The following is a 576,716-nucleotide window of genomic DNA, read 5'->3' as shown; positions in this document are numbered from 1 at the left end:
TGCATAGAAAGGGCAACAATATAGATGGCTCTCGGTTCACTATTTGGCAAACAACAAGTCATTGTTGCCCTTTCTTCGTTTGTGTTATAACTGATTATTAATGATTTTTAAGGCATTTACAACCTAATTAGTAACCATTAATAAACTAATTGTAAACCATTTATAAACCCTTTATAGAGGTAGTCTTATTTTAAAGTGGTACCGTTACTTTATTGATCCCGAAGAAAATTTAGCAAAAGATCAAGAGAAAGATATTACACATGAAAACCTCTTTTGACGAATCAATTTAACTTTTTTCTTTCAATCAACTATAAAGAACTCTAAATACCACAAAAGTGCTTGTTCTACAGACCTACAGTGACATATATAAGCCCTCTTCTTTGGTTTGTGTTCATGGTTTCTTTAAACTTCTAAAAATATTTTTAAAACATTTTTTCTGCATTTTTCCCTTTCAAGCTACAGGCATTCAGACATTTTCTGAGGCCGCACTGAGCCATTTCATTAGAAACAAAGAGCGACACAAGACTTCTAATATTATAAGAACAGAGACATTAGATATAATCCAAACATTTATGAGGTCTGTGAGCTTACTCACCCACCACTAAAACCTTTACTCAATACTGTTGTCCATTTCCCTTTTTCTCAAGTGGAAGACCACTAAAAAGATCGGATTTAGGCCACGTCCATTATTTCTTTGCCTCATGGCCTTTTTTTCCTTGTCCTTGATGTAAAAGTTGTGTGAATTCTGATGTGGCTGTCCAGGAATCCAGACAGTCCCATTGATTCAAAGTGATATTTGTTGTTCACACTGTCATACCATACACAGCAACAACTTACTAACTTTTCTTACTAAGCATTGTAAGTGTAAGATTATTTTGCTTATTTTAGGAATAACTATTTTAATCAGTCTCAGAATTTCAACTCTAAATAAGCAAAAAATAAATCACTGGCCAAGTTTTTCTGATTCTTGTGTCCAAATTTCAAAAGCTGATTTAACTTTTATTTCAAGGATTTTAAGATATTGCTTATTTTAAATTTTGCGCCATATACATACAGGTCTCAATTTTCATATATTTTGTCTGTTTTTTTTCAATGGATCTTTTGAAGTATTTTGATGGGATTTTGTTCACATAATTTTCCCTTCTCTTTGATGATAAAGTTGCATGAATTTCTATCTGGCTGTTGCATTGTATCTATATCTATATCTATCTATATCTATATATATATATATCAGAATTCAAAATATCAGATCTTATGGGTGCATACTTTCTGCCATATTGCTATCTTGGCAATGGAAAACACAGGTGCTCGACTGACTGATTATAACCCTAACAAGTCAGAGCACACCTGGCTCTTCAATGGAATGTGAGGCAAGTGACACACTGATTAGTTTAGTTCATATTACGCCCAAAACATACTTATGATTAATTAAGAGAATTAATACATACCTTTTGCAAGTTTCAACCTGTGTAAGTTTACTGTGTACTTTACCAGTCGTTATGATAGCAAAGATACACCGACAAACCTGAAATCAAGCTGCATGGTGCACGACTGACGGTTCATCTAAAGATCGCTAAAAAAGGCCCCAATGTGTTTTTTTTTTTTTTTTTTTCGGCTTTCACAGTGCTGTACCACGTAAACACGTAAAAATGATCGAATTTGCGTCACGTAGCCTAATTGAAATCCCACTAACAGGGCTACATCTGGCTTTGATTTATGCCTGTATTTACTATATTAATTTGGATGCCATGTCAGTGAGGACCTATTGATTGCGACACAGACCCACTTATCACCGGCATTCATGCCAAAACTATTGATGAGCTCCCGCTGCCCACCTTCAGCCGTCTGATTTGCATTTAAAATCTAATTTTTATGAAGGTCAGGAACATTTATTTCTGGCAAGGTAGACACTCTTTTATGTATATGCTTAATGGAATATGAATCACTCCCCACCTGAGAAACGAGTGGATGCGCCGCTGACATTTCTGGGATGCTGTTTTAGTGGTAATGGCATAATTCAGCGTTTGATGAATGGCGCTGGGTTTAAACAGACACAAAATAAGGTCAGGAACAACGTGCGCATCATTACCTGTTCTTTCCTGCTTAATTGTCAGCCGTGATTCGGACGTGATGAATGGCCAATTTTTTCCGCACCTCGGCTGTCCGTTAATCGGCCGTTGCTGAAGAAACAGCGACGAGTCCGGTCCTTTTTTTTCTCCAGGGTGTTTATGGAAATATGGATTACACTGTGCTTAAAATTACATGAGGCGATTTAAGCAATTATCCGGCTTTATTGTGGTCTACATTTACGACGATTAACAGAAAGAAAGGTTTCAATCAAGCTGTAAATCATCACTGATGCTGGAATCTGCTGCTGTTATCTTGTCATAACCTCCGATGACCACATACGTGGTCAACACACATGTATTAATGAAACAAAAATAGTGACTTGAGTAGAATTTAAAGTGTTCTTTAAGCTCCACACTTAAGTAAACGTACTGTATTTTTCGTACTACAAGGCGCACATAAATTCCTTTAATTTTCCCAAAAATTACTTAATCTTACTTATGTAAGATTTTTACCAGTCAGGTTGTAAAGAGCAGTAAAGCTGTTCCACTGAAGTACAGTGTTATTCAGCACTAAGGCTGAGTGCAGAAGCATTAGCATTAGCCGATAATTGCAGTGTTAACTCTTTTCCTGTTTAGAGGTGAGTATAGCAGACTGTAGTCTGCACGTTAACCGTGTTAAAACAAGCTACATGTGATGAACACTCAGTGTTCCCCAGTCTATGGCTACCGGGCAGCATTTACTAGCGCTAACTGCAGCTGGCAAACACTGCTAAATGTGTCTGGCTAGCGCTGCTAACTGTGGCTGGCTAGTGCTGCTAACTGTGTCTGGCTAGCGCTGCTAACTGTGGCTGGCTAGTGCTGCTAACTGTGGCTGGCTAGCGCTGCTAACTGTGGATGGCTAGTGCTGCTAACTGTGACTGGCTAGTGCTGCTAACTGTGGCTGGCTAGTGCTGCTAACTGTGGCTGGCTAGCACTGCTAACTGTGGCTGGCTAGTGCTGCTAACTGTGTCTGGCTAGCGCTGCTAACTGTGGCTGGCTAGTGCTGCTAACTGTGGCTGGCTAGCGCTGCTAACTGTGGATGGCTAGTGCTGCTAACTGTGACTGGCTAGTGCAGCTAACTGTGGCTGGCTAACGCTGCTAACTGTGGATGGCTAGTGCTGCTAACTGTGGCTGGCTAGTGCTGCTAACTGTGGCTGGCTAGTGCTGCTAACTGTGGCTGGCTAGCGCTGCTAACTGTGGCTGGCTAGTGCTGCTAACTGTGGCTGGCTAGCACTGCTAACTGTGGCTGGCTAGTGCTGCTAACTGTGGCTGGCTAACGCTGCTAACTGTGGATGGCTAGTGCTGCTAACTGTGGCTGGCTAGTGCTGCTAACTGTGGATGGCTAGTGCTGCTAACTGTGACTGTGGATGGCTAGTGCTGCTAACTGTGACTGGCTAGTGCTGCTAACTGTGACTGGCTAGCGCTGCTAACTGTGGCTGGCTAGCGCTGCTAACTGTGGCTGGCTAGCACTGCTAACTGTGGCTGGCTAGCACTGCTAACTGTGGCTGGCTAGTGCTGCTAACTGTGTCTGGCTAGCACTGCTAACTGTGGCTGGCTAGTGCTGCTAACTGTGGCTGGCTAGCGCTGCTAACTGTGGCTGGCTAGCGCTGCTAACTGTGGCTGGCTAGTGCTGCTAACTGTGACTGGCTAGCGCTGCTAACTGTGACTGGCTAGTGCTGCTAACTGTGGCTGGCTAGTGCTGCTAACTGTGGCTGGCTAGTGCTGCTAACTGTGGCTGGCTAACGCTGCTAACTGTGTCTGGCTAGCGCTGCTAACTGTGGCTGGCTAGTGCTGCTAACTGTGTCCGGCTAGCGCTGCTAACTGTGGATGGCTAGTGCTGCTAACTGTGACTGGCTAGTGCTGCTAACTGTGGCTGGCTAGTGCTGCTAACTGTGGCTGGCTAGCACTGCTAACCTGCTAGCTATATTGTATAGAAGTTTGAAATTATTATTATTATTATTATTATTATTATTATTATTATTATTATTATTATTATTATTATTATTATTATTATTATTGTGTCTTTGATCAATATTTATTTTAGTTTGATAATCTGAAACAATTAAGAGTGATAAACATGCAAAAATATAAGAAATCATAAAGGGGCAAACACTTTTTCACACCACTGTATGTAGTGAAGAAAAAGTAGGAGAAAACAAAAATACTCCAGTAGATACAGATACAGCTTTCTCGTACTTAAGTGCAGTAGTGAAGTACTATTTACTATTTTTACTTCATTACTATACATTTCTGTCCAGACCCCACCGTATCCACCCTTTAATAAAGCGTTTTCCCTGCAGTCCAGTCTCTCACTGCGGCTCTGCTTGAACTTTAAATGTTTGTTGAATGAAATGTCATTCTTTACTACTTTAGCGCCGAGGCGTTATGCTTTCTTTGCTTAATCCAGTCACGTAAAGCACAAGGCTAATAGGAACAAGGCGCAGGGATCCTAATGAACACTTTCTGGTCAAAGGCAAAGTAATCTGTGTGTTTTATTCAGACAATTAATATCGTAAATGCTGGATTATCTGTGAGCCACTGAATTTAAATGGGATTTCGGGGATTACAGGAGGGAAAAAAGAGGGAACTAAATGTCTTATAGCTAGATTACCGTAATCCTTGTAATCTCTTTGTCCTAAATGAGCATTGTCTTTTGTCTGTCCGCCTTGAATTAAATCCCCTTGGGCTAAATGTTTATCTGCTGTGTTTGGATTCCGAATGCAGGATAGTCATCTGGCAGCGTACATGTGAAATACTCAATAACCTATTGCATAGTGAATAGTGAATAGTTCATCATGTGATCATAGGGACAAATGGACAAATGTACAGTGTTTTTGGTGTACAAAGATATTTTATAAATGTAGACATATGTATATATTTCACACAACCTCAAATAATGTACTTTATTCTGTAAAGACTCCATAACTTCGTAGTTCTCAATAAATATTTAATATATATTTGTACGAAGCTGGAATAAGCATATACAGTACATAGGGACTGGAGTACTTGATTTACTGTTTTGAAGAGCCAGCACTGAAAACAGCAAATGCTGAAATCAGGTAGCTAGACAGCGGTTCGTCCCACATAGCTTAGTTTAACACAGTAAACACACAGGCTACAGGCCAATAATACTCACCTTTGAAAGGCAAAAGAGCTAGCACTTAGCATGGTTAGCGGCTAATGCTAGTGCTGCTCCAGAAGTGCTAGCCAGGTTTTTATGTGGATTTCATTTTCCAGCAGTACTTGGTACAAAGCCTACATTGCCAAAAATACCGATTGGTCTTATATAATATTCAAATTGTCTGAGATATTGACTTGGATTTTCATTGGCCTTTAAGCCATACTCATCAACAATAGAACAAATAAACCTATTTCTTAAAATAGATCACCCTGTTTGTAATACATCTATATAACACATGAGTTTCACATTTTGAACTAAATTACTGAAATAAAGTAAATTTATTTTCAATTATACTCTTCCATTATACTCTTATGCTAACACTTTCTATGAATGTCATCTCTATAAGCCTCTATAAACATTCTGATAACACATTATAATGCATTCATAAAGCATTATATACATGGCTATACATATTTATTATAAAAAAATGTATAACCCATCATAACCATGTCTATTATGCATCATGAATTGTGATCACAAAGCATTGATAGCAGTGTTTATAACATGCTATATGTCAATACCAAGAAACTCAGTCCCAGCTTGCAGAATTATGCATTATGACTAAAAAAGCTTCCACCTTATAAGTAAATACACCCTGTATAATACCCTACATATATTTTTAACCACTGATGAATTATACTGGTCTTGAATATAATATTAGTTATAATAGTCACTAATAATGTATTAAAAGAGGTCTTTTTGCACTCCAAGTAAAGTGACCGACTTTTATTGTGGAACTAGATTATTAATGATAGATACAGTATATACTAATTTAAAATACATATTATAAGCACAGCTTCTAATGTATTATGATCACAAAATATAGTCATAAAGTATAATAAACATGGCTTTAATGGGTTATGCATTTTTATAAATGTTTATAGCCATGTTTGTAATGTCTTATGAACACATTTTAATATGTTATGAACGTGTTAATACAGTTTAATAGAGATGACATTCATAAAAAAGTGTTACCAAACTTATTTTTTTGGTAACACTTCCTATGAACCCTGTATTCATAATGTATTATAAATGCATTTATAATGCATTATATGACATGCATAATACCTTATAATGACTGTAATAAGTCTGTATAATAACTCATAAGTACTTAAAGCGACATTCATAACACGTTATAAACTACAAGTATAAGGGTTTATAAAGAACATGAGAAGAACATTGTACAATGTAGTGTTGTAATGCACTATAACACATATTTGGTTTATTTTGGTATAATGCATTATAATATGCAGCTATGATTTCTCAAATTAAGCTTTTATATAAGTGCGAAACCCATTATAAAACCTTATATACAGTCATTACTGACTTTAAGTGACATGAATTTTCATAAGATTTTTTTTAAACACGAAGTGAATTTTATTACGCCTCACTTTAATGTCTTGAGAGTAATGACTGTATATAAAGCTTTATAATGCGTTACGCACTTATATAAAAGCTTAATTTGAGAAATCATAGCTGCATATTATAATGCATTATACCAAAATATACCAAATCTGTGTTATAGTGCATTACAACACTACATTGTACAATGTTCTTATGAACATATATTATAAGGCATTATAAAAGCCCTTTCTTTGTAAACCCTTATACTTTACAGTCTATAGTTTACAATGTGCTATGAATGCCACTGTAACTACTTATGAGTTATTATGCAGGCTTACTACAGTCATTATAAGGTATTATGCATGTCATATAACGCATTATAAATGCATTTATAATACATTATGAATGCAGGGTTCATAGGAAGTGTTACCGTTTTTATTTTGTGTAAAGAACCGCCACATGATACAAAGGTTCTCTAATAATTATGAAGTTTTTCCCAAAAAAACAAACTCCAAAAATAAAAAAAAAACAGAAAGCTTTCATTTAAATGGTGAATCTCAGCAGCAGCATCATCTGCTGCCAGATGATTGCAATCTGTGTCACCTGCCATATTTGGCAGTGTCCTCGTCAAGTCTAAAAGAACATAATCAGGATCCTCATGTAATCAGCCTAATAATCCTTTAAGGGGCCCTGGGAAAGCCCGCCTGTGAAAAGCGCTAATAACCGAGGGTCTCATTCCCCTTCCCCTCTCATCCCTATCCATTAGTTTGAAAAGGGCTTCATTAGCGCTATTTAATTATGCATCGTAATTAAATCATATCCTGTTCTCCGGGGCAGTGGCGTTGTTTGGGTTTCCGCGCTCAGACTCCTGTTGAGAATTCCACTAGCCGAGGTCACAGAAAGGTCGCCAGCGGTTTCACTCCCTGCCTGTTTTTAATCTAATGGTTTTACTGGTAATGTGATGGCTTGAATCTTTTGAAATATGGCTAATTAATAACGAGGGAGGATTACAGGATTTTTTAGACCTGGCTTGGTTATTAAAGCTACTAAACCAAGGCTCATGAGAATGTAAAAAAAAAAAGGCAAATTAAAATGAAGTATCATAAAATCTAATCGAATGAACCAAAATTCAAATGCCTATTATAATGTACACTATGTTAATTATAATAGTGTAAATGTTCAGCATGTTGACATTTCAAAGAATATCATTCTATGGCCAATTCAAGCACCCTATGTGTGGAAAAACAGAGTAAAAAATTAAGTGTTAACCTCGTGTGTTACCCGTGTACGATGTGAGGTGTTACTTGTGAGTGATATTAAACCATTGACCAGCATGCTATCAAGTTTAAATCGTGGGTGCCATATACAGTGCTGTGGAAAAAGTATTTGCCCCCTTACTAGTATTTGCTTACACTTACTGAACTTTGGATTAGTTAATTTTTGGAATTGTTTAATTTGTTTGTTTAATTATCTTATGAACTGAACTTGAATTAGTTCATTTTTTGAATTGTTTATTTTTTATCATCTATGAACTGAACTTTGAACTAGTTCATTTTCTGAATTGTTTAATTTTTTTTTTTTTTTTTTAATTATCTATGAACTGAACTTTGAACTAGTTCATTTTTGGCATTGTTTAATTAGTTTTTTTTATTATATATGAACTGAATTTGGAACTAGTTAATTTTTGAAATGGTTTAATTTATTTTTATTGCACTATGAACTGAACTTTGAACTAGTTCATTTTTGGCATTGTTTAATTAGTTTTTTTATTATATATGAACTGAATTTGGAACTAGTTCATTTTTGAAATGGTTTAATTTATTTTTATTGCACTATGAATTGACCTTTGAACTAGTTCATTTTTGGAATTGTTAAATTATTTTTTTAATGAACTATGAACATGAAGTAGTTCATTCTCATTTGTATGAACCAAACTTTGAACTAGTTTTATTTATTTTTTTTTTGTGTGAACTGGCACAACAATAAGTGTATGTGTGTGTTGGGGTGGGCAAAAAAATCTCATTTTGTAAGAGCAGAGACAGTGGTAAACAGGATTAATCTAACATGACCATGTTATCATGCAGAAGCCCACATGCACTACTTCCCACGGCATCTGGCACTTGCGTCTGCCAGTCATTTTAATGCACATTCTAAAGACTTTTCTTTTTTTCCTCCTCATTGTGATTTTCCCGCTCCGCTAAGCCTGAATGCCTCCAAATACTAAATGTCGATGAGGGAGAACAAAGCCATTCTTCACAAGAAAACCTTAATTTGCTCTCTGTGACTGTTTTAAAGTTACATGCCGCTTAGCTTAGCAATAACGCTTTATTTATTCGTCACTTCAACACTTTAATGAACAGATCAAATTAAATCATATATATTAATAAAAAAAACGCTTTACTCTTTGCTGCTACGCCCCAGCTCTCTATTTACTGGGAAAATAAATTGTCATGCTAGCGTAGGTTTTTGAATATGAATGCGTAATGGAAAATTAGAATTTCTTTGCCAAATAAATCACGCCGTGTCTGCCGTCAAAAAAAAAAGTCTATTAATTAAATATTGATTTCAGACCAGTGACTGAGCGTGGAGCGTACTGCTCTGAGAATTTTATTTCTCCTGGCTTCCCGAAGGACTTGCTATGGTGGAGGACATTATTAATTATCGACCAAATCGTGTGGCAGGTGACAAATAAGGCTTATGTTAAAGATTACTCTACATGAAACTCTTTCAGGACTGCTCGGGCTTCTCAGTATAAATGTGCGTACAAGTGCTATTATGTTGCCTTTGAACTTCATCACTGAAGGTTATGTTAGTGCAATGGTGATGCTTACCTATGAGGGAAGCTGTTTTATCAGTTTCAATCTCTTTGGCTGTTCATATAATAGGTGAATATGCAGGTAATGATCCAGAAAGTTGTGAAAAATGAGAGTCATTGAGGGTTTCCTATCTCAGACTCATATATATACAGCACAAATACAGAAGTTAAAGCAGTATGTAAACGATGTATCCCTTCCCTTCAGGGGTTGGCTTGGGAATGCCCACACTGTATAAACTGTGAGGTGTTACCTTGTGAGTGAGGTTAACCTCCTAAGACCTGAACTTCAATTTATTCTAGTTACTGTATTTTGTTCGTACACTTATGTATTGAATTCTACCAGTCAGAATGTAAGGAGCAGTAAAGCCACTCTGCTGACGTACAGCGCAATACAGGAGTTTCATTGAAGTTTCTCCAGCACTAAGGCTGGAGCAGTATTAGCATTAGGCGCTAACCACAGCGCTAGATCTTTCACCCTTTAGAAGTGAGTATATCTCACTTATGTAGACTGTAGTCTGCATTTTTTCTGTGTTAAAACAAGTTACGTGTGACAAACTGCTAGCTGATAGCACCCTGGCTTACCAGACCAATCAAGGTTCCTCAGTGTAGCACTGTTGGATGGCATTTACTAGCGCTAAGCACTGCTAACCATGGCTAGCACTGCTGCTAACTGCGGCTAGTGCTATTGCTTACTGTGGCTAGCGCTGATTCTTTCCACTCTTAAATATTGGAAATCTAAGCTTACTGTAACCAAATAAACGTTTTTGTGGAGAGAAATCTGTGGGCAAAGTACATTTATTTGTTCACAAAGGGAATTCAAAATGCTGCAGAAAGATTTATAAAGACCAATGCAGACCAAGTTTAAAAGAAGGTTGTGAGAAATTATAAATTAAGAAAAGAAAAATTTACATTTATAACAAAATTAAAATGACTAAATTTGGAATGTAAGGAAAAAAATATGACATGATAGAGAATAATGAAAAAAGAAAATTACAAGACATTATATTAAAAAATATATGCAAATAATGAAAACTAGGGACAAAAAACAATAAAGAAACAACAAGAAATAAAGTACTAATAATGTTCTAAGAAGAGCAAGTAGATTAACATTCAGTGCTCATTTGACTTTGAAAGAAGATGTTTTATTTTTTTTAAGAAGTACAGTTTTGTTTACTTAGGCACCCCCAGCAGTGAGATCTGCTGAATTAGAAGGGAAACACGGCAACACCCTTGTTCCTTACTAGTGTCGTTAAAAATGCACCTTATAACCACCCTGGCACCACCCCTCAACATTCGACCACCACTAGATCAGTTGAAGAAACATAGAATTTCCGTCAGACTTTGTTTGAAGGAGGAATCTGTATGTACTGTTCGTAGCAAGTCAGCATATGAGGGAGATAAGTGAGTACTATCAAAAAATGAGTTTTGTGCTTCTATTGCAGTTAGGCATGACCTAGCATGCTAGTGTTTTGCTATTTGACATAAGCTAACACTAACGTTAGCTTATTTGCATAAAAATAACCGAGCCCTTAAATGGCTCATTCTGAAAGGGACTGAAACTGGTAAGAATAGAGCTGGCGAGATCTCTTAATGTTTAAAAAGATATAATAATAGTATATCCCCTTTAAAAGTAACATCTCCAAAAGAACAAATAAAAACATTGGCACTTTTAAACATTGCCATTGCCTTTGAAGACATTCAGAAAATGTGACAAGCTGAATGGTCTAAGAAAGGTTAATTATAATGTTTCTTATGCTATATTTGTCTTGTTGAGTAGCTTTCATTGTGCGCTCCATTTATCCAGCATGCTGATTAGACTGCAGGGATATAAAATATTTAGACAAAATACCTCCGTAATGATAAATGTGATAATAAATAAGCAGAAAAACGAAGGACTGATAAGTGTTGTGCATAAATCAGTAAATGCGGAGCAACAAACAGATGCTGAAAATGATTCAATTTGTAACACAAGCAGGTTTTTGTCACCGTAGACTACAAATGAACAAAAAGCTCAATCTGTTTTGTTTTTAATTAGAAGTTTAAAATAGATGGGGGTAATTGCAAATATGTGACAGCTTCTTAGCAGCTCAGTCATTCTGCATGAAGTAATATAAATTAAATAACACTGCCAGCTGAAATACATGCTTATATTTGGAGCTGAAAAGATGTATTATTGAACGGAGTGATTGTTTTTTTGTTTTTCTGAGAGGTTGTGAATGTGAATCCTGTCTGTCCAGATAGAAAACAGTGACATACTGTGATGTACAGTAGGTACAGATAATAGATAATAAAGCTAATGCTAATGTTAAGCTCTTGGCAATGGAAAATTCAAGTGCAGCATTGACTTAAAACAAAAGAGAGACGTTCACAGTCAGACGTTCATTGCTATCTTGGCAGTAAATTGTCACACTCTGCTTAGAAGTGTTGGACACGTCTAGGTAGCTGCACCTCAGAAATAGCAATGCTATAACTTGGGGCTCTATCGTACGCCCCCCGCACCCTTAAAATAGTGTCGAAGTTTAGGAATACATTTACGCTGATGGGCGTGGTGGTCTGGAAGTGAGGTGTGATCAGGTAAATATCTGTCGTGTTTCTATCTTGGTGGTGGAAAATACAGATACGCCACTGACTGATTAAAACCCTGACAACAGTCAACAGTCAGCCATCCATGGGTATCTTACTCACGTTGGAGTATCCTCTGCCAAGACGCGCAAAAGCGATGCATTGTTAAAATACGAACATGCCAATGTTAGAGTGCTGCTGGCTCTTAGGGAATGAAAGGGAATGAAAACTGGCACACTGATTGGTTTATTTCACGTTTTGATTCATTATTTTTTGGGCCCCCACGATACCAATGACACATCAACACACTCTAAATCCAGCTGCGAGATGCTTAATTGACCAGTTCGCTATAAATCACTAAAAAAGAGCCCTTGGTTTTTCTTTCCTGGGGTAGTCCTGATGAGAGCCAGTTCAATCATACATCTTTTGATGGTCTTTACGACTGCACTTGAGGATACTTTCAAAATTCTTAAAATTGTTCAAATAATTCTCTAATTCTTTTTTTTTCTCAGCTAAGTTGAGCAGTTCACAAATAAAGCTTAAAATCAGGGTATGCCAACTTTACCTCTACACAACACAATTAATGGTCTCAATCACATTAAGAGCACAAGAAATGTACAATTTAATACTTTTTTGTTTACAAAATAAATTCATGTGTTTTTCTTCCTACTCTGGACAACTTTTTCTATTTATGTACAAAACAAATTATATCTGTATCTATTTTAAAAGTAGTTTAACATATATTATTTATCAAAAGGCTTCTATTTAGGGACTTTGCCACCTATTTCTGTTGTACATGTGCTACAATAATATTTATTCAGTTTGGTTTAATTTGGTAGTAAAATTATATATATATATATATATATACTCACATCAACTCATTTACTCAAATTAAAAATACATTATATGCCAGTTTTTAGATGGAGGGACACTAAAATAGATATGACCATTCAAGCCGGGCATCAATCATGCAAATGACCCTGTTTTAAATAGATGACAATTCCATATGCTGCCATATTGAGAAAGAGAAGGAGGAATAATGGGAGCTGCTTAGAATGAGACAGAATTAGTCTGCTCTAATTTTATAGGCCATTAAGCTACTTCACATAAAGAGGCATTTCTTATTAGATGACTGAGGACTTTTTAGAGTATTTGAGTTAAATGCAAGTTGTTTTAAATGCGAGTCTAGATGACTTTTTTCGTTTAGGGACAATTACACTAAAAGCACAATCACAAAAACCTTTTGTGTTGAACATAAGTGGAATTTGACTTTAACCCATGTATGGATATCAATACAGCATGCTTTCTGTGTCTAAAATACTTTTTAATTGTAGGCATTTTACTATTAGTATTTGGTATTTTGTTAAATATAGTAATATCAAGCTATTTAAACATGCCATCTTGGGATAACTCTGCCACCATTGCACCCTTAAAAATTCTAAAACTAAAAGGAGATCGCAGGTTAGAATCCCGGTCATGCAGCTTGCTATCAGCTGCCAGAGCCCTGAGAGAGCACAATTGGCCTTGCTCTCTCTCTTGGTGGGTAGATTGCGCTCTCTCCCCACATCACTCCAAAGGGTGATGTCGGTGGGTACAAGGCGTCTGTGAGCTGATATATCAGAACCGATTCGTTGCGCTTTCCTCCGAAGGCATGTGCCAGTCTTCACCTTCCTAGTGTTGGGTCATCACTAATGATAGGGGTAGTCATAATGAGCGGGTTGGGTAATTGGCCTTGTAAATTGGGGAGAAAATAGGATTAAAAAATATCTAAAACTATAAGAAGTCATTTAATTCAGTACCAGTCAAAAGATTGTACACACTTTAAATTCAGTGTTTTTCATTATTTTAAATTGTTCTGAATTGTAGATTAATACTGAAGTCATAAACAATTATGAAAGAAAACATGGAATTGTTTAGTAAACAAAAAGAGGGTTAAACAAACCTGAATATGTTCTTTTTTTAGATTCTTTAAAGTAGCACCTCTTGCTTAGATTACAGTTTTTCTCAGTCAGCTTTATGAGGTAAGCTTTCAGGTAACAGCTGTGCTGAACGGGTGGGGGAATTTGTCTAGCTAAATTGGAAGAAAGTGTGAAACATGAACAAATACAAAAATTAAGGTCAATCTAAAAACAATTAAAGAACTTTGAAAGACCATGAAAACGTTATGATGGAACTGGCACTCATCAGGACAAGTTAACAGCTCCCTAGATATGACTACATGACTCCTTATGTGCTCCTTCATAATCTGGATGACTTTTATATTAATCTACTATGCGAAAAATTATTAAAATAAAAGAAAACACACTAAATGAGAAGTGAGAAGTGTCTCCCAACTTTTGACTGATACTGTGCATATTACACTTGCAGACTCTCATATAACAGTTTTTAGAAACTGTATTAAGTTTGCAGTGTCTGGTTTAGCTGACACTGGAGGACATGAGGGGTAAAAAGTGCAGGGTAAGCAATCTGCCTTAACCTCTGCTCTACAAAATGTTCTATTAATTGATTTTTGAACACTTTTTTATAGCATTTTCTTTGGCTTGGTGAACCAATGTGTACTTATAATGGAAAAGGAGAAAAAAAAACAGAGAGAAAGAAAGAGATTTAGCTCCAGCCATTACACCATCTGCGTTTACTTACTGCAAATAAAGTTTTCTCATTTTGAAATCCAGCGAGACTTTCTTTGGTCATCTGTGACATGACTGTGATTTTTATTCACACTGGGGAGAGACAAATATTTAATCTGGTCTTCTCTCTGAAGCAGCCAGTGGAGAATTCCGTTCCTCAGACTAACTTATAGAGACTTCTATGGTGGACGAAAGCTGGGAGCTACTGTTTTAGCAGTCCTGTGTGTAAAACACTGCATAGGCCCGTTTAACCTCCACCTCAAATGGGTTTACAGCATGTTATAACAAGGGGGTGGTCAGTTGGTGGGGATGTTAACATGTGGTCACTTTGGGTTGTCTGGTTAGATAACAATCTGGCTGAGATCAAAGGTCAGGATCTCTGAGAACAACTCAGAGAGAGTATCCCAAGGGGATACTCTCTCTCTCTCCCTTACTCTTTCTTTCTCTCAGTCTCTGTCTCTCTCTCTCTCTCTCTCTCTCTCTCTCTCTCTCTCTCTCTCTACCTTACTCTTTCTCTCTGTCTCTCTCTTTTCTTTTGCTTTGACCTTTTGATTTTTTCCTTTGTACTCTAAAGGTAGTATTCTGATGTTACTGTAGTCTTAGCCCCTTTTATCTATTTTGTTTAGCCTCAATAAAAGTATCTTTACTGCCGTCTTCAAGTGTCTCTTTAGGCATCCCTAAGTGTCCCTTTGGGCATCTTTAGTGTCCCTTTGGGCATCTCCAAGCGCTCCATGTCTCATTCTGGTCAAATCGTCCTTTTGGCGGTTTTCAACTATTCCTTTGAATGTCTCAAAGTGTCCTTTTGGACATCTACAAGTACTACAAATGTCTTATTTATTATTATTATTATTATTATTATTATTATTATTATTATTATTATTATTATTATTATTATTATTATTATTATTCATCTCCAAATGCATCTTTGGTCATCTCCAAGTGTCCTTTAGGCACCTCAAAGTGTCCTTTTGTCATCTCCAAGTGTCCTTTTGGGCATCTCCGAGACTCCTCATGGCATCTCCGAGTGTCCTTTGGGCATTTCCAATTGTCCTTTTGGGCATCTCCAAGCGTCCTTTAGGGCATCTCGAAGTGTCCGTTTGGGCATCTCCAAGTGTCGCTTTGGGCATCTCCAAGTGTCCTTTTGGGCATGTCTAAGTGTCCTTTTGGGCATGTCTAAGTGTCCTTTTGGGCATCTCCAAGTGTCGCTTTGGGCATGTCCAAGTGCACTTTTGAGCTTCTTCAGGTGTCCTTTTGGGCATCTTCAAGTGTCCTTTTGGGTATCTATAAGTGTTCTTTTGGGCATCTCCAATTGTCCTTTTGGGCATCTCCAATTGTCCTTTGGGGCATCTATAAGTGTTCTTTTGGGCATCTCCAATTGTCCTTTGGGGCATCTATAAGTGTTCTTTTGGGCATCTCCAATTGACCTTTGGACATCTCCAAGGGTCCTTTTGGGCATCTCCAAGTGTCCTTTTGGGCATCTCCAAGTGTCCCTTTGGGCATCTCCAAGTGTCCTTTTGGGCATCTCGAAGTGTCCTTTTGCCATCACCAAGTGTCATTTGGGCATCTCCAAGTGTACTTTTGGCATCTTCAGGTGTCCTTTTGGGCATCTTCAAGTGTTCTTTTGGGCATCTCCAATTGACCTTTGGACATCTCCAAGGGTCCTTTTGGGTATCTCCAAGTGTCCTTTTGGACATCTCCAAGTGTACTTTTGGAATCCTCAGGTGTCCTTTTGGGCATCTCCAAGTGTCCTTTTGGGCATCTCCAATTGTCCTTTGGGGCATCTATAAGTGTTCTTTTGGGCATCTCCAATTGTCCTTTGGGGCATCTATAAGTGTTCTTTTGGGCATCTCCAATTGACCTTTGGACATCTCCAAGGGTCCTTTTGGGCATCTCCAAGTGTCCTTTTGGGCATCTCCAAGTGTCCCTTTGGGCATCTCCAAGTGTCCTTTTGGGCATCTCGAAGTGTCCTTTTGCCATCACCAAGTGTCATTTGGGCATCTCCAAGTGTACTTTTGGCATCTTCAGGTGTCCTTTTGGGCATCTTCAAGTGTTCTTTTGGGCATCTCCAATTGACCTTTGGACATCTCCAAGGGTCCTTTTGGGTATCTCCAAGTGTCCTTTTGGACATCTCCAAGTGTACTTTTGGAATCCTCAGGTGTCCTTTTGGGCATCTCCAAATGTCCTTTTGGGCATCTCCAATTGTCCTTTGGGGCATCTATAAGTGTTCTTTTGGGCATCTCCAATTGTCCTTTGGGGCATCTATAAGTGTTCTTTTGGGCATCTCCAATTTTCCTTTGGTCATCTCCAAGTGTCCTTTCGGGCATCTCCAAGTGTCCTTTTTGGCATCTCCAAGTGTCCCTTTGGCATGTCCAAGTGTCCTTTTGGGCATCTCCAAGTGTCCTTTTGGCATGTCCAAGTGTCATTTTGGGCATCTCCAAGTGTCCTTTTGGCATGTCCAAGTGTAATTTTGGGCATCTCCAAGTGTCCTTTTGGGCATCTCCAAGTGTCCTTTTGGCATGTCCAAGTGCACTTTTGGGCATCTCCAAGTGTCCTTTTGGGCATCTCCAAGTGTCGCTTTGGGCATGTCCAAGTGCACTTTTGGGCATCTCCAATTGACCTTTGGACATCTCCAGGTGTCCTTTTGGGCATCTTCAAGGGTCCTTTTGGGCATCTCCAAGTGTCCTTTTGGGCATCTCCAAGTGTCCCTTTGGGCATCTCCAAGTGTCCTTTTGGGCATCTCGAAGTGTCCTTTTGCCATCACCAAGTGTCATTTGGGCATCTCCAAGTGTACTTTTGGCATCTTCAGGTGTCCTTTTGGGCATCTTCAAGTGTTCTTTTGGGCATCTCCAATTGACCTTTGGACATCTCCAAGGGTCCTTTTGGGTATCTCCAAGTGTCCTTTTGGACATCTCCAAGTGTACTTTTGGAATCCTCAGGTGTCCTTTTGGGCATCTCCAAGTGTCCTTTTGGGCATCTCCAATTGTCCTTTGGGGCATCTATAAGTGTTCTTTTGGGCATCTCCAATTGTCCTTTGGGGCATCTATAAGTGTTCTTTTGGGCATCTCCAATTTTCCTTTGGTCATCTCCAAGTGTCCTTTCGGGCATCTCCAAGTGTCCTTTTTGGCATCTCCAAGTGTCCCTTTGGCATGTCCAAGTGTCCTTTTGGGCATCTCCAAGTGTCCTTTTGGCATGTCCAAGTGTCATTTTGGGCATCTCCAAGTGTCCTTTTGGCATGTCCAAGTGTAATTTTGGGCATCTCCAAGTGTCCTTTTGGGCATCTCCAAGTGTCCTTTTGGCATGTCCAAGTGCACTTTTGGGCATCTCCAAGTGTCCTTTTGGGCATCTCCAAGTGTCGCTTTGGGCATGTCCAAGTGCACTTTTGGGCATCTCCAATTGACCTTTGGACATCTCCAAGGGTCCTTTTGGGCATCTCCAAGTGTCCTTTTGGGCATCTCCAAGTGTCCCTTTGGGCATCTCCAAGTGTCCTTTTTGGCATCTCCAAGTGTCCTTTTGCCATCACCAAGTGTCATTTGGGCATCTCCAAGTGTACTTTTGGCATCTTCAGGTGTCCTTTTGGGCATCTTCAAGTGTTCTTTTGGGCATCTCCAATTGACCTTTGGACATCTCCAAGGGTCCTTTTGGGTATCTCCAAGTGTCCTTTTGGACATCTCCAAGTGTACTTTTGGAATCCTCAGGTGTCCTTTTGGGCATCTCCAAGTGTCCTTTTGGGCATCTCCAATTGTCCTTTGGGGCATCTATAAGTGTTCTTTTGGGCATCTCCAATTTTCCTTTGGTCATCTCCAAGTGTCCTTTCGGGCATCTCCAAGTGTCCTTTTTGGCATCTCCAAGTGTCCCTTTGGCATGTCCAAGTGTCCTTTTGGGCATCTCCAAGTGTCCTTTTGGCATGTCCAAGTGTCATTTTGGGCATCTCCAAGTGTCCTTTTGGCATGTCCAAGTGTAATTTTGGGCATCTCCAAGTGTCCTTTTGGGCATCTCCAAGTGTCCTTTTGGCATGTCCAAGTGCACTTTTGGGCATCTCCAAGTGTCCTTTTGGGCATCTCCAAGTGTCGCTTTGGGCATGTCCAAGTGCACTTTTGGGCATCTTCAAGTGTCCTTTTGGGTATCTATAAGTGTTCTTTTGGGCATCTCCAATTGACCTTTGGACATCTCCAAGGGTCCTTTTGGGCATCTCCAAGTGTCGCTTTGGGCATCTCCAAGTGTCCTTTTGGGCATCTCCAAATGTCCCATAAGGCATCTACAAGTGTCCTTTTGGGCATCGCCATTTTTTTCTTTTTGGCATTTCCAAGTGTCCTTTTTCATTTTTCCAAGTGTTGTTTTAAAATAATCTAAATTGTATTACACTGTCTAGTTTTCCTTAATTGCTACAATACCATATGACACTTATGCTTATTGATAAAAAAAATTTAATTATAAATTATTTAAAATGAGTAAAATTATGTAAAATGACTTTGTCTGTTTGTCTGTTCTATTTTTATTCTTTTTTAAAGTAAAAATAATGGAAATGGGATATTCAAAATATATTTGCAGAGAAAAACACATCTTTTTCAAGACACTTCATATTAATACATTACATTACATTACATTACATTACATTTCATTTGGCAGACACTTTTGTCCAAAGCGACTTACAATAATGAAGTACAAAAGTAATAGGAATTTAGATAACCCATTTTTAGATAGGGCTTAAAGGAGGTCGAAGGGAAATAAAGGGATAGAGAAGTGAAGGAGGGGAAGAAGGAAATGGGGTTAGAAGTAGTTAGTGTGTTAGAGGTGTTAGGAGAGTAAGTGCTCTTTGAAGAGCTCTGTCTTCAGGAGTCTCTTAAAGATAGTGAGAGATTCTCCTGATCTGGTAGTGGAAGGTAGTTTGTTCCACCATTGGGGAACTCTGTATGAGAACAGTCTGGATTGCTTTGTGTGAGTGTTTGGCAAAGCGAGGCGACGTTCATTGGAGGAGCGCAGCGGCCGGGAGGTAGCGTAAGCCTTCAGGAGTGAGTGCAGGTAGGAAGGAGCTGTTCTGTCATCACCTTGTAGGCGATTGTAAGAGCTTTGAATTTGATGCGAGCATCAACTGGTAGCCAGTGGAGCTCAATGAGCAGCGGGGTGACATGTGCCCGTTTTGGTTGGTTGAAGACCAGACGTGCTGCTGCGTTCTGGATCATTTGGAGTGGTTTTACTACGCAGGCCGGGAGGCCAGTTAGCAGGGCATTGCAGTAGTCGAGGCGTGAGATGACGACTGCAGAGAATACAGAGAAATTCAGTTGCCCCCCACTGCCAAACAATCCTTATGCATCTTTCATTGTCTGTTTATAAGATGTATGATGACAAAGATGATGTTTTCTAATGTTGAAAATTTTGAAAGCAACAGGGGATTGATATGTGGAGTCGAGATCAAAACCCAAAAACGTTGCATCCAAATCAGAAACGGAAGCAAGTGCAGAACTTTTTAAGTGACTTTTTGCGATGAATGGTGATGAAAATAAATATATAAAGTACATATAAGCTGTTCTGCTCATGTATTTCCTTCATTTTTAAAAGGTTTTCTTTCACATACCACTATTTGAGAGATGATGTCCCACAGAATAGACCGTGAACCATGACCCAGCCAATGAAAAAGTGTATAAAACAATGAAGCCGTAACTTGGCCCTGCCCACTACACTGAAAAAAAAAAGTAACAACTACAGCTAATATTTTTACTAATACTATTTAGGGATGGTTTATGAAATAAAATGTCAGTATAAAATATAAATGATTACACACAGGCTTCCAATGCTATGGAAAGAAATACAAATATTTTAGTAATCTGGATTTATTTGCTATATAAATTTAATAGTAGAATATTAGACTCTTCTTTTCTGCGCATCACAGACAGAAAACAACATTCTTACACTTTTTTTCCCCTCACTGGAGATAATTCAGGTCTGAAAGGGTCTGAAATGTACTGTCACATCACAGAGTACAGGTGTACAGGTGAGTGAAAAACTTTAGTGCAAGTTCCCATTCGTGTGCAGAGAACAATATTTACAACATAGATTAGAATAAGTAAAAAATATATAAAAAATATATAAATAAACAATTAACGTGATGTGAGGTAAAATGTAACTGAATACGTAGATATTAAAATGCTATAAACCAGAGCTTGAAAGGTCTTAGAACGGTGCGTGTATTCTTCGCGTAAACGCACGCACGCACAATACACGGCACGCGCGCGCGCTGCGCCTTTTTTCTCTAGCGTTCGCGCCCCCCTCCCTTCTTTCTCTCTCTCTCTCTCTCTCTCTCTCTCTCTCTCTCTCTCTCTCTCTCTCTCTCTCTCTCACGCGCGCCCTGTCTTTCACGCGCGCGCTGCGCCTTCTTTCTCTATCGTGCTCGCCCCCCTCCCTTCTCTCTCTCTCTCTCTTTCACGCGCGCTGTGCTTTTTTTTTCTCTCGCGTGCGCGCCCACCCTCTCTCTTTCATAAACAAAAATTGTGAAATGCTAAAAATCTGTCACATGTTGATTTTATACTAATTAAGCCTCTTTTCAGTATGTCAAACGTTTTGATCAAAGTTAACTTGTGTTTCATGTTATTTTTTATTCACTTGAATAATTTGATCCTTGATTGATGGAGTTTGTGGATTTTATGACATGACTGATTGAAATGATTTGTGTTATAACCGAGCAACAAGCAAACATATTTTTTTCCATGCCAATGTGATGTTTTAATTGAATAAGTAATACATTCAGAGTTATTTAACATTAAGAAGTAGTTACATTTATTTTATATTACATTTGGTTACATTTTGTAACATTTATATTTGTAACAAGTTATATCTGGCTCCTTCAGGACAGCCATTATGCCGATGTGGCCCTCTGTGAAAATGAGAAAAAATGGGTGAAAATGGGTTTGACACCCCTGCTGTATACAGTACTTGTGCAAATAATAATCTTTAGTAAATGTGCGTAAGTGTGGAATTAAATAAGGATATAATTTAGGCCCGTTTCAGCAATACAAGAAAAATACCGCATGTTCTCGTCTGTGGCACTTATGAACTTGCTGACAGCCACACAGGAACCTTTTCAAAAGAACCTTCAATTACAGCCCTTTAACGTAACGCATTCTGGACGAAATCACAGGTTTTCCAGTTAACAACTCCCTCAGCTCTGCTATAAAACAGCATGGGCAGCTTATCCAGTCCATCTCCCGCTAGCAAAGGTGATTTATTCACAGTGTAAGGGACCCCCTGGGAGCATCCCGTCTGATACATCATATTAATCATTGAGCCCGAGAGGAAGGTACGAATCCTTAGATCACAAAACATTTGCAGATGTATCCGTATTGATTTATTCACGCCGATTTTTTGTCTACTTTCTTTTCTGCGTTTTTATTTTCCTCTGGCTTTCTCTGCTGGCCCAAACTTTATCTCTCCCGCCTGGCGTTTTTTATTGTTGTGACAGGATGGTAAAATAGCGTGCATGCGTCACGCTTATTGGTGTTGGTTCGAGCTAATATTTCAATGGAGTCATTTGCCATCTGCCAAAACACAGAGCATCACCAGCTGTGCGCAGATTGTCGGAATGTAATCCCTCCACTTGTTGTTCGGAGTCCCCAAGGCTGATGAAATGTTCATCAACTCAAGTGTTTTTACTTCCTGAATTTGAGAGCAGGCGCTCAGCATTTTTTAAAATATCATATCCTCAGCAGGATCACTGCACACTCTATCTAAAGGCTCTATTCTTCTTATTTCTTCTTTCTTCACAGTTACACTTTAAAAAAAAAACTAAACCTTAAAGAGCCAATAAACCCTAAACCTTTAACAAATGAAATAAATTGATCTGTCTGTTTGTAGTAGCAGTAGTAATAGTCTTTTTATTTTCACACATTTTATGTATTGCCGAGTGCCAAGGACATCCCAGTTTGTTGTACTCTAAAACTTGATGTATTTAATTAAGCAGTAAATTATGAGTTTGTTAATATTTTTTTTTCCAAACATCAAGAAAAACCCTGGCCTTGATAACCAGCTCATCTTGATTTTTGTAACCTGCTCCCCACGCATTCTTCACTAGTAGTTGGATTTTTTGGCACATTGTCAATTTCTTAAAAAAGCTGTTTAAATCTGATGTTGCTCATTAATGTGTTGTTCTGTTGTTCTTTACATGAACTTCTCCTTAATCCCTCCATCTATTGAGTTAAAAAACAAATTGTGGTTTATTTTCTTTTTGAAAGTACTTACATCTCCCTCATCTGCTGACTTCCTACAGACAGCAGGTACAGATCCCTCCTTCAGAAAAAGTCTGCTGGCTAATCCTTCTGTGTACTAGAATTAGGGATTAGTTTTCCCCTGGCACTGTGCCAGCTGATAAAACTGAACTATATGGAACTATATTGCACACTCAGCTCAGAGAGAGAGAGAGAACAAGAGGTGCTTTGGAGGTGCTGAAAAAATGGTCTATACATTGCAGGAAGGAAGTAGGGAATAATTTTCCCTTGGCACTGTGCCAGCTGATAGAATTGTCCAACAAAACACAAACAACCTAGTTCAAGTTTAACTGCAATAGAAACACAAAACTGATTATTTAAATATATATATATGTACATCTCTCTCATGTGCTGAATTGTGATAGACTGTAGGTACAGATCCCTCCTTCAGAAAAAGTCTGCTGGCTAATCCTTCTGTGAACTGGAATTAGGGATTCATTTTCCCCTGGCACTGTGCCAGCTGGTAAAAGTGACCTATGTGAAAAAGAGAGTGCACACGGCTGTGAGCTCAGAAAGAGCTAGAGCGAGAGGTGCTTTGGAATTGTTCAAAATAAAAGGTCTATATTTCGCAGGCAGAAAGTAGGATTTAATTTTTCCTTGGCACTGTGCCAGCTGATAGAATTTACAGATAAAACACAAACTAACTAGTTCATGCTTAACTGCGACAGAAACCCAAAACTCATTATTTGAAAGTACTTATCTCCCTCATCTGCTGATTTGCTACAGACAGCAGGTACAGATCCCTCCATCAGAAGAAGTCTGCTGGCTTATCCTGCTGTGTACTGAAATTAGGGCTTAATTTTTCCCTGGCACTGTGCCAGCTGATAGAACTGAGCTATGTGGAAAAGAGAGTGCACACGGCTGTGAGATAGAGAGAGTGGGAGGTGCTTTGAAGGTGCTGAAAAAATAGTGTATACATTGCAGAAAGAAAGTAGGGATTCATTTTCCCTTGGCACTGTGCCAGCTGATAGAACTTACCAATAAAACACAAACTAGCTAGTTCATGCTTAACTGCAACAGAAACCCAAAACTCATTATTTGAAGGTACTTATATCTCCCTCATCTGCTGACTTGCTACAGACAGCAGGTATAGATCCCTCCTTCAGAAGAAGTCTGCTGGCTAATCCTGCTGTGTACTGGAATTAGGGCTTAATTTTTCCCTGGCACTGTGCCAGCTGATAGAACTGAGCTATGTGGAAAAGAGAGTGCACAAGAGGTGCTTTGGAGGTGCTCATTCTAATCCTTTCCTCAGTACGCTCTGCAGACACGCTTTTATTATCTGGAGGTTTTGCTCACTTTAAATGCGCATAAGCTGCTTTGAACAGCAAGTTCAGCATCAAGTGGTGGGACAAATTGATAGATCTCGGCCTCCGGCTTCCGTTACAAGAGGTTTAAGGTGACCTTAAGTACAGTGACCACTTATTCTTTGTGAGGAGGAAGAGGAGGAGGATCTGGTTGCTGGAGGAAGGTTACATTTTCAGAGGCGAGGTTCTAAAGTGACAGGATGCAAGGAAATCTGGGAGTTATCAAGTTCATTCTGCTGTGATATTTAGAGATGCACTGACATACAATAGTTTGGCTAAATCGGAACAAAATTGTACATTTACAGAATATTAATCATTAATTTATTGTAAAATTATTGTATAAATAGAATAATCAAAATTTATTTTCGTCTTGCTTGCCAAAGAAAACACCATTACAAAACTGTCATTTAAAAATATTTATTAACATATTAATATTTTTAATTTATCAGTGCAGACAATTTGTTTTAAAAGTTGATTAGAAAACCTACATTTTTAGTTGTAGACTGCATAGATTTAAACAACTGAGAGATCTGGTAACATGTAAACAAAACACATTTCACATATATTTCACAGATTTTGGACAGTATAGTGGGTTAGTCATAAAGATATCTCCCTAACGATATTCTTGCCAGTTTTAGTCCCTTTCCAGAATGAGCTGTTTAAGGGCTCTGTCACTTTTATGCAAATATTTGGTTACTGGCCACGTCCCATGTTTCACATTAGCAGCAAAGCACAAGCAAGCTAGTTCATGCTTAACTGTGATAGAAACACAAAACTCATTATTTGAAGTACTTCTCCCTTATCTGCTGACTTGCCACAGAAAGTAGCTACAGATTCCTCACTCAGAAGAAGTCTGTTGGCTAATCCTGCTGTTTACTGTCCAAGGTTCTCAAGCAGAATGGTGTGGGGTTCAGGTTGCATCTAGGAGCCCCTACACTTGCATTTTAACCCTCCTGTTATGTTACGGGTCAAAGATCTAGGGAAAGTAGTTAAAAGTATTTTTTCCATTATGAAACTTCTTCGGCTTAGATTATAATCAACATATAATATGAAAATGGTTCATATCACATATTTGCAACCACCCCCAGCAAAAAACAAAACTAAACAAAATTGGAATGTTATGTTTCAATGTTATGTAAAACTATTGTTTTATACGTTGGTCTTTCAAAAGTAATAAATGTATTTTTTTTATGAAATAACGAGTGAATTATCCTAATTGAACCACTACCTGTTAGAAGTAAGGAACACCATTGGTGAGTATTTAAATATTTACACAGCTTTTTAGGATTTTTTTGGGTTTCTTTTGGATAATTAAAAATGCACTGGTTCAAATTAACCCTGGAACACATTTGCTGTTCCTGACAAATGAACATAATTGGAGGGTTAAGTAGTTTGGCCTCATTTACTTATAATAAACTTGATACTCAAGATGCATAAAAGCGACTTCCCTTCATGTGCATGAATTTAACTTTTAATTAAATTGTACATTAATCCTTATTTAAAACTTTGTACATTTAAAAACTGCAGTGAGTAAACAAAACAGGCCATTGTTATTCAGTTTCCTTTGTTGAAAATGACTACAACTTCCTAACTTTAAACGGGTAGCAATAAAACTTGATTAGACTGTCATGCTGTGTTTATTTGTATTTATTTATTCACACTGTGCTGTATATATATATATTCATGTTAATCTCTCTCTCTCTCTATCACTCTGTCTGTGTGTGTGTGTGTTCAGTAAAAGTAAGGCACTCCAGAGAGCTTCATTGTTGATGGTATTCTTTTTCGCACACTCAGCGATATGCTGATGCAGTTTCGCAGGCCTGACTTCATAACTGCATTGAAATCTAATTCTAGCGCTGCTCTTTACACACTCAGCCCTCAAACATTTCCATGCAGGAAATTTAGCGACACAAAAGAGAATCTCTGTAGACTTCTCTAGACGGGTTTGAAGTCGGGTTGGAGTAGATGCTAAGACTAGAAGATTTTTTATACAAAATAAAAAAGGCTTTTTGAATACATACTGCATTTTCTTTTTCAAGCACTGCCCACACAGCAAAATTACTTTGGCCCAGGTCTGGCCCACATCCAAATGGTTAATGCAATCCATTGCTTTGATAGCAACTGGTCAGAACGATTTTGTGGACCCAAGTGGGCCAGATGAAAATAAAGGATGTGGGTCAGACCTGGATAGACCAGAATAATTTTGTTATTTGGGTTGTGTGCTAGAAGTGGACCAGATGTGATTTGGTACATGTGGGTTAAATGCACATTTTCAAATGCGGTCTACCTTTGGCTCATATTCAGTTTTCTAAAGGCATCACTGCCATATCTGTGCCAGAATGTGGACCAGATGTGATTTGGTACATGTGGGCCAGATGTGTTTTTTCACATTTGGTCCACCTTTGGCTCACATTCAGTTTTCTAAAGGCAGCACTGGCATATCTGTGCCTGAACTGGACCAGATGTGCTTTGGTACATGTGGGCCAGATGTGCATTTTCAATGTGTGGGTCACTTTTGGCTAACCTGCATTTATCTGGGCCAAATTGCACAAGATGTAATTTGGTACATGTGGGCCAGATGTGCATTTTCATTGTGTGGACCACTTTTGGCTAACCTGCATTTATCTGGGCCAAATTGCACAAGATGTGATTTGGTACATCTAGACCAGATTTTCCACATTTTCATTGCGTGGACCACTTTTGCCTAAGCTGCAGTTATCTGTACCATAGTGGACCAGATGTAAAAGTATGTGGGCCAGACCTGGACCAGAATATTTTTGCTATTCGGGTGTGTGCTAGAATTGGACCAGATGTGATTTGGTACATATGGGCCAGATGTGCGTTTTTTAATATGTGGGCCACTTTTGGTTTATCTGTAGTTTCCCAAAAGCAGCACTGCCACATCTGTGCCAGAAGTGGACCTAAAAGTACAGCATTTACTGACCAGTAAGGGACTAGTTTATCAGTAACATAATTATCCAGAAAGACTCTGAATATTAGCAATGAAGATTTAGAGATTGGAGCCCAGAAGGACTACAAGACAGATGCTGAGGTGGCTAAGTTTCTTCTAAACAGAAAATCACAGAGTTTTTAAAACTTAAAGATCAAATGTTTTAGTATTGTTCTCCAATGTTGTCAAGTATGTACCTACAGCTGAATACATGTGTAATAACATCCAAAAAAAGTAAAGTACAGTACTTACTGTCCAGTAAGCGACTTGAACCCATGATCCCAGCGCTGAGAGGTGAATGTGTCACAATCCAGTAACAGAATTAGCCAGATGCCACCCAACCTAAAAAGACTCTGCTTGCTTTTAAAATGCTCCACGACCACAGATGGAATAATACATGGACAATTTTTTGTCAATACATTTGATAGATGGAGATTTCGAGCTTGGAACCCAGAAGGACTACAAGACAGATGCTAAGGTGACAAATTTTCTCATGAAAAGGAAATTACTGAGTTTTTATACCATGAACGAAAAATGTTTTAGTAATGCTCTCTAATGTCTAATGTAATATTATCAAGCATGTACAAACTGTCGTAAAACAGAAGTACTTCACATATTTGTGGGAGTGTGGTGGACCTTCTAAAGCTATTATCCCACCCACATGATCAAGATATGTCAACAGATATTAGGGAAATATGCTTAATATCTACAGTAAGTTAAAGCACAGCAGAGATTAATCCAGTCCTGCAGTTTTTCCACGCCCTGATTGCCAAGTACTGAACACAAGAAGAGACAGACACAGCGTGAAGGACAAATATTTTTCAATTCAAACAAATATGGGTCATTCTCCATTTGGAGTGGGAAACCATGTCAGAAAGGTTGGAGGGCTAAAAAAAAAGCCTAAAATAAAAATAAACTTTTAAAATTTCATAAAACAGATCCAGTTGTACTATATGCATGATTAACATCATACTACATAAAAAAATATATGTATTTTATTTTTAAAAAAAATTGGTCATTGATGTTTTCAGGACTATATAAAATTATTAATATTATTATATATTGTATTATATTTTATCATAGATATTGTAAGTTCTGTTAAACTGTTCCCTGGGTCACAGGTCATCAAAGAATAAGCATCTCAAGGCATGAGAAGGTGAGTCCATACTTGCTAATTTCATTTTATTAATTTGACGATAATTCTCTTCATCAAGTAGCACATAACTCCTTTGTGTCACTGGCTTTAATTGTTAAAAAAAAGATTTTTTTAATCAAATATATTGCCATATGTATTTTTATTTGATTGATTTTAAGTAGTTACACATGGTCTCTTGACTGCCGATGAGACAGGCATTTCACAAAATCCTCCATTTTCGCTAAAATGTCACTGGTGTCACAGTCACTGGTGTTATAGATGTGTTACCATATGGTGTTTCTTGCATGAAATGTTAGAATCATTCAGTAGTTAAATTTCCATGTTTATTGGACAAAAATGTATTATTGTTTTTTTTTTTTTAAATAGTATAGGAAGATGCCTTTTTAAGTATAAAGAAAGATAGCTTTATTTCTGTTATTTTCAGTGCTTGTGTATAAACATAGTTTGGTAACATGTGAAGTGAAATAGAATTTCTTTATCACATTCAGCCACGTTGTAATTTCAATTAAAAATAAATGACAATGACATTTGTGACAAAATAAATTCTTCAAGATGGCGTACCATCATTGACAAATTGACCAAAACTTTGCATTTTATTTTAAAATACATTAAAATCTATTTGGAATGAAGCTCTCTCCATTTTGCGTGTTTGGTAAGTGGAGTTGTTAATAGACATTTTAAGGTTGTTTGTTTCTGGGACAAATTAAATTGATTTTTAAAAATGCTTCCACTTGAATTCCCACTCCAAACGAAGAATGACCCACATGCTTTCTAATGTCTTTAATGATGTCAAGGGTGTCATAAAGTACATGTAGTTCGTGTTCATTATTATTCACCCCTGGAATAACATCCAAAATAGCAAACATATTTGTGGGCCATGGAGCTTTTAAAACTATTATAGAGTACAGCACTTACTGTGCTTTTTATCTGTACTCCGTGTTGCCGTATTCATTCCTCCCAGTGCTGCATTGATTTACTGCTGTCTGGCAGTAATCTGTAACTTCTAGGCCTATCGCACATACTAATACTCCGCCCTCGTGTCCCGGATGGATGTTAGTGTCTGAGGCAGTAGCGTGTGGCTCAGTGGCGGAGGCTGATTTGTGGACCCGGTTCGGACAAACTGTCTGCATGCTTTCAGTCTCCGAGGTGTCATCAGCACAGCTCGCCTCAGGCCAAAGCACACAGGCTATTTCACGAAAAGCCTGTTCTTAGCTAAATATGCTTTAGCACATGGCTAAACCATGATTCTATCTGTTTACTTTGATGATGTCATAGTAAAGCCAACCCCCACTAACCTCCGGCCTTCCCCTGAAATGACTTAAATACCTAAAGCACCAAAATGTATGATATTTTATGTATTTACTCATATTTTTATTTTATTTTTGTTCCTTAAATAGTGCCTTTCTAGAAGAACCCAATGGCACTTTACAATCAACAGTTTACAGTTTTAAATCAGCACTAAACCAACAACACACAAGAAAAAACACAAGATGTAGCAGCCAATTGCACACAGCATACTCTCAACCAGAAACAACCACATTAACCCTAGGAAAGAGACAAGCAGACACAGACAGACATGTACATAGAATCTCCACCCAGTTAGGAACTTGGCACATGATCAAGATTATTGGCTTACATCCCCAGATATTAAGGAAACATGCTAAATATCTACAGTAAGTTAAAGCACTCACTGCCTCAGTTGACAGCAGAGATGAATCTTGTAGGTTCGTCTTTGAATAGCCTATTATGTAACAGAATTTTGTTTGTGCCCATTCCCCAGTCCTACAGTTTTTCCACACTCAGGATTGCCAGGTACAGAACACAATAGCAGGCATACACAGTGTGCGGCAGCCAAGAAAGTGAGCAAACAAACGTGTTTAGCAAACTTGTTTAACAGATAAATTTTAGTTAAAATTGTCTAGTCTTAAATGTTTTATTTCATTTTTTTGTAATTTATTTTACATTGTTTATTTTTTTGTACATTGTTTTATCCAGTATGAATGAATGCCATGTGAGCTGTTTTTTGTAAAAAAAATAAATAAATAAATAAAAAAAGCGCTCCAGTGATTCGGTATAACACTGCTTTAGTCCAGTGGAGGATGGGGGAGGGGGCAGTTCTGGCTCATATATAATATTCATACATGCAAACATATCAATTGGCTAACTTCTCTGTGACGCCAGGAGGAGAACAACAGGTGCTTGGTGAAAATTGGCTCTGCTCATGAACTTTTTTTGTTTACATTCTACGTTAAATTGTTAAATTCGTTTTTATATACAGTAGTGTAACATGCCAAATGTCTCAGCATGAAGTTGTATAGGTTCCTAATTGTATCCCTAATTGTTTCAATCAGGTTTTGTGGCGCAATGCAGCTTGCCATGACAATCGGCGGTAGGGCACCACGATATTGGAAAAAATTTACATTGCAAATGTTGTTTTTTCGACTCTATATCCTCACGAGACCTGGACATTTGCCTGACATTTTTAATTGTTCCTAGCTATTTGGGATTACTAGGACCTAAGAAGTATAAAAACTAAACTTTGTCTTTGTACAGGAAGTCATTTTTGCAAAAAAAAAAACAACAACAAAAAACAATGTCTTCATATGGGGACCGTAGTTTATTTTAACATTTAAAAATGATGCTTGCCATTTGGGATCAGAAGGACACAATTAGTGCCAAAAAGGAAGAAAATGACCTAGTTTCAAGCATAGAAGTGGAGGATCATTTTTACCTTGCCCTATTCTGTCTGGAATGGCTGTAAAATGGCTTTGACTGGGCTTCCCACCTTTTTGTTTTCAAACAATTGAGTGTAATATTGTCATGTTGTGACCACGAGATGGTAAGGCCAAAGGCTCAATGTTTTAAAAAAACAAGTATCATGGTGCAGAGAAGCAGAAATGCATTGTCCTCATATGAGGATATTGGGTCTCAAGAAGATATATTGCGATATGTAGATGTCACCAGCCCCGCCCCCACCGGCACGCTGTCTCGCGTCCGGACCGTTCAAGAGCTGAGTCAGCGCCGAGCACTCAAAACCTGAGAAAAACAGCCAAACAACAGTAATCCGCCCTTTAATCAGGCATTGAAATGCCTTTTTAAAAGCTAAACAAGACCGTTTTTTGGGGGATTAAAAGTGTGAATTCAGCTGTAACTAAAAAAATAATCTGCAAAAAACTGTGCTGGACTGAGGTGCACAGCTTTCAAATAGTGCGTTTACAAGCATGTGCCCAACCATGTGGATGGAAGCCATGCGGTTAGCTTGTGTTTACGCCTGCTCCCCCTTCCCTCGTGCTCCCCCTCCCCCTCTCACTTCTCAGGCAGCAGCAGCCTGTCACTTACACAGACTCAGAGACAGCGCTGTGTATCTACTTAATTCTTGTGCCAAGAATTAAAACAGTTTAACATGACTTGTTTGATTTAATTGCTTTAAGTGGCATCACACATCCTGCAATGTGACTATTGCGCATGCACAGTGATGGGAGTAACGGCGTTGAAATAAACGCGTTACTAACGCTGCTACTTTTTTTCAGTAACGAGTAATCTAACTAATTACTCTGACTGTAACTATAACGCCGTTACCATTTCCCACACCCCGTTACTGCAAGTTACTTTAGCAGCTCAATGAACTTTTTTTTTTAGCTTCGCGCATACAGACGAAGGCGCAAGTGTGTGAGTCACAAGGGAGGGGAGGATGAGACCAGGGTTTCTTTAGGGGTCCGCAGGCTCATCCTCAGTGGGAGACAGTTGTCTGTAGTGAGCACCTTAAATCAGGGATCTCAAACTCGCGGCCCGCAGAACAATATTTTGTGGCCACGACTTGAAATTAAATTTTAGTGTTAGTGCGGCGCACCCGCAAGAAAGACACATCCTCTCCCCGTCCACCAGCACAGTGCATCCTATTCATTTCAATAGAGAGAGAGCCGCTGCATGAGCGCAGCCCCGCCCTCCGACAAAAAGTTCAGCTGTTTGTGATACGAGCCTCACACACACACAGAACAGCTGCATTTCAACCACAGAGGAGAAGCTGAAAACGCATTTATAGAACTATAGATCACAGTGAGGTTGATAAAAAAATCTTAAACTTACGATTGACTACACCTGTTGCTTGATTTGAATAAATAAAAACGTCGGGGGGGGGGGAGGGGGGTCGGGGGTGGTAACGAAATAGTAACGCAATAGTTACTTTTACTAGTAACTAGTTACTTTTATAGTGGAGTAACTCCGTTAGTAACTCAGTTAATTTTTTGGAGAAGTAACTAGTAACTATAACTAATTACTTTTTCAAAGTAACGTGCCCAACACTGCGCATGCACACATCGTAATAATGATGCTTAAACGATATATTGTGCAGCTGTAATCAATGGCACTATCTTTTTTTAACATACACTCTGGTGAGTTATTTAGACAAGAAAATATTTGTCCTCATACCCCATGGGAATTGACTTTGCTCGTGAACTTTGCTCATCTGAACATATCTCCATTATATGGGCTCTTTAAACCTAAGCCAGTATGCATAAGACTCTCGTCCCTCATATTTTATTCCGAAAGTGTTTGGAACGACGTTGTGGGAAGCCGAGATGTGTTGTTCTTTCTCTATGCTATGCTTTTTTATGCTTTTTTTTTATTCCGTGCACACAAATGTACAAACGAACACAAATATGCGAGGCCTCGGGCGTTGTTTTCACCCTCTAATATATTTGCTTGCTGCGGTAAACGATGGAATCCATCACAAGTGATTTTCATCTTCCCACAAGTAGGCAAAGGCATCGTCATTTCATTTGCTGCGCATATATTTGCTGAGCCACTAGAGGAGCGTATAGCAGGTGACTTGTGGGATTCGATTCGCAGTGATCTGTCTTTAATTCTTGTTGTTCTCTCCGCAGAAGCCCCTGAAGTGCTATGAATAATGCTAATGTGACATATTGTAAAAGTGCATGGTACCTACAAGGACTAATGTTTTCCGCAGTGGCTGTACTTTCAGCGAATCCTCTGGTGAAGCTTCACTTTATGTTCTGCACTATGCACAAACAATGCAAGTGCATAGTCATACCCATTTGTAGTGCTTAAAAACGGCATAATTTTATAGGTACAACTGCATTCTAAAAGAAAAAAGAACTGAGTGAGAAATTTCAATTAACTTGATGCTTGATACTGCATCTGATGTGTTCTTCATTAGTTTGAAACCAAATATGCTACAGTAGATGCTTTGCTAACAAATGCTGGATTTAGACTCATTGATTGCTCAGATTCAGACAGTCTTGGCAAACTTGGTAAATACCTTTGAAAAGTTATTTTATTTTAGTATTTCAGTTAAAATCAGTGTCTCAGAAAATATATATTATATAAGACCAATTGGTACTTTTAGCAGTGTGGGCAGTCTGCCAAGTCCTGCTGGAAAATGAAATTCGCATCTCCATAAAAGTTGTCAGTAGCAGAGGGAAGCATGAAGTGCTGTAAGAATTTCTTGGACAACACTGAACTGACTTTAGACTTGATAAAACACAGTGGATCAACACCAGCAGATGACATGTCTCTCCAAACCATCACTGCTCATCAGTAAATTTTACATTTCATTTGGAAATCAAGGAAGCAGAGTCTGGAGGAAGAGTGGAGAGACACACAGTCCAAGCTGCTTGAGGTCTAGTGTGAAGTTTCCACAATCAGTGATGGTTTGGAGAGACATGTCATCTGCTGGTGTTGATCCACTGTGTTTTATTATCAAGTCTAAAGTCAGAGCAGTTTTGTTTTCCCAGAAAATCTTACAGCACTTCATGCTTCCCTCTGCTGCTGACAACTTTTACGGAGATGCAGATTTCATTTTCCAGCACTTTCCATGCTGCCTACACTGCCAAAAGTACGATTTGGTCTTATATAATGTATTTTAAGTTTCTGAGAACTAAATTACTGAATTAATGTTACTTTTTTCTCAGTAATATTCTATTTTTTAGATGCACCTTTAAAACTAGTGTTTACTGCATGTGTAATGCATGTGTAATGCATGTGTAATGCGACATAGCAGATATCTCAAGTATGAAGTTGTAGAGGTTCCTAATAGCCACACATCCCACACATTTTCAATCAGGGACAGGTCAGATGAAATGGCTTAATGTAGCTGTTTGTGACACTGTTTTGCTAATTCTTCTTTAAGTACATGGCAGACAAGTACTTGGCAAGTATTTGGCAAAACTGTGTAACCAATTGACTAAATTGAGGCTATAATGTGATTACCACAGGATATATGAGTATCTGCAACAGCAAGAGCTTTTTTGTCAAGTATAAAGCGTGAAATATTTTCAACAGATGCATTTTTAGTCGTAATAAACGATTTTTTAAAAACTTATTGCAACCTTTACCATATATATATATATATATATATATATATATATATATATATATATATATATATATATATATATATATATATATATATATATACAGTTGGTTCCCTAAGTTCTTAGCACTCAAATGACTTCTGCATATATTTAAAAAATGGCTCAATATGGAACCAAAAGTGGTTCTTCTATTAATTTTTTATATTGTACAAATTTTCATGAGTTAGTGTGTCTTAAGTTTTCACAGTTTTAGACTCGCAGAACACAATAAAAAAGTCTGAAGCATACTAAACCAGTCAGGACAGAGAGAAATACAGCTCATTTTCTGCCCAGAAGATTTAATTTTCAATTTATCTCAGAGAAAATGTGGTGATCTAGGAACGCGGCCAACTCAGTCATCTATAGAATCATATTTGCAGAATTAATGTATGAAGAGCAAAATAAAAATGGTCTTACTTTGGAAAACAAAGAAAAAAAAATAATAGTATGCCCTTTTATTGTGGCCTTTATTATTTAAAAAAATGCAATACATCATACGTTCATTTATTGTTTTATTTTATTTTATTTCTGTTATTATTGAGTTATGTATTTTTTTTGCAGTGTCACTGAGCCTTTTTCATTTCAGCTCTACGTCTCTCTCAGTCAACAAAGAGACAAATGAATGCTGAACTCGTGTATGAAATGTTCAGTTCCTCGCGCGTTTCCGAGTTCTACCTTTTAACCTTCATTAATATGATATTGATCAAGATTAATGAGGTGCTTTCCCCGGAATACTTTAAGTCATTACATGGGAAAATGTCAATTTCACCCTAATTAAGAAGTATCGCAGTCAAAACAGCGGAGAGAAACCTCATCATTCTGAGTTCCTGTTGGCCTCTCTACATAACTCAGATTATCTCATGGATGGGTCAGGATTCTCTATCACTGCTGTCATACTAGAGCGCTGAGCCTGGTGCCTCAGAAGTCTGATATCGGAGCTGGAAATGACATCATACATGAGTTGATGTTATGCCAATTAATCATTTAGATGATTTTACCACTGGAAAACATTTCCAAAAGGGCTAAAGACTGAAAAATTTACTAAAATTGGTGCTTTTTGGTGAATTTAACCTTGTTTCATACATCAGTTTATCAATTTCGACATTGTTTCAGGTCAGCGTTGTTAGCAATACCAGTTGATAACAATGTGTTATGCAGTATAAAATCATGTCCACAGATAATAGTTGGACAGTAGAGTATGTAGAAGACACAAAAAAGATATAAGTGGAGAAGACCAACAAATTCGATATTGGAGGCACATTGATGAGTTCCAAGATGAATAGTTTCAAGACCTTTCGCCCTATCTTACACCATGTCGCAATGTTCGTTGCTATCTGACTCCCCATCAACAGTATATTTTCACGCCTTGCAGCCGTGTCTTTAAAATATTGTCTGAGTTTAGTAATAAACCTGTACTGATGGGCCTGGTGGTCAGAAAATACAGGTGCGCCACTGACTGATTAAAAGCCTGACAACAGTAAACAGTCATCCGCCGAATCCTATCTTAGCCATGCAGGTTCAACCTCACTCCTTGCATACACACACAAATAAACGAGCTGCAGAGCGCAAATCCAACTTTAACATCATCAATAAACAGAATTATTAATAAAGAATAAAATAACATTGCTGATCCCTTAAATGAGCTGTTGGAGTACTTTCACAGCATGACTGCTCAGGTCAGTATCCTCTGCTGAGATGCACAAAAGCACAACACTGTTATGAAACAAACGCACCAAAGTAAGAGAGCAGCTGGCTCTTAAATGGAATGATGTCTGGCACACTGATTGGTTTATTTCACGCTACACCCAAAACACACCCATGAATAATTAAGAGAATTAGTACATCTTTTTGTATATTTCGAGCAGCGTATTTTTTGTTAGACACACCGACACACTCTAAATGAAACAGGGCAATGTGAAATGGACACATGCGCTATAGATCGCTAAAATTAGGCCTTTTATGTCGTTTTGTAGGGAATTTCGTACAATGCCAGATCAAATTTGATCTTCCCTACAGGCAACTTCACAGCCCAAACTTAGCTTAATTATGCCCTGCAATGAGTGCCTCTACCTTTTCTAAATGCACACAATCTGCTGTGCTGTTTCAGCAGGACAGTGTTTGTCCAAATACTGCTGCCAGCTCAAGAGATTGTCTTGAAGATCTTGATGTGCTATGCCAGGGGCCAGCCGCATCACCAAACCTATTCCTTAAATTTGCTCCTCTGTAGATTAATACCAAAGTAATCCAAACTATGAAGAAAAACATCAATTAGTATGGAATTATTTAGTTATTTTTTTAACATTTAAAAAGTTTTTTAGTCACCTGGAATGGCAGCTTTCAGTTAACAGCTGTGCTGAACTTCTCAAGAGTTAATTACTTGAATTTCTTGCACCTCTTAATGTGTTTGAGAGCATCAGTTGTAAAGTTGTGAAGAGGTAGAGTTATACAGTGAATAGCTCTATTTGAGTAATGTTCTAATTCAGATTATGGCAAAAACTACTCAACTAAGTAAAGAAAAAAATGACTTAAAGAAATGAAGGTCAGTCAATCAGAGACAATTTGAGATGTTAGAAAATTTCCACAGGTGCAGTCACAAAAAACTTCCAAAAACCTTATGATGAAACTGGCTCTCATCAGGACTGCCAACCGCAAGTTAACAGCACCTCAGATAAGAGCCACCTATCTGCTTCACAGAGTAATTTGGTTTGTTTAACACTTTTAAGTTACTACATGATTCCTTATGGGTTCCTTCACAGCCTAGATGACTTCAGTATTTATTTACAATGTAGAAATAAACAAAAAGATGGAAATGAAAATGAAAAAAACTTTTTTGACTGGTACTTTATATATTGTAAACCACTTTAAATGACTTTAACACTCTTTCAGTCCCTGCATTCATTACAATGGACATTGTGTATTCCCCTTATTTTTAAATGTTTTGTTGCACAGAACACTATTTAAGATCAGAATAGACCATGACCAGCCAATGAAAACTGTAACTTGGCCCCGCCCACTAGAGTGGAAAAACAAGTAACAGTACTAGAGCTATTGAGGGAAAGTAAGAACTTTTTTTATTATAAAATAAAAAGGTTAATATGAAATATATAATATATACACACAGGCTTTCAATGCGATGGGAATACAAAAATAAATAAATATTTTAGTTAATTGTATTTATTTGCTATATAGATTTTATAGTCAAACTTTAAAGTGATTTTTTTTTTTCTGTGCATTACAGAAAGAAAACAGCATTCTTACATTTCATTTTTCCCATTTTCTCTGAAGATCAATCAGGGTTTAATTTTTTAATTATGCAGAAATGTTATTTGATCAATAATATTTATATTTGTTAAACATAATTCTCTATTATTTTACTATAGGAAAGATTATTCAAAAAAGAAAAATTATACAATCCACTGCCGATGCCCAGAAGCTCAGGCAGATGGATTTTTACAGTATGCAATAAGAAAGAACTCCAGCAGCTTCATTTTTTAAAAACAACTGTCACAGGCTCCCTGGGACTCTCCATTCCCGCATATTCATTTTGCCTCAAGCAGAGTAAAGAGTTCTGAATCTTATAGACTGTCGTTTTAAAAGAATGACCTTTCACAAATGAGCACATGCAGAAACCATCATCATTTTACAGTTTTATTTTATTTTATTTTTTTACACAATCCAGAAGCTTCAGCAGATCGCGTGCTTTAGGGTAAATCAGTAAGACAAGCACATCTCTAACTAAAAGAATTCGGCTCTGGTGGGTGCTAAGGACCACCATTAGGCCAGCCAAGCATTGCTGAGTGTGTGTAAAGGCTACTGAAGCATGATATGGGGGATCATGGCTCAGGGTATAATTTCCACAGAGAGAGAAAAAGAGAGGGAGGGAGGTTCTTATTAATAATAAACAGCCCATTTCCTAAACTTAAGACTCGGTCAGAGAGCCCAGGGCCGAGCGGCTTGATATGGAAATGAGAGAAACGAGGCAACAATAAGCAATAAACATGCTAATTTAGACGTGCACGGGAACCACTTATCTGTAACAAAAAAAAAGGGGGGAAAAGAAAGCTTAGGAATCTTAGCAAGTGGAGGTTACTGCTATGTATATAATGGTGAGCGAGAGCAAAAGAGAGCGAGAGAGAGAGAGAGAGAGAGAGAGCAAGAGAGAGCACTAGCGATGGTTACAGAGGGGCTGTAACAACTCAAAAACAACAAGACCCCCTCCAGTTTGGACATACAGTAATTACTTTAAAGGCTATGTAACAATATTTACAATATACACCAGTCACCCATAATATAACAACCAATTCCATACGAAGGGCCCTATCTTGCACCCTGTGCAAGGTGCAGTGCGATGCTCATTGCTACCTTACACCCTGTTAATTTTTTTATTTTATTTTATTTTTCTAATTTCTCCCCATTTTCTCCCCAATTTAAACGGCCAATTACCCAACCCACTCATTAGGACTCCCCCTATCACTAGTGATGCCCGAACACACCAGGAGAGTGAAGACTAACACATGCTTCCTCCGATACATGTGAAGTCAGCCACCGCTTCTTTTAGAACTGCTGCTGATGCAGCGTTGCTCAGCTCGGATACATCAGCTCACAGATGCCCTGTGCTGTGGACATCACCCTAGGAGTGATTTTGGGAAATAGCACCATCTACCCACCCGGAGGGTGCAGGGCCAACTGCGCTCCCTCTGAGCGCCAGCGGCTTGATGGCAAAGCTGCATGAGTGGGGGTTCGAAACTGCGACCTCCCTCTCATAGTGGCAGCGCTAACACCCTGTTAATTTTTACAGCGTGTGCCTGTGCTGTCTAAATAGCATCAAAGTTTACAAATATATCAGGCAAATTTCTAGTGTATTGCTATCTTGGCAGCGGAAAATTTCAACAACTCTAAAAGTATCCTCAGGTTAAGGTAAGGGATTAAGAGCAGGGATTTTTAACCTTTTTGCGGAGAAAACGCCTTTTATTGACATCACTCCCGCAACCCCCCCCAGAGACTGTGTCAGGACCCTCTTGGGGGTCGCAAGAGTGATCAATAAAAGGCATGCAAACATTTAGCTCTACCAGGAAGACTCCAGCAGAGGCAAGCATTCAATTAAATCAGCTTTAATTTGAGCTTTGATAGTATTAACAATGTATTAGATAAAAAAAATAGTTAATTAAAGTCTTTGGCATAGTTTTTTGGCGTTATCGGCTCAGGTATGCCGCATCTTGACCCTCTCAGATTCTGTCATATGTAGGAGGTAGGGGCAGAGCCGACCTCCGGGTAGCCGGTGGGAATAGGTTTATCCACTCTTTATGAAATACTTAAAAAAACATAGTGCATCCAACAACAAAGGCACCACTGAGTTTCTTAAATAGACTAAAAAAACTTGGTAGCACAAAGAAAGCTCTGAACACTTAAAGAACATATTTTTTAGTATTAAAAATTACTTACAATTATGGATTTTATTGCTGCTATAGAGAATAGAGTCTGCTTTCCTTGTATAGGAAACAAATATGGGTTAAACATGGTTTAAATACTACTATGACACCAAATAAACAAATGAATACATTTATTTGTACCATCAATAATTCTTCAGACAGCAATATTCTGAACAGTTAGATTTAGGACTAAATCTTCTTTATGTAGCTTCATGCAGCATCGTTATGAACCCATGCTGGGTGTCTGGATGAACTGAAGGAGTTTGGATGGACATGGTGTTTGACTGACTGAAAAGAATTCATTTGCTGACCGTCACCAGCTGTTCTCAAAATGAGCCCTCACTTTATTTTCTGCTGCCCTGTGTTAGTGTCTGTCATGAGTCATTTTATATTAAAGCAACATCTGGAAATAACGTAATGAATGTACTCTTGCTGCTGAGAACATAATGAAGCTGAAGCTGAGCGGACAAGAAGAAAAGCTCTGTGAGAAGTATATTTTCAAAAGGCATGTAAACACCCATTCATATAATTCATAAAGAACAAAAAAAAAAAAATAATGGTTGTTTTTTGGTGTTTTGACTTCTGTTACTTGCAAAACTTGGGGCCCCCCTTTGTGAAAAGGAAGTATACTTAAGAGCATTAAAAGTATGTTCAAATTAGGTACATTTTCAATTTAATATACTTTATAAAAATGCACATTAAATATTCAAGGATTCAAGGAGACTTTATTGTCATTCGCCTCACATGTGGTACATGAGGTGGAACGAAATTGTGATCTCAGGATCCAGTTTACACCCAAGAGCTGTTTAAATAGATAATATAGATAAAATATATAACAAAATAAATAGAATAGAAAAAATAAATATCAAGATTAATACTCAAATAAATAGGGAGAGTAGGCAGGTATCAGCAACATGAAGTCCAGAGTGCAAGTTTTGCTATAGCAGCATGATATGTGAATTAAGAGCAGTAGAAGATAAAGTGATAAAATATATTTTCTCTGTATTGCCATAAAAGTATTTTAAGCAATGTGCTTCAAATTATATGTTGTGTTGATAGAAGATATATGTAGTAGCATTAAATACTACCGTATTTTTCGGACTATAAGGCGCACCGTATTATAAGACGCACTATCAAAGAACGCCTATTTTCTGCTATTTTTCCATACATAGGGCGCATCGCATTATAAGGCGCGTTAAGTGACACTAGAAAGGGTGCCTATATCAAAGTGAACAGGGGTGGCGCCATGTTTCCCTTCCCCCACCGGGGGTGGTCTCTTGCCGGTGGAGCGTCTCAGTATACAAATCTAACGTTAGCTCTTTCAAAGTCAAACGAGTGCTGGATATTAATCTACACAGATTCCTCTCCTGAAAACTGTTTATTTGGGTGAGTAACGTGCTTCAGTTTATTTACAGTAAGCTTAGATTTCCAGATGTCCACTAAGGCTTGCTGCACCAGCGTTAGCATAGCTATCCGCTAGCACGCTAGCTAGTCACCTAAACTAGTAAAGTTAACCCAAACTTAAACGACAGCGTTACACTGAGTAATCCTGCGTGTTCTGGTAAGACAGTGAGATATTAGCTAGCGATTCGTCCCCCGTAGCTTGTTTTAACACGGTAAACAAGCAGATTACAGGCTGATAAAACTCACCTCTGAGAGAGTTAGCGCTTAGCATCTAGCTAATGCTAGCCAGGCAAAGCAGCACAGACTTACAGGCCGATAACTCACCTCTGAACGGTGAACGCTTAGCGATTAGCATCTAACTCTAATAATACTGCTCCAGCAGTATTAAAAGTGCTAAATTTAGAAAATACTGATCTCTGAACAGTGAAAAAGCTAGCTAGCTAAGCGGTTAGCATCTAGCTAATGCTATTGCTGCTCTGCACGGAGTGTGTGTTTACTGCTCCTTACACCTGACGGGTAAAATTTAGATAATACTGATCTCTGAACAGTGAATAAGCTAGCTAATGCTATTTGCTGCTCCAGCCTCGGAGCTGCACGGCTCTGGACTCTGTATAGCACTGAAACTCTCTATAACGCTGCACGGAGTGTGTGTTTACTGCTCCTTACAACCTGACGAGTAAAATTTAGATAATACTGATCTCTGAACAGTGAATAAGCTAGCTAGCTTAGCGGTTAGCATCTAGCTAATGCTATTGCTGCTCAGCCTCGGAGCTGCACGGCTCTGGACTCTGTATAGCACTGAAACTCTCTATAACGCTGCACGGAGTGTGTGTTTACTGCTCCTTACAACCTGACGAGTAAAATCCATACAAAAGGCGCACCGTATTATAAGACGCACTGTCAATTTTTGTGAAAATTAAAAGTTTTTAAGTGCGCCTTATAGTCCGAAAAATACGGTACTTAACGTGCACTTTAGTGTATTTAGTGTACTTTTTCCAGTAGCATTAAGGTGTACACAATACGTGCATCAATATGCAAAGAAGCACATTTACAATATACTCCAATTGTATTAAAAAGTGTGTTTTAAAAACACATCCTTAAATCTACTTAAGTTTGCAGAAGTTGTATGAAAAAAGCACTCAAAAGCACAATGTAATGCTTTTATATTGTGTTTAAATATAGTTTCATTGCAACTGAAATATACTTGCCATAAGTTGTTCCAAAAAGTACATTTAGTATGTATTTAAGTACATATTTTAATTTTAAAGAGTATGTACTTTTCGATGTTAAGTATACTTTTATAAAATGTACTTAATACACTTTTCTTTTACAAGGGTCATCATTGGTTTCACTCTCTCAGGTAGCCAACATGGACATTGTCCAAATGCATTAGCATTAGCATTAGCAGCAATTTGAAAAGATACAATGGCTCCTTATTCATATTACTTGGGCTAATCAAAGACTAGACCTTACCCTCCCAGTTCTGGTACACTGTAAGCCAGCATAAGTTTAATTTATTTAAAAAAATTGAGGAAACCGGTTGCCTTAAAAAAGTTATTTAATGGGTAAAGAAAACTTAAGTTAAAACATCAAGTTATTACAACTAACAGGGAAGCTGATTCAACTTTTTTTTTTTTTTTTTGTTATACTGTAAGACCGGATAAGCTGAGTTTACTCAACTTCTTTAAGGCAGCTGGTTTGCTTAATTTTTTTAAGTAATGGGAAATGAAAACTTGAGTTAGCATAAATTAAAACATTAAATTATTACAACTAAACGGGAACTTGATTTATTTCTAAGGTAGCCCAGGAGGAATCACTACACACTCATGGTGAGTGTTAGTCAGAAACTGTTGGACACACCCAGTATGCAAATAGATTGTGACAGAAGCCAATGGAACAGAAGCTGCTAATGGCAACAGACTTAACTCAGTTATTATAAGTTGGTTCAACTCAAAGATCTCAGTTTGAATGTATTTGTGCCCAACAGATGTTAAACTCAAAATAGTTGATTTAGTATTGTTTAGAAATATATAATTTTATGTAAAACAGACTTAAATCATTTGAGTTAAAACAATGTATGGGTTTACAAAAAGTTGGTAGTGTGTGGAAACTGGCAAACTGTAACTGTGGAGAACATTGAGCAAATCCTAATTTTTGCAAGATGGAAACACTTTTGCATAGAAGAGGAAAAACAGAAAACACAGGTAATTGGTTGTCATATTATGAGCTGCTTTGCATTTTAATTGCCGTATAGTAATCAGGTTTCAGGCTCATGATTCGGTGACACTTTTGACTACCGAGTGTAAATGAATGTTGCTATAATTTTATCAGGATACAATCCAGATACAAGTCATGAGAAATGAACAGATTTAACCAAAAGGCCTCAAGGATATCTCTATGTATCTGCATTTATTCTCTCTGTATTATAAACAATTACAAGCTATTTATACTCTGATGGAAAATTATGAAAACTGTAGATTTTTCTGAGTGGTTTCTAAGGGTGCTTGTCTCGTTTGGTCCGGACTTTCAGACTTTTCAGTTTGATCTGAACCAAAGTAGCAGGTGTGAAAGGGGCCGCGAACCACGGTCCGGACCAAAGGACCAGATTTTGGTCCGACCAAGAGAGGTTGTCTCGGTCCGGATCTTCTGAACCGAGGTCCAGTTCGCCTGCAGTGTGAAAGCGCTTTTCTCGATGGTTCGAAATTTCAGACCAATTACAGGAAGCTGAGCAGCTTTCTTCAACAACGGCTGCAGAAGAAGAAAAAAAAAAACTACTATTGACTGCAGCCTGCGGGAAGGCGGAGTTAGACTTCCAGCGCGTCCAGTCCCACCCACTTTGTCCACGCCACGCCTTGTCAGTCTCGCAAGCTTGTAGTATAATCACAGTATTTAAGCCGGACCACGCAGCACATTATATTTAAAGTCCGCTAACTGCCCTGCACATTGTTTACTTCCGTTCAGAGGTGGAGCTAAGACATGATGCTGACAAAGTGGGCGGAGACTGGACGGCATGACACTAACCAAGTGGGCGGAGCTGGAGGCACTGGACGTCCAACTCTGCCTTCCTGCAGGCTGCAGTCAGTACCCTCTCAAAATAACCGGAAAAGCAGGAAAAATGAGCCGTGGATACAGTTGCTTCAGGACAAGCACGTTCGTTTGGTGAAGTTGAACTAACCTAGAGTACTGTGCTGCTGCTGGTATAAAAAACACAATAGCAGCACTACTATGGAGACAAAATGAACCTGTTCATTCATTTTATCCTCCTGGAAAGGCTTCCCACCAAATGAACCACCCGCTGAATTATCAACACGCCAACGTCAGACGCATGTCCTTCTAAAACCAATCAGCGTCAAGTTAAGGAAAACGCATCGATACGTAAGTGATGATAAAAGAATGTAGGAGTATCACACGAAGGTCTTTGGTGCGCTCCCTAAACTGCAGTGTGAAAACAAAAATAAGCGGACCAAATATATACAATGTAGCAAACACATGAACCTTGGTTCGGACCACGGTCCAGACTTTCAGGTGTGAAAGCACCCTAAGTGGTACCCATTTTTTTTTTAAGTGTATCTCTCCTGACTCTAAATTGTTTTTTAAAGACTCCACTTCCCAGTATGCACCCACCCTGGTCTTCCCTGACTCTACTGATCACATCCCGCTCTCTGAGCTACTAATTGTTTCCACCTGTCCTTTCTTGTATATCAGTTTGCTCTGTTCATTGCTGAGGATTGAATCTAGTTTTCCTAGCTCTACTACGACGCATTATTGGTCGGTTGGCTTGTGTCTAGGTTAAGGTACGCAAGCGGCTCAAGCTACAGCTTTACGTGTAAGTAGCGCTATCTACTTATCTTTCTTAAATATGGACATTAAACACACTTTTCCTTACATAAATATCTATAAATATGAATTTGCTACATCATGCTAAATCATGCTAATTTACTATTCCGCTTTAAAAGCTGCTGTTGCGGCACACGAGCTTCAGGCTGTAGATACTATTTTTATCGCTTTTACGGTGGAACAGAACATTCAAATAGGAATCCACGTTCTTGTTTTAAATGGACTGTTTGTGACGCTGCAGTTGACCTAGTGAGGAATTAGTTACTCAGATGAGTAGTTTTAGAATAAACTGCTGTAATACATTTTTTTAAGGTAATACTTATTTTCAATATTTATTTTACGCTACTTTGAAATTTAACAATAGCCAAGCTTTTTAAAAGGCATTAGCCAAGCTTTATAAATGCATTCCTACATCTCCCCTTAACATTTTATATTGTAGTTACAGTGTCAAAATATGTGGATGAGATGGGACAAAATCCTTATCTACACGGATTTTCAGATACATTGTTATTTTCGATATTTATTTAGAATTAAATAACAGATGATTCCTGTAGGAGAGACCCTGTAGAATATGAACTTAAATGTAATGGTGAGAAAGCTGACGAAAGATAGCAGCCAGTAGCATTGTGTGTGTTTTTGCAGGATTAACTGTGGATTTTGCTGTATAATATATAATTTATGACTATATATTATTATTACTATAGGTTATTGTGTGGTATATAAGGGCTACATTAGCTGATGTAATGAATTTATGTTTTATGTGCTGTAGAAAGTATTACAGTAAGGAAGCGAGAAACTGTAAGGATGGTAAGACTTCAGTTTAGTAACGCTTGGCGCCTTCTCTGTACTGGTTTCCATTTACACCCCCCCAATTATCATTGTATAATTCGCACCCTGTTTAAGGTCATCAAAATCCGAAAAAAAAAATTAAGTCAATGAAAAGCTTCTTTCTGTAGGCCTTTATTCGGTGAGTCTTAAAAAAAAGTAGGTTTTGTAATTTAATGGGATGTCTAGGCCTATAAATAGAGTGATAACACTTAGCTACTAATAGAACCGTAAGTGGTAAGAATGTATCAGCGTTGTTAAAAAGCAGCAAGTGGATAAACATGTCATAAGTGTCTGATAGCTGTTCCCATTATTGCTATCTCACCTTGAATTAGTCAGCAAGAAAAGTCGCACATATTATTTTTTCCACATGATGTGTACATTAGCACCTAGGCAATTCATTCTAATAACAAGAGTCTTTTGCTATCATAAGCTTGCGTCTAGTCTGTCTCTATATATAAATATGCGTGTGTGTGTGTGTGTGTGTTTGTACTGTATATCTGTGTGAAAATGAACATTCGCAACATGCCATCTCCCTTCATAAACGTCTCGCCTGTTTGCTCCCTTGCCATCACCTCCTCCACAGAAGCTGGATTGAACTTAATTACCTTTCGCTGTCTCTGTAAGTAAGATTGAGAAACAATCCTGCTAAAGGACTCACAAGAGAACGTAATAGTGCATTTAATGCACTAAAAAGTACTAAAAAAGTTGCTCAGAGGCTACTTTGGGTAGTGTACCTCATGGTGAGGGATTGTTGGTCCTAAACATGCACTCTAAAAAACAGAGGTACGATATGAGTACTTTTTTGTACTCAAGGGTACACTCTTCATAATTGTACCTTCAAAGGTTCAATATTGGTCAGATCTGTTCCCTCTGAGGTACAAAGTCTTTCCCACCAGCAATAAGTAGAAATTTGTACCATTTAACCCGAAAAAAGATACATTCAATATTCTGTATCACTGTACTGATAAACAATATATATTTTAATTGCACATTTTTTTTATTTGAAAGCCAGACAATTTTGTATCATCAAGTTTTTGAGCCATATTTAGTTGATGATAATGTTTATAATTTGTATAATATTTACTGGCACAAAAACAATGGGTACAAAAAAGGACTTTCACTGAAAGGTACTTTTTTGTACCTCAATATAAGGTACAGTCCCAGCAACAAGCTTTGTACTCTTTTAAGTACAAATCTGTACTCATTTTTCTTAGTGTGTGACTCTGGAATGCACCCCAAAACAATTTGCTCAGTTTTTTTTTTTTAGACTTTGGGAGGGAGGCAGAATGTCAGCTAGCCATCATCGGCTTCATTTGCAGTTTGGTCTTGAACAAGAAACCTGGGATGCTGAAGTCTGAATCTGTGTCGTATTTAGTGATGAATCCAGGTTCTGTTTGGAATCTTATGACGACAAGTTCAAGTTTGGAGGGACATACTTAACATGTCAACAATATGTGTAGGAAATCTTGTGGCTACAACTTTTCCCAGCTGATATTTTTCAGCAGGATAATGCTCAACCACACACACACACACACACACACACAACAAGAGTTTTTCAGGAAAGTCTCTGCCAGATTGGACTGTGTTGGCGTTCTCCCATAAATGCTCTCTCACTTCGAGTTAGTCAGCATGAAAAGTCACTCATACTACTTTTCCCACATGTTGTGTACAGTAGCACTTAGGCTCTGCATAATAACAGGAGCCATTTGTTATCCTAAGCTTGCATCTTGTCTGTCTCTATATATAAATATATGCAAGCGATTGTGGGTGTGTATATATGGGTGTGAAAATGAACATTCGCAACATACCATCTCCCTTCATAAACGTCTCGCCTGTTCGCTCTCTCGCCATCACCTCCTCCACAGGAGCTGGTTTGGACATCTTTACCTTTCGCAGTTTCTGTTTTACTGCCTGCAAAACAATACTGTGAAATGACTCACAAAAAGTCAGGGATGCAACAGTCTTTACAGACGAATCCAGGTTCTGTTTGCAGTCTGACTGTGGTAAATTCAAGTATGGAGTAACACTAACACGCTAAGGGCTCTATTTCAGTGATCTATAGCGCACTGGTCAATTGTGAATTATGTAGCTGGATTTAGGGCGTGCTGGTGTGTCTTTGGTATCGTAAGGGTGCAAAAAAAAAAAGTCTTGTGCAGCAACAGAAGTGCAAACTAATTCTCTTAATTGTTCATGGGTGTGTTTTGGGCATACCGTGAAATAAACCAATCAGTGTGCCAGTTTTCATTCCCGTTAAGAGTCAGTCATGCTCTGACTTTGGCACGTTCATATCTTAACAACGCAGCGCTTTGTGCATCTTTGCAGAGGATAGTGACCTACACCTTTACATTGTGAAGGTACACTAGAAGGTTATTTAAATTGTTACCTTTTATTCTTTATTTTGTGTATTGTTGAGTGTTAAATGTCAGGTTTACGCTCTGCTGTGCGTCCGTGTGCGTGTTTAACGAGCGTGGGTGTACACTAACGAGCATAGAGCATCTATAGGAATAGACTCTGACGATTGACTGTTGTCTAGGTTCATTTCAGTCAGTGGCGTACCTGTGTTTTCTGCTGCCTAAATAGCAACACGCCAGGAATTTTACCTGAACACACCTCACTTACGTCCATCAGTGTAGATTTATTCCTGAAATCCGACGCTATTTTAATGGCTGTTGATGGGGTGTAAGATAGCAAAGAGCCTTGTGACGCACCTTTAGCAAGGTGTACAGGACATTGTGGTCAGGGGCGTAGCAGCAAATTCTGGGCCCTGTACACTCTCAATGTCAGTGGGCCCCTATCCATGCCAGTACACAAGGAACAAGATCAAAAAAACAAATTCAGGATTTCATGGGCCCCTCTCCCTACTCGGGCCCTGGGTAGTCAGGTCCACTTTTCTCCCCACTACCACGCCCATGATTGTGGTACACAGGTCCAGGTTGCCAGCTCTCATTTTCCAGCAGGATAATGCTCACCCACACAAAGCAATGGTTTCTCTGACTTGTCTCTGCCAGATTGGGATTTCACCTTAAATTATTTAGCATGATAAGTCACACTTTTCACCATTTTTCCACATGCTGTGGAATTTCCACATTACCACCTAGACATTCGAGTCTAATAGCAACAGTCTTTTGTTATCCTAAGCTTGCCTTCTCTGTCTCTTTATTTAAACATGCGTTTGAGTTTGAGTAGTGTTATATACACTATATGTATATGTGTGTGTTTTGTAAAAATGATCATTCGCAACATGCCGTCTCCTGTCGTAAACGTCTCCCCCGTTCGCTCTCTCTCGCCATCACCTCCTCCACAGGAGCTGGATTGAACATCATTACCTTTCGCCGCCGCCGTTATAAAGCCTGAGAAACAATCCTGCTAAATGACTCACATGTACAGCCGCCCCCTCCGGTCATTAGATTACACACTCTCTCTCTCCACTCCTTTATTGCGGGACGTCCTGGAATGGATTCTGAAATGGATATTGAATTCTCTCCTCTGGAGATTTTTGATGAAAAAAAGAAAAAGAAACCAAGAAGAAGAATAAAAGACGAAGAAGAAGAAGAAGGCTAAGGAGGCCCTGGCTGGAAATCGAAGCGTCTATCACAGGCCCAGCAGAAGGTGTGTAAAACTGGGTTAAGTATGACCTGTGAGGAAACTATCCCAGCATGCACCACCACACACCTTTGTCGCCCAACTGTAGTTGGGGAAGGTGATGACTGAGGGGGTGCGGGCAGTGAAAGATGGGGTCAGAAACCGACATGGCACTTCTAAAGCAGAGGTCACGAAAAAGCCCGGCCTTTTTCCTTTTGCCTCAAAGCTTTCTGGCAATTCCGCCATCTCCAGGCTGCCGGAGGAGGACTTCAGACAGGTTTGATTTCGTATTCATTGGCGCTTCCCTCCGCGGTTTCCTCTCCAGGCCTGGCGGTTTACTGCCGCTTTTCAAGCTGCTTCTTTCAAAAAGATGGAGAGAGTGTATAAAACATTAGGGACCTCTCAGGCAAAGCTTTGATTCTCCTCCCGCGTCGTTTGCCATCGCACGGCCTGTAAAATCAGTCATTCCGAGAACATGCCGCTTCGAGTACCTTCGGGGGACATTTTCAGTCTTAAGTAATTGATGTTGATAGCCATACCGCCAACGACACAGCCAACTAAGTGCAATTAAAGTGCTATGTTCGTCTTATGATTTTCAATGAGACTGCATACAGTGTAATCTCGTATGTCCCGTAGTTTTAACCCAGATATATGATGTCTGTTTTATGTAAACTGGATGTATCCTATATATAATACAACTATTTTGAGTGGAATCCCATTAAGATAAAAGAAGAAAAAATCCTGTAGATTTCCTAGTAGGGGTAGAGTATCCAATGGCGTCGAATGGAATCCCACATATATTCAATAAAGGATTAGGTCTAGCTGTGCGACTTGCCATGGACGAGTATCTGTGTCTCTGTAAGGTAAGCTCTTAGACAAAAAGTAGACAAATGGCAGTGCGTATTTTTCATTTTTAGCAACAAGTTTTGCTTTTGTCTTGGTGGAGATGACCAAGAAATCCATTGTTATGAAAGCACTGTAGTCAGTGCCAAGATTAATGCCAAGAAAGTGTGTTGTCAGGTGTCACATGTCGAGTAGGCTTGGTTTCATGGTGTGGGGTGTAATTTTACATGATGCCAGATTACTGTTGGTCTTCAGTAAAGGTACTTTAAGGCAACAGTAAAGGCAACCGGTGGTCCTGCTCGTCCACATACTGCTGTTGTGCACAAACACTATATCATGTTGAGTGCTATCACTTCCTTCTGAGAGCAACCATTTCTTTGGCAATAAGTGTATTAGAAATATAGTGACCAATATTTAAGCAATAATGCATGAGAGGAAGTGCTATAACATGCCGAGTGGTGTAGATCAGCACAGCAGTGCCAATATTACACGTTACATCAAAAACCTTGAGTGTACTATTGTTATTATACACATTATATACACAGTTCCATTATTGCTGTTTATTGAAAGATTTTGAGTTAAAGAGGATGAGAAAATATGATCTGTTTGAATATACATACTCTGTGAGTTAATATAGTTCCGTTGCTGCTCTGTTTGTAGCTGTGCTGCATTGTTGCTAGGAATGGTGAAAATTGTGGAAATCTAAGCTTACTGTAAATAAAAGGAAGCACTTTACTTACCCAAATAAGTGGTTTTCACAAGAGAAATCTGTGTAGATTAACATTCAGCACTTGTTTGACTTTAAAAGAAAATGTTGTTTTTTTTAAAGAATTAAAGTTTTGATTACTTCGGCGCCCCCCAGCGGCAAGACCTGCGGAATTACAAGGGTCCCCTTTTTTCGGCCACTTTACATTCAGCTTTAAATACCCTATAATAACTGGAAAATTTATACACTTAAGCTTATATTTGTTTGTCACTCATAAAATGCTTCTCAGCCAATCACACTGATGGGTCAGGACTAACTGTGGTATAATTCTTATTAAGATAGTCATTTATTAACTGATCACACTTTTTTAAGTTTTCAAAATTTTTCCAGGATTCCCAAGGTATCCTAAATCACACCCAGCTGAGAAAGCTGTCTGTCGCATTCAGTGGTAATACCCAGAAGACCTAATGTCCTTAGCATTTGTACATCTACTACAAAGCAATAACGCGAGAACCCAGGCTGAGCTCCCTACAGAGAGGAGTTCAACCAGAGGATGGCTCTTCTATCCCAAGCAAATCCAAAAGCCCATAGGGCAGAGCGAATTGAAAGGTGCATGAAACAGGGATTACCAGCAAGATAGGACGTCTCTTTCGGGTCCTGAAAAGAGTGAATGTCATCCTTATCACATTGCTAGCACAGCGTTGAGCCTATTTCTTCGCACAGGCATCTGGAATGGTTGACGTTGGAGGTGTTCCTCTGTTGTCAAAAATATCAGGTTTAATTATATATAATAATGAAGTCCCTGATCATAGAAAAACTTTTTTATTTCATTATTATTTTAGAGATGTGTGTTTATTACACTGTCAGTACACATATAAGCCCCCTCTGAATTTACCTCTCTGCGTTTTTATTAAAAGAAGCTAAATTAAATGTAATGCGTCTGAATGATGCTAAAGAGTTGTGACTTGATGATCATTACTTCAAACTTTTTTACTCATTTTAATAAAAAAATGCCAAACAATATGTGATATTAAATGAAAATGAAAAACGCTTTTTTTTTTTTTTTGGCCTCAGCAGAAGTGACTGGGAACAACTAAAACTTAACCACACAGGATCAGTTATGAAGTGAGTCATATTTAGAGTCTAAATAAGGGAAAGGCAAAATAACAAGATGATAGCCATACCTTGATATACAAGAATAAACGATGCACAGGTGAACTGGGCTAATACTCTGCTGATGTGGACAAACTAACAGTTTTCAATTGGCAATGTGGGTCTAGAGACCAAGGGATAGAGACCAAGGGAAAGACAGCTAGCATGAAAGGAGACCTAGGGCCCTATCTTACACCCTGTGCAAGGCACGTCGCAATGCTCATTGCTATCTTACACCACGTCAACAATCGATTTTTAGGCCTTGTGCCCCCGCCTTCAAAAAAGCATCAAAGTTTGGGAATAAATCTACACTGATGGGTGTGTTGGTCTGAAATTGAGGTATGTTCAGGTAAATATCTGGCGTTTTGCTAAATTGGAAGCAAAAAACACAGGTGCTCCACAGATTAAAATGAACCTTAATACGGTCATTCGTCAGAGTCCATTCCTATAGGTGCGCCATTTGCTGACATTTAACTCAACAATAAACAGAATAAAGAATAAAATAACATTGCTGTTTCCTTAAATGTGCTGCTGGCGTACCTTCACAGCATGAATGAGCAGGTCAGTATCCTCTGCTGTTTTCGCTGTTAAGTTAGGAATGTGCCAAAGTCAGAGCACACCTGGCTCTTAAAGGACATGTAAGGCGAAGTGACACGCTGATTGTTTTATTATTTTAAGTTATGCCCAAAACACACCTATGATAAATTAATAGAATTAGTTCATGCCGTTTGTGCCCACATGAAACAAAAGACAAAACGACACACCCTAAATCCTGCTGCACAACCCGCAATTGACCTGGGTGCTTTAGATCACTAAAACAGGCCCTCTAGTCTCTAAAACAAGTTTTCTTTCAATATTTACTTTTCATACAAAGGGCATACCACAAGTCAGTCACATAATGCCATTAGCATTTGATAAAACACTGTAAAAGTGACATAAAACCATGCTAATATGTGTTGCTAAAGCTGTAGAAGTTGTGAGGCGGTATCTTGTGTGTGAGGTTGAACCGAGGTTGGCTAGTGGGCAGTGTGCTCATGGCAAGGCAACATAAACGACACTCTGTCCACAGTGCCACGTGTGTACCAGGTATATGTCATAGAAGGCATTACCGCCCACAGGGGACAGCTCTGTTCACATGATACTAGTTCCTGTCCCGAGACATGTGGCAAGTCAGTGTAGAGTATAGCTGAGGACAAACTACTGCCTGCTCTATTTGTGTCTTGTTTAATCAGTGTTGATTTTGATGTCTCTAAAAATACAGCCAATAAAATACAATCAAAGTGAAATACACTTGTCACTACTGATAGAGCATGTAGTATAACTGCATGTGTGTGTGTTTGTCTTCGTGTGTGTGTGCATAATTTATGCTCGACTGAGTCGCCACTGTAAACTAATGAGTCATGCTGCACCTGTTCAAAAATGAACAGCATAGCACAGGTGATGCACACAACCAAACACTAAAACCACAAAAACATAAATCTGTCTATTGATTCCAACAACAATAAACTTATTCTTTATTAGTATGCATCTGATTCGTTGCTGTATTCTTTTTTATAAACCATCATATTACAGAACTTTGAAGAAAACATACTTTAAACATCTCTAGGGCTTTTTCAGCTATATAGAATGCCTTAGGGTATATTCAATGCACCTTATTTAATTTGGGCACATCCTAAGACTTTACATTATCAATTCTTCTATAACATCCTTAGGCTTATTGTAAGCCTTGATAATCATGAATTGATATAATGTCGCTGTGTTATAAAATAGCAAAAGGGTGAAATGGGAAGAAGGAACATGCCTGACACCTCTCCTCTAAATCTAACAATCTATAAATACAACCTCTGCCTTCACATGTTCACATGTTTATATGACTAGGCTTTGCACCTCTCCACTACCCAATATCTTCTCACTGAGCTGTTTATTTATTCTTTCTGACTCTTTTAGATAGTATACTGTATATGTATTTCATGTATTTTGAATGAATTTACTGTAAATTTGTTTAATGTGTACTTTGTACACTAAGGCAGGAGTGTCCAATCATATCCGTACAGGGCTGGTTTTCATTCTAAACAGTCAGCAGCACACCTTCCACCTGTATAATAAACTAATAATAAAGTTAACAGCAAAACAGAAATGAAAACCTGTGGCCACATCAACCCCATACAGATATGATTGGACACTGATGCTTTAAGCATCAGTTTATCAAAACATGGTGAAATTAATATAAAAATCAAAAATCTGTTACTATATACAGAGCAGATTTAAGTAGAGTAGGATTTCCTGAGAATAACAATGTATGGCAATACAGCTCTGTAAAAAAATGAAGAGACCACTTCAGTTTCTAAATCAGTTTCTCTGATTTTGCTATTTATAGGTATATGTTTAAGTAAAATGAACATTTTAGTTTTTTTCTATAAACTACAGACAACATTTCTCTCAAATTCCAAATAAAGATATTGTCATGTAGAGCATTTATTTGCAGAAACTGAGAAATGGTTGAAATAACAAAAAAAGATGCAGAGCTTTCAGACCTCAAATAATGCAGAGAAAACAAGTTCATATTAATAAAGTTTTAAGAGTTCAGCAATCAATATTTGGTGGAATAACACTGGTTTTTAATTACAGTTGCATCTTGGCATGTTCTCCTCCACCAGTCTTACACACTGCTTTTGGATAACTTTATGCCTTTATTCTTGGTGCAAAAATTCAAGCAGTTTCGCTTGGTTTGATGGCTCGTGATCATCCATCTTCCTCTTGATTACTTTCCAGAGGTTTTCAATTTGGTAAAATCAAACAAACTCATCATTTTTAAGCGGTCCCATTTTTTCCAAAGCTGTATATGTGTGTCTCCTATAAATATTTAGTAATATGTTCAAACCTAAAATAAATTCTTTAAAATTAGCCTAGGGTTCTAAAGGTTAAACAAATTTACATTTGACAAAAAACATACATTAAATAAATGAAGATAAATACAGGTAAAGAAAATAGGTAAAGAAAACTGCTCTTATGAAAAAATAGATGTCAGATATCTAGATCTCAGTGGTTTCTCAAAATGAGCTGGAGAAAAACAGCTCCTATAAACATATCATCGTGTTGCAAAACCTTTTATAGGCCATAGGCCAGGAGTAAAAGTCATGTGTGTCTACCTCAGCACTGGAAACCACAATAAAAGCCTATCAGGAGTGGTATGATCCATATAATGTCATGGCTGAACTATCAGAGGAAATTACATTTTCGCAGGGGTGCTCTTGTAGAAATTATGATGGTTTGCAACAGCATCATTCCTCGCACAGAGCTAAATAAATGCTTTGAATTGGAATACAAGGATTTACTGTCAAAAGGAGTTCTCTGCGAAACAGGCAGAGAGACAGAATACCAAATTAAACTGTTTACGGAGAATTGCTCATTTAATTTGGCCTGGATTTTCCCTGTTTTTTTCCCCCCGTTAGTGAATGCAAATCGGGTTTGAGCCGAGCACCGTTATCTCTCGTTGCTATCTCTCCTCTGCCTCCTCTGTGGGCCGTGCACATCACGGAGGAAAAAAAATGTTTGTCTCAGTGGCGTTACTGCGGTTCTACTTTGCGATCTAATTCCCCGCTGCAGCACGCTTGCATGGGCTCCAGCGCACCCGCCGAGGGATCTGTATTTTCTGTCTTCTAAAGATATGGATATTCACTGCACACATGCACAAGTACCCCCCCCCCCCCCAAACTCCCCACCAACCCTGCAGACTCGCGCACCAACTAGATCAATCATTTGCATATCCCATATCTCGTGTAAGCGCTCCCTCATTTATCATGTTGGACAACTTTATGGATGAGTTTTTCTTTCACTCAGTAATATTAATCAACAGCAAATTAAATATGAAAAAAAAAAAACGCCAAAATCAAGAAGATGTAAACATTGGAGGTTTCGGATTCGAGTAGACTTCTCTTGCTCCTTCTTCTCCCTCTCCCCTCTCCGTTCCTTTGAATAAATATCACATGCAAATAAACTGTGCAAGTAAGCAAAACCAACCTCGCAGTCAAAGGTAGGATTCACACAATCAGCAGTTTTGGGGGATATATATTTTATTTTTTTTCCTTTGCTCTCGGCCAGATGAAAAGTCTTTTCATATGAGGATCCGTCTAAATAAATACGGGAAGTGTCTCTAAAAAGATATTAAAGCTATATTACTGGTAGGTACATATGTTTCTCACAATGGGCAGGGGTGAAAATGGCAAAGCCGAGGTATTGGTTGTCTTAAAGAAACATAATGTAGTCTAGAGGCTATAAAATATATAATATATTGCCGTGGCAGAACTAACAGCGGGGCAAGCATGAAAATTGTACCTTTGGCCATAGGACAGGGGGCTTCTGTGGACCCCTTATATCAGGCAACTGATACTAGCTGCCTGCTGGGATAGAGAAGCCTTGCTCAGGTTGGTATTTACTATTATTTACAGTAATATTGCTGTAAAAACTAAAATAAAACTACAAATAAACATAAATTCAACAAATCCTTAAATCGTTTGCTTAAAGTGGCAGTAAACCATCTGATTTTACTCCACCCTCAGCTCAAATTTATAAAAGGTTCAAAAATATGAGGGGCACTGGGTGTTGTATGGGTTTAGAGGCAGGGCAAGAAGGAGAGCTGATTGGTTGAGCTGCAGAAGCAGCAAAAATATGGTTTAGTGGCTCTTTAAGTCCTTCCCTTTCACTGCATCTATTGTTCTACATGTACATGTACCTGCATTAGTATCAACCACTTTTCTAACTTCAACTCCAGGGGGCGCTGAGTGGTCCAGCGCTCTAATGCGCTGCCACTATGAGCGGCAGGTCGCAGGTTCGACCCCCACTCATGCAGCTTTGCCATCAAGCTGCCGGCGCTCAGAGGGAGCACCATCTGGGAGGGTAGATAGATGGTGCTCTCTCCCCATCACGCTTGAAGGTGGCGCCGAGCGGCACAAGGCGTCTGTGAGCGGATGAATCAGAACCTGGCCACTTCACACGTGTCGCAGGAGGCATGTGCTCGTCCGCATCCTCCAAGGGTCGCAGGTGCCACCGTTGATGGGGACGCACAAAGGGTTGGGACAATTGGATAGGCAAATTGGGAGAAAATAAGGAAAAATCAGAAATAAAATTATATATATAAAAAAAAAACTTCAACTCCAATTACAGGCAACTGACCCCAGAAAGTTTGACTTTACCTGACTTTTTTTATTGATTAATTTATATACAGCATGTTTATATAATATAACGCTTTACTTGCATGGTTTATTGTTAATGCAACATAGATGCTCCAATTACTTTAAACTAAATGTCTAATACAACTAAATGCTTAGTTAAATGTAATTTATTCTCTATTGAATGCAACCTAAGCCCTAAGTTAAATTTGAGCTTTAGGTTAACATTCAAGGTTAAAGTGAAGGTTAGCATAAGGGTTATGGTTAAAGTAAGATAACATTCAGCTTGTAGTTCAGATGCATTTAATAGATATTCAGTTTAACGATAGTTGAGCATCTATGAGACATCAATAATGGACTGTCCAAGTAAAATAATACCAATATTTTTTTTTTTCACTAGTAGGAAAAAACCTAGAAATAAAACCAAGAAAATCTATTGATATATAAAAAGTGGTACAGCTTAACATATTGTCTTAGTGCATCTGCTAGACAAATAATAGCATCCTGTATGCATTGTTCTGTAGGTAGCATCCTGTAGGCAGCATCCTGTGGGTAGCATTTTGTAGGTTGCGTCCTGTGGGCAGTGTCCTGTAGATAGCATTCTGTGGGTAGAATCCTGTGGGCAGCATCCTGTGGGCATCGTCCAATAGGATTAGATATTTGGATAGTAACATAAAAACATTCGTTTTTTATTACAGTTTAGAAATAAACACAAACGGTCTGATTTTTTTAAACCTTATTTTTTGTCAAATGCTGACAGCTTAAGTCAATAAATAAAATTAAATAAATATATAAAATAAGATAAATATTACTAGTTAAATAAAGAAAATACTCACTTGCTTTTACAGCCTACAACATCAAGGCCAGACAGTTGAACATTATATATGACCTGCAAGTTTCCTCAGAAGCAGCCATGGGAAGAATGACTACACATTGATGGTGAATGTCATTGACATTGGTGGACACACCAAATAGTTGGAGTCAGAAGCCAATGGAAAAGACATTGTCAATCAAGAAATGCCATTAGACTGAACTCAGATATTCATTTTGAGAGTACAAAGCCAGCACAATTGTTAAAATAACTGAAAATAGTTCAGGAACATTTGGGAATATTTTTTTTACATGCAACAGATTTCATTTATTTGAAGTAAATAAAAGAATAATTTATGTTTAAAGTGTATGGAAAAACATCTATATTGCTGAGATATAACAATAGCACTAAATCAAACAAACTATAGTGTTGTTTCTTTATTCATTCACGGTCATATTTAGGACGTATTTATTTTCACTGTGGCTAGTAAAATCTTATGTAAAATCTCATAGTTATGCCAGTGACTCCAGAAACAGTATCTGCTTGCCGATGCAGCATTAGAATCTCTTGGGGCTAGTCTTGCCCATATTATGCATCTTAGCATATTCACATTCTTATCTGTGCGATTCAAAATAAGATTAATTTGCTTGAAGATCTTTTTTTTTTGGATCTCTTTGATCTGAGGCTAAAAGATTTGAGATTTCTGCAGCTTATATCTTTTTTTAAGTCATTGTTGGTGACTCTAAGTCAAAAGTGTGTATAATAAGTCCGATTAGTACAGTCAATCATGCTTAATGCCCTCCTGGAGGAATTGCTGCGGAGCTCTTTGGGAAGCGATAGCCTCTCTGACAGAGCCGTTTATCATTATGGATTATTCTGCACATACCTAGCCACATCCTACATATCAGCAGCAGTAGAAGTCTCACATTATATTTCATTTGGGTTCAGCGACTCTATTAGCATGGTTAGATCAATGAAATCAACTTGTCTAGCCTGGGATGCTGCGTGATGCAAAATGTGATGTGGCAGAGGATGAAAAATGAATCGATTGCTACTCCGTTGACTGGATAATTTGACTGATTCTAGTAGTAGGAGATGATGATTCTGTCTCATTAATTACGACATCATGGGGTTGAATTGAAGCAACACTGATTTGCCGGTTTATTAGGTGCAAAAACTGACTGTACCTTCATATCATGCTATTCATCATACTATAGCAACAGAAGTTGAAAATGTCCAGCCATCAGTGTATTCAGAGTCAGAAGTCATGTCAGAAAGATCATATTCATGAGATGGGTGCACATAAACTCCACTATAAACTTGCTGTACTGTATAAAAGTACTGTATTTATGAGTATTTATGAGTGGGAACTCTGACTTTCTGAGTTGTGGGCATGTGAATTAAAAACACTGCTAACTGTATTTTAAAATGGTTATGTATCCAACAGAAAATTAATATACATGTATAACATAAATGAATTTAACAACAACAAAAAATCAGGGTGTTTATATTATTTATGTGCAGCCAAAACCACTTGAACCAAAATCATATCATACTTACATACACTGAAAAAAATAGTGTGCTTGATCTACTTAAAAAATCATGTCAACTTTTTGCATCAGATAGTTAGATAGATCAAGCAAGAGTAGTCATTGTATTTACTACTTAATTTTCTCCAGTAGTGCTAACATACTTTTTCAAATAGTTACAACTTAATTTTCTCAAGTAGGGATAACATACTTTTTCAGGTAGTGTCAACTTAAAAGAGTCCATTGACACTACATGGGAAATTTAAGTATTGTCAACTTAATTTTCTCTTGTACACTGCTGACTTAAAAAGCTGAGTTAACTCAACTTAAGTCACATAAACTGACAATTCATCTTTATTTTAACACAAACTTTCAAGTTATTAAACTTTAGTAATATTCGCATAACTTATCATTTTAAGTTAACTATGGGTATTCTCAACATATTTAGTACATTTTTATTTATTATGGTACTGACAGTATAATAATGGAGCAATACAGGAGTAAACTCAGTAAAGAGTGAACTCTGTAACTCAAAGTCAGCACACTGTGATCACTAGAAACACAGAATAAAGATAATGTGCTTTTCCAGCTCTACACCACTGAGACCTGCCAATCAACATGTATATTATAATTACTGCACGCCCAGGATAAGGTAGCTTTGGGCAACAGACAACACAAAGATGGTAAGTAAGGGAGAGGCCACACCCAATATGCAAATATATGGTACCAGGAGCCTATAGGAAAGCTGCATGAACAAACACTGTAGAAAGAGCATTGACACAGGTAGTGACTAAAACCCTAGTAAATATAACAAGACTTTTGTTTGTTGTGCAGGTGTACCTTAAAAGATTTGTTGGGATTACATAAATAAATTATATTAAGGAAAAAATACACAATGTCTTGTATTCAGAACAAATGTGGAGTAATTAAAAACTAGATGTATTCATGTAAAGGTAAAAACATATTTTTTGTTGTTAATAACACAGATTTAATTATGTTACGTTTACTAACGCTCAGATTTTTAGTTTTTTCAGTGGAGGTTTGTGTTTTGCTTCTTTATTTTTATGGTAGTCAGTAAATCTATATAACTACATTGATTATGGTCTATAGTAACAGCATATTCTACTTGTACACGTACATGTAAATATTAATGTCTTTCCGGAAGTATCCAGGGAATTGCTATACAGCACAAAATACCCACTGGCGGGCTGCAATCCTCTGTCCTGTGGCAGGAGATTTGTGCTGATCAATCTGCCTTTATCTCAGAACCTCCCCTGCGCCCTGAGATTCACACGCCTTTATGAACATTCAGACAGAATTTCTCAGAGACTTCCAACCCCTGAACAGCAGCAGCCCACTCTCTGAATGGAAATAGAGAAAAACAAGCGCACTCCAAAACACCGAATCCTTTTTTTGGCTTCTTACATTATTCATTTCTCTTAGGCTCATGAAATGGATAGCACTGAAGGCTTTCTCTTTTTTTCCACCGCAATTTGGATAGTTCACATCCACAAAACTTCGTCGCGAGTTGAGGAATAACAGACGAGGCTACCAGCTGCGTTCTTGTCATTCGTCAAATGCGGGGTTTTTTCCATCTGATAAGCTGTCTGATTTCTGACACCACAATCCATGCTAGCATTTATCAAAACGCCCATGGACTGATTGATCTGGTCTTGGAACATCCCTTGCTCTTCTTCAAGGTTGGTGATAATAAGTGTTGGGAACTACAGTCAATGTCACAAAGTGCCATCATGCGTTACCCAGGATAACGTGCTGGGAGACAAACTGGTCCACAGATTTAGCTTTAATGTTGCGTGTGAAATATATGATGTCACTCATTGACACTGTGCTCCTTTTCAAGGTTGTAAATGTCTGGCGATGTTGTGCTTTTCCGCTAAGCTCAGTCAACAAGGCTGCCTATGCCCATGAGTGCATGGAGGAGGATACAGATCAAGAGGATTAGTAACGACGCTAAAAATAAGACCTTCATCGCTTGGATGTGCAGCTCTAGGAAAAACCTAGAACTGATCTAGGGCTACAGTATATAAGACAGAACAACACCAAACAAAAATGTGTTTTTCTTTTAAAACTCTGCACTAAAAAGGTATGCCATAGATGAAGTCTTATATCTATGGTTGTTGCCTGAAAGAACTCTTTTAACCCTACACTGTACGCGCAGATAAGTTGAATTTACTTAAAAAAAATTAGGAAACTGGTTTCCTTAAAAAAGTTAAGTAATGGGTAATGAAAACTTAAGTTGGCATAACTCAGAACAACAAGTTATTACAACTAAAGGGGAAGTTGATTTAACTTTTATTTTTGTTATACTGTAAGACCAGATAAGTTGAGTGTACTTACCTTTTTTAAAGGCAGTCGGTCTGCTTAAATTTTTTTAAGTAATCGGGAATGAAAACTTGAGTTATCAAGTTCAGTTATTATAAGTTGGTTCAACTCAAAGATCTCAGTTTGAATAGTACAGTATATGTGCCCACAAATGTACTCAACTAACTCAAAATAGTTGAGTATTGCTTAGAAATATCCAATTTTATGTAAAACAGACTTAAATCATTTGAGTATAAACAACGGATGGGTTTGCAGTGTAGAACACTAATGTTAAAATAAGTAACACCATCACTAACGTTGGGTCTACAATATATGACAACTTTTGGAACCTTTTTATATTTTTACAACATACAACATCACACAAAATAAAAAAAAAGGTTCCAAGGATTACCCTAAAAAAAGCAGACAAATCATTGAAACATCAGGTAATCCTTAACTGATCTTAACCCAAAGAATAATGCTGCTGGGAACTTGGTCTTTGGTCCACCCATTCTTTGGAAATGTGAGCGCCTGATTTAAACACACGAACACCAACATCAGGTAAATTACACCCATAAAATATGTTACTATCTATCACTTACATTGGTGCAACTCCACAATGTGACTTCAACATTTCCCAGGACCATTGTGGTTATAAAGTTTCCCAGGACCTTTGCCAAAGTTGGAGTGACTCTACTTTGTGGCTTCAAGGTTTCCCTGTACCATTGCCAAAATTGGAATGACCCTACGTTGTGGATTCAATGTTTCCAAGGACTACTGTTAAGGTACCTCTACATTGTGGCTTAAAAGTTTTTAAGGACCTTTGCCAAAGTTGGAGTGACTCTACATTGTTGCTTCAATGTTTCCTAGGACCTTTGCCAAAGTTGGAGTGACTCTACATTGTGGCTTCAATGTTTCCTAGGACCTTTGCCAAAGTTGGAGTGACTCTACATTATGGCTTCAATGTTTCCCAGGATATTTGCCAAAGTTGGAGTGACTCTACATTATGGCTTCAATGTTTCCCAGGATATTTGCCAAGGTGGAGTGACTCTACATTATGGCTTCAATGTTTCCCAGGATATTTGCCAAAGTTGGAGTGACTCTACATTGTGGCGTCAATGTTTCCCAGGATATTTGCCAAAGTTGGAGTGACTCTAAATTATGGCTACAAAGTTTCCCAGGACCACTGTTGAAGTGACTCCACATTATGGCTTCAACATTTCTCCTCCACCATTGCCAAAGTTGGTGCAACTCTACATTGTGGCTTCAATGTTTCCCAAAACCACTGTTGAAGTGACTCTACATTGTGGATCGAATGTTTTCCAGGCCACTGTTGAAGTCACTTTACATAATGGTTTCAACATTTCCCTGTACCATTGCCAAAGTTGGTGTAACTCTAAATTGTGGCCTCAACGTTTCCCAGGACTACCGTTGAAGTGTCTCTACATTGACTCAAATGTGGCTCAAATGTATCCCATGACCACTGTCAGAGCAACTCTACATTGTGGGTTTTGTTGTTTCCTAGGACCTTTGCCAAAGTTGGAGTGACTCTACATTATGGCTTCAAAGTTTCTCAGGACCACTGTTGAAGTGACTCTACATTGTGGCTTCAGCATTTCCCTGTACCATTGCCAAAGTTGAAGTGACTCTGCATGATGGCTTCAATGTTTCCCAGGCCTACTCTCAGAGTGACTCTACACTGTGGCTTCACCATTACCCTGTATCATTACTTAAGTGTCATAATTTCTTTTGATGATAATGCTTCTATATTTTGGCTTGGAGTCCTCTCATGCTAACCAATGAACAGAGCGTACTTTGCAGCTCGGAGGCCTCTTGGGCTGAGCTGGCTTTTCCCTCACTAATAGGGAATGTATCTGGGCCACCTAAGTGACTTAACAGCTTGTCTGGGGATTTTTTTTTCCACCGCCTGCTGGGGAACTGTGTTGTTTGTGTTGTGGCTCTTTTTGTTGTTGTTGCTGTTGATATTATTTGTATTTTTGCCTTTAATGTCAGACGTCTCTGGGCTTAAGAAATGCACCGTTGTAAATGTAAATCAAGGGGGGATGTCGGTACATTATTTTATTAAGAAACAGAACTGTACTATATTCTGTTTTTCTTTCTTTATTTAAAGAAACCAAAGAATTTATGCTTGTACACAGATCAATTATAGTTTGCATCTTAACATAAATCTGTACTGTTTTTTTTTTTTTCAATGCAAATAAATGAGATTTTTCCCCATTATCAAATCATTATCCTTGGGCATTGCAACATTGATGAGAAAAACTCCTTTTCTATCGGCTTATGGCTGTCTCTCTTTTTATACTGGGTATGCCACCCTTCCACTCACTGTCAGTGTGTAGTCGCTTCCTCACAATTTAACTGGTTTAGATAAGATTGAATACTTTGTTAAAAGTGTTGGATTGGCCTTTTTTCTTGTGTTTTTGTCATACAAGAGATTCTAAAAAGATATTTATGGGTATTGCCATGTTGAGAATGCAAAATTCAGTTGTGTCTAACCATTTCCCATAGTTAAAAAATAAGAGACCACTTAAAAATGATGAGTTTCTTTGATTTGACCAAATTGAAAACCTCTGGAATATAATCAAGAGGAAGATGGATGATCTCAATCCATTAAACCAAGCTGAACTGCTTGAATTGTTGCACCAGGAGTGCAGGCATAAAGTTATCCAAAAGCAGTGTGTAAGACTGGTGGAGGGGAACATGCCAAGATGCATGAAAACTGTGATAAAAAACAGGTTTATTCCACCAAATATTGATTTCTGAACTTGTTTTCTTTGCATTATTTGAGGTCTGAAAACTACATTTTTTTTTATTTCAGCCATTTCTCATTTTCTGCAAATAAATGCTCTAAATGACAAAGAAATTTTGTCTGTAGTTTATAGATTTTATAAAACAACAATGTTCATTTTTCTCAAACATAAACCTATAAATAGCAAAATCAGAGAAACTGATTCAGAAACTTTGTTTCCACAGATGTATATGGGCCTTTCTTTTGCATAAAAAAGGTAGTGAACCTTCAAGGACCACGAGGTATATTTACATAGTCTATACCATCTTTTTTTTCAGAACGTGGCGACAGATCAACTCTAACAAGCTACGCAAGACTCCGCCAGCTTTCATGTACTACACAATGGCCTATCCATCATCCTGTTCCTCCGTCTGTGGACTGGAGGCGCGCTTGTATGGTGTATGTTTACTTGTATCTATTAAATGCAAATACCGTAGCATAGCAAACGCAGAATACTGTAATGCTGTTCGCCCTGTGAATAGGAAACATATGGAGGAATTACTGCATGCTCGCGCAATTAAATGCAGTAAGCGCCCAGAACAAATCGCTCCATCTGAACTTGTTTTTTCGTTTGTTGTATTTATGCCCCAGAGGGTTCCTGGTTTCTATGGATACGACTGTAGGTAGGTGATGGAAAGGAGAGGAGGAGAGGCAGAGCTTTCACCTGTTCAGGTTGCGGCTCTTAAAGGAGAACGCAGGGACTGATTTTGACTAAGTGCGTTTACGGGCAATTGAACACTTTTGTGGGATCAAAATGAAAGAAACTACTTTCTCTTAAAAAAAAAAAATCTTTAGTTCCAGACTTTGCTACTTTCTTTCCAACCACTTTTCGCAAGGACAAATGCCTAAGCTGAACACTTGTATGCTCCAGCGCTTTAGAAAGCCAGCAAGGCCAATTGTGCTCTCTCAGGGCTCTGGCAGCTGAAGGAAAGCTGCATAAACAGGATTCGAAACAGCAATCTCCAGATCATTGTGGCAGGGCTGGACCATCTGGAGCACGGTGAAGCTACAGGAGTTTGATAGTGTGGGTGCAAGGCATAAAAATAGACTGTTGACAGGGTGTATGATAGCAATGAGCATCACAAAACACCCTTGCACAGGGTGTTCGATAGGATCCCTTATGATAACCAATGTCCAGAAGTGGAATTGACTTCTTTGAGTTTGGATGCATTTGAGATGGAGAATCACAAAGAAACATGTATTGTGCTCACATGAATCAATTTTCCAGGACAATCCAGACTGTTATCAGTAATACATCCAAATGTCACAAGGGCATTGGCCTGAGAAATGCATTATTGTAAATGTAAATCATGAAGTTTGGGGAGGGTCAGTGGTTTATTTATTACGGAACCTGTCTGCACCATATCCTGTTTCCCTTTTCTATTTAAAGAAACTAGAATATCAGTTACACTTTACATCTTAACATAAATATATACACCTATTGGCTCCCTAAGTTTTCATGCTGGGTGTGCCACACTGTCAGTGTGTTGTCAGTTCCTCACAATTTGTTTCTCACAATTCACACTTTTCCAAAAAGACAATGCAAAACCATATGCTGCCTGTATTACAAAGGCATGACTGCAGAGAAAAGATACCAGGTTCAGGTAATTGACTGTCCTGCTTAGCTGTGGTCCTGACCTGTCCCTAGTAAAGAATGTTTGTGGAATGTTAAAAGAAAAAAATCTCATAACGACCCGTACTGTTTGCAGGTACAATGAGAACAAAATCCCACCTGAATGTTTGATATTCTTGGTGCCAAAGCACACTTTAAATGTTGTAAAGTAGTAACTGCTTTTCAACTATACTTCCTGGCCAAAAAAAAGTCTAAATCTAGTGTTGCCTTAATTAATTTTTCACCAAGATCTTGCAGCATTGATGATGGTAGAGTCTGACAGCTGCACAAAGTCTCCTCCATCCAGCACATCCCAAAGATTCTCAATGAGATTAAGATCTGGACTCTGTGGTGAACTCTCTTAATCCATGTGTGAAAATGATGATCTCATGCTCCCTGAATCACTCTTTCACAATTCCAGCCCCATGAATTCTGACATTTGTCATATTGGAATATGGCCGTGTCATCAGGGAAGAAAAAATCCATTGATGGAATAACCTGGTCTATATTCAGTATATTCAGGTAGTCAGCTGACCTCATTCTTTCAGCACATACTGTTGCTGAACCTAAACCTGCAGACCAACTGCAGAAACCCCACATCATTTGCTTAGTTAAATCCAGGTGGCGGCTTCTTTTTTTGGCTAGGCAGTGTTTTTTGATATGTGTTGCAAATCAAACAAAGCAAACAAAACATGCATGAAATAAACATGGAATACGTGGCTTTGTACTGTCTCCATTGGCTAAATAATAATCTAAGTATTTTGTGTTTATTTGCATCTATAATTTTTAGTCTATGCTCATTTGTAATGGAAAGCTGCGTAACAGTAAACTTCAACAACATCCGAAAGTGGTGTAGTTGAAAGCCGAAGCACAATGTGGCGTTTTTTGGAAAGCTTCTGCAGATGTTCCAATCTGCTTACTGAAAATACACCAGTGGATTTGAGTTTGTTGAGCTGCTTTGTAATTCTCCTAGCAAACGTGTTAATTATCCAGCTTCTTCTATCGCCTGTTTTCCAAATCAATGAGGGAGAAAAAGAAACAGACTTTGGGCAGCTTTACGCCTCTTCAAAGACATCACAGGGATTGAAATGGAAAAATGTCAAGTGTGCAGGTTTGCGAGAAGAAGGAGGAAATTGAAAATCCCCTCTCTATTGTTTAGAAGACAGAGTTTGTTATTGCCAGAGACACCCACACCCCATGCAGTTAGTTTCTTGGCTTGATAATCGAAGTAGTTCATATCTAACAAAGTCGCCTGAACATTGGTAGATTTTGGCCCAGTTCCATTTCTCATTTGTACCCCTAACCCTGAGTCACACATCTTTATTATCAGGCTATTACATTCACTGATTCATTCACAAATACCACTCAATACTTAAGCCTTATCTTAACCATGTCCACAAGTGGCATCAACATATCTAGTTTTGGAAACATCTGAAATGGACCACCACAATGTAGAAACAGTAAACAGTAAACAGTGTTGTCTTTACAGAAATCAGTATCCCAGAAATGGTTTCTTGAAAGAAAAGGAACATCCAGGGACCATCCAGACTGTTATCAGTCCAAAACCCAGTGCCTCTCATGGTATTGGGGTTGTGTCAGAACACTTCAGTAATGCAATGCAATACTCTGCCTTTACCAGGACATCTTCTCCAGGGACTTCAATGCGTTTTTCAACAAGCCAATCATGCTGCACACATTACGAAGGCAAAATCAATAAATCAATCAAAAAAAGAACATACCTACTCCATTACCAGGATACTAGCGATGCTCTATGAGAGACCTGGACAGTCTATATTTTGTACAGCAGATAGCAGAAAAGTGGTCAAATTTAACAATCTCACTGATGGACATTGTAAAATTAACACTTCACTGTGTAAAATGAAAAAGTTGAGAATATTCAAAATTTCAAGGTAATTTTTTGCAATAGATTATTGAGTTTTAAAGACAACTCAAATGTTTAAGTTTTGAAGAAAACCACCACCAGTTGTGCCAACAAGAAATCTTTAGCTCAGATCATTTATTTTTATTAATTTGGTATAAAAAAAACACATAAATCTCCGCAATTGAAAAATGCACTTCAGATTTTTAGTTGGCCTAACTTAAGCTCTACAAAATGTGTATTATAAGTTCTGCTGACATAAAAAAGTGTCAATCACACTTTTTAAATTTATCAATTAATGCAATTAATGCAGTGTTAATGGATCCAACACTATATTTTTGTTCATTTAAATTCCCAACTGGGAAATTGGATTTTTTTACTATTACATCTATCTGTGTTATTGTCAGTTACTGTATATAAGCTTGAGGGTTCACCTACAGTTTGTAAATGTTGCCAACACAGATCATTTAGTTACACCAACTTTTTATTTTATTTCCTTTTTTTAATTTTCTAACCAATGTACACAGCCAATTACCCAAACCACTCATTAGGACTCCCCCTATCACTAGTGATGCCCCAACTCCAGGAGGGTGAAGACTAGCACATGCCTCCTCCAATACATGTGAAGTCAGACTCCTCCTCTTTTTGAACTGCTGCTGATGCAGCATTGCTGAGTAGCATCACAGCGCTAACGGTCGGAGGAATGCGCAGCGACTCGGTTCCGATACATCAGCTCACAGATACCTTGTGCTGATTGACATCACCCTTTGGAATGATGAGGGGAAAGAGAGCTATCTACCCACCCAGAGAGAGCAAGGCCAGTTGTGCTCTCTCAGGGCTCCGGTACCTGACAGCAAGCTAAATGATCAGGATTCGAACAAGCGATCTACTGATCATAGTGGCAGTGCTTCAGTCTGCTGGATCACTCGGAGCCTTAGTTAGACCAACGTTTAACTAGAAACTTAATGAAAGTTGTTGATGCAATTAATTTGCTGTAGTTTTTGGTGCAATATGTTTTTTAAGCTGAACATTTTAAATATAAGTTTTAAGTTTAACTTTGGACAACAATGTAGTCTTATTCCTCCATTCCAAAAAAAAAACAGAACACCATAACCTACAGAGGGGAAGGGCCTTATATGGCCTACTAAGCAAGAACAGTTGCTAACTTAGCAAATCAAGCAAGCGCATGACTTAATGCATGTTATGCAAGGTTATAGAGCATGGTGGAGCTCAGCCAAGAAGACCTCGCTACAGTAATATCGATAAATGGATCTTTTTTGCTAAATCTGTAGGAAGTGTCGCATCAATGTCAATGCTAAGACGTGGCTTCAGCACGCGCCTTTGACTCTTGAGGTTGCCTGAAGAACCTCTGCAAAGGATCCGGCGCTCACCCAGCACCAAACTGATAATGACAAATCCGTTATGCCGGTGCCAATACCAATACCATGCTTGGAGCACAGAGGGCAGCACTTCTGTTTATCCGGCCAAGAGGGATGATTTTGACGGATGCAGGGGAAGAAATCCCTGCTGCCACATCCAATCCAGGCAAATAGAGGGACATGTTGACCTTGTGGGGTTGGGCATACTTCCAAAGCTCTGTAAGCGCACTCACTTCGGTAAGTCAACAAGATGTACAAGGGGAAATCTGAAATGCTAGTTAGACTGAAGGCAAGGGGAATGTATTCCATAAAAAAATGAGGCTTTTACTTAAATTTTGTTATAGTTTTCTTAATTTATGTAGTTATTTAAAAATCTTACAGCACTTCATGCTCTCAACTTGGACATGCAGATTTCATGTCCAAGCGTGCATTTCATGAATTGGCACAATGCCCACACTGCCAAAAGTACCAATTGGTCTTATATCATATTCCAATTTTCTGAGTAAAGTAAAGTAACTTTTCAATGATATTCTTTTTTTTTTTCTGTATATGGAACTATCATTGTGTTCAGTTATTTTATTTTATTTTTCCATGTCCTTTGTGCGCTAAACAACCCTTTACTATCCTTTGCACTGTCAACTGTGGATGGCTACTTCAGCAGACTCAAAACCCCAATAATTTACGTTGTCTTTTCATATACACACTGGCCATTCTTCGACCTCCCTCACAAGGTAACACCTCCCAACTTACACAGGTGCCGGCATTCCCAAGCCAAGCCTTTCCCTAGGTTAACCGTTGTTAAATTTGAATATTATATAATATATAAGACCAGTTGATATTTTTGGCTTTGTGGGCAGTATGCCAAGTCCTGCTGGAAAATGAAATCCGCATCTCCATTGATATAACACAGTGGACCAACACCAGCAGACGACATGGCTCTCCAAACCATCACTGACCATCAGTAAAATTTACATTTCATTTCATTTGGAAATCCAAATCCAAAGGGACCAGCGCCTGTCAACTGTGGATGGCAACTTCACTTAGACTCAAACCCCAATAATTCATGTTGCCTTTTCCCAAACACACTGGCCATTCTTTAACCTCCCTCACAAGGTAAAACCTCACAACTTATACAGGTGCCGTCATTCCCAGGCCAAGCCTTTCCCTAGGGTAACTCGAGGGCAATTTCTTTATTCTCATGTTCAGTCTATTCACTAATTAAAATGAAATAAATGTCTGTACACTTTTGTACACAGAGCAGCATGAGCCAATTTACCTAATAATGACCTCCCCACTTGCTACTTGCTATTATGAACAATAAAAGCCAATAAAAACATTCTTTGAGTGAGGAATAATTAGCATCTACAACATGCTTTTGTTATGACTGGCTTTAATGGGGGTCTAGTACGGGCCAATACAGTCCAATAACAACGTCTGCATTCTAATGATATAAAACACTGTGCCTTCCTGCTGCTGAATAAATAAAAAATAAATCACAGGCGGATTGTTTATACGCCGAGACGCTGAGACCAGCCGAGTCAGGCGTTTCCACCGCTTCGCAAGCATGCTCAACATGTGGCATTTCCCTTGGCTTAGCTTGGCACGCTCCCGGCTAGCCCCTGCTTTCCACATCAGACGCTATGACTCAAGCAGCTCCTCCGGCTTTGGCTATTACTACCACCCTCTGGAATCAGGAATTAGCAATTCAACTCACAGAATCGAGTTTGTCAAGCCTATTTCTAGAGATGACCCGCGGCACGGTTTGTAGCAACAATGTCTAGACGTTACTTGGCCCACTCATTTTTTTTTTTTTTTGAAGGGGTTTCCGTTTTCATGGATGGATTTGGTGAACACCCTGCAACCTCATATTTCGCAACAAGTACCAACAATTGAATTGTTTTTAAGGACTTAAATTGAAAAAAAATCTATTAGTTTTCCGTAAGCATTTCTTTGCATTTGAATCCAAATATATACAGTATATATAAAAAAACATTGTTTCCCATTTCCTTTAAGCTCAAAATTACAAGCCAGAGGACTATTGGAGCAATATTGATCGTGATATAGTATATTTGGAAAGAAAAGAAAACACTTCACTCCAGCATAAAAACTGTATCCCATCTGTGAAACATGGTGGTGGTAGTATCATAGTTCCTATCATTGATGGAGCAATGCATTCTAAACTACAGTATACCAGCAAAATCTAAAGGAAAATGTCAGGACATCTGATATTACTGTCTGTGAGCTGACTCTCAGGAAAACATGGGTCATGCACCAAGACAATGACCCTAAGTACAAAATTCATTCTCCAAAAAAATGGTTAAAAAAGGAGAATGAAGAAGAAATCAATGTTTTGGAATGGCCAAGTCAAATTCTCCCAATAGATATCCAATAGAAATGTTGTAGAAGGACATAAAGAAGGAGTTTAAAGAAGGAAATGTTTTGTGGAGCTTCAACAAACCGGTGTGCAGAACTAATCAACAGTTACTGGAACACTGTTACTGTTTAAATTCACTTATTAGTGCACACAGTGGTCAAGAACTCATCATTGTTTGGGCTATTGTTTTACTGCATCTGAACCAGGACAACCCTCTATCATTGATGGAGCAACAAATTCTAAAATATAGGATATCAGCAAATTTTGAAGTTGACTCTCAAGTGAACGTGGGTCATGTACCAAGACAATGACCCTAAGAACACAGTTCCTTCTGCCAAAAAATGGTTAGAAAAGGAGGATGAAGTATTCAATGTTTTGGAATGACCAAGTCAAAATCTTGACCATAATCCAATAGAACATGAAAGAGGAGTTTATGGAAGGAAATATTCTGTAGAGCTTCAACAAGCTGGTGTGTAGAGCTTATCAACAGTTACTGGAAATGTTTAAACGCAGTTATTGCTGCACACAGTGGTCAATAACTTATCATTGTTTGGACTAGGAAATTTGATACCACTGCAGGACATCTGTTATTACTGTCCATGAGCTGACTCTCAAGAGAACGTGGGTCATGTACCAAGACAGTGACCCTAAGAACACAATTCATTCAGCCAAATAATGGTTAATGTTTATAATAATGTTTTGGGATGGCCAAATTAAAGTCTCGACCGTAATCCAATAGAAATATTGTGGAAGGACATAAAGGAGGAGTTTATGGAAGGAAGGATAGTATACTCTCAGGAAAATGTGGATCATGTATCAAGACAATGACCCTAAGAACACAATTTATCCTGCCAGAATGGTAAAAAAAGAAGAATGGAAATCCAATAGAACTGTTGTGGAAGAACATAAAGGAGGAGTTTATGGAAGGAAATGTTTTGTAGAGCTTCAACAAGCTGGTGTGCAGAACCTAGTTGTCACTGTCCAATGAAAAACAAGTATCTCCATCTTTTGTCATTTTTTAGTTTACTATATAATTTGAACGGGCAATATTTCTCTTACATTGTGCTGAAGTTTATTGATGAATGGACCAATAGAAATACTTCGAAATGACATGAAATAAACTCTTTTTACATTGAAAGTTTTGAAGTTTTTTTTTCTCTCTCCTGTAAAGTTGCTAGTTTTGGAGATACTTGTTTTTCATTGGACAGCGATCAAATGCAGTTGTTGCTGCACATGGTGGTCAAACAAGATACTGAAAGCATGACTTGCAGATATGTAATATTGGATCATTTTCTCAGTAAGTATTTTTTTTTTCTTGTTTTAAAATCTGATGACATTTTATGGTCAAATGTATGCAGAAGCACAGAAAATTCCATAAGGTTTACAAACTTTCTAGCAACAATGCACGCTTTCCTGAAAAGAAATGAAGGAATTCTTAAGAGAACACCAAATGTTCTCTCCTTTTCTTAAGAGAACACTGAATGTTTTCTGAAGCACGTTTGAAGATTAAATGCCTTTAAACCATTGGCGTAGGAACCGGGGGGGAATATTAGAAACAGGTGGATTTGTCCCCCCCAAAAATTATATCGTTTCACTCAGATCAGCTGTACTATTAATGAGGAGACAGACCGGACCAATCACGGAGCCTGTTCAGGTATTAAGTCCCGCCTCTCAGTAGATTGGCAGAAACAGCCAATCTTGCTGGTTTTGCGGCGCGCGGAGGAGAGGCAGTTTGCTGTTGGGGAAGCCCCGCCACCTCGCTGTGAGATTTAGCAGCGGGATCGGGCTGCAGCAGCTTCAGCTGATTTTAAAACAGATATGGATATACAGAGATTTTACTAAAAGAAAGGTAATGATAGGCTAACCATGTAAACTGTGATGATATGTTTCTGATAGCTGGTTAAAAATACACGTCTCTGAACCAGCACACAGTTTAAACCCACTGTGATTAATGAACTGCAGCTGTGTTAGTGAGTTAGCTTAACTTTGGAATGAGCTAGATTGGGAGTCAAGGTTAAAGAAAAAAAAACTATATATGTAATGTTCAACTTGCCCTGTACCTGATCAGCTAATCACTATTTCATTTTCAAACTGTTTATTAATTTAGGATTACAGGACTTACTGTGAGCTATAATGACGAAAATTCATTTAGCTAACTAGTTATCTAGAAGCTGCATGTAGTGGATAGCCAGAATTTAGTACAGTACTTTATGTTTGTAGTTTAAAGCAGTTTCTTAACCCTGATCATCACTGCCCCAAAATTGTGTTTTCCACCTGATCCAGCTGATCAGCTAATAAACAGTCATTTACTGAGTTTACCTGTTAAAACCCTTTAGCCCCCTATGGAGCCTAAATTAATCATGTATATCCAGCGGTTTATTAGACACATCATTCCACCACTTACTCTATGAAATGCCTTTAAAGCAGAGGAAGCTTTAGAATATGCAGAACAGTGTTAATATACAGTAGAATATGTAAGAACAGGGTTGAGAAACACTGCTGTAACATGACTTCTGTTATGCGCAGGAGAAAATGTAAATATACGACAGAATTGACATGCCAATACATAACAATAATAATAACCAAATCTGTATTATTTTAAATATTAGGTGATAACTGATCATTATTGTCATATGTATATAGTTCAGAGATTGCATGCATAATTTTTTCTAACCACAGTAACCGTAACGTGGAGTAACATGTTTAGATTGTAAAATCACCTTATAATAATAATTTACTTTTAATTTAAAGTAATTTCCACAAATGTTGTTATAGGAAACTATTGGGTGGGCTTAGGTTCATATTGGCAAATGTGTCCCCCCCAATATCAAGCCCGCTCCTACACCCTTGCTTTAAACTGTTATACAAGGTCCACAAAACCTGCCAAGCTCTTCTAGGTCCAAGAATAACTTTAAGAGTGAATTTCCTCAGCAAACTGAAATGCTCTGATCACACTTGCTTTTCTTCTTCGCCAGGCTCCGACAACCTCAGCGTCCAATGAAATGGCTCCATCTGTGTTGAAATGTGTTTCGAATCATGGATGGAAACATCTGGTTCAATTGCTTTTCACTTTCACCTTCAGGGGGAAAAAAAAGCTAAATTGTAAATCTACTATTTGACTGAAGATTTAACTGCCTATGAAACCTGATATATTAAAAGAGAAATATCATACACTCTTACAAATTAAGCTTCCCAAGTGGTTCTTGGTCCAAATGCATGGTTTTAGTCAAATGTTGGAGGCTTTAAATTAAGATATGATTCTTTAAACTATAAAAAAAGGTTTGCTCACCCTTTCGTAGTGAAGATTAGCTCATGTCTGGCTGATCCAGAACATCCGAGTTCATTTGTGCTGCTTTTGTTTGAAGATGATACATGTAAGAATATCATTGAAAAGTAACTTTATTTCAGAAATTCAGTTTAAAATGTGAAACTCATATATTATATAGATGTATTACATTTTTTAGCATTGATGATTGTGGCTTACAGCCAATAAAAAAACCCAGAATCAGTGTCTCAGTAATTATTATAATAATTATTATATAACTTGGCAGTGTGGGCAGTGTGCCAAGTCCTTCTGGAAAATGAAAGCTGCATCTCCATTGATAAAACACAGTGGATCAACACCAGCAGATGACATGTCTCTCCAAACCATCATTGATCATCAGTAAATTTTGCATTTTTTTTTTAAATCAAGAGATCAGAGTCTGGAGGAAGAGCGGAGAGACACACAGTCCAAACTGCTTGAGGTCTAGTGTGAAGTTTCCACCAATCAGTGATGGTTTGGAGAGACATGTCTGTCATCTGCTGGTGATGGTCCACTGTGTTTTATTATCAAGTCTAAAGTCAGTGCAGTTTTGTTTTCCCAGAAAATATTACAGCACTTCATGCTTCCCTCTGCTGACAACATCTATGGAGATGTGGATTTCATTTTCCAGCAGGACTTGGCACACTGCCCACACTGCCAAAAGTACCAATTGGTCTAATATAATATTCAAATTTTCTGTCTAGTAAGTAACTTACTTAACTTTAGTAAGTAAAGTAACTTTTCATCTCCTATTTTTTTTTCTTTTTTTTTCTTTTTTTTTCCTACATTGTAAATAAATACTGAAGCTATCCACACTATGAAGGAACACATAAGAAATCAAGTAGTAACTTAAAAGTTTTAAACAAACCAAAATACTCTGAGCTTTACTTTTCTGCTGTGCTGTAAACTTGTGGTTTCTAAAGCTGGTAACTCTGAGGTCTTTCATTCCTGAAGCAGTCCTGATGAGTGCCATTTTCATCATAATGGGTTTCAAAGTCTTTGCAACTGCGCTTGAGGATATTTTCAAAGTTCTTGATTTTATTTTCTTTACTTAGTTATATATTCAGTTAGTAATATTTGTAAAACATTATAATAACTTCCGTTAATATAACATTAACTAAGGATTAATAACTGTTGTTTTTCACATATTAAGAAACTACGAAGTTGAAAATATTTTTGTAAATACTAATGAACACATTGTATATCCATGCTGATATAAATAAATGTCATGTGTAAACATTTGTTAATATTCATATTCTGATGAACTACTGCTGTGTTCACCTCTAATGATCATTAGTTAAAAAAATATTATTTTTTTGAAATTTATTATACAGTATTACTGTAATATTAACTGTATACCAACTCTACCTCTTTACAACAAAACTCTTAAATTAAGAGGACAAGAAATAATTAACTTCAATAAACTCCCACTCTTGACAAGTTCAGCACAGCTGTTAACTGAAAGCTGTGATTTCAGGTGACTCTACCTCATAAAGCTGACTAGGAAACCGGTACCACTTTAAAATAAGACTACCTTTATAAAGAGTTTATAAGTGGTTTACAATTAGTTTATTAATGGTTACTATTTAGGTTGTAAATGCCTTAAAATCATTAATAATCAGTTATAACACATACGTAGAAAGGACAACAATATAGATGCCTGTGGGTTTACTATTTGGCAAACAACAGGTCATTGTTGCCCTTTCTACGTATGTGTTATAACTGATTATTAATGATTTGTAAGGCATTTACAACCTTAATTAACTAATTGTAAACCATTTAAAAACCCTTTATAAAGGTAGTCTTATTTTAAAATGGTACCAGAAAATCCAAGATAGATGTGCAAAACTGTCATCTAAGCAAGAGGTGCCTTTTTTAAAAAATCTAAATAGAAAACATATTCTGTTTCTAAATAATTGTGTAGGTTTTTTCGTTATACTTTGCATGATTCATATATAATGTACTTGTACTATACAGCTTTGGAAAAAAATAAGAGACCACTAAAAATAATGAGTTTCTTTAATTTTACCACATTTGAAAACCTCTGGGATATAATCAAGAGGAAGATGGATGATCACAAGCCATCAAACCAAGCTGAACTGCTTGAATTTTTGCACCAGGAGTAAAGGCATAAAGTTATCCAAAAGCAGTGTGTAAGACTGGTGGAGGAGAACATGCCAAGATGCATGAAAACTGTGATTGAAAACCAGGGTTATTCCACCAAATATTGATTTCTGAACTTTTGAAACTTTATGAATATGAACTTGTTTTCTTTGCAGTATTTGAGGTCTGAAAGCTCTGCATCTTTTTTGTTAGTTCAGCCATTTCTTCTCATTTTCTGCAAATAAATCCTCTAAATGATGAATTTGGGAGAAATGTTGTCTGTAGTTTATAGAATAAAACAACAGTGTTCATTTTATGCAAATATATATGTAACACCAGGCTCAGTATCAGTAAGTTGTCAATACCACAAAAGAGCAATGAGGCAGATCAACAAATGATAGGTTTATTAATACAAATACACATGAGACAAACGGGAGGATTAGAGGAGTAGCTGCTCACTTACAGGGGTAATACTGCAACCAAAACACAGCAAAACATGCAAATTAACTACAGAATACACTACAAAGCCACACAATATATTATGTAAGAAAAGGTTAGAAATGCTTACAAAATCAAAACTAAACCACTACAAACCCTGAAATAAACCTGCAGTGAACAACTAAACTCCCCACCCCAGCCAGCAGCCCACAAGGTACAAGCTTAAACCCAACCAATTGAAAATAGAATTAACCCCATGGATTATCTTTATTAATTAATAGACTATTTCTATAAAAACATACACCCAACCCACATTACCCAAATCCACACTACTACCTACACCCGGCCACTGGCTAGGGTAATTGGTGGCGTACAGCGTCCCAGCACAGGTTGGCCACCCTGTCGGAGACAACAAAATCAAATTAAATAATCACACACACACACACAAACATATCCCAATCACACATTGACTGCACTCACCCATATATTCCCCAACATCCACCAGACCCAACTTCCCAACTAATAGGTCACAAGGGAATTAACCAGGTAAGTAAAACAGTCCCAATACATATACACAATCAATCCCTCACCCACACAACACATCCACTCAACAAACATAAACCTGCACGCCACCAACCTTACCCCCTGCACAAACGGGAGACCCAAGAGGCCCGACGCCTCCAACTTCCTGTTTTTAAAGGGGAAGCCATCATTGCAAACTGGGCACTTCCTGTCACTCAGTGCCACAGCTCCCCTATTGTCCTGGCCCAGTCATTACACCCACCCTAAACACAGTCCATTCTGTTACACCTCCCTCCATTTTTCCAGAGCCTGCCCTCAGGCTGGCCTCAAGCATCCCCATATCTCTCTGGTGGGACGCCCTTGGTGGTCCGATGGGACCGACGGGGTTCCCCAACATCCGGGCCAACCCAGACATCCGTAGCCGATCGTGCAGAGGGAGTGCAACTTGACAGAGATGGTAAACACCAGGTTGGTGGAACCAACCAGGAAGTTGGGTGTCCAATCGCGCCTGCCGCTTGGGTTGGAAATCCAGGTCCATCCGCAACTTGGCTTGAAGATCCAGGTTCATCTGCAGCTTCCGCCACTCCTTCTCCAGGGACCTGTAAGGACAAAGGACAAGGCCGAAGCAACTTCCTATGCAAAACCCTTTCTCTCCCATTCCCTTTCTCAGGCTTAACAACATAAACAGGTATATCCACATTTGGTTGTTTAATCACCACATAGGGCATACTACTCCAAAAATTAGCCAATTTGCCCTGTCCCCTAGGACCAACATTACGGACCAACACCCGTTCTCCCACCATTAAAGGACCCAGGAGACCCCGCTTATCGTGTTGCTTCTTTTGATGTTGCCCTGCCCTGCCAGTCAACTCACCCACTCTCTTGTAGGCGTAGCACAGGCGCTCGTGATGTCTCCTCACCCACTCCTCCACAGTACTCTGTTCCTCCACCGGGTGCCCCAACATCACGTCCAGGGGGGTTCTGGCATGCCGACCAAACATGAGGTAGGATGGTGTATACCCTGTGGAGCTATGGACAGTGTTGTTATAAGCATGTAGCATTTCGGGTAAGTAATCAGCCCACCTTTGTTTCTTCTCATCCACCAGGGTTCCCAGCATTCCAAGTAAAGTCCGATTAAAGCGTTCTGTAAGGCCGTTACCCTCAGGATGGTAGGGAGTAGTATGACTTTTTTTACAGCCATATAGTTCACAGAGCTGCTTCACCACTGCTGCCTCAAAATTTGGACCCTGGTCCGAGTGAAACAGGGATGGACAGCCAAAATACTGTATGACCTGCTGCCACATAACTCTCACTGTGGTGGCAGCCGTTTGGTCTCGGGTGGCTGCTGCCCAGGCAAACTTGGTAAAGTGGTCAGTCAGCACCATGATGTTTTGGAAACCCCCAACTGCGGCTTCAAGAGACAAAAAGTCCATTGTGACCAGTTCAAGAGGGTACGAAGCAGCAACAGGGGTCAAGCCAACAGCTGAGGTGCCAGGCCTTTTCCTAAGGGTGCACTGTTGGCATTCTGAGCACCATTTCTGGACATCGATAGCCATATGTGGCCAATAATAGTTTATCTGCAACGTTTTCAGAGTCTTTTCAGTTGCAAAATGTCCCATTTTGTCATGACAACATGTGAATGCCTCCTTCTGAAGACTTTGAGGGAGAAGAAGCTGATACCGTGGCATGTTGGTGTTTGGGTCTTGGATGCAACGATATAGCACTCCCTCTTGAAGCTGCAGGCGGGGCATCTCCTTCAACAGCCTCAGTACGTTGGGGGCTTCCCATTGTCGTTCGTCCCACCGCAGTGGTCTCTTTGTCTGGAAAACATACAATACACGGGAGATTACAGGGTCCTGCTGTTGCACTTCTGCCCACCTTTCCATTGTCCAGTCCCGTCCTATTCTAGAGCCCCCAGAAGGCTGTGGCTGGTCTGGTACTGGTCCGATAGAGGCCGCCAAGCAGGACCCTGAGAGGCAAGCTTGCACCACTTCAACGGTCACCTCTTGGAACCCGGGGACCTCCATACCATCGTCGTCCTCTGGCACCACAGCAGCACCTACTGGATAGCGGGACAGGACATCAGCATTTACATTTGATTTACCAGAGCGATGTTTGACCTGGAATCTATAGCTAGCCAGCCGAGCCACCCACCGCTGCTCCACTGCCCCTAATCGTGCGGTTGCCAGATGTGCAAGGGGATTATTATCAGTATATACAGTGAAGTCTGAGCCAAGGAGGTACTCGTGAAATTTTTCAGTGATGGCCCATTTAAGAGCCAATAGTTCCAATTTGAAAGAGCTATAGTTAGCATCATTGCGTTCAGCACCCTGGAGACCTCTACTGGCATAAGCAATGACCTTCTCCTGTCCATCCTGTTTTTGTGAGAGCACAGCCCCTAAGCCTCTGTGGCTTGCATCTGTATAAAGCAGGAAAGGTAGCGTGAAATCTGCAAATGCCAGGACTGGCGCCTGCACAAGACCTTGTTTTAGGGATTCGAAGGCTGTTTCACATTCATTAGACCACTTCCAGGGGGGGCATAAGGCTTTGGCCTTAGATTTCTTGGTAGGGTGCCCCCCCAATAACCTATGCAGGGGTGCTGCTATTTGTGAAAACCCCTTAACAAACCTGCGGTAGTACCCAGCCAGGCCAAGAAAGGCTCGCAACTCTGTAATGGACTTTGGTACCCTCCACTGCTGAACAGCCATCACCTTGTCAGGGTCTGGGGCTATGCCTGCATCAGACACCACGTGACCCAAATATTGGACACTGCTTCGGAGGAGCTTGCATTTGTCTGGTTTCAACTTTAGACCCTGCTGAGAAAGGCGAGAGAAGACAAAATCAAGGCGATCAAGATGGCTATTAAAATCTGCAGCAAAAACAATCACATCATCCAAATAAATCAGCAATGATTGGTAGTTTTGATCTCCCAAACAGCTCTCCATTAGGCGTTGAAAGCTTGCCGGTGCATTGCACAGTCCGAATGGCATTCGTTGGAACTCAAATAGCCCCATAGGAGTGGTAAAAGCAGTTTTGTCCATGTCTTTTTGGTGCATTTTGACTTGCCAGTAACCAGATGCCAGGTCAAGTGTTGAATACCAGCGGGCCTTCTTTAAGCTGGCTAATGCTTCTTCCACCCGGGGTAGGGGGTATGAGTCCTTTCTGGTTACTTGGTTCAACTGCCTATAGTCTACGCAAAAACGAATGGAGCCATCCTTCTTTCTTACTAGAACTATAGGGGAAGACCATGGACTTGAGCTGGGTTTAATTATATCTGCATCCAACATCTGTTTTATCAAAGTTTTGACCTCACCGTACAGATTTGGAGGAATCTGTCGATACCTCTGTCTGATTGGGGCGGCATCACCTGTTGGGATCTCGTGTAAGATGGTTTCGGTGCAGCCATAGTCCTCCTCATGCTGTGAAAAGACAGACTGATGTTTAGTCAACAGTGTGGCCAATTTTTCTTTTTGCTCAACTGACAATTGAACCCCTTCTAAGTCAAATTGATATGGTGGGTTATTATTCACACTACCTGCTCCCACGGCATTTACTGGCACCCCAGCAACGTCATTGGAGACTAAATGCAGGTCAGGACAGTCATCAAACACTTCACACACATTTAGTGTCAGCAATTTTCCTAATTTTTGATACGGGTAGACAGCCAGTGGTGTATTACTAATATTTCTGACACGCACCTGCATTCGGCCACTTTTCACATTCACCAAAGAACGAGCCACCAGCAGTCCATCTCTTGTAGGTAGCGGCTCCATGAGGGCTTCATAACTTCGACCACAGGGTCCGTTTCTAGCTCTACAATTCAACAGCACCTCACGATTACCTGGCACAGTTACAGGGCGCCGACTAGCCAGACGGGCATAGCCCACAAAGCCATCTGGTGAGGTGAAGCGATACTCTTTTTGGCAGATATGCATAGCTTGCTGCCACGTGACTTTTCCCATGGTGTTCAAAGGTGGTTGTTTCTTGACGTCACAGGGGCTACTCTTCTGAAACAAGATTTGCCACACTTCTTTAATAATATTCATCCCCACTAGTGCAGAAACTGTCAGACATGAATTTTTGACCACAACTACCCCCACGTTCTCTAGACCTACACCAGCAATGTCCACCTGAAGCGTTACATACCCCAAATATGGTATCTCTTTGCCATTGGCTGCTCTCAGCTTTAGCCAAGAGGTTGGATCCCTTAGTCGTTGCCCATTCTTTCCAAAATGCTCTTCAAACCAGTCCTGACGCATCATGGATACTTGAGAGCCCGTATCCAGTAAACATGAGACAGCAACTCCATCCATGGACACCTGAATCATGGGGCATTCTCCAACGAGATCACAAGGGGGCAGACTTGTGCTTGAAGGGGCATGTGGCGACACGGGGCTCGTATGGGGTAGGTCAGGCTTTGGTGTAAACAGTGTCAAGGGGGACTGATTTGTTGGTGGAAAGGTAACAGGACAAGAAACTGATTTAAGAGTTGTAGGGTTTACTGCAGACACTACTTGAGGAGGGGTGTTGCATGAAGTTTCCTCTGACCTGGAAATTATATGTAGTGGATCATTTATTAGTGGGCCTACCGTTTGATCCTCAACAGTAGGGAGCACTAGTTTAAAGTGGACTGTGGGTGTTGCTTAGGGCACTGGCGGGCAATGTGACCAGGGGTCCTACAGTTAAAGCATATAGGGCGCCCTTGTTCATCATACTCACGGGGCCCGGGCTGTTGGTCTGCCCGTTGATGTCTTGGGGCTGGGGAGTAGCTACGTGACCTTTGAGGGACCTGCAATGTTTTGCTCTGGAGACTTCCCTGCTGTCTTGCTTTCTGGAACTCTTCCCTTATACTCTGCAGGAGGGTCTGGGAGAGATTGTTCACCTGGAGTTCGACTTCCTTTGATAACTCCGCTTTTAGCTCCCCTTTTAGTTTCTTAAGATCATCATCCCAAGGTTGTTTTTGTGGGGCATTCCTCACTGTTCCACAATAAGCATGGCCCTCTTCTTCCAAGCCAGCACGCAGTACTGCCTCAGTCTTCACATCTGAAAATTTAAGGGCATTATCCAATGTTACCTTTAATCTCAGGTCCCTCTTCAGTCCTTCATCAAAAAGTCCAGAGATGAACTGATCTCGCATCAGCACCTCTGGGTTCAGGATATTGGCAACATCATTCACCATCATCTTCTGCCAACACTCCTGTAGACGAAGCGCAAAGCCTCTCACACTTTCTTCTGGGTGTTGCCTACAATTAAAAAAAAGTGAGCGAGTGACTGAGGCAGAGACAGGGCTAGCGTATAAATCTTTAAGTTTTTGAAAAACTTTTGCCACTGTGTCTTTATCAGTGTCAGGCAGAATAGCTATCTCTCGCTTTGCTTCCCCATCTAAACAGTTAAAAACCCAATCAATTTGGTTTTCTTCAGGTACACCACACTTTTAAACCACATTTCCAAATCACCTTTCCATTGCTTAAAAGAAATGTCATTTGCCCCTCTCCCCCCTGAGAATCTAGAGCAAGGCATCATATATGGAAAGAAAGATGGCATAGAAAAAGCTCTTGGTCTCCCAACTCCCTCATTTTGACTTTGAGACATCTTCAATGGTTTAACAACTTTAAAGTACTGACCCTGCCGACTACGCCAAGATGTAACACCAGGCTCAGTATCAGTAAGTTGTCAATACCACAAAAGAGCAATGAGGCAGATCAACAAATGATAGGTTTATTAATACAAATACACATGAGACAAACGGGAGGATTAGAGGAGTAGCTGCTCACTTACAGGGGTAATACTGCAACCAAAACACAGCAAAACATGCAAATTAACTACAGAATACACTACAAAGCCACACAATATATTATGTAAGAAAAGGTTAGAAATGCTTACAAAATCAAAACTAAACCACTACAAACCCTGAAATAAACCTGCAGTGAACAACTAAACTCCCCACCCCAGCCAGCAGCCCACAAGGTACAAGCTTAAACCCAACCAATTGAAAATAGAATTAACCCCATGGATTATCTTTATTAATTAATAGACTATTTCTATAAAAACATACACCCAACCCACATTACCCAAATCCACACTACTACCTACACCCGGCCACTGGCTAGGGTAATTGGTGGCGTACAGCGTCCCAGCACAGGTTGGCCACCCTGTCGGAGACAACAAAATCAAATTAAATAATCACACACACACACACAAACATATCCCAATCACACATTGACTGCACTCACCCATATATTCCCCAACATCCACCAGACCCAACTTCCCAACTAATAGGTCACAAGGGAATTAACCAGGTAAGTAAAACAGTCCCAATACATATACACAATCAATCCCTCACCCACACAACACATCCACTCAACAAACATAAACCTGCACGCCACCAACCTTACCCCCTGCACAAACGGGAGACCCAAGAGGCCCGACGCCTCCAACTTCCTGTTTTTAAAGGGGAAGCCATCATTGCAAACTGGGCACTTCCTGTCACTCAGTGCCACAGCTCCCCTATTGTCCTGGCCCAGTCATTACACCCACCCTAAACACAGTCCATTCTGTTACATATACCTATAAATAACAAAATCAGAGCTATGTATGTTGTAACTATATCCTTGCTTCCATGAGCTTTTCTGCCAACTGTGTGTCTTAGTGCACATTTCTAGTCTTAGCTATAGTTGAAATATATACATCACTGCTAAAGAAAATATACGGCATGGCAATATAACACATTTCCCCCCAATGCAACTGCATTTTTGTTTCTCATAAATAAATTCAGCACACCAGTGACCATGAGAAGAGAGCAGCTGTCTAGTTCTCACCTGCCATATATATATATATATATATATTTATATATATATGTACGCTCCTCAGGGTGGGAGAAGCTGCATGATGTGTTCATAACTCACCATCACGCCATCGTGAAGTAAATCTGGCTGACTTGATGTGGGTGCATGGCTTATTGATCTGTGAGCTGGGAGGAATCTAGTCCTCCTATCTGGTTTCACCTGGGCTGATAGATGGCCATGCAACATTGTAAATGAGTCTCAGTAGTGTGGAGAGTGAAGGGAAGGGGAGGCACTGGAGACCTGGAGAGGTGGGAGGAAGGGTCACTGGCTGATCTTCTGGGAGCATGTGTGCTGAGGTGTTAAATGTGCTTTATGAAGTGGAAGCTGACTTTAGGGAAGGTAGAAAATCACAGTAAGGTTCTTTTCACATTTTTTTTTTTTCGTCCAGTAAACTTGGGCTGCGATTTTCGAGATATCTGACTCTAAAATGTGCGTCTAGATTGGGAATTATAGTTTTGTATAAAGTTTATTGACTTCGTTAAAGAAAAACAAATCCCCATTAATAATTATGAATGGGAAGCAAAATTACACTTCCATGTACATCACAATTTTTAATGTATGTAGACCAAATATGGCATACTTATAGAACTTATGACGCTCTTTTAGAAAATATGCTGGAAGAACCGATACAATGTATTGTTTGCATACAGTTGATGTACTGCTGTCTGCATTCCTCTCTAATATTCCGTGTGTATGGAGGAGCTGCTTGATAAACCAGCTTCTGCTTAAGAGTTTGGAGCTCGAGTTCTCTTAAAGCTCCACTAGGTAGGATTGAGATTTTGTGCTCGTCGGCTCCCCCTACAGATGTAGAGTGAAATAAATGTTTCAGGCGGATTAGTTTCTCTTTCTCGTTTTCTGGCTTTCACAGACATATTCGGTCTCTTTCCAGCTTCTGCCAGAGTGTCTGTATGTTAGTTTGTAAAGAATGAACCAGCAGTCCTTGTAGAACTGTTAGAACTAAAGGTCGGAAAGCAGGTCGCAGTTCTCGCGAGCGTTGGTCGCGGCCGCCTCGGAAAACTTACAGAGTCTGGTTTGAGCTCAGAGGAGCTCCGGCACAGACACGAGAGCACCGCTATTCCTCCTATTACACCTCAATGCAGCACTGCAGTGAGTTTCAAGCTGTAATTTTACTTCTTTAAAAAGATCAAAAATCAAGGAAATCCTACATAGTGGGGTTTTAAGTCTCTTGAGCCACGGATCATCTTCATACTAGACTACATACGCCTGCTATGCTCTTGTTTTATGCTGTAGTGTGACGTGATACACGTGACATGTGCAGGTGCAATGTATCGTGTGTAAACCAATAGGGTGTCCGAAGGGTAGATGTTAATACTTCTCTACATCCAACCACATTTAAAATTCTCTCTATTTGGAAACTTGTCAGATTTTTGGCCTATTGAGAATGAATGGGGAGCATGTCCGTGTATGTCACAATTTTTGAGATATGAAGACCACATTTGGCATATTTATAGAACTCATCATGTTCCTTCAGAAAATGTATTCTGTACAAGCCGATACAATATATGGTTTACGTACAACTAATGTACAAATTTTCCCCATAGGAATGAATCGGGGGGCAACGTTCCGTCCCACGGCACTCCTTCTCTGCATTGCTCTCCAGTATTCCGTGTGTATGGAGGAGCTGCTAGCTACTTCTCAAAAGTTCGGACACCCCACATGAAGTTTTTTCAAGTAAATCAAAGTTAATTCAGGTGAAAAAGTAGTGACTTGAAAACTACTTAAAGTATAAAAGTAAAAGTGATATAAAAGGAAAAATGCTTAGGCCGCACCACTTGATCCTTAGTGCACTACCCCCTTCCCCAAAACACATTTTTCTAAAAGCCATGTAATGTTATTAATAGTATTAAAATGTAAATGTTGATACATTTGGGATGCACTAGTCTCCCTGTTTCAGTTGCATTTATACCCAAATTTCAGGTACAGAAATTTCGACATTCCAACATTCACTCAATCTGGATGCAGCAGTTTATTTATTTATTTATTTTTTTAACAATAAAAAGGCAGAAAGAAAATAAACTGAAATGAAATAGAAGTAACCAGGCTACTTTTAAAATGTAAGGAGCAGAAAGTTCAGATAATTGCGTGAAAATGTAAGAAGTAGAAGTAAAAACTTGAAAACAAAGGAGGAGATGAAAAGTTACTTTACTTTACACAGAAAGTTAGAATATTATATATATAAAACCAAGTAAAAGTGTAGAAGTACTGGTTTCAAAACTACTTAAAGTTCAAAAGTAAACGTAATACGAAGAGAAAAAAAATGCCATTAAGGACAAACGTTTACAGAACCTTTAGTGAACTACCCCCCTCCCCAAAACACATTTTTCTAAAAGCCATAATTACTATAATGTTATTAATAGTATTAAAATGTAAATGTTTATACATTTGGGATGCACACGGCTCCCTGTTTCAGCTGCATTTTTACCCAAATTTCGAGAGCTTGAGAGACCCAAATTTCAACATTTCGAGAGCTCGAGTTCTCTTAAGTCTTTTGAGCCACAGATCATCTTCATACTAGATTACACACAGTACATCTGCTTTGTTCCTGTTCTATGCTCTAGTGTGACTTGAGACATGTGACGTGTGCAGGTGTGATGGATAATCATGTATAAACCAATAGGGTGTCAGAATGGTATATTTTTATACTTTATACATCCAACCACTCAGATTCATTCAATCTTAATGCAGTGGTTTATATGGGGGAAAAAAAAAACAAAACAAAACAAAACAAAACAATGACAAGCCTGAAAGAAAAATTTACAGGAGAGAAAAATAACTTTCTGAACTTTCAATGGAAGTCAATGTAAACAGAATTTCTTTCAGGTCATTTTAAAGTATTTCTTTTGGTCTGTTGATCAAGACATTTTGGCACAGTGTAAAGGACAGTTTTTGTGTTCAAATTATGTAGTAAATTAAAAATCTAAAAAAAATAGAGAGACTTGTTTTTTATTGGACAGCGATGATGTTTCTAAATTGGAAAGATGCAGCTGAAAGTGTGTAAGGCGTAAGTGTGAAAGAAATCAGCCAAGCACAAACAAGCAAAGAAAGAAAGAAAAGAAACAAGAGAAAATTATACATGAGAACAGAAATTCAGACCTGACAACTCAGAGGAAACCTGTCCCCTTCCAAATGTTCCCAACAGGAGGTGTACAGCGGATGCTGGGGAAAGTAGGCCAAGGAAATAGAAGAAGAGAGCAGTGATGGGAGAAAGTGATTTGTTGCTTTAACGCAAAGTAAACAAAGTCGATTGGGGAGACTGGAGGCAGAGGTGTGTGGGCGGCCGAATCCAGTAGGTCCAATAAAGCAACACCCAGACTGGCAGCTCTGTCGTCTCTTTGTGCAGAGAGGAAGATTACAAAGACTTCACACGCAAGCCAGCGTTTGACGTGGATCCGATATCTGTCTATCCGTACGCATCAATTCATATTCCCTCCCTTTCTGTCAACACACAGCTGAAGATTTAGTAGTTATGTCAGCCATTTTCTGCAAATAAATGCTCTAAATGACAATATGTTTATTTGGAATTTAGGAGAAATGTTGTGAATAAACTGAAGTGGTCATGAGTGTGTCATGGTCATGTCTTTGAAATTATGGAATATATGTAATACAATATTGTCTTCCAGCAGTGTACACTGGATAATTCCAGAGGTCGGGGAAGTCAGATCAGAACTGAGGATAATCCAAGTTTTTTTGGGCCAGGTACCGCCTTTTAAAACGCAAGTTTGTAAAAGTTTTGATTAAAGTAAATTGGGTTAGGTTGGATTGGATTGGATTACACTGGACTGGACTGGACTGGACTGGATTGGGTTGGGTTGGATTGAGTTGAATTGGATTGGATTGGATTGGATTGGACTGGACTGGACTGGATTGAATTGGATTGGATTGAATTGAATTGAATTGAATTGAATTAGATTGGACTGGATTGTATTGAATTGAATTGGATTGGACTGTACTTGACTAGACTGGATTGAATTAGATTGGATTGGATTGGACTGAGTTGAATTGGATTGGATTTCATTAGATTGAATTGGATTGGATGGACTGGATTGGACTGGACTGGATTGGATTGGACTGGATTGAATTGAGTTGGACTAGACAGGACTGGCCTGGCCTGGACTGGATTGAATTGGATTAGATTGGACTGGATTGGATTGAATTGGGTTGAACTAGACAGGACTGGATTGAATTGGATTAGATTGGACTGGATTGGATTGAATTGGGTTGGACTGGATTGGATTGGACTTGACTGGATTAGATTGGATTGAATTGGGTTGGACTGGACTGGACTAGAGACTGGATGGGATTGGATTGGGCACATAAAAACACTTAATCAGGACATTCCTACCAGGAACTTCAGTAAATGTCTTTAAAACAATAAAGACCTTTATTTTTCTAAACCAATTAAAAGTTTGTCCTAGAACCATAAATCCTAGCTAGGATCTTTTGAAGAACTATTTTTAAGAATACATGTGTCTAATAAAATTCCTAAAGTGATGCTCAAGTGATAATTCCACGCAAGAACTAGCATGAGCTGTTTCAGAGCACATACTCCTACCAAGTGTTTTCTGAGGAACACCTATCAAGTGACGAGCCACCTGAACAAGCCCTGCCTTCCTTCCATCTAGCAAATAACCAACCCTTTCTTGTCCTTGTCCACTTGAATTAACCTTAGTTATACTATGACACGCACTGACAAATTGGATTTGCAGCATGACAGCAGCTAACCGCGCTGGATCCATCGCAGGCAAGCTCAAAGTGGCCGGCGGAATCGGTGGGATGCTCTTTTTCCAACCACGTACTAAATTGAAAATGCAGGTTTCAGAAAGGGCGCTGTACGGGGCTCGGCATCTCGGGAGACCATCTCGGCTCCACGTGTCGGAGGAACAGATGGAAAGTGCGGCATAGCGGCAGAGCACAGTGAGTCTCCGTGGTCTATGGTTGTTCAGTGCTATGGAATAAATGTCCTTCAAATCACAGTTTTGTGCATTCTGAAGAATCCTAGGCGTAAGAGAGCCTGTGCAAAAAGTGACGTAAGCATAGTCTGCGGTGTCGAAATTTTACAGCACGTTAGCGTCGAAACAAACGGCGATAAAAGCAAAATGCGACGGCGCTCAGAGGGCAGGCTTTGAAAGAGGGGCTTAGGGATCGTTGAGGAGTGGAGAGGATGAGTCCCAGCGCTATCGGGGAAGGGGAAGAAAAAAATATAATAATATTCTCTGGTGAATTAATGCACTGTCTCTAATTTAGTCTTGCCTGGCCCTTTTTCTGTGCCTTGGGCTCTGTTAGACAGACTCTCATAATGAACATGGCTGAGGGCTGCCTCAACCAGGATTCAAAAAAACAAAAAAAAATGAAAAAATGCAGGCAAATGAAGGGGAGAAAGGGAAAAGAAAAGACAGACAGAGAGAGGCAAGAAAGAAAGACAAGATAAGGGAGGATGACTTGAGGACATAGGGAAGGGCGCAAGAGATACTGTCTTACAAACAACAACAAAGCCGTAACATGACTTAACGCTGACAAAAAGCGCCGTAATTTCCCCATTTCCACTGATCCACTGAAAAACCACATTCCCGCTTAATGGCTAGCACGTGGACCATGACACCAAAAATATAAAGTGCTATGGGAGTAGAAATGTGGCTTCTATTCTCCCAGGAGATGATTTTTTTTAAAGTGCTCTGATGAAAAATCGCATAGCAGGTGTGCCTCGCTACACTTGCAGCTACAGTAGCTGTGTCGTTACTCTATTTATTTCGACCCTTTAAATGTGATTTGGCCTTTCTTTAAAGACTAAGATGTGATCTCATGCTCTATGACTGATTATCTTCTTGGTCGCTAGGTCAGTTTGAGAGTTAATAAAAAGGTCTTTGTCTACTTGAATAAGCCAAAGCTTTTTTTTTTTTTGGAGAAATGTCATAAAATACCATTTTTGATGGCCTACAGAACTGTTGAATGGGTTGCTCTTTAAAGAACCAATTTGATAAATAAGATTTGTAGGTGGAAATTGATTATTTTAAGGCTTCTAAATTATTTTGCAGTACCTCCACAGTACATTTTCCACTGCATGGTACCTACACTTCTTGATTGAACTTAAATCCTGTCTGTCTTGACTTGACTTTTCTTGAAATGTAGCTGATGTAGCACTGCCATCTTCAGAGTGAGGACAGAAAAACAATAGAGACCATTTATGGGATCATGTTAAAGTCTCACATTTTGGCTTTTTGTGTTGGTTAGAATGATGTACCTCTCTGGTCAATTCAGCTCTCTTCAAAGCTTACGCCTCACACTTTAGTCCCTACTCAACTTTGGCTTGGAACCAAGAGCAAGCAGGACCTGAAAAGGTACCTGGTTCCCGGTATCTGGTATCAAATTAGCAAAGTACCATCAAGTCAAAGCCTTATAAAAACATTTTGAGCAAGTATTAAAAATTAAACCCTACAGGTTTTTTTTTTCATTTTTTCCTCCTCTACCAAGTTACTGAGATGGATTTTGTGTTACTTTACTACTGCATGGTATCTACAATATGTGATTGGCTTTACTGGTACTGGTACTAACCGAGGTATCACTACCATCTTCAGAGTGAAGAAATTCTCTGGCCAATCAGCCCTTTTTAAAGTTTACATGTCACATTTTAGTCTCTTTTTTACTTTGGCAAGCTGGACCTGAAAAAGTGCCTGGTTGCTTATACCTGGTATCAAATTATCAAAGTGCAATCAAGTCAAGTAGTGTAGGCAATTGAAAAGCAAAAATATAAATTCATAAAAATACAGCCAACTATAACTAACTAACTACAATATCCTGAAGAAACATGCTTATCTTTGCAAATTGCACTTGTGGGAACAAATTTACTTCTGCTGACTTTGTCTACAAATGAGATTTAAAGAGACTGATCATCAGTAGAAGGGTATAAATGGCTTAAATCAGGTTGAATTAAGGATAATTCTATTCTCAAAAGTTAAAATGACAGAGATGGTTCAGAAGAGTTAAATGGCTCACAACCAAGAGTACAAGAAAATAAGCAGTAAAATTGTAAACTATGAGACACAGAGAGGGTCAAATGTCACTGGAGGTGTGTAAACTAATTATTTAAAACAAAATGGGCTAGTCTATAGGAAGAGAAGTGGTAAACAGGAAAAGACTGGTAACAGGCAGGCAAAACACAGGAAATAATGATTGATATTCAATTTAAGATGGAGGGATGTTGGCAATACTTTGCAAAGTTAATGAGCAAACAGAAATAGGAAGATATATAAGAAGGTAATGACAAACCTAATTGGAGATTCGTATAACATAGTAGTCTGATGACTGGGAACATGGGAACTGGGTCTGATTGGCTGAAGGTGAAAAAACATGACAAAGGATAGAAAGTTCAGAGAAAGTTAGATGGAAGGAAATTAAGTCTGTAGTGTTTGTGTTGACAAGTTTAAGGCTTAAGAGTGTGACAGTTAAATGTAGTCTGGTCTGAGCTTTAAAGGGTCCAATTTTAAAGAAACTAAGAAAACTAAGACCACCTAAAAATGATGAATTTCTTTGATTTTACCAAATTGAAAACCTCTGGAATATACTCAAGAGGAAGATGGATGATCACAAGCCATCAAACCAAGATAAACTGCTTGGATTTGTAACTGTTGCACCAGGAGTGCAGGCATAAAGTTAACCAAAAGCAGTGTGTAAGACTGGTGGAGGAGAACATGCCAAGATGCATACAAACTGTGATTAAAAACCATGGTTATTCCACCAAATATTGATTTCTGAACTCTTAAAACTTTATGAATATAAACTTGTTTTCTTTGGATTATTTCACAGTTAACATGTGATCTGGTCTGAGCTTTAAATGGTTCAATTTTAAAGAAACTAAGAATCTTTAAACCAGAAAAGAACAGTTGAGTAAGTCTCTGTAGTTCTTCTACAACATTCCTAACAATATTTTTTAGCCCCTTTTTTTGAAGTATAGAGGAGAACCTATGGACAACACAGTGTGCACTTTGCCTAGTGGCAGTATCAAGAATATACAAGAGGAGCAGGATTTCACCCATGCAAAAACAGAAACAGGATGGTTCCTTTCCCTCCAGCTTGGAAATAGCGTGGAGGCTTTTGACTAACCGTGGTGTTGAGGGCAGGAGCTCAGCGGTGTGTTTCGGCTTGTTTATATCAGTATGCAAGAGATGCGGGGTTCCGGGTTTCCGCTTTGCCTAAACAGCAGGAGGTCACGATTCTCTCCAATATAAATAAAAGTCAGAGCTGAATGGTTACTGGAGACGGACGAACAGTTGGACAGCCAGCTCATCTGTCTGTAGCCGGGATGCAAACAAGGGTTAATGGAGAGGTCAGTGATATAACAATGTGATGCAAATAGAAATCTGACCTCAGCAGTAGCCAAAAGCTTCAGTGATTGAGAGCAAATAACATTGTTTACTGTCTGTCCTCCGCAAAAAATCCTTCCACACTCAAAGAAAAAGGTCTCTACCTACTGTAGGACTAAAAATGAATTCTTCAACTCGTAACTGTAGTCTTGAGAAGACAGACTAGTAAATAGAAATAGCAGTAGATAGAAATAGCAGTGCTTTAGATGACATTCCAATGGAAATGTAATAAGTACAGTACTGGTCATCTGCAATTAAACACATTTTAAAGTAAAGTAACCCTGTTTGTTATTACATTAAAAAAGGTAAGCATGTTCATTATTGGTGTAAAAGTTGGGTGTTTGGTGTTTGTTTTTGAGTCTGTGTTAATAAAAATACACTGCCAAGATAGCAATGAACGCCTGACTGTTGGGGTAGGTTGCGTAGGTTGCATTCAGTCAGTGGTGCACCTGTGTTTCCCATTACCAAGATAGCAATACGCCAGACATCTCCCTTAACACACCTTTACATTTGTATACACAGCTCTGGAAAAAAAATAAGAGACCACGTAAAAATTATGAGTTTTTAGTTTTTGATTTTACCAAATTGAAAACCTCTGGAATATAATCAAGAGGAAGATGGATGATGACAAGCCATCAAACCAAGCTGAACTGCTTGAATTTTTGCACCAGGAGTAAAGGCATAAACCTATCCAAAAGCAGTGTGTAAGACTGGTGGAGGAGAACGTGCCAAGATGCATGAAAACTGTGATTGAAAACCAGGGTTTTTTCACCAAATGTATTGATTTCTGAACTCTTAAAACTTTATGAAAACTCGTTTTCTTTGCATTATTTAAGGTCTGAAAGCTCTGCATTTTTTTTTTGTATTTCAGCCATTTCTTCTAATTTTCTGCAAATAAATGCTCTAAATGACAATATTTTTATTTGGACTTTGTAAAAAATGGTGTTCGTAATTTAAAGAATAAATAGCAAATATTTGCTGTATAAGATTGAGTAACTGAAGTGTGGGCTTACACAAAGAATCTACGAGGTAAATTCACTGTTTTACTGTATTTTCTTTTGCTTAGTAATCCTTTGTCTACTAATGGAAAGAGAGCGATGGAAAGAGCTCCCAGAAGACTGTGCTCATTTTCAGTACGTTCCGACAGCCTGCTTTTTGATGGTGTCTAACTGTATAAAGGTATACGTCAACATTTTAAAGATCAGTCATTTGTTTGACGTTAATTAAACTCTGTATTTAACAGTCAGCGGATCCCCGAGGGTTCCACTGTAGCATATTGAGTAATTATTCTGACCAAGCTCCGTCAACCTGTGAGCTGCCCTTACAGTGAACACTGTATTGTACATCCACCCATAATGCAGTGTGTGAGTGAGCATTATCCTGGTGAAAAATGCCAGTTGGAAGCCCTGCATTGAGTGGCAGCACTTGTTGACACAGGATGTCCTGAAAATATAGCGATTTTTAAAAAATTTAATTTGTTTCAAATTTCTTCCCATTATATCCCACATCAGTTGTGATACCAAAACACAAAGAGGGTGAAGACTAGCACATGCCTCCTTCCATACATGTGAAGTCAGCCACTGCCTCTTTTCAAACTGCTGCTGATGCAGCATTAGCGAGTAGTGATTTGGGGAAAGAGCGCCATCTACACACCCAGAGAGAGCAAGGCCACTTGTGCCCTCTTAACTGGCACAACTGCTGGACCAATTGGTGCCCTAAAATTAGTTTTTAAACTTTTATTTTAAGCTGTTATGTTTAAAGCTCTTGCCTGTTTTTGTTTATCCAGGTCATTCATGTTATACTGAGAATTTGTCTCAAAAGAGAAAATATTCAAAATCTTCCAAACAGTTAATTTCAGTGATTTGTTGATTTTAACAAAAGAACAGGACATGAGCAATCAAGATTATTGTATGCAGAAGCCGTAGAGGTGCAGGCTACTCACACTAGAGTGAGCTGAATTCATTATGTGATGCCCTGAAACTCATACTGAATACACTGAATACATTTCTGTTCATACTGATAGCATTTCTGTTTACACTAAAAACATGCTAAATATATACAAGGTACATTTTTATGTATATGTGACACATAATGAAAACATACAGAAAATGCTTCTATACTTGATAAATGTAGATCTGTTTGTACCGAATACTTAAAGGTCTCATTCCATGTTTTTTTTTTTTTTTTCATTCATTGTAAAATGTCTAGTTGTGGTCTCTAGTATGAATAAATGTCATGTGAGCCGTTTTTTTGTGAAAAAAAAATTGATAACGTTTCTTTCAGCTAAACTAACGCTACTAAACTCTTACCTCACACTTGGTGATTGTTGCTTGGGCAGTTTCGCCACGTTGAATCCCCAAATAATGCAAAGAAAACAAGTTCATATTATAAAGTTTTAAGAGTTCAGAAATCAATATTTGGTGAAATATCCCTGGTTTGTAATCACAGTTTTCATGCATCTTGGCATTTTCTCCTCCACCAGTCTTACACACTGCTTTTGGACAACTTTATGACTCTTGGTGCAAAAATTCACGCGGTTCAGCTTGGTTTGATGGCTTGTGATCATCCATCTTCCTCTTGATTATATTCCAGAGGTTTTCAATTTGGTAAAATCAAAGAAATTAATATTTTTTTCCAGAGCTGTATTTCTATTCGTAGCCTATTGAATACAAACTAAACACATTTATATTGAATACATTTCTGTTCATACTGGATACTGGTATTCATACTGAGTACATAATCGATGTTTATTGATAATCTCTCTCTCTCTCTCTCTCTCTCTCTCTCTCTCTCTCTCTCTCTCTCTCTACTGGCAGAGCGCGCGGGGCGGGGAGGAGCGAGGCGAGGTGCGCGTGCGGCGCTTTGCTGTTTTTTTCCCCCCTCTGCTTTTCATCGGGAGCACAGCGCCGCTGCTCGAGCGCCCGTGTAGCGACCGTCGTGGCAGCGCGCGCCGCTCCAGTCCGCGCTCCGCTCTCTCGGTGCTGCACGCTCTGAGCCGTCCTCGCCTTCGCGTCCCGCGCGGACTACCGGCTGTACGCGCGCCACTGCGGTACCGCTTTTAACGGAGAAAGACGCGCGTGCGACGCGCCTGGGATTTGCTTTTGCTATTTTTTTCTTCCTTCAGCCCTTTTTTATTATTTTCTTCATCCTTTAATCGGACGCGGCACCTGCGCGCGAGGAGCTACTCGGACGTGCGGGAACTCCACGGAGGACTGCCCCCGAAGTTGCCCCCCCTCCCTTCCCTGCCCCCGCGCGCGGATCAGGATGGGACCCCTCCTCGTCACCATCGTCCTCTGCGTGAGCGCGGCCGTCCCGCATCTCGCCAAAGGTGAGCTGCGCGCGCGTGCTTTTTTTTTTGCTTTTCTGCTCTCTCTCTCTCTCTCTCTCTTTTAATGCACACACTACACACACACACACACATAGGCACAAGCAGTGTGTACATACATACATGCATTGGTGCATGCATGCACACGCGCGCGCAAGCAGCGTGCACACGCACGCAGCGCGGCGTGCATGCATGACGAATTCATATGCGCAAAGAGAAATCCTTAAAGTAAGTTTAGTCAGCCGATCACACACCCAAAAAGACACGCAAATATCTGCAGGCGCGAGGGAGCGTGTGCGCGAGCGTGTGCGTGCGTGCCTGAGTGCGTACGCACAAGCTCCGAGGTCAGTCATCAGACACATCAGACACGGCTTGACCTGAGAACAGCAGTGTGGGAAGATGCTGCGTCTGATCAGCTCTGAAACCTATAGATGTAGCTGCTGCTGCCTCTGGGCAGCACTGGGCTCAGTCAGCCTCCCGGGCAGCACTCCTGGTATAGCCTATATTTATCGCATGCTGGATTCTGGCTGATCGTTGCACATGGTGCTTGTGAATAGCAGCAGCAGTGTCAGTAGAGAGATAGTAACTGAAAAAAAAAAAAAAAAAAAAACTTTAGCTGGACCTCATGTGCCTCTTGGATGTAGAAAGCTCTGGAACATGTGATGGAGTTGGTCATTGCTCTGGGTGGTGGGACACAAGGATGATTTAAATGCAAGGCAAATAACAGGGGAGGGACATGATCACTACTCCTACTACTAAGTGTGTATGTGTGTGACTGTGTCTACCGACGTTTGGCAGACTAGCTTGTTATGTGGACTAAATAGAGAGATAAAGATAAAGATATAGATAGGTATAGACATATACAGTACATTAGGGGAGTCAATGGATTTAAAAATGTATGCGAGAGCGCGAGAGAGAGAGAGAGAGAGAGAGAGAGAGAGAGAGAGAGAGAGAAAGAAAGAAGCAAAAGAAGGGTAAGAAAGTTCGAGTTAGTTATGAGATTTAATCCATATTTCAACAAAAACAGTAGCAATGTTGTGTTTACATTGCTAAACTGCTATGATATCTCTAATCTCTAAAAAACAAAGTGAATCATGGAAGGAAGTAAAAAAATTAAGGCATTCTCTAAATCAATATAGTATATATATATATATATAATAAATACAGCTCATAATAACTAGTTAAGTGGCCTAGATAAAGAGAATAAAGATATATACATAGATGGTATATACTGTAGATATATTTTAGGTGAGTCAATGAATTCAAAAATGTATGTGTGAAAGACAAAGAGAGAGAGAGAGAGAGAGAGAGAGAGAGAAATAGAAGCAGAAGAATGGTAAGAAAGTTTGAGTTATGATGAATATTTTATCCATATTTTAAGATTTTAAAAAAGTAATCGACCTTCTGAACTCAACAGTAGTACAGTGATAGATGGATAGAACAGAATAGTGATAGATAGTTAGATAGATAGATCGAATTAAGTTAAATACATACATGGAATATACTGTAAATATATATAATCAGGGGAGTCAATGGGTTCAAAAATGTATGTATGAGAGAGAAAGAGAGAGAGAGAGAAAGTGAGGGAGAAAGAAAGAGAAGCAGACGAATAGCAAGAAAGTTCAAGTTAGTTATGAGATTTAATCCATATTTTAACAAAAATAAAAAGTGTAGCAACAAAGTGTTTATATTGCTAAACTACTATAAAATCTCTAATCTCTGAAAAAAAGTGAATCTTTGGAGGAGGCTAGAGCCAAACGTGCGTTAATTTTTTTTTAAAAACAATGTAGGCATTCTCTAATCTCTTAATCTCATAGCTCATAATAACTAGTTATGTGGACTAGATAGATAAAGTAAAGATGTGTACATATATGGTATATACTGAAGATATATATTAGGGGAGTCAATTATTATTATAACACCTCTTTTAACACTAAAACTACAACAAATGACTTTATTTTTCCAAACATTTTTCAACATTAAAGGTCAGGGTTAATTTTCTTAGCTCATTTATTTATTTGATGTATTTAATGATGCACTCTATTGTTTTTCTTATTTGTTTGCTTATATATTTCTTCATTCTTATTAATTTATTAATTTATTTGTTTGTCCATCTATCTATTTGAGGATATCTCCCGAGGCATGTCATCACCTATTACTCACCACCATCTGAGCTGTGAGATGATGAGGCAGGCGCTGTATTGTTTGATTTTACCAAATTGAAAACCTCTGGAATATAATCAAGAGGAAGATGGATGATCACAAGCCATCAAACCAAACTGAACTGCTTGAATTTTTGCACCAGAGGTGCAGACATAAAGTTGTCCAAAAGCAGTGTGTAAGACTGGTGGAGGAGAACATGCCAAGATGCATGAACACTCTGAAACAAAACAGGATTATTCCACCGAATATTTATTTCTGAAATATGAATTTGTTTTCTTTGCATTATTCGAGGTCTGAAAGCTCTGCATCTTTTTTGTTATATTAGCCATTTTTCACTTTCTGTAAATAAATGCTCTGAATGACAATACAATAGAGGAATGTTATCTAATGTTATTTATAGAATAAAACAACATGTCAATTTTTTCAAGACAGAATTTCACTATTATCACAATATTACAATTTATTTTATTGGGTTTTTTTTTTGGCTTTCGGAATGATAACGATATTATTGTATGTATGATTAAAAAAAAATAAAAGTTTTTAGTACATTTTTAATTTTTTTTTTGTTCAAAATCTAGAGAGCAGCTTCATCCAAACATTCATCAAACCTACCAGACCACTAGAATAAATATATTAGATGTGGCAGGGACGGTCATGTCATGATACTGATAACATACATTTATCAGTAATATTTTTCTGCTCCTACTGCTTTTTAATTTAAAATCTTAGAACAATCTTAAGGACTGCTGCTTTAAAGATAATAAGAAAATTAAGTGATCTCCTTTCCTCAGCCTGGCAGTGCTTAGACCCCTCAATCTCCCTTGTGTCTCTCCTTGCCTTCCTCTTCTTAACATAATGGATTCCCCACTTATGATAGCTTGGGGTGCACTTGTTTCTTCAACACTCCTGACTGTACGGTCAGGAGTTAGAGGATTTGACACACTTCAAGGTAGGAACCTGGGAATTGGTGCAGCTGTGAATGGGCACAGCCTTACTTTACTTATCAGATTTTTCTTAATTTTTTTTCTTAAATTTTTATTTTTATTCTGATTGGTTAGATTGTCCTATGACAGACACGTGGGGGCAGAAGCCATTTTAAAAAGCTTTGATTGGTTAAAACCGCTGTCAGTCAACTAAAAAAAAGACTATTGCTTTGAATTAGTTGCTGTTTTTTATTTGAGTAAACTTACAAAATAAATGCTCACACTTACAATAATTATATTATATACTTCCTGATAAAAAATTATGTAATTATTTACATGCACTTTTGTCACCCCTTCTCTGAAGGGTTAGAAGGGCCTCACTGCACACCACTGACTAAACTACCCAAAAACCTGTGAAAAAAAAACTGTGAGTTAAGGTATAGTGAGTGCAATAAAAGCTGTAACAGATACGATGGCTTTATTAAGTGCTCTTGAAAGAGGTGGGTCTTCAGTTGACGCTTAAAGATAGTAAAGGGTTCTGCTGTTCAAACACTCAGGGGGACTTTATTCCACCAACTTGCGGCCAAGACAAAGAATAAATAGCCTGGATGCTTGTTTTGTCTTCTACATGCACTGCATATCAAAACTTTAATAATAAAGAATAAGAATGTTTTGAGCAACTCAATTTGGCCAAAGCAACATTTAAAGAAAAAAAAAAAAAAAGACTTCAAAATAACTACTCTCAAAATACTACTACCCATTTGGCATTGACAAGTTATTAAAGTTATCCAAAAGCAGTGTGCAAGACTGGTGGAGGAGAACACTGATTAAAAAAACTGTGATTAAAAACTAGGGTTATTCCACCAAATATTGATTTCTGAACACTTAAAATTGGTCTCTTAATGTTTTCAGAGCTGTAGTTGTATGTCATAGGTCTGCATTAGTGCATGAGTGGTCACTGTACCATTCAAACCTCTTCAACTTTTAAAGCCAATCTCAGCCTTGTGAGCATTAGGTGAAGTTTCTCCAATCAGTGATGGTTTGTCATGTCATCTGGTTTGGTGGTTTGATGGTTTGTAGGGCTGTCCCTAACGATTATTTTTTAAACGATTATTCTAACGATTATTTTTTTCGATTAGTCGACTAATCTATTCATTGAGAAACATATTTAAATAATTATTTTACGTTTTAAAGCAAACGATAAATTACTATATTTATATATAATAACAACAACAACAACAACACAAGCCTACTAAACCAAACCCCACACTTATAATCACTTACATGTACAGCACGTTGTTTAGATCTATAACGCTAAAAATGGATAAGCTCCCATACACCACAACCGTGTGTTGCACTGTTTTCTGTGACCGCTAGATTTTGTGACCACTGGCAAGTAGTTCTCAGCAGACCGGTGCACTGGCCGATTCGAAACGTGTTCGTTTCTAATGTTTACCCCGACTGGCCAAAACGGTTCAGTTTAGGGCTGAGGGTAAGGTGTAGGTATAGAAAGCTTCCGTTTTGCCAATGAACGCTCATAACCGTGAGCACTGGTCACAAAATTCCGACGGTGACAGAAAACGGTGTAACACCGCAGCGCCGACGGCGCTAGCTAAAATAACTTAAGGCAGCTAGCTTAGCTAAACACCTGAACTTATGAATAATGCTACTGTTTCTGGAAACTGCGAAATGCCATGCACAAATATAAACCAAAAATGTATAATTTCTGCCTGTGGCAGGTTTAAAACCTTTGGTAGACAGCCTTAAGTCTTTTTAAGGACACCCGCGGAGACCCTGATGTAAACGGTAACTTACTGTGTGACCCTGTTGACATAGTGCTCCTGGATGTTTGCGCTTCAAGTGCTCCTTTTGCACGTATGGCAGAGGACCACATTGTTGCCCTTTTGCGTGAAATGCTCCCAAACTTTAGATGCCCGCTGGCGTTTTTTTTGTAGCTGGAGATTGCTCTCCGGAGTCCAAGCTCTCTAGAGCTTAGATTCTCTGCCCGAACCCGACATGACCCGAGGCCCGCCCGTAAATCCGACCCGGGCTCCAGAAAATAGTCCGAGATGTAGGCGTCTGTTTTTTAATTATATTTTTATTTTAAAAAAAATAACGAAAACTGAAAGTGAAACTAAACTAATTTATTTATAAGCGCTGTTTTCACTACCGCAGTTCTACAGCGGGGGTGTTGTGCCGATTCTGTCCGCGAAGCGGGAGTCAGATTCAGCAGAGAGTCGGATTCGGCACAAACGCGGCGGCACCTCGCGGTCCGCGGTGTCAGTTGTAAGCGCTCGCGCTAGCCGCAAAATACGGCAGAAAACACTGAGGGAGCTGCAGAATTATGAATGGGACTAGAATATGAGCACGAGGAGATCAAAGAGAACCTTCACCTGTGAGTAGAACAAGCAAATATCTCTCTCTCTCTCTCTCTCTCTCTCTCTCGCACGTGAACTCCTCCGCGTTTGACTTGCAGAACTGTGTTTAGCTGTTCTTAAAAATCATTTTAATTAAATAATAGTTCTATGCTTCTATGTTACCGTGTTAATTAACATAATTCTGATCATATTTCGCTCATTAAAACAGCCCGAAAACAGCCAGTTGGAATTTTTGGGCCCGATCTAACCTCTAATGCTCTCCACAGGCGCCGCCATGTTTACGACGCGCCGATGCACGTTATGCAAATCGATGTATTTTTGTAATCGATGACGTCGATTATGTCGATGCGTCGCCCCAGCCCTAATGGTTTGGCATGTCATCTGCTGGTGTTGGTCCACTGTGTTATATAATCAAGTCCAAAGTCATGCTTCCCTCTGCTTTTTTGGAGAGACAGATTTCATTTTCCAGCAGGACTTGACACACTGCCAACACTCGCAAAAGTACCAACTATTATATGATATTCTAATTTTCTGAGACAATGGGTTTAGTTTTTTTCCATCGGCTGTAAGCCATAATCATCAACAATAAAAGAAATAAACACTTAAAATAGATCACTCTGTGTGTAATACATTTACACAATATAGGCTTCTTAGGCTTACAGCCCATAGAAAAAAGGTTTTACAAGGAATCTGAAGGAGTTTTTTTTGACTCTACCTCAACAAATGTCTCTCTTTTGGTTATGTCACTCCATTAATAATCTATAACAGGATAACAGAGTGTTCTCAGATTTAATATACTGGCTGAACCCTAGGGTGATATGGTGATATTTCAGCTGGCCTATGCTGAATATGAGCAATGAAGGTCTATGCTGAGGTCCAAACTGTCCCCCTTTTAGCCCTCAGCACGACAAGGTTGAATGCCTCTAGTGCTCATATCGATGCTCACTACACAGCATCTATCGTCGTAGGCAATTCCTGACAAAGAGCCCATTCGGAGCGTCACATGCTCCTGGCATCAACAAATAGATCCCCCATAAACACTGGCCTGCAGGTAGAGCTCGCCACATTGTTCCGTGCCATTATGCAATATATCAGCGGCTCAGTTTGAAGTCTGCGTGGCTGATTCAATGGCATTGTGTTTCGCTCGCCAGATGCTTTAGACAGACCGTGAAATAACACTACAAGATGACAAGAGGAGCTTTGTTCAGAGGAATCTATTTGTGGGTGGTAATGGGGCCTGTTCGAGGTTAAGGCTTGCGGTATCTTTCTCGGGCCAGGTCGTATAGATAGTGTCACTGGTGGAGAATGCGGGCTATGCCTTCTGGGCAGGTTCTTCATTGTGTCTTTGTAGGTTGTATCTGTATTGCAGGCTTTCTCTAGTTGGGTCAATAAGGTCAGAAGTGGACTTTTTAGTACTCTCCCCCAGTCATTTGTTCTTTTAGGCATCAATAAAATCAATCCACTTTAAATTCTAGCAAAGCTAAGTAGGTTCTAAGTAAACCTATACAAAATAACCTGTAGTATTTATTAGCTGAGGTTCAGGATATCTTTGCTGTCATGCAAAAACACTGCATTTTCAAAATGTCTACCTAGCAGGAGAAGGGAAAACAATGTTCTAAACTTTCAGTGTATGTCAAAAGATTCAAATATATCAAAAGATCACAAATTGAGGTCCATTTAAAAAAAAAAGTAAGATAGTGTTTAGCCTTTAAAAAAAAAACCTGCAAAGACCCTGCAAGTAAGATCTAGCTACTTGTAAAGATTTTTCAGTGTACTCTTCAGAGAACTAAATGCACATTTTCATTAAGATGTTTCTAAATGTTTCAGAATGTTAAGCTTTTTCTGCTTCTCACTATACAAATAATTCTAAAACATTAAATGATGCTGAGGTGTGGACTTTATCCATTGTTCTGAGAACACCAACTTCACAAGTTTCAGCAGTTTTAGAAGTTTAGCAGTTTCATTCGCAAAATATTTACTTTTTGTCTATTTTTTTTTTAACCTGCCATTAAGAGCTTCTTTATTAGCACCACAAATGTTCCTTCAGATGATCCAGATTGTTGAGTCATCTCCTCATAGAAGAAATGGGCACAAATTTAATGATCTACCAGGTGTGGTTGTATGATTGTAGGGGGTCCAATATACAGCTCTGGAAAGAACGTAGAGACCACTTCAGTTTCTGAATCTGTTTCTCAGATTTTGCTATTTATAGCTATATGTTTGAGTAAAATGAACATTGTTGTTTTATTCTATAAAATACAGACAAGATTTCTCCCAAATTCCAAATAAAAATATTGTCATTTACAGCATTTATTTACAGAAAATGAGAAATGGCTGAAATAACAAAAAAGAGGCAGAGCTTTCAGACCTCAAATAATGTAAAGAAAACAAGTTCATATTCATAAAGTTTTAAGAGTGCAGAAATCAATATTTGGTGGAATAACCCTCGTTTTTAATCACAGTTTTCATGCATCTTGGCATCATGTTCTCCTCCACCAGTCTTACACACTGCTTTTGGATAACTTTATGCCACTCATGGTGCAAAAATTCAAGCAGTTCAGTTTGGTTTGACGGCTTGTGATCATCCATCTTCCTCTTGATTATATTCCAGAGGTTTTTAATTTGGTAAAACCAAAGAAACCCATCGTTTTTAAGTGGCCTCTTTTTTCCAGTTTGTATGTGTAATAGGCTGATCTATCTATATGTTTCACAGCTGCAGTTAGGTCTTTTTCATTTGCACGCTAGTGTAGATGTTTTTTGGTTTTTTTTTTTTTTTTTACAGTTTAGGGACATTCTTGACATATTTGCTGTGCTTTTTTTTATTGGTTGACACTGTAGAAAAAAAAGAAGGCTCAAATGTACTAATATTGAATATTGAAGTCTGATGTGAATGTAATTGCTAAGCAATTAATGGTGTGATTGTATAATTACATTTTAATAGAACAGCAAAAAATCTGTAATAGCTTGGATACAGCGCTTAGGGTAATTACCTGCTTGATTTTTTTATGACGCTGTGTAACCTCTTCCAGATGTTTGCCACTTAAAAGCACTTACGCTGCGGCATATTTGCGCCGCGACTGAAGACAGTTCCCCCAGTAATGGACCTGTGTTGAGAGCGCGAGACCAATTTGTGCTGGTTGGATGAGCCGTGGCTCCTTAAGCTCTCATACTAGAGGTCTTAATCCCGCCATACTTTAACCTCGCTGTCACCGTCGTATGCCCACTTCATTAGACAGAAGGTTTCCTCTAATGTCCTTCCAGGTCTGTGGTGTGACATTTACGCTTTAATTGTGGGAACGGAACCGCGGGTACTTCAGCGAGCGCAGGAAATGTTAAGCTCTCTACAGGGTGGGAATCAAGTGTACATTGTTAATACTCTTTGCACGCCTCATTAGCTTATATTTTTGCGAACGCACGGCGCTATCCAGTCCAGTTTTGAAATGTTAATGTGTGCAGGGCTTTGATTCCAATGGGCCTTGAAGCTGAACATAAATGCACGTCTCAAACCCTCTGTGATGTTGAGTCGCGTGGGAGAATGGCTGTGACTTGAAGCGGTATTCCATGTTTGCTTAAAACAAAACGAAACTTTATTATATATATAAATACAGCCATATTAATATGAAAGTTGTAGAGGCATTATGTGTCTTACAAGTTTAGATAAGGCTGTTAGATATTCTTGTCTTTGGAATGCTGTGGCCATTAATGCAATGAGTATCTTGAAGCAGCTACTCACTGTATGGTCTGGATGCAGATGCACTCTTGAGAGGGGTCTCCGGTTAGTGATATTAAACAGCTTTATTCTCTTTCTGTTGGATATTCTGTTGGCTAGTCTTGTCTTTGGATGGTTGCAGCCATGAATGCAATTAGTGTTTTAAGGCAGAAATTGTTTATATGGTCTGAAAGATGTGTCAAACAGCTTTACTCTCTTTCCCCCATGAGAGGTGTTAGTCTTACACATTCTACAGATAGGATATATTCAGCCATTATGAACGTTCAGATAATGTGATTGTTGGACATTCTTGTCTTTGGATGGTTGCAGCCATGAATTTAATTAGTATCTTAAGGCAGAAACTCACTGTATGGTCTGAATGATGCACTCTCAAGAGAGGTATCCAGTTAGTGGTACGAAACAGCTTTATTCTCTTTCCTCCATGAGAGGCGTTAGTTATACACATTCAACAGATAGGATATGAGTCAATTCAATTCAATTCAATTTTATTTATATAGCGCTTTTTACAACAAAGGTTGTCACAAAGCCGCTTTACAGGAAAAACAGGTCCACGCCTCTTATGAGTAGCACCACAGAGATGCCAATTTTATGGTGACACAGTGGCAAGGAAAAACTCCCTTTAAGAGGAAGAAACCTTGGAAGGAACCAAGACTCAGTCCGAGGAACCCATCCTACTCGGGTTGACCCGCTCAGTACAAACAAACAAAAAACAACAAACAAATAACAGAACAAAACAGTACAGAGAATTAATGTGAACTATGGCTAATATAACAGGTACTAATTTATGAATATTATGTAAGTTTAGAATCCGGTTAGTGGTATTAAACTGCTTTATTCTCTTTCTTACTGAGAGTCCTTCATTATATAAGTTCAAATAAGGCTGCTGAATATTCCTGTCCTTTAATGATTGCAGGTATTAATGCAATGAGAAAAATCTTTCTTTGTTTATTTTGGTTTGTGTGAAAAGGTTTTTATTGTTAAAATTGCTTGGCTATGCATAAAAGACTCCCAGGATTATATTGATTATCAAGGTCTTAAAGAATGTTTTTTTACACAGTCTGTTGCAGCTATGGTCTGAAAGATGCACTCTCAAGAGGGACTTCTGGTTAGTGGCATAGTACAGCTTTGTTCCTTTTGTCTCCATGAGAAGTGTTAGTCTTACACATTCTACACATATATCAGCCTAAATTTGATTTGATCAAATTCAGCTTACAGAATAAAAAGGCTAATTTAGATAAATATTGCCTAATCACACATTTTAGGCTAAAGATTAGCACATAATTAGCACATAGCAATAAAGCTCTGATTGATTTTTACATTTCTACTCATAACCCTTTGTCTTATATAAATAAGCACTTCACGCTAGTTGTCCAGTTTGCTCTGTCTCCATGAGGCTGGATGATATTTGGCTTGGTGGAGTGAAAGAAGGCGGTGAAAGTCACAGGCAGGTCACAGGAAGAGGTCAGTAATTATGGCTTTCCATCTCTCTGCTCTTCACTCTCACTGTTAATAGCCTCGCGCTTAATGAACGGACAGAGGTCATTCTCTGCCGGATCGCCGGCTCTGAGAGAAGCGCGTGGAACGGCACGCTCTCTCTGGCCGAGTGCCCGTCGAAGACACAAGCACAAACGTGTAGCGGGGATTAATATTTCATAATGACCTTCTGTGATTGAGTGTCATTGGCTTGCAGTCATTGTTCTCGTTTTATCCTGGGGAGCTATTGTTGTATTCGCTGTCTGGGCCATCTGGCTGTTTAAGGGTATTAGCGTTGAGAAAGGGGCTCATTTGTTAAATTGTTTAAGTAGGACATGTTAGATAGACTGTAGCATCCTTTAGTTTGTTGCCACAAAATTGTAGTTTTGCTTGAATTGTAGAAAAAAAAAACGCTTTTAAAAATTAGGAATTGCACAAATAGCTTCCCCCACATTTTGTTTTAATCATGGATAGGTTTGAAAATGCGTCTGGCCATTTTCAAATTGCTTTTGATTTTTCATCATTATTCTCTTCCCTCCACAATATGTATTAGTCTTACACATTCTACAAGTATATGAGCCAGGAATTATGTAAATTTATATAAGGCTTCTAGAAATTCCTGGAAGGTCTTGGATGTAATTGCACCCCACTCCATGACACCAGTAACCTTTGATTGCAACTTTAAACAGCTGAAGTTACAGGATGTTCCAACTTATTTAAGGGATCTCAGGTAAAGGCAATGGTTCTTGATAAAATTATGACACCTAGAAACTCATATGAATGTTTAGCTGGCTATTTTTCTATCTATCTTTATTCTCTTTCCTCCACAAGACGTATTAGTCTTACACATTCTACAAATACACGAGGCAGAAAATATGTAAGCTCATTTAAGGCTGCTGGAAGTTCCTGGAAGTTCTTGGATGGTTGCATCCAAGACCAAGAATATCTAAGCATCCACTGGGTGATCTGGCATCGTAAGGAATTGCACCCCAACCCATGACACCAGTAAAATTTGATTGCAACTTTTGATGGCAAATTTTGCAACTGTTTTAACTGTTACAAATGACAACATCTCTTTTCTTTGTATTTATTGGTTGATCTCAATCCTTTTAAAACATTAAACAGCTAGAAGATGATCCAAATTATTCAAGGGATCTCAAAGAAGTATGGTCAAAGAAGTATCCATGCATATTTTCTTTTCTACAGAAGATGTATTAGTCTTACACATTCTACAAAAACATGATGCAGGAACTATGTAAGTTAATATAAGGCTGTTGGAAATACCTGGAAGTTCTTGGATGGTTGCAACCAAGGGCAATAATATCCAAGCATCCATTGAGTGATCTGGCATCAGGTGAAACTATAATGACATGGTACTTGCTAAGTATTTTAGTATTAAATAAGTAAGTTTAGATTGTAGACATTTTAATATAGAACCATTTGTAATTAGACTGTACTTAAACTCCCTCACAAACACTATTCTTCAGACAAATACCACCATATCACCCAGCCTCACTGAGCTTATCGTGGCTGGCATTGCTAGATGGTCTGGAGGCGTCTCCACAGAGAGAGGGTTTAACGAGATGGGAAGAAAAGAACTAGAAATAACTTCTTCAGAACTTCTAGAATTCTAGAAATAAAGAATCCAAACTTTGCCATATATACTCTTATAACTTACTGTAAGTAGATATGATACCATATCTCTACGTGTCTTTTTCCACAGAGGCCTTTAGGTACACACAGAGACTCGGCTATGTAGAGTCACTGTGCTTCACTATCTTCCCTCACAGTCTCTGAAGCTTAATATGAGTTCTACCAAAATAGGCGACTATGGAAAGTAAATTCCAAGCATGACACACAATATTATAGCCTTGTAAGGTCTTTTTTCCATCTGAAAATATCTCCTGCCCTTTCTACTGTGTGTGAATATTTAATAACAAATGGACCAGTACTCCACCATATCTAGATTTCTTTTGAATTAGCAATATTTAGATATTGATCATTTTATTTCTGGTGATAACAAAAGCATTGTGTAGTTTGTTTGTTAGGGATGCATTGATACCATTGTGTTTTTTTTCCCAACTGAGTATAAGTATATGTAGTATTTTTGTACCTGCTGACACCAATACACCTATATATACCTACTTATAATTAAATAATTGATTAATGAATTGTTAACTTGTTAATTTTGATAGTTGTTGTAAGAGTCACATTATTTAAAAACTTTTTTTACTTTTCCAAATAAGAAATTAAGATATTTTGCTTAAATAAAAAAATAAATAGAGATTAGTTTTACTCTGTGGACCTGTCAGTCCTGACATTGTCTGTCCGCTTTCTCTGAACTCTGATTCACACATTAAAGACTCCAACTCCCAGCATGCACTCACACAGGCCCTTCCAGACTCTGCTTATCACGTGACACTACAGCATTCACACTCTCCAAGCTTCTGATTGCCCACACCTGTCTGTTTTAGTATAAATACCCCTCTGTTTCAAATGCTCTTGGCGGAGTATTGAACTTAGCTTGCTAGCTCTTCTACAAAGCATTTCTTTTGATTGTTTTCCTTTGTTACCAACCCATTGTTGTGTTTTTTGACCACTCTCTTGCCTTAAACTTTGTACTGTATGTTTTCCTTTGCCGACCCTTATTCTTTTTACTTAGCCCTTTCCTGTTGGATTCCCCGAGTATTGCACCTTTGCTTAACCACTCTTCCATGTACGTTGATGTTCCTTACTGCCCTTTTGCTGTGCTTTCAAAGAAGTGCAAAGAAAACAAGTTAATATTCATAATGTTTTAAGAGTTCAGAAATCAATATTTGGTGGAATAACCCTGTTTTTTAATTACAGTTTTCATGCATCATGGCATGTTCTCCTCCACCAGTCTTACACACTGCTTTTGGACAACTTTATGCTTTTACTCCTGGTGCAAAAATTCAAGCAGATCAGCTTGGTTTGATGGCTTGTGATCATCCATTTTTTCTCTTGATTATATTCCAGAGGTTTTCAATTTGGTAAAATAGGAGAAACTCGTCATTTTTAAGTAGTCTCTTATTTTTTTTTTTTCCAGAGCTGTATATCAGGTTAAACTGCACCTGAAAAGCCGTTTGGCTTAAATACAAGAAGTGAAATACACTCTACAGTTTGTTTGAACTTGGACCAAGACCACCTCTTCTCCTGGGTCCTGGGTCTTGGTGCAGTTGTTGTGATCCACACCCTAATAAAATTACTGTTTTTATACCTGGCGAAACAAACCACACCAAGACCACAAAGAAACCAGAGTTTGTTTTAAATTAACCAAATAATAATGGTGTTAAAAATGACCTTAAATCATACTTTTTTCCTCATCTCTTTTTCCACTACCTATTTTTTTACATATTTTTTGCTTTAGCTGCATCAGTGCAAATTACGACCTGATTTTTATCTTCTTATAAGCTGCAGCTTGTTCTACAGTACCAGGCCTTTTTTTAACGATATCCGTTTAATGTGATGACATCTGTGCTTTCCATAGCCATTCTCCTGTCAGGCCTTTGTGCATGCGCTGCATTGTAGTCTCCCGGCTTATTCCGCTGCACTGTTCCCGTCTTTCATGCGCCTCAGCCAAGTGAGTCTCTGCATCTATTACTGTAGTCAGTCAGCTAACTCCTTGGAATGACTGAAAGGGTTTTACAATAAGCCTCAATCATTTTCCGCAGATTTAGAAAAATTAACAATTTATGCTGGAGGCCACGTTCCAGCTGGTGATGCAAAGCACGGTAACACAGAGCACAGATCACTCTGGAGGAAGGAAGGCTACGAGTTATAAGGCAAAGCCCTATTATGTGAGATTTTATTCTCTGTAAGTACTGGCTGTGTTTGTGAAGGAAGGAGCAACTAATGTTTTGGAATACCAATGGTAGTAAAATGGTATTAAAAAGCAGCCAATGCGACCATGTATACATGTGTAAATGCAGTTGGCCTAGTTAGTAGCACAGCTTTGTATCCCTGAGTCTCAAAAGTCTCAACGAATGAGTGAACGTCATGTACACAGAGGACTTAAAGGAGAACTCCGGTGTAAAATTTGTGAGACTTTTTTGTAGTAAAACATAATAAAATGTATTTACCTTTGATGAGTAGCACGACTCCGTTCTTCCACAGCGTTCCGAGATCCAGAAATTTTAACAGTTTGTCCAAACACCCTTCAGACTGGGTGACACGGGGCATAATTTGCCCTGATAAATTGTTTTTTCCATCGATATCCAGGCTAAAAGTAGCTCCACACCTCCTTGCTAGAATTCGGAGAGCCCTGACATTTAAAACGAGGCATTAATAACTTAAAAAATGCACAAGAAGCTTATTAAAAAACACTGTTTACATCCTATAATATATATATATATATATATATATATATATATATATATATATATATATATATATATATATATATATATATATATGTTATTGTCAGCGTTATGGGATGTAAACAGTAGTTTTTAATGAGTTTCTTAAAGAAAAAGCGATTTATCAGGCAAATTATGCCCTGTGTCACCCAGTCTGAAGGGTGTTTGGACAAACTGTTAAAATTTCTGGATCTCGGAACGCATCTCGGAATGTTTTACTACACCAAAAGTCCATTTTACACCATATACCCTATCGGCACTGCACTGTCCTGTCTTTTAAATTGTCTCGTCTTTTGTATTTATTGTATTTATTGTTATTAAGTGTTTTAGTAGTCGTCACTCCTGCACTTTATGTTGTCTATTGCTTGTTGTTCCATGTTGCACTATGGATTTCACCACACTGTGTACCTGTACTCAGATGTAATGAGAATAAAAGCCTCTTGACTTGACATGACTTAAATTCTCCTGTAAAGTAATTTCTTAGGAAGCTGACAAACATAAAAGTACAATCCCATTTCTAATTTCTACCCCTATGCCTTGTTTTCAAGTGTAACCCTTCCCCTCGTAACAGAGTTACAATTGTGAAGCTTTTATACCAATTAAAATGTTTTTTTTTTCTTCTCTAAGTCAAGAAGTATCAGCTCTACATTTGGCGGCATTCCCATTGAAATTCATCAATTGAAAGTAGGAATCTTTGAAAAAAAAAATTAAAATGTTTAAAAGGAAGGCAGCATTAGTTTTAAGAACTTTCAGATGATGTAAATATTTTATATATATATTTTCTTTTTTTTAAGTTATGAACCTGTATTTTGACTTTAAAGGGAATTTCCATTGAAATTTCCTACTTGGAAATATACTATTTTTACAAATGAAAAACACCATTCGTTTGTAGTTTCAGTTTTAAGTTTCAGGCAGTGTGAAACTTCTATACAAATACACCAAATGTCAAAATCAAAAAATAGCAGCTCAGCTTTTGGGGTATTTTTATTGAAATGTACAACTTATAACTAGGAAATGTGGAAAAATATTTGTTTAGGGCATTTCCATTAATATTTTTACTTGGAACCAGAAACTGATATCCAACTCTACATTTGATGCATTCCCGTTGAAATTATTTAATTATTAGGAATTTTTGAAAAATTAGTTTAAATGGAAGGCAGCATTTGTTTTAGGAACTTTCAGGTGATGTAAATATTTTATATTGTAATTATATATTTTTTTATCTATAAGTCAAGATCCTGCAGATCGACCTTTGGGGGAATTTTCTATTCGGAACTAGAACATTTTTAAATCTGAAATTCAATAGGAGACGCCCTTAACCTAAAGAACTTTCAGGTGATGTGAGAGTTCTTTATCGATTATATACTGTAGGTTTAATATAGTAGGGTCTATATCAATGTAATTTTTTTTTTTAAACAAAAACCATCAGCTTGACTTTTGTGGCCATTTCCTTTTTTAAATGTTCTAATTTAAACAAACAAACAAAAAAAAACAAAATCAGAAAAAAATGAGTAAAAAAGGATCGTAGCATGAAGACTGTAGAAATGTTCAGCACCCTCACTGACCACCAGTGATGTAATGTTGATGTTTTCTGTACGACACTTTTGCTTTTGCTTTTTTGTTTTCCTTACGGGATCCCAGAAACCATATGCTCTCAAAACGTTTTACACAACTGTGAATGCCTAACAATGACGTGAACATCTGCCCTTAATCACGGAATAAAGACACCAGAAGCTTTCACCAGAAGCCATTAGCAGATAGCGGCCGCCGGACCCCTGGACTCAATAATAGGTTCTAACCTCAAACGGCATCTGATGTGGACTTTTTGTGGAGCAATAAATCAAGTCCAGCTTAGGCATGACACAATATTCCCTGCTCTGTGTCGTCCCTGGAGACCGCAAATCTCCTCACAAAGCCTGCATTACTTTAATTCCACAAAGATGCTTAAAATCAATGTCTTTCACAATAAACAGATCCCGTTTTGCCTGAACCCTTGGGGAGGAATTTTTGGATTTGCTATACTTAGCCAGCTGTAGCATATTGTAAAGATGAAACGTAAAACAATAAAAAACATACATTTATCAAGACAAGAGCAGTTAAACTGGCCTATTAAGAGCCCTATCTGGTCTATATCCTCAATGTGCTTTCATTTACTTTTAGTGCCCAAACTAGCATGAGGTAAAATGTAACATAGAACAGTTATAATAGAGTTAAATACATTGAAAAAAGTGATTCAAGAATTTGGCAATCTTCATGTTTCCCATGCCATCAGTCTTAGTGAATTTTGACAGTTCTTGGAAGGACATATACAAAGATAATCATGTTTGATAGCTGAGTTTAGCTTCTGTTTAATAGCCTAAAGCTAATTTGCTAGTGTAGCAGTCAGGATCAGTTAAACACAGGAAACGTTCTTAAGGGTTGTAACAGATACTTTCAGTGAGGAACTAACTGGGTCTTCAAGATTTAATAATTTATGACAATTTAAAAAAATATATAGACTATCTACAGTATATTTAACACCATTTGATCCATGCTTGTTTTTAAATCTTTTTTTATTCTATTCAATTATTGATTATTGGTGGTAATTATGGTATGAATTTTTAAGAGGTTTTTAACTTTTTTTTTAATGTTTTCTTTTATATATCTGGAAAATATGAAGAGACCACACTTGAAAAAAAGTTGTATATTTAAATATAATTAAGCCATCAAACCAAGCTGATCTGCTTGAAATTTTGCACCAGGAGTGGCATAAAGTTATCCAAAAGCAGTGTGGAAGACTGGTGGAGGAGAACATGCCAAGATGCATGAAAACTGTGGTTAAAAACCAGGGTTATTCCACCAAATATTGATTTCTGAACTCTTAAAACTTTATGAATATGAACTTGTTTCCTTTGCATTATTTGAGGTCTGAAAGCTCTAAATCTTTTTTGTTATTTCAGTTATTTCTCATTTTCTGCAAATAAATATAAATAGTGTACTTGGACTATATGCAGAATAATTAAAGTATACATTTTCTCCCTATATTTTTACCTAATTAAGCAGTATTTAACTATGCTTTAAAAAGGTATTCTTTAGTTGGCTGTGCAAATTTTGCACTGGTGGTGTACTTATACTGTAAAATAAAAATATATACTTAGTATTATTTTATAAAACTGTGCTTTTTATGATAAAATTATACGTTTAGTAAATGTGTCCATAGGAGCCAATATTTCCGCAGTAAAACTTAGTGTACTTCAGGCAAATTCGATAGTAAAACATACATTTTGTGTTGCTCAAAACAATTAAACTGTGCTGTCTAATACTTAGATTTAATTAGTTAAGTTAAAAACTTTGGTTGGTTTAGTTCAGGTAAAAGAACAGTTCATGCTTGCAATGAGATATGTTGCTTTTTTTTTTACCAGTTTACATAAATTCCTCAAAATAAATCTATGCTCTTAATTGTTTTTAATGTTCAGTTTTGGACAGCTTAAGTAAATATACTTTGTATTAAATATAAGTTGTATTAAATAGTGTAAAAAATTACATATGACTAGTATAATATATGAGTTTTCAGACTTCATATAATGCAAAGAAGACAAGATCATATACATAAAGTTTTAACAGTTCAGAAATCAATATTTGGTGGAATAACCCTGGTTTTTAATCACAGTTTTGATGCATCTTGGCATGTTCTCCTCCACCAGTCTTACACACCGCTTTTGGATAATTTTATGCCACTCCTGGTGCAAAAATTCAAGCAGCAAGTTCAGCTTGGTTTGATGGCTTGTGATCATCCATCTACCTCTTGGTTATATTCCATAGATTTTCAATTCTGTAAAATCAAATAAAATTATAATTTTGAAGTGTTTTTCTATTTTGTTCCAGAGCTGTATATGTTCAATGCAGAAGACCCTGGCAGCATTATTTAGCTTCCATGGGAAACGGCAAAAGTAATAAGACGCGATATTTGTTCATCTCCTACAGGGGTAGAGATAGTGAAAAGACTTTTTGCAGTTTTGCAGAATAGAAATATGGAATGTGAAGCAGAGGTTGGGTCAGGTTACTGGAGCAAACTGTTGATTGCCACCTACGTCCAAATACTTTCCAAATACTTTCAATACTGAAACAATGAACAATGACTTTTTCCACGATCCTGCCTAATCTGGTGGGACATGTGCATCCATATGTTAGTCAGTTCTGCCAGTAGATTTACTGAAGGTCATGAAATAAAGATCAGGCTGAATAAAGGAGAGCTGAACCCCTTTGGATGTAGCCACAGAATTTATAGTGAACCATGAGGTCATGTCTGGTGTGGAGGTGGAGTGGGATTAAGCCACAAGAAAGTTAATGCCTGCAGATGAAAATATGGAAAAAAAGCAGTGGGGAAAAAAGATAATAGTGTGTTTTAAGTTCATATCTGCATTTGTGTATTATCTGTAATTTCTGAATAATGCATTTGTATTGTTTTATTTTTATTTATTTTTTATTTAAATTTTAAGCAAATAACCCAACCCACGCATATCACTAGTGATGCCGCAACACCAGGAGGGTGAAGACTAGCACATGCCTCCTCCGATACATGTGAAGTCAGGTAGCATTGCCGAGTAGCATCACAGCGCATTCGGAGGAAAGTGTAGTGACACGGTTCCGATACATCAGCTCACAGACGCCCTGTGCTGATCGACTTCACCCTTTGGAGTAATGAGGGGAGAAAGCGCCATCTACCCACCCAGAGAGAGCAAGGCCAATTGTGCTCTCTCAGGGCTCCGGTAGCCGATGGCAAGCTACATGAACAGGATTCGAACCGGCGATCTCCATTTGTATGGTTTTAAATGGTTATTTGACTAAATACAATGTAACTACAATGTAAATACAGTGCTCATCAGCTATGAGTATCAATTTTATCTGATAGCTTGTTATTACCTTGTACTATTTACTACTAGCTAACTCCTCAGGATGGTGGACCGTAGTATCGGGGTTTTTATGTATGTACTACAACATGGGTAGTGAAGTGGCTAAGACTAATGTCGGCAATGCTTTGCTGGGTGCTTTGGTGTTGGGGACACATTGAGACATCCAGCATTTTTAATACAGTAAAAACATATTCATATATACCATACATTCTTGACGTATTCCGAATGTGGTTTGAGTGATCAGATTATGATGCATCCTCAAGAAATATCATTGTGTTTGGGATGCATTGAGGTGCTTTGGTGTTAACACTACAATAATGATGTGGTCATATGTATCGCTGACCAGGCTTGAATGTGGTTGGATTGAGATTCATCACGTTCATATCTGCACTTTTTGTGCTAGCCATGGGTCACATGACAATGGCAGGTAAATGTAAACGAGTAAAGCCATCTATAGTATAGTATATAGGTTCAATCTATCACTTTTATTCATTAGCTTTATTCATTAGTTTTATTCATGGTAGCATGGCCAACTAACTACTCCGGACGGTGGACGGTGCAGCTTGAATCGAGGTAGTTTGGCATTCACACCACTTGTGATAAAATCGCCCAGGTTACGTGTGAGCACAGCCTTTATTGTGCAACCTATCAGTGGAATTTATCAGTAACAGTATCATAAATCCACAGATATGCAGATGTTTGAAGGTTTTGGCTAATTTAACTTTCGCCTTTTCATCACTAAATTCCCATTTTCTGATAAAAGGAACGAGCTGAAGGTCTTGGACTTCTCCAGGCCCTTGAGGATGCAGGGGCTGATTGTAATTCAGGAGATTTCTGCTCATTTGGTGCTGCTGGAGCAGCGCTGGAGGGATCCAGAGGAGTTTGGCTGCTCTCTCGGGCAGGACTTGACTTGAATTTATTGATATTTGTGGCCGAGCGCGCGCTCCAGCAGCCCTCAGGTGCTTTTGGATGTATGCAGCGCACCACACCACAGTAGAAGGTTCAAGCGTAACCCTCGATGACTTTTTGCGGTCAGTATCATTCATCTGTACGTGAAGGTCTTTCTTACTTACTTGCTTCTTACTTAAAAACAGATGAGCGAATATAATTCCAATATAAGAACGTTGCAACATATCAAATATTGATGTTGATTGGGTGAAGCAGCGAGGCCTTGAACCACACAGCTTGAAAGAGGGAGTCGATTTCACGCTTTTCTTATTTACACTCCCTCGTGCCAGCACCTTCTGCATGTCAAAAGTTTGGACACATGTTCAATTCAGTGGTTTTTCATTACTTTTAAATGTTCTACATTGTGGATTAATATTACAGCCATCCAAAATATGAAAAAAATATCCTATGAAATTGATTTAGTAAACAAAAAAGTGTAAAACAAACCAGAATATGCTTTATATTTTATGTTTTTCAAAATAGGCACCTCTTATAGGCATAGATGGCAGCTTTGCACGTCTCAATCCACATTTTCTCAAGAGTTAATTACTTGAATTTTTTGCATCTTAATTTCTTGTGTTTGAGAGCATCGGTTGTAAAGTTGTGAAGAGGTAGACTTGGTATACAGTGAATAGCCCTATTTAAGTAATGTTTTAATCCATATTAAATGGATTTAAAAAATGACTTTAGGAAATGAAGATCAGTGAATCAAAAAAAAAAAAAATCAACAACTTTCAGGAAAGTTTCCTCAAGTGCAGTCACAAAGACCATTAAAAACGATATGATGAAACTGGCACTCATCAGGACCGTCCCATGAAAGGAAGATCTCCAAGAATTACCTGTTAATCAGAGTTACCAGCCTTAAAAAACGCAAGTTATCATTTTCTGAATGACTCTAGTATTAATTTACAATGTAGGAAAAATTCAAACAAATAAAAACTGCGCTGCTATATATTTGGTGCTTCCCTATATATTACATTTGACAAAGGATTACATGTTTAAAAACTACAAAAAATACACTGTTCTCTGCTCTCAAATATCGTCCTATCACTATTTCTCTATTTTAAGTATTTTCTATTTTTGCCATGATGTGAAGGAGTTCTTTATATTGTATCATAAATATAATATATTGTCCAGGGCAGGCTTTTGGATACTTTGTGGAGCACTGCTGTGGGGATTTGTATTGATATTCAGAGATATAATATGTATTGTTAATGTTGGGGGACCTTCATACCCCTGTAGCCCATATACTTTGCACCAGGCATGGTAACAATAAATATATTTATGTTTTATGTTCATCTGCTGCAGATAGGCCTATTCAGTTGGCAATACTTTGCAACAGAGACTAGAAGCTAAACTCATTCACTAAATGGCGTTTGTTCATGTGGTACATTTAGACATAGTATAGTGTATGTTACATATATCTCAGTTTTCCTGGTTCACTTTTTTCTTCCTTGTGTCAAAATGTGAAAATAAATGGGCCAATAGAAATTCTCCAGGACTTATAAATATAGTGTAGTTTAGAGTACATGTGTGTGTGTGTGTTTATGAGACTGAAATGTGTGAATTTTGGCCCAGTGTGGATTTGTGTGGCTGCTTACTATTTCCCACTGGCCAGTTGGCACAGCAGGAAGGTTAGGCGTGTTAAGTGCATTAGACACAGACGATATCCCAGTATGCAACTCCCCCCTGCCTCAGTCCCTTCTCAGTATCATCAGCTAGCGCCTGCTGCACAGTGCCCACCATGCTCCGTTAACTCACACTTAATCTGAGGTGTGTATGTGTGAACCAGAGCAACTTGCTATAGCATGAAGAACTGACAATATTTCAGTACAGCCTGTTTTTAATGCAGTGCCACCTGAGGGCCCAAATATCACCAGCACCCAGTATTGGCTACCAGCCTTGTAACATGCGCTCAGGGATTTCTCCAGATTCACTGAATCTTTTGATGATGTTATGTACTTACTGTAGAATGAAAAACATTTTTCTGATTTTTTTTCCACAAATTTTTAAACCAGCACTTTTCATGCAGCTAGATGAACCTCTGCCTGTCTTTGCTTTTTAGAGAGTCTCATTTTTTTTTATAAGTACCACTAAATTTTGTTGCCTTTGGTTGACCTATGCTATATTTTTTGGGGTGTGATTGGCACCGTTCCAATCAATTCTCAAGTCTTTCTTTTTTGATGTGAGACTTGGTCAAGTTTTACGTGTCTGTTGGGTAAGACTTGGTCAAGTTTCAAGTTTTTGTTGGGTGAGATTTGGTCACGAGCCCAAGTCAAGTCTTAAATCTTTGTTGGGTAAGACTTGGTCAAGTTTCAAGTTTTTGTTGGGTGAGATTTGGTCATGAGTCCAAGTCAAGTCTCAAGTCTTTGTTGGGTTAGACTTGGGTTATGTGTTCAAGCCAAGTCTGTAGTCTTTGTGGGGTGAGACTTGGTCATGAGTCCAAGTCAAGTTTCAAGTCTTTATGAGGTGATACTTGGGTTATGTGTTCAAGCCAAGTCTGAAGTCTGGTGGGGTGGGGTGAGACTTGGTCAAATTATAAGGGTTTGTTGGGTAAGACTTAATCACGAGTCCAAGTTAAGTCTCAAGACTTTGTGGGGTGAGACATCGTCAAGTTTCAAGTCTTGTGGGGTGAGACTTGGTCAAGTTTTGAGTCTGTGTGGGGTGAGACTTGGTCAAGTTTTGAGTCTGTGTGGGGTAAGACTTGGGTCATGAGTTCAAGTTAAGTATCAAGTCTTTGTGGGCTGAGATTCAGTCCAATTTCAAGTGTTAGTTGGGTGAGACTTGATCACAAGTCCAAGTCAAGTGTCAAGTGTTTGTTGGGTGAGACTTGGTCAAGTTTCAAGTGTTTGTTGGGTGAGACTTGATCACAAGTCCAAGTCAAGTGTCAAGTGTTTGTGGGGTGAGATTTGGTCATGAGGCTAGGTGAAATCTCAAATATTTGTTGGGTGAGACTTGGTCACGAGTGTAAGCCAAATCTTAAGTTCTTGGTCTCAAGACCCAGTAAAGTTTCAAGTGTTTGTTAAGTAAGACTTGGTCAAGTCTCGAGTTTTGGGTCATAAGACTAAGTGAAGTTTCAAGTCTTTGTTGGATAAGACTTGGTCAAGTGTTGGGTTGAAACTTAGTCAGAAGTCCAAGTCAAGCCTCAAGTCTCTAATAATAAAAGTATTTGTCTCTTCTGGTTGTAATGAGCCTTCTGTTGGGTGCTGCTATCTAATCTCCTAACAATCCTGCACAACTTTGTAATCGTTTATTTTTCCTGGAAACGTTTATCTTCCTTCCGAATAGCATTGCAATCCTAAACTTCCTTCTGGGTGCAACTACTGTATGTTCTTGATGACAAATGTAGGTTCTCTTTAGATTTTTAGCCTTTTCAACCTGGCAACAGTTGCTATGGAAGAGTGTATGTGACTGTGGATTGAGGGATAGGTCAGTTTCTTCTGGATATTGAAGAAGGAGTGGGTAAGGGACTGTGTTGCCTCATTAGGTGCGCATTGAAATAACCTGAAAAGAAGGGAATGTAGCATATGCATGTGTGTGTGTGTGTGTGTGTGTGTGTGCATGTGTTAGTTTGTTGCTCTGCATGATAGGTGAGCAGGATGTGGGTGTGCTCATTACGGGCCGCTGTGTGTGCCAAACTCAAAAAGCTTTGAGAGCTAACCCAGAAATGTCATCAGATGAATAAGGAGTTTCTTCACGAGCTAGAGGAGTTCTTGTGTGTGTGTGTGTGTGTGTGTGTGTGTGTGTGTGTGTATGAAACTTTGAGTGCAGCCTCCAGAGCCTCAGTGACATTCTCCACCCACCCACACACTCCTACCTATGGGCAAGCCTGTTTACTGACAGCTTCAAGTCTGATTGGATCTCCACCGAGCCTCCAGTGACATCACTGCTGCACTTTTATCAGCGGGCATGAGAAATGCCCTTCCAGAGTTGAGATAATAACGAGCACAGATCGAGCAAACCTAGACTATACTGGTCTCTGGTTAGTCATTGTTTGGAATTATATTAAATGGCGATGGATCGGGGGGTGCATTTCCCAAAACGTTCTCAAGGCTAAGAACCTTATAACCTTATATCAGGTTCCACAAAATATCAGGTGCCACTAAAATTTCCTTAAAAAACATCTGAAGACATGCAGGATTACTTTTATGAAAAGTCATCATCACATAAAACCTACAACTTGGGTTGTGTGGTTATTAGACTTTGTGATGGTCCTTAATTCAGTTATAAGCATTATTGTATGTAGTGTAATATTTTAATCCATTATAAACAGAATGGATTAAAACCAGAGATGTCATGCGGGCCAGACGTAAATATACGCAGACACTTGTCATAAAGTTTATTAAGTGGTTAATCTTACGTGAGTTATGTGGAAGAAGCATAGCTAACATCAAATGGCAGCAATCGTGAACAACATACCAACATACGAGTGAGCAGGCACAAGGGTCATACAACCGGGAATCCAACAGGTAAAGGGCTAGGCAAAAAGAGTAGTCTAAATACAACAATAAGGTTCGGCAACAGTAAACAAACGATAGAAAGGGCAAGGCAAAAATGTAGTTGTAAACAATAGGAGTAGAAGAGCTAGTAAACTAGAATCAATACCCTGCGAGGAGCCGCTGAAAAAGAGGGGTATATATACAGCATGCTAACAAGAACAGCTGTGGACAATCAGAAGCTCAGAGAGCTTGAACACCATAGCATCACGTGATCAGCAGAGTCCGGAAGGTCCGTGTGAGTGCATGCTGGGAGTTGGAGTCTTTAGTGTGTGAATCAGCATGAGTTCAGAGCAGGCAGATTGACAATGGTCAGAACTGACAAGTACAAGAAAGCTAGAAAAAAGTTATGTTATAACATCGCAATAATAATCTTTAATAAATAGAGCACTTCACTTTCTAAAGTACACATTTTTTTTTTTTTTTTGCAGTGTAAAATTTGCAAACCAAACATCGATTGATTGCATCTTAAACTCTCAACATATTCAGTGCAACATGTTTCATCTTCACGGACCTCAATTTACTTTCAGCTATCTTTTTTTTAGCGCTCATAAAAATTAATAATTTAACATCCGTCTCATTTAGGTTGATGGACTCATGAAGGACTGCATACAGCTCTGGGAGCTGCCCCTGATTTGTGGTGCGCACAGTTTGCGCAATCTACCTTCACACAGCTGCTGCAGGCCAGATTTCTTCAGAGCACAATTATGTATTTTTATTTTTTTGCACGGAAGGTTCAGTTTAAATGTGAATATTTCATTAAAAAGAAAAGGAAAAGGGAAAAGTGGATTTAGTGACTGTTCTGTGGGGGTGAAATGACCGGTACAATACTGTGGTAAGAGAGTTTTAAATAGCATATTGTAATAATGCCTTATCACCAGAGTAACATTCCCTTGAATCTAGGCCACTAAGCTTCAATTTTTGGCACGTATTTTTCATTTCTGCAGACACCCTTACAGACTTCAAAGAACCCCCCGAGATTGGCAGACCCATTATGGGAACCTCTGATGTGCTTATTTGTGGATTTTTTAAGCATTATTCTAGTGCGCGCTTTTCAGGAAAGAGCTGGACGTTTTGTGGCCGTATAGCTGGCTGCTGTTGCTGCTGCGTGTGCGTCAGCTGATAAAACCTGTTACAACACTTATTACACTGCAGTCCTTCAATAATAATCCAGTTCTTAGTGACAGTGGACATTTTTTTGGTGTTATTTATTATTATTTTTTTTAGATTTGCACTCCAACACATTGGATTTCTAAACTGAAAGCAGATTGACACACAATAACAAGCATCGACAAGTCTTACTCTCTAGCTGATAAATATATATATACACTATTACACTAGCTATGGATAACAACCTTAACTGAAGCTCAGTGATTACCTGCTCAGCAGAAAAAAATAGCCAGCTTGCCTATTTCCATGGCTACAGAACACATGTGTTGTTGTCTATACCTGGCAATCTTGAGTGTGGAAATGGGACTGGGGGAATGGAGGTGTGTAGATTTGGAGGCCACATCCCACACAGATTCCTATGGCATTCTGCACAGTTCAGATGACATAATATTTTGTTTCTAAACTGAAAGCAGAAGCGTTTCTGAGTGAAGAAGGTGCAAAATATTGTGTTTAATGGTACCAGTGTGCTAAAAACTACCTTCCCTGCTAAGCCGAATACTGTATATTTCATTCTAAAAACTGAGGTGTCGAGTCACTTTTTGCGAGAGTTTTTCAGGCCACGTCATGCATTTTTACGTTCTTACGTCACACGTACAGACTCTAAAAGAGGATCCTGCTCAGTTTTTACTGAACGCGAGCGGCAGGTGGAGCAATGGAGACTTCAGAAGAGGAAACTCAGAGCTCAGTAGCTCATTCACTCATAGTAAAAACAAAGAAACGAAGGAGTGAAGTTTCCGACTCCCGCATCTGACCCGCCCAGTTTAAAATGATTCTTCCGCATGCTCTGTGTAATTACCTATTCTCACCAGAGAGGGCCCTAAATCCCAAAACTTACGGACGTCAGCTTTAAGGGAAATCGTCACAAATATATATATATATATATATATATATATATATATATATATATATATATATATATATATATTTTTTTTTTTTTTCATTAGAAAAATCTCACTTAAATTTCAGTTTAGAAAACCTCCAAATTCATGTTTTTTCACCAAAATCCATCTGATCTGGACTGTCAGTCTGAACACAGCCAATGATAAATAGTTTGGCAGCCTTTTAAGTTTAACCCAGTCCCACTGGGTATTGTTTAAGCCAATGTTACTTTACGTAACGTAAATCATGACAGTAACCTGGCCATGAGAATGAAGAGCTAAGGTTTGGTCCTACATGAAGATTTATTATTACAAAAGAAACAAACTTCAGGCTTAAAAAACACCCTTAAAAAAACAATTCAATAAATAAATACAATAAAAAAAAAACTTTACATACTTTTTGATATTTTGTAACATATTTTTATCATACTTTTCAAAGTATTTCAGATCCAATTATCCAAGTAATTCTGTACATCCTCAAAGTTAAAACTATAAGAACGGCAGTAACTCTACTCACGTATTTGCTACAGTCTGAACTCAGCTGCACTCTAATCTGGATACATGGGATGGGAATGAGTTACAGCACCTCCAAAGCACAGTCTGAATATAGCATGTTGGTTTTTGCCAAGCGCTGCATATCTCTTCTTCATGACCCAAATAAAGAGTTGACTAAAGCTGTGAGAAATCAGCAGAAAGTATGAGCATGGTTTCTGTCAGTAGTGTAACGTCAAATCGTCTCACATGAGAGGTCAAGGATTTCTTGGCTTTAAAGTATTTTTATACTTCTGAAAAAAATTCTCAGCTTAAAAATGGGGATGGTGTATCAGTTTTAGGTTTCTGCCATAAATAGCACTTTGCATTCAGGCCAAAAGCTTCAACTTTGGTCTCATCTGACCATCAGTGGCAAACTGCAGTTGACACGTCTTCTGTCTTTCTTTCAAAAATGGTTTTCTTCTTGCCACTTTTCCATAAAGGCCAGATTTGTGGAGTACATTACTTGTTCACAGATTCTTCCATCTGAGCTGTGGATTTCTGCAGCTCCTCCAGAGTGACCATGGGCCTCTTGGCTGCTTCTCTGACGAGTGCTCTCCTTGCTAGATCTGTCAGTTTGGGTGGACCATGTCCATTTCTGTGTAGGATTGCAGTTGTAAGGTCTTCACAGAACCTGCATTGAGGTCTTCACAGAACAGGTGTATTTATACTAAATAAAAAATGACACACAACTGGTCTCTATTAAATGACTAAGTGACTTCTGAATGCAGTTGCTTGCACTGGATTTTATTGAGGGGGTTTCATAGTAATTAGGGTAAATACTTTACCACGTCACACGTTTTTTTTAGATTTTTATTTGATTAAAATTCTGAAAACCATGTATCGTTTTCGTTCCCTTTTACAATGATGTGCTATTTTGTGTTGTTCTATGTAGTGTTGGTATATCTAGAAACACCTATTTGTTCTGCTGGTTGAGAACCTTAGACAGTTCAAAGCTGAACTAGACAGTAGACTTTGTCTGAAGGAGGAATCTACACTTACTGCCCATGTCCTTGGTCTATCATTTTAATAAATTTCAATAAAATAATTTTTTTTGAAGGTGTTCGTTTTTTTGTTTGTTTGTTGTTTTTTTTTTTTTTTGTTTTTTCAAATATGCATCCTTTAATTTTTAAGATTCAACATTCTTACATTTTGAAAGTTACTCTTATTATTTTTTAGGGTATACAGCCTTCATTTTTAAGAGTGATCTGAAAACAGTTCAAGTCAGTTAGGCTGTGAGATTTTTTTTTTTATTAAAATTTTGCAATTATGTGCTACTTTGTGTTGGTCTATCTAGAAACACTTATTTTTTCTGCTGGTTGAGAACCTTAGACAGTACACAGCTGAATTAGACAGTAGACTTTGTCTGAAGGAGGGATCTATATCTACTGTCCATGTCCTTGTTTTATCTTTTAAAATCTCAGAAAAATAATTTTTGAAGGTCTTCATTTTTTCTTTTTTTTCAGGATATACAGCCTTTATTTTTAAGAGTGGTCTGAAAACAGTTCAAGTTTCAGAATAAAGGGGGCTTTTTTTTGCATGTAACACTTTTCAGATTTTTATTTGATTCAAAATTTGAAATTATGTGCTTCTTTGTTCTGGTCTATATAGTGTTGGTCTATCTAGAAATGCCTTTTTGGTTTGCTGGTTGGGAACCAGAGGACTTTGTCTGAAGGAGGGATCTATACCCACTGACCATGTTTTTGGTCTATCATTCAAAACCTCAATATATTTTTTCCCAAATATGCAACCTTACATACTTAAACTTTATCTACATACTTAAATTTCGAAAATTTACTTTTTTCAATAATTATTTTTCATAATATATAGTATACAGCCTTTGTTTTTGAGAGTGGTCTGAAAACAGTTTAAGTCAGTTAGGCTGTGAGACTGAGTCACGCTCAGCCTCTGGAGAGTCGCACTGCAATTTGTTATGAGATGTCCAGATGTTAAGCATTACAGCAGAGCATGCTGCAGGAGAAAGCGCCGCTCCTGAGTGGCATTAGAATCCCGAGTTCAGAGAGGAAGTAGTTAAGAGTCTTTTGTCTTTTGAGTCTTCTGAGCCCTGGTGATTTGTGCAGAGCTCACAGAAAAGCATGCTGGTTACAACCTCTTGCAGCATTGCATGACCATTAAGGGAACTGGGAAGAGCTGCATGGGATACTGGTGTTATAAATCATTCTTGTGTGAAGGTCTAATGGTTTTTCATCAGACCTTTATTTCAGACTGAATTAATGCAGGTAGATTATCAGCTGTGCTTTCGGTTCAGTGTCGCACCAGAAAGCCTGTGACTGTTTTAAATGAGTTTTTTTATTAGTTTATTTTTTTCTTATTTTTATTTTTAACTTATTTAATTTATTTGTATGCATTTGTTATTATCTCTTATGTATTTATTTATTTATTTATTTTTATTCTAATATTTATATAATTTTACATTTTCATTCTTATGGTTTTAGCTCTATTATTCATTTTATAATTTTTTATCATTCTTAAAATTTTACATTACTTTTACTATTATCTTTTTATTTATTTTATATCTTATAAATTCTTTGCTTTTTATGTGTCAGTTTGTTTTTATGGTATTTTAGAATTTTCATTTATATATATATATATATATATATATATATATATATATATATATATATATATATATATATATATATATATATATATTATTCATATATTAAATGTTGATTTAAAATTAATTCTTCTTACTCTTTATTATTTTATTCCTTATTATTTCTTATTTATTTCATATTTAATTTATTATTAAATGTTTTCAATCCCTTTAATGCCTGTAAATGCTCGGCAACAATGTAAATGTTTTTCCCGAGTGAAAATAAAGGTTGATTGATTGATTGATAACTTGTGTAAAAAGTTATAATATGTATAATATGTCCTATTTAAGCTAAATGAAGTTGTAACACTTGAAAATTTGTATTTTTTCTGTCATGTTTTCGATAAATGATCTAGTTGTTGGGTCATTTTTTTTATTTTCCATAAACTGCACTTTTAAACCAGTTGGCAGTAAGCGCATCTGCATTTTAAATGCTTTAGTTTTTTTTTAATTAGTCCTGGGATTATTATAAAAGTTACAAAAACATCTGTGAAATGCATGCGTGACACTCAGACAGAGCCGTCTCCAAGAGAAACATGCCAAAAGGACGTCCTCTTCTTTCTGTCTGAGGATAAACACATGACTCCACATTCAGTCACAGGCCCTGCAGACGAGCTGCTTCTCTGACGTAGGATGTTTTTTTTTTTGTTTTTTTGCAGAGTAACTCTAGTCTAGACGCTGGGCTGCATGATTAGGCAAGCGCTAAGTTCTTATTCACCAGTTCTTCATATTCTGCCAACAGAATTCATGTTACAAAAGCTCTTCAAGGTTGTTTTCCAAATGCTTATGAAGTTTATAGCCCAGCAGAGGAAAGCTGAAACCTGAAATGTGATCTAGAGATCTTAACATGCTTATTTCTCCCACTGGATGCTCTGTTTTCAGGGTAGCATTATGATTTTTTTATTATTATACTCCTGTAGTCATTTCACATGGTCACTAGCATTTATTACTGATTGTTTCTTTAATTCTTTTTTTCTACCACTAAATAAATTTTGAATAAAAGCCAGTACAAGCTGTTTACAATTTTTAAGTATTTATGACACACTTTCAACACTTTTTAACACATTTAACTCAGCTATTCCAGTCATAGATTTACCTCAGCCAGGCATTTACCTCACTTTACTTAAGGAACTTTACGAGAGAAATTTACACAGAGAAAGGCACCCAGTGTTTTGGTAAGTAAACGCTGAGGTTAGACTCAGCTATTCCAGTCATAGCTTTACCTCAGCCAGTCACAACCTTACTTAAGGAACGTTACGAGATAAATTTACGCAGAGAAAGGCCTCCAGTCTTGTGTTTAACATCAGACACTAAGGCTAAGTTACCTCAGCTAGCCCTGTGCAACTAACACCCTCTTTTAGTAAGAAAAAATTACCAGTTTAAATTTAAAGTAAATTATTAAACTTAAAGTAAGAAGCTGTGCTTTATTTTATTTCATTCATGCGAGTAGAGCATAAAAAAACAGAATATGTTTATTTACCTCAGCAGTGCTTGTCAAGTCACATGTGAGTGAAAGTTCATATTTTTGTCAGGATTACAGCAGATTTGTATCTCAGTTCAATTGATGTGAACTGATATCAAGTATGATTATTGATGCTGAACAGTTTTACTTTTGTCAAATATATCTTAGAGTAGAGGGAAGAAATGAACTTAAACCTGCCATTTGTCAGTTCTCGCTATTGGCTCTCTCCCTAAATAACTGCCCCTTAAAAAATAATTTTTCAAATATTGAAATAGTACAAGGCATTATTGTACGCTAAAAACTAAGTAAACTTAATCTCTGCTTCAAAAGAACAACTAGAGGTTCAGTAAATTTACATTTGTTGGATGCTATTTAATTTCTTAGACACTATGATTATTATTCACATTTTAATTCTAATGCAAAACACTACTGTGAGGTACTTGATTCACTTGATTCAAGCTATTCGATTTGAGAATATTTGACATATTTGACAAGGTTACATTTAAGGCATGTTAATGACAAAAAAAAAAAAAAAATGTGTGGGGTTCCTCAGGGCTCTGTTTCAGGGCCTGTGAAACTGTTCATGCCAGCATGTTGTTATGCAAGTGAAGAAATAATTAAATGTGGACTTATACAGACCTATTAATACAGAGTATTAATAGGTTAAAAAATATATTATGTATCACAAGTTTCAAGTGTAGGTTATATGAAACTGAAGATGACATCAGTATTGTTATCGAGTGAAGCAATGAAATGTGGTGTTGTATATGGTGTCAAAACGGGTTAAAAAGCATATTTTGTTTGAGTCACACAGGCTTCTTTTTTTTTAGGACATATTAAACTATTGATGACAGCCTGGTTGTTATGAAAGTCTCGAAGAGTTAACAAAGCATACTTCATACTTATTTACAGTCCCACAGGGTTCTATTTCAGGGCCTATGAAAATGTGAAGAACTTTTACCAAGAACAAGAAGCAGTTTTAAAAGAAGAAAGAAAACTTAAAGGCTCCAACCGAGTCAAGACAAAATCAACAACATCCATATATTTTTACTGATATGATCTGAAGATCTCGTGTTTGTAGTGCACAACAGTGTCACTTTGGATTATTTATTGTGGACTCTGTTCTGATGAGCACAGCAGATTCCTGCTGATGATGGCTGTCGGTTATGAAGTACTTTGTGGAACTTCAGAATCTGTCGTGGTTCTTAGCTCATATTTGCTCTTGTTTATCGTTCAGACAAACATTGTTTTTGGCTTGAGCTCCCGCACACCCACTCTTTCTGGACCTACACCTCCTGACGCTTTCAGACAGAGCCAGACTGGGCTCAGGACAGTGGAACTTGCGTGGGAAACGAGGAAGATGGTCCATGTGGTCCACACTTGCCGCTGTGGTTTTGCTGATGCATGACTTTGGGCCAGAGGAGATGATTTCACCTCTGTTGCATTTCCCTAACCTCCCACCTTTTCCTGCTTAATTACTTCAACAAACTGTAGTGGGAAAGCAGCTGGTCACGTATGAAAGTGATGAATGGCCTGGATTGCCTGAATTTGTGCAGTAGACCACAGTAAAAAACTGAAGGGACATCATTTACTAGTGGGCATTTGTACAAAAAGGATACTGCAGACGTCTTGTGATGTTTTTTGGAAGTGTGAAGTAATGTTTTTTTTTTTTTTGTTTGTTTGTTTTTCAAAAAAGGAGTAACCTGGGGACACATGGGTGGAGCCGTCTCTATCCTCACAGTGCCCCACCTCAGCAGGATTTCCTGTTAGCTATCTAAAGATTGTTGCTAGGTTAGCAATATACTTCTGAATGAATTCATTATATCGAAAGGAAAAAAAAAAAAAACCTCTCTGATGTCCGTCACACGCCTTGCTGGTCTTGATTCCCGTTTGTCAAATCTCAGCATTCTTGAGAAAGTGTGAACGATTTTCAGCGGCATTGTGGCACGAAAAATTGCTCTTCCACTCCCGGCGTCCCAGAGACTATATCGTCGATGTCCAATGAAAAAAAAGTATCTCCAAAAGAGCAACTTTACAGGAGAAAGAGAAAACCTTCTAAACTTTCAATGGAAGTCAATGTAAAAAGAGTTTATTTCAGGTCATTTTGGATCATTTCTATTGGTCCGTTCATCAAGAAAAATTAGCACAGCGTAAGAGACAGTTTGTCTGTTCAAATTATGTAGTAAAAATCGAGTTGGAGATGGAGATACTTGTTTTTCATTGGACAGCGACGACATGACGCCTTGCCACGGGACCTATCTACACCTTCTAATATCAAAAGCCCTATGTAGCCACGCAGGTCAATCTCATCCATCTCCAATCTCATTTTTCCAGTTTTCTCCATATTTCCAGAAAGCCTCCATATTCATATTTCCCAAAATTATTTTTTTTCAATGGCTGGTGTGATAAGGTGGATGAAATGTCCTGGACAGGGGCAGCTGAATACCTTGTTGGCCCTGGAGTCATCCTTATTGCTGTTCTTCTCTGGTTGCTGAGTCTGAATTTGATGAAGACCATGAAAATTTCACAGTTTCTCAGATACATCTTCATCCTTTTGTTTCTCTTGACCTTCCAGACGTAGAGAGAGATTTTTTTCTTCTTTTTCTGGTGTCTAAATGCTTTTATAACTCATTGGTCAAAAATGCATCATAATACAATCTTTGTACCCTAATGGTGTACAGCCCACATGGAAACACACAAAACCAAAAAAGTATCACTTTTTATAATGACGGGGTCCCTTTAGGAAAAGTCATAAAATTTAAAGCTGAAAAAAGGATAGTTTGAGGTAGTGGTGAGGTAGTGGTGAGGTAGTGGGTCACTTTTGACCCGCACAACAACACAAGGGGTATTTATGAATTTATTTCACAAAAATCACATATATACCCTTGTTTTCGCTTCCTTTACTTTTTTAATTACATCATTTAGCAGAAACATCGGCTATATAAATTGACTCGCAACAATGTTTTATTGATTAAATTTTTTTTTTTTTTCGCAGGACTGCAGACTCTCATTTCCCATTTTTATTCTTTGACTCATTTCCGCGAATAGCCCTCTTTAACTCGTCTAAACAGGGTCTGCATTGTTTATCTGATTGTTTGTCTGTTTCCCCCGATCGTTTATATGCTAATTAGCCTGCAGCTCATTGCTCGGCGCTGCGATACTTTCCGCTGCTAGTACCAGTATTTACTGAAGCAGTCGTGTTTAATGGATTCGTCTGTAACAGCATGAGAACAATGTTCAATCCCTTCATGCCTTCGCTTTGAGGGACCGTGTTCTCTCAGCTATTTGTTTTAAGGGTTGATTGGTTGCTAAAATTTGATAAAAATACTGTGTAACAAAAATTTTACTAAGATTTATGCAGAATTAACACATTATTACAAATAAATATGAAGGTTAACCTTCATTTAAAAGTATTTTTTGTATGTTTTATATGGTTTTCTTTGATGTTGGGATTTATTTATGTGGTTTTATAACAGAATTTTATAATGATCAACTATATAAATGAAAAGCTTTAAAGATATTTTGGTTTATTCATTTAGGTATTTTCATATAATTTATCAAGCTATTTGTCCAATAAAAATGTCTCCAATAAGAACGTATGACATGATATAACTTGTTCTTTTAAGAAAGTAACCTGTGTTATCAATGAAAACCATGACACTGTTCATGTTCAGCAGATAATATTAATTTCACCTAATATTTATTCTGTAAGTGAGCCATCAACCATGTAGCTTGATTTAGAGATTAGGAGGAATGTCAATGTGTCTTTGCTATCGTAATGACAGGAAAAGTACACATTTTTGCACTGATTGAAATGCACAAAAGTTATGTACTAAATCTATTAATTTAATGTGTGTGTGTGTTTTTTTTTGTTCATGGGTCTAACATATTTTCGGTTGCCAAGATAGCAATACACCTGAAATTTACCTGAACACACCACCTCATTTCCAGACCACCACTCCCATCAGAGTAGTGGTTCATGTGTACTGAAAAAATATGATTTTAATGTAGTCTATCATCTTATAAATAAGATAAATGAAAAAAAAAATAGAAATCGTAGTAGCACAGTATTCCATTTTTTCTAATTTTATCCCATTTTTCTCCAATTTGTTATTTGTTAAATTACCCAACCCACTCATTAGGACCACCCTGTATCACTAGTGATGCTCCAACACCAGGAGGTTCCGATACATCAGCTCACAGACTCCTTGTGCTGATCAACATCACCTTAAGAATGATGAGGGGAAAGAGCGCCATCAACCCACCCAGAGAGAGTAAGACAAATTGTGCTCTCTCAGGGCACCGGCAGCTGATGGCAAAACGGGATTCGAACCAACGATTTCCCGATCATAGTGGCAATTGGCATCGCTTAGCCTGCTGGAACACTCAGAGCCTCTGCTTATCACAATATTCTGATAATGACCAATCTAACAGTAGTGAATAGTGAATAGTGAACAGCATTCCCTAGTCCTAGTCAAAAGCGTATGGAATAAAAAAAAATAAAAAAAAAATCTTTTTTTCTTATTCTTTTTTTTTTCTTTCAGAGAACATCCCTCAAGGTCTTGCTGCTTCTTTTGAAAGACGTAATATGCTTTGTTGGTTTGTGTGGCTTTATGGTCAGTTATTCAACTAATCAAGAAAAAGGATATTAGAAATAGATATTACATATATATATATATATATATATATATATATATATATATATATATATATATATATATATATATATGTTTCTTGTTGAGGTTGTATTTGACTGTATAATGCTGAGTGAAGACGATGAGGATGCTATCAAAACATGCCTGACCAATTATACAGACTGTGGAGAAATAAAAAATAATCATCAACCACACCAGACATTCCTTAGATATGAGTGTTTGTGTGTGTGTGAGTGTACGAGCGGGTGAGCGTGTGTGTGGGAGTGAGTGTGTGGGATTGTGGTCGAGTGCACATATGTGAGTTATATAGCTTTTTCTCTGAGGGTAATTTTTTTTTTGAAGCAGGATTGTACTGTATGAAAGCATGGATAGTGTATGCGTGCTTAGTAATTATGCTGCTGTATAGAAAAGCAACAGTACTTTACATACATTGCTAATGGAAATGATGGAAAAAGGGCTTTGAAAAAAATATATATGTATATATATGTATATATATATGATATATATATATATATATATATATATATATATATATATATATATATATATATATATATATATATATATATAAGGGCAATTCAACTGGGCTGTCAATGACCTTTTTGATCTCTTCTTTCCGGAATCAAAATGAAAAGAAAACCAGTGTTTGCTAGACTAACAAAAATAAGACTTTTACAGTGCCAGTCAAAAATGTGGACACAACTCTTCTATTTCAAGGTATTTCCTTTCTTTTTTTTTTGGATTTTGTACTGTTAAAATAACCAGAATATGTTTGATATATTTTTAGATTAATCTAAGTACCATATTTATCTTTGAGGACAGGTATTTTGATCTCAGTGTCTTTATGAGGTAGAGTCACCTGGAATTTCAGGTTATTTCCGTTTTTCTCAGCATTTTAAAGGAGTTCCTGGAGGTGCTGAACAATAGTTGCTGCTTTCACACTGTGAAGCTCCAGCTCATCCCAAACCATCTTAAATCTCCATCTCAGGTTTAGCGCAGGGAATTTTGCAGGACAAACGCTCTTTTAACCCTTTGAGCCCTAGGCTGTTTTGGTATATCAGACAAGACAGCCTCATGAGCCATGAGCTCTTTTACTCCAGAAGCCATACGGCTGCTCAAAAATATAATCATTTAAAATGTAAAAGGAAGCAGAATTGTTATATTTTCCTGGAACTGGTCATGTTTTGGTCAAAATTTTACCAAGCGCCTGTTTTTTTTTTATGTATAGACTTTAAATATATTCACACCTAAGATATATTTTCAAAAATTGTTAGACTAGAGTGTTTATGAGTTATAAAAAAAGGCATAAAAATATTGATGATAGTTCATTACATGGATTATTATTACTTTGACAAAATACATGGAGAGCATCAGACAGATTTATTTTTTTGATAATCACACCTCTAGGATACATGCAGATTATTAAAAACCACCTGACACTCAGAACAGCCTATGCCTTTCAATATTTTAATGAACGCATGAGTACAGGTCATGCGCCAAGTGGCTCTACAGCAGTGGCAAGCTGCTCTGGCGCCAGGGGAACAATTGAACCCAATGGGGCTCAGCGTACAGTGATGCAGCTACCGCAGGCAATGCAATAGCGTTTTGAGAAGCATTCTTTTCTGATTTTGGGTTCTTCCTGACCACTCAATACAATGTCTCTCAGTTGAACATGACAGTGAGTCTTCTTTCCAGATCTGGGCAAAGCGCCTTTAATGCTGATGTTTAGAAATGGCTCCAAAATACCATTTTTCTTCTTACTCTTGTGTTGGTGATCCATCAAACAAATGCTGTCAAACAAACCCAGTTCATGTGTGCACTGAGAATCTCCCAGCTGTAGTCAATCTGTAGTCCATCACTAAGAGGAAGTTATAAGGTCTTATGGCCGCAGGAAGTTAAAAGACATATTGGAACTCATTCTACTAAATGAATCATCTTCAAGGATGATGCATATTGATGACATGTTGTTAGTTTCAGAAAATGGCATGACAAAATCAAAACCATATGCAGAATAACTATTTCAGGAAAGTAACACAATGGAAGTGCCTATAATGCTGGTGCTTAGAAATAGCTGCAAAATACATTTATTTTTTAAAATGTGTTAGTGATTCATTATTAAGTGCTATACGTGTATCACAGCTCTGTACACAGCTCAGGAAAAGAAATGGAAACAAGAGATCACTTCAGTTTATGAATCAGTTTCTCTAATTTTGCTATTTATATGTATATGTTTGATTAAAATGATAAAAAAAACATTGTTGTTTTATTTTATAAACTACAGGCAATATTTCTCCCAAATTTAAAATGAAAATATTGTAATTTAGAGCATTTATTTGCAGAAAATGAGAAATGGCTGAAATAACAAAAAAGATGCAGAGCTTTCAGACCTCAAATAATGCAAAGAAAACAAGTTCATATTCATAAAGTTCTAAAAATCAATATTTGGTGGAATAACCTTGGTTTTTAATTACAGTTTTCATGCATCTTGGTATGTTCTCCTCTGCCAGTCTTACACACTGCTTTTGGATAACTTTATGTAAAAATTCAAGCAGTTCAGCTCTGGAAAAAAAAGAGCTCACTTAATGATGATGTTCTTCCTTGATTTTACCAAATTTAACAAATTAAAACCTCTGGAATATAATCAAGAGGAAGATGGATGATCACAAGCCAACAAACCAAGCCTAACTGCTTGAATTGTTGCACCAGGAGTAAAGGCATAAAGCTAGCCAAAAGCAGTGTGTAAGACTGGTGGAGGAGAACATGCCAAGATGCATGTTTTAAACATATATACCTATAAATAGCAAAATCAGAGAAACTGATTCGGAAACTGAAGTGGTCTCTTAATTTTTTCCAGAGCTGTATATTTCAGGGAAACCTCAATACTGATTGATTCAACTGAAATTCTCGTATAACTAATTTCACAAACAGAGGAAGGCGATATCTGCAGAAATGAGTGGACAGGCCTTTGCTTCTAACACACTAATCCACTTAATACACTCAGCCATGCCTCTAAAACAGTAGCTTGCTGCTAGGATCATGCAATTCCGGCCCAGTGGGACTAATGTAAAGCCGGATATAGAGACATAAAGGGATGTATACATGTCAGGATTTGATTAATGGCTGGAAAGTTACGCAGGACGCAGTGTTCCCGGCACTGCTTGGTTTTGATTTACTGGGTGATGGGGGATATACAATCGCATGTTGGGAACCGGGCGAAAAATAGGCAGCAGTAAAAAGGACTCGCGCTTAAATAATTCAGCATAATCTCGTCCCTTCAGCTGCGCATCTTTGGGGATTTGCATATTTTGTAGATGATCTCATGGGCATCGTCATGCGATGCAAAGCAGTCATCAGCCGCACGAGGTAATAAGATACGAGCTAGCGGCTATTCTGTATTTACATTTCATCTCGCATTTCCCGTCTTGTCATGTCCTTGACAGCCCTTGACATTTTCCAGGGCAAGAATTGATCTTGGGCAGATTAATATCATTCATATATGGTCTTCAGTCTTCAGTCCACCCCCCATCCTTCTAAAATTAATGACCTCATTTTAAAGAAGGGTGGAGATTAACCGGATGAAATCAATGGACGGTTCTAGAGAAGAAGCTGAGGTGCACATGTGCTCTAGTGACGCCAATTAGCGACTGGTGAATTCTCAAATGTAAAATGCCTTTAAAAGCCTTTAAGAGAGCCAGAACTGGTTTTAACTGAAAGATAAAAGCTTTGCAGGGCCTGCTAAGCTAACTTAGCTTTAGCATTTGGCTGTCTACCTTTTGCTTTGTGTAAATTTCACTCACATGTGACTTAATTAGCACTGCTGAGTAAATTTCAGACTAAAATCGCACTGCTTAACCCAACAGACCATGTAGCCAATGATTGTTTACTAAATGAAGTTTATTACTACAAGAATTTATATAAATATATATATTTTTAAAGAGCCTAAAATCCAAATCAGAATCTGGTGGGATGCTGCAAGAAAAAATATATAAAATTCAACATTATCTGTTTCTGCACAGAGATTATCATAAAACAGGATGTTAAGTAAATTAATGATTAGAATAGCACTCCTGAGGTAGATTTATGACCACACTTGCACCAATAAGATAGCTAAATGTGTGACTACAATAGCAATACTTAATGTAAGTATCATCAGGATTTGATAAGCACTTCTGAGACAGCTAAATGTGTCGTGCTTTGCTGGTTTGCAAAATGAGATAATAAAATGTGACATATTCAATCAATATTTTTAATTGACATTTCTTGGCTTCATAAAGATCTTATGTTTTAAAAAAAAAAAAAAAAAAAAGGAAGGAGACATATGTGTAAATAACTCCTCCACCTTTCTTTTTGCTGATCAAATCAAAGTTTGATTTAGTGTTTCAACTAAATTGCATCATTTAAAAATAGCCTCTTTTTTAGCAGCAGTATGTTTAAGTATGTGTATGAGCGTTTCTGCAGATTCCTTGGAGATTCTTGGGATTGTATGATGCTTTCATTTTATGTTTTTTTTTTTTATGGGCGCATATTAAATAAACACAGATCATGTTTATATGGCCATAAACTCCGCAGGATGCATTGCTTAGACTTCTCTGAAGCCCTCGAACCTCTTTTTTTTATTTTCCCATTAGTAATTCTTAAGCAGAAACAATTTATTTTGTAGTTTTATTTTGTAAGAGTTTGATTTAATTTTATTGCATGCCTTAAAGCACCTTAAAAGTGAACTAAACCCCCTGATTTTTGCTGACTCCACCCTCAGCTCAAATTTTAAAAGGGCTTAAAAATGGGAGGGGTAGTTTGGGAGGAGCACTGGGTGATATATGGGTTTAGAGGCGGGGCAGGAGGGAGAGCTGATTGGCTGAGCTGCAGCAGCAGTAGTATGCCTCTAATAGCGATAGGGCGGTATTATTAATTGACTGAAGTTTTTTTTTAGCAAAATGAAAAAAATGAAAGGGAAAAAATTAAAAGACGACTTAAATTTCTGAATCAGTTTCCCTGATTTTGCTATTTATAGGTAGATGTTTAAGTAAACTACATACAACAAATAAACTAAAGACAACATTTCTCCCAAATTCTAAATAAAAATATTCTCATTTAGAGAAAAAATGAGAAATGGTGTCATGGTGTGCACAGAATACAGACACTCGCAGATGCAGTAAAACGGGTTGTTTATTAAAATAGCAGGTAGAAAAAAGGGTAGTCGTACAAACAAAGTTAGAGCACCGGTAAACAGAAGCAACGTAGGGATGACCATACCATGAGTGAGATACAGTCCAGAGTTCAAACACAAGCAGGCCAACATCAGAGGAAATCCAAAATCAAAAAAACGTGAAACAGTCCAGGTCATACACAAAAATATCCACAATCAGAGATAATCCAAAAATCGGCGTCGAGAAAAAACAAAACAAGGTCATACACGAAGATAACAGAGACAATAGAGAGTAACGCTTAGTAATGAGGAAAATCCAACAATACCCGGCACAGAAGTGTGTGAGAGGTGTCCTTAAATAGTGCCAGACTAATATTCGGGGCTTCCTGGTTGGAGCAGGTGAGGTGACGTGTGACTGGGTGTGTGCGTGTCAGCGGGTGGTGCGTTCTGGGTAATGTAGTTGTTAGACTGAGAACCTCTGTCAGAGCTGGGTGCGTGAGAAACAGAGGAGCTAACAGCACCAGATGTGACAGTACCTCCCCCCGAGGGAGTCGGAACGGGAACGGAACGAGGACGACCACGACGACGACCACCCGACGGACAGGGAGTACCGGCGGGAGGAACAGGAGTAGCCACAGAGGTGCCGGACAGGCGGGGGTTGCGGAGCTGGGAACCCCGATGAACCGGAACCGACGAGGAAAGTGAGCGCTTGGGACGCCCACGGGGTCTAGGAGCAGGTTTGCCCGGATGACTAGCATGAAATTCAGCCAAAAGAGCCGGATCCAGCACATCACTGGCAGCAACCCAAGAGCGCTCCTCGGGGCCGTAGCCCTCCCACTCAATGAGATACTGGAGCCCACCGCCGCGCCTGCGAGAATCCAGCACCTCTTTCACCGCGTAGGTGGATGAAGCCTCCCCCTCCACAGCCGCGGGCGGTACGTCATCCGGAAGACCCTCTGCGAGTGGACCTGGGACAAGAGGTTTCAGGAGAGATACATGGAATGAATTATGGACTCTATACTGGGCTGGAAGTTCAATCTTATAAGTAACTTCGTTAATTTGAGACAAAACCTTGAAAGGCCCAATATACTTAGGCAGAAGTTTCCTGCACTCCCCCTCAAACCTCAAGTCCCGGGTGGACAACCACACTCGATCCCCGGGTTGATACTGGGGGGTACTGCCTCGGTGTCTGTCGGACTGCTCCTTGTATTTGCGTAACGCCTCCGAAACCTGCTGGTGAGTGTCCTCCCACACCTGCTCGCTCCGCTTCATCCAGTCGTCCACCGCAGGAACCTCAGAGGACACGGCTGTCCACGGAGCTAACGGAGGTTGGTAACCCAGAACGCACTGAAACGGTGTAAGACCAGAAGTGGAGTTAGTGAGAGAATTCTGTGCAATCTCAGCCCATATAAGGAACTGAGACCAGTCAGAGGGGTGCTTATAACAGTACAGACGGAGAAACTTGCCTAATTCTTGATTAACACGTTCACATTGACCGTTACTAGTGGGATGGAACCCTGAGGTTAAACTAACATGAACACCCAAATGTTCAAAAAATGCTTTCCAAACCCTGGAAGTAAACTGAGGGCCCCGATCAGAGAGAATATCCTCTGGAATACCATAATGTCTAAACACGTGTGTGTAAATGGCTTGTGCAGTTTGAAGTGCAGTGGGCAGGGCAGAGAAAGGAATAAACTTAACCCCCCTGGAAAATCTATCCACAACAGTGAGTACTGTGGTGTAACCCTCGGAGACAGGTAAATCGGTGACGAAATCTACAGCTATGTGAGACCAGGGTCTTTCTGGTACAGGTAGAGGAACAAGCTTACCGGCTGGAAGGGTTTTTGGGGTTTTGCATTGAGCACAAACGGAACAGGAGGAGACGAAAGCGTGTATGTCAGCTCGCATGGTTTCCCACCAATAGCGAGCTGATACTAGCTGCAGAGTGCGCGTAACGCCGGGATGGCCCGAGGTGAGAGCAGAGTGGGCCCAGCTAATAAGACGATCTCTGAATTGTTCAGGAACGAAAGTTTTGTGAGAGGGACACCCCTCAGGAGGTGGTGAGTGCGCTACACTCTGTTGAATGAGATCATCTAATTCCCAGCGAATAGCTGCAATTTTGACGGCCGGAGGAAGAATGCGTTCAGGTTCGGAAGACTGAGATGCGCTATCCGGAGCAGTATAGACTCGGGATAGCGCGTCTGCCTTAGTGTTACGGTTGCCAGGGCGAAACGAAATAGAGAAATCGAATCTAGAGAAAAATAATGACCAACGAGCTTGGCGAGGATTAAGACGTTTGGCAGAGCGTAAATACTCGAGATTCTTGTGATCAGTGATAACAGTAAATGGGTGCGCGGCCCCCTCCAGCCAGTGACGCCATTCTTCGAGAGCCAGTTTGACAGCAAGAAGCTCTCTATCCCCTATGCCGTAGTTGCGCTCCGCAGGAGACATTTTTCGTGAAAAGAAGGCTATGGGATGCATTTTAGGCGGAAACCCACTACGCTGTGACAAAACAGCCCCTACCCCAGTATCAGAAGCGTCGACCTCGACAACGAACGGGAGTTCGGGCTTAGGGTGAGCTAGTATAGGCGCGGACACAAATGCAGCTTTAAGCTTATTAAAAGCTTGCTCAGCTTCGGGGGACCAATTCAGGATCTTAGTGGCTTTCTTGGTCAGAGCAGTAAGAGGGGCAGCTATACCACTGAAATTGCGGATAAATCGCCTATAGAAATTTGCGAAACCTAAAAAGCGCTGGAGATCCTTAATAGACTGCGGAACGGGCCAGTCAGTGACAGCTGAAACTTTGGTGTCGTCCATCAGGACGCCTTGGGAGCTAATAACATAGCCGAGAAAGGAGACTTGTTGACGGTGAAATTCGCATTTCTCTGCTTTGGCATAAAGGCTATTCTCCAGTAAGCGTTGGAGAACGGAACGTACGTGGATCACGTGAGACTCAAAATCAGCTGAATAAATCAGAATGTCGTCTATAAATAGGACGACGTATTTCCCAATCATATCCCTAAATATGTCATTCATGAATGACTGGAAGACTGCCGGGGCGTTAGCGAGACCGAAACTCATCACTAAATATTCGTAGTGCCCATTAGTAGTGGTAAAGGCAGTCTTCCACTCGTCACCCTCACGGATACGAATTAAATTATACGCGCTGCGTAAGTCTAATTTCGTAAAAAAGGAAGCTTCACGAAGTTGCTCGAGAGCGCTGGGTATGAGGGGTAACGGATACGCAAATTTCTTAGTTATGTCATTAAGCCCACGGTAGTCTATACAGGGTCTCAACCCCCCGTCTTTCTTCTTGACAAAGAAGAACCCTGAACCAACCGGAGATTTAGACGGGCGGATGAAACCCTGAGCGAGTGCCTCCTCAACATAGTCTGCCATAGCCTTCTCTTCATCGAGGGTGAGGGGATAGACTCTAGCTTTGGGCAGCGTAGCTCCCTCCACTAGATCTATAGCACAGTCATAAGGACGGTGTGGAGGCAATTTAGTGGCATTGGCTTTGCTAAAGACATCAAGAAAATCAGAGTATTCAGAGGGGATAACAGGAGTATCTACTGCGTCAGGACTTTCTACCGAGGTAGACTGTAAAGCTAACTCATTAAGAGCTAAACAATGTTCATAACAAGAGGGAGACCAAACCGTAATATCACCATCAGTCCAGGAAACCACAGGATCATGAAACTTGAGCCATGGCATGCCCAAAATCACCGGGTGTTCAGAGCAGGGAAGCACAAACAGGGGCAGTTCCTCGTGATGCAGAGCGCTGGCTTGAAGAGCGACGGGAAGTGTCTGACGAGTGATAGCCTTGGAGCGTACAGTTTTCCCATCCACCGCGTGAATAGAAATGGGACGGCGCAGGTCACGGGTAGGGATGCCATGTTCCTTGACCAGGTCCCAACTGATGAAGTTCCCCTCCGACCCGGAATCTACAAGCGCTGGGACACAGAACATACCAGTGGGTGAAGAGATAATAACGGGTAACGTAAAACATTTAGCTTTGTGATTAGAGATAGAATTACGTACCACGTTAGCGCGTGGAGAGCCCCCCACGCGCTTTCCCAGGGCTGGAGCCTTCACGGATCGGGTCAGGAGACCACATGCAGCTTTGCGATGCCCAGCCTCTCCACAGTAGAGACAAAGATGGAACCGAATGCGGCGTTGGCGTTCCGCTGGAGATAATCTGGACTTTTGAACATCCATGGGTTCCACTGTGGAGTCTGATGAAGCGTGAGGTAGCTCTGCTGGAGTGGGTTGTACGTGGAGGTTGGTCTTGGTTTGGCGAGAGAGCAGCTGGTCTAACCGAATGGAGAGGGAAATCAGCTGATCCAAGGTAAGGGATTCATCCTTGCATGCTAACTCCTTCAAAACTTCAGGGTTAAGTCCATTCTTGAACACAGAGATGAGTGCAGCGTTGTTCCAGCCACTGCCAGCTGCCAGAGTGCGAAACTCCATGGCATATGAAGCAACAGTTTTTTGACCTTGTTTTAACGCCAGTAGAAGCTCTCCAGAGGATTGTCCGTAGCGTGAGTGTTCAAAAACTGCTCGAAACAAAGTCAAAAACTCCGAATAGCTGGTTTCAGAAATGGTGTCCCAAACCGCCGTAGCCCAGTCGAGTGCTTTACCAGACAGCCTCGAAATAATAAAGCCGATCTTAGCTTTGTCTGAGGCGGGAGAAGCGTTACTAAAAAATACGGAGCATTGTAAGAGAAATCCGCTGCATTTCTCCGGGGAACCATCAAAATACTCCGGCTTGCACACCTGAAAGCCGGAGACAGGAGAGCTAATGGTGCTAGTGTTAGCTACAGGGCTAGCGTTAGCTACAGCTAAGCCCTTGAGGTGCTCGAGAATGCTAGAGAGCTGCTGCTGCTGGTTAGCTTGCTGGCTAGCTAACTCAGTAACAGCGTGGGTCACACCGGCGAGTGTTTGCTGGTGCTGACCGAGCAATCTGCCTTGATTAAACAACCCTGATCTTAGCATATCCGCATCTGCTGTCTGATCGAGAGAGGCCGGGTATTCTGTCATGGTGTGCACAGAATACAGACACTCGCAGATGCAGTAAAACGGGTTGTTTATTAAAATAGCAGGTAGAAAAAAGGGTAGTCGTACAAACAAAGTTAGAGCACCGGTAAACAGAAGCAACGTAGGGATGACCATACCATGAGTGAGATACAGTCCAGAGTTCAAACACAAGCAGGCCAACATCAGAGGAAATCCAAAATCAAAAAAACGTGAAACAGTCCAGGTCATACACAAAAATATCCACAATCAGAGATAATCCAAAAATCGGCGTCGAGAAAAAACAAAACAAGGTCATACACGAAGATAACAGAGACAATAGAGAGTAACGCTTAGTAATGAGGAAAATCCAACAATACCCGGCACAGAAGTGTGTGAGAGGTGTCCTTAAATAGTGCCAGACTAATATTCGGGGCTTCCTGGTTGGAGCAGGTGAGGTGACGTGTGACTGGGTGTGTGCGTGTCAGCGGGTGGTGCGTTCTGGGTAATGTAGTTGTTAGACTGAGAACCTCTGTCAGAGCTGGGTGCGTGAGAAACAGAGGAGCTAACAGCACCAGATGTGACAGTTGGCTGAAATAACAAAAAAAGATGTAGAGTTTTAAGACCCTTCTTAAGAGACAATTTAAGAGCTCAGAAATCTTTAATATTTGGTGGAATAACCCTGGTTTTAATCACAGTTTTCGTGCATCTTGGCATCATGTTCTCCTCCACCAGTCTTACACACTGCTTTTGGATAACTTTATGCCACTCCTGGTGCAAAAATTCAAGCAGTTTAGTTTGGTTTGATGGATTGTGATCATCCATCTTCCTCTTGTTTTCTTTTTTATTTGGTAAAATCAAAGAATCTCATCATTTTTAAGTGACCTCTTATTATTTTTTTTCTCTCTGAAACTAAAACTCATTTTAACTATGCATTTAAAATCAGTTTAAGCATTAATACTTTTGATATTTTTTTTCCTTTTAAACTGAAAGGAGTAGTTTTCCTGTTGGATGTTTTGTTGCATGTTTTGAACAAAATAAACTAATCAAAAAACAAAATATAGAATTGTACACATCAATTTAATTACATTACCCTGAATTAGAAGTTCTCTTTCACATACTGTATTCTGTGCAATTTCACATCCACACTAGATAAATCTCAAAAATTCCAACCCCAAATCTTCAAATCTCACAGACTGTTGCTTTAATGTAGTTTTAAAAGTGAAGAACCACAAGCGACAGAGTCTTAAAGGGTTGGAGGATAATGATGTGGGTTCAGTTGTTACCTCTTAAGTGCCGTTTTCACTTTTTTCCCCCAGCCAGATCTTTCTTCCCTTGTAAATTTTACGTCGGTGGCTGACACACTTGATCAGGAACAACTGGCCAACCTCGGTCCTTTGATGGTAATCCAATCCCGCACTTCATTTGGCTTTTGTGTGAGCCATTAGGCTAAATCAGCAAGCGAGTCAGGCACTTGCAGATCCTAACCGCTGCACTGCTCCCCCACTGTTTACAGGTAGTAAATAATTCAGAATCCTGATCAGGAGTTCAGTGTTCTGGCCCAGCTGTCAAGGGGGCTCTGGCGTATTCCCACACCTGCCTGATCACATGCCCACGGATACAGTTCTAATTATATCCTATCACCTTCTAATGTATTCCTCTGCTGTCCTCAGTAGGCAGTGGAGTCTGCAGAAGCTCTCAGAGAGTGCATGCATCGAGTTGTGTTCATGTCCATGTCATTCTCCTACAGCTCTGGAAATCTCAAATTATGCGAACACTTCAGTTTCTGAATCAGTTTCTCTGATTTTGCTATTTATAGGTATCTGTTTGAGTAAAATGAACATTGTTGTTTCATTCTATAAACTTCACACAACATTCTTCCCAAATTCCAAATAAAATTACTGTCATTCAGAGCATTTATTTGCAGAAAATGAGAAATGGCTGAAATAACAAAAAAGACCTCAAATAATACAAAGAAAACAAGTTCATATTCATAAAGTTTTGAGAGTTCAGAAATCAAGATTTGGTGGAATGACCCTGGTTTTAAATCACAGCTTTCATGCATCCTGGCGTCATGTTTTCCTCCACCAGTCTTACACACTGCTTTTGGATAACTTTATGCCTTTACTCCTGGTGCACAAATTCAAGCAGTTCATCTTGGTTTGATAGCTTGTGATCATCCATCTTCCTCTTGATTATATTCCAGAGGTTTTCAGTTTGGTAAAATCAAAGAAACCGTGCTAGCTCTCTTGTCGTTTAGCAGTGAGTATATTGGACTATAGTATGCGTGTTTACTGTGTTAAAACGAGCGATATGGGGTGAACCGCTACCTAATATAACCCTGGCTTACCGAAACACTCAGGGTTCCTCATTGTAGAGCTATCGGGCCGCTAGCTGTTAGCTGCTAATGCTCCGGAATCTAAGCTTACTGTAAATAAATGGAAGCACTTTACTCACCCAAAGAAAAGAAATCTGGGTAGATTAATATCCAGCGCTCGTTTGACTTTCAAAAAGTAAAAATTATTACAGTTATAACTTAGTTAACCTACCCCCACACCACCACCACCCAGCGGTGAGACCTGCTGAATTAGAAGTTCCTTATAGTGTCTCTTAAAATGTGCATTATGTATAAAAATATACCAAAAAAAATAGATGTTCATTGATAGTGCTACAGTGTGCAAAATACGGGAGTCAACCAGACTGGGAATTGAACCCCAGTCTCCCACATGATGTGGTAGTTTACTGGAAGGTAGTGGTGTTATTTACTGTGCCACACCATCCACTTATTGGTATCATCAAACCTAATACAGTAATTGTACTCAGCAGTATGAATTTTGGAGGGAAGATAAAGGTTACCAGAAACAATAATCGACACAAATTTGAGGCCGATATGGTTAAAATTTATTGAGCTATGAATACAGAAGTAGTGGGTAATGCATGTGTAAGTTGTAGAGGTTCCTAATGGTGTCCTAAGAGAATCCAATATTTGCAGCATTGGAATATTCTTGCAGATCTTTGGGTAGGGATGTAGGTGTTGATATTTAGTCCAACATAAGCCTCCCACACATTTTTGATTGTGCATAGGTATGGCGATGGCAAGGCAAGCTCCTAAAATGGATACAATATGTGGACAAGAACTGTCCTCTTGGAAAAATACACTAGAGTTTGTGCCTAGAAAAGGTATGGCCACTGGTTAAAGACTTTATTAATGTAACCACCAAGAACCACAAAGCTAAACCATATACAAATGTATATCAGCCTATAATTTTAATATAGTGTTTCTAATCCCTGATGTGTTTAACGGCTGAGCCAGTTGACGATGTATGCAATGCGTCAGTAGAGCAAAATGTTCACGATGGTGCTTTGCCAAGCTTTGGCTGTATAGCTTTACATCCACTTCTACTTCATTAAAGATGTAGCTGAAGTTCTTTAGCATTTAAAGATTTAAAAAAAATGGCCCATGATCTTTGTTTGCTTGCATGATCATCGTAATGTTCCCCCCCAAACATTCCAAAATCCCAGTTCATAGCGACCGTATGCCGCAGGGTCCTGCCAAGAATGGTCTCATGTGGCTGTGGGCGTCAGAGGTTGGGCCCATGTGTGAGTCTCGCTGATGGCAGCTTATCATTCTCACCCACTTCTTCCATCTGCCCATGGTTTTGGAAGTGATGCCTGTTAACACAACAAACCTCAGTAGTCGACAACTGTCGCGAAAGCTCTTGTTTGGGCTGTGCCATCTCACACCTTTCATTTCTGCAAACAGCGAAACGTTAGATGCCTCAGCTGCCCCACACGTCTTCGCGGGATCAGATTTTCGCTGGTCTGGAGCTGCCGTGGTTGACATGGTGGATTGAGAGAGAGAGAGAGAGAGAAGGGGAGGGTGGGAGAGAGATGGAGCTGGCAAGTGACTCCCCAGCATCTGCGACATCGATCGGGCTGGCACTCGGTCCGGAGCGAGGAAGGACGAGCCATCATCAAATGCTGCATCTGTGACAGGCAGAGTCCTCCGCCAGCTCCAAAGAGAGAACTTACAAGGGGCTGTGATGGACAGTTGGCCTAGTTGAGTAGGCCTGGTTGCATCTTACGAGATTGCGAAAGAAGTAATGTGCAACCTGCGCGAGAACGCTTGCGCTTGCGGAATGTATAAGTTATGCGCGGCTTGACAGGGCCTATGAATAATTTACCTCTTTTATCAGCCCCCTCATATTTCTTTAACTTTAAGAAAGGTTTATACTTTAGCATTTAGAGGCTACGCAGGGTCTCCATTTAAAAACCCACCAGCTTGGCATGGTAGTTAACTGAGGAATGGAATCAGGTGTGTTTGTGACTTTGCGAACTTTTGACCGTAAGACCGGCCCAGGCTTATTTTCCATCAGTGGCACACCTGTGTATTTCATTGACAAGATAGCAATACTTAAACACATCGATTGGTCAAATCCACCACACCTTTCAGCATAGATACAGGGGTTGGACAATGAAACTGAAACACCTGTCATTTTAGTGTGGGCGGTTTCATGGCTAAATTGGATCAGCCTTTGCACCAGTAAGAGCAGAGTGTTTTGGTTTTGCTCAAAATATTGCAATGCACACAACATACCAGAGTTCAAAAGAGGACAAATTGTTGGTGCATGTCTTGCTGGCGCATCTGTGACCAAGACAGCAAGTCTTTGTGATGTATCGAGAGCCACGGTATCCAGGGTAATATCAGAATACCACCAAGAAGGAAGAACCCCATCCAACAGGATTAACTGTGGACGCTCTAGGAGGAAGCTGTCTGAAAGGGATGTTCGGGTGCTAACCCGGATTGTAACCAAAAAAAATAAAACCACGGCTGCCCAAATTATGGCAGAATTTAATGTGCACCTCAACTCTCCTGTTTCACCCAGAATTTCATTGTGGTCTAAAACCAGGTGTTTCAGATTCATTCAGACCTTATCAACAAAAGCTCCTCTTAACCACATAGCTCCACCGGGCTTCACCTGCACTACAGGTTAACTCGACAGAGCGGCCTCAGTGACTCAGCTCTTTCTGTGCTGGTTTCCTTCTGTCTTTTCTTAATTGAAAACATTGATTTTGAGCCTGGAACACATGTAAATCTCCGGGATCCAGCCTTCCGCTCAGAATTAAGTGGCGTCCCTCATTCACCGGCGACATGTAAACACTGTCAGGGAGTACAAGCTAGCGTAACAAGTCAGCCATTAATGAGCCATGTTCCTCTAATGCCTGCGTGTTTCAACTCATTCCTCATTAAAGTTTCAGATCTCTGAAGTATAGCTTGGATAAAAGAGAGACTCCCTGCCCCTTTCTTCCATGCCAACTCAAAGCCAGAACACGTGTATTCAAAGCAGATGTTTAGTTCATGTTTTATGGATCAGATTAAGTGGAGCGAGCGGGGTAAAAACTCGGCAGGATGTTCGCGCGTAAAGGAAACAGGAATGATTGGGGAGTGATTGTGTTTCTAATGAGTCATGGCACTGACTGGTGCTGACATGGTGCTGACATGCTGTCACCAGTTGAAGGTTCGGCAGGAGGTTAACACCGATCCACATGGGCTTCTTTTTTTTTGGACAGTTGTGGAGAACTTGAGTTGCAGAACAGGCTCTTTATTTGACTCTATTCGAGAAGCTATTCGATCTAAAATCTATTCGATTTTCTTTATTGTACTTCAATATCCGTCTCAATAGTCTGTTGAAGGAATGATGGACAGCGGTGGAGACCTAGGCCTCTTTTCCACTGAAGGGCTGAACGGTTCTGAGCGTGGAGGCTAACCATCCTGGTGGTTGCTCCACACGGATACAGTTAAGGCAAGGAATGCTTACAAATGGAGCCCAGTTGAGCCTGGGTTTCTCAGCCCCGTTATCTGACTGTACTTGGGACCACAGAACTGTTTGGTGGGAAAGCTTACTGATGTAGGGATTCTGATGTCTGAAAGGAAGGAAATGTGGCTTACTCAGACTCAGCTTACTCAGACAGAATTCTGAGTCAGGAAGGCACCAAGTCATGTCTGAAATGAAGTTTGGTGATCTTTCAATTTACCTAATTGAAAACCTCTGGAATATAATCAAAAGGAAGATGGATAAACACATGCCAACAAACCAAGATGAACTGCTTGAATTTTTGCACCAGGAGTAAAGGCATAAAGATATCCAAAAGCAGTGTGTAAGACCAGGGCCGCTGCTAAGGTTTTGGAGGCCCTAAGCATAACTGGTCAGGGAGGCCGCCCCCCCCCCCCCCCCCCCCCCAAAAAAAAAAAAAAAAAAAACACACACACACAAACACAAAAGGTTTACGCAAATTTTTACTATTTATTAAAATTACACATGTAACTGTGAATATTTACAACGTTATAAGTAAGGCCAATAACAGTGAAGAACAGCACAAGAGTACTATTTATAATGTATAAATAATAAATGAAACAATGCATGTCTATTTTAAGCAGTGGACACGTCATTTACACAAGCCAGCCTTAAAGGTTATGAAATTATCGTTTATATTCGTGGTGTATTTATATCAGCCTGTCAAAATCTATAGAGCTGTCTGATCCTGCTGTCATACAGACCATTTGGATAGTGCACTGACGGCATTAGTCAAAAGGTAGGCTACTCTGTTTATTAATTTTTTATTAAAGTCACTAAAAATCTTCAAACTACACTACTACTATTTGCAAACGTGCCACGTGCCTTGCAATACCCAGATTAGTTTCTAGTTAAGCGTTTAAAGCTACCAAATCAGCAAAGCCAACGTAACTAGCTCAGGCAACACCACTGAACATGAAGTAATCAAAACTATTTAAACCTTTATCATCGAAGTTACTCACCAGAAAGGGATGCATGGGCCTCATCTTTCTGCTTCTTTTTCTTCTTCTCAGCTCCAGACTCAAACCGTCGCTTCATAGTTGAATTACCATTTAGTAGCAACTTCGCGCGGTGAACTTGTCTCCTGCCAAACTCAAGTAGCGTTGCTACTTTAGTTAGGACTAAGGTTGCCAGATAAGTTACGATTTTTCATCCTATTTGTTTATTTTATTTTAAGTTTTTAACTTACACAAATATTGCACTGGACAAGTTTTTGTATAGAATGGCCACATACACTTTAAAAATGGTTAAACATGCGCAAGATTTAGCGCCTCCATGCATTTTTTGATTATTTATTTGACTGGAAAATGTCACATCTGGCAACAACCAACAGAGCAAACCGAGCCGTGCCATTTCAGGCAATAGGGGTGGGGGCATTATATTATGCACCTAAATAATAACGTGCCGCTTTTAAGTAGTAGAGTAGGTGCCCCATGCAATGTTTAAAAACAAAAAAGATGAGCGTATCATAAATAATTCACATTGGGTTTTAAATTTAATAATGTCATAATTTCAACACATTTCATTCTCAGTCAATTTGGCTCCCTGCAACTGCAAAATGGTTGAGGCCTAACGCTGGCTGCGTTGTCTGCGTATGCAGAGCGGCGGCCCTGTGTAAGACTGGTGGAGGAGACCATGCCAAGATGCATGAAAACTGTGATTAAAAACCAGGGTTATTCCACCAAATATTGATTTCTGAACTCTGAAACTTAAATATGAATATGAACTTGGTCTGAAAGGTCTGAGGTCTGAAAGCTCTGCATCTTTTTTTGTTATTTCAGCTGTTTCTCATTTTCTGCAAATAAATGCTCTAAATCACAATAGGGATTTAGAGCATTTAAAAAGGTGAAATGTTGTCTGTAGTTTACAAAATAAAACAACAATGTTCATTTTACTCAAACATAAACCTATAGATAGCAAAATCACAGAAACTGATTCAGAAACTGGCGTGAGCCAATGGGAATGATGTGAAATTTACTCACACTTGGGTTGCACTGCCCAAATATATAAGGCATGCAAATTAATCAACAACCAAAGCCGTGGAAAGGTACACTCAAGCATTGTGTCTCCAAGAAATGTACTGTATTGTGAAAAGCATATTTATTTAAATTGAAACAAAAATGGTTAAATAACAAAAAACAACCTTAAATAATGCAAAGAAAACAAGTTCATATTCATAAAGTTTTAAGAGGTTGGGAATCAATATTTGGTGAAATAACCCTGTTTTTTAATCACAGTTTTCATACATCTTTTTCATGCAATGTTCTCCTCCACCAGTCTTACACACTGCTTTTGGATAACTTCATGCCTTTACTCCTGGTGCAAAAATTCAAGCAGTTCAGCTTGGTTTGATGGCTTGTGATCATCCATCTTCCTCTTGATTAAATTCCAGAGGTTTTCAATTTGGTAAAATCGAAGAAACTCATATTTGTTATTATTTTTATTTTCTCTTATTTTTTTTAACAGAGCTGTATACAGTATAGAATATTTTCTCTATGTAACAAACAAGAGCCATTAAAAGAAAGACATTTGAAAACGTGTACTGAAACTGTGACAGGCTGTATTTTGGTATGTGGAGAATGTGCCAGGTCTTTTTGCCACCTTTGCTTGGCACTCGCAGAGTGGATTCTGGGCTGCTTTGAAAAAAAAAAAGTAGCAGGAACAATCTAAAAATCTCACACTTCTCCATTTCACATTTAGTTAGTATGCTGTGTTTCACACTCTGGGAACTCTGGGATATCAGGGCAGGAATGTAAGTCTAGACACAAAGCAACTGTCACAAAATTACAACAAGACTCAGCGCACATCCTGATCCTGACTTAGCAATAGCATAGCTAATGGAAAAAAGAAATAGCAACTAGCCTAATGGGTCTACACTGGCAGGGAACTCTACAGTGGGGCCTGAGTGTACATTTAGCTCTGCAGTGGAAAAGAGGCCCTAGATGTTGTTTAAAACTGATTGAAAATGGCTTAGACTTGTTAGTCTAAGGGATTTTATTCCAAATTGCACAAATCCGTAGTGGAAAATCGATAAAGATAAATGGTGGTGCCTTGGAAAACCTACATTTACGCCCATTCCCATTTCTCTTTTGTACCCCTACCCTTTAAAAAAAAAAACTAATACTGCCACTAGCGGCGCTCTACAGATGACCCTGCTAGTTCAACAACCTCACTAGTAGACTTTGGTTTATTACTATTTAAAGATACAATCTTGCTCTTCACGACCAACAGCCAATCAGATTCCTGTTTGTGCAGAAAGCTGAAGAGTATCAGTGTTCTAAAAGGGAAGCCCCCTGTGATGTGGAGATCTGTGCAGGCGTAGCAGCCACACCAAACCAAAAAAATATGCCTTTTTTGGTACATTATTTAGCCAAACGCTAAAAGAATATGTTTCTGAAACTGTATATATCTGACCTTTATCCCTATATCTGACCTTTAGTTCTTAATTTAAAGGGATATGAGGCTGGTCTTACATGACAGGATTGAACTGCTGAATGAACTGAGTTGCCAATAAAGACTTTGATACTACTCGATTTTTTTATTCAGAGTAGAATCAGAATCAGAATATCTTTATTTCTCATTTTACCAGGAATAATGTGATTAAGATGCAGTCCTCTCCAGTGTTATAAACAATAAAATTCTTATCAAACTATAGTTTACATAAACAAATGACAAAGGGTTTACAAATAAAATGTACAGAAATTTGAGCAAAGCATATAAAGATTTACAAAGAATAATAGTAACACAAAAACAAACCAAATACAAATAAAAATAGATTTTTAAAAAGGATCGGGAGGTCGCTGGTTCGAATCCCTGTCATGCAGCTTGCCGTGAGCTGCCGGAGCCCTGAGAGAGCACAATTGGTCTTGCTTTTTTCTGGGTGGGTAGATGGAGCTCTCTCCCCACATCAGTCCAAAGGGTGATTCTATCAGAACAAGGCGTCTGTGAGCTGATGTATCTTTACCCTCCTGGTGTTGGGTAATTAGGCTTGTGAATTGGGGAGAAAATGGGATTAAAAATTGAAAGTCGATTTGTTCTGGTTTTGATAGTTCTGTATTCTGTCTGTATATAAAGACATGTCATATAGAACATGGCCTTAAAGTACATGAAACTAAGATATCACAGTGATTATTCTATTTTTATAATAGAAAATATTACATTTGCTTCGCTTTGGTTCAGTTTCTTTGATTTGCTTGAACAGCCATCTTGCACGGATTGTCTTAACCCTCAAATATCTAAGTTTGGGGATCTAAAACTTTACCCTTTACCAACAAGAATCTGGACACCCTAGCCCCAGGCGTGAACGTGCAAAAGGAAGGGGTAGGGTTAAGTGATAGGGCTGAGGGGTGAAATGGGATTGGCCCCTAAGCGTAAGTTGTTTAGTTTAGCAGATTACAGTAAATGCTCCTCCACTTCCACTTCCCACCACGCTTTTCTTCCCACCAACAGCTCGGTGACATAAATCTCCCGTTAAATTGTGGATGTCTCCGCTGAGAAAAACATCCCTGTCTCCGTCCCACAGTGAACAATTACTGTAGTTTGCTCTCTTCTGCCTCAGTGCTCAGAGTTGTCCCTTGCTTAGAAGTCTCTTCAGTGTGGATGGAAGCACTTATCAGAAACGGAATGGGATGGCGAGCAGGCTTACTCAGACGAGGGGTCTCTGGGAAAAGAAAAAAGAAAAAGAGCATAAACTCATATCCCCTCGAGGAACTGCTGAATGAGACTTTCCAAACGGTTCCTTTGGACTGAAGTCTCTCCAGAGTCTGCTCAGTGTTTATGTTTGAACTCGAGGCTGGAGCAGAGCAGGGTGAAGCCACCTACCTCACACCGACCGAAGTCTGGCCACACCACTGTTATTATGGGGTTGGGTTGCTGTCAAACCATCAACCACCAAGTCTTCTGAGGCTTTGGTTGCCAAGTTGAAAGACTCAGTGAGTTGAGATGACGTATATTTCTTCAAAGAGTAGAAAGCAAGTTTTGGGTTTGGAATGGTTTCAATGGATTTGGGTCTAATCATTTCAGGGATGATAATGATACAGATTAGTTAATTATTAATTATCTAAAGATTAAGAAAAGTTGGTCTTTAACAGTCAGGTTCCCAAGTATTGGTCGCAAACCATTTTTCAAACGAATCAAGCAAGAATGAAACGAACGAGTTCAGCGTTGACATTGAGACCATCTCTTTGTTTTAAGTGGACATCAAGTTTACACAGTGTTTAAAAATGTCAGCAGCACTGCTGTGTCTAATACACAATGTTGACAAGCAAATTATTTTAGATTCGCATTCGAGTTTTGATGACTACAAAAGTATTCATACATCTTAAATTTTTCATATTTTGTGACCCTAAAAACATTTTTAAATGATTTTAAATGATAGACCAACACAAAGTAGAACATAAGTGTGGAAAAAAGTGAAACGAAAACGATACATGGTTTTCTACATTTTCTGAAAAGTGTAATGTGCAAAACTATTTTGCCTCCCCCCTCCCCCCCCCCCCCCCATGGCCAGCAGCGTAAAACATCTGGCCCATGAGGCTGTTTGAATATAATGAACAATAATGAAAAAAATGCCTCTCTGATGAGCTTTTGTTTATATTCCTCCCCTGTCTCTCTGTCGCGCTCGGCGTGACTTTAGTTTCCGCTCGTTCTCGTTTTTCAGGCGCTTCTTGGGCTCCCGATCTCCTTATGAGGTAGCTCTCATTCTGAATATTCTCATTCTCCGTGTCAGACTTTTTTGATTTTTTTTTTATTGAATTAAAGTTTTGAAAAGCATGTATAATTTTCATTCCACTTCACAATTATGTGCTATTCTGTGTTGGTCTGTCCCTTAAAAATCTCAATAAAATACATTTAGGTTTTTGTAAGTGGCTGTAAAGTGACAAAATGTGAAAAAGCTTAGGGGCTATGAACCCTTTTAAAATCCACTGTAAATAAATGCCATATTTCTAACTGAATATTTTTGCTAATCCCCTATAATTGATGCTGACATTTTACACTTCTGTTATGTTACATCTTAATTGCTAAATCTATTAACCTCCTAAGACCCCATGCATGGTATGCATTTTTTTTCTCTTTGCTATTTGGGCTAATTGGCACCTGATTAGTGTAAAAACAAGACATTATCTTTTTTTACATGATGTAGTTTCTGAGAAAAATAATGTCCACATATGAGGACTTTAGTTTTATATTTGGATAGAACACAATGAAGTCGAAATTAGTAATAGTGTGTAAAACATTTATTTTGTGGCTGAAACAGCAGTTTTTTTTTTTTTGCCTGTGTGCAAAACAAAAGTAGAAACAACACTTGTGCCCCTTTGAGCAATTTAAATTTAAATTCTGAACAAAATCGAAACTGTAACATGTTAAACTCTTCTGCCTCCTCTAGGAGACAGTGTAATAGCCTCATAAGAGGACACCAGGCGCTTGTAGAGCAAATGTTTGTGTTGTGGTCTAGACAACCCAAAATGTGATGTCCACACATGTGGACGCCAGGTTCTTGGAGGTTAAAGCAGTGTAAAACAGGCAAAACTGTACAGTTACATTTACATAAATATTTGGGTCACTGACTGTAGGATCTCCAAGCACTTTTCCCATGAGTTCTGCTGCTCTCCTGTAGACTGGAAACCCAGTGAAGCCATTATCTTCACCAAATCCCATTGTGATCACCTTGCTTCACTTGTTGGTCCTTTGGTGTTGTTGCCAGAACAACAATCCACAGGATCCACAGATGTGAGAGCAAGTTCAAACAGCAGGCCCTCGGGACGCTCATAATCCTTTCGGAGTTACACAAGACCCTGTAGCCACCACAAGAGCCGCGTGAGTTCATTTGAATGGGAAACGCTTTCCACACAGCAGCCGTACCATTCATTCCTTTCTTTCCCTGCTGCGTTTTTCATTTAGCCAGTTTACACATCCCCCTCCTCTCCGTCCCGTTTCCCTGTCCTCCTCTCTCTCTTCTCTTCTTGTGTGGACTCCTTTCATGTTTTTGTTTCCTTGTTGCCATGTTGAGACTGTAGCGCCTTTCTATGTTTGCCTCCAGCACAAAAGTCTCTCCGCACGTTTTATTTCCCCCTGGCCACCAGATGCAAATTCCCTCCAGCCACTGTATCCAATTAGCAAGATGCTGCCTTTCCTCCTCCGCTCACCCCTCCTCCATCACTTCAGGGCTGTGGGAGAGAAGATTCTTCCATTTCTCCTCCAGATTCGTTTGATGATGAGAACTAATAGACTCACTACAAAGCAACATTGAAAGTTCATTGAACTAAAATGAAGAGTATAGCCTGGGGGGAGGTGACTATACATTAACGGTGAGTGTTAGAAAATGAGGGAAACGCTCAGTATGCAAACAGATGGTGCCAGAAGCCAGTGAGGAAAAAAAAGCTGCCAATGGCAACAGTCTAAACTCAGTTATTATTATACTATTTTATGTTGATTCATGCATGTGTACACCAAACAAACTTAATGCAACTTTATTTATTAGAGTTTAAACAAATTGGGAGGGTACCACTTTAAAATAAGACTACCTTTATAAAGGGTTTATAAATGTTTTACAATTAGTTTATTAATGGTTACTGATTAGGTTGTAAATGCCTTAAAAATCATTAATAATCAGTTATAACACATACGTAGAAAGGGCAACAATATAGATGGCTGTGGATTCACTATTTGGCAAACAACAAGTCATTGTTGCCCTTTCTTCATATGTGTTATAACTGATTATTAATGATTTTAAGGCATTTACAACCTAGTTAGTAACATTAATAAACTAATTGTAAACCATTTATAAACCCTTTATAAAGGTAGTTTTATTTTAAAGTGGTACCGTTTACAGTGTGAGGGTTTTTGATTATTAATAAAAAACTGAAAAAATGAAACTGAAATAATATACATTGTACAAATCCAAACTTAAATAACATATGGTTCTAGTGCAAAAAAGATGACAAGAGTTAATAATTTAGAGTTAATTCAACACCATATGGAGTAAAACAATAATTGGTGTAAACAAATTTCTGAATGGTATAAAACTATTTTTATCAACTGTTTAACTACTTAATTAAACATTTATCCTGAAATCACTTCACTTAGAAAAGGAGAGAGAGAACATGAAATACTGCTAAAAACATGCAGTAATTCAACTGCAAAAACAATATCCAATATTACATAAAACCCACTTTATTGGATTTTTATTGGAGATTGAACAAATTGTGGGTTTATAGTGTGAGGGTATTATTTTATACAGTTAAAATATAATAAACATACATTTAAATATGTGCTCGCTTGAATTAAAACAATTTACTTTAACACTTTATAGTAGTGCAATGAAACTGAAATAATATACATTGTACAAATCCAAAGTTAAATAACATATGGTTCCAGTTAAAAACAATATCACAAGAGTTAATAATTTAACACCATATGGAGTCATATATTAACTCAATGAAACACTCATTGGTGTTAACAAATTTCTGAATGGTATAAAACTATTTTTATCTATTGGAAAGAGATGCTATTTAGCTAGATAATTAAACATTTTATCCTGAAATAACTTGACTTAGAAAAGGAGAGAGAGAACATAAAATGAAATACTGTTAAACAAGTCATAATTCTCCTGTAAAATAGCAGCTATTGAGTGGAGACGACCCTTATCCACCATGCAACCCAACACCAAGAGGGTGAATAACGCTCTACCGATAGAATCCTTAATATAATGAATATAATGTAGGCTACAAACAAAACCCCAATAAATAAGAAACTGCAAAACAAAAAATAAATAAATAAACCAATAATCCCAAAAAACTAGACTAGTAGCTCTCCAGCCCAGAGGGTTGTTGAACCCAATTACAGAACAGTTGATCTTAAAACAGATTAACCCAAGAAGAAAGGAATTACTAAATAAATAAACACACTTTATTTAATCCTTACGCAGGATTGAACCCGTGTTGTCAGGGTTGTGGTCCAATACACTACTGCTGCCCCGGCTAGTGAATTGGGACATGACCAGGAAAATAACGTCCTTATAAGGAGATAGGGAGCCCAAGAAGCGTCGGAAAAACAAGAACGGGCGGAAACTAAAGTCACACCGAGCTTGCCAACGAGACAGGGTGGAATGCTATCATTCATATCGTTCAAACAACCTCACGGCCAGTTATAGTGTTTCTTTCTTTTTTTTTAGCATTTTCAAACTTATTATAGTGGTTTTCTTTCTGTTTGGCAGGAAGTAAAATTTCTGTAAGAGCTTCAGAGCTTTTGACATTTCCTTTAGGCCACATTATTGTAATGCATGATGTATGTATTCCTGACTCTGCAAATCTGCCAGCAAGAATGTACAGTATATAGATATAAGAAGAAACAGGCATTTCTGAACTTCCCACTGCTTCCAAAGCTTCCCCTTCATCCACAATCCAGAGTTTTATATTGTTTAAACCGTTTTTCCTCCCTTCTTTCTCTTTTTACCATACCCTCTTTGTCTGTATTGTGCAAAGTAGCACATGTCAGCAGGTTGCGCCTGTAACGTTCAGGTTATACGGCAGTGCTGCACATGATAAATGGCTCCCACGGTGAATTCAGCAGCATGCAGCTCACATGGTACTACTTTAGCGCTTCATGTTTTATGTGGTGTGAACAGTAGAGTCACGGCGGTAAGTGCATCTGGAGCGACCCAGCAGGTCAGATGTAAATATTGAGGCGTTTCCTGGTGCAGTTGAGGGAGTTCCAGGTGACATAAGTTCCAGTTGTCACCACCTTTGAAATCTCTGAGGGGGAACGGCTACTGTTTGTGGTTGGCAACATTTATCAGCCTATAAGACACTTCATTGTGTCTTATTTTATTTAAAAATAGGATATGGTTCCAGAGACTTGAAGAACATTGTAAGAAAACAGCATTGGAAGTACACTCCCATTGTACAACACGATTTCTAGAGATTTATTGCAACAATTTTTATCGTTAGTTATATAGCAACCCTTAAATTCAGGAGTAACTTAAAAAATAATCATGCGATCATGCTACCAGAGCATAAGGAGCCAACAAAGAGCCATCGAATCTCGTTCCAGGACTTCCTGGCTTCTTACATCTCCATATTCTGAGAGGTCTGCCTCTGCTCTTCTTATCATTTTGCATCCTAGGTCAGTTCTTGATGTGGTAAACGGTCCTTCTTCACGCGTAAGACATGGCCTAGCCAAGTCCAATGCCAATTTTTAAACTCCAGACCGCTACTGTTCAAACCCCATAGTTCCCAGACCTTCTTCTTCTAACAGATATGAAGAATCCTACTACAGTTTTCTAGGTTATTCTACAGTTACAGGAGATACAGGAGTCACCAGCATACAGGATTGCTTCTATATGGTTGCCAAGGAGAGTCTGCTTTCAGCACTGGTTGGTTTTTTAGTGCGATTCGATTGAACAGCTGGACCGAGACCACCTCCACTGGCAGGTCCCAAACTAACTCTGAATTGATTCACTTTGTGGTGGTCTCAATCCGACCGAGCTATCAAATATCCTCCACATATTTGAGCTAGACTGTTGATAATGCGCAGCTTAATCTGATAGATTAGCCAGATAACATTAATTAGTTACCACAGCTATGAACAAACACTGTCTCTGCTGCTCCACACAGTTTACATGCACAATATGCGCTGCGTTCACTGCTCTCAGCCGCGCAACTCCATTTACTACATGTACATCTGCACTGCATGTCCCTTTGAAATACGTACTGGAACACAGAATCTTCTCGCTATATTTACTTTCTCGCTCCTGAGCCAGACAGCTCTGACCAATCAGAGGAGAAAATGTGCTTGGGGGGTTTTTGGTGCAAATTTTGGTGGGTTCAGGTTCGTGCCTGTGTGAAACCAAACCAAACAAAGTGAGAAAACGCTCCAAGTAAATGAACTCATCAACTGATCCGGACCATAGAAACCAACTACGGGTTTGAAAACACTTCAAAACTGTCTCGAAACGTGCTTTTACACTGCAGACAAACTTGACCATGGTTCAGTAGATGTGGACCAAGATAACCAACTCTTTTGGTTGAACCAAATTTTGGTCCTTTGGTCCTGACCATGGGTTTATGGGACCCCTTTTACACATGATATTTCATTTTAAACTAATTTCTGGCCTCAATCAAACTCTGAAAGTCTGGATCCTGGAGCCTGTGGGGAATGACTATGGGGGAGGTTCACTGCCTGTAGTCAAACAGATGATGCCAGGAGTCAATGAGAAATTAGTTTTACTCAAAAAAGGTTGTACTGCGATTCTGAGGTGGTCAGACATGGAACTCGTCCACTCGTCCTTGTTGTCCATTTACAACAAGGATTGCTTTTTGGATTCCATTAAGAACGTGAAAATTCATTTGTAGAAAAAAACGTGTTCTCGTTAATATGAGAAATTACTACTCTGGATCTGGATCTTCTCTCTCTCTCTCTCTCTCTTTCAGTCCTGAAAGCTTCAATCTGCACAGATTTTTCTTTTCATTAGGCTAGAAAGGTTGATTGAATGTAGTAATGCTACCTCGCTAAAATTTGATTAAAAGTTAAAAGTTGAATGGGAAAAAGGCTGCAGTTGATGGCATAACACTTTTATTGGTTTTAGGCCAATTATTTTCTTATTACATGTTGTACCAACATTTATTTTTGTATTCACAGAATGTAACAAAACAAATATGTTTTTTTTTTACTGTGGGATTCTTCTGTCACAGTTTGTTTGAGAGATAACAAAGGCTTCCCTTTAACGTTTAACCTTTTCTCTGCTTTTGTTAGCAGGGGGAATATGTGAGCCAAACCCGTGCGAGAACGGAGGTGCATGCCTCTCGGCTCTGAGCAACGAGGCCTACACGTGTGAGTGTCGTCCAGGCTTCACAGGGCCAAACTGCGCTAGTAATATGGAGGTTGGTAAGTGACCTGAACAACTGCTATTATTTATACTTCAAATATTGCTGTTGATCTGCTGGTGTTGGCTGAAAAAACACAAACCTAAATGTCTAATTTATTGTGGTATGTTTTATGTTCTGAGGAACCTTTGTGGGATCTTTGCTTTTGATCTTGATTTGTTATTTGTTCATATAATTTTGGTATGTCTACTCATGGATATCTTAAGTTGATGATAACAAATGTCAAAACTGAATGGCAGGTTAATTACACAGAATAGCACAGTAGATGTTGTACATTTTTTGGTAATCGTTTACTTTAGTGCATGGTCAGCTGAAATCTCCTGAAATGAGCACAAATGCACATGCAGGCGACACAGACTTTTTTTTTTTTACCCAATTTTACCCAACAGAGATGGTTCTGATTGGCCTGTTCTCTGTGAGTCTGTGAGCGATCCAATCAGTTTTTAGTGTTGGCAGGTAGTGTTTTTTAACCCTGTTCAGTAGCATCATGGCTCCCATCAAAACACATTTCACCTCTCACTACTCTAAAGTATATCCACGTCTGGCTGTACAGTTTGTATTAGTGATTTTGGCATTGCTTCGGGAGACTAAATGATTGCAAAAGCCGTGTTGAGGTGAGTTGAGGTAAAATTGGTGTCTGTTGGAGTGTGTACAAGTTTTTTTTGGGGGGATTAGGGGATTGAGGGGGTCCAAGTCCAGGTCTGCCTTCCTGAAATAAATTTTTGCAACTTGGGATGCATAATGGGTTAAATATCAACCACTTGTACAATGCTCGGGTTTGTAATTTGGACAAAAAGAAACTAATAGCCAACTCTGGATTGTCTTCTAGTGCATATATTTCCATAGAATACATTGAAGTATTTTTAATTTCAAATGTAGAGTCTTTTGTCTAAATGTCCACTGAATGTACATTTCAGGTTATCTTCTATTAGCCAGCTATTAGCATTTTGCTCAGCTGGAGCTGATTTAAACGTACGAGTACTGCTTAAAATTGTTATAAACCTTTCATAACCTTTTATAAAACACTTTTTGTTCTCATTTCTGCCTCTGCTGCGCCCTCTCAGGTTTAACTGTGCTGTAGGCGTGAATGATGTTTCCATGTTCTTTGTTAGGTGGACACTCACAATATGCAAATCAGTCAATCAATAATACCGCCCCCCTGCTGACATCAAACCATCTGGGTCTCACTGCTATCAGAGGCACACTACTGCTGCTGCAGCTCAGCCAATCATCTCTCTCTCTCTCTCTCTCTCTCTCTCTCTCCTGCCCCACCTATAAACCCATACATCACCCAGTGACTCGCTCCTAAAATACCCCTCCCATTTTTTAGCCGTTTTCAAATTTGAGCTGAGGGTGAAGTCAGCAAAAATCAGGCGGGTTTAGTGCCCCTTTAGGTTAGTATATTGTACTTTGTTGTTACAGTGTATCTGCTGGGTTATTAAAAATCGCATATGTTTAAGGCAAAAATATATTATTATTTTAGCCCTTTCTGGACAGGATTAGTTTCTCAGGGGGACGTCGGTGAAAAATATTTCACACTTCTACTCAGTGATTAAACTCTTGCATCTGCACTGCGATTGAAAAAACAGGAGGACCAGTGAGTTTTTGGCTTTTCTCGGTCACATGACTTCGCGTTCAGTAGCTCCTCCATTTCCACTCGCTGTGGTGTTTACGTTGATCTCCATGGAAACGTGCGGCCAAAGTGTAATTACAGTGCGTAGCAGTTGAGAAAAAGCTATTTTATTAAACGCGAGGTGGCAAAACTCAAAGATGTGTGTCCGGAAAGGACTAAAATTACCGGAGGACCACAGAGTTCAGAGAAAACAGCAGGTAATTCAGCATGTAATTTTTTTGAGAAAAACACATACATGGTCGTTTCAGACGGGAATAAAATCAAAGAGGACCCCCCCCCCCCCCATAAAAGAGAACATTACCCCAGAACCCCCTGAGAAACTAATCCCATCTGGATAGGGCATAAGGATTGTTTTTTTAAATAAATCCTGCGGGGGAAAAAAGTGTCCAGTACTCTTGAATGTGGTATGTAGTAAAGTAGTAGTAAAGTAGTAATAACATTTAGTAATGTTGCCATCGATGCTCCTTCTCTACCCAGTTCAGGATGCTCTTCTTCCACACAGTTGGAAACGTTGGAAATGTTTTATTTACATTCGCACCCAGCGCAAAAGGTCGGAGAAAGTAAAGTGTAAGAGGTTGCTCGCTCATCCAGACCACATGCTCACAGCCTGTCGCTACTGTGATTCTCCAAACCAGCGAGCAGCATGAGCTGCATGAGATGTTAACGCTGCATTTTTGTCTGTTTCTCCTTTAATGGAACACAGAACAGGGGGCTGGGCGCCGCATGCCTTCATCTGCGCAGACTTTCACTTAGATATATTTATAGAAATAGGGCCATAAACTGTGCTTTACACGTTACTGCACTTGTAAAGCATTTTGATTAGAAGAATTTTAGAACCAACACGCATGCACAGCCCTCCCTGAGGTAGGCAGTAGAGTTTGTAATGTACACTGACATGCCAAAAGTCATAGGACTAGAACAATGTCCAGTTATTCCTGTATACAAGCTAAAGAACATTAAAGAACAGTGTCACTTGTCTGTTCTCATCTTCAATCCTAGCTAGATACAGTATGCCAGCATAGTGTCTTAGTGGTTAGCACAATTGCTTCCCAGTGCTGGGGTCCTTGGTTCAAGTCCCTACCTGTGCGGAGTTTCCAAAATCATCTAAATTGCCCAGAACAAAAATAATATATGCATGATTGTATGTCCAGATATGAATCTGTGCCCAATGCTGTCATCCAGGTGGATGGTCGTTTCCAGTTGAGAGTATGCTGTGTGCAATTGGCTGCCGCTTCTCACCAGTGTGTGTTGTACGTCATGGAAACCAGCGATTTCTGGCTTGGCTTGTCCATGTGAAAAAAGGCATTGATTATGTCAGAAATCACATCCACTTTCACTGAAGGCCTCACATGCGTTTTCCACAGTTCAGTGCAGAATTTTTTTTGTTTTTCTGGCTTTTCTTCTTTTGCTTTGTCCTGTACTGTCCTTGGGTGTTCTGCCCACTGCCCACTGAAATCTATCCTCAGATCAGTCACTCACGGCCTTATCAGTTGCCATCTTCAAGACTTTAATGCCAATGCTTTACATATGTCAATACTTCAGTGGAGTGTTTATTTTTTCTACCATCATTTTCTCTTTGCTTTTCGCATCTTATGTCAGGTTCACACTACACGACTTCTCACTGTGGGAAATCACTGACTCACCTGGCTGCTTTCCAGAAAGACGTTTTGTCACGAGGACACACCTGAACTGAATGCGCACGAAAACTAGCGATGCCATGCCAGAGAATCTCTATAGAGGAGAATATGCTCTAGCAATGAGTCTAACATGAACAGGTTCATATGAAGCAACTAATCAAAATCAGAGTTTATAAATGTCTGATCAGTTTTATACTGAAATATGTACTAATGTCCTCAACACAGAACTATGTCAAATGTTTCAGTACCGCAGACATAATTTTTTATGATTTTGAACTCCAGTTATAAACAGTTATAAACCTTTTAAACATGCTCTACCTGTATCTCCAGGATCAGCTCGCCGACCAATCAGCTCACAGTAGCAGTAATGCTAGTGCTTAACAGTGTAAAACCTGCTTTCTTTAGATAAACTATGTTATATACAAGCACTCCTTCTTAGTTTGTTTTAGCAAAACACATTGTTCTACTTTCTAAAATCAAAGTAATATTCAGAACAAGTAGTTCATTGTTATTTTTAATTTAATTTAAAATTAAATTTTAGCTTGTAGCTTCATTCACCCCTATTTATAGAGGACTCACTCACGGGCTCCCTCTAGATTTTAACAGTCTTTTACTGGTATAACAGGGGGAATAATTGGTGGGGTGGTCAGACTCTCCATAAACAGCTATGGTGTGTTTTGTGCCTGTGGTTCTCTCTTTCTGTGATCCCTTTGGCTGTTTTTCTGTATGTAGCCGCTGCTCCTGACTCCTAGTCACCGACTGAGTCAGATATTAAACATGTTGAATATTTGCAGGGCTTCGACGACTCGTTGGCGATCAGTCGGCGGCGGCTTGGCGAGCGTCTTTCCCTCCGAGCAGAGTTTTAGTCAGTGATCGACGAAAAACTGTCGACTACAGAAAAACTGGCCCAAAATCGTGTAGTGTGAACCAGACATTACTATTAGCGGATCAAACAAAAACTGCATACCTTTCTTAATGGCCACTGACTTCTCGCCTGGGGTTATTGCGTCACATCCTGCCACTTTTGTCAAACTCTAAACTTGTTAAACTGTTAAAGCTACAGGTGACGAGAAGTTTTCAGGACGCATCTGGTTTCTATAGCTGCACTTTACTACATTGCTGAAATAGTTAAAACCTTATAGAGGGTTCAGGTCAGGTATTTGCGAGCTGCAGTTTATAGAGCTGTTGTAGACATGCGATGTACCTTTTTCCCTTCAACAAAAACAAGCCTTAAACACTTCCTTCTGAGGTCTGAGATTCCAGGTTTACATAGGGGTAATGCATCAGTAATCTAATGCTGATGCCCATTAGGAATTCTCTATTAGCGCCCCATATAAATAGAAGCCGCTGCTTTAATGCCATAAGCCACAGTCCAAAGTAAGTAGTCCACAGGCCAAATTATGCATCACCTGATTGGTCTCCGAAAGCCTTTCCCTTTGCTCTTAATAAAGCCATTCCCAGCACGTGCGCTCGAGCCCCTCGTCCTCATTAATAGGGCTTTTGCTCCTCTAAAGACTCCACTCGTGGACTTCTGTAGCGCACATCCACTGTCCTGGACTCGGCATGGAAAGCTTTAATTAATCAAAGCAGCAGGTTGATCCCTCTCCAGTAATGAGACTGGCCATGGAACATCAACATATTGGGCTTTGGGAGGCTGCTAAATGTCACAGCTTGCAGTAATTGGAGGAACTGCAGGAATGTGTCTGCATTTCTTTATTTAAGGAGATTACGTAGATTTCGTAGACACACTGTATGTGATGATGGGGGTTTATTACTATTATTATTATCATGCTCGGAGCTTTATCAAAATGTGAAGGTTGTTATTATTTTTATTATTTATTTATTAAAAGGCTAAAGCTCTATTTGAAGAGGGTTAACTTTACCTGGAGAGTTGGAGTAATGTATTTTTTTTTTAATTGACAGATTCACACAGGATATAAATATCTTGGCTTAAATGAGGCTGATGGGAGTAGCTACTTGATTTATGTACTGGTGTAATGTTTTCACCTCCAAAAACAAGTGCTACTAACAAATTGTATAACTAACTAACTGCTTAAGGTTACATAAAATTATATTTAGATATTGACAACCATGTGTCTATAATATGTATAATATGTAGGCTAAAAGCTATGCTAAACAATGACTTGCCTAAAGCTGTACTTTAAACCCTCATTTAGTTAAACTTACATAATCACATAAAACTAAATATACTGTTATTCTATTGCCTTCAACAGCTTCTTTTCTATTGGCTTTTGGCATAATCTATAAGCATAATAGGGGTGTTTCACCAGTTTTTGACACTAGCCATAAGTGTGTAGTGATCACCCCTAGGCTACCTTAGCTAAACTTGTAGATAAACATGTATTTTGATTAAATGTTTGGCCTCTATGTTGTAGGCTGTAAGAACAAGCATGCTTTTCTAACTGTGTTGGCTATGTGCTGTACTTTTCACTATATGGCATTTTTATTTTATAACATTTTAACATTCTAACATTTTTTTCTGAGTTTTGCAAATCTTAATTTAATTTTACCTGAATTAAATAAAAATGAATACTAAACAAATTTAAACTTAATTAACTAGGCATGTAACTTAAAGTTTAAGTCTAATTAGCAACAAATTGCTTCAAAATACTGAAACACATTCAACTTACAGGCTTACGGTGTGAATTTGAGTGTTGAACTCTCAAGAGTGGTATCTGGTTAGTGTTGTTAAAATACTAATTTATTGTTTCCTCCATGAGATGTGTGTTTTACTAATAATGTGTGAATTTGAATCAGAAACATGGAAAAAAAAGAAGTGGCAGACTGACTGGCCAGAGTTTTTTCACTTTAAACTAGAAATACACCAAAAAATTACATACTTTCCATCTAAAACCTGACTGTTCTTGTTTTTTTTTAAGGCAGAGTCATCAGTTACATCACTCTGCCACCATCTGCATCTCATATTTCCCAGTAGTTCCCACTTTTCCAGGCAGTAGCTCAGACTCATACTGGGCTTTGGGAAGTTCAGGAATTTTCCCGGTGGTCTGGTCATGCTATGGTCATACTTTCCCCTCATACTTTCCCCCCTCAACCACAGTATTAAATCTATATTAGGTCTATATTTAGCGTCTGTTACTGAGACAGGGATTGAAGGAAAAATCCTGGAGATTAGGTCTTGCTGGTTGGTGCCACAATGTGTGCAAAGATTTCACCATCGGCATGTAATATTCCCTCAGGGAGATTTCTAGCTGTTACAAGAACTACAGAAGAACAATATTATCATGGAGCAGTGAACTCAACAAGTGTTTTCTCAGTAATTTACACTGAGATTAGCTTCATGTTGGGAAATAATATTTACTGCCGTTCATTTTCTTATAAATATAGTGAAATTAATCAAGGAGCTGTTTCTAGATGAGCTTGTAGAAGACAGTTGATTGATGTAGACCAAATCAATTAGGAGTATAGCCGTTGGGCCCTTTTACACTGTAGATCAATTTCTAAAGAAAATATATGGCGGAGTAGAGTTGATGATGCCCTAATGGTGTCCTATGGTAATCCATCCCATGCAGCTCCCGTGTAAATACTCCTGCAGATTTTGCGTTAGGAGTGGAGGGTTGATAGCGCATCAAATAACAATCAATTCCACACAGTTATGGTAAACCTGGGGATGTGGCTAGTGTCCGTTATTGTCAGAAAAAAAAGGATCGTTGGTTGAGAGACCTTGTTAGCGTAATGCTGGGCTGTCAAAAAGCCTCTAATGAGAAGACCACTTCAGTTTCTCAATCAGTTTCTCTGATTTCGCTATTTATAGGTGTATGTTTGAGTAAAATTAAAATTGGTGTTTTATTCTATAAACTACGTCAACATTTCTCCCAAATTCCAAATAAAAAAATTGTCATTTAGAGCATTTATTTGCAAAAAATAAGAAATTGCTGAAATAACAAAAAAGACGCAAAGCTTTCAGACCTCAAATAATGCGAAGAAAACAAGTTCATATATATAAAGTTTTAAGAGTTCAGAAATCAATATTTGGTAGAATAACCCTGGATTTTAATCATAGTTTTCATGCATCTTGGCATCATGTTCTCCTCCACCAGTCTTCCACACTGCTTTTGGACAACTTTATGCCTTTACTCCTGGTGCAAAAATTCTAGCAGTTCAGCTTAGTTTGATGGCTTGTGATCATCCATCTCCCTCTTGATTATATGAAATTGCTATGGTATGACTTGCTGGAAGCATTACAAATTCGGAAGGTTGTCATTTTTTTTATTTACTGAACATTTAAAGCCCTATTTGAACAGAGTTAGAGTAATTTAAAGAGTTAAAGTAATGTTGTTTTATTAGAATAAAAAAATCCCAGCATAAATAATGGTAATGGGAGTAGCTACTTGATTTATTCACTTCTTTCACCTCTTCAAATCTGCAAATCTAAGCTTATGGTAAATAAAAGGAAGTGCTTTACTTATCCAAGTAAATGATTTTCAGGAGAGAAATCTGTGTAGATTAACATCCAGCGCTTGTATGACTTCAAAGAAAATTTTAAATTTAAGAAATACAATTTTGTTTATTTAACTTAGCTTAGCTTTACAGGTCTCGGCACCCAGCAGCGAGAAGGAATTAGAACGAAAACATGCCGGCACCCCTGTTCCTTACTAGTGTCGCATAATGCGCCTTGTTGCATAATGTAGAAAAAAATAGACCAGAAAATAGATCTTATAATCTGGTGTATAATACAGTAACTCTGGGTATTATTTTATGATGGTGAGTATGCATTCAGTACCTGTAAGCACTGGCTAAATCACATAATTGCCCGACCACGCATTCCCGATTGGTTAAACAGAGGTAAACAAAACAAAAGCATGCTGTTTAACTTCCTCAATCTCCTACTGATAGATTCCAGCCCTCTAAGACGTGTAAGATGTGTTTTTGTGAAGATTTTTTTTATTTTTTTTATTGCGTCTCCAAGCGATTGTTAACTGACGAACTGTGCTATCGAGCACCTTCCTGCTGTCACTCAATAGGGTTTTGGCAGGGCACTTGGAAGCAGATGTAGAAAACATATTGATTGCGAGCAAAAGATGCCGATAGCCATGCATCTGTCAAATTACGTGTCTAGCGCTCGGCTTGGGCATTAAAGAAACGAAGGAAGAAACAAACAAAAACAATACAACTCCTCATTTATGTCAGCTTAATGACTTTCTTAATGCGCAATCCGTTGTTTTGCCGTCCAAATCGTAGACCACCTGAGGTCATTATAGCTGTCTGAGAATTCGGACGTTTTTTTCCAGGAAGACTTTCTCATGTTCTTTTTTCCTTTTCTTACTAAAGAACAAAGTACGAGTCAGTAGAAAGCAACACGAAGACATGCAGTAATGCATCTTCTAAATGCGCTAATGCGATCCAGATGAGGGAAGTGAGGGCTCAAAGCATGCTTTTATAAGTGAGAGAACCCCGAGAAACCCACATGTCAACAGAGAAGCCTGTGGTTTTGGTCGATGGCTTCACCAGGCACCCAGGCTATGCTGACCAGTCTGGAAAACCAGACCAAAGCTCAAAGCTCAGCTCTGAAAAGTGTTCTAAAGACTTTCAGGACTTTGGCCTCTTTTCTAATGTGTTTCATGTCGCTGGTTTGTTTGTTTTTTGTGATAAATACCTTTGTGTTTGAGTGGGATTTTATTGGAGGCTTAGGGAACGCAAGCCAACATTTATCTCAACAAAAAATCCAAAAGCTCCATCACTGATAATTGAGGGTCCTATTAAAAATCTTTCAAGACAATTGTCTCGGGTTATAAGGTCTTTCTGAGACTGTAAAACTAAATTTGATGTTTTTTATGGCTTTCAGCTTGTCAAAACAAACTTTAACGAAGTTTGGATGCTGTGTGACATGCAAATAAAAAGAGAATTGATGAGCAATGATTTACACATTTTACACACACATATTTTATTCCTAAGGTTAATTCTTATTAGGTTAACATTTTACCATTTCACTAAAAACTCCTTAACTCGTTAATTTAGAACATGATGGCTGCAGCAAATCTCAAAAAGTAAGTGGTAGTTAATATAAAAACAGCCCTGAAACGAGCAATCTGTAAGAAACTGACCAAACATGGTTTAAAGAAGCATTTTAGAAAGTAGAGGTTCATAAATCTAAATCTCTAAAAACTGTTCGCTTAGTCTACAGTACATAGTATCATCTAAACATTTGGATAATATTGAGAAATCATTAAATCATTAAAAATGATGGAATGTGGTTTTAGATTTCTAAGAGTTTTACCAGTGCGACCAAACATTCCAAAAGGTTCCACTGTTGTCTCATCAGCCAACAGAATTCTGGGTATCATTAAGGTGTTTTTTGTCAAATGTGAGACAGGAATTTTTGGTGTTCTTTTTGGTCAGCAGTGGTTTTTGGCTTGGAACTTTCCAATGGATACAATATTTGATCAGTCTCTTTCTTTTTATTGAATCAATAACACCTTAACTGATCTAAAAAACTAAAAAAACTGCAGCTTTTTTAGATGTTCTGGGTTCTTTTGTGACCTCCTAGATGAGTTGTTCATGCCCTTTTGGAGTAATTTCTGTCGGCCGGTTACTCCTGGGAAGGTTTAGCACTGTTCATGTTTTCTATTTGTAAATATTAGCTCTCATTGTGGTTTGCTAGAGTTCTAAAGCTTTAGAAATGACTTTGTAACCTTTTCCACTCTGATTGATGCCAATTACTTTGTTTTCTCATCTGTTTTTTGGGCATGATGTGTTGCTTTTTGAGATCTTTATCTGCTTCATGTTGTCAGATGAGTTATTGGTTAGTTTGAGAATCTGAAAAAAATGTAAGTATGCCAAAAAAAAAAAGCTAGGGTCCGGCTGGACTTTAAAAGTTTTTCCTTCTCATTCTATGGAAAGGTCCATTTTTGTGCCCCTAGTTTTTATAAATATATTACACTTGAAAGACATCCTAGGGATATTTTTTTTGTATCATAAAAATCAGAAAAAAAAATGTATTCTCCTGAAAAACATCAATTTAGCAAATTATTTTATTTTTAAATTAATTATATAATATTCCAAGTACCAACAGTGATGCCTGAAAGGCTAGTGCCATAATCTGAAGTTAATAACACACTTTTCTACAATTTTAACTGCAGTAGTCTTCACATGACTGTGTAAAATGATGATGATTTATTTGACATAACAAACAAATACCAAATATTTTTCATAGCAAAAATGTCTTATTTTGAAATCACACTAATGGCATTAAACTGAAATTACTGGTATAACCTGCTTTAATCTTAAGGAACTGTACAAAAAAAAGAATGCAAAAAGTATAACTAACCCATTTTAGTAGATGTATCATATATGATTGAGAACATGTGTTTTGTTTTTGATAGTGACTTGCTGCTATTTTTTCTTAAATTGGGTTTTTCCATGAAAAATGTCATTGTTGTTACCTTTCTTTGGTACCCATATTAATTAAATAATTGTACAAAAGCTTTATTTATGGATATTCATACAGCCAATGAGTTGTTTAATAGCATAGTCTACGTTTAAATGTTAAAAATTCAGTCTTGAATATGGTCAAAATGGTTTCAGTGAGAAGTCAGGTCTCTGGAAAAGAGTAGATTTCTACAAGAAACTTTCTTTTCTTGAAACACCATTGAGACATTCGAGACGCATTTAGCGATCAAATGCTAATGAGTTGGAAGTGTCACATTCCACCTCTCTTTATTTTACTAATTGACCGTTTCAGCGGAGGGGTGCCCTACAGATGAAGTAACCTGTTCACACATATCTCAAGACTATTCCTAGAGACAGCTTGGAACTGAAAGAACATATGGCGCATCCATAAAACTAAAGAATCTGGCTTGCCAACCCTGGAGAACTTGGTCAGACAAGTTCTGTATTGAAGCTATACATGGATGACCTGATGTTCTGACCCCAGACCGGGGCTTTAATTGAGTCAGAAGGTCGTATGACTCAGTCTGTACATGTTTACGGTGGTAATAGAACTAAATATCCAGCCTTTAGACTGTTTTAGGCTCTTTTTTTTATAATAGTAGATGTTTGCACACATTCACTTATAGTAAGCTAGTTTTTTTCCATATTAAACCAATATTAAATAATCAAAATCACCATTAAAACTGAAGGTTAAAGACTGGTTGAGACATACTGAGATTTCTCCAAGAAGCTTTATACCAAGTTTCAAGAGGAAGACAATTGAGAACCACTTCAAACTCCAAATACTAATAAATGGGAAGTGTACAGGGTAATAGTACTAAAAGTCTAGCCTTTTTTTTAATTGTGTACTATTTTTACAAATAGTACATTCTGTCCTAAAATTAGCCCGTTTATAATAAAAGAAATATCAAGATTTTCTACAGAAAAATTGGTTCCACAGTTAAAACTTCAAAATTTCACTTAAAAAAATGAATGGTTTCACTAAATATGGGGTTACACTAAACATTTTTGCCCCAATATAAGCCCCAGATTCGTAGTCTTGCTGAATCTGTGCTAGTTGGCTCTAGTCTGTAGATTTTTCACCAATCAAAATTGATTGTTGAAGAGAGAATTGAACAGTGTGTGAGTGTTCACTATCGAATGCGGTTCAGACCAGAGCATATCAAACATGTTTGACTTTTTTTTTTAGCCAGAGTATAATCTGGTAGTGTATACTGGTCAACTACTCAGCAACCAATTGAACCCGAGCATTTAAAGCAATCATAAAAAATAAATTTTCTTTATCTATTTTCTGTGTTTACTTTTTGAGCTCAGTTGTGTCCAAACTTTTTCAACTACCATAGCCTCGAGCTGGCATTGCAAATTGTACTTCCCAAGTCTCCCGGAAGTTGCGGGAATCTACCGGCTATCAGTAACGGCTCCCTGATACACACAAGTCAGATAAAATCTCCCAAAATCTAGAAGGAACCATAAACACAGATTTTTTTTTCACCAATCGTGTGTGGTTAGGAGAGGGTGATGGAGAGAAAGGCTCTTAATGAGGCACATGCAAAACAGAGAGGGTTCTGATTGGCTTGTTCTCTGCAAAAAGTCTGTGGGTCTGCCAATCGGTTTTTAGTGTGGGCGGGCAGTGTTTAAGAATGGCATCACAGCTCATCACAGCTCCTGTCAAAACTCATTTTACCTCTGACTACTCTAAAGTATATCCATGTCTGGTAAAAGTAATAAACAATGAAGGTCTTGCCTGCTGTACAGTTATAATAATAATAGTGATTTTAGCATTGCCCACATGGGACTAAACGATTGCAAAAGGCATGTTGAGATAGCACAGCCTCCATGGTTTATTGTGCTACGTACTGTACCTCTAGCTCCCTCTAAAGTCTGTACAGACCAAACAAAGCCATTTTTGTTTTTTTTTCAATCACTGTAAGTGATCCTTTTGCTATCTGTCCAAATTATCTCTGTGACTTATTGGTATATCGTGGCACATACTTTGGACAATGTTGAGTTTGGTTCAACTGCAGCAGGTTTATATCATGTAGCATATTTTTCCTAGTCATTTAATGTGTTATGGACACATTTTTATTAGCCATACAAACCAGGAAAACTTAGTGAACCCCAGGTTTTAGAGGCTTAGGAAACCAGGGTTCTGTTAAAGCACCTTCCTGGAAACACTTCTCTGACTTTTGCCAGTGAGACAATTGGGAAAACGACTTAAAGATCAAATGCTAATGAATGGGAAGTGTCAGGTTTTCCACCTCCTTTTATTCCAGTAATTGGTCATTTCGACAGAAGGGTGCCCTACAGAATGAAGTTCACACAGCCTCTTCACACATTTCAAGACTGTTCCTAGAGACAACTTAGAAGTAACGAAAGAGACATGGCACATTCAGGAAACTGAGGAAGCTGAAGAATACCAAGTGGCAAGAATGGTAATTTTATCCTGAATGTATTGTTGAAGTATATTTGGTTTAAAGCATCATTGCAGGATTTTAATGCTTTTAAGAAAAGAAAATCTCCTTTAGAAAAGGGCCTTTAAAAATATTTTCTTAATTTTCCTATTTTCTGATTATGATGTATCCAAAAATGTAAAACCCTCACATTTTATTGCTGCTTAGAAAGTACAGCTCTTGAAAATAATAAGAGAGCACTTAAAAATTATGAGTTTCTTTGATTCTACCAAATTGAAAACCTCTGAAATATAATCAAGAGGAAGATGGATGATCACAAGCCGTCAAACCAAACTGAACTGCTTGAATTTCTGCACCAGGAGTGCAGACATAAAGTTATCCAAAAGCAGTGTGTAAGACTCAGCTTTGCATTTCTTTCCCCATGTTAATAGTGTGTAGTGTATAAAAATGAGAGCTATGACTGTAACCAGGCCTTTATGAGTTCCAGCTGAGTGCCAGAGGCGGTGTGAAGTGCAGGATTTACTCTTGCGCTTGTGTAAGGCTCGGTATCATATAGCTGCCCATAAAGTCAAGAATGCAAGAACGTCCATCCCACCTCTGATGATCAGCAGGAATGAAACAGAGAGCCGCCTTCACTGTGTTGTAATGGTAGACTCCTCGATGTGATGGTGACAACACGTGGATTCCAGCTGTAAGCAGCTCATCGCTCATCGTTTATCACTCAACGTTCTCACAAGCCAAATCGAACAGTAGTGAAATAATGGTGCTGGGAATGCATGTTGACTCGCCCATGTGAGAACCTGAGGATAGGGAGGCTGTTTTTCCTTTTCTTTCCTTTCCCAGAAGCCCTCCCTATTGCAGCCCTGCCATTTCTCAAAGGTATAGTTTGCTGTTTCTGGCAAAACTCAAAGCATTTTAATAGGATTTAGCATTTCTCCATTGCTGTATGTAACAATAATAAAACAAGCTTTTTTATGTATTTTAGATTGACCTTTATTTGGATGATCACTCTAAGCTAAAGTTAGCTATTACTAGAATACATTCTTAAAAATGTTATTAGATTTTACCACAGACTGTGTATAGCTGGACAGAGCATCGTCTGTCAAAAGTAAAGCCACCACAGGTTGGGTGCCCCCTGCTTTACGGTTGCAGAAAGCTGTGTAACCCCACCCATCCCCATAAGTTTCAATGGCAAAACAGACAACTTTCAATCACGTTTTTTTCCCAATATACTGTAATTCTACCTCCATTATTTAAATGCAACAGCTAGTGTAACCTCTGCTTATATTGTAAATGTTTAATATCCCCACAGAATTAGTTTTTTAAAACATTATTCAGCTCTATTCTCTAGTAAAAGGGCTGGGTTACACCTAGCTGGAGTGGGACCAATGACTGTATGGGTGGGACCATAGACTGTGTGAGCTCTGTGGAGGCAACCCTCAGGGGCGGGGTTATTTAAATGAGTAGGCGGTCTCTCCACAGTCTTTCTCCCTCCTCTGGTCTCTACTGCGCAGACTCGGGTTCCAGGATCGCCAACATGGCGGAAGATTTTGGCTTCATTTTGATTGAATGAATGGGAACGGCGACACGGCGTCCATCTTTTTTACAGTTTTTGGATTTTACCAATTAGAAATCTGGGGATCTACAGGTGAGATGTCAATTTAGAGCTGTATTTAGGGTGTGTCGGTGTGTCTTTGGTATCATGAGGGCTCAAAAAAATACGCCTTGCACAGAAAGGCATTTATGTACTAATTATCTAAGTTAATCATAGGTGTGTTTTGGGCTTAAAAGGGAAATAAACCAAATCAGTGTGTCACTTCCCTCAGATTCCTTTTAAGAGCCGTTTGAGCTCTGACTTTGGCACGTTCCTATCTTAACAGTGCGATGCTTTTGAAGGTCTTAGCAAAGGAAACTGATCTGCACGTTCACGCTGTGAAGGTGCACCAGCAACTCATTTAAAGGAACAGCAATGCATTATTTTATTCTTTCTTCTGTTTATTGTTCAGTTAAAAGTCAGGTAGGAATGGACTCTGATGATTGACTGTTGTCTAGGTTCATTTTTTTTACGCCGCCAAGATAGCAATATGCCAGAAATTAACTCGACCACAGCTCACTTCTAGACCACCACTTCCGTCAGTGTAGATTTATTCCTAAAATAAAAGACTATTTTTTTAACGGTGCGGGTGTGAGGCGTAAAAATAGGCTGTTGCCGGGGTGTAAGATGTGCAAGGAATGAGCATCGCAACTCACCTTCCGCCTTCTAGGTGTAAGACAGGGCTCAAAAATGGGAAGAATGAGGGATGGAAATAAAAACTAAAGTAAGTAAATGTGTGCATATCAAATTTTTGTTGTGGATTTGTCCTATGCAATAACAACAAGTTCTGTAATACAGTGAAAAGGATGTCAGAAATATTAACAAAGCTTTTATTAGAGTAAGCAAAAAAGATATAGAAAGAATGAAGATATAAACTATACAGCAATTAAAAGCCAGTAAAGTAATCCAAATAATACCAAGTAATAAATCAAACAGGGGTTATACTGAATGCAAACAAAGACAAACAGACAGGGATGAGCAATGTTGGCAATACTTTGCAAAGTCAATGTGCAAAGAGACAGGTTTATTTATACACAAAGAGCTAATGACTAAAAAGTGAGTGGAGTCTGCATTGGAGTCTAAATTGACATAGTACTTTCTCAAAATGAAACAAAAATAAAAGAAATACACAAAAAAATAAACCTTCTCATTTTTAAATCACAAACCAAATGACAACACGGCTCCAATGCGTTATCCTGAGCTTTAACACAATGCTGGAACAATAGACCCACCCAGAGAAGACTTGTCACAGCCTGAGGCCAGCTGTGTGGGACGTGACAAGGCTGGCAGTCTGTCTGCTGCTGTGCTAAATGGAGATTAGATCCATTACTCAGATTGCTTCTGACCTTGTCTTGATCTGTTAGAGAAGCTTGGGTACGGTCTTTGTTGCGACTGTCCTTATAGATCAGGTTCACCACAGTCACTGAGTTCCCCTTACCTACTACATCTGTTTACAAGGATATACAGTATGTTAGTTAAAAACAAATAAGATGAAAAAAATGTGAGACCACTTAAAATGATGAGTTTCTTTGATTTAACCCAATTTAAAATCTCTGGAATATAATCAGCAGGGAAGATGGATGATCACAAGCCATCAAACCAAGCTGAACTGCTTGATTTTTTGCACCAGGAGTGACATAAAGTAATTCAAAAGCAGTGTGTAAGACTGGTGGAGAAGAACATTCCACCAAATATTGATTTCTTAACTCTTAAAACTTTAGGACTATGAACTTGTTTTCTTTGCATTATTTGAGGTCTGAAAGCTCTGCATCTTTTTTATTTCAGTCATTTTTCATTTTCTGCAAATAAATGCTCTTAATGACAAAACTTTATTTAGAATTTGGGTTAAATATTGTCCATAGTTTGTCAAATAAAACAACAATGTTCATTTTACTCAAACATATACCTATAAATAGCAAAATCAGAGAAACTGATTCAGAAACTGAAGTGGTCTCTTCATTTTTTTTACATAGCTGTATATGTACTATTAAAGGGGACTATGGGTTGTACAAAACATGTGCATGAAGCTCTTTGCATATAATCACTCTCACATAAAGAGATCTCACCCAGCTCTATTATTGTCAGTTTCAGTTTCTTTCAGAATGAGCCACGCCATGTGTATGCTGAGAATTTACCACATGTTAATGTTAGCTTGTGTTAAATTTAAAAATGCATCCACGTTAGTTCATGCTTAACTGTGATAGAATCATAAAACTCACTATTTGAAAGTACATATCAAGTTACATCTTCCTCATATTCTGACTTGCCATGAACAGTAGATATAGATCCCTTCCTCAGACAAAGTCTGCTGGCTAATTCTTTAGTGTACTGCCTGAGGATCTCAACCAGCAGACTTAAATGGCATTTCTTTAACTAATCTAGTGGGTGGGGCTCTTGTGGGGGGTTGATGGGTAAGTGTGGTGCGAGGGTGGTTCTATGCAGGTGTCTTTATTGTGACGTCACAATAAGGGAGCCATTCAAACGGTTATAGAAGCATATGATTCTTGACACCAAACTCAAAGAAAACGGATGGATTTTGTTTTGTTACCAGTGGCCCTATTGTTTCGTTATCGCATACTCTTTCTGAATAAAATGTGTTTGGAAACAACCTGATTTCATTTATTTAGATAGTAAAGTACCACTCAAAAGTTTGGATACACCTTCTCATTCAATGTCTTTCTTTTTTTTCTTTTGTTTCTTACATTGTAAATGAATAGAGTATTGATCCAGTCTATGAAGGAACACATAAGGAATCATTTAGAACCTTTTAGAAAGTTTTAAATAAACCAAAATACTCTGTGAAGCATTTATGTGGCTTTTATCTGGGGTGCTGTCAACTCAGAAACTACAAGAGGTAACTCTTGGTCTTCCTTTTTTGGGAAGGTCCTGATGAGTGCCAGTTTCATCATAAAGTTTTTGATGATCTTTGTCACTGCACTTGAGGATACTTTCAAAGTTGTTGTTTTTATTGATCTGTTTAAATTATATATTAAATAATTCCATATAAATTTCTTCATTGATTGGATGACTTTAGTGTTAATCTACAATCCAGATTTTTTTTTTAAATAATAAAAAAAAACACTGAATTTCTACTGGTTCTCTATGTGAATTCTGATGTATTCCCTCAGCTGGATGGAGAGTTAAGATGTACATATGTCTGTTGTCCAGTGGCAATGTCTCGATTGCCCTTTTTTAATTAGGTTACTGTTCCTTAAGTGTTATAAAGTCCACTGGTGCTGAACTGGACCGAGCCCCAGGGCTTCTACTTTTAGCTGCTGCTTATCTTACTGGAGACACTTTATCATGCATGCCTTACATAACCAGCAAATAGCTTTAAAAATATATTCTGTTTGCCAGAACATGATCATGAATCAACTTTTGTAACTACGCCCAGCTTAGATAAATGTTTCATTTCTCATTATGAAACCTTTAGGGTGAGTGTTCCAGACAGAGTCTTCCCAGGGCCTAGTCCTGGATGACACTCCTGCATTCTGAATAGAAAATCTTTTCTTCAAAAGAGAAAAGTTCCAGGATAAAGTTTAAACCTTGTCTGGGAAACCAATCCTTAGACATTTTGACCAAATTCCATCTTCCTCTTTTAAAGTTATGTGCTTTCCTCTTGGAAAAAACTCCATAGAACTATAAAGAAGAAGTTTGTTCTGTACAAAACATCTACAGAAAGACATTTGGATTGGATTAGATACACAGAAAAATGGAATTAGACTGAAAGTAGTATCATGTCCCATGGAAGCTAAAGAACACTGTACTGGCCTGTGGCATATGCAGGTCTGAGGTAAATTCCTGATTAAAGGGCAAATCTACATTACATTACATTACATTACATTACATTTCATTTGGCAGACGCTTTTGTCCAAAGCGACTTACAATAATGAAGTACAAAAGTAATAGGAATTAAGATAACCCATTTTTAGATAGGGCTAGAGAAGGGATGTAGAGGGATAGAGAAGTGAAGGAGGGGAGGAAGGAAATGGGGTTAGAAGTAGTTAGTGTGTTAGAGGTGTTAAGAGAGTAAGTGCTCTTTGAAGAGCTCTGTCTTCAGGAGTCTCTTAAAGATAGCGAGAGATTCTCCTGATCTGGTAGTAGAAGGTAGTTTGTTCCACCATTGGGGAACTCTGTATGAGCACAGTCTGGATTGCTTTGTGTGAGTGTTTGGCAAAGCAAGGCGACGTTCATTGGAGGAGCGCAGCGGCCGGGAGGTAGCGTAAGCCTTCAGGAGCGAGTGCAGGTAGGAAGGAGCCTGTTCTGTCATCACCTTGTAGGCGATTGTAAGAGTTTTGAATTTGATGCGAGCATCAACTGGTAGCCAGTGCAGCTCAATGAGCAGCGGGGTGACATGTGCCCGTTTTGGCTGGTTGAAGACCAGACGTGCTGCTGCATTCTGGATCATTTGGAGTGGTTTTACTACACAGGCCGGGAGGCCAGTTAGCAGGGCATTGCAGTAGTCGAGGCGTGAGATGACGACAGCTTGCACCAGGAGTTGGGTGGCCTGTTGCGTCAGAAACGGTCTAATTTTCCTGATGTTATAAAGCGCGAAGTGGCAGGATCAAGCAACCGAGGCCACATGGTGCGTGAAGGAGAGCTGGTCATCAACCATAACACCCAGGTTCCTAGCAACCTTTGTCGGTGAGAGAGAGAGAGAGTCGATGCTTATAGAGAGGTTGTGTTGAAAAGATGGTTTTGCTGGTATGACCAGAAGTTCAGTCTTTGAGAGATTTAATTGAAGGTGATGCTCCTTCATCCATGAGGATATGTCAGAGAGACACTGCGATATCCGTTCAGAGATTGAGTGATCTTCAGGTGAGAATGACAGGTATAGCTGGGTGTCATCAGCAAAGCAATGGTAGGAAAAGCCATGTGAGTGGATAACCTGACCAAGAGAGGCAGTGTATATCGAGAAGAGAAGGGGACCCAGTACCGAACCCTGGGGAACCCCAGTGGATAGGGAGTGGGCTGAGGACAGCTGTCCTTGCCACGACACCTTGAACGAGCGCCCAGTGAGGTATGATCTAAACCATGACAGCACATTGTCTGAGATCCCCATGTTCGAGAGTATAGTTAAGAGGAAGTCGTGGTTGACCGTGTCGAAGGCGGCCGAGAGGTCCAGCAGAATGAGCACTGAGGACTGGCCTCCAGCTCTAGCAAATCTAAGGTAAATTTGTGATTTAAAAAAAGCACTGCTGAGGTAAATTCTTGATTAAAAATACACTGTTGATATAAATTCTTAACTAAAAGTGCCAGGGCAAAAAATAGTATTTTTTCCTAAACTAGGCTTAGCATTTGTTTGTTTAACAAAACAGTGGCTGTCTTTCTCTGTGTAAACTACACTCACATGTGACTTGAATAGCACTACAGAGGTAAATCCACTAAAGTGAATTCATGATTGAAATGGAACTGCTGACTTTATGATTAGAATAGCAGTGCAGGTAAATGTATTTGCATTGCTAATGCTAAATTTACTATTAAAAAAGATTTCTGAGGTACAGTTGATTAAAAGTGAACTGCTGAGGTAAATTCATGTTTACAAGTGCACCGCTGAGGTAAATTCATGATTAATAGTGAACTGATGAGGCGAATTCATGAATAATAGGGAACTGCTGGAGTAAATTCATGATCAAAAGTGATCAGTTGAAGTAAATTTACAATTAGAGTAGCTCTACTGAGGTAAACATTATTAAAATAGCATTGCTAATGATACATGCATGATTAAAGTAGGATTGCTGAGGTAAATTCATGATTAAAGTAGGATTGTTGAGGTAAAATCATGAATAAAAGTGAACTGCTGAAGTAAATTTGTGAATAAAAGTGAACTGCTGAAGTAAATACATGGTTAGAATTGCACTGCTGAGGTAAATGTATTGTTTTTTGTTGGTATTTATGCTGGGATGTGAAAAAATATTCTGTGTTCAGGAAATAGTTTTACATTGTAGTAAAACAAGTGAAACAATTTATTAAAACCTGTGAAAACTATGTTTGGTTTTCAGTATTCGGTGTTCGAGCAAGCCGTGCTCCCATGCCTCCATAATTCTTTGTGTCATGTAATAATCCTTTGAATCACAGACAAATTTCTCAAACACTTCATGGCCTGTTTTTTTTTTTTTTTTGACACAGCGAGTCCGTGCGACCGTGCATCATCTTCCGTGCATGGTCACGCTGCCGGCCCCACAGAGGCTTTGATGATTGACTCTCCGCAGCCTCTTGCCGTGTGTCATGGCCCTATCTCGTCCACACACCTGGGGAGTAGTATCAGCCCTCCTGCCTGCTGCGCTCCCTACATTATATTTGGATAATACTTCCTGCAGGTTGTCACTCAGATTAAGCCAATCTGTCCTGAGGCTTAGGCTTATTACCCCGCGGCTGGCATTATCAATGTGAGTGGGGGGGCGCTCGATAGTAATAAGTCATCATCTCTCTTCCGTTTTCCGAGCGTGCCCTGTGTAAATGTCCTCCCTCGCACGTGACTTTGAAGAAAAAAATAGCTCCATTGTCGAGAAACGTAGAGTCAATCAAAAGTGAACTGGTGAGGTAAATTCATGATTAAAGTAAGATTGCTCAGAAAAAACAGCTCCATTCTCAAGAAATGTAGAGTCAATCAAAAGTGAACTGCTGAGGTAAATTCATGATTAAAGTAAGATTGCTCAGAAAAAACAGCTCCATTCTCAAGAAATGTAGAGTCAATCAAAAGTGAACTGCTGAGGTAAATTCATGATTAAAGTAAGATTGCTAAGAAAAAACAGCTCCATTGCCAAGAGACAAAGTGTCAATCAAAAGTGAACTGCTGAGGTAAATTCATGATAAAATAGGATTGCTAAGAAAAAACAGCTCCATTGCCAAGAGACAAAGTGTCAATCAAAAGTAAACTGCTGAAGTAAATTCATGATTAAAGTAGGATTGCTGAGAAAAAACAGCTCTATTGTCAAAAAACATAGTCAATCAAAAGTGAACTGCTGAGGTAAATTCATGATTAAAGTAGGATTGTTGAGGAAAAAACAGCTCTATTGTCAAAAAAAACAGAGTCAATCAAAAGTGAACTGCTGAGGTAAATTCATGATTAAAGTAGGATGATTAAAATGAACTGCTGAGGTAAATTTATGATTAAAGTAGGATTGCTGAGAAAAAACAGCTTCATTGTCAAGAGACATAGAGTCAATCAAAAGTGAACTGCTGAGGTAAATTCATGATTAAAGTAGGATTGCTAAGAAAAAACAGCTCCTTTGCCAAGAAACATAGAGTCAATCAAAAGTGAACTGCTGAGGTAAATTCATGATTAAAGTAGGATTGCTAAGAAAAAACAGCTCAATTGTCAAGAGACAAAGTGTCAATCAAAAGTGAACTGCTGTAATTCTGAAGTAAATTCATGATTAAAAGTGAACAGCTGAAGTTTATTTGTGATTAAAAGTGAACTGCTGAAGTAAATTCCTGATTAAAAATGAACTGCTGAAGTAAAGTCGTGATTAAAAGTGAAAAGCTGAAGTAAATTCATGGTAATAATTGCACTGCTGAGGTAAATACATGCATGAGGTAAATGCTTTGTTGGTATGTCTCCTGGAGTGTTAAAAATATTCAGTGTTCAGTAAATATGTTTACAGTTGAGGTGGTTCACAGGGGAACGTCTAGATGTTAGTAGTCTCTCGTGAGGAGGTACACCATCTAAAAGTAACCTCTGAGAAACTTAAAATCAAGAAAAGGACATTCACAACCTCTTGTGGCAAAACCTAGAGTCCAATCTGACCACAACTTTAATCATTTATGTATCTACCTGAGAGATAACTGCATGCTGAATTATTAAAATTTTTTTTTGGTTTAATGACTTTTTTGATTTTGATACCCCAAAGGCCTGCATTGTGAAAGTGATTAACAACAACCATTAACGTAACCTATCCTGCATCATTATTATGTTTTTTATGCATAAATACGCAGTGTATTATGCAGTATATCAGTTTTCATTCCTCTTCATCATGTAAAAACATTGGGGGGAAACATGTGATCGTAATTGATTCGTGCATTTGTAACCTTCTGACGTGCATTTTTTCAGGCTGCTGTTATTTATTTGTCAATCAATCTTATGTGTTTGGGGTGAAGCCCACAGTGTAAATAGAGCTGTGCAGTGATAACGCATGTTGTGGTTGGAGCTCGGCGCAGAACATTTGTTGAACATCTGACATGAGCTTGGAAAAAAAAAATTGATTAATTTGCCTCTAAAATGAAAAGTTGGCACGGGAGAGGAACAGATTATAGCAGGGAGATGAAAGAATCTCAACTAATCTGATGGGACTTTTTTTTCCACGCCGTAAATCTAACAGACATCGAATCCTCCCATAAACTGCAGAGCAGAGAAACACATGGTGTAAACAGTCTTAGCTGAGTTGTGGTAAAGGTGCTCTAAGCAGGTGAAATGGCAATTCTTTTGGTTCCTTTCCCAGTGGCACCTGCCAAGAGCCTGACCACCCACTGCAATTTACAGTTCAGTGCCCAGTTATTACTTCGGAGCCTTTTTTATTATTGGAGAACTCATGAGTTCTGTGAAGGACGTGTGCCTTCATGCGGTTTTCCATTGCTGAGCCAGAGACATAGATTTACAGTATAAACACTGGAGGAAACGAAGAATCTAGTGTTAATAAAATTCTGGTTCTTCAGAAACGATTTGTTCGTATTGCAACACTACCAAATTAATACACGCCATCTGCTCCTCTAATTCAGACATTTCAAATTCTCTCGATTTACAATATTAATGTATTTCAAATATGTATTTTTATTTTTGTAAAGTTTATTTAAATCATAAAAAATATTCTAGAAGCAGACGGATCTGGTGCAACTTCACTGTACAACAAGGTGCCTGGCAATAAAATCACTGATCAAAAAATGGTAAAAAAAAAACAGCAGCACCTCCCAGAAATCAACTTTTGCAACTTGCGATGTCTGTGTATTTATTATAGCTATTTGCAGTATGTGTATGGTTTTTTTTTTGTTTGTTTGAGCAAAAATACAAATACTCAAATACTCAAAACTCAATTTCATTTTCTGTACTGAACTGCAGTTCTAATTAAAAAGAAAGAACAAATGTGGTTGGCGTTGGAATTAGCAGTTTCACATTTGGGTGGTCAATAATTGATTTCTTATTATTGTGATAAATTACATCACAGTCTGCTTGTCTGTGCAAATACTGGGTTTCATCAGTACTTCTTAAACCCTAGACAGGATTAGTTTTTGGTTTCCCTAAGAAAGTATGCCATTGTAGTCACTCTTATGTTTTTACGTACAGTATAAAGCCATTCTTGTTCAACTCCATGTTTATTTATCTTGTCTTTTAAATCTAAAGCATAGGAATCAGGTCCCCCGTGTGAAAAAGATCTGTGACATTTTATATGAAGAGGTGGAGTAATATACTGTAATGTACAGTATTATATACTGTATAAAAACTCCACAAGTTAAAATAGTTCTATTGCTGTTCTGTTTGTAGCTGCGCTGTTTGGCTTGTAAGCGCTGCATCGTTGCTAGGTTACCTGTATTAGTTGGAGTAATACATGGAGAGCTTCGGTGACAGTGCATTATCGGCTGATAACGCCACTCATAGAACTAACTGTGGTATAATTATAAATAATAAAAGCAGAGAGACCAATCATTATTAATGTTCTTAATAATAGAACTCTCAACTCAACTTTATTTGTAAAACACTTTAAAAACAACAGTTGAAACTAAGTGCTATACATAAATAATTATAAAACATTAAAGAAAACAATAAGATACCAAAACAAGAGCAAAATCTCATTTTGAGTTGAGTTAAGTTGAGTACAGGTGTTTTAAACTCCCTTTATTGAAGGAAATGGATTTCTTCACTGGATACGTGTAAAGTGTAATGTTTCAACAGTAAAACTACAGTTTATATATATATATATATATATATATATATATATATATATATATATATATATATATATATATATATATATATATTTAAATATATATTTTTTAAATTTACATTTTTATCAAATTTCAAAGTTAAAACATTAGTATTGTTGTTTCTAAATGAATATGGACATCTCCCATATTTTTGCATAATTTGGGCCATATAACTTTAAATAATAAAGTCATAGAGACTAATCATTATTAGGTTTCTTCCTTTTTTTACCACTGTTTTTTTACTGCTGTATCTCAGTAAGTCATTGCAATGTTCCTGAGCAATGTTTGATGTGGAAAAAAAAAGGGCAAAAGTCATGGGACACGATCCCAGTCCCGTCTCATGACATGTATCTAATTTGTAGCTCTTATCTGAACTGTACACAAGACTCTGAAAGGAGAAATCAGGATGTCCTTGAAAGACCTAATGAAAAGAATACAGCGGCTCTGCTGAGGAGGTGTCCAGAGCTTTGTGCGAAAGGCCAGGAGGCCTGTGGAGACTGACCACAGCGGGAATACGTGCAGCAGGGGAGGGAGGCAGCGTGTGGAAGACTGAAGAGAACAATAAACAGATCATAAAAGCATCGCTACGTACTCAGACAGAGCTTTATACTCCGGTCTGAATTAGCATTTCGGGCTGGGTGGGAGGGTGGATGGGGCTGATTACAGTATACTGAGTGCAGCAGGCCTGTTTTAGTTGTTTTTGTTTGTATGGAATGAATCTGTGTGTGCGTGTGTGTGTGTGTGTGTGTGTGTGTGTGTGTGTGTGTGTGTGTGTGAGAGAGAGAGACAGACTTCCAGAGAATTTGTCCATTACTTGGATGAAACAAAGAAAGTTCTATTTAGAAAAGAATTATTATTCAAAGGGCTTGGAATGCGTACAGCCATAAAATTGGTTTATCCCCTCAATGGCACAAATATTGCAGAATGTTTTGCTGTTCAATGAAAATCCCACTGCGTTTTTTAAGCTCTTTGCCTTAATGTGAGGTTTCTGCTTCAATTAGCGTTCGCTGTGTTACGCTAATTACTTTACGCTAGGTGGCAGCACTTTGGAACTAATACACAAACACACAGACACACAAAAGAAACCCAACAACAACCAAACAACCATATTTCGACCAATTGTAGGCAGCCCATGGGGAAATGACTACACACTGAGGGTGTACGTCAGTGATATACAAACAGGTAGCTAGTGCCATGGAGTCAATGGGTATGGGGTAAATGTTACTCATCAACTCAAAGTTGCTCTGTCAAAACATAGGCAGGCACACCCTAAAGATCATCATATTTAATCTACATAGCTCAGTTCCATGGTTCCGTTCTGTTCAACATGTTGTCAAACTTTGCAACAGTACAGACCAGAAGCACAGCCAGAATCACCTACTCATTTATTAGGCCTGCCCTCTTGTCCAAGAACTCTCTAATTCAACTCAACTTTATATACATAGATAATTATACAACTGTCACAGTGGCCAAACACACGACAAAGACATGCGAATACCAAACACAGTTTACTAAGTAAGGGGCTGAATCAATAAGAAATGTCAGGGACAGGCATAGTCAGTAGCAAAAGGACAGCAAAGACTCACAACATACCAGAGTGAGCAGGCAAGGAGATTATACATAGAAAATCCAAAAATGAGAAGAAGGGCAAGGCAAAAAAGGGAAGTCAATATACATAACATAGGTTGGCAACAAGACAGCTAACTAAGCAACAAAGGACTAGAATAAAAAAAGACTGGTCAAAAATGAAAATAAAAAAAGGTTAATAATAAAAAAGACAACAACAAAGGAAACCCAGGATAGAAGAGCTATATAAAATAAATTCAGTACCGGGCACTGGACAGGGGAAAAGAGGGGGTATTTATACAGGGGAAGACAGATGGCAGCAATCTCAGAAATCAGGTGAGCCAGAATACCAAAGTATCAATTGATCAGGCATGTCCAGAAGGTAGGGCGCAGGTGAATTCTAGGAAGTGGAGTCTTTGGTTTGTGAACCTTAGTTTTTTTTTTTTTTTTTTTTTACGAGACAATGGGATTCCTGATGGATGATTCAGGCTATGTTCTGGCAGCAGGTATAAGTTTCTGTAGCGTGGCAGCATTAGCATAAGCCTCAAATTGGTTGAGTGGTTGTTCAAAAACAAAGAGAGGTTTATGATTTTCTCGATTTTCTCTATTTCTGTATTTGTGGTGTTTTTTTATTTCAAAATTTGATTCCGTTTTCTCCCCAATTTACAAGACCAACTACACAACCCACTCATTAGGACTCCCCCTATCACTAGTAATACCCCAACACACCAGGAGGGTGAAGACTAACACTTGCCTTCTCCGATACATGTGAAGTCAGCCACGCCTCTTTTCAAACTGCTGCTGATGTAGTGTTGACGAGTAGCATCACAGCGCATTCGGAGAAAAGCGCAACGACTCGGTTCTGATACACTGTATCAGTTCACAGACGCCTTCACCCTTTAGAGTGAGGTGGGAAGAGAGCGCCATCTACCCACCCAAATAGAGTAAGGCCAATTGTGCTCTCTCAGGGCTCCGGCAGCTGATGACAAGCTGCATGAACAGGATTCGAACTATTTCCACTCTGCAGACCAAACTCGTTTGTTTAGCTTCTGAGAACTCTCCCGAGAGCTGCAGTGTCCATGCAGTAATGTCCTTTAATGCACCTGGAGGATACACAATGGCAGGTTAATAACAAAAAGACAACAACAAAGGAAACGCGGGGTAGAAGAGCTACGTAAAATAAATTCAATACCTGGCACTGAACATGGGAAAACAGGGGGTATTTATACAGGGGAAGACAGGTGATAGCAATCTCAGATATCAGGTGAGCCAGAATGCCGAAGCATCAAGTGATCAGGCATGGAAACACTGTGTTTAAGAAAACAAAGACTCAGAACTGGATTGGGATTGAAATAGTCGATACACAATCCATTAAAATATGCCTGGATCAACCCTGATCCAGAGTCCTTGGATCGGATTGGGACTTCCACAGTTTCATCTGTATTTGTCTGTTTGGCTGCAGAAGCTGTAGAATCCATTTCCAACTCTCTGAGTAAGAATCAACAGCATTAATAACCAGCTTTCAAACACTAATGCCAGATGACCCTCCTGATAGACATTCGCTTTCACGGCTAGTTGCGTTTTTCCACCATATTCAAGCTGGCCCAGGCGTTCCGTAATCAGTTTAGCGAGCGATGTGTTACAGACCTCATTGTGTCATGAACTGCTTCAGCTCGTGTGTAAGCTGCTTGAGAGAAAGACTGTGCTAATCCTGCACCCAGATGCAGGGGAACATCCAGCATCTGCTTAGCCGCAGCGCTCTGTGGCACCGTGCTGACAGTGGCGCAATGTTGGCATAGCGTTGGCACAATGCTGGGATTGGCCTGGCAATACCCTGGAGGCACTACGTCCTTTGGTAGGGCTGAAAAGCATCTTATTTAATTTTCAGTGCAATGGAAGGATTACTAGGTTGTTTTACGAAATCCTTGAAGAAAAAAGGAAATAATTATGGTCAAATACAGAAGTATGTTGTTATGCTTGAGAGACAAACAACCTCAGGGAACCAGTGACATAACACTGCTATTCTACAAATAATACAAAAACTGTAAAAGATTCAGGCTTTATAATATCAGCCCAGAATGTACAGTAGGGCTGCAACGATTAGTCGATATAATCGACAATGTCGTTTATTTAAAATTGTCGACTACAAATGTAATTGTCCACTAATCGTTAATTTGTAACAGTATTTCATTAGTCTGTGTCCCCAGAAGTGCCCAAACTCGACAGATTAAATATTTACCCACTAAATAATAAGTACTCTCCACTTTTAAACAACATCTAGACATTTAAATGTCTTTTAAACCCCATGATCAACTGTTGCTATCGTTTTTAGAGGTGAAGGACATGACAGAAATAATCATTGACTAATCAACTAATCGAAGAAATAATCGTCAGATTAGTCGACTACCAAAATGATCATTAGTTGCAGCCCTAATGTGCAGTATCCTTTACAAACAGTAGACTAGCACAGGCTAATTTATACAGAATGGCTAACTAATTCTTGGCTAATTTCACTTGTATATGATTTAGAAATCCTATACAACTAGATAAGTAAAAGCCTTTCAAAACTACTTCATACAGGAAAATAAATATATGGCATAAAATCCGAAAAATGCCTGTGAGCGTCACCTAGCTGGTCAATAAGAAATAACAGAGGTTAATATCTGGTTAAATGTAGACTGTGACATCAGAGTCGAGGTGCTAAGTAATTAAGTACAAATACTTCATTATTGTGCTTAAAGGAGAACTCCGTTGTTAAATGGACTTTGGGTTTATTAAAACTGGATAAGAAGTACTTACCTTTGTCGAATAGCCCACCTCCGCTTTCCTGCAGCTTTCCGAGATCCAGTATTTTGTGCACTTTGCCAAAACAGGCTTTAGAATAAGTGAGACAGGGAATATTTTGCCCTATTTTAGTGTGGGAGGTTTCATGGCTAAATTGGAGCAGCCTGGTGGCCAATCTTCATTAATTGCACATCGCACCAGTAAGAGCAGAGTGTGAAGGTTCACATTAGCAGGGTAAGAGCACAGTTCTGCTCAATATATTGCAATGCACACAACATTATGGGTGACATACCAGAGTTCAAAAGAGGACAAATTGTTGGTGCACGTCTTGCTGGTGCATCTGTGACCAAGACAGCAAGTCTTTGTGATATTTTAAGAGCCACAGTATCCAGGGTAATGTCAGCATACCACCAAGAAGGACCAACCACATCCAACAGGATTAACTGTGGACTCAAGAGGAAGCTGTCTGAAAGGGATGTTCGGGTGCTAACCTGGATTTTATCCAAAAAACATAAAACCACGGCAACTCAAATCACGGCAGAATTTAATGTGCACCTCAACTCTCCTGTTTCCACCAGAACTGTCTGTTGGGAGAATAAATTATTGTGGTCTAAAACCTGGTGTTTCAGTTTCATTATCCAACCCCTGTATGCTGCCTATTTGTTCGTGCTCAATCGGCTACCGGAGTCCTCAGAGAGCACAATTGGCCTTGCTCTGTCTGGGTGGGTAGATGGTGCTCTCTCCCCACATCACACAACAAAGGGTGATGTCGATCAGAACAAGGCATCTGTGAGCTGATGTATCTGAACCGAGATTTGCAGTGCTGCATCAGCAGCTGTTCAAAAACAAGTGGTGGTTGACTTCACATGTATCGAAAGAGGCATGTGATAGGTTTACCTTCCTGGTGTGTTGGCGCATCATTAGTGATAGGGGGAGTCCTAATGAGTGGGATGGCTAATTGTCCGTGTAAATTGGGGAGGAAATGGGATAAAAAAATACCATACACTATCTTAAGCGCAGCAAAAACACTCCCAAACACACACAAAAAAACACAGTCTAGGTCATCCCTTCCTCAGCCACTAACCTTCTTTTCCACATTTCGCCTCCTTGGCGCAGGTCCTTGGTGTTAAGCAGGAAATCTCAGACTGCTGATAATGCAAGCCTTAGGGATGCTTCTGGAAACCAGCTCCAACAGAGAGTAGAGCCAGACGGAGCTGGCCTCGAGCACGGAGACCAGGCTTTTTTCTGCTTATGTGCCGTGCCATTGGTCTAGAGGGAGAATCACACATCAGGGGAAAAAAAAGAGAAAAAATACGGTAAAGGAAAGAACAACATTAAGAAAAAAAACACAAAAAAAAAACCAAGGCAAGCACAATTTTATAATGTGCACTGTGCAGAGCCCTGGAAAACATGGAAACGTGTAACACATCCAGTGAACCTGCATTTATACTGAATATTAAATATATTTATAATGCATATATACAATAGCACTCCTTCTCGTTTAATTTTTTTTATATATTTTTTTATTCTTGTAAATCAATACTGAAGTCATCCAGACTATGAAGGAACACATGTGAAGGAATCATGTAGTAAACTTACAAGTGTGAGGCGTTTAGATGGCTTTTATCTGCTGCACTTAGCTATCCTATGCAACAGAGACAACTCTTGGTTTTCCTTTTCTCGGGCAGTGCTGATGAGAGCCAGTTCCATCACAACATTTTTTAATGGTCTTTGAGAAAGTTCTCTTTAGGATTTTTTTCTTCACTTAAGCCCTATCCGGACGGGATTAGCTTCTCAGGGGGACGTCTGTGAAAAATATTTCACACTTTTACTCATAAAGATAAAACTCCTGGATCTGAACTGCAATTGAAAAAAACAGGAGGACCTGTGAGTTTTTTGGCTTTCTCAGTCATGTGAGATCATGTTCAGTAGCTCCTCCATTTCCACCCGCTGTTGTGTTTACAAGGATCTCCGTGGAAATGCGTGTCCAAAGTGTAATTACGGTGTGTGGCAGTGGACAAATGGCTATTTTATTAACCACAAGGTGAAGATACTCAGGTATGTTCGTCCGGAGGACCATGGAGTTCAGTAAAAAACAGTAGATAATTCAGTTTGTAATTTTCTCAGAGGACGTCTGAGAAAAACATGCACATGGTCGTTTCGGACAGGAAAAAAATCACAGAGGACCCCCCATAAATTAGAAAAAATACCCCAGAACCCCCTGAGAAACTAATCCCGTCTGGATAGGTCTTTAGTTGAGAAGTTCTTGGCATAATATGGATTAGAACATTACTCAAATAGGGCTATTCACTGTATACACACATTATAAGAGGAAGAAATCAAGTAATTAACTCTTGATGACTTTAGTATTAATCTACAATGCAAAACATTTTATAGTAATGAAAGGTGTATTTTTGACTAATACTGTATGTTGCTATAAGGACTATAAGGACGAGTTGTTATACAAGCTTATGACAGTCATTATAAGGTGTTATCTATGCTACTTAATGCATCTAAAATGTTACCCAAAACATAGTTCTGCTTTCTGCAGCTCATATATTACATCACTGCTTTCATCCCTCCAAAAGCATGCATTCATCTGTACCCATATCTGCTGTGTAAAACGTCTAAACCAATTTTATCCCAGCATACACAACACAAGCCAGTGTGACAGTGACCTGATTGTGTGTGTGTGTCCGTGTTCCCTGACTGTAGCGAGAGCGCCCTGCAGATGTTGGGTGGCAGTAGACATTGGCATGCATCCCCTGCATCTGTCTAGTGATTACAGAGGGATTTGGCTGCTCTGTTAGCTGGAGACCACTGGAGGCCTCTCAGCCAGTCGCTGCCTTTGCGCTCAATCTCTCTTGCCTTACTTCACTAATTTGTGGAATTTTTCAGCAGTTGCGTCGCAGCTATAGTACATAGTATTAAAGGGAATTGTCCTGATTTTCATTAGTAATGTTTAGCAGAATCACATTAACACTGGCTTGTTTATTAGCTACTCTAGTCTTGTACCTACAAACCCTGAATACAATGATTTGGAAATCTTATAAACCCATATACATGTTGTAAAAACATAGGAAGTGTTAAAAATAAAACATTTTACAATTTCTTGAAAGAAACTCATTTAGAACTTTTGAGAAAACCTGTATAAATTCAGATTTTTTTTTTCTTAACATACAATTATATAGACAACTGAGGATATCCTCCCATCTATAGTACACAGTGTCATCAAAAGATTCAGATAATCTGAAGAAATCCCTGGATAAGAAGTCATTATTGTATGCTGGTGATCTTCTGGCCCTCAGGTGGAAATGCATTAAAAACAGGCACAAATGTTTTTCATGAAACGGTAAAATGGCTCAACAAAATGTTTTACATGTTCTTTTGTCAAAAAAATATGGGTTTATGAAATTTGCAAAATATTTTTTTTTTTTTTATATATTTTATCTTATTAATTTACATTTATTTAACTTTTACGCTTTGCACAACTTTTTTGAAATTGGGGATGTACATGCTCTGGCCATTTTGTCAAGTATGTGGAGGAGAAGTGATATCCCTGTTCAATAAAAAGATAAGCCATTAATTTCATAAACCTGCCATCGGACATTTTTTCATGCCAGTTGTATTGATAGCTTTAGTTAAAGTCAATTTACAAAAAAAAAAAAAAAAAGATTTACACTAGTTACCTCGGGTGGCTTGGGAGTTCTGATGTTAAGATACATGTATTATTTTCCTTTTTTACTGGAAAAAACAAGCAAAAACACTTTCTAAACATCTCAAAGCTCAAAGCTAATTCTGTTCACTTCAGCAAGACTTCATCAAGACCAAACTAAACTGAATCAAACCAAACAGGCTTCTCTAAAATCCCATGTTTTGAATCATGAATATAGCTAAAATAATGCATTACATTCTAATTGTAGGCATTTTAAGTAGTAATAAATGTGGGGGGCGTCCTAACTATTTAAAAATCCATTATGTATAAATTCAATACCAGTCCACTTTTTGGACGCATCTTACTTTCAGTGTTTTTTTTTTCATTAATTTAAAATGTTCTGCATTGTAGATTAGTACTAAAGTCATTGAAACTATGAGAAAAAATATATGGAAGGATTTAGTTAACAAAACGTTAATTTAGTAAACAGAAAAACTTCTTGCTTAGATTTCCTTAGTCAGCTTTATGAGGTAGGGTCACCTGGAATCACAGCTTTCAACTGACTTATAGGCAGTAAACATTCCAATTTTTTTTTAGACAGTCCAGGTCAAAGACACAGAAGAGCTACTGTATATAGAGCAAGGCAAAATCAAAAACACAAAAAACAGTCTTACACAGATAAAACAATACGCAAGTTAAACGCTTTATAAAAACAGACGGAACCAATCTAATACTCTGCTGAGAGTGAGTGTAGTGCAGAGGTATATATAGTAAGGTGAACAGGTGAAATCAATTCTGTGCTAACTGTGGTCTTGGTGGTGTCATGTAATCAGCCATGTGAGAGAGGTTGCATTTTATATGATATAGGTTTCCGATCAATTGGCCAGTGAATGTTGATGCAAGGCAGATATTTCAGTTTCTTGCAGTTATAGCAATAATAATAAACATACATCATACAAGATTATGCATATAATTGTCCTTGTGTTGTTTACCAGACCTGGGGGCTCAGAACTTCACATCATGCACCGCATTCGCTCCGATTCTCTCCGAGGTTAATAGCTTGATCGTCCCTCATTGCTAACCCTTTCGCCCTCCAGACTCGTAGATCAGAAGCGTCCCTCGTCAGGCCCCAACAAAAGCATAACACCGCCATTATTTAACCATCCAGTCTGACCCTATCAGAGCTGGAGAAAAGCTCTGTTTAATGGGGAGCAGAAGCACAAACACCAAGACTGGAAAAAAGAGCAGTGGAGAAGCTTCTTTGCTGTAGCATTTGATTGGTGTTGACTTGGTTGATGGAAGTTGGTGATGATTCTTGGTTCAACTTTGGATTTCTGGATGTTGCAGCCTTGGTTGCGTATTTTGTTGCATCTTTTGTTGCTGGTGTTGTAGTTGATTAATAATCAACTCATGCTTCATAATCATTGGCCAAACTCTTGGTGAACGTTGGGTAGGGTGTACATGGGCAGACCTGCAGAGTTCAGGCATGGCCTTAATCCTTCACAAGACAAAACAATAAGATTCAATTGTGATTTCCCTTTGCAGCGAAATCCCATTTTATAATGGGATATTTACAGTTAGAGGATGAACGCATCGTAACTTTTAATTGTCTGTGTTTGTGTGTATGTGGTTTGTTTTCTCCCTCTGGGATTATGGTGGGTAATTGTGTTTTCTGGAGGGAGATGAAGGAATCATTTTTAGATATTACTTTGATAAACCAGTGAGCACAGTCGAACCAATTGATAACTGTGAACAAACTTGAATGAATGTTTTTGTCAAAAATCTAGGAAAGTGGAAAGTGGTGGTGTCTAACCTACTTTCTCTCTCTCTTTTCTCTTCTCTGTCTACCCCTCTCTCTCTCTCTCTCTCTCTCTCCGTCTCTCTCTCTCACAGCAGCAGATGGTGAAGACTCAAGTTCAGGTGGGACATTTTTAGGTCTGCATCATTTTTTGTTACCTTCATTTGGCATGTATCTCATTGTCTTGTTGGGATTTGTTTTCTTCTCGTCATCTGTTATTGCCAAATGTGCCCTTCCTCCATGTTGTTCTCTTTTCTGTCCCCTCTGTTTTTCGACCTTTCTGCAGTCTTTTCCTTTTTTTAGCATTTTCAAAATTCTTTTTTCTAGGTGTCACTTTGCTCTGAACTGAAGTAACATCTTAAGTTCTCATTTAGAGGTGGATTGATCACTTTTCTGTTTAAGATGCACTGAAATTAAACTGTTTGGCCTATACCAGCAAAATTAAGGATTTGATTGAATGCAGAATAGTCTTAGAAAATAGCCCGTAGAAAAATAATGACATTTAAATTATATATCGTTGTCAGGTCCAATCAGAGATGAGACAAGCACAAATACAAAAAAAGGGCTTTACAAAATAAAGGATAATGCAAACTTGTGGTTAACAACAGGAAAGATCAGTAACAAAAGCCCAATACAAAATATGGAAAAACGTGCTAATATTGAGACATTCCAGGTCAACAGTACAGCAGAACTGTATAGGAGGGCGAGACAAAATCAAAAACATAAAACACAAAAAATTTACTGAACCAATCTAATACTCGGCTGTGAGTGAGTGAAGTGCAGGGGTATATATATATATATATATATATATATATTGACGTGAACAGGTGAAATCAATATTCAGGAGATTGTGGTCTAGGTGGTGTCAGGTAATCAGTCATGTGAGGGAGTGAATGAGTGATGTATTCTGGGCAATGTAGTCCAAAGCTGGGAGATCACTGGTAGACACAGGTGCAGAGGGTATAGAAGCGCCATCGGCACCTGGTGTGACCGTCATGTTAAGTTCAAAATCTCAAACTAAAATATGATTAAAATGATTTGATTACATTTTAACCAAATTTGTTAGCCTACCATACAATTTCTGCTGATTGGTGGAGATAGCACAATCAGGTTGAGTTAAATTCAACAACTTCTTCAACAAGCTACACTACTCAAAATGTGCCATGCCAAAAAGTTGAGCAAAATGTTTAAGGGATTCTGTATTTTTGTCTTGCTTTTTGAAGAGAACATCATTGTTTGGTGTTAATTATTGGGTGTCAAACCTATCTCTAGCAATTGGTAGAAATTTTATGGTAGGCTAAGAAATCTAATACAGCTAGACTTTTTGAAGGTAATCAAATCATTTTCAGCATATTATAGTTGGATATTTTTGGATTAATCAAACTGTCAAACTTTATATGACTGTCGCACCTGGTGCCGATTGCACTTCTATAACACCACCCAGACAACAATCACCAGAATATTGATTTCACCTCTTACTCTTTTCAGACAGAGAAGAGTAACATTAGCAGTGTTTGCTAGCTCTGTTGCTTTGTTCTGATAGTGTGTACTTTTCTAAGGGACACACTTTAGAGAGGGTTATCCAGTTAATTATGATAAAAGTTTATATTCTACTTCCTTCAAGTGGCATGTTGGTTTTATATGTTCTATAAAATGCTATGTGACTCTGTGTCAGATACACTTTCAGAACTCAGAAGTGGTTTTCTACTATGGTTTAATGGGGATGTGAAGATGGTCTGTATAGATGTCCGTATTTCTAGGTCATCTAGGTAATCTACCTTAACCAGCTTTCTGTTTTTTTTTTGTTTTTTTTTTTAACAAAGAAGGTGTCAAGTTATTTTGCAGTTATATACAGTATCTATAGATTGAAAACCGATTGAGTGCCTGAAGCGCTTTCACACATACACACAACACACACACATACACACACAGATCCTAGACTTCTTCTAAAATGAGGGGTTTGCAACTGTGTCTCCTCCCCCTCTCCTCCCCTCTGGCTCCTGAGCTGCTCCCTCATTGATCCGCTCATTGTGCCTGGTCAGCACCACTGATCTCTCAAAGTGCAGCAGCTTTGAAGAGTACTCACACTCCTCTTCCCTTCCCATCATGCTCCAGTGTTTTATCGTCTTCCAAGCTTTCAGTAAAGCGTAGCGCGATTTCCCCTGTTCTGTCTCTTTTCTCTGCAACCCCCCCTTCCCTCCTCCCCCCTAGCACCACCACCACCACCCCTCTCTGCTGGGCCAAAGACCTGAGCTGACTCGGTCATAAGGATTTACAGACTAAAATGTGTTGGACGTTTTTGTCAGTGTTGCTATTTTTTTAAGTAAAATGTCTTGTATTGCTTTGAATCTTGGACCCCTGCCATTGCCACCAGTTGTAGCAATGGCACTGAGTATATACACTGTGGGGAATAGCTAAAACATATATGAGCATTTTGTCTCAGAAAATGGAGATTTACAAGCTCAAATCAAAAAAGGTTGGGATCTCAATGTTTTTTTTTTTTTGCATTCAAAAAAAAAAAAAATGCTGCATCAAAGAAGTTTGCACTGACACAACATCATACAATAACCGACCTTGGCTTTTTTGCTTTTAGGCTGATAACAATCTGGATGGTCCTTTTCATTTTTTGCATCCTTTTTGTTTCCAAGAATGATCTGGAATACTGATTTGTCTCACCATATTACCATATTTGTTGCACTATAAGAAATACTTAAAATCTTTTCATTTTCATGCATGAATTCCCACAGTCAGGTATTCAGGAGCAGTAAAGGCTCTCCGCTGAAGTACAGCATTATAAGGGTTATAAGACTTTTCAGTGAAGTTTCTTAAGCACTAAGGCTGGATGGATTAGCCAGCATTAGCATTAGACGCTAACCAACCATAGTCTGCGTGTTTGCCATGTTAAAACAAGCTACATGGGACAAACAGCTAGCTGATAGCACCCTATGTCACCAGAACACTGTATCGGGCAGCATTTACATCCAGCTACAGCTGCGGTTAGCAGCTACGTGTTCTGCTAATAGACTAGGAGGGTTTGGGTCATCTAACATTTACATAAACTGCTGCCAAAAATCACTATAAAACGTTTATAAAAAGTTAAATTCTTTTAATAAAAGGACACCATGGTAAAAAATGCTCTCAGTAGACAAAATTAAAAACACAGGAAACAACGCTACTGAGTTTTTTTTTTTTTTAAAAGAGTGGAGAAAATGTAAATATACAATAGAATTGACATGGCAATACATTATAATATTAATGATATTAATAATAATAATAATAATAATAATAATAATAATAATAATAATAATAATAACCAAATCTGTTGTTACATTATTTTAAATATTAGGTGATATTTTTGTTAAATATGTATATAATTGTTTTTTTTTTCTAATAGTAAATGTAATGTGTAGGAACATGTTTAGGCTGTAGTCACCTTTACTTGGATTTAACTCTAATAATAAACAGAATTACAGAAAAAAAATGTTTTTTTTTTTTTTTTTTGTGATTAAGTATAATTCCACGACTGTTTTTCTAAGTCACTATAGGGTGGGCTTTGAATCATTTTAGCAAATGCTAAATTATTATTATTTTTAATTATTTGCTGTTGTTTATAAGTTACCTCATAAGGTTATGCTGCTAAGCATGTTTGCCTCTGCTAAGCTATGCTCCCCTATTTTCGGCCATTTCCGCCTATTGCGCAGTTTTAAAAAAATCCTGTCATAAACATTATTTTAGTATCGCTAACAACGTTGTAATTCTGTTCGTAAAAATTTTTAAAGTATAACTCTTGGACCCCTCTCTTTGCCAACAGATATCACACTATATTTCTGCTGTTTACCTCCCTAAAAAAATTAATTCTGACCAAAGGCACACAAATTGTACATAAAAAATGTAAAATGTAAAATGAAAGTACAATGATTGGAAATTTGGAAGTTGAAAGTAAAATGTCTTGCCATGACTTATTTCATTGCCAGATCTGACACTGATGTTCTGCTGTAAAAAAAAGGAAACTTTTAAATAAAAAAATTAAAAAAAAGATAGACACAGGCATTAGAGGTAGAAACATTATACATAAAAACAAATTTTAAATGCAAACAACAACAGCTTTTCTAACAATGTGCCCATTTGTAAAGTATGAATTTAGAAAAAGCTGAGAAGAAGCTAAAAAAAATAGTAGCATTTTGTCATAGAAAAAAAATATATATATATTTTCTACATTTCTGACCAAAGGTACAGAAATTGTACATGAAAACAAATGATGTTAAATGAAATGTTCAACAATTGGAAATGTTAAAGTGAAATGTCTTGTATTGCTTTGAATCTTGGACCCCTGTCATTGCCACCAGATGTGACACTGATGTTCTGCTGTAATGCAATCTGAAAAAAGCACTCTAAAGAAACTGAGAAAAAGCTAAACAAAGTAGTAGCATTTTGTCTTAGAAAAAAAATATTTAAAGTTTCTACTTTTCTGAGCACAGGTACAGAAATGGTACATGAAAACAAATGTTAAATTAAATGTACAACAATTTAAATTTTTAAGTAAAAAAAGTAAAATGTCTTGTATTGCTGATGTGATGCTGTTCTGTATTGCACTCTAAAAAAAAACCTGAGAAACCGTAGCATTTTGTGTCAGAAAAGGAAAACATTGTACATTTTCAAAAAATTCTGAGTTTAGAAATAGAAGTAGAAACATACATTGTACATGAAAACAAATGTAAAATGGAAAACCTTAGCATTTTGTCTGAGAAAAAAAAAACATTGTACATTTTCAGAAATTTCTAAATTTCTGATAAAAGGTATTTGTGGTACAATTATACATTGTACACACAAACAAACGTTAAATAGAAAAGACAAAGACTTTTCTAACAATGCGGTCATTTGTAAAGAATAAATTTTGGACTTCTCTCTTTGCCACCAGATGTGACACTGATGTTCAGCTGTTTACCTCTGAGAGAAAGCTAAAATCAGTAGAATCAGTAAAAATCTCAGAACAAGAAGCAATTTATATTTTCACAATTTTCTAAATTGCTGACCAAAGGTACACAAATTGTAGTTGAAAAAAGGATTAATGGAAAGTACAATGATTGTAAATGTAGAAGTTGGAAGTAAAATGTCTTGTATTGCTTTGAATCTTGGAGCCCCGTCATTGCTACCAGATGTGACACTGATGTCGTGCTGTAATGCAATCTGAGAAAAAACTGAGAAACCTTAGCTTTTTTTTTCTCAGAAAAAGGAAACATTTTAAAGAAATTCACATGAAATCAAGCAGTCAAGTGCTCATCTTGTCAAAACCCACAATAATATCCAAAGCTAAAACCTGTTGTTACCACTATAAGCAATCAGCAAAATGGGCTTTTCAATTACTTTTTGAATGGCGTTCTTTTCATGTAATCTTGGATAACTCTCCCTGTGCTACTCGTAGCTGATTGAGTATCCTACAGTACGCCTCCATTTGGTTCCATTCAACTCCAAGCACAATCTCCTCTCGGCCTCCCAGAGGAGCTGATGATGAGGCTTCATGCACTTAGCATTAGCATACAGAGCGCAGCGGGAAAGATCATCATGGCGGATTAGCATAAAAGCTCTCGAGCGCTACAGCCAGCTACCCAGCCAATGCTAAAAGCTAACCTGCTGCATTTTTCTCCATACGTGCCACTGTAAATGCTCTCACAATTTAGCATGAATGGACTTTATAATGACCCTGAATGAGCATTTATGAATTCATGATTCGTAAACGTATGGCCTCTTTTGTGTGTATTATTGGGTTAAAGAGATGAGCTTTTTCAGGAGAGTGTTTCTCACAGAGAGATAAGTAGATTCCTTGGATTTTGTAGTACGTCTAATGTACTCGAGTGTTTTGTGTAAATGAAGATTACATTCACATTAATAGACTCACTATGAATCTCTTTGTGAGTCTCTTAAAATCTTATGCCAAGAACATGTTGAAGGCATGTGTGTAAATCGTAAGCAAGTGATTTTAATATCATAAGTGTTTCTATTATTATTATTATTATTATTATTATTATTATTATTATTATTATAATTATTATTGCTTTTTTCTGTCTTCTATTGTGAAATAAAGCAAATGTCATGCTTTATTATGCAAAATGTTATGTTTTGCTAAATAATCTTAAGACTATTTAAAGAAGTTTTTGTAATTTTATAAGCAATCTACACATTGCTTCAATAAATAAAATGTGTTATAGTTGTAGGAGACTGGGATTTACAAGTACAGATTGATTACTAGTTGTTACAGGATAAGGGCTAGTTTTAACAGCTAGAAAGCTAGTTGATGATAAAGATTTAGAGCTAGTTCTAATAGCCAAATTAATAGTTCTAACACCTTGAGGACTAATTGATAAAGAATGAGAGCTAGACAGATTACTAGTTCTAACAGCTCAAGGACTAGTTGATAAAGATTTAGAGCTAGTTATATACAACAGTTAGTTCCGACCTCACAATCTGATTGGTTGAGAAGTGTTCTAGCCGTGCTGATATTTGTGATAACAGCACAGCCTTCTCACACTAAATCTGTATCAGTAATGGCATATATACACAGGAATTACCACCAGCGGCGGCAGCAGCAGCAGCATTAGCTTAGCACAGGCTAGCGCTAAGCCGCAGCGCTGGCTCGTCTTTTGTGGAAAAAAGGGAGAGAAAGTCGCTCGGTTACTGCCGTCTGACAGCCAGAACGTTAACCAGCCAGGCAAGGCTAAGCTAAGTTAAAGCTGAGATAAAGCAAGCTACGCTAACCTAACCACAGCTCAAACATGCTCAAAAATGCGCAGCTTTCACCTGATTTCAAGCTAACTTTCGTGGTGTTAGTCTATATGAACTATACACCGTTTTGTAGTTAAGTTTCAGTTCTGTTACAGTTGTGGTGGAACCACTTTTTGGCGGAAGGCACAGTCCATATTAAAGCATATTGATTTGAATTTGTTAAAATTCTTAATTTATTTTGTAAAAAAAAAAAAACTGTTGTATAAAAGCAATAGAACACTCGAGGTTGTGTGCTATCATGAATAACATCACGGCTGTGATTATCTACGGTACTCGCCTTTGTCCTTGATGTGATTCGTGATCAATTGTTGTATTTTATTTATTGTATTTATTGTTATTTAGTGTTATAATTTTATAATTTTATGTTGCACTGTCGTCACTCCCGCACTTTATGTTGTCTATTGCTTGTTGTTCTATGTTGCACCATGGTTCCGGAGGAACGTAATTTCATCACACTGTGTACCTGTACTCAGATGTAATGACAATAAAAGCCTCTTGACTTGACTTGACTTGACTTGATAACACATTCCCTCTCGTGTTCTAACAGCTCAAGGACTAGTTGATAAAGATTGACAGCTAGTCCTAACAGACAGTGGACTGGTTTTAACTGCCAGAGAACTAGTTGTAACAGCTAGAGAACTGGTTTATAAAGATTTAGAAGTAGTTTTAGCAGCCAGAGGACTAGTTGAGATTGAGAGCTAGTTGCAACAGCCAGATTACTAGTTCTAACAACACAAGGACTAGTTGATAAAGATTGAGAGCTAGTTGTAAGAGAACTGATTCATGCAGACTGATATAAAAACTACAGCAAGCAGTTACCGCAACTTATTCAATTTATATCAGTGTTAAAAGTAGCAAAGTTACTCGGGGTAGAGAGCAGTGATGGTATAGTTACTTTGAAAAAGTAATCCGATTACTGATTACTCCTTTAAAAAGTAACTTAGTTACTTTATGGATTACTTGATTTTAAAAGTAACTAAGTTACTTTACAAGTTACTTTATTAGTTACTTTCAGCAGCTGCAGACACCACCTCCCGCCGCCTTAACATAAACATTATAACCAGTTTTGCCATTATTCCCTTTATTGGAAAATGCATTTTTAACAGCAACAATTTATCTCTAAGTTGAACTATTTCCTAAAAAAACACGTTTTTTTATAAAAATAAAAAAATTAACATAAATATATTTTTTAATAAAAAATAAAATATGGTCTTTCTTGATTTTACTAAACATAAATACTTGTTTTTATAAAAATATATATAAAATAAAGAAAGTCTTTCTTGACCTGACATATTTAACACTGTAAATCTGAACATTGAACTTGTTGTTCTCTGCAGGGCAGCAAGGAGTGGTTTTATAAAACAGAACCGTGTATATGGTCTAGACCAGGGATCACATATTTGCAGACTGGGGTCCGGGTCCGGACCCAGACGTTGTCCAATACGGACCCATACCGGACCCAACTACTGAGAAGGATTTAATTCTGACAGTGTTCATTTAAAGCACCGGAACTTTTCTTGTCTTTACGGTATACGCGCAGTGAACTTCCAATCACGTGTGGTGTAAAATCTTTAAATGCTCTCCTCTGCCAATCAAATTTGTGGCAGACCGCTGCCCTGGCTAGTGAATTGGGACTCGGCCGCAAAAAAAAACGCTTTAATAAAGAGAACTGGCGAAAAACGAAAACGGGCGGAAACTAAAGACACGCCGAGCGCGAGAGAGAGAGACGCGTGTGATTGGGGAAGAGCGGAGGGGGAATGGGTAAGGGAGCGGTGTGTGTGTGTGTGTGTGTGTGTGTGTGTGTTTGTGGAGGAGATGAGGTAGAGAGAGAGAGAGAGAGTAACGCACAGTGACTTAAATAAGTAACTTTAATCTGATTACTGGATTGGAAATAGTAACGCGTTAGATTACTCGTTACTGAAAAAAAGGGTCAGATTAGAGACATCACTGGTAGAGAGAGAAGACAGCACCCAAATTGTACATGAAAACAAATAGGCTTTGATTCAAAGTGGAAGTGAAAGTACAAAGAGCCTCTGAATAAAGTGGCTTTTTAAAATGCCACATCTAACTCGACTAATTGATATTTAGTCTGAACACTTACTAATTAGCTCTAAAATAGTCTTTGATGAGGACGGTCACACTGAAGCTGCAGTGCCTGATACAGTTTGTGTTCCGGGTTAAACAGGAACATGCACTATTCTGAGGACATGACCTTAGATCTGCTGTATGGGATACTTTTGATTGGTTACAGCACTAAGTCCACTATAATCTACTTCTGTTTGGGATTATTCTTTGCTATTCTACTGTATTAAGATACATGCAAGACTCAGGACTGTTACAGTTACCCTTATAAAAGGATTATAAATAGTTTATAATAGGGTTTATAAATGGCTAATAATTGGTTAATATTTAGAATGCTAATAATATTAAAGTAACTGATATAGAGCATAAACTTTGTTGTTGAATGTGAATTTACCCCACATTATCCTTATTCAATATTAATCATTTTTTTAAATAATTAAACCTATTTACAAATAGGATATTATGCCAGATTTAAGGTGGACTGGTGAAAAATACCAATTTAAAGATAAATATCTAAAAAGATCTGATGTTTAAAAATACAAATAAATGTGGGAACACTATTTTACAAAAGACAGGTCACTATTACTTATTTTAAAATCATTTTGGACACACCTTAAATTCAGTATATATCTGTACTGTAGATTAATACTAATGTCATCCAAACTATAAAGAAAAAAACATATGGATTTTTTACTAAGCAAAAAACTAGAAAAAAACTGCTTTATATTTTAGATTCTTCAATTTTTCCGCATCTTGGCAAAATGTTCTCAGTTTATTTATGAGCTACAGTCACATGGAGAGTTAACTACTTATATTTTTGTCCCTTTTAATGTATTTGGGAGCATTAGTTGTAAAGTTGTGAAGAGGTAGAGTTGGTATAGAATGAATAGAAGTATTTAAGTAATGTTCTAATACATATTATGACAAGAACTCATCTCAACTAAAGAAAAAAAATATATATATTTTAATATATGAAGCTCAGTCAATTTGAAAAAAATGTTAAGAATTGTTAGAGTATCCTCAAGTGCAGTCACTCAAAGACCATCAAAAATGTTATGGTGAAACTGGCACTCATCAGGACCACCCCAGGAAAAGAAAGACCAAGAGTTACCACTCTCAGGGTGCTTTCACACTTGAAAGTCCGGACCGTGGTCCGAACAAAGGTTCATGTGTTTGCTACATTGTATATATTTGGTCCGCTTATTTTTGTTTTCACACTGCAGTTTAGGGAGCGCACCAAAGACCTTCGTGTGATACTCCTACATCCTTTCATCATCACTTACGTATCACTTATGATGCGTTTTCCTTAACTAGACGCTGATTGGTTTTAGAAGGACATGCGTCTGACGTTGGCGTGTTGACAATTCAGCGGGGGGTTCATTCGGCGGGAAGCCTTTCCAGGATAAGGATAAAATGAATGAACAGATTCATTTCGTCTCCATAGCAGTTCGGACCAAACTGAAAAGTCTGAAAGTCCGGACCAAACGAGGCAGGTGTGAAAGCACCCTCAGATAACAGCCCACCAAAATGCTTCATGTATAACCCAGTCAATAATATTAATAAACTACTCAAAAAAACAAATATTCATAAAGTTAATCTTATGTAAAAGTGGTACCAGAATTTCTGACCTAAATCATTTTTATTAATGTAAGAATTTCAATATGTTATAATGATCTGAAAATGAAGGTGTCTTTAAAAAAACATGATATGTGTAAGAATGTTGCAGATTTTTTTTTAGCTTGTGCCAGTGTGATTTTTATGTATTTTATTTAACGTCGAGTCTCTGTGCTATGAAAGCTGCATGCTATTTAGCGTGGTTTCGAGCCAAAGAGGAAGTCAAAAGTTTAGCATAAAATAAACAACTCAATCAATATGATCTGTTTGGAATTCTAAATTAGGCAATCAAAGAGTTGGGAAGGGAAAAACGCTGGCGTGTGAGCTGAGAACGCTGAGAAAAAGAAGAAGAAAAAAAAGAGAGACATCAAACTGAACGTCAGGGCAGCTCTCTCTCTCTCTCTCTCTCTCACTCTCTCTCTCGGCAAGTTGTTGTGTTTTGCCAAGATTAGTCTTAAAAGGGAGCTTTTCTTGATTTACTCTTCATGTTATTTTCATTTAACTAACCCTAGCCTGATGTTCCAGTCCAGCAGGAAGTCAGAGTGGCCACCTCCTTGTTTCTACAATCATTATCCATTTGTTTAGCTTCACTGAATATACAGCTCTGAAAAAAAAAATAATAAATAAGAGACTGCTTAAAAAATTATGAGTTTCTTTGATTTTAGCAGATTAAAAATCTTTGGAATATAACCAAGAGTAAGATGGATGATCACAAGCCATCAAACCAAACTGAACTGCTTGAATTTTTGCAACAGGAGTGCAGACATAAAGTTATCCAAAAGCAGTGTGTAAGACTGGTGGAGGATAACATGCCAAGATGCATAAAACTGTGATTAAAAACCAGGATTATTCTACCAAATATTGATTTCTGAAATCTTAAAACTCTTATTTGAGGTCTGAAAGCTCTGCATCTTTTCAAGTTCATTATTTTTTTTCTGATTTACTGACCTTTTTTTCTTAAAGAAACTTTATTTGGTTGAGTAGTTCTTGCCATAATATGGATTAGAACATAACTTAAATAGAGTTATTCACTGTATACCAACTCTACCTTCAAGTTAAGCACAGCTGTTAACTTAAAGCTGTGATTCCAGGTGACTCTACCTCATAAAACTGAAGATGTGCAAAGCTGTCATCTAAGCAAGAGTTGCCTACTTCTAAAATCTAAAATATAAAACATATGTCCCTTTTTTTTAACACTTTTTTAGAATAATTCCATATATATTTCTTCATGGTTTTGATGATTTTAGAAGTGCAGAATGCAGAACTTTTTTTTTAAATAATGACAAAAAAGGAATTTAAGGTGTATTCTAACTTTTATATGGTTCTGTACTTCATGCAAACCAAAGCTCTTTATCCTGTATGATATTTAGGTGACTTGTAGTATTAGTAGAGTGAAATTTTGCAAGCGCGTATTGTTATATAATGAAATTATACAGCAATGTTTCTGACTTAGCATTTATGGAGCAGTCATAGCATTTAGGATTATGCCTAACCTTTAATGACCTCATCATTCAGAGCAGCATGTGACATTCTGTGGAAAAAGGTCAAAACGTAATTTCAGGAACTTTTATTTTTTTGAGGCAGAGTGCATCATGGGCTGGTTTTCCAAAACACCATTCATTTTCATTGTGGAACAAAAAAAACCTAGCTTGAATTTAGAGTCCTTATGTAAACAAGCCTGAATTATTTGACAGCTTGCTTTAATGGCATGCCGAAAGTCATGGGATAGCAGTGTGTAGCTTGATCGTGGATAGATTAAATCTCAGGACTAACTCTCACTCTCTTACTCCTCCCTTCTTTTCTTCTTCTTCTCTCTCTCTCTCTCTCTCTATTTTACCTACCTCTATCTTTCTCTCTTCTCTCTTTCTCATCTAGCTCTCTCTCTCTTTTACATCACTTTCCCTCTGTCATCTAAACCTCCTCTCTCTTACCTCTCTCTTTTGCTCACCACTCTCTCTTTATTACCTCTCTCTCTTTCATCTACCTCTTTCTCACTGCTTTTTTTCTCTTACCTCTCTCTCACCTACCTCTCTTTTCTTTCTTATCTAGCTCTCTCTCTTACATCTATTTCCCTCTCTCACCTTTACCTCCTCTCTCTCTCACACACCACTTTTTTTCTACTAACTCTCTCTTTCATCTACCTCTTTCTCACTGTTTTTTTTTCTTTCTTCTCTCTTACCTACCTCTCTTCTCTCTCTCATCTAGCTCTCTCTCTTACATCTCTCTCCCTCTCTCACCTTTACCTCCTCTCTCTTACCTCTCTCTCTCTCTCTTACATCTCTCTCCCTCTCTCACCTTTACCTCCTCTCTCTTACCTCTCTCTCTCTCTCTCTCTCTCTCTGTTACCTCTCTCTCTCTTTCATCTACCTCTTTCTCACTGCTTTTTTTTCACTTACCCTTCTCACCTACCTCCCTCTCTCACCACCCTTTCTCTTATACCTCTCGCTCCTACCTTTCTATCTTTCCCTCGTTCACCACGCTCTCTCTCTCTCTTTCTCTTTCTCCCTCTCTTACCTCTGTTTTATTTACCTCTATCTCTCTCTTTCTCACCCACCTCCCTTTACCTCTTACCTCTCTCTCCATCTCTCTCTCTACCTCCTCTTTCTTACATCTCTCCCTCACTTTCTCTTTATTACCTCTCTCCCTCATTCTCTCTCTCTTATCCACCTCCCTCTACCTCTTACCTCTCTATCTCCATCTCTCTCTCCCTCCTATTTCTTACATCTCTCCCTCCCTCTCTCTTTCTTACCTCTCTCCCTCTTTCTCTCTCTCTTATCCACCTCCCCTACCTCTTACCTCTCTCTCTCTCCATCTCTCTCTCCCTCCTCTTGCTTACATCTCTCCCTCCCTTTCTCTTTCTTACCTCTCTCCCTCTTTCTCTCTCTCTTATCCACCTCCCCCTACCTCTTACCTCTCTCTCTCCATCTCTCTCTACCTCCTCTTTCTTACCTCTCTCCCTCCCTCTCTCTTTCTTACCTCTCTCCCTCCCTCTTATCCACCTCCCTCTACCTCTTACCTCTCTCTCTCCATCTCTCTCTCCCTCCTCTTGCTTACATCTCTCCCTCACTTTCTCTTTCTTTCCTCTCTCCCTCTTTCTCTCTCTCTTATCCACCTCCCCCTACCTCTTACCTGTCAATTTCCATCTCTCTCTACTTCCTCTTTCTTACATCTCTCTCTCTCTCTCTCTCTCTCTCTCTCTCTCTCTCTCTCTCTCTCACACACACACACATGTGCAGCTGCTGCTGCTTATAATAAAGTTTACTGTAGCCACTTTGTAATGTATACCACACTATTTATTATTTATTGCCTTCCAAGAAAACAAAAACAAGGCCATGGATGCATTTTAACTTAATCATGATTAATCACAGAATATTGTTTTGATTAATGTAATAAAATGTTTTTAACTCACTGAATTTACATTCATCATAATGCTGGCCTGTTTTGATATATCATTGCTGTTATGCATCTTAAAGCAAGAATGGGAAAGCTCCATCATTTCGTTACATTCTGTTCTTCTGCTGGTGCACTCCGGACACTTCATTAAAGAAATGAAAGCTGACAGGCTTCAGCAACATCAGATGCTGAAACTCATGTTCATTTCCAGTATAAAACTCGTGCTACGTTTGATTCATCTGATCCGAAAGAAGAGTTTTCCCCTTTAATTACTGTACGACCCTTCCCGTTCCCCCTCTTTGCAGCTCTTTGTTTAATAATGGATTTGAGTTGTTCGTGTAATAAGCCTTTGGAGATCCTTCATTTTAGCGAACTGGGTCCTTATTAGTTGCAATGGAGGGATGAAATGCATGAATAATGCACTTTTCCTTATACTCTACGGGGCTTTGAATGGTAGAGCAGAAGCAAATGGGATGAAGAGTAGTAGAAAGGTTTTTCCAGATCCATTTTTTTTGTCCACCTTTCCATTCCATAGTTGTCTGTCCCTATATCTAAATAGAATTGTGTTTATTCTGAACAAGGAGTAGTTTTGCATTTTACTTCTTGTTTTTTTAAATGAGCTTTGGTCCAAAGAAGATGGCAGCGTTCCTGGATTGTGTTGACATGATACAGCTTTACCCTCCCGAGACCGGGACTTTTACTTAGTGTGCATTTTTTATTTCTCCTGTATATTGTATATTGACTGGGATTCCCGCAATCTCATTGGCATCAGTTGAGTGTAATGTTGCCATTTGCCTACTAGATAGTACGGGCTGTGTCTCTTCATCAACCGCTAGAGAAGCAGAAATACAATGTCACCAAATGAAGACGTAGGGTCTCAAAAGGTTAACTTGCATTTGTGGCTTGCACAACAGTCTGTGTTCACAGGCAATAATTTCCTTAAATGTTCCTGATCAGTCCATGCAGTGATTTCCAATACAGAATCAGTACTAGGGGTGCAGAAAAAAATCGTTTCGAGCTCGAATCGCATTTCTAATATTGAACCATTCAGAATCGGTTGTTATTTTCAAAAAATCCCTTTTTTTGCAGGTGCAGCTACTGTCGTGCGGAGCTTTTTAACTGTAGCGCGGAGCTTTTTAACTGTACCGCGGAGTTCAGCTACTGTCGCGCAGAGCTTTTTAACTGTACCGCGGAGCTCACCTACTGTCCTGCGGAGCTCTTTAACTGTACCACGGAGCTCTTTAACTGTTAAAAAGCTCCACGCTACAGTTAAAAAGCTCCGCACGACAGTAGCTAAGCTCTACGGGACAGTAGCTGAGCTCTACGGGACAGTAGCTGAGCTCTACGGGACAGTAGCTGAGCTCTGCGGGACAGTAGGTGAGTGTCGTGAGACAGCAGCAACAGGACAGGAAATGTTTTTGCTCTTACTGCCTCTCTCTATAAGGCTACAGAGGGGCGTGTAGTGTTGTGTTAGGGTGTTTGTTGTTGCGCCGATAAACTATGGAGGATGAAGAAAAAGAAATCCAACGATTTGAAAGAATCAGAAAAAAATCAAATCGTGACCCAAAGAATCAATTCTGAATCGAATTGTGGCATTCTCAAAGATTCACAGCCCTAATCAGTACAGCCTGTTTTAAATGCAGTGCCACCTGAGGGCCAGAAGATCACCAGCACCCAGTATTGTGCATTGATGATTATGGCTTACAGCCAATGAAAACCATGAAGTCAGTATCTTAGAACATTTGAATGCTATGTAAGACCAATTGTTACTTTTGGCAGTGTGGGCAGTGTGCTGCTGGAAAATAAAATTGTGATGCAGAGCCATGTCATCTGCTGGTGTTGGTCCACTGTGTTATATCAAATTAATAGTCAGTGCAGTGTCTACCTGGAAAAGCTTTCCTCTGCTGACAACTTTTTTTGGAGATGTGGATTTCATTTCCCAGCAGGACTTGGCACACTGCCCACACTGACAAAAGTACAAATTATTCATTAACAATTATTTGTATTACTTCCTTTCCGAGACTTTTGTTGCACTGAGCCAAATTCTTGGTTGCTATCAAGTTTGAAATTAGCGTTTATTATTTTAGGAAGGTGTCGATTTGAATACAATAATCATCCATCCATCAATCATCCGTCTTCTTATCTACTTCTTCCTGGTCCAGGTTGATGTAGGTCCATTAAAACCTTTCTGAACCTGATGGAGACATTCCCAGCAAGTTCACAGCCCGATAGCAGGACCACCCTCTCGGATGGTGACTTGCTAGAAGTATTACGTCAGTGCCCTGTGCTAGCACAGTTTTACTCTTAGCCTTGCATAATGCTGCGCTATTCACTTAGCAATGTGCTCCAGGTGTGCTTTTGACTGTAACCGCGGCATGGGAGAGGAACAGGTGCTGCCCTTATGGTAGAAGCTCCTCGGCTGCAGTTAATCACCGGCTTTGTGCTCGAGGCAGTTGTGATGTTTTTTTTTTTTTTTTTTATGTAAACTGTGTTAAAATGTTGACATTTTTACTGGTTAAAGGTGCACTAATTAAAAGGCACTCTGGAGATCTGCCATTGTTGTGGATAAAAAAATAGAAAGCAAATGCGAGTTGCAGTAAATGGCTTGTCTGTAATTATTTTAACCTGAATGCAATCCGGATGTTGAACTTAATAGATGCTTGAATACAAAATCTGTTATTCCATTCATGTGTTTATTTATTTTGCATTTTGTATTGTTTTGCAAAACACACTAAAAAGATTTTCTTCTCTGTCCTACATTGTAAATGACTGTGTGGTTTCTGGGGCTGGTAACTTTGATAAACTTATCCTGTGCAACTTGGTCTTCCTTTTCTGGGGACATCCTGATGAGTGCCAGTTTCATCATAATGGTTTTGTTGGTCTTTGGACTGCACTTGGGGATACTTTCAAAGTTCCTTCACTTCTTAAACTAATACTAGACTGTCGTTTTCTTTACGTTAAGTACACCTGAATCCTATTTGCCATGTAAGGGGAATTAGAATTATGTTTCAAAAATGTTGCCATGTCCGTAAAATCACTGCACTGGCTTCATTTATTAATAATACAGATTAATCAACAATAAATACATCTAAATACCAGATACGTTTCTAAGTAGTTAATTAAGAAGGAACAGCTAATCTAAGGTATCTTGTCATCTTTTCTGATTACAAAAATGTCACTGGCACAGGACCTTGAATACAAATTTCTACAACTAGCCAAATTTGTATTATTTTTTAATAAAGAAGTAAACACAATACTACACCAATCAATCGTAAAACTAAACAGAAAAATATAATATATAAATCCTAATGAACATTTAGTTTTTCTTTCATAATCAGAACTTGCTAGATCTTTACTGTTATGTAAATTGCTTGACTTTTGGTCCAAATTATATAAACTTAATAATAGGGGTGTTTTATATCACATCGTACGCGATAATATCGCCAAAATTATTTAATATCGTGAACGATATTATACCCTGAAATATCGTGCCATTTAATCCACCCCTAATCATCACATCTGGGTACTATTTTTTTTACTGTTTTTAGCAAAACAAAAATTCACATTGTTCTCATTTCCCACTATATATTTACTAGGGACAGTTTATATCTGTCCAGTATCATTTATTTTCCATAATTTCCATAATCTTAAATATATAGAGATAATTGGAGTGCATTATTAGTATAATAACATTTTGGATCATTGACTTCTATTACAAATCTGATCAAATTCTTATATTTTTTGATATCTCAATTAGGGGTGTGCCATATCATATCGTATGCAATAATACAATTTAATCTTTCATATTTTTATGTTGCTGCAGTAGTGTATTCTTGAAATAGTTTTTTTTTTTTTTTGCTTAAGTGTTTTGTCATATCGCCAAGAATATCGTTATCGTGAAAATACCATGAAATATTGTGATATTATTTTAGGGCCATATCGACCACCCCTACTTAATAACTTGGACCAAAATGATCTCCCAGTACCGATTTTTCCATTTTTCTTCATGTACATAACAGATCATTTGTGTTTGTGTGTGTATTCTACTCAATAGCATTACCAGAAGATAAGGGAAAAAATTACAAAGAAGGTAATTTCTGTAATGTTTGGACTGAAACAATCAACATGCAGGACTAATCAAAAGTTTGGACACACCTAGTTACCTGGAATGTGAGCTTTCATTTAACAGCTGTGCTGAACTTGTCAAGAGTTAATTACTTGAATTCTTGCCTCTAAATGTGTTTAGGAGCATCAGTTTAAAGTTGAATAGCTCTATTTGAGTAATGCTTTAATTCAGATTATGGCAAGTGAAGGTCATCTAAGTAAATAAAAAAAAATAAGAAGTGAAGGTCAGTCAAACCGAAAAAGTCCAAGAACTTTCAAAGTATCCTCAAATGCAGTCTAGGCAAAGACCATCACAAATTTTAACGATGAAACTGGCACTCATCAGGATTGCCCTGGCAAAGTAAAACTAGGAGCTACCTCTGTTGCACAGAATAAATTCATCCTCAGAAAACCACAATACTTTTCATTTTACTACAAGATTCTTTAAGTATTTCTTCATAGTCAAGTAGGTTTTGAGTGTTTTTTTTTTTCTTTGTTTGTTTTTTTCGCAGCAGAAACTTCTAGTAAATTCTAGTCTGGTCTGCACATGTTCACATCAAAAAGACAAATCTGCAAAGGGCTGATATCTACTACAAGATGCTCTTTTTGCAATCTGTTAGGATTCTGTGCTCCTATAATGTATGCCGGGTGATAAAATGGAAACATATGGAAATGTGAAGGACGACTCTTTACCACACACGATGCTGCTGCAGTATTTAGCATTTAAAAAGATCGGACAGATTCTGCAATGTTCCTTATTATGCTTTTCGTATTCCCTGTGCTAGCGAGCCGTATGCTGGTAGAAGGCAAGGCTGTGATCAATGTTCTCTTTCTCTGTGATGTGCTCCAACTTGTCTAGAACATGTGATGATCTTTTTTTTTTCAGGCGCATGCTATATTTATAGCATGCCTTAATAATGTATGTGTTCCTTTAAAGCAGCAGTTCTTATAACTGTCCTTGGGACTTCAGACGCTGCAAGTTTGATTTATTTCAGCACCAGCAGATTTTCTCCTACTGAGCAGGAACATTTGTAGTCTAGGAATGGCAGTTTGTCTAGCGCTGCCCTGGTGCTAGTCAGTTTTTTAAATAGTATATTTTATTTTTATTTTTTTTTCTGGGAACCAAGAAAAAATAGAGTAACACTGAGTTTTAGCATGTTATCACAAGGCCTCATTGTGCACCTTTTTAAATGTTTAAAGCTGATATCAAATGGCTGTTTTCGTCTAATGCAATTCAATGCTAAAGTTTAGCAACCTAACCGCTGCTGGTTCACTAGTTAACTTGAGGGCATTGTATCATATGTCTTCAAAAAGGGAGCAGGTGGTGCAGCAATTAATTATTATTTTCCATTCCCTAATTTATCTCTGATGGGGAGCTGAAATCAGCTTTTATCAACTTTTATTGTCTTTTATTTTTCCATTCCACCTTAAATTCTGCAGCCTCTGCTCTCTGTTGCACCATTTAAGGTGGAATAGGAAAGTTTGCTAGATAGCTAGCTACTAAGATGAACTCCTAGTGTTGTGAAGCATTGAAACCACACATTGAACTATGGTGTTGCATTGATTAGCATAACAACACAACCTTTTTCTTGTATCTTCTTTTTGTGTTTTCTTTTCCTTGAAAAGCCAGCAGGGCGTGACCTAGGCCAGAGCTGGATTGGACAAATTTAACTGTATTAAATGCATACAGTCAGAAGCCAAGATATAAACTTTTGATAGGACAACAGGCCAAGGAAGCCTTTTGTTCCAGAAAGAGACCTTTTTTCCTCCGCAACCTTTTAGCGTTGGAGCCTGGACATGGCTGGAATCTTCATTTGATTGGCTCTGTTCTTATCTGTCCTGCATTCTTGGCCAAACAGGGGTCAGGACTGCAGACAAAAGTCAGGCAATGGCCTGCCTTCTTTTCTGACATCAAGATGACATTTACGAGGCATGTCCTGGCTTTACCTTCCTCGCTCCCTCGCTCCCACGCTCCGTAACTGAACGACTGTTCCGGTAGACCTTGAACTTTCCGCCGCTCCCTTTACAGAGATATAGTAAGATTTGCCACACCATATATGAGAATCGCTACTACTGTTGTAGCTCTTTTGACAGGGTTTATGCCATGGATTTAAGTCACGGGTGCCTCCTGCAAATGTCAGTGCATCTTATTCACTTTGTCACAGAAAAGAGGAGCCGGGAGAGACGGGATGCTAAAAAAACAAGCAAAGACGCTGCCTGGCATCCAGGACTTTTGGGTTTAAGCCCCAGTTAGCTTCAGATTGATCTGGCCAAGATGGGTTTTTGGTCTACAGAGGCTGATGAAGCAGTCCTCCGCAAAAAGCCGAAGACCTAATCAGACGTGTTACCCGGTAAACCACGGCTGTGTTACCTGGCAAACCACGGGCAGTTAAACTCAATTCCACGCTAATTTACATGCAGAACCTCAATGAAAGTGCAGGAGCCAGTACTGCAAAAATGTGCCGAGTGCCCCAAATGACTTAATCCCAAATGGAACTTTTAGCTTTGGAGCCTGGACTTGGCTGGAATCTTCATTTGATTGGCTCTGTTCTTATCTGTCCTGCATTCTTGGCCGAACCAGGGTCAGGACTGCAGACGAAAGACAGGCAATGGCCTGCCTTCTTTTCTGACATCATGATGACATTTACGAGGCATGTCCAAGCTTTACCTTCCTCGCTTCCTCGCTCCTTCGCTCCCACGCTCCCACGCTCTGTAACTGAACGACTGTTCCGGTAGACATTGAACTTTCTGCCTCTCCCTTTACAGAGATACAGTAAGATCTGCGACCCCATATGCGAGGATTGCTGCTACTGTTGTAGCTCTTTTGACAGGGTTTACGCCATGGTTTAAGTCACGGGTGCTTCTTGCAAATGTCAACACAACAACTTAAGGGTTTTAGGCCCCAGTCAGCTTCAGATTGATCTGGCCGAGATGGGTTTTTGGTCTAAAGAGGCTGATAAAGCGGCCCTCCACAAAAAGCCGAAGACCTAATCAGACGTGTTACCCGGCAAACCACGGCCAGTTGAACTCAATTCCTCGCTAATGTACCTGCAGAACCCCAATGAAAGTGCAGGAGCCAGTACTGCAATAATGTGCCGAGCGCCCTGAATGACTTCATTCCAAATTCAGCTGATGCATTAAAAAGACTGCAGATGAAGGTCAGGATAACTGAACGCTGATAGAGCGATATCCAGAAAGAATGAGCACGGTCTCCAACGAGAAGAATAAAATGTTGTAAAATAGATTATGGCAGTGGAGGCACTGGACCTACTTCTGCAGTGCTGAACCAATTTCTGCAGCACATTCAGTACAGTCTCTGCCAGTATGAATGTACAAAAGTGAAAACTAAGGTATCCTTTATTATTAGAAACACTCATCATTTATATATTGTTCTCTAGATCCCCTTGATGGAGCACAGTTACAAACAAATAACCCATCAATTGCCAGAGACAATTGTGTTACGGACGTGTTGGCAGCAACAGGGATATTCAGTCTGAGAGCATTCTGATTGGTTTAAGCAGTGCTGGAAATGGAACCAGAAAAAAATAAAGTTCTGGTACTCACCTTATCAGCATGTACTGTAGCAGCTGAATCAGAACTAACAGAGGTGTTACAGTATCAAACAAATGAATAATAGCTCAATTAAGAAGCTTATTATTTGAAAAGTTGATTTCTTGCACTTCTTGCTCTTGGGCTCCCCATTTTCCCCTTCCGTCGAGAAATGTAATTTGAAATTTGAGCCACCCCTAAAGGATACCCTATACACATGCATTTCTGGACAAGCTGAGAGGTACAGAATCATCCCTGGAGATGAAAGAACGGAGTTGACTTGTGGATTTAGCAGTAATCTGAAGCACTTTGGTGGATTGGCAGTGATAAAAATGCATATACTGTATGGTAAAATGCTTTGAAAGGTTGCTGCACTCTTGTGGCACAAAAGGTTGTATTCTTACAATATATAAATGACCTTATATACTTGCCAATAAAAGGAAAAACATGGTAGACGTAATTAGGAAAGAATAGAATCTAAAGATATTTAAATGCCCTTGTTTTTTTCCCCTTATATGTGGACATGACCTTGGCTTGCCATTCACTACTCTGCACTGTAATTACTTCAGGCGATGCTCTATTCAGTTTGATTCAGGTTTGGGCCGGTCTCTCTCTCTCTCTTTCTCTTTCTATCTCTCGCGCTCACTCTCGCTCACTCCTAGCTCTGTCCATCACGCTGCTGCTCAGCGAACTGTTTAGAGCCTGGTTGAGCTTGCTTCAGCTCTGACCCTCACTTTAGAGGTCACTGAAGGTTACTCTAATTACGCCTGGGCCTTTTTTTTCCTTCTCAACCGCATCCACAGTCGTTTCTGTTGTTTATTTGTTTTCTTTCTTATTCTGCTGAGATATGGTGAGGTGTGCAATTACTACCGTCTCGGTAGGGTTTGCTTTGAGTCTGCAGATACTCTGTATGTTTACATGGTGGTCTATATTGCTATATATGCTAGAGTGATTGGTTGGGTGCATGATCCAGGCAGTGGCTTCGCTAATTCATTCCAGTGGTGCACACAATGGTGAAAGTGTTCGGTTCAAGCGCAGAGCTGTAATTACTGCAAATCCAGGCAATTAATTATCTCTGTCTCTGTTTTAATTACACAGTATCTGAATAAATATACAAATTGTGGCGTGCAGCATGTTTATGTATCTGACCCGCCCTCGTCTCAGAAACAAAAAGCCTTCCAACTCTCACGAGAGCCCTCCTGAATTTCTCCACTCTCGCCTCGGCGGCGGCTAAGCGAGCTACTACGATTTCTTCGGTGTAAACACGCTGATTTGTGCCCAATTTCCCAGCAGCACTGCAGCATAACGAACCCTGAAAATGGTACTCACTCTCCCATATAATGATGATTGTTGTGCCGCGAAGCGTCGAAGAAAAAAGCCAAACCCTTGGCTGTGATTGGTGGGAATAATCTTCAGGAGACACGGAGATTCCCGCTCAGGAGCCCCGCATTTCCTGCCTGGCCTTGTTATCGACAACTGCCATACTTTTTAAAGACTTGTGGTAGTGAAACTAATCCCCTTTTAACGACTTTTGACTGATTCATGTTAGCAAGCCCATTAGCGCTGAAATGAATCCCCAGGAGGATTTTAAAAGAAGCCACCCATGAGAAGAAAATAAAAAATAGTGCAAAATATTGGTTTGATATTGAAGTAAACATTGCAGAAAGTTGTGAAATGAACTATTGACTAAGCAGGCCACAGGGTTTCTCAATCAACCTACAGTACATTTAAAAGTGCTAATGTAGACAGATATTATTTATTGGAGTGTAATAACTATTATGAGTTATTGGGAAATAAATAAACATTGTGCTGTTCCTGACTGCTGAAGAAACAAAACAAATGTATCATAAATAATAATTGCCAAATCAAATGATCCAGACATCTGAAATGATTGATTAAACCTTAGTTTTCCAAACTCTCTAATGATTTAACTGTGAACAAAACAGTTCAATCAGTACAAAGTTATTTTCATGGCTGCTTGAAACTACAGTGTTCATTAAAAATATTTCAAAGTATGCATTTCTTTCAAACCTACCAGCAGCACATTCGTTTTATATGGTGTAGGACTGGTTGACTGATTAAAATTCCTGAAACACTTCATCTTGGCCAAGAATTGATTAAACAGCAGTATTCTTGGTTTCATATGTTGACAGATTGATTGACTGCTTAAAACTCATGAACTAACTGTGTTTTACAGTATATGTACTTGTTCAACTCCACCAGCAGCACACTTGGTTTTGGTTTGGTGAAGAATTGATTAAACAGCAGTATTCTTGGTTTCAATTGTTGAAGGATTGATTCACTGCTTGAAGCGGATAAAACATTCTTATCTTGGTATTTGTTTAATCCTACCAGCAGCACACTTGGTTTCTAATTTGGCGAATAATTGGTTAAAGTGGAGTATACTTGGTACAATTTGTTGAAGAATTGATTGAATGCTCAAAGCTAATAAAAAGTTCTTAAAATTGTGCATTTGTTCAATGTTACCAGCAGCACACTTGGTTTCGATTTGGTGAATATTGATTAAACAGTAGTATTCTTGGCTTAATTTGTTGAAATGATTGATTGACAGTTGGAAATTGGTTATAATTTGTGAAAATTGCTTGTTTTTCAGTACATGCACTTCTCATGGGGTGTTGTCAACTTGTGGTTTCTGTGACTGGTAACTTTGATGAACTTTTCCTGTGTAACAAAGGTAACTCTTGAACTCCCTGATGAATGCCAGTTTTATCAAAGTGTTTTTGATGGTCTTTTTGTGACTGCATTTTAGGATACTTTTTTAAAGTTCTTGAAATGTTTTGGATTGACTGACCTTCATTTCTTAAAGTATTGTGTTTATTTCTTTTCTTAGTTGCGTAGTTCTTGACTTATAAAATGGATTAGAATTAGAACACTACATAAACCGGGTTAATCCCTGTATACCACCAACTCTACCTCTTTACAACTTTACAACTGATGCTCTCAAACACATTAAGAGGCGACAAATTCAAGTAATTAACTCTTGACAAGTTCAGCACAGCTGTTAACTGAAAGCCATTCTAGGTGGCTACTTTGAAGAATGAATAATATAAAACATATTCCTGTTTGTCTTCTAAATAATTCCATTAGTTTGAAAGACTGTAGTATTAATCTACAACGCAGATAATTTCCAAATAAAAATAAAAAACACTTAATTTAAGGTCCAAAAGATGTACGGGAGCCATTGTGTGTAGAAGGGCCGCTGTACAGTGATTGATCATTAGGGAAAATGGAGGACGCTCGGCTGTGTATAACCACTGCTCAGGTTTTGCCACGGCGTATCGGTTGCTGTCACTGATTGATTACGCTCTTTTTCACGTCTCGTCGAGGCAAATGGCAATGCCCACGCCGGCCGACATCAGTCAAATTGTGGCACGGAACACAAGGCCGGCCAACAATGGCTGACACTGCCGTCACAAGACATGAGGACAAAGCTCCTGTTTCTTCGGCAGCAATAGCCAGAGACGTCTCAGAGGGGCCGGCATGCAAATATGTACAGTTACTTCCTTTGCTCTCTCTCTTTCTCTCTCTCTCTCTGTCTCTCTCTCTCTTTATTCACCCTTCTGTCGCTCTCTGCCTCTGTCTCTCTCGGCTCGGAATAGCGGAGGCATGCATTCTTCATTAGGGCGCCTGTCAGAGGGCCTTTGTGGAGTTATAGATCGTCATGTCAGAATGCAAGGAAGTGCTGTCACCATCTCCTCCAGGGTGCACGGGCTTAGTAATGGCGTGCTGCCAAAGCCATTATACATGTTCTGTCCTTCTAATTAGCCTGAAACCTCGTTACGGCTGATAGAACGCAGCGTCCAAGCTCGCTGACACTCGGAGGGGTTGGGTGAGTTGCGGGTGGAGGGGGTGGGTGACCATTTACCCACCCCATTTTCTCCAGATCCCAAGGGGACGGTCTTTGCTTGGTGTATTATCAGCTAAGACCACCCCCCTCAAATTTGCTCTGGAGCAGCAGCCCACACTCCAGATATTAATATACTATGCTCTTCATAAATTGATTTGGCGTTGTAATGATTAATAGAAGTATAGAACCAGATGGCATGTATTATTGTATGTTTTATCAGTCGTGTCGCATTCATTAGTTTTGGTTGGATACTACAGGGCTCTATCTAGTTTGTGAATATACTGTATTTTTGTTCAGGTATATATCTGGCAAGTTTGTATTTTGGTGGCAGGAAATACAGGTGTGACACTGACTGATTAGAACCCTGACAACAGTCAACAGTCAGCCACCCAATCCTATCTTAGACATGCAGAAACCCTGTGTGATGTGCAAAATTCAGGTAAAACAAAAATTCTGAACCATATATTTAAATCTATTTGATTTTAAAAAAAGTAATTCTATATCATAAAATCCAAGGTGAACGGCATTCGATTTGACTGGTGTTCGGGTTGTTTGGGTTGTGCTACCTTGTTAAACTGTGCTTGCCTACTGTATATATTATATTTAAGGTCTTAATAAAATGCGGAATCCACCGGAGATCTGATTTAAGCCTATAGTTATAACTAGACACAAGATACATAACATTAACTAGCTGTGTAAACAGAAGCTGTAAGCTCCTCCTTAGCTTCAGCCTGAGTTCAGCTCTGCCTGTGGGCGGTCCGGAGTCAAGGTGGGCGAATCCATGAAATCACCAGTTGACGTCGACACCGAACATCTCTCTGATCGACTCGTTTTTCTGAGGCTTTTCTTTTGTTCTTAGCTACTGTAGATAAGGGAGGCTGAGGAACAGTTTCATATGCAGCATTCATATACAACTCAGAGAGACCTATAGTATTTCACAATAAACAAGAAAAAGAAAAAGATTTTAGCGGAAGGAGACCTTTAACAAAGCTGCTTATGATTTATACCTATGTTAATATTATAATGAATTACTGTATATTCATTTATAATGTTTTATAATGTGTCGTTGTACATTCTAAGTAAAGTGACTGATGTTGATACTATTTAAATCCAGATAGGTCACATTAGATGCACTAAAATCACTCATAATGCATAATAAACATGACTATAGTACAGGGGTTGGACAATGAAACTGAAACACCTGTCATTTTAGTGTGGGAGTTTTCATGGCTAAATTGAATCAGCCTGGTGTCCAATCTGCATTAATTGCACATTGCGCCAGTAAGAGCAGAGTGTGAAGGTTCAATTAGCAGGGTAATAGGTATGGGTGACATACCAAAGTTCAAAAGAGGACAAATTGTTGGTGCACGTCTTGCTGGTGCATTTATGACCAAGACAGCAAGTCTTTGTGATGTATCAAGAGCCACGGTATCCAGGGTAATGTCAGCAAACCACCAAGAAGGACCAACCACATCCAACAGGATTAACTGTGGACGCAAGAGGAAGCTGTCTGAAAGGGATGTTCGGGTGCTAACCCGGATTGTATCCAAAAAACATAAAACCATGGCTGCTCAAATCACTGTAGAATTCAATGTGCACCTCAACTATCCTGTTTCCACCAGAACTTTCCGTCGGGACAATAAATTATTGTGGTCTAAAACCAGGTGTTTCAGTTTCATTGTCCAACCCCTGTATATCATATATGCATTATAAGGTGTCATAAGTATAGCATAGAAAGTGTTAGCGATATCTCTTTACCAGTGCACTGTAATTCTACTCAGTCTTACTGAATAGAATAGAATAGTGATAGATAGTGAGGAAACCCACCCACAGCAGTGGGCAGCCCTCTCAGTGCCTGGAGAGCAATTAGGAATTTGGTACCTTGCTGAAGGGCACCTTAGCCATGAATGTTGAAGAAGAAGAAGAGAGCACTGTGTCCTAACTTCCCCCACGCCTTCACTTCCTGCCATTCCAGGAGACTGAGCCGTCGACCTTCTGGTCCCAAAGCCCACTGCTATAACCTTTAGCCCAAAGCTGCCCCCAGTGCCCAGATGACTGATGAGTAACTACTTACCGCTTGACCTTCAAAGTGAAGTGAGGGTCAAATTTCACTGGCAGGTGTTAGGTTCACTTATCTCATATAAATCAATACAAATCAATCCAAAAACATTGATAATCATAGGACTGCTAACATGTAACCTATAATGGAATCCCAATGAGATCTAATCCCAGTGGAATCAACCTTTTCCAGGATGTGTAAAAGGCATGAGGGGTCACTGAATGGTGTAATCAATGTAAAAATAAGAAAAGTAACCCTTTTATTTGAAAGCTACCTACAAAGTAGCTTTATAACACATTCATAAGCATTTTATAATGCATTTATAACACAACACCTCAAATAGTTTGGAGTTAAAACTGTTTTTTGTCTTCAAAAATGAAAACTAAAGATTGATCAATACTAGATTTCAGTTTATAACAGTACTATGAAACAAGATACATAGGATGCACAGTTAATAAATCAGAGACCTACCTATGAACCATATATATCAGTTCTAAGATTCATTTTGAGGCCCTCAAACTAAAGTGGCAACAATTTTTTGTTCATATCACCTACATTAAAATGAATTCAGTAGAATTCAGTATTTATCAGAATGTCTTCTTCATGCCTTATTGTCCTTTTCCTTCTTTAAAATCTATGAAGTATATTTTATATACTTCATAGATTTTATATCTATGAAGTATATATTCAGCACTTCTGTTTGTTACATCAATATTAATGTATTTCATAATGTATTTCTTGCTATGCATGAATTGTGAAGCCCCTAGGTATGTAGCCTTCAAATTGGGTGTTACCAGAAATAGTGTAAATACCCTTTACAGTTACATACCCTAAACCCACTTCAAAACCAACAGTACATAGAGCTCTGATCCACCATCATTAACAGTCAAAAATGAATGCAAAGAATTCAATGAATTTAACAGAACAAATAGAATGCAATATTGCAATTAATATATCATTGCAAAACAAATGCATGGATGCACTAAATGCAGGAATCCATATTGAATTAAACATACACACTGAATGCATGAATGCAGTGATTGCACCAATGCAAAATGAATGCATTGATGCAATGTATGCACTAATCAAATTGGATACAAGAATGCAATGAATCCAACAATCCAGCATGAATGCAATGAATGCAATTTGAGTCATGCAATTAATAAGTTATGAGTTATTCAATTAATTTAACAATTCAGAATGAATCCAATACATCCAACTAACCAGCATCAATGCAATGAATGAAATTTAAGTCATGCAATTAATGAGTCATGAGTCATGCAACTATTGCAACAATTCAGAATGAATCCCATGAATGCAACAATCCAGCGTGGTGGAACATAAGCAATATTTAAATTTTAGATTGCTGCATTTGTTGAATTCATACCTTACATTAGGATTGTTGCATTCATTGCATCTGTGCATTCGATTTGAATGGGTGCATTTGTTGCATCGTTGCGTCCAATTTGGATTGTTGGATTCATTGTATTCAATGCTTTCATATATATTTCAGTCATGCTGGATTGTTGCATTAATTGCATTCATACATTCAGTTTACATTGTTGCATTCATTGCATTTTTGCATCCAGTTTAGAATGTTGCATTCATTGCATTAATGCTGAATGATTGCATTAGTTGCATCATTAATTGCATCCATATCGTCAAATTTGATGCAAGAATGGAGTGAATGCATGAAGGAATGCAATAAATGCAATAATCCAAACTGAATGCATGAATGCTATGAATGCAACTATCCAAAATGACTGCGATTCAAGCAGCTCCTTCAGACCGATCCACACCATTGCACTAATGTATTTTTACACAGGCGGTTGCGAGCCGACTGTTTCTAAAGACACTCCCCTCTTAGACAGATAAAATGAACGAGCCCTGCCATGTAGCCCTCTTTATTTACAGAAGCGGATGTCGACTGTATTGTACGGTGGTCCGCTGTTGTGGTAGACAGACGTGAAGAGATTAAAGATAACTGACTGAAAATTGCTGTGAGAGTGCTCCATCCCGGTTCCACCACAATGGAGACAGCAATCAGTGTCTGAGTGATACGCAGCGAGAGCGGAGATGGGCTCCATTATTTGCACTGGGCGGAAAGGTCAGTCTGCTCACCAGTAATGAAATGATATTGAAGTAGGTGGGCACGGTCACCGCCGAATGTTCTCTTCAGCTTTGTCCTGCCACTGCCAAGGCATTACCCAACATCGGGGCACTGAATCAGACAGCCCAAAGGGCAGATTACCTCTTTTCAAAACTCCCATTCACCCCATTTACTTTTTCTTTATCTCATTCCATTACGAAGAGTACAAGCAATTACCACACAACACCCCTTGATGAAACTTCACTTGTGGCTTTAGAGTGAAAGTGGGCTCTTTATATAAAAATCTAATCAAATGAACACAAGGAGTGAGGAAAATATCTGTCAAATAAATGCTATTTCATTCTATTTTCACAAACCAAGCAGAGAAAAATACAAACGGAAAAAAACACTTGGTATGTGCCACCAGAGTTGGCAATACTTCGCCAAAAGTAAGTGCAAACATAAGATATATGTGTACATGTATATACACAAGCGTACTATCTAACAGGTAGAAGTACTATAATATTTAAATGACTGGCAACAGGAGAGCTGTTTTAAATTGGCTGGAGGGAAACACATGACAGAAGTTTTAGAGGAAAGCAAATTAAGCTTCAAAATTTCAATAAAGGAGCTTTTAAAGACATTTGGTTTGGAGAGAGTGTGGACCACACCTTTAACCTGTGCATAAGGAGAAGAGAAAAACTCTACTTTTTCTTTATCTCATTCCATTACGAAGAGTACAAGCAATTACCACACAACACCCCTTGATGAAACTTCACTCATAGCTTCAGAGTGAAAGTGGGCTCTTTATATAAAAGAAACCCCATTTTATTCTATTTTCACAAGCCAAGCAGACAAAAATGCTAACCGAAAAAAACACTTGGTATGTACCACCAGAGTTGGCAATACTTCGGCAAAAGTAAATGCAAACATTGTGTGGTATTATCTCCTAAGCTTTAAAGTTTCAATATAACAAGCTTTTAAAGACATTTTTGGTTTGGAGAGAATGTGGACCACACCCTTAACCTGTGATTAAATCATAAGAACTAAAGAAGTTAACAGAGGAGACAAAAACAAACCCAGAAAAACCCTTGGTATGTACCCCCAGAGTTGGCAATACTTCGCCAAGAGTAAGTGCAAACAGTTGGCTGGAGGTGAACAAAACATCACAGAGGTTTTTGAGGAAGACAAATTGTGCCCTATGTTCTCCTGAGCTTCTTCCTGCTGCTACCAAGGCATTAGCCCATAATATGGGTTCAGAATTGAGTAGCCAAAATTGGCTAATTTCCTCTTTTCAAAAATCCCATTTCACCCCATTTTCTATTCAATTACCTTCCAATACCCCTTTATGAAATTTTACTTTTAGCTTTGGAGCAAAAGTGGGCTCTTTATATGAAAATCTAATAAAAAAACTAAATGTGAGTGAGGAAAATATCTGACAATCCATTGCCGGGTCTTTCACTTTTCCACTTAAATAAGAACTTTGCCTTCAAGTGTAAGTGCAAACAGTTGGCTGGAGTTTACCATAATAAGGGTTCAGAATTGAGTAGCCAAAATTGGCAAATTTCCTCTTTTCAAATCTCCCATTTCATCCCATTTTCTTTTACTTTATCTCACTTCATTTTGAAGAGTACAAGCAATTACCTCCCAATACCCCTTGATGAAACTTCACTCACAGTTTCGGAGTGAAAGTGGGCTCTTTATATGAAAATCTAATCAATTGAGCATGAGGAGTGAGGAAAATATCTGACAATCCATCGCCAGGCCTTTCACTTTTCCACTTAAGTGAGAACTTTGCCTTCAAAATCTCAACATGATAACCTTTTAAAAGCCATTCTTGGTTTAGCGAGAGTGGACCACACCTTTAACATGTGATTGTAGTATGAGAATAAGAAAAAGACAAGTCCCATTTCATTCCATTTTTATTTCATTTGATTCACCCCATTTTATGTGAGTGCAAGCAATTACTGCACTGTACTATTTTTTTAAGCTTTACTTTTAGCTTCGGAGGGAATGTGGGATTTTTTTTTTTGAGAGTTGTTGTTTTAAGAGTTCAAGAATCAATATTTAGTGGATTAAACCTGCATTTAATCACAGTTTTCATGCATCTTGGCATGTTCTCCTCCACCAGTCTAACACACTGCTTTTGGACAACTTTATGTCACTCCTGGTGCAAAAATGGCACTAGTTTCAGGACTTCACAATGATACCAGGCCTTTTGGACGTGTAAAACATGACAGCAAACCACCCCATACCAGTCTAGCACAACTACCTACCTTGTTTCATTTCTCCTGGTCGATTCATTTTGTGTGTGTATATTTTTAGAGGATGAGTAGATGTACACTCAATGTTTGTTCTATCATGTGAGCAAATATTTGCAGTGGTCTACTCATGTTCGTTGTACACAAGGCACGTCACGAGTAACAATCATTGTTCTAAACCAATAAAAGAGAATAAAATGTATGAAAAAAATGAATGTTTAACTTCGCCTGATCAAACCCCCTTATTCCACGTTCTCACCCAGCCCAAGATAACAGCCTGCCTTTTGTTTTGTTGATCTTTTTATTTCCAAGCACATCAATTATACATCAAGCATGCATCAGTTTTCGCTCCACTCTGACCCAGCTGATAGCCACCAGCAGAGCTTGCTGAAGCTATTCTGAAAGATTAATCCAGCTACTGTGCCCGGCAATTTCATCTAGCGGGTTTTGACAGCATGCAACCCAGCGCGGGCCCCCCCTAATGTTTAAAACATCAGGCCCGTATTGATAGGCTCTGAGTTATGTGTCTCCGGAGGTCCTTATGATTTACACTGACCTGCAATGCAGGTACATTGGTGACAGTGAAGAATGAGCAGCTACTGTAGCAGAACATTTCAGACTTTATGTTGTGAGCTTGTAGTTATTCCATGTTGATCTGAACATTGTGTCACTCGTGAAGGAGAACCGGCTGAGGTGGAAAGTACAGGTGTAGCAGTACTGCTGGATACAGTGGCGTGAAAAATGGATTTGTAGCCTTGTTGTTGCATTTTTCGAATTATCAAACAAACTTTAATATCAGACAAACGTAACCTGAGTAAAAATAAAAAGCACTTTTTAAGTAATGATATAGGTTAAGCTAAATTCAATTGCATTACTAACCACAACCAGCCGGATAACTGCCAGACCTGTAGAATCAAGACATCACTTAAATACAACCTGTCTGACAACATGAAGCAGCTTAAAGATCCGAAGAAATTCAAAAATCAAGTCATTGATTATCTGTCAGTCTGGAAAAGGTCACAAAGTCATTTCTAAAGCTTTTGGACTAAAGCAAACCGCAGTGAGAGCTATTAGTCACAAATGAAGAAAACATGGAACACTGGTGAACCTTCCCAGGAGTGGCCCGCCGACCAAACTTACTCCAAAAGGGCATGGACAACTCATCCAGGAGGTCACAAAAGAACCCAGGACAACATTTAAAGAACTGCAGGTTCAACTTGCCTCAGTTAAGGTCAGTGGTATTGATTTAGTAATGAGAAAGAGACTGTTCAAAAACGGTATCCATGATGACCAAAAAGAACACAAAGGCACGTATCACGTTTACCAAAAAAACATCTTGATGATCTCCAGGACTTTGGGTACATATTCTTTGGACTGACGTGACAAAAGTGGAACTTTTTGGAAGGTGTGTGTCCTGTTACATCTGGCGTAAAACTAACAGATAATTTCAGAAAAAGGACATCATTCTGAACATAAAACATGGTGGTGGTAGTATGATGGTCAGGCGCTGTATAGTGCAGAAAAATACAGTTTTGAGCATGTGTGTGTTTTTATGATACCGAATGTGTGTATGATAAAAAAATGCAGGGGTGCTTTTGACCTTTCCACGGTTTCATGTTAATCCTCACTCTGGGCTTGTGTTGGGTCAGCAAATGCCCTGTCTTGGACAGTATTGCTGCGTTTCAGCAGGATGCCAGCACTGCTCCGGTTGCAGCTCAGCCACTGCCAGAGGGAATGAACACAATGGGCCCATGATCAGCCGGGTGCCCCAGGCAGCCCCCGAGTGACCTATACCACTAACAGCCATCTCTATACCATTCTTTCTTCTGTCTTTTCCACATTCGTCTTTTTACAGACCTTACTCTTTCACTGCAGCAGTCCAACAGCCTAACTGCTAAGAAAATGGGCATTGTCTGTAAATATAGTCAACAACTTAATATTTAGTTGTTTAGAAGGCTTTGATTTATTTTCACTCACTCATCGTCAACCGCTTTATTTTAAGGGGGGGGGGGGTTGGAGCCTAGGTAACACCCTAGACGGGCCGCCAGTCCATCGCAGTGATTTATTTGCATATTGATTTATTTATTTATTCTTTAAAATAAGCAGATAAACTTTTAAAAAATGACTACATTTAAGCAGAAATTATAGATTTCTTTATCGTTTGCATTCAAAGAAGATATTTCTGTCGAAAGTAGAAAAAGTTCAACGTAGATAGATAGATAGATATCTTTAAGCATTGTGTTTGTATTTGCGTTTGTGTTTCAGGACCTTGTCACCCGAACCCATGCCACAATGGAGGAATGTGTGAAATCAGCGAGACCTACCGGGGCGACACCTTCATCGGCTACGTCTGCAAGTGCTCCACCGGCTTCAATGGTGTCCACTGCCAGCACAGTAAGAGCCATTATGTTTTTTTAAAGAAATGTTTGCAGTGGTGCATCCTGCAATTCAACATGTGAATTCTGAACTGTGGCTCCATTTTTTTTTACTGCAACTGACCCAGACTATGGTTCAGTAGATACAAAACGAAATCACCTCTGTTGTTTGGACCAAATTGTTTTGCCTAAGAATGCTTAAGAATGGCCACACTAACTAGCGAGGTGCTATCTTATAAGTGAGGCTGAACACTGTGACAAAATACAGTATGTTCTCATTTTCAAAAGTTTAGAGATTATTTTTGCCATAAACTCCCATAGCTGTCTTGGTTCATAGTACATGTACATATCTAAAGTGCCAAAGAAGGTATTGTGATTGATGTGGTCTGGTGGACCCAATGCTGCATAAAATCCATTATGGTCTGGTGCACACATTGGGTTGCCACAGTGCTTTGGCAAAAGACATTCAGGTAGTTTACACTTTGATATATATCAAGCTTTAGCTCTTCAATAGGTCTGGTCTATGGATCAGCAGATATAAAGCAGCTTCAGGAAAAAAGGGATTACAGTCCTCTGTCTTTCCTATAATGGTGTCATCCAGCTATGTTCTTGGGGTTTACCACCAGCTTGACGTTCCATCATGACATGGAAGCGAGCAGTTTGTTCTCTGTGAAAGTTCCTCGCCCCAGTGCCTCGGTAAAGGATGCTTTTGTCAGCAGGTGGAATGGTATCTCCGCAGTGTTTGTCAGGTAGGAATTAGTCAATGTGCTGAAATGGCGCTCTCGTGTGAAGAGTGCACTTTAAAGAATGATCCGTGTCAAGCACTTTGTGCAAACGCTGCACATGACTTGAGTGCCATCATGGAGTTATGGTGCGTTTATTCATATGACTACTTCATATGTGTAACCATGCATTTAGAACTTTGCTGGGAACAGACTTTTGTGTGAATTGGTAGAAGTGTGTGAATGGGCAGGAGCCCGTGATTTGACACAAACCTATGGCTGGGCAGAGGACTGTGGGTTGGCAGAGGCCTATGACTGGGCAGAAGCCTGTGGCTGGGCAGAAACCTGTGAATGGACAGAAGCCTCTGAATGGGCAGAAGCCTGTAAATGAGCAGCAGCCTGTAAATGGGCAGAAGCATGTGAATGGGCAGAAGCCTCTGGCTGGGCAGAAGCCTGTGAATGGGCAGAAGCCTGTAAATGGACAGAAGCCTGTGGCTGGGCTTGAAGCCTGTGAATGGGCAGAAGCCTGTGAATGGGCAGAGGCCTGTGACTGGGCAGAAGCCTGTGAATACACAGAAGCCTGTTACTGGGCAAAAGCCTGTGACTGGGCAGAAGCCTGTAAATGGGCAGAAGCCTGTGAATGGGCAAAGGCCTGTGAATGGGCAGGAGCCAGTGAATGGGCAGAAGCCTGTGGCAGGGCTTGAAGTCTGTGATTGGGTTGAAGCCTGTGGCTGGGCTTGAAGCCTGTGAATGGGCAGAAGCCTGTGGCTGGGCTTGAAGTCTGTTTTTGGGCAGAAGCCTGTGGCTGGGCTTGAAGCATGTGAATGGACAGAAGCCTCTGAATGGGCAGAAGCCTGTGAATGGACAAAGCCTGTGACTGGGCAGAAGCCTGTGAATACACAGAAGCATGTTACTGGGCAGATACCTGTGAATGGGTAGGATTCTGTTGCTGGGCAAAGGCCTGTGAATGGGCAGAAGCCTGTGAACGGGCAGAAGCCTGTGAATGGGCAGAGGCCTGTGATTGGCCAGAAGTCTGTGACTGGGCAGAGGCATGTGAACGGGCAGAGGCCTGTTAATGGGCAGAGGCCTGTGAATGGGCAGAAGCCTGTGAATGGGCAAAGGCCTGTGAATGGGCAGGAGCCTGTGATTGGGTAGAAGCCTGTGGCTGGGCTTGAAGCCTGTGAATGGGCAGAAGCCTGTGGCTGGGCTTGAAGCCTGTGAATGGGCAGAAGCCTGTGAATGAGCAGAGACCTGTGGCTGGGCAGAGACCTGTGAATGGGCAGAAGCCTGTGAATGGGCAGAAGCCTGTGAATGAGCAGAAGCCTGTGGCTGGGCAGAGACCTGTGAATGGGCAGAAGCCTGTGAATGGGCAGACGCCTGTGAATGAGCAGAAGCCTGTAGCTGGGCAGAGACCTGTGAATGGGCAGAAGCCTGTGAATGGGCAGAGACCTGTGAATGGGCAGAAGCCTGTGAATGGGCAGAGGCCTGTGAATGGGCAGAGGCCTGTGGCTGGGCAGAGGCCTGTGGCTGGGCAGAGGCCTGTGAATGGGCAGGAGCCTGTGCATGGGCAGAGACCTGTGACTGGGCAGAGGCCTGTGAATGAGCAGAAGCCTGTGAATGAGCAGAAGCCTGTGAATGAGCAGAGGCCTGTGACAATGCAGAGGTCTGTGAATGGGCAGAAGCCTGTGAATGAGCAGGGGCCTGTGACAATGCAGAGGTCTCTGAATGGGCAGAAGCCTGTGAATGGGCAGAAGCCTGTGAATGGCCAGAAGCCTGTGAATGGGCAGAAGCCTGTGGATGGGCAGAATCCTGTGAATGGGCAGAAGCCTGTGACTGGGCTTGAAGCCTGTGAATGGGCAAGAGGCCTGTGAATGGGCAGGGGCCTGTGAATGGACAGAAATGGGCAAAGTTACTCCAACAAATGCATAATAAACTCATTTTATTTCCTTTGATTTCATAAAAAAGCAATGAAACAGTGAATGGGCTGGCTTCCCAATATGTTTGCCCATATATTGTTTATATAGTACATTTTGGCATTGTGTAAAAGCATAGGTTTTCTGCGTTTGTGTTGTGTGTGTGTGTGTGTGTGTGTGTGGGAACTGTGTAATTACACATTCTGTCTCTTCTAATAAAGACTAGACTACAGTAGCTCTTTGATAAATTGCTGGCCTCCTACAGCTAATTTCCACATACAGTTGTTGTTTGTTGAGGCTGCAGCTCGTATTGCAGGTTTATCGCGGCTAATAAACAGCATTACAGACCTCGTACTGCCGCAGCGCCGTGTTATTACCCTGTATTGATAAAACGTCGACCTACATGGGCTTATTTTAAGAACATATTAAGCGAGGTGAATCAAGTTCATGTTCACACTAGTGGAAAATAAATAAATGGGACTAAAAAAAAAAGAAGAGAGAAAAAAAAATGTAGGCGAGTAAAAAAGATCCCGCTTAAAAAGATTCCAAGATTCCAAGATTCCTTAAAAAGGTCCCTACTTAAAAGTGTTAAACAAACCAAAACACTATGGAGCAATTAGATGTGGATAGAACATATCCTGTGCAACAGAGGTAACTCTTGCTCTTCTTCCTATTCTGAGGCATTCCTGATGAGTGCCAGTTTTATAATAACATTTATGATGATTTTTTCCGAATATTTTTATCTGAGAAATGGTTGACTCTCATTTTTCCTTTACTGAGTTTAGTTCTTGCCATAATATGGATTAGAACATAACTCTAACAGAGCTAATTACTGTATACCAACTCTACCTCTTCACAACTTTACAACTTATGCTCTCAAACTAAAAAAAATCAGGTAATAAACAGTAACTGACAGATTTTAATTTTAGAATCTAAAATAAATTAAAAAAACATATTCTGGTTTGTTAACCCTTTTTTTGTTGTTTGCTAAATAATTCCATATGTTTTTCTTCATAGTTTGTTTGACTTTAGTATTAATCTACCATGCAGAACATTTTTAATACTGAAAAAAAAAACACTGAATTTAAATGTGTTAGTCACCCGTTAAGCTAATCATTCAGTCATTAAGCCTGATGTCGTGTTCATTTTTGTCAGAAACTGCAATGAGAAATGAGAATGAGAATGAGAAACTGTCAATTTGTCCCAATTTGGTGCATGTTTAATTATCTAAAAGATGTCTAGAACCAAAACAATCCTAACAAGCAGTGTGGAATATTTCATTACCAACATTACTTACAGCTAATGGTTCTAACTTTTTTGATGTTTTATTACTTTATTGCTTTTGAAAGACCAACATACAGCTCTGGAATTTCTTTGATTTTACCAAATTGAAAACCTCTAGAATATAATCAAGAGTAAGATGGATGATCACAAGTCATCAAACCAAACTCAAGTGCTTGATTTTTTGCAGCAAGAGTAAAGGCATAAAGTTATCCAAAAGCAGTGTGTAAGACTGGTGGAGGAGAACATGTGAAGATGCATGAAAACTGTGATTAAAAACCAGGATTATTCCACCAAATATTGATTTCTGGACTCTTTATGAATAGGAACTTGTTTTCTTTGCATTATTTGAGGTCTGAAATCTCAGCATCTTTTTTTTCTTTTTTTTTGTTATTTATTTTACTCAAACATTTACCTATAAATAGCAAAATCAGAGAAACTGATTCAGAACCTGAAGTGGTCTGTTATTTTTTCAGAGCTGTATGTTGGTTACACTAATTAAGGCAAATAGAAGATGTTTTATACTTGTTTTCCTAGATCATCAAACTTTAAAATGGGTAAATTTGACCTGTAACATAATAGGAGGGTTAAACTGATAAAATCCCACATTAAAAAAAAAAAAGATAAATGTATAAAATGCATGAAAAGTAATTTAAAATGAGAGCTACACTTCCTCTGTATTTGTAGTTTGTAATTTGTTAATTTGAAGTAAACCCTGATAAATGTATGGTCTATATATTTTTTTAAAACTGTATTTGCATAAAATCTAAAAGTCTAAAGGTACATTATTTTGATATTGTTGTATTTCCTTATATATATTTTTGCAATATTTCTGGGTCAATGTTTCTATGTCTGAGCCAAACTAACATCACTAGTGTGGATGTTCTCACATGAGCTTCAGCGACGGAATCTCAGACAGAGGAAGAGCGTGAGATAGGCGGGCGTTTGCCGTTGCCAAACAGGGGCCATTCTGGGAATCGGAACCCGATTCCCTAGAAAAAGAAAGCGATGCACACAGTGAGGAGCGGGAACTACTCATGACATCAGCTTTAAGAGCCTCCTCTCGCTGTCTGGAGCATCCATTACAGCGCTAGACGATATGTTGAGAAAACGTTGCTGTCTGTTCTGATGTTATAGTTCTGCGTGATGGATTGAGTTGGGTTTAATCCATGTCGGGGTCTTATTTATTTTAAGAATCTTTTTTTTTTAACTGAGGATATTGATTTGTTGTGTTTACCTCAGAGCCACATCGCTGCCTCTCTGGCCTTTAATATTTTGTAAAAAAAAAAAGAAAAAAAAAAGATGAAAAACAACCTGTTTTGGATGTTTGCGAAAAAAAAAAAGATCTTACGCAACTCTTTAGAGCACCGCAGAAAGCTAAATTTTTTTTTTGGTTGTTGTTTTCCTCAAGAACACTCAGTTCCTTTAACAACATGAACACTCACTTATCAGATCGACTCATTTACTGAACTATTTTCTGTTTGTTTACCTCAGAACAGCATTGCTCCTAAAAATGACCATGAATCTCACATGGGTCTCTTTTTCTAGTTTAACAGCTTTAACACAGTTCCCTCAAATAATATGATCTGTCATTTCTTCAGTCAGATCAAGAAGCTTAAAAAAGGCAGAATATGGATTCTGTTTGTTTACCTCAGAACAAAATTGGAGCTTTTTCAATGCTGTTAACATTACATTTTGGTTCAATGCAAAAAAAAAATAATAATAATAATAACATGTCAACTCAGGTCAGCGTCAGTAGAAGCAGCTTTAAAGAAAACAAAATCCAAAACTGGCTTTTACTTCTGTTTGTTTAGCTCAGAACAACTTTGCTTCCTTTCATTGTTGTTTACATTGCATTACTGTACATCCACTATGAGCGGGGGGTCGCAGGTTCGAATCCCCGCTCATGCAGCTTTGCCATCAAGCTGCCGGCGCTCAGAGGGAGCAAAATTGGCCCTGCTCCCTCCGGGTGGGTAGATGGCGCTCTCTACCCACATCACTCCTAGGGTGATGTCCGCAGCACAGGGCGTCTGTGAGCTAATGTATCAGAAATGTATTCGAAAAGAAGCGGAGTCTGACTTCACATGTATCGAAGGAACCCTCCTGGTGTGTTGGGGCATCACTAGTGATGGGAGGGTCCTAGTGGGTTGGGTAATTGGCTGTGCTAAATTGGGGAGAAAACGGTAAAAATTGGAAATAAAATTATATATATATAAACAAAAAAGCATTATATCTTATGCAACTCATAAAAGAGCATTAGAAAGTATAAATTTTTTAAACACCCCACAGGTTACCGTCAGTATGAGCAGCTTAAAAAAAATGAAATCTAAAACTGGTTTTTACTTATTTTATTTATTTATTTATTTTTTTAGTGGATACTGATTCTGTATATAGACTGAAGAGACTAAAGATATTGATTTTGTTTACCTCAGAACAACATTGCCGCCTTTCTAAAAACAGATCTTATGCAACTCATCCGAGTGCATCAGAAAGATGGACTGTTTTTTCTTTTCCTTTTCCTCAAGAACACTTTTTTTAAATTGTGAACCTTCATTCTTCTGACAGACTCCTGTTGAACCCCCGAACACAAGCTTTTCAAATTTTACCCCTCAGGCCAGCATAAGCCGCTTAAAAAAAAGGGTTATTACTTATTTTAGGATTTTTTTTTTTTTGGGCAACAAAAACATATTTTTTGCAACTAAACAAAGAGCATAAGATAGACAGGCTGTTTTTTTTGTTCTCCTCAAGAACACACAGTTTCCTAAGACAAGGTGAACTCTCCTGTCAAATCTCCTCAAAACTTGTCCTTAATTACCTCCTCCGGTCAACGTTGAAAATTAGTAGCTAAAAAAACCCTGAGAATTACTTATTTTTAGTATATTTTTTTGTTATTGAAAGCTGAAGATATGAACTCTGTTTGTTTAGCTCAGAACAACATTGTTCCTTCTGGCATTTACATGAGAAAATATTGGTAAAAAAAAAACATCAGGTCAACTGACTGCATCAGAAAAATACATCCAATACATCAGCTCACAGACGCCTTGTGCTGATCGACATCACCCTTTGGAGCTGAGGGGAAAGAGTGCCATCTAACCACCCAGAGAAAGAGAGCAAGGCCAATTGTGTGCTTTTGAGGCTCTGGAAGCTGATGGCAAGCTGCATGAACAGGATTTGAATCAGCAATCTCCTGATCATAGCGGCAGTCCTTAGCCTGCTGGACCACTCAGAGCCCCCAAAATACAATTTTCTTTTGATCAAAATGATTTCAAAATGATATCTTATGCAACTCATCAACGTGCATCATAAAAAACAAGTTTAAATCTTTTTTTGTTGTTGTTGTTTTTAGTTTTTTTTCTAGAACATGCAGATCCGTGAGAATACGTGAACTCTTGTTCTTCTGACAAACTACTTTCCAATCGCTCTAAACAAACACAAGATTTTCATTTTTCACTTCTTTAAACTTCAGGTCATTGTCAGATTGAGCTTTTTCTTTTTTTTTTTCAAATCAAAAAACTAAAACTGGCTATTACTTCCTATTAAGCTCAGCCATTTGTTGGGGTGAATGACTTATGATTTAACACAGCGTGAACGTTCCAGAACAGCTGCCAATTTGGCTTTTTCGCTCATTACACTCAGATTGGGGCGGGAGCAAAGAAAGAAGAAAAAAAAAGGGGGGGAGGAAGACGTGACTAAATATCTTAAAGTCACTAAATAACAAAATCTTGCGTCTGAGTAATTTCTGCAATTAAATGATAAAAGAAATGTGATAATTGTTCTCTAAGAATGACAGCTTAGCGGGCTTTGTTGTGGGCCGTGCGCCGGGCTTTTTAATTGCCAACGAGCTTAATGGAGAAAGATAAAATTGAGTTAGCGGGGATTTTATCAGGGAACAATCCCGGTGCTCAATGTGTGCCACTTTGTCACGAATGAAAACGGCTGTGGATAGAGAGGACTGAAAGAAAAGAACAGCCAGCAGGGAAGTGTGAAAAACGGATATAAAGGGAGAGCTGCTGTAGAGAGCTGAAGAACGAGTGGAAGGACTTGATCTCTAGGCACACGCTCTCGAGATGCTCTTTTCCACTCCGGGAACTTGAACACGCTCTAGAATTGAAATGAGCTTTTTGTCAGATTGTGTTCACATTGCTATAGCTAAATTGAAATGAACTGTGCGGGTGGTTGTGATTGTTGATTGGTTAGGAATTTGCTCTATGTGTTCTTTTTATTTAATTTTCTCTAATACATTTTCTGTCTTTTCCTTTCCGTAGCCTATGCCCATCATAATCGGATTATTGCAGAAAAATAGGATTTGTGTTTTTATTTTTGCTAACATCATGTAAAACCCAGTGTGTGCAGCAAATCTCGTTTTATACAATAAGTCGCAAAATGAACATGAGCTACATTTGAGTATTTTAACCTTTTTAACACTTTTAAGTTACTACATTATTCTTTATGTGTCCCTTCATAGTCTGGATGATTTCAGTATTCATTTACAATGAAGGAAAAATACTTTTGGCTGTTACTGTATTACCAGAACATGTAAAATATATATATAGCTCAATATACTTCCTTCCTTTTAGATCTCTTTTTTGTTATTTTTTTTTGAGACCTCCTTTTTTCTTTTCTTATTTTGTCTCTTCTTTTCTCTTTTCTCTATTACCCATTATAACTGGTCACCACTCTACAAAGGTGCGACAGAGAACTGAGGTTTGGCTGAGGTTTTAATGCTGTGTTTCACAGCTGAGCCTGGTCTGCATTGATTACCGCTGGGGATTCTGGGACTTGGAGTTTTTTGGCCCTCTGCTGCTGGTTGGTGGTACATACTTCATTCCTTATGTCACCGATGAGTCTTTGTTGTGCTGTTGAGGTCATTTTGACTGACCAACAGTCCCAAATTGTATCTTTATTTGTCAAAAACTTCAATTCAACTACACACTTTGTTTTTACTATGAGTAAATGAGCTACTGAGATCTGAGCTGCCCCTTCTGAAGTCTCCATTGCTCCACCAGTCGCTCGCGTTCAGTAAAGCTGAGCTGGACACCCCAGTTTTTAGAATGAATATATTATGTTTAGCAGGGATGGTGGTTCCAGCACACTGGTACCAATAAACACAATATTTTATCCCTTTCCCACTCAGAAATGCTTCTGCTTTCAGTTTAGAAACAAAATAATACGGACTGCTTTAATGAACAAATGATAATCTTTTTTATATATATATTTGTCAATACCTTTGACTTGAATGAAAATCAAATCACATGACAAATCGCCACTGTATGTAGAGAATACTACATTATAAGGATTTATTGTTTACTTTAAACACATACCAGTATTAATTATATAACATCTGGTAATCAAAACAATGTATCAAGCATTTCTCTGCAGTTTGAAACAGTCAATGCCCACACATATTGACGAGATTTCCTCCTTCCTTGTTATCTGTGGGTTTAAGATAAATAACAGTGAATCTTTTATGATGTACAGCATCTGCACGAAAGGGATATACTTAAGCCTCCTCTTCAAGCGGCTTTTATCTGTGCTGAAGAGGAGCGATTCACCTTTGTTGGAATTAAAATAACCCCTGATGTGAATATAAAAGCAACACGACAAAATACACTTATTATCAAAAAAATAAAAAAATAAATGACTGCACCCAGAAGGAAGTGTTGTATTGCAGTGCTATTCAGAAAAAGGACAAAAAAGGTTACTAGGAACAACAAATTATTAGACATTGAGACTGATATGAGCAATATTTATTGAGCTACACATACAGAAGTAGTGAGTTATGCTTGTGTAATGCCAACATGCCAGACTTCTCTGCATAGGGTTGTAGAGGTTCCTAATGGTATTCTGCTGTAATTCATATTCCAGTCAATGCATCTTGAATAATTGTGCAGATTTTATGGTAGGAGTAGAGTGTTGGTCTTCCAGTCAAGCTTTTGTGAAAACAGATACTGATTTCATGACCTCAATTTTTTTTTATCATTTATGTTTCTCCTTTTTTTTATTTTCTTTTTTTGTTTCTTCTCTTTTCTCTTTTCTCTGTAACTGGTTACCCCTCTACAAAGGTGCGACAGAGAGCTGAGGTTTGTCTGGGGTTTTTATGCTGTGTTTTACAGCTGAGCCTGGTCTGCACCAATTACTGCTGGGGATTCTGGGACTGGGAGTTTTTTGGCTCAGATCTTCCACCCCTCTGTTGGTGGTTGGTGGTACATGTTGTGCTCTTATATCATTGAAGAGTCTCTGTTGTGCTTTTGAGGTCATTTTGGTAATGTTTACCTTCCTTTTTTAAATATAATTGCAATCGGACACTTCTTTCTGAATGCAACTATTTTTGTAATGCGTGTATAACCTAGAATTAATATAATAAAAAAAAAAAAATTCTAACCAGATTTGTAAAAAAAAAAAATATATATATATATCTTATTAAGTCAATACCTTTTCTTCCACCATCTTCTCTGTTTAATCCGCTCAAACCGAGCTTTGCTACACTTCATATGGAGCAATAAACTTTGCACTCTACGTACCTTACCCACCATATGACACAGCCTGCAGTTAACTCATTTTAAATGATATTACCGGGAAACACAAATACATGCAGCTGTGTTTTATTTCCTGACAGACTCTCCAGCAGCTTGGGCATTAACTGAATCACACAGCATAGAAAGTCTCATTCAGTCCCATTAAGACTGTATCTTTTTTTATCCGCTGAAAGTACCAAGCTTTTAAAACAAACAAACAAACAAACAAACAAAAAATGACTTGTATTTCAATAAAATATTTGGTATTAAGCACTTTCCTGTGACCAAGGGCGTAGGAGCGGGCTTGATTGGGGGGGACACATTTGCCAATATGAACCCAAGCCCACCCAATAGTTTCCTAGAACAACATTTGTGGAAATTACTTTTAATTAAAAGTAAATTATTATTATTATAAGGTGATTTTACAACCTAAACATGTTACTCCACATTACAGTTAATGTTGTTAGAAAAATTATGCATGCAATGTCTGAATTATATACATATGACAAAAATTATCAGTTATCACCTAATATTTAAAATAATATTGTCAATTCTGTCGTATATTTACATTTTCTCCTGCACTCTTATTTTTTTTTCTACTGAGAGCTCTTCTTAAGATGGTGTCCTTTTATGTAAAAGAATGTAATTACGTTTCATAGACATTTTTATAAACGTCAGGATAAGTGGTCTTACTGTGAACTACAAATGAACAGAAGTCACGTTACAGCGGTGTTTCTCAACCCAGTTCTTACATATTCTACTGCATATTAACAATGTTCTGCATATTCTAGAGCTTCCTCTGTTGGATATACATGATTAATTTAGGCTCAATAGGGGGCTAAAGGATTTTAACAGGTAAACTCAGTAAATGACTGTTTATTAGCTGATCAGCTGGATCAGGTGGAAAACACTAGTTTAGGGCAGTGATCGGGGTTAAGTAACTGCTTTAAACTACCAGCTTAAAGTACTGTACTAAGTTCTGGCTATCATCTACATCCAGCTTCTAGATAACTAGTTAGCTAAATTAATTTTCGTTCATTATAGCTAAGTCCTGTAATCCTAAATGAATAAACAGTTTGAAAATTAAAGTGATTAGCTGATCAGGTACAGGGAAACATTACATATATATTTTATTTTTTTTCTTTAACCCTGACTCCCAATCTAGCTCATTCCAAAGATAAACTAACTCACTAACACAGCTGCAGTTTATTAATCACAGTGGGTTTAAACTGTGTGCTGATTCAGAGACGTGTATTTTTAACCAGCTATCAGAAACATATCATCACAGTTTACGTGGTTAGCCTATCATTACCTTTATTTTAGTAAAATCTCCGTATATCCATATCTGTTTTAAAATCAGCTGAAGCTGCTGCATCCCGATCACGCTGCTAAATCTCACAGCGAGGGGGCGGGGCTTCCCCAACAGCAAACTGCTTCTGCTCCGCGCGCCGCAAAACCAGCAAGCTGATTGGCTGTTTCTACTGAGAGGCGGGACTTAATACCTGAACCAGCTCCGTGATTGGTCCGGTCTGTCTCCTCATTAATAATACAGCTGATCTGAGCGAACTGATGTCATTTTTGGGGGGGGACAAATCCAACTGTTTCTAATATTGGGTGGGACATGTCCCACCCATCCCCCCCGGTTCCTACGCCTATGCCTGTGACTATAAAGCCTTACATTTCTTACATACCAGATTTATGTAGTTTACTGATTACTTCTATTCAGGGAAGTCTGACTTAGGCTTCAAAATGTGGTCTTGGCAAAATAACATCTGTACATCTGGCATAAAAAATGCCCCTGACATTACCAGGAAGATATCATCCAAACTGTAAAGCATGGTGGAGGGAGCCTGCTTTTGAGAAGATGAATATTCAAGTAGATTCAAGGAGACTTTGTTGTTCACATCACATGTGGCACATGAGATGGAACGAAACTGTATAATCATGGTCCAGTTACACCCAAAGAGCAATTGTTTAAAATAGATAAATATAAAGATAACATAAAATAAAATAAAGTAATAGAGGACTAAAAAATGGAGTGGCTAAAAAAACACCATCATTATAAAGAAAGTGATGAAAAAAAAGAAAAAGAAATAATAGGACAAAATAAATGAAAATAAAAAGGTTAAAAAGAGGAAAATGTCAAAAGTAAAACAGGGAATAAAATAAATAAAAGAATGAAATGAATAAAATATATGTAGGTGTTTAGCATGTTGCATTACACATGCATTACACTACTTATAGTATATGAAGTGTAAAACATTTTTTCCGAATATTGAAACATGTTTAACCATTTATCTTCCTGCCAAATAGGATTGCAATTAAGCACTTCATTCTGTGTGCAAATATATGTACATCATTAAAAATAAACAGTTTTCATGCATCTTGGCATGTTCTACTCCACCAGTCTTACACACTGCTTTTGGATAACTGTATGCCACTCCTGGTGCAAAAATGTTTAGCTTGGTTTGATGACTTGAGATCATCCATCTTCCTCTTGATTATATTTCAGAAGTTTTCAATTCGGTGAAATAAAAAAAAAACTCATAATTTTTAAGTAGTCTCTTATTATTTTTCCCAAAGTATTAAGTGATATAAGTATAACTATATCTTTAGTGATTTAATTAGCAGGATCTTCTGCTGCAGGAATGATATAAGAAAGCCAAAAAAAAGCCAAGTTATGCAAAATGTATAATGCTGACCTTCTGCTAGAAGAAAAAAAGAACAGCATGGTCTGAAATTGATTTCCTTCATTTGGAGTGGAGCATCTTAAAGATGCATACTCACCAGGAAAAAAAGAAACGTAATTACACTTTTCTTGGAAGAGCTTCGAGAACCACAATATTTGTTGAGCCACAGTTCTGCTGCTTGGCAATACAGATAAAAATAAGAACGACTGATTGGCCCACACCAAACAAACAAGATGTGAATGATGCCGTTAAATTTAAAGGTGTCGAGAGGGTTCTTTCAGAACGACTTTTGGCTTCATAGTCAGCATTGTATTTCATTTCATTGTATTTCATTGCGTGTCGAAAGGAATCTTAATGGGACCTTTATTTTGAAACGGCCGGCTAATTACTGCACTTTCAAAATTTATATATGTACAAAAACATGTGCACACAATGTTAAGCAGTATCCTCAGGTCGTTGCATTTATTAGTCTACGTAAACTTGCGAAAGGGAATGCAATCACCTTTATTTTCATGCTAAATATTGTACTTTACTTAATGATACCTCACTCGTTAAGTAGTTTATCGTGTTTCCTTTTATGAGTCCGTAATACATTTGTGTTCCATAAGTTCTGTGCCAGTATCACAAACCTTGTGCGCAGTTTTAGGCTTAAACATTAATATTTTCCTCTTCTGCAAATGTTCCAGGAACAATAGATGATTAAAAATTAGATATGGGCAATATTTATTAAGTTACACAAACAGTTGTAGAGGTTCCTAATGATTTCCTTACGGCTGCGATAATGCATCCCATATCCCATGCACTATGAATATTTCTGCAGATTTTGCATCCCACTCTTTTTTTTTTTTTTTGCAATGGCATAACATCAGTTTTCCTAAGGCAACCTCTTGATACAGCAGCAGCAGCAGCAGTCTATGGATGAGCATAGTCCTGTTAAAATAGTGCAATGGTAAGATGGCCAATGGTTGCAGGACCTTATTAACATGTACACCCTTACAACAGGGGTCAGCAATACCCATATTGGCCCGCAAGCATGAAATATCTGGCCTGTGAGGTTGTTTGAACTGTAGTAAACTCTACTGGACAAAAAACAAAACAAATAAAAGCTTCTCTGGCGAGCTTTTGTTTACATTCCTCCCCGTCTCTCTGTCGCACTCGGCATGACTTTAGCTTCCGCCCGTTCTCGTTTTTCTGCCCGTTCTTGGGCTCACTATCTCATTATAAGGGCGTTTTTACCGGCCGTGTCCCAATTCACTAACCGGGGCAGCGGTAGTGTATTGGACCACGACCCTGATGCATGAGGAGCGGTGTGATTATTTATTTATTATTTCCTTTCTTCTTGTGTTTACCTGCTTTAAGATCAACCGCAATTGTTCTGCAATTGGGTTCAACAACCCTCTGAGCTGGAGAGCTACTAGTCTGTAGCACTCCATCTCATTACACTTCTTGTTTTTTTGTGGCCCACCACATAATGGCTGGGAAAATATCTGGCCCGCGGCCGAACTTAATTGCCGACCCCTGCCCTACACCATAAAACCAGGCCATGAACCAAACCGTTCATCTTCATCTGCAGTTATTTAACCACTACAGACATTCAGCCTCCTTTTCCATTAGCTACAGTATCCTCTCTGTGTTCCAGATATTCCCACCTGTCTGCTTTCTGCTTAAGCTCTTTAAATATGAGGATATTTGTATTTTTTTTCTCTGAGTCTTCACAGCACAGGTGTACGTGGCCTAAATCGAATGCCGAAGCTAAGCTAAAACGCTCTCGCCTTTTACAAGCTTGTTCCTCCAAGCGCCAACTTTAAATCCAATTACACACCTGTGTGCATTATCTTAAGCCCAGGCCTGCCGGGTGCAGGAGGAGGTGGCAGGGAAAGAGCAGGACCTGGGATGGAATGGAGAAGAAGTGTTGCTGTTACTATTTAGGTTATTGTGAGTTTTTTGAGGTATATAAACAATATATGGACAATAAGATCTCATGAAATAAAGAATAAAGCTTATTAGGAACAATAAAAAAATAATAATATTCGGTAACACTTCCTATGAACCCTGTATTCATAATGCATTGTGAGTGCATTCATGATGCACTATATGACATGCATAATACCTTATAATGACTATAATAAGCCGGTATAATAGCTCATATGTACTTACAGCAACATTCATAACACATTATAAAGTGCAAGTATAAGGGGTTATAAAGAAAGGGCTTATAATGTCTTATAATATCTGTTCATAAGAACAATGTAAAATGTAGTGTTGTAATGCACTATAACACATATTTGGTATATGTTGGTATAATGCATTATAATATGCAGCTATGATTTCTCAAATTAAGCTTTTATAAAAGTACGTAACACATTATAAAGCCTTATATACAGTCATTACTGACTTTAAGTGAAGTGAGTATTCATATGCTTTTTAAACATGAAGTAAATGTTGTTATGCCTTACTGTAGACACTTGAAAACACACTTTATTTAAAGCCAGTAAAGAACACTCATAATGCTCTATAAGACATTACAATAAGGCATAATAACATTTACTTTACGTTTAAAAAGCATATAAAAAACTCACTTCACTTAAAGTCAGTAATGAATGTATATGAGGGTTTATAATGTGTTAGGTACTTTTAAAAAAGTGTATTTTGAGAAATCATAGCTGCATACTATAATGCATTATACCAAAATATACCAAAACTACATTGTGCAATGTTCTTATGAACAGATATAAGCCCTTTCTTTATAAACCCTTATACTTGTAGTTTATAATGTGTTATGGATGTCACTGTAAGTACTTATGAGTTATTATACAGGCTTATTACAGTCATTATAAGGTATTATGCATGTTATATGATGCATTCATAATGCATTATGAATACAGGGTTCATAGGAAGTGTTACCGAATATTCTTGCAGATTTGTATGTATGTATGTATATTTGTTATGCACACATGGACAGGCAACAGCGCACAAACACATAGTATATATCAATGCAATCAATCAATATATCAATATAGCAATGCAAACTTTTACATCAACAATGCACATTGCTGAGAAGTGTTGGATGTGTCCAGGTAGCCGCGCTGTTAAAATAGCAATCCGCCAAAGTCAAAGCACACCTGGATCTTAAAGGGAACAGTGGCGAGACACCTATGATTAATTAAGAGAATACATGCATTTTGCATGTTCAGAGCTGCATAAGATCGTATACCATACTTTCCCAGTCATTACGATAGCAAAGACACACTGACACGCCCTAAATCAAGCTGCCCTGCGCTAGTGGTTGACAGCTCGACTAAAAATCGCTAAAATAGAGCCCAGAAGTACTGTAGCGTAGCTTAAAATAGCTAAATAAATTGAATAGATTTTTGCTGAAGCCTTTCTAACTTTATATAAAAAATAAATAAATATATATGTTCATCTTTAGGCGCCTTTTTGCGCTATATGCCATATGACAGATGGGTTGATGGAGCGAAAATGTGATGCAACTGTATGTTTTATGTCGCTACACTACAAGATAAAGATTTATGTCTCCGCGTCAGTCTGTCGCAGGCAGGCTTATCCTGTTGCACAGCAGGAGATCGTCTGCTGGAAACCAACGTATGTTGTGAAGTCTCTCAGGGATCTACAGCGTATCTAAGGCACATGATCTGTACATTTTTTCCATGTTTAGGCTTAACGATCTGAAGTTCAGAAGATTTTTTTTTTTTCAATACAAAATAGAAGTAAACAGACTGAAGCGGCTAAATCAGCATATTGTTTCGCACTCGTAGCTCAGCTTCTGACCTCTCTGGATTTGAAGAAGGCTGATGGCGGTTGGCTCTGTTTGAGCTAACACTGTTATTACACGTTGTCTTTCGGTGTGAAGTCCCAAGCTGTGTTGTCATTACCGCAATGATGGGCTGCCATGTTCCCGCTGTGGCGGCACGCGGATTGGCAGGTTGGGCGAGTACAGAAAATGGCCAATTATTTTAATGAAGTGTCACGAGGAGCAATCGCGAGGTGAGGGAGTGTGTGGGTGGTGTGTGCTGAGGAGGGGGTGAGGCAGGAAATGATTCTAAGGGCAGCGAGGCTCAATGGGTATCCACAGGCCTTCTCCATAACCAAGGACACAGCGTGGCCTTTAACGTGATCATTACCACTTTCCAACATGACTCAGTTGCTTGGTAAAAGCTTGTGTGCTCACAAGGTGTCAGGAAGCTGACCCAGGCAGGGAGACGAGGAGACGGACGCAAGTGCAGGTAGGGTGAAAATAAATAATAATTTAATAAATAAATAACAAGTAAACAAGGAACAAGTAACATAAAACAAAGATACACAAATAACCAACAACCAAAACAAATCAGAGAACCTAAACTAAACCAACTAGAGATAATAAATAAACTGGGAGTAAATAAACAAAGAAACAAACAAGGGACTGAATAAATACAATACTAAAAAAGGCAAGGATATAAATACAGGGAAATAACAAGGAACTAAACACTAAGCAGGGAACTGGGGAAACGAGGAAGAAACAAGAAACTAGAAAACTAAACAAGAAATAAACACGGAGCAAGAACTAGGGCTAAGAAACGCGGAGAACACAGAGAGAGACAAAACAACAGAGGAAGGTGCAAAGACCGACAGAGGACAAGTGGCACAGGGGACCTATTTAACAAACAGGAAACACACTAGAATTGGAAACACCTGGGGCAGGGGTGGAGCTACAAATGAGACATGTGCTGGAAAACTACAGACAAGAGACACAGAGGAGCACAGGTCACGTGGGAATAACACAGAGAGACAAGGCTTACTACTCACTTCTGCTAACTTGGACAAAAGCAAGCCCAAAGGTCCTATTTGTAGGGCTATAGTATTTGTAGCGATGTCATATGTGGCCAAAGTTCACATATCCTCAGGATTTTAGTATTGCAGTATTTTAGTTTACAGCACTTTTAAAACATAGCCATATTGTTTCCCTATCCTATAAAACAGGTCATCACTGAGCCTCAGCTAAGGTTTACTAGGTAATTTATCACAAGCACGAGTAGGGATATCGTCGCTGTCCTATGAAAAACACTTATCTCCGTTTTTGTCGAGATAACAAACTTTTAGTTTCCCTTAAACTGTGCCAAAATTTCTTGATGAACGGACCAATAGAAACTCTTCAAAATGATCTGAAATAAACTCTTTTTACATTGACTTCCATTGAAAGTTTACAAGGTTTTTCTTACTCCTGTGAAGTTGCTATTTTGGAAATAAGTGTTTTTCATTGGACAGTGACGATATGCATTTCAGCATTTGTCAATTCAACACTCAAGTGTTTGCATTCATACTTGAATATCCATGTGCAGCTTGATTATTAAGGCTTAATTTGAGTTGGCTGTTTGAGTTGTTTGCGAGGTTAAGTGATCCAGACTAGTGCTGGCTAATGATGTCATGCTGTTTTCTACCTCAGCCACAACTCTCGTGACAAAAATCGCTAAAATCTAGTGTAGAATTGTGATTATACACTGCCTGGCCAAATACAAAAAAGTTGGCACCAAACAAAATATTTGTTGGATCACCTTTAGCTTTGCTCACACTGTGGCATTGTTTCTATAAGCTTCTGCAATGTCGCAAGATTTATTTCAATCCAGTGTTGCATTAATTAATTTTTTCACCACGATCTTGCAGCAGCATTGATGATGGTAGAGTCTGACTCCATCCAGCACATCCCAAAGATTCTCAATGAGGTTAAGGTCTTGACACTGTGGTGAACAATCCATGTGTGAAAAATGATGATCTCATGCTCCCTGATCCACTCTTTCACAATTCCAGCCCTAATGAATCCTGACACTGTCATCTTGGAAAAAAATCCATTGATGGAATAACCTGCTCTATATTCAGTATATTCAGGTAGTCAGGTGACCTCATTTTCTCAGCACATACTGTTGCTGAACCTAGACCTGCAGACCAACTGCAGCATCAACCCCACATCATTTACTTAGTTAAATCCAGGCGGCGACTTTTAGTTTCCAAAACATAGCAACTCATTTGAGCATCGGGGGAGAAGGACACAGGACAGACAGATGTTTTGTCCAAAATTGGACTTCGGTAGCCATTATGTATATTTTTGTTGTCACTTTGTTGCATTTTCTTGGACTCTATAGCTAGTCTCTGGTCTCAACAACAATTTTCAATGTCCAACGCAACCCAAGACTCCAAATGAAGATCCAAATAAATTATTTTATTGACTCAAATGCTACAACACTAGGGTTGATATCCAAGATTGCCATAGCATGTTGTGACTGTGGGTATTCCAAGGAAGGAGGATTGGTCATGGTCTTTCTGGGTGGCTCAGCTTTAGCATTGCATGAAACAGGCATAGCTAATGGGTCTAAGTTTCAAACAACCAAATCTGTTGATTGACAGTTTGGATAAAGCCAACCAATAACACTGATAACACAATAATGTCCTGCATCAATGTGCTCGCTCTCACATTAGTTATAGCTCTCCATTTTGTTGTATTCATGTTTTGTTATAATATTCTACCCTTTGCTCTGTTTTTATTTCCATTATTTGGATAAGAGTTTTTGTTGTGCTATCTGATGGCATCCATAGAAGATCGGTTATATTTTTCTTCGTTCCTCTCAAGATTTTTCCTCATTTTGAGGGAGTTTTTCTTTTTTTTTTTTTTAGCCACTGTTGCCTTTGGCTTGCTTAAAAGAGGATTGGACCCGGTTTGCAGTAAAGCTGCTTTGTGACAACACCCATTGTGAAAAGGCTCTACACAAACAAATTTGAATTAAATTTGAATTGAATTAAAGCTGCAGAAATAAAAAAAAGTAAAAACACTGAAATATACAGTACACTTAATGTTATAAACACTTACAAATACACTTAAAATAACAAGTGTCTATGCTAGGAAGTGTAAATGTAACAATATAGAATCAGGTCAGACACTTGTGGGAAAAAGTAGATGAGGCTTAAATTCTAGGGCAAACCAAAGAGAGAATAAACCGATACATTAAAGCCAAAACACTAGACAAAAGAGAAATTCTGAGCCAAAAATACAGTCCAAAAAAGCTGAAAACGCAGTACAAACAGAGAAAAAAGACTAGCTGAAAATCAAAGTCAGAAACGAGAGAAAAAGGGTCAATACAATCAGAAAGAGAATGCTGGCTATGTTGCTGTATTAACAGTGGCAATACTTTGCAAAAAAAACTAAACAGACAAACAGGTTTATATACACATACATATTAACAATAGCTGAAAACAATTCTAGAATTCTGGCGATGATGAGCATGACAAAATGAAGCGATTGGCTAAGTCTGAAAATATGTGATATCAGATGCATGCTGGGAATTGTAGTTCTGGAAAAAGGTGCATGTCCATTGACGGGAAGGGGAAAGGCAGAGTTAGGAACTACAATGTCTGTCCATATCAGGCATCACAGTAATGTAAGGAACAACATCTAGGTGATGTAGAGCTTCCAGATTCCAACTAGTTATAATTAAAGGGACTTGTTTCAAATATTTCCTGGACTGTTGCCTCCTGCCCCTCCATATTTTCATATTTTTGTTTATTAGTATGTACAACTAAGACACTGTTAACCACTGATTTGTTTATGATGTGAGAGCATGTGCATGCATTTTGGTTGCATACCTTAAGCCAATAAATAAAACAATGATAAAAAAGAAGCTTACAAGAAACAATGAATGATAAGCAAATGTTACTGACATAGACAACCCTTCATCATATTTTCTGAGCTACACATATTATACAGTAGAGTGTTGTAACACATGTGTAACACAGTTGTAGAGGTTCCTAATGGTGTCCTGCTATAATCCATCCCATGCAGCTCGAATATTCATGCAGTTTCTGCTGATTTTGCGGAAGTGGTGGGTGGAGAGTTGATACTATTTCCAATACCTTTCCATATTGGGGGTAGGGCTGGCGGTACAATGAGCATTGTCTTGTTGGAATAGTGCACTGTTGGGTTGTCAAAGTGCCTGTAATGAAGGTTAATGATGACCTGGCATTGTACGAAAAACAAAATCAAAGTGTCAGTTTAAGTAACATGATACTGGTTTTTCCACACTTCGCATAATATACTACTAACCCGAATGTGAACTTCTGTAAGGGGTCACCACAGACCACAGTGATTTTCTCGCCAACTGCGGTTGTTAGAAAAATGCTTGCTGTCTGTAATCTCAAACCCGAACCCCTAACTGCAGCTTAGGCAGAAGAGCGATGACTGTCGGATTGTTATCTGCGAGCCAAGCTGAGGCGACCCTTAGTGTGACTTTAACTCCTCGTCTCAGCGGATCCAGCCTCTAACTGCACTCGTCTCTCAGAGGAGAGATATGATTATGGCCACGGGTGTCAGTCTGAGTGAAAAGAGAGACAGAGAGAGAAAGAGAGAGAAAATAAGAACGAGAAAGAAAAAGAGTGAGAGGCAGTACAGGTGACAGCACAGGTTTGGAGAAAGAGAAACAGTAAGTTTTGTATATATACAGTTTTGTCATATTTGCCATAGTCCACTTACAGTCCAGGCTTTCTGACCTATTTTTCATAGAATAAAAAAATCTTAAACCTATCCGGGCGGGATTAGTTTCTCAGGGGGTCCCGGGGTCATTTTTTCTTTTATGGGGGGGTCTTCTGTGAACCCAAAAATAGCAATTAAAAAAACAGACTGTTGACGTATGTCTAGGTTCATTTCAACCAGCAGCGCACCTGTGTTTTTCGTTGCCAAGATAAGCCAAAAATTGAACTCTAATTGGCCTAGAGGCAAATTAGTTGAAACATCCATCCCATTACTTTTAGTCCGATGATGTGCCCCCTCTTAAAGTCTGTGAACGGGCCAATTGTAGAAGCATGTCTAGTAGTCAATGATCACTTACCAGAGGGGTACACTACCTAAAAGTAGAGCATATCAGTGTGTCTTTGCTATCGTAATGACGGGAAAAGTACACCTTGCGCAGCTGGAAATGCGCAAAAGAACTACTAATTGCCTTATTTATTAATGGGTGTGTTTTGGCTGCAACATCCAATAAACCAATTAGCGTTTAACTTGCCATTCCCTTTAACAGCCAGGTTTAGTTGATATAATGGTTTGCATAGTTGCATAGGGTTTACTTGTGTTCGACAAGTACCTGTGTTGACAATTCACTGCCATGATAGCAATGAACATCTGACTGCTGATGTTTGCCTAGGTTGTTCTTTTTTTTCACCAGAACTTATGCTCTAGTTGGACAAAAATGGTCGAACTAAACTATTAGACTGAATTCAGTTTTAACCATTGCCACTACCTCTTGCGGTGCTTTTCCACCAAAAGAACTCTGGTTCTTGAACCAGTTCCTTCTGGCTTAGAAGAACCTATTTCCACTACTTTACTTGTGTTAGACAAGCACCTGTGTTGACAATTCACTGCCATGACAGCAATGAACATCTGACTGCTGACGTTTGCCTAGGTTGTTTTCAGTCAGTGATGCACCTGTGTTTTTCCGCTGCCAAGATAATACTCAATACTATTTAAATGATGCAAGTGGAAGGCATGATTATTGGTGTGGGGTAAGATAGCAATGAGCATTACAACAGTGCTCGCCTTACCAACGCTCTATCCAATGAATGTAGCTTCGAAAACAGCATCAATGCCACGCTTTCAGACTCTTTTTACTGTAACTCTGAAAGTGCATCAGTGTTTAATTAAGCTGTTCCCTTGACTCTATCATGCAAATGCATTGGATTTATTCTGTCTGGGCAGATAATAACATGAACCAGTTTAGATGTAACAAATGGCTTATATTTTAGTCCTGCACAAGGCGCAGCCTGGCAGTATATTTATAACAGATAATTTTGCTTATTCTCACCTTGAGTGCAAAGTGTAGGTAATAAAATTGCTCTTTTCAATTGGCATGCATGGCCATGCATTGTACATTTTTAAAGCAGTGGGGGTCGGCAAAAACCAGTGCTTTGCTTTTGCAAGCTATAGTTATTCACTAACACAGTTTTAACCTCTGAAGAAAAGTAGTCAATTGATGTTATTCTCAACTATGCTGTGTTTTTTTTTTGTCACTAGAATTTATGCTCTAGTTGGACAAAAAAGGGTTGGACTAAACTATTAGACTGAATTCAGTTTTAACCATTGCCACTACTTCTTTCAGTGCTTTTCCACCAAAAGAAATCTGGTCCTTGAACCAGTTCCGTTCGGGCCTATAAGAACCCATTGCCACTACCTCTTACAGCATGCTTCCACCAAAAAAACTCTGGTTCCCATCCAATTCCGTTCTGGCTTATAAGAACCCATTGCCACTACCTCTTGCAGTGATTTTCCACCAAAAGAACTCTGATTCTTGAACCAGTTCCGTTCTGGCTTATAAGAACCTATTGCCTCTGCCTCTTGCAGTGCGTTTCCACCAAAAGAACTCTGATTCTTGAACCAGTTTCATACTGACTTATAAAAACCCATTGCCACTACCTCTTGCAGTGTGTTTACACCAAAAGAATTTTGGTTCTTAAACGAGTTCTGTTTGGGCTTGTAAGAACCCATTGCCACATCCTCTTGCAGCACTTTTCCACCAAAAGAACTCTGGTTCTTCAACCAGTTCCTTTCAGACTTGTAAGAACCCATTGCCACTACCTCTTGCAGCCCTTTTTCTACCAAAGAAACTCTGGTTCCCGAACCAGTTCCGTTCTGGCTTGTAAGAACCCATTGCCACTACCTCTTGCAGTGCATTTCCACCAAAAGAACTCTGGTCCTTGAACCAGTTCCGTTTGGTCTTATAAAAACCTATTGCCACTACCTCTAGCAGCGATTTTCCATCGAAAGAACTCTCGTTCTTGAACCAGTTCCTTCTGGCTTAGAATTACCTATTTCCACTACTTCTTGCAGTGCTTTTCCAACAAAAAAAACTCTGGTTCCCGAACCAGCTCCATTCAGGCTTATAAGAACCTATTGCCACTACCTCTTGCAGTGCTTTTCCACCAAAAGAACTATGATTTTGAACCAGGTCCATTTAGGCTTCTAAGAACCCATTGCCACTACCGTTTGCAGCGTTTTTCCACCAAAAGAACTTTGGTCCATGGACCAGTTCTGTTCAGGCTTTTAAGAACCCATTAACACTACCTCTTTCAGTGCTTTTCCGACAAAAGAGCTCTACCATAACCTATGACGTGGCTTAAGTGTTGCTAGAGAAGTTGCTATGGTGTTTCAGGTGGTTGCTCAGGAGTTGCTTAGGTAGTACACCAAGTGGATGCTGGGCTATTCTACGCAGGTGGTACTATGATATAAAAGGTGGTTGCTACAACATTTCTTAGCATTGATTTGCAATGTGCAACCATAAATATTAAGATAAAAAAGCATACATGGACCAAAGACAGTGCTATGCAGAGCTATTCATTAAGTCTAAGGTCATTAGGTAGATGTTCTAGGTTTGAAACTGCTGGCTTTGCTGTTAGCACTTTTCTTTCGTTTACATACAGTATGACTATATTGCTATACTATGTAGGGGTGGAGGAGCATAAGTTCTGAAGTTCTTATTGCTTTGAAACTGGAATGAAGTTCATATTTTATGGCTCCAGGCAATAATTAGCAGTTATTTTTAACAGCTATGAAACAATTTGCTTCGCTTTTTTTGATGCCAGGTCTTATAAAATTAGCGCAATGCTCTGTACCCACTGCGGAAAAGGTTTAGATCTTCAAACGCAAGCTGAAGTGTTTTGCTAAAGTGTGCTAATGGTATAATTAGGCGGAGATAATGTCTGAGAAGCAGGTCCATTTGAGGTGCATTAGAAACACTGCAGGTCAGCGGCCAAGAAAGCACCAAGCGCATGCTTTTTAATGCGTGTTACTTTATTCATAGATATTGAGCTCAACACACTCCAGCCGCAGCCCCATTGAAATGCTGTAGTGTCTATTCCTGGGATGCTACAGGGAGCCAGTCTTTGTTTTTCAGCTGACGCAATGGAAGAAGATCAAGCATGAGTTCACTCAATGGTACACAAAGGATATAAAAAATGAAAAATCACTTTTAGTACCTTTTTTGTGAAACAAAGAACACTTATTCAGAAAATAACAATGCACCCTGGTTTTCCACACAACCTAGCATGCAGTTACTGTATGTTTCAGGCATAAAATCCCAATAGGATTACGTCCTTTGGGTAGTTTACCTCTTGGTGAGAGATTATTGATTGCTAAATATGCCTCTTCAACTCATTTAAAGACATTTTGGCCAGTTGACAGACTTTGAAAGAGGGTACACATCATTGTACTCAATACTGGGAGAAGCATCTAGTCCATAAATCAGCTGTCCTCGTCTTTATTTGCAAAGATTTTATGAACGAAGAACGAAGATCTACCACATAATGGAACCGAATCATCTTTAGCAATAGAATCTTGTGGTAAGTTCTTCAATTCTACTGTTGCTGGGGAGTGAGACACCAGACCAACTGTTGATGTGATGATCTGGGGAACCCTCACATATGACAGTCTGTCACTCCTCGTAGTGATACAGGAAAGACCAAGAGCTCAGCTACATGTTTTGCATTTAATATCAGGGCTTTTAACTGGCATTTTTCAGCTCGCCCATGTACAGCTCTGGAAAAAAAGAGACCACTTCAGTTTCTGAATCAGTTTCTCTGATTTTGCTATTTATAGGTATGTGTTTAAGTAAAATGAACATTGTTGTTTTATTCTATAAACTATGGACAACATTTCCCCCAAATTAAAAAAAAAAATATTGTAATTTAGAGCATTTATTAGCAGAAAATAAGAAATGGCTGCAATAACAAAAAGGTGCAGAGCTTTCAGACCTCAAATAATGCAAAGAAAACAAGTTCATATTCATAAAGTTTTGAGAGTTCAGAAATCAATATTTGGTGGAATAACCCACAGTTCTCCTCCACCAGTCTTACACACTGCTTTTGGATAACTTTATGTCACTCCTGGTGCAAAAAGTCAAGCAGTTCAGCTTGGTTTGATGGCTTGTGATCATCCATCTTCCTCTTGATGTCACGGATGACCCAGGCAGGGAGACGAGGAGACGGACGCAAGTGCAGGTAGAGTGAAAATAAATAATAATTTAATAAATAAATAACAAGTAAACAAAGAAACGAGGAACAAGTAAACATGTAACAAAGATAAACGAATAACCAATAACCAAAACAAACCAGTGAAACAAAAGAACCTAAACTAAGCCAACAAGAGATAAAGATAATAAATAAACAGGGAATATATATAAGGGAAGAAACTAGAAATAAACAAGGAAAATAACTATAAACGAGAAAACAAGGCTATGAGAGAACAAGGAAACACTGAGAAAAGCTATTAAACACTGAGAGAGACAAACGACAGGTGAAGGTGCAAAGACCGACGGAGGACAAGTGACAGAGGAGGGCTATTTAACCAAACAGGAAACACACTAGAATAGGAAACACCTGGGGAAGGGGCGGAGCTACAAATGAGAAACACGTGGTGGAAAACTACTGACAGGAGACACAGAGGGGCACAGGTCACGTGGGAATAACACACAGAGACATGAGACAAGACCAGGACGTGACACTTGATTATATTCCAAATGTTTTCAATTTGGTAAAATCATAATTTTTAAGTGGTCTCTTATTTTTTTCTAGAGCTGTATATTAATTTATTCCCAGGAATATTTCAATCAGATTGCAACACTTCTTTGGCCTGTCTGGTCTCCAAATTTATCACCAGTCAAGTAGTTACAATATGGGACCAAATGGGGCACCACCTTTGGCAAACTATTACTGTGCAGGATCTACAGGCCCAGCTGCAACACCTGTTTCACTTTAATATTGTAATGACTTCATACAAAATCATCATTACATACACCATATAAGGTTTATTAATTGCAACATTCTTGCAACCACTTCTTGGTGTGTTGATTTTATGTTCAGTAAGTGCTATGAGTGAGTGAGTGAGTGAGTAACTAAATGATTGATTGTTGAGCTTGAAGGACTTTCACAATCTTTATTTTTTAAGCCTGTAGAAAATAAACTGTATAAACAGGCTTAACTGGATGTATCTCAAACTCTTTTTTATATGCTTTTTGTGCCTCCAAAATGCATAAAACTAAAGCACATAATCTGGGTGGCCTGTTTTCTTCAGCCATTTCTTCTGATCCAACGTTTTGTGGAAGACCGAGTCCATTTGGAGATTTGCACAATTGCAGTGACTCACCACAAACATTTCCACACATATCAAATCATACGCACTGTTTACCAGCCCATAAAGGAGTCACAACTGGTTCCAGACCTGCACACACAGTGTGGATGTCTGTTGAAAACGTATAATAACGCATCCTCAAAACCCGGAGTCACGTCAACAAGAGTTAGCATACGCTGTCACCTTGCTGGCACAATTCCTGATCTGAGAGCATGCTTTCATATGGCAAGCAATGCTTGTCGCATTGTGTCATATCCGTTGCACCGCTCATTAAGAAACATATCTCCTGTATTAGATGATTAAATGATCTAAATCCGCATATTTCTGACACTGTATATCATTACTCTCTAGCATAATTTGAATGTGGCAGCTGTTCTTAAAACCGATAATAAATGTATTACGAAGTAACAGCAACTTCCACAACAACTCCCACACCTGTATAAGTTGTACGTTGTTATCATGCGGGTGATGAAGGATGATGGAGACATTTCTTTTCTACTCTTTTCTTCTTTTCTTCTATCAACAGCTGGCTTGTACATTTGTAGAATTTGTAAGATTAACAATGAATGAATGAATAATTAACAACACAAACAGGATACCCCTCTCAAGAGTGCAAAGCAGTTTTGTATGTTTTTAATGAGGCTGATTTTAAAAAGTGAAGAATATTTTATCTTTTATCTACATTATAAAAGCCCTGCACGATCATGTATGTAACAACAGGTTTTCTTGGAATGGGTCATTTGCGATCCAGTCATCCTCATTCGCTATCAGAGACTGATGATTGAAATCAGCCTAAAAAACTCGGAACGGTCTATCTCTAATAATAGAGATTGTGTAGAACTGTGAAGCTGGAGCAGGGTTGCAGATACTCATTAACAGTCGGCTTGGCCAGTCTGGATTCAAACTCCTCTATTTGTAGAATGTGTAAGATAAACGTTTTAAAGATTGTTTCCTCTCATGGAAGCAACAGAATTAAGACTTTTAACACCACTAACTGGATACTCCTCTCAAGAGTGCATCCTTACAACGTTTAGGTAGGTATTAGAACAGCAAAACAGCAGAGCCTGCTATCAAACACTACTAACCGAACAACACAGCAGGTTTACCAACCCCATCCTCAATCTGTGTCAACGATTGGTGATTAAAATCAGCCCCCAGAACTTGGTCCATTGCTAATAATAGATATTGTCTAGCTGCTTCAAAAGCAAATGAAGTTTCTCCACCCTCCCACTTATTCACTTGCGGAGCACTGCTGATTGTAATGTACCTCACAGTCTCACTACTAACATTTACAGATATCAGAAACAAGTTCGCCTCTCAAAGAATTCCTTGTCATTCATGAAGACCTTGGAGAAGTCTAATTAGAAACAACCTCATTTCTCCTTACGAGTCGGCTGCCTTCGATCTGGTGTTTTGAGGAGAAGAGAGGAGAAGAAAGGCCGAACGTGCTTTACACAGGTTCCTTTCATTATTCCGCGGGACTCGTACGTGGGTGCCATTTTTTTTCCGCCGCTGTATTCTTGCAGCGGGATAATGAGAAGCTTACTAATGAAGGCGCTTTTGATTGGAGGGAACGTGGCTGGGAGCTAATGCGTAATAGGGTTTGCAGCGAGCGTTCTGCAGCTGTCTATAGTGCTCCCCTCCAGCTCTGTCGATGAATTATTTACCAATACCTGCAGCAAAACTAAATGGCAATACAAGAAGAAAGAGAATAGCTGCAAAAAGCTTTTCTGTTCTTCAGGCGTTTTGTTGACATTTCCTATTGTCAAATGAGAGGTGTGAAATAAGCCTATACGCGCTACTCACTTATCATTTAATTGCCTGAACGGACTGTATGTCTTGCTGGCGTCTTTTTTTCCTTTTTTATTTTGTATTGAAATCTTTTTATTTCATAACTGGGTTGATGGTGTGTGCATGAAGCATACTAGCTGCCTGTGTACTCAATGTGCCAATGTGTTTGTGTGTGTGTAAAGGATTCTTGTTCCCAGAGACAAAAAAATAAATATATATACAGTCTCCTTAAAAAGTATTGAAACAGTGAGGCCAATCCAATTATTTCTTCTGTAGACTGAAAACATTTAGGGTTTGGCATTAAAAGATGAATGTGAAACAAAAGACAAAGACCCTCTCAAAAGTGCATCTTTACAGACATCGTTACATCCATTTTTCTTATGAGCAAAAGTGAGTAAGACTTATTATTTAGTAGCAAATCCTTTGTTTGCTGTAACTTGTTTTTGTGATGTTTTTTCAGGCAATGTGTTTGGATCATTATTTTTCTACACAGTGAAGGATCAGTTATGGTTACATCTTTCTTTAAATTGACAGACACAAAGGTTTCTGTAGATTTCCTGGTTCATTGAACATCAATTAAGATTAACGAGCCCGTCCTAGAAGATTGTGTTTCACAGATGAGCTGGTATGTTTAGGATCATGAGCAGATCCTTTTTTATTTTTCCAAACTTTAGCCTTTCCATCACATTGGTATTATAGTCAGCTCATAGGTTTATCTCTGTACTTCTTGCTGGCAAATTCCAGCTTGGCCTTCCTATTCGTCTTGATAATAGACAATCTGTTTTGTTTATGAAGACTCCAAACATTGGAGGGCCCTATCGTACACCCTGTGCAAGGCGTGTAGCGTGGCACGTTGCCATCGTACACCCCACTCTTAAAATAGTAATGAACAGAAGTCAGTGCACACCTGTCTCTTAAAGCTAATGACTACAGACAAACTGATTGGTTTATTTCACGTTATGCCCAAAACAAACCCATAAATAATTAAGGGAATTAAAACACGCCCTTTGCACCATTGGAGCTGAGCAAGGCGTATTTTTCGCGCCCTTATGATACCAAAGATACAGGACACGCCCCTAAATCCAGCTGCGCACAGCGCAATTAACTAGTTAGCTATAGATCGTTTAAAATAGGGCCCAGAGTGTGAAACTTCTGCTGGTGTTACTGATGTCACCAGCAGGAGTTTTAGGGAATACCTGTTCGATAACTGTTACTTAGTACACCAGTGACGACTTTCTTTTTTAGGACATATCGAAAGGTTGTACTGGCCATGGCTAATATTTGTGCTCTGATGGCTGTGATGAATTTTCTATCTTCTGTCAGCTTCACCCTTGTTTTTCACCCATAGATAGCATTGTTTATTTATGTTGCTTACTCTGCAAACTATAAATGCACAGTCTGCACAGGCAAAACCCAAATCTGAAACTGAGTGTAGAAATTCAGCGCTATTTATTTTTTGAATAAATAATGTATCAGGACACAACTGGGCAACAAAACACACCTAGCAGTCACATGTTCCAACATTTTTGGCTCTGATGTTCAAACACAGCTTATAGAACTAAACATAAAACATGACTGCGGTTAGGCAAACCTGTATCCCAGAACTTTAAAAAAATAATAATAATAATAATGGATGCTGTGTGCTCCAGACAGAAATTGAAAAGGACCATCCAGGACCATGTTGGATTAGTAAACGAGTCGAAAACCCGTCGTCTATCAGGCTACAGTGCTGTATTAATGCAGAAATGCAGTATATTGAGACCGTAAGTGCAATTTTGATGATGTTTTCACTCCTGAGTGCTTGCCCAGACTCTAAAATACAGTCAAATGCACCTGTAATTGAAGAACTGCCTGTAAACACAATTAAGCTACCTCTGCAAAAACCAAAGCCAAAATAGCCGCACTACATTTTCTCCCTCCCCCAGCCGAACGAGGCCAATCTCATCTCTGGGCTGTCTGGAAGCGTTGCGGATAACAAGCCTGTAGGAATAACAAGCTGGGTCAGGGGAAGAACCTGCATCAGAGAGCCGGGAAGGGGTCGCGAACCCTCGCGTCTCCTACATCCAGCTTTTTCCCTGGACGTCTTGTTCGGTGCTGCACCCGAAAGCCTCTGTCGCGAAGATCAGCGGTGACCTTTCCATTTCACGGGAGCCTGTTTGGCTCGGTCGGACAGCGCTCCAGAACATCACTCAAGCCATGCTCCACTCCACCTGTCAATCAGCCAGGCATGTCTGCTAGCTCGGAGCAATAAGGCATAAAGTGCGCCAGGAGGTGAGAGAGGAGGAAACAGTGGGGGGAAGAGGCTGACGTGTCACTGTCATGGTGTTTGAGCAGATTGTTCAGGATTGTTTATTCGGGGATTTGAGATACTGCATGTGGCAGAGTTTTGTTTGCGCGTAGACGATCTTAATACAGTGCTAGTCAGTGCTCCTGGACTTGACCTGCCTTGCAAATATACAAATACAGGCATTGTTGCTGATAAATACCCTTATCTCCTTATCCTACCTGACCAGAGACTGTAAAAAAGATGGACGCTGTGTCACCGTTCCCATTCGTTCAATGAAAATGAAGCCAAAATCTTCCGCCATGTTGGCGATCCTGATACCCGAGTCTGCGCAGTAGAGACCAGAGGAGGGAGAAAGACTGTGGAGAGACCGCCTACTCATTTGAATGAACCCGCCCCTGACTGCTGTCTCCACATAGCTCACACAGACTATGGTCCCACCCATACAGTCATTGGTCCCACCCCGGCTAGGTGTAACTCAGGCCTTTTACAATAACCACACCTTTTTGAGTAGAGCTGAAAAACGTTTTAAAAAACGAATTCTGTTGGGACATAAAAATTTGACACTCTAAGCAGAGGTTAGACTAGCTGTTGCATTTAAAAAATGGAGGTAGAATTACAGTATATTGGTAGAAAAAAAAAAAAACGTGATTGAAAGTTGTCTATTTTGCCATTGAAACCTATGGGGATGGGTTTGTGAATTTGTGAAGGTTGCAAATTTATGGGCTACCAAATTTTCTGCAGATTTGTTGGTGGCATCAGTGTGGTGTCTTTTGCAAATGAAGCCCCTGCGTGATGTCCACGGTTGCTTGTTTCTCCACAATTACAACATATTGTTCGCCAACACCAAGAAGTTCCTGCAGCACTTTCAGATTGCACAGGAAGCCCGGATCCTTCAGAATGGCACATCCATACTGAATATGGTGTCACAAGAAGGTTTAATGTGTCTACCAGCATAGTCCCAAACGCATGGAGGAGATACAGTACCAGGACACAGTTAAACAAGTGACACACAGAGAGCTGGACAGTCCTCCATGCATTGATGATTTTGGTTTCCGTTGACTTTTGGTATGTTTTGTTTTTAACATTGTGTTCTCACACAATGTATATCAGTAACAAATCATTGAGATCTGATGTTTTTGCCTTTTTTTTCTTACTGAACAACTAAAAGTGAGCAATTCCTAAGTAGACTTCGGAGTAAGTGCAAGGCAGGACAGCAATAATGCTCTCTAAGAGTCTTGAAAAAGGAGTCTCATGCATTCATTATTTTTTTAATGCTTGTTTACACATCTCACTGGCATTTATACCGTTGTCAATCCAGTCAGGTAATGATAAAACCAGTCTCTTGAGGGACTTCCTGTCCATTCTTATAATTTGTGTGTTTTTTTTTTTTTATTTCAGCTGTTGTCTACTTATTGTGCTGGCTAGTCAGAGTGCTCATTGCCCTAACTGTACACTATGAGGTCACCATCCTGGAATGGTGTGTCGAACATCATCTTTTTCAACAAGCTCCTAGTATATCCACATTTTTATTTGGCTAAAACCTGGTTTGCACATTTGCACTTATGATAGACTTTGTTCAGATTGTATTGCTAATACATATAGAGTAGTTTAAATGGGGATAAATCATTTTGATTGGAACTGTAGACATCTAGTTGATGTGTAATAGTGAGTAGTAGTGAGAATGACCCAAGGAAGGGGTATTGCAGACCAAGGACTTGAAACATTATCCTAAGGCTTTCAGTATCTTCATATACTTGTCTTGCCTCTTATATTGATTGATAATGATTTTTACACTAGCATTTATTTCTGGTCCCAGAAATGCTTGCACATTATGTTCTGTATGTTTGGTCAAATGTAAGAAGCTATGTTGACACCTGAAATTCTTTTTTCTTCTGGTAAGTTTAAAGACTTCTTCAGCTTCCTGTAACTGGTCCGAAAGTTTGAAACATCTAGAAAACTGCTTTGACACTACAGACGAACCAGACCATGGTTCAGTAGATCCAAACACTCTTTTGTTCAGACCAAACTCTGCTCCTTTGGTCCAGATTATGGTTTGCAGCCCCTTCACCACCTGCGATTTTAGTTTGAATCAAACTGAAAAGTCAGAAAATCTGGACCAAACAAGGTAGGTGTGAAAGAACCCTAAGAAGCGATCCAGAGCCCCAAACTATAGTTCTCATCAAATCAGTAGTCTTTCAGGGGGTTGTTTCTACTGAATTCTAGTATGGTCCCCTGCAGACGTGTAAGCTATTCTCTGCTGATACAGTTTGTGGGGTTACGTGATTGGTTCGCTTTTTACTATGACTTACAATGAGAATTTCGTCATATGAGAATGCCATGCATACTAAAAGTGCTGTTACTCAGTGCTTGAATGTTTGTATCTAAGCAAAATAATAAAAAGAAAGCTGCAAGCAGCTAAAGCTAGTTCTCACTGATTTGCAAACCTACAAGTGAAAAGGAATCACAAATGAAATTGTGCAATTGATCCAGACCAGTTTGGGTGAAGTTTTTTTTTAGCTGTGTATGAAAGCAAACCAGTGATAATGAGCCCCTCCCCCAAAACGAGCCTAGAAACGCTGCTGGGTGCAGACAGATGTATTCAGGACGAGTGTGAAAACGCCCTTAGATGTAGGAAACGTGATCCTTTCGGGAATTTCTGCGAGCTTAGTCAATAACCCAGATTTGAAGGGTATCGTGTTTTCTGCTGATTTTTCACGCTCTGCACTAAAGCCTGATGGAAGTGCACAAATAAATAAATCAATAAAATGTCATCAGTGTATACAGTGTGTTTCTGAGAGACGAAGGCAAGCTACAATGGCCTGCAGAGAAGCAAGGAGGAATGCAATTTCTTGTAGTGCGGTTCCATTGTTCTTTTTTCTGTCCTAGGAGAGCTCTACATTCAACCTGCCGGTACGCCCTCCCCTAACTGTTTCTCTGCATTTCTCTCTGCTCCTTTCATCTCTCTCTCTCTCTCACTCTCTCTCTCTCTCTTACTCCCTCACTTTCTCTCTCACTCTCTTTGCATTCCCAGCCTCCCCTCCCTGTCTCGCTCCCTCTTCAACCTCTCTCCCTCTCCATACTACCCTATTTAGTCTTATTCTGTCTTTTCACTCTCCCTCAGCTCTGGCCTGCCTGCCTCCCTCCCTCTCTCTCGCTCTCTTTCTCTCTCTCTCTCTCTCTCTCTCTTTCCTCCACCTCTCCTCAGCTGTGAGTAAATGTGTAACTGCTCTCTCTTGTCACCGGCCCCGGTACCTTCCTCTCCGCCTCTAGAGCAGCTCTGGCAGCCTGCCAAAGCCTGTTAGCGGCAAAAACCTTCCCACAATTCACACCAGCGGCCACTATTCCACTGCTGAATCTCAACCAACTGCACCTTAGTTAGAATTAGCCTTTAGATTGCAGTCCCTTTATTTGTTATTCAGTTATAGATAGATAGATAGATACTGAGGGGAAATTTTGGAATTTTTATGTGTCTTAAAATACAATGTATCTAGTACAGTAAAGTACTAGAAAATACTAGCATAAAAGATAGACAGCATCATTGATTAAAAATAGCATTTGTACACATTTTGTATAATACACCATTTGGCTAAATTTTTGGTTTCAGGAATTATACTGTACTGTACTGCTTCTATGAGCCATTTAGATATCTCCCTTATTGTGAAGCCACAATAACGAAAATCTGCATAGAAACACCAGGGCAACACCCTCACCCGTCAGCTCCTACCAGAGCCCCACCCACTAGATCCGCCACTTCAGTCTGCTGCATGATTACCTCAACCTCAGACAGTACAGAGCAGGTTTAGTCATCAGAATTCTTCTGACAGAGGGATCTGTACCTACTCTCCGTGGTAAGTCAGCAGACGGCTTTGGGAGATGTATAACATACTTTCAAATAAAGAGTTTTGTGCTTCTACAGTTGATCAGGGACTAGCTTGCTTGTGTTTTGCCACTTAGCACAAGCTAACACTAACTAGTGCATGTTTCTGTGCAGTTCACCATGATGGATGGATGAGCATTTGAGAGATAAAAGATGGCATTTGTACATAGCTCTAGTAATTATCTTGGTAACATACAGGGCCACATTTTTTTATCCAAATTCAAATGTGATGATTACTCTATTCACACTATTTACACCAGCTCAAATGAGACACCAGGAGTACCAACAAATATGTGATTTAAATGGATTACAAGGTGATTGTGTGAAAACACACAGATTTGAACATTTTTGAGGTGTCTATTTACACACATTTTGACAGGTTTTGTGATGCTGTCTTATTTCCCCTTTTGTGTTATATAAATACAAAGAATTGTGGGAAATTGAGAGTTAAGAGCAGTTGTGAGTTGCTGTGCTCTGTACAGAGGGTCCTTTCCAACAGATGTTTATGATGTAATGGCAGAGAAATGCAACCTATCTTGGATGCGCAGAGGCTTTGGGACGCACCTAATGCTTTCTCAATTCTTCTTCAAGTACTTGGTAGACAGGTTGGGTATACTGGGTATAGTTTTATGAGATCTTAAAGCAGTTCACAGCTTCTGCCATTGTTTACCGAAACCCATTCTGTTTCTACTTCCATTAAAACAGCATTTTATCGTTTTTTTTTTGTTTGTTTTTTTTATAAGGCTATCAAACTGTGCTGTATTAAGTTTTTTTTTTGCATTAATGGTTTCAATAGTCCCTTTATTGCATGGTGCAATTGCTCCCTGTAACCGAGCAGATGGTGTCTTCCCAGCAGCAACGACAAGCTAAAGATCGATGTGCTCAATATTGGTAGATCAAACCTGTAATAAGCGTGTAGCACTGTCTTCTCTTACGGGGAGAAGGATTTTGCTCTGCAAGCCGGGGAGCTGCAGTACAGTGTCATCTTTCAACAACGCGAGAGTGAGAAAGCTCTGTCTGAAGTCTTTGAAGTGATTAAGTCGGTGTGTTAGGTTTCTATTGCCCTGCGCTCCGTCCCAGGATGGAGCACCTGCAGTGGATTCCACCTCCCTCTCCTACAACCGGGCTAACAGCCGGCTTTCAAGTAACGCAATAAAAGTCTGCAATAAATCTTCTACTGAGATCAAATAGCAAACCTCTGCATAGCTACAGCTTTCATCTCAGATGCTACTGAAGTAAGACTATGCAGGGGAGGGTCTTACAGAAACAGGCTTTAAGAAATAATAAGAATTTAAATGATAATGAATGAAGAACCAAGTCAAATAATATAATTGTGTTTATTTTTATATATTTGTTAGTTTCGATTATTATCTTTATCCTTTTCATCACCATCATCATACACAGAAAAAGAAAGCTGATATAAACTGTAGAATGATTTATTAGATCTGCATGATTTTAATCCACAGAATAATTTACTGAAGCCTGGTAACAGTCAGAACTTCTCTCTGAGGATAGCTATTTTGGAGCACAAATATTTTATTCTCTTTCTTTATCCTTTCTTTTTTCTGTATAGAATGAATAATATAATTTACACACTGCTGCTCTACCCACTGATGGTGAATTTTAATATCTCCACAAAATTTCTATGAAAACAATGATCCTAAAAAATGACAACAGGAAATGCCATATTATGATCAGCAACCAAGTTTGGGCCAAATCTTGAATTAAACTCTGAGGTATTGGCACAAGTAGCTTGGGGCATTTGTCGAATTATGCTTCAATCAATCAATCAAACAATCTTTATTCTCACTCCATAGTGCAGTACATTAAGGGTAACCCTCGCTTCAATGCAGCCGAGTATTTACAACTTAAAGGGACTGAAAAATAAATTAAAATTAAAATTAAAATTAGGTGTTTAATCAGGTGAACTAAAATAAGGAACTTCATAAACAAAACAATTAAAGTTAAGTGGTAAAAAGCATTATAAAAACAAGAAAACAATATAAGATTTAATTAAGAAGAAAAAAATAATTTGAAATAAAAGGATAAAAGGAGTGGACAGGCTAAAATGTAAAGCTATGAAATAAAGAGCTAATATATATATATATATATATATATATATATATATATATATATATATATATATATATATATATATATATATATATATATATATATATATATATAAAAATGAAATAAAGAGGTAAATGGCCAAAAGTAAAACAAGGAAAATAATAAATAAAAAAGGTAAAACAGAAAATTAGATCAATATAAAGACAAAATAAATAAAATAAATGAAAGTTAAAAGTAATCTAAACAAAAACAGTTACAGGCTGTCTGAAGGTGGTTAAAAACTAAAAGTTAAAAAATGATTTAGTGGCTCCAGCAAGCCTCAGTGTTTTAGTTTCCTCTTATGAATTCCAGCTTGCTTGTGCTGCACTGTAGCTAAAAGTAGATTTTCCCGGTTGAGTAAAAACTCTAGGGACCTGACAGGTAATCCAGTCACTATAGCGGGTCTGATAATTACTGTTATTTATAGAAATCATGAATGAGATATAAGATGGCATATGGCCGGAGAGCGAGTTATAAATGAATATTAGGCAGTGTGTTTCGCATTGAGCTGCTAGTGAGGACCAGCCTACTTTCTGGTAGAGTCTGCAGGGGTGAGTACTTGGCAATGTGGGTGATGCCACAGGCGACTTGGGCTGATTCCCATAATATACTTAACAACCAGGGTGTTGGCACAAGCCACTTTGGCTGATTCTCTTAGGAAACTAGGCAATGCTACAGGCGGCTTGGGGCGATTCCCATATTTTCCTTGGCCTCTGGGGTGCTGGCAAAAGCAACTCCGGCCAATTACCATATTATACTCAGAAACCAGGGTCTTGGCACAAATGACTCAGGATTATTCCTATATTATACTCGGCAACTGGGGTGTTGGCACATGTTATTTGGGGCGATTGCCGTATTATACTCAGCAACAGGGGTTTTAGTCCATGTGGCTTGGGCCAACTGCTCTATTACATTTAGCCAGCAGTGTGTCGGTACGTGCAACTTGGGCCGATTTATTCGGGTTATCCATGAGGATAGCTATTTTGGAGCACAAACCCTTTTTCTTTCTTTCTCTGTTTGTTTGATTCTTTCTTTCTTTCTTACTTTCTTTCTTTCTTTCTTTCTTACTTTCTTTCTTTCTTTCTTTCTTTCTTCCTTCTTAGAGTTATTAATATAAGCTACACATTGATGCGCTACCCACTGATGTTGCCGTTTAATAGCACATAAACTGCTTGTGACACTATCTATGAGAAGAGTGAGCTTATAAGACTATTGACAACAGGAAATGCATCTTTACACCAATGTGTTTTGATGCAGTAAAGAAGACGCCACTAAAGTCGAAGATCCACTAATAACATCAAAAATCTCCCGCTCCTAGGCAACCGAGAGCCCAAACGAAAGCGCTAAGCTAAGCTTCAAAAATGCTTCCTGGCGTCGCATCAAAGCCTAACATCACAGCTTGTACTGTCGAGCTAAATCGAAACACATATAAACACCCTCAGCGGAAAGCAGAGGGAGGAAAAAAAAGCACTCACACATCCTAACACCCTATGATAAATACAAACCTGGTCAGCGTGCCGGTCAGCCCCCAGCGCTCCCTCTCATCTCGCAGGTGTTTTCTGCAGGCTTCTATCACTGCTGAAGTGCATGCTGCGCTCGTATCGCAGCTTCTCAGCGGCCCATCTGTATGCGCCTCACACACCCTGCCATGTCTTTCACCCCCAGGGGGAAGATGACACTCTGAGCGCTCTTTTGAGCGCCACTGAGGCGGGCTTTCAAGGACCCTCTAGAAGCTGCTAAGTCTTCAGCGCCGGCCTTGTGGTCTTTTCCTCTCTTACGGCTTTTTCCTTCTCTCAGGATGTCTCCTGGAATGACCTGCTGAAAGCTTGAAAGAGGAAACGTTAAAAGAAATGTTGATCTTCGCAGCACTTTGGATTGCGTTTTTTCTTTTCTTTTTTTTTTGGGGCGCCCAGAAAGTCGGTTCTTCGTATTGATTACATCAACCTATATCCCTTTGGCACTGATGTACGGTTCTAGGGGGGGGGCAAAAAACTCTTTACTGGTGTAGAACCTTTTCCTGTTGTGTTTTTAGGCACATACACTCATCATTCCCTAGAAAGTTCTTTTATGGTACCAAAAGTGGTTCTCCAAACTGATTATTGAGCTCTTCTCTTTACGTTTCAAGACCCAGATGGCATAAAGAAGTTAGGTTAGTGTATTGGTAGCATTTGTTGAGACTTTTCATGCAGCTCACATTTGTCATATTATTCTTGCCAACAGAGGTACTGGGCCATGTGGCTCGAACCGATTCCCATTTTATAAATGCCAACTGGGCTACTGGGACATGCAACTCGGGCCGATTGCCATTGTATACTTAGCAACCAGGTTGTTGGTACATGCAACTAGAGACGATTGTCATATTATGCTCGACAACTGAGGAATTGACTAATGCATCTCAGGCCGATTGGCCGATTGCCATATTATGCTTGCCAACAGAGGTACTGTGCCATGTGGCTCAGACTGATTCCTATCCTATACTCGGCAACTGGGGTTCTGGGACATGCAACTCAAGACAATTGCCGTATTATACTTAGCAACCAGGGTGTTGGCAAATAGAGTTTGGGGCAGTTGTCATATTTTACTCTAAAAGCAGAAAATTGTCACAAGAGGCTCAAGATGATTGTCGTATTATACTTGGCAACTGGGGTGTTGGCAGTTAAACAAGACTGTGGTTGTTTTCAGCCTTGGTGCAATGTGTTTGGGCAGGTGTGAAAACAGTAATTCATTCAATGGAGTTAAAGCAGTCCCAAACAAAGTCTGAAGAGGTTTGTTTGTGGTAAAAAAAAAGATTTGACCAGGATCTGACCAACTATCAGATGTACTTCACAAGAACCTGAGGGTACGCTAACTCTGTTGAACGCATTTGAAAAGAGGCAGCTTTTGGCATGGAGACAAAACACCTGGAAAGGTAACTTGCTGAATTGACAACACGCTCTTCTACAAAACAAGCAGTGACAAGAGTGACAAGACGTATCCTATTTAATTGATAACAACAAGATTTAGCAAAGTTCTTTAGAGCGCAAGACGCTAAACTGCAAGGTGAAAACGAAAGTTATACAAAATGTATACAATTTACACTTTTAAACATTCACACTTTGCAGGGCAAGACACAAGGCAAACCATAACGGAGAACTATGATGAAGAGAGCACATGGCAAAAATAACAAAGAAATAAGCACATACAAAAGCGATGTCACTGGTAGACAAAAGTCTAGTTATAATGCACTGAAAAAGATGTAAAGATTTTGGCTAAAAGAGTGAGTCTGATAGGACCATTGAGCAAACACGGCTGCTGTTCAAGCAGAGCTTGGTATACTCGCACCTTCCCTGTGTTTCAGGCAGCTATTCGGCAGTCCAGTGTTCAGTTCTTTTCTTGGAATGTCAGTGATAGGTGGCAGCTCACGCTGAACTCTGGACGGCACAAGCTGATAAAACCAATACTGCACTCTCACCGTGACTCCAGCGTGGAGAATCAGTGCCCGGGTCGAAGTTTATAGAAAAAGGAAATGAAATTCACCCTGACTCACTCCGGCCTAGTCACTCTACTTTTTTGCTTTCTTGCTTTTTTTACTTTTAAAAGGACACAGAAATAGCACAGAAATAACAGAGCACAATTTTGTCTTCGTCATAGCAGTGGCCACTTTATTTCACATCCAGTCTCTGGACACTGGACAAAAACCTTTGTTGTGTTTCAAGTCCTTGACTACTTTATTAGAAATGCTTATATTCAAATTTCAATCACTGGACACTATTAAAAATTCATATTTTGCGCTCCCAATCTCTGGTCGCTTTATTAGCAATACCTACCTTGTATGTCCAGTCCCTGGCCACTTTATTTGAAACGCCTACCATACACTTCTAATCACTTCATTGTAAATGTTTACCTTGTGTCCCATTTAATGAACACTTTACTTTGTAAGAAACTCCTATCGTGCACTTGCTGTCAGTGACCATTTTATTAGAAACACCTACCTTGTGTGTCCAGTCACTGGCCACTTTACTCAAAACCTCTGTCTTGACCTTCCAATCTCTGGTCACTTTATAAGAATTCCCAACTTTTTACTTTTGCTCACTGGACACTTTATTAGAAACACCTACCTTGTGTTTCCAGAATAGACACTTCATTAGAAACACCAACTTTATGCTTACAGGGACTGACCACTGTAATAGAAACACCCATCTGACATTTACAGTCACTGGCTAATTGTGCCAGTTGTGCTTCCAAAATCTAGCCACTTTATTGGAAACATCTGCCTTGTGTGTCCAGTCACTGGCCACTTTATTAGAAATGCTGAACATGTGCTTTCTCTCAGTGGCCACTTTATAAAAAAACACCTACCTTGCACTTCCAATATTAGGCCATTTTATTTGAAACAAAAATTTGTACTGACTGGAAAACTTATTAGAAACACTTACCGTGCTCATGTAGTCAGTGGCCACTTTATTAGAAACACCAACCGTCCACTTCCAGTTACTGGCTACTTTATTTGAACACTCTGCCATGCACTCAAAACTGGCCACTTCATTAAAACCATCTACCTCCTACTTTCAGATACTCACCTATTTATTAGAAGCACCTATGCTTTACTGCCATTTCGAGTCACTATATGAGATACATCTACTTTTGATACCACTCTTGGTCAGTTTATTAGAAACACCATAAGAATCTATATAAAACCGTAAGAATGACATATACATTTTTTTCTAGTATATTAGAAACAGTTTGGCCTCCTACATTCATTTAAGCATTTACGTTTCTGATAAAGTAACCAGTGAGTGTAGGGTTCTGATAAGTTGCAAGACTAAGTTGCATAGCAAGCCATCTAGTGCCTGAGCCTGATTACAGAATTTTCTCCGCTTAACAATTACAGCAGCGGCTCTGAAATGAGTCCCGTAATGCAGATCCTCTTGAAAACAAAGCAGGGGAGCTTTCCAGCTATCCGCAGCGGAGCGGCGACGGCAGTGAAGGGAGATTACCTTTCATTCCATTAATTAAGATTTGGGCATTAACAAATGTGACAGTGCTACAAGCTATTAGCGGCGACTTATTCTAATGAGGGTCATTCTTGTGTGCTCCTTAAAAGCAGTCACACCGGCAGGCTGTTGAATATGCATAAAGGCGCCTTTTTTCTTTTTTTTTTTTCTTTTTTGCAATCTCTGTCTGTTTTTTTTGAAAGGAAAATGTAAACAGAGGAGTAATTAGGTTTCACCACTTAGTCACTACAAACGAGTTGATGGCTAATGTCATAGCGACGGCGGGGTTAAGTGGCTGCTGAGTGTTTTAGGTGTGACGATCATGGGCACGTACTTTGCACTTGTTTGTGTTGTGTTTAATCCACATTAGAAAGAAAGAATATTCTATTTATATTTCTAGTTTTTAGCTAGCTATGGTGGTGCCGTAGTGGATATCATGTTTGCCTGTCAGCACTGGGGTCTTTGGTTCAAGTCCCTATCTGGTTGAAGTTACTGTGTTTTCTCTGTGTTTAAATTGGTTTCCTCCATTTCTTGTTTTCTACGCACAATGCATTTCTCCAGGGGGGCTTGTTCATTTGCATTTGAGAGTATGCTGTGTGTAATTGACTGCTGCTTCTCGTTGGTGTGTGTTGGTTGAGTGCTGATTGTATAATGCCCTTGAGTGCTAGAAAAGTACTCATTGTCCAAATTGGAAATGACCGGGTGAAATGGAGATTTGTTACGTTATTTTCCATTAATAGCAAGTCCATGTGTTGTGGAATTCCTTTACATTACTTGTTAGCTATATTCCACCAGTACAAAACTGAGGAAACAAACAAATCGAACACCAATTGGATACCAATTTGTATAGAGTTAAAAGCTGATTTAAGTCTGCTTTTAGCATATTTTAGTTCAATGTACATGGCCTTGGAAACACTGGAAATATGTAATGTCATAATTCATACATTAAAATTTTGACAGTGCTTTTTATGTCCTAAATTTGAGGTGAGGTGAAGAAATCTGCTGTTGAAAAAAATACATTTCAAAAGATGATTTTCAGATTAAAACAAAAATAAATTTCAGATTCAACAATTCAGTCTATCTACTGGGTGGTTTGCAATATAGTGGTTGTTAGTTTTGAATCAAACTGATTTTGATTTATGGATCAGATTTTTTTATGTCAAAATTTATGAATTTGAAAATTTTATTAAATCAGAAAATGTATGCATCTGAATTTTTAAACCTGGAAATCTGATAAGTGCATATATACATTTTAATGTCCAAAATGTCCATCACTACTATACCAGTGATGGTAATAAAATAAAATCTATGTTTAGCAACCTTACTGAAGCTCAGTGATCACCTGTACAGCAGAAAATTAGTTGCAGCACACTGTTTGCCTACTGTTGTCTATACCTGGAAAACCGGGTCGTAAAAATGGAAACAAGAGAGTGGCGAAGGGCAGATTCAGAGGCCACAACCCATACAAATTAGTGTGATGTACCAAAAAATTTGAATAAGAAAATACTAAAGCTCTGCTGACATGAGTTGTTGGTGCTTAAACTCAACATGTTTCTTTCATATCTGATGATGCATCCTTATCAAGAGTTACTACAGAAAACATTATCCTTAATGGTCCTTCAACAGCAATTTTTACCAACTTCAAGTTCAATACACAAAAATCATTGTTAAAATTCACATTTAGTAATTTCCCAATTAAGTTTAAGGTACAAGTTTATTAAAAATCAGCATATTGAAATACTTATGCCAGTCTTTCAGCGCCATACATTTAGGTAATCATTTACATTTTACTATTTTTCTTCTTTCAATATTAGAGTCCTTGCACCTTACTTTCACCACAGTAGTCTTTCCATTCAGATTCCAGGTGACGTAAAAATGTTGCAAACAGTGTTATTATTCTGTAATTACTCGACCACCTCTTTCTCCACCATGGTGTCCCTCCCTCTTCCACACTGTCACTTCTGCCCTCATATACCTCTCTATCCAGTAATGGTAAATCTCCCAGGCTTGGAGTAGGCCTGGAGCAGGTGTCCACTCAGCAGGGGTCAGTGCTGCCCACTGGATCAGCCATTTCCCCTTCCCTCTGTTCTCTCCCCTGGACATTGGCTCTACCAATTTAGCTCTCTCCGCCTCTGCCCAACCACCAACCACAGCGCTATTCATCGCTCTCATTACATCCCAACTGAGGGCTGCTTTGCAGGAAGCTTGTAGCTAAGGGGTGGTGGGGTGGGGGCGAGACAGGGGGAGAAATGAGAGAGCTGTGGCCAATCAGAGGGAGCTTTCAGTTGTGAAAACCATGGGTATGTGCAATTAAGTAGTGCATAGCAACATGCCACAATAATCAGAGTTTACCAGAGTTGACTTGATCCAACATATTCCTTTTTGTGGCCATGGACAGTAACAAAAAGCTCCTTTTATTTGTGCAATCTAGCTGTATGGCATGGCAGGACAGTGACTGGTTTGATTTAACAGACATCCCACCCTACAAAAACTTTTTTTTTTTCAGGGAGGAAGTACCAAACCAAACTCCACCGTAAGATTAGCCTTTAGATGGACTGAAGAGTTCACACTGTAAACTTCAATCAATATGTCTTATAGTCCTTTGCCTGCTGTGGGCTATACAGGCAATTGTAGTGCATTTGTCTTATATACCCTTATAAACCTCACTGATTAGTTGAATAAGCACAAAGATAGACAAATCAAGATGTGAATCCTGCCCACAGTACACATTCTTAGGTCTGAGCCCAAGGAAAGAGCAATCAGGATTATCTCTATGTCTGATTTCCTGATTTATGGGATCTATAACTTATTAATTATTTTATGGGCATTAGGGAGCCGCTCTCAATATGCGATACAGTCATGGAAGTCGCAGGAGAAGTGGGATGTCTGATCAAAAGGCATCTTTCTTGCTGCCTTCGATGAAAATATATGCACCGGCTGTCCTGAATGGGTTTCCCCTACTCGCATGAATCTCCACACCAACATGCCCACAACAGACCAGCAACGCAGATCCATGCATTTGTTCATGCACATCAGAAACGCTGTGGGAACACCACCTCTGGAGGCAGTTAAGACTGGGATTGAGATCTGTAGGGATTTAAGCTCCTGCCACAGGAGTAGAGTAGTGTATTTCTGAAGTTATTTTTAGCTCTAGCATGTGGGTGAATGCTGATTGGTAAGGAGCTGCAAGTCCATGCAGACACACATACACACACACACACACACATGCACACGCACACACACACACACACACACACACACACGTGCATACATACATAAATACATATGGACGTGCACACATACCCCACACATGGCTGCCTCTGTCCAAAGTATGTTACCAATATGTTCTCTCTCTCTCTCTCTCTCTCTCTCTCTCTCTCTCTCTCTTTATCTTGCATGCTATTTCTCTTTCAATGTTCATGTTGCTTTCTTTTCTCCCTTCTTTCTTTCTTTTTTCTCTTTTCCTTTTCATTCTAGCTCCCTTTTTATCAGGGTATTTCTTCCTCACCTCCCTTTACTTATTATATATATTCTCTTTCTCATTTTTTTCTCAGCTCTCTTTCTATGCGTCTCTTTATATATTTATTTTTCTCAAATTCCATCTACCTTATATTTCTTTTCTCCCTTAGACTGCTAAATTGTTTTTAATTTTAATTCTCTTTTCCTTTTTCTTCCTTAATGATTAGTTTTAGATGGAGAAGTGGTGTAGTAATTTTAGTGATTTTAGGAGAACATTAACATTCATTTGATGCTGCTTTTCTCAGGGATGGAGGCTCTCAAGGAGGCATTTACTGTAGCTTTCTCATTAATGGCACAAATACCTTGAGCAAGTTGTGTAGCGTAGCCAATAGCCTACATATGTGTTTTGAGAATGCAGTGGCTAATTTACAAACTAAGCTATCAATATTAGAAGAAGTGGCGTTTTTATGGAAGTGACATGAATGCATAAATCAAGTAGCCACTCCCAACCCCAACTCCCATTTCTTATCAGTCACAAATTTTACAGATGACCTGTAGTAAAAATGCATTACTTCACCTCGCCATGTAAAACAAAACCCATCCAAATAGGGCTTTACTCTTTCCCTCTCTTGTTTTCTTTTCCTTCGCTGTCTCCTTTTTTCTTGTTGATGTCATTCCTTTTTTGTTCACCCTGTCTCTTTCTCTCTTCCCTTTACTCTTTCTTTCTCTACCCTTTTAGCTTTCTGTTTCTCTCTCATTATCTTTCTCCTTCCCCTTTCTCTCACTCCTCTCTATCTCTCTCTCTCGTACACACACACACACACACACACTCTAGCTCTTGCTCTTTGGAAATGGCTGCATGTGCTCAGAAGCTGAAATCAGGTTAAGTCTCTGCTGTCTCTGGACTCGCCCAGCACTTCATCAGTCAGACAGCAGACAGCGGCCCAGAGCAGGACAGGGCAGCCTCGCTGTCTGACCACTCGGGACTGACCGTCCTCGCAGACTTACAGATAAGCCCTGCTGAACCCTCATTACCATTCCATACCATTCATTACCACATTCTTTTTACCATTAATTACCATGTCCTCGTTACCATTCCTTACCATTAATTACCAAATCCCCATTAACATTCATTACTAAATCCTCATTTCCATTTCCTACCATTCATTACTAGATCCTTATTACCATTAATTACCAAAAATCCATTAACATTCACTACTAAATCACCATTACCATTTATTACTATGCCTCTGTACCATTCCATACCATTCATAACAGATCCTTCATACCATTAATTACCATGTCCTCATTAACATTCCTTACATTTAATTACCAAATCCCTATTAACATTCATTACTAAATCACCAATTTCATACCATACCATTCATTACCAGATCATTATTACCATTAATTACCATGTCCTTGTTACTATTCTTTATTGTTAATTACCAAATCCCCATTAACATTCATTACTATATCACCATTACCATTCCATACCATTCATTACCAGATCCTTATTACCATTTATTACCATGTCCTCGTTACCATTCCTTACCATTAATTACCAAATCCCCATTAACATTCATTACTATATCACCATTACCATTCCATACCATTCATTACCAGATCCTTATTACCATTAATTACCATGTCCTCGTTACCATTCCTTACCATTAATTACCAAATCACCATTAACATTCATTACTATATCACCATTACCATTCCATACCATTCATTAACAGATCCTTATTATCATTAATTACCATGTCCTCGTTACTGTTCCTTACTGTGAATGATCAAATCCCCAGTAACTTTCATTACTAAATCACCATTACCATTCTTTCCTTACCATTAATTACCAAATCCCCACTAACATTCATTACCAAATTACCATTACCATCCTATACCATTCATTACTAGATCCTCATTACTCATTACTAAATCACCATTACTATTCTTTACTAAATTACTATTACCATTCCATACCATTTATTACCAGATCCTTATTATCATTCATTACCATGTCCTCGTTACCATTCCTTACCATTAATTACCAGATTCCTATTAGCATTGATTACAAAATCCTCATTCCCATTCCCTTCCATTTATTACCAGATTCTTAATGCCATTAACTACCAAATCCTCATTACCATTAAATACCATTAATTATCAAATCCTCATTAATAATCATTACTAAATCCCTATTACCATTCCATATCACTAATTACCAAATCCCCATTAATATTCATTACTAAATCACTATTACCATTTATTATCAAATCAACATTACCTTTCCATGGCTTCCATTTTTAAAATTTTAGTGCATTCTTTTCCATGTGTTCTTTACCAAATCCTTTATATTAATAGTTACTAAATCTTCATGATCATTTCTTTCCATTCAGTGAAAAATTCTTAGCATCAACAGCCTCAAATTTGACACATGCTAAAATATAAATAATGCCTCATGGCAAAAATGATTAGCATATGTCAGCAGTAGTTTTTACTTTAAAATTTGTACTCTCCCAGTTTCCTAATTGTAGCCCATCAGCCAAGACATGCTCAGCTTTTAGAATGTCTGTTATTACTGACATTTTTGATCATATGTTATGCAGTGCCAGAAACCATATCAGCACGCCTGTTTCATTTAACAGCCTGATGTGGTGTGAGGTGGTTTGAAATGTAGATGAGACAGGATTGTTAATTGAGGTCTGTGAGCTTCCGTAGCTGCAGGTCAGTGTCTCAGCTGATGGACTATATATATATATATATATATATATATATATTTTTTTTTTTTTTTTTCATCAAACCAGAACATTCACAGATTCTGGATTCTTAAGTATGCACATTTATGCCTATTTTAGTGAGCCACCAACTGGATTTAGAGCGTCAGTGTGTCTTTGGTATCGTGAAGATGCAAAAAAATACACTTTGCTGGGCTTGAAATGTGCAAAAGGCATGTACTGATTATTGGGTGTTTTTTGGCCATAACATGAAATAAACTTGCATTACCTTTAAAAGCCAGGTCTGCTCTGATGTTGGCGGATTGGTATTTTAGTGGTGCAGTGTTTATGTGCCTCTCAGCAGAGGATAATGACCTGCATGTTTACGCTGTAAAGGTATGCAAGTAGGTCGTTTAAGGGAACAGCAATGTTTTTTCATTTTGTATTCTGTTTATTGTTGAGGTAAATGTTGGGTTTACACTCATTTGCATGTCATGCGATGCATGTGCTGCATGGGTTGCGCATGGCTAAGATAGGTATGGATGTCTGACGGGTGACTGTTTCAGGGTTTCAATCAGTCAATGGCGCACCTGTGTTTACCACTGCCCTCATTTCCAGACCCCCACGCCCATCAGCGTAGATATGTTCAGAAATTACGTTGGTATTTTAACAGTACAAACACAAGGCGCAAAAATAAACAAAGAATATATATTAGATGTTGAAAATGAGACATTAACTCATTAACTCAATTTAAAAAACAGTTGGAATGGGGCAAACCAAAAAGCTGCAGAATTAGTAGTAATAAAAAAAAAATTCAGATGCAATAGAAGCAACTTTCTCACGTGACTGCGTATAGAAAGAGCATTTTAAAGAAACTCAAGACTGCAGTACATGTCATCAAAAGATTCAGCAAATCTACGCTGCCACTATGATCAGGGGATCGCTGGTTCGAATCCTGTTCATGCAGCTTGCCGTCAGCTGCCGGAGCCCAAAGAGAGCACAATTAGCCTTGCTCTCTCTGGGTGGGTAGATGGTGCTCTTTCCTCACAGCACTCCAAAGGGTGATGTCGATCAACGCAAGGCATCTGTGAGCTGATGTATCAGAACAGAGTCGCTGCGCTTTTCTCCAGGTGCGCTGTGATGCTACTCAGGAATGCTGCAACATCAGCAGCAGTTTAAAAAGAGGTGGTGGCTGACTTCACATGTGTTGGAGGAGGCATGTGCTAGTCTTCACCCTATTGGTTTTTGGGGCATCACTGGCGATAGGGTTGGGTTGGATAATTGGTCTTTTAAATTGGATAGAAAATTGGATAATAATTAAAAAAAAAAAAAAATTAAAAAAAAAGATTCAGTAAATCTTGAGTGATCAATATTGATGATCAATCTTGAATGCTGATGATTTTCAGGTCCTCAGGTGTCACTGTATTAGGGGTAAAACGATATAAAAAATTGATTGAGTAATTTTTTGTGCCTCGAGTAATCGTTTATTTAATTTAAAAACGCAGCGCATGGTAAATCACGCTTTTAATGTTTTGTTGTGAAGTGTCTTGTTTTTTCGTATGTATTTTTAATTACTCTCAAATATATTTTATCCGATTACTCGATTAATCATTACATTACATTTTTCTACTGAATCGATTTTTCAGTAGAGTACTCGATTACTGAAATAATCGATAGCTGCAGCCCTACACTGCATTAAAAACAGATTCTGCATGGGCACACCTGTGTTTTCTGCTGCCAAGATAGCAATTTGCCCACAAATGTACCTGAATCCATCAGCGCATATTTAATGATAATCTCTGATCGCTATTTTAAGGGCGCAGTAACAAGGCATTAAAATTCTGTTGACTGTTGGTGGGGTGTAAGATAGCAATGAGCATTGCACTACGTAATGCTATGTGAGCGTACATAATCAGTCTTTTGGCTTTACAGTAGCAGCAGTGTGTGAGTGGTTGTGACAGTGGGGCTGTACACATGAGTGCGTGTGGTCAGGGAGCTGGGCTGTAATTCGCTGTGATGGCTCCTGGTGGATGGACCTTGGTGACAGGGATGGCAGAGTTTTGTTTACCTGACCTTGAGCCTTGGAGTGTGTGTGTGTGTGTGTGTGTAAGTGTGTGTGTGTGTGTGTATGTGTGAGATGCTCTGACTGTGTGGATTAGCTACTCTCTTCCCTGAGGTAATCCTCTCTCTCGCTCTGTCTCCCGATCCCCCACCTCTGTCTGTCTGTCTCTCTCTCTCTCCCTCTCTTTCTTACTAACACACACACACACACACACACACACACACACCTGATTGCTCTGAAGCCTCACACACCTCAAACCGCCACGATCCCCTGGCCTTACACAAAAAAGCCAGCGCTCCTGCCAGGCAGGATTTGTCCCTATGTAAACCAGGCCTGCCTCGTGCACCTAAGTGATTTGTTGTGCAGCACTAAGTGGTTCAACGGATCTGAAAGAACGTGCAACAGGAGATCTTTCCATTAAAAAAAATGAAAAAAAAGAAAAAAACGTGGACGTTCTGCTGTCCGTGCACTTTCTGGAGGTGCCAGACCTTAAATGATGCATATATTCTTTTAATGAATGGGACTAGTTGCCAACTATTGAGTGTGGAAAAGAGAAAGAAAAGGGAAAACAACGGAAATTACGTCCCAAAGTTTGACTTACGTCATGTTTGATTTTTCTGCTTTTATTTTACTAAACTCACATGATTTCATATTTATTGAGGAGCAAATTAGGGAGTGTAGGAAAAATACCAGACTAAAATGAATAATGAATAAATATTTTTTAAAATGTGATCTTGTGTCAAACCAACAGTAAAATACAAAGATACAGTATGTATACATATCGTCACTGTCCGATTGAAAAACACTCATCTCAAAAGCAAAAACAGCAAATTTACAGGAAAGAAAAAAAACCTTGTAAACTTTCAGTGGAAGTCAATGTAAAAAGAGTTTATTTCAGATCATTTTGAAGATTTTCTATTGGTCTGTTCATCAAGAAATTTTGGCACACTGTAAGGGAAAGTTTGTCTTTTCAAATTATGTAGTAAACTAAAAATCGACAAAAATGGAGATAAGTGTTTTTCATAAGAAAGCGAAGATATACAATTTTTGGACTAGTTGCCAACTATTGAGTGTAGAAAAAGAGAAACAAATGGGAAAACAACAGAAAAGTCTAAGGGACAGTTTGTCTGTTCCTGTGCAACAGAGGAAATTCTTGGTCTTGCTTTACTAGGGTCAGTCCTGATGAGTGCCAGTGTCATCATAACGTTTTTGAAGGTCTTTGCAGTGACTGCTCTTGAGGATACTTTCAAAAGTCTGAACATTGTTTTGGATTGACTGACCTTCATTTATTAAAGTAATTTACTTAGTTCTTTACTTAGTTAAGTAGTTATTTCCATAATTTAGGTTAGAACATTACTCAAATAGATCTATTCACTGTATACCTGTAACTCTACTCCTCTACTCCTCTTCAAAACAACTGATGCTCTCAAACACATTAAGAGGCAAGAAATTCAAGTAATTAACTCTTAACAAGTTCAGCACAGCTGTTAACTAAAAGCCTTAATTCCAGGTGCAAAACTGTCATCTAAGCAAGAGGTGCTACTTTAAAGAGTCTAAAATATAAAACATTCTGTTTTTTAAACACTTTTTTCTGATGTTTTTCTTCATTTCTTTTTGGATGACTTCAGTCTTAATCTACAATGCAGATAATTTTTTTAAATAATGAAAAAACACAGAATTTAAGGTGTGTCCTAACTTTTGACTGGTTACTTATGTAGGTACAGAACACAACCTATAAAGCTATAAATATTAAATGGGCTTAACTGGTACTGATACTGAATCCAATGCTCTTCTTCCATCCTCTTCCTCGTCCTACAGGAACACATCTGATCAAAGGCAAAGAATAAACTTTTTTTTAAAGCTTAACTTTGCACTGATTTTTTTTATACAAAATGGTTTGTGCTCATTTGCATGAATTTGCAATCATGAGAACTTGTCAGGAAGATATAGTTAGTGTGAATAGATGGAAATTGGAGATTAAAATACAAAGAAAAGAGAGTCTCACAGAACAGGAAATAATTAGAGCTGCATTGAATCGAGAGGAAATCAGGCCCGGGTTGCCGTTCCGTCCCATTCTGTCGACACAGCAGTGCAGTATTTCATTCCTACGTACAATTTCACTCTCTTGTAGCATCTCATTCATGGCAGTGTGCAGTCAGAGGCTTCTACTGTACTCGGGTGTTCATGGGTAATCTTTCGTTAATGGTGATATAGCAATCTTTTACTCTTTGACTCTCTGACTCCCTGTAATAACTGGGGAAAATCACACTACTGTTTTTTTATGGATCAGCTTTTTATGGATCGAGAGCTTTGGTGGCAACCAGTGCTTTCTTCAGTTAATTTAATTGAAGAGCATTTTCATTTAATAGATAATATGTAATACTTAGCAATTTAATATGAATTTGTGAAATTATAATTATAAAGAAAAAGAAGTACACTCTTGTAAATGTGGAATGAAGGGCTGTGGGATTGTAGGATTGTTCATGAGTTCTTTAGTAAAGGCTACATAGTGGTTATGCATAGGGATGCACCAAAAATAAAGGATTTTATTCATTTTTTCCACTTTTTAGCATTGAATATGTTGTCAATGCTGTCATCCTCAGCAAGCACCAATTTTATGCAGAATTTTGACTACCCTTTGAGTACCTTGTGAGAATCATACACCACTTTGCATGACTCTTATTGTTCTTTATGAATAGTTTAGTAATTAAAAAAGTTATTACAAAACTACAATTCAGATTTTTTAATTTTTATATATGTATATATATATATATATATATATATATATATATATATATATATATATATCTCAGCAGACAAACCAAACAAAGCACATTACGTTCAGCTTCCTCAATGTTTCTATTCAAATATATATTTTTTTTTTCTAGCACTGCTATTAAAGGTAGCTTTCTACCTCATAGTGCTATTCTAATCATCTATTTTCCTCAGCAGTGCTATTTTAGTTGCAAATTACCTCAGAAAGTCAACAAGTGAGTGAAATTTATACAGAGAAAGGCAGACAGTCTTTTGGTAAACAAAAGAACATGCTAAAGTTAAGGTAGCTCAGCGAGTCTTGGATCTTTCAGAAGGAAAACAGCTAGTTTGTGAAAGGCTACTAAACTCTACCTCTTCACAACTTTATAACTGATGACTGATGCTCTCAAACACATTACGAGGCAAGAAATTCAAGTAATTAACTCTTGACAAGTTCAGCACAGCTGTTAACCGAAAGCTGTGATTCCAGGTGACTCTACCTCATAAAGCTGACTAAGAAAAACAAGCCAAGATGTGCAAAAATGTCATTTAAGAAAAAATATAATACATAATTACTTTAGATAAATATTTAACACTTTTTTAAAAAGTTTTTTTCTTTACAGTTTGGATGACTTTAGTATTAATCTACAATGCAGTCCAAACTTTTGACTGGTACTGTATGTAGGTGCAGAACACACCCACACTTACACACACACACACACTAAAGAAAATTAAGAAAAACAGCTAGTTTGTGGGTTTGAGGGTACTAAACTCATACTAAGCGTGGTAAGTGATCCTGAACACCGTTGTTTGCGTAGAGTGGAAAAATGAACTTAAACCTGCCGTTTGTTGACCCTTTGCTGACTACATGCTTGTCAGCTCTCTAAAATTGCGATGACAAAAAGATTTCCGTGTTATCAGACTTCCTGTAAATGCGATACAATTCTTAAGTCACTGTTTTTTCGAGCCAAAAGGCACAGTATTCTGAATATGACCCAGTGCTGGAAGACGTCTACGGCATCTGTGCTGTCAAATGTGTTTGATTGTCTGCTCTCGAACAACAGGCAGATTCATGGCGGAGGATGACAAACATTAATGCTCATTTGGAATTTTCAAGAGGCTAATGGCTTAATGATGATTTGCTCTTGCTGGAGTCGGTAATGCGACTCTCGAGTCTTCGTTCGTCAGGTTAATGATCGCTAATGAGAGCAGTAGGACTCGCTCGCTCGAATTAATTAAAACATAATCCCTTTTGATTGTCACAATCTCCTGCCATCAAGATTGCGTCCTTCTGACAAGTGCCTGTTTGTCCGTTTCCAGACTAAATAGCATGTTTGTGGCTCGGAGAGAAGAACGTTCGTGGCAGTTTTTTTTTTTTTTTTTTTTTTTTTTTCATGTTAATGGGCACAGTCAAATGCACAGCATAATTACAGTTTGAAGGATGGTACTTTAAATCAGCCACTGGGTCTGTAAAAGCCAATTTGCCAGCTAGAACCTGCTGAGTGTTCTTGAACCCTCCTGGAGGGGTGTGGGCACTCTAATTCACTACGCTGTAATGCTCAGGTATTCTTCAACAGCGTGATTATGTGTGTGTGTAAGTGAGTGAATGTGACTCGAAATGCATTACACTGCGTGAAGCAAGGTATTAGTGAGGGAATCTGGCTAGAAAAGCTGAGTTTTTTTTTTCTGTTTGTGTGGTTATAGATGGAGATGATGGGCAATTATTGATATTTTCCTACAGTTGGCTGATGCATGGCAAACTGCATGATTTAGAAAAGCATGTAAAATCTGGTTTGGTGGATAAATTATTGATTCTGGATGGACTTAGCTTAAAATTACAAGAGGACCAAAAATGATTTCATAATATCATGGCAATTTCACAGTACAGCACAGGCCAAAAGTTTGGACATAGCTTCTCATTCAATGTGTTTTCTTTATTTTCATGACTTTTTACATTGTAGATTCTCACTGAAGGCATCAAAACTATGAATGAACACGTGTGGAGTTATGTACTTAACAAAAAATGATCTGGCCTCCACAGTCACAGATGGTTTGTGGTGAGCTGGACCACAGAGTGATGAAGGCAAAGGGGCCAACAAGTGCTAAACACCTCTGGGAACTCCTTCCTTCAAGACTGTTGGAAAACCATTTCAGGTGACCACCTCTTTGAGAAGCTCATTGAGAGAATGATGCCAAGAGTGTGCAAAGTAGTTATCAGAGCAAAGGGTGGTTATTTTTGAAGAAACTAGAATATAAAACATGTTTTCAGTTATTTCACCTTCTTTTTTTGTTAAGTACATAAAACTCCACATGTGTTCATTCATAGTTTTGATGCCTTCAGTGAGAATCTACAATGTAAATAGTCATGGAAATAAAGAAAACCCATTGTAAAAGAGAAGGTGTGTCCAAACTTTTGCCCTGTACTCTATATAGCAAAATGTTTGCTATTTTTTGTTTCTGCAACATTTTGTTGTCAATTATTTATTGAATCCCTGATGGATTCCCACTTCATGCTAACTGTCAGGATTTCCGCTATTAACACTGAATTTATCAATTGACAACGATTATCAAATAAGGTCTTGCCAACATGCGCCACAGATAGATTCTCCAACAAACACAAAATTACCATAGCATCTGTTTTATTTTAATGCGAAAAAAGCTTCAGTGCTGAATGAATAGTGTTTAATTAACACTACTCCAGTACGTTCACTCACATGGGTCCAAATCCAGATGGGCCCAAATAAACACCATTAGTTCACTCAACACCGTGGATTAAGCTGTGAAGGAGGTGAAAATGGAAAAAGGCGCAACTTATTTTCCCATATATAATCAGAACTTTACGGCGCTTAATATTTAAAAGTTGAATATTGGCTAAGAGCTGTTGTGCATTACCCTGCAGCCTACTGTGCAGAAAAGCACAAGTCCAAATGCAGCCTAAACTAATAAAAATGTGAGGGACTGAACTGCACTCTTCTACTTTATGCATTGTACCGCTATTGAAAGCAGGAGAGTTCAGTAATAACACATAATGAAAAATGAAATATGGGGAAGTTGATGAATGGATCTTGGTGTGGGGGGAAAAAAGGAGCTAGGCCAAAAATAAGCCTCCTGTTGCAAAAGTGTAACAATGCACTACAGCCACTGGCAAAACTGGAAAAAGGCCACTGACAGCTGGAAAATTAGTTGTGGCATAGCGTTTGAAGCAGTATGTGGACGAGCATCGTCCTGCTGAAATAGAGCACGGAAGTGTGTGTTCAGAAAGGGACGGGCCACGGCCTGCAGGAGCTCATTAATAGAATGTTGGCTTGTCAAAATGTCCGTAATAAAAAACTAAAGAGATTTTAAGATGAAATTGCACACAACAATCATTAGTAATTGCCATTATTAGTAATTTTGCATTTTTAAATGACCAAAAAATATTATTTTACTGTTATTTCTGTTGTCTGAGCCTAACCAGGCATCAGGGTAACACTTTACAAAGAAATGTCACAAATAATAATGCCCAAAATCTCTACTACACTATTATTAGCAACCTTACTGATCACCTGTTCTTCAAAAAATAGCCAGCTTGCCTGTTTCCATGGCTGCAGTGTACTGTTTGCACGCTGTTCTCTATTATTTGGCTATACATATCAACCCTGACTGTGGAAATGGGACTGGGGGAATGGTGGTGAAGGCAGATTTGGAAGCTTCAATGGACACAGATTAGAGTGACGTAGTACCACACAGTTCTAGTAGGAAAATACTAGTTGCAGCTCTGCTGAGAAGAGCTGTCAATGCTTAAATTCAACAAGTTTGAATAATATCTGATGATAAACCCTGATTATTTTATGAGTTAGTACAGAAAATATAATTCTTAATGGTTCCTTCTCCTCCATATACGATTTTAAACTAGACCTGAACCAAAGACATAATTCCCAAAGCCATAATCAATTCTTATATAAACACACACCAGCAGCCCCTGAGCCAGCGCTTTATGAGGGAGGCTGATTGACAGACATTATTCTCTCAGACTCCAGCACCGCTGTGAACATGCTAAGACTAGCGACAGAGCTAGCTTTGATAATGCTGTTAACACTGGGAAACTACATTATGGGTCACACCTCTGCAGACTAGAATTCCCACAAAGCCATCCATCATCTGTAGTTGCTAGTCACCGCTGGTGAATAGATTTAATGTATGTGGATGTTTCTGCATTTAATGCTATTATATAAGCTTTCGTTACACGCGGGCGTTTATTACATGCTTTAAACACAATGTCACGTAGGACAACCGTTATGATCAGACAAAAAGTGATTCATTTTTATATTACCCAGTGCTTCAGTGCAGTCAGGCTGCTGCTCTGTGTGTGTAGTGGTGTGTGGTTCTATTCGTTTTTCTTTTTCAATTAATTGAACTATAAAGGACTCTTTCTAGTGGTTTAGCCCTCATACCCTCCTTTTGTTAGCCCCTTTAAAATTTTAAATGGCTCTTATTTCACCTTAACACCCTCCTCCCCTTCCCATATTCTAAATGTTTTGCTATGTTTTCCCCCTTTTATACCCCTGAGTGATTCTTGCTACTCTCGACATCAGTATTAAACAGTATTAAAGTCCCTATCTCTGCTGTATATTATAACGCACTGACCTTGGCCGTGATGTTAAGAGTCCGAGTCAAGACCAAGACTTTTAGCAGTTGAGTCAGGACTAAGACAAGGTCGAGACTACAACAATTGCTCTGTTGTTGTTGTTGTAAAATATAACATTAAATAATTAGTGCAGTCGAAGCTAACGCATTAACGCATGCTAACCCAAACCTTAACCCAAACGTTAAATCTAACCCTATCCGTAAGCCTAACTTTAACCATGAAGCAACCCTAAAACCCAGACTTAACCTGAACCATAACCAAAACATTAAATCTAACCCTAAACGTAACCATGAATCAACCTTAAAACCCAGCTCTTACCGGAACCTTAACCTAAACATTAAATCTAACCCTAGACGTAACCATGAATCAATCCTAAAACCCAGTCCTTACCCAAACCTTAACCTAAACCTAACTCTAAATCAACCCTAAAACCAAGCCCTAACCCAAACCTTAACCTAAATATTATATCTAACCCCAAGCCTAACCCTAACCCTATGTTTCAAAGCATAGTACTATGTGCAAGGGAGACCACACCTCCAGACCTTAGGTTAAGGTTTGGGGGTAGGGCTGGGTTTTAGGATTGATTCATGGTTACGGTTATGGTTAGAGTTAGATGTAAGGTTTAGGTTAAGGTTTGAGGGTTAGGGCTGGGTTTTAGGGTTGATTCATGGTTAGGGTTAGGGTTAGAGTTAGATTTAAGGTTTAGGTTAAGGTTTGTGTTAGGGCTGGGTTTTAGGGTTGATACATGATTAGGGTAAGGTTTAGATTTAAGTTTTAGGTTAAGGTTAGGGTAAGAGCTAGGATTTAGGGATGGTTCATGGTTCGAGTTAGGTATAGGGTTACATTCAATACTTTTAACTTTAGAGTTCAGGTAAATAGTAGGGTTCATTTAATAGAAATTCAGTTGAATGTAAGTGGAATGTTAGTTGAGCTTGAATGAGGCATCTATAATGGACTACCCAAATAAAATTATACCTTTTAATTTGAGTTGAATTTGTCATTTTTGTGAATTTGTCATGTAAGGGCAACTTAGCAAGTAAAGGAAGTAATAAAGTTTTCTTTACTTTGCTCACTAAAGGTAATCACACTAAACGGACTATATGAATCTTGGTCCTGAATTTCAGGTGTGAAAAAAATGCCTTTAACTGTTTCTAATGCAAAACGTGAGAAAAATATGTTTTTCCGTATGCACCCTTTAACTCATCCACTTGTGCAACGCGTGTATCATTATGCCGACGCCTACTGCACACTGCGCGTCTTATGCCTAATCCCCAGGCAATAAACACTTCTTCATTACGGCTCAGCATATCCGTGGGCGGCTCCGTCAGACGGGTTGTGATTGTTTCTCCCTCTGAAAGCGGCCGTCCGTCTCCTTTCAGCCTAATCAAAGGGGAATAAAGCCAGAGGTGTGCTTTTTGATCGGGCTAATTTGTGCCAGAGATTAGCAAAGCGCCGTGGTGGCCTAGCGCAGGCCGGAATACCAATAGGGCCATCTGTGCGGATCGTGCTTTAGATAAAGGAGCACGACAGCGTCGGTCTGGCTGCTCTTTTCCTCTTATTCATTCCATTTTCTCCCATATCCTTTTCCCCTTGATCGCTTTATTGGAGACCACGTGCTGATCTATCTGCCTTTCACTCGGGTACCACTTATTTTAATCTCTCTCTCTCTCTCTCTCTTTTATGAGCTCACTGAAGTGGGTGGGTAGCTCCTCACTCTTCACTCGCCCAGTGTCTCTCGCCCATTGTCTCTCTCGCCCAGCGTCTCTCGCCTCATGTCTCTCAGCAACGATGATGAAGCGAAAAAAGCGAGAGTTCGCCACCTCAAGCCTGTTTCTTATCTAACCCATGCTGAACATGCTGAGGCGCTCAGGATGATTCATTCCAATATCAAAATTTTATGAGCTTATGACATCTGCCACAGTGCCAGAGCCCGCGAGTATTGATGAAATGATGGATTCCCATCTCCTACATCCATACTCCAGCTTCTACATAAAGGATAGATGCTGTGGTTTATTGTTTTTGGACATTTTTGATGTGATGATTTTGTCATCACTACATTTGATATTGACTGCTAAAGTTCAACAAGAGATAGACAAAACAGCTAAAAAAAGGTAAATCATTTTTACAGCATGAGAAAGTTTCTATTTGACATCAAGTGAATTTAAACTGTATGAACCATAGACTGTGTATAGCTGGACAGAGCATCGTCTCTCAAAAGTGAAGCCACCACAGGTCGGGCGCCCCCTGCTGTTCGGTTTCAGAAAGCTGTGTAACCCCACCCATCCCCATAGGCTTCAATGGCAAAACAGACAACTTTCAATCACGTTTGTTTTTCCAATATACTGTAATTCTACCTCCATTATTTAAATGCATCAGCTAGTGTAACCTCTGCTTATATTGTAAAATTTTTATATCCCCACAGAATTCTTTTTTAAAAACGTTATTCAGCTCTATTCAAAAAAGGTGTGGTTATTGTAAAAGGGCTGGTTATGGGCGGGACCAATAACAGACCGTCAGCTTCGCTCCGCTCCGCTCTACAGCCTGTGACCTCGAGGCAGCCCTCAGGGGCGGAGTTATTTAAATGAGTAGGCTGTCTCTCCACAGTCTTTCTCCCTCCTCTGGTCTCTACTGCGCAGACTCAGGTTTCAGGATCGCCAACATGGTGGAAGATTTTGGCTTCATTTTCACTGAACGAATGGGAACGGCGACACGACGTCCATCTTTTTTTTACAGTATCTGGTATGAACAAAATTAGAAATATTTAAAGAATAATATAGTTGGGAGACAGTTAGGAAACATTTTGTTTTGCTACAGTGATGACTGAGGTACAATTAAGATAAAAAGAGGCGTAGCAGCAAATTCTGGGCCCTGTACACTCTAAATGTCAGTGGGTCCCTATCCATGCCAGTGGGGCCATGGGTAGTCAGGTCCACTTTTCCCCCCACTACCACGTCCATAAAGATAAAGTTGTAGTGTGAAACCAATGAAACCAAATTAAAAGCATTTTTTTATACCTGCACTTTCAATTTGAATACATCGGGCCTGGTCCTCTCCTCAGGGACCCCCAGATAAACTTCAGCTATGAGGTGAAGGTGAAATAAATGTATTACTAGAATAGCACTGCTGAGGGAAATATATGACACAAAACTGCACTGATGAGGTAGCCAGCTAACCTAGTTAGCTCAATTTGTGAAAAGAATTTAGAATGCTAAAAACTCATTATTAGAGTAGTTTGTTAAAAAAAAAAAAGAACTTTTGTTTGATTTTGTTTGGTTTATGCTAAAAACTGAAACATTTGAGTGCTGAAAAGTGCTGACATATGTAATATGCAATTTCTTTTTTTGCTTTTTTGTGTATTTTTTATTCAGTATATTAAACATTTATGTAAATCAACAAACATACTTCAAAAAACATTCACTTTTTTGACAGGTGATGTACTGTATATTTAATAATAGATTAAATTACTAATGGTTGGCTTTGGTTTAATAATGTGTATCAGTGCGGTTTGACAGAGTCTGCAGTGTCAGTTAACACCTGCAGAATCTGAAATAGCTCTAAACTCTTCTTTATATGCTTTAAAATCTTTTTATACTGACCTCTCTGTCCACCTTACTGACCCTGTGGTCCTCAGCAGGTGTGAGATGTTGCGCTTTGTCCTCTTTCTTTTACTTTCTACTTGACCTTCGCGTATCTACAGCACCTGCGTGCTCCTGATATGCATGAGCTTTTTTACAGCTTACCACCCTTTAAAGTTTTTACTAACATTCCAGTACTTTTGTGTGGATTTGTGAAAAAAAAAAACATTTAATTTTGCATTTTTCTGTTCAATGAAAGTTTAATGTATCAACAAACATGATTTTCCTTATCTTTGGTTGTTTTATTGAAATGATCTCACTTTCGCATGTTTCTTGCGCGACTCATTCATCAGTAAGCCAAGCTATCGCTCTCCTCATCAATAGCCGCACACTTTTGCTGGTCTATTGTCTTAATTAAATTTGATGAAGTAGTTTACCTCTTCCATCTGGGGAGATGTAAATATCAAATAACAAACAGGCTAAGCTCAATAAAAGCTCCCCACCGATGCATTTAAATGAGAGAGATGGGCTGCTAATTGCCTCTATGCCCGATTCAAAGCAATAATCGAGCTTTGTGTGTGTGTGTGTCTTTTTTTTTTGCAGATGTTAATGAATGTGAAAGGGACCCATGTAAAAATGGAGGGATATGCACAGATCTGGTGGCTAACTACTCCTGCGAATGCCCTGGAGAGTACATGGGAAGAAACTGCCAGTATAGTAAGTATAAATGTGTGCTTTACTAACTTTACTAACTTTACTTTGTTTAATTTTGCATATGTGTTTGTTAACAGTGTATCAGTGATATAGTTTAGCCTAACAGTGTCTGGTCTGAGATACCAGATACATTGTGCATGGCTAATCTGAACCTGATTAGCTTAAAGTATTGGGTTTATACTCAATAACTGACACTAACATGGTTAGCAACAGTAGCTAGCATGTAGCATCTCTATTCCAATTGTGTTTAGGGCAATAGAGAGTCAAATTCAGAGTCAAGACCAATCAGAATCTCTTCTTTAGCTTGGGTGGAGCAATAGAAAGTCAAATTCAGAGGAAAAAAACTGTTAGTTAACCAAACCAAACCAGTTAAATCCACTTTAAAGTGGCAGTCTGTATTTCTAAACTGAAAGCAGAAGCATTTCTGAGTGAAGAAGGGACAAAAATATTGTTTTCAATGTTACCAGTGTGCTGGAACCACCCTCCCTGCTAAGCCTTATACTGTATATATATATTTTCTAAAAAACTGGGGGATCAGGTTGCTTTTGGCAGCAGTTCTTTTGGCCACGCCACACATCTTTGCGTAATTATGTCACACGTACAGCCTCTGAAAGAGAATCCGGGTCAGTTTTACTGAAAGCGAGCAGCTGGTTGAGCAATGGAGACTTCAGAAGGGGAAACTCAGAACTCAGTAAATTATTCACTCATAGTAAAACCAAAGAAACTAAGGAGTGAAGCAAGCTCTGAAGCCATATAGCTATAAAGATAATAATAATAATAATATAATATATATACTATATACCCTAAACTACATAAGATATTTACACTGACACAACTGACAACCGTATATAACCTTATAAAACTCTATTATATACTCTGAAGTGCGCTCTCTCTCTCTCTGACTGAGCATAACCTGGAATTGGATTCATTGACTCTGAAAGGAGACCGCATCACACCCGCCCTGTTTAAAAATGATTTTTCCACATGCTCTGTGCAGTTACCCATTCTCACCAGAGAGGGCGCTCAATCCTCCAGATCTCTAAAATTTACTGACGTCAGCTTTACAATTTACTGAGAACTATTTCAAGAAGGAGCAGGACTTCTCCCGATCCCTGAAATCCAGGTTGCTTATGATTAAGGGTAAAAACTACAAAATAATTTTTTTTAATAGATTTTTTTATTTATTTATTTTTTTTACGAAAGAAAGATAATGCAGGGTTCCATTTACCTTGGATGTAGGAAGTAGGTGGAAATTTTGTCACACCTGAGTTTGCTGTGTTCCAGTTACTATGATTGTTAGCATTGCCTCAGGTTAGCCTGGCTAGCGATATTAATTGGTAATAACACATTATGCAGTATTTTGTGCATCTAAACCCTTTGGAAACATCCAAGATAAAAGTTGGACACTTTATGTCGAGCTTAGAGGCTAAACCAGTCAGTTAACCAAATCAAATGAGTTAAATCCACTTTAAATATACTAAAAATCATTTCAAGAAGGACCAGAACTCCTCCCAGTCCCTGAAACCCAGGTTAGTTGGGTTAGCTGATTCAGGGTGAAAACTAAACTTTAGTTGTTTTGTTTTTACTGCTACCGAACAAAGTTAATGCAGGGTTCCATATACCTTGGAGGTTGAAAGTTGCTGTAAATGTTCTCACCCAGGTTTACTGTGTTCCAGTTACAGCTATCATTGTTAGCATTGACCCAGGTTAGCCTTGCTAGTGATATCAATGGATAACAACACATTATGCTGTATTTTGTGCATCTAAACCCTTTGGAAACATGTCCACAGACACTTTAAGTCGAGCTCAGAGGCTAAACCAGTCAGTTAACCAATTCAAATCATTTAACCCTCTTTAAAATTTATTAAGAACCATTTTAAAAAAGAACATAACTTCTCCCAAACCCTGAAATCCAGATTATTTCTGATTCTGGGTGAAAAAATCATCAAATTAAATCTCAGTCAGATATTTTTACTGCTACCAAACAAAGATAATGTTGGGTTTCCTTGACCTCAGATGGAAGTAGCTGGAAATTATGTCACACCCACATTTGGCATTTGTTATCGTTGTTAGCATTGCTCCAGCTTAGCCTTGCTACCTTGTGTATGATTTTTTTTTAATGAGAATCAAAAAGATATGTTTGATATGCTAATAAACTATAATTAAATATAATATTACCTCTTTTACTATCGTTGATATGTGGGGCAGACATCTTGGATTCTAAATCTTGGTGGGTTGGTGAGGCTTTCCTGATTTTCCAAGTAGGAAATCTGACCTGTAGAGAGTTCCATTTAAAACTTCCTACTCGGAGCTAGGAAATTCAGTTCAGAACTTTTTAGTTCAAATAGAATGCAGCATAAGAACCTGATATTCTCCAGAAATGTTAGGTAGCACATTTAGAACTTGCAGTAAACTGTTTTTTTTTATTATTATTATTCCCTTGAGGTATCCCAATACTTTTTTTTTTCTCCATATCAAAAACTCAAACACAGCATCAAAAATCCATAATTTTTATTATAGTAGAGCTGTCTGGGACAAATCTTTGATGTTACTCTTGTTGATGGTCATATCAAGGAGATCTTAGTTGACAGTTGGGTGATGTGCTGCTGTTTTGCTCTAATCTAAGTGAAAATTAAGAATACGCTATGATGATAATGATAATGAAAATGATAATAAAGTCTGATCTTGATTTCAGTTTGAAATGTTTAAAGCTATTGGTGACAAGCTATTGATTTAAACTTTCCACATATAAGCCACAGTATTTCATGCATATTGATTGTAGTGTTTGCTATAGAGGAACAAAGGGGGAGAGAGGAAGGAGAGAAATAAGCGAGAGAAAGAGAGATAAATGCTCCGTCCCCTAGAAGAAACGTCTTATCGCCCTGAATCACAGAGGATATTAGTTTTCTCCAGCTTATTTGAGATAGCAGCGAGCATTTATTAAATAAGAGACAAGGCCTTTGCTTCTGCCGTCAAGATTTGCCATTATTGCTACACAGATCGAGAACAATTTAATTTCTGCTTTCAAAACAGCAGCCGATGGTGCGCGGTTCATCACCCCCATTCAATAAACACATTCCAGCTCCTACCGACCGACTGTTACCGCGGCATTATCACGTCGCAATCGCGCGTGCATATTCATGGCGCGTTTTAACAGCTTGCATGCGGAGCTCTGGAGGAGAAGGCCGTACCTGATCCGAACGGGTTCAACCTAAGCCCTGTCAGAGAGCGACACTCCTCGCACTGCTAAAATCGATCGCGGCTAAATTCCGGCAGCCAATTTGACAGGCACTTTCTCTCCCCCGGCTTCACCTCTTTTGTCACGCGGAATCTCTGCCACCTGCTCCGCTCTCTGTAGCTCAGCCCGGCGCTCTGAATCATTTGCATGGTGCAATTCCAAATCCCTCACTTCTTTGTTCGAGAGCGAGGGTGACGCGTCTTCCTCTCGAGAATGAAATATGCAAATTCCGAGAGAGAATACAGCCTCGCCTATGTGGTATTTCGAGGCAGTACCCCGGGAGTCTCACTATAGCTTATACTCAGCCGGCTCGGATCCGTTCAAAACAGCCCGACTCACAAACACACCGAGCTGGAATACATGAATCGACAATGCAGGGCTCGATTTGACAAAAATTCCATTTTTCCTTTTTATATCAATACAGACACCTGCAGAAAAAGGTTAGACATCCAAGGTCAATACTTCATCCTCGACCTTGGCTCTACTTTAACTTTAATTTTTAAGAATGTTCTAATTAATTCTAATTAATCAGTTACCCAGCTAACAGGGAACGTCCCCACAACCAAAAAAAAAAGGAACTTTCTGAGAATGTAAATATTAAAATGTTTTTAGAAATATTAAAATGTTCTAAGAATGTTTTTAGGATGTTTTCGTAAGCTTAAAAAGATGTTCTGGAAACGTAGAGAAAACTGGAGAATTTAGAGAATTTTGAGAATGTAAATTTGAATATTTTAAGAATGTTCTGAGAACGTCCTAAGTGTGTTCTTGGAACATTCATAGAAAGTTCTCATAACCGTAAAAAGTCCTTCCCGTGAAACACTTTCTGGAAACATTAAGAAAACTGGACAGATGAAGGTTATAAGAACATTCCTAAACAACGTCTGGGAATGTTTTTTGTAAAGTTGCAAATAAGGATCAGACAACATTCTTGGAATACCTTCTGTAACCTTACATAAATGTCCTGAGATCATTAGGAAAACTGGATAAATTCACAGTTTTCTTCTATGAGCTGTTTGGATGGCTCACTTATTGTGGAGTCACAATGAAGTCTTTTTGGTTGAGAACCAGACTTTGTCTGAAGGAGGGATCTGTACCTGCTGTCTGTGGCAAGTGCTTTTACCTCAGTTAAGCGTGAACTCGCTTGTTTAAACTAACACCACGTCTGGTACATGCTCAGCGTGAATGTGGGGCATGTGCTGCAACAGCTAATTTGCATAAAAGTGACAGAGCCATTCTGAAAGGGACTGAAAGTGCCAGGAGTAGAGCTGATGAGAACTTCATGGACATATTCTAACCTATTCTTTTGTGTAAAAAGAAAGTATAATACATACCCTTTAACTTGCTGGCTGGATGTAATCCTGGTAATTGTTGGTAAAACCTATGTAACACGTATGATTCATTTATTAAATCCATTTATACCCAACCAGATGTAGCTAAAGGCAATTATTCAGCTCTCACAATAGAACACACCTTTGGGTTCTTGTAGACACATGTCACTGTTATCTGTGTTTGGCAAATTAAGATGCAGATAGCAGATAGCAACCTTTCTCTTTCTGCACGAAGGAAATGTCACAACAATTTTCTTTGACATTAACCGCAGCACAGCGAGGTGTAGCTGACGTGAAGGTATTGTCGGACTGTTTGCATCTTTCTGATTGCACCCAAGCAATGTTACGAGAGAGGAATTGAATAGTCTATACATTTTGCTCCGCTGCTGTGAATTCATATACACTTGTCATTCCACTGTGTGATTTATCGCTTGCAAAAACAGACATAGTGGACTGAATCTCAACAGATTACACCACATGTTTACAGCACACGCATGTGTTTACAGCTACTTTAATCAGAATTAAACATAAGACAAAATGACGTACCACCAAAATAAAAAGCAATAAATAAATACATCAATTTTAAATGTTATGTATACCCATCATTTTTTTTGACTGAAAATGTAGATGAGGCTCTCTAGGGTTCTGCCATCAGGTTGTGACAGCTCATTTATCTTCATCTAAGTCTTTCTTACTGCGTTTATATCTCAGACCATGTGTGAGAGTGTGTGTGTGTGTGTGACTGCATGTAGAGTATCGTGTAAATCACAAAATATGCATATATATATATATATATATATATATATATATATATATATATATATATATATATATATAAACGCAATCTCCATAAACAATCTGCTGATTATGTTTCAGCTGGCAACTAGTTATTTAACCCTAAATGATGCAGGGAGTAGCTTCTCATTTGTTAAACCTGTGGAATGACACTGTGATCCTGTGGTCGTGGAAAAAAATAAGTTAATCTGCTTAAGATGGCTTGAATTATTGGCATGCATCAAGCAAAGAAAACATCTAAGGAGATTGAAGAAACTACTAAAATCATGTTAAGAACGCTTCAACACATTCTTAAAAAGTGTAAGGACAATGCAGAGACATTCACGACTTTTGTGACCTCTTGGGTTAGTCGTCACTGCACTCTTAGGGTAATTTTTATGCAACCAGCCATTTTTTAAATAGATAGATCTTTATTGATCCCTTTGGAAGTGGTCCCTCAGGGAAATTAGAATTTCAGCTGCATCATAACAGGGTACACACAAGAAATACACACAAGTAACAGAGGGAATGAAATAAATAAAATGCAATATGCAAGTAAAAATACAATATACAAGTATCCAAAGAGTCCAGGAGAATGGGTATTGCACAGTATTATTGTACTCTATTTGAGAATTATTGCATATAGTCCAATTTGTGTTTTAAAACTTTACGAATGGCCTTATAACCTTTTCCAGACTGATAGATCTCAATTTCTTTCTTTCCTATTCGTTCCTGAATTTCTTTGGATATTGGCATGATGATGAGCTTTTGAATATCTTTTGGTCTACTTCGCTTTGTCAGGCAGGTCCTATATTTAAAGCTGATGTTCGTAAGTTTTAGAATTTGGTTTTTAGAATTAATATATTAGGCTTAGCAGGGATGGTCGTTCCACAACACTGGTACCATTAAACACATTATTTTGTCCCTTCTCCACTCAGAAATGATGTCTTGATTAAGAACAGGTATGGCAGTAATCAGGCCTGGGTAAGGCTAGAGAAATTGAACTCAGGTGTCATAAAACCACAGTTAAGTTTTAACTAGTGGTTTCTAAGAAATCATAAAGAGGGCAAACACTTTTTACACCATTGTTTAAGGTTTTCTAAACCACAGGTTCTGTCAGGTGCGGTTATATTAAGAGTGAGTGAATCTAGCACACAGAAATATATAAGAATGCAGTGCAGCAGTAGCTAAAACCAGCTAAAGCCAGCCTGACTGTCCGAATACCTGTCTGCATGAGCACACTGTCAAGAGAGTATTCTGGGTTGGAGTTGGAACACACCTGGGAGTGATTATAGAAAGCTCTATTCAGCTCAGGTTTAGGCAGTGTGTGTGTGAGAGAGGAGAGAGAGAGACAGAGAGAGAGACAGAGAGACAGAGAGAGTGTATGAGTTAGAGAGAGAGAGAGAGAGAATACCGTGAGGGAAAAAAAAAAATCTGCTGTTCCTGTGAATTGAATTGAGATGTTCTTGTGAAACCCCCCGGAAGCTGTGCTTCTTTGACACATTCACTTCAGCAGCTCTCCAACTTCTCACCTCATTATCATTATCATTATCATTATCACTCATTTCCATTAAATACACTTTCTAGAAGAACTTTCTGGGCTCTATTTTAGCGATCACTCAATTGCGTGTGGCGCAGCTGGATTTAGGGTGTGTCAGGTGTGCTCTGACTTTGGCTCGTTGATATTTTAACAGTGTGGCTCTTTGTGCGTCTCAATAGAGGATAATGACCTGCATGTTCACAATGTGAAGGTTCGCCAGCATATATAACAGTAATGTTATTTTATTCTTTATTCTTTACAAAGGGCTCTGTCACTTTTATGCAAATGAGCTGTTGCTGTGCACGCCATGTAAATGCTAATGCTAAAAGTTTTTACCACGTTAGTCTTAGCTTGAGCTAAATGACAAAACACAAATACGCTAGTTCATCATGCTTACAACTCCCTTATCTGCTGACTTAACATAGACCAACCCTGACTTGCCATAAATCCCTCCATCAGAAAACGTCCAGCTGTATACTGTCCAAAGTTTGCACGAATTTGGACTGAAATGGTGGATCTTCATTTAATCTAGTGGGTGGGGCTCTGGGAGGGAATGGATTCTCCACTTGGTTGTTTTTTTTGTTTTTACCATTACATAATTCTATAGGTAAACACCCATGTTCCATTCTTTTTTCATAGATAAAACCAATTACTACTGCAGCCTCAATGACTTTTCTTGACTTCCACAGTTCCCCTGAATGGCTAACTCTATATAACAATCCATATTGTGGAAACAGCAAGCAATAAATTGTTGTTTATCTTTTTTGTGGGCATTGATTCCCACATTTTGTAGAGAGAGATGTGGGGAGGGGCTGTAACCAGAGACTTTCAGAAAGCAAGAAATCTTCTGGAGGGAGGGGGCTCTTAAAGAAACACTGCACAAAATCCTTCCCTCAGGAGTTTATTGCAAAATAAGTTATAAAATTAGTCTTTATTCTTATAAAGTGTTTTCAATTCATTTTGTAAAGGCTTATAATTTAAATTAATTCATAACATTTCCTCTGAATTATTTAATATTAAAATTTGAGTATATAACTTCAGGTGGAAATTGGTAAAATTAGGCGTGGAGTTTAAGAGGTAAACCAAAATACTCATTTAAAATAAGCATCTAGGTGCTCTTATCTGTTGCTGTTAACTTGTAGTTTCTGAGACTGGTAACTCCAATGAACTTCTCCAGTGCAACAGAGGTAACTCTTGTTCTTCCTTTTTCTAGAGAGATCCTGATGAGTGCCAGTTTCATCATAACATTTTGATGGTCTTTTTAGTTTCCTAAATAATTTCATATGTTTTTTTTCTTTTCTTCATAGTTTGGATGACTTTAGTATTAATCTTAAATTCAGACACTTTTAGCTCGTACCGTACATCAAAGCCAAGACCTTTTATTCCGTCAAATTCCTTTGCTCTAACCCTTCCTACTGTGACTGTGCGATAGCTCCTCTTTACACAACCTTTTCCTTCTGTGAAGATCTTCCTCCTAAGCTCTCTATTACTGCTGGCACAGCACTGGGTGACGATGCTAAATTACAGAGCCTGTGGGGCTGCTGAGAGATGGATTTAGCTGTAGCAGCACTGATATTAGGAATGGCCGCTGTCTGGACCTCTGACGTCCACGCCAAGGTCAGCCCGAGATCGTCTCACGCAGCGGTTTTGATGTGTCGCTAGCAGGCGGCTAACTAAAAACACCAGATCGTCACAGGCGGAGAGAAACGTCACCCGGGGAGTCTCGGCCCCGAGCCGGCGAGAACAAAAATCACTGTTAGAGAGCAAAGTCCACTCATGGCTCTTAAGTGGCTCCTTGCTTTGACCGGGATGAAGCCTGCCTAAAAGGCTGGCGTCTCATGGCTTGCTAATCCTATTTGAGATTGTTATCACAGTGGTGTTCAAACAGAGCATTTTGTGAGCTTTGTTTGGGCTTGAAATAGTTTATCGCCACAGCAGGACCTTGATACGCAAGTTCAATGTTTTGTTAAAAAGTAAAGCCCTACATTTATGTCGTATTTAAAAAGTTTATTTTACTTTCTGTTTTGATTGTGCTGGGTTTCTGTACCAAATGCATTAATTTGTATCTAAGCCTGATCTCTATTTCCCCTCTCAAATTCACAGTTGTCCTTGCACAGTTGTTCTTTTTGCTCAAAAGAAGATTTTGCACTTGAGTTTCAAAAGGGGTGGTGGTTTTGACAGTTTGGAGGCGGGGTCAGGGTCACCTCCCTCAGCGAACGCTATTGGCTGATAGCCCAGGGTTTGTGATGGAATGCCTACTACCAGCAGCCGGAGGAAGGTGTAGGAAGAAGGACAGCCAGAGGGCTGGTTGTTTGGATTTTAGCAAAGCTAGCTAGCTTACTTACAGGGTAAACCTGTGCTAAGAATATTTTGGGAATCTGATACCAATATACAGGGGTTGGACAATAAAACTGAAACACCTGGTTTTAGACCATAATAATGTATTGTCCCGACGGACAGTTCTGGTGGACATTGAATTCTGCCGTGATTTGATCAGCCGTGGTTCTATGTTTTTTGGACACAATCCGGGTTAGCACCAGAACATCCCTTTCAGACAGCTTCCTCTTACAGCGTCCACAGTTAATCCTGTTGGATGTGGTTCATCCTTCATTACCCTGGATACTGTGGCTCTTGATACATCACAAAGACTTGCTGTCTTGGTCACATATGCACCAGCAAGACGTGCACCAACAATTTATCCTCTTTTGAACTGGTATGTCACCCATAATGCTGTGTGCATTGCAATATTTTGAGCAAAACTGTGCTCTTACCCTGCTAATTGAACCTTCACAATCTGCTCTTACTGGTGCAATAATGTGCAATTAATGAAGATTGGCCACCAGGCTGCTCCAATTTAGCCATGAAACCTCCCACACTAAAATGACAGGTGTTTCAGTTTCATTGTCCAACCCCTGTATATCATTCTTTGTATTTATTTATTTAGGAGTATTTTATTCTCTTCAGTAACACTGATGGAGTAGATAACTGTCTTGCTATTTATTTTAGATCGCAAAATTACACAATTGTTTTATCCAATGTATCATGATAATATCATGTTGTACGTTTCCCTGTGATTTCCACCCTCACTAAGAACTTCAAACTAGGCCACTTTTGGTCTTCCTCTCCTGGATTGGTCCTGATGAGTGCCAGTTTCATCACAACTGATTGTCTTAAACACATTAAGAGAACAAGACATTTAAGTCATTAACTCTTTTGACAAGTTCAGTCATTTCAGGTGACTCTACCTCATAAAGCTGACTGAGAAAATCCAGCAAAGATGTGCAAAGCTGTCATCTAAGCAAGAGGTGCTACTTTGAAGAATCTCAAATATAAAACATATTTAATTAGTTTGACACTTCCCACTTCGGACAATTAAACCCAATCAATTACCACTGAATTTAAGTTGGGTCCTAGCGTTAGACTGGTACTGTACATCAACAGTGTGATATTGGTTATAAATAATATAAGCTTTCTGGAATTGCATTAGTGCATTAGGTATTTAGGGTAGCAGACAGAGTAGAGTTGGATAGGCCACAGAGGAACCACTAGAGTTAGCATTCAAGTGTATAATGTTAGCCCCCTCTCCGCTACCGGACTATACTTAGAAACGGGGCTTAATAGAGCGTATTTAAAGACGGGCATGCGGGCATAAAATGATAAGCATTCCACGGAGCTTCAGAAACTAATCTCTTTGATGTTCAGATTTAACATTCAGTACAGAGGGAAGGAGAAAAAAAAACGAGTGTGGGAGGGATTAGAGAAGTGAAAAAAAAAAAAAACAATCTTGGATATTGTTTTGACATGGCTGAACTCTGAAGCCACGGATTGGTTGTAAAGACAAAGCTTGCCGGGAGTGCGTCGTGAATATAGGTGTCATAAGTTTATCCCGTGACATTACTTTGCTTTGATTCCTCGCAAATCCAACTTTTGATTGAAGGATAAAAAGGGATGAGCCAAAACAGAAACACGTCTGAAACCTGCTAGTAGTGCCAAGCGATTGAGATGAATCTGCGGCGAGCTACTCGAACGCCTCGCCTCGCCTCGGCAAATATTAGCATTCAGCTCCAGCCGTGCGGGGAAAGCAGGGAAAATGTCAGGCCAGAAATTGAATAGAAGATGTATATCAACCAAATGCCTTACGTGCGGCCCCAAACAATTGGAGGCAAGCGGATTTCCCCATGTTTGGGAGATAGGAGATGCTAAAAATACTAATGGATGTAGATGCTCGCTGTCCTAACCCCCAAGAGCATTCCAGACTCCCCATCAAATTAGATGGAGCAATGTGCAATATAATGACTTTCTTGCCCACTGGTAATGGCCAATAGATGGAAGATTCTGAGATTAATGGCCACCTGAACCCTCCTGATATAAATCCCCCCCCCACCTGTCATGTTGGTTTTAGCTTTCTAATGGAATGTTAAGCTCGCCTGAGATCCGGTCAGATCTCCCTCTCCACACCCAGTAAACATTCAGGGCCAGATGTGCTGAGGCTTTTGCTCAGGTTTAAGCTGCAAATATGATGCGTTCTCTTTGTGTGCTGTCCTGTGTGTACCAGACTAATCGAGCAGATCATGCTCCGGCAAAAAAAAGAATCCTGCGTACATTTCTGATGGATGGTTGCGCCAAAAAAATAAGAGGAGAAAACTTTTTACGTTAAAAATAAAATGTGCTTTATTTAGACCTATAGTCATTCATCTTTGCTCATGAAGGGATTTCTATCTGTCTGTCTGTCTATCTGTCTATCTATCTATTCATGCACCCATCCAAACCTCTATATCTCCAGCCTTACATCCGTACATCCACCCACTCGTCCATCTGTCTATCCACCCATCAATCTATCTCTCTATCCAACCAAGTTCTTTATTTAGACCTATATTTATCTATCTTCTCTCAAGGAATTTCTATCTATTTATCTATCTATCTGTCTGTCTGTCCGTCCATTTGTCCATGCACCCATCCATCCCTCTATATCTCTATCTCTCTATGCATCCATCCAAATCCCCAACCGCCTGCCCGCTCGTCCATCTGTCTATCCATCCATCCATCCATCCATCAGTGCATCCATCCATCCATGTACCCATCCAAACCTCTATTTCAAATATCTTTATTCATGAAGAGATATCTATCTATCTATCTATCTATCTATCTATCTATCTATCTATCTATCTATCTATCTATCTATCTATCTATCTATCTATCTATCTATCTATCCACCCAACCACCTATCCATCGATATCTCTCAATCCATTCCTATCTTTCATCCATCTATCCATCCATCCACCCAATCACCCACCCTCCCATCTATCCATCTCTCTAACTGAATCACTATCCAATCCATTGGGTATCCATCCATTCACGTATCTCTCCATCCATCCATCCATCCATCTATCCATTTATACCTCTGTCTCTATCCATCCACCCACCCACTTATCCATCCAGCCCTCTATTCGTCTGTCTGCTCCTCCTTCGGTCTATCCATCCATCCCTCTACATCTCTCTATCCATTCATCTTTCTATCTGCCCATTCATCTACCCACCCACCTATCATCTGTCTATCATCCCTATATCTCTTTATCCATCTATCCATTCATCCGTCTATCTACCCTGTATATTCACGTGATGTCCCTCTCTTATCCAGCCTCCCAGCTACAGTCTCGTTAGATTAACCAACATAAATCATCTTTAAATATTGGTTCAAAATATCATGATAAGAACAGACTGTGACAGAACAGAACTGCATTAAAAAATCTGTAAAAAATTCAGTTAAATATATTTCTTCTGGCTGTAAAGCTCTATGTGTTCCTCTATGATTCACCTAAAGCAGCAGCAGGAAAACTCCTAAATGCCATCCGTCAGACCTTTCAACTCTGCTATGCTATTTCTCCCTCATCCCCAGGTTTCTCATCATTGCTGTTTCTTTGGTGCTGTGTCAAAACATATGTTCATTAGTCGCCAGTCTCCCCGGGTCCTTGTTATTTTTCCATGCCTTGATCTCGGTGACTTTGTTAGAATCGTATTAAGGCAATGACCTGCGGGGCATTAGTGCAGACTACATCTTTGCCTATTACTACAGTCTGTTCCTGTTGCTTGCTAATGATTTTTGTTGACAAAAGCTTCAGCCAAAAAGAAAACATTTACTGATCTGTGCATACTCTAAATTACTTAATTTACATTTTTCAATATAGTCAGCAACTCAACTGAGACATGCTCACTTCCATTAGTTAATTATTGGCACTCGGCACCTGTCAACAATTTGCCACTCTTCATGTGAAAGCCTTAAAATTGAATATTTTTCCCAGTGTACTTTTTTAATTAGCCAAAAATGAAACAATTAAAAAATGCCAAGATGTGATTTTTGATATAATACATGCAGATTCCTTTTTTTTGTATACATTTGAAAACAACCAGCAGCACTTGATTCTGTGTGAGCATTTTATGAGGAATGGATTCTATTTAAACAGCCCAAAATTATTACAATCAAACTTGTAAAATTATTTCATTAATGGAGATGGAATTCTGCTCAAATTTTCAAAACATTTGTTAAAATTAATTTAACTGTTAGTTAGAGTTGCCGCTATGATCCAAGGAACCCCAGATCGATTCTCGGTTCGTGCTGCATAGCCTCAGCAGCCGGAGTCAGAGAGAGTACAGTTGACCTTGCTGTCTTTGGGTGGGTAGATGGTGCTTAATTACTCCCAATGTGATGTCGGTCAGCACAGGCATCTGTTGGCTGATGTATCAAAGCTGGGCAGCGGCGCTTTCCTCCAAGCTTGTTGGCTACCATTAATGCTTTCTCTGCAGTAGTTCTAAAAGAGATGGTGGCTGACTTCACATGTAGGGCTGGGGCGACGCATCGACATAATCGACGTCATCGATTACAAAAATACATCGATTTGCATAACGTGCGTCGGCGCGTCGTAAACATGGCGGCGCCTGTGGAGAGCATTAGAGGTTAGATCGGGCCCAAAAATTCCAACTGGCTGTTTTCGGGCTGTTTTAATGAGCGAAATATGATCAGAATTATGTTAATTAACACGGTAACATAGAAGCATAGAACTATTATTTAATTAAAATGATTTTTAAGAACAGCTAAACACAGTTCTGCAAGTCAAACGCGGAGGAGTTCACGTGCGAGAGAGAGAGAGAGAGAGAGAGATTTGCTTGTTCTACTCACAGGTGAAGGTTCTCTTTGATCTCCTCGTGCTCATATTCTAGTCCCATTCATAATTCTGCAGCTCCCTCAGTGTTTTCTGCCGTATTTTGCGGCTAGCGCGAGCGCTTACAACTGACACCGCGGACCGCGAGGTGCCGCCGCGTTTGTGCCGAATCCGACTCTCTGCTGAATCTGACTCCCGCTTCGCGGACAGAATCGGCACAACACCCCCGCTGTAGAACTGCGGTAGTGAAAACAGCGCTTATAAATAAATTAGTTTAGTTTCACTTTCAGTTTTCGTTATTTTTTTTTAAATAAAAATATAATTAAAAAACAGACGCCTACATCTCGGACTATTTTCTGGAGCCCGGGTCGGATTTACGGGCGGGCCTCGGGTCATGTCGGGTTCGGGCAGAGAATCTAAGCTCTAGAGAGCTTGGACTCCGGAGAGCAATCTCCAGCTACAAAAAAACGCCAGCGGGCATCTAAAGTTTGGGAGCATTTCACGCAAAAGGGCAACAATGTGGTCCTCTGCCATATGTGCAAAAGGAGCACTTGAAGCGCAAACATCCAGGAGCACTATGTCAACAGGGTCACACAGTAAGTTACCGTTTACATCAGGGTCTCCGCGGGTGTCCTTAAAAAGACTTAAGGCTGTCTACCAAAGGTTTTAAACCTGCCACAGGCAGAAATTATACATTTTTGGTTTATATTTGTGCATGGCATTTCGCAGTTTCCAGAAACAGTAGCATTATTCATAAGTTCAGGTGTTTAGCTAAGCTAGCTGCCTTAAGTTATTTTAGCTAGCGCCTTCGGCGCTGCGGTGTCACACCGTTTTCTGTCACCGTCGGAATTTTGTGACCAGTGCTCACGGTTATGAGCGTTCATTGGCAAAACGGAAGCTTTCTATACCTACACCTTACCCTCAGCCCTAAACTGAACCGTTTTGGCCAGTCGGGGTAAACATTAGAAACGAACACGTTTCGAATCGGCCAGTGCACCGGTCTGCTGAGAACTACTTGCCAGTGGTCACAAAATCTAGCGGTCACAGAAAACAGTGCAACACACGGTTGTGGTGTATGGGAGCTTATCCATTTTTAGCGTTATAGATCTAAACAACGTGCTGTACATGTAAGTGATTATAAGTGTGGGGTTTGGTTTAGTAGGCTTGTGTTGTTGTTGTTGTTATTATATATAAATATAGTAATTTATCGTTTGCTTTAAAACGTAAAATAATTATTTAAATATGTTTCTCAATGAATAGATTAGTCGACTAATCGAAAAAAAATAATCGTTAGAATAATCGTTTAAAAAATAATCGTTAGGGACAGCCCTATTCACATGTATCAGAGGAGGCATGTGCTGGTCTCCGCCTTCATATTTTTGTGAGCTTTACTAGTTATGAGGGGAGCCTTAATGAGCGGGTTGGGTAATTGGACTTTCAAATTGGGCAGAAAATTGTACAAATTCAGGTTTGTATGTTACTTAATTACATTTTTAAGAAATCTACATGTGCTCAAACATGTGGTAGACAGCAGAAAACATCTTTCCAATGTTTTTCTCTTTATCTGAACAAGGACACAGTGTCTCAACATCCCCTTGTGGAGCATCTTCAGTGCGTGAGCATGAGTGAATGAGCATGTGGGGCTCCCGAGGTGTTTAGAGTGGTGTAGCCATCTTAGTGTTGGGTCTATCTGTGGGGGGTCATTGGTTCAGTGCCAGGTGAAGTCACAGCCATCTGTGGTTAGAAGTCCCAGAGAGCATAATTGACCCTGCTCTCTCTGGGTGGGTGGGTAGAATGAAACCAACCCCCCTTATCCTCCCAGCACAGTGATATCCCCCACACTCGCTGACTGTTAGCTGATGTCACAGATTTTTTTAGGAAACACTTTCTAGTTCAGTTATTATAGAAAAGCACAATGGATTGTAACCTTAATCACTGGCAATAGACACACAAACACACTTATATTACTGATTATGGGTAGTGACCACACAGACCAAGTAGTGGGGGCAGTAGTCACCTCAGCATCCAGGGAGTAGCTGCTTAAGTGCCTAAAAGTGCTGTTATTTTCCTCCCATGTTCCCTGTCAGTCCAGAGAATCCAACCAATAACCTTCTGGTCCCAAGCCCATTTCTAAACTTCAGGACACAGGTGCACATAGCCACCCCACTCTTCCCTGTTTTATTTTACACTTTTCTTACATAACAACCTATCAGTCCAGGGGCTTCAACCAATAACCTTCTGATCCTAAGCACAATTCTTTAACCTTTAGGACTCAGGTAAACATAAAGCCCTTTGTTCTGGCACTATCTTTTCCCCGCAATCGGCCTGTTCAAGGGACTTCAACCAATAACCTTCTGATCCAAAACGCAATCCCCTAACCTTTAGGATCCAAAGGTAAACATAAAACTTTCTGTTCTGGCACTACCCTTCCCGCGCAATCTGTCTGTTCAAGGGATTGAATCAATAACCTTCTGGCCACAAGCCTATTTCCTTAAACTTTAGGACACAGGACACAGGTGCACCCCCTTCCCCTGTGTTCTTTCATTCACTGGCATCCACTGCCTGTCAGTCAATGGAATTGAACCAATAACCTCCTGGTGTTCCAAGCACATTTCTCTAACATTCATGACTCACCCCCCCCCCCCCCCCCCTATTCTTTCACTACTCAATCCCCACATCCTGTTGGTGCAGTGGCTCAAATGATTAACCTCCTAGTGACCCAAGTGCATTTCTCACTGTCACTGTTGCACACAACTTGCACCCCTCTTCCCCATACTTTGACTCTCCAGCCCCCACCAACAGTTATTCCACAAGATTGAACCAATAAGCTTCTGGCCACAAGTCTGTTTTTGCATTACTCAACCTTCACAACCTGTTGATCCAGGGTATTGACCCAAAAGCCTTATAGTCCTAAGCCCTTTCTTTCAACTCCCAACCTGTACAGCCTGTCAGTTCAGGGGATTGAACCAGGTACCTTCTGGTCTCAAGCCTATTCCTTGTCAGTCCATGTCTGTCCTTTTTGTGTCCCAAGAGCATTTCTTGAACCTTTAGGACAAAGGTGCACACAACCCTTAACCTCCCCCTACTCCGCCGTTCTTTCACTTCCCAATCACCACAACCTGTCAGTCCAGGGGCTCAAACCAATAAACTTCTTGTCATGAGCCTGTTCTTTCACTAGTCAACCCCCACAAACTGTCAGTCCTGGGGCTCAAACCAATAAACTTCTGGTCCCGAGCTTGTTCTTTTACTACTCAACCCCCACAACCTGTCAGTCCAGGGGCTCGAACTTATAGCCTTCGGGGTGTCAAAAGTTTTTGGGATTATCTGACATTAAACAATACCTGTAAATCTGCCATTACTTCCATGCTGTCATCGTCTAAAAGCCGCTTTGTGAAATTTGCTGAGTAGTCCTTATTGCTGCAGATTTCACACTCAACAAAGACACAACACCCCACCCTGCACGCAGACAGCTTTCCCCTCCAGGCCTGTCACTGCCTCTGTCTCAATGATCGAGCACACATCCTTGCTCTTTCTACTCCCGCCTTACAAACATTTACCAGGCCCACGCCAGCGCAAACCCCGGCCGCTCAAGGACATTGTTGACAGAGCCTCCGAAAGACATATTGTGAGGAAGTATCGGCGGCGCCATTACCGCTCCGCTGAGCAAAAACACTCCTAACTGAATTAAGCTTTAAATAGTTTCGCTGCCCGGACGTCGAAGGTCGCGACGAAGACACAAATAGGGTTTCCTGAGTGCTCCAACCTGTTCCCTTTCAGACAAAAGAGCAGGGGATGGCTCGGAATGCCATATCAGACTCAAAAACATCCTCCTCGTCTAGATCACAAGGACATGTGGACTGGGGGTAGAATGCTAATCCTCGTAATATTGATTCCGATGGTTGTTAGCTAATTGAAAGGACTTGAGTAAATGTGTACAAGAGAGGTTAAATTGTGTGTAAATTGTTCTGGGACACGAGGAGAAAAACGTAGAATTAAAGATGGGGGTTTTCTGATGCAGTTTATTTTGTGTGCTGAGTCGGCAGTATTTTATATATTTCGAAGACCAATTTCCCAATACATGTCCATAATAACGTCCCTAGTACTAGTAATACCCCAACACAAGGTGTGTCTTCCTTTTATATGTGTGAAGCCATTCATAGCTCTTTTCCAAACTACCGCTGGTGCAGCAACGTTGAGTAGCCAATGGATTCAAAGTAGCATGTGCAAAGCAAGCACAATCTACCCACCCAGAGCTACAGTAATGTGTCAAACTGCGCTCTCTCTGACTCCGGCTGCTGATGGCAAGCATCATGATCTGATCTGGGATTTGAACCAGCCTTGTTTGATTCGTGATTTCATGAACTTCTTAGATAACTCCATCTTTAAATCACTCAGAAATACAATTAGGAGTGGACTAATTGTACCATCATAAAATTGCAGCTCACCGGTAGAGACCCTTTTTGCACCTCCAACCCAACACCAAAAGCAAGAAAAGCATTCCCCAATGGAATTCCATTAGGTAAACCTCTTTGAATCAGCCTGGTAAAGAAGAAATGGCGGCCTCTGAGCATGCTGAGCATTCCCTCCCTTCCACCACACTAAGAATGCAGAAGATAAATACACTTGTAGGTTCTTATAGTCCCTTGTAGTTTAAATGACTGGCTAAGGGTTAAGGGTTAAGGTATGCAACAACATGAGTTGTATTACAGTACATGCCTTTTTTCTGTACTGTATGTTTTTCTTTCTTTGATTTGGTATTTATCCAATAAAACTTTAACTGACCTATAACCACACATACATACAAAACAACGGAGTTCCCCCAGGCATGAAACAACTGATTAAATGCTTATATACCATCACAACCCCTTTCTTTATTTCATGGCTTTTAATCATTCCTTCTTGGGACTGCTAGCCAGATGTAGGCCACAGGCCAATAAAAAAATATATACATCATAGGGATGTAAAACTAACACGCATTCTCAAGAGGATTCTTTTGTTGGTAGATATTGGCTGGATTTCAACACTATATTAATCAAGGATGCGTTAGAGTTAGTCAATGAGAAAAATGTGGCATCCAAAAATAATGACCAAGACCTGAATCCTAAAAAAAAGACATGTCAGTTGGCCATGAAGTGCCACCTCAGGAGATGGAATTGGAATTGTCCGCTTCTGTATAAGTTATGAGGTGTTATCTTATGAGTATGAGTGAGATTCAACACTGGCCTGGGTGCTCATGGCAAGGCAATGTGAATTATCAAAGCTGTTTTTGGTAATTGATCATTTTGAGGACACAACTGATGTATCCTTCCCAGCCCTTGGTTAACCCACAGTTCTTTATGAACATACGATGAGAGGGGAAAAAAAAAACAGTATCATAAAATTTGGGCAAAATGGCAGAAAACAAAACCACTAGATAAGAGTTTGTTCAGATTTTTAAAAGTATAATGAATTTTGCAGAGAAAAACATAAAGCACAAAACCACCACACTATGATAGTTTTGTAAGGAATTTAACATTTCTCGATTCACAGGAACTTTACGCAGACTCTTGGGTTAATAGATTCACTTATTTTATTGTTATATGTTCACTACCTCTTTTTTTCTATTGAGTTCCTTTCTGACGTGAGATGGTCGCCCCACATGGTTTACACATTGTCTTGTTTTTTGCAACATCAAAAGAGAAATATATATTGTCATGTTATTACAGTATAAAAGAGACAGGTACTGATTGGATGACTACCCTGCTTGTCTTGCCTCTCCACCTACGCTAAAGTAGCAGTGATTGGATCTTTACCTAACTGGTCCCTACCTTTCCCAAAACTAAATTAATTCTAATTGTATGTCCTCCCTGCCAAACATTTTCGTCTCGTTTTTATTCGTTGACAAAAATGTCAGTTAATTTCATTATCATTTTTATTATTTTATGCTGTTTTTAATTAGTTATTGTCTTGTTTTCATCTTGAAAAAAAGGTTTGTTGATGAAAACTATGACGAAAATTATTTGTCAACTAAATTAACACTGCTTTGGATTTGAAGTGGCTGTTTTATTGATATTCTGACTTTAACATCGTATTTAATTAATAGAATCATGTTGAGTTTGATGAGAACTGTTTTTCTGTGTTTTTTGGTGTGTATACATGTGAAAGCACAGCTGACATGCTAACAATTGCACTTCTTAATTAACACACTTCAGGCTGTATCACTACCTCAATTGAGTGCTATACAAATTGTAATTTGCTCAATTGTCTGTTCAAATTTAAGGAAAGGAACCCTGATGTTTGTCTATTTGTTTGTTTTTCATACCCTACCCAATTATAAAATCAAATTCTAGGTTGACCTCTACATACCTGCTTTAACCTTGAACTGACTTGACTTGCCATGTCTTCATATGTGCTTGTCTCTTTGTTTCCTTCTCCAGAATGTTCCGGTCCTCTTGGAATGGAAGGCGGAATAATCTCCAACCAGCAGATCACTGCCTCCTCCACCCACCGCGCTCTCTTCGGCCTGCAGAAGTGGTACCCCTACTTTGCCCGGCTCAACAAGAAGGGTCTGGTGAACGCCTGGACGGCTGCCGAGAACGACAGATGGCCCTGGATTCAGGTAACAGATGCACCTGGGGAGACTGGGCCTGGACAAAGGTCCACCGGCTCTGAATGAATGTGTAGATAGCTTGAACCCTTATGTCTTAATAATGGAAACAAACATGCTATTTTGGCTTTGGTGCTTGAGACGCAGCAGAGCTGCACTGATGTGATATAAGGTTAAAATAACACAGTGAAAAAAAATCTTATTTTTTCTTATAGTGGAAGCTGTCAATATATTAGGCACCATCCACACTTATGGCAGACATTTTTAAAAATAGAGGTTTTGTCTGGGTTTTGGACTCTTCAAGGTGAGATTTTCGATTTTCTGTGTTTTTCCGTTGCTTTTGGATTCGATATCTCTATTTTTGAGGTACTGCTGCCACATAAAGGTCTAGCATGCCCATTCTGTGTGGAAAAATGGAGGGTATGGAATCTCTGTCAAAACCTCTCCAAAATATCAGGCAGTTCTTATGAGTTGTCCATGGTAAACAGTGGCCACCACCTAACAAAATTGCCCCAACAAAGGACACCTAGGGACCAGCAACAGGGTCATGGGCACCCTTGATTTACTGATATGCTTGAAGAGCTAAGGATAGATTGTCTGCACAGGGCTATGTCAAGGACTGCTGCTAATGTCTTGGTGCCAGATTTGACAGAACACCTTTAGAAGTGTTGAGGAGTTAGTTAGTTCATGCCTCGACGGGTCAGAGGCATGAACTGTTTTGTGGACGTACTACATTATATTTGGTATCGTATTTGTTCACCTCGCTGGTTTGCAATGAATAAGATTGAGCTCAATGTTCTCTACAATCCTTCATCGACGGTCACATTGTGACCACACCAAACAGTTGGATAAAAACATACTCATATATACTCAGCAGACAATTTTTTTTAACCCTCTAGTGATCCTGAGGTGTTTCAAAAGTCAGAATGATGCTGCTCTGCCTGATAAACTTGCACAGGGTTGGCTACATCAAGGTCTGAGAATGATTAGATATCCAATCAAAAGCTAGTCAGCAGTTATTATGTCTGTAGCTGTGATGCCAATGCTCAGACTGCAAGCAAATCAGGTTTGTTTCGGGTTTGGATGACCTTCAACTGCAGCAGGCAGTAATTTAAGGTTTTGCGAGACTAGCCTCCCATCTCTATGAATGGGAAAAAAACAAAATACTTAAAGAAACTGAAGGTCAAATCACTGATAAAACCTAATCATTCAGGGCAAAGTGTCGTCAATCAGGCTAAGCATTGCCACTATGATCGGGAGATTGCTGGTTTGAATCCCAATCATGCAGCTTGCCATTAGCTGCCGGAGCCCTGAGAGAGGACAGTTGATCTTGCTCTCTCTCTGGGAGGGTAGATAGTGCTCTTTCCCCTCATAATTTCAAAGGGTGATGTCAATTAGTACAAGGCGTCTGTAAGCTGATGTATAGGAACCGAGTCGCTGTGCTTTCCTCTGAGTGCGCTGTGATGCTATTTGGCAATGCTGCATCATCAGCAGTTTGAAAAAAGGTGGTGTCTGACTTCAAATGTATCTAGTCTTCACCCTCCTTGTGATGTGGCATCTTAAGTGATGAGGGGTATACAGATGAGTAGCAGCTGAATGGGTGGGACAATTGGCCTAGCGAAATTAGAGATAAAAATTGAATGAAATAATCATTTAGCATTGCTACAGTAGTGTTAGCATGCTGGCAAAGGGCCTTATCCAATATTGCATGGCCCAGCTAGCCAATAGGCAGAGCCCTCAGTCTTCAAGCCCTCCCACTAAACAGCTATATGTCCACTAACCACAACTAACCATACACAAAATAACTAGGCCCAGCATAGGGTGGGTTTTCTCAAAAACGTCTTAGTACTAAGACGAATCTTCAGGCCTATCCGGACGGTATTAGTTTCTCTTTTATGGGGGATCCTTTGTGATTTTATTCCTGTCTGGATTGACCATGTGCGTGTTTTTCTCAGATGTCCTCTGAAAAATTTTAGTTTTTCACTGAACTCCAAGGTCCTTTGGTATTTTTAGTCCCATCCAAATCCACATCTGAGTTTCTTCTCCTTACGTTTAATAGTAAAAATAGCTATTTGTCCACTGCTACGCACCGTAATTACGCTTTGATCATGTGTTTCCATGGAGATATAAATACATAAATACAACAGCGAGTGGAAATGGAGGAGCTACTGAACTCCATGTCACGTGACCGATAAATCCAAAAAAAAAGTCACTGGTCCTCCTGTTTTTTTAATTGCAGTCCGGATGCAAGAGTTTTATCATTGAGTAGAAGTGTGAAATATTTTTCACAGACACCCCCCGGAGAAACGAATCCTCTCAGGAGAGGGCTTTAGATGATGGAAGATGATGGTAAAGCGAGCTTCACCCTGAGCACTCTCTCTCTTCATGCTAAGATGTTCTTAATGCTAAGATGCTTTTGGGAAACTGGACCCTCGTTGGTAAGTGTTTCTTACTGAACAGATACCCTCTCAAGTCAGAACTGTTCTGCTCTGCAGTGGAAATTGCAGCAGGAATTCCATTATTTCATAACGCAAACAAGAGACCTAGAACACGACAGTTTCTCCATTTAGAATTCAGACTGGGTTTGTAGAACTGGTTGAAAGTTGCTGATGCGTCGTACATCTTTATACGCAGCTGATTGATGGTGATGTGGTGGAACTGACGCCGCAGCATATCAATGCTTTGCCATGAGATTTTCTCCAGATACTTCGGTATGCTTTGAAACTATCTGCGTGCCGAGAACGTTTGATTGATATCCCAGACAATCACTGTGGAGGGAAGTCTCACTCCATTTACTTTCACTTTCACCGACGAGTGGCCCCTGTCAAACTTCTTTCCATTCTTTTAACATATCTTTGTAAAATGCAGAGAAGCCAAATAGCCTTGATTGAATTGAGTATTCCCACTATGCTCTTGTGTCTCTGTGGCACTGCAGGAGTATGCTGACCTTTGTGAGGAGAAGGAAGTGATGTGCTTATCTCTGGAGGGAACTGGCTGTGAAGTACAGATCTCACCCGCCATATTCTTCTCTCCAACTGTCAGATAAAATTCCAGTCAGCCTGGACATGGATTTCTATATATTTCTGAGCATTTCTGAGCATTTCTGAGTCTTTTAGAAGCTCCAGCACGTAAGATGTGAGGGATAAAAGTGAAACAAAATCGTTTTCTAGCAAAGCGGGTTGAGGGGCTTTAGTCAGGATTCGGGCAACACAACCTCTAGCAGCTGAGAGACAGTAAACGCAACAACTCTGGAATTAATGTTTTTATTCTCCTTTAGATCCACATTTTTGTTCCAGCTATAAACATGCCGAAGCCAAAGCATGCCTTTAAAATCTATTTTTAGAATATTTGAGCCCAGAGGGGGCATCAGACAGCTGTATCTGGGGTGTGTGATGGTTTTAGCTTTTTATTCTGAAGTGTGAAGCTGCCCATTACAACGGTTATGGTATCTTCACACCTGAATGTCCAGTTAGTTGTGGTTTCACAATGATGCAGGTTAGCAAAATAAGAGTGTTTTCACACCTGCAGTTGGTTTCTATGGTCCGGATCAGTTGATGAGTCCTTCTTGGAGTGTTTTCTCCATCTGCTTGGTTTGGTTTCACACAGGCATAAACCTAAATGCATAAACCAAAAAACCATATGAGCATGTTGTCTCCTCTGATTGGTCAGCAGAGCTGTCTGGCGAAGGAACAATAAAGTAAATATTGTGAGAAGATTCTGTGTTCCAGCGTATATATCTGTGCAGTTTGACGCTAAAACATATAGTAAACAAAGTTGCACAGCTGCAAGCAGTGAACGCTGCACATACCGCACTCAGTGTGTAAACAAAAGGGAGCAGAGCCATCATTTGTTCATAGCTGTGGTAACTAATTAGTGTTGTCTGGCTAATATATCAGATTAAACTGCATCTTATCAGCAGTTAAGCTCTAATAAAGGGAGTATATTTAATAGTTGGGTTGGATCGAGACCAGATCACACTCTCACCACAAATCCTAAAATGAACTGCGCTAAGGGTAAAAATGAACCAGACACTGTTTAACCGGACCAATAGTGCTGGTATGAAAACACCCTAAGTACATCCGGTCATCAACACCTACTGAATATGGACTGTATTCCCCTATACTTGGCATTGACTAGTTTGTAGTGGTTCTTTTTCTTCTTTTATTGTTTATTGGGTGACGATAGCTTGTATCCAACTATCCAAAAAAGGCGTTTTCAAACTGCAAACGAATTGAACCATGGTTGATGTGATCCAGACTAAGACCACCTCTTTTTGTTAGACCAAAACTTTGGTCCTTTGGTTTGCAACTCAGTCCAAAGCAAATTACAGATCTGTTGTTTTGAATTGGACCAAACTGGAAAGACAGAAGGGCAAAATCGAAACAAGACAGTTGAGAAAGATCCTTTAGCTTCTTGAAATTATTAACAAACACTTTGCAAACACAATTTGCTTGGTAATGATTACTTTGTGTCTGGCATCTTTGTATTGAGCGCCAATGAGTTTATCAGTCACTGCCTGTGTTAGATTTGTAGACAGTAATTGGCATGTTTAATGGCGTTTGAGCAGAATGTTACATATAAACTTTTATTTATTTTTTTTTTTATTTTAATTTTTCCTATTTTCTCCCCAATTTACACGGCCAATTACCCAACCCACTCATTAGGACTCCCCCTATCACTAGTGATGCCCAAACACACCAGGAGGGTGAAGACTAACACATGCTTCCTCTGATACATGTGAAGCCAGCCACCGCTTCTTTTCAAACTGCTGCTGATGCAGCATTGCCGAGTAGCATCACAGTGCGCTTGGAGGAAAGCACAGTGACTCTGCTCACAGACGCCCTGTGTTGTGGACATCACCCAAGGAGTGGTGTGGGGAGAGAGCGCCATCTACCCACCTGGAGGGAGCAGGGCCAATTGGGCTCCCTCTGAGCACCGGCAGCTTGATGGCAAGCTTCGAACCTGCGACCAACCGCTCATAGTGGACCACTCGGCACCCGTACATTATAATTTTATGTAAAATCTGTTCTAGAACATGAAGTTCTTCTTTAAACTCTAGAGATTTAGCGCTGGATAAGTAGCCATTTTCTTGCTTTGAGCTCCATTATCCAGTTCTGCTATAAAATTCATGGGCTCTCTCAGCTGCTGTTGGAGTTCCACAACATTGTAGATGTTGCTGGTTCCAAGTCAAGTCCAGAACATTGCAGAAGCCCTGCACGATGATGCATAGCCAAGTTTGTCTGCAAAGGTCAATGTAGTATCCAGTCCCGTCCTTGGTATTAGAGATCAACCAATTATTAATTATTATTTAATTATTATTAAAAGATAATTAGCAATCAGTATCAGCCCCAAAAACACTGAACAGTCAATCCCTGTCAAAAATGTTTAGAGACAGTGTTTTAAACATTTTATAAGCTCAGCACAGTGGTCTTCACACATATCGTTTACAAAATTGTAAGTTTTTTCAACTAAAAATGGTCAATCTGTGAAATCTGTGCTTAAAGAACCCTGTGTTGCACATTAACAGGATATTCTAGATAAAGTCCTCTTTATTTGAAGTTCATTTGGAGTTCAAAATGCGCTTTTTATAAAACAGGATTAATTAAAAAACCTGCTAAACTGCTAATGGGTTGAATTATAATTACACTGTCTTTTCCAGTCCAGATTGGCCATTTCCTGCTCCAGCTCTATCCTGGCATATCCTACTAATATCACACACACACACACCTGTTCCTCATTTATATACTTGTTAGGACTGCTATATATACACTCACCCATATGACTGTGCTTCTTGTGAAGTCTTCTATTTATCTCTCACAATTCTCAGCTGTTTATTGTCCATGTTTTCAAGTTTCTCATATGTTTGCTATTCTTGTGTTTCAGAAACATTCTTGATGTTTTTTATTTGTCTGTTGTCTATGTCAGCTTTTGGATAACGAGCATGGCTGTGTCTTTGTTAGTTGTTCGTTGTCTGCTTGTGTACTGACCCATGCTGTACATAACAATGATGAGTTTTAGATGTGTCCAAATATATATACTGTGTATACAGCACTGGAAAAAAAAAGATTAAAATGACGAGTTTCTTAGATTTTACCAAGTGGAAAAGCTTTGGAATATATACAAGAGAAAAATGGATGATCACAAGCCATCAAACCAAGCTGACCTGCTTGAATTTTGGCATAAAGTTATCCAAAAGCAGTATGTGAGACTGGTGGAGGAGAACATGCCAAGATGCATGAAAGCTATGATGGAAAACCAAGGATATTCCACCAAATATTGATTTCAGAACTCTACAAAACTTTACGAATACTAACTTGTTTTCTTTGCATTATCTGAGATCTAAAAGTGCTGCATCTATTTTGTTGTTTCAGCCATTTCTCAATTCTCATTTTTTGTCTAGAGCATCAGATTTACAGCATCTCTTATCAGTCTAATATCTGTTTTTAGGTTTATTTGTTGAGCAAAGTTGGATCAATTTAAAATACTTAATATTAAAACTCTAAAAAAATCAATTTAGTCCAGACTGCAGTACAGTTTGTCCTGATGCTCAAACCAAATAGATCACAATAAGCTTTTAATATTACAAAGTCCAAGATGGTCAATTTGACAGCCAACATTTACTATATTAGAGCATATGTTAGTCATAGACATTCAGAGCATTTACAATGCAATAACTTCAGAGAATTTGATTTTGGCAGGGATCCAACACGTTTTTATGCACTTGGGAAATCAGATTATGGGGGAAATCTGGCAACTTCAAAACTTCAAAGTGTTGTATTTGTAATGCTATTCAGAAGGAAGATAAAGGTTACCAAGCACAGTCAAAAATCAGAAAGTAGGCAGTTTAGATGGGCAACATTTGTTGAACTACACATACAGGAGTGGTGTGTAATGGATGTGTAACACATATTGTGTAATGCATCATGCTGAAAACCTTTGTTCTTTATTACCGGCACTTTGACGGCACAAGGTTACATTAATAAGGTTGTGCAACCAGTGACTTTACCTTCTCTAAATTCACACTCCAGTGTTCTATTCCAACAAAACAATGCTCTTCCACATGCTGCTGCCATTTTAAGAGCTCTATCTTTTTTTCATTTTATCCCAAATGTTAGTCAAATGTCAATTTTTTGGATTTTTTAGCATTTTACATGTGTTACATGAAGTCTATTGTCTCTGACAGCTTTATTTTTAAAGTGGAATGAACTGTCATTACTCTTACAATTCTACCAATGAAGTGTGGAGCTACTTTGATCTTGCTACTGGTGTAAAACAGTGGTTTGTTTGCATTGGCATCACTATGCCCCTATCACTAGAATTTAACAATTGTTTGAAGCACTGGAAAAACGCAGTGTATTTTGGAATGCTGTTGGCGAACGGAGGTAGGATATTCTACATAAGTTCATACTTGTTATATCATTGTTTCAGTTCTTGTTGCGGGTCTTGTTTCAGTACACCCCAAGTCTATTTCACACTGAAGTTCTCCTTTAATAAGGCTCTACAACCAGTGGCCCTGCTTTCTCTGAATGCAGACTCTGGAGGTAAATTAAGTGGAGCTATGTATTATAGCTTAGTTTTGGGAGTTGATCCATGCTCTCACTCCTCCCATTTCTTCCCTATTTAAACCGTCACTCTACATTACACACACACTAAAGACTGTATCTTTACATTTTACATTTGACATTGTACATTCTATTTTCTATTTGATTGTATTTATATATATCTTTATATTTTATATATTTTATTTTGTAACTTTGTGTATTATACCTGCTGCTGGATGTCTAGAATTTCCCCTCGGGGATCAATAAAGTCTATATTTCTATCTATCTATCTATCTATCTATCTATCTATCTATCTATCTATCTATCTATCTATCTATCTATCTATCTATCTATCTATCTATCTATCTACTTCCTCTCTACCTGCTCGTTGAACAACCTCGAAGGGGGGTTGGCATCCATCCCTCTATATCTCTATCTCTCTATGCATCCATCCAAATCCCCAACCGCTTGCCCGCTCGTCCATCTGTCTATCCATCCATCCATCCATCAGTGCATCCATCCATCCATGTACCCATCCAAACCTCTATTTCAAATATCTTTATTCATGAAGAGATATCTATCTATCTATCTATCTATCTATCTATCTATCTATCTATCTATCTATCTATCTATCTATCTATCTATCTATCTATCTATCTACTTCCTCTCTACCTGCTCGTTGAACAACCTCGAAGGGGGGTTGGCATCCATCCCTCTATATCTCTATCTCTCTATGCATCCATCCAAATCCCCAACCGCTTGCCCGCTCGTCCATCTGTCTATCCATCCATCCATCCATCAGTGCATCCATCCATCCATGTACCCATCCAAACCTCTATTTCAAATATCTTTATTCATGAAGAGATATCTATCTATCTATCTATCTATCTATCTATCTATCTATCTATCTATCTATCTATCTATCTATCTATCTATCTATCTATCTATCTATCTATCTATCTATCTATCTATCTATCTATCTATCTATCTATCTATCTATCTATCTATCTATCTACTTCCTCTCTACCTGCTCGTTGAACAACCTCGAAGGGGGGTTGGCTTCGGCTTCACGCTTTCAACTCCACCCCAAATACTCTGAGTTCGCTCCCCCTCTTTTCTTCTTCTCTGCCCAGTCAAGGGCGTGGGTCAATACTAGCAAAAGAAGAAATCCGGTGTGAAATGGACTTGGGTTGTAGTGACACATGGTAACAAGTACAAATGTTTGTTGAATATCCCACCTTCATTCACCCCCAGCATTCCAAATTACAACACTTTTAGACAATGCTCCTAACAGGTTTACAATGCTAGTGATGGGGGCATAATTCCACCATCAAAGTTTTGTACTAGTTATCATGTTTCACTACACCCAAAGTCTATTTCACACTTCTACCATTACAGTTCTACAATTAGTAGCCCTGCTTTCTCTCAATGCACATTTTGGAGTTCTGTTTTAACAGGATAATGCTCGTCCACATACTGCTGCCGTTTCAAGAGCTTCCCTTGAGACAAGCAAAACTAAATAATATGGACCCCTTTAACAGCGGCAGGACCCCAAAGTCCTGCTGAGACCCTGTCAAGTTGGTTCCCTCTTTTTCTTTTTTTTTTTTTTCGTTGTGTAATATATACAGACGGGGAGTATCGAGCACGAAGGCAGTGTAGCTGTTGCTCACGGCGACAGCATCAGACTGGGGCAGAAAGAGAGAGAGAGAGAGCGAGAGCAGAAAGAAGGAGAAGAGGAGAACATGAAGTGGTGTTTTATGGTGTTTGTCTGACTTTAATGATGTCATGTGGGAGCGGGTTCTCCATGCTGTGGAACAGTACACTGGGGGGGCCTGCAGGGGAATTAAGGGGGGGGGGGGGGGGGGTCTTACTGCAGTACGCTCTGGTAATTGCCACATGACCTGCTCTTCAGCCACTGAAACAGGAAGAGACGGGGCAGTGCGGGTTAAATTGGAGAGCTGGTGTTTTTTGTCTTTTTTTTTCGTCTGTATTTCTCTCTCTCTCTTTTCTCTCTCTCTCTCTCTCTCTCTCTCTCTCTCTCCTGTCTGCTAATCTCCCTCGCTCAGCCCTGCTCTGGGCGATGTAATACTAAGTAGCAAATAAATCACCAAAACACCTACAGCTGTTAATAATTGATCACAGAAATTGTGTTTATCATTATTTCTGTGTGTGTGTGTGTCAGCGTAAGTGTGTGTGTGTGTGTGTAAGAAGTGTGTGTGTGTGTGTTTGTATGTGCGTAGGCGAGCTGGATATTTGTGTGCAGTGTCTTGGTCTTCACACACACGCGCTTGCTTTGTGACACTCCAGGGTAATTTCTTGTGCCTCAGAGTGGACAATTTCCAGATTATACTTCAGAACATGAGACAATTTATGACTGAAGTAGTGAAGCTCGCCCACATCTAGATGCTTTCACACACTGACTCTCACACACGGACATATATACCTACTGTACGTACTCTGAATAAAAAATAATTTGCCCCTTCATATTTTTGTTATAATTAATTTTGTCCATGCCATACATGACTTAAAGTTGTCCTGTGGACAGATTCTCCCATCTGAGCTGTGGATTTCTGCAGCTCCTCCAGAGTGACCATGGGCCTCTTGGCTGCTTCTCTGACCAGTGCTCTCTTTGCTCGAGCAGTCAGTTTGGGTGGATGGCCATGTTTTGACAGGCAGACAGGAAAAGAAAGCTTCAAAGAATATTTGATCAGGAGACTCTAATGCTAAATGCTAACCTTTACCTCAACCTATACCTGTACTCTTTTTTTTCAGTGTCCATATATGTCTTAATTCTGGTCAGTAGGATAATTCAGGTATCGTATAAAAGAACGCTTGGTATTCTTAATCATTGAGCGATATTGCAAAATATTATATCACAGTATTTAAATAAAACCTCTCTTTGTGTTTTTTTGACTTGTGGACAAAATGCATCAGGCAGATTCTTTAAAAAAAATCCATTGATAAATCCATTGATTTACACAGTGAAAAAAAAAACCTTAAAACATTACGGTAAAATACTGGCAGCTGTGGTTGCCAGAATTTCACCGTAAAATAAACGGTTGCCAAGAATTATACTGTAATATCTTCTACATGGCAACCCATTTATTTTACGGTAAAATTCTGGCAACCACACCTGCCAGTATATCACCGTAAAATAAACAGTTGCAAATGTATAAGTTATTACTGTTTAATTCTTGTCAAGAATAAATTTCATATTCATAAACCGTTTTTGTTTACAGTGTATTCTTGAGAACAAAAAGTATAGTACATTGTAAAAAGCCATTTCACATGTTAAAACAATTAAAAATATCATTTTTGAGTTATTCTACAACAATAAGCTTCTTCTTGTTTTACAGTTTATTTCTGTTGCCATTTCAAAGTTTTTCACTGTAATTTTCACAGACATTTTTTACAGTGTATATACATTTTTTTTTGGTAAACATGACATGAAATTAAACAGCATTTTTGCACGCTTTGCAATGAAATGTACAGTTGGGTCACTGTCCTTTACGCAGTAATGATATCCTTACTGTCCATACTGTGCATTAGATTCGAAAATGTATCACAATACAATTAAATATCGATGTACTGGATTGTCCAGCTCTGTCTCAACGAATCAACAGCTACTAAATATCTTTAAAAGACCTTGATTCGGACTTCTGTCTTCTGACATTCTGTCTTTTTCCAGCTTCCTCCACACTTCTACAAGTTTGGTCCCACACCCATTTCCCAGTGGGCTGGCTCCACCCCAGCCTTTCATGTATGGCAGGGTAGAAGCATCATTAATGAGGAGAAATATTGGTTGTAATATTAATTTAAAATATCCATTTGAAACTTTATTTTCACCCTCAGTCTTTCTGCATTCAAAGAGATGGGAGGTTGGTCTCGTATGACCAGAGATAACTGCCAAGGTATAGCTGCAAGGCACACACTGCTGACCAAAAGAACACAAAGGCTTGTCTCGCATTTGCCTCAAGATCTTTCTTTGGAATAATAATCTGTGAACTTTATATATGGCATAAGACTAGCCCCACATTTCTTCATTATAACCAACAGTCAAATATGGTGGTGTTAGTTTGATGGTCTGGGGCTGCTGTGCGTCTCCTGGACAACTTGACACTGTTGTGAAAACCTTGAACTCTGCTCTCTCTATCAGAAAGTCCTTAAGAAGAAAGCTTGCATGTTAGTTTGTGACCTAATAAGCTCAAGCGCAGTCGGGTTATGCAACAGGACAATGACCCAAAGCACCCAGGAACGTGATTCCTATTGAGATGCTTTGGCAAGACTATATATTGTAGTCAAATTAAAACAAACCTACAAAGAAGAGTAGGGCATTGTTCTTTCAGAGTAAAGAGTAAGTAAAACTTATCACAAATGTTTGACACATTGCAGTTTTTACAGTCAAGGGAGGCAAAACCAGTTGGCGTCACATGTCCAATAGACCTGGTGTCATGGTGTGGGATGCAATTTTATGATGGTCAGATTGCAGGAACTTTGACAGCACATCATTATAATAATATTATACTGCAATCTTCCAATACGACAATGCTCGTCTCCAAACTGCCACCATCTCAAAAGCTTTAAGTCTTAAAGACGTTTTGTTACACATGCGTTATACACTACATCTGTATGTGTAGCTCTAAAAGCTTTGCACATATTAATCCAATATTATTTCCTGATAACCATCACCTTCCTCCCGAATAGCAATGCAATCTGACACGTCCATATATATATATTTTTTTTTTTATATATATCATCATCATCATCATCATCATCATTTATTTATTCACATACACATGTTCAGAGCAACAAGACAAACTTCAACATTTATATCATGTGAAAAGGGACACCCTAGGAAGCTCAGGAGCTTTTGAATGGGGCCCAAGCACAGAGATACATGTAACCCCCCGACCCCCCCCCCCCCCCAATCCCCACTACTCCCCACACCCCCCACTACTCCCCACACTCCAAAAAAAAAAAAAAAAAAAAAAAAAAAAAAAAAAAACAACCCTCCTAATAAATTCCATAGTCTTTCACTTTCCAGTCATATAGTCTAATACAATATAGAATTGATTTGGAAGGGGCAAATACTTTTTGCACAGCAGTGTGTGTAGAATAATAATTGCAGTTTTATTCATGAGACTGAAGTTCTGACACAATGCTCATTTCTTCCAGTCATGCCAAGAGACAGCAGATGCATAAGGTAAAATAATTAAGCGTGATAATTACATTATTGTACTCAAGCAGCTACAATTATTCCCTTAATAGATACAAGACATTCACAGTCGTTTATCTGATGTCTTTATCGTACTGTTGAATGAATCACGCTGTTATTGCATATAATACACCGAGTTACGTTCTGGTTGACATAATCAAATGCGACGCGTAAATACGATTCCTTCTTGTCCTGCCGATGCCAATTGTAATTCATGGTGTGTCTGCGTGGGCCCATTAATTCCAACCCAATTTGCCAAATGTGGGTCAGGTTCGTAATATTGGCCATTATTAAACCAAATCATGAATCTCGGAGCAGCTATTCCTGATATTAGCTAAATGAATTCTGTCCTGACGTCAATGTGTCCAGATTTGCCAAGCAGGATAAGCTCACCCTGACATTCAGCAGAGAATATTCACACTGGATCAGTTCACACTCATCAATTTTTCATACCTTTTTTCTTCGTAAGTCTATTAATCAGGTAAATATGTGGATTACTAGTTGAATATTAAATATTAATCAAGGATAAGTACTATTTAAGCCCAATCCCATTTGTTCTTTATTTCACAAATGTATTTCTAATTTTTGTCTCATTTTCTCCATAATTTACGAGGCCACTCATTAGGACTCCCCCTATCACTAGTGATGCCCCCCCAACACCAGCAGGATGAAGACTAGCATGGTGATGCGGGGAGAGAGTGCCATCTACCCACCCAATTGTGCTCTCTCAGGGCTCTGGCAGCTGATGGCACCAATCCAGTTTGTCATTTATGTTACTACCCCTTGTTTTTAAGTATCCCCCTCAGTGCAACTTGGTGCAAAGTGGAACCAAGAGTGAAATCAACCCTCTACGAAATGTGACATCCCTTCAAGAACCTGATTCGTTGTTAAACTAAACAAACAACTAAATCAGAACACTGCTTCTAATCAGGCTACTAGCATTGCTCTCACTTTAAAAAAAATGAAGTCACTCCAACTTAAAATCATTAAGCAACTAATTTCCTGGCTTTTTTTTTAAGTTACTACAACTTTATGGCTCATTTATTCTCTGCACTTACAAAATTAAGTTGACCTAACAAGTCTTAAATGTTAGCTAAACTTAAATTATTGAATCACTTCAACATAGAATTTATCATAGTTCATTCATTATCTAATATTTTAAGTTGGCTGAACTTTATATGTTTAGTCGAGGTCATTGAAAAATGTATGCTAGACTTGCCAACTAAAAATTTGTTGAAATTAGTTGCTAAAACATTTTTGTTAGATTAGTAAACTCAGAAGTGTTTGTTGTACATGTCAACAGAAAAACACTACTAAACTGAACATTGTTTATAAAAAATACAGAAACAAATATTCCTTGGCTTAACTTAACTTAGTCCTCTTTTTTTGGGTTTGACTAGTTAAGTTGTTAATATATAACATTTCAAGTTTATTCAACTTAACTGAGTTTTGTTCACACAACAATAGTTTAATTAGCTCAACAGTTTTTTTTTAAGCATTGTGGGCTTAAATAAGGCTAAATAACATTTATTTAATATGTACAGGTATCTTCAGCATATTTTTATAGAACTGTCAACACTGTCAGCATAACACTGCAGTAGAACAAGAACAAACTCTGTAGCTTCAAGCTAACATACTGTGAGCACGAGGAACACAGAATAACGGTGATGTGCTCTCACAGCATACAACACTGAGGCCTGGCAATCAACATGTATATTATAATTACTGCACTCCCAGGATAAGGTAGCTTTGCGCAACAGACGACACAAAGATGGTAAGTAAAGGAGAGGCCACACCCAATATGCAAATATATGGTGCAAGGAGCCTATGGGAAAGCTGTATCAACCAACACTGTGGAAAGAGCATTGACACGTGTAGTAAATGAAAGTTGGTTGAAATCACTTTTCTTTTTTTTTTTGGCTCAACAAACATTTTTAAGTTTTCAGGTTGAAGTTCTCTGATAATATAATTTTTCCTGACTAAAACACAAAATCACTTTTTAGAGATAAATCTTTAATATCTTAGCTTACCTTACAGCAGCTGCCTGAAAGACAAGTGTTCAGTGTTCAGTGCCCCTGCTGTGCCAAAGCACACAATAACATCCATCTCTGAATGGCATAAAATGAACTCTGCCAGTCTGTTGTAACTGCAGGGGAGCGTCAAAGTTCAGTAAACTTTCTGTTGGACTTCAATTACATGTCCGTTAATCGTCCACCTCTAAGAAGAAATTTATGCCAAGAATGGTAAAGAATGTTTAAATGAATAACAATAAAAAAACTTTTCATCAAGTGAGAGATTTTAAGATGTTTAATAGGATCTTCAAAGTCACACGATATTACAAATATATATATTTTTTATGGAATCATTATGGAATCATAGGAGCCAACAGCCTAAATACTCTTTAAATCATAGTTTTTGATTTTTTTTTTTAAATGTTTATAGTTCAAATACTGGGAATACTTTATCAATACTTTATGCTAAGTGGTCTGAAGCTAACATTTCCCTTATTGTTAGATACATTTAAACTGACAATAAAAATAATAGTAGGATATCTAGCATTTATATAAGCCATATTAGTAAAAAGAAATACTAAATAGTAAAAATAAAGTAAGATAAAGTCAAATAAAAAAGGGCTTCACTCTAAGCTTATACACACCTCTTGGATTCTCAGTATCTTTTCTCCTGAAGGTTTTATCTCAGCCTAGGCAGAACATCAGAATCCTGGCAAATGCATTATCCCGGCATTTTCTGTTTCTCCACCTTTCTGACTTTTGAGCTACAAAAACATCCGCACTCTGCCAGCAGGGCCTCAACCAGGACTGAAATGCGTAGCGCTTCAGGCGACTGATGTAAAGCAGGCTTCTTCAAATGACACTGGAGACTAGAGGCAGAAGATAGTAAGTGGAGGGAGTTCATGCCTCACAGGCCCAAGACAGATCGACTCCGTTGACGGAAACGCTCACCTTTTATAAACACAACCCGCTGTTCTAAAGAGAGAGTTTTTAACTCAGCGCCACACATAGCTCAGTACTGCAAGTCCAAGGTCGAGCTGGATATATGATATTAATACAAATTAACACGTTAATAATAGGTTAAATGGAACATATTATACCTATTTTTACAGATTTTAGAATAGGTCTATGGGTTATACAAAACATGCTCATGAAGTTCTTTGCACAAAATCACTCAGCAGATGTATTTTTTGCCAGTTTCAGTCGCTTTTAGAATGAGCAATTTAAGTGCCCTGTCACTTTTATGCAAATACATAAGCTGTCACTGACCATGCTATGTTTATTTTGAGCATTTACCACTCGTTAGTTTTTGTTAGCTTGTCTACATGGCAAAACACATACAAGCTAGTTCATGTTTTACACAAACAGTAGGTACAGATTCCTCCTTCAAACAAAGTCTGCTGGCTAGTCCTGGCTAAGCTGTCTACTGTCTGAGCTTCCCAATCAAAAAGGACCAAAATAGCAGATCTTCAACTGATCTAGTGGATGGGTCTCTAGTGCGGGTTAATGGATAAGGGTTCTATGTAGGTTTTCTTATTGTGATATCACAATAAGTGAGCCATCCAAACAGCTCTTAGAAACATATGATTCTTGACACCATATTTTGGAGCCAACTCCTTTTAGCTGGCTCAAGCAAAAACATATGGATGGATGTATTTTTTTTCGCACTTGGAGTTTTTATAGGGGAATCTTGATTTATAGATTATTTTAGTTAGCTAAAAAAAACTCTTTTTGTAAGACTAGCCAGATTTCAATTTCCAGATTTAAAAAACCTGTTTGTCAAAATACTTTAAACAGAAGGTCAGTCGAGCTGAAAAATGGATAATCTGTGTATAAACAAGGAACGGAGGTGGTTTTAATGTTGCACTTGATTGTGGATATTCCTTCAGTGTTATATAACAGGGAAAAAAAAAGGTTTTTTGTAGAAAGGTAATTAAAGTTAAGTAAATTAAATGTACGTTTAGCATTTGTAGATAAGCTATAGGGGATCACCTAAATAAAGCATGACTGAAAGAATCGGCACAAAAGCCAGCATATCTCCTACCTGCACACCATGCGTGTAATTTATGCACGTTCCCTTTATACATGAAGTAGCAGTAATTCATTATCAGAACAGATGGCTGAAAACAAAACACCCATTAAATATAGGGACTTGGGTTTTTGTATTCCTTGACACATCTCTTGCTTTGACTCTCTCTCTCTTTCTCTCTCTCTCTCTCTCTTTCTCTTTTTCTCTCTGTCCACACACACACAGAAAACATACACACACACACTTGTATTGCCACCTTTGTGAGGTATTGCCATTACCATAAGAGAAAGCCAATGCTAATGTGCTGTGTAGGCGTGTACTGCATGCTTTCATGGCTGCCAGCTTCGCAGTTCTACGCACCGTGCTTGACTGAAAATGATCCCGAAAGACACTGGCAGCAACCAAACCTTTGGAGAGGCACCAGCCACCCTCCCAGGGGGCCCGTTTCTCTCTGAACAGCAGTGAAGGATACCATGCCTGCTAAAGCGCTTCTGTGCTACACATAATGACAAATGTGGGAATGCGTACATGGACTGTATGAAGAGAGCTGAAAGCACTTCAGAATAGCTTGGTGGATTTTTCTAGCAACAAGACCCCCTAATCTCTCCAGACCCCCCAACCTTAGACTTTTTAGGAAGGTGACCTTCCTATAAAATCCATTTTTTCTTGTTCTTTGAGAATTACAATAGGCCTCTCTGAGTTGTATATGGATGCTGCACATGAAACTCTTTCTCAACGTCCATTGTCTGCAGTAGCTAGTAAAAAAAAAATCTTCAGAAAAGAAACAAGTCGGTCAGGAAAAGCACCATGTCTACGTCAGCTCGCGACCTCCCACAGGCAGCGCTGAAGCTACGCAGCCAGTCACGTCTTGTCAAACAGGAGCTAACAGTGTAGGAACACTTGCACACTGCAAAAACATCAGTGTTCTATGCTTTGTCCAGTATTTTTAGAGCTAAGGAACAAATGCTTAGATTTTGTCTATGGAACACAACAACACCAGAAGCAGTTTTGTTCCAACTGCTTCTCTGCTGCGGCTCAGCCAACAAAACCCCGGGGTGTATTTTTCATTTCTGGACCTGGACTACCCACCTCGGTGTGTAACTATAGGGTTTACATAGGATCTCCGGTGGATTTTTTGTTTTACAGACATTCTAAGACTAGGTTGGTGGCTAAACTGTACTTAGCAGGGCACTACACATGTTGTAAAGTAACATACGACATTGCAAAGACTATTATATATATATATATATATATATATATATATATATATATATATATAATACACTATATATTATTAGTGTAAAAAATGTCTTTATTTTAAAACATTTCTAACTGTTGTCCGTCTTGCTGCCTCGCAGTGCTGTTAGCCAATCAGAGGCGATTTGTTTGCATGTATGAATATTCATGAATAAGAGCCGAAATCCTATTGTTCCCCCCAATCCTCCACCGGAGCACTTTTTGTTCACAAAAAAACAGCTTACTGGGAATTCATTCATACTAAATACAATACAACTAGACATTTTAAGATGAATGAAAAAACGATGGAATGAGACCTTTAAGAGACTCTGCTAATTCTAGGTGAGACCACAGTAGTACACTCCTCAGATGACCTATTGTTTATCACACAGCAGAAGGCAGATTTACGACGGCGCACCTTTGCGCTAGATCAGATTGTAAATAATGATGAATGAACAACAGGCAAATTGGACTCAGTACGGAGAGAGATGAATGGAAGGGTTGCAGAAAGAGGCTACAGGGTACCCATTGATGACACAGGCATTCAATTGCACACAAACAGTTGGTATACTGCATAAAAAACACTGTCTATAGTATGGGATGTTTTGGAGCAAGACAAGCATGGATCCTGGTAAAATTGCACATCATAGTGTACAGGGTACCTGTGCTGAAATAGGCATTTAATTGCAAACAAACAGAAGGAACACTGCACGCAAAAGCATTGACAATAGAGTAGGATGCTCTAGAGTAGGACAAGCACTGTCCTGTTGGAATTGCACACTGGATTGTACAGGGTGACCGTTGCTGACACAGATGTTCAATTGCACATAAAAATTGCACATAAACAAAGAGGCACTGCCTCTAGAACAAGATGCTCTGGAGCAGACACTCATGGCCAATATGTATAAAGCTACACACACAGAAGTAGTGTGTAATTCATGTGCAACACATTTGTAAAGCAACATGCCAGACATATCTGCATGGAGTTGTAGAGGTTCTTAATGGTGTTCTGTGAAAATCCATTCCAATGCCACTTGAATTTTCCTGCAAGGCAATCTTTTGGGATTTGGGATCAGTGTGTGGATGAGCATTGTCCTGTTGGAGTTTGCACTCAAATGGAGGGCACCTGTTGCTGACACAGCTGTCGTTCTATTGCATACAAACAACTTGTATAATCTCTGGCATTGCCAGTAAAATGTCTGAAGCCAAGCATCAAGGAGAGCCCTCAAGGCAAGGCAGCATATTGGAATCTTTCGTCTGCTGGTCAAGACCCCTCTACTTGTCTACCTGGGATGTAGTCTTTCAATTGGAATGCACCTAATGTTAATCTGGGAAAAATCTGGAAAAAAAAACTAATTTTCACATAATGCTGCATTAAATATATCATCAAAGAAACACAGAAGTTGCACAGAAGTTCCCAGGAAGAAGGGTCAGATTGCAATGCTATTCGGAAGTAATATACATGTTACCAAGAACAATACACTCAAATGTGGACGAGCGTTGTCCTGCTGGATAAGCGCACCAGATTCCGAAAAAAGAGGGTTCATGAAGGTAGGGCCATTGGTTGCAGGACTTTTCAAAGTAACATTGGGCTGGCAAAGTGCCTGTAATGAAGACCACCAGACGTTCTGGATGTGTGACAGCAAACCGTTAATCTAGAACTGTTTAACTGCCAAGCAATCAGGAGATCATAAGAGATCATATTTTAATTCTGGCAGCACCCTTGGCCTCCAGGGTTATGAATCTGATGGAAGATAGCCCCTCTCTCCCACTTCACCTCTTTCACCACATGATAGAGGAGATTCCTAACCACCTGCAGGTAGTAATGAAGCAGTTCACAAACTGATAGTTCAGAGGACAATAAGACAAATGACACTGTTGAGTATGCTGTTAGACCACTCCGCCCACTTCCGTATATATGTATTTGTTTGTGTGTGTGTATGTATAGAGTTTCTTACTTTCCTCCTTGCCAGCGCCACGCCCACCCTGCCGCCTCTTCCCCATCTCCCTCAGTGGCTGGAGAATTGAGATGATGATTGCTAAACGACTCTCGCGTGACTGTGTGTCAGGCTGATGGACGGCCTCCGGGAGCCGCAGCCGTTTTGTGTCAGTCATCTGCGGCCCAAACAATTTCCACAAAACTGACGAATGTCGCGGCGGCAGATGTTCCCATCGCTCGCCTTCTGCAAGTGTGGATGCATCACTATTAGGTGAACTGACTCCAACATCTGTGGCCATTATAGCCTTGATGCATCACTCCAATTACCATCGCCATGGCCTTTTAGTCACGCCCATCTAATTGGCCTGCCGTTGTTTTGGATTTAGGGAGGCAGAGCCAAAGGACATTTAGATTAATAAGCGTATATGGGAGGTAAAAACGAGAAGGCTTTAGGGTTAGCAGTTGAGCTTAGAGCTAGCTTGGCACAGCAGACACTGGAAAAATACACTGGTTGTAACAGTGCGTAATTACATGCACTTCATAATCAGATCACTGCTGAACATCGACGAGTTTGTAAGTAATCTGAGTAATCCATGTTTGCACACCTACTAACCAGCCAATGAACTCACTGAATAAGTTGTGACATAAACACTGTGCATTGTAAACCCTGATTAAAGCAACTTTTAATCAAAATGCACACACACTAAAATTTTCTTTAGCTGTTTCTTATGCATATTAAAAGTAGGGGTTGGACAATGAAACTGAAACACCTGTCATTTAAGTGTGGGAGGTTTCATGGCTAAATTGAAGCAGCCTGGTGGCCAATCTTCATTAATTGCTCATTGCACCAGTAAGAGCAGAGTGTGAAGGTTCAATTAGCAGAGTAAGAGCACATTTTTACTCAAAATATTGCAATGCACACAACATTATGGGTGACATACCAGAGTTCAAAAGAGGACAAATTGTTGGTGCACGTCTTGCTGCCGCATCTGTGACCAAGACAGCAAGTCTTTGTGATGTATCAAGAGCCATGGTATCCAGGGTAATGTCAGCATCAACCACATCCAACAGGATTAACTGTGGACGCTGTAAGAGGAAGCTATCTGAAAGGGATGTTCGGGTGCTAACCCGGATTGTATCCAGAAAACATAAAACCACGGCTGCTCAAATTACAGCAGAATTCAATGTGCACCTCAACTTTCCAGTGTCACCCAGAACTGGCAATAAATTACTGTGGTCTAAAACCATGTTTCAGTTTCATTGTCCAATCTCTGTATGTAGCAAGCTAAATGATAGCAAACTAGGTAGCTAACCGCTAAACTGAGGTAGCTAACCGCTATTTAGCTAGCTAGCTAAATGCTAGTGAGTTAGCTAACTCTGTGTGTGAAGGAGGATGGAGCTAGATATAGTATATAGTCTGGCGAAGCAGTTTTGTTAATTAGCTAACTAATTAGGCAGCTAAATGCTAACAAGCTAAGGAAAGGCAACTTTGGTAGGTACTTTGGTAGCTAACTATTAAATTGGTAAAGAGTAGGCAAGAGAGAGAGATGGAAAAGAATGAGAAGAGGATGGATGGATAAGAGAGTGAGAGTTAGTTATGAGATTGAATCCATATTTCAACATAAAAAAGTAATCTACATTCTGTATTTAACATTAGTGATGCCGTGTTTATCTTACTAAATAAATCTGCTAATAGGTGAGTTATTGGATGACAGCTGAGTTATTGGATGAGGTTAGGGGCAAACTTGGTAAAATGATTAATTTGATTAATGTAATGCATAGTTTCCAGATTAATTAAGTGCACAAACACGTTAAAATTGACAGTGCTTATTATCTAATTGCAGTGGGTGTGCAGCAGTAAGAATTGAAGGTGTGAACTCATAAATCAGTCCTTGCAATGCCAGATGCCAGTATTAAACTTCATTATCTACTAGGGGTGTCACGATTTCGATGAAATATCGAAATTATGTCATGGTCTCGAGCATCGAAGTCAAAAAGAGGATCGCACTGTAGCTCAAAGAGCAGCCCTTTCTCCAGAAAACGTGAACATTCTCATCTTCTTAAAGAAAAACCTGAAAATATAAAAATAACAGTTGTTTTGTCTTGCCTCAAAGATGTTTTATAGTTTTGGTACCTTAAGGAGCATCTTTCTCTCAGATAAAGTTAATAATATATCTTTGTTAAAGAAAAAAAGTGTCATTCTCAGGGACTGAAAAAGTCTTAAAGTCTTATTTTTCAGGTTTAACTGTTATAGTAGGATAGAGTTCAGTTTGTTAAGGCTCTAAATGTTCTTTTATTTTTTACATGACTGTTCCAGTATTTTTTTATTATTTATTTTGTTATGTTGCACATTGCTGTTTTAATAGCGCACACTGCTGCTACCCAAAAAAGCCACTAGATGGCATTACATATATATCTTAGTTAAATTATTTGAATTTAACCATTAGTGCCTAATGTGGTGTATTACAGATCACTTGTATCACTTTGCATCACTTATATCAAGCCCACCGTTTGAAATAAGATATTGTAATAATCAATAAATGACCATAGACTCATTTAAAACTGGCATAGGCCTCTCTGCTGTAAAAAAAAGAAAAAAGAAAATCGAGAATCGAATCGAATCGCGACCCTAAAATCGGAAAGAAAATCGAATCGAGGATTTAGAGAATCGTGACACCCCTAATATCTACCATAGACTTACACGGTCAGTGTAAATGGCAGTGAATTCGTAGCGCGTGACTTACTAGCAAACATGTCAAGCCTACACACCATAACTTTAATTGGATTTTAGAAAGCCCAGGAGGCTCCAGGAACGGCTAAATAATCTCCTCCACAGCAGATGGAAATGTGTTGGGAGACGTAATGATACGTATTTGTCTCAGGCCCGCATGTTTAGCATCTGTTAAGCGTGTGGTCATGGCTCTTTGATTCATCTTTGACGAGCTGGTGCTGGGATTGAAGAGAAACACCTAGCTGGTGATTTGTGCGGACCGCGTAAAGCCCCAGAGCCATTGCTCACTCGCCGTAAGGTTGTGAATTAGCTGTCATCAAGTGCAGCTGACTGTGGCGCTCTCACACACTTACACTCGCTCCCTCACACACACCCCCGCTCGTATTTTTCCACTCAGTGATAACAAATCTCTTTCACCCTGGATCATAACTATTACTTTGCTCTTGTTTCATGGCTGTCTGTTTAAAAGCGCTAGACAGAGCAATAACCAATACCGACATAAACACTTCTTATACTGTCACTGTAACATAATATCAGCAGTGCGTATATACAGCTCTAGAAAAAAAACTAGAAACCATTAAAAAATGATGAGTTTCTTTGATTTTACCAAATTACAAATCTATGAAAAATAATCAACAGGAAGATGGACGATCACAAGCCACCAAACCAAGCTGAACTGCTTTGATATTTGCACCAGGAGTAAAGGCATACAGTTATCCAAAAGCAGTGTGTAAAACTGGTGGAGCTAAGCATGACAAGATAAACTGTGATTAATAACCAGGGTTATTCCACCAAATATTGATTTCTGAACTCTTTGCATTATTTGAGGTCTAAAACCTCTGCACCTTTTTTTTAGCCATTTCAGCCAAGTTGCAAATACAAATATTGTCATTTAGAGCATTGATTTGCAGAAAATGAGAAATGGTCAAAATGATCAAAAAAATGCTTTTAAACCTTGAATAATAATGCGAAGAAAGCAAGTTTATATTTATTAAGTTTTAAGAGTTCAGAATTCAATATTTGGTGGAACAACCCTGGTTTTTAATCACAGTTTTCATGCATCATTTCATGTTCTCCTCCACCAGTCTTACACACTGCTTTTGGATAACTTTATGCTTTACACTCCTGGTGCAAAAATCCAAGCAGTTCAGTTTGGTTTGATGGCTTGTGATCATTCCTCTTTCTTTTGATTATATTCCAGAGGTTTTCAATTTGGGAAAATCAAAGAAACTCATTGTTTTTAAGTGGTCTGTTTTTTTTTTGCGTTATTATTTTAGTTTTATGAGTTTTATGATGAATGAAGATAAAGATGAATGAAATTCTGTTTAAATTCAGAAAAAAAAGATGAAATCTGGTTAGTGGTAAATGGCTAATGATACTGTGTGTACGTTTTGTAATTAAATTCCATATGTCAGGACTGTAGGATTCTATTATCATGACATACTAAAACTCAGATTGCTTGGGTTCATTTGTGTTCTATTAATGTAAACCTATCATCTGATATAGTGTAACCCTATCATTTGATACTATGATACTATGATATATGTTATATCATATGATATGTATATATATATATATATATATACATATCATATCAAGCTATTGAATTCAATCAGTATTACATTTCACTTAACAGACACTGTCACCTTGATCTTCGTCTTCTGCCTCTCTTTGTCTCTTTCAGCGTATTTAAATAACCCTCACCCCCGCACTGCAGGTAGCTCTGAGAGATAGCTTTACCTTAGGCATGTCATCGCTAGCTTTGACTGACTGCTCTCACTTACTCTTTGAAGGTAGACTAAATGCCTCAATAGAGTCTCCGGGTCTGCAGGCTTTTTTCCGTAAGTGAGACGGACGAGACGTGGCGTTTAAATGGCGTGGGAGTTGTTATCAAAGTGCCATTAGTTATGCTTCTGCTGTGTGCTTGAGGATGACAATGTATGCATTGACTCAGTTTGGTAGGAGATGGACGACGGACTGAGACTATGCCTTAAACGATATGTGTAAAAGATATGTGTGAACAAACATATGTATGTACTGTCTAGAGGAAGTGTGTGGAACGATTATTTTTTAAAAGACATTTTCATCTCTTTTAATACTTTTACAAATATGAACTTTATAGCCCACTTTACACTGGTGTTGATTAATGATGTCATTTGGGTAGGGCCTCACGTATCCTGCAGTCATTTAGTGCTTTAGTTTATATGAGCTAGGGGCAATGCAGCACTCATTAGGGTGGGAAGTTTTAAAGAATAACTGCCAACATCTGTATATCGTGTCTTAACATATGTATTTACACAGAATGCAATAGAGGAGAGTTTTGGACACTAAAAACATTCTAGTTATGCCAGATTTTTTTTTTCTTATGAACGTGGACACACAGCTGTTTTTGATGTACTTGGCACATCACTTCCATATATTGACCTTTCCGTTTCCCATCTATTTCCATCTACAAAAAATAGTTTTTTTTTTTACATTGTAGGATTGTAGGATTTTTTTAAACACCTAGAAATACTAATTTATATACTTAATGAACCACAGATTAAAAGTAGTCCAAAGAATAGTCAATTGGTGTCACACTGGCCAAATCAAAGACAGACACACACAGATTCCAATCAAACAATTTATTAACAAAGGGGTAAGTATCAAAATGGCAGCAATAATAAACAACATACCTAAGTTAGTAGGCAAAAGGGTCATTCATCGGAAATCTGAAGGGCTAGGCAAAAAGAGTAGTCAAAATAAAAATATATGGGTCGGCAATGGAAAACAAACAGAGTAGTCAAAAAACACAAAAATGAGTTGGTAACAATAGAAAAAAGACAAAAGAAATGCTTAATAGAAGAGCTAGAAACCTAGATTCAATACCCTTCAAGGGAACAACAGAAACAGAGGGGTATTTATACAAAGACAGACAGGTGTGGGCAATCAGAAGCTCGGCGAGCATGAACGCTGTAAGATTACATGATCAGCAGAGTCAGGGAAATCTGGTGTTAGTGCATGCTGGGAATTGGAGTCTTTGTTGTAAAGTTCAGAGTCCAGAGCAGGCAGACTGACAGCATCAAGACTGACAACTGGTGGGAACCTGTAAGAGAAAATCTTATAAGACACTTAACAGCGTAACAGCTTCCAAGTCCACCCAAAGATGGTCACTTATTAAGACACATTGTTAAATTTTCTTTTTTTTGTGAAATTTGTTGCTTTTTGACACTTTGGAGGGCACATTTGCAATGTTTTTTTTCACTATAGGGGCACCAGAGGGGGTAGTTGCCCCCTCTGACCCTGTTTCAAAGAAGCTGCCAGTGCCTTCCACCATATAATGTTTAAACATTTTAATAAAGTTGTCTTTAGTCTGTAAATGGTGGTAGTAAATATATACAGGGGTTGGACAGTGAAACTGAAACACCTGTCATTTTAGTGTGGGAGGTTTCATGGCTAAATTGGAGCAGCCTGGTGGCCAATCATCATTAATTGCACACTGCACCAGTAAGAGCAGAGTGTGAAGGTTCAATTAGCAGAGTAAGAGCACAGATTTGCTCAAAATATTGCAATGCACTCAACATTATGGGTGACATACCTGAGTTCAAAAGAGGACAAATTGTTGGTGCACGTCTTGCTGGCGCATCTGTGACCAAGACAGCAAGTCTTTGTGATGTATCAAGAGCCACGGCATCCAGGGTAATGTCAGCATACCACGATAAAAAGACGAACCACATCCAACAGGATTAACTGTGGACGCTGTAAGGGGAAGCTGTCTGAAAGGGATGTTCGGTTGCTAACCCGGATTGTCTCCAAAAAAACATAAAATCTCGGCTGCCCAAATCACGGCAGAATTCAGTGTGCACCTCAACTCTCCTGTTTCCACCAGAACTGTCCGTCATCACAATAAGTAATTGTGGTCTAAAACCAGGTGTTTCAGTTTCATTGTCCAACCCCTGTAGATACATAACTTAAGGACACATCTACCTCTTTTTTTGCGAAACTTTTGCTAACCTCCCCTCTCTCTCTTTTTTTTTGTCTGCCCTTTGGTGAGTGTACGTGAGAAGGTCATCACTGATTACCTCTCTCTCTGTCTCTCTCTCTCTCTCTCTCTCTCTCTCTTTCACTTCCTGTGCCCAGATTAACCTGCAGAGAAGGATGCGGGTCACAGGCCTGATAACCCAGGGGGCCAAGCGCATCGGCAGCCCAGAGTACGTCAAGTCCTACAAAGTGGCCTCCAGCGACGACGGAAAGACCTGGAGGACGTACAAAGTCAAGGGCACGGACGAGGATATGGTGAGATGCCTTTTTAATTAGCGGCCCGGATAGTCCCTCACGCCACTTCAGACCCGACACCCCCCCCCCTCTTCCACCGCCACCCCTCGTTTTAATAGCTCTTCAGATTGGATTTTTTATACTGTTTGGGGATGAAGGAGAGCCACGGGGGCTGCTGAGGACATGCAACGTTCCATCATTTTTGACAGGACCCCTCCCTTCTTTTTCTATTACCCGCACTCTATTCCCTCTCGCAGCTTCTTCTTTTTTTTGTTGTTATTTTTTATGATCTCCTCTAATGACTTTGGGTGGAGATGGCTACTCTTTGCTGCATCATTGTCTGCTTTTGTCTGGGATGTCCCTTTTTCTTGTCCCGTGTCTGTTTTATTTGGTTCGATCGGAGCGCGCCGGGCACACCGGGTGAACTTGGATGAAGTTGTTCTTCTTCTCCTCATGACAGTGGAGGATTGAGAAACAGAGGGCTGTATTGTTCTCAGCTGTCATGTGTAACAGTGCATGGTAATTTGTGTTGGGACATCATAATAGCCTACAGTACCCGTGAAATGTTTGGGCATGTAGACCTGTATCTGTTTCTCTGCATATTTTATTGTCCTCCCTTCACCCTGTTCTCCAGTGGTCAGGACAGGGTTCGTACAGTCATGAAAAAAGTTTAGGAAAAATAAAAAAATACCCAGAAAGTTTTGGAAAAGTCATGAAAATGTGGTCTACAAATCTTTATATTTCAGTTTATCCATGGCGAAAATCTAGTTTGAGCTAACAAATACATCAGCTCAGAATTAATTCAGTCATTTAGCCCTACTATAATCAGTTTTAATCATAGTTTTATAATAATAATAATACATTTTATTTTTATAGCGCTTTTCAGGAAACTCAAAGACGCTTTACATTGCATAAAAAAAACACAATATGAAAATACATATTAAAATAATCATCATCATCAACATCATCAATACTATACAATAGAAATCAATAGAGCAAAACAATCAATGCATAAAAGATAGAAAATTTTAAATTTAATAAGTTAAAAACAGATGTAGAAAAAGAGAGGAGAGGAAAAAAAGAGAGGCACATAGAAATGTTGCATCATGCGTTGAAAGCTAATCTGAAAAGGTGAGTTTTGAGGAGAGATTTAAAAGTGGGAAGATCAGAGCAGTTGGGGATGTGTTTTGGGAGAGAGTTCCACAGGGAGGGGGCAGCTATGGTCCGGTGCTTGGTTCTACCAATGGAGAGTAGATTGGCGTCAGATGATCGAAGTGAACGGGAAGGAGGATGATAATGAAGCAGGTCAGTGAGGTAGGGAGGGGCCTCTACTAATAGTTGATTATTGGTTTTATTGTCCATGTCTGCACTGATGTTGCTGATTGGATGGTCATGAAAATTTGCCTTGAAGACATAAAAAAATAAGCCATGGAAAAATCATGGAAATGTATTGGTTAAAACGTGTATGAACCCTGCCAGGGTGCCACAGAAGAGACCAGCACAGAGCAGCAAAGCATTATTTGGGTGCTGGATTATTAATTCTCAGCACTGCAGTGATACTCACATGGTGGTGGTTCGTGTGTTAGTAGAGTGTGTTGTTTGGAAGGAATGGATTAGAAACAGCAGTGCTGCTAGAGTTTTTAAACACCTCACTGCATAGTCCACCAGTCCATCAGAAATATCCAGCCAACAGAGTCCTGTGGGCAACGTCTTGAGACAAAAGCTTAGAACAGGCCCAAAATATCCAGCCCTACCCGGCCCGAGCCCCTGGCCATTGAAGAACAGGATAAAAGGAGGATAAAAAGTGTACAGAGAAACCAAAGAACTATAGTCTGTAATTATTGAACTGCCAAAGTGCTCCTATTTGATCAGTGAATGTGAACAAATGAAAAGTGGAGATAGATAAGGTGCAGATAGTGGTCTTAATATTCCTCACAGGCATCAACTTTTTCCAAGAAGCAAATATCAAGCATCCGAAAACTTTAATATTATGCATACATTCAAAATTTTGCCCAAACTCGTGACCAGTACTGTGTGTTAAACCAGTATTCCATATTTTGTCCTACTAGCAATTTATTACAGTTATAAAGGAACCTTGCTGCTGAAATATAGCAAAGCTCAAGACCAAGTTAGTGTGGTTAAAAACTTATCACTGATCACTTATTACTGCCTATTAATGAAGATGACCAGCTGCTGTTTTGAGTTGCTCCATGAAAATCTGGCACTAAACCATTGGTCAGTCGTCGTAACAGTCTTCACGCTTGTAGTCCCTGTGTTGCACAGCCGTCTGCCAATGGTGTTGGCACTAATGGCTGGATGTTACTCTGCACAGATTTCTCTCCTACCTTTTCTCTTCTACCTCTTTTTTAACGCTGTACTTCAACAGAGTGGCTTTACTGCTCCTTACAACCTGACTGGTAAAAATTCATACATAAGGTGCCCTGGATTATAAGGTATTATAAGGTTTACGTGCGCCTTATAGTCCGAAAAATTTCTTAATTTATTTTCATAATCTATTTTTTTATGTCTGTTGTTTTCAAATGGTCTTATGAAGATATTGTTTTCTACTTAGCACCACTCCTTGATTTGTGAGCACAGTAATAATTGCGGCATCTTAATTATAAACACTGAAATGTCTCTTTCTCTCTCTCTGTCTGTCTGACCACATGCAGATCTTCCGGGGAAATGTCGATAATAACACTCCCTCTGCCAACTCGTTCACGCCGCCCATCGAGGCCCAGTATGTGAGGATCTACCCGCAGGTCTGCCGGAGACACTGCACACTTCGCATGGAGCTGCTGGGCTGTGAACTCACAGGTTGGATTCCACTTTTATTAAGATTCGGTTTCTTTTCTTTAGAACTAAATCAAAGCTGAGGGCCAAGTAATATAAACATATATATATACAGTGGTGTAAAAAAGTATTTTCTTACATTTTTAAGATTATCAAACAAACTTTAATATCAGACATATATAACCAGATTAAATATAAAAAGCACTTCTTAAAAAATGATTTAATTTATTAAGGGAAAGAAATGATTCAAACCAGTCTAGCTCTTTGTGAAAAAGTGCCCCCCCCCACCTTAAATTAACTGTAATTAATCACACGTTTTGTAAAGCTCAGTTCAATATCAATACTAACCACAACCAGGCCTGTAGAATAAAGAAATCACTTAAATAGAACCTTTTTGACAACATGAAGCAACTAAAATATCTGAAAAAACAAAACATTACACCCCGATCTGAAAAAAAAAATCAAAAACAGTTAAGAAAACAAAGTTATTTATCATCTATCAGTCTGGAAAAGTTACAAAGTCATTTCCAAGGCTTTGGGACTCCAGCAGACCACAGTTAGAGCTATTGTTCACAAATCGAGAAAAAACATGGAACACTGGAACCTGGAACCTTCCCAGGAGTGGCCGGCCAACATAAATTATTTGAAAAGGGCATGGACAACTCATCCAGGAGGTCACAAAAATCCCAAAACAAAATTTAAAGAACTGCAGGTCTCATTTTCCTCAGTTAAGGTTAGTGTTAATGATTCAGTACTAAGAAAGTGACTGATCAAAAATGGTCTACATGGAAAAGGTCCAAGGCAAAAAAAAAAACAAAAAAAAAAACTGCTGACCAAAAAGAACAAAATGACCTGTCTCAGATTTGCCAAAAAACTTCTTGATGATTTGGACTGACGTGACAAAATTGGAACTTTTTGGATGGTGTGTGTCCCGTTACACCTGGCTTAAAACTAGCACATAGTGTGATGGTCTAGGGCTGCTTTGCTGCTTCAGGACCTAGACAACTTCCTGTAATAAATAGAAAGAACCAAGAATTCTGCTGTTATTTCAGACAACCCTGTAGGAGAATATCTGGCCATCTGTTTGTGACCTCAAGTTCAGGTGTACTTGGGTTCTGCAACAGGACAATGATCCAAAGCACTGGACTAAAATAAATCTTCTGATATTGCTGAAGCAGCGTATATTGGTTGACGGCTAATCTATGGATCACTAAATTAAGGTTTTAATTTAAATGTTTTAGGCCATAAAACCCAATTAACCGAGCTGCATGCACTTGACCCCGAGAGTGACCATTAGCTTCCTGCATATGGAATCATGTGATTATCCTTTAGAGTGCAGTAAAAGGGGCTGTAGCACCTCCCGAAGTGTAAGTCCATTTCTGTGCTTGACATTCAGCTTCTCACAATAGAGCTGAGACCCGGAGCTAATTATAAGCTGTTTAACTCCGCAGGATGCTCTGAACCGCTGGGGATGAAATCCGGCCACATTCAGGACTACCAGATCACAGCGTCCAGCATTTTCCGGACGCTCAACATGGACATGTTCACCTGGGAGCCCGGCAAAGCCCGACTCGACAAGCAGGGCAAGGTCAACGCCTGGACAGCTGGACACAGTGACCAGTCCCAGTGGCTACAGGTATTATCACCACTGCTTATTACTTATCACTTCTGCGGCTCTGTATGACTGGCAGACCATTAGCGACCCTGGATGCACCGTAGGGCTGAAGTGCTTGGTGGGTCAGCATGTTATCTCAGGGGGAGGAGGAGGCAGGAAGTTGTGTTGGATGGTTTGGTTGTAAGGAGAGAGAGGGTATAACACAACAGGAGGCAGTTTGTTCACACCTTTTTGATTCGTAAATCTAGTCTAGCTTAGATATAGCATTAGAAGTTGTAATTATGGATAGTTATAACTCAGTTTGTAATAGACTACATGACGTGTATTAGTGAATGTATAACATTAAGAATATTTAAAGGCTGTAACCTACCAGGTAGTGGTTTTATAATCATGTAAATTACAGCAATCTTGTTGCTGTGGTCTCGATTTATGCATGGGTTAAGTTAAGTCTCGGAGATATGTTTCCACATTGAGTTTCGAGTCTGTAATACAAGTGTGTGGAGTAAAGTTCCTGGAATACGTACATTAAAGCCAGCTCTAATGGTCGATCTGTAGTTTACACTGCAAAATCATTATTCTTAGCAAGTGAAATTAACTAGTTTTAAGGCAATAAATCTATTTTTTTTCTCTGATACATTTTTTTGGGGTCTTACTAAGGATCATAAGTGTAAGATTGTTTGACTTTTTTAAGGAATATGATCTTATTCAGTCTCACTTTGAATTTTTACCTTTTTTTTAAAGTAATTTAGACTCAAAATAGCACAAAAAGTTACTAGTCAAGTTATATTGATTCTTGTGTACAAATTTAAGGCACAAAATATCGACTTTTTGCTTGATTTAAGCGTATTTCACTCATTTTGAAACTTTGTGATCGCTTATTTAAAAGAAATCTTACTAAGAAAAATGTGCTCACCCCATTGGCAGATTTTTTTTAGTGGAGAGTTAGCTAACATAGTAACATTAGCAGTGAGCTAGCTAACATGCTAACAACATTAGCGGCAAATTAGCTACATTACCGGGGAGAGAACTAAGTTTAGCGGGGAGCTAGCTAACATAGTAACATTATCAGCATGTTAGCTATGATACTGGGGAGAGAACTAAGTTTAGTGGAGAGCTAGCTAACATAGTAACATTAGCGGTGAGTTAGCTATGTTACTGGGGAGAGAACTAAGTTTAGCGGGGAGCTAGCTAACATAGTAACATTAGCGGTGAGTTAGCTATGTTACTGGGGAGAGAACTAAGTTTAGTGGAGAGTTAGCTAACATAGTAACATTAGCGGCGAGTTAGCTACGTTACCGGTGAGAGAACTAAGGTTAGCGGAAAGCTAGCTAACATTAGCAGCGAACTGGATAACATAGTAACGTTAGCAACAAATAATTTTCTACCAAAGAGAATATGACTACATTTTTATACATATATTTATTGTGGTCTAAAAAAGGTCTTTAAATTTGACTTTTAAAGTGGTGCAAGAACTCGGGATTTGTGATTTGTAGATCATCTGATCAGAATATACTGTACATTTCCTCCGGGTGATGGTTTACCTCAAATGCCTCCAAGCCCCAATAAGTCAACGCCACCTCTGGATGTTGGTAACATTTGTGAATGTAGCTCCATATTGGTGTAAATGGTATGTCTGTAGTGTCTGCAATAAAACAGAAGTCAAAGTAAATATGAGAAACACTGCATTTTATATACTTGCATTTTCTATACCATCCCAACGTGTTATGATTTAGGATTATACAAAAACAGCAGCTAGATTACCTGCCAACTTGTCCAGCCTTCCCCTCATTTTAAACACGGTTGCTATTCTGTGTAGTGCCTCGTTCTGACAGACCTTTATGAAACTATAATAAAAGCACTATGAGCTGCAGAGGAATAACATTACAGTGCTGACTGCTGTACTACTTTTCCTGATTTTCCACCCCCACACTCTGCTCCACAGGACGGAGGAGAGCTCTTCTCTTAACTAGCTGCAGGGCCAGAGGGAGTTTAACTTTCCTGTCACTCTGGGGTAATAGCCTAACAATGTTTTTGACACTTTCCCTTTTCAGAGGGATCAGTGAACTGGCACATTGCTGAAGTACCTGCCATTTAATGTAGGTGGTTCCAAACAGAGTGGGACAGTAAGGAGGAAGAGTATTTGCAATGTTTTGCATTGTGGCATAATGGAATAATAGTAAATTCAGTGTGGGCAGTGCAATGTTAACTCAAAATGATATATTTCACCAGTATTGCACATGACCACGGGAATGTCCCAGTCCCAATTATCACGTGGCCTTGGGAGTGCAACTTGGGAGTTTCTACATACCTACTTCCCTACCTACCTACTTTATATTGTATATCTATATTTGTGGGATTACAATGCTATTGTGCAGGAAGATAAAGGTTACCAGGAACAATAAATGATAAAAAAATGTGCAGTAGGCTATTCACTGAACTGACCATATAGAATTAGTGTGTAATGCAAAATGCCAGGCTTGTTGGCATGGAGTTGTAGAGGTTCCTAATGTTGCCCTGCAATAATAATCCATCCCATGTTGATAGCATGTTTAAAAGCATCCCACACTACTTCTATTAGGGTAAGTCCAGAAAGGCATAGGGTTTGTTTCGCTATAGCAAGCTCTTAAGGTGGTTCAGAGGTGAAAAAAGTACTGAAAAATTGTAATTAAGTAAAAGTACCTTTACTTTACTAACATTCTAAAGTAAAAGTACCCATCTAAAAATCTACTCGAGTAAAAGTAAAAATACCCATCTAAAAATCTACTCGAGTAAAAGTAAAAGTACCCATCTAAAAATCTACTCGAGTAAAAGTAAAAGTACCCATCTAAAAATCTACTCGAGTAAAAGTAAAAGTACCCATCTAAAAATCTACTCGAGTAAAAGTAAAAGTACCCATCTAAAAATCTACTCGAGTAAAAGTAAAAGTACCCATCTAAAAGTAAAAAAGTACTCAATTTAAAATGTACTTTGAGTAAAAGTTACATAGTTACTTTTAATTATTTGATATAAAAAAGTAGAACAAATCAAAAGTTAAATTGTTTTTAATGAACTATTATTTCACATAATAATTTGGACCTTTCAGGCAGTATATGTTCAGACCACCTAATAAAACATTTTCAAGAACAAGTGGCGTAGGTTTCTATGATCCAATTTTTTACTTTTAAAAAATACAGTTTATGGTCACCTATATGACCATAACTTTTGTTATGGTCATAAAAGGTGACCATAAACTGTATTTTTGCAGTTTTACAGTTCATTGTTATATTTTAACTTGCAATTGCTGTGCTTTAACTGCTATTTAAATGTTTTTTTTTAACATTCAAGCAGATTGTTTAATGATACAAATACTTACAACCTCATGCTTTCTCAGGTTTGATGTGGAAGTTTTGAAAACTGACACATTTTGTATTGCATGAGGACGTTATTGCCTCGTTAATCCACGCGCGAGCATCCGTGCGCCGGCGCATCCGCGCCAATTAATATATTTTTTAATTCAGACATCTGAAAAATGTACTTGAGTAAAAGTAAAATTACCTATTTTAAAAACTACTTTAAAAATTACAAATTACTCATAAAATCTACTCAATTACAGTAACTTGAGTAAATATAATTCATTACTTTCCACCTCTGCCCTGGTTTCAGGACCTTATTAACGCCATGTTGAGCTGTCAAAGTGCCTCGAATCTAATGAAATCTCTATCTATCTATCCATCCATTGCATTATTTTCTGTTCTAAACAATCTGTAAAAACTTACCATCAAACAAACACTTAATAATGTTCCCCACTTATTATTTTACTAATATTATTACACTAACAATTGCTCTTCCACTAATTGTATGTATTAATAACATTATTATATGGTAACACTTTACTTGGATGGTCCATTTTATGGCCTTGTTGATGCTCAACTGACATTCAACTAACACTGAATTGAATGTCATTTTAAATTTAACTTAACCCTATGTTGAATGTAAATTATTCAAAATAGAACCTAACCATACACCTAACCCTAACCTTAACCCTTAATCAAGCCTTAAATCTAATCCTACACCTAACCCTAACCCTAACCTTAACCTAAACTTAAAATCTAACCCTAAACCCAATCCTAAAATATTAAGAGAAGGTTAGGTTTAGGTTTAGGTTAGAGTTGAATGTAGGGTTATATTCAACAGAGAATCATTTACTTTCACCTTTTAGTTCATTTGCATTTAATAGACATGTAGTTGAATGTTAGTTAAATGTCAGTTGAGCATCAAAGAGGCCATTAAATGGACCATCCAAGTAAAGTGTTACCTAATATATTACTAGTTTTCTGTCTGATGAATTTAGCCCAGAAACAACCCCACAGTGGTACAGTTATATTTCCTAACTAAACCACTGAAGACATAATCTTGAGGGTACCACCCCAGTGATGAGCAAAATACCACCCAAGTGACTGTGTCAGAAAGAGTAAATGTTAAATCTTGATATTTGCTTTCTGGCTCTTTCCATTGTCTCACTTAAACCAAAAGCCAATATCAAGTCAAATAGCTCTTGAAAATCTGTGAGAACTGTTTCTTAGAACATTTACACCTTACGTGGCTCGAAACGCGCAAAAGGCATGAACTAATTCTTTTAATTAATCATGGGTGTGTTTTGAGCATAACGTGAAATTTACCAATCAGTCTGTCAGTTGCCTCACATTCCCTTTAAGAAGCAGGTGAGCTCTGACTTTAGTGCATTTGTATCTCCCCAATTTAGCACAGCCAATTACCCAACCCACTCACTAGGGCTCACTAGGACCCTATCACTAGTAATGTCCCAACACACAAGGAAGGTGAAGACCAGCACATGCTTCCTCCGATACATGTGAAGTCAGCCACCTCTTCTTTTCGAGCTGCTGCTGATGCAGCATTGCCACGTAGCATCACAGCGCCCTCGGAGGAAAGCGCAGCGACTCGGTTCCGGTACATCAGCTCACAGACGCACTGTGCTGTGGACATCACCCTAGAAGTGATGTGGGGAGAGAGCACCATCTACCCACTCGGAGGGAGCAAGGCCAATTGTGCTCCCTCTGATTTTGCTTGATGGCAAGGCTGCATGAGCTGGGGTTCGAACCTGCGACCTCCCGCTCATAGTGGCAGCGCTTTAGACCTCTGGACCACTTTTTATTCTGTTTATTGTTGAGTTAAAAGTCAGGTGCGCGCTCTGCAGCACATTAGTGTGTGTGTTTAACGGGTGGGGGTATAAGTTCGCTGAGCACATCTATAGTAATGGACTGATGATTGGCGCACCTATAGGAATGGACTGATGAGTGACTGTTGTCTACTTTCATTTCAATGGAACACCTGTGTTTTTCCTGCCACTCCCATCAGTGTAGGTTTATTCTTTTATCCTTTTATCTTTCTTCAGAATAGCATTGCTACACTGCCTGGCCAAAAAATATGGTCGCCACCAAAAAAAAGGTCACACGATATTCAATCGGTCCGCCTTTCGCTTTGATTGAGTCATGCATTCGTTGTGACATTGTTTTAATAAGCTTCTGCAATGTCACAAGATTTATTTCAATCCAGTGTTGCTGGATTAATTTTTCACAAAGATCTTTAATGCATTGATGATGGTAGAGTCTGACCCCTGCACAAAGTCTTCTCCATCAGCACATCCCAAAGATTCTCAATGAGGTTAAGATCTGGACTCTGTGGTGAACTCTCTTAATCCATGTGTGAAAATGATGATCTCATGCTCCCTGAATCACTCTTTCACAATTCCAGCCCCATGAATCCTGGCATTGTCATCTTGGAATATGCCCGTGTCATTAGGGAAGAAAAAATCTATTGATGGAATAAGCTGGTCTATATTCAGTATATTCAGGTAGTCAGCTGACCTCATTCTTACAGCACATACTGTTGCTGAACCTAAACCTGCAGACCAACTGCAGCATCAAACCCACATCATTTACTTACTTAAATCCAGGTGCCGACGTTTTTTTTTTTTTTTGGCCAGGCAGTATAAGTATAAGTTTTGACCACTTGCTCTTGGAGCTAGTTTTACTTTAGATTTACTCGTCATGTTTGTGTGCTCGCAGTGAGAGAAGAAGTTGAATAAACAACAACAGAAAGATCTTAAATGTTAACAAGGTGGCACTGAGTACAGTCCTCAGGCCATCCTTTCATGACTCTCGTTGTGCCTTTGGTCTGACATCTGAAGAGGGATCACACTGTGAGCAAGAGTCAGAGTCGTACCCAAGACGCAGAAGAATCCCACGCCTGGAAAGCATGACTAAGGTTGTTTTTTTTTTGTTTTGTTTTTGCTGTTTACTGCTCTACAGCAAAGCCCTGACAAACCCATTCTCGTCTCCGCTGCCGCCACAGTGGCATCGTCAGGCTCCTCACTCACTGATCATTAAGGTAACTGATCACTCTCAAGCAGCCCAGTGGCAAGTGCTATTTCTCACGCGCTACAACAAGCTAGTAGTTGCTCCGATGCTCGCAGTGCTGCAAAGAAAAAACAAAACAAAAAAAAAACACTTAGAACTGGCTGCACAGATGTTTGGAGTCATCCCATTATGACCAGATGTTCCCAGCTAAGTGCATAAGAAAACAATGTCCCTGTCAGTTTTACGCTCCGAACTTTCCCAAGTGAAACACATTTTAGTTCATTGTTCTCAAGCCTCGTAAAGAAACGGCTAACCCACCAGCGCTAACGCAGCCAGCAGTCAATGAAAGGAGGAACCAAAAGGGGAACATTTAACACAGCATAAATTGCATTATGTGCTAACTAGCCACGCTAGCTGGAGTTCCCTTTAGTGCAGTAATGCACTGTTTCATTTTTATGGACGACAGTTGCACATTTGCATATGGTAGAGGGCTATATTACATATGAATATGCTATGAAACATATAAAGAGGGCATACTGGCAGTGTAGAAAATATAGAAAAACAACATGAAATACTCATTATCATGTGTGTTGTCCTGAGACCATCATTAATATTTGTGTTGTCCTGAGACCATTATTATTGTTTGTGTTGTTTTGAGATCATCATGATGTGTGTTGTCCTGACCCAAACTCACGTCCTGACCTGAGACCATCATTACTATTTGTGTTGTCCTGAGATCATCATCGTTGTTTGTATTGTTTTGGGACAATCACTATTATTTATCTTGTTCTGAAGTCTTCATCATGTGTATTGCTCTGAGACTATTATCATTATTTGTCTTGTCCTGAGACAATCATCATTATTTATCTTGTTCTGATGTCTTCATCATGTGTGTTGTCAAGAGACAACCATTATTATTTATCTTGTTCTAAAGTCTTTATGTGTGTTTGTCTTGTTCTGAGATGATTATAATGTGTGTTGTCCTGAGACAATCATCATCATTTTCATCCTGTTGGAAAGTCTTCTCATTTGTGTTGTCCTTAGACAATCATCATTATTTGTCTTGTTGTAAAGTCTTCATCATGTGTTGTCCTGAGACTATTATTGTTTTTTGTCTTGACCTGAGATTATCATAGTGTGTGATGTCCTAAGACAATCATCATCATCATCATCATCATCATCATCATCATCTTCATTTATCTTGTTTCAAAGTCTTTATCATGTATGTTGTCCTGAGACAATCATTATTATTTGTCTTGTCCTGAGACAGTCATCAATATTTGTATTGTTCTGAAGTCTTCATCACGTGTGTTGTCGTGAGGCCATCACCATTGTCATCACCACAATCATCATTGTTTGTGTCGTCCTGAGACAATCATCATTGACTCAAATACATGCTACAAGTGTGCAGCAAGAATAAATATATAAATATGTATTTTACATTCATCTAAATATATATTTGTTAATTATAAATAGAAGAGCTGCAACTGAACATAACTATACAATAACTATAATATATATTTAATAATATAATAAGTAAATTATGTAATTATTTACATGCACTTATTGCACACCACTAACATATATATATATATATATATATATATATATATATATATATATATATATATATATATATATATATATATATAGCTACTTCCAACTGTCAGGTCTTTTGTCTGTCTGCTTCTTATGTCTGTGTTATTCTCAGGTCTGTGTTTCATTCCCAGTGTTTTTCCACTCACCTGTGTTCATTTGTAGCTCCGCCCCTTCGTCCCAGGTGTTTCCTGTTCCCTGTGTGTGTGCACCTCTATTTAAGGTCCGTGTTCCATTTCCCCGGTGTCGATCCTTGTACGTTTATCGTCTGTCAGTGCTCCATGGTTTCCCCAGTTTCCTCAGTCCTGTTTTCAGTAAATCCATGTGTATTTTGTATTTGTTTTCGTTAATAAATCCCTTTTTGTTTGCATTTGCGTCCGCCTCCGCGTCCTCCCTGCACCCGCACCTGACACCAACAGAAAAGAAGCAACAAAACTGCCAATGATAAAAAGACAGCAGTCTCATTTAGGCTATCTTATGTATTCAGTGGTGAAAAAAACAAAATGCAAAAGTGATGAAATCCTACAAAAAAAATTGTTTTGTTTTGTTTGGTTTGGCTTCAGCCCAAATAAAATATTTTGCTGCATCCCTAGCAATTAGCAATTTAGTTAATTAGCTAAGTGACTGAAATGGGAACTGTTAGCCTTCTGCACACATTGCATCTCTACATTCACACATTTAGTCTTTAGCACATTGCCATCTCATCTACTGTAGACATCTCACTAAAATGTCACATCCAGGCCTGAAAGAAAAAAAAGCGCTAAACTGAACAACAGGCTACAAGGCATTTTGCTTGGCTCCCTGCTGCAAAGGCTACAAAATGCTGCTGCAATTGATCATTGATTACATATTTAGAGAGGAGGAAAAGCGTGCTGAGATAAGAGTAAGGCTGTGGGCGAGATTAAAAATCAATGGCTTCCTATCAGGGCCAGCATTAGCAGAATGGTGGCGCTGCTTGGAGCTTATAGCGCACCGTCTTCTTCTTCCTCTTCTTTTTCTTCTTTGCTGTATGACTCTAGGCTAATTGGTGTTAGTTTGCATTTGACTGCTCTATCCACTCTTAATTTGACGTGATATTTGCTTATACAGTTGCTTATGCAATGTGTTATTCGGGGTTTGCAGAAAATGGTATCGAACTGTTTTTTGCTGCTAATGCTAAACTGAGGGCGATATTTGGCTAAGTTGAGACTTTAATGATTAGTCTGAGGGAACTTTAAGAGCTGACTCATGGTTTTAAAAGGGAAATGGATTGACTCTGTAGTGTGTGCGGACAGGCCTACAGGAAACGCATATTTCAAATCGCTATTCCTGCAAAGGAAGCGGCGAAATATTTAATATATTTAATGTATTCAATATCCAGAGTTTATGGAAATGGAAATTCTCTCTCGCGCAGCCGAATAAAGCTTTTTAAAAAGAGTACAAGAAACCTAAAAAAATTCAAAGTGCCTCTTCTACACCAGTTGCCATGGTGAGTAATCGATTATCAGTGACATTACAGAATGACTGCAGACTTGATAGATTAATGGAATTAATCAAGCTTAATGACAAATTAAGTATTTCAATTAATCAAGACGACTGCAGTGCTGCAGAAACCGAGGAAAAAAATACCCAGTAGGCTGCAAGCTTCTCAGGAAAAGCCAGCAATCGCTGGCTTTTTTGGCCCAGCAGTAGATTGAAGAAGCACCCCGGGTCACACACCATGTGTCCGTTTTCTGGCATCATTCTGATTTGGCCCAGATGTGCTGATATAGGGAAGGTGAAGATGGTGAAGGAGAAGTCTCCGTGGACGGAGCTCGAAGGGTGACTTCCAGTGAAGTCATGTTGTAATGAATCACTCTTAGAGGTGGGACGCATGAACACAGCGAGGGTACGCTTTAATGCCAATCCAAACATACACACTTCAGAAAGACGACAGGTGGTATTTTAAGTCCATGAGATCTAAGGAGCGAACAGGCTGTAAGAGGCCAGGCAGTTAAATATGAGCTTAGAAAAAGGTCAAAAATCAGAAAGAAAGAAAGAATAGTTGTAAATTAAAAACATGTGAAAAAGACCAGTGACTTTGGGTAAGTACTGTACATCAGTGATTGATGGTATAGTAACTTTTAAAAAGTAATCTGATTACTGATTACTTCTTTTTTACCCCCACACTCCCTTCACAACAATTTTTATATTAATAAAAACTACCTCTTAAAAATTAGGTAGGCCAGAAGGGTTTGAAAAAGAGTGTTTTGATATAATATACAGGGGAGAATGAAACTGAAACACCTATCATTTTAGTGTGGGAAGTTTCATGGCTAAATTGGAGCAGCCTGGTGGCCAATCTTCATTAATTGCACATTATTGCACCAGTAAGAGCAGAGTGTGAAGGTTCAATTAGCAGGATAAGAGCACAGTTTTACTCAAAATATTGCAATGCACACAACATTATGGGTGACATACCAGAGTTCAAAGAGTTCAAAAGAGGACAGATTGTTGGTGCACGTCTTGCTGGCACATCCGTGACCAAGACAGCAATTCTTTATGATGTGTCAAGAGCCCTGGTATCCAGGGTAATGCCAGCATACCACCAACAAGGACGAACCACATCCAACAGGATTAACTGTGGACGCAAGAGGAAGCTGTCTGAAAGGGATGTTCGGGTGCTAAACCGGATTGTATCCAAAAACATAAAACCACGGCTGCCCATAGCTGTTATTCTAGCTCATATCTCGCAAGGCGAGGCACAGCTGTCTTCTATCTTGAAGATTGCCAAGAAATTCAATAGAAAAGTAAAAGTAACCAGGGACATCATTTATACAAAAATTAGACAGATAAGAGGCATGCATACTATTTTATAAAAAAAAAACTGTAAATATACAAAATGCCACACTGTAAGGGTAATGGACAGTTTTAAGGATGCACAGAATATTTGGCAACTGAAAATATGCCTAAAAAAGCTGTTCGGGGTTCGAAGGAATACGTGAACAGACCTAATAATTTATACCAAACAGTATTGCCATCAGCTCTGTAGATCAAACGGCAGGTTTAAGTTTATTTTTACCCTCTACTCATACCCTCATAAATTAAACATGATTAAGTGCGGAGAACTACTACCAATTCACAAACTTTACACATGGGGCATACGAGATGTGTTAAAAAAAATGACTAGCGACAAATATAGTGACTATTTGTGTAGTATAAGTACAGTACTTACAAAAAACCCACAGCAAAGAATCACCCAAACTGCTAATAAGAGAGAGAGAGAGGTGGCAGTCCCATTTATGCTATTTAATGCATGTAATAGTGAAAAAATGAAATGCAAAATCAACAAAATCCTAGGAAAAATGTAATTTTGTTTAGTTTCAGACAAAAAGAAGCATTTTGGTGCATCCCTAGCAATTAGCAATTTTTGCTCTTTACAGGAGTTAGCTGAAATACTAAAGACATTAAAAATCAAAATAGTTCACGGAAGACTTTCTACTAAATTCTAGATTAGGTAAGACTGCTGTGAGCATTTGATTTGATTTAATTCAGTGACAAGAGTATTAGTAACATCAGAATGTTGGATAATCATCACCCTACCTCACCCTTAACTCCACAAATCATTCACAGGGATTCACGGGTTATTTTTGTGCAAATTTTGCTTTTGTGTCAGAAATGGGTGCAAAGTGCAATTGTACGCATTTTTAGAAAGTATCAGTTTCTATTTTCAAAGGAAAATATTGTCTATGACTTTTGGCTTTCCCTCTCTGAGAAACTGACATTTAATATCTGTGAAACATTTAATATATTCTCCCTTAAAAAGAAAATAATAGCATGCACATTTTAAGAAGTATCTTAAGGCTCGTAAATTTACGAACAGGTGTTTTGCTCCAATAAAACTAAAAATCTTAAGCCATAAAGAACTGTCAATTTCCCTGGCCTGCCAGCTCCTTTCTGGTCTCCTTCCCATTAAACAGAGCATGTTTTCCATAACAAAACCATATTTCCTCTTTTCAATTAAACAAACCTCACACACTCAAGTGCTAATAAATCCCACCAATGACTTTGGCTTCAATAGGTAGAGTCTAATTACTGGACATTTCAGCTTCCAGTTCTGAAGTCGTCGAGTCAAGGCTGGAGAGACTGAGTCAGTGCCTACAAACAGTACAGAGCTTTGCTCTGTGTGAATATATCTCACATGTTTGGGTCTGTCTGAGGTTGTCTTTGAAAGTAGGCATTCCCTTGAAGTTTGAAAAATGGCCTTTTTAATTCTTTTCACTTCACCATTCTTTTTTGGATGCAACAGTTTGGTTTGTGGTTTCCGTTGCCTCCACCACGAACAAAGAAATACTACTTGTTTACACTTCAAACAATGTTTTGTAATATTTTCATTCTGCAGTTTTCCACATAAGAACTTTTAGGAGATTTTACCATTGCCATTTTACAGGACCATTTACTGTTCATACAAGTTGCTTCTGCTAAAATGTCTTAAGCTCTCTGCTATTGCAAAACAGATATTTTTTTACTAAAACAGAGGCTTTTACTGACCAGAGACAAAGTCTCTATATCATCCGCTGTCCACATGATCTGTATAATAACTTAAACAACCCAATTTAAGTTGCTAATTCTTGTGATGACATTAAAACCAAATGGGTCATGCAGCAAGACAATGACCCAGTGACCAAAAACAACGTTTTCGTTTGGAAAAGAGGTCAAAACAAAGACATGCACTAAAAGCTAAGGGAGCATCTACAAATTACATTGCTTTGTTTCTGGCCTTGTACATTTTTTCACTGCTTACTTAGGCTTTACATTTGGATACAAATGCTCTGATACTGTCTTGCTTTTTTATATATATATATTTGCTTTCGTATCAATTGAGCAAAGTATCAATTTGGTATCAAGTATTCACTTGCCTGCCTTTACACACATTTGAACCTGAGAAACTCCCAAACCCCCCGGGTTTTGCAGCTGTAACTGCTTCAAACCTTTTAGGAGTGTGTTTATGGGAATTTTTCGACCATTCTTCCAGAAGCACATTTACGAGGTCAGACACTGATGTTGAAAGAGAAAGTCTGGCTCGCTCTACTTCATCCCAATTGTGTTCTGTTGGGGTAAGGTCAGGATAGTGTGCAGGCCAATGTAATTGCTCAAAACATCTTGTATGTTAAAGCATTGAGTGTTCCGTTCACTGGAACTAGCCCAACACCTGAAAAACATCCTGACACAATAATGCCCCCTTCACCAAACTTTACACTTGGCACAATGCAGTCAGAGAAGTACTGTTCTCCTGGCAATCCACAAACCCAGACGTCTCCACTGCTTTAGGGCGTTTTCACACCAGCTCTTTTTGGTCCGGTTAAAACGAACTCTGGTCCGTTTGTAACTTTAGTGCGGTTCGATTGAGCAGGTGTGAAAACAGTAAAAAGTAATCGCACTCAGGGTTGGATCAAAAGAACCTTATCGAACTCTGCAGCAGCTCGCTTATGGTAAGAAAGGAATCTGGTCTCGATCCGACCCAGCTATGAAATATAGTCCATTTATTTAAGCAAAACTGCTGATACGACACAGTTTAAACTGATATATTAGCCAGGTAACGCTAGTTACCACAGCTATGAACAAACGCTGTGTTCATGTGTGCTGCGTTCCCTGCTCACAGCTGTGTGACTCTGTTTACTATGTTTACACCTGTGCTGCAAGTGCAGACAATGTGTTTGAGAGCGCAGCGTTTCAGCATTCAGTGTTAAAGCACAGATATATGCGCTGGAACACAGAATCTTCTCGTCATTTTTACTTTTTTCCTATATTTGTATTTACTCCCATGCTAGACAGCTCTGACCAATCAGAGGACACAGCCTCAGCCTTGCTCAGTTTATTGGGGCAGATTTTGGTGCGTTTAGGTTTATGCCTGTGTGAAACTAGACAAAACAAAGGGAGAAAACGCTCCAAGTAAACAACTCAAACTCATCAACTGATTCGGACCAGAGAAACAAACTACAGTTGTTTAAAAAACACCTATAGAATCCAGTTGTTCTTGTTTTACTCTATTGTATCAGATGCCTGCTCGGTGATGAAAGGCTTGGAAGCAGCTGCTCGGCCATGAAAACCAACTGTTCTTGAGCTAATCTGAAGATTACATGCAATTTGGAGGTCTGTAGCATCTGCTGAACCTGCTCTGTCAATTTATGAGGTTGTTCCCAATCGCTTCCACTGTCTTATATAATATCACTGACAGTTGGCTGTGGAATATTTAGTAGTGAGGAAATTTCACAACTGGACCTGTTGCACAGCTGCTGCACCCTATTACAGTACCAGTACTGGAATTCACTGAGCTTGTGAGAGTGACCCATTCTTTCACTAATGTTTGTAGTTAAGCAGTCTGCTTGCCTACAGAGGTGCTTGCTTTTATACACCTGTGGCCATGGAAGTGATTTAAATACCTAAATTCAGTGGTTTGGATGTGTGAATGAATACTTTTGGCCCTATTTGGAAAAATCTATTATTCTTTTTTGTGTAGGCCAGTGTAATAGTCCAAAATCTCTTGTATGCTGAAGCATTAAGGGTTCCATTTACTGAAACTAACCAACCACTTGAAAAATATCCAAACACCATAATCCCCCCTCAACCAAACTTTACACTTGGCACAATACAGTCAGACAAGTACTGCTCTTCTGGCAATTAACAAACTTAGACTTGTCTATCAGATTGCCAGATGTCTCCACTGCTCTAGAATCCATTGGAGTTGACAGTTAACTGTGGAATATTTAGTAGTGAGGAAATTTCACCACTGGACTTGTTGCACAGGTTGCATCCCATCATAGAACCACAGAACACTGGAATTCTCTGATCTTCTGAGAGCGAACCCATTTTTTCAGTTATGTTTGTAGTTTGTGGAATACCTAAAGTCAGTGATTTGGTATGGATAAGTGAATACCTTTGGCCCTATTTGGAAAAATCTATTTGTTCTTTCTTTCTTATTTTAATGATGGCAACTTTTTACATTGACATTTACACATTTTCAATACATTTAAAAGCAAAGAAAATAACTGATGACAGAAAAATTATTGGTTTGTGGTTATTTGTTGGAAGGGCTCTTTTTTTTTTTTTACTAGTATCACTTTTACTAGTAAAACCATTATAACCTATAATAAAAAACATGTAAAAATGTCCATACAATGTAACAGAACAATAAAACATCCCAACATCATAATCTTTTCTCCATTAAACTTTACACTTGGCACAATACAATCAGACAAGTACTGCTCTTCTGGTAATTAACAAACCCAGACTTGTCTATCGAATTGCCAGACGTCTCCACTGCTCTAGAATCCATTGCATTGCAGTTGACAGTTGGCTGTGGAATATTTAGTAGAGGAAATTTCATGACTGGACTAGAATTCACTGAGCTTCTGAGAGCGACCCATTCTTTCACTAATGTTTGTAGTTAAGCAGTCTGCTTTCCCACAGTAGGTGCTTGCTTTTATATTTATGGAAGTGGCCATGGAAGCGATTGGAATACTGGAATTCAGTGATTTGGATGGGTGAGTGAAAACTTTTGGCTCTTTTGGGAGAAATCAATCATTCTTTCTTTTTTTTATAATTAGGCCAATATTTACATTGATATTTACACATTTTCATTACGTTTAAAAGTAAAGAAAATAACTGATGACAAAGAATTGATTGGTCTACTAGTAAAACCATGTTACCTTATAATAGAAACATGTGAAAATGTCCATGCAATGTAACAGAGTTACATGAATCTGTCTTGTAAATGATTCCTGTCAGAGGAGGAAAGCCGCTTTGCCTGACTGTCTGAGCAGATGTCTTTTGAAGTGGTCCATTTAGGCGGCAGCTTCAGAGCGCTCAGCGTTTCAGCACATTTAGCCAGAGGTCACATTTGACACGAGCCAGTATTGTCTTTTATATCGTCCACAGGACCTGGGAGATGTGACAGGGATATATCAGAGCCGGTCTAATTATTCAGGCTTTTAAATCTCAGGGAGGCTGGCTGTTGAAATGTAGGAAATGACTCCCAGATCACAAATAGAGCAGTAGTTATGGGATCGTTTCGTACCCCTAAAGCGATGTGTTGGCACAAATTACAGGCGGCATTCTGTGCTTTCCTAAGTCCTGTTTAAATGCCAAAACCTGCTCACTTGTTCTTGCCAGGTTTAGAAGCTCATTTTACGGCATCATCACATTCAGAGTTCAGAGTCGGGACTCATCCCCGAGGTTTTCAGAGAACTTTAAATACCTCCTGCGCTGACGTAAACTTTCTCCAGACCTCTATTACTTTGCTTAAAGAGCCACTCAGGAGCTGCTTAAACTAGACCATGGTCATTCAGAGATTTAGTATCTTCTCAAAGCGTGATAAACAAGCTCATTTCTGTGGTTTAGTGGCGGCGGTTTGCTGTTTGTACGAGATGCTGTTGAATAAAGACTTTTCGGAAAGTGTCGTAACCACTGTAAAAGTTTTAGAACATCCTTCTTTTTACTAGCTTTTTGCGTACAATCTGTAAACAAACTCCTAGACAAACAGACAACCAGAGAAACTGGCAGAAAGACAGACAGATAGACAGCCGGAACAAAAACAAGACAGGCAGGCGTACAGACACCAAGGCAGACAGACAGACTGGCAGGGTAACAGACACCTAGAAAGAAAGACACCCAGAGAAATAGACAGATGGACAAATAGACAGCCAGAATAATAGCAAGACAAGACACCAGACAGACAGACAGACAGACATATTGACATACATACATGCAGGTAGGCGGGCAAGCCGGCAATACTATTCAAAGTACCAGCTATACATAAATAAAGGGGTGATTACAGACAGGTGTGGGAAATCTAATTCAAGTACTAACAGACAGACAGGCAGATAGACAAACAGACAGACAGACATACGAACAGAGGGATATACATATACAAAGGAGTTCTTACAGACTGAAAGATGACCTGGGTATGTGGGAAACATCTCTGATTACAAACAGTAAAAAATGAACAAACACAAAAAAGCTAAAAAAAAAAAAAACAGAAATTGAGGGATAAATAAAATAGATTTCAGAGCTCCGTAAGATAGTAACCATTCAGAGGCCATATTAAAAATGTATGACGACCAGTATAGAATGTAAACCCACACAAAATGTCATAAGTGGAGCTCAGGGGAAAACAATAAATAAGTAAATGTAAGAAATAGTCACAGTAAAGACTGCACTAAAGCTTTTACTCTGGAACGTTCACTGCTCAGCTTACCTTCAGCGCTGTAGGCCATTGTTTGCATTTGCAGTAGACACTGCGTTTGAGGTGTTGAGCAGTCCCTGAGTTTAGTGTTAACTTTAACACACATAGACTTGAGAGGAAAAAAAAAAACAGAAGATAAGTTGGTTTCTCCCACACTTTTATGCACAGAAGTTGGAGAGTATATGAATATGGGAATATGGAAATAGCTTAGTGCTTGCTTTATGACTGTGAGCAGGGATACTGCATTACTGCATTTTTAATATATAGGATAAGATGTTATATTTCAGACCTTTTTGAAACTGGAAGGTGCCGCTGCTTCTGTTCTCTCAACTTTTACTCTCCGTCTTTGACTCACGTGTTTTCGACTCTGTATGTGTGGCATAAACAAGTTCCTCATGCCTGCTAGGCAATGGTGTCTGTTGATTTATAGCCGTATTTTCATAAACAGCCCATTAGCCCATGAGCTTCTGAAAGTGAGCAGGCATACTTGGAGTCTCTTTGATAGGTTTCCAAAGCCCGGTTGGAGCTAGCCATGAGATTAAGAAGCGAGGCCTTCTCAGTGAGAAGCCGCGAGATGACATGACGTAGCGCTTAGAAGCCAGAGCCGAATGGCCGCACATCCAGCTGGCTGAGGCCAATTAGTCAATTATGGGCATTAACACGGAAACCACACAGCGTAGGGCTCCTGCCAAACACTGGATCTGGCTTTTCTCATTTTTACATCTCTCCCGCCACAGAATTAGCAGGGTATCCCTTAGTATAGGCACAGGAACTTGGCTAATCTCGCTGGAACATTAGTGAAACATATGGACTGAAGGATTTCTCATGAAATATATCCTCAATATGTAAGAAACCGTATTTTTTGCGCTATAAGGCGCACTTAAAATCCTTTTCACTTTCCAAAATTAATCACTTTGTAGGGAGCAGTAAAGCCAATTCACTGAAGTGCCTCATTATACAGGAGTTTCAATGAAGTTTCTCCAGAACCTAGGAGAAACTAGGATTAGCATTAGCGCTAACCATGCTAAGCGCTAACTAGCTCTTTTGCCGTTCAAAGGTGAATATTTATGGCCTGTAGCCTGCTGCTAATTCCTGCTAGCACTGCTGGAGCAGTATTAACATTAGCCGCTAACCGAATTAAGCGCTAGCTCTTTTGCCAAACACTGGATCTCTCCCGCCACAAAATTAGCAGGGTATCCCTTTGTATAGGCACAGGAACTTGGCTAATCGTGCTGGAACATTATTGAAACCCTATGGACTGAAAGATTTCTCATGAAAAATATCCTCAATATGTGAGAAACATTTATTTACTGTATTTTCTGCACCATAAGGAGCACTGAAAATCCTTTAATTTTCCAAAAGAATCATCAGTGCACCTTATAATCCAGTGTATGTATAACTTTTACCCGTCACTTTGTAGGGAGCAGTAAAGCCAGTACGCTAAAGTGCATCATTATACAGGTGTTTCAATAAAGTTTCTCCAGTACCGAGACTGGAGCAGTATTAGCATTAGCATTAGCGCTAACCACGCTATGCGCTAACTAGCCCTTTTGCCGTTCAAAGGTGAATATTTATGGCCTATAGCCTGCTGCTAACTCCTGCTAGCACTGCTGGAGCACTAACCGAGCTAAACGCTAGCACTGGATCTGTTTTTTTTTTTTTTTTTTTTACATTTCTCCCGCCACAGAATTAGCAGGGTATCCCTTAGTATAGGCACAGGAACTTGGCTAATCTGGCTGGAACATGAAACATTTTATTCGTCAGATACTGAAATAATTTTTCAATTTTTTAAATAATTTTTCTTCAGTGTCTGTATACATTGGAAACATATATAGAAATGGTGGTTTTCTATGTACATAATTGGCCATTTTATTATAGTCAATATTGAAAGTACACTTTCAGAATTCATTTAAAGGTGCTGTATATGATTTTATGCCAGTATGCATAATAAGCAAAACATTTTTTACAGTTCACTGGCTCTCCTAGCAGAGTAGAAAAGGTGTGGTGTTTGTAGTCAACATGTTCTGGGCTTTGCAAATGGGTAAAACAAAGACAATCAGCAATCGTGGGGTATTCTGGCTTGTGCAAAGGTTTAGGGAACAAAAAGGGGGTGGGGGGCAGGTGCAAAGATATGCATTAGTAAGGCATTAGGACGATGGCCTGCTTCTAACTCTGGCTAGCACTGCTGGAGCAGCATTAGCATTACCCGCTAACCACGCTAAGCACTAGCTCTTTCGCTGTTCAGAGGTGTGTGATTACCGTGTTAAAACAAGCTATGTGGGACAAACCGCTAGCTAATATCGGCCTGGCTTACCAAAACTGCCAATGTTAATGCTAATGCTGCTGCACCCAGCCTTAATGGAAATCTGGAAATCTTGTAAATCTTGTTAATTTAACTTAGCTTAGCTTGCTGAATTGGAAGAAAAACATGGCAGCACCCCTGTTCCTTACTACTGTTGCATAACGAGCCGTATAATATAGGCTATTGCCATAGTATACATACATACTTTTTATATACTTACAAAGGTGTTGCAAAGCGACTGCTAAGGTAGTGCTATGCCTTACTTATGGTTGCAAAGGAATAGTTAGACAGTTGCTTTTATTTATTTTATTTTATTTTAACGGTTGCTATGGTTTTGCTAGATGGTTGTTAGGATTTTGCTGTATGTTGGCTGTTGATTCTTGATTCTTTGGTGTTGCTAAGTGGATTCTAAGGTGTTTCTTTGGTGGTTCTTGTGGTTCTTTTGCTTTGTACGCTTACTAACCACTTATTTAGACCTTCCTGCCTTGTTGGTACACTTGTTGCAGAATGCAGACTTAATAACTCATCTTCCAGCCCTTCTTTATGGGTGTTTTTTTTCAACCCAGCAGTGAGTAAATACAAGATATGACACATAGACACCTAATAATAGTAGATAAACCTCCTAAAAGGACAAATAAATTAAGTTGTACACTGTAGAAACAAGATGCATGTATCTAATAAACTAGCAAATACGTAGGAATGCACCTCCATGGCGCATGGCGATATATGATCGGTGTCTTGTCTAGTGTACGCTAGAGTAGACACCCCTCCACTTGTTTCACTGATTCCAGCCATCATTCTCTGTAATGGGCCGAGCAGAAGGCTTCTCCATGCCTCATTTCCCAAGCATAAGATTAGGACCATTATGATGATGTTTGTTTACATTACTGTAAAAGTGCTGTGAAATGTATCTATTAAAAGGCCATTATGTAGTAAAGCTGAAATAGCTCAAGTCTTGGGTAAGTTTCGTGCTCGGGATGAAGGTGGGGCTGTCTCAGCGCTCAGGTGTGGCAGAGTTTGTCAGCCGACTGTGTTTTGGCGGCTGCAGCTAAGATAAATGACGCTGTATCACACGGCACAGCGGGTAGTGTTTTCGCGGCTTAGCCTGTGGGGTCTGGGGTTGTGGGTTTGATCGTTGGTCTGGTTAATGATTGGGAGAAGTTTGGTGTGATCTCCTCAGGTTCGTGTGTTTTTTTCCTCTGGGTGTATTGATTGTATTTGGTTCCATGCAATAATAGCCTAGCATCATGTCCAGGGGGTATTCCTGCTTTGCGCCCTAATATTTTGTGTAGGCACCTGCTCTGGAGCCACTGTGATCCTGCTTAGTAAGAAGAAAAAAAAAATAAGTAATAGATTAGGGATGGGTGATATGCTCCTAAAACAATATCACGATATTTTATTACATTTTCGCAATAACGATACTATTGGCGATATGACAAAACACTGAATTAAAAAAAACAATTTTAAGTATGCCCTACTGCAACAAAATGAAAATTAAATTGTATTATTGCATAGGATATGATATGGCACACCACTAACAGATACTAAAAAATAAAAAAAATGTTTTATCAGATTTGTTACAGAAATCAGTGATCCGGAATGTCATGATACTAATAATAATGCACTCCAGATATCTCCATATATCCAGCTTTAAAGTAAAATAAATGATTCTGGACAGATATAATCTCTAGTCTCTAGAAGCTATATAATGAAATATGAGAAGAGCGTGACATTTTCTTTTGCTACAAAAAGTAGTACCCTGATGTGATAATAAGGGGTGGGTGATATGGCCGATATTTCAGGGTATAATATCGTTCACAATATTTATAATTGATGGCGATATTATCGCGTACGATACGATATGGCACACGCCTATAATAGATGGATGAATGAATGGGTGGATGGATAGATAAACATAATGATATCATGTGTTTCATTACCATTGTGCTTTCCAATAGGTCATGACTATAGAAGGAATACACTGAGATTTCCAAAAATTGAATAGGCCTAGTATTACACTACACAGGCTAAATGGAAATGTCCCAAAAACGAAGTCTATAAAGGAAATTGTACTCTAAAAGTGGAGTTATGTATCCATAACTAAGTTTTGGGAGTTGATCCACGCCCTCACTCCTCCCACTTCCTTCCCTATTTAAATCATCACTTCCTCTCTACATGCTCGTTGAACAACCTCGCACCCACCTCCTCCCCATCTTCCTCCTTCGTTAATTTTATAATTTTTCCTCATGTATCTCTTTATGAGAGGGGTGCCTTCAGCTTCACGCTTTACAGCGAAGCTGCCCCGAACTCCACCCCAATACTCTGAGTTCGCTCCCCCTCTTTTCTTCTTCTCTGCCCAGTCAAGGGCGTGGGTCAATACTAGCAAACTAGGCTTATTCTCTGGCTTTTAAATTGATCCTATGTATTCAAAAAGTTTGTAAAGAAGCATCTCCGACTGGTCCAATGGTCTAAGGCGCTGCCACTATGAACTGGAGATTGCTAGTTCGAATCCCGGTCACGTAGCTTGCCATCAGCTGCCGGAGCCCCGAGAGAGCACAATTGGCCTTGCTCTCTCTGGATATGTAGATGGCGTTCTTTCCCCTCATCACTCCAAAGGGTGATGAAGATCAGTACAAGGCATCTGTGAGTTGATATATAGGAACCGAGTCACTGCGCTTTCCTCCAAGCGCACTGTGATGCTACTCGGCAATGCTGAATCAGCAGCAGTTCTAAAAGAGGCGATGGTTCACATGTATCGACAGAGGCATGTGTTAGTCTTCACACTCCTGGTGTGTTGGGGCATTACTAGTGATAGAGGGAGTCCTAATGAGTGGATTAGGTATTTGGCTGTGTAAATTGGGGAGAAAATGGGATAAAATAAATTTCAAAAGTAAAAAGAAAAAAATAAATGTATATTGTTCTGTAAAGATTAGTGTGTAAATTCATTATTATGATATTGCATCATAGTGTCTTGGTTGTATGAAATGGCCTTACAATGACAATAATATCATTAATATATCAAATATATTGTGGAAAAAAAACAAGAGAGCACTTAAAAATTATGAATTTCTTTGATTTTACCAAATTGAAAACCTCTGGAATATAATCAAGAGGAAGATGGATGATCCCAAGCCACTTAACCAAGCTGAACCAAAAGCAATGTGTAAGACTGGTGGAGGAGAACATAACAAGGTGCACAAAAACTGTGATTAAAAAACAGGGTTATTCCACCAAATATTGATTTCTGAACTCTTAAAACTTTATGAATATGAACTTGTTTTCTTTGCATTATTTGAGGTCTGAAAGCTCTTTTTCTTTGTTATTTCAGACATTTCTCATTTTCTGCTAATAAATGCTCTAAATGACAATATTTTTATTTGGAATTTGGGAGAAATGTTGTCTGTAGTTTATAGAATAAAACAACAATGTTCATTTTACTCAAACATAAACCTATAAATAGAAAAATCAGAGAAACTGATTCAGAAACTGAAGTGGTCTCTTATTTTTTTCCAGATCTGTATATATATGGTCTACAAATGTGTTATTATGACAGGCCTACACTGTTCTACTGCTCCACGGCCTTAGTACTAGAAGCGACAGAACCAATCAGAATACCCATTAAGCTTTTTTTGTTGTTGTTTTATATATATATATAAAATAATATAACTGATGTATGCAGTCATTAAGTGTGTATATTGAGGGTTTTATTATAGCGCAAATACTGCCAAATCTGAACTAAATGAACTAGAAAAGTCTTGACTGCTGAAAAAAAAGAGAAAACATTGAAATGTATGATAGTTAAAGTGCATTACTTTTAGAGTAACAGTGTTAAAGTACACCCGGCTCAATATTCACTGCTTCATATTTGCGTGGAGACAGATTTATCATCTTTTTAAGCTGCGTACATCAGGAGCACTGTTCTCTTCTTAAGGCTGCCGTTGTAAAACGCTGGAGAGAAGTGCGGTTCTGCTGCAGGAATCAGTTTCACTACAGAGAGACCTGTTCACGCTCGCAAATCAAACAAGGGAACCATGACAACTTTTGCCAAAAGGCTTACCTCCTTTGTATTATGGATAGTTACGGAATAGATTTCAATATTTTTACGGACATACAGAGATAGATGCATAGATTTCTGCTGAAGGCTTTGTGAATGGTATGATCTTTATCCAGCAGTAGCAATCCATATAGCCGGTTTCTGACCATGTGGTTACTGTTGAACAGGCAGCAAGTGAACCATTCCTTGGCTATCCCATTTGGTGGGATAGCCCTGGTTTTAATCACAGTGTTCTCCTTTAATCATACATTCTTCTCCACCAGTCTTACACACTGCTTTTGGATAACTTTATGCCTGCACTCCTGGTGCAAAAATCCAAGCAGTTCAGCTTGGCTTGATGGCTTATGATCCATCCATCTTCCTCTTGATTATATTCCAAAAGGTTTTCAAATTGGTAAAATCAAAGAAAATCTATATTTTTAAGTGATCTCTTTTTTTTATCATTATATTGATGGATTATAGTTTGTAACTGTGTTTATGTTACTGCTTGAATCACTGATATCCCATACCTCTAAATGTAGCCCAAACAGTTTAAGCCACTTGTGAGGCCTTAATTGTGAGGCCACGCCTTTTCCAGTCCCTTCTCTCCGCCCACTCTCCCCATCTCCGCAGCTGAGAGGGTCGTAAACAAGCTATTTGCGAGTTTTCGCTTTCATTGCTCATTTGTCATTTGATTGCTCCGTGTTTTCTCAGCTAATTATCTCCTGTACACTGATAAATATGTGCGCCGGCTCGTCTGTAGCTGGACCCGTAATTAGATCTGCCTCAAACACATCTCAGATGTGGCCAGCCTACTGTATTACGGCTGCTCTGAAGATGCCGCCTTTCGTAATTGGCCCTCGTTAACGTTGCCCGCGGTGCAGAGCAGCAAAGCTGCAGTCACAAACCACGGCACTGTCTCTCTGATGTATTGCACTCATTGCCGTAACTTATACAGTTGTCGTTAATACAGCAGCCCGTCTGATTTAACACTCCGGCCCCGGCGATCGAGGCCTCCATTCGTCTGCATTTTGAGAATAGCAAGTGATCCGAACTACCTCTTTCTAAAGTTGAGGAATGATCCATAGCGTAACTGAGATAAACGAACTGTTGTGTGGAGCTTTGCTCACTTGGTTTCCCTCAGCTTGTTTACCAGTGGTTATACTGTAGATTTAACAGTACTTTTTTGTAATTTTTACTTCCTGGTCTGTTACATTGCTGATGGTATTTTTTTTTGCACACAGACAGTAGTTGCAGAAAAGCTTCGCAATAATAGCATTAGCCTAACTTTTTACCAATTAATTTATTTTCCAATTAAATAGACATTGCTTTCAAGTAAGTCAAATTAAGCTAATTTTAAAAGTAGAAAATAAAACAAAGCAAAATAATTAAATTAAGTTTAAGCAGTTTAAACTAGACTCAAATTTAAGCAAATCTAGTCCAGGTAATGTTAAGTAGTACCACCACTTCTTGTAAGGCTACAGTGTGTTGGTTTGATTGGTTTTGACACTGTTTCACAAAAAAAAAAAAAACTTGTTTTTTCATTTTTGCATTTTTCTTTTTTTTTCATTTTCCGATGTAATTAGATTCTTCCCGTTGTTCTTTATTCTGTATCAAAATTCAGAAGTGAATAGATGACTAGAAATGTAACAGATTCTTTTCAAAAAAATATTTTACATTGACTTTCTTTAAAAGGTAAGTTTTTGCCAGATCTCCGAGCAATGTTGCTTAAAATTAAAGTGTAAGGACTGTTTTTCTGTTTTCTACCAAGCTTTATAAAAAAAAACATATATATATATATATATATATATATATATATATATATATATATATTATGGCAAGCCAAACAGGAAATATATAATAAAAGCTGATATATATATAATGAAAGCCGATATATATATAATGAAAGCCGATATATATATAATGAAAGCGATATATATATAATGAAAGCCGATATATATATAATGAAAGCCGATATATATATAATGAAAGCGATATATATATAATGAAAGCCGATATATATATAATGAAAGCGATATATATATAATGAAAGCGATATATATATAATGAAAGCCGATATATATATAATGAAAGCCGATATATATATAATGAAAGCGATATATATATAATGAAAGCCGATATATATATAATGAAAGCCGATATATATATAATGAAAGCCGATATATATATAATGAAAGCGATATATATATAATGAAAGCCGATATATATATAATGAAAGCGATATATATATAATGAAAGCCGATATATATATAATGAAAGCCGATATATATATATAATGAAAGCCGATATATATATAATGAAAGCGATATATATATAATGAAAGCCGATATATATATAATGAAAGCCGATATATATATAATGAAAGCCGATATATATATAATGAAAGCCGATATATATATAATGAAAGCTGATATATATATAATGAAAGCTGATATATATATAATGAAAGCGATATATATATAATGAAAGCCGATATATATATAATGAAAGCTGATATATATATAATGAAAGCTGATATATATATAATGAAAGCTGATATATATATATATATATATATATATATATATAACGAAAGCTGTTAAGACCCTTTAAGAGGTAAACGGGTGGTCCGCACAGTCAGCCTGAGAGACTGAAGGTGGCGTTGTGGTTCAGCCGGCCGCAGCTCCTCGCGCAGGGGAGGCCGACCACCGGCAGGCAGCGCGGCGCATTCTCTCCACGGAGGTGCAGCGCGACCGGCCTCGGACTGGCTTTAAAGTGTCAGGGGGCGAAGGTGGCAAAAAAGCACCGGCCCGCGAGCTGCTTTCACTTTCCCCGAGCCGGGGACGGTCTACCAGCGTTCATTATATATTTATATATATCAGCTTTCATTATATATATATCAGCTTTCATTATATATATATCAGCTTTCATTATATATATATCAGCTTTCATTATATATATATATCGCTTTTATTATATATATATCAGCTTTCATTATATATATATCAGCTTTCATTATATATATCAGCTTTCATTATATATATATCAGCTTTCATTATATATATATCGCTTTTATTATATATATATCAGCTTTCATTATATATATATCAGCTTTCATTATATATATATCAGCTTTCATTATATATATATCACTTTCATTATATATATATCGCTTTTATTATATATATATCGCTTTCATTATATATATATATCAGCTTTCATTATATATATATCAGCTTTCATTATATATATATATCGCTTTTATTATATATATATATCGCTTTCATTATATATATATCAGAGTTTATTATATATATATATCAGCGTTCATTATATATATATCAGAGTTCATTATATATATATCAGTGCTATCCTTACTTCCTTTTCCTGATGATTTAATTTCCTGTTCCTATTTTTCCCCCCAAGCTAGCTGCTGTTGTTAAAAAAACTTATGGAGTGTTATTTGTAACAATATCATATAAATAAATGAATAAAGAAATAATTGCTTAAAATGTTAAATAAATATTTAAAATGAGATTTAATTAATTAAAAAATAATTAATAATTAGTTTCCCAAATCCCTATATTTCCCTATATATATATACGGAAAAAATAATTAATAATTAGTTTCCCAAATCCCTATATTTCCCTATATATACATATATAGGGAAATATAGGGATTTGGGAAACTAATTATTAATTATTTTTTCCGTATATATATAGGGAATTATAGGGATTTGGGAAACTAATTATTAATTATTTTTTAATTCCTATATGTATATATAGGGAAATATAGGGATTTGGGAAACTAATTATTAATTATTTTTTCCGTATATATATATATATATATATATATATATAGGGAAATATAGGGATTTGGGAAACTAATTATTAATTATTTTTAATTAATTAAATCTCATTTTAAATATTTATTTAACATTTTAAGCAATTATTTCTTTATTCATTTATTTATATGATATTGTTACAAATAACACTCCATAAGTTTTTTTAACAACAGCAGCTAGCTTGGGGGGAAAAATGGGAACAGGAAATTAAATCATCAGGAAAAGGAAGTAAGGATAGCACTGATATATATATAATGAACTCTGATATATATATAATGAACGCTGATATATATATAATAAACTCTGATATATATATAATGAAAGCGATATATATATATAATAAAAGCGATATATATATAATGAAAGCTGATATATATATAATGAAAGCTGATATATATATAATGAAAGCGATATATATATAATAAAAGCGATATATATATAATGAAAGTGATATATATATAATGAAAGCTGATATATATATAATGAAAGCTGATATATATATAATAAAAGCGATATATATATAATGAAAGCTGATATATATATAATAAAAGCGATATATATATATAATGAAAGCTGATATATATATAATGAAAGCTGATATATATATAATGAAAGCTGATATATATATATATAATGAACGCTGGTAGACCGTCCCCGGCTCGGGGAAAGTGAAAGCAGCTCGCGGGCCGGTGCTTTTTTGCCACCTTCGCCCCCTGACACTTTAAAGCCAGTCCGAGGCCGGTCGCGCTGCACCTCCGTGGAGAGAATGCGCCGCGCTGCCTGCCGGTGGTCGGCCTCCCCTGCGCGAGGAGCTGCGGCCGGCTGAACCACAACGCCACCTTCAGTCTCTCAGGCTGACTGTGCGGACCACCCGTTTACCTCTTAAAGGGTCTTAACAGCTTTCGTTATATATATATATATATATATATATATATATCAGCTTTCATTATATATATATCAGCTTTCATTATATATATATCAGCTTTCATTATATATATATCGGCTTTCATTATATATATATCAGCTTTCATTATATATATATCAGCTTTTATTATATATATATCAGCTTTTATTATATATATATCAGAGTTCATTATATATATATCAGAGTTCATTATATATATATCGGCTTTCATTATATATATATCGCTTTTATTATATATATATCAGCTTTCATTATATATATATCAGCTTTCATTATATATATATCAGAGTTCATTATATATATATCGACTTTCATTATATATATATCAGCTTTTATTATATATTTCCTGTTTGGCTTGCCATAATATATATATATATATATATATATATATATATATATATATATATATATGTTGTGTTATTGTAAAGGGACGCCGTGCAAAGATATATTGTAACTGTTGCAATGATATAAATCTAAACAAAACTCACAGAAGTTCAGGGAGTCTTCCGCATTTTAATTTATTATTTTCTAATAATAACTGTCCACCTAGCACCTATTTCACTCATTTTGTTATTATCTGTCATTATCTTACTAAGTAAAAAATTAGCTCACCCATTGGCAGATTTTTGTTGCTTAATTTAAGCATTTACATCTCAATTTACATATATTTTGTGTAGTTTTTCTAGGATTTTTAGCAGAGTGTAGTCTGTGTATTTATTGTGTTAAAACAGGCGGCTTGGGGCAAACCTCTAGCTGATATCACCCTGGTTTACCCGGTTTATCTGGTTTACCTCAGTGTAGCTGCTAATGCTAATGCTCCAGCTTTAGTGGAAATCTGGAAATCTTAGCTTATAAACACGATTTAAAAAAGCAAATGGTGGCTAAAGGTTTTTAACATTGTGTAAAAGGAAGAAAATGAATCCGTTTTCAGTCCTTACCTCTAGCAGACAACTTAATGGCAGCAGTCACTCCTGTATTATATAAGCTTGTCCTTGCTAACACACATAAAACAGCAGGTGCTTCGGTGTGGCAGACGACCAGAAGAAACCTGCAGAGACCCCGGAGGTGTCTGCGCTCTTACAAATTGCTCCGTGCCTTTACCCAAGTGTAGAAGTGCGGGATTGAGCCATTAATTAGATTGATTCCTGCAAGATTGATTCCTGTTAGATTGCACGGCCTTGATTAACACCGGCAACTGCGCTAACAGAAACATGTGTTTGTGTTAATCAGAGAGCTTCCTGTAATTGCTTGGGGTTCAGACGGCGTTTCAGCGTGTAACCTGCCGGGCGCTTCCGCGTGCCCTTCACCCGCTCACTAATATACATCTGACGCAAAGCTGAGCTGCGCGCTCCTCGCGAAAGCTGCCGCTTGAGTAGGCCGAGCCGAGCAGGGGACTGAAATCTGAGGGAGTGTTAATAGTGTCTGGAAGCAGTGATTATGCCTGCCTAAATAAAAGGTAGGAGCTTTGATTAAATGTCACACATGAAAAATGAAGCGCAACACATCACTGTTCCAGCTTAAGGAGAGCGGTTCTCGCTGTTGTTCAGGATTTGACGTAACATGCAGACTTTTCGCAGTGAAGGTGCCTTTGGAGTAAAGATTTGGGAAAATGTTCTCCCACGTTAATCACTCTTTATTATCACTTAAATTTTTTTTTTTTCATTTCCTGTCAGGGGTGCGTCCATTCTGTCATGATAAGTTGCATTACACTGTAGACAATGACAGGGAGGATAATGTTAGCAAAAACTGGCATTTGATAAAAACATGGCTGACCTAGACTTGCAATTCGATTGGAACATTTAGAATTTTTCATGGTGTTCAGTTGTTCATTGTGATTTTGATTTTCTAAGATTATTTTAATTACAGGGTTCGTACGGTCATGAAAAAAACCTGCAAAAATGCCACGTAATTTGAGAATCGCAATTTACAGGCCTGGATAAGTTTTGAAAACATAAAAATTTCCATAAAGTTTTGATAAAGTCATGGAAATTTGCAATCTACAAAGGTATGTTTCCATTTATTGATTGAGAAAATACATCAAATACAACAAATACATCAGCGCAGAGTTAGTTCAGTAATATAGCCCTTCACTATGGAGCTCTCAGGATCTGACACACACACATTTTATTATTACTGAAGACTGTGTCAACATTGCTTAAAGATTTTTTTTGTTTTTGTCATTATTAGTTTTAGTTGATTTTTGGTTTTATTGTCCATGTCTGCACTGATGATCGTGTGATCATAAAAAAAAATTGACTTGAAGGCATGGAAAAGTCCTGAAAAAAGTAATGGAAATGTATTGGTTAAAAAGTGTATTTATAGGCATTATTGGACATTGTTGGTATAAATAGCTTGAAATGTTAATGAACATAATTAAATAAATAATTGAAATATTTAAAAATTCAATAAAAAAAAAATCATCCAGCTTAACCAGAGAGCACTGCAGGCATGGCAAAAACTGCCGCACGTTAAAGAAAACTGTATAAAATGTACAAAAAACGCTTTGAAGTGAAGATCAGCATTGCTACATCTCTGTAATAATGGGCCCTGTTTTATCAATCTATATCAAAACTTAAGGAAAGGCAAAAAAAAATTGGCAACAAAAAGCAATAAACAATAGAAAGATTTCAATTAGATTCAGTACTTGGTAGGGAACAGAGCAAACTGAGGGGTATTTATACTAGACAGGAAACAGCCAGTTGAAAACAATCAGTAACTGGGGGAGCGTGAATGCCGTAGCTTCACGTGATCAGCAGAGTCAGGGAAGTCCGATGTAAGTGCATGCTGGGAATTGGAGTCTTTGAGTAGATCAGAGTCCAGAGCAGGCAGACTGAGAGCATCAGCACTCACAGCAGAGTGTACGATAGGGCACAATGTGTTTATTCAAAGGAAATCTAAAAAAAAAAACAATGTATGTTACACTGTGTTTGTATTAAATTGTATGAAAAAGATGTCCACTGATATAAACCCTGTAGAAAGAAGACAAGTTATGAATCTGAATCTAAAGGAATATGAAGATCCAGACTTTCCAGTCAATTAAAGGGTTTTTCTAGAAATAGATCTACAAATCAAGAGCCATTTTTGTACAGACTATGTTTTATAGAACCTATATGTTCTTTTTCAACGTTTAGGACCAGATGCATACATTTTAGACATAAAGAAAATATTCAAGACTGATTACCATGTAAAAAAATGTCCCACAGAAGCTAAATTATGCTCCATTGAGTTTGGTATATGCAGACATCGCTGGTCATTACCACCCACAGTGGGTACCACTCACTATCCACTTTGCGTAGTGAAATCTTCTACGACAAATGACTGATTTAAGAAATGTTAAATGTTGGCACACCATTGGAAATGAAATATCGCATCTCTACAGATATGTCTGGTACCCAATATCAGCAAGAAGGCCTTCTTTAAACTTGTTTGAATCGTTGAACTTCGTTTGAACACAAGAAAGCGCCATACAACTTATACAGATGTTGGTGTTCCCAAGCATTTTAAGCATTTAATTGATTGGCGCTTCCCAAACTCAGTCCTAGGGCTATTAGAGAAATTGACAAAAAAAGAAATGAACAAAAAGAACATGGTGTTTGTTCCCCAGAGCTGTGATTAGCAGGAACCCCTGTGTGAAACAGAATAGTTCGACAGTATTCCAACAGTCTGTGTGGTTTGTGCTCTTTGTGTGATTAACTACAGTCTTATTAAACAGAACGTTCAACCTCAGGCACATTGCAAGGACATACTGCGACCGAATCAAAAGCAATTTTTTTGTTGCAGAATCGTTTCAAATATGTACATCTGGCCCCCTGTTTGAGGTTTAGCACCTTTAATTGAGCTCTGGGAATACACAGAACAAAGCATGCTGCTTTTGATCTCCAATGAAGTCCTATTAATAAACTGCAGGAAGGCGTTAACCCAGGTACTGCCTGAAGCAGTAAGTCTTCACATCACGCCAGAAGGAACTGAGGAGCTGAGGAACTGAGGACTGTGTGGGGCAGAGTTCAGGAACAGGCTTGTTCTCTACCATTAAGGTGCAAGGACGCTGTAGCAGCGTGACCTAGACTTATGGGCACGCTTAGATGTTAGAGAAGGACATGTCTCGAGGCCAGGAGTCAACAGCTAAGACCTGGGTGCTGAACCAGGGTGCAGAGGTAAGTGTGGAGCAACTGGAGTCCTTTGAAGCTCGTAATGTGTGGACATGTGCTTTGAGTGTGATTCTGGATTCCACTGAGAAATACCAGAGAGAATTTTACGTACGCATTTTGGCATTTTCTGTTAATGCTCATTTATTGGAGTACACTGAAAAAACTGTACCAGCCATCTCATTGATTTAAGTGCATTTTTATGTTGGTCTAATGAAAAATGATGATTTCTGGTTCAAACCTGTTTTTCTCAGTTTGCCTGAAAGCAAATCCATTCCCAATTAAAACAACTTAAAATATATAATTTAACTCAAATAATAGTTTGTACTTAATTTCAGAGATTATGACATCACATCAGATCACTCCTCCTAGAGTTTTTCCATCAGTCAGTCTCACACTCTTCCCATTGGTTCCCATCATCCCTATTACACGTAAAAAGGGCATGACCTCCCTCACCATCATTCATCTACATAGTTTTATATTCTGCCTTTTGATGGTCTATTATTAAATAAAAGCTTGATTTGAGACTTTGAAAGTTTGTCCAGCTTTGATTGTCACTTAATATTAAATTAAAAACATGGCTTGAGTAATTCTCACATAATTTAATAGGTTTTATACTTAAAAATATACATAAAATATATAATATAAGAATAAATAATGAATGCATTTTGGCTAAAAAGGAAATTATGGAAAGTTTGTCAAATTAACTAATAGAATTTAAAATGATTAAATTAGTTCATTCAAATGTAAAACTATGGCTGTAATAGAAAATAAAAGTTTATTCCAGATTTTAAAATAGTCTAAAGAAAAAGGTTATTATTTATAAATCCTATTTTTTATTTTGGATACTTGGGTTAAATAATATATTAAGTGGAGTTATATAAATTAATTTTGGGAGTTTGATCCACGCCCCTACTCCTCCCACTCTCCAACCTATATAAACCGTCACTTCCTCTCTACCTGAGTGTCGAACAAGCCTCGCACCCACCTCCTCCCCGTCTTCCTCCTTCTTTAATTTTCTCAATTTCACTTCCTGTTTCTCTTTGTGTGGGGGGGCTTCAGCTTCACACTTTTCCAGCGAATCTGCCCTGAACTCCTGCCCAACCATCTGAGTTTGCCCTCCTTCTCTTTTCCTTCTTTGTTAGTCAAGGCCGTGGGGAAATACTGGCAAATTGATTTTTAATCAAAATGTTAGATTCTAACTAAATCATAAAAATAAGTGAAAAAAAAATCTAATATATTAAGGTGTAACAAATTAGAGTATTTTTTTTTTAGGTTGGTCCAATGTATCCTTTTTTTTCAGAGTACCAAGAACAGAAAATTAATTTGCCATTGCAGAGCATCCTGGGTGATCTGATCACATGATTGCCAAATGGCCTTGATGTTTTCTGCCGATTTATTGCGTCTCTTGTGAGCATGGTCTGATTTTGATCTGATTTCTCATCATCATTTCTATGGAAGAAGAAGCCAGTTATGGTAAAAGTCTTTGAAATTTGTCTTCAGCCCAAAATCAAGATAAGGCAGCAAAGCTTGTTTTTGTAACATCTTCAGCTAACTCCTCCGGACGGTGGACGGTTTGATCGTGTGGTTATTACATACGGTTTAGCAGCTTAGTGCTGCACTCACATTTGTATGCACCTGAGAAAAGATCTAAGCGCTAATATCTACAGTTGTATGTCCCAAGGATGCTCTTTTCTCATTTCACCCACTACTCCAAAGACTTTTATTTTCTTATTGTCAGTTATAGCCCTAAAGCTACTGAAATCCACGAGCATTCCACATTAAAGTGCTTCAGATACGACCTTCACCACAGGGTGCACACAGCTTTTTTATCATTATTTGTCTTATTAGCCTGCTGCACACAGGAATCGATATGAACATAACCTGCGGCCGCGTTGTCTTGCTAAACTAATTGCAAAGCAGCACGCGATGCAGTTTCTAGTTTTCCAATACAATTATCCCGGTGCCTCAGATCCATGGCAAATGGAAGGGTTCTAAAAAATGTTCCGAGCCATTTATCCTATTGTGCTTCGGATAAATGGCCATTTGTCTTTGTGTTTTGGGGTTTGAGGATCTGTTCATTCTGAGCTGGGTGCTAGGCATTCACTTTCAGTACGCTGTTTAAATCATCCCTCAGTGTTATGGCTGTTGCTGGGTGAAACTTGTCAGTGCCACACATAGACTGTATATAACTGGACAGAGCATCGTCTCTCAAAAGTAAAGCCACCACAGGTCGGGCGCCCCCTGCTGTTTGGTTGCAGAAAGCTGCATAACCCCACCCATCCCATAGGTTTCAATGGCAAATCAGACAACTTTCAATTGTCTGTCTTTCTACCTATAATTCTACCTATTTTTAAAACGTTATTCAGCTCTATTCAAAAAGGTGTGGTTATTGTAAAAGGGCTGGCCATCAGCTCCATTCCGCTCCGCTCTGCAGCCTGTGACCTCGAGGCAGCTCTCAGGGGCGGGGTTATTTAAATGAGTGGGCTGTCTCTCCACAGTCTTTCTCCCTCCTCTGGTCTCTACTGCGCAGACTCGGGTTTCAGGATCACCAACATGGCGGAAGATTTTGGCTTCATTTTCATTGAGTGAATGGGAACAGCGACACAGCGTCCATCTTTTTTTACAGACTGCTAGATATGCTTTTATGAACCACTCAACAAATTGCCCATCATCTAGGCAGTCTCTCAGCCAATCACTGCCATCACTTACGATTGTCTTGTCTTATTTGGTTTCTGGCTTCCTGATGGAGTTTCTGAAGTTACTGCAGGAACCATGAACCTCGCAGTCTGGCTACTGTCAGCAACTAGTCATTGGGAATCCCCCTTAAAGGCATTCCGATATCAATGTCGTTGTTCTTGCCTGCATTATTTGTCACAAAACTAAAAGCTCACATAGTTTGTCTTTGCATTCAATTTACAACCAGATATGTTAGTTAGTCTGGGGGCCCCAGGCCAGTTTGGGGCCCTAGGCAATTGATTGGTTTGCTCGCCTTGTTGCAACAGGCCTAAAAAGGGGGAGTTCTAGGATGTGCATGGGATTTATAGGCAAAAATCGACAAATGAAAGTACAAAAAAGAGTACAAATGATCCAAAAAAAGTAAATAAATTCAGAATCTTCCATTTAATGTTTGCTGATACTTTCGCATCACTCGGTTTTGTTTGCTTTCCCTCAGCATGGGAAGCTAATTTGATTAGTCGCTAAACGACTTTAGCCCAGGGAGAGCGGAGACGCGAGTGTGTCTATTCAAAATCGCACTCGTAAACCAGCTTCCGCTCCTAAGACAGGCTGCTCTAAAAGGATTATCTCCCTGCACTGAACTCTGCTTCCTGCCATTATAGCGAGGGAAGTCTTATCGCTGTGTACACACTCTCACCTGTTCTGGCGCTCGCCGTTTGATGAAGTCGGTTTCTGTGAATGTCAACATGCCAGGCGAGATCCTCTCTTTTTATTTGGACATGAATATTTCACTATGTATACTTCCTGACTTGGAAGTTTGGGAGCAGCTAAGCTTGAGGTATTAAAGTAAAGTAATAAGGCATGCATACTATAGGAGCTTAAGGAGAATTAACTCGGGCCCGGGACACAGTTTAATCCCTGTGGGAACGGCCCGTTAAGTACGCCTTCACATGCAGCAGAATTAGCTTAGTTTTTTTAATTAGTTTTCTGTTCTGTTTGTTTATCTTTGTAATAAGGCACTTTAATTCTGTTTAAGTGTTGCTGGCCAGTGTCAGGCGGGTTTTTACACTCTGAATATTTAAATTCTGCAACGGTATGATACTGAAGTCTGTAGTTTGAGTGTTTAATTCAAACAGTTTTTCGTCTTGGCACAGATTGCGACAAAACTCTGCGTTCAGTAAATCAATACAGGTATAGTCCTGTTATACAATGGTTCTTACCAAAAGAGGCCTTTAAAATGGCTTTAAAAACACTCCGCTGCTCTTTTGGGTAGTGTACCTCTTGATGAGAGATCTTTGACTGCTAGATATGCTTTTATAAACCATATAAACCAAATATGTTGTGAATAAATGTGTAGAACATCTGGACTGCTACAGACTGGCATCATATCGTCTTTAGCAACAAATCCAGTAGTGGTCGTTAAATATCAACGGAACGGACTTCATGTAACAACTATCTAGCAACACTCAAGAAACCCATAAGCAACATTATAGCAATCAACTGAAATACCATAGCAATCACAATCCATTCACAGTTTTATAACCATATCACATACACTTCGCAACAGAATAGCAACAACATGAAATACCACTGTAACCACCTAGAAACACTGTCATGATCGCTTAGTAGGACTTTACCTGTTCACTAACAACAACATAGCAAACTAGCAATACCATTGAAACCACATAAAATAGATCATGAAGGACAACCCCCCCCCCCCCCATTTCTCACATTTCTGGAAAGCAGAATTCAATTTCACTAGACACAACAAGGTACACCTCTGTAGCATCAAGAAATCACTTAAATAGAACCTCTCTGGCAACATTAAACAGCTGAAAGATCTTCTAAGTGGAAAAAAAAAGATTCAAAACTTCTAAGGCTTTTCTAAGGCTTTGGGACGCCAGCCGACCACAGTGAGAGTTGTTATTCACAAATGGAGAAAACATGGAACACCAGTGAACCTTTCCAGGAAGCCAAATTGTAGCCAGCCAACCGAAATTTTCCAAAAGGGCATGGACAACTCATCCAGGAGGTCACAAACCAACCCAGAACAACATTTAAAGAACAATAAAGGTACTGATGTGACAAAATTAGAACTTTTTGGAAGGTGTGTCTTCTGTTACATCAGGATTAAAACTAGCACATAAAACATCATACTATACATAAAACATGGTGGTGGTAGTGTGATGGTCTGGGGCTGCTTTGCTGCTTCAGGGCCTGCACAACTTGCTGTAAAAGATGGAACCAGGAATTCTAGTGTTTACCAAAAAAAAAAAAAATCTGGAAAAAAAAAATCCAGCCATCAGTTTGTGACCTCAAGCTCAGGCACACTTGGGATCTGCAGCAGGACAATGATCCAAAGCACACAAACAAGTCCAGGTCCTCTGAATGGCTAAAGAAAATATCCTAGTCTCCTAGAGTCTCCTAGTCAAAGTCTCAGTATGACAAAAAAAGCAAAAAAAAAAAAAAATCTGTAGCGAGCAATTTTTTTATTTACGCCATTGTAGCAACACCATTAAAACCACCTGAAATACCACAGCAACCATGTAGCAATAGTCGATTCACATAGTTCTATAAAGCTATAAATCCAGCGCTATGTAACACTTCCTCACCCTTCTGAGATCAGACCTGCTCCCCGTGGAATGTAATTCCCTAGCATGTTCACTGACTCGCACTCGTGCCACATTAAGACCCTCGTCAGCCCGTAAATGGATATGAAGCGCGGTCGGCTGAAGCGATCGAGTGCCTCCCGGGAGCTGCGGCTTTAAGTGATTCATTGCAGTAAAACAGGCAGAAGTGATTTTCCACTGGAAAAGTTCTCTAACGTCCATCCACAGATCTCCAGCCGCGGCAATAACTCCAGCCGATCCGCCCGAGTCGATGGGCAGCGCTCGTATTTTACAGACGTTAACTAAAGCCCATTCTTTGATTTAAGCCTGGCTGTTAATTGAACGTGTCCACGCTCCTCACGTATCCGTTCACGTATCCGTTCACTGAGGTGCACTTTCTACTCGCAGACGAGACCTCACCCCCGTAAATAATAGATGAAGAGGAGCAGCAGCAGCATCTCTCTGAGAACTGTCCACTTCATTCACTTCAGCTGCTGATTCCAAACCATCACCACGCTTCAACACATACAAACCTCCACGACTTACTGCCTTCTTTCTTCTCCTCTCTCTCACTGCCTCTTATTTTACTGCCTCATTTCACTTCAGCTGCTGATTACAAACCTCTAGATCTATCTCTGTTTCTCCACGACTTACTGCCTTCTTTCTTCTCCTCTGTCTGACTGCCTCTTATTTCACTGCCTCATTTCACTCCAGCTGCTGATTCCAAACCAGTTTCACTCTATCTACCAGCCTCCACCTTTTTTCTTTCTTTCCTCTGTCTGTTTTTTTCTTTAACTCCACCTTTATTTCTTTTTGGACTGTCTCTTTTTTATTGCCTCATTTTACTTCAGCTGTTACTTTAAACCACAGCATGCTTTATCACATGAAAACCTCTCTCTATCCATCTCTCCGTCTGTCTCTACCTCCAAATATGTATGCCTCTTTCTCTCTGTTAATCCATCTCTCTTTCTCTCTCACTTCACCTCTTTTCTTTCTTTCTTTCTTTCTTTCTTTCTGTGTTTTTTCTTTTTTTCTTTCCTCTCTTTCTGCTACTCCATATCTTATCTTTTTTTTCTGCACATCCACTTTTTTCTTTCTTCTCTTTCTCTCATATCTTACTCCTTCCTTCTTTATGCACCTAAACTTTTCTATTCTTTCCACTCTTTCTCTTCCTCCATCTTACTGCCTCTTTATCTCTGCCCTATCCACCTTTCTTTCTTTCTTTCTTTCTTTCTTTTTCCTCTTGTCTCCTCCTCCATATCTTACTGCCCTTTTTCTCTCTGAACTTCCATCTTTTATTCTTTCCTCTTTTTCTCCTCCTCCATATCTTACTGCCTCTTTCTCTCTGCACATACATCTTTTATTCTTTCCTCTTTTTCTCCTCCTTCTCTATATCGTACTGCATCTTTCTCTCTATACCTGCACTTTTTTCTTTACTCTCTGTCTTCCTCCATATCTTACTGCCTCTTTCTTTTAGCACCTCCACTTTTTCTTCTTTCCTTTCTTTCTATCTTTCTTTCTTCTCTGTCTCCTCCTCTGTATATTACTGCCTCTTCCTCTCTTCCACCACATTTTTTCTTTTCTGTACCTCGACCTTACTTCTTTTCTTACACTGCCCCCTCTTTCTTTCAATCTTTCGTTCAATCCTCCTGTTTCACATTCCTTTTATCTTCCCCTCTTTCTCTCCACTTTGTCTCTCTAACTCTGTGTCCTCCATCTGTGTCTTTTTGTTTTATTGTTGCTCGTCTCTCGCTTTCATTTTCAAACTTCCTCCATTACTTTCTTCCATTTTCTTTTTGATCTCTTTCTCTGTCTTACTCCATCTTGCACACTCCCTCAATCTCAATCTACTTATCCTTCTCTATCGATCAATCTCTCTTTCTCTAGATATCTTTTTCTCCAGCCCTCTTTTACTCTCCTTCATTTCCCTGTTTCTCTCTCCCTTTATATCTTGTAGAATCTCTGTCTTTCAGCTTTCTCTCTCTCTCTCTCTTTCTAGCCATGTCTTTCCATGTCTCTCTTTTATTATTTTTCTTCTCTCTCTGGTTGTGTATGCAGTTTGTTATAAAGAGTGGAACTAATGGATGAGAGGGGGATGAGGAGAAATGTTAAGTGTGAATTCAGTCAGATGAAGATGGTCTTGGCTGGAGGGGGCTGTGCAGTGGGTGTAAATATCACACCATTGGGGATTAACTGGTGGAAGTGTGTTGTTTAATGACAGATATTCCCTCAGCTCCTCTCAGCATCAGCAGTGATGATGTGTTTCCTCACTCTGGCCTCTTCCTCTTTAACCTTTAGAAGTGATTATTGACGGTCAGGAAGGGAAGCAAGCCGTAATTTCATATTAATTATTTCTCATTTGTAGCTGATTAAAAACAAGCAGAACCAGACATTTCAATCGATACAACATTTATATTTGTAAGTAGATTAAGAGATGCTTTATGATGATTTGAATTGCATAAAGCAGTTATCTCAATTTCAATCCAATAGAACAGCCAAACAAAAGTGAAAAAAAAATGGTCATTTCTAAGAGATATGGCCATTACAACACACTGGAAGTTACAAAAACGAAGTCCAGAAAGAGTTTAGATTGGACTAAATCAACTGTTAAACAAGGTATTACTTCACGAGGCTGTAAGATACATCTTATTTTATTATGTAATATGAGTTTTCTCAATAAACACATTTAAAGAGCTGCAATGACATTGTAATAACAATGCAATAACAGCTAACTTAAATTGCATTACCTGCGTACTCCAACAGAGGGAGCTGTTGAGGTTGCAGACTGTACTCAAGTGGCATACCAAAACTGGAGGTAGAGTGAGGTAGAGGTCCACAGTCAACGCACACACCAAGCTTTTCTCATCTTAATATAAGTACAGCGAAACCAAAGGCCGAAAAACATTCAAGGATGGTTTAAGGAACTTCAAGCCAAGTGCTAAAAAACCTGTGAGAAGACAAAGAAAAAATATTTTATGAATTTAACATAACATGTTTGTTATGTTTGTGTGAAGGTGCTGCTATTCAAAACCTACAAAGTGCACTACATAGTAGAGAGGGATCGATTGGAGACAGGACCACACAATTTTTTGATGAGTAACAGAAGAAGAAAGTTTGTTTTTACAGATTAAATTTTAAAGCAGCGCTAGGTACAGCTTGAAACTCACTGCAGCGCTGCATTGAGGTGTAATAGGAGGAATAGCGGTGCTCTCATGTCTGTGCCGGAGCTCCTCTGAGCTCAAACCAGACTCTGTAAGTTTTCCAACACGGCCGCGACCAACGCTTGCAAGAACTGATGAAGCTCCTTCATAGGTAGAATTACAGAAAATAGATTGCTTGCTTAAAACCATACCTACTCCAGAAGAGAGCTGTGATTGGTGGAGAGAGTGCTGGCAGAAAATCATCATGCTTGTTTTTTTTAAAGACTTAATGGTCCAATCCCTTTTCACCCCTGGACCCTACCACTTTGCCCTTCAGTTTAGATTTTTTTTTTTTTTTTGCTTAAAATGCCTATAACCATTATATTACCACAGTTTAAAGTGTAGTTTCAATGTTTTATGACCATTTTTTCCCATATCAAGCATAAATAAAATAAATCAATAGTAGTTTATTTCAGTAGCTAGCTAGCTAACGCTCTTATTCCACTTTAAATGGTGCAACAGAATTTAAAATGGAATGGAAAATAAAATACAATAAAAGCTCATTTCAGCTTCCCAGGAATTAAGAAATGGAAAATAATAATTCATTGATGCACCGCCTGGACCCTTTTTGAGGACATGCAATGCCTAAAAGTTAACTTGTTGACCAGCAGCAGCTAGGTTGTTGAACTTTTATCAGGTGTTTGTAAGGTTGTCCAAATTCTGTTCCAAGGGGAAGGGTTACACTTAAAAAGTTTTATTAGGTGTCGTATGTGGAAATAAAAATAGCATTAAAATTCCTATGTGTTGGATGGGCAAGAAAAATAAATAGCTATAACTATAATTGGCATTATGACACTTTTCTGAAGGAGGTGCATCACACAACCTCTTAAAATCTTAAAATATCAGCAGCTCAGCAGTTCAATGTTTTTGAAGCCTAAAATGTGGTAAATATTTGAACGAGCATGGTCCCATATTTCATGTGTTAGCCAGCACAGTTTTGCTTACTTCTTTTCCGTTGCCAGCATTCTGCTCTATGTTTTTGGAACACAGCCCCGTGTCTTCCAAACTGGCGCTCTACAAAGCTTTCTCTTTATGACAGCAAGTGTGCCCCCAGCCAAGCCTTAGGGCAGGAGACTAGTCTGTCCAGTCTGTCATCTTTCCAGACCGAATCCCAGCTGACGTTCTTCTGCCTCAACTCAATATGGCTGCCTGAAAAAGGCCCAGGAACTGTGTGTTTGCTTCTCATGGGGTGAGTTCTGTGCTGTGCAAGGTCAGTTTTCCATGGAAGCTATAAAATCCCAAAAGACCTAACTTCCAGAACTTAGTTTGCAGTAGGAGAGGCCTCATTTTGCTCTTAAAGCAGCCTCAGTCTATACAGTATGTAGGGCCAACATGAAACATGTGGACAAACCTGTGGATATATTCCCTTTCATACTCAGAATCTCATGTTTTCCTTCATCCCAATGGTGATCCGCTAGATTAGACTAAATGCGCATATCATTTTCTGTTTACTTTTTGTAAAAATTGGTTCATTTGGGGTTTTTTGGAGCCATTCCAATTGGATTTGCTGGTGTGCTTCGGATCATTGTCCTGCTACAGAACCCAAGTACGCCTGAGCTTAAGATCACAAACTAATAGCTGGAAATTCTACTTCAGGATTTTCTGGTAGAGAGCAGAATTCATGGTTCCATTAACTACAGCAAGTTTGTTAACAAGTTTGAGTGTTGTTCTGGATTCTTTTGTGACCTCCTGGATGAGCTGCCCATGCCCTTTTGGAGCAATTTTGGAAGACTAGCCAGTTGCTGGGAAGGTTCACCAGTGAATTTAATGAATCATTTAATAATCATCATTTAAAAAGTGTTTTTTTGTATTTTTTGTATTTTGTATTTTTGTATTTTGTATTTACTCAGGTTAGGAGCATCTGAAAAACGTAAGCATAAAAAAGCAAAAAACACAAGAAATCTGTAAGAAGGCCACCTCAGAATGTGTTTTGGTTACATTTTACTTGGATGGTCCATTTGATGGCGTCATTGATGCTCAACTGACATTCAACTAACATTCAACTGCATGTCTATTAGATGCAATTGAACTCAAAGGTGAAAGTAAATGATTCTCTATTGAATGTAACCCAGCATCCAATTCTAACCTAAACTCTAATCTTAGGGTCTATTTAGGGTGAGATTTAAAGTTTAGGATAAGGTTAGGGTTAGTTGTAGGGTTAGATTTTAGGGTTGATTAATGGTTAAGGTTAGTGAATAGTGAATAAGTCCTAGATTCCCAATATTATAATGACTGATTAGTGCCATGAGGTCAATCGTAACAAACATTTTTCTTTGGTTTATTGTCAGAGGAATTCCAAATTAGCCCAGGATTCAAAGAAGAACATCTGAAGGCACTGTTCTCTCTTCATACTTCACCTTCACCACTGCTAGCTGGGATGGGCACCTGAAGATTCATTCCTATTCATTGATACAGTATGAAGTGCACGTATCATCACCCACATGTGGACCTCGAGCCCCTGTTCACCTGGAGACAAGAAAGTGGGTCAGATCAGCAGGCACTGCAAATTAAGCCAGATTTCAGAGTGCTCAATGAAACCGTGCTAGCTTCAGGAACGCCCCCAAGCCCAGCGGTGCGGCTGTATGCAGCCTATTTAATTTGATTCTTTTCAAACCGGTCTGCTAAGTGCTTCTTCTATTCCTTTCTTAAGTATCGCTTTAAGCTCTCATGCTGCTGCTGCTGCTGTACTGCGACTCTCATGTCAATGAGAAGATGCAGCCTTTTCTTTTCCACTTGTTCAGACAAAGGCTGAGGCCCACACCAGCCTCTGCTATTTCTCAAGGGTTCTACTGAGTTTCTTGAAGGTGGAAAGACTAGGTGAAGCTGGGTAAGTATCTAAAAGACAGAAGTATTTTAAGTATTTATATGATCTGGGGTTGATGCTGCAGTTGGTCTGCAGGTTTAGGTTCAGTAACAGTATGTGCTGAAAGAATGAGGTCAGCTGACTCTACCTGAATATACTGAATATAGACCAGCTTATTCCATCAATGGATTTTTTCTTCCCTGATGGCACAGGCATATTCCAAGATAATAATGTCAGGATTAATGGGGCTGGAATTGTGAAAGAGTTCAGGGTTCAGGAAGCATGAGATCATCATTTTCACACATGAATTGATAGTTAACCACAGAGTCCAGACCTTAACCTCATTGAGAATCTTTGGGATGTGCTGGAGAAGACTTTGTGCAGCGATCAGACTCTACCATCATCAATGCTGCTGTAAGATCTTGGTGAAAAATTAGTTTATTAATGGTTACTAATTAGGTTGTAAATGCCTTAAAAATAATTAATAATCAGTTAAAACACATACGAAGAAAGGGCAACAAAGCCATCTTTATTGTTGCCCTTTCTATGTATGTGTTTTAACTGATTATTAATGTTTTTTTAAGACATTTACAACCTAATTTGTAACCATTAATAAACTAATTGTAAATGATTTATAAACCATTTATAAAGGTAGTCGTATTTTGAAGTGGTACCCAATGCTGCACTCACTGCTAAAAGACAAAATCTTATTGGGTTTGAGACCTTTCCAATATTAATCACAGTAAAGCCTTATCCGGAGGGGATTAGTTTCTCAGGGGGTCCTGGGGTAATTTTCTCTTTTATGGGGGGTCCTCTGTAATTTTATTCCTGTCTGGAATGATCATGTATATGTTTTTATTAGACGTCCTCTCGGAATTTCCATGGAGAACGACGTAAACACAACAGCGAGTGGAGAGGAAATGGAGGAGCTACTGAACGCGATGTCATGTGACCGAGAAAGCCAAAAAACAGTTTTTTTCACTGGTTTTCCTGTTTTTTTTTTCAATTGCAGTCCGAATGCAAGAGTTTTATCACTGAGTAGAAGTGTGAAATATTTTTTTTTATAGACGTCCCCCTGAGAAACTAATTCCCTCCGGATAGGGAACACAGCTAGTCACAGCTTTACAATCCACTGACCAATATCTTGCAGGTTTAATATCTGTAGTTGTTAACTCTAAATATGGTAGTGTAAAAGTTGTTGTGACTAGAAGTTGTGACAGCCAATGATAGTGTTTTTTTTTTTGTTTGTTTGTTTTTTTTCGGTTCAGGCGACACCTAACACATCCTTACAAACTTATTTTCTTCTTAATTCTTCTGCAGCCATCGAAGCATGGGGTGCATGAAGCGCAAATACTGCAGGGAGTTTTTATTTATTTATTTATTATTATATATTTTTTTTTTTTGACAGCTACCTGTGACAGCAATTACAGAGCCAGCTTCAAGGCCCGGCCGGTGTTTTTGGCCGCCGCCGTGACTCATTGGTCAGAGCGAGATTAGCTTTGTGTGTGTAATCAAGCGCTTGCAGGCCGGCGCTGGCATGCCCATTCACTAGCAGCCCGCTTTGTTTACTGCCACAACTAGCGCAATTAGTTTGGAAGTGTCACAGACGGCCGTGTGCAGGGGCAGCGCGAGCCTGAGGTCCGGCGGGGCCGTGTTGTAACGCCTAATCCCTATTGACATATTTCTGGAGCCCGGTGTGGAATTTGCGGCGCTTTGTTTCGTTTTAGCTGCGACATTGATCTATGGTTGAGGTGCAGTTTCTGGACTGCTGCTGTGGAGCCTGAACATGCAGCAGTGTGAACCGGGCTGCTCAGAGGCTCTCCGGTGCTCTTAGCTCAGAGGAACAGGAACTTTCCAGGAGTTTTTCATTATTTAATGTTTATTTGCATTGTAGATTAATACTTAAGTCATTCAAACTATAAGGAAAACATCTGGAATTATTTAGTGCATCTTTGGATTTTCTCAGTCAGCTTTATGAGGTAGAGTCAACTGCTTTCAGTTAACAGCTGTGCTGATCTGTCAAGAGTTAATAACTTGAATTGCTTGCTCTCCTATCAGTTGTGTTGTGAAGATGAAGGCTTGGTAAATACAGTGAAAAATCCATATTATCACTGTCCATATTATGGCAAGAACTACTCAACCAAGTAAAGAAAGACTATAAGAATGTTTTAATGAAGGAACTGGCCCTCATCAGGACCACCACAGAAAAGGAAGAGCAAGAGTTACCTCTTTTGCAAGTTCATCAGAGTTACCAGCCTCGGAAATCACAAGTTAACAGCACTTCAGTATTTTGGTTTGTCTAACACATTTTAAACAAGTTTACTTCATGATTACTTATGTGTTTTTCATAATCTGGATAATTTCAGTATTCGTTTAAAATGTGGTTACTGTATATACATGTATATACAGTACATATATGTACAGATATCATTGTGCATTATTACTATAATCTCTTCATTAAATATTTCTCTTGTTTTAGTTATTTGATTATTTTTGGTTACAGATGTCTCCTCCTTCTTCTTCATCTCCTCCTTCTCCTTATTGTCTTCTTCCTCCTGATTGCATTTTCTGTATTGCCATAATTCTCCTTCTTTCTAGTCTCCTACTTCTCCATCATCTTCTTGCTCTATTTGTTTTCTCCTTATTCTTCATCTTTACCTATTTCTTCTTATTCTCCTTTATTCTCATGTTGTTGTTGTTCTTCTTCTTCTTCTTTTCTTCTTTTCTTTTATTTTCTCTTTATTTGAAGCATCTTCTTCTTATTCTTTCTACTCCTTTACATTATCTTCTTCTACTTCTTCCATACATCTTATCACTCGTATCTTCTTTATCCTCCACTATCACATTATTTTCTTCATTTGAAGCATCTTCTTCTTATTCTTTCTTCTCCTTTACATTATCGTCTTCTTCTTCTTCTTCTTCTTCTTCTTCTTCTTCTTCTTCTTCTTCTTCTTCTTCTTCTTCTTCTTCTCTTTTGTCTTCTCCTCCTAGTATACATCTTATCACTCTTATCTTCTTTCTTCTCCGCTATCACATTATTTCTTTTCTTTTTTCCCTTCTTTTAATGTCTCACTGTTCTTTTTCTTCTTCTCGCTTTTCTTCTTTTTACTTTATTTTAATTCTCCTTATTATTTACCATTTCCTTCCACCTCTACCCCTTCCTTGTTTTTTTTTTCCTTTTTTTCTCATCCTTTCCTCTTTTTTCATATTTTTTCCTTCTCCTTCTTCCTCTCCTTTTTATTATTATCATCTCATGTGAGTGAATCACGCGAATCATATCCAGACATGACTCTTTAGTGTGACTGATGGTTTATCATGTATTCTATTAAAGTTTACTGAGGGAGGCCAGTGTTCCAATCCACCATAGATTTATTTGCTTGGATGTTGTTGTTTTTTTCTTCTGTTTTTCTGTTTGCCTGAGTCTGTAAAAGATATAAAAAATGAAAGAATGAAAGGGAAGACCCTTTTCCTCTGCTGTGTAAGCACTGAACTGTCAGACAGCTTATATGTGGAAAGATCCAGCTAGAAACCAACTGGTTGGTATGAAACGTTCAGTCTAGCAACTGCAAGGGGCTGCAAGTAATGAATATTTTGGTAGTCGACTTATCTAACGATTATTTTTTCGATTAATCAATTCGTTATATTCAACTTTTAATATCAAACCTAAATTTGACATTAAAACAGCTAAAATAAAGAAATTGGGCCTCAAAGTTCCAATAATTTTGAAGGTGACTGTATCTGTCTTAAAGATGCAATGCTAGAAGATTGTTATATAAATGTAACAATGGTGCTTTTGGCAAATCCACCTTTATAAATGATGTAATAATCTGTATATATAGATTCACAGAAAAGTACAGAATTCACAGGAAGTGTGTAAAACGTGACAAGTTTACTTCAAGGCATGCAGATGTTTTTTTTTCTATTTATATTTTATGTAAAAACATAAAAAAAAACCTCTGATAGACTCTCTCCTTTAGATTGGTAGAACAAAACAAACCCCCCTCCTCTGATTGTTTCATCTTTACGCTGCGCTGTTTCAGGGTCACGCGTCTTATTTTCTGTGGCTTAGCTCCGCCTCACGCAGTCTGTGTTTAGGTTCATCATTTCAGCCCCTAGACCTCATGCATGCAAATGAGCAGCGTGACCTTTCCTTCTGCATCTGTGTGAAGATATATGCAGAGCGCTGTAAACTACGTCGCAATCTCAACGTTTGCTGCATGACAGGTTACAGCGCTGTGAGTTGATTTCTTTGTAAATATTCGCTGAGTCTTCTTCGGCTGGCGTGCCCTTTTCACTCGCCGCTCTGCCGTGACTGAAGGCTGCGCCGCCGCGTGCCGACTCTAATGGATGAATGGGATTCTGTGTGTGCTTTAATTCAACGATTCTGCTTGAACTGAGTCTGCTCTTTATTGTTGCCAGAAAACCTACATTCCTCTGCATTCCTCGCTTTGTGTCTCAGAGTGAGGTTTGGAACCGGAAAGGATTTAAAATAAAAGTATGTATAAACAAGCCATGTCGGCTATAAGATGAGGTTGCTTCAGGGCTAGCTAACTTTGAAGAAATAAATAAAAAACTTTTAAATTAAATTAAATTAATCAAGCTCTGGAAAAAAATAAGAGAACACTTAAAATAATGAGTTTCTCTCTTTTAACCAAATTAAAAACCTCCAGGAAAATAATCAAGAGGAAGATGGATGATCACAAGCCGTCAAACCAAGCTGAACTGCTTGAATTTTTGCACCAGTAGTGCAGGTATAAAGTTATCCAAAAGCAGTGTGTAAGACTGGAGGAGGAGAACACGATGCCAAGATGCATGAAACCTATGATTAAAAAACAGGGTTATTCCACCAAATATTGATTTATGAACTTATGAATGAATTTATAGATTTTTAAAACTTTATAAATATTAACTTGTTTTCTTTGCATTATTTGAGGTTTGAAAGCTCTTTTTTTGTTATTTCAGCCATTTCTCATTTTATGCAAATAAATGCTCTAAATGACAATATTTTTATTTGGAATTTGGGAGAAATGTTGTCTGTAGTTTATAGAATAAAACATCAATGTTCATTTTACTCAAACATATACCTATAAATAGCAAAATCAGAGAAACTGATTCAGAAACTGAAGTGGTCTCTTAATTTTTGTTCAGAGCTGTATAATACTGGCTATATATGTTTTGTTTGTCTTTTTTTCTGTTTGATGATTTGTTTGTTGTACAGCTGAAAATATTTATCTTTTGGTGTTCAGCCAAAGATTGGGAGCAAATCATTTAAAAGAAGAAAGTCATCCCTGGTGTACTAAGTAACAGGTGTTGACTCAGCAAGGTGCTTTCATTCCCGATCATTTCAGCTTTGTTATAATTTCACTGAGAGCTGACTGTGGAACATTTAGTAGTGAGGAAATTTCACGACTTATTGCACAGGTGGCATTCTATACTGTTCTATCACAATGACACTTTACTAGATTCTCAAACACAAAATATCAAAAGACAAGTTTAAGCAGCTTAAAGCTACAGAAACAGACCCCCAATAGCCATAGGGCAGTTTAAGACTTATCTATATGGCAACTAAGCCACTTCAGCCCAGCCGAGGCTTGCTGCTGTATCTGCATTCCTTATTTCAAATGAAAATGTCTCCTATAATTTTGACTTTTGAGTGTTTCTTTTTTCATAAAAATCTAAAGCAGAGTGAGCAATAATTTAAAAAATAACTTAAATACATGTAAAAAAAAATGCTGCTGGAATGTTAAAAATGATCAGTGTTCAGTAAATATATGTATTTTTTAAATAGTGGTTTTGTATATACTTTTCCTTAAACTAACCAAAAAATACACCTAGGCTAAAGTGTAGCATAAATGAAAACTTGGGGGAAAAAGCGCATTTGGTAAACGATATTCAACCTTTCTGTATTGGTGAAATATGTTAATTTCGATTTATCATTAGTAAAAAAAATCATTATGACAAACAGAAAGTGGTTCTTCTGGCAATATCAGGGCCAAACTTTTATTTTATTTTATTTTTTTTTTATTCTTTCTTTAACCAAACAAGTCATTTAGAACACTTTCTTCAGACCTATATATATATATATATATATAGGTCTATGAACAGGTGTGAACAGTTAAGAACTCAGGTGACCACGATCTGGGTGGCATCACGTGATCATGCTTGAGAGTGTGTTTAGAATTAGGTGCCTTCTGGGAAATGGAGTTCCTAGTACAGAATTCGCTGCCAGTGGCTGATGAAGCCCAATGCGTCGGGTGTGACACCCATCAAAAAACTCAAATAACTCAAATCTTTGAAATAAAGATAAATAAAAACAGGTATGTAAAAATACTAAACATATTTATTATGTTTATATTCCTAGTTACGTTTTACTAATTCATTACATATTAAAAGGGTATATACCTGCATTATAATTACTGCATTATTATAATATTATTATATCAGCGGCATAATTTTTTTACAGCCTATGCAAAAGCAAATGAAACTAACATGCATTATATATATATATATATATAAATGGTTTTGGAATATTCTGTAGAGGTTAAAAATTCTGGTGTGCTGTCAAATCACATCTCCACTAAAGATTCAGCATTTTACCTTCTAAACCACATGAAGCTGTGCTTACATAACGCCCTCGCTGTGAGAAGACGCTAGTGCGGTTCCTAAATAAACTCCAGCGTGCCCTGTTAACAACCCCGCGACATGCTAATAAAGCATTCAGAGCAAATGAAAGCGTATTAAAAATTAACTAAAACACTCGGCCTCCGCCTGAGAAGCTGCTGTGGCTAGCTGTTTCATTTCTGCTGAGCCCCCCTGAAAAAAAACAAACAAAAAAAAACGTCTAAGCCTTTTTGTTCAATATGCTGTGAATAATTGAAGCAGGGTGCCCCCCTCTCCACCTCAGTCCCCCCACCCCCACCCAACCCGTAAATGAGTTTACAGTGTTTTTACAAAGCCTCATGGAGAATTCTACAGTTAAGTGTGCTGACTGGGTTAGAGGAATGAAGCAATCACTCCCACTGCTGACTGTCAGCCTGATTATCTCATCCTTTCTCTTTCTCTTTCTTTCATTTTCTCAGGTGGACATGCTTGTTCCAACCAAAATCACAGGTGTTATTACCCAGGGGGCCAAGGATTTCGGCCATGTGCAGTTTGTGGGCTCGTACAAGGTCGCTTTTAGCAACGACGGAGAAAGATGGCACATATATCAAGACGAGAAACAAAAGAAAGATAAGGTAAGAGTACACCTTTTGTACTTTTAACTGTATAATAAAATCAACACAATGAAGAAGACCAAATACAGCTCTGGAAAAAAAATAAGAGAGACCACTTCAGTTTCTGAATCAGTTTCTCTGATTTTGCTATTTATAGGTATACGTTTGAGTAAAATGAACATCGATGTTTTATTCTATAAACTACAGTTAAACATTTCTCCCAAATTCCAAATAAAAATATTGTCATTTAGATAATTTATCTGCAGAAAATTGATAAATGGTTTAAAGAGTTCAGAAATTAGTATTTGGGGGAATAACCCTGGTTTTTAATCACAGATTTCATGCATCCTGGCATGTTCTCCTCCACCAGTCTTACACACTGCTTTTGGATAACTTTATGCCTGCACTTCTCATCATTTTTAAGTGGTCTTTTATTTTCTTCCAGAGCTGTGTAATTGTAACTGGAAATTATCGCGGTCCAAGTGAATTTTGCAAGTAAGCCGATCATTGCAATTCCATTTAACGCTTCCACCTTTAGATCTCTGTCCACCAATACATGTAGTCTGTTTTAAAATCAATCAAGAAGCAAGTATTTCAGATTCACTGACACTTCGAGAAAGCTTTCCCATCATTGTTCTTTTTTTTTGTGAAAAATACAGGTGCATCTCAAAAATGTAGAATATCATTACTTCATTACTTCAATGGATTATTTCAATTCCATTTAAAATTTGAAACTCATATACAATATAGATGTATTACACACAGAGTGATCTATTTTAGAGTGATCTATTTCTTTAATTTATTGTTAATGATTATGGCTCACAGCCAACAAAAAAAAAATTCATCACTGATTGTGGAAACTTCACACCAGACCTCAAGCAGTTTGGACTGTGTGTCTCTCCACTCTTCCTCCAGACTCTGATCTCTTGATTTCCAAATGAAATGTAAAATTTACTGATGATCAGTGATGGTTTGGAGAGACATGTCATCTGCTGGTGTTGATCCACTGTGTTTTATTATTAAGTCTAAAGTCAGTGCAGTTTTGTTTTACCTTAAAATCTTACAGTGCTTCATGCTTCCCTCTGCTACTGACAACTTTTATGAAGATGTGGGTTTCATTTTCCAGCAGGACTTGGTACACTGCACACACTGCCAAAAGTACCAATTGGTCTTATATAATATATATAAAAACACAGATTTTTGGGTTTTTATTGGCTGTAAGCCATAATCATCAACAATGAAATAAATAAACTTAAAAAATAGAATAAATAGAATAAAATTAATAAGTAGAAGAGAGAGAGAGTGAACATGCAGCAGGAAGGACAGTCTCCAAAGCTCTTAAAGTTCTCAGAATGTAAATAACTTATTTTACTGCAGAGAAAAGTGTTTTTTTTTTTTTTTTCATACAGGCTAAGGCCTGTTAAGGGGTTAAATTAATTTAAATTCTCCAAATTCAAATATTCCCTAAATGGATCCAGATTTTATAGTTTTGATTAAGATTTAGCATCATTTTTTTTTTTTTTTGATCATGCATCTTTTACACTACCATAGACTGAACCCTCATGCCAAGGTCCTCCTTCACGGACACGTGTGTTTAAGTCTTTTTTGAAGAAAACTCTGTTCTCTAGACTTTCAAAGCTAAAAGTTTTCCTCCTTCAGGAAAAACATTTGAACAAAGCTTAACAGAGTCTGGCGTCTACAGTGGAGTGTGTAGCTTGAACTGAATGACGACCCCTTCTTGCCAAATACTATTTACCTAAAAGTCTGCAGCGTTCCGACTCTCCTGCCCCCTAACGCCAGCTTCTCTTATCTCAAGCCTCTGAGCACCTGGACAGAGCCTGCGGAATTCTCTCTCTCTCTCTTCCTCTCTCTCGTATTCAGATAAGTGAAGCTCAGTCAGGCGCTTTCAGACCAACAGCTTGCCGGAAATCTTGTTTACGACTCTCCAGCGAGTGACTCGCGTCCATTCCAGCCGTGTTTGCCAAGCATCTGAGGCCGGATCAAGACCTCCCGTCAGTGCTTCAGCTTAGCACTGTTGTTTTTGACTCTTTCTGAGCACGGCCTGCGACGCCTTGCCTTTTCCTCTGTGATAAGAGCGGCCAAACTAGCGGTCGGTGGCAGCAGGCCACCAACGTGGGACGTTCTGCTGAGAGCGCCTGTGACTGTTTTCTTCAAATCCAGGACCGAAGCCTGTGGTGAAGTTTGCTAAATGTGAGAGGGAGGCATGCCGGACAAGTGTGACTGCACTTCACACACGCGGCAGGTCCAATGTTTGTAGATTTCCTCTTTTTTTTTTGGGGTCTAAAATTCTCTCTTACACTAAAAAAATCTGAGTAAAATTTACTTTTAAAAAAGTTCCGCAACTTTCTGCATTTGATTTTTTTTAAAGTAAATTTAATTTCAGATAAATTTAAGTAACTTCAACTCGGTTTCAAGACTTAAATGTTACACAGAGTAAATAAGTGAACTGAACTTCAGTCAATCCTTTCTTTTAGTAAACTTTCAAATAATTGAAATTAATTGATGATACAGAATATATTATAATTCCTGAAATTTAAATATTTTCAGTTAAAACACACGTTCAAATATTTACATCATTTCAAAGATTAATTTTGTAAACAGACCAAAGTTTCACTGTCTCAACACATGGAGGGCATGTAATACATTATTGTTTATATACTAAAAAGAATGTATTACATGCCATCCATGTGTTGAGTGTAATGGTGTAATATGTGTGTTTTAAAAAAAAAAATATTTAAATTTCAGGAATTATAATTTATTATGCATCATAAATAATTTCAGTAATATTGTATAAATGAAGTAATTGTAATTAGGTAATATTGTATGCAGAATTTAAGCAAAGGTTACTAAAAGAAAGGATTGATTCAGCAAAAATAAAATAAGTAAAGTTTAATAAAAGAAAGGATTGACTGAAGTTCAGTTTCCTTATTTACTTTATGTAAATGTCTTGAAACCGAGTTGAAGTTACTTAAATTTATCTGAAATTAAATTTATAAAAAAAAAAGAAATGCAGAAAGTTGTACTTTAACTTTTAGTACAGTAAATTTTATGCATCATTTTTTTCACTGTACTCATAAGTAAGAAAAAAGATTGTAGTCCTTCTGTTTATTAGTACACTTTATTTCATTATCCTCCTTTCATCCTGTTCTTCAATGCTTAGGACTCCACAAGACAGATTTGCTGAATTAGGCAAGACCTGAAAGAGACGTAATCTGAATGAGAGAAAATGTTGTTTTAAAACCTCTGTATTAACCGATCAGCATAAATAGTATCTTGCCAGATGTGTAATCTGCTCAAATTTTGATTCATCTAACCACAGAACAGTTTTTTATCAGCACTGCAGTGACTGTACTGACACGCTGGTGATTAGTGTGTTTTGTGGTGATATGAGCGGATCAGACACGGCAGCGCTGCTGAAGTTTTTAAACACTGTGTTCACTCATCAAGAGGCCATCAAGGAGCCACATTATTCATAGAGGGGCCAAGTATTATTTCACCAGTTAGTTCACACCATGTTCAAACACTTGAATGTGATTTTCAAAATCTTACACTGTAAAATTTATGAAAGTAATTTAGGTTATTTAAAAACAGTTATTTAAAAATTATTTGCGTTTAGATTTTTTTAGTTTTTTGCTTATTTTTTGGTGGTTTTTTTATGAATTTTCTGTATGGATCGCATTATAATATATAAAGAAAGGTTATTTAAAAATGATTTGCGTTTGGATTTTTCAAGTTTTTCCTTTTTTTTCAGTGTTGTCTTTTGTGATTATTTATTTATTTTTTTATGTTTTTTTGCTGCATCCGGAATCTCTTGATGGCTTCTGCTTTATTTTTTTTGCTTCTATATAATCTGCTATTTTGATTGCAGATTTTATATATTTGTATTTTGCTCAAAATTAACTTCATAATTATTATTAATTTCTCACAATTTTATACGCATTTTTACTGTGAATAGACAAAATAGTCATGTTAGTTCAAAACATCAAAACATCTCTTCTATACACAACTTAAACACGCTGGACTTTCCTGTTTGCTTGATGAGTGTCAAGACAGGGATACTTCAGGGGGCCAATCAGATTTTCCACAAGACATTTCCTACGGGATGCTGTTACCTAAATATATTTCTGGATGGTGGACTATTCTCAGTCTAGCAGTGAGACTGAGGTGTTTAAAAACTCAAGCAGCACTGCTGCAGTGCCTGATCCACTACTCATATACTCATACCAGCATAACACACACACTACCATCATATTACTGTCAGTATCTCAGCAGTGCTAAGAGTAAATGACCACTACCCAAACTCTACTGCTTTTTCTGTGGTGGTCCTGTGGGGTCTTGGCCACTGAAGCACAGGATGAAAGGACTTTAATATCCTAATATAAGTTGTGGCTGAGAAACTCAGAAAGAAAACTTGATCTAAGTTATTAAAAACATTTTTAAAAGCTGGAGAGCAACCAGTATGGAACGCATTATTACGGCAGGCTGCTCATGCTTTGGAGGAGTACACAGGAAATCCTGGCCTTTAAAGACAGAAATAAAATGTGACGGAAGACATTTGTGGAACTTAGCTTCCTGCACTGGATATTCACCAATTTTAACCTTCCAATAAATGGCTTATTCGGAAAGCCATTCGTCAGGCGGGCCGCTGTCTTTGCTGAAGAAGTTAATTTAGCTTCCAAAGATGATCTTTTGGATTTGGGCCTCAGCCTGGCATGAAGGCAGTGAGAGAAAGAGAGTGTCTGTGGAGTAAGATGAAGGGTATTGACGGTTTTGGATGATTGGAGCCGAGCCAGGGCCTTGGCAAGCTCGGCACATAGCAAATCTTTAGAGAAAAATACGAAATGTCAAAAAGCCTTCTCCAACAGCAGGGAGATGATTTCAGAAACGCACATTAATGTTCTGGTCTCGTCTTGTTTACGGCCCTTTTCTGCGCGCAAATAAATAAATAAATGAATTTAGAAAATAAATAAGCCTCTCTTGCCATTCAGTAATAGCAGTAATAGCAATAATAAACGTAATAGCAGCAAAACTGCAGACAGGGGTTAAATCTAAATTGGCTGTCAGCTCTATTCAGACCTTGTTTTTTTCCAGTGGTTCTTTGTTTTACCAAGTTGACATGAAGAATTCATAAAGTCTAAGGCATCTCCATGGCATGTTATGAGTGTGTGTGTGTATATATATATATATACAGTATATACAAATAAAAAATAAGAGACCACTTGAAATGATGGGTTTCTTTGATTTTACCGAATAAAAAAAAAAAAACCTCTGGAATATAATCAAGAGGAAGATGGATGATCAAACCAAGCCATCAAACCAAACTGAACCGCTTGATTTTTTGCGCCTAGAGTGGCATAAAGTTATCCAAAAGCAGTGTGTAAGACTGGTGGAGGAGAACATGCCGAGATGCATGAAAACTGTGATTAAAAACCAGGGTTATTCCACCCAATATTGATTTCTGAACTCTTTAAACTTTATGAATATGAACTTGTTTTCTTTGCATTATTTGAGGTCTGAAAGCTCTGCATGTTTTTTGTTATTTCAGTCATTTCTAATATTCTGCAAAGAAATGCTCTAAATGTCAATATTTTTATTCAGAATTTGGGAGAAATGTTGTTTGTGATTTAAAGAGTAAAATAACAATGTTCATTTTGCTCAAATATTTATCTATAAATAGCAAAACTAAAGAAACAGATTCAGAAACTGAAGTGGTCTCTTATTTTTTTCCAGAGCTGTATATACAGTGGCGTGCAAAAATATTTGCCCCCTGCAGATTTCTTTTGTTTTTGCTTTTTTGTCATGCTGATGCTGATTCCGATTACCAAACAAACTTTAATGCCTGCCAAAGATAATGATGAGTAAATACAAAAAGCAGTTTTTTAAATGATCATTTTATTTATTAAACGAAACAAAAATATATCCTAAACCAATCTAGCCCTGTGTGAAAAAGGGTTTGCCCTCTAAACCTAATAACTTGGTTATGCCACCCTTGGCATCAACAATTGCAATTAAGCTTTACTGATAACTGCCAATGAGTCTTTCACATCTAAGTGGAGGAATTTTGGCCCACTCTTCTTTACAGAATTGCTTTAATTCAGCCACATTGGAGGGCTTTCGAGCATGAACATTCTGTTTAAGATCATCCACAGCATCCCAACTGACTAGGCCACTCCAAAAACCTTTATTTTGTTTTTGTTGGACTTGTTTGTGTGCTTTGGATAATTGTCCTGCTGCAGAACCCAAGTACTCCTGAGCTTGAGGTCACAAACTGATAGATACATTCTTCTTCAGAATTGTCTGGTAAACAGCAGAAGTCTTGGTTCCATCTATTACAGCACGTTATCCAAACCGTGAAGCAGCAAAGCAGCCCCAGACCATCACACTACCACCACCATGTTTTACATTCAGTATGATGTTTTTTTTTTTGGCAAATGTGATGTGGGTCATTGTGTTAGTTTTGATCAGCAGTGTTTTTTGCCTTGGAACTTTCCCATGTAGACCATTTTCACCCAGTCTCATTGTTATTATTGAGTCATTAACACTGACCTTAACTGAGGCAAGTGAGACCTGCAGTTTTTTTAGATGTTCTGGGTTCTTTTGTGACCTCCTGGATGAGTTGTCCATGCCCTTTTGGAATAATTTCAGTAGGCCGGTCACTCCTGGGAAGGTTCACCAGTGTTCCATGTTTTCTTATTTGTGAATAAGAGCTCTCACTGTGGTTCTCTGGAGTCTCAAAGCCTTAGAAATGACTTTGTTTTCTCATCTGTTTTTGATTTTTTTTTTTAGATTGTGGCATAATGTGCTGCTTTTATTCATATTTTAGCTGCTTCATTTTGTCAGACAGTTTTTATTTAAGTGCTTTCTTGATTCTACAGGTCTGGCAGTAATCACATCTAGTTGTGGTTAGTAGTCAAATTGAATTTAGCTTTTTTTCACAAAGGATTGGATTAGTTAGCATATTTTTTCCCTTATTATTACATGAAATCTTTATTTAAAAAGTGATTTTTATATTAACTTAGGTTCTATTTGTCTGATATTAAAGTTTGTTTGAAAATCTGAAAAAAATAAGTATGACAAAAGTGCAAAACCAAGTCTAAAACTGGTGGAGTTAAATAAGTGACCACTTTTCAGTCTCCCCAAGAGGGTCTAATTTTTGCCTTCAGCTCCAAATCAACTCAACTGTTGTGTCTTTAACAGTAAAGCCGTGAAAGCCCAAAGCTGACAAACGAAATGAAGGCGTCTCTCAGAATTCCCTCCTGGCCTCTTCCCCACACCCCGGGAGTTTCTATCTGAGATTGTGCACAATAACAGGCTCAGTCATGCACAGCTATAATTGATTGGTGTTTAAAGCTCAGGGAGGTCAGTGACAAAAAGTTAATTAGCCTCCATAAAGACGTATTCCCGCTAGATGAGAGGGGTCAACACAACGTCTGATAGGCAGTAAACAAGACGGCATCCTGAGATTAGCTGTCAGTGACTCAACCCGTCCAAGGCCGGGTGTGCATCCGGCCCTCCTTCTGAGACCACCGAGGGGAGGGGTGAAGCAGTGATGTGGTCAAGATAGATTGGGTTGCTTGATTGGGTTGTGTAATACTTCCTGTGGTTGGCAGCTAGAGTTATTATCATCATATACTATTGAAACTATTTAATCTATTTAATTACAATTATTATGTCATTAAATATATACAGCTCTGGAAAAAAAAATAAGAGAGCACTTAAAAATGATGAGTTTCTTTGATTTTACCAAATTGAAAACCTCTGGAATAAAATTAAGAGGAAGATGAATGATCACAAGCCGTCAAACCAAGCTGAACTGCTTGGGTTTTAGTACCAGGAGAAGCATACAGTTATCCAAAAGCAGTGTGTAAGACTGGTGGAGAGAACATGCCAAGATGCATGAAAACTGTGATTAAAAACCAGGGTAATTCCACCAAATATTGATTTCTGGACTCTTTAAAACTTTATGAATATGAACTTGTTTTCTTTGCATTATTTGAGGTCTGAAAGCTCTGCATCTTTTTTGTTATGTCAGCCATTTCTCATTTTCTATTAACTATATTTTAGTTTGGAATGTGGGAGAAATGTTAGTAGTTTATTGAATAAAACAACATGAAGTGGTCTCTTACTTTTTTCAGAGCTGTATGTACACAGTTGATTTTTTTATCTTCTGTATTGATTGGTCTGCCATTGCAAAATCAATTTTCAATCATTGTGGAATATCGTTAATATCTTCTATTGTAAGACCGAACGTGGACATTTAGAATCTGCACTGTCAGCAGAACTTTTAACTCATCATTGATATGGAATATAGAGCTGTCAAAAGATGAATTATATTAGGTATGGCATAATCTATTTTTTGCAGTTAATTATAATTATTATATATAGTTAATTATAGTACTTGAGCTGATCTGAAGGACATATGAAGTTTGGAGGAGCGTAGTAATTGACTGTGGACTATTTAGTAGTGAGTAGTGAAATTTCACGACTGGATTTGTTGAGTAGGTGGCATCCTATCACAGAAACACTGTATAAAGTGATAAAAAAAAAATGCAAGCGAAAAGCATAACGAAAAGCTCCAGCTTCACGTACTGATTTATCGTACTACAGTCAGCCAACATGTAAAACCACACTTAAGATCTGTGACTTCCAGGGAGTAATAAGGGAACAATCAGTGATAAATTGGAGTAATTGTGTGAAATGGCTACAGGAGTTCAATTTGCAAACACTGGATAGAGTTTTCTGCCTCACCTGCTTCTCCTCAGACGCAAAGCTCACACAGGTTGCCAGATTGCCACAAAGAGGCAAGCGATGATGCGTCTTAATCTGTAGCTGATCAGTAAATATATATGGTTCAATGTCCAAAATTTCCATTCCTATTACATTCCTATAGTGGTTGTGGGTAATTATCCAGCTATGGTCAGCAACCTGACTGAAGCTGAATGATTACCTGTTCAGCAGAAAAATAGCAAGCTCGCCCATTTGCATGTCCGTAGGGTACTGTTTTTTATGCTGTTGTTTGAACCTGACAACCCTGAGTGTAGAAATGGGACTGGGGGAATGGCAGTGAGCAGATTCGGAGGCTACAAAAATCTAATAAAACACAGTTTAAATAAGAAAATACTGACTGAAGCTTTGCTTTTGACAAGAGCTGTCAGTACTTAAACTCATTATACCTCCTTAATATCTGATGACACACCCTGATCATGTTATTAGTTAGTTACAACAGAAAATATCATCGCTAATGATTTTTTAAGCATGTACAGTAGATTCTTGCTGATCATTTTGAAGATCGAGGTATCTTACGTTAAAGCTGTGGAGTCACTCAAACCCTGCCCCAGGAGAAATATCTTGGCACAGTATCTGAAGCCTAAAATTAGGCTTTAGCTCTGTTCAGTAGAAGCGAAAGAACAGGAGGATCGTTCAGAGGGCAGAAAAAGGAAAAAAGAGTGCAGAATTAGCAGCGATTGTATCCTCATTCTGTTCCTTTTTCCTCTATGGATTTATTGCGGAGCGCTGCGCCCCGGGGTAATTTATGCTCCGCGGTCCAGAAGTCGTAGAAAGTCCGATGCAGTGTCAGGCAGAAGGGCATGGGTACACGCCGTTCCTCCATCATTAGCTATTAATGCAAGAACGAGCGCACCGCTACATCCAGATTCAGCCCTTTAACAACTGAGACATATGGATTGGGCCAAGAAGGTGTGAGAAAGCAACCCATGCCAGCTGGCAAGAAGCAAAAATAATGTTATACTTCCATAAAAGATTATTTCAGTCCTCGAGAGTCGAGGTTGTCTGTCCTAATTAACATTTTGTTCCACTGATGGTAAATTAGACTGGAGATTCAAACGAGCACCAAAACACCTGCCAGATATTTTTCTTAGCTTTTTTTTTTTTTCCTCGGGCGAATGTTTTTCTTCGGATTTGATATTTTTCTCTGAATTGAAACCCATAAAAATTGCGTTTATTAGTTAATACTGTCTTGTTTACCTATTCCATTTGAAGCCGTTGTACAATATCAAACTCTAATTTCCCCTGGCAAAGTATCAATCGATCAATGACTTTTAAAATTCTATATATTAAAAGTTACACACTACCATAAACATCAAACATCAAACACCGTTACGTCTCACTTCAGAACAGAAAAACAGAAAATAACAACTGTTATTATAACAAACAACTGTTTTGTACATGTCTTTTTACCTCATTATACTTTACTCATTATAATTTACGCCCCCAACATCTACTGTACATAAACCCAGCCAACTTGAAACCGTGAAAGCCATATGCTGCATTCGAGTGGTCTTGGAAACTGGGAATTAACGTTTGTACCACTTGGAAATTGCGCTTATGCAGCCAATGAAGTGGTATTTATAACTCAGAATCCGAGAAGTTTGAGATGTGATTTATACCTGAACTTTTTACCTTTCCCATATGTTTAGAAACTCTAAACTCTAAAGGCTAAAAGCTAAAACTATCCTTTTCTTAAACATCTGCTAGATGTGGGATGAATCATACAGTATGCTTACAGAGGTACAAATGTACGAAAGGAGGACCGAAGCAGACATAGAGCGAGCTGTGATGTAAACCAGGATTAAAACTAGTAAGCAGTCTGAGCCGACTGAAAAATCCAAATCCAGGGGCTAAGCTGAAGACAGAGAAACAACAGACAAACAACAGACATTGATCAGTAACAGGCCGGCAAGCAGAGGGAATAGTGCATGTGGTAACAGCACCAAGAGCTGTTGGCAATACTTCGCAAACCAATTGAGCAAACAGAAATGTACAGTATGTTAACAAAAAATGCAAATGACTAACAGGTGCGTATGTTTGATATAGGATACCACAGGAACCAATTAGAGATACCATTGTACCACCTAGCAACACTGACTTGTTTTAGTTATCTATAAGTGAAAGATTCTTTGATTTTGCTTTTGCTTCTAGAGGAGAGTTAGTGGTATTGAAAACCCATTGGTGTGGCTCAGAGTGGTCCAGCTGTCTAAAGAGCTGCCACTATGATCAGCAGCTTGCTCGGGTGATTTGAATCCCGGTCATGCAGCTTGACATCAACTGCCAGAGCCCTGAGAGAGCAGAATTGGCCTTGCTCTCTCTGGGTGGGTAGATGATGCTCTCTCTCCACGTCACTTCAAAGGGTGATGTCGATCAGCACAAGGCGTCTGTGAGCTGATGTATAGGAACAGAGTCACTGCGCTTTCCTCCGAGTGCGCTGTGATGCTACTCAGCAATGCTGAATTGCTAAATTGAATTGGTGGGACAGAATTAGAAGAAAATTAGGATAAAATGGGGAAAAAATAGAAATAAAAAAAAGAAAAGCATTAGAACCAACATGCCTTAATAAATCCCCTCGATTCTGCATTTACTGATTGTGTGCGAACCACTTTCTTTCTAAAAAGGTCATGAGAAAGCCTTCCAGGCTGAACCCCATCCCAGTGTAGCATAAAGCGAATACAAAAACACCCAAGCAGCGTGACACGGTGCTCCGCTTTGATCCCATCTGTGCCCTTCCGCTCTCCCCCCTTCTGTGGTTTATCCTGCGCCTTCAGCGCCTCTATCCCAGATGTTAGCATTCCCAGCTGTGCAGTGAGCGTAGTTAGTTAAGATTTAGTTTTGTTACTGAATCTCATTTGACATCTGTGAGCTTGGCACTGCGTGTGACGTTGCGATGGTGACATGGTGACATTTTCACCCTTTACTGTATATTTAAGACCAGGAGTGAGTGTGTGTGTGGGTGTGTGTTGGGGAGGATGGTAGGAGTAACAGATCACCTGTTTATAAATGTACGTGTAACATAAGCTAAAGATTACTGTATTAAAGTAACATAAGATAAGATATATATAGTGCCTTATTGTCTCCTATGGGTAATTTATGATTTTTTTTTTTTTTTAATATTCATACCTTTACAGTAAATTACGTAATATGGTAACTCCATTTCCATTACTCCCAAGAATGTTATATTTGGGCATTAATTGAATTTTTTTTTAAACTATGCTATTTATGTCTATGTCTATAAAAAAGTGTTATTTAGTATTAATTACAAACAAATATCAAAAGTAACATCACATACTTATTTTCAGTGTTTTAACGAATCAATTCTTAATTCCTTTCATTCCCTTAATGCCTCTTAATGTGTTTGAGAGCATCAGTTGTAAAGTTGTGAAGAAGTAGAGTTGTATACAGTGAACATTGTATTTGAGTAATGTTCTAATCCATATTATGGCAAGAACTGCTCAATTATTTATATATATATATATATATATATATATATATATATATATATATATATATATATATATATATATATATATATATATATAAATTTTTTTTTTTTTTTTTTTTTTTTTAAGTTTTGAAGGGCAGTCAAATCCAAAAAATTTAAAGAACTTTGAAAGTATCTACAAATGCAGTCGCAAAGACCATTAAACAAGTTATGATGGAACTGGCTCTTACCAGGACCAACCCAGGAAAGTTAGAACAAGAGTTTCCTTTCTTGTACAGGATAAATTAATCAGAGTTACCAGCCCTAAAAACCATAAGTATCTTGGCTTGTTTAACACTTTTAAATTACTACATGATTCCTTTTGTGTTCCTTCATAGTCTGGATGTCTTCAGTAGGGAAAAAATGTACTGTTAATGTGCATTATAAGCATTATTTTGGTCACTACTTCATTTTACAAATTTGTGAGTTTCTGCTGGTTTCCTGCAGAGAAAGTAAAGTGATCAGTTACATTTGAAAACATCTTAGTTTAGACTACTGTGGTACCAAAAAAAGTTTAGCCTTGATTTTGAAAACGGTCATACCCTGCATGTAAGTCTAACGTTGCATCATACCATGTTAGTTCAATGCTAGTTCAAGGCGCTGTTGCTGGACAGGAAACCAGATAATAACCAGGTAATGCTAATTACCACAGCCATGAACAGTTGTTCTCTCTGCTCCATGCTGTTTACACGCACAGTATGTGCTGCGTTCACTGCTTACAGCCGTGCGACTCAGTTTACTACATGTTCATCTGACCAATCAGAGGACACAACGTGCTCGCATGGTTTATTGGTGCTTATTTTGGTGCGCTTAAGTTTGTGTCTGTGAGAAACCAAACCAAATAGATGGAAAAGAGCTCCAAGTAAATGAACCATAGAAACCAACAAACAGCAGTACAGTTGAGAAATGGGAACAAGCATGGACATTTAGTTTTTTAATCAAACTATTGCAAAATATGGCCATCTGCAAGTGAAGACTGAGCTATATATAGTAAATGTGAGAAGCACACACAGGTACTGTAAGCTTAGGCCCTCTTATGTCCCATACGTGACGTGAAAGTTCTACACAGCGTGAAATGGAAGTTGTCCACGGTAATCCATTTCAAATCCACTTTGATAGAACATTAAAAACATGGTACACATGGATAATCGCTTATTACACAAAGATCAGAGTAGATTAGCCGTTGTTGATTGGTTATCGTCTCCGCAGCTGAACAATGGGACGTGTCTGAATTATCCTCTTCTCTACTGAAGACCATACATTTGTTTTTCAGTCAAGCGTTTGAGGGGGTTTGAGCTCGCTTGAGCTTTCCTACCCAAATATGGGGATGCTGGTTATTAAAATGCAGCAGTGGTTATTATTTCTGAAGTCATTTTTTCTTTTAATAGTCCTGACATTTTTTTTAATAGCAGGCATTTAACACGGTTAATTCAGAGTAGATGATTACACAAGGACAGCACACAGTGTGGGTGTATTATTCGTAGAAGGACAGAGCTAGAGCTTGAGCTTTTTTTATGCTATGCTTCACTTGAAAGCTAAAGCGATATTTCGTCGTTAACTGAGCTTTTCATCACATATTTCCAGCGCTATTAGATCTATCCAGATGTCCTGGTGTAAGATAAATGTTTCGCTTGGACGGCGTTCCACTTCTCTCGCTCTTTTCTTTAGTGTTCACACACAAAGCATAAAGCCACTTTGTTGCTTCTTCTTTTTTTTTTTTCCCGCAGTCCAATTAAAAAAAGACGCCGTGGCCCGCAGCTAAGCGCCGTTTAATGGCTTCAAGTCAGAATAACAGAATTTCCCTCTGAATTAAATGGCTTAAAAACAAAGGCTCTTCCTTTTTTTTTCTAATGTATGATACAGTTGTACACTGTCTTTCAAGACTCTCTTCAAAACACAACCATTACTGGCTGATATCATGTCATGATTAAAAGCAAGCTCTTGGTCTTGTGGCTTGTTTTATGTCAATGCCGAACTCTGCAACTCAAATCGTAGGTCAAGCCGAGGTCGCTGATAACTCCCTGATACAGCTCCCCATCATAAATTTTTACTCTGACTCAGAATGGTATCATCAAAAGTGCAAGAGAGCACACAACTTCCAGCTGGAGCTCAGAGACAAAACAAGTAGGAATTTGTAAATTAATACATTATCACCTTTATCTCTGATAAATAGGGAGATAGGAGAAAGCCAAAGCAAGCATCTACTGGATTTTGATATAAGGTAGCTAACACACTCCCACATATCAAAATGCTGTGTACTGTTTACTTATATACTCTATATATCGTTGCTGTCCAATGAAAATAAAACAGAAAACAGCAACTGTAAAAAGAGTTTGTTTGAGGTAATTTTGAAGAATTTCTATTGGTTCATAGCCTCGTTCAGAGTCATTTAGAATAAAAGGTAGGGCAACTGGTTGCAGGACCTTAGTATTGTAATGTCACCATTATAAATTCACGCTGTCTTGGGATGGTATCATCAAAAGTGCAAGAAAACACACACTTTTCAGCTGGAAAACAGAGTAGGAATTTGTAAATAAATACATTTTCTGACAAATAGTCAGATAAGAGAAAGCCAAACCAAGCATCTGCTGAAGATCATCAAGATAGAATGAATTTAAATTTTGATTTAAGCTAACCAACACACTCCCAAAGATCCCAAAAAATCCCAAGAGTTATTCAGGTTCCAAATAGTACTATGATATCCCGTTAATCCCATCCCATGCAGCTCGGACATTCATGAAGAAACCACAGAAACCACAACACAAGGAGGGAGAAGACTAGCACATGCCTCCTCAGACACATGTGAAGTCTGCCATTACCTCTTTTTAAACTGCTGCTGATGCAGTAATGCCAATTAGCATCACAGCATAGCATGCTTGGAAGAAAGGGCAGTGACTCGGTTCTGATACATCAGCTCACAGACGCAGCCTTGTGCTGATCGACATCACCCTAGGAGTGATGAGGGGATAGATAGATAGATAGATAGATAGATAGATAGATAGATAGATAGATAGATAGATAGATAGATAGATAGATAGATAGATAGATAGATAGATAGATAGATAGATAGATAGATAGATAGATAGATAGATAGATAGATAGATAGAGTGGTTGGACAAGGAAACTGAAACGCCTGTCATTTTATTGTGTGAGGTTTCATCTCTAAATTGGAGCAGCCTGGTGTCCAATCTTCATTAATTGCACACTGCACCAGTAAGAGCAGAGTGTGAAGGTTCAATAAGCAGGGTAAGAGTACAGTTCTGCTCAAAGTATTGCAGTAATGCACACAACATTATGGGTGACATACCAGAGTTCATAAGAGGACAAATTGTTGGTGCACATCTTGCTGCCGCATCTGTGACCAAGACAGCAAGTCTTTGTGATGTATCAAGAGCCACGGTATCCAGGGTAATGTCAGCATACCACAAAGAAGGAAAAACCACATCCAACAGGATTAACTGAGGACGCTGTAAGAGGAAGCTGTCTGAAAGGGATGTTCGGGTGCTAACCCGGATTGTATCCAAAAAACATAAAACCATGGCTGCCCAAATCACGGCAGAATTCAATGTGCACCTCAATTCTCCTGTTTCCACCAGAAATGTCCGTCATCACAATAAGTAATTGTGGTCTAAAACCAAGTGTTTCAGTTTCATTGTCCAACCCCTGTAGATGGATGGATGGATGGATGGATGGATGGATGGATGGATGGATGGATAGATAGATAGATAGATAGATAGATAGATAGATAGATAGATAGATAGATAGATAGATAGATAGATAGATAGATAGATAGATAGATAGATGGATGGATAGATGGATGTCTAAATATCTCTATTTTTATTTCGGTTGGCCATGGCATAGCATCGTTAAGCATCTTTAAGGCGAGCTCTTGAGATGACACTAGCACGTTGACGACCATTGTCCTGTTGGATGGTGAACCATTAAGTGTGCATTTTAGTAAAGGTAGAGCCACTGGTTGCAAACCAAATATGGAATAGAATACAATGATGGGCAATGATGAGTCTATAAACAAGTGAAAGAAAAAAAAGCACCTGACGATCTGAGAATAACTGCACCAATAAATATTAGTCTGTTATGATTATTATTTCATGAGTCATGAATCAGCGAATTCTGGCACGTCACCGTCTTCAAAGACTACACGGTGTTATTTAACGTTCACAGATAACAAATGTCACTCCCTCATTAAATCTTTTGTGTTTTCGGTGGCCTTTTCAAAGCCGGGCTTGTTGTTGGAGCAGATTAGGAGAGAGCTCCTCGCAGTCCTCCGAAGGGACCTGCCCAGATCCTCCTCGTTCCTGCTCGCCACTCGGGGGATTTCGCCGTCTGAATTAGCTCCATATGCCGGGGCCTACTTCAAAGGCCGTGTTTATGATTCGCACGAGCCTCACGCCTTGAAGAGGCTATGAAGTGATACGTACTCAGAGCCTCTCGTGCGATGTTGTTTCCATAACAAGGCCTCGCCCTTGAATAGAAGAAGAAGATGAAGAAAAAAAAATAATAATAAAACGAGGTAACTACCTCTTACGCCTTTCTCCCTCTAATCCTCCGCGTGTTTCCACACAGCGCCTCGGCTCACTTAAGGTAATCTCCTCGTGCTCACAGCACCCAGCCGCTCCGTAATCATAACCATCACAGAGCACTGCGCACTTACACAAACATTTACTCCATATCTCTCAGAGAGCTGGAACTAAGCCCACAAAGCAGGAGAGCTGATCTACCAGCACGGTATCTACTAACACACACATATATATATATCTCCCTGCTCCTGCTGTTTACTGTTGCCTCTCGGATACGCATCTCTCTTGCACTGCCTATCCTTCCACACAATCAGAACTGTAAGGGAAGCATGCATCTTCTCAAGCCTCGCGTCTGAACATCTTAACCATCTTTAAACATTGATATAGCAGCAAGTAACTCATTTCTATGCAAAGATGTAGTGAAGAAAAAAGAGTCCTGAAGAGAGAAGATTTGAGAGTAGATGTGATTTGAAGGGATGAAGAACAATGAGCTTTAGTGTACTTTAAAGTTCAGAGAATCACCACAAAAGAGTTTATTTCTTTCTTTCTAATCCAAAAACCATTTAAGAACCTTTGTTTTTATGAGGGATTTAGTTTTCAAAAGTTCTGCCAGGCAAAAAAAGTTTAATAAAATGTGAAAAACAGTGCTTTGAAGTCATGGAAATAAAAATATTGTGTTTCCAAAATAGCAACTTTACGAGAGAAAGATTTTTTTTTTTAAGTTTTAAGTAGATTTTATTCCAAAGCATTTTAGGTTAATTCTATTATTTCTATTAGCTCATTCATAAGACAGAATGACACCATATAATAGAAAAAACATCCTCCAGATTCTGATTACATCAAAAAGAAAAAAAAAAACACCAAAAAATAAGATAAAGTGGGGCACCCACATTTAGTGGGACTGCCACTATAATCAGGAGATTGGTTCAGGGTTGGTTCAAATCCCGGTTATGCAGCTTGCCATCACTTGCCGGTGCCCTTAGAGAGAGCACAGTTTCGATTTAGGTAGACGTCGCTCTCTCCTCTCATCACTCCTAGGGTGATGTCGATCAGCACAAGGCATCTGTGAGCTGTTGTATCAGAACTGAGTTTCTGCGCTTTCCTCCGGTGACTACTTGTTAATGCTAAATCAGCAGCAGCTGGAAAAGAAGCGGCGGCGGACTTCACCTGTATGGGAGGAGGCATGTACTAGTCCTCACTCTCCTTGTGTTGTGGCATCACTAGAGAAGGGGGATATATGGCTGAGTAGCAGCTGGGAGAAAATGGAAACAATTAGAAATAAGATTATATAAAAAAAAAAATCATAAGATAACGTTTTTATCTGACAGTAACAAAATGCTGTTTTTTTTATCAGCTTATAAACAAACACAAATTGTTTTAACCGCTTCTATTAAAAAAAATAACGATCTATTTAAAATGGACAGACACACACAAAGTTTTCATGTCATTATGTAAGAATCGACTTAGGCACAATTTATTAGTTAAAAAAATTATATCTGGAAAACATATGTTCACATTTTGAAAAGCCTATGATCTCCAGACAAAGCACAACATCTGACATGTGTGACTTTATTTAATACAAGTATATAATCAGAGGTGGGAAAAGTACAAAAAAATTGTAATTAAGTAAAAGTACCTTTACTTTGTTAAAATTCTACTCAAGTAAAAGTAAAAGTACCCATCTAAAAATCTACTCGAGTAAAAGTAAAAAAGTACTAAATTTTAAATTTACTTTGAGTAAAAGTTACATAGTTACTTTTATTTATTTGATGTAAAAAAGTACAAATCATAAATTAAATAATTAATACATTAAATAATTTGATCAGACCACCACATAAAACATTTTCAAGAACAAGTGGCATAGGTTTTTTATGATCCATTTTGCCATTGCTAACTGCTATTTACATGTTTTTTTTTAACATTAAACAGATGTTCTTAATAAAAACTTAAGGAATTATCAGGAAAAACATGAAAACATAAAACAAAAATGTTGGTTGGTGCAGAAAAGAAGCACATATCGATAGGTAGCATAACTTGCCTGCACAGCTAATTCAGACAGCGTCTCTTCTGCTAACCGTAATAAACACTGCATGAAGAAGTTCAGCTGCGCTTTTTTTTATTCAAACCATTTTTTTTTTCCATTCATTTTTTACTCAGTAATGGGGAGTTATCCAATGTAGCAAAGTAAATTACTTGTGTCAAAATGTACTTGAGTAAAAGTAAAATTACCAATTTTAAAAAACTACTTTAAAAATTACAAATTACTCATAAAATCTACTCAATTACAGTAATGTGAGTAAATGTAATTAGTTACTTTCCACCTCTGTATATAATACTAGTATAGTGGATTCGGGGTGAATAGTCACACCAGCAATGGAAGCAGTTCAATAATTCCTGGAGAGAATGAGAAATAGACCTTTTTTTGCTGTTTTATCATATATATTTCTATTTTGCATTTTAACCTTAATGTTATCACAGCATGACATATTTAATGGAATGAAACATTACTTTTTAAAAATCATTTTTACCTCAATTAAGCCACAGCACACCCCCCGTGCTCCTCCTTCTGATCCACCTATAGATGATATGCTTTGCCAGTGTAGGACCTTCTTTGCATAATTATGTCTCCAGTGTAAATGAAAGTGACTTGGAATAATCAGATCATATAATCAAAGCGTCTCGCCTGAGTTATGTCAGCTCCTCCTGCCCCAGTCACATTTGCATCAGTACTCCAGAATCAGCTGGAATTTGGTCAGTACTGCATGCTGCATGCACTGGACAGGTTCAGTAGAGGATAAATGTGTGATCAATTCCTGCTGTAGAATTCAGCGAGGCTTTTAAAGTTGATATTCTATTCTATTCTATTCTATTCTACGGCACCCTGCTAAGTGACACTCCCTCCCTGCTCCACTGATTTCAACTTTCCGATTGGGAATTCCATTACCTCCCGTTTAAACTCTCGTAATCAGAGCACTTTAATTGGAATAACCGTAGAGCTCATTTGATGCCACCTGCAAATAAAGATTTCTCTATTCCAATCAGTTACACACTTAAATTAGGTGCGTGCTGCCATTTAATTAACCACAAAACATTTGGTGCAATACTGATTTTTTTTCTATTCTATCTGTTATTATCATGCTATTACTATCATCAATGACAAATCAACATAAAGTAACGCATAACTGTAAAGCGGAACGGAAATGAAACATAGTTTTCAAATTTTTAATCAAATCTTTACCAGCTTTGCACATCTAGAGTAGGGGTGGGCGATATGGCCCTAAAATAATATCACAATATTTCATGGTATTTTCGTAATACTGAGACTACTTGCGATATGACAAAACACTGAATTAAAAATATATATATTTATATATATATATATGTATTTCAAGAATACACTACTGCAACAAAATGGAAATTTAATTTTATTATTGTATACGATATGTTATGGCGCACCCCTAACTGAGATAAATAAACTGAGATATAAAAAAAACAAATACAAGAATTTTATCAGATTTGTAACAGAAGTCAATGATCCAGAATGCTATAATACTAATAATGCACTCCAAATATCTCCATATATTCAAAAAGGTAGTACCCTAATGTAATAATTATGATATTTATGATAATGGCACCATATTTTAGGGTATGATAACATTCATGATATTTAAAAATGTTGGTGATATTATTGCGTACGATACAATATGGAACACCCCTAATCTAGAGACTTGTTCTTTTTTTCTTTATTAAAAGAGCTCAAGCTCAAATGTTCATCTCTTGAAAAGACAAATTCTTAATGGGATTTAGGTCAGGACTTGGTCAATGACTGGGCCATTCTAACACATAAATGTTCTTTAATCTAAACTCTATTCCACTAAAGCTTTGGCTGTATGTTTAGGGTCATTGTCTTGATGGAAGTCTCCTCTACATTACACACAGCTTTACTCTATTAACTAATTACACTGTAAACCCATACATAGTTTGAACTCAAATGATTTAAGTCTGCTTTACATAAAATTGGATATTTCTAAACAATACTCAACTATGTTAAGTTAGTTGAACATCTGTGGGCACATATAAACATTCAAACTGAGGTCTTTGAGTTGAACCAACTTATAATAACTGAGTTTAGTCTGTTGCCATCGGCAGCTTCTTTTCCATTGGCTTCTGTCACAATCTATTTGCATACTGGGTGTGTCCAACAGTTTCTGACTAACACTCACCATCAGTGTGTAGTGATTCCCCCCGGGCTACCTTAGAAATAAATCAAGTTTCCCTTTAGTTGTAATAACTTGATGTTTTAAGTTATGCTAACTCAAGGTTTCATTCCCCATGAACAAACCGGCTACCTCAACTTATAAGTTGAGTTAAGTAGACTCAACTTATCTGGTCTTACAGTATAACAAAAAAAAGTTGTAATAATTTGATGTTCTAAGTTATGCTTCCTCATTATTCCTCAATTTTTTTTAAGTACATTCAACTTATCCGGGCTAACATTGTATTGACTTCTGAAGGTAGTTGATTGCATTTAAATTTTAGGGGTTTTAGAGTAAATATTGACTGAATAAAGTTCAAGGGGTATCCATACTTTTGCAAGTCACTGTTCATAAACAGATGAAATAAAATTAAGAACAGACCAAACATGAAATCCAGTATCTCGGGTTGTATTCATTTTTGCACTTTCCACACTGTCCCATCTTTTTTTCTTATTCAGGGCTGTACTTTGGTATGACTTCTGATGCTAAGAGACATCCTGATGCATGTAGTGACATTTAGGCCCAGTCTGAGTGGAAATGTCAGGGCTTTTTTTGAACCAGATGACATGTTATTTTGGCCGGGCAGGTTAGATTTTGAGGACAGGTCAGTTTTGAAATTGGGGCGGATGATTTCTTTCCATCAGGCTTATATTAGAAGAAGTTGTTCCCACTGCCAGACTCAACAGCTGCAACAGCTTCAGCTCCCCCAGGCCAGCAGACTCCTCAACACCCACATTAATCAGACTAATCAGACACTCCCACACACACATGCCTGCAACTGACACACCCCAGTCTACCTCTTTTCACTTTCATTTCTCAGCTGGTGTTTGTTGTTAAACGCTATATTTAACAGAAGTAGGCCATTTGAGCATTGCCATTAAAAAATCATATTCAAGAGCTGTAGGAGTGTGAAGAACCTATAATTGGTAAAGAATCCATGCATACATTTAGGGTGTTTTCACACCTGTAGTTGGTTTCTATGATCTGGATCAGGTCAAAACTTCTTTTAATTGTTTGGTTTGGTTTCACACAGGCATAAACCTAAACGCACAAAAAATGCGCTCAAATAAACCACATGAGCACATTCTCTCCTGTGATTGGTCGGAACTGTCTGGTGCGAGAGCATGAAAGTATATATATCGAGAAAGTTCTGTGTTCCTGCACGTATATCTGTGCAGTTTAAAGCTGCTTTAACACAGAACGCAGCAATTTTGTACACAGTGTTTTCAATGGGATGTGCAACATGGATATACACATAGTAAACAGAGTTGTGCGTGCAGTGAACGCTGCACATACCACACGTGTAAACAGCATTGAGCAGCAGAGACAGTGTTTGATCATAGCTGTGGTAATTAGCGTAATCTGGCTAATATATCAGATTAAACTGCGTTTTGTCAACAGTTTAGCTCAAATAAAAGGAGTATATTTGATAGCTGGGTCCGATCGAGACCGAATCACATGCTTGATCAAACCAGAGTACTTTTTAACCAAACCAAATAAGGCTGGTGTGAAAACGCCCTTGTTTAACTTATAAACCCTGTACTTAGACCTTCACATCAGTTCACCCGTTAACTGCATTAGGTTTACATAATCAACAACAGTTTTTTAAACCCTAAAATAGAGCCCAGTGGGTCTCCAACAAATGGTTACTATTATTTGGCTCCACTGTGCTCTCCTATCTGGTTGAAACAACAAAAAATATCATTTTAAAATTAATCTTTAGCACCTTGCTACTGCTAGACTGAACAGGTTCAGACACACTGTCAGAAGAAAAGTTACAGTACAGGCCTATTTTTGCTCACCAAAAGCACAAACAGTGCAAATGTACCCTCAGAAGAACAACATGATCCAAGTGTACAAGAGGGACCAGAGACAAGACATTCTTCTGAGAATACATAAATCACAACTGCTCAATCCCAGATTATCAAGACCACCTGGTTCAACTCTATCATTTGTCATACTCTTGAAAGGTGAAGTAATAGGCTGGGCTAAGGAGATATACCAGGAGGGGCCTCAAAATAGACTTTTAGCATAGCTGAAGAAAACATTAATACAGCACTGTTTATTCTCCTAGAGCATTTATACACTAAAAGAGTAGAGTTCTAGAGGGTTTCTGGTCCAAGTGCTACTTAGAATATGGGGAAATTGTGGCCATGAAGGGATGCACAAGGTCAGCAACAATATGACTAAGAAAATATTTAAGTGATATTCAAGACATTCAAGTGATTGAGTGTAACAAGCTCAAGGGGTGCCAAAAATACATACACAATTTCTTTTTTATTATTGAATCATTAACACTGAACTTTATTGAGGCAAGTGAGACCTGCAGTTTTTTTTTAAAAACGTTGTTCTGGGTTCTTTTGTGACCTCCTGGATGAGTTGTCCATGCCCTTTTGGACTAATTTTAGTAGAACAGTCACTCCTGGGATGGTTCACCATCCATGATGTGTTCCATGTTGTCTTCTCATTGGGTCAGGTTGGTTCAGATAGATTTTTTTTTCTCCCTTAATACATTGGGATTAACAAGCTCAAAGGGTTACCGTAAAACATACCCAATAAAAATACATCACTTGTTCTCAGCAATGTATGTGTGTTTGTTTTTTTGTTTTCGTACAAATCGGAAGAATGCAAGAATCCACACAAAAAAGCCATTGGCCAAACTTTAGGATTAGCTAAATTTCAAGCAATGATTACTTGGGATTAACAAGCCCAAAGGGTTTCCATAAAACATACCCAACAAAAATGTGTACTTTTTATTGAATCATTAACACTGAACTTAACTGAGGCAGTTCTTTTGATGTTGTTCTTGGTTCTTTTGTGACCTCCTGAATGAGTTGCTCATGTCCTTTTGGAGTAATTTTGGTAGGACAGTCACTCACCAGGGTTCCATGTTTTCTTCATCTGTGAATAATAGCTCTAATAGCCAAAGAGCCTAAAAGCGGAGAGGGTGCGCATTTCTAGCGCAGAAAAACGGACCAAAGAGTCTAAAAGTGGAGAGGGTGTGCATTTCTGACGCAGAAAAACGGGAGAAGGGGCCTAAAAGCAGAGAGGGTGCGCATGTCTAGCGCAGAAAAATGGACCAAAGAGTCTAAAAGCGGAGAGGGTGCGCATTTCTAGCGCAGAAAAACGGGCCAAAGAGTCTAAAAGCGGAGAGGGTGCGCATTTCTAGCGCAGAAAAATGGGCCAAAGAGTCTAAAAGCGGAGAGGGTGCGCATTTCTAGAGCAGAAAAATGGGCCAAAGAGTCTAAAAGCGGAGAGAGTGCGCATTTCTAGCGCAGAAAAACGGCCAGAGTCTAAAAGCGGAGAGAGTGCGCATTTCTAGCGCAGAAAAACGGGCCAAAGAGTCTAAAAGCGGAGAGGGTGCGCATTTCTAGAGCAGAAAAAGGGCAAATGAGTCTAAAAGTTGCTATAATTAAGGAGTTTAATATTAAGAGACATCATGGAATTAAAATCAGTTTGAAAAATCTTAGTTTACACAACACTGTCAAAGATAAAGAGAGTAAGTCAAGTAAAATGATGTGTAAATGAAAGTAATCAGGAAAATGTATTATTTAAAGTGGTATATTTCATTATTTGTTTTATTACAGAGTCTTTGGCCCGTGACTTCAAATATATTTCTCTTTCTGGCCCCCAACAAAAAAAGTTTGGACACTCCTGACCTAAATGATCTGTGTGAAACTTTATTAAGGAGAAATGGAGTTCTGTTGATTTTGGAAGTCATACATATAATATTTAGAGGGTAAAGTATATCAATTTAATACTGTAAAAACCATCAGTGTTTTTAAAAGCTCTAAATGATGGTACTTGTTTCAGGCTTCTTATTTGTAGAATGTAAAAACACAAGCCCGACAGAAAGTCCAGAGCAGGCGTTTGTTTTGGAACCAGAGTCTCTGCTACTCAATTTTTCAGGCCATTCTTTCTCCCACGTAACTAACCTTCCCCCTGCTTCAGTCTGCAGTCTGTGTTCATCATGAGGGTAAAGAACTAACCAGGTGAGAGATAAAGATCTGGAGAAGAACGTGAGGGTTTTTTTTGGTTTGTGTGTTAGACATGGAGTCTTAAGGAAGAAGACAGCTGAGCCTGACTCAGCGAGGACACATCGAGGACTCGGCGAAGACTCTGCTTACTCGTCTTCTGTTCTTCTCCCTCTGTTGACACACATCATGCTGTCCGTGTGCTGCACAGGGGAAATGATTGGCTCTTTGAAGCTCACTGGAGAACTCTGTTCTCCTCCAGCTCCAGTGAGCGTTTGTTGTTTTCTTTACTTTTCCACTTGTTTTCCCGCTCTGAACTTTTACCCCAGCTGCTTTTCCCCCGTGCTTCAAACCCACGCAGTGTAGGAAGGTTGCTCACAAAGTGTTCTCCAGCGCTGCAAACTTCATCTTCACAAATATTTTGAAGATAATTTTCACCTGCTGTCAGCCTGCTGAGGGAGGAAGTGGGTTTGAGCTACGTTAAGATGATGGGGTCAATAGAAGACGGCATATTTTGACCTGAAACGATTGATCAAAGGAAGGAGGAAGATACAGTATGTCCAAAAGATCACGTTTAAGGGTGTTTTCACACCTGGAGTTGCTTTCTATGGTCCGAATCAGCTGATGAGTTTGTTTACCGAATCATTGGTGCATTTTCTCTCTCTGTTTGGTTTGGTTTCACACAGGCGTAAACCTAAACACACCTCTGATTGGTCAGAGCTGTAGGAAAGTAAATATAGTGAGATTCTGTGTTCCAGTGTGTATATCTATAAACACAGAATGCTGAAATGCTGTGCTTTTAAACCCTTGAAATGGCTTGTCCTGTCTACAGCCTACAGGTGTAGGTGATACAAAACCCCTTTTCTCTACAGTAAATAACTGATTTACATTCTAAAAATGTGAGGGCTTTAAAATCTCCTACATGTGACTTGGAGAAGATGCCAGTTTTTTTCTACTTTTCCTTCTTTCTTCTAAAGGTTTGGAGGACATGAACTTGATTGGTTTGATTGGTATTCAGGAAAATACTGTTTTTTTATTATTTTATTCATTATATTTTGACATTAGCAGATTACCTATCTATTACAATTACAGTTCTGCTTTTCAGTAATGTTCCTTATCAAACATGAAAGCTTTTTAGGTAATGCTTGAATAGAAATCCTTATGATTTAGTGGTGTAATGTTAGCAGACAATTTACAAAAAAATCCTGGCCTGTGCAGCACAGGTGTACCATAGTAAACGGAGTCATGTGGCAGTATAAGCAGTGGCCACTGCACATACTGCACGTGTAAACAGCATGGAGCAGCAGAGACAGCGTTTGTTGATAGCTGAGCCACTCCAGATTTTGTTTGGGTTGTTTTGATCCGCATCCTAGTGCTCTCCCCACATCACTCCTAGGGTGATGTCTGCAGCACAGGGCATCTGTGAGCTGATGTATCAGAACCGAGTCGCTGCGCTTTCCTCAGAGCGCGCTGTGATGCTGCTCGGCAATGCTGCATCAGCAGCAGCTCCAAAAGAAGCGGTGGCTGACTTCACATGTATCGAAGGAAGCATGTGCTAGTCTTCATGCTTCTGGTGTGTTAGGGCATCACTAGTGATAGGGGGAGTCCTAATGAGTGGGTTGGGTAATTGGCCAAGAAAATTGGGGAAAATGGAAAAAAATAGAAATAAAATTAATTTAAACCTGCTCATTTAAGAATCCGTTTTACCTGGACCAAATAGTGCTGGTGTGAAAATGTCCTAGAAATCTGCGTTCTTTTAGCACATTCTTACAATTAAAGGCTGCTAGAAACGGTTGTGGAGTTATGGAGTCATAAAACAACTACTTCTGGTCTTAGATTTTTTAAAAACATAATTATGATGATTTTTTTTTGAAAGGGTAAAGAAATGGCCTTTTATTGATTTTCACTTTTTTCAAATACATAAATAGAACAAATCAAATAGTTATACACATAAATATATTTTAATTCCGATTTTTTTATCGAGAAAGAAAACACTAGCAATGATATATCAATGCTGACAAAAAGCTTCTACTGATTTAAGAAATTCATTCTAGAAAGCATGTCACCCAAGTAAACGTAAACCTCATTCATTTAAAACATTTGCCATCAGATTGATGAGCTTAAAGGAAAACAAATGTTGAAATATGTCTGAAAAAGTTCAAAGTAATGAGCCTAGGCATAGTCATTTCAACTTGGCAGATTTAGCTAGAATCAGGAGAGAGGGTGAAGCAGCATTTCTCTCACAAAAAGGATGACCCTTATTCACCCTCCAACCCAACACCAAGAGGCTATTACCACTATAACTGAATCTTATTTATTAAAACAGACATATTAAACATAAAACATTGTAAATGAACACTGAAATCATCCAGACTGAAGGAACACATAAAGAATCATGTAGAAACATTTAGTCGGCTCTTATCTGGGGTGCTGATAACTTGCGGTTTCTGAGGCTGGTAACTCTAAAGAACTTATCCTATGCAACAGAGGAAACTCTTGCTCTTTTTCTAGGGCGGTCCTACTGAGTGCCAGTTTCATCATAACATTTTGATAGTCTTTGCAAGCGCATTTGAGGATACACTTTCAAAGTTCTTGAACTGTTCCAGATTGACTGATCTTCGTTTAATAAAGTATTTGATTAATTTATTTATTTAGTTGAGTAGTTCTTGCCATAATATGGATTAAAACATTACTTAAATAAAGCTATTCACTGTTTACCAACTCATACTACCTCTTCACAACTTTACAACTGATGCTCTCAAACACATTAAGAGGAACAAGAAATTCAAGAAATGAACTCTTGACAGCTGTTAACTGAAAGCTGTGATTCCAGGTGACTCTACCTCATAGAACTGACTGAGAAAATCCAGCCAAGATGTGCAACAAGTGGTGCTACTGTAAAAAAATATAAAATAACACAAAACATATTCTGTATTGTTTAACGCTTTTAGAATATTACTAAATAATTATGTAAGTAACTATACTTATTTTAAATTAATGAAAAAAAAAACACTTAATTTAAGGCTTTCTTTGTTGTAAGAAAGTTTCAACACCTTTTAAAGGGTTACCATTGGCTCTTTTGACTTGAATTCACTTTACATTTCTCATATTGTTTCCATTAAATTCTCATTTTTACTGAGATTGTCCACCGTGAGTTTTTGTCCACTCACACACTGTCCTTCAGAGTGCTGGGACAGGATGCATGTAAATAAATATAAATAAATAAATAAATAAATAAATAAATAAATAAAGTAATTAAACTTGAGAAATATGATTTCTGTGTAGTCTGAATTCTTATTTATATGACAAAATCTCTTAAGTCATTTTTTGACAGTTGTAAGACACCAAAAGGCACAGTATTCTGATAATTACCCGTCCAAAACATCTGTAATACAAAAGAGAAAATCAGGAAATAATTTCTTACAGAGAGGATTTATTATTCAACTCTCATATTGCAGTGACAGGCAATCTAAAAAAAAAGTTATACTATAAATATTTATGCGTTTATAGATTCGAGCCAGGAATACATATCTAGGAACTGTAGAGCAGGATTATGTTTAATTATAATAATCATCATGTCACTCATCTGCAAGCATTCATTTTTTAATTTATATTCATATTAAAATGACATCGCCGTGATTTTTGCTCTCGTGAAACGTAGCTGACGGTAACTTGCTGGACTCGTCTTGAGAATGTGTGGAAGTTGGGTAATAAAATTTGATTTATCTCCTTTTAACAAAGACTTAAAGGCTTGAATTTCTTCAGAAGTTTCCAACTGACTTCTGAGCTTGTTCTGGTTCCTGCCAGTAACTGCATCTGTTAGCTATTGAAAGCGAGTCGTGTATAAAAAACGTTTTTTTTTCTCTTATAAAAAGCTTATAAAACACCAAATCCCTGCTAATGTCGGAGTAAACGTTTTATTCTTGTGTCTGTTTCTGTTTTGTCGCAGGTCTTTCAAGGAAACTTCGATAACGACACGCACAGGAAAAATGTGATAGATCCGCCCATCTACGCCCGCTTCATCCGGATTCTTCCGTGGTCGTGGTACGGAAGGATCACTTTGCGTGCGGAATTACTTGGATGCACGGAGGAAGAGTAAATATCCCACTATCCTTCCCCTCCTATCTCTCTATCTCCCAATCTATACACATACAGAACACACACACACACATAAACACATACACACAAACACACACATACACCTTTTTTCTCTTGGTACACCTCAAGTACCAAATCCAGATTCAATATAAACTTTGCTCAAGCTGTATAAAGAATATCAGTTTCCGATGGAATTTTTCAAAAAATTTGTGATTTTCCGTTTTAAAAATGTGTTCCTTTTCTTTTTCTTTGTTTTTCAGGTTGGAGTTTAATGCTTTGTAGGATAAATTCCTATAAATATATATATATATATATATGATGTATGTCCTCAATTTTGTGTGATTTTTTTTTTTTTCTTTTTCTTTTTTTTTTTCAAGTTGAAATTTCTGGCCCTATGTTCTGAGTGAATATTTGTCACTTGTTTTTTTTTTTATTTCGGTGGGCTTTTGCGACGGGGCTTTTGGGGTTATTTCACTGTGTTTAAGCAGTGGGATGTCCACTGTAATGGTGTCACTTTTAAACGGAAAAAAAAAATGATAACGCTACGCTTCATGGACCATAATCCAAACTGTAAACTGTAGCTCATAACCGAATCAAAAATCAAAAAGTTAACACACTTTCAGAAGCACTACTACTACTAATAATAATAATAATACAGTGTAGATTTTTACGTTCCTCCTTTTTGTTTTTCATATTTTTTAACACTTTATCGAAACTAAGATCATATGACACTGACGTGTTGTGTAGAGGAAAATCCGAGGCTCTTGTATTATATGTAAAACACTAAAATTACTGCATGGCGCATAAATTATAGTAGATGTGTAAGACAGTTAATTCCCTGAACATTGTCTTTTTGCTCCTAATTAAACATTTCTTATCACATGAATTGATGATCATTTTGAATCTTCTTTTTTAATTTTTAAGTTCATTTCTTAAAAAAAAAACACACACAAAAAGACACTAATGTATACTAGTATCGCACAGAAATAGTCATTAAATTGAACAAATTGAACGAGTGGCATAAAAAAGAGTGTAACAAACTCTAAATAAGCTTTTGCCTAATTTGTCGTAGGTACATTCTAACCAAAAATAAAGGTGTGACAAAAAGGTTCTTTAAGCGATGCCATAGAAGAACTGTTTTTTGGTTCCATCACAAACAATTTCTGAGAATTTTAAAGGTATCTAAGACGTTTTTAAAGGTTTAAATAAATGTAAAAATTGTAAAATAATATTTACCTATTTAAAGTTTCCAGAGTCGCTGCTCCTGAAATTATTCAATTATTCACTGATGCTTTATTTATATTTAGATAAGTGTTACAGTTTACATAAATAGGAGATATAACAAAAAGAGAAAAGTTTATGTGTTGCTTTTAAATTCTGAAACACAATCCTAAAATATAATATTTCAAGTTTCCAGAGCAGCAAGATTCAACAGCTTTCATAGGTTCTCAGTTTATAGACAATGACTCAAATTTTGTTGCACTCAAACAACATAAAATCTATATATTTTTGTTAAGTTTAATAAAAGCCTTAAAATCTCCTATAAAAAATATTAGGATTTATTGGAATTTTTAAGGGAAATTTTAATTTTGAGCAATCTATTTTTGAAGTTTTATTATGGCCAATCTTATTATTATTATTATTTTTAAATATACCTCTGTATAACCGACAGTTTGAGATGAAAGTCTGTGGTAAAATCAGACCACAAATGCAAATAAATAAATAAATAGCTGTTTACAGTTACATAACAATTATATTTATTAAAAACCTGTGAAACTGTCATATGCTAAAATAATCTTAATTAGAAAATTCATAAAAAAAATAATTAATGTGGGTTGAGAACTTAAAAGGCTATTAACAGACCTTTGATCTTAAAGGTTTAACTTAAAAACAATCTTCTATGGAATTGTTTAAAGAACCCGTTGCTGCACCTTTTTATTTCTGAGAGTGTACAGTCCTGATTGGATGTTTCAATAGAAAAAAAGTGCTCTTCAAAGACGAAGCTACACCTGTAGATTTGTCGTGCAATCTAGGTTTGTATGTAATTAAGGCTTTTGAATGTTTTAATCTGGGAAATAATGTCCATTTTGGCAATTACACATGTAGAATCCAGGGCTAAAATTTATCTCTGTTATTTCTGTTATAAGTTATTGCTGTTACTGTGTGAATTTGTTTGCTACAGACTTCTAATTGAATGTCAAATTTTTGTCTCAGCATTTTTGTCTTAGATTCTTTGTTGACTGCTTATTGCTACATTGCTCAGCTAAACTACTGTATTTTTTAGTTTGTTTTTTTTTTGTTTGTTTTCCATTAATGTAAAAAAAAAAAAGAACCTCAGGTTAGAAGTCACAAGTAACCCTCTTTTTTGTATCGCTAACAGTCTTTAGTATATATATAATTTTTCTTTCAGCAAAAATCCATCCACTAAAAATGTCATTAAACTCTTAATAAATGTATTAGCAGGTGCTTATCAGACAAGAATGGGGATTACTAGCATCCAAAATACCTGAATACTTTTTTTATAGACTATGATATAATTGCTATGGTGAAATTGCTTGTTTTTGCTCACTTTTTTGTTTCTTTGCACAAAAACTATCATTAAACCTTTTCATTAAAGCTTTTTTATTCATAGAAATACAAACCATCAATCAAATGTACAAAAACGAAATGATAATGAACAGAAGAAAAGATATTTGTACTTATTCTTTGAAATGTACAGTGAAAACCATTTGGATTGTTAAATCACTGGGAATTTGCATTGTGGTGTTTTTTATTGTTTTATTGTTTTTATTTTGGAATTTTATTTTTTAGTCGGACTCAGAATAAAGTATGAAAATCTTTGAACTGACATTTTTTTTAAATGGAATGGAGTTTGGAAATTGACATAAGTATTAGAATCTGCGATTATAAAATGTCAAAATTTCTAATTTATCTCATTTAAACATTTAAATTTGAAATTTCCCATTTTTATATGCTGTTAAAAGATACATTCAGATAAAAAAAATAGATCTGTAAATCTTCATATCTATACAATTCCAATCTGTACATTTGAGTTTCAGATTAAAAAAGAGCTTTATTAACTCATACTTCTGATCTATATAAAAATCAGTCTATACATAAATTCAGCCCTATTTGATTAAAAACTATAAAATTCATATTTATATCAGAGGTAAAAACTCTTTTTAATTTTTTTTTTGTTCCGATTCAGATCAAATTCAGATCAATAAATTCATTTTTTTTTAGTTCAAAACTTGAAAACTTGAAAACTTCAAAATGCAAAAATAAGTCAGAAAATTTTAAAAAATAATAATAAAAAAAAAGAAAATAAGTTTTTAAAAATAATTTTAAGAAACAAATGAGTGAAACAAATTTTAATTGTATGGATCTGAATTTTAAAATGTATTTACTCAATGCTAAATTTCACCAACCTACATGTTCAAAAGACAAAAAAAGTATAAAAAAATTATTTACGTTTAACAAAAGTCAATGCAATTTAATTTAAATATATAAAAACGCAGATTCAAATACTTATGTCAGATTTCACCCTCCATAAAAGCGATACACCATTAAAGCACTGGCTGTTCCTAAAGTCACCCATTTCACACATTACCCTGTAGTTAAATAAATTACATATAAGAGGCCATTAAGCTCCATATTGTGATAACATCTGCAGAATCCATCATCTGTTCAACCTTGAATGTGATGTGTACAAAAAAACAACACATAAACAAAAGGGAAAAAAGAAAAAAGAAAAAAAAAAAACGACATTAGCATTAATGTTTCTCCACAGTGTGGTGTGACACGGATGGTGACATACTTATCATGTACAGTTAACATCGATTTTCTAACAGATAAATGTTGCGACGCATCATACGAGTGAGACATGTGTTTGTATTGAGTTTATTTTGGATTTTTTTTCTGAGTTGAATTAATGAACATATATATGGAGGTGATAATGGTAGTCCTTGTCTAATGTTTCCCTGTGTCTGTAAGGTTCTCTTCTAACTGTTCAAAATGACTCGTGTGCACATATTGTAACAGTTTTGTACAGACTTTTTGGGGGATAACAATCTGAGAAGATTAAAATGGAACAAAAAAAAAAGAAAAAAATGCCCTGAAAACGTCCACAGGCACATTTTATAAAAAAATGATATGTATATTGGTGAGTCCGATAGTCCAGTATTTCCATTTTGTGTGCTGTGAATAGTGACTTTTGGGAAAAAAAAAGGAAAGAATTATTTAGAGCTATAAATCAGGGGAACCCTCTGGGGCACACAGAATGATTATTATTATTTTTTTGGTTTGTTTTTTTATTTTTTTATTTTTTAGACAGCTTTTCCAAAATAAAAGTCATCCCTCATTATTTCCATTCAATCTCAAGCAAGTGCTATCTGGCAAAATGTACCATTTCTATGCCAATTAGTCAAAGCCTGAAGAGTGTACAGAAAAGAGAAGCCATCGCCACCAATTGACCGCTCTTTGGTTTGACGAATAAAATGAAGTCTGTGAAATAAAGTGCCTTGTTGTTTGTTTTTTGTTACCTCACAGGAACATTATTTTGCTGAAATGTTTTAGAAGTCTTTGATGTCTCAGGAGACGTATTTGGGATTCTTGCTTGGGTTTCATTTCGAGATTTTTGTCACTTTAGCCCTATCTAGAAACTTTAGCTAGTTTCTCAGGGGGACGTCTTTAAAAAATATTTCACACTTCACACTTGATAAAAGTCTTGCATCCAGACTGAAATTGAAAAAACAGGAGGACCAGTGAGTTTTTTGGCTTTCTTTGGCATCTGACATCGCGTTGTCGCGTGATACCAGGTTTTGCACACAGAGCATGATGGCTGTTTACGTGGATCTCTGTGAAAACATGTGCCCAAAGTGTAATTATGGTGCGTGGCAGTGAAAAATAGCTATTTTATTAAATCGAGGTGACGAAACCCAGAGATGTGAGTCTGGACGGGACTAAAATCACTGGAGGACCACAGAGTTCAGCGATTTTCTCAGCATTTTCTCAGAGGACGTCTGAGAAAAACACGCACATGGTCGTTCTGGACGGGAGTTAAATCACAGAAGACCCCTAATTTTCATAAAAGAGAAAATGACCCCAGGACCCACTGAGAAACTAATCCCATCCGAATAGGGCTTCTATAGGAGGATCTATAGAGTCACAGGTCTTAAGAGGAGACATATGTATGTATATGAATTTTACCAGTCAGGTAGTACGGATCAGTAAAGCCACTTGCTGAAGTACAGCACTATACAGGATTTTCAGTTTAGTTCTCCAGCAGCAGGGCTGGAGTAGCATTAGCATTAGTCGCTAACCGCTAATTTCCTGTAGAGAGGTGAGCATTATCGGCCTGTAGCCTGCTGCTATCCCGGCTAGCACTGCTGGAGCAGCATTAGCATTACCCGCTAGGCCGCACTAGGTCTTTTGTCGTTCAGAGGGGAGTATATCGGCTGTAGCCTGCGCATTTCTTGGATTCTCTTAAAATGCAACTTATGTATGGAAATAGACCAGAAAACAGACGTTTATTGATAGTGCGCCTTATAATATGGTGCGCCTTATAGTGCGAAAAATACAGTATTCCAAAATCTCTTCCAAATTTACACGTTATCTTATTGTTGTCTAGGAGAAACTACACTCTAAAAAACAGAGGTACGATAGAAGTACTTTTTTGTACTCAAAGGTACACTCTTCATTATTGTACCCTCAAAGGTACAATATTGGTGTTTACAGGGTCAGATTTGTTCCCTCTGAAGTACAAAGTCTTTTCTAACAACAATAAGTACAGATTTGTACCATTTAACCAAACAGAAGGTACATTCAGTATTCTGTATCACTGTACTAAAAAGCTATATATATTTTAATTGCACATTTTTTTATTTGAAAGCCAGACAATTTTGGATCATCAAGTTTTTGAGCTATATTCAGTTTATGATAATGTTTATAATCTTTATAATATTTACTGGCACAAAAAACATGGGTACAAAAAAAGGACTTTCACTGAAAGATACCTTTTTTGTACTTCAATATAAGGTACAGCCCCAGTGACGAGCTTTGTACCCTTTTGGTACAAATCTGTACTTACTTTTCTTAGTGTGTACAGAGATATGAAGGAGCTCTACTTCCATACATCCATTCCTGCATTTTAGGCCTGCAACACATTCCAAAAAGAAGTTGGCACAGTTGGCAAATTAGGGCTAGTAAAAAGGTACAAAAAAGGAAATAACAAGAGAGTTTTCGAACAGATAAAGTAAACAGGTGATTACAATCATGATTTAGTACAAAAGCAGTTTCCACAAAAGCTTTTGAGCCCTTGATTAGCAAATATATCAGTTATTGTTCATGTTACCTTTATCTTTGTTCCGAATAGCATTGAAATCTAATCTCATGATAAATGTAGCTACAATATCAGTCTGGACACCCCTTTCACCCCTAAATTCAGAAAAGTTTATTATTATTATTATTATTATTATTATTATTATTATTATTATTATTTTAAATTGTCTGCATTGTAGATTATTACTAAAGTCATCAAACTATATAACCTCAAGTGCAGTTAAAAAAGACCATCAAAAACATTATGATGAAACTGGCCCTCATCAGGACTGCCCTAGGAAAGGAAAAGCAAGAGTTGCCTCTGTTGCAAAGGATAAGTTCATTATTATTATCTGAATCCAGCCTCAGCTCAAATTTGAAAAACTCTTGGTGATGTATGGGTTTAGGGGCAGAGTAGAAGGGGGAGCTGATTGGCTGAGCTAAGGCAGCACAGCAGCAGTGTGCCTCTGATAGCGGTGAGACCCAGATGGTTGGACGTCAGCAGGGGGGGCGGTATATTATTAATAGACTAATTTGCATATTGCATTGCAATAATGTCTGCATACCAAAAGTACACAGATGTCATCCTCACTTATAGCACAGTTGAACCTGTGAGGATGCCGCAGAGGAGAAATTCACTGGCAATAAAAGCCTTTTTTTAAAGATTAGGAAATGTTTTAAAAATGTTAAGCAAAGGAACACATTTTAGCTATTCCTGAAAAAAATGCTTTAGTGTTTAGTGCCTCTTTAAATTTGACATTTTACATAAGCACATTTAAAAGCCAGCACTTTCATACTTAACAATGTGCTGTCCAGTAATGAGTCGATTACTGAGGAGTCAAGAAGGGAGGGTAATTGCTTCATAATTCAAGTGTGCGAAGATGCAGCAATTAAATCTCATTAGAAAACAATCTGTTTGGCCGGCCTGTCTCATCACTCAGTGGCCGATCGGCAAAACGCGAGGTGTCACGTCGAACCCGAGGCGCTCTCTGCCGAGCCAGCCTTTTATTCCGAGCGCCTCTATTTAAGGATGGAGTCAAACGCTTCCTGTGGCATTTGAACCGGCGCTGAATCGATAGGGGGTGTGTTCGCGTGGGCGCACGGCAGGAAAAAAAGAGCCGAGCTTGCACAAATACGCTCCCACACGTCCCGCATAATTCACAGCGTGCTGCGCAATTACATAGTACTAAAGTAACTGCAGGTTATAATTACCTCGCCGGGCGCTCTCAGCTTGCAGGCACCTGAAGTTTATCGAATCGATTATGAGCTTTTGGAGCTCTCCTGGTTTCGGCTAAAATCGCTAATGTGAATTTCAAAAGAAGCTCGGGGGTCACGGAGTCACGCGCCGGGAAAGCGGCCGCAGTTTTTCAGCATAGGAGTAAAATTACTGTCTGTCAGCAGACCCAGCTGCTTGATGTAGGTCTCGCCTAAATGCCACCTCCATCTCAGTGCAGCGTTATTGCTGAATGCGTTTAAGCATGTAATCCAAAATCACTATGTACTTGCTGAATCTGCTCATTTAGATGCCGTAATAAGATATGCTAGCATGAGGCCTTTAGCCTCCATTGATTTTGGTGTGAAATTGCCGGTGTGTTTGACCGATAGAGATCTTCTTATCTAGCTTCTCTCTAGATGATTAGGTACTTGTGGTAAAGGTTTGGCGTACTTCACACACTGTAACTTTCAATTCTTAATCTGTTTAAAATGTTTTTTTGTAATAAAAAAAAAGTTTTGTAACTTATTGAGTGAGCTTAGCGGTTCCACTTTATAATAGGTGTCTCTACTTTCTGTGTAGTTACACAATAAAGCTGATGTCTTTGAATTTTGGGATTTAGAGTCCCCTCTGGTGAGAATGGGTAATTGCACCGAGCATGCGGAAGAATCCTTTTAATAAACGGGGCGGGTGTGGTGCAGTCTCCTTTCAGAGCGGATGAATCCGATTGCTTCACGTTTCTTTGTTTTTACTATGAGTGAATAATTTACTGAGTTCTGAGTTTCCCCTTCTGAAGTCTCCATTGCTCAACCAGCCGCTCGCTTTCTGTAAAACTGAGCTGGATCCTCTTTTAGAGGCTGTACATATGATGTAAGTACGTAACGATGTGTGACGTGACCAGAAGAACTCCCGCGAAAAGCTACCTGACATCCCAGTTTTTAGAATGAATATATTAGGCTTAGCAGGGATGGTCGTTCCACAACACTGGTTCCATTAAACACATTATTCTGTACCTTCTCCAAATGCTTCTGCTTTCAGATAAGAAAGACAAAATAATACAGACTGCCACTTTAACAATTACGTAATAACAAAGTAACTACCGGTGAAGTACATTATTAAAGATTAATTACAGTTATACAGGATATATAGCTAATTACACGTTTATAAAGGTCAGTTAGACATATCAGAACATTTTATTCATCTTCCCATGAGAAAATCTCTAATTACTTTCCAGACAAGTGCTGTTGGAGAAAAAGAACTACTAATAGAAATACTGCCGTCTTCGCTGGGCTAAAGCTCATTTAATAGGGACATATTATGCAAAAAAAAAAAAAAACTTTTTGCATGCTTTTGGATTTCCACTTGGGTCTCAACTGCCCCTACAAAACACTCCAAGCCTAAAACAACAATCCATACATCTGTTTTCTGTGAATCAGCTGAATCAGCTGTTTGGATTGCTACCTTATTGAGACGCCACAATCAAAACTGCATAGGACCACCAATTAACCCCCACTAGAGCCCCACCCACTAGATTTGTTGAGGAAACAATAAAAATAGAAATAACAATTTCTGTCATTTTGGTTGAGAACCTCAAACAGTACACAGCAGGATCAGCCAGCAGACTTCACCGATGGGAGGGATCTGTATCTACTGTCTGTGGCAAGTCAGAGGATGAGGAAAATGTAAGTACTTTCAAAAATGTTTTTGTTTGTTTTGTGCTTCCATCACTGTTTAGCATAAACTAGCTTGTTTGTGTTCCACCATTTAGCACAAGCGAACCCTAATGAGGGGTTAAACACTCAATGTAAACAATGGCATGGCCAGCAACAGCTTATTTGCATAAAAGTGACAGAGCCCTTAAATGGCTTGTTCTGAAATTGACTAAAACTGGCAAAACTAGGGCTGGTAGAATCTCTTCATGTGAAAGTGTAGGCTATAGCCCATAAAACTATTCTAACTTGTGTGAAAAGAGATGTAGTATCCCCCCTTTCAAATTGAGGGCAGCAAATTGAAGAGGATAGTGTTTCTGCAGGTCCTTAAAAAGTCTTAAAATGTCTTAAATTAAAATCTGGATAATTAAGGCCTTAAATTGCCTTAAATTTACCCTAAATTTGCTGTAGTTATTACAGTTTCAGATGGTGTGTTTAATGCTGGTGGGAAACCACAGTGACCCACCGTTAACATCTAATCTGGGGAGAGAACTAGATTAGCGGAGTGCTAGCTAACATTAGCAGTAACCTAGCGAACATAGTAATGTTAGCAACGAGTTAACTACATTACCGGGGAGAGAACTAAGGTTAACAGATAAAACAAAAACATGGGTAAATGTTCAGTTTTCATTTCCAACTCAATTCATTAGATTCTACCAAAGAAATTATGATTAAATTTAATTTTTTGAAAACTTAAAGATCTTAAAAAGCCTTACATTTGACTTTTAATATGGTGCATCAACCTTGTGCCATATCGTAGACCTTTATCTTTCATTAACTTGTAATGATTCCATCATTGCTACATGCAAAAAACACAGTACTATATGGAACCCTTTTAGTTTAGAAACTCCCTCCAAAAACAGCAGAGGCTGAACCTGTAATTAACCTCCATTTTTTAAGTGAAATGAGCAGCTGAGTTTTGGGTATAGAGTGTAATTTATATACTTAACCACAGTAGCTGGCAGGTAAAGAGTTCAAAGACACACATGAATAACCCTTTATAGCTCTTGTCAGGTCCTTAAAAAGCTGTGAAAATAGAATAAACAGCCCGAGGTGCAATCCTGAACTCTTCACAGCACAAGCAGGAAAAAAAAACTCTCGCTATACCTACATCATTAGGTTGTTGTTGTGATCTGGCTGTTAAGAATTTTTAGGCTGCATCTGAGCAGCCTGTTTTCCAATTGATTTTATTGCACCAAAACCAGCGACACAGCGCAGCCATCGTCCACGACCAAAACCATGTCTGGAAGAAAAGTAAAGAAATTCTAGGGTTTAGACCCAAGCTTGTCAAATACACACTGCTTCACAGGTTCCAGCCATTGTGCAGAAATGAGACCTCATGCTTCAGTTGGGTGCTTATCAACTGTGGAACTGTGGAAAAAAATAATGGACCACTTAAAAATGATGAGTTTCTTTGATTTTACCAAATTAAAAACCTCTGGAATATAATCAAGAGAAAGATTGATGATAATAAGCCATCAAACCAAGCGCGCTTGAATTTTTGCACCAGGTGTGGCCTAAAATTATCCAAAAGCAGTGTGTAAGACTGGTGGAGGAGAACATGCCAAGAAAATGCATAAAAACTGTGATTAAAAAACAGGGTTTTTCGGAACTCTTAAAACTTGCCAATTTAACGTGAAATTCATGACCTGTATTGCATTTATTAGAAAAAACTCTTTCTATACCTACATTATAAGGTTGTTGTTGTGATTTTTGCTGGTTAGAAATTTTAGGCTGCATACTCTGTCTACAATCTGAGCAGCCTATTTTCCAATTGAATCAATTGCACCAAAACCAGCGACACAGCGCAGCCATCATCCACGACTAAAACCACGTCTGAAAGCCAAATAAAGAAATTCTAGGGTTCAGACCCAAGCTTATCAAATACACACTGCTTAACAGGTTCCAGACACTGTGTAGAAAGGAGCTCTGCTCTAGATGCTTATCTACTGTGCCACTCAGGGTAAATAACCTTAATGTCAGAACTAGCTTCAAAAAAACTCCACCTACCGGCTTTTTACTCCATCTTTTTTTTTTTCGACAGCCTCCACGGCATAAAGTATTCAGCAAAGTGACAGCAGGAGAATTGACCCCGTGGTTTTCGTGGCACTTCTCTGAATCTCTGAGTCACCTTCTCGAACAGCGTTCAAACAGTAATTTGTTCTGACAGAACTGACACCTTCAGAACATGTTAAAACTAAAACAACCACTCAACAGCCAGTCCTGATGGGCACTGGCATTGTGGGACAATAGCTACTTACTGTATGTTCATACATAAAGTATTCTGATTGGTTTAAATGCACTTAAATCTACTCTTATAAATAAAACAATTGGGAACATGCACCCTTTTGCAACCCTCCAACACCACAGCTTCTCTCTTTAAACTCATTCAAATCTTTTTCTTGAATTGATTGCCCAAAAATGGGGACAATGGTTTCCAGTAACAAGCAGATTCTACCTTAAACTCTAACCCAACATGTTTTCAACCTCATTTGGGCAGTTTCATCTATACAGCTTTGGAAAAACATTAAGAGACCACTTCAGTTTCTAAATTAGTTTCTCTGATTTTCCTATTAATAGGTAGATGTTTGAGTAAAATGAACAGTGTTGTTTTTTTCTATAAACTACAGACATTCCTCCAAATTTTCTGAATAAAAATAATAATTTAGAGCATTTATTTGAAGAAAATGAGAAATGGCTGAAATAACAAAAAAAAAATGCTGAGCTTTCAGACTTCAAATAATGCAAATAAAACAAGTATCATATTCATATAAAGTTTTAAGAGATCAGAAATCAATATTTGGTGGAATAACCCTGGTTTTTAATCACAGTTTTCATGTAACTCAGCATGTTCTCTTCCACCAGTCTTACACACTGCTTTTGGATAACTTTATGCCTTTACTTTATGCTAGTCCAGCTTGGTTTGATGGCTTGTGATCCTCCATCTTCCTTTTGATTATATTTTAGAGGGTTTAAACTGTGTAAAATCAAAGAAACTCATCAAGTTTAGTGGTCTCTTATTTCTCTTTTTTTTCAGGAGCTGAAGGATGTCCAAGAATGCCCTAGCACCGGGGCATTAGCCGCTAACCGCTATTTTCCTGTTTAGACGGGAGTATTATCGGTCTGTAGTGTGCTCCTAACCTCGGCTAGCACTGCTGGGGCAGCATTAGCATTACCCGCTAACTGTGTTAAGCACTAGTTAGCTCTTTCGCAGTTCAGAGAGGAATATATTGGACTGTAGTGTGCGTGTTTACCATGTTAAAAGAAGCTGCGCTAATATCGCCCTGGCTTACCAGAAAACACTCAGGGTTCTTCAGCATAGTGCCGTCAGGATGTTGACTGCTAATGCTAATGCTCCAGCCTTTTCCAGCACTGGAGAAATTTGCTAATCTAAGCGTACTGTAAGTAAACAAAAGCGCTTTACTCACCCAACCAAGCAGTTTTCAGAAGAGAAATCTGAGTAGATTAAGAACCAGCGCTCGTTTGACTTTAAAAGAAATATATATATTTTTTTTTTTTTTATTACAGTTTTGTTTACTTAGCTTAGCTTTTCTTAACTTAGTTAGCTACCCCCCTGCCACCACCCAGCAGCAATACCTGCTGAATTAGAAGTTCCATATAGTGGCTCTTAAAATTTTTAAATGCGCTTTATAATCCGGTGTATCTTATGTATGAAAACAGACCATAAAATGTATGTTTACTGATAGTGCACCTTATAATGTAGTTTGAAAAATACAGTACTGTATAAATAAAGGGATCGATGGGTGGTTGGATGGATGGATGGATGGATGGATGGATGGATGGATGGATGGATGGATGGATAGATGGATGACCAGCTAGGTATGTGTTTTATTTGAGAGGGCTATAGAGCCTGGAGGTTTTTCACTGTAGACGCTCACTTGCTTGTGGAATATTATTTGCATATCTCCTGCAAGAAAATAACTAAGCTATTGTCTGTCTCTTTCTGCTCCTCTCACATTGGCTGTCTCACCTGTGGGAGTCTGTGTTTTTCCCTATACTACTGTATATAAATATTCCACTTCTGTTTGGAATGCATACAGCGCCAGTGTTTGCTTGCTGATGCACTGAGTAGTCTTGGCAACAAGCCACCTCTGATTGTAAAACAAACAGTTTTGCAAGCCGCTATTAAAAATGCATGACTACTTCGGCGAGTTCATGGAAAAAGCTGTGAATACTGGGTGGCGTCAACACAACTACGCACAAATTTCATCGTAAGCATCATTCAGTTTATGTGCACTTCATTTATATTTGACTGACTTGGCCACCGGCATGGCAAAAAATTGTAAATGAGATATATTAAAAAATCAGGTCATACTCAGAATAAACAGAAACACGGGCGAGAGAAAACGCTTTGAAAGTGACGGACGGAACCAGAACAAATACTCGGAACAGGACTGTGTGTGGTGAAGGGGTATCAAGAGTGAGGGCAACAAGTGAAGTCAATACTCCGGTGATGGAGATCTGTGGGGGTGGGGGGGTGGGAGGGTGTCATGTGATGTGTCATTTGAGGGAGTGAATGAGTGATATCAGTGTGTGGTGCATTCTGCTCTCCAACAAGAACGCTGCTATCTGTCACATGAACAAGCAAGAAGGTAACTGCAGTTTTGAACAATGATCTTGCTTGAAAGTTTCTTCAGAGCATTAGAAAAACTTAATGACTTCTGACCTCTGACCTAATGCAAATTTTTATTTGTATATGAAAAAAAAGAGGAAATGATCAATTAAATTTTAGTTATGATGTTTATAATACTAATACTACTACTAACACCATTGCTACTTCTACTACTACTACTACTTGAGTTGGCTACATCTTTAAAAGTGGTGCCTGATAACATTAAATCCTCAAAAACAAACTTTGTAAGGCGTGGAGATTTTGGTTTGTACCCCAGGTAGGGTGGGGGGCCCCAGTGGCACTAACCAAGCACAGAGGACGGTCTCCAACTGAAATTTTCCAGAATCGCAGTTGTAAAATGCAACCTAAAATAACCTTAGTTCTTTTCCCAGTAGCTTAGCTGACTTGCTGGTAAGGTCAGTATGTTAACTAGCTCTCCGCTAACCTTTGTTCTCTCCTCGGTAACGTAGCTAGCTTTCCGCTAATGTTAGCTAGCTCTCCGCTAAACTTTGTTCTCTCCTTGGTAGCATAGCTAGCTCACCGCTAATGTTAGTTAGCTATCTGCTAACCTTTGTTGTTTCCCCGGATTAGATGTTTACAATGGGGCACTGTGTTTTCCCACCGGCATTAAACGCATCGTCTGAAAATGGAATACCTACAGCAAATTTACAGTTAATTTAAGACAATTTAAAACCTTAATTACCCAGATTTTAATTTAAGACATTTTAAGACTTTTTAAGGACCCACGGGAATCCTGACCAGGAGTTTCTTTAGAGCATTAGAGACAAATAACTCTGAAAGGTTGAACTTTTAAATGAAATAAACCTTAGTTGTCTCCTTGGTAACATAGCTAGCTCGCCCTAATGTTAACTAGCTCTCCGCTAACCTTTATTCTCTCTTCGGTAACGTAGATAGCTTACCTAAAGTTAGTTAGCTATATGCTAACCTTTGTTCTCTCCTTGGTAATGTAGCTAGCTTGCCGCTAACATTAGTATGATAGCTAGCTTGCTGCTAATGTTAACTAGCTCTCTGCTAACATTAGTTGTTCCCCCGGATTAGATGTTTACACTGGGATTAAATGCAACACAAGACAAGACAAGACAAGACAATTTAAAACCTTAATTACCAGGATTTTAAGAATTTAAGACCTTTTTAGAATTTTTAAGGACCCGCGGGAACCCTGACCAGAGTTTCTTCAGAGCATTAGAGACAAATAACTCTAAAATGTTGAGCTTTTAAATGAAATAAACCTCAGATTTCTTCTTGGTAACGTAGATAGCTTGCTAGTTAGCTCTCTGCTAACTTTAGTTTTCTCCTCGGTAATGTAGCTATCTCACCTCTAATGTTAGCTAGCTTTTCGCTAACTTTAGTTTTCTCCTCTGTCACATAGCTAGCTCGCCCTAATGTTAGCTAGCTGTTTGATAATCTTAGTTTCCTTAGTTTTAGAGACAAATAACTCTGAAATGTTGTGCTTTTAAATAAAATAAACCTTAGTTTTCTCCTTGGTAATTTAGCTAGCTCGCCTCTAATGTTAGCTAGCTCTCTGCTAACCTTAGTTTTCTCCTCAGAAGCGTAGCTGGCTCATTGCTAATGTTAGCTAGCTCTCCACTAACCTTAGTTTTCTCCTCGCTAATGTAGCTAGCTCACCCTAATCTTATCTAGCTCTCTGCTAGCCGTAGTTCTATCCCCAGTAATGTAGCTAGCTCACCTCTAATGTTAGCTAGCTCTCTGCTAACCTTTATTCTCTCTTTAGTAACGTAGTTAGCTCACCCTAATTTTAGCTAGCTAACATTAGCTCTTCCTCCAGATTAGATGCAGCAAATTTACAGTAAATTTAAGACAGTTTAAGACCTTAATTACCAGAATTTTAATTTAAGACATTTTTAGAATTTTTAAGGACCCGCGGATACCCTGACCAGGAGTTTCCTCAGAGCATTAGAGACAAATAACTCTGAAACGTTGAGCTTTTAAATGAAATAAATACATGAAAGTCTTACATAAATAAATCACTTACATTAAAGTTCTGCACTTTCACACTGGTACAGAGTTCAGAACAGTTCTGTTCACCTCTAGACGCAGGTAGAAATACAGCAACCCAACAAACGAACCGCTCCAAAGATTCCTTTTCGCTCCTAACCCTTCCTGTTGATTACAATGCCATCTGTTCCTCCCCCTGCATCAGAAAGAAAACACTTCTCGCTAAGCGTTGGTGGCAGGTTTACTGCAAGCAACCAACAGGCGAGCCGCATCAGCCACTGTGAAAGGTGTTCTATTATTCCACTGGCAGAGCGCTGGGGAATATGTCCTCATTCTGTTTTGGCATCAGTAGGCACATTTTTTTGTTTCTGGGGAACAGCCCAGGTACTAATTAAATTCTTTTAAAGAGCTTGCTTTTTCTATTTGACCAATATGGTTCATCATAATCTCCATTCTCTTAAGTTAATTAAACACAGAGAAAGGGAAACAAAAGAGAGGAATATTCAGTTTTGTTGGAGAATTTTACCTTTGATTACCATCGATTAGTGAGCGGCCCTGATGTTTCCTCTTCTCCTTCTTTTTCCAGAAGGCAACTAATTGATCTTGTTTGTGAACAATTAGGTTTATGTTTAGCTCAAGGACTGCAGAAGCTTTTGTAGACAAAGACTATGTCAGCTTGTGCCAAGCCGAGTCGCATCTCCAGTTTTTAGCAGAGACTGTTTAATCTCATTAGTAGCTGCTGGCAGTGCTACATGCAGTACATTTGATGTTAAAAGTAAAAGAGGAAAAACAGATAGAAAGAGTTGATGAAATAGCTAATCCAAGCTTTTAGCACATGTAGCACATTTACTGCATGTAGCAGACATCTCACTCTGCTAAATATACTCAGCTTAGGAACATAGAGTGCTGTAAAAACATATTTACCACCCTCTCCACGTTTCTTTTGTTTCTGACTTTTTTTTTATCATACTTACATTTTTAAAAAAATAAATAAACACATTTTAATATCAGACTATCGACCATGTTTGACCATAAACCCAATAACTTGGCTGTGCAATAACTTGTAACACGCCGGAGGCAGGATGCAAATTCATGTCTAATTTATTTTCCGTATTTTTTACAACAACAAAAAAAACAAACAAAAAAAACACTAGGGCAGTAAAACAAACACTAAGGCTACAGAAACAAAGATTGTAAAACGTAAAAGGATTTAAAATAAGACTAATAAACAAGCAAAATAAGCAAACAAGGAAACATAAACTAAAAAGGAAAATCAGAAACTAAACATACACAAAACTGAGACTGAGGACTGAGAATCAAATAAAGAGAAAATAAACAAAATACAGAGGCTAAAGCTCACACAAGGACACAGGGTCAAACACAAAAAAGTAACGAGGGGGCGGGGTGGGAACAGAAGACAAGAAAACAGAGGACATGAGCACATGGGACTAAAAAAGGAAAAAACACACAAGACAGACAATAATGCTAAGGTCTGACATAACTGACATAACATAATCAAGCGTTGGTGATAACTGGTATTGAGTCTTTTACATTTTTGTGGAGGAATTGTGGTCATTCTTCTATACATAAATGTTTTAATTATCCACATTATAGTGTTTTTGAACATGAACATCCTGTTTAAGATCATATCTATCAGACAGCATCTAAATCAGACTTTGACTTGGCTGCTCAAAAACCTTTATGTTGTTTTTTAAAGCCATTCAGAGATGGACTTCTTTTTGTGTGCTTTGGGTCATTGTCCTGTTGCAGAACCCAAGTACACCAGAGCTTAAAGTCACAAACAGATGGCCGGATATTCTCCTTCAGAACTGTCTGGTAGAAAGATAAATCCATGGTTGCATTAATTACAATAAGTTTTCTCCACCAGTCTTACACACTGCTTTTGGATAACTTTATGCCTTTACTCCTGATGCAAAAATTCAAGCACTTCAGCTTGGTTTAATGGCTTGTGATCATCCATTTTACTCTTGATTATATTGCAGAGGTTTTTAATTTGGTAAAATCAAAGAAACTCATCATTTTTCTCCAGAGCTATATATTATAAATATATAAAATATAATGCTGTACCACAACACAGTCACTCGCACTGAAAATGACTGGAAACAAACTGAAAGAAACACCTGCTTTTTTTTAAAAAGGCCAAATGCACACTTGAAAGTGGAGGGAACAGAATGTGCTAGCAGGGGTGAAATTTAATTCTGTAGAACCATCCCATTGTCACAAACATAAAGTATGTAAATTGCAGTGCTTCTCGCCTTTGGCCTAGCAGACCCACTGTGTCCGCTGTGAGACAGTTTATTATGATAACAGGGACGGCAGCATTGTTAAATCACTCCTGCTGCTCCAGTGTGTCTAGGTCAGCGTGGGTAACTGCAGGGACGCTCATGCACTGGATAAAAGGGCGAAAGATGAATGATAAGCTTTGGTTGAACATATAAACACTACTGAACGCATAGAAAAATGTTTTTTTTTTTGCCTTAGTTAAACCTGGGTAAAAACCAATCTACTATAATGTGTGATTATTTTTACTATTTTGGACCCAGTCTATTTTTTGTAGTTGTAACTGCTTTCATGACTTAAGTTTTAGTATTAAATATCTGACAGTCGCATGTCAGATGTTGTGAAATTTGTACCTTTGAAAGAGCACCTATTTTTAGCTTTTTTTTTTTTTTTTTTACAATGGATTTCTCAAAGATGTTTCAACAGATCACGATGATGCTGGCTGCTATTATTAGAAACGGTAGGTTCTGCCTTTTAAAGATAAGCCCTGCATCACTGGGATTCTGGGATTAAAATGGCATTGACATTAAAGGGAAAGTCTCTGAACTTTTTTTACCAAATTGAAAACCTCTGGAATACAATGAGAGGAAGAGGAAGATGGATGATCACAAGCCATCAAACCAAGCTGAACTGCTTGAATTTTTGCACCAGGAGTGGCATAAAGTTTTCCAAAAGCAGTGTGTAAGACTAGTGGAGGGGAACATGATGCCAAGATGCATGAAAACTGTGATTAAAAACCGGGGTAATTCCACCAAATATTAATTTCTGAACTTTATGAATATGAACTTGTTTTCTTTGCATTATTCGAGGTCTGAAAGCTCAGCATCTTTTTTGTTATTTCAGCCATTTCTCATTTTCTGCAAATAAATGCTCTAAATTACAATATTTTTATTTGGAATTTGGGATAAATGTTCTATAGTTTATAGAATAAAACAACAATGTTCATTTTATTCAAACATATACCTATAAATAGCAAAATCAGAGAAACTGATTCAGAAACTGAAGTGGTCTCTTGCTGTATATACACGTACTGTTGCTATTTAAGCGATGCAGGTGCAAGTTGTGTAAATAGCTGTTGGCTGGGTGTAAGATAGCAATGAGCATTGCGATGCGTCTGGTGCACGGTGTGTGATAGGGCCGTCTGTTTCTGACTTTACATATACAAGGTGGCGCAGCTATTGGTCGACGTGTCTAATACAGTGGACAGTGAAAGAACATAGGGTTTAAAAACTCCAGCAGCACTGCTGTGTCCTGATCCACATGCAGGCAAGGTTTAAGTTTGAGTGCATCATCTGACCATGTCTAATGATTACAAGGCCTAAGACTTTGATTGATGTTATCTGAACGCTGAAAACTCTTTATTTTTTTAATTTATAATTGTACATGACAAAAATAATATGATTATATTGCTTAACAGGTTAAAAATACTCGAATTAAGTAGTTATATAAACCGTATACCAGAAAATAGATATCTCCTTTTAGGTTCATAGCTTTATAGTAGTAACAAAATAATATTATTCAGCATTAATAACTGCGCAATACACCAGAAGATCCCTGGAATAGTAGGAGGACAGAGTTCTTTCAGGGACACTTGTTATTTTTAATGTGGCAAATGTAGCTGTTCACCCAAATGTCCCATGCTTTAGAAAATACATTTTCCAACATGCTGACATTTACAGAGAGATGAAGTCCATTTCTCTCAGCTTTCAAGGGAGCAAGCTCTTGTTTCTCTTTCTTTCTAATTCTCTCTCTCTCTCTCTTTCTCTCTCTCTGTCCTCCATGAATATTGTACTACAATATTGTGTATTAGATTTAAGCCATTATACATTTTTTTGAAGAAATATCATTATTTTATGCATTTGCTCAAACATAACCAGATGAAAAAAGTAGTAAAACTCATACTGTACATCTCATCTAAAAAAAAAAAAAAAAAGATAAATAAAGTCAGAAATAAAGTAATAAATCTTTAATCTATGTGGAAAATATAACATATTCAATGTTACTTTAGCAATTTTTGTATTATTTTTTTTTCTGTTTCTCTACTTTAAAGTTCCCAGCCAAACAATAAATAACTGGGACCAGTAATAAACAAGAGCTAGTCAAATAAGGCAATCCAGAGTTCCCATATGGTAACAGTCGCCAAATGACCCCTCCCCCTTTGATTTAGTGTTTAAACAGCCCTTAAATGTACGGTGTAAAACTAGTTAATTGGCCACCAGTGGCATTACACAGTTAAGAATAAACCCTGAACATGATTGGCTGATTGACTCAGATCATGGTTCCATCCAGTATTACTTTTTTTTTCTCTCTAGAAGTTTAACTTTGTTGAGAGACTTTTTCAGGTAAGCTTTCTATCCAAAAGCAGTGTGTAAGACTGGTGGAGGAGAACATGCCAAGATGCACGAAAACTGTGATTAAAAACAAGGGTTATTCCACCAAATATAGATTTCTGAACTCTATGAGTAAAACTTTATGAATATGAACTTTGTGTTTTCTTTGCATTATTTGAGGTCTGAAAGCTCTGCATCTTTTTTTGTTATTTCAGTAATTTTTCATTTTCTGCAAATAAATGCTCTAAATATCAATATTTTTATTTGGAATTTGGGAGAAATGTTGTTTGTAGTTTATAGTATAAAACAACAATGTTCATTTTACTCAAACATAAACCTATAAATAGCAACATGACATGACATTGCCTTTGGATGATATTTTGGATTGTATCTCTTTCCATCCTCAGCACCACTTGGAATTCTCCAGAACTTGTAGTGATGAATCATTTACTAATCAAAGTGAGAAAAAGAGAGTTTACTGCTTTGATCATTTGCATGCAGAAGATCCCAAGACCGGTGTTCTGTCGAATTCTCCTACCTTGTCGAACCGTGCTGCCCTAATGCATATTTAACTGTAAAAATACAAAAGAAGCACTATTTTGGGGCATGTACCCAGTGAAATTCCAGTAGATGTACGTTATTAGATTTGGATTGCATAAATCATTGTATCATGGCAAAGTTTTGGCAAATATAGCTCCTTATAAACTGCTTTTGTATTGATTTATGATCATAATTGTAATTTCTAGTTTCCATATACACTTTTGTGCAATGACAGTGCAGCCAGGTTGTTTAATGCACATAAATCCCCCCTAAAACAGATTAATTATAAATAAAAAACACGAGAAATTATTAAATTGTGTAGGTCGGTGCATGCGCAGTACCTTTGGGAAGCATGTATCGATGGGTAGGACAATTTGACAGATAACCGGCAACGCTTTGGTTCATGAACCTAAATTTGAACCGGTTTGCCATGTTCCTGAACCAGAATTGTGTGTTCACAACAGAAAACGAAGAATACTAGGTTCCTTAGCGCAAACCATTACAACATCTGTGGGCGTGTCTGTTTGTTCAGGAGCACCGTCACTCTGCATCGCCCTCTGTTGATGATGTATGATGTGACGTTTTGATGGTTCCAGTAAAACTGGTGGAAACATGGGCTGGCTCATTTAAAATGCACCACAGTTCTTATTAGTCTGAACAGAACTGGTTCAAGAACCAGAGTTCTTATAGTGAAAAAGTGACCAGCTTGCAGTCCTTTTGATTCTGCTTACCTGGATTAAAACTGGTAGAATTCAGTGTTAATTTTGACAGGTGATTATGATTTAGTTTTAGTCTTAGTCTTTTGACTAAAATGTATAGGATTCAAGGATTCAAGGAGACTTTATTTCCATTCGCATCACATGTGGTAGCTGAGGTGGAATGAAATTGTGATCCAACGGTCCAGTTTACACCCAAGTGCTGTTAAAATAGATAATATAGATAAAATAAGATAACAGAATTAAAGAACACAATAAAAATAGAATAGAACAGAATAGATAAAGATAAATACACAAAAAAATAAAAATAGGGAGAGCACATGAAGTCCAGAGTGCAAGTTATGCTATAGCAGCATGATAATATGAATTAAGAGCAGTACAATAGTAGTTTAATAGAAGTACAATATTAGTTTTAGTCACATTTTAGTCTTTTGAATATTATTATTCTAGTTTTAGTCGATGAAAAAAAAAAATTTTATCTTGTTTTAGTCTAATGAATTTTAATTCATATAAAAAAGTATGTATTACATATTTTTATTGTTTTTCTATTTTATATTTATGTTTTTATTTTGAGATTATTTTAAAATAATTTTTTTATGTTTATTATAATATATTAAATAAAGCCTTAAAGTTTTGTTGCGTCTAAATAACATTAAATAAACATTAAATTGTTTTAAAGCAAGAGAGCTGTAAAGATGGTGGGACAAATAAAATCAAGTTTCTGAAATTATCCTCTTCTACTGCAGTACAGATTTATACTAACATTACTGGCTCCCCATTCAACAGTCTTTGGCATTTTTGTTTAGTTTTTATTAGTTGACGACAAGTGTAATAAATTTCATCATAGTTTTCGTTTTTAAGTATTCATATTGTGTTTAGTTTAGTTTAGTTTTCGTCATGAAAAATAGGTTGTCAGCGAAGATTTACGATCATAGTTTTTGTTAACGAAATTAAAACTGTTTGGATTGAACTGATTGAAAACTGCAGTCTCTCCATGGAGACTTATTTTATGCCGAGACCGAACCCTGGAGTTCTGCTCCATTAAATATCACATGTTACAAATGCATTGACTAATTCTAAATCTTCTTGACTAAAATTAAAAATCTGCTTTTATCTTATACTTGTTGTTATGACCGTGTCTAATGTCAGGCCGTAACAAAACGGAAAAGAAGATCCTCTTTACAAATCCATTACCAGACCAAACACCAAAGTGATTTATTTATGACTGTATAAATAAGTTAGGATTTACTATATGTTATCAATATTAAAAAAAGAATCGGTGTTTTCCATGCAAATCAGTACACAAACAACAAGTATCGCTTGTGTCTTTTCAAAATTGCATAAATAAACATGGAATTCACTTTCATGGCCAAACATGCTTTTAAAGGGCACGCAGACTTTTTGGTAAATTCCTCCAGATGAAAGATCTTTTACATTTTGACTCCATTTATTGGATAACTAACAAAATCTGATTTTCTACAGTTATGAGAATAGTAGGTGCATGTAAACAAACACACTGACATAAAAAATGAAATGCACAAAACTTACTCCCTGTGACAAAAGGAGGGAAAATGAAAAGCCAGAGCAAAAAGGCACTTTACCTTCCCCAAACACTGTATTTTATAATCTTATAAAGTGACACAAAGCAAGCAAGCTAACAGACCCGAAGCGTGGCATGCCAGGGTCACCTGAACAAATTCCTTTTCATGGTTTCTGAAGGTCTTTTGCAGACAAAAGGCAGTTTGGCTTTATCAATCCTATGAGCAGTTCTCTTTAAAAGTTTGGTTAAAAATGTTTTTAAAGTTTTTTTTTATAGTTTTCCAAAATTCAATCTGACATTCAGTATTGCTGTTCAAATAAAAATGAATATTGTGGATTTATTACGGATTGTTTTCTCACAGCATAAGCAAACATTTGTAATTTTAGTACCCTTGTTGCTAACATGTTGCTTTTAGGCAACAAATCAATTACTAGTTCAATTTGTTTGTGCAGACCTGAACCCCATTAAAAACTTCTAGAATGTAATTAAAAGGAAGATGGATTGTCAGAAGCTTTTAAACAAAGATGAACTGCTTGAATTTTTGCACCTGGAGTATAAGGATAAGGGATAAGGTCACCCAAAAGCAGTGTGTAAGGAGGAGGAGCTCATGCCAAGAGGGGCTATTCCACCAGATATTGATTTTTAAACTCGTCCTGAGTTAAACCATTATTACTAGTATTATTGTTGTTTCTAAATCAAATATGAACTTCTTCTTTTTCTTTGCCTTTTTTGAGATCTAAAAGAACTGCATCTGTATATGCTATTTTGACTTGTATTCTCAGTTTTGTTGCAGATAAATGCTCTTAATGACAAAGTAAAATCAGAGGAAGTGTTCATTTCAAAGTAGTGCCACAGGTTCCAAGCGCAGGACGGACAAGTGCGGATGCCAAACATTTAATTTACTAAATAAAGGGTCAGGCTTAGTAGAAAAGTCAGGGACAGGCATGGTTAATATTCAAATGACAGCATAAATACACATAAATACAGAGTGAGCAGGCAGTGAGGTCATACAAAGGAAATCCACAACAGGGCAAAAAGGGCAAAGGCAAGAAAATGGTCAAAATACTAAAATAGGTCAGAAACGAGAAAACAAACAAACAAATGAGGGATAGGCAAAAAGGATAAACGCAAAATCAAAAAGGGTGGTAACAAACAGTCAAAACAACAAAACAAAATGTGAGGTAAAAGAGCAAGTAAGATTAGATAAATAGATTCAATACCTAGCAAAAAGTGAAGAAAAAGTAAGTTACTACGTATATATACTCCAGAGTCCAGGTGAGCAATGATTAGAAGCACAGTGAGCCGGAACACCAATGCGTCAAGCCTTCTGGAGAGTCCTGACCTCAACCCAATTGAGATGCTGTGGCATCATGACCTCAAGAGAGCAAATCACACCAGATATCCCAAGAATATTGCTGAACTAAAACAGTTTTGAAGAGTCGAAATGGTCCAAAATTCCCCTTGCAACTACAGGGAACTTTTAAGGTTGGTTGAGGTTTTTGCTGCCAAAGAAGAGTCAACCAGTTATTAAATCCAAAGGTTCACATACTTTTTAACCTCACTGTGAATGTTAACATGTTGTGTTTAATAAGACCATGCAAACATATATTTTTTTGTGTGGTATCAGTTTAGGCAGATTGTGTTCGTCTATTGTTGGGACGAAGATCAGAAGATGAAGATCAGAACACATTTAATGACCAATTTATGCAGAAATCCAAGAAAATCCAAAGAGTTTATATATCCCCCTCAGTGTGAATGTTAACATTTTAAGTTCAATAAAAACATGTAAACATATAATGTTTTGTGTGGTATCAGTTTAAGCAGACTGTGTTTGTCTATTGTTGTGACTTAGATGAAGATCAGAACCCATTTAATGACCAATTTATGCAGAAATCCAAGTAAATCCTTAGGGTTCACATACTTCCCCCCCCCCCTCACTGTGAAACATGTTAACATGCCGTGTTCAATAAAACATGCAAACATATATTTGTGTGTGTGTGTGTGTTATTAGTTTAAGCAGAGTGTGTTTGTCTATTTTTGGGGATCAGGAGAAAAAGATCAGAACACATTTATTGACCAATTTATGCAGAAATCAAAGTAATCCCAAAAGGTTCACATACTTTTCCACCCTGCACTGCGGAAGTTAAAATGTTGTGTTAGAAAAAAACAAGGAAACATACTTTTTTTGTGAGGTATTAGTTTGTCTTTTTTTGGTACTTAGATCAGAAAAAGAAGATCAGAACACATTTATTGACCAATTTATGCAAAAATCCAAGTAATTCCAAAGGGTTCACATACTTTTTCCACCCTCACTGTGAAACATGTTAACATGTTGTGTTTAATAAAACCATGCAAACATCTATTTTTTTTTTGTGTGGTATCAGTTTAAGCAGAGTGTGTTTGTCTATTCTTGGGACTTCAGAACACATTTAATGACCAATTTATGCAGAAATCCAAGTAAAGTTCCACCCTCACTGTGAAACATGTTAACATGTTGTGTTCAATAAAATCATGCAAACAGACTGTGTTTGTCTATTGTTGGGACGAAGCTCAGAAGATGAAGATCAACAAATTTATAGACTGATTAAAGGGTTCACATACTTTTTTCCTGCAACTGTAGAAAACAATTTGGGTTCAGTTTGAATAGGTTTAGTTATTTTTACACTAGAAAAGAGGTTGTGAGAACGAAAACTTCTGCTGTTGGACTGAAATCTGTTTCGCCTATTTACTACTCTCACTGACGAGAAGATCTGGAAGCACATATGAATCTCATTATCTCGTCTTGTCTGGCCTGTTGGGAGGCGCTGACAGAATCGGGCCAGCTGTGTGACAAAATCCCTTAATAACACTGTTTACCATGTAATGTTATTTTGGATGGAGTTACCTGTAAAGCACTTAAATGGGTCAAGCATGAAACAGGGGGACGAGGGAATTTACCCTTGTCTTTTACCTGTTTATTTTTAGACCCGGTGGCTAAAAAAAAACAAAATTCAAGCCGTATCCGTCTCAACGTGCTTTATTTATGAGACTACAGCTCATTATTAGCAGTGCCGGGGGCTGCAGGTCTGCACCGGACCCCCAAGGTTATCTCAGACCCATCTCGGGTTATAGGTGTCCGTCTGCTGAAGGATAACAACGTGCTTTATCTTGGTTTGACCTTCCTGTGGGAAGCCATTGCCATGCAAACCAATCTGGAGAAAGGTCACAGCGATGCCCTTGTTGACACGTGTCCTGCGACCGTTCATAAATAAGCATACGTTTACTGCTCGCGCAAGACCAATGTGCTCAATACCATTTTTCACACCTCCGTGAAATGCTGAATGATAAAAACTATGAGCTGAGAGGTTGGGGAGATGTTTCAGAGGCTGCTGATGTCAGGATGGGTTGTTGTCAGGAGCTACAGGAAGCCAAATGCCATAAGAATCAAATCTTGGCATTTTCACACCTGATTTTAGATACACCTTAGTATCTAAAATAACACTGTCAGCATCATCAAGATCTCTGGGTGGGATGACACACACCATTGATGCTATTCGGCATTTTTTTTTTACCCTCTGACATTAGGGAGTGCATGCTGACCAGTTAAGCTGTCCAATGTCCAATAACCCCTCTTCCACACAATATATATATTTTTTATATAACTGTCACGCCTGATACGGACATTGTAGTTCCTAACTCTGCCGTTCTCATTCCTGTCAATGGACATAAGCCTCTCCAGAACTACAATCCCCAGCATACATCGGACAATATCACATGTTCAGACTCAATAGCTTAAGGGAATGGTGCAATTACCAAAAAATGGTTTGTTCAGACCACAACCTCATTGAAAACCTCTATAATGTATTCAAGAAGAAAATGGATGATCAAAAGCTTTCAAACAAAGCTGAACTGCTTGATATTTTGCATCAGGAGTAGCATAAGGTCACCCAAAAGCAGTGTGAAAGACTGGTGGAGGGCATGCCAAGATGTATGAAAACTGTGATTAAAAATACTGATTTCTTAGCTCTTCCTTCTTCTCTCATTAGTGCTTTTGTTGTTTATAAATGAATATAAAGGTTTTTCTTCTTCTTTGCATTATGTGAAGTTCGAAAGCATTAGGGATGCAATGGTACAGTGTGGCCACGGTTCGGTTCGTATCGCGGTTCTTGGGCCACGGTATCGGTTTGCTTTCGATATATATCAATATTATCTAGCTCCAACATGCAGTACGTTTTTAGCTCTTTCTATTTCTCTGTTTCGCGTTCACTCACCATGATCACGCAGCTGAGAAAGCACCGCATCTTTTTTTACTATTTGGCCTTTTATTATCATTTTCTATAAATGGACTTTCTGTCAATAGACATGTGCCTCTCCAGAACTACAATGAACAGCATGCATCTGACAATATGACATGTTCTGACTTACCCATTTTCTTCACTTTCTCACGCTCATCATTCCCGGAATTCTAGAATTGTTTTCAGCCGTTACTAATTTTGTGTGTATATAAACCTGTTTGTCTGTATTTTATTTTTGCGAAGTATTGCCACTGTTTATCCAGACATCAACATTCCGAGCGTTTTCTTTCTGATTATTTTCTGTTGAGTTTGCCCTTTTTCTCTCATGTTTGACTATGATTTCCAGCAAGCCCTTTTCCTCTGTTTGTAATATGTTTTATATTTTTTGGACTGTATTTTTGGCTCAGGTTTTCTCTTTTTTGTCTAGTATTTGGTTCTGATGTATCGGTTTATTCTATCTCTGGTTTTTGACCATCGCTTGTATTACTTGTATTACACTTGTATAACGACGATGGTCAAACTACTCTCGGTTTTTGCCCTTAGTATAAAAGCCTCATCTACTTTTTACCACAAGCGCTTGACTTCAGTCTGTATTGTTAGAATTAAACCCAGCGTTTAGTTTAAGTTCAGAAACTAAAAGCTTGTGGTTAAACACAATTACGCTAAAAATAGGTTCTGATGGGGCGCCGAGTGGTCCAGCGGTCTAATGTGCTGCCACTATGAGCGGGAGGTCGCAGGTTCGAACCCCAGCTCATGCAGGTTTGCCATCAGCTGCCGGTGCTTAGAGTGAGCAAAATTGGCTCTGCTCCCTCTGGGGTGGGTAGATGGCGCTCTCTCCCCATCACACTTAAGGTGGCGCTGGGCGGCACGAGGCGTCTGTGAGCGGGTGAATCGGAACCTAGCCGCTGTGCTTTCCTCCGAGCGCGCTAGCTGCTCAGGCAATGATTCATCAGCAGCAGCTCGAAAAAAGGGGTGATTGACTTCACACGTGTCGGAGGAGGCGTGTGCTCGTCCGCTTCCTCCAAAGGTCACAGGTGTCACCGTTGAACGGGACGCTCACAAAAGGGTGGGACAATTGGATAATCAAATTGGGAGAAAATGGGGATGATGACATCTTTTGTCGTGGTTTTTGGCTTTAGTTAGCTCAAATTCTTTGTGTCAATCTGGAAATAAACAACAAAATAGAAGAAGTATTTGAATTAAAGCAAGACAGCTTGTCTTTCCAAAGCATTTTAATTCAGCTGAAACAAAAGCTCCTGAAAAAAAGTTCTACCAGGAGACTCTAATGCTACATCATTTTATCTCCCAACCAATCATCAGCTTTCCCCTTACCTTTACAAGAACGTGACGTAGCTTTTATAACACACTCTCTTAGCTGCTTTCAGATGCAATATTTTGTTTTCTTTTTCTTCCTACCCTCCATTTTCGGAATTCTGAGTAATAAAAACACAGTGAGGAACTTTCCAGAAGGAGACCACTTACTTTAAAAACCAATCAATCGCTTGGAACTGAAAATGAAACTAAGCTTTACTGGCAAGGTCCAACATCCCCTACCACAATGCAAGACCAGCTAAAAATCCTCATGTGAATTTCAGTGAGATCTGGTGTTTAGATATAACGCTGAAGATCATCTCCTCTGCTGTTGAAGCAATACATCACTTACATCACAATACATCCAACCTTCCTCATGGCAGACTTCTCCAGTGATAGGCAGACCTGAAAGAGAGCTGAAGGTGATTTATTGATAGCACTGTGCTGCACTGAATAATTCACCGGCCATTTCCTTTACATGTAAATAATAAATCATTGACTGCCAAAAATAGCCCCTCCTTTCCTTTGTCCACTGGACCATACATAAATATGAGTACAGGCAGGACTGTTTATATATTATAGTGCAGAACTGAACAAAAACAAAAGTTGTATTTTTATGTTTATCCACTATTAGGACATCCATTCTGAAACATACTCTGGAAGGCTCCTGTGGCTAAGACTATGTTTACATTATCAGGCTGACCCATAGACCATGTATAGCTGGACAGAGCATCGTCTCTTAAAAGTAAAGCCACCACAGGTCGGGCGCCCCCTGCTGTTCGGTTGCAGAAAGCTTTGTAACCCCACCCATCCCCATAGGTTTCAATGGCAAAACAAACAATTTTCAATCACGTTTTTTTTCCCAATATACTGTAATTCTACCTCCTTTATTTAAATTCTCAAATTTTTATATCCCCAAAGAATTTGTGTTTTAAAACGTTATTCAGCTCTATTCAAAAAGGTGTGGTTATTGTAAAAGGGCTGGGGTGGGACCAATGACTGTATGGGTGGGACCAAAGACTGTGTATAGTTCTGTGGAGGCAGCCCTCAGGGGTGGGGTTATTCAAATGAGTAGGCTCTCTCTCCACAGACTTTCTCCCTCCTCTGGTCTCTACTGTGCAGACTCGGGTTTCAGAATCGCCAACATGGCGGAAGATTATAGCTTCATTTTTATTGAATGAATGGAAACGCAGACACAACATCCATCTTTTTTACAGTCTCTGGTTAAACCTAGATTACCCAAATCAGATTTTTTTGTCTAAATTTTACAGAAATCAGACGTTTTCCAGGGTTTTATTCCAGAACACATCAAATTAGATTTTTTTTATGCTTTCATATGTGGTCCTATATTGGAAACCTTAAGGTTTTGTTAAAACTAGAGGAAGCAGCACTATATTTTCAGGAAATTTCGAGAAAAAAAATTGAGAAATGTGTAAAAAACTACATTTGCTTACACTTTTATTTCAGTACAGAACAGACATTATGAGCCCAATACATTTTGTCAGTTCTGATGCTGTCAGTCTGCCACAACAAGGTCTCCAATTCCCAGCATGCACTCACACCAGACTTTCCTGACTCTGATAATCAAAGCGACGGTACGGTGTTCCCGCTCCCCCAGCTTCTGATTGTCCCCACCTGGTCTGTGAAGTATATGTACCCCTCAGTTTCACCTGTTCATTGCCGAGAATTTATTCTAGCTAGCTAACTCTTCTACTGAGCGTTTTTTGTTTTGTTTTTGTCCCATTTATCGACCCATTTGATGTTTTGAATTCCCTCTTGCCTTGCCCTCTATACTGTTTGTTCTTTATTTTCAACCTATTTTTGTATTTGACTACTCTGTTGCCTTTGCCGTTTTTTCCTGCTGTATTACCCATGTATGACCTTTCACACTCTTGTATGTTGTTGATTTTTGCTGCCTTCCAGTTACTGACCCTGCCTGTCCCCAACTATCCCTGTTAACACTAGTCCCCTTGTTAAATTGTGTATTTGGTATCTGTGAGTGTCTGTCCATGGTTTGACCCACGTGACACATTTCAGGTGTTATCTTGTATGTCGTTGCTGTCCAGTGGAAAAACAAGTATCCCTATTTTTGGCGTTTTTTAGTTTACAACATAATTGAAACCATGTGAAAATTTCTTGATGAATGGACCAAATTTTTTTTTTTCTAAAATTACCTTAAATAACTTAATTTTACATTGACTTCCAATGAAATCTGAGAAGGCTTTAAGGTCTCTTCTTATTTTGCTTTGCTTTATTTCGGAGATACGTTTTTTTTTTTTCATTGGACAGCAACGATATTAAAATCAATATAATTTGTTAATATACATCCATTCCTGTATTTCAGACCTGCAACACTTCCAAAAGCTTGGACAGTCAGGAATTCACAAGTTTAAAATGAAAAGATTTTTTTGGCACTGAGGATACTAAGTGACAGAGTGCTTCATGTGTTTTTTTTTTTATCCCATCCTTCTTGGAAACACCTTTTAAGGTGTGAGACAGTACAGGGTCATTAACAGGTTTTTCATTTCAAAATTCTCCACACATGCTGTATTGCAAAACATGCTAATGAAGGTCTTTGCAAAAAAACTCTCATCTCACATAAAGAGATCTCACTCTCTTTTCAGCTTTTCAGGTTTCAGTCACTTTTGTGCAAAATAGCTGTCACTGGCCATACCATGTATACGTTTTTGGTCATGATTTGTTCAAAGCTTTGTTCCAAGTAGTTCATGCTTAACTGCGATAGAAACATAAAACTCATTATTTGAAAGTGCTTACTGTATATCTCCTTAATATGCTGAATTGCCATGGACAGTAGGTACAGATCCCTCCATCAGACAAAGTCTGCTGGCTAATTTTTTTCTGCACTGTCTGGTTTCTTCAACTGATACAGTGGTGCCAGGTTTCCTCAATATACTATGATTTGTAGTGCTTTACTCAGATTTGCCAAAGTAACTCTTTTTCCATATGGTTCTACTTGTATCAGTTTTTGTTGAATGATGGATTGGAGATCATGTATGTTCAGCATAGGCTTGTGTCCTTACTCTTCATGCACTTAAATACTTTTTGATTGGATCATATCAGACAACATTCAGGTTCATTATACTCAACGATAAACCCAGATACTGGCCTGAATGCTTTTGTTTTTAACACTTCTCTGGTCGGTACTTGGAATCACTGTTCCAGGTTAGCACTCTGAGGAGCACAATGAATTGTTAACACAATGCATTCTTAAGCAGAGTTTTCTCCTCATGCATTTTTTACAGAGCCTAAGAATATAAGGGCATGTTCGTGCCATAAAGCATTCTTCAGCGTGGATGCTTCATCAGAGACCGCTGACCTGTATGAGATCCCTTTCGAGGTTTAGTGGCACCAGATCCAGGGTGCCGCAGCGTGGCCGTCACTCTCCTCTCCTCTACGCCGAGACCAGCTCAGCTGGAGTTCAGAGATCGTCAGAGTCGTTTCAGGACAGGCTGAGCTTGCTTTACCAACAGTGCGGCTGCACTGACACCCTGTCGTCTGTCAGAGAAGGCGGCGGCGGAGGCGACGAGAGAGCATTAACTACATTTCAACTTCCCCACTTTGCTCTGGGCTTTCTCCAGGTAGCAGGGCTGATTTTAAATCCGTCAGATTGGGGCTCTGTGCCTGCGGCGCCTGTTCCACTAATTGCACACCCAGGTATGTAGATGATCTGAACATGCTGGAGGATTCAGACTAAAGACCCAGCTACCAAAGAACGGTATAAGAACATTTAAAAGCATTACATTTGGAAAAGCTTCCAGAAAGTTGAGCCTGTCACGTTACAAAAACATAACATTCCACACTGTAAAACTTGACAAGTTAAATCAACTAAAAACGATTTGAGGAAACTGATTACCTTAAATGCATATACTCAATAATAACTCAAACAGTAATGCACATAATCATTTTCATATAGAATTGAGTAAATCAAGTGACTTGCGCTAACCATGTTCACAATGTAATTGTTAGTTTATTTAAGTATTTTGGACTCATGTGCTCTGTAACCCCTAATAAGTTAGGTCTACTTAATTTATTTTTTATAGGTAATTCGTTGCCTATTAGCTATAGAGTGTACAGTAGTGAGAGCACAGCCAATAGAGAGTTACTGCAGCTCAGAAGAATCGTGCTTGTTCTTACAGCCTACAACAACACAGAGGCCAAGCAGTTATTCATGATATATGATCTACAAGTTTACCTAAGGTAGCCCTAGGGGGGAATCACTACACACTGATGGTGAGTTTCAGAAACTGTTGGACACACCCAGTATGCAAAAAGATTTGGCCAGAAGCCAATGGAAAAGAAGCCATTAATGGCAACAGACTAAACAACTATTAAAAAGTAAAATAGGCTGTAGTTATAAAAACTTCCTAACAAACAACATCAACTTATTTCATTTGAGGAAACCCTTTGCCTTAAATTATTTAAGTTAGACTAACTCAAATCAAACACTTTAAACAAACACTTTTTAAAGAACAGCTATAAATGCAAAAAGGCAACACATAATTTTTGAGTTAGTTTGACTTTATCAGCGTAAGTGATGCCAAGTTTCTGTAATATTTAAGTTATGTTAACTTAATTACTTCAGTAAGAAATGCAGTTAGGTTTTACAGTGCAGAAACATTTTGAATGTGTGACATGACAATGGTTTACAGTGGTTTGCAAAGTGGCTTTTCATACCTCTTGAACTTCTTCAAATTTTGTCACCTTACTACCACAAACGTACATGTGTTTTATTGAGATTTTAAGCGATAGACCAAAAAAATTACACAAAGTTACTGCAGATCAATTTCCTTCCCAGTTTAAAGTCTTTCACAGCCTCCAACAGGTTTTTTTTTTTTTTTTCAAAATTGTCCTGGAATATATTTAGCTCCATCCATCTTCCCATCAACTCTGATCAGCTTTCTTAAAAAAATATCCCCACAGCATGATGAGCAATGATATACTTTTCCACCACACATAGCGCTTTGTATTTAGGCCAAAATATTTGGTCAACTTTGGTCTCATCTGACCACAACACCTCCTTCCACATGTTTGCCGTATTCCCTACATGGCTGGTGGCTACAAACTGCAAACAATACATTTTATGGCTTTCTTTCAACAAAGGTTTTCTTTTTGCCACTCTTCCATAAATTGGATGCCTTATAGTTGTCCTGTGGACAGATTCTTTCACCTAAGCTGTGGATTTCTGCAGCTCCTCTAGAGTGACCATTGGCCTCTTGGCTGTTTGCTTCTCTGACCAGTGGTCTCCTTTGCTCGAGCTGTCAGTTTGGGTGGACGGTGATGTCTTGGTAGGTTTGCAGTTGTAGAATACTTATTTTTTCCAGTGCTTATTGGGATTCTCAAAGCTCAAAGTTTTTTATAACATAACCCTGCTTTAAGCCTCTTCTGAGACAAAGTTACAGCCAGCTGAACTCTATTAACCAATTAATTGACTTCTGAAAGCCATTGAATGCATTGGATTTCATTTAAAGTTTTCAGAGTAAAGGCAGAAAGGGCACACATTTTTTTTACATTTTCATTTGATTCAAATTTTGAAAACCATGTATCGTTTTCGCTCCACTTTACTTTATGTGCTACTTTGTGTTGGTTTATCACTTAAAGTACATTTGAGTTTGTGGTTATAAGCTGACAAACTGTGAAAGAGTTCCACTGTAATATTAAATTTGTGGAATTAAGACAAAGAGATCTGAGATGAAACAGATTAAGAGTTTATTTCAGAGCTAAACCATGCAAATAAAGCTCACCTGAATCCTGAAAGCTGGATAACCTAGTGGATATTTTCATACCTAATGGCACCAGATGAGGGGGATTATTTTTTAACAGTAGCCAAATACCTGCTGGATAGGAAAGGGAAAAGATGGAGGGGGGTTAGAGAAAGAAAGAGAGAAGGAGTGAGTGAAAGAGAGGTAGAGAAGTCGAAAGGCAATTGAAAGCGTGAGCAAGCGGCCGAGCGAAGGCGATTACACTTAACCGATTGGTCATGCCGGAGTCAAACGCACAAAAGGACAAATTAAGTTAAATCTACATGCCTGCCACCCAATTTCCTCTGCCAGTTGGCATCCCCACATTTCATGGCTGGGAGATTAGGTGGATATTGAACAGCTTCAGAGGCGCGGGATTAGGGAGGAAAGCTGTGAGGAAGAGTGAGGCGAGATGAAGAGAGGGGAGAAGCAATGTCTATCGCCGCTGCTCTTTGGAAGTCTCCGGCTGGACAGGCGTGGTCGGAGAAAAGGCAGCGGAAGCCCATTAAAGATGCATGAGGCGGGCATGAGTGTGTACCTTTGTGACTCTTTTCTGTGTCGAGATGGAAATGCTCAGGACAGACTCTAGCTGGACAGCCCCGAGCTTCTAATACAAAAAAAAAAAGAACTGTCAGGTTCAGAACACAAGAGCAGTGAGGGACTGAGCGCTCAGGCCTCTACTGTGCTGGTAGTAGCGCTGATAGTGGAGATAGTTGGGCTGAGGGTAGCAGAAGTACCTCTGAAACTGTTATTAGACTTGTAGTAGTTCTACAAAGGCGTTAAATGATGGCCAACTGTGGAATTAAATAGAGTTGTAGGCTGGATGCAATAATTCCTACTAAATTACCAGCTGGTTGATAATGGAAGCAGACGGACTATTGACTATTGTAATGAACTTCTGAATGGAAGTTCCTGCAAATCTTTAAATAGACTCCAATTTGGGTTTGGCCCCCTTTTTTAAACCCAACAACCCACTACTACTAACACTTCAATTTCAAGACCTTGGCCTGCAATTAGTTCCTCCCTTTCATCCCTTTCAGTGGCAGACTCTTGGGGTTGGCAGTGGGGGCAACTGCCCATCTTTGCTGCCCCTGTGGTTGGAAAAGCATCACTAAAGTTGCCCTCTAGAGTAAGGTAAAGGGACAAACTGCTCCTGTGTGTGAAAAAAGCAATATACTGCCTGTAAGGGTGCCCCTTCTTGCAATGTCTTACAAAATGTAATGATGATGCCTCCTATATATCAAGATATTTTGACAGTTTTTGACAGTTATTTTAAACTATACCGGTGGGGGCTTAAGTTTCTGGCAGTTCGAACCAAACAGAGCAGATCTCAGGGTAGAGGCCAGACAAAACTCAGCACCTAGTCCTCAAGGTTTGGGGGTTGGACATACTCTGAAAAAACCTTGTGGAAACCACAACAAATGCCAAGAAAGAAAACGTCTTGTTATCGATTCAAGCCAACTGCATGGCAGCATCACCACTGATGAAAGCTTACAAATGGAAGTCAGAGGTGCGACAGACCAACTACTCAGACCAAAACATATAAACAGACATCTAAAGCAGCTCAGGTCTTAACTACATCAGAGCTGCAGGAGATGAACCTTACCTGGGTTGATTCCAATGCAGTAGTTCTCCACCTTGGACATGAAAAACTCTCAACACCGTCAACAAAATGTCTAGTAGCGGAAATTAAACAGCCTAATTAACAGGATTTGACCAGTAAGACTGGTTTGGGAGCTTTTTTTTTTACCTGCTTTACCAGAGTTACATAGTGCAATGTAGTGCAAAGTGTGCAGAGCCCAGAGTAGCAGTGATCGCCTGTTTCCGCTTATTGTGTATTTTTTTCTTTTTCTCTCTCTCTCTTTCTCTCTCCAGTTGCGTAAAAAAAAAAATTCAAAACATGTCAGCTCCTGTCTTAGACAAATAATTATAATTTATTTATTTTTTATTTTAATATCACTTACAATGTTGTAATTCTTTGTGTAAAAAAAGATTCACATTCTGTAGTGCAACGGGTTTTTTTTTTTCTTGATTTTAATGCTGTGCACTTCCTAGGATGCCTAATTCAAAGTCAACAAGGGTGCCGCCATGTTGTCACCATATAGGACAAATACGATCTCATCATACACCACTGGATCCCATAGGCACAGTGCAGAAACTGAGAAACCCCCTGAATGAACTGAATAGAAATTACAAAATTTCTTAAATTCTTAAAAAAAAAAAATGTTTCCATCAAACACATCCTGGATGTTAATCCACACACATTTCTCTCTGTAAAACTATTTATTTGGGAGAGTAAAACCCTTCCTTTTATTTTCAGTAAGCCTAAACTCCCAATGTTTTGATAGAAGTGGTTTATTATAGGGGCCACCATGCTACATCATTTTTTATGCTATTTTAAAGCAATAGTGTTAATAACATTAACGTTTCTTCAATAGTTACTCAAAAAAAAAAAAAAAAATCAGTGAATAAACAAAAAGCTCTACCTGACTGTTCTGAATGACCTTGGATCACCTGACGCTCACCTGACGCTAAGGGGAAAAAAAGCATTGTAACAAAAAAAAAAAAAAAGGTCAATAAGCCTTGTGCATCTTTTATACAGCAATAAAAAAACATGATAGAGCAGAGAAACTCCACATTCTATGAGCTGATCGATTTCACTGTGTGCAGTATGAACATGCTCTGGTGCTCTAACTGATCTTGTGCCTCGGGGCAAGTTGGTTTTAGGCCTCTGGGTCTAGATAAAATCCAAAAAATGTCAAATAAAAATGAAAAGGCAAGATAACTAGATAGCAAATTCAGGTGCAGAATGTTAAAGTGTATATTTCTCTATTTTCATTTGCCCTTTGCCCAGATTTCATTTCTTTTTTATTTATATACCATATTGTTTCATATCTGAACGTTAGAAATCCAAATTGGATGGATATTTTAAGATGTTTAAAACTGACTGGGAAAAGGACGGGATATATCTACAGCTCTTTAGTATGGCAAAAACATGATATGGGGGCTGCAGAGTGGTCCAGCGGTCTAATGCGCTGCCACTATGAGCAGGAGGTCGCAGGTTCGAACCCCCACTCATGCAGCTTTGCCATCAGCTGCCGGCGCTCAGAGGTAGCAAAATTGGCCCTGCTCCCTCCGGGTGGGTGGATGGCGCTCTCTCCCCATCCCGCTTAATGGTGGCGCCGGGCGGCACGAGGCATCTGTGAGCGGATGTATCGGAACCTGGCCGCTGTGCTTTCCTCCGAGCGTGCTGGCTGCTCAGGCAATGATTCATCAGCAGCAGCTCGAAAAAAGGTGTGATGGACTTCACACGTGACAGAAGAGGCGTGTGCTCGTCCGCATCCTTCAAGAGTCGCAGATGCCACCGGTGGGGGACGCACAAAGGGGTGGGACAATTGGATAACCAAATTGGGAGAAAATGGGTAAAAAATCAGAAATAAAATTATATAAAAAAAGAAAAATGATATGTTTTTAAAAGTTATTTACTAATATAGTTTAAACATGTTTATAAAGCCATTTGTTGGTAATTAATGCTTCCCCTTAGATAAAGACTGCAGATCCAAGAGTTGTTGGATATACAGAATTGTGGTAAACTGAGACGCTGGTGCTGTATATGATTACTCAGGTGTGTGGAAGGGGAAGTGGGTGGATGCCGGTGTTTCAGGGTGCCTCCATGTCTATGTTACCTTCTGGCTCTCTACCTTTAGTTGTTATAGTCTGCTATAGGCAGTGTTGGGCACGTTACTTTGAAAAAGTAATTAGTTATAGTTACTCGTTACTTCTCCAAAAAAGTAACTGAGTTACTAACGGAGTTACTCCACTATAAAAGTAATTAGTTACCAGTAAAAGTAACTATCGCGTTACTTTTTATTATTCTCCCGTCAAAAAAAGGAAATCAATTATGCATTTACTATTATTATTAGAAAAATAACAAAAAATAACAAACGAAAATAAACCCAAAATGTTGACAAAAATATAATCTAACGAATTTCAAAAAAATAAAACGAAATTCTCCACACAACCAAAGAAAATTACTAAAACTTGTAATACTGAAAAAAGCGGAAAAACGCGTCTGGGGATGAAATTTAACAAACCAAGCCACACTCAAAAGAAATATGTATATATAAAACAAAATAATAGACAAAAACAACAATTTAATGCCCGTTAAAATGGTATTAATATAACAGCTTCACCAAAAGAGAATAGAGCTTAGATCGTGCCCAAAAAATCCGACCCAGCCGGAGCCCGTGCACATTCTGCCCAAGCCCGAACCATAAACTGTCATTATGAGCCTGACCCGATCCGCCCCATAAACTGTCTGTTTTCGGGCTGATTGAATGAGCGAAATATAATCAGAATTATGTTAATTAACACTGTAACATAGAAGCATAGAACTATTATTTAATTTAAATGATTTTTAAGAACAGCTACACACAATGCTGCAAGTCAAACGCGGAGGCGTTCATGTGCGCCCAGAGCTACATGATTACAGTTGTCATTTTTATTACAGTTTAATTTTATTTTGTTTTTATTTTTTCTGTTCATTTTAGGGTGGGCTTGCTAGCGCGAGCGCTTTACACAAGAACTAACGGACCACGAGTGCCGCGCGCTCGGCACAACAACTCCCGCTGTACAACTCCGCTGTACAACAGCGCTTATAAATAAATTAAACACAAAAATGAGGGTATTCTATCAGTAATTTCAGTTCGTTTTAGTTAGTTTTATAAACACAAAATACAGTTCGAGATAGTTATGTTTTTCCTTTTAATTACCGTTTTTATTAGATTCAGTTAACACAAATGTTTTTTTCACTTTCAGTTTTCGCTATTTCGTTCGCTTTAGTGAACAATAATAATTGGTTACTTAGCAACATTGTGATTATCACACCAGAGCTTTATATAAAATAAAAATAGGAGCCTGATTTCGGGTCGGTCCTCAGGTCAGGTGGGATTCGGGCAGAGAATCTAAGCTCTAAAATAGAAAGCAGCAGCACCACAAAAAACGGAGCAGCTAAAAAGAGCTTAACGTCCTTAATTCGGAACTTGGGTTGTCCACGGCAATCACTGAATTGATTAGAGCACGCAAATCGTCACAATTGTGCCTCACTTCACCACGCCAAACCACAGGCACAGCGGCCAGAAGCTCAAGTTCACCGGACAGAGGAGGGGTTAACCAGGGCAAAGCGAAATAAAAAAAAAAAGTTCATAGAGCTGCTAAAGTAACGTGCAGTAACGGGGTGTCGGAAATGGTAACAGCGTTATAGTTACAGTCATAGTAATTAGCTAGATTACTCGTTACTGAAAAAAAGTAACGGCGTTAGTAACGCCGTTAGTTTTAACGCCGTTACTCCCAACACTGGCTATAGGCTGTTATAGTCATCTGCCAGAGTCATTAGCCACCCTCTTATAATGTTGCCTAGTATCTATTCAGCATGAATCCAGTCAAAACGAATACCTAAATTCCTAAATCTCTCTGCTTTCCTCCGAGTTATTGACTGTCTATCTGTCTGGCCTGACACTGATGGATGTTGGACCCTCAGGTTCTCTTGTCACCTGTCCGGCCAGACTGATGGAAGTCCCTGGAAGTCAGGCTTCCCCGTCGTCCACCACAGACAGACCAGCTGCTCACCAATCTGCCTCAGATTAGTATCTTACTCTCTACTACAGATTACATCAAAGTTTACATGAACTCTAACTAGAAATGTTCATACTGCTTCCACTGCTGGTGTGGCTATTTACCTAAATATATACAGTAGTCATATGTGGATGTATAATGACTTTTAAACTTTTAACATTCATAAGTTGTCTGACCAAAGGAGGATGGGTCCTTAATAGGCCAATATACAAAAAAAATCGTTACCTGGATTTAATCAAGTAAATGATGTGGGTTTGATGCTGCAGTTGGTCTGCAGGTTTAGGTTCAGCAACAGTATGTGCTGAAAGAATGAGGTCAGCTGACTACCTGAATATACTGAATATAGACCAGGTTATTCCATCAATGGATTTTTACATCCCTGATGTCACGGCCATATTCCAAGATGACAATGTCAGGATTCATGGGGCTGGAATTGTGAAAGAGTGATTCAGGGAGCATGAGATCATCATTTTCACACATGGATTCCAGACCTGGAGAAGACTTTGTGCAGCGGTCAGACTCTACCATCATCAATGCTGCAAGATCTTGGTGAAAAATTAATTAATGCAACACTGGGTTGAAATAAACAAATCTTGTGATATTGCAGAAGCTTATCGAAACAATGCCACAGCGAATGCAGGCTGCAATCAAAGCTAAAGGTGTTCCAACGAAATATTAGAGTGTGTGACCTTTTTTTTTTGGTGGCCAGGCAGTACATGTTCACTATTTTGCATTTCTTAAAAATGGCCATGGTTTTTAATCACAGTTTTCATGCATCTTGGCATGTTCTCCTCTTACACGCTGCTTTTGGATAACTTTATGCCTTTACTCCTGGTGCAAAAATTCAAGCAGTTCAGCTTGGTTTGATGGCTTGTGATCATCCATCTTCCTCTTGATTATATTCCAGAGGTTTTCAATTAGGTAAAATCATAGAAATTCATAATTTTTAAGTGGTCTTTTTTTCAGGGCTGTAGCAATGAGCAGTGTGAACAGCTTTGAGTAGGGTGTAAAATAGGGCCAACTGAAGTTACAGTAGTTACAGTAGAGAGATTACCGTTGATTTAACACCTATTCAATGACTGACTGCTTGCTTTTTGAGGATTGCTTCCATTTAGATACAGTAGATATTGGTGTTCTGTGTGTGTGTTTTTAAATAGAAAGAGAAAGACAGAGAGAGAGAGAGAGAGAGAGAGAGAGAGAGAGAGAAGGGGTCGTCTTAAGGTCAGTACCATCGATCCAACACTTTGTAATCTAATGATTTTCAGATTTAAATAGGTTATGATGAGCTTTTTATCTGTGTTCTTTTTTTTCTACCGTAGGCATATAAACCAGTGTCAATACATTTAAATGGCCTGTTTTGCTATCATTCTTCCTCTTTCTCTCTCTCTCTCTATTTTTCTTTCTCTCTCTCTCTCTCTTTCTCTGTCTTTCTCTATCTATCTCTCTCTCTCGGCTTCTGCCACTTATTCGCATGCCGTTCTGCTCCCTCTCTGGACCCAATTAAAATCACATAATAAAAACCAAAGACCCTGAAGGTGGCATCCGTGGGTTGCCCCACAATGCAGCACACGGGCGACGAGATGCAGTATTTACACGGCTGTTTTCAACCCGCGCCATCATGAAAGGGTTGCGGATCACCGTGCCGTTCTCCCGCAGGGCTTTCCGGTGGATATTAGACTTACAGATGAGGCCTTCAAAGCTACAAGGGTCAGCGCTATAATTGTTTCGTTCAGTCGCCTTTTTTTCCGAGCCGTTTCGCCACAATATGCGTCCAATTTACAGATCATCGCCGTGTTTTTTCGCCGCCATCAGTTACAGCTATACTAATCATCGGTGCATTATGCATTAAGCAAGGATAATGAATAACAGTAGATGGCTTCCATCATGAAGAAAATACGAGAATTAAAAAAAAAACTGAAATGAAATAGCTCACCGTATTTGTGGCAAAAAAGATAACAGCTGAATTAATATTTCTCACCGCGCCGTCGTGAATGCTGATGCACGATTGCAAACGAAATACGACCAAAAAAAAATAAATAAATAAAAAAATAAAAACCTTCCAGACGCACTGATAGGCTAAAACCAGCAATTTATGCCCCGATTTGCATAATGCGTTTATCCCGAGTCGGATGCAAACAACGCACGAAGCACGACAGCGTCCCAATCACAAACTATTATAGAGACCGCCACGTCTCTAGAGACGCTTTTCTAGAATTAGAGCGTACAGTAGGCAGCTTACAGCATACCAAATCAGACACGCCTCTCAAAATCAGGTGCTGTTGAGTCTGGAGCTGAAGCCTTCAGGGCTCAGATGTACCAAACTGATGAACATGAACTAGCAACAAGCTAAGCTTAGCTCAAGTGGTGACTGATGACCCCTGACTCACTGTTGGTTCTCTTTTTCTTCTTCTCCTTTTTCTTCCTTAAAAACCTGCACTTGAATAAAAACACTGCACAGAATCATTTGTTTTTTAAAAACAACATTAAACATTTTCAAAGCTTCAAAATCATTTAGATCAGGGGTCGGCCAGCATGAAACATCTGGCCCTTGAGATTGTTTAAACTATAATGAACAATAATGAAAAACAAATAACATTAAAAAATAAAATGCTTCTCTGGTGAGCTTTTGTTTACATACCTCTCCTGTCTCTCTGTCTCGCTCGGCGTGACTTTAGTTTCCACCCGTTCTTGGGTTCCCTATCTCCTTATAAGGGTTTTTTTCCCGGCTGTGTCCCAATTCACTAGCATGGGGGGGGGGGGCGGTAGTGTATTGGACCGTGACCCTGACGACACGGGTTTGATCCCATGTGAGGAGCGGTGTGTTTATTTTTTATTTTTTTCATTTCTTCTTGGGTTTACCTGCTTTGAATTCAATTGTTCTGCAATTGGGTTCAACAACCCTCTGGACTGGAGAGCTACTAGTCTGTAGCACTCCATCCCATTTTAGTTGCTCCATAGATGCAACATTGACCTGTAATAGAGAGAGTAGTTATAACTGCTATAATTGATGTTGTTAATGCTAAGATGGATCAGAATCAGAGTCAAAAGGCAAAGAGAAACAGACAGAAAATGCTCAATATGCAGCGACAAAGTTTGTTGGCAATACTTCGCTCTAACTAAAGGATACAAAAAACACACATGAACACAATGATTAATCCTCAGATGACTGAGAATGTGTGATCTGTGTCTGTAGTTGGTGTGTAACATATGACAGAGGTGAAGGTGCATTATGGGAATTGGAGTTTCTGAAGTTATTGGAGACTCAGGGACATTTATTTGCACTAATTACATTTTCTGAGCTGTTTATTATTAGGTCATGTTTGACAATATCAGATTTGTGTTTCCACAGAGCGTAAAATATCCAATCTGGCAAAAAACGTAAAACAGATTATGGTCATTTCAGCCTGCTAATGTGAATGTAGTCAGACTTTGGATTCACTCTGCACTCCTTCTTGGTAACCCCTCTCCATCAACATCTCCAGCCAACCTGCCAACCCTGCTTATTGGCCATTCCCTGCTATAAGCGAGGGGAATTCTCCACTCTAAATCTCTTCTGAAGCAGATGTAATTAAAAGGCTTTATTGCTAATTTCCCCTGCTGAAGACTCCAGCTTATTTTCTCCTCCGTCGGCAGCCGTGGCCGCGAGGCGCTGGAGAGGAGAGCCTTCTCGATGCTCGCCCGGAGAGCCGCTTATGGCCGAGACTCGCTCCCGAAAGCTCTTTTCCTGTGGCAGAGGTCCTGCTGGACGAGTGGATGAATGGAGCTCTTATTTCAAATGAGTGGAGGAAATGGGCTGAAATGGATGGCTTGCATTTCCTTCAGTTCTGTGTTTAATTCTATTAATTTATTTTTCTTCTTAGACTTGGCAGGTTCGGTTCGATTAAAATGAACCCTGGTGTGATTCTCTGTTGGTTGGAGGTTTGTTACAAGAAGTTAAAAATATCATAAAAGCAGGACGAGACCACCTAGGTAAGTGGGTAAAAAAAAGAGGGCTGACCCTATATCGTCACTGTACAATAAAAAAAAACATGTATCTCAAGAGATACATCTTAACTTCCAATGGAATTTATTGTGATGTCAGATCATTTTGGATCATTTCTATTGCTCCATTTATCAAAAAAAAAGTTTGACACACTGTAAAGGTGTGTTCAAATTATGTAGTAAAGTAAAATTAAACAATTGAACAAATGAAGAGACTGTATTTTTCAGACTTTTTTTAAGGTGCACCGGATTATAATGTGTGCACTATCAAAGAACGCCTATTTTCTGGTCTATTTTTTTTATAAATAAGGCGCTCCAAATTATAAAGCGCATTAGGCGCCACTAGTAAGGATGCCTACATCGAAGTGAGCAAAGCTGGGGGAAGCGCCTAAGCAAACAAAACTGTAATTCTTAAAAAAACAAAAAAGTCAAAACAAGCGCTGGATGTTAATCTACACAAATTTATCTCCTGTTTATTTGAGTGAGTAAAGTGCTTCCATTTATATACAGTAAGCTTAGATTTCCAATATTTTGTAAGGGTGAGTTTTTAGTGAAGTTTCTCCAGCACTAAGGCTGGGTGCAGAAGCATTAGCATTAGCTGCTATCTGTTTTGGTAGGACTGTTCTATAAAGATCCTTCTACTGGTTTTCAACTACTTCTTAGTAGCCTGTTGAGAACCGTCTAACATGGCAGAGTGGGGACATTACCACAAAAGTTCCACCTCTTGCAACTCGTAAAAGTGAAACTTTTGAACAAAGTGTAAATTTCAACAATGAAATTAAGCATAAAAGTTTAGAATATGTAAAACTATAAAACTAACTCTGCTCTGTGTTGCTTTTAATTTTACTCTCTGTGCTATATATGTGCAAAGAATTGTGGGTAAATGAGGGCTTGGAAGGATACATCAGCTGTGTCCTTGAAATTTATCAAAGCATTGGCTGCATTTCTCGGCTGTGTATACTTGTAAAGAGCACTTCATTTAAAAAAAAGCCTCGTATTATGCAGTGACTGAGAGAGGCAGCCCACCTCAGATGCAGCCTAGGGCCTTATTAAAAGACATAAAGCTCGCCGTAGAGTATGGCATAGTTCAGAATATTCTATTAAGTAAATTTTCACATTGTTAGTTGGCAAATATACATAATGAACTCTGCTCAACTGGAATTTTTGTACATGTAATTTTGCCATTTGACATTTGTGAGAATGCTAAAGTGAGAATGCTAAAGTGAAACAGAAATAGAATACAACATTGTATCATTTTCTGATTTGCTCCAGACCAACTGAAAATATAAACACACACCAACACTGAATTGGATTGAAAACAGCCTGTTTTTATTCGAATGCAACGTCAAATCATGACAGTAGACGACAAACTAAATATTCTATGTTTTGGGATGGAAAATTCTCCCACAGCCAACACGGCAGTGGCAGCGCACCACCACGATCAGCAGAACATCCTGTCAACCTCTGTTAATCATGGGGGGAGTTGAGTAGGATTGCAGTTCTCAGGGTTCAATTCCCACACTCTCTTCTTATACTGGATACAACCTACATTCAGCAGTGTAGCGCATCTTAAACATGATTTTTGGAAATGAAATGTCAAAACAACAACCTGTAGATCAGTATTTCTTTTCAGTTTAAAGACCCCCCCCTAATATATCAAGAAAGTTCAAAACTATAAAATAAAATATATTTTTAAAAAAATGCCCAGTAAATATGAGTTACTATTATTCATATATTTTTTTTATATTTCTAAGGATTTATATGTATGCACGTGATGCTCATTCTCACTCATTCTCTCTCTCACATCATGCAAGTGCAGTTTTGGGAATAAAAAAAAAATAGAAAATGTTGCTACTATTTAACTGAAACTCCTGGTGAAAGCAGTGGTGAAATACACTGATCTATAAAGGTTTATGTTAGAATTCATTTCTCATCACCAGGTCACATTATAAGAAAGCAAAATATATTCATTGATTACAAGTTTTGTCAGTATATATTCTAAAATGCTGCTGCAGAGTGCCTGCATTGCGCCTCAGTCTTGATCAAAAATGTAATAACATTATAATAAAAAACATCAGATCAAGTGTAGTTCAAACGGCAAAGCAATGGTATAAAACACACTATAACCACAATATTTACTAAAATGTTATATTGTTGTTTGACCAAGATTGAGGCAAAATGCATTGCGCCCTGTCTCTTTTCGAGGTTACAAATGTAACCATATAAAACTCAGTTTAGTTAAATAAACTTATAAGAAGCACGGACATGTAAAGTTAATCAAATATTGTCTAATATAAAGCATAGGTTTATCCGTTCTTCCGTTAAAGACGTAAAAGTGAAACTCTGGTGTACATGGATACTGCTGAACATGTTCCGGTCTGGTTATATGCTACTGTCAGCAATTCTTTAGAGAGACTCTCTTGAGGGGGATTATGATAAAAGTGTTAAGTATTTTCCTGCATTGATCATCACAGAATTTAAACTGCCTCTCACACAGTTTGTTGTTGCATTCAGTTCATAACCTGTCCTGTTGCAATGGTCCTGCCTGGTCCTTGAGACCCATTGCTCTGGATTGTTTTAGTGATTTTTCTGTTCCTAACACACCTGATCCAACCAATAGACAAATTAACAGCCTGTTATTGCATAATAGTGGGTGTGCTAGGTGTTTTTAACAATACTTTCTTTGGATTTCCAGACTTTCTGTCCTCTTTTCTTTGGTTTGAACCAAAGTAGCAGGTGTGAAAGTGGCGGCAAACCATTTGGTCTGTCCAAAAGAGGTAGTCTTGCTCTGGGTCTACTAAACCATGGTCTGGTTCTTCTGCAGTGTAAAAGGAATTTTTGTAGATGGTTTAGACTTTCAGCAGCCTCAAAATCCACAAGTTATCAGAGAGTATTTTGATTTGTTTCAGACTTTTACGTTTAATACATGATTCTTAATGTGTTCCTCAATAGTTAGATGACTTCAGTATTCATTTACAATGAAGGAAATAAAATAAAAAATTAAAACACTGAATGAGAAGGTGTGTCCTAACTTTTTGACTGGAATATGATGTAAAATACACACAAACCTTGGTTTTTGATGTGTGAATGTGCCCCTTAAAGAAGATAAGTACAAATAGCATTTGTTTACATTACAAATAGCATTTAAAACCTATGTCAACCATGTCCAGAAGTGACTTCAACTTGAAGGCATCTGGGATGGACACTGAATATATATAAGTACTTTGGACAGACAAATGTAAAAAAAATATATATTGCATTTATTCCTCAAAAGAAATGGAAAACCGTGTGTGTTGGACAACAAGAGCAAGAAAAGCTATATAATGTCCAAAGGCTCCAAAGACCAAGGTTGATAAACACAGTTATAGATAAAATAAAACAGTTTAGTTGTAAAGTCTAAGCTCTGAGCATATTAACATCCAATGAAAATTGACTTGTACTTGATGTGGTAAAGCAGTATTTTTTTAATGCATGAATTAAATATATGCTTTAAATCGCTCTAAAATGTTAGCCTGGTCTCCTAGGATGATCTCTAGCTGACATTTTATTTTATGAGGATCGCAACAAAGTAATGCTGAAGCGCAACAAGACAGTAAAACTCAAGCTGCCTCTTACATCAGAGAGCATTCCCTCCACCACCTCCCACCGCCTGCCTCAAATCTCAGACATCAAAGTTTAATGTCAAACATTCACAGAACCCCCGGACGCATTTCCACACAGACTCAGTGACTCCGGAAAACAAAATTATACAAGTGATGCATTTCTTTCTGTGGGATTTTACATACTGTACAGCAAAACAAATGGAATATCTGAGGTAAAGTAAAACAGTATTATAATTTTACATACTTTACATAGATTACAGTGAGTACAGCAGCAAAATTACAAAATTTACACAAAGAAACTGGTAAGTGAGAATAATTTTCTAGCTTGATCAAACTTTGTTTTGCAAGATTTTGCTTTCGATGTCATGCAAATAGCAGCAGAACAAATTCTGCATAAAAACACACCAAGCATTTAAATAGTGGTTGCCAAAGAAGCAGTAAATTACAGTCTGAATTTATAGTCTTTTAATAATCATGGAAAAGATCAGAACATATATTAGCGCCATCTGCAGTACAGGAGTACTAAAAATTTACTGAAAGAAAAAAAAAACAAACAAACTGTTTATTTATAACACTAGAAATCACAAAATTGTGTGACAAAACTGGCAAAGTAGGTCATTGAAGTAAAATTCTTAGCAAGTAACACTGAAAATAACATAAAAAAGACATGATAGAACAGAAAATTTTAATCAACCAGTAGAATTTAAGCTAATTGTCACGTCACATTTAAGAAAAAATGTTCTTCTTCAAAGATTTGAGTTTTAACTAAACGGTGACGAGCCACATACTTTGCTGTATGGGTTATACATACTTGTATAGTATGGCATTATTTTAAGTTAAAAGTCTGAAGCACATTGAAAACTTTTGTAGTCAAGAGGAAGATGGATGATCACAAGCCATTAAACAAAGCTAAACTGCTTGAATTTTTTGTGCCAGGAGTATAAGGCAGGGTGTAAGACTGGTGGAGGAGATCATGCCAAGATGCATTAAAACTCCAACAAATGTTTATTTTTTAACTCTTTCTGAGTAAAAAAAAAAGAAAAAATAGTATTTTTGTTTCTGAATGAATATGAACTTGTTTGCTTTGCATTATTTGAGATCTGAAACCACTGCATGTTTTTTGTTTAATTTTTTAATCACTTTTCATTTTCTGCAAATTAATGCTCTAAACTACATCATATTTTATGCAACTTTTTTATTTGGTCCTAAATTCTAGGATGTCAGTAGCACATTTAAAAAAAAAAAATCAAATAATGTTCAATAAGGTACCTTGGGCCTATGAATTTTTAAGTTGGTCATTAACTTTTGACTTTTTTCGAGTGCATATATAAGATAAGTGATCTAAAGGTTTTTAGTTGTGAGAAGTTTATAGAATAACTCAACAATGTTCATTTTACTCAAACATATACTTTTCGTAGTAAAATCAGAGAAACTGATAATTTTGAAATAGTCTCTTAAAAAAAGCATCAGAATCGTCTCACAAGTTATTTAAAGTGGAAAACCAATCAGAGCTGCTATTATGTGCTCTGGGGTTTGATTGCCCTGAACATGATATTCACTTATTTGCATCTTCAGATGAAATAAATTCGAATCCTGAACTTGTGCTAAATAAAATGGATATTTCTTAAGTGTGCAATTATATCTGATAAGAAATACCACAAAACGGGGTCTTATGAAGTGTTCAGGACAGTTCCAGGCCTGCGGACAAAGAACTTTCCATTTCCTCTGGAGTTGAGTCGTGTTTTGTTGGTGTTCGCTGTTGACTTTGAGCCACAGCAACACTCCAAAAAGTCCTTGACAGCACAAGTCTGTTTATATTAGCGCACACATTTTTTTACTCATACCATCAACCCTAACACTCGGAATTATTCATCACCGCCGGCTCCCCGCATCGGCGCATATTAATGGGACGAGACAAGTCGAGCATTATTTATTCATTTGTCAACAAAGTTGCAGCGTGTGGAGGGAACATCATTAAGGCTGACCTCTCTCTCCTCGAGTCGTAAAGAAGCTCGACGGGTCCAGGAGAAGCTGCTGTACACCGTGTCCTTGTGTGCGGTGCATGGAGATGCTCACATCTGTGTGGGTGTGAAGAAGAGAGAGAAAAAAGAGAGTGAGAGAGAGACAAAAGGAGGCTGGCTGTTCGGGAAAAAAAAAAAAGCCTTGCTCACTACCTCAAACATGGCTGTAATCAAAACTGATACGATCAATAAGCTGTCTTGTTAGAAGATTTAGATAAATCAGACATTGAGCTCGTTCACACAGACTCAGCCACAGATTTTACTGGAGTAGTGCACTACGTCAACGACATACTCGTTTATGTGTATTCTCTTAAAGAAGGAACTAAACCTTGGATCATATTTTTTCCATTAATAACTGAAATATATACAGGCGTTCCTTTGAAGTAATAAAACATACCATTCTGCTTTAAAAAAAATTATAAACCTTTCCTAACCTTTAAAAAATACTATCACTGTAGTATTTTCTGCCCCTTCAGAACCCTTTCAAGTTCAATTGTGCTATAGAGGAGGATGCTGTGTCAGTGTACTTCGGAGACATGCAGACACATCACAATATGCAGATCAGTCAATCAATAATACTGCACCCCTGCTGCAGCTTAGCAAATCAGCTCTTATTCCTGCCCCACCCCTAAACCTATACATCACCCAGTGCCCCTCCCAAACAACCCCTCACATTTGTTAGCAATTTGCAAAAATTTAGCTGAAGGATGATCATAAGACATCAAACCAAGCTGAACTGCTTGAATGTTTGCACCAGGAGTGGCATAAAGTTATCCAAAAGCAGTGTGTAAGACTGGTGGAGGAGAACATGCCTAGATGCATGAAAACTGTGATTAAAAAGCAGGGTTATTTCAACAAATATTGATTTCTGAACTCTTAAAACTTTATGAATATGAACTTGTTTTCTTTGCATTATTTGAGGCAAATAAATGCAGTAAATGATAGTATTTTTATTTGGAATTTGGGAAATTTCGCAGTTTATAGAATAAAACATCAATGTTCATTTTAAACCTATAAACCTATAAACAGCAAAATCAGAAAAACTGATTCAGAAACTGAAGTGGTCTCTTCTAGGTAAGTGCTCTAAACTAAAGATTATTAGTTTTCACAACTGTTGCTTTTTTTTTAAACTTAGAAACTCAAAAATGTTATCAATATTTTTCTTACAGTGTCTACACGTCAAATGCGGCGTCAAAGCCTCCCGCATTAAAGGTAAACGTGATTTCTGCCAGAGTTGCTTGTCTTGTTTGTGCGGACAATTCTAGCCAGATGCTGCACCTCACAATCATTTCTTCGCACTACTCTGTGAAGCATTCCTGCAACACTCGTGAAACTGTGGATCAGGGAATGTTAACTGTTTCACAACCTTAGAAATGGAGTGCCTTTATTCATCTGCCACCAATTACAAGGTCCCTTGCCATGAGCACTCACAAGATATTACACAACGTATATACACATGTGGGCATTCCCTGAGAATCCAATGTTCAGCTTCAATACTGCTATCCCTATCCCTGTATGCACTTACAGAAACTTACAGACAGCAAAATGCAATATTCCAAAAATTGGCCAGTCACAATGGAGACCTTTTTAATTTTTTTTTTCAGTCTGTTAACGTTTACTACTCTGTGTGATATTATATATACATTTAAAATAATATATATATATATATATATATATATATATATATATATATATATATATATATATATATATATATAAAACAGCAGGATAGGTTAATAAAATACATATTGCAACAGCTATAGTGAATGAGGCGAATAGAGCTCGAAGGTGCCCAATGTACAACGCACTGTGCGGACCCCTGGAATAAACTGGTGGTCTGGAAAAATTTACAAGCAAATATCAGCTTTCATGCTCCACACAGTAAAGCAGACCTCCCCTTTTCTCTGGCTGGTTTACAGCTCCTACCAAACGCCAAAAGTGGCATCTGCGCCCGGCAGCTGTCCTGATCTGCGTTCATCTGCGGGGATGAGCTCACCCACCACGCAAGCCCACCCCTCCCATTCACCTGGCCCTCGCTCGTCCCCCGTCCTCGCCTTCGTCCTCACGATCTGACGTCTTCTTCTTCTTCCTCTTCTTCTTCTCTCTCTCGCTTTTACCTCTGGCAAAAATAAGCAGTGTTGGCCGCCTCACTCCTCTCCTCCTCCTCCACGTCCGTTTGATCTGCCCAGTTTAATAGCCATCCTTCACCTCCCTCCATTCACCGCTTCATTCCAACACCACCAAACCCCGTTACCCAAACCAATTCCTCTCCAGTTCCATTTCTGAGAGCTGCGCTGATGGGCATCATAAATCTCTAACCAGTAAAAGGTGCAAAAAACACCAGCGCTCTCGCGCACGCACTCGTCTCCGGGTCGGAACATGTTGGCAGGTCCCTTTATGACAGCTGTGAAGATGCAGTTGAATGGTAATCTACTGCTGTGTTATTAATTGCGCTCTCTGCTGTGCATATTGAGCTCCATGGCCTGGAACCAGACTTCAGTTTTAACCCTCTCTGTGAGTGATAGACATGCCCTGCCTGTGTTTGGCTCTTGCTTTATCAAATGCAGCATTGCAGCAAAGAGTCATATAAAAAGCAAAAAAAAAAAAAAAAGAAAAGAAAGAAACCCCATGAAAAAACCCTGAGAAATCTGCGAAAGACCTGTTACAGTGTCATTTTGGGGCCACTGTTAAAATAAAAATGAAAGTAGAAAAAGAAAAGTCGGAATTATTTTGAGAATGAAGTCATACAATTACTACAATTCTACAAATTACTACAGAAATGTTATTGCAAACAGTAAATGTGACAATATTAAGACAAACAGTAGATTTTAAGAATAATGTTGTACTTATTTTGCGAATAAAGTTAAACAATTACTACAATTCTACAAATTACTGGATTTTTTACTGCGTCCAGTCACAATATTAAGACAAACAGAACATTTTGAATTTTAAATTATTTTGAAAATAAAGTCATAAAATTGCTACAATTATACAAATTACTACAAAAATGTTATTGCAACCAGGAAATGTCACAATATTAAGACAAACAGTAGATTTTGATAGTAAAGTCATATTTTTCTTTGAGGATAAAGTCGTTATTTTAAGAATAAAGTCATTTACTCAATTACAATTACTACAATTCTATAAATTACTAGATGTTTTTTATTGCAACACAAAATTAAGACAAAAAAGTAGATTTTAAAAATAAAGTTGTAATCATTTTGACAATAAAGTCATACAATTACTACATTTCTACAAATTACTACAGAAAATGTTATTGCAACTAGAAAATGTCACAATTTTAAGACAAACACTAGATTTTGAGAATAAAGTTGTCATTATTTTGAGAATACAAAAAATAAAGACATGTAGTTCAGAATAAAGTTATATTATTATAATATTTTAAGAATACAGTCTAAATAATTTCAAAAATAAGGATATATTTCTTTTTTTAAGAATAAAGTCTTTTTTTGAGAATAAAGTCAATTACACAATTACAATTACTACAATTCTACAAATCGACAGAATTGTTTTTTATTGTAACCAAAAATTGCCACAATATTAAAACAAAACAGTAGATTTTAAGAATTATATTTAAAAAATAAAGTCATACAATTACTACAATTCTACAAGTTACTTCAAGAAATGTTATTGCAACCAGGAAATGTCACAATATTAAGACAAATACTACATTTTGAGAATAAAGTCATAAATATTTAGAGAATAAAAAATAAAGGCTTTTGTATGTCAGAATTATGTGATAATATTGTAAATAATACTGTGAGTCAGGTTTCAGCACAACACCAGTTCTTTTTCTTTGTTGTTTTCTTGTTGCTAAATGGGGAACAATGGTTGGTCTGTACTTGTAACCTGTAACTGTACTTGACCTGTAATTGGTCTGAAAGTCAGAACTGTCCAGAAAAGTGTTTTCAAAACACTAATCAACCATACCATGAACAGAGACTACCGACTCTTTGGAACTCTTTCTGTCAGACCATGACTTGTGGAAACTGTCAGAGATGATAATTTGGTTTGGATGAAACTGAAAAGTCACCCTTGATTCAACTGCCACATTTCAGGCAGTGGAAATATATTTTTTATTTAAAGGTTTTTTGCTGTTTTATATACAACATGCTAAACCAATAACTTTTTAATCTCAAATCTGCAGTCATAAAATGTCATTTTAGTCCATTTAATACGATAAGTGTGAAAAACTGCAATTTCCACAAGCGAGAGTCCAATAAAAAGGAGTTGTAAGGGGATAATTGCCGGGGAGCTGATGGTAGCAGCATGCATATATTACTGTGACACACTGACTGGAATAGGAGCGGCGGAAATGACAGGCTTAAACAAACTGGTCTTATTCACACCTGTCTGCTAGCTGTGATAACATCCTCACGCCTAATACTACTGTAATTATGGAACTGCTTAATTGGCATGTCATGGTGAATCATGGCATGGGTTTCGCTAAGGTTTTGAACATTTTTAGGGAAGGTTTAAATAAAAGCTGACTTGCTATTATGCACAGTATGCTTGTTGAATTAAAATTTTTAAACTGTAAAGACACATATTGGGAAGGAAGGATACAGTACAAAATGCAAAGATTAAAAAGTAGTAAAAAAAAACAAGAACTGAATCAAACCAATGAGAAGGGAAAACAAAACAAACTGCATTCTAAAATAAACACACAATTTCATCTGTAAAACATGGTGGTGGTAGTATTGTTTGACAGTAGGTTTTGAAATTTGACATTTTAATGGAAGCTTTTAAAGGAAAGCTGATTTGCTATTCATAGTATGCTTCTTGAATCAAAAATGTAGAATTGTAAGGACACATTTTGGGGAGGAAGGATAGAGTACAAGGCACAAATTGCAAAGATCAAAAGATTAAAAAGTAGTAAAAAAGGAACAAGAACTGAATCACAAATCAAAAAAAGGGGAAGAAAACTGTATTCCAAAATAAACACACTATTGCATCTGTGAAACATGGTGGTGGTAGTATTGTTTTGACAGTAGTATGGTTTGGCCCTGTTTTGATGCATCATATGTGACGATAAATTTTAAACTATACCAGCAAAAATGTGAAAAGAGCATGCGTAATGCAGCAAGACAATGACCCTAAGCACTGAAGTTGTTCTACCATGCCATGCCATGAATTATGGCATCGGTTTCTCCTAGGTTTGCAAAAATGTAGAATTGTGAGGACACATTTTGGGGAGGAAGGATACAGTACAAGGCACAAAGTGCAAAGATCAAAGAAATGAGAAGGGGGAAAAATGCGTTCCAGTATAAACACACATTTCCATCTGTGAAACATGGTGGTGTTAGTATTGTTTTGACAGTAGTGTGGTTTTGCTGATAACAAAATGCTATTTACAGTATGCTTCTTGAATCAAAATTGTAGAACTGTGTCCTGTAAAGACACAATTTGGCAAATTAAATAAATGAGAAGAAAAGGCACACTGTATTTCAGTATAAACACACGTTTTTATCTGTGAAACATGGTGGTGGTAGTATCCTTCTGAGAGTAGTACGGAACTGAGGATATGTGATAGAAAGATGAATTCTAAACTATACCAACCATACAAATTCTGAAGGAAAATGTCAAGAGAATGTGGGTCATGCAGCAAAACAATCATCATAAGCACAAACGTTGTTCCACTTAAGATGAATAATGTACATTTTTGAAATGGCCAAGTCAAAGTCTTCACCTTAATTTAACAAACCCACCAAAAGGTTTTACTGAAGACTAAAGATGGAATTAAGTTGTTTTTTCTTTTTACTTCACCTGAATTGTCCCTCTAGTTCTCCCCAACAAACCACCAATATAGAACTGAAGCTCAGATAGACTGGTTTCAGAATAAGGGACCATGTTGAGTGTTGGGTTGAGGTAAAGGTTGATGTTAGGATTAGGCTTGCTTTGGGTTGAGTTTGAGGTCAGGTATAAGAAAATGATAATAGTTGCGATTAGGTTTTGGATTGAGGTAAAGGTCAGGATTAGGATCAGGATGAGGGATAGGTTTTGCGTAGGACTTACTTAGGGTACTTTTTTACATTCTTAATAGAAGTATCAAATTGCTTTTAGTCTAATAATTTAAAATAACCTTAATGAAGCAGAACTTAGAGCACTACTTTTGCTTCAAGGATATGTTGTTAATATGTTACTGATACTCTGTGTTTATTAAAGGTGTCATTTCGCTAGAAAGCATTGAGAATTCTTGAAAATGTTCTTCGACCCCCATTGCCTAAATTAGCCAATGAAGGAAACAGACAGAAAAACGAATCAATCAGGAAAAGCCTTTGGACTGACGTCAACTCACCTTGGCTTGTGACCACCCACTGCAGAGCTGTAGAGGGAGTGTCACTGTGCTATTAGCCAATCAGAGGCAAGACGCTTGCATGTCATGAATATTCAATAGGAGTAAGAGCCAAAACCCTGTCGTTCTTTAGCGCCACCTCCTACACTGAACTAAAACTCTCTTTACCGGAGAACCAGAAGACTTTTTGCAGAACCACTGGCATTGATTTGGTTCTCCTTATCTTATCTATCTTTAGACTCTGATATTTTAGGTCAAACTTATGCAGAAATGCTTTCAAACTTTCAGACACCACTGTTGGCGACCAAGCTTGACTTTTCTTATTGATCTAAATCAATTGCCAGCGCTGACTGGGGTGTTCGAATGTGGATATGGCGCTTTACAGGCCATAAAAATTCCCCAAATTGTCGCGAATCGCACGCCTGCATAATTCTTTCTCCTTGGCCTGGAGCACCGGCATCACAGCCGACGCCAAAACCTGGTTCAAAACAAGCGCTTTACAACATTTCATAGTCTGTTCTCACTGAGACCTTTTTTCCATTACTGCCATGCCGACTTGTTTACATCTCCCGGCCCGATAAGCAGGCGAAACAAGCGGCCCTCACATTTCCATCCTTATCGGAAAACGCTCAGGCTTTTCAAGGCGTGGAACTCATCCGCTCCACTTTTCGGCAGAGCGAGAAAAAGAGAGAGAGAGAGAGAGAGGAAAAGAGAGAGAGAGAGAGAGAGAGAGAGAGAGAGAGAAAGAGAGAGGAAAAGACAAGCTGTCCTACATAGCAGAGCAGTATCAGGTGATTCTCAGCATGAAACCGAGGGGAAGAAACCCGCTGGAGATTTTCAGGCTCGGTTTTGAGACAAAAAAAAAGAGAAAGAAAAAGAGAAAAGAAAAAAAAAACATTTGCATGAAAATGACATTACTGAAATTGCAATCAGATGAAGACGCACAAGGCTGAAGTGTCATTCTCCAGAGATGAGGCGAGTGCCGTATCTTTAATTGAAAAAAAGAACAAGGATAAAACCCTGCCCAGATAAGCAGAGCGAGTGCTTTCATCTTCTGTCGCCTTTGTCCCATTATTGTCTTCTCATTGTTTTGCTTTTTTTCCGCCCTGACTCACTTCTCACTTCCTCTCACGGTGTTTTTTCTCTTTATGCGTTTATTAAGACCACTGCCCTTAACTCCAGTGCATGACCAAGCTTAAAAGAACGTAGGTCATGCAACAAGACAATGACCCAAAGCGCACAAGACTTTCTACCAAAGACCAAGAAGAGTTAAGGTTCAAGAAGAATAATAGAAGTTTTGGAAGTGCCGAGTCAAATTCCCTGCCCAGATAAGCAGAGCGAAAGGGGTATTCTGTATGAAAACTCAGTGTCAACATTAAAGAATTTAAAACAGTCTTTTTCCTTATCTCATGACCAGTGAATTCTGGAGGAGAATGTCAGGACCTCTGTCTGTGAGCTAAATCTCAAAAGAACATGGGTCATGCAACAAGACAATGACCCAAAGCGCACAAGACTCGACCAAATCGCCTCTCGGCCAAAGACAAAGAAGAGTAAAGGTTCAAGAAGAATAATAGAAGTTTGGGAAGTGCCGAGTCAAATTCCCTGCCCAGATAAGCCGAGCGAAAGGGGTATTCTGTATGAAAACCAAGTGTCAACATTAATTTAAACATTTATTTAAATTTATCTAAAGGACACCTGTCTGTGGCCTAAATCTTAATAGAACATGGGTCATGCAACAAGACAATGACCCTAAGGGCACATGTTCTTCTACAAAAGACCAAATAATGGTTTAAGAAGAATAATATAAGTTTTGGAATGGCCAAATCAAAGTCCTGCCTGATCTTAATCCAGCAGAAATGTTGTGGAGAGACCTGAAGCAAGCCAATAGGACCCAATGACATCTAGCCTTAACATGCATCCTGGCTGGTCTAAACACAAATTACTGAAAAACACATGACATCCACTCACATCTAGCATTTTAATGCATCTTTTTTAAACACTTTGTGATTTAATTTTTTGTATCATCTCCACCAGAGGAGGTAAGGCAGGTTATGTTAAAATGGAATCTTCTAGTTTTCCTTCTAAATCAAGAGAAGGTTAGTAGTTTTGCTTGCACAACTTCCATCTTTTATCTTGTGGCCTTTTAATAGTTATTATGTACGTAGCTTATATTACAGGATGTGATACAGTGATAGTCAATAAAAAGTAATGCTGTGCTTTTATTGATGCGTCTTTATAACAAATTGTGTCCCATCGACAACTGTACTGTTCTTTGTGATGGTTACTTATGATTGCTTCACACAGGGTGCGTGACAGTTAATGCTAGTTGTACACAAAATCACTGAACATTTAATTTACGATGAGTACACATGTTTTAATGCACATGACTTTAAGGACACAGTTGATTTCTGATTTTAAAAAAATATTTATGTGCTTTCCTGATACACATCGGATCCTTATAACATATAATCTACCTTTAAAAAAGATTTTGGAGCATGAACTTCCACAATTTTTGAGAACCACCATTCATCTGTAGCCCAAGCAAACATCCATAAATCTGAAAGAAAAAAAATTGGAGCATTTCATAATAAGCTGCTGTCAAATAAAAACTTTACACACCTTCTTCACTGGCCAAGGACGCCAATCATCATCTGAAATTCATGTAAAACAGATGAAATTTTGCAGAAATCAGAACTGTTGCACGTATTAAAGAGGAACCTGCTGCTCCGCAGATATTTGACGCCAGATGAGGGAAGCCAAAGGTCTCTAAATTCAAGGATAATGTTTAGTGCAAAAGCAAAGGCACTTCTTTTTTCCATCCCACACCTCCATGTTTGATCTCAAGATTTAGTCCTTAAACTGGTTCGCCAAGCCTTCCAAACAGTTTAGACTTTTTACATATAGAGTGTCTTCAAACCAAGTCCAAACCAAGGTTTATGTGTTTGTTGAACTAAATGCATTTGGTCTGGTTAATTCTAGTTTTATTCTGAAAGTAAAAGCAACGGTGCATTAAGAACTTCACTATGTTCTGTCATCATCATCTGAGTAGACTGCATCTCCCTATACTCGACATTGATTGGTTTGTAGAAGGGTGTGTGTCTGACATCAGTGTGTTACCAAATAATGGATGACAAAAGCCTGCTTCATCCAAAAAAGTATGTTCACACTGGCAAAGAACCAAACCATGGTTAAACTGATCCGGATTAAGGGTGCTTTCACACCTACTCTTGTCCAATCCCATTTCTCTTTCGTACTACTACCACTTGTTTTCCAGTGAAACTCTGTCTGTCTGTCTCTGTCTGTCTCTCTGCCTGTTTGTGGCTCTGCCTTTCTCTTTGCCTGTCTCTATGTTTGTCCTTCTGTCTGTCTCTCTGCCTTTCTCTTTGCCTGTCTCTATGTTTGTCCTTCTGTCTGACTCTTTGCCATTCTATTTGCCTGTTTCTCTGTCTGTCTCTCTGCCTGTCTCTCTATATCTCTGCCTGTCTCTCATTCTCTTTGCCTATCTCTGTCTGTCTCTCTGTCTGTCTCTCTGTCTGTCTCTCTGTCTGTCTCTCTGCCTGTCTCTCTGCCTGTCTCTCTGTCTGTCTCTCTGCCAGTTTCTCCGTCGGTTTTGCTTTGCCTTTCTCTTTGCCTGTCCTTTTGTCTGTCTTTCTGTCTGTCCTTTTGTCTGTCTCTCTGCCTTTCTCTTTGCCTGTCTCTCTGCCTTTTTCTTTGCCTGTCTCCCTGTCTCTCTTCCTGTCTCTCTCTTTTTCCCTCTGCCTGTCTCTCTGTCTGTCTCTCTATATCTCTGCCTGTCTCTCTTTCTCTTTACCTATCTCTGTCTGTCTATCTGCCTGTCTCTCTGTCTGCCTCTTGCCTGTCTCTCTGTCTGTTTTTCGATCTGTCTCTCTGCCTGTCTTTCTGTCTGTCTCTCTGCTGGCCTGCCAGTCCCAGTTTATTATAACTAACCTAAGACAACACCTCAGAAATTATGCCATTCATCTATCTGTCTCTATAATGTAGAATCAATATAATTACATGATAATTCCATATTAATGAGCACAAAAATCCCCACAGTAATATTAGTGTAATATCACCAGTAACACAGATAACATTCTGACACTGAAATCATAACACAGGTAATGACATGACAATAGCCCAATTGTAATCACATAACACAGTTGTGACATCACATTTATAATACATTTGTAATAACAGGACAACAGCAGTGTGGTAATAACACTGTAAGAACACAATAGCGCTGCAATAGCGTTGTAACTAGAAAATTGTAATAAACATGGTAACAACATGGTAACATGGTATAACCAACACCATATAAACCACCTAGAATATTATAGCAACCACTAGGATACAATAGAAACTGCCTGGCTAGATCACAGCAACAGATTGTGACAGATTCACATAGAATATGAAATTGTAGCATAAACAACTGAAGTGGGAGTGGCTACTGGATTTACACACTGCTGTCACATCCAAATAAATGCAATTATAATCATTATTTTTACCCACTAATAGTAAAACTTTTTACTCTTTCTGAATCTATCTAGCACTAACTTCACTGGTTTGGAAATGATCATTTCCTACAGCTAAAATAGACATTTTGATTAGTTCTGCTACTGGATTTGACTGCCTTTTGTACTGCCACCATCCCAAATGAAGATTTTGATTGGTTCTGTCACTGGATTTGACTGTCTGTTCTTCCTCCCACAGTTAAAATGGAGATTCTGACTGAATCTCATCGCTGAGTTTGACTGTTTTTCATAAGCTGCCTAAATTCAATCAAAGAGTGGCAGGACATCGCTGTTAGGGATATACTGAATATGGATTTTAAACTCTTTTGCTTTTGACAGGTTGTATTAGAAGCTTCACCTGAGTGGCTTTCGTCCATAGGTTATATGTTTTACACTTGTTTGCTGTATGGTCTATGTGCTGCTCTTTTTTGTGATTATCTTGGGTCATGGCAAGGGTTTACTGATATACTGAAAAAATTACTTGCTAATGAATTCGTATGGATATCATCAGTGATGGCATAGTTACTTTGAAGAAGTAAACTGAGTCACTTTATGGATTACTTGGTTTTAAAAGTAACTTTCAAGTTATTATATTAATAATTTCTAGCAGTTGAAAGTTTCTTCAGTTTTGACGTTGTGTTTTTGAAGCTAGGTAGAACTTTGTCTCCAGCAGAGGGTGAACAACCAACCTTGAAATTGATCATCTTTAACCGATGCTAACTTAATATGTAAGTTCATGTGTGTGTGTATGTTTGTGTGAGGTGAAGAGAGAGAGGGAGGCGTTGTGTGAGTGTGTGTGTTCAGCCCGAATGCTAGTTTTAGCCTGTTAGCCCAACGACCCAAAACTAAGAAGTAAATGAACAACTGAATGGCTTCAACAGAAGAAAATATTCTTTCTGGAGTGGCCCAGTCAGAGTCCTGACCGCAACCCAATTGAGCGCAAGAGAGCGATTCACACCAGATACCCCAAGAATATTGCTGAACTGAAACAGTTTTGTGAAGAGGAATGGTGCAAAATTCAACCTGACTGTTGTGCAGGTCTGATCTGCAACTACAGGAAACATTGAGGGTCAACCAGTTTTTAAATCCAAAGATTCACATACTTTTTCCACCCTGCACTGTGAATGTTAACATGTTGTGTTCAATAAAACCATTCAAACATATCATTTTTTGTTTATTGTTGTGACTTAGATGAAGATCAGAACACATTTAATGACCAATTTATGCAGAAATCCAGGTAATCCCAAAGGGTTCACATATTTTGCATGCAACTGTAAGAAACACAAAATGTGCATTAGTGCTGCATTTGCAATGTGCTGGTTTGGTTGTAGCACGAAAAATCTAATCTATATGGTCACCTCAAATCAAATCTACACAAAGGGTTAAATACAATATTAGGAAGCTTTATGTAAACGTCATAATATGATTCTGTTATCAAAAATGTCATAGTGGCTTTATTCTCAAAGTTTGGTATTTGTAATTCATTTTAAGAGGAGCCCTAAAATGTCTTTTTTGGGCTTATTGCCAAAACCCAAAAGGCACCACCAAGCAAACTGAGAGGAACACTTCCTGCTTCTTGAATCACTAAACAAGACAATGTGTGCAATATTGCGGCATTTAATTATAGCAAAGAAGACACAATTATTAATTAATAGGCGACAGGGAATTGTTGGCATGGAATAAGAATTAGAACTTGTGTGTCAGTGCTTGTTGATCAAGCTGTAATTTGATTATTGATTATTACGGACAGTTGGGTTTCAGCATCAGTTTTATGCTTATTCATTTCGACAGGCTCCTACTGTGGTTTTGAAGCATTTAACCAACCAATAATTTTTACTTGCCAGAAAATAGACATCCTCCAAAGACCTTTAGTACCATCTAATTTTCTTATTTACAGTTTCACAGTTAAGCTTCCTAAAAACATGTACTCAGCTACTTTCTCCTAGAAAATCAACAAAATAGGTTATGCTTCAGGCAGATATGTCAATGATTTCATGTGTCGTCTGATTAGACGCTGGGTCTTGTGACAAGTGGGCACTATAAATAGCACTTAGAGGCTCTTTTGGGTAGTGTACCTCTTGGTGAGAGATCAGTGACTGCTAGATCTCAGACCCCACACCTCTCAGGCTCTTAAGCCTACTAAAAAGGCAGTTACTACTCAGTTCTGGTTCGAATCCCATTCATGTTGGTTGCCATCAGCTGCCGGAGCCTTGAGAGAGCACAATTGGCCTTGCTCTCTTTATGAATAGATGGCGCTCTCTCATCACATTACTCCTGAGGGTGAGGTCTCTTTGAAGTGATGTAGATAATGCTCTCTCCCCACATCACTTTAAAGAGGTGTCATCACGTCACTCTGAAGGGTGATGTCGCTCAGCACAAGGCGTCTGTGAGCTGATGTATCGGAACCGAGATGCTCTGCTTTCTTCTGAACTTCATGTATTGGAGGAGGCATGTGTTAGTCTTCACCCTACTGGTGTTGGGGCATCACTAGTGATAGGGGGAGTCCTAATAAGTGGGTTGGGTTACAATGATGTCCTTTCACCTCAGTAGAGTTAAAAGAGGCAAGGCAAGAGGTGTTAATGCAATATGGCCAGGCCTAAACTGTGGAACTGTGGGGGATTTGGACTTTTATCAATGTACCAAAAGGTACATTCAACACATCCAGATTCCTTCCTGTCTGTTTAAGGATTTTATTGTCCAAGGTGAGCGGTGGCAGTGAAGATATGCATAGGCATTTATGGTACCCCATAGAACTGCCACACACTATTGTTGTAATGTGTAAAAGACATATAAATATAGCAAAGTATTTCATTTGAAGAACCAAACTGCAAATAAATACACAGCAATTGATAAACATGAACAAATGAAAGTTAATGTAAGTACAATAAGTGGAGCAGCTTCTGAGCATACTCATCTACAAACATTCCACCTTGAGTAAATATCGATATACACTTAAGGGCATTGCGTTCACTCCCACAGTTCATCTGCAGAACTGCCTGCTGTTTTACTGATACAACAGAAAACTCTAAATCAAAACGAAAGTGTGTGATATGTACTCATTCAGCCCGAACCAAATATACGCATGCAAGGCTCATTTGTTATTGGCAACTCTGAGGCAGATGAAAGTTTGGAAAGCCGAATCCCTGACTCCCTGAGTAAATCTGTTGAATGTCAACATCTGTGCTCAATATGGGAGCCCTTAACTTTTAAATCAATATGTCTTCCTGATCATTGCAGGAACTCCAGAGGTTTGTAGTCAAGTGATTTTCATTTTTCCTACCACAATAATGTCCTGTTCAATTTCCAGCCTCGCCGGGTCTCAAATTTAATTATCAATACCAGTGTGAATACTCATAAGTAGCATCCATCTATCTATGCCCTGGCCCTTAGTGGAATCTCACTAGTGCTGATATTTTTAAAGCTTGTGTGAAGTTCAGACGCTCAATCAGCTGGGAATCCGATATAATACACTCTATAAGAGCTGGTAGAGAAAATTCAGATTGATATGGGCAATATATTTATTGAGCTACACATATAGAAAGAATGATTAAGTAATGCATATGTAATGCAGCATACTAGTTTTCTCAGCATGGAGTTGTAGAGGTTCCTAATGGCGTCCTGTGATAATCTATCCCATGCAGCTCCAATGTTGCTGCAGACTTAGCTGTATCAATATTTATTTGGAGCCTCTTGGAAGCACTCTTGTCTAGCATTTGACTTTTTTTATTCCAATCAGTGCAAAATGATTGTCTTTTTTCAAACTAGTCTTAGAATTTTGATCAGAACTGTAACTGTAACTGTTACCTTCACCTAGTTCATGTTTTCATGATGGTTGCCTTGCATATCCTGCTTCTTTTGGTTGTGTGAGTCACATTTACAAATGTGTTTGTCAAAACAGCTGGCGAGAGATCAGCATCGTTTTAAAAGCAGCACACAGGCAGGTATGTGAACAGTTACATTCACAATGCAGCCAGTCATTAACTTAAATGCATGCCTAAACAGCATGTAGATCTTTAGCTTAACCATTAGCTCACTCTGGTCTCTCGCAAACCTACACACTTTCTGCTAGTTCTATCTGTTGGGATTATGAACATTTATTCAGGTAAAAATGGCCCAATTTTTTATCCGTAACATGTTGCCTTTATTTAACGGTGTTATATTATAGTCATTATAGTCTATTATGTCCAGCACAACACAGATAAGGTGTTTTACTTTATTAGGCCCCATTAAACGGGCAGTCTTCCTGTTGTCCAATACACAACACGCTACAGTACAGTCCTGCTGTAGAAGCCTGGAAAAAAAAACGCTAAAAAATGAAATAAATATAAATGGCATTCACGTTAATTTGCACCTCATTAATTCCAGGCAAACTTCTCTGCACGTTCAAAAACAAATAGTGCTCATTTATGCTGAGACACCATATGTGAACGTTGAGTGGGTGGATTGCATTAGGCTGAACGAGGCCAGCGTGATTCGCTGGCCATATGTAAACCATATCTAACACTAACAGGAAAGATGTGCTCCGAATGCTAACTTTAAATAGATACCCCGCCGTAATAATGCTAAATAAGGTTTAAAACGGAAAAACAAACAAAAACAAAGGAGAGATGTAACAAGTGGTTTTGATTCTGCCAATGTAAAAGCATATGCTGTTTAAACAACTCCAGTGCTGTATTTGTCCATACAGATCAGTGTCAGCCCTCTGCACTGGCATTCCAGTATCTGAAAAAATGACTGATCTGAAGAGTCTGGACGTTTGGACGCATCCGATCGAGTGTCTGTTTTTCATTGTATTAAAGATGTTTTGCTCTAATAAAAGGAGCGGAGGAAATTCTTATGAATTAATTTATCTCTGAAATATTTTAGTTCCAGTCTACCCAGTACAAAAAAATCTAAATAAGTTTGCCATGATAAGAAGGCAATAGCAAGTCAATTTTTGATTAGACTTACACTGCTTAAGTAAATTCATTATTAGAATAGCACTTTCGAAGTAAATTTATGATTAGAATGGCACTGCAAAAAGTAACTTCATGATAAGAATTGCAATAGCACCCCTGAAGTAAATTCATGATTAGAATAGCACTGCTGAAGTGCTGAAGATCTCCTGGGATATTAAAAGGGGTTCGTTTTGTACAAAAAATAGTTTTGTAATTGCTTTTTGCTTGAAAAGCAAGACAACATAATACATTTAGGAGTGGTATTTTATTTAATGGTTAATAAAAATGGGTCTAATGAGATTAGCGCTCAATACTGAGTACACAAAATTCACTAATTTTTTAACTAATCTTTTTTGGTTGGTGCACATGCATGAGAGTCCATATACATTAAGCACAAATTGTATTGATTCTAAGATTTTTTTATTTAGACACATATGTATGAATTTGTCTTGAGACCAGGCTGTAGAAGAAGCACTTTGGTTACTCTAAAGGACCTTTCATTTCGATGAGTTTTGGAAAAAAAAAAAAAAAAAACGTCAAATTGATCCACAAAATGTATTTTTTAAGAGGGTACTCATGGGAACCAGCCGGATGGCTCCAAAATGTCAAAATAATTGTATTTTCCATCATCGTGGGGACTTTTGGACTTCACAAAAGTTTGAACACACACACTAACACACTCTCTCTCTCACACACACACACACTTACTCATAAACCAGCCAAACAAACAACCAACTCCACAAAGCGTTCCAGCCACAAATGAAAAGAGCTATTATCAGATTTGACAGACATTGACATTATTTAACAGATTGTCTGTTTACAGCCTAATTCACAGACTATTGTTCCTGAGCTCTATGTCTCCTTGTGACAGACTGGCCTTCTTTTTGTGGGAAGGCGAGTGTGCCAGTCTTTTTGGCACGTAGCTTAATTCAGACAATAGACTTCATGCTCTGCATACTATAAATACGTGCTCAACCTTGGATAGCTGTGTTATTAACCCTGTTTTATTGTATTGGAAGTCCAGACACATGCACTTACAAGCAGGTAGATGCTGCATAGTTGACCAATAAAGACGCTCAGCATAGTAATTGAAGAGACGACGTTCGCTTGACTTCAGTGAGCAGTGTTGGTTGGTAAAAAAGAGATGTGATGTACAGTTGTTGATTGTTTGGCAACTGAATATATGTGTAATATTTGTCCAAAAATGGTGAAAATGGTATTCCTATGATCAGAATAAATAGAAAATAATAATTATTAACATATTGCAGTGTTTACTCAAACATTATGATTTATCTTCAACAACTAGCTAGTCTAATCTACTGTTGCATGCACAGCCATAAAATCTCCATAGTGCTAGTGCTAGAAAAAGTATATGAATTATTGTGTTAATGACCTCGAAAAAGCTAATTAGTGTCACGTGTTAGCATACCTACCTGGAGTCTTACTAATTTGGAGGTATGGACTAGAGTAGGGGTTAGCAATAGACAGACCGCAGAACAGATGTGGCCCGCAAGCATGAAACATCTGGCCCGTGAGGTTGTAATATATAATGAACAATAATGAAAAATTCAAATAAAATGCTTCTCTGACAAACTGTCATGCCTGGCATGACTTTAGTTTCCGCCTTTTTCTTTCTTCTTGGGTTTACCTGCTGTTCTGCAATTGGGTTCAACAACCCTCTGGGCTGTAGAGCTACTAGTCTGTAGCATTCCATCCCATTACACTTCATTTTCCAAAACAGATTTTTTTTTTTTTTGTGGCTCACCATGTAATGGCTTGGAAAATATCTGGCCCGTGGCCAAACTAAATTGCCGACCCCTGGACTTGAGCTAATTTGCTTTCGCTGATAAAAAAAAATAAAAAATGTTTTTTTATTGCTCCGTACAAGAAGGATATATATATTTTTGTGTTATTATTATTATTGTACACATTATTTTTGTCAATTCCCTAAAAAGTACTCCCTGAAATTCCAAATGGTTCACATATCGTTTCTTGCCACTGTACATGATATACAGGGCGAGTCAAAAATTGCAGGGCGCCCTTTTATTTCAAAAATGAAGAGAAAAATGAAAAAGACAAGATAAATCTCTACCATTAGATAACACATCAAACGGTCTTCATCCTTCACTTCGAGGCCAGCTTGACATGCTGAAGAAAGCCTGCTCTGAAGCTACTTTCGAAAGGTTGAATATCTGGTTCATTGGCCTCTATTAGTCAGTGCACTTTACCGAATAGACATGTTAGCTGGAGTAAGTTGGGTTTCCTTTGATGTGCCCATCTTCCATTTTGTCATCAAGCTAAAGAACAAAAGGCTCGGCCTGCCCCGTCCATTAGACCACTTTTGTAGCCGTAGAAAAAGTACAGCCAGATCAGTCCGGTCTCGTCGGTGCTCAGACTCATATGCACTCTATAGCCACCTCCAGCTGTAATGAGCAGATGTGTTCTGTGTTAACCTTACATGTGGAAGTTCAGTGTTAACCTACTTAGCCTTTCTCTCACTCTCTTTCTCTCTCTCTCACTGTCTCTCTTTCTCTCTCTCTCTCTTTCTGTCTGTTTCTCTCTCTCCACTCAATAATTTAAGGCCAGAGAGCAGCACTGCTAGGTGAGCACAAAGAAGACCTCATAACAACCCACCCTTCTCTCACAGTAAGGGTGAAGAGAGTTCCTGATACTGAGCTAAATTCAGAGAAGTTGTAGCTCATACTGAATAAAACCCAACAAAAAAACGAGACAAAACACAATATATGTAAAGTGAGGTTTGCAATGTTAAAATTTGCATAGAAACATGTCTGGTAAGGCTGTATTGTGTATTGCCGAGAATGGGGTACTGGGGTTACCATTCAATAGATGTACAGTGGTATGAAGTTATGAAATGATCACCCCTGATAATTTTCATGATTTTCCTTTATAACTCATTGGCTGATTGAATCAGCAATTTCAAATAAATATATCATATAGCAGAAGAAAACAGTGATATTTGAAAAGTGAAATGAAGTTTATAGGATTTACAGAAAGTGTGCAATAATTCTGTAAACAAAATTAGGCAGGACCATTGTCATTTTATTGGTTTGAAAATTTTTAGCACTAATTATTAGAACACAATTTTTTTTAAGTAAGCTCATTGACCCTTGATCTACATACACAGGTGAATAAAATTATTAGAAAGGGTTAAAATGGCCAATTGCAAGTATTTAAAGCTTGCTCAGCTTCTTAATGTTGAGGGTTGCATGGATTTTGGTCAACATAAGCAGATTCTTAGGAACAATGTTAAAGAATCAGTGGCAAAGTTGATGTTGTGCAGGGGCTGGATACTTCAACAAGACAACGACCCTAAACAATAAACACTGCTCAAAATCTGCTTAAGCATTCATGCAGAGGAACAAGTACAACGTTCTGGAATGATCATCTCAGATCATCTCAGTCCCCAGACTTGAATATTATTGAAAATCTGTGGTGCGATTTAAAGTTGGCTGTTGGTGCTTAGAAATCATCAAACCTGACTGAACTGGAGATGTTTTGTAAAGAAGAATCATCCATAATACCTTCAACCAGAAGCCTGACTCTCATTGGAAGCCAATTTGCTACAAACATATCCATACTTTAGGGCTATAGCCTCAGAACAGAACGTTATGCTGTTAGTAACACTAATTATTAAAGATTTCATTTTGTTAATAAACTCGGACTCCGCCGGTGTCGACAACTCTTTCTAAGTCCACCTCTCACCGAGACCAAGATAAGAACGATTCCAAAAGAGGTTAGGTCCGAAATGAGACTGAGGCGTGAAAATAGACTGTTTACAGGGTACAGGGCATCATGATGCACCTTGTGCAAGGTATAAGATAGTGCCCATTTTGTTATTTATCCATAAGGAAATACAGTGTATCAATTGTGTCTACGGATGTAGTCAGACATTGGTGGATACTGCAGGAAGTTTCGAGTTGAGAAACAAAGGAATAAACTGCACATTATCAGCGTAAAACTTATAGTTATAGTTATAGGCCAGCTTGTTCAGTCAACACACCTTTGCTCATGATTTTTAATGAGATTATGGTTTGTTATGGATCTGCTCAAGCTATGTTTTAACAGAACCACAGAACATAACATGTTTTATGAATAGAAGTGGTTTATTGGGGTGCTGAAAGACCCTCGCCCACTGCACTAAGATCAGAGCACAGTGTGGTGCAGAGCAGTCACACTGAGCATGGCACAGAGTTAAGGCCTTAGGGGATGGCCCACAAACCCCCTTTAGAAGAGCTCCAGCTCCACAAATAACAAGGATCCCCTGTATGAACAGCTTCATATACAGAAAACTGTGAGGGTGTGCTGGTGTGTGTGGGTGGGATTAGTTTTAAATTAAAATAGCTAAAATGTAAATGCTGTCTTGACACAGAAACAGATTCTCGTTAACATATTTAACATATTTGGCAGCATTCTGTATCATGCTTATTAAGATATAGCCTTTATTACTTATTACATATTACTCATTACACTGCTATGTTGTTCTATAAGTAAATACACAGTAAAATCAACAATGTTAAAACTACAGTGTAAACATATTTTAACTCTCAGGAACTTTTTCTAACAACCCACCGTGATAAACAATCTACAGAGTTGCTGTTATTATTCAGAGTAAAAATTCAACTCTGTTTAACAGGCTCCGCCTCTGCTTCTCAGATTCTGCTTCACTCGTTTGTCACTGCAGTCACCATTATTCTTTCTTTGGGATTATTATGTATGTGTGGGTGTGTCTTATATGTGTTGGTAGGTAAATGGGATTTAGTTGTGGTGGTTTCCCTAATGGAGCATACTTATTCACGCAATTGGTGTTGGGTTGGATGGTGGATAAGAGTCTCGATACAAGAATTATTGTGTTATAGGAGAACCACTGTTTTTTTTTGGCAGTTATAGATGACATCTCTTGTGCTAAATAAAGCTTAAATAGGATAAAAAAGTAATTTATTCTGTAGGATGGCTCACATTTTATAATGTCTTGTAGACACTCTGGTATACACTCTTGGGTAAAGTGGGTGAGAGTTGTTGTACACTGTTTGTAAAATGTGTTAACACTGATGAGAGTTACTGCACAGGCCAAAAGTTTGGACACACCTTTTCATCCAATGCGTTTTCTTTATTTTCATGACTATTTACATTGTAGATTCTCACTGAAGGCAGTTATTTCACCTTTTTTTTGTTAAGTGCATAACTCCACATGTGATGCCTTCTGTAAAAATCTACAATGTAAATAGTCATGAAAATAAAGAAAATTGAACAAGAGAAGGTGTGTCCAAAACTTTGGCCTGTACTGTACATATAATTAATATATGACTCCATACAGTGTTGAATAAACTTTTGAGGTAGAGTTATTTTAACATTATAGTGAGTGGGACCATATGTTATATAGGACAGTAAAAAATTCTAATTTCTTAAAAAGTGAATTCAACACTGTCAATTTTGCTGTATGTTCTGCAATCGTTAGGACCTCGTAGGACAACCAGAGGCCAGGCATGAGTGAATCAGATACAGCAGTGCTGATCAAATAATCTAAGCTCTACAAGTTGGAGGATTTACATAGGAGTGTCTAATAGTGTAGACAGTAAGTAGACAAAAGTGCTGTGTTTAAAACTCCAGCAGCATTGCTGTGTCTGATTTGTCATCCACAACCTACAATCTAGCATTAGTACCTAATCTCACAAATGCTCTCATACTGTAGATGTTTGGCAACAAATCTTCTCAGCAATGTTTTATTGCTGCAGAGATGCTTTGAAGAAAAATGGCTGTTAATAGATGCTACTGTTGCCACAGCATAAGCTGGACGTAAGGCACAACCATTATCATTAACACCCTTCATTTTAGAAGATATACAGTTGTGGTCAAAAGTTTACATACACTTGTAAAAAAACATAATGTTATGGCTGTCTTGAATTTTCAATAAGTTCTACAACTCTTATTTTTCTGTGATAGAGTGATCGGAACACATACATGTTTGTCACAAAAAACAGTCATAAAATTTGGTTCTTTCATAAATTTATTATGGGTCTGCTGAAAATGTCACCAAATCTGCTGGGTCAAAAATATACATACAGCAACAAAATTTGTCAATTTTGGTGATGTAGCGAGTTGTGTCAATCAAATTAGCTTCATGTCATGGACTCTTCACTTCTTGTAAGTGATTCTGATTGACTACAGCTGTTGACTTCTCATGAGCCCATTTAAATAGGGCTCATTTGACCCAGTGATTAGACTCAGCTACAAAAGCTACAATGGGAAAGTCAAAGGAACTCAGTGTGGATCTGAAAAAGCGAATTATTGACTTGAACAAGTCAGGGAAGTCACTTGGAGCCATTTCAAAGCAGCTACAGGTCCCAAGAGCAACTGTGCAGACAATTATACGCAAGTATAAAGTGCATGGAACAGTTGTGTCACTGCCACGATCAGGAAGAAAACGCAAGCTATCACATGCTGCCGAGAGGAGATTGGTCAGGATGGTCAAGAGTCAACCAAGAATCACCAAGAAGCAGGTCTGCAAGGATTTGGAAGCTGATGGAACACAGGTGTCAGTCTCCACAGTCAAGCGTGTTTTACATCGCCATGGACTGAGAGGCTGCCGTGCAAGAAAGAAGCCCTTGCTCCAGAAAAGGCACCTTAAGACTCGGCTGAAGTTTGCTGCTGATCACATGGACAAAGATAAAACCTTCTGGAGGAAAGTTCTCTGGTCAGACGAAACAAAAATTGAGCTGTTTGGCCACAACACCCAGCAATATGTTTGGAGGAGAAAAGGTGAGGCCTTTAATCCCAGGAACACCATGCCTACTGTCAAGCATGGTGGTGGTAGTATTATGCTCTGGGGATGTTTTGCTGCCAGTGGAACTGGTTCTTTGCAGAAAGTAAATGGGATAATGAAGAAGGAGGAGTACCTCCAAATTCTGCAGGAAAACTTAAAACCATCAGCCCGAAGGTTGGGTCTTGGGCGCAGTTGGGTGTTCCAACAAGACAATGACCCAAAACACACATCAAAAGTGGTAAAGGAATGGCTAAACCAGGCTAGAATTAAGGTTTTAGAATGGCCTTCCCAAAGTCCTGACTAAACCCCATTGAGAACATGTGGACAGTGCTAAAGAAACGGGTTCATGCAAGAAAACCATCACATTTAGCTGAACTGCACCAATTCTGTCAAGAAGAGTGGTCAAACATTCAACCTGAAGCTTGCCAGGAGCTTGTGGATGGCTACCAAAAGCGCCTAGTTGCCGTGAAAATGGCCAAGGGACATGTAACCAAATACTAATATTGCTGTATGTATATTTTTGACCCAGCAGATTTGGTGACATTTTCAGCAGACCCATAATACATTTATGAAAGAACCAAATTTTATGACTGTTTTTTGTGACAAACATGTATGTGTTCCGATCACTCTATCACAGAAAAATAAGAGTTGTAGAACTTATTGAAAACTCAAGACAGCCATAACATTATGTTTTTTTACAAGTGTATGTAAACTTTTGACCACAACTGTACTTTAAAGTGGCAGTACATCTAACTGACCTTAATCATTCCACATCCTGATGCAAGCACTCGAACATTATGGCAGGAGGTCAGCTTGGCCTAATTACAGCTGACTAATTACAATGTGCCTCACTGCCTTAAAAAAGAAAAAGGCTGACTCTTCAAAACAGACATTCCGCATATGGAAAGGAATTAGTAGTCAGCAAAGTTCCTGGATGTAACAATGGAGGGAGGGCCATTGTATGGAGAAGCTGAGGTGACAATGTGATGAATGTTTGACGCGGAGACCTTGGTGACTCGCTCCTGGACAAAGAGGCTCAAGGTTAACATAAGGCATAAAAACTGCTAGCGTCTACTTGCTTCTGCACTTTTGTACTTGTACTTGTTTGAAACCCTGAATGATCTTCTTTATTTTATCAAATAGTTCAGAAACTGCAAGATTGTGTAACGATACCCCTGCTAAAAAAATAAAAAACAGTCTACTAGACAAGGTGTTGACCAGCATCACCATAATGATACTATAATTATATTAGATCTTATATAATTATTAGTGCTGGACGGAACACAGGTTCATCCAGTATGTATTGTTCACACACCGCCATACCGCTAGAGGCGCTACAGTGTGCTGTGTGCTGTTTAGTACCGCTAAAAAAGTTCCCGTTAAAAAAAGAAATGGTCCCGTGTGCGGAATCCTTTATTCAGCACTAGTGACAAAACTCCCTAAAACACTGGATACAAGGTAATGCAGTAACTATAGCTCTTTTAAACCTATTAATACTGTAACTTGAAGAATATTTTCAATGCACTTTGCCAATTGTGGCTGATTTTAATACTGTAATGCCTTAAACAATGTGTATTTTAGATCCATTTATAGTGTTTACTTATAGTGTTTTATTGTTTGCATTCTTCAGCTGTTTTTCTGCTAATGCAGAATAAATAATTTCTTCATATATTGTGTTATTTTTGGGGACAAAGTAAACCCAATACTAATCAAAGCCTTAATTTAAAGTCAAAGTGTTTATATTATATGTACTCCTAACACTAGAGTGAGCAATATTAAAGCCACACGTCCCCTCACCGGTGACGCCCGTGACCCTTGGAGGATGCGGACGAAAAAAGGGGTGAAGTCAATCACCCCTTTTTTCGAGCTGCTGCCGATGAATCATTGCCTGAGCAGCTAGCACGCTCGGAGGAAAGCACAGCGGCCAGGTTCCGATACATCTGTTCACAGAGACGCCTTGTGCCACCCAGCGCCACCTTAAGTGTGATGGGGAGAGAGCGCCATCTACCCACCCCAGAGGGAGCAGAGCTGATTTTGCTCCCTCTGAGCGCAGGCAGCTGATGGCAAAGCTGCATGAGTGGGGGTTCAAACCTGCGACCTCCTGCTCATAGTGGCAGCGCATTAGACCGCTGGACCACCCGGCGCCAAATTAATCAATATTTAGAGCTTTTTATCAACTCAAAAATCACTAAAAAATTCTGTTGGACACTAGTTAGCTATCCTTTTGTAGCTAAATAACTTATTATTGGTCCACATTGCTATTTCTGGATCTGCTAGCTAGCTAGCTAACCTGTTGATATATTGTAGCCTACTTAGAATTATGTGCATGAACTATAATACAGTTAGTAACTAATTGCATGTACACACTACGAAAAAAAAAAAAAAAGTACAGATTTGTAGTACAAATTATACTACACCTATATGTTCACCCTATATTAAGGTACAATAGAGTACCTTTCAGTAAACGTCTTTTTTTGAACAATTTTTTGTACCAGTAAAGATTTGAAAGTTTGTATACATTATCATCAGCTGAATATGTGTCAAGAACGTGATGATCCATAATTTTCTGGCTTTCAAATGAAGAATGTATAGTTAAAACATATATTGTTTATTAGTAAAGTGATACAGAATACTGAATGTACCTTTTGGCTGATTAAATGGTACAAATATGTACGTTAGAAAAGATTAGTACTTCAGTGGGACCACATCTGACGCTACACCCTGTGACCTTTAAGGAGACAATTACGAACATTTACCTATCCTACTTCTTTTTTTAGTGTGTATAGTGCACCTATATGCGTGAGTACAAGATAAAATACTACTGTAGTGTACAGCATACTAAATTAGATAACACGGAATATCGACACAGCTAAAACCACAAGAAATTTAGAATGCTGTTTGTTTCATGCTGTTAAAATTCTGCTTCATTTACAATCCAGTCAGATGTTTCTCTGCTGGATCCACAGCTACTGTAAATAGCACCAAAAAGTGCTGAGAAGTTGGCATTCTGTACAGTTCACTCACCAGTGACATGCTGCTCCACTAAGCTGGAGAAGCAGTTGAGACTCTGAGCACAAAGTGCTGAAGACACACATCAAATCATTGCAGGCTGCAGTGCTTCCTTCTCCTTGGAGACTCGAGCTTGCAACTGAGGCGTGTGGCACCCTCTGCTGTTCAGCGCTGAGGTTGACTAGTGGGGAAACTAGTGGTCACTTGAGGATATGCAGTAGCACAGTGCTGGCTGTGCATTTTAATCCAAGCTATGACCTTTGAAAACATTTGACTGCACTCTAAAACTACAAAAAATACAACAGGAACTAGAAATAGGTGGCTATATAAGTCCTTTATTGCATTTTGTCTTATATTATACAGATTATGGCATTCTCTAGTCTGAGTGTTCTAATAAAAAAAAAAAAAAAAAAAAGATTTAATATGAAATATACATTTTCTACTACAGCTACTGTACAAATTCAGTACAGTGCTTATCTAGAATCCACAAGCTTGGACTCAAATTCCAACATGCTCTTTAAAGATTCTCCTCAACGCTCGGCTTTGATCCAGCAGCTTCTTGCAGAGGTCCTTGGTGAGGCAGGGTGAGGCAGAATGATGATTGGTAGTCAAGAGCATGAAATCTTTTGAAATGTCTTGCTGCTAGTGTAATCTATAAGGGTGTAACACATTGTCCAGAACCTCTTCTGACTTTTTTTCAAGTGTAAGGAAGTTTTCACACCTGTAGTTGGTTTCTATGGTCCAGATCAGTTGATGAGTTTGTTTACTTGGAGCGTTTTCTCCCTCTGTTTGGTTTGGTTTCACACAGGCACAAAGCTATATTTACCAAAATGGGCAACAATTAACCACTCGAGCACCTTGTTTCCTCTGATTGGTCAGAGCTGTCTGGCGCGGGAACAAGAAAGTAAATATATTCTGTGTTCCAGTGTGTATCTGTGCAGTGTGTATCTGTGCAGTCTGGAGCAGCTGTAACTCTGAATGATTTGCAAATGCAGTGCTTTTAAACGGATGTGGAGTGCAGATGTACATGTAGTAAATGGAGTCGCACGGCTGCAAGCAGTGAATATGCACACATCACGCGAGTGAACAGCATGGAGCAGAGACAGCATTGTTCATAGCTGTGGTAATTAGTGTTACCTGGCTAATATATCAGAATAAACTGCACCTAATCATCAGTTTAGCTTAAATAAAAGGAGTATATTTGATTTGGGATTGAGACCGGATCACGTTCTCACCACAAATCGGAGTTCGTTTTGATCTCATTTGGATGGTTCAGACATTCAACCAGTTACAAGAAGTTGCATTAAGCAAGCTATTGTCAGCCATTTAGCAATAAAAGAAAAAAAAAAACTTTAAAAAATTATGCTAAAACCTGATACACCATTACGTGCATGCAAATGTCAAAACAGTATCTGCGCATCAAATCAGGCTCACGGTTGTTGTATCTACTGTAACTGTAGATTAATCTTCATTTGTAAACAGAAATGAAAGGAATCCGAAGCTAATCTGTTATGTTCACTGATATGGTGGTGGTGTGTGTTGTGCTGGCATGAGTGGATCAGACACAGCAGTGCTGCTGGAGTTTTTAAACACCTTAATGTCACTGCTGGACTGAGAAGAGTCCACCAACATTAACATCCAACATCCTCTGGGAAGCGTCCTGTGACCACTGATGAAGGACTAGAGGACAACCAAAACAAACTGCATAGCTGAGAATGATCCACCACCCAAAATAATACTACCTGCTCTGGGGTGGTCTGTCCTGTGCGGTCCTGAGCATTGAAGATCAGGGTGAAAGGAGGATAATAATAAAGTATACAGAGATACAGATACTGAAATACAGTCTGTAATTCTAGAACTACCCTCAGTGGAGCTGAAACCTTTACCTGCTGTGTGAACATAGCCTTAAATCTCTAGAACTCCTACTAATGACTCAGAGGTCCTGTTTTGTTGTCTTTGTAATGCCAGGCACAGTTGGGCAGCAGAGACTAAGCACCTGATACTGGTGGTTTGATTAGGTATATATGGTACAGGAGTCTAAGGTTAAAGAGATAGCCAGTCCAAGGACAAAGACTCCCCCGGCTATCTGGCCTTAGCAAATGACCGTGGATCAGCCTTGCCTCGTTTTTTACCAGGGTTATCTGATGGCGAAAGTGTATTAGTGTACTCAAATGTGCACTCTGTGGTCTTACGGCTGTGGCTGGAGCTCCTCCTGCTGGCCGTCCTACGTCAACACAGCGGATTAAACCGTGAAGCAGTGATTCACACTGAAGCACCAGCTTCTCCACCTCCTCCTCCTCCTCCACCTTCTTCTAACAAATAGGGTATAATTGGAGAAGTAAGAGGAGTGCCGTTCCCCATGGATGCAGATCAGTAGAACATTTGCATGGAAGAAGAGCGAGAAAAAAGTTCCCCAAGGAGAAAAAAAACTTAAAAAAAAAAAGGTGCAGGAATCGAGAACAGTAGAAAGAGGGGGAGGTAAAGTGCCAGTAAGATGGAGTGCCAAAGTCACACATGTTCACCTGGAGTGTAAAAACAAGGGGAGAGATAACACACGATTACTTCAAGAACACAGCGTTTCCCTGCGGATGAGTTCTACTACTCCAAGCGTGGGAGAAGAGGCAGGATGTGGCGGTTCCCTCAGGCTGACACACTGAACTAGCAGCTTTAGCTGTAAGCTTCAGCTGGCTATATTGTGTCCAGTTTTCTCCAGAAGGTCTGCACTGCTGTGTTTTTTTATATTAGGGTTGCAAAATATTTTGCCGAAAATGTCAAAAAAGCAATTTCAGTAATAGTTAATATCGAACAATGTGACATTTATTAATCAAATTTTATTTCAGTGTATCGTCTAACACTTTATGCCCTTCTTGCTTATATTTAATGAAGTAAAATGTCCAGCATTATCATAACTGAGCTAATTTAGACTCATTTAGATTTGTTTTTGTTAAAAAAGATTTGCTGCCTTTTTCTGTGTAAATGTCAATGTCAGCACTGCTGAGGTACATTTGTGATCAGAAAAGCACTATTGTGATACATTTACTAAAAATTAAGATAAGTTGCAAATGTCTGCACACTTTGGAAAGGCAATGTCACATCTATCTGCCACCCACTCAAACTATTCACATTGCACAAATGATGCCGACAAAGGCATTCACGAGTCGTCCTGTTTTTCAGTTTGAACCTTTGTCGGAAAATGGCATAGATTTCACCAGGCTTAAGGAAGTGTTTAGGTTAGGCTGCAGGAGCTGGAAGCTATCTGATGCTAAATTCTAACCAGAAAAATCCTGTCCTTGATTCGGTTGATTTGGTTGGCCTTAAAATGTTGCCATAAGCATTTAAAATAGCAAATTTTGAGGTAGAAACTCTTTAGCACAGTTCAGGAAGAGGCTGAATGAATAAACAACAGGTTGCCACATAATAACCATTTCACAATAACAAATGATTGTCTTATTTATAAGAATTTATAAGAACTTAAAGAACACCAGTTTTCTCATTCTTATACTACAAATATTTCATGAAGCAAATGTTCATTCTAAAAAATAATAACAGATAAATATTTAAAGGGGATATATTATACGAAATTTACTTTTTGTGTGCTTCTGTATTTCCACTAGATTAGTTGATTTAGTTCTATTCAAACTATGTCGTTCTGCTGGTTGAGCACCGGGCTTCGTCTGAGGGAGGGATCTGTACCTACTGTTTGTGGCAACACAGCAGATAGATGAGGAAATAATAAGCATATTAAAATAATGCAAAAGCTAACACTAATGTGTGATAAACTGTTAGCGTAGCCATGCTGTACCAAATGTTTCATTTTACTACAACCCTGTTATTTTTTTAAGAACCTAGCAGCACCACAAGCCAAGGCAACCTGACTTGAAGCAAGCAGCAACAAACAAGGCAAGACAAATGATGCACACTGTATGAGCGTCCATTATAGCATTGTTCCAAAGAAACCTGAAGATGGATGAGCTGAGACTCCATCTGTTTGGCTTGGGGGGAAGAAATGGGGCTGAACATGGCAATCTTCAGCCAGACTTACATGTGTACATATGCTGCTCTGTCCTCAACAGAGCATGATGGTTCCACACTAATCCATCTTATAGACCACATCAGCCTCGCTGTCTTATCTCTGCTCTCATCGTAGTGATCCTAGTGGTCTGATGTATGATATCCTGGTAAGGTTATTTCTCACTGCTTTAACACATCTTAAAGGATGTGTGGAAACAGTCGTGATGAATGACTGGGCTGGGCTTGCCAGAGCCGATAATAGCTCAATAATGCGTCTCCTAAACATGAGAGACGGGCGCATTGATTGGTTTCTATTGGATTTAAAAGAAAGCTAGGGACAATGTTGTGTAATACAACATTTACGTTTGCTCTGAAGTTGATCTTAAAGCAACAATGTGTAGCTTTTTTTGTTTTTGCTAGAGTAGTGCCTCTATCATTGTTTCCCCAGGTTTAGCATGCCTGTTACTACACTATGTAACTCTGTAGAAGTGGGAATAAACATGCTGCAAGTCATATTATGCAATATTGCTCTATCATGTCCGTCCACATGCCTTTTTCCCTTTAGATGGAGGTTATGTATCCCGTGGCTTGTGCAGAAAAGCATGTGTAAAGTGTGTTCCTTAGGAATGGCTTAGATAGCAAATTACCTTTTTTTGACTATAGGGGGAGCCCAGCAGTAAGAAATACTATTTTTGCATAACTCTACTTTAAACCTAATAATATTTCAATCAAAATAACTATTATAGATGCTAGCAAAAAAGAAAAAGGGAAATTTTAAGTGAAATCTTAACAGTTTGATAAAAACAATATCAAAAGTAAAACCATTTTTTAATTTGAAATACTTTGAAAGTCTTTGGCAAAAGCCTCGTGGCCAGCCAAGGCCTTGTAACATCTCGTCTCTTGCATCCCCCTGGGTGGCTAAGCGGGCCCAAAAAATGTACAAAAAAAAAAAAAACGATGAATGATAACGCTGATGATTGTGACGTTGGATTTTGGCTGGAACTGTCCATTTAATGCAGGTGGCGCCACATACATGTCCATCAGTTTTATTTTTTTATGGCAAAGGTCATATTATTTCCTGCACCAGGACATGTGCATGTCAGTGAATATATTTTAATGTAGATATAATTGTGACTAAATGGATGTTAGCATCTCTTGGCAACGCTTGTACATCTTTTTGTTTGCCAGAACGTCATCGTCGTCACTATCAGTCATGTGAAAATGAGCAGGATAAACATGTTTTTGTAACATCTGCCTTTTGTAACAACCTCCTGTTTCCTGTTCCCAAAAATGCGATGAGTGATAACGCTGTTGGATAATATCAATGTAAAATTTGATCAGCTACAATAAATAAATAATTTAGTTCAAGCTTATCAAATGTTTTTCTGCATTTGACTTGACTGCATTGTCTACCATGAACCTGTACCTTGCTTTACCTTCAGGCCTATTATGTCACATGAAGACATCGGTAATGCAGTTTGCTGTTATTCACAATGCTGTTAAAGGTCTTTTGATTTGGATTTATACATTTTTTAACCCTATTATAAGTTTTTTTTTAAATAAATGTGTTTAATTTTTTTTCCCAATTTAGCTTGGTCGATTGTCCCACCCATTCATATGCTACTCAGATGTTACTCAGCTGTATATCCCCCATTACTGGTGATGCTATAACACAAGGAGGGTAAGAACTAGTACTTCCTTGCTTTTACACATGTAAAGTCAGCCACCCCCTCTTTTTGAACTGCTGCTGATGCAGCATTGGCGAGTAGCCAGTGCCCTCGGAGGAAAGCGCAGCGACTCTGTTTTGATACATGAGCTCACAGACGCCTTGTGCTGATTAAAATCACTCTAGGAGTGATGAAGGGAAAAGCGCCATCTACCCACCCAGAGAGAGCGAGGCCAATTGTGCTCTCTCTGGGCTCCGGCAGCTGATGGCAAGCTGCATAGCCAGAATTCGAACCAGCAATCTCTCGATCATAGTGGCAGCACTGTAGACTGCTAGGTCACTTTTTAGTGTCAACTTTCATGTTTGATACTATGGCTGTTTATGTCACATGAGATAAATGTATTGTGCTTTGTTGATTTGTCCACTGGGGAAAAAATGTTAAGTGTTAAGAGCTCAGTAAATATTGTTACATCGTATTTTTGTAATTGACAAAATACATTGATTTATTCAATGGTAAAACAAGTGGCAAAAAGAATGAAAACCTGCAAAAGAACACAGGACCTTCTTTCTGTATTTACTTTCTTTGTCGCTGCTGTGATTTAGGACTGATATCTAAATAATAACCCTATGGTTTCATGTTAAAGCAGCATTATGTGGGAATACTGTTTGAGGAACACCTACTCAACTGTATAAGTTGTGAGGTGTTATCTTGTGAGTATGACTGACCACTGGCCATCGTCACAAGATGATGTGAATTCTCTGAGCTCAAGCCTGAGAGCCCTAAAAAGGTGCCAGATGGATGGGACATTCAATTTTCCGAGATGTAAAGGCATTTTCTAACATTCCTTGACCCACAAGGTCACATTTGTACACCAGAAATACATATCGCAGAAAAAATTGTATGACCTACAGTGGACAGTGCAGTGCAGTTGGTACTAACAAGCGACTCTGGCTAAAATGACATCCACATTTAATGTAGGTGGCCCCATATACATATGCCACAGTTCTTTAGCTTCCATGGGACCTGGCAAAAGTCATGGGACTTGATACTAGTTCCTGCCCCAGGACTACATGTGCATGTAGTAATGGTACCTAAATGGATGTTAGCGTCTCTTGACAGTGCCGGTACTGCTTTTTGTTTGCCAGGACAGCACTGTCGTCACTATCGCTCATATGAAAATGAGCAGTATAAACATGTTTTTGTAACATCGGCCTGGTGTTCATGTTCAGACGTAGCCTCCTGTTCCCATTTTGATATTCTGCCCATTCTTGCTGCTGCCTCAGGCTACGTTAGGCCAAGCAGGGCTTACAGCAAACACGTCACACAATTCACACTCCCCTCACTCTCTGCCCCTATATATGTCTACCAACTCATCCTTGACATCACAGATTCCTCTTTTTCTTTTTTTCTCTAAGAAAAGTTTGCTCAGCTGGATTTAGAAGTTTATATTTACTCCCCCAACTCTGGTGCAACTCAAAGCCAGAGCTTCTATTTACGTTCCCTGGGATATAAACCTTTTCTTTTTAATCCCCCTTTCGTTCCTATGGGGAAATCCTCTAAGAGCATCGCTTCCATTTTTTTTTCTTCTTCGCTCCAAAGAGGCAGACAATAGATCACGCTTCTTTCCAGCGAGAATGCGAGAGCTCAGTGCAGTGCCAATATTGACTCGTAGTTGAAGAATGCTGTGTGTGTATATGACCTCTGACCTCATCAGAGCGCACTGGGACACTTCTGCAGATGACCAGCATGTTGTACGTGATGGTCAACAATGATCACATAGTCAGTGGTAGTCAGTTGGCTGACTGAGTCTGCCTTTGCCAAATATAAAAAAAAACATAAGGTTACAAGGAAATATGTTATTGAAGGCATTAACACACACAGTGGAGAGTGCTGTGGGTGGTAATTATCATGACTGGCTGTGTTTGGATAGATTTGTCTGTGCAATCAAAAATATCATCACACATGTCATGCAGGTCAGTGTATCATTCTGTAGCTATCAAGGGATGTTACAGAAGTCATGGGACATGATGCTAGTTCCTGACTTTAAGTCAGCCTTTGTCAAATCTAAAAGATAAGCTAAAATCTGTCTGTCACACAGGCCAGACACATGACAGACACACGTGGATACTCAACACAGTTTATTAATAAAGGGTCTAGGCTTACAGGAGTAGCATGGGACAGGCAGGGTCAATAACAGTATGGCAGCAAATGTAATCAACATACCAAAGCATAGTCAGGCAAAACATGGTCGGGCAACAGAAAACAAACAATAAAGTGGGCAAGGCAAGAATCAGTAGTAGGAAACAAAAAAAGGTCAGTAACAAAGGAGATTAACAAAGGAAAAGCGTTGAAGAAGAGCTTGCTAACTAGATTAAATACTCGGCGGAGGGACAGGGGGGGTATACACAGGGGTGTATATACAAGACAGACCAGGTGCAAGCAATCAGTAACTGGGAGAGCAGGAACGCCGTAGACTCACATGATCAGCAGGGTCAGGGAAGTCCGGTGTGAGTGCATGCTAGGAATTAGAGTCTTTGTTGTGTAGTCCAGAGCAGGCAGGACTGTCAGGACTGACACTGTCTTTACAGTATATGTCTATGTTGTTTTGTATCAACAGGGACAAATTGTGTTACGAAAATATATGTTCTAGAAGACATTTCCACCCACAGTGGACAGCACAGTGGGAGAAATGGGTTAATGGTCATGATCATGTCTGGCTAAAATTGTCAGCGCAAAGAAATCAATACATCCACATTTAACGCAAGTGGCCTTAAATGCATATCGCACAGATCAGAGCAGTGTTCCTGAAAACATCAAGAGAACACTGAACAACAATGGTGTGCATGGCAGGGTTGCCAGGAAAAAGAGACCAAAACTGAACTTTTTAGTTTAAATAAAAAGCGTCAGGTTTGGAGAAAGAAAAGCTCTGCATTCTAGCTTAAGAACCTAATACCATCTGTGAAACATGGTGGCGGTAGTATCCTGATTTGGGCCTGTTGCTGCTTCCTGGCCAGTGTGAATGGCGAAGAGAACATTCTGGAATGGTGTGCATGCTGTGAGAAACATTGGAAGATCTGGAAGTGTTTATTGTGTATACACCTGTTGTTTGCTCCTTCTGATAAACAAAAGGCAACAAACTGCATTTAAAGCAACAGTAACACATTAACAACCACAGGAACAATTGGTGGTTGCAAAAGTTTATCACACCCCTTGGTACCAATGACTGTAGAAAACACGTCTGCAATTTTGTCAAATTTGAAACCATGGTTTAAGCAGTAGAGGCGTACTGAAGCTGGAATTACCTGTTTATTGGTAGGGATCTAAATTGGTTCCAGTAGGAATTAAACACTACAACCACTCTGAATTCAGTTTAGGATGAGTTCAAGGTTCAAGTCGTGTCACAAGGTAGTCCACATGCATCCCAAGTCAGCACCTCTGCATTTTACAGTCTAGTCCAAGAGTATGGTGTTGGACTGACCTGCCTGAGCATGAACAAGAGACTCCATTCATGCCTGGCTCTGAACTCTCCTGCTCCTTTTCTCAGGCTAAATTATGTGACACGCTGACCAGTAACTTGCTCTGAGAGCGGAAAGGGAAAAAAAAAACTTTTCCTGTAATTAAAGGCTTCTCAAGCTTCTCCAACTTGTGTACTTCCCTGTCTGTGACACTCTTTCATCTACCTTCGCTTGTGTATAGTGAGAGTTAACCTAAAGTACTAGCCTGGAGGATTTAGAAGCACGTGTATGTATCTGTCCATCTGTTTACATGAGTGCTATTTTGCCGGTCCTTTAAAAGTCTCTCAGCTGGTGTGTGGGAGAGCTGAACATTTCACCATCCATTTATATGATTTTTGCTGAAACCATACATTGGATTGGTTTGTACAACGTAAACCATAAACTACCCCATTGGTTGTGTAATTTTGCTAAATTTGGTGACTGTAGTTTAAAACTGTGACCTGTAAAGGTGTATTTTTGGTTCCAAGTAAAATTTTAAGATATTACTGTGGTAAAGTTTTGGCCAAAACTGTTTTTTTCAGAACCTTTCTGGATAAAAACTGATATTCTTGATGATATATATATATATATATCAATAACAGGACAAAAATGGATGGAATACAAATATTTGCAGAAGATAATGCAGGATGGTTGCACAGCTTTCATGGTTTCCACTCATCTCTAAGGTATTGGTGGTCGCTATGGTATCTGAGATGTTTTCTGTTAAGGATATTCACATGATTTTGGCTAAATGTTGGTGTCCAAAAACATCTGGCAAATAGAGCTTGCTGATGTTCAGAAGCTCTTGGCAAAATGTTAACTTTTTGGGTGACTCTCTAAATTGGGTCCCTTTTATTGGGTGCATTTTTCCCTCAAGAATTTCAGTTAATGAAAACCACAAAATGAATTTTAGATTTTTATGATTTTTTTTTTCTTGGGCTGATTTTAAAGACAAGTATACATTCTATTTCGTAAAAATACACCGGCTCCAATAAATTGGATTAGTTCATACAGCATAAACCATAAACTATGCCATTGGTTCTGTAACTTTCATGATGTTAGTTTAAAAATTGTGACCTGTATAGAAGTTTGTAGTTTTGGTTCAAAGTAAATAGGCAAATTTTATTCCATTACTATGGTAATACTATGGAACGTTTGGAAGCTTTCTGTATGAAAACTATTGAACTTATCCAAAAGCTGTATACAAGCTCATGTGTCATGAATATAGTTTTATGCGAAGTTAGAATAAAGACAACTGGCTCTATTTTAGTGATTGATATGTGAGATGTCAATTGCTCATCACTCAGTATATAGTTCAGTATATTCTGCTGAGACACACAAAGCTCTGCACCAAATATGAATTCAGATATGAATGCACCAAAGTCAGAGCTCACCTGCCTCTTAAAGGAAATGGCAAGTGACACACTGATTGGTTTATTTCACATTACGCCCAAAACACACCCGTGATTAATAAAGATCCGCAATTGACCGGTGCGCTATAGATTGCAAAAATTGGGCCCTTGGTCTTCCTTTCCTGGGGCAATCCTGATGAGAGCCAGTTTCATTGCAAAGTTTTTGATTGTCTTTGCGACTGCACTTTCAAAATATTACTTTCAAAATTCTTAAAAGTTTCAGATGGCTAACCTTCATTTTTCAAGTAATTTTTAAGTAATTGTTTCTTAATTCCTTACTTAGTTGAGTAGTTTGTGCCATAATATGAATTAGAACATAACTTAAATAGAGTTTTTTACTTTATACCAACTCTACCTCTTTACAACTTTACAACTGATGCTCTCAAACAGTCAAATTAAGAGGCAGAACAATCAAGTAATTCTCTCTTGACAAACAAAATCCAAAGTCTTGCTAGCAAAAAAAAAAACCTTAAGCATACATTCAGCCATTCAGAGTTTTTTTATACATTTCTGTTTGCTGTGATTAATGGATGTCAACACAAAGGTGCTAATTTAGTAAAATATTGCTTTTGTGGTGAGAAAAAGGTTGAAAAAGCCATTTAAGTTATACAGCTATATAAACGTCGGGCCCAGGCGTCTCCAAGTGTTTCCAGTTAAAGAGTTACGACTGGGGGGGGTGGTGTTCCAGTGGGAAGGCCTGTGTTGACATGTGTGGTGTGCAGAACGTGAAGGGGATCAGGTAAGTCTGAAGACTGGGGGGGGGGGGGGGGGTGTGATCAGACACAGGGCCTTCCTGTGTTTATTTCACTGGGACCCCCCCCAGCTCTGACCTCAGCCATCTGTCTGTGCTGCAGCAAGCAGCTCAGACCTCCCACTCATCCAGCACTGAGCCAGAGAGGTCAGACGCAAAGTAACACCTAACGTGTTAACTGGGGATGTGCCTCGGTGTCGGTCGCTTTAACCCTTTATAGGCACGGGATAACAGAGCTTTGTGCAGCAGTTGGCGCTACAGTTGCAGAAATGTATCAAAATCTGTGTTCTAATCTTATGAACCCTTCCTATGAACCTTTAGTTCATAATGCATTATGGATGCATTTATAATAATGCCTTATGTAGCATACATAATTCTTCATAATGATTGGTGTAAGCTTGTATAATACCTCATATCTACTAACAGTGACATACTGTACATATATTTATAACTCTCTGGCCATATGCCATCTTATATCTCATCCATGATTTTTATAAACAATAATTATCAGACCCGCTCTAGTGAGTTTTTACTGAACTGAAAAAATCTGCTTTCAGCTACAGTGCACTACTTTTTATTTATTTATTTTGCCTTTTTATTGATCTAATTTTATGTTTTACCTTTTAGCCTTTTTATTAATTCTGTTTCTTTATTTGTTTTATTACTGGTTTTACTTTTTTATTATTATTTATTTACTTATTTTGGTTCCATCAATTACCTTTTTTCCTTTTTTTTATAATTTTGTTGTTATATTAATCTTCTATTTCTTTAATTGTGTTTATATATATTTTTTTATTCTAATTATTTATCTCTTTGTTTTATTTCTTTACATTTTAGCCTGTCTGCATATCCTATTATATTAAATAACTTTATTTCTTAATGAATTCTGATATTGTTTCCTTTTTTTATAATTTAATTTAACTCAATGTATTACCGAGTGAAAATAAAGGTTGAATGATTGATAAAATATGCATAAGTATATGACTTTATAAAGAGAGCTTTTATAATGCCTTATAATATCAGTTCATAAGAATATTGCACATACTAATAAAAGGCATTGTGCATATTAAACCTGTCTTTAAAAAGTCACACATTTGTACTTTATAACATGTTATCTAAGGCTCTATAAGTACTTAGTAATTTATTAAGTAAGTATTAGTTCATGACAATCACAATAAGGTATCATATGTGGCATACAACGCATTATAAATGCTTTAATAATGCATTATGTATAAAAGGTTCTTATGAATAAAAGATTCTTAGAAGTTTTTTTTAAATAAATTAATACTGAAATCATCCAGACTATGACGGAACATGTAAGGAATCATGTAGCAACTTAAAAGAGTTAAACAAACCAAAATACTCTGTGAAGCATTAAAGTGGCTCTTATGTGAGGGGCTGTTAACTTGTAGTTTCTGAGACTCAAAACTCTGATGAACGTATCCTGTGCTCCTGATGAGAGCCAGTTTCATCATAATGTCTGATGGTCTTTAGAGCTGCTTCCTAAATTTAAGTTCTTGAATTTTTTTTTCTCAGATTGATTGACCCTAATTTTTTTAAGTAGTTCTCGCCATAATATGGATTACAATATTACATTTTTCTTTACAGAAAAAAATGAATTTGAATGGAAACAAAAAATGTTATAGCTGGAAAATTAATAACTAAGCTGTATCTTACCTATCCAGAGGACATAACATATAGTCACATTCTTTAAATCTGAGACGTACAACTTTAAGGTCACCAGTGTGACCTCTGGGACAAATTTGAACTAAAAGGGTGAGGACCTTTTAATTTCTTCTTCAAACAAGGCCCCTGAAGTAAAAATGAAAGTTTTAGAATATCATAATCAGAAGGTTTTGGAAAAAAAATAGGAATAAATATATTTTTTTAATTGACATTTTTTTCAAGTTTGAACTGATAGTGGGCTTTAAAACTAATATCTGAGTTGTCCACACTCTGACTGGACAGCAGATTGAATTTATTTAAACGTCATGTCTATTTAATTTAAGAGCTGAAATACTAGCTGGTAATTGTTGGGCCACTTTAAACCCAAAACAATTGTTTAGTTCACTTGTCCAATTAGATTTGTATTATTGAAAATTATACAAACGTTTCAATGGGCAATTCTACATTTTAAAGGGGAGAAAGTGGTCAATGTTTGAGGGTTTCTGTGTTTGCATGAAGGAAAGCACAAAACATTAAATATAATACAAATAGAATTCATTTGTTTTTGTTTATTTAATTTTTTGAATGAAATGAAATTATTTAAAAGTACAGTAAAATACAAAATTAGAAAAAAAGAAATTGTATTATTTGCAAAAGAGACTTCTGTTTAAACTTTTTCTTTGTACTGCAAAAACTGCAAAAAAAAAATGGTAACATAAAAACTTAAATACTATTAAAAATGTTTTCAACAAAGTTTAAAAAAATACATTGGCAGCTAAATGCTTGACGTATAGAGTAAGTTACTGGGCTATTTTGACCCAGAATGGAATACGATGTCAATTGCTGTGGTGATCTTTATGATACCAGTAAGTTAAAATCATTTTATATTTTTAACTTGCCGAATTAGATTAGTATTATTTTAAAGTATACAAATGACAAATTCAAACATATTTATTTATGTGTTTATTTTTTTCATTTATCTATATGTTTATTCATAAAAAGGCCATTGTTATTTGTTTGATGTTAACAGTACCTGTATTAATACACTCTAGATGAAGACCTTCACCTTTTACACATTAGTGTATATGCAATGTAAAGATTTAACAGCAAATTAACATAGACTTTGCTTAACTTATTTCTAGAACACTACTGTACGTATTAAATTATTTATATGTTTATTCATAAAAAGGCTATCGTTAATTTTGTTTGATGTTATTCTCATTACTCATGTTGCCCAGCATGGCATGTTTTTGTTCTGTATTTTTAGTTAGTTCTGTATTCTGGACAGTGGACAGAACATTTTTTAACACTTTTACAATTTCACAGCTTTCTTGTTTCCTTGCAATTACGGGAAAACTTGCAAATTAAACAGAACAAGTTACTAGGTACGCGAAGAAGAATAGCTAAAACAGATACTGACATTAAACCCAGTTTCATTTTTGTTAATTAAAGAAAGCTAAAGGTTGTAGATTCTCCTGAAGGTTATACGACTCATGAATAGGCATTTATCGTCTGCCGATGACACCTCTGTGGCTTGTTCATTTAATGCATTGCTTCTGGTGCAGAGGTGGGTCCTCAGGTTCATATCCCAGCTGGACTACATGCTCTCATGGGAGTTCCAATTGAAGACAGAAATTACAGAGTCTGGCTTTATTGCCACTAAAGGTTTATGAAGCTTTTGATCATTAATCTTTCCTGGAAGACCACAATGCTCCTGGTAGGATAGAACTTTCATCTGTATTTATCGTGCATATTTATTTATTTGTTTATATGTTTTTTCATACAAGGGCAATTGTTAGTTTGGTTTGATGTTAACAGTACCTGCATTAATGCACCCTAGATGAAGACCTTTACCTTGCGCAGTCATTTATTTTACTTTATTATGTATGCAAGAATTAAAAAGGATCAACACATAAACATTATCTTTACACTCGTATGTAGTCTAGTATAATAATGATTCGTGCAGAGACTCTTAGCAGATTTAACTAAGATTTAACTTAAAACATTTGCATTATACTAAAATACATTAATTTTTAATGGGCATATATGCAGCTGAAACAGGCAGCCTAGTGTATACCAAGTTTTCAACATAAACATTGTAATATAACAGTATAGTCATTATGGCTTTAGAAAATGTGTTTTAGGGAGGTGGGTAGTGCACTATAGGTGCACTATAGGTGTAAGCTTTTGTCCTTAATGCCATTTTTTATCCTTATATTACTTTTATTTTATGCTTTAAGTAGTTTTAAAACCAGTACTTTCACACTTTCACTTTTAGTCGATTCTTCATTTTAAACCTTGCTGTATATATTTCTTCCTAAATAATTAATATCAAAGGTGTCAAAAGTATTTTTTGCACCGTAAGCCGCACCAGATTATAAGGCTCAATATCAATAAACATCTATTTTCTGGTCTATTTTCATACATAAGAAACAGGGGTGTTGCCATGTTTTCCTTTCAGGAATTCAGTAGTTTTTGTAGCTAGGTGGTGGTGGTGGGGTAACTAACTAAGTTAAGTAAAGTTAAGCTAAGTAAACAAAACTGTAATTATTAAGAATTGTTATTATTTTAATAACCAAAAAATATTTTAAAGTCAAGCGAGTGCTGGATATTTAATCTACACAGATTTCTCTCCTGAAAACTGTTTATTTGGGTGAGTAAAGTGCTTCCGTTTATTTACAGTAAGCTTAGATTCCCAATATTTTTAACAGAGCAGTTAGCAGCAGTGCTAGCTGCTGTTAGCGCTGGTAAATGCTGCCCGACAGCACTACACTGAGGAACGCTGAGTGTATAAGCCAGGCTGATATTAGCTGATATTAGCTAGCAGTTCGTATCAACATAGCTGGTTTTAACAGAGTAAACACGCTGGCTACAGTCTGATATACTCACCTCTGAATGTGGAAGGAGCTAGCGGTTAGCATGGTTAGCAGCTAATGGTAATGCTGCTGAGGCAGTGCTAGTCGAGGTTAGCAGCAGGCTACGGTCTGATAATAATAAATTAAAATTCCTTTATAATGCTGTAGTTCAGTGGAGTGGCTTTACTGCTCCTTAATGCCTGACTGGTAAAATTCATACATAAAGGTACGCCTGATTTTAAGGTTCACTGACAATTTTTGGGAAATTTAAAGGATTTTAAGTGCTTTAAATATGGTATGTGAATACATTTGGGGTCCAAGACAACTACATATTCTGCCTGTATATAGAAATGACCCTGATTACTTGACGCAGTGTAGCTGGTAATATATTATCATTTCCACCCTGAAAAAGCTGTCTGTAATAAATCGCTGCAAATCTGATTTTTATCCTGAATGTTTTTTTAATTAGCTTGAATAATGAGGAGGATTGCCACTGAATCAGAATGACAGGCAAATACATTGAATGGAAAACAAAAAGTCAGACACTAATTATGATAAAGCTGCGTTTAGTTACAGGCACTGTATCACTGTCAAATCCTTTTATGACCAGCAGTAATATTTAATTTCCTCTGTATTACAGCAAACACAGAAGGGAGAATATAAAACTACTGGAAGCTACAGACAGCACAGCACTGTTTATGTTCCAGATGAGTCTTCCGTACTGTAATGTGCTCAATTTTCACTTGAATTTAATATTATTTGAACTATAAATACAGTATTGAAGACAATGGGTGAAAATATTGTCTGCATATGACTTTTTCATGTAGTCTATGATTCCACAACATAAGATGCTAATGGTTTTGTTACTAAATAAAATTAAATCCTCACAGCAATTCTTCCAAATATTGTAGAAGAGCTTTCCTTCACAGTAGGGACAAAGGCAGGATAATCATTATTATAATGGCCTTAATTTTAGAAGTTTTTTCTGATATACACACAGGGTTCGTACGGTCATGAAAAAATACTGGGTGCCAAATCTAGAGAAGATTACATTTTTTTGGTTAAAAGTTTACCAACCAATTTTAATACATACCTAAGGGAGTGTTTTGGCCACAACATCAGTTTTTTGGGCACATACTGTGCAAATGTATTATTACTGTACAGACAGATTAAAAGCAATAAATATTTGGTCTTTCCCAAAAGTGAGAAAAATATTTCTTTCTCATATCCTCTGAGAGTTCTTTGCCATGAGGTGCCAGTGGCCAAAATACTGTAGGACGAGAAGAAATATGGTGAAATAGTAACTAATACGAAGACAAATTCTAATTATCCTAATTATTAAAAACACACTAATGATTGTCTGGTCAAAGTTTCTTTTATATGCAATATAAGATTACAAAGTAGCACATTCCACATTTAAAATTACATACAATACAACAATCTGTATCTGTTGTGAACTAAGGATTGTTTTTTTTGTTGTGGTTTTTTTGTTTTTAACGCTAGAGATCTTTGAAAATTAAACATGGGAAGACCAAGAACCCTATTTTAGCAATCTATAACGCAGCAGTCAATTACTGATCACACTGCGTGATGTAGGGTGTATCGGTGTGTCTTTGGTATCGTAAGGGTGCAAAAAATATGCCTTTTGTGGCTTGAAACATGCAAAAGACATGTATTAATTCTCTTCAATTAATCATGGGTGTGTTTTGGGCGTACTGTGAAATAAAAAATCAGTCTGTCACTTACCTCACATTCCCTTTAAGAGCCAGATGTGCTCTGAATTTGGCACATTTGTATCTTAACAGCGGTGCACTTTTGTGCGTCTTAGCAAAGGATACCGACCTTGGGGTTTCACGTTGTAAAGGTACGCCAGCAGCTCATACATTTTGAACATTGCACACTTATAGGTATGGAAATCTGATGATTGACTGTTGTCTAGGTTTGTTTTAGTCAGTAGAGTACCTATGTTTTCCTCTGCCAAAATAGCAACACACCAGAAATTTACCTGAACAAACCTCAATTCCAGACCACCACACACATCAGTGTAGATTTATTCCTAAACTGCTATGTTATTTTAAAAGCAACGGAGCAAGGTGTGGAAATAAATGGCTGACAGGTGTAAAATAGCAAAAAGCATTGTGACACTACTTGCGCAGAGTGTACGATAGGGCCCCAAGAACCAGACAACGAAACTTAAGCCTTTCGAGAAAAGTCTAATTTATTTATTGTGATTAGTTTTCCTGATGCAACACTTTACATTTGGTTTTTGACAAATTACAGGCGACGCCATACTGAAGATGCGTGTAATATCCATCAGAGGCAGCCTGTTCCCTAATAGATCTGTTTACAGTGAATACGCTTGTGTGCTCATTGCTCAGTTGCTTGGAAAAGCATTATCTAAACCCACTGGTGGGTTTTTAAATATACAGCACACCTTGCCTATTTAAACAGCTGGTGCATGTGGTTTCAGGAACACAACAGCTGGAGACTCCTGGGATGCTAACCCTGTGGTTTTGAGGTTCGTCTAGAAGCCTTCGCTTTTCTCACACTTACATAATCCTATACATTAGTCACATTTTGGATTTGGATCTGGTTTAATGGAAGCTTGCCAGAGCAAAGGAAAGATGGATACAATTAAACTAAATGATTAGACATATGGTATGTGTGTACTGTATTTCATGTACAGTATTTCCCAAAGTGATATAACTCAGTGTATAGGCAGTGTACAGTCTGTTTAGCAGTACAGATTTACTGGTATCATGTTACTCGTTAGAGTTACAAGGTTTCAGAGCAGTTTAATTTTTTTTAATGTGTTTTGGGTGCAATTCTCACATACCGGCCACTGGAGAATCAATGTGGCACCTCGTGATACTGACCAATGTGGCAAAGAACGCTTTGAGGATGTTTTTGCTAATCTGTCTGTAAAGTAATTATATATACACTGTAGAGTAAATTATGGTTATATGAAAACCTATGCATGTAAACTTTTTTTTACGAAAACATGGTAACATTTAACACAATAAGGGTCACAAATAAAAGTAATTATGACAAAAAACATTGTTAAATGGTTAAGTAATGTGTCAACAAATTATTGATTGGCAGGAGTGTCAATTAATACTAATAATTAGTTAAGATATTCTGTAAGTACTGTTTTTTTTTCTATTTTGCCAGAACATATGTGGTAGAAAAGAAAGGGGAACAAATAGAAAAAAGAAAGAAAACAAAACAAAAAATATATAGCAAAAAAATATACATATACATATATCATCAGTTTCTGAATCAGTTTCTCAGATTTTGCTATTTTTTATATTTGAGTAAAATGAACATTGTTGTTTTATTCTATAAACTACAAACAAAATTCCTCCCAAATTTCAAATAAAAATATTGCCACTGAGAGCGTTTATTTGCAGAAAATGAGAAATGGCTGAAATATAAAAAAAGATGCAGAGCTTTCAGACCTCACATAATGCAAAGAAAACACATTTATATAAATAAAGATTTAAGAGTTCAGAAATCAATATTTGGTGGAATAACCCTGGTTTTAATCACAGTTTTCATGCATACATATATATATATATATATATATATATATACCTAACCATATCTAAACAGAAAGCAGAAACATAAGCATATGTGCAAATTTTACTTGATTAATATTCACGTATTTATTCAAGAAGTATTTGAATTAGATGTGTCTATACCGAGTCTGAATCTGTGTTTCTGATTGGTTCTGACAGTGTGTCTAGAGAGAGACAGTCCGTTAATCGATTGTTTATTTTGATTGTGATTGTTTTCTATGGTTGTAGTATAAGTAGATAATGTGTCTCCTAATAAGCAGAGTGATGGTGTTGGGTGGATATGGGTGGTTAGGGCACGAGATATGAAATATACGAAATATATTTTGTTAGACCAACCTGAAGAATTTGAATAATCTAAAAGATTTTTCAACGATATTTGACTTTTTTACAGTGATGCATCTGTGCACAAGTTAATAAATTGACAAAAATGTTGTCTGGAATACCTGGAAAATGTAATATTTCAAGCTTTTATACATATGAAAAATAAATAATCTGTACAAAATATTATACAACAGTATAAAATTACAAAGTTTTCTTCAAAACTCAAAAATCTAGTTCAGTAAGTTGCCATAAAATGTATTTTTGCAACTTTGTAATTGTTGCATTGTTGAATTACATTATGTCAACATAAAAGTCCCTCTAAAACTGCTCTTTCACAATCTGCTCTTCTGCACAACAGCCTGTAATATTAATGTTAGTCAGCTGATGGCCCCAATGATTCAAAATATCACAAGAGAATAACAGGACGTGCAGTCTCTCCATAATACACCCTGATCCATGCTTCTCTCAAACATTTCAGACCTTTATTATCTACTTTTTCCCCCAAATTGTCATCTCTGTTTATCCACATTAATGACCCAATAATCATCCTATGGGATATTAGTGGTTAGGCACTGGTTTTGACGTGCACTACTGGGGCCTATATAACTTTAGTTGTGTGGAATATATGTCCAGATAAATGAAGAATAGACTACTGGGAGTAAAGGAAATGCATGAGTTAAGCTGTAATGGCTACAGAACATCCCCTCCTTATTAAATAAATCTTAGGTTTGTTCAACTTAACCCTCCTTAAATACTATAAAACCTTTCTATACACTTCATCATTTGATATTTGGCTTAGTCTTACACTCCCACCAAAGATAAATATCATTACTAAAGTGCAAAATCTCTACAGGAAAAGAAAGAAACCTTCTTAACTCATTTTGTTCATCATTACATTTGTGACAAATTGCAAAATTGATATGAAAATGTTATGAAAAAATCGTTAAGTTTGCCATTTTCCTCTTCTGTCTGTTTAAATTAATTTTTTTTTGCACCTTTAAACTTTATATTTATTATTATGTTTACAAAGGACAATCTGTGTTCAAAGTAAAATTATTTACAATTACAATTAAACATATACAATTACAATCAAACAAACATATTTAAATATGTAAATTAAATGTTTTGAGGTAATAAATGATTATGATCTACAGTATAAAACCTATGAACTTCTTTTATTTCAGGCATGTGCAGGCCATAAAGGGTTACATGGAAATGTAATCATGTGTATTGTTTTTAATACTAGATACTACATGTTGCCAGTATTGCTTTTAGACCTGTGCAATAAAACATCTTAAATATCAGAAATCATCCAACAATTCTACCATAACTTCTTTTTTTCTTCTTTCAGTTAATCTATGTCTTCTGTTGCAGTGTAGCAGATAATCAGATATATCTGTGAGTCTCTCTTTGTTTGAACTGTAAAATGATTTGGTTTTGTTTCTGCTGTATATATTTATTGACATCAGGGTATCTGCAGCTTGACCAGTGTTTTAGTTATGCCTAATATATCAGTCCATAGGACTTGTTGCACAATGCAAAACGCAGTCCTGTTAAGACCTCTGATGAAGGTCATATTTGTACAGGTGTTGCTGCACAGTAGAACAGTGCACCACCACTTCAAATGTCTGCTAAATCTTCCAGTCACATTTTTCCAGCACTTTTTGAAGTCAAACATCGGTTTTGATTTGTCATTCTTATAATCCAGTAAATTCTCTCCGAAAATTGTATTGACCTTCCAGTCTGTGGGCCTTATCGTACACCCTGTGCAAGGTGTGTTGTGATGTTTATTGTTACACCCCGTCAACTGTCTATTTACACGCCTTGTTTAGCAACAAGGAGTTTAGGAATAAATATACACTGATGGACTTGGTGGCCTGGAAGTGAGGTGTGTTCAGGTAAATTTCTGACAATTTTTTTTATCTTAACAGCAGAAAACACAAGTGCACCACTGACTGATTAAAACCCTGACAACAGTCAATAGTCACCCATCCATACCTAGAAAGACAGGGTTTAGGCTCTTGCTCAAGAATATTCATACTATACATGCAAACATATTGCCTCTGATTGGCTAATAGCTCTGCAGCAGAGAATGCTAAGAGAGTCTGAGACGTCTGAGACACTGAGAGTCTGACGTTAAGCGAAGTTTCTCGGAAAACTTTTTGTCCTTTCAGTTTTAGAGGCTAAGGCAGGTAGCGTTCTTTGCTGCAGAGCTGTTAGTCTAGCCAAGGGGTACTTTCACTTTATTGCATATGAACATTTCCAGGAGCTCTGTTTTTTTAAGGTGGTCTTTTTTTATTATCCACTCAGTGGAGGTGCTGGAAAACCAGCTGCAGATGTTCAGACCAACCCCAAACTGAAATTTAAAGCTCTGTAATATATCTGTAATAATTTCTGTTTCTTATTTAAATATTGTGATGATTGCTTAAACATAATGGCTCAGTATGGCTTGCTGGCCTAATGGAAAACCTAAAATAGCCTTTTATTTGTCAGAAATGATTCTTGATAGTTAATATGTGTCCACTACTCTATTTAAATGTAAGGGCCCTATTTTAGCGATCTACAGGCTTGATTTAGGGTGTGTCAGGGTGTCTTTGCTATCGTAACAGCAGGAAAAAGTATGCATTGTGTGGCTCAGAATATGCAAAAGGCATGTAATAATTCTCCTGCTCATTTATGCTCACACTCATTCTGTTTATTGTTGATTTACAAGTTTGCATAGCTGCCAACTGGCACATGCTATGGTTTTGTGCAGTGCTGCGTGTGCCTTTGTGGACAATTCACTGCCTAGATAGCAATGTTTGTCTGACTGTTGACATCTGCCTAGATTATGTTCAGTCAGTGGCGCACCTGTGTTTTCTGCTTCCAAGATAGCAATAGACCAGAAATTTACCTGAACACACTTCATTTTGAGACCACCACACATATTGGCATAGATATATATATATATTAACAATCCATGTTGCTATATAAACATTGAAGGTGCATGATAATGTTTTCAGCACACTTAGAGCACATATCATCACTGTCCAATGAAAAACATGCATCTCCAAAACAGCATCTTTACAGCAAAGAAAAAAAAACTTCTTAACTTTTAATGGAAGTCAATGTAAAAAGATTTTATTTCAGGTAATTTTGGAGATTTTTTTTTTGTCCATTCGTCAGGAGATTTGGACACAGTTTAAGGGAACGTTTGGGTGTTCAGATTTTTTCGAAAAGTAAAAATCGTCAAAAATGGAGATACTTGTTTTTCATTGGACAGCAACAATATTCTTTTGTTTAATTAATTTAATTAATGTATGTATGGCCTAATACCGTTCATTTGTGAGGGTTGGAAAGTCGTTATCAAAATGCAGGAGAATATGAGTCACAGGAGAGGTGGGATGTCTACCAATTATAATGTCCTCTTGTGTAGACTTTAGAATCATGATGAAAAGAAGAAGAAAGAAGAAACTGAGTTAAATTTCTCGTTTTCAAATATTATTTTATGGTCTTCTGTTTCGCTTTATAATGAAAAACATGAATGTTATATATTTATCATCATTGTTTTTGATAGCAGAATAAAGGCTGTTCCAATGTTGTAAGATCCTAAAAATATATGTGGACATTCGACTTCAGTTCTGCTGTTGTCTAGAACTTTTTTTTTTTATAATAAATATTTTGTTTTGGGGTTTTTTCCAACGGCTACTTGTTGTTTTTGTAGTATGTTTTTAGGCTGCTCTGCCCACTTCGGCCAGTTCTTTGACAGCTCTTTCATCATTCTATAAAGAGGTGAAATGGGGAACGGCACTGCACTGGGGCAGGAGGGGGGTTTGGGGGTTCTGGAAAAACACCAGAGCCTCTACATTCATTACCACAATGACGTCAAAGGAAAAAAGAACCAGCACACGCTAATGAAGTGCAATTGGTGTGATGCTACTGTGATAAAAATGCACTGTAACTGATTACACAGTGAGAATTTCCCCACACACACTGTCGACAGAGGGTCGTTACCAGAAACACAGAAGTGTTTTAATTAATGAATTTATTCAGAACACTTTAGCTTCCAAAAGCGATCAAGACTACACAAACTGAGACCCATAAAAAGAGAACATAATCACTGTTGTTGCACTGATAATGAAGTTTTGTTGTACACATTAGGACAGTGTGATTCATGCAGAGAAGAAAAGAAAAACTTTTTTGTGTCTTTTTTTAACAAGGTAATTACAGTACCACATAGTTTTTTTTTTCCCAAATTAGACATCTACAATTCCATTTTTGTCCACGGCCTAGTTAAAAGTTATAAATTAGTTGTAGATAGATACTGAAGTCAGCCAAACTATGAAGGAAACATATGAAATTATGTAGTAAACAAAAAAGTGTTAAACAAACCAGAGTATGTTTTATATTTTAGATTCTTCAAAGTAGCACCTCTTGCTTAGATGACAGCTTTGAACATCTCTGCATTTTCCCAGTTAACTTTATGAGGTAAATTCACCTGGAATGGCTTTCAGTTAACAGCTCTACTGAACTGTCAAGAGTTAATTACAATTAATTAAGAACTTAAAATGTATCCTCATGTGCAGTTGCAAAGATCATCATGTTATGATGAAATTGGCACTCATCAGAACAATCCCAGGGAAAGAATATTGCAATGCGCCTTGCTTTCTTACACCCTGTCAACAGTCTATTTTCATGCCTTGTGCCAGCGCCGTTAAAATAGCGCCTGAGTTTAGAAATATATTTATGCCAATGGGCGTGGTGTTCTGGAAGTGAGGAGTGTTCAGGTAAATTTCAGTGTGTGGCCCTTATATGCGCTGCTGGCGTCATTTCATAGTGTAAACGCGCAGGTCAGTATCCTCTGCTGTGAACGCAAAAGCGCAGCACTGTTAAGATCCCAACGCAACAAAATCAGAGAACATCTGCCTCTAAAAGGAAATGTCAACTGGGACACTGATTGGATTATTTCAGGTTATGCACAAAACACACCCATGATTAATTAAGATAATTAATACATGCCTTCTGCATGTTCCGAGCTGCACAAGGTGTATTTTTTGCATCCTCACGATACCAAAGACACACCGACATGCCCTAAATCCAGCTGCGTGATGCACAATTGACCAATGTGCTATAGATCATTACAATAGGGCCCCGAGAGTTACCTCTGTTGCACAGGATAATATCATTAAGAGTTACCAGCCTCAGAAACCTGGAGGCAGACCACTCCAGCACCCCATACCATCTTCTTATGCTGCCATGCCTTTGTCAAAATGTGGAGCATGTGGTTTAGCATTGTCTGGCTCGGCTTTCTTTAAGGTAGTACTTATGGATCTACACCAAGGCAAGATAAACGCTTTGTAAAGATGGACAGAACTAAATCTAATACTCGGCAGAGCATGAGTGAAGTGCAGCATGTGGTTTAGCATTGTCTGGCTTGGCTTTCTTTAAAGTAGTACCTATGCATCTCCACCAAGGCAAAATAAAAGCTTTGCATAGACGGACAGAACCAAGTCTAATACTCGGCAGTGAGTGAGTAAAGTGCAGGGGTATATATAGTGAGGGGAATAGGCGAAATCAATTCTCAACACACTGGTCTGGTGATCAGTCATGTAAGGGAATTAGAGGGTGATGTATTTACAACACAACTGATTAAGAGGCAAGAAATTCAGGTAATTAACTTTTGACAAGTTCAGCACAGCTGTTAACTGAAAGCTGTGATTTCAGGAGACTCTACCTCAAAAAGCTGACTGAGAAAATGCAGAGAGATGCAAAGCTGTCATCTAAGCAAGAGGTGCTACTTTGAAGTATCAAAAATATAAAACATCTTCTGGTTTTCTGAACTTTTTGTTTTTGTTAACTAAACAATGTTTTTCTTTATAGTTTAGATGCATGTTATATTAAATTACAACTTTGCACAGTTTGTTCTTTGTCCTTGTAAACCCAGGCCTGGCTTACTTTACGGTAGTACTCATGCATCTCCACCAAGAGCTTTAATCAGTAAAGTAAGTAAAACATTTTTGCTGCGTTTTGTTTATTGTGGAAAACCTGATTTTCTGAAAGTCTGCAGAATGTCTGCATTATCCCACTAACAGGCTGGATGGATGGCAGTGTTACAGCCCTGTGGGTGTTCAAGGTAATGTACCCATTATGTCCACGTGTCTACGAATCTAAAGTGTCTGGAGATTTACTGTAAGTTGGGCGTTCACTGTGTCCTGAAGCCCAGTTCAGCTTCACATTGCTCTCAGTGTCTGAACAGCTGAGCCGACAGGAAAGCTGTTTTCCCCCTACTTGTATTCTGATGTAACTTACTGTGCTAGTGCTGGCTAATTCATGTTTATATTATAAGATAATAGTTAATAACATTTCTGGAGACAGGATTTGATGAGGAACTGGCATGTTGGATTTCCTTGGCAGAAGTTAACTCAATGAAGACAATGGAGCATCTTCATTCAGAATGTTGTCTAGTCCAGTTCAAATACAAAGAGACAAAGACAGCCACATTAATTTGACAACCATTTTTGTTGGACACAGATGGACGAAGTTTGGCATCCACCTTTAACCCGTCCATCCAGGGAAAACACACACATGCATAGATGCATTGATGTCCGGCATGGTTGCCTTATTCCAGGGCAATAACTGCAACTAAACGGTTGATGAGTCCTGCACACCAGCTTGGAGGAATTTTAGCTCATTAAGGTCAGGACTTTGCCTTGGCCCTGTTCCAAACCTTTAACTTGATTCTTCTTGAACCATTCTATGTAGAACACCTTGTGTGCTCAGGGTCATTGTTTTGCTACTTGACCCACCTTCTCTTGATATTTTCCTTTAGAATTATCTGATATATTTTAAGTAGGGTTGCACCATTACCGATATCATATCGGTATCGGTGCCGATATTGGCACTTGCACCACCATGTTTTGCAGATGGGATAAGGTTCAATGGATAGGGTTTTACAGATGGGATAAGATTCTAAACATAACGCTTTTCATTTAAACCAAAAAGTTCTGTTTTGGTCTTGTCTATCCACAAAACATTCTTCCAAAAGCCTTCTGGCTTATCCATGTGATCTTTCGCAAACTGCAGAAATGGAAATGTTCTTTTTGGAGAGCAGTAGCTTTCTCAGTGCAACCCTTCCATGCCAGAAATACAGAAACAGTAACTGTGTATTATAGTTACTATATTTTTTTACCTGTCCATTACTACCCAACTCTGGTAACAAACATCCAACAAAGCTAAAATTACAAAGCATTTTATTTTGCTTATGTCACAAACTACGTTTTGGAATAAATGTTTCATGTGACACAATAAATAAAATGTAGTCTTCTTTTTTTCTTTATGGTGTACTTATGAACATTAACATGCCAATGTGAGAGAGGCCTTTAGTTGCTTAGATGTTACCCTGGGGGTCCTTTATGACCTCAATGACTATTATAGATGCCTTGCTGTTGGAATGATCTTTATTGGTTAACCACTCCTAGGGAAGGTATCAATGGTCTTTTACCTTCAAACTAACTGCTAATTCTTGAGGTTCACATACTTTTGCCACTAACAGATTAATATTTTGGTCTTATATTTTAAACTGGATTCTCTTTGTCTACTTTTAGAGCTTCAGAATTTCAGTATAAAGTCTTTCATTGTTCAGAACCCTTAATTATTAAAATATGTATAATTAGATTAAGGCTGTACTTCAATAAGTGGTTTGTCCTAAAACCTTGTAATATTTGATTTTTTTTTTCTATTTGAAGTCTTGTGTACGCAAATATGCTTAAAGCACAGCTTCCCAGAGTTAAGTGATACCAAATGTTTCCCAGAGCAACAATGAAGCACTGTTTTAGCAAGCCTCCCCCCTCAAACCGTTGGTCATGTAGTTGAATAATGGCTCTAAAGACGTCCAGATCAGGAAGCTTCCACAATGTGGATGCGGTCATTCAGACAATATGTGCTTGGCGGTAGACGTTCTGCTTTCACACTCCAGTGATGGTCATAATCTTTTATATCTGTGTGTTCTGTGGTCGGGGATAGTTACTGGAAACTGATTGCAGTGGACGGTTGAGCTCCAGGATGACATGACAAATGCTTCTTCCTTTTTGTTGTGGAGTTGTATAATGTTGTCAATCAAATTAAGGAATTTGTCAAATACTATTTTATATGATTACTCATGAATGGTTGCTTGTTTTATTTTTGGAAAGTTTTTAACTGAACTGATTGAGAACAGAAAACAAGAAAAACTATTAATACATAATTAATAATGTCTAGTAATATAGAATCATTACTCCACTTAAAAATAATGCTAAGTAATAAAGTAAGTGAACTGGCACATTAAATAAGTCACAATGGACTATGTTTCAACAAATTGTGTTGATATGAAGTGTACTGTAGTGTAGTTAATGCTCTTTGGCAGATATTTATCCTAAAAAATAGTCCCACAGTGATAATAAAGAGCCAAAATAGTGTAATGGACATCTGGTTGTCAGGTGTCCAAGTGTAGACCAAAGTACAAGTGACACTGTGATTCCGAATGCTTCCATAACTCAAAACGAAACCAAAAACGAACTTTTGCTAGTAACTAGTTTTAGATTTCAGATTATCTAAGATGGTGCTTGATTGTCAAGGTGGTCAAGAAATTGCTCATCCAGACTATAAACACATTTTATTGTTAAACTAGCTTTGCTTAACCAGCTCTTTTCCAGCATACTAAACTGCATGTTTAAGTTCATTTTTTGTCATTTCATATAAGTGGGTAGAACATAAAAAAAAAAACGTTCTTAGATACTTAAATCTGTCAAATTCTCTGGATGTTCTTAGAATGTTTCTTCAACGTTTTTTTAAACACTATGTTGCAGTGTCACTTGATGTTGATTTTATTTTTAGGTTTGGGAATGTTGTTTTTTTGTCCAGGCCAGGTAGAGATGAGACAAAAATAAGCTTTATTAAACAATAAAGCTATTCCATAAAACAAATACAAACAAGGGCAGAGAACCTAACAAAACCAAAGAATGATGAGATAGTCCAAGTCGATAAATAGGTGGGCAATACACTGGTCTGGGAGGTTTCGTGATCAGTCATGTGAGGTACAAAGCTGCCATCTAAGCAAAAGGTGCTACTGAAACGTCAAAAATATAAAACATATTCTAGTTTGTTTAACTTTTTGTTTTTGTTTTGTGTTTTTCTTCGTAGTTTGGGTGACTTTAGTGTTAATCTACAATGCAAAGCCCTACATTTAAGGTGCGTCCCAACTTTTCACTGGTACTTTTTTACTTTTATCACCATTTTGTAAAAATACACATGTAATCTATTTACTTTCCCTTTTACTGCAACTTCATCTGTGAATTATAGTTACTTTTTTTTTTAGTAACCTGCCCGTTACTACCCAACCCTGGTAACAAACATCTAACAAAGCTAAACATCCAAAACTCTTTATTTTGCTTATGTCACAAACTACGTTTTGGAATAAATGTTTCGCAATGTGACGGAATACATAAAGTACAGTCTTTATTCTCTGTTGTAGATGATATATGTAGTTCTGGACTCCTTTTCGTAGCTCAGCTCTTTGGCAGTAAGAGCCAGAAGACCAGCAGGCTCCTGGATTCGTTATATAACTTTAAACTACATCTCTGATTTCAGGCTCTCTGTAACTTCCTCCATTCCATATTCAAAGTACAAGTGACCCAGAAAGCTCCCTTCCCATGAGTCACCTCATAACTTGGGGCGTTGGCCTACGTGTATCTCATCTGGACATGTCACGCTGAAACAAGGGGCCTTTTCTCCCCGTAAATTTTGTTTGTGGAATCGGGAAACCATTACCTTCCATGCTTCTTATTTGATTGTAGGCCCCGGCCTGTAAGTCATCTTGAGTTTCATGGTAGAAATTGCTTCTTGTGCAGAAAAAAAAGTAGGTTATGGGAACACATATGCCCGGGAGAATGTGACTGTGTTCTGAGGTAAGAAAGGAAAAGCGGGGGGTTTGCGTAGAGGGTGGGAAAGGGTGAGTCATAGACTTGGGGGAAGACTAGGGGGGCGGTGAGGGTCTCTGGAACAGCACGTGCCAAAGCAGTAGGCAGCTTGAAACCATTGGCAACTGACTGGCTTAGTGGGGGGACGGGGTAAAAGGCTGGCCAATGCGTCTGCGTTCAATGTATGGATTTCTGGCTGGCCTCACTGTAGCTTCTTTGTTTGTACTAGACTGGTGGGGACTGGTGGGGGCTTTGGGTGTCTGAAGCACAACACTTTCAAATATATGGGAGGAAACTCTCTGAGCTCTCTGCTTCCCATCAGAAATGGCAATGGGGAAATTCTTCCCATCAGAAATTGTGATGAATTTGGCTTTACTGGAAATGATGCTTACTTGTGGACGTAAGAAAAAGTGTGGCACAATTTTGATATTTTGTATTTGGATCAGCAGTTCTTGATTTTCTGACTGAAACAAGAAAAAGTGGGTCCATTTGTCTTTCAAATACAGTCAACAAAGTTAATAATTTATATGTTTAGCTCTGTATATGTAGAAAAAAATAGAATATTCTCTGTATACAATGACAATTGTGTGTGTTGGCAATACTTTGCAAAGTCACAGACAGAAGTAGGAAAATACGAGAACTGTACTTGAGCGAAAGAAGCTTGAATATGTGACAGAGGGATGTGCATCATGGGAAATATAATCTCTGGATTAAGCAGAGGCAGAGTAAAGGTCTGGATAGGTAAAACATTGATACATTGATACCTTTTCTGACTGTGAAAAAGGTCTTTTTAGTTCAAATCAAAGCTAAAGAGAACAGCCTTCTCTGGGAAATAATGGGAATAGTTGAACTGTAACACTAGTGGTTCTTGAGGAATGCTTACAGTATATGTAAAAGTAAAATTCCCAAGAGAAATAGAGTCCATTTGTCCTTCAAAATACAGTTAATAAATGTAAAAACGGTATGCAATAACAATTGTGTGTGTTGGCAATACTTCACAAAGTCGCAGGTAGATGTGTCGGAAGATGCTGTCATTGAACTGTCATTGAATGGTAGGAGCTGAACATGTGACAGAAGCATGTGCATCATTGGACATCGAGTCTCTGGAATAAGCGGAGGCAGAGTAAAGGCCTGGATGGGTAAACGCTTGATGCAATTGATCTACCATATTTTTTGAGAAACATTTTTATTTTTTAAAGCCCCCAAACCCCACCAATAGGGCTTACATTTGTTGAGGTTGCCCTGGCACAAAGACCTGACCGCACTAGATTCTCCTCTGCCATTCTCTGGTCCTGTTACCAGCTTACAAATCACACTACAACGCTGGATACAGCAGGGCGATATGGATTGTGCACTGCCAAATCATGTCAAGGCCTCTCTGATGCATGCTGAGCAGCAGGGTTCCTTTTTGTATTCCGTTGCCTGCACTGGATGCTGGTGGGGATCTAAAGACCACGTCCTGCTTTGCTGCTCAGTCTTCCTTCCCTGCCTACAGAGAGAGATCCACATCAGTACTGCCTGAAGCTCACGGGACTGTGGGGGGATGCTTCAGAGCTTTCCATTTCCTTTCTTTCCCTCATCGGTTCCTCTTTTTTTCTCCCCCCTCATCCCTCCCACCGCACTCTCCACCCGTCTTTGTAGCTTCTCCATCAATAAGGCCTTTCACAGTGCAGGCCGTCCAATTTCGCTTTGAGTTTTAAACGGCCATAATCCTATTATTGCCTGCTGGTGGGAAAGATGGATGAGAAACAGCCCAAGTCATCGGTAGCCAAAGTGCTTTACAGGTCTTTCGGGAGGGGTAGCCTAGGCCCGTCCAAGGGATCATAGCACTACAGGCTCTGCTAAAGAGAAAATAATGATATCAATATGAAAGAACAAAGGGGTGGGGGCAGGGGAGGGAGGTAGGGGCAGGGGAGGGAGGTAGGGGCACCCATAATTTGTTTACCTTCAACAGTACAGCCGCCTCACACGGAGCATTTGATACATTGTAAGTAATGGGTTCCATGAGCTAACGGCGAGTTAGCTTCGCTAGCATTGACGACCGGCCGGCTCGCAGCATCTGGTTCATTATACAAGGCTGATGAAAGAGCTTTAATATAAACGTGCTGGAGCTCCAAGGACCCCCGCCCCATTCCCAGCTACCCTTCCCGCCCCCGCCGCCTTCCCCCTCTCCACATGTGGAAGTGATTTGTACAGAGCTCTGCTGGACCCCTGGTAAGATGGGAACAGGACACGGCGAGGCAGCTGCGGAGCTGTCGCAATGGCAGCACAATCAGGCAGTCAGGCTGGGCCTGATTTGAACCAGCCTCCACAGAACATGCTGTAAGCTGTACGTGCATCACGTGCACATACAGAGCGAGAGACTACAGCATGGACAGGAGGAACAGCCTGTCAAGGTTTACAGTTGAGTGCAAACGTAGTATCTTTGATTTTAACATTTATAGGACCTTTAAAGGGTCAAAATAATGAAATTGGTCTGTCTGATCTACACAACACTCCGAGCCTGAGCTCTAAAACTGTGCATAGGTCATTGAATTCTAATTAAGTCTGTTATGCAAACCCTTAAAAGAATATTGGTTCTTCAAGCAATGGCACAGAAGAACAGTTTTTGGTTCTATAAGGTGTTATTTCTGTAAAAGAGTGGAAACACCTTGCTGTACTGGGCAATGACGTGCTGCATTTAAAAGCAGCAGTGCTTCTGAATATATCTTCCCCGCAATGGGAAGTGAGGTGTGTTCAGGTCCAATTTCTGGTTTATTGCTATCTTGGCAATGGAAAATAAAGGTGCGCCACTGTCTGAATACAGCCTAGACGGCATCAGATGTTCATTGCTGACTTGGCAACACAGGCACATACACCCTCAATTGTTACACACACAAGGACACACAGCAGAGCACAAATCCAACTTTTACATCAACAATAAGCAGCATACAAAGTTAAATTTTTTGCAGGTAAGTTTCATCTGCTGAGATGCGATGAACATGTGCAGGTGGCTGCGCCATTAAAATAGCCATCTGCCAAAGTCAGAGTACACCTGGCTTTTAAAGGAAGTGACAAGTGACATGCCTATGCAGAAAGCTAGAAGGTAACATGGACACGGGAGCACCCTAAAGCACTTGCATCCACCCACTGCACCATCTCCAAACCTAATGAGTGTGTAGCACCATGGATCTCATTTTTAAACCACTGCATCCGAAGCCTTTTTCTTAATCAGGGGCTTACAAACTCCAAAAATGGCCTGCAGACAGACAATGGACAGGTTTTGATGTGATGTTTGTGTCTTCAGTAATTTCTTGAGTGTTTATTGGCCAGTTTTACACAAAACATAGGAAGAATTCACCAATAATCCACCAAAGGCAGATGACAGACAAGTTGACGTTAAATTAGAAGAATGTTGCACTTTCCAGAATTATTACATGTTAATATGTCAACATTGCATTATTTGATTACTGAAAGCTTTGCGTCTTTATTATTTCAGCCATTTCCCCTTTTCTGCAAATAAATGCTCTAAATTAAAATATTTTTTATTTGGAATTTGAGAGAAATGTTGTCCGTAGTTTATAGAATAGAAAACAACAATGTACATTTTACTCAAACATTTACCTATAAATAGCAAAATCAGAGAAACTGATTCAGAAACTGAAGTGGTTTCTTAATTTTTTCCAGAGCAGTAAATATATTTATTGACTGAACAACTGCATCAGAAATGACTAAAAAGCTTTTAATCAAACACTTGTCCACAAGTCCTTCCTCCATTGTGATCGAGAAATTAAACCGTATGCCATTTATTACCATGCTATAACAGATCGTTTGAACTGGAAATGCCTCTAAGGAGGTACTGACAGTACTGAGCTTTGAACATCGGGGATGTCTGTAGCAAATGTTCTTTGAGCTTCTCCCAGTTGCATCCACATCTTTCAGTCACGCTATAGATCTCATCATTAGGGACTGAGGATATGATACGTCACTGGAGATCAACATCAAAAGAGCTCAAGCCACCGTGTCGCAGAACGTCATCATTAACTCCACATGTGCTGAAGCTTCTTCGCACAAACGGCCCTGAAACAAGTCCAGACTAAACTCAACAGCTGGAGCACTTTCTACCGCACCGTCCCTTGTACCCTATGGAGTCATAGGGTGGTCTACGCCCCTCTGGTTCTGGCCTGCAGTTCTTCTGAGATTTAGGGGTGGTCTCCCTCACCGTGCTTTGTTTAGCCTCGCTTCCTGTGAGAGCGTTTCTGGCCCGGCGAGAGTGATGAAAGAGGGGCAGTGTTTAATTGATTGTTGTGTAAACTTTAAAAGCTTTTCTGTTTAGAGATGATATAAAGTGTGTGGAAGAAGTCGAGGGGTTAAAAGTGCAGTGAAAATAATTAGCGTCCATCCTGTTTAGATCTCGTTGCAGACGTTGTCCATCATAAAATGGGAGTTTTATGTTCCTCAGCAGGCGCATAAAAATCAATGTATATATCGATTTTCCCAAAATCCCCCAAAGGGTGCAAAGCCTTAACAACATGGATGCCTCACCCCATTAATTTGTGTTGCTTTGGAAAGGCAGTGGAGCATCTGTTGTTTTCCATTTGCGTCAGTGGCTCAGTGTTATTGACTATGGGTGTGACTCTTAGTGTTTACCACAATGTGATTTTGATTTGTAAGGCACTGATTAAAAAAGAGGCAGATGTGTTTTAAATGTTGCCAATACACGAAGTAATGCGATACCTTGATTTGATAACCTACGTCAGTTGCAAACTTTGCAGCAATTGTACATATTATATCGTTGTTCAATGAAGAACATCCATCTCCAAAAGGACAACTTTAAAAAAGAGAGATTAAACTTTCTTCACTTTCAATGGAAGTCAATGCAAAAAGAGTTTATTTCAGGTAAGTTGAAGGTAATTTTGATCATTTTTATTAGTCCATTCATCAAGAAATTTTAACGCTTGTATGTTTAAAAGTACATTCACAAATGCCAATGTTTCTTTTAACCATGTCCAAAGGTGACGTCAACTTCTCTTGGCTCAGAGGCACCTAGGATGGACCATTACCCAGTGGAAACATGTCTGGTAGTCAGACGAATCAGAATTCCAGGTTTTGTTTGGAAGAAACGGACACCCTATGCTCCACACCTGTGGTACATGAAGCTCTCCAATGTGGTACACCACCAAAGAATAAGTTATTTGAGCTGCTCCCAGCTGCATCCATGTCTTTCAGTCACCCTATAGATCTTATCATTAAGGACTGAGGATATGATACATCACTGGAGGTTGATATCTAAAGAGCTGAAGCCACCGTGTCGCAGAATGTCTTCATTCACTCCACATGTCCTGATGCTTCTTTGCACAAACGGCTCTTAAACAAGTCCAGACTAAACTCAACAGCTGGAGCACTTTCTACCGCACCGTCCCTTGTACCCTATGCACTATAGGAACTCCTTCAAGATGCTGAAATTAAAAACTGGAAATTCCATGTGACTCTCCCTCATGAAGACACTGAGATTAAAATACCAAGAGTGTGCAGATCTGTCCTCAAAGCTAAATGTGGACTTCTACTTAGAAGAATCTAAAGTTTAAAACAGAATAATTTAATGTGTTGCTGTATAGCTTTAATATAGTCTTCACTATTTAATTTACAATGTAAAAAAAGAACATTGAATGAGAAGATGTGTGTCCACATTTTTGACTGATACTGTATATTAACTTTTTTTTTTTCAAAATCTTGAAAAATCTCTCAAACAACGAGTTTGATCTCAAAATGCAGCGATGGAGAGTTTTTCCCACTGCCTGTGGGAAAGTGTCCAGCTTGGCTGTAAAGCCACAATGAGCAGCCGAGACAGGCCTGGAGCCTAGCTAATAAGAATGGTTTTGATCAATTCCTCAGAACTTCAAATAAAAGGATCTTGTTTTTGAGAACACACACCATTTGCATTTGTGTTTTTGCCTGCTCTTCATTAAAAGATGAAGGAGGACAAAGGCGCTCTTTGGAACGTGGCCTAAAAGTACGCTTTTGCCCTTTGCAACATCTGAGTTTTGAAGTTTACCTGTAATTATGAGGCCACTGATGCTGAGAGACTGATTGACCCTGTAATGACAGGTTTGGGACTTGAGACCAGCAAGATTCAAAAAGAGCTTCCCTCTCTCTCTCTCTCTCTCTCTCTCTCTCTCTCTTTTTCTCTATCTCTCTCTTTCTTCAATCTCCTCATTCATAGTAAGGTATTCAGGTGCACCAAACAAGACCATTCCATGAACACCTGGGAAGTTAATTAATATAGAACAGTCAATGTTGCTCTAATTAAACACTTTCACATGCTACGTCAATTGAACATTTTACAGTAGAGAGAACAAACCTTAATTTCAACGCAAGTCAATGTAAAAAGAGTTCATTTAAGGTAATTTTGTAGAATTTCTTTTGGTCCATTCATCAAGAAAGTTTGACGCAGTGTATGGGACAGTTTGTGTGTTAAATCATCACAAATGACAGGTTTGATACTTGAGACCAGCAAGCTTCAAAAAGAGCTTTCCTCTCTCTCTTGCTTTCTCTCTCTCTCTCTCTCTTTTTCTCTATCTCTCTCTTTCTTCAATCTCCTCATTCATAGTAAGGTATTCTGTTTCTCTTTCACTCTCTCTCTCTCTCTCTCTCTCTCTCTCTCTCTCTCTTTCTGCAATCTACTCATTCATAGTAAGGTATTCAGGTGCACCAACCAAGACCATTTCATGAACACCTGGGAAGTTAATTAGTATAGAACAGTCAATGTTCTATACTAAGCAGTTTATCCAAATCTGCTTGTTTACAAGTGTGTTTTATTGTCAATGACAGTGTCGATGTTTAATTTACCAGTTAGCCAATTTAAAAAACACATGGGAAGTTAATTGGTACAGAACAGTCAATATTGCTTTATTCACTTTTACATGAATTTTAGAAGCAGGCAGTTTATCCAAACCTGCTTGTTTACAAAGTGTTTTATTGTCAGGGACCAGTTAGCCAATTTAAAAAGGTGACTTTAAGAATATTTTATCTTCTTGGCCCTCAAATCTTTCAAAACTTGAGTTGACTTGAGATTTTTCTAGCTTAATCACTTGGTATTTTCCCTTTTTACATCTTTTTTGTCATGCATGCACCCACTGCATCTGTTATGACAAGCTACACACCAGGGTAGACAATCACAGGACATCAAATTGGCATTTTATGAAAATAATCAAAATCAAGTTCATCAAAATCAGTGATCTTGTTTTGTTTAAAAAATAAATTGTATAATGGCAGTATTGTAGCTCAAGGCAAAAATTATAAAGGTTACATAAAAAGGGTCATAAGCTACACAGAATAAACAAAAACACTGGTAACACCTTATGTGTAGGTGATGGTAACAGATTAACACCTGGGTGTATGTGAAGTGAAGGGGTTTATATAGTGAGTGTAACAGGTGAAGTCAATATTGAGGTGATTGTGGTCTGAGGGGTGTGATGTGAGGTCCTGTGATGGAGTGAATGAGTGATGTTAGCGTGTGGTGCATTCTGGGCAGTGGAGTTCGGAGCTGGGAGAGAAGGAATAGAGTCACCCTTGGCATCATGTGTTACAGTAATCATGACCTCAGCTAGGTAAGTAAGGAGAAAATATGAGAAATATTAAGTGAAATTAATATGGTTAATTTATCGACATTCAGCAGCAAGTGTGGCTATCTCAAAATTAAGTACTTTTTTTTTCATGAAAATTGTTTAAAAAATTTGCTATTTGACTGCTTAAAAATGTAATTCAACTTAACCAGGCTGAACTGTGGACATGGGAAAACTCCAACATCAAAGAAAACCGTAGAAAATGTACAACATTCTCTTTAAAGCAAAGATTAACTTCCTTTTATATTTGTAAATATTGTAAATATATTGTTACACAGTGTTTGTGTGAAATTCAATGAACTATGCAACAAACTCAAAGGGTACATTATATTTGTATTGAGACTGAATTTGTTGATCTCCAGTTTTTATCATTTAAGATGAACATAGTTCTACTTTTTAAACTCACAAAATGCACATCATTTGTTTCTTGAATTGAGCCACATGATTTGAGATAGGATTTTAATTTTTGTGGCTATTGAGTGAGATATCATTACTGCATAGCAGAAGCAGCATGGGTCTGACACATGACAGATCTCTTGACAGATTCATCATGCAGTGTGTGTGTGGCCCTTCCCACTGCTGAAAAAGTAAATGTTCAGGAATGAACAGCTGCAGACTATATGCAATAAAATGCCTAAACCATAGAAAAGCATGTTTAATGTAGTATGCGAACAGAGTTTGAAAACAAACCATTTCATGGGCAAAATATAATTTTATTGTATCGTTTTTGTGAAGCATGTTAGTGGTGTCAGATTTAAACCATAATGCAATATAACACAGAGGTGGGAAATTTCAGTCCTGCAGGGCAATAACTTTCTGCATTGTTTTGTACCCTTTTGTCTCAAGAAAACTTAATTTAGCTCACCTGTTAATTGCCAGGGTTAGTATATCTGTTGGTAACATTTTACAATAAGGGTATATATCATTTTTAACTAATGTCCCTATTCATTATTATTTACAGCATTCTTTGGCATTGAAATGTAGTACTATATGTTTATATATGTAATATATGTAATAATGTTTATTTTACTCTTGTAAAAAGTATTGCTAATTGATGTAGCCTTACTGTATTGTGTTACCGAGCTGGAAAATCAGCAAACTGTGCTGGATTCCAAACCCTGTTATTCAAGGCTCCAGATGATCACGAAGTGCACACACCTGTATAAGTTGTAAGGTCTTAACTTGTGATTGTGGATGAATACTGACCAACATGCTCATGGCAAGGTAGCATAAATTGTTGGCGTGCAAGCAATGTCTGAATATTGTCTAAATATTGTTGCCAGATAAATTTAGTGGGTTTTTAAATACTAAAATCATCCAAACTATGAAGAAAAATACTTTGAATTATTTTTAGTAAACAAACAAATATATTAAACAAACCAGAATATGTTTTCTATTTTAGATTCTTCAAAATACCTCTTGCTTATATAACAGCTTTATGCTTATTTATGCTTTCAGCTTAATGAGGATTTCACCTGGAATAGCTTTTAGTAAAAGAGGTAGAGTTGGTATATAGTGAAAATCTATAGATCTAATCCATATTATGGCAAGACCTGCTCAACTAAGGAAAGAAAAAAGTATCCTCAAGTGCAGTTGTAAAGACCATCAAAAACATCATGATGAAACTGGCTCTTACCAGGACGGCCCCAGGAAAGGAAGACCTAGAGTTACCTTTGTTGCACTGGATAAATTCATCATAGTTACCACCCTCAGAAACCGCAAGTTAACAGCTCCCCAGATAAAAATGCTTCACAGAGTATTTTGGTTTGTTTAACATTTTTAAGTTACTACATGATTCCTTATGTGTTCCTTCATAGCCTGAATGACTTCAGTATTTATTTACAATGTAGGAGCAAAGAAAAACGGTGAATGAGAATGTGTGTACTAGTACTGTACATCACAATGGACACAGTGAAGAGCATAGTAATGATTGTGACTGGTGGCTTCTGGGTAGAATTGTTGTGGCAAAAAAGTCATGGCATTTTCAGTCAATACTAATTCCCATAAGTCCCATAAGTCCTATGACATATGACAGGCTGTAACTACTATTTATTTGCACCTGCTAATGTTTCAGTGTTGTCATTTCCTTTCCCGGTTATCTTTCTACTCCCGGCTGTCTGCCACCGAACAGCAGAAGAGCAGTAAGAGCTTGGTTTTGGTAAAGTGCCTGTACTTAGGGAGTTTACAATGTTCTTCAAATAATTATTATTAAACTACTCATATCTGTCAAAGAGATAAAGTACATATGCTCCCCCCTGACAGAGAGCAGCTTGTTCTCAGCTGTCTCTGCTCTTCATTGTGTGCTCTCAACAAGCTGCATCAAGTGTCGCAATGATGCAAACAAGCAGAAGAACAATTGCAGCTGTTTGTCTAAGGTTCTTTATCAATGTAAACATTTTTAATCTATTTTCTCCAGTGGTTTGCCTGTCCATGTGGTTCAGATTGCGCCATTAGTCAAACAGTCCTTGATAGGTAATCCAAAACAGTTATTGGAATATTTGTTGGTTTGTTCAAAAAGCTCCAAAAATGTCACAGTAATATTAAACATTGCGAAACGGCAGAGGAAGCAACGGACGCAACCCGGACGTCATTTTCAGGTTTGCTGTTTAGCTCAGAAGAAGCAGGTGGCGGGCTGGAAAAAAAAAAAAAAACCTCGCCCATGTCTTTGGCAGGCACCAAAGTTGGGCTCATAACACAGATGGATTGTTTTGACATTTTACGCCCGCAATTATGCAAAAACCATGTGTGGCTGTAAACTTGGCAGCGGCCTCGGCGGTCCTGGGCCGTCCATTAGGCCTGCCCAGGCCCACCATCCTCCCATCCATCTCCTGTACGTTACCGCCAGCCAAGCGGAACAGCTAAGTCCCCCACAGCTGATCTCCCTCAGGTCACTGCTCTCCGGCCAAGCCAGCCAACCCCCGAATAATAACTTGTGTGGACACTCCTTCACTTGACATCCCAAGACATCGTTTAGCCCTTACACAGTACAGAACATTTCCCACTCAAATGCAAAGACTCCCACCGCACCGCCAAAAGAAACCACAATCTAAATCAATTATTGAGACTGTCTTTCTGAATTGTAACTTATTTCAGGTTTTCTTTGAGCCTGTTCCAGTCGATCATACTCTTATTACCAACACTGGAGGGCCCAATCAGACATGGTTAGCCATCTTGAATGAGTCTCTGTGTAAAGTCAGTGTAATAGCTTGATGAGAAGTCTTTGTCAGTTGTTCTCGGAGTCCCTGAGAGGCAGATTGAGAACCACTGTTTTAATTTAATATAAGTACTCTACTACTCATCATCATTGCAATGAAAAGGTAAAGGTTACCAGGAGCAATGAATGGGTACCCATGTGCATGTGTAATAAAAGAGCAATACTAAGTTGTAGAGGTTCCTGATGGCGTCCTGCCATAATTCATCCCTTGCATCTTGAATATTCTTACATAGTTCCTGCTGATTTTTTTATAAAATTTATGCCAAAGCAGACTGTAAAGTACGCTGTATTTCTGTTGGCAATGACTTGAATCTACTCTAATGAGTGTAACATATTCCAACATTAATTCATCCCCAAGGCTGTGCTATGTTTCCTTGTGTTTCAAGCAGGGTGTGTTACTTGAGCAGCCCTTAATAAATTCCATATTTCATGTCGTGACGAATGATGGGCAGATATGAAAGCTTTAGCAAATGTTCTACCTAGAGAGCCTAATGCTATATGATACATTTTCTAAACAATTACAGGCTTTTACCTTTTTTAATAGTTTCAGACATCAATGGTTTCCTCATTTCTCCAAAACATTACTAGTACCAGTTCCTGACCAGTTGTCCAAGGAGTAGGCTCCACCCATTTTATCTATGTATGGCAGAATCTGTAAAGGTGCAGATCTATAGATCTTTTTGATAGAAATGCAATGAATTTCATATGAGCCCCTATAACAAACTTTTGAAAAGGGTGCAAAATGTGCCATTACACAAATGTTGCATAAAGTCTCATAAAAAAAAAACACCTTGGACTACTTCAGAATTATGCAAGTCAAAATGGTAAACTCATTGCCAATTCCGATCAGAGACTGTAAAAAAAGATGGACGCCGTGTCGTTGTTCCCATTCATTCAATGAAAATGAAGCCAAAATCTTCCGCCATGTTGGCGATCCTGAAACACGAGTCTGCACAGTAGAGACCAGAGGAGGGAGAAAGACTGTGGAGAGACAGCCTACTCATTTAAATAACCCCGCCCCTGAGGGCTGCCTCGTGGTCACAGGCTGCGGAGCTGACAGTCTGTTATTGGTCCCGCCCATAACCAGCCCTTTTACAATAACCACACCTTTTTTGAATAGAGCTGAATAACGTTTTAAAAACCGAATTCTGTGGGGATATAAAAATTTAACAATATAAGCAGAGGTTACACTAGCTGTTGCATTTAAATAATGGAGGTAGAATTACAGTATATTAGAAAAAAAAACGTGATTGAAAGTTGTCTGTTTTACCATTGAAACCTATGGGGATGGGTGGGGTTACACAGCTTTCTGCAGCCGAACAGCAGGGGGCACCCGACCTGTGGTGGCTTCACTTTTGAGAGACGATGCTCTGTCCAGCTTTGCCAAGTCCAGAGCATACCGGTCTCACTCACAAGATAATAACTCATTATACAACTTATACGGACAGTGGCCTTGAGAGTGGCACACAATAACCTGTGGGGGGAGCTAGCAAAGTCCAAAGGTTCAAGCTGGGAGCTAGGCTAAAGCTAACTCTACTGGACCATAATTGCAATCTAATGGTATTCTTTTTAAGCTAGCCATCCACACAGTGTCACTGGCATTGGATAGTGCGCCCCATTGAGGTTGAAAGGGTATACAAGAGAGTATACATCACTGTACGTATCGACCCAACCAATTTGTCACCAAGCTCAGCTGCTACAAATTTATTTTTGATTCCTTAACATACATTTTTTTAAGTATTTATGCATATTAATTTGAGCACATATCCTATGTTTTTCTCTGGCTTTAAAGAGGCACTAAACCCTAAACCATATATTTTTTCTTTTAATAGCTAAAAAGTGTTCCTTTGAAGTTGTGAAACATACCAGTCCTGCTCAAAAGTTTTATAAACCTTTCCTAACCTTTAAAAAAAGTTTTTTTTATTTTATTGCAGTCATTATTGCAGTCATTTCCACCTCTGCAGCGCCCTTACAGGTTCAACTGTGCTATTGTCGAAAATATTGTGTCCGTGTACTTTGTTACGTGGACACTCACAATATGCAAATCAGTCAATCCATAATATCGCCCCCCTGATGACATCTAACCATCTGTGGCACACTGCTCACCCCAATCAGCGCTTCCCTCTTTGCCTTGCCTCTAAACCCATACATCACCCAATCTGCCACTGCTATGTTTTAAGCATTTTTTAAGCAGACAGTGAAGTCAGCTTAAAACCAGGGGGTTTATTTACCCTTTTAAACCAGACTTTAGAATCAGAAAGTCTTACTCTATAATAAATATTTGGAACTCCTGAATGTATTATGGGTTTCCCCAATGTACTGTATGCTATGGCTGTACTAATGCTGAAATATATTGCTTCACTCGACTGCAGCTCTTGCCAAAAGAAACGTGACCCGGGTAACATTGTTGTGACTGGCAATGTTGACTGTTCCACTCGAGTGAACTCAGCAGACGGAGGCTCATCGGGGAGAGCACCCAGGTCTCTTTGAGTTTTGACAAGCTTTGGGAATACTGCCAAGACTGCAGTGGGGGGACCACCACTTCAGTGTTCCACTGACCCCCATTCAACTATTCTTTTTTTTTTTTGGCAACGCTAGCCCTGATGCAATAATGACGGGGCCCCAGGAAAGACCTCCAAGATGTAGTAAATGGCTGGATGCCTAGAACATTATGTAAGCCTAAAGTGATTATACTGTATATATATGAGTGTGTACTGTATTGCTTAGTCTGCAAATAATGCCAATGAAAGAACTGCTATTTTTGGTTCCAAAAAAAAAATGATGTAAGCTTGATGTATGATTGAGACTAATTTTTTGAAGAGCTAACAATTTAAAGTTTCTTTAGAGGTGAAGCAGCAGTCTGTAAGGTTTTGCAGAGACCATGTTGAAGAGTACTTTTAATGCAGGCCAATGTATATTTACAATAGAAATCATGTGCTTTTAAATATACATTGCCTGGCCAAACACAAAGTCACCACCTGAATTTAACTAAGTAATTAAGTAACTAAGTAAGTAAATGATGTGAGGTTGTTGCTGCAGTTGGTCAGGATAATAACGTAGACTTACACTTTAAGAATAAATGTATCAGACATTACAGGAATGGTTGAGCCAAGACACTGATACAATTAATGGAAATATTTTGTCTCATCACCACTCAGAAATGCTAACTCAAAAAGAAAACATCTTAGGTGATAAATAGAAGCTTGTGAAAGTTCTATGAGGAGACTGCATGCTATGTAAATGATCTCTAAACCAATCGCCAGCTTCCTCGTGCTTTTAAAAAGTTTCTCACCTACTCTGTTTTGTAATGTCCACATGCAATGTTGTGTTTTCCCCTCCTTTTCCCCTTGGTCTCCAGTATGGTCCTTCCAGTTGCCCAGAGGGAAGTTTCCACTCCCCTGCTATCCAAGTTCGTCAAAATCTGTGTGGGTGCAAATGTAACCAGACCGGGGCTGATGATGGAGCCCTCACTAAAGACTTTAACTTATTAAATATGTTCCAATATTTATTTGTGTAATTGTATTGCGATTAAAAAGACTCTTTTCCACTCATGTCTCCAGAGTCATCATGATGGATATAGAATATCCTATCCATTTGGCACCCACTATCAGGCCTCTCTTGAAATCTGATTAGTCACATCTTTTTGTCATGTGCACTCTGGCCATTGCTCTCACACAACTTCTCACACAAGATATCACCTCACAACCTATACAGGTGTGGACCTCTCAAGCTATCTCCTAAAGTAATACCTCATTGACAATTACATAATGCTACTTTTGGCATATCAATATAGGTAGTGTATTAATTATATATTAAATTTTAACAGTGCCATAGAAAGAAAAAGGTCCTACCCTTGATGGAAAGGTTATTTACCAATATATATTTTTTAATGGAGCCAAAAGTGGTCCTTCAATGGCATCCGTCAAGGACCCATTTAAGGTACTGTATTTTTTGCACTATAAGATGCACCGGATTATAAGGTGCACTTTCACTGAACATTTATTTTCATACATAAGGTGCACCAGACTATAATGCACATTATGCGACACTAGAAAGGAACAGGGGTGTCACTGCACTACACTGAGGAACCCTGAGTGTTACGGTAAACCAGGGTGATATCAGGCTAGCGATTCGTTCAATGTAGCATGTTATAACATGGTAAACAAGCAGGCTACAGTCCGATATACTTACCTCTGAACATCGAAAGACCTAGCGTTTAGTGCGATTAGTGGCTAATGCTAATGCTGCTCCAGCAGTGCTATCTGGGATTGGCAGCAGGCTGCAGTCCAATATACTTGCCTCTGAACATCAAAAGAGCTAGAGCCTAGTGCGGTTAGCGGGTAATGCTAATGCTGCTCCAGCAGTGCTATCCGGGGTTGGCAGCAGTCCAATATACTTGCCTCTGAACATCGAAAGAGCTGGTGCGGTTAGCAACTAATGCTAATGCTTCTCCAGCAGTGCTAGCCGGGGTTAGCAGCAAGCTACAGGCTGACAATACTCACCTCTAATCTTCAAACAAACTCTGCACTGGTAAAAGTATCACTGGCAAACTTACAATTTTTGTGAAAATGAAAGATGGAGTTTAAGTGCACCTTATAGTGGAAAAATATGGTACCTCTATATAAGCATGCAAATGTTGTGTATATCTTTTTATAAGGTGCTAGTATTAATCAAAAACTGTTTTCACTTCAAATTACATCACATTAACTAAAAAACAAATTGCGTATGTTGTTTAAAAAGTCCATCGATTCCTAAAAAAAAGTGCTGCCTTGTTTTTCAAACTGCATTTATTCCAAACTCGAGTCATCTGTTCTGCATTAAGAGGTGTTGATTTCACCTCATAAGTATACACTACAATTACAAAAACGATGGTTCAACAACGCAACGAATGGCTCTCGGTGGCAATCAACCCTTCGCGGCATCGCCACTAATTTCGCATGAAGATCGGCGGCCTGGTTTTGGATCTCCATCAGTGCCCATGAGTTAAACAAGCTCACTGTTAGCCAGCATTAAGCAGCAGCAGCAGCAGAGAGTTGTGGGCTGTATTCACACCAAGCGACGGTGTTGTATAACAACAACAAAGTTAGTCATTGGAGCCATGTGCATATTAAAGCAATCCAGCTATATTATCAAATCTGGCAGCAAAGTCCCCTCTGAGAACTTGACGCTCACTTTCGCCAAACGACTAAATGCCAAATGGTAATCATCCATCACACAATTGCATGATTTAGTGTTATAAGAGGTGTAATGCCTTAACAATTATGGCTGCGGTCCTGCGGTGAAATTGGCGACAGCTGGTGCCAGAGCATGGCCTCGTTTTGGGATGCCCCCCTAAGCAGGATGCCGAGGACCAGATGGAGAGCCGGGAATGAAAGCTGATCAGCGGAGAGGGAAGGATAAAGGGGGGGGGACACTGTTGACAGCTCTACTACTGGCCTTTACTCTGGCAAAAACGCAAACTCATATTTTATTTACCCATGACTTGTTCTTTTAGCTTCTAGAAGCTTTTGAATGAGGATATAGTCAGTGTTTGAGCTTCCTAAAATACCACATTCAAGATAAACTAGGTTTGGATGTGAACTGGAACCACTGAGATACTTTAAGAGTTTTGGAACTGATAACACCTCTCCCATGACTTACGAGAGTCTACCACATATTGATAGCATCTCTTCCACAGCTTCCACAACTTACAGAGGTTGGACAATAAAACTGAAACTCCTGGTTTTAGACCACAATAATTTATTGTCCCGATGGACAGTTCTGGTGGAAACAGGAGAGTTGAGGTGCACATTAAATTCAGCCGTGGTTTTATGTTTTTTTGGATACAATCCGAGTTAGCACCCGAACATCCCTTTCAGACAGCTTCCTCTTGCGTCCACAGTTAATCCTATTGGATGTGGTTCGTCCTTCTTGGTGGTATGCTGACATTACCCTGGATACCGTGGCCCTTGATACATCACAAAGGCTTGCTGTCTTGGTTACAGCAAGACGTGCACCAACAATTTGTCCTCTTTTGAACTCTTTGAACTTGGTATATCACCCATAATGTTGTGTGCATTGCAATATTTTGAGCAAAACTGTGTTCTTACCCTGCTAATTGAAGCTTCACACTCTGCTCTTACTGGTGCAACGTGCAATTAATGAAGATTGGCCACCAGTCTGCTCCAATTTAGCCATGAAACCTCCCACACTAAAATGACATGTGTTTCAGTTTCATTGTCCAACCCCTGTATATCCAGTGTCATGAATATCAGGACATTGCTTACTTGTAAACTTCATAATTTAGTTGTAACAGGCTGCCGAGGACCAGATGAAGAGCCAGGAATGAAAACTGATAAAAAAAAAGGGCAGATGGAATGGAACCCCCTTTGACAGTTTGACTACTGCCCTTTACTTCTGCAACTGGCAAACTCATATTTTATTTACCCATGACTACACACCCGAATTACATTTTACTTTTAGCTTCTAGAAGCTTTTAAATGGGGACATATCAGTGTTTGAGCTTCCTGATATACCTCGTCCATTACTCAACTATGCCAAGATAGATTAACTAGGTTTGGATGTGAACTGGAACCATTGAGATTCTTCAAGAGCTTTGGAACTGATTAGGCTAAAAGACATCCCACCTCTCCCATGACTGAAGAGAATCTCCCACATAGTATTGATAGCATCTCTTTCACAACTTCCACAACTAATATCCAGTGTCACGGGTATCAGGACATTGCTTGCTTGTGAACTTCATACCTCAGTGATAACAGACTGCCAAGGACCAGATGGAGAGCCAGGAATGAAAGCTGATCGAAAAAAGAAAGGCATACTTCTTTTAGCTTCTAGATGTGTTTAAATGAGGTGAAGACACATCAGTGTTGGAGATTCATGATATATATGAATATGATATATCATATTCATGAACCAAACCCTCATTATTCAACTATGCCAAGGTACAGGTTGACCTTCGTGGACCCCCTAAACTTAACCACTTAACCACTTAACTGGTTCAGGCTTTGGATGTAAACTGCAACCACTGAGCTACAGTACTTCAAGAGGTTTGGAACTAAATAAAGCTACAAAGCATCCCACCTCTCCCATGACCCACAGGAGTCTCCCACATACCTAGTATCATGTAGTATCATGTAAATCAGGAAAATTGATTACGATCTTTCTTGCGGGTGACAGGTTGTGGCAGTCTGCTGAAGACCAGATGGGAAGCCAGGAAAGAAAGCTGATAGCCAGAGATGGAAAGAGGCCACCTTTGCAGGCTCTATGACTGCCCTTTACTTAGACAAACTCATATCATATTCACCCAAGACAACACGTTATATATACTTGATTTTAACTTCTAGAAAACTGTATGGTATTATTTCTTTACCATGAAATGAATGCATATGAAAATGTTGATATTAGTTTATATATGATAATATCTGGTGTTCCTAAGTGTTCCTAAGCCCATGAAGTGATTTTCACAACAATAACATGCCTGGTTTTAATGCAGTGCTGCCTGAGTGCCCGAAAATCACAAGAATCTCAAATTAGCCATCAGTGTAAGTCCTGTCACTGTCTGTCTGCCTGCCACGGACTCTAGTGCTCTCACAAAAGACTCCATTTCCCAGAATACACCTGCATTTAACCTCCCAGATGTTCCTAAACATGTGACGCCTCAGCATTCTAGCTCGCCGACCTTCTAATTAGTTCATGTGTCTGTATTTTTGCTTAGTAGACAGTATCAGTTATCAGTATGCTCAGTGGGCAAGATTTGCACTCAACCTCCTTCTTTCCATGTGCATCATTTTAGTTCATTACACTACTGCTGTTCTGTGGCAGAGAGTTCAACAACAATTAGGGAATATAAAAGTCTCTAGCCCCTGTATGAATTGCCCATGGTGGGCAAATGACTGGAAGACATATTAAAGTAAGTTTACATGGGTCATTATTTTATTGGCTAATGTGTATCTAGTAGTTAATGTTTAATATATTAGTTGCTATGTATTAGTTTTGCTTCTTGGTTTATATTCTTTGTGATGATGGCAAAGGATATACATGTTTACAGACTAGACAAAATGACCAGGAGTGTAAAATATTGCATTTTTTTCCTATATACTTTAGTGACGACAACAGCATATTAGGTAATTGATGGGAAGGCTGTTAAATATTCAGTTATATGGTAGTGGTGGAGCTTATTGTGGGTGGGGGTGTTGTAGCCTGTGGTGCTACCTCCCTAAAATGAGTTTTTATAGGGTGGGATGTCTGAGCTAACATATTGGCAGACCTTGGCTTACAAATCATTCCATTAGATCTGTTAAAAGATTCATACGTCCTGTAGATCCGTGCTTTTCACCAGTCGAGGGAAAGTAGGACTGCTGAGAAGAGACAACTAAACAAAAACCGATGGAGCTTCAAATTGTATCCATCTTTCTCTTTGTTCTGTGGCCAGAGGGGAGCTACCATGGTGGCAAAGCGAACACAGACATGTCTCCCCAAAGGCAGTGTGGATTTGTAGCTGTACACTTTCATCAGGCTTTGCCGTTCTTCGGCTTACGTTGCTCTGGGCTCACCTTGTAATCATTGCTTTCTGGACTAACAAGCACTGACGCGGAACTGGCACCGGTCACCCCATCTACCATAGGTGCCAAGCATTGTGCAGAGGAGCCATATTGAATAACAGCTGTGGTGAATGTGGAAGAGAGAAACCTAGAACTGCTATGAGAAAAGCTGTATCCACACTGGTCAACTGTGTGACTCATTCTTTAAACCAGCAAGTCTTAGATTGTGACAAGTTGGCTTTGGAGTGTTTCTTCAGTTCCGCTCTCACAATAAGTCAGCATGTTTTGAAGGCCAAATGACTCTCCTACTTCAACACAAAGAGCTTTGTCTTCTGATACAATGCACCTCTGAGATCACTAGCACGCACTAGGTCTTCAGATTGTGACGTCTTTTGAAGTGTGAGGTAAAGATTGGACGATGAAAGCTTTGACTTTCAGACCTCAGTGCAGTGAGATCTTCTGCAAACTCATAAGGATTGCTAACAACCGAGTCAATAAATGTTATAATACTGTATAAGTGTTTATATTAGTTATTTCAAATTTGCTAAATAACTTCATCAATACATCATTTTCATAATTATTCCTAAGTATTCCCAGGCCCATTAATGCCGTGCTGCCTGAGTGCCCGAAAATCACCAGCATCTTAAATTATCCATCAGTGTCAGACCTGTCACTGTCTGCTTGCCACGGACTCTAGTGCTCTCACAAAAGACTCCATTTCCCAGAATACACCTGCATCTAACCTCCCAGATGTTCCTGAACATGTGACGCCTCAGTGTTCTAGCTCGCCGGCCTTCTAATTAGTTCACATGTCTTCCCCAGTATAAATAGCCTGTTTTTTTATTCCCTAGCTGCCCGGTATTATACCTATAGCCCTTGTTGTTTTTTTAATCCTTTTTGTTGCCTTTTTAATCCTTTGTTGTTTGATATTAACCTTTTTTTTTGTATCTCTGACCACCCCTTTTTGCCTAGCCCTTTGTTGTTTTGTTAGCCTTCTCGTTACCGAACTGTTTTGTTATTTTGACTACAAGTATTACAGAGCTATTACCTCCACAATTACTGATTTATTCATCAGTAACAACTAGGAAATTTAAATTGATTTTATGGATAAATATAACTTGTTATCATAATGTTATTATATTATTACTCACTTATTAGCGATCTGTAAAGTAAAGTTAAGATAGGTCTCATTTTTTGAGAAATAAAGGGGTCAGTATAATAATAATAATAAAATAACGTTCCTTTTGTGTCCCCAGCAAAGTTGTTTCAATTTTGAACAAATGACAAACATTTACTCTGAATGAACATGTTATTACAAAAATTAAGGGGTTGCCAAACATTATACACATATTAACCACTGAGTTTATACATGTTACGTCAGCATTCATGTAACTTGTTTCAATTTGACAAACACTAACATATCATCAATATATCATTTTTATCATTTTTAAGACAGGTATTATGTTCCTCATTAAAGAGTCGATATCAAAATAATGTGCCTTTTGTGTCCCCAGCATAGTTGTTTAAATTCCAAACAAATTACAAACATTCACTCTGAATGAACATGTTACAAATTTGACAAACACTAACATATCATCAATATAGATATATTTTTATCATTTAAGACAGGTCTCGTGTTCCTCCTCATCAGAGAGCTTCAGCGCTTTTTGAGGAACAAAAGGGTCGATATCAAAATAATGTGCCTTTTGTGTCCCCAGCATAGTTGTTTAAATTTTAAACAAATGACAAACATTCACTCTGAATGACTTAATTATTACAACATTTCAGGGATGTCAAACTTCATACACATTGTATTCAGTTGTCTTTAGTGTTAGGGTGAGTTTTTGCCATGTCTGCAGGGCTGTACTTTTTTTTATTTGTTTTGCTTAAATAATTCAGACATTTCAATTATTACTTTATCTTTTTCCACGCAAAACTATCAAGCTGTTTAAACGTGATCAAGAATTTCCTGTCAACACTGGGATCACATGGGATGACCCTACCTTATTTTGACATCAAAACCTTCATATTGTTTTCTTTTTAAGGGACTGAATACACTTGCTGCATGTAAAATATAAATGTGTATTGTTGTATTCTTTTCTTGGTGCTTACTTCTGTCTTCTTAACCACACATTTAGATTTCTCTAAATGGGTCAGTGAAGCAGTGAAGAGAACACTAGATCTTCTTGACGTCTGCTGACGTCTGCTGTTCAACAACGTACCAGTTCTTGTAGATGTAGATTGCAGAAGAAAGGAGTCTCAGAGATCGTTATTGCAGGAAGATTGTAGCTTTATTCGGATAGTTGTTTAAAGCATGGACACTTTTATCTTAATATTTCTCATTATATTAATGCAATATTAGTGTAGTTATGTGAGGTAAAGCTTAAACTGTCTACCTTGTCTTTTCTTGGTTGAATATGAAGACAAATAAAATGCTTTTAGGAGATTGAAATATATCTTTAAAACAGAACAAGGTCACCATGTGCAGAACAAAATGTGTGCAAATCTAAGAAAAACAAGTTCTTACTTAAAAGCTACTAAAATTGTTCACTTTGAGCTCTCTTTGTGCCTAACAGACCATCAGTATTAGTATGCTTTGTGAGTAAGATTTGCACTCAACCTCCTTCTTTTGTAGTGCATTAGTTCAGTTTAGTTCTTTAGATTCACCACAAAACATTCAAAAACAAGAAATATTTAAATAAATAGTGGCAAATGATTGTAAGACATGTTGAGGTAAGTTTACGTAACCTGATTAGTTTAATCTATTTTTTTTTAGCTAAATTTGCTACGGACTTGCTTCCAGTTTTAATAGAATACAAAAGCCATGTTTCTATCTTGGTGGTGGAAAATACAAATTTGTGCTAAGATGCACAAAAGCATTGCGCTGTTAAGATAGGAACATGCCAAAGTCAGAGTGCTGCCGGCTCTTAAATCGAATGACAACTGGCGCACTAATTGGTTTATTTGACATTTATTTTACGCCCAAAACACACCCATAATTAATTAACAGAATTAGTTTATGCCTTTCGCGCATTTTGAGCTACGCAAGGCATATTTTTTGTGCTCTCACGATACCAAAGACACAACGACATGACCTAAATCAAACTGCGTGATGCGCAATTGACCAATGCACTGTAGATCGCAAAAATAGGGCTGAATCTACTGTAGTAACATTTAATTTTATTTAATTTGTTCCAAATGGCACAGTATTCTTCTGATAATCACCCACTCCCTAATATAATATCAAACAGAGGCCTACTAAATTATTAAATCATTTCTAGGTCAGAAGCCTCTAAAATAAACACCCGTAGGGCAGTAATGTTCTTTCTTTCCGATCTCTATACATTTGTAAGCAGCGATGACAGCATGTAAAACGAGTTTAAGCCTCTAGCCCAGTTGTGTGATGCTCTTAGCGGGCTGGACTTGCTCCCGAAGCTTTGGTGGCCAGGGCCCAGGGAACACCGATTGATGGGAACGGTACCACTTTGCCAAGAAGAGGAAGAGATGGAAACTGCAGGCCAGCTGTTAATGCGCTCTGCGCCTCCAGACGCTTGGCTCTGACGCAAATGAAATTTTGGGACGTGGTCCTAGGTGGGATCGCTTTAGCATCAAGGCCTTCTATACGTATGTGTAGGTACGGCCCTCGCGTTTATTCTTCCCTTTACACACTACAGATACATTACTTTTCTCCCATAAGAGATGAGATGAGTCATAGCGTATAAGTGTACTCTGTAGTGTCTTGTATACAATCATGAGACACACCCATGTAATAATGACTCATGCTAACAGCTACACTCGCAAATGGACTTAACTCGTGAACGTGCGAAAAAGAGCCCATATAAGCCATTCTGGGAACTTACATGACCTGCCACGTTGGGCTTCTCCAGCCACTCGCCCTTATTTTAGGTTTATGCTTTGTTTGCTTTGGAAGCCCTCCCACCAGCTGGGCACTGGGCTGCATATCGAATGGGGTGGGGGGCTGTTTTGCCATTGTTTATCCAGGCTAATGAGAGTGAGAATGTGTGGCCAGGAGCCTCAGGACTTTACACTGTATACGATGTTCTTTTGTAAATATGAACGTTTCTGAAGGTTACAGAGAAAGCGCAGGCCATGTCTGCAAAACTGTTGATGCTGATGTAACAATGCCAGATGGCTAGACTACATTATTATACAAACCGGGTTTACAGTTTCAGCATGACAACATTGATCTCTTGCATAAGTCGTTCAGGAGAACAGTTTGTTTTTTTGTTGATGTTCTTGAATCATGAACTGGGTTATGATCTGAACACTCAAATGCCTTTTGGCCCTCAAAATATTAAAACAATGAAAAGAAAAGTTCATTTTCTTTCGTGAACTGACATACTTATAAGACTAAAGGCTTTACAGGAATCCTATTCACCCAGCTTAATCACTTCATATTTTCACTTAATTTCAAGGCAATACATCTTTCTAATTTTTTTCTCTGATAAGTAGTCAATGAAAATATTTGTCTTAGGTGTAAGTGTAAGATTATTTTAGGAGTAATTATCCTAATCAGTCCTATTTAGAATATTTATCTTGTTTTGAAGTAGTTCGAACTCAAAATGTCACACAAAATGTCAACCGTCAAGTTATTTTAATTATTGTGTCCAACTTTAAGGCAAAAATAAATAATTTTTTTTGCAGCCACAGAGTGGACAGTGTAAGTTTAACCTCAGCTTAGCATAAAGACAATATGAGGAATATTGCCCTATTTTTTACAGTATAATGCGCACTAGATTATAAGACGCACTTTCAATGAAAGTCAATTTTAACACATAAGGTGCACCAGATTATAAGGCGCATTATGCAACACTAGTAAGTAACAGGGTTGTCACCATTTTTTCCTTCTAATTCAGCAGGTTTCACTGCTGAGTGGTGAGACATGTAAAGCTACTTAGCTAAGGTAAGTAAACAAAACTCTATTTCTTAAAAAAAAACAAAAAAACATTTAGTTTTAAAGTCAAACTGGTGTTTAATGTATTATTCCACACAGATTTCTCTCCTCAAACCTGTTTATTTACAGTAAGCTTAGATTTGCAGGCTGGTTAGCGGCTAATGCTACCTAACAGCGCTACACTGAGGAACCCTGAGTGTTCCGGAGACCAGAGCAATATTAGTTAGCGGTTCAACCCATGTAGTTTGTTTTAACACAGTAAACGCACAGCAACAGTCTGAAAATACTCACCTCTGAACAGCAACTAGAGCTAACTAGTGCTTAGCGCAGTTAGCCGCTAATGCTAACACTACTCCAGTCTTGAGTCTCAGTGCTTCTATATAACGCTGTACTTCAGTGGAGTGTCTTTACTGCTCCTTACAACCTGACTGCTAGAATATGTTAAGTGAAATTAATATCAATCTAATTTAATCTGCAAGTGCCTTGACTATAAAACAGTTTTAAGTTTTAAAGTTTTAACATAACTCAAAAAGTACTTTCTTAAATGGGTGGACACGGAATTCTTGGACACATTTAAATAGCTTGTTTTTTTTTCATAAAAAATATTCAGTAAATATCCAAAAATAAATTAATAAATAAATAAATAAGAGAAGTGTATAAAATGTACAGGTTAACATAAAAATTGAAGGTTAACATTCCTCTATATCCGTAATAAAGTGTTCATTCATAGCAAATGTGTTTGAATTAAACACAGTGTTTGTATGAAATGTAAACCACCATGCTGCTGTGAACACACAGAAGGCAGGGTGTCGTGGTATTGACCCAGCTGTGTTCACAGCTTCTTAAGTGAATGGCAAGGACAAGTGGGACTGCCACTTACAGGACCGCTTCAGGGCTTTAATCAGAGCAGTTAAGACAACATGGTGCAGATAAGAGAGGTTATGCCTTTATATGGAGAACGGCTACGAGAGCTAAATGCTAAATTAAGCTAAAATGAGCACAGATGGCCACAGATGTTCTCACTGTACAAATAAAAGATGCTACAGTGTATACGGTGCAATAAAAGATTATTGTATAGCATTTAGATAAATCAATTCAGAATTAAACAGCACTGGGTCATTTTGGGTTAAATATATACTTTCTAGCTAAATTGACAGTGTGATATTTTGCTATTCTGTGATGCATAGTACCAGTCAAAAGCCTGGATGCACCTTCTCATTCAATGTTTTAATTTTTACTATATTGTAAAATAATAGTAAATTAATTCAGACTCCGGAGGAACACATTAGGAATCATATAGTAAAGTAAAAGTGTTAAAAAAAAAACCCAAAATAATCAATTATGGTTTGAATCAATTGAGGTTGGTAACTCTGATAAACTTATCCTGTGCAACAAAAAATAAATCTTGGTCTTCCTTTCTTGGAGTGGTCCTGCTTAGTGCCAGTTTCATCATGAAATGTTTGATGGTCTTTGCGATTGCACTATGCAAAGTTTGGTGCACTAAAAATTATATACTGTAGTAAAAAGTAAAAGCTGCAAACCTTTAGTTGTTAGAAAAACTTGCCATTTTTTGTATATATTTATATAGTTCTGGAAAACATTGAGACCACTTCAGTTTCTGAATCAGTTTATTTGATTTTGCTATTTATAGGTAAATGTTTGAGTAAAATTAACATTGTTGTTTTATTCTATAAACTACGGACAACATTTCTACTAAAATCTAAATAAAACATTGTCATTTAGAGCATTTACTTGTAGATGAGAAATGGCTGAAATAACAACAACAAAAAAAGGTGCGGAGCTTTCAGACCTTTTCAGAGCTTTTGCATCTTGGCATGTTCTCCTCCACCAGTCTTACACACTGTTTTTGGATAACTTTAAGCGACTCCTGGTGCAAACATTCAAGCAGTCTGATGAAACTTGGTTTGATGGCTTGTGATCTTAAAGAGGCTTTCAGTTTGGTAAAATTGAAAGAAACACATCATTTTTAAGTGGTCTTTTTCCAGAGCTGTTTATTTGAGTTGAATCAAAACTAATCAACTTAATAGTTGAGCTTTAGTCTTTTGCCATTGGAAAACTAATAATGATTAGTCCCTGCAAGCTTCAGATAGAAAATCTCTTTCTGGTTTCCTTAGGAACAAAATTGTAAAATAGATGTGTGAGTGTCAGGAATATTTTAACATATAAAGTAAATCTAGATTTTTTTGGAGTTTAGGAATCTACAAAGTCACTTGTTGTAAAAGTTCTTCACCTGAATTTAAGGTTCAAACTCATGCATTTCTTGCAAAAGTATTTCTTAATAGAAACAAAAATGTTTTTTTTTTCCTCAATAAACCATTTCTTGACCATTGTTGGATCACAGCTCAAAGAGCACATGCTATATCAGGACGTCCACATCCTGCATCCCTGTTTCCTGCTCTTAGATTAAGTTCAAATGTTGTTTGGGTTTGCTATGAGGTGGAAGATACACTTCTCTAGCCCGCTGACCCTTTTTAACAGATAAGGGAACAGACTACACATTGATATGAGTGGGTCTTTTGTTGTCCATTGTGCTTTATTTGGCTCCAGAGCCATCAAGAGCTGGGCTGTATCTTGAGCGGCAAATTGCACACTATCTCGCCATCGTGCCAATCAAGTTTCCTTTGGGGATTTGGACAATTAGGAAAAGACCTATGAGCTAATTTCTCCTCATAGGGCTCTTCTTTGTTCCTCCTGCGACCACAGTGGAAGCCAATTCATTTTCTCACACTGATTTATAGCTCATTATCAAACTAACGGAGGGGAATTACTGCAGCTTTAGCCTAAGGTGGTCTTGGTGCATTGAGACCGCAGTAGTTGGGAGACCAAGACCAAAAGCCCAATCCCATTTTTAATGTCACTCTTCCCCTTGAAAGTGAGTAATTAAAGGAAGTGGATGAAATCTTCATCCTTTAAAAAATTAAGACCCTGATACTTTGTCAATTTAAATACTTAAACATATATAACCAGCGATAATCTGTTTTATCAAAGCATTATCAACGTCTTTATAAGTCAAGTCAGTTGGTAACCAACTATGCAACATCATTTTCTGGGAAGTAACAGTATATCCAATAATACAAGACCACTTCTATCACTTTGGATGTGGAGGGAACAAAATACTCTAAACTGAAGGTCAAATTGCCATTACCACAACAAAAACCTTATGAACAGATTGTAACATTTGGCTCCGTAATACACAAAAAATATGTATGATTTTTCAGCTTGATGGGCTTACTGCGCTTGCGCAGATCTCCTTATCAAGTGGAGGCTTCCCCACTAGCACACTGACCCTTCCCCACTTACAGCATTAGCAGCAATTTGATTGGCTTTCTTATTAAAGAGCAGAACTTTATTTTAGAAGTGGAGTTATTAATATAACCTAATTTTGGGAGATTGATCCACGCCATCACATAAACCCTCTATTCTTCTCTACCTGTGTGTCGAACAACTTCGCACCCACCTCCTCCCCATCTCCCTCCTTTTTTCCTTTCCCCTGTTTTCTTCCTGTATCTCTTCTTGCTTTTCAGCAGTTCGTCCCACCCCCGTATTCCCTTTTTTATTTCCAGTTCCAGTTCAAGAGTTGAGCGTAGCGAGAAATCCCAATCATATTTAAGTTAGAGGTTGGTCTCCTTGTTTATATAATCCCCGGTATTAACCATCCCTAATTGCTAAAGTTACTGTATCGATTCCTTAGCTAGTTCTTGTTTGAATTTATCCAGTCAATCTTAAATGCAACCTCCCTCAAATGACCCCTTCCTCTTAAAGGAGGACTTGGGTTGTTGTGAAACATGATAATGAGTACAAACTTTTCTCGAATAGCCCACCTCCGCTCTCCCCCAATTCCAAATACAGTGTTTTAGCCGATGCTCCCAACAGCTTTACAATAGTAGTGATAAACGCATCATTAACAAGGCTTACGTTTAGAACGAGGCACTGAGTAGTTTATTAACCAAAAAAAAGGGTTATAAATACCCTTCAGTAGTGAAGTGTGAAACTATTTTGAGTTTATTAATGGTGTAAAAATACCCATTTCTTTGCATGGGTAACTATGCCCCTATCACTAGTGTTGTGGTCTGTTTGGGGCATTGGCTAAAAGCTTTATATATATTGGAATGCTGGAGTAGTACAGAAGTGGGTTATTTGACAAAAGTTTGTACTTGTTATCATGTTTCATTACACCACGAGTCTATTTCCACACCGGAATTCTCCTTTAGGTGGAAGAGCTAATTTAGGTAGCTGGTTATCTAGCAACTAAGACAAAGCATTAGTGTTTTTTATGTTTGTAATCAAGAAAAGGGCTATACATATAAAACACGACCACAGGAAAAGACACTTTATTATCTCACACTGATTTATAGCTCATTATCAAACAAAAAGATAGGGATTGATTGGCCATTTTTGTTGAAGATTAGGACTTTATTCATAAATGAAAACTGGGTTGAGTGTTGCGAGAACTCCCAATCATATTTCAGTAAGAGGTTGGTCTCCTCATTAATAACGTCTCTGGTATTAGAAGGCTAAAATTACTGTTGCTATTCCCTAGCTTGTTCTTGTTCGAATTTGTCTAGTCAACCTTAAATGCATTCCCTGTTTCATTTAAGGTGGAACAGATAAATTAGGAAAGTGGTTATCTAGTTACTGAGACAAACTAGAAGTGTTTTTTTATGCTTGAAAAGAGACAATGAGCGATAATACACTGAAACTACAGAAAACAAAGATAATTTAATGGTCATCCTCATTTTTATCAAAGAAAATATTACATTTGTGGGTTTCCTTGCGCCGCCATCTTGACTGTGCTTTCTTGGAGGTTCATTGAAACCATAACACTTCACTCTAGATCTATCGTAACAAAAATTGGGTATATGGGTACAGTAGTAGTAGTGGAGCAAGGGGTAAAATGGGCTAAACATCTGAAAGTTTCTGCTGTAATACATTACGCATATTACGAGCATATCATTAAGACTAAATACGTAATGCAACACAGTTAAAGCCCAGAGTACCAGAGTCTTAAATGAATCAGTCATTCACTCTTCAGAAGTGAAATTTCCACTCCTGCTCCAAACCATATAGACCCTTCATCATTACTGGTCTTCTAATGAGTGAGTCAGTGCCACCATCGCTGGGAAACATTATGTAACCACCTTGGACCTTGGTACACTTGCTTTTGGGTGTGGGGGCTTCGGCTTTCTAGAGCTTTCTATGGCTTCATTGTACACATTGGGGCCCTGCGGCTTACGGCTCTGGGGTTTTCATCGCAGCTTGTTTTTTTGTTTTTGTTTTTGTTTTTTTTTTGCGAATATATCCACAGCTGGACTTGCTCGGGGCTTAGCTGACCATCTGTGGTGAACACTCATCCTTTCCCTGTGCTCCTGTCAGTCACTGTCCATGTTGATTCCTGAAAAACATCCCAGAGGGACCACACACTTCCCGGCACTCCCCAGCACAGCTCCAACTCCCCCGACATGTCCTCTTTATCTGGACGAGATATCTGGAGTACCGCGCTGGTCCTATATTAAGACTGTGGAGGACGTTGTGGGGTTAACACAGGGATGGGGTCAAGTGGGCATTATCTCCTCCGTGTTCTTCCCCCTATCAGAGCTTGTTTTGAACCCTGGAGAGGAGGGGTTTGTTGGGAAATGAAGATGTTTAGTGGGAAAGGCATGAGAACTTCGGAATTGATTATGGGTTAGAGCATTAGATTGACTGTAAATCTGGAGACTTGCACAGCAGTGGCCTGGCAGGCGCTGACGTCTAGTGTCATTTAACTCTGTGTTGGAAGCAAATATGTGGAAAAAAAAATTCAGTTCAGATCTGGTTTGCATTAATGTAACATGACTGTAGATGTTTTCGAAGTGCAGGTGAGGGTTTCATATTAATGCACCATATACAGCTCTGGAAAAAAATGAAGAGACCACTGAATCAGTTTCTAAAAATGAACATTGTTGTCCACTCACTGCCCACTCTATACTCTAGATACTCTAGACTTCTACCTAGCTGCTCCAACTCTCCCAAAGAGAGATGTCTACAGGACACTGTTGCTGGACTGTTCTCAATCCAACAGTAACACCAAGCTGTTTAAAAACTCCAGCAGCACTGCTGTGGACCACCATGCCAATGCTGATCCAACAATCACCAAAGTAATACCAGATCTGTGGTGGATCTCTGGGGTCCTGGCCATTGAAGAACAGGGAGAAAGCAAACAAGTAATTTGTCAATTTAATGGATTAAGGACGCCGAGTGGTTCAGCGGCCTAAAGCGCTGTCACTATATGCGGGAGGTCACAGGTTCGAACCCCACTTATGCAGCTTTGCCATCAAGCTGCTGGCACTCAGATGGAGCAAAATCAGCTTTGCTCCCTCCCTCCGGGTGGGTAGATGGCGCTCTCCCCCCACATCACTACAAAGGGTGATGTCGATCAGCACAAGGCGTCTGTAAGCTGATGTATCAGAACCCAGTCGCTGCGCTTTCCTCCAAGCACGCTGTGATGCTACTCGGCAATGCTGCCAGCAGTGGCAGAGGCACGTGCAGAGGCACGTGCTAGTCTTCACCCTCTTGGTGTGTTGGGGCATGGCTAGTGATAGGAGGAGCAAAAATTGGAGAGAAAATGGGAAAAAAAAAGAAAAAGAAAAAAATAATGGGTTGGTGAGTATATTTATTGTATAAATCCTTTGGTTATGCTCCGATGCAACAGACAGCCAACACCCTGTTGTAAGATCTTAGCCCAGATCATGCCAAACCCATTCAGCCGTTGAGCCATTGAGATTTTGAGCCACTGAGATATTATGTTCAAGATCCCATCAACATGTGTTCTCATGTTATTACCTTCAGCTCACTGCAACTGACGTAGTCGAGCTAGTTTATCTCTTCAGGGGTTTTGCAGAAGGTTCGCAGTCCAAGTCGTAAAAGCTAAAGCTAAACTTTCCATTCAGTTGCCGCACTTCGCTTTGCTCCAAATGCAAAACATAGACGAGACACATAATTCGAGATTATAAAATACGTAGCTTTTCTTAGCATGCTGTGTTTTTAGGACAGTACTCTACTACCTACCTATGAACCTACGAATACATCCTCAAGGTTTTTAAAGCTGCAGGGATAACCATAGATTGTGCAGAAGGAGGGCAAGGGTTGTGCACAAATTAGAGTGCATGCTGTTGGAGCTCACGGTGCACAAAGTATAGGGTGATGGGCGCCCTGGCTCTCTCCAAGGGGAGGGGGGAGTGGCCTTAGCTGGCCGGGGCTCCAATAAAAGGCTCTTGTGGGGACCTCTGAGGAGCCCAAACTTTCCTGTGGCACCTCCACCATCTGCAGCCTCTGCACCTCTCCACCACAAAGAGAAAAAAAGAAGGAGAAGACCAGACTGAAGATTTTGAGAACGTGTGCATCATCCAGTGTTAGTGTCTAGGGTTTAGTGTTCTGTTTTCCCTCCTTTCTTTTCTATTTTAGCTTTTGTAATAAAGAGGCCCTTAGACAAAGACAAGAAGACAAAGAAGAAGAAAAAGAAGATGATCAGACTACTTTGCTTGGCGCTCTTCTTCCTGGCCCTGGCCAACAATGTCTACACTGCAGGTAAAGCAAATCTCAGTATTTTGAAGTGTGAATGATATTTTGGAGTGCGAGTGGGAACGAATGGGAATGAATGAATGAATAAATCTACCCTGTATTTCCATATAATTTGTGCATGTGTTGTTTGTGTGAATGAGAAGATAGGTGTGTAAGTGTGTGAGGATGATTGCATGGTGTGTAATTTTTGCTGCACTCAAACTGAAGAGTGGAAAAATGCCTGAGGCAAAAAGTAGCACTGTGCTCTGTGGTAGCAACTCTCCACAGTGGCTAATGATGGGAAATTTACTGGGCTCCTGAGTGAAAAGAATCAAATATAAAATATATATAAAAAAAAGTGAAACAACGTGACAATTTTTTTTAAAGTGTACTTTAATTAACATAATTTAAACAAAAAATTAACAAATGTTTTTTTTTTTTTCAAATGAATGAATGGATTTTTAAATTGTATTTTTTATTTATTTTTTTAATATATTTTATTAGCACTTTCTATAACATCTTCTTATAATATTTTCATAGAATCTGATCATTTCAAAAGATTAAAAAAAATATTTATTTACTCTTAATAAATAACATATATACACAGTCAAAAAAAATTCAATTTGTTTTTCAACATATTACAAGCAAAAATATTTTTAGAGATTTTACTTACATTTGTGAAACTGATTTTACTTAATGAAAAACACTTTTTTTAAAATACAAAAAAGTTCACATTTTATGCTTTTTTTATTTTAATAAAAATTAAAAGTCCAAATCATTTTTAGAATTAATTTATTTTATAAACATTGTGTATATTTCTATATATGTATTAATTTTATTAAATAATAAAACTAATCAAAAATAAAAAAATCAACATTTTTTAATTATTTTTATACAATTATTTTAATAATATGTTTTTTATATGATATACTTAATTATAATGTATTATATTAAAACTGAATTTTGCAGTATGCTGTATGTTATCTAAATATTCTGTCCAATCAGAAACAAGTATCTTCTTTTTTTTTTTTTTTTTTTTGAACACACAAACTGTCCTTTACACTTTGTCAAAATGTCTCAATGGATTGACCAACAGAAATTCAAATACAAAATGACTTGAAATATATATATTTTTAATCGACTCTTTACATTGAAAGTTCAGAAGATTTAATCTTAATATGTTTTGGAGATACATGTTTTTTTATTGGACAGCAATGTTTTGTTTAATATATTACATGTTCTAAATATCTAGCATGTGTGTAGAGTTTAATATACTTTAATCCAGTTGTATCCTTTATATTTGAGACGTTGAGACGTTGTATTCTGAATAATATAATATATTAAAATCCAAGATGATTGTCTGCTTAGCTGAGTACAGAGTAGAGTGACTATGAGACATGCTGTAATTTAAAGTATTCGGCAGTCAGCTGGTGGACGTGAGGTTTCCTTTCATCAGGGTGTAAAGTGGCTCTGTTATACCCCTGATACTCTTCTTTTGTGCAGATGCTTAGAATTCTGAAGCATCTTAAAGCCCAGCTCTCACCGCGCTGTGCTGCGTATGTGCTGTATGTGCAGCTTTGTGCAGTTTGGATCAGGGCCAGAAGCAGTGCCAGATGCTTTGGCTTGGCCGGTGCCACTTTGTGCAATGGTGACAGGCTCCGAGAGCAAGATTTACAGCTCCGGCAAACAGAGCCCCTTCCTGAACTCGGGCCAAATGCCTCTCCCTTTCCTTCTGAGCTAATGGTCTGTTAAGCTTGCAGGCTGGATGGGCTGTGGGTGGGGTCTGGGCAGGAGCTGGGGCTGGGCTGGGAGGAGAGGGGGGTTGGGCTATTGTGTGCTTTATTTCTTTATGGAAAGGCTTGAAATGGGACTGATTCATGAGGGAGGTTAGGCAAAGCAACCCAAGGCATCATCATGCAGCCATTAGACTCTATTAGTCGTGGAGCAGTAGTAGTTTTGGGCCCATTTTATTATACGTTTCTCTAGTAACTTGTATTTAGTAAGTGTAGAAATTAATTACCATGTAACAAAAGTGTAACTACAGGTATTTGTTGCCTTGAACGCATTGTTACAGATTAATTACAACCATATAGTTTCCTGTTAGACATAACACAATATTTTGAATCAGAATTATGATATTTAATACTGAAAAAAAAAACAATCACAGTGCTTCTTACATGCCACCAAGAGTTGTTGGGAAAAATATGAATCTATTCACTTCAAATTGTCAAAAGTGTAACATTCACACTGTGTAAATTACATAACCTGTACAACTGTAATAAAACAAGCAGTTTTTACACTGTTATTGCATGCTTATTACCATATAACTACACAGTTATTACAGATACTTATTTATAAAGTATTTCTATTTGAAATATCCTTTAAACCATGATAGCATCATGCAATGATCCAGATTCTGACCTAACATATAGACACGGATGCACTAAAACTAAAATTGAACAAAATCATTGGAAAAAAAAAAACATTTGGACGTAGGCCAAATACAGAATTTGCAGATTTGTTTTCTCTGTTTTCAGTGGGATAATGTCTAAAAAATGTCTACTTTCGGTCATTCTTTGGTCATTTTCAATATTTTCACTGCAATTTACAAAGATCAACTCACATAAAATACGATTTAAAATGTGTTTTTTGCCAGAATTTGAAGTTATCCTAAGGATAACATGTAGCTAAGGATGCACTGAAGCTAAAATGGAACCAAATCAAAAAATTGTTTCAAGGCAGAATAGTAATTTTTGTGGTTTTGGTTATTCTTTGACAGTTTAAAATGCCTCCACACATTCAATTTTTTTGCTGATTTCACAAAGAACAACTCGCTACATTCTGTTTGAATCATGTCATCTAAAACGCTATTATTTTATATAAAAGTTATATTGTCTTTTTACATATTCAGCATTCTTTCAACCAATATTATTTGAACAAAAAATATTTTTCAAATAATTTGATTGCTAAATATTCAGTGCATCCCTTTTTTTTATATATTAGAAACATTTTTTTTTCTAAAGTCTTCTAAATGTTAAAGCTTCTATCTGTAAGTTTAGGCATTTATGGATTTAGAGACCTCTCTGGTTAGAATGTGTAAATGCGCATAAAATATGTAAAATTGCAGAACTGCTGTGTGAAATTTTCTTTTTTTCTGTTTTGTTTTTTTTTTTTATCAAAAATTGTTAAGTATTAATAAGTTTCATCCAATAAACCTACCAGACCACTCTGATTTTAGAATGAATTTATTAGACATTGAAGAGATGTTTGAGCCAGGATACTGATACTGTTATTTAAAGTATTTTGTCCTGTCCCAACTCAGGAATAATATATATACTAATTTTAATGTAAAAGAAAAAATATTATGGACTGCTGCTTTAAACTTTTATCTAATTCCAGTACAGAAAGAAATACAGCAAGCCTTCTCCTCCCACTGCACTCAGATTTGCAGAGACTTACAATACCTAGTTTGCCTACATGAGAATGTTATGAAAGAGGGCGTGGCACCCAGCTGTGTGGAGAAACACGTGTCCGTGTTGCGCTGCTGCGCTGCTGCACTGCTGCTTGCTCAGCAAAGCTGCTCAGAAAGTGTGAAATGCGAATGCCCAAGACTGCATTATAAACCAGCCCTATAGTGGGAATGATGCATGAGCAGACACAGCTGCACAGCCCAAAACCAGTAAACCAGTAAACCAGCAACCAGCAGACCAGTACATCCCTCCCCACAGATGCTGAAGTGTGTAATTAGAATGTAAAAGATTTAAGGGGGCTTACTAACTGTTTCCTGAATGTGTCCAAAGCCTGTTTATCTGCCAGTATAGCAGATGTAAGATCGCTTCCCGACGTGGAATGATTTACCGTGCCGAATCACTGTGTTAACATAAATTTACAGCAACCCCCTCCCCCCTGCCACCCCTCCACACACACACACACACTTTTCCCACTCCAGCAGACAGCTGGTCTTCATCTCCCAGTTGTGTAACATTGCTTTTACTGAGTGACAATGATTGCTTTTGCTCGTAAAATGGCAAAGGATCTTGGCTGCTTCTGTACTGTATTCTGTTACCCATGCCTATCTAAGTCCTGCTTTAGACTTAGTTTAAGATTTAGTAGAAACTTAGCTTACCTTAAACGTTTCTAATTAGCTTTAATGGACCAATGAGGATCATATTTTCAGTCACATTATAGGTCATAACATGATCGGTATGCCTTTCATTCAGTCCCATTTCCACACTCAGGATTGCCAGGTATAGACAACAGCACATAAACAGTGTGCTGCAGCAATGGTAACAAGTGAGCTGGCTATATTTTTTGTTGAGCAGGTAATCACTCAGCTTCAGTAAGGTTCACTAACCATTTATAAAGATTGTCTCAGTCCATGTTGAATCATTTTTGATTGATTTATTAACCGAAATTACAGTATATGGCTGAAAATGCCTAGAAAAAGCACTTTTGGTGTTCACTCAAGTAATTTCTGTTGGTGAATCCCTACAATTATTTTAGAAAAAGTAATCAAAAAGGTCTTCTGAAGTCATCTATCGGAATGAGACAGATTTTAAATATTAACCTTTTAACTTAATTTGGGATAATTTCCCACCACCTTTACAGAGTTTATTGAGAAATATGATCGGTTTGATCAATTTTCATTTATTTACTATAAATGTAAGAACCAGAAAATTTTGTTTTTGACCCCGAACGCAACACAAACTCTAGTTTAAAAACTGTGGGCTAATGAAAGCTATGCTCCAAACCCTGAGCCAAGCAGCTAAGTGCACATGCCTTTGCCTTTTTTACAAGCACTGGGCATTTTTCTCAGCCTCGTTTTGTTGCTGATGGAGGAGAGCAGGGCAGGACACACTTCTCTCTCTCTCTCTGTTTCTGGATCACAGTCAGTCAGGGGCTGCTGGATGAGATATATATCTATATTTTTGTAGGCAGTGTGGGGAACAGGAGAGGTTGTGAACAGTCAGCACTGTAATGCAAAGCACATTTTATGGAAGGAAAGGGGAACCCAGAAACTTCTGGGCTTTTCCATAAAGAGACCAGAACAAAGAGGCTGGAAATGACTAGCAGTTGCACGTCAATCAAGACCATGTCAGGACCAGCTGCAGTGTAAAATAATATTTCTAATGCTTTCTGGTCTAGACTATGTTTAAGACTGTAAGAACTTAAGCAATGCTTAGGCTTTGCTTCAGCTTTTTGATCTTCTATCTGGAGCCTGAACTGAGATGCACTACGAACAAAGACATTTACAATGACTAGGGAAACATATAGTCATTGGTATAATATAATGGCCTCATCCACATATGTCAAATCCTTCTTTAAGGTTTATATTTTTCACATTTTGGCTTCCAATACACTTATAAAAAAACTCTCTTTTTGACTCTTGCAAATGTAGCTTTTTAAAAAAGAAAAAATAAATGCACTCTATGATATAGATTTTTGTAAATGCTTAGGGTTGTTGTGTAGCAGGGCAAAATGGACGATGTATGAAGAAAATGTATAAAAATTCATGCATGTTTCTGGTTAAATCTCAAATAAATAAAAAAAAGTCTCTTTGATTGATTTTACCAAATTAAAAACCTCTGGAATATAATCAAGAGGAAGATGGATGATCAAAAGCCATTAAGCCATCAAAGAATTCTTGCACCAGGAGTGGCATAAAGTTATCCAAAAGCAGTGTGTAAGACTGGTGGAGGAGAATATACCAAGATGCATGAAAACTGTGATTAAAAACTAGGCTTGTTCCACCAATTACTGATTTCTGCAAATATATGCTCTAAATGACAATATTTTTATGTGGAATTTGGGAGAAATGTTGTCTGTAGTTTATTAAATAAAACATCAATGTTAATTTTACTCAAACATGTACCTATAAATAACAAAATCAAAATCAAAGGATTCAGTAACTTAAGTGGTCTCTTATTTTTTTCCAGAGCTGTATAAGGCATAAAACTTCAAAATCTACATCAGGTATTATCATCATGCAAGTGTTTTTGTCTGTGTTTAAAAATAAAAGTCCAACTACAAGTGTACTGGGCCTTAAAGTGAAATGTTGCACATTTTTTTAACCAGAAAACAGAACAGTAAACGCAGTACAATAAATAAACCTACAAAGCATCAAAGACCAATCAAAACCCATATAACACATCAATAAAGCATATTTTACAGACATCTATCTATCTATCTATCTATCTATCTATCTATCTATCTATCTATCTGTCGGTCTGTCGGTCTGTTTATTCATCTATGTAGGTGTATCCTATTTTGGTACATATATGAGTTTTTGATATAATGGCAACAGAGGTGTAATATTTACAGTAACATTGTGTCAAATAATATATACATAATAACAATGATAAACACATAAAAAAAGCAAATCAGTTAAGTCTTCTGCCCCCTGGAGGATTATCTGTGCACTGCATGCACCAGAAAAATTTGATTTACTTGAGTGAAAATTCCAATTGAAAAGACTGGTTCAGACTGCTTTGAAGACCAGACTTAATTTTTTACTCAACGTTTTGATTTCCTAACTTATTTTTAAAGACATCACTTTCATTTTAAGACATTTTCAACAGTCACTTTGCTCTTCAAAGGATATTATATCCTCTAAATCGGGGTACACTCTCATTATATCCACTTTTCTGCTGTTTTAGCTTCTGGCTTATGAAAGAGATACGGCCTTCAGGCTTTTGTGTAATGTTCTGGCTCTAAATCACTGCAGGCTCGGTGGTCGTAAAGCACGGTTGGGCACTTTAAAAGTGTCTAGACCCTCTCAGTGTTTCCATTCTGCCAGACAAGAGTAAGCTCTTTCTCCGGGGCTCATGTGTGCGGAGCTCCAGTCCTAAATCACTGGATCATAAATTACAGATGTTGTCACATCTGGCCAGCTGCTGTTTGATGGCCCATTATGTCATTTGCTTTGGCCTCAGTGTTCGCTTACTGTCCAGTTAATTCTGGCTTATTAAGCAAAACGAATAAAAATAAAAAGGCGATGAACACTATCAATGCCTCATTGTTTAAATGACTGAAATGCATGAGTGCATGCTGTGCTTAGCACGGTGGTAGATGTATTCTCCACATGTACATAGAGAGCAGGAATGTGAATGTGAGGAAGATGGAGTTTAGGGGAATAAGGTACTGTAAGGTTATAGGAGTGTCTTGGGGAAGAGAAGAAAAAGAATAAGAAAGTAGAGATGGTCCCGGACTAAAAGCAGTTAAACTGGTAGTGATCTGGTATCCGCTGAAGCACATATGGCAAAGATTTTGGTAGCGGAACATTTCCAGAACGATTGATGGTTTTGCCTCGGCTCCGGAAGCCTGAAACAAAAATCCTCTGCTGGACTGAAGGTTAAGTGAGATTCAGAAGATACCAGACAGAGGCTCTCTGTTCATGCAGGAGTTACTATAAAGAAAGTAAGATGGGTATGAAATATTTTGCAGTAAATACTGTAGCTAAAAACAGATGCTGTAATAAATATAAGTAGAATTTTCAGAATAATGCTCTGACTTAACAAGACTTTAAGCAAAATATAATGAGAATATCCGCTTATCGTATTTTTCGCAATATAAGGTGCACTGGATTATAAGGTGCACTATCAATAAATGTCTATTTTCTGGTCTGTTTTCAAACCTAAGGCGCATTGGATCTTAAGGCGCATTTTATGCGACACTAGTAATTAGTAGTAGCTAAGCTAGCTAATTAAACAAAACTGTAATTTTTAAGAAAAACACACAAGTCTACATAGATTTCTCTCCTGAAAACTGTTTATTTGGGTGAGTTAAGTCCTTCCGTTTATTTACAGTAAGCTTAGATTTAGAGATTTCCAATTAGCAGCTAACTGCTAGCGGTTAACAGCTAATGCCATTTGACAGCACTACACTGAGGAACCCTGAGTGTTCTGATAAGACAGGGAGATATTAGCTAGCGGTTCGTCCCACATAGCTTGTTTTAACACAGTAAACACGCAGACTACAGTCCAATAATACTCACCTCGGAACAGTAAAAAGGCTAGGGCTTAGCGCGGTTAGCAACTAATGCTAATATTGCTCCAGTGTAGCTTAAAAAGGTCATTGTAGATCATATAAGAGCTTAACTTCCTGGCCTCTATGTTATAGGCTATAAGAGCAAGTCAATCATTTTTTGAGCTGATAACTTAACTGTTGTGTTGGCTGTTTGCTATACTGTTCACTCTATAGCATTTTATTCCTCAGTCTAATTTTCTATAGGTGCTTTAAATCTATATTTTACTTAAATGATCTTAAAATGAATTACAAAGCTATTTTATCTTTACTTTATTACCTGACCTTAAAAGTTAAGAGTTATTGTGTAAAGCTACAAATTGCTACAAAAAAAAGAAATAATGCTGAATAGTTTTAAGTCTACTTAACTCAACTTTTCCATAAACACTACATAAAATAAACAAGGCAATTAATGACCTCAAATTATTTAAGTAAATTCAACCTACACAGTGCAGAAACATCCACTTTTGGAATGGCAAAATGACTTAATTCTATATATTTTCCTAACATTTACTTATGTGACCCATGTGACCCAATGTGGGAAGGCACTGTGGTGGTCAAGGATACTGAGGAAATAGAAAGGAAGCAGTGGACAAAAAAAGGAGTTCCTTCCCTGTGAAATCGAAGTTGTCAAATATCTACAGTCTGTCTCAAACTAGAATAGGAGTCTTTGTGTCTCGGGCTGGCAGCTTTCCAAGCTCATGTTTTTGTTTGTTTTTTTCACAAATCAGATGGGCTGGATGAAAGATAAACATTTAATCTCTATTAAGGCCTAATCTTGCATTTGACAGTTCTTCTCATTTGTGGTTGAATGATTTGGCTGAAAGACAGTTTGAACCACTGGAGGAAGGAGAAGACTGGCTGGTGCCCAAAGATAAATCTAATAACGTCTTTGAGGGTAGAGAACCACGGGCCAGAAGAAGATCATTGGCTTTTTGGGGGTTTTTGTGACATATTGAAGGTTCCAGTTGAGGACCTGTGAGAATAAAGAAGCTGTTGGATTCTCTAAAAGACAGTCTAGATTATGGAACCTGGCCCAGGAGCTGACTTAGATAATCAGAGCCCTTAACCTCAGACAAACACAGTAAAACTGCCAGCGCTAGAACTAGAACAGTTGTTTTCAATGTACTCTCTGAAAATTTGGAACAGACATTTCCACTCAGATTTGAAACCTAATTTGATCGTTTCCTCCAGTGGAGGTGTAGTACAGTGTGTTCTTTCCCAGTTAGATTGACAGGAGTGCCATGCTTATGCAAATCCATTGGCTTTTTCAAAACAAATATGAATCACTGAATCACTTTTTTGGGGGGCAAATTCGAAAAATGTGATTTGATGTAAACATGGTCAACCTAGAGTTGCAAACATTTTAAATTGTTCAATGCAGCTTTGTTCTGATTCATAGATTCAATGTCTTTGCACATCTCAGCATTTTCTCAGTCAGCTTTATGAGGTAGAGTCACCTGGAATCACAGCTTTCAGTTAACAGCTGTGCTGAACTTGTTAAGAGTTAATTACTTGAATTTCTTGTTCCTCTTAATGTGTTTGAGAGCATCCGTTGTAAAGTTGTGAAGAGGTAGTATGAGTTGGTATACAGTGAATAATTCTATTTGAGTAATGTTCTAATCCATATTATGGTAAGAACTATTCCACTATAAGTAAAGAAAAAAGAAAAAAAAATACTTTAAGAAATGAAAGTCAGTCAATTGAAATTGTCAAGAACGTTGAAAGCATCCTCAAGTTGCAGTTGCAAAGACCATCAAAAAAAAACTTTATGATGAAACTGGCTCTCATCAGGACTGCCCCAGAAACGGAAGAGCAAGAGTTACCTCTTTTACCAAAAGAGTTACCAGCCTCAGAATGTTAACAGCACTCCAAATAAGAGCACCTAAAAGCTTCACAGTGTATTTTCGTTTGTTTAACACTTTTAAGTTACTTCAGGATTTTTTATGTGCTCCTTCATGGTCTGAATTACTTCAGTATTTATTTACAAGACAGCTGAAGCTTTGCGTCAGCTAAGTGTGCAGACAGTATGACAACTATAAAGTAAAATAAATATAATTTAAGGGTTAAAATGTTACTTTTTCTTAGTAGGCATTTATCCCAAAATGAGAGGGTGCACCAGTCACCCTGTGCATTTACCCAATTTACATGGAAGCACAATAGTAACAGTATTAATAACAGAACATAACAATCATCTGTTTGTTTCTCCCCAGAACACTTACAAATCTTCGCCAGCCCTGGTGACAATGTTACCCTGCCTTGCCGGCTGGACCGAAAGCCCGGTTTCTCTTTTGGTGGTATGGGAAACAGAATCAAGTGGACCAAGCTCGAGGACGCCTTCAACGAAGTGGACGTGGTAGTCTCAATGGGCTTCCACAAGGTCAAATATGGGCGCTACGAAAACCACGCCCACCTCCAGGAGGCTGATGAAAACGATGCCACCTTGGTTATTAACAGCATCCAGCTGGACGACTTCGGCACCTACAAGTGTGAGGTCATCAACGGCATGGACGAAACCATCGTTCAAGTGGAAGTTCGGATGCTAGGTAATTCATTTTTGAAAACTTTACTTTACTATATTTTAAACTTTTGTTTAGTTTTACTCAACCAATCATATTTATTAAAAGTAAAATTTAAAGGTGCTTTAAATGGTTCTTTGAGGAATGCCATAGAAGAACCCTTTTTGTGGTCATACAGAACCGAATAATATATGTTAAACATAAATTAATCATCATTGAATTTCCACTGGCATGCCAAACTGTTACCTTGGGGGACAGCTTGGGAACACACCACACCTGTCCACACAAGTTGTGAGGTGGTATCTTTTGAGTTGGAACACAAGCCAGCGTCCTCATGGCAAATGAGTTGTGCAGGCATTCAACCTTCCATGATTTAAAGTATCACGCATTGCCATCCACAGTGGACAGCGCAGTGGATGATAATGATCATAACCGGCAGTGTCTGGCTAGAATTGTCTATATGAATTGACAAGCAATTCATACAAGAAATAAAACAACATTTAGTGCAGCAAGTCCAACACACGCGTGTTCCACAGGTCAGTCCATCATTTTTTGGTTCTTTGGCTTCCATGGGATATGGCCAAACTAAATGTTCTTCACACTCACACATCGCTGTTACAAATATGGCTCTTAATGGAATGAAAAATGGTTCTTCTATGGCATCACTCAAAGAACCCTTTGAAGCACTTTAATTGTGTATGATGTATATTATTTGATAAATATCCAAATGAGTTTATTCCATTTTTACTTCCTTGCCTTTGGCCAAAGCCACGCTTGGCCACATGGTTCCAGACCACAAGAGGGACTGGCTCAAACAACACAGCGTCTGGTCATAATGAAAACAGGCTGCCACAAACGGACACTGTTAGTATTGGAACACAGAGGAGAACAATGAAAGGCCTCAGTCCTGCAAGTAATTTTACCACAGCTGAAGCAAAGCCCAGATAGCCTTCTGTTTTGTGGTTCACTGATGCCCAAGGCCATTGTTATTACAGAGGAAAGCACAAAAGTAATTGATACTTTGTATTACATTTTTTTTTTTTTTGCTTTGGATACATTTATTTGGCCTTTCCTCTGCAATGTACTGTATTCTTTCAGGTAATGGTGCTTTCCACTGCATAGTAATCAACTTTACTTGCTTGGTACATGCTACCTGGTTCCTTTTTCAGTTTGTGGCAAGTAGCACCACAATCTCCAACCAGCAACAGATAGCGGTGCGATCTCCCTCCGGCAACAAATAGTGCCGTGATCTCCCCCGTCAACAAATAGAACCACGATCTCCCTCCATCAAGAAATAGCACCACGAACTCCCCCGTCAACAAATAGCGCCATAAACGCCTGCCGGCAACAAATAGCACCATAATCTTCCGCCAGCAACAAATAGCGCCACAATCTCCCACCGGCAACAAATAGTCCCGAGATCTCTCTCTCAACACATAGTACCACAATCTCCCTCCATCAAGAAATAGCACCGCAATCTTCCGTCAGCAACAAATAGCACCACAATCTTCCCTGTCAACAAATAGCGTCATAATCTCCCGCCACAATAAATAGCGGCACAATCTCCCCATCAATTCATAGCGTTAAAATCTCCCCCCATCAACAAATAGTGCCACAATCTCACTCTGGCAACAAATAGTGCTGCAATGTCCTGCTGGTAACAAATAGCACCGCAATCTTCCCCTGTCAACAAATAGCATCAAGATCTCCGTCGATAACAAATATTGCCGCAATCTCCCAGTGGCAACAAATAGCATCACAATCTCCACACCTGTCAACAAATTGTATCACAATCTCATGCCGGTAATAAATAGCACCACAATCTCTCCCTGGCAACAAATAGCACCGCAATCTCCAGCCAGCAACAAATAGTGCCCCGATCTCCAGCCAGCAACAAATAGTGCCCCAATCTCCAGCCAGCAACATATAGTGCCCCGATCTCCAGCCAGCTACAAATAGTTACCCGATCTCCAGCCAGCAACAAATAGTGCCCCGATCTCCAGCCAGCTACAAATAGTGCTGCGATGTCCCTTCAGGAACAATTAGTGCCGCAATCTTTCCCTATTAACAAATAGTGCCACAATTTCCCCCATAAACAAATAGCATAGTAATCTCCCCCTATCAGCACTGTGCATGTTTTAGGCCATTCTGAACTTACTTGGAATCACAATCAAGCAGGTACTAAAAAAGTAACCAGTAGAAAATCTACCTGATGACGAATCAAAGAAAGCATAGTAAAATCAAGTCAAGTAATGTAGATACCATGCAGTTGAACTAAAGCAAAGGAGTCACAATAAGAGACTCACTGCCACAAGTGGATTTATGTCTTTTATTGTGATGAAGTGTTGTGCCTTTGCTGAAATGTCCTTATATTAAATCAAGTCGAACGTTTCCTCAGGGGAAGCATCTCTCTCTTCCACAGGGGTTGTTTTTCCATACTCTCCACGTTTGGGGCGCTACAACCTGAACTTCCACGATGCGGAGGCAGCTTGCCTGGACCAGGATGCTGTGGTGGCCAACTTCGAACAGCTCTATCAGGCCTGGAAAGGTGGGCTGGACTGGTGCAATGCTGGCTGGCTAAGTGACGGAACCGTGCAGTACCCCATCACCAAACCTAGGGAGCCATGCGGAGGCAGGAGGAACGGGGCTGGGCTGAGAAACTACGGTCGGCGGGACAAGTCCAGCAGCCGCTTTGACGTCTTCTGCTTCACCAGTGAACTGAAAGGTGAGTCAATTCTTCCCTCCAGTAGAATTTCATGCTAATTCTTTGTGCAAATTATTTTTTAGATCTCAAACTTGCTAGCTAAAGTATTGGGTACACTACACAAAGATTAATGTCATAGCTGAGTAGACACTACTACTATAATACTGGATATCTCACACTCAAGACTCAAGTGTTGTGTCTTTGGAGGTCTGTCAAGGCTACGATATGAAAAAGGCTGAAGTAGTTCCAATTCAAATAGCGCAGAAATCAATGCACAAGACTGTAGCTGCCACAACATTTATGGTGGAAAATACAAATAAAGAAGAAGCTTCCTAATAAGAACAAACTTCAGCTTCATATACAGTGAAAACTGAAAACACATAAATAAACCTTTATTTTAGCAAAAAAAAATGCACATAGCAAATTGATTAATAAAAACAAATTGTTGTGTTCGGCTTCCAATGGCTGTTGGCGGGACCAAGGCCAATATTATTACAGAGGAAAGCACAAAAGTAATTGATACTTTGTATTACATTTTTTTTTGGTTTGGACACATTTATTTGGCCTTTCCTCTGCAATATACTGTTTTTTTCAGGTAATGGTGCTTTCCACTGCATTGTAATCAACTCTACTTGCTTGGTACCTGGTACCTGGTTGTTTTTTCAGTTTGTGGCAAGTAGCACAGCAATCTCCCACTGGCAACAAATAGCGGTGCAATCTCCCCCTTCAACAAATAGTGCCATAATGTCCTGTCGGCAACAAATAGCGGCAAAATCTCCCCCATCAATACATAGCGTTTAAACAAATAGTTCGCTGGTGTTGTGTTTGGCTTCCAATGGCTGTTGGCGGGACCGGTTCATTTGAGTTGCTGACCAGTAAACGCAACAGATAATGCTCCGGAGGAGTCAGGAGGCCAAAAATCGAAGTATGTGCCTTTCACATACTACTGGACTCTCTGTCAAACTGTTGAATCCTAATGACTGAAATGAAAAAGGTCTGCAAACTAGAGCCTACTAGCATCAGGACTAGTAGTGCTAAATTCAGGAGTAAAAATCGTACATAGTGTAACCCCCCTTGTTCCATTTTTTTTTTTTTTTTTTTGCTTCCCAGGTCAAGTCTTTTTCATTGACCAGAAGATGACCTTCACCGAGGCAGAACAGGCCTGTCAGAATGACAGAGCTGAGCTCGCCAAGACCGGGCACATGTACGCCGCCTGGAAGCTGCAAGGCTATGACCGCTGCGACGCCGGCTGGTTGTCAGATGGCAGCGTGCGCTACCCCATCTCCCGGCCCAGAATGAAGTGCAGCCCCACGGAAGCCGCCGTCCGCTTCGTCGGTTTCCCCGACAAGAAAAACAAGCTTTACGGCGCTTACTGCTACAGAGCTCAGCAGTGAGGGTATGTAGGGTATATCTCATCACCTTAGCTCACAGAGCGACGACAAGCAGCAACAAAACACGTATCAGATCTGAAACCTGCACAGCAATTTAGCAAGAACTAGCATTCAAACTGTGATCAACTTTTTTATATACGTATACTTACAAAAGCAGTGAATCTCAACTTTGATCCTGGAGTACATTTTATTTAGTTCGGTCTCACTTTAATAAAAAAAAAACACTAGGGTACTCCAGGACCAAGGCTGGAAATCAATGCTTAAACTCAAGATACTGAAGGAAAAAAACAGTTTTTCCATTTTTTAATACTGATTTCTGTTATTTGATGCTGCATTGATTTTTATATACAGTAAGATAAAAAAGATATACAAAGTAACTTTCCAGTTATATCATTTTCTAAACCAATACTTTTAAAAAAAAATGGAAATACAAGG

At 38.4% G+C, this 576,716-nt stretch overlaps 2 protein-coding genes across 9 annotated transcripts in view; both read left to right on the top strand.

Moving 5' to 3' along the window:
- The first annotated feature begins 96,807 nt into the window (after window positions 1-96,807).
- Window positions 96,808-429,231, top strand: edil3a (EGF-like repeats and discoidin I-like domains 3a). Of its 7 annotated transcripts, none has more exons than XM_022667538.2 (12): window positions 96,808-97,255; window positions 161,713-161,841; window positions 196,360-196,401; window positions 230,329-230,457; window positions 292,552-292,665; window positions 313,116-313,297; window positions 340,108-340,263; window positions 342,915-343,059; window positions 344,487-344,671; window positions 395,424-395,579; window positions 424,568-424,713; window positions 424,977-429,231. In XM_022667538.2, the coding sequence occupies exons 1-12, from the start codon at window positions 97,192-97,194 to the stop codon at window positions 424,996-424,998; spliced, it is 1,470 nt and encodes a 489-aa protein (XP_022523259.1). In that variant the 5' UTR covers window positions 96,808-97,191; the 3' UTR covers window positions 424,999-429,231. The 7 variants fall into 7 exon arrangements, with proteins under 7 accessions (XP_022523259.1, XP_022523261.1, XP_022523258.1 ...); XM_022667540.2 differs by having other exon boundaries at window positions 161,710-161,841; window positions 196,363-196,386; XM_022667537.2 differs by having other exon boundaries at window positions 161,710-161,841; window positions 196,363-196,401.
- Window positions 429,232-561,362: 132,131 nt separating this feature from the next.
- hapln1a (hyaluronan and proteoglycan link protein 1a) overlaps window positions 561,363-576,716 on the top strand; it is a 17,675-nt gene continuing 2,321 nt past the window's right edge. Inside the window, exons 1-4 of one of the 2 annotated variants that reach the window (XM_007234547.3) lie at window positions 561,363-561,672; window positions 571,881-572,213; window positions 574,609-574,911; window positions 576,001-576,716. The exon at window positions 576,001-576,716 is cut by the window's right edge and continues 2,321 nt beyond it. In XM_007234547.3, the coding sequence (XP_007234609.3) occupies window positions 561,609-561,672; window positions 571,881-572,213; window positions 574,609-574,911; window positions 576,001-576,284 (984 nt within the window). In that variant the 5' untranslated portion in view covers window positions 561,363-561,608 and the 3' untranslated portion in view covers window positions 576,285-576,716. Of the gene's footprint in view, window positions 561,673-571,880; window positions 572,214-574,584; window positions 574,912-576,000 lie in introns of both variants that reach the window. The other variant, XM_007234546.3, reaches the window with a different exon arrangement.

The sequence above is a fragment of the Astyanax mexicanus genome, chromosome 22 (assembly GCF_023375975.1).
Source record: "Astyanax mexicanus isolate ESR-SI-001 chromosome 22, AstMex3_surface, whole genome shotgun sequence".
In the NCBI taxonomy this organism is placed as follows: domain Eukaryota; kingdom Metazoa; phylum Chordata; class Actinopteri; order Characiformes; family Acestrorhamphidae; genus Astyanax; species Astyanax mexicanus.
The sequence above is the reverse complement of the archived record's forward strand: the minus strand, read 5'-3'. Positions and strand labels throughout refer to the sequence as shown.

Bases quoted from the DNA above. Each gene is read 5' to 3' on its own strand.
- edil3a (XM_022667536.2), top strand. From the start codon at position 97,192: ATGGGACCCCTCCTCGTCACCATCGTCCTCTGCGTGAGCGCGGCCGTC. The intron at 230,458-292,551 runs GTAAGAGCCATT...TTTTTTTTGCAG, and splicing joins TGGTGTCCACTGCCAGCACA to ATGTTAATGAATGTGAAAGG. The intron at 344,672-395,423 runs GTATTATCACCA...TCATTTTCTCAG, and splicing joins ACCAGTCCCAGTGGCTACAG to GTGGACATGCTTGTTCCAAC.